Source organism: Pseudophryne corroboree, chromosome 9 (assembly GCF_028390025.1).
Source record: "Pseudophryne corroboree isolate aPseCor3 chromosome 9, aPseCor3.hap2, whole genome shotgun sequence".
NCBI lineage: Eukaryota > Metazoa > Chordata > Amphibia > Anura > Myobatrachidae > Pseudophryne > Pseudophryne corroboree.
Window position 1 is genome coordinate 22,409,520 of NC_086452.1, and position 576,716 is coordinate 22,986,235.

Sequence of the window (576,716 nt, forward strand, 5' to 3'; positions counted from 1 at the left end):
TCAAAGCAAAGATGAAAACAATATATTCTGGGATGACTAGGATCTAGGCTGGGTTATTGGTGCATTGGCTTTTACTGGGACCATTCTCAGTATATGGGATGCACATTTTATGGTGCGCCCTTTTGTAAAGAGGAGAAACCTAATATATATTGGATAAATCTATGTTCTATGTAAAATCATAAATCTACAGGCTCTATTTTATAGAAGGTGCAGAATTCCATACTATATTGTAATGGTAAATATTTTTATGTGTTTCCATAATTCTTTTGGGGAAAAAATCTTATTGGAATGCATTATATTTTAGGAAGAACAAGTACCCTTTTCCTCTTTCTTTATACACTAACATAAATCTATTACCTAGAACTTATCCCTGTATCTCACTACCTTCTATAGCCTTGTATAGGGAACATACGCACCAGTGGGGTGACATCTGCCTGTAGTGCGTTACCATATATTGTGGATCCTTAAAACTTTGAAAAGCGTGCATGCCAAAAGGAAAGTCCAAACTGGCCAGAAAAAGTATCATAAAAGTAGAAAAAAATAAACACCACTCCAAAATGTAGATAGGGACATAAACACTGAGGTTTAGTCATGTGCAATGTTTTCGGTTACCACTAACCCTTCTTCAGGCAGTACAAGATATGTATCTGGCACTGCTGGGGGCATATGTGTATCTGGCACAGCTGGGGGCATATGTGTATCTAGCACCGCTGGGAGCATATGTGTATCTGGCACCGCTGGGGACATATGTGTATCTGGCACCGCTGGGGGCATTTGTGTATCTGGCATCGCTGGGGGCATTTGTGTATCTGGCACCGTGGGGGGGCATTTGTGTATCTGGCACTGTGGGGGGCATTTGTGTATCTGGCACCGCTAGGGGTATTGAGTAAGGGGCACCGCCGAGGGCATATGTGTATCTGGCACTATGGGGGCATATGTTTATATTGCTTTGAGTGCCAATAGGGGGTGCTAGACACACCCAATAAGTGGTGCTAGACACGCCCAGTAGGTGGTGCTAATCACACCCGTCCGACAGTGCACCCCCTAATAAAATATTCTGCACATGCCTATGCAATTAGTATACTACCATGGAGCACCAGTGGCAGTCACGCATTAGATAATGCGATCACTGTATCAGAAACATATAGGACAGCGGCATGCATGAACAGAAGCTATTTAGGGTCAGCTTACACTGAGATCGCTGTCTGGTCAATGTTAATAATTATTTTAAGTCAATTAAATATAGTTATTTTCTGAACATCTTTGTGTTGCAGGGATTATGATTTCAGACATCAAAGAAATATTTGTTTGGTTGAATGTTAAACATATATACTGTAACTCGGCTATTCTAGCCTTGTTTGTGTGAATTACAGGCTGGGAATCTCTACTCTACAAAGATTATTTTGTATAAGGTAATTAAATGTGTCTCAACAGCCAAAGTGCACTTTGTTTTACAATGTTTTTACGCATAAATCTTAGTGTTTGTGTAGGGAGTGTATAATGAAGATGGAGGAATATACTGTATTATGGGTATTCAGCTGTATTTGTTAGGCATTGGGATTGTTGCATTGTTCTGGGAAAGTAAGATATCCACCAGCACCAGTAATTAGCAATAATGCAATGGTCAGTCTACACCGCTGTAATTATTATTTATTAGGGAAGTGCTGCCCAGGTAACATTGCAAAAAAGAAGTTACCTATAAATGGTGCACTGATATATTACAGTTTATCAACTTTTATTAGTATGCGTTAAAGCAATATATCGCTAGCTAAAAAGGCATAAAAAAAATGGAAGCAAGGGACTGCGGGCCTAATTCAGACCTGCTCACTGTTGTGCGAAATCGCACAGCGGCCGGTTATCGAACGACTGCGTATGGACCGCAGTGTGCAGGTGCGACGCCAAACAGCCACAGATTGGTGCGAAAATTTTGATTGCTAGGCAAAGTGATTGACAGGAAGTGGTCATTTGTGGGTGGTAACTAGCCGTTTTCTGGGGGTGTCTGGAAAAACGCAGGGTTCCCAAGCGTTTTCAGGGAGGGTGTGTGACGTCAGCTCCGGCCCCGATCAGCCTGTTTGTATCGCACTGTAGGAGTAAGTCCTGGGCTACACACACACTGCACAGACTGGAAAAAGCATTCGATGGTGAGTGAGGTGCGAACGGCTTTGCAGATGTCCGCTGTCTGACAAAGTTTTTGCACGGCGTACACATGCATTCGCACACTTGCACGGGGAGGGTTTTCACTTTCTATGGGCGGCGGCTATCTGATCGCAGACTGCTTCAAAAACGCAGAGGAGCGATCAGGTCTGAATTAGGCTCTGCGTCGGCTGCGGTTCCCTGAAGAAGGGTAGAATTGCCAATGAAATGCGTAAATACTAATTGCAGTCCAGGCTGTCAGTACCAGGAAGAGAAACACCTCCCTCTGAGACTGCCCAATGTGCTGTGTGGTTAGAAGACATGCCTTCCAATGTGAAGCTTTACTGACAGCCGCTAGGCAGTAGTCACCACCGCATATAGGGCCTAATTCTGCCTGATCGCTAGCAGGCGATTTCTGCACTGCTGCGATCAGATAGTCGCCGCCTACAGGGGAGTGTATTTTAGCTGTGCAAGTGTGCGATCGCATGTGTAGCAGACCTGTACAAACAGATCTTGTGCAGTTTCTGAGTAGCCCAGGACTTACTCAGCCGCTGCGATCACTTCAGCCTGTCCGGGACCGGAATTGACGTCAGATACCCGCCCTGCAAACGCTTGGACACGCCTGTGTTTTTCCAGACACTCCCTGAAAACGATCAGTTGCCACCCACAAACGCCTTCTTCCTGTCAGTCATCTTTGCGATCGCCCGGGCAATCGCTTTTTTCGCACAATTCAGTTGCTATGCACCGATCCCCGTTGCTTCGATCCGTCGCGCCTGTGCATTGCGGCCCATAAGCATGCGCAGTTTGGACCTGGTCACAGGCTGTGAGAAAACGTAGCCTAGCGATCAGGTCTGAATTACCCCCATAGATATCTTCAAGTGGTTTATTTTAAATGAATAAATTGGTTGAATTTCCACACTTAGAAATGCATCTCGCAACCCATTAAATAAGTCCTTGGAGTGCATTAACTGATACTTATTATATTGTGTACTTACTACTATGCAAGCTGTATTGTCTGCCATTATTACGTCTAATTCACAGTTTATGTGTTGCTCACTGTAGCAGGCTGGATAGCTCATCTGACCATATTTGGCACTTCCTGTTGTTGCTCATCAACCAATAAATGTTTCCCATGTTATTTGTATGAACGCCTAGTGATGTGCACCGGAAATTTTTCGGGTTTTGTGTTTTGGTTTTGTGTTTGGTTCCGCGGCCGTGTTTTGGGTTCGAACGCGTTTTGGCAAAACCTCACCGAATTTTTTTTGTCGGATTCGGGTGTGTTTTGGATTCGGGTGTTTTTTTCAAAAAACCCTAAAAAACAGCTTAAATCATTGAATTTGGGGGTCATTTTGATCCCATAGTATTATTAACCTCAATAACCATAATTTACACTCATTTCCAGTCTATTCTGAACACCTCACACCTGACAATATTATTTTTAGTCCTAAAATTTGCACCGAGGATGGATGGCTAAGCTAAGCGACACAAATGGCCGACACAAACACCTGGCCCATCTAGGAGTGGCACTGCAGTGTCAGGCAGGATGGCCCTTCCAAAAAATACTCCCCAGACAGCACATGACGCAAAGAAAAAAAGAGGCGCAATGAGGTAGCAGTGTGAGTAAGCTAAGCGACCCTAGTGGCCGACACAAACACCTGGCCCACCTAGGAGTGGCACTGCAGTGTCAGGCAGGATGGCCCTTCCAAAAAATACTCCCCAAACAGCACATGACGCAAAGAAAAAAAGAGGCACAATGAGGTAGCTGTGTGAGTAAGCTAAGCGACCCTAGTGGCCGACACAAACACCTGGCCCATCTAGGAGTGGCACTGCAGTGTCAGGCAGGATGGCCCTTCCAAAAAATACTCCCCAAACAGCACATGACGCAAAGAAAAAAAGAGGTGCAATGAGGTAGCTGTGTGAGTAAGCTAAGCGACCCTAGTGGCCGACACAAACACCTGGCCCATCTAGGAGTGGCACTGCAGTGTCAGGCAGGATGGCCCTTCCAAAAAATACTCCCCAAACAGCACATGACGCAAAGAAAAAAAGAGGCGCAATGAGGTAGCTGTGTGAGTAAGCTAAGCGACCCTAGTGGCCGACACAAACACCTGGCCCATCTAGGAGTGGCACTGCAGTGTCACGCAGGATGGCCCTTCCAAAAAATACTCCAAAAACAGCACATGACGCAAAGAAAAATGAAAGAAAAAAGAGGTGCAAGATGGAATTGTCCTTGGGCCCTCCCACCCACCCGTATGTTGTATAAACAGGACATGCACACTTTAACCAACCCATCATTTCAGCAACAGGGTCTGCCACACGACTGTGACTGAAATGACTGGTTGGTTTGGGCCCCCACCAAAAAAGAAGCAATCTCTCCTTGCACAAACTGGCTCTACAGAGGCAAGATGTCCACCTCATCATCATCGTCCGATTCATCACCCCTTTCACTGTGTACATCCCCCTCCTCACAGATTATTAATTCGTCCCCACTGGAATCCACCATCTCAGATCCCCGTGTACTTTCTGGAGGCAATTGCTGCTGGTGAATGTCTCCATGGAGGAATTGATTATAATTCATTTTAATGAACATCATCTTCTCCACATTTTCTGGAAGTAACCTCGTACGCCGATTGCTGACAAGGTGAGCGGCGGCACTAAACACTCTTTCGGAGTACACACTGGAGGGAGGGCAACTTAGGTAGAATAAAGCCAGTTTCTGCAAGGGCCTCCAAATTGCCTCTTTTTCCTGCCAGTATACGTACGGACTGTCTGACGTGCCTACTTGGATGCGGTCACTCATATAATCCTCCACCATTCTTTCAATGGTGAGAGAATCATATGCAGTGACAGTAGACGACATGTCAGTAATCGTTGGCAGGTCCTTCAGTCCGGACCAGATGTCAGCATCAGCAGTCGCTCCAGACTGCCCTGCATCACCGCCAGTGGGTGGGCTCGGAATTCGTAGCCTTTTCCTCGCACCCCCAGTTGCGGGAGAATGTGAAGGAGGAGATGTTGACGGGTCGCGTTCCGCTTGACTTGACAATTTTCTCACCAGCAGTTCTTTGAACCTCTGCAGACTTGTGTCTGCCGGAAAGAGAGATCCAACGTAGGTTTTAAATCTAGGATCGAGCACGGTGGCCAAAATGTAGTGCTCTGATTTCGACATATTGACCACACGTGAATCCTGGTTAAGCGAATGAAGGGCTCCATCCACAAGTCCCACATGCCTAGCGGAATCGCTCTTTTTTAGCTCCTCCTTCAATGCCTCCAGCTTCTTCTGCAAAAGCCTGATGACGGGAATGACCTGACTCAGGCTGGCAGTGTCTGAACTGACTTCACGTGTGGCAAGTTCAAAGGGTTGCAGAACCTTGCACAACGTTGAAATCATTCTCCACTGCGCTTGAGACAGGTGCATTCCACCTCCTATATCGTGCTGAATTGTATAGGCTTGAATGGCCTTTTGCTGCTCCTCCATCCTCTGAAGCATATAGAGGGTTGAATTCCACCTCGTTACCACTTCTTGCTTCAGATGATGGCAGGGCAGGTTCAGGTGTTTTTGGTGGTGCTCCAGTCTTCTGTACGCGGTGCCTGTACGCCGAAAGTGGCCCGCAATTCTTCTGGCCACCGACAGCATCTCTTGCACGCCCCTGTCGTTTTTTAAATAATTCTGCACCACCAAATTCAAGGTATGTGCAAAACATGGGACGTGCTGGAATTTGCCCAGATGTAATGCACGCACAATATTGCTGGCGTTGTCCGATGTCACAAATCCCCAGGAGAGTCCAATTGGGGTAAGCCATTCTGCGATGATCTTCCTCAGTTGCCGTAAGAGGTTTTCAGCTGTGTGCGTATTCTGGAAAGCGGTGATACAAAGCGTAGCCTGCCTAGGAACGAGTTGGCGTTTGCGAGATGCTGCTACTGGTGCCGCCGCTGCTGTTCTTGCAGCGGGAGGCAATACATCTACCCAGTGGGCTGTCACAGTCATGTAGTCCTCAGTCTGCCCTGCTCCACTTGTCCACATGTCCGTGGTTAAGTGGACATTGGGTACAACTGCATTTTTTAGGACACTGGTGAGTCTTTTTCTGACGTCCGTGTACATTCTCGGTATCGCCTGCCTAGAGAAGTGGAACCTAGATGGTATTTGGTAACGGGGGCACACTACCTCAAGAAATTGTCTAGTTCCCTGTGAACTAACGGCGGATACCGGACGCACGTCTAACACCAACATAGTTGTCAAGGCCTCAGTTATCCGCTTTGCAACAGGATGACTGCTGTGATATTTCATCTTCCTCGCAAAGGACTGTTGGACAGTCAATTGCTTACTGGAAGTAGTACAAGTGGGCTTCCGAATTCCCCTCTGGGATGACGATCGACTCCCAGCAGCAACAACAGCAGCGCCAGCAGCAGTAGGCATTACACTCAAGGATGCATCGGAGGAATCCCAGGCAGGAGAGGACTCGTCAGACTTGCCAGTGACATGGCCTGCAGGACTATTGGCTTTCCTGGGTAAGGAGGAAATTGACACTGAGGGAGTTGGTGGTGTGGTTTGCGCGAGCTTGGTTACAAGAGGAAGGGATTTACTGGTCAGTGGACTGCTTCCGCTGTCGCCCAAAGTTTTTGAACTTGTCACTGACTTATTATGAATGCGCTGCAGGTGACGTATAAGGGAGGATGTTCCGAGGTGGTTAACGTCCTTACCCCTACTTATTACAGCTTGACAAAGGCAACACACGGCTTGACACCTGTTGTCCGCATTTCTGTTGAAATACTTCCACACTGAAGAGCTGATTTTTTTGGTATTTTCACCAGGCATGTCAATGGCCATATTCCTCCCACGGACAACAGGTGACTCCCCAGGTGCCTGACTTAAACAAACCACCTCACCATCAGAATCCTCCTTGTCAATTTCCTCCCCAGCGCCAGCAACACCCATATCCTCATCCTGGTGTACTTCAACACTGACATCTTCAATTTCACTATCAGGAACTGGACTGCGGGTGCTCCTTTCAACACTTGCAGGGGGCGTGCAAATGGTGGAAGGCGCAAGCTCTTCCCGTCCAGTGTTGGGAAGGTCAGGCATCGCAACCGACACAATTGGACTCTCCTTTGGGATTTGGGATTTCGAAGAACGCACAGTTCTTTGCTGTGCTTTTGCCGCAAGTCTTTTCTTTTTTCTAGCGAGAGGATGAGTGCTTCCATCCTCATGTGAAACTGAACCACTAGCCATGAACATAGGCCAGGGCCTCAGCCGTTCCTTGCCACTCCGTGTCGTAAATGGCATATTGGCAAGTTTACGCTTCTCCTCAGACGCTTTTAATTTTGATTTTTGGGTCATTTTTTTACTGATCTTTTGTGTTTTGGATTTTACATGCTCTGTACTATGACATTGGGCATCGGCCTTGGCAGACGACGTTGATGGCATTTCATCGTCTCGGCCATGACTATTGGCAGCAGCTTCAGCACGAGGTGGAAGTGGATCTTGATCTTTTCCTATTTTTTTAACCTCCACATTTTTGTTCTCCATATTTTGCGCACAACTAAAAGCCACCACAGGTATACAATGTAGATGGGTGGATAGTATAGTATTATATTACTTATGGACGACGAGTGACGACACAGAGGTAGGTACAGCCGTGGCCTACCGTACTGCTGCTTATATATATAATATACTGTATAACGGATCTGGTGGACACTGTCAGCAGACTGCTAAACTAGTATGAAGAAAAAAAACAACAACACAGGTATACAATGTAGATGGATGGATAGTATAGTATTATATTACTTATGGACGACGAGTGCACTGACGACACAGAGGTAGGTACAGCCGTGGCCTACCGTACTGCTGCTTATATATATAATATACTGTATAACGGACCTGGTGGACACTGTCAGCAGACTGCTAAACTAGTATGAAGAAAAAAAAAACACCACAGGTATACAATGTAGATGGATGGATAGTATAGTATTATATTACTTATGGACGACGAGTGACTGACGACACAGAGGTAGGTACAGCCGTGGCCTACCGTACTGCTGCTTATATATATAATATACTGTATAACGGACCTGGTGGACACTGTCAGCAGACTGCTAAACTAGGATGCAGAAAAAAAAACACCACAGGTATACAATGTAGATGGATGGATAGTATAGTATTATATTACTTATGGACGACGAGTGACGACACAGAGGTAGGTACAGCCGTGGCCTACCATACTGCTGCTTATATATATAATATACTGTATAACGGACCTGGTGGACACTGTCAGCAGACTGCTAAACTAGTATGAAGAAAAAAACAACAACACAGGTATACAATGTAGATGGATGGATAGTATAGTATTATATTACTTATGGACGACGAGTGCACTGACGACACAGAGGTAGGTACAGCCGTGGCCTACCGTACTGCTGCTTATATATATAATATACTGTAAAACGGACCTGGTGGACAGTCAGCAGACTGCTAAACTAGTATGAAAAAAAAAAAAACACCACAGGTATACAATGTAGATGGATGGATAGTATAGTATTATATTACTTATGGACGACGAGTGACGACACAGAGGTAGGTACAGCCGTGGCCTACCGTACTGCTGCTTATATATATAATATACTGTATAACGGACCTGGTGGACACTGTCAGCAGACTGCTAAACTAGTATGAAGAAAAAAACAACAACACAGGTATACAATGTAGATGGATGGATAGTATAGTATTATATTACTTATGGACGACAAGTGCACTGACGACACAGAGGTAGGTACAGCCGTGGCCTACCGTACTGCTGCTTATATATATAATATACTGTATAACGGACCTGGTGGACACTGTCAGCAGACTGCTAAACTAGTATGAAGAAAAAAAAAAACACCACAGGTATACAATGTAGATGGATGGATAGTATAGTATTATATTACTTATGGACGACGAGTGACGACACAGAGGTAGGTACAGCCGTGGCCTACCGTACTGCTGCTTATATATATAATATACTGTATAACGGACCTGGTGGACACTGTCAGCAGACTGCTAAACTAGTATGAAGAAAAAAACAACAACACAGGTATACAATGTAAATGGATGGATAGTATAGTATTATATTACTTATGGACGACGAGTGACGACACAGAGGTAGGTACAGCCGTGGCCTACCATACTGCTGCTTATATATATAATATACTGTATAACGGACCTGGTGGACACTGTCAGCAGACTGCTAAACTAGTATGAAGAAAAAAACAACAACACAGGTATACAATGTAGATGGATGGATAGTATAGTATTATATTACTTATGGACGACGAGTGCACTGACGACACAGAGGTAGGTACAGCCGTGGCCTACCGCACTGCTGCTTATATATATAATATACTGTATAACGGACCTGGTGGACACTGTCAGCAGACTGCTAAACTAGTATGAAGAAAAAAAAAACACCACAGGTATACAATGTAGATGGATGGATAGTATAGTATTATATTACTTATGGACGACGAGTGCACTGACGTCACAGAGGTAGGTACAGCCGTGGCCTACCGTACTGCTGCTTATATATATAATATACTGTATAACGGACCTGGTGGATACTGTCAGCAGACTGCTAAACTAGTATGAAGAAAAAAAAACACAGGAGTGTTTTTCAGGCAGACAAACGTATACTGGACTGGTGGTCACTGTCAGCAAAACTGTGCACTGTACTCCTGCTATAACTGCTCCCCAGTCCCCACAATTAGGCAGTGTGAGCAGAGCAGTGCACTCAGCACAGATATATCATGCAGCAGTGCAGCACACTGAGTGAGCACAGATATGGTGGTCGGAGCGTTTTTTTCAGGCAGAGAAACAAAGGATTAAACTCACTGGTGGTATAATCAAAACCCTGCACTGTTCTCCCTAACAGCTGCTCCCCGTCCCCAATCCTCCCCACAATTATAACTAAGTCACTCTGTGTTCTACTATAACGGAGAGGACGCCAGCCACGTCCTCTCCCTATCAATCTCAATGCACGTGTAAAAATGGCGGCGACGCGCGGCTCCTTATATAGAATCCGAGTCTCGCGAGAATCCGACAGCGGGATGATGACGTTCGGGCGCGCTCGGGTTAACCGAGCAAGGCGGGAGGATCCGAGTCGCTCGGACCCGTGTAAAAAAAAGGTGAAGTTCGGGCGGGTCGGATTCCGAGGATCCGAACCCGCTCATAACTACTTATTAGTAAATCAGTTATGAATTATTGTATAATGATGTACTATATATATGTACAGCTGAGTGCCCTAAAGGTACGGGCTCATTGATGAATTCTGTCTTGGTCCACGCTTCTCTGCGCAGAATAATAGGCGTGGTTCCCGATTTATAATAAATTCTATATGCTGAATATCATCACAACGGAGACCGCCCAATTCTTATGATATATATATATATATAAAAAATAAGAATTTACTCACCGGTAATTCTATTTCTCGTAGTCCGTAGTGGATGCTGGGTACTCCGTAAGGACCATGGGGAATAGACGGGCTCCGCAGGAGACTGGGCACTCTTAAAAGAAAAATTAGGTACTATATCTGGTGTGCACTGGCTCCTCCCTCTATGCCCCTCCTCCAGACCTCAGTTAGGGAAACTGTGCCCGGAAGAGCTGACAATACTAGGAAAGGATTTGGAATCCAGGGTAAGACTCATACCAGCCACACCAATCACACCGTACAACTTGTGATAACTATACCCAGTTAACAGTATGAACAACAACTGAGCCTCATTTAACAGATGGCTCATAACAATAACCCTATAGTTAAGCAATAACTATATACATGTATTGCAGAAAGTCCGCACTTGGGACGGGCTCCCAGCATCCACTACGGACTACGAGAAATAGAATTACCGGTGAGTAAATTCTTATTTTCTCTGACGTCCTAGTGGATGCTGGGTACTCCGTAAGGACCATGGGGATTATACCAAAGCTCCCAAACGGGCGGGAGAGTGCGGATTACTCTGCAGCACCGAATGAGCAAACTCAAGGTCCTCCTCAGCCAGGGTATCAAACTTGTAGAATTTTGCAAAAGTGTTTGATTCCGACCAAGTAGCAGCTCGGCAAAGTTGTAAAGCCGAGACCCCTCGGGCAGCCGCCCAAGAAGAGCCCACCTTCCTCGTGGAATGGGCTTTTACAGATTTAGGATGCGGCAGTCCAGCCGCAGAATGTGCAAGTTGAATCGTGCTACAGATCCAGCGAGCAATAGTCTGCTTTGAAGCAGGAGCACCCAGCTTGTTGGGTGCATGCAGGATAAACAGCGAGTCAGTTTTCCTGACTCTAGCCGTCCTGGAAACATAGATTTTCAGGGCCCGGACTACGTCCAGCAACTTGGAATCCTCCAAGTCCCGAGTAGCCGCAGGCACCACAATAGGTTGGTTCAAATGAAACGCTGATACCACCTTAGGGAAAAATTGGGGACGAGTCTTTAATTCTGCCCTGTCCATATGGAAAATCAGATATGGGCTTTTACAGGACAAAGCCGCCAATTCTGACACACGCCTAGCTGAGGCCAAGGCCAACAGCATGACTACCTTCCACGTGAGATACTTCAACTCCCCGGTCTGAAGTGGCTCAAACCAATGTGATTTTAGGAAATCCAACACAACGTTGAGATCCCAAGGTGCCACTGGAGGCACAAAAGGGTGCTGAATACGCAGCACTCCCTTAACAAACGTCTGAACTTCAGGCAGTGACGCCAGTTCTTTTTGAAAGAAAATAGACAGGGCCGAAATCTGGACTTTAATGGATCCCAATTTTAGGCCCATAGTTACTCCTGACTGTAGGAAGTGCAGAAATCGACCCAGCTGAAATTCCTCTGTTGGGGCCTTCCTGGCCTCACACCAAGCAACATATTTTCGCCATATGCGGTGATAATGTTTTGCCGTCACATCTTTCCCAGCTTTAATCAGCGTAGGAATGACTTCATCCGGAATGCCCTTTTCCATTAGGATCCGGCGTTCAACCGCCATGCCGTCAAACGCAGCCGCGGTTAGTCTTGGAACAGACAGGGCCCCTGCTGTAGCAGGTCCTGTCGGAGTGGCAGAGGCCAAGGGTCCTCTGAGATCATTTCTTGTAGTTCCGGGTACCAAGTTCTTCTTGGCCAATCCGGAACGATGAGTATAGTTCTTACTCCTCTCTTTCTTATTATCCTCAGTACCTTTGGTATGAGAGGAAGAGGAGGGAACACATAAACCGACTGGTACACCCACGGTGTCACTAGAGCGTCCACTGCTATCGCCTGAGGGTCCCTTGACCTGGCGCAATATCTTTTTAGCTTTTTGTTGAGGCGGGACGCCATCATGTCCACCTGTGGCCTTTCCCAACGATTTACAATCAGCTTGAAGACTTCTGGATGAAGTCCCCACTCTCCCGGGTGGAGGTCGTGCCTGCTGAGGAAGTCTGCTTCCCAGTTGTCCACTCCCAGAATGAACACTGCTGACAGTGCTAGCACGTGATTCTCTGCCCATCGAAGAATCCTTGTGGCTTCTGCCATCGCCATCCTGCTTCCTGTGCCGCCCTGTCGGTTTACATGGGCGACCGCCGTGATGTTGTCTGACTGAATCAGCACCGGCTGGTTTTGAAGCAGGGTTACTGCTTGACTCAGGGCATTGTAAATGGCCCTTAGTTCCAGAATATTTATGTGTAGGGAAGTCTCCTCGACCACTGTCCTTGGAAGTTTCTTCCCTGAGTGACTGCCCCCCAACCTCGGAGGCTTGCATCCGTGGTCACCAGGACCCAGTCCTGAATGCCAAATCTGCGGCCCTCGAGAAGATGAGCACTCTGCAGCCACCACAGCAGAGACACCCTGGCCCTCGGGGACAGGGTGATCAACCGATGCATCTGAAGATGCGATCCGGACCACTTGTCTAACAGATCCCACTGAAAGATCCTTGCATGGAACCTGCCGAAGGGAATTGCTTCGTAAGAAGCTACCATCTTTCCCAGGACTCGCGTGCAGTGATGCACAGACACCTGTTTTGGTTTCAGGAGGTCCATGACCAGAGATGACAATTCCTGGGCCTTCTCCTCCGGGAGAAACACCTTCTTCTGTTCTGTGTCCAGAATCATGCCAAGAACAGCAGACGCATCGTAGGAATCAGCTGCGACTTTGGGATATTCAGAATCCAGCCGTGCTGTTGTAGCACTTCCCGAGATAGTGCTACTCCGACCAACAACTGCTCCCTGGACTTTGCCTTTATAAGGAGATCGTCCAAGTATGGGATAATTATAACTCCCTTCTTTCGAAGGAGTATCATCATTTCGGCCATTACTTTGGTAAATACCCTTGGTGCCGTGGACAGACCAAACGGCAACGTCTGGAATTGGTAATGGCAGTCTTGTACCACAAAACGGAGGTACACCTGGTGAGGTGGGTAAATGGGGACATGCAGGTAAGCATCCTTGATGTCCAGTGATACCATGTAATCCCCTTCTTCCAGGCTTGCAATAACCGCCCTGAGCGATTCCATTTTGAACTTGAACTTCCTTATATAAGTGTTCAAGGATTTCAAATTTAGAATGGGTCTCACCGAACCGTCTGGTTTCGGTACCACAAACATTGTGGAATAGTAACCCCGTCCCTGTTGAAGGAGGGGAACTTTTATTATCACCTGCTGGAGGTACAGCTTGTGAATTGCCGCCAGCACTACCTCCCTGTCCGGGGGAGTGGCTGGCAAGGCTGATTTGAGGTAACGGCGAGGGGGAGACGTCTCGAATTCCAGCTTGTATCCCTGAGATACCACTTGTAGAACCCAGGGATCCACCTGTGAGCGAACCCACCGGTCGTTGAAGTTCCGGAGACGGGCCCCCACCGCACCTGGCTCCACCAGTGGAGCCCCAGCGTCATGCGGTGGATTTAGTGGAAGCAGGGGAGGATTTTTGTTCTTGGGAACTGGCTGTATGGTGCAGCTTTTTCCCTCTACCCCTGCCTCTGGGCAGAAAGGACGCGCCTTTAACCCGCTTGCCTTTCTGGGGCCGAAAGGACTGTACCTGATAATACGGTGCTTTCTTAGGCTGTAAGGGAACCTGAGGTAAAAATGTCGACTTCCCAGCTGTTGCTGTGGAAACGAGGTCCGAGAGACCATCCCCAAACAATTCCTCACCCTTGTAAGGCAAAACCTCCATGTGCCTTTTAGAATCCGCATCACCTGTCCACTGCCGAGTCCATAATACTCTCCTGGCAGAGATGGACATTGCATTTATTCTAGATGCCAGCCGGCAAATATCCCTCTGTGCATCTCTCATAGATAAGACTACGTCTTTAATATGCTCTATGGTTAGCAATATAGTGTCCCTGTCAAGGGAATCAATGTTATCAGACAGGGAATCAGACCACGCTGCTGCAGCACTGCACATCCATGCTGAAGCAATAGCAGGTCTCAGTATAGTACCTGAGTGTGTATATACAGACTTCAGGATAGCCTCCTGCTTTCTATCCGCAGGCTCCTTTAAGGCGGCCGTATCCTGAGACGGCAGTGCCACCTTTTTTGATAAGCGTGTGAGCGCCTTGTCCACCCTAGGGGATGTCTCCCAGCGTAACCTATCCTCTGGCGGGAAAGGGTACGCCATTAGTAACCGTTTAGAAATCACTAGTTTCTTATCGGGGGAAGCCCACGCTTCTTCACACACTTCATTCAACTCATCTGATGGGGGAAAAACCACTGGTTGCTTTTTCTCCCCAAACATAATACCCTTTTTAGTGGTACCTGGGTTAATGTCAGAAATGTGCAACACATTTTTTATTGCCGTAATCATGCAACGGATGCCCCTTGTGGATTGTGTATATGTCTCACCCTCGTCGACACTGGAGTCAGACTCCGTGTCGACATCTGTGTCTGCCATCTGAGGTAGCGGGCGTTTTTGAGCCCCTGATGGCCTTTGAGACGCCTGGGCAGGCACTGGCTGAGAAGCCGGCTGTCCCACAGCTGTTACGTCATCCAGCCTTTTATGTAAGGAGTTGACACTGTCGGTTAATACCTTCCACATATCCATCCACTCTGGTGTCGACCCCGCAGGGGGTGACATCACATTTATCGGCACCTGCTCCGCCTCCACATAAGCCTCCTCATCAAACATGTCGACACAGCCGTACCGACACACACAGGGAATGCTCTGACTGAGGACAGGACCCCACAAAGTCCTTTGGGGAGACAGAGAGAGAGTATGCCAGCACACACCACAGCGCTATATAAACAGGGATTTACACTATTACAGAAAGTGATTTTCCCTATAGCAGCTATACAATACAGTTTTGCGCCTAAATTTAGTGCCCCCCCTCTCTTTTTTACCCTTTGAGCCTGGAAACTGCAGGGGAGAGCCTGGGGAGCTGTCTTCCAGCGGAGCTGTGAAGAGGAATGGCGCCAGTGTGCTGAGGGAGATAGCCCCGCTCTTTTATTAATATTATGGCAGGGGATTTTTACACATATATAGTTTATTAGACTATATTATGTGTTGTTTTGCCAATTTAAGGTACTCTAATTGCAGCCCAGGGCGCCCCCCCCCCCCCAGCGCCCTGCACCCATCAGTGACCGGAGTATGTGGTGTGCATAGGGAGCAATGGCGCACAGCTGCAGTGCTGTGCGCTACCTTAATGAAGACCGGAGTCTTCAGCCGCCGATTTCCAGGATGTTCTTCTTGCTTCTGGCTCTGCAAGGGGGGCGGGACCGGGACCGGACGACCGAGGCTGGGCCTGTGTTCGATCCCTCTGGAGCTAATGGTGTCCAGTAGCCTAGAAGCCCAAGCTAGCTGCAAGCAGGTAGGTTCGCTTCTCTCCCCTAAGTCCCTCGTAGCAGTGAGTCTGTTGCCAGCAGATCTCACTGAAAATAAAAAACCTAATAAATACTTTCTTTACTAGAGGCTCTGGAGAGCCCCTAGTGTGCAACCAGCTCGAGCCGGGCACAGATTCTAACTGAGGTCTGGAGGAGGGGCATAGAGGGAGGAGCCAGTGCACACCAGATATAGTACCTAATCTTTCTTTAAAGAGTGCCCAGTCTACTGCGGAGCCCGTCTATTCCCCATGGTCCTTACGGAGTTCCCAGCATCCACTAGGACGTCAGTGAAAACTGTATTATGTGCATTTTGCCAAAAAGGTATACATATTGCAGCCCAGGGCGCCCCCAGCGCCCTGCACCCACCAGTGACCGGAGCGTGTGGTGTGCTGTGGGAGCAATGGCGCACAGCTGCAGTGCTGTGCGCTACCTTATTGAAGACCGGAGTCTTCAGCCGCCGATTTTCTCCTGGTTCTTCCGTCTTCTGGCTCTGCAAGGGGGGCGGCGGCGCGGCTCCGGGAACGGACGATCGAGGTCGGGCCCTGTGTTCGATCCCTCTGGAGCTAATGGTGTCCAGTAGCCTTAGAAGCACAAGCTAGCTGCAAGCAGGTAGGTTGCTTCTCTCCCCTCAGTCCCTCGTAGCAGTGAGTCTGTTGCCAGCAGATCTCACTGAAAATAAAAAACCTAACAAATACTTTCTTTTCTAGTAAGCTCAGGAGAGCCCACTAGGTGCATCCAGCTCTGGCCGGGCACAGATTCTAACTGAGGTCTGGAGGAGGGGCATAGAGGGAGGAGCCAGTGCACACCAGATATAGTACCTAATCTTTCTTTTAAGAGTGCCCAGTCTCCTGCGGAGCCCGTCTATTCCCCATGGTCCTTACGGAGTACCCAGCATCCACTAGGACGTCAGAGAAATAAGCATTATCATTGCTAAAGTGCATCCACTACTTTGTTAATGTAAAATGATGCATAATCTGATAAACTGCATTTCCTGTTTCTTATCTGCACATCGCAGGATCTTCTGCTAAGCTGATACACTGACATAAACTGTCCCAGCACTATAACTACTGTATGTTTCACCCCCAAGGTGTACAAGCACAATGTCATACCCAACCCGCACAAGCAGTGGGAAATGACATGGTAGTATCATCACACCACAAGGCTGCTTAGAAGTTCTGCTGGATACTATATGTTTGGCTACTGGACCTAGAGCGCTCAACTGTCATTGTCATCTCTGTTCCTCTTTAGTGATCTCAGCTGTCTTACTCTTTGGTGAACCCAGCTAACATGGCATATAGGGAACAATATGATTCTGGCTCTGTTTCCAGCAGTGAAAGTGCTAACAGATTGGCGTGACACATAGCCACTCCGGCAGACATCTATAACTGTACTTATTTAACGAGAGTTCATTTGCGCAGCGCGTCTTGTGTGTTTGTGCTGTGCACATGATCTAGAACCAATAGTTGCATCTCCAGTTGCCACTGAAGGGATGTAACTGAGCTGTAAAAGGCAGTTGGCGCACAGGCGAAGGTCAGAAAGGGCGTGCGAACAGAATGTTGGATTACACAGAGATTGTGTGGAAGAGTAATTATTGTGCCGTGTTTAGATGTAGCTTTTGCTCCAAGGAAAGTACTTTTGCAAGTAAAGTATGCGCTGATGATGGTAACAGGCGTAAAACCAAAACACACCAATAGGGATCCGGACGCAGTGATTGGCACAACTGTGCATATGGACAAATAAACTTATGTAATTTCATGCACACAATGGCGTTGCAATTACTGTCGGCTTGCATTCAATTGTGATCATGCCACATAATGTTATATTCCATTGAATAATTATATCGTGCAGAGATTAGGGGGGTCATTCCGAGTTGTTCGCTCGCAAGCGGATTTTAGCAGATTTGCTCATGCTAAGCCGCCGCCTACTGGGAGTGAATCTTAGCTTCTTAAAATTGCGAACGATGTATTCGCAATATTGCGATTACACACCTCGTAGCAGTTTCTGAGTAGCTTCAGACTTACTCGGCATCTGCGATCATTTCACTGCTTGTCGTTCCTGGTTTGACGTCACAAACACACCCAGCGTACGGCCAGACACTCCCCCGTTTCTCCAGCCACTCCTGCGTTTTTTCCGGAAACGGTAGCGTTTTTTCCCACACGCCCATAAAACGGCCTGTTTCCGCCCAGTAACACCCATTTCCTGTCAATCACATTACGATCGCCAGAACGATGAAAATGCCGTGAGTATAATTCCTAAGTGCATAGCAAATTTACTTGGCGTAGTCGCAGTGCGGACATTGCGCATGCGCATTAAGCGGAAAATCGCTGCGATGCGAAGATTTTTACCGAGCGAACAACTCGGAATGACCCCCTATGTGCTCACATTTGCATACTGATAATGCCCATCTTTGTTTATGCAATGATACATTTTGGATTACTGTACTGTAATAAAGCCGAGCTAAAAATTCTGATATAATAATTTCACATTTTAAGTATCTGGAAAAACTCAGCCGTCATTCCCAACTGGCGGGATCATGTTCTGGAGTGGCACAGAACTCAGTGAGCGGAGAAAGCGGATAGGGAAGAGCAGGCCTCCAGATGGCATATTCGCACCGACACTTCATCCAATACTGAAGGTTTATACTTGGATGAATTATTAAAATTGAAGTCACAAAATCAAATAGCAAGTTATTTATTGTATAACAGAAGAACACAAACAGGGTATTTAGCACACAAAATATGTGTTATTGTGAGTTTTTAAGAAACACAGTGCATATGGGTACCCGGCCTTAGAATGGCAAAATAACTAGAATATGAGCAAGGGCCAATTATCTTTCCACTCATCCTGACATTGCTAAATAATCTAACTTGCTATAAAAACAGATCTGTAAATGCCAAGACAACCTAAATAATTCCCAAGACTTTAACAAGAAATCCACCCAAAATAAACCATTGTTCTAGAAAAACAAATAATTGTAATTAAATTCTCATGCCCATTCGCTGAGTCCTTCAGCATCCACGGTCACTAACGGTCCCACGGGGGGGTGGGGGGGCCTCCGCTTCCCACTAGCCGGCGTGACAAAGTGAGTGTGGGTGTGTGTGTGTGGGAAGGGGGGGGGGGGGGGGTCTCACCAATTCAACCAGTAAGAGAGGCGGTGCATTGACACCAGATAATCTGTGTTAAAACAGCAGAAAGAGGATAGTGGTGTGAGGTGTGGCAAGGGATCATTATAGTTATTGGAAGCTCGGAATAGATGACTGGAGAATAGAAGGTAAGTGTTCTCTCTATCGTAGATTTTAAAATCAAAGGGGAGATTTATCAAATCTAAGAGATAAAATGAAGACGGTGCCCAAACCAACCCTACATACCAACGAACCAATCAGCTTCTAGCTGTTAGGTTACAGGTTGTGCTAGATAAATGACAGTTGGAAACGGATTGGTTGATATGAGCAACTTCTCCACTTTATCTCGCAAAGATTTGATAAATCTCCCCCTTAGCATAGAGCAGGCTTAATCCAGCAAACATTCATTCCTTAGTTTTCATTTCCTGATGCAAATACACCAGATTTGTGGGTCCTCCCAAAGGCTTCAACAGCCCAAGCTGGTGTCCTGCCGGCTGCTTCCGCTCACCAACGTCTCTCTCTACTTCCCAGGGCACAAGCGAATTTTACACCCAGAGCTTGACCTGATGAAAGCCTCACGTGTAAGCACAGGCAGAATTCTCTCTGATGACATAAGCTATAAAGGGTTACTTTGATACAAGGCGATCAATTGTGCCATTTGGTAAAACAAATCACGCTCCATCTGTAAATCTCAGGATCTAATGTTGAGAGTTTCCCAGCGACCTTTTACCATCACAAACCAATACAACGGTATCACACGTTTGTCGCTGCTGTGTCTCGCAGACGCAGCGTTGGTCACTGGGTGGCTTGGGTAGATAACTGGTCCGCTGTGGCACAGTCGGCGGAGTATTTCTGTTTCAGGTGCTTTAGGTAAGTTCTCAGGCTGTCTGCGTCCAGCCGGGAATTGCGGGCGGCCTGCACAAGCCTGAGAGATAAGTGATAGGTGGCCATCTGCCGGGCACTCTCTGGGGTGCTGCTCTGCTTCTGCTGTTGGAGAGAATAGTTATTACACAACGTGTATTACTCCTTAGTACAGGACAGTGGCACAATGGATAGCATTGCTGTCTCACAGTCACAAAGCAGATGCACTGGTGTCTCTATAATGGGTGCAGTGTGTGCAGTGCACACGGGCCCCTGAGCAGAGTGGGCCCCCACTGCACACGCTGCACCCATTTTCTAAATACTCACCCCACCAGAGTCCCGCGCCGACGTCCAAGGCGGTGTTAAAACTCTGTGAATATGGCGCAGCGGCCATTTTCACAGAGTTCTGCGCATGCTTAGTACAAAAATCACTGGAAAAATGGCCGCAGCGCAGTAGAGTCTGAGTGCCCTTGTGCAGCCGTCATTGGTTTTATATTGGCAAGAGCCATATCTCTGTGGAGTTTTTATGTTCTCCCTGTATTTTTCTGGATTCTCTGGTTTCCGCCCCTTCTCATAGATACAAGTTAGGTTAATTGGCTTGTGATGAAATTAGCCTAGACTGTGTGTGTTTTATACAGCATTTGCCAAACTATATATTTTAGCAATTATCTTTAGTCCACTGTAAAGCTCTTCAAATTTCCCATTTGAAAAGAGACAGGGCACTCTTCTATAAACTATAAAAATATAGTACCTAATGTACGCTTTAAAAATCTAAAATGTTACACTCATTAAGACCTTTTACATTGTAATAATCTTAATGAGTGTAACAGTGTCTAACATTAAAACATAACACCACAAATTCATTTAAAGACCATGAGGAATCATTTCTCCGATGCTTACATATTTTGAAAAAGAAAAACGCAGGTGCACAATCTAAACACTAAGAACACTGATTGTCAAAATAATTTTGTGCACCTGCATTTTTCTTTTTCCTGTATGGCACTAGTAGCCTCAGAATGGTAGCACCTCTTATCATGTTTAAAATTAGTGTGTGCAGTCCAAGTACCCACCTTTTTTCTCTATATTTGTGTATATATTGTATATTTGATGGTGAGGCTCCTTCAGTTTGATATTAGCACCCCTCCCATCTGCCCTTAGGTGCTTTTAGTCAGCACATGTTCCTGCACTGCTGACTACATATTAGAATGTGCACTATTTAAAGGTAAGACCTAGATAAATTGATATAAGGGACCCGATTTAATGCAGTGTGAGACGGCCAGAGCTCTGAGATTCTGGCCAAACTCATACGTTTTTTTAAAGCAGCAATCATTTACAAGGCAAAACCTGGTTGGTTTGGCCTTGTAAATGATTGCCGCTTTAAAAAAACGTACAGGTTCTGTCGGAATATTGGAGCTCTGGCCGTCTCATACTGCATTACATCCGGAACAATGTGTTAGTATTAGGGATGAAGTTCACCTGGACGTGGTGGATGGGCCCACATTGCTGGCCAAATTTGAGCTAAGAACTTCACTTATACTCCATGTTACTTGTAAGAATTTATCAAAATGATTTTGACTACCAACATTCTTGTGTTTAGAGTGTGCAGTGGCATTTTCCTTTTTCCTGTATGGTGCTAGAAGACTCAGCATGGTGGCACCTCTTATTGTGTTTAAAATTAGGGAGTGCAGTCCAACCCTCCCTCCCCCCAGATGTCCTCTATATTTTTAAAGTGCTTATTATATGCTATATATTTATAAAACATTGCTGGAGAATGACGATTCCTCACACTATGCAATGTTCTGGCAGGGACGGTTTTATTGGACAGAAAAATAAGAATTTACTTACCGATAATTCTATTTCTCGTAGTCCGTAGTGGATGCTGGGGACTCCGTCAGGACCATGAAGATTAGCGGCTCCGCAGGAGACAGGGCACAAAAATAAAAGCTTTAGGCCTAGGTGGTGTGCACTGGCTCCTCCCCCTATGACCCTCCTCCAAGCCTCAGTTAGGATACTGTGCCCGGACGAGCGTACACAATAAGGAAGGATTTTGAATCCCGGGTAAGACTCATACCAGCCACACCAATCACACTGTACAACTTGTGATCTGAACCCAGTTAACAGCATGATAACAGAGGAGCCTCTGAAAAGATGGCTCACAACAATAATAACCCGATTTTTGTAACAATAACTATGTACAAGTATTGCAGACAATCCGCACTTGGGATGGGCGCCCAGCATCCACTACGGACTACGAGAAATAGAATTATCGGTAAGTAAATTCTTATTTTCTCTGACGTCCTAAGTGGATGCTGGGGACTCCGTCAGGACCATGGGGATTATACCAAAGCTCCCAAACGGGCAGGAGAGTGCGGATGACTCTGCAGCACCGAATGAGAGAACTCCAGGTCCTCCTCAGCCAGGGTATCAAATTTGTAGAATTTTGCAAACGTGTTTGCCCCTGACCAAGTAGCAGCTCGGCAAAGTTGTAAAGCCGAGACCCCTCGGGCAGCCGCCCAAGATGAGCCCACCTTCCTTGTGGAATGGGCATTTACAGATTTTGGCTGTGGCAGGCCTGCCACAGAATGTGCAAGCTGAATTGTACTACAAATCCAACGAGCAATCGTCTGCTTATAAGCAGGAGCACCCAGCTTGTTGGGTGCATACAGGATAAACAGCGAGTCAGTTTTCCTGACTCCAGCCGTCCTGGAAACATATGTTTTCAGGGCCCTGACAACGTCTAGCAACTTGGAGTCCTCCAAGTCCCTAGTAGCCGCAGGCACCACAATAGGTTGGTTCAGGTGAAACGCTGACACCACCTTAGGGAGAAACTGGGGACGAGTCCGCAGTTCTGCCCTGTCCGAATGGAAAATCAGATATGGGCTTTTGTGAGACAAAGCCGCCAATTCTGACACTCGCCTGGCCGAGGCCAGGGCCAACAGCATGGTCACTTTCCATGTGAGATATTTCAAATCCACAGATTTGAGCGGTTCAAACCAATGTGATTTGAGGAATCCCAGAACTACGTTGAGATCCCACGGTGCCACTGGAGGCACAAAAGGGGGTTATATATGCAGTACTCCCTTGACGAATGTCTGGACTTCAGGAACTGAAGCCAATTCTTTCTGGAAGAAAATCGACATGGCCGAAATTTGAACCTTAATGGACCCCAATTTGAGGCCCATAGACACTCCTGTTTGCAGGAAATGCAGGAATCGACCGAGTTGAAATTCCTCCGTGGGGGCCTTCCTGGCCTCACACCACACAACATATTTTCGCCAAATGCGGTGATAATGTTGTGCGGTCACCTCCTTCCTGGCTTTGACCAGGGTAGGTATGACTTCTTCCGGAATGCCTTTTTCCCTTAGAATCCGGCGTTCAACCGCCATGCCGTCAAACGCAGCCGCGGTAAGTCTTGGAACAGACAGGGTCCTTGCTGAAGCAAGTCCCTTCTTAGCGGCAGAGGCCATGGGTCCTCTGTGAGCATCTCTTGAAGTTCCGGGAACCAAGTCCTTCTTGGCCAATCCGGAGCCACAAGTATAGTTCTTACTCCTCTCCGTCTTATAATTCTCAGTACCTTGGGTATGAGAGGCAGAGGAGGGAACACATACACTGACTGGTACACCCACGGTGTTACCAGAGCGTCCACAGCTATTGCCTGAGGGTCCTTTGACCTGGCGCAATACCTGTCCAGTTTTTTGTTGAGGCGGGACGCCATCATGTCCACCTTTGGTCTTTCCCAACGGTTCACAATCATGTGGAAGACTTCCGGATAAAGTCCCCACTCTCCCGGGTGGAGATCGTGAACACTGCTGACAGTGCTATCACATGATTTTCCGCCCAGCGGAAAATCCTTGCAGCTTCTGCCATTGCCCTCCTGCTTCTTGTGCCGCCCTGTCTGTTTACGTGGGCGACTGCCGTGATGTTGTCCGACTGGATCAGCACCGGTTGACCTTGAAGCAGAGGTCTTGCTAGGCTTAGAGCATTGTAAATTGCCCTTAACTCCAGTATGTTTATGTGAAGTGAAGTCTCCAGACTTGACCACACTCCCTGGAAATTTTTTCCCTGTGTGACTGCTCCCCAGCCCCTCAGGCTGGCATCCGTGGTCACCAGGACCCAGTCCTGAATGCCGAATCTGCGGCCCTCTAGTAGATGAGCACTCTGCAGCCACCACAGAAGAGACACCCTTGTCCTTGGAGACAGGGTTATCCGCTGATGCATCTGAAGATGCGATCCGGACCATTTGTCCAGCAGATCCCACTGAAAAGTTCTTGCGTGAAATCTGCCGAATGGAATCGCTTCGTAGGAAGCCACCATTTTTCCCAGGACCCTTGTGCAATAATGCACTGACACTTTTCCTGGTTTTAGGAGGTTCCTGACTAGCTCGGATAACTCCCTGGCTTTCTCCTCCGGGAGAAACACCTTTTTCTGGACTGTGTCCAGAATCATCCCTAGGAACAGCAGACGTGTTGTCGGGATCAGCTGCGATTTTGGAATATTTAGAATCCACCCGTGCTGTTGTAGCAGTATCCAAGATAGTGCTACTCCGACCTCCAACTGTTCCCTGGACTTTGCCCTTATCAGGAGATCGTCCAAGTAAGGGATAATTAAGACGCCTTTTCTTCGAAGAAGAATCATCATTTCGGCCATTACCTTGGTAAAGACCCGGGGTGCCGTGGACAATCCAAACGGCAGCGTCTGAAACTGATAGTGACAGTTCTGTACTACGAACCTGAGGTACCCTTGGTGAGAAGGGCAAATTTGGACATGGAGGAAAGCATCCTTGATGTCCAGGGACACCATATAGTCCCCTTCTCCCAGGTTCGCTATCACTGCTCTGAGTGACTCCATCTTGAATTTGAACCTTTGTATGTAAGTGTTCAAAGATTTCAGATTTAAAATAGGTCTCACCGAGCCGTCTGGCTTCGGTACCACAAATAGTGTGGAATAATACCCCTTTCCCTGTCGTAGGAGGGGTACTCTTATTATCACCTGCTGGGAATACAGCTTGTGAATTGCTTCCAATACTGCCTCCCTGTCGGAGGGAGACGTTGGTAAAGCAGACTTCAGGAACCTGCGAGGGGGAGACGTCTCGAATTCCAATCTGTACCCCTGGGATACTACCTGTAGGATCCAGGGGTCCACTTGCGAGTGAGCCCACTGCGCGCTGAAACTCTTGAGACGACCCCCCACCGCACCTGAGTCTGCTTGTAAGGCCCCAGCGTCATGCTGAGGCCTTGGCAGAAGCGGTGGAGGGCTTCTGTTCCTGGGAAGGGGCTGCCTGCTGCAGTCTTTTTCCCTTTCCTCTACCCCGGGGCAGATATGACTGGCCTTTTGCCCGCTTGCCCTTATGGGGACGAAAGGACTGAGGCTGAAAAGACGGTGTCTTTTTCTGCTGAGAGGTGACTTGGGATAAAAAAGGTGGATTTTCCAGCTGTTGCCGTGGCCACCAGGTCCGATAGACCGACCCCAAATAACTCCTCCCCTTTATACGGCAATACTTCCATGTGCCGTTTGGAATCCGCATCACCTGACCACTGTCGTGTCCATAAACATCTTCTGGCAGAAATGGACATCGCATTTACTCTTGATGCCAGAGTGCAAATATCCCTCTGTGCATCACGCATATATAGAAATGCATCCTTTAAATGCTCTATAGTCAATAAAATACTGTCCCTGTCAAGGGTATCAATATTTTCAGTCAGAGATTCCGACCAAACCCCCCCAGCACTGCACATCCATGCTGGGGCGATGCTGGTCGCAGTATAACATCAGTATGTGTGTATATACTTTTTAGAGTATTTTCCAGCCTCCTATCAGCTGGATCTTTGAGGGCGGCCGTATCAGGAGACGGTAACGCCACTTGTTTTGATAAGCGTGTGAGCGCCTTATCTACCCTAGGGGGTGTTTCCCAGCGCGCCCTAACCTCTGGCGGGAAAGGGTATAATGCCAATAACTTCTTTGAAATTAGCACTTCTTATCGGGGGTAACCCACGCTTCATCACACACTTCAATCAATTTATCTGATTCAGGAAAAACTACAGGTAGTTTTTTTCACACCCCACATAATACCCATTTTTTTGGTACTTGTAGTATCAGAATATGTAACGCCTCCTTCATTGCCGTGATTATGTAACGTGTGGCCCTACTGGAAAATACGTTTGTTTCTTCACCGTCGACACTGGAGTCAGTGTCCGTGTCTGTGTCGACCGACTGAGGTAATGGGCGTTTTAAAGCCCCTGACGGTGTTTGAGACGCCTGGACAGGTACTAATTGGTTTGCCGGCCGTCTCATATCGTCAACCGACCTTGTAGCGTGTTGACACTATCACGTAATTCCATAAATAAAGCCATCCATTCCAGTGTCGACTCCCTAGGGGGTGACATCCCATTACAGGCAATTGCTCCGCCTCCACTAACATCGTCCTCATACCTGTCGACACACACGTACCGACACACAGCACACACACAGGGAATGCTCTGATAGAGGACAGGACCCCACTAGCCCTTTGGGGAGACAGAGGGAGAGTTTGCCAGCACACACCAAGGCGCTATAATTATACAGGGACAACCTTATAGTAAGTGTTTTCCCTTATAGCAGCTTAATATATATTTATATCGCCAAAATATGCCCCCCCCTCTCTGTTTTAACCCTGTTTCTGTAGTGCAGTGCAGGGGAGAGCCTGGGAGCCTTCCCACCAGCGGATCTGTGTGGGAAAAATGGCGCTGTGTGCTGAGGAGATAGGCCCCGCCCCCTTCACGGCGGGCTCTTCTCCCGTTTTTTTCTGTAATCCTGGCAGGGGTTAAATACATCCATATAGCCCAGGGACTATATGTGATGTATTTTTAGCCAGTAAAGGTAATTACATTGCTGCCCATGGCGCCCCCCCCAGCGCCCTGCACCCTCAGTGACCGCGGTGTGAAGTGTGCTGAGAGCAATGGCGCACAGCTGCAGTGCTGTGCGCTACCTTAAGAAGACTGGGAAGTCTTCAGCCGCCGATTTCTGGACCTCTTCTCTCTTCAGCATCTGTAAGGGGGCCGGCGGCGCGGCTCCGGTGACCCATCCAGGCTGTACCTGTGATCGTCCCTCTGGAGCTAGTGTCCAGTAGCCTAAGAAGCCAATCCATCCTGCACGCAGGTGAGTTCACTTCTTCTCCCCTTAGTCCCTCGATGCAGTGAGCCTGTTGCCAGCAGGTCTCACTGAAAATAAAAAACCTAACAAACTTTTATTCTAAGCAGCTCTTTAGGAGAACCACCTAGATTGCACCCTTCTCGGCCGGGCACAAAAACCTAACTGAGGCTTGGAGGAGGGTCATAGGGGGAGGAGCCAGTGCACACCACCTAGTCCTAAAGCTTTTATTTTTGTGCCCTGTCTCCTGTGGAGCCGCTAATCCCCATGGTCCTGACGGAGTCCCCAGCATCCACTTAGGACGTCAGAGAAATGGGGGTTTGTAGAGCTGTGGGCATGGGCCCTCATTCCGAGTTGTTCGCTCGGTATTTTTCATCGCATCGCAGTGAAAATCCGCTTAGTACGCATGCGCAATGTTCGCACTGCGACTGCGCCAAGTAACTTTACTATGAAGAAAGTAATTTTACTCACGGCTTTTTCTTCGCTCCGGCGATCGTAATGTGATTGACAGGAAATGGGTGTTACTGGGCGGAAACACGGCGTTTCAGGGGCGTGTGGCTGAAAACGCTACCGTTTCCGGAAAAAACGCAGGAGTGGCCGGGGAAACGGTGGGAGTGCCTGGGCGAACGCTGGGTGTGTTTGTGACGTCAACCAGGAACGACAAGCACTGAAATGATCGCACAGGCAGAGTAAGTCTGGAGCTACTCAGAAACTGCTAAGTAGTTAGTAATCGCAATATTGCGAATACATCTGTCGCAATTTTAAGAAGCTAAGATTCACTCCCAGTAGGCGGCGGCTTAGCGTGTGTAACTCTGCTAAATTCGCCTTGCGACCGATCAACTCGGAATGAGGGCCTTGGTCTGATTAGGGTGGGCCTTATTTTGACCCAGTAGAACATTGTGGTACAGGATCAGAGTAGAGCAGATATGCATCTAATCTATACTGACACACTCCAAATTCCCCCATCAGATGATTGACCTCTGTGTCTCGTAGGCCCTGATTAAGACTTGGGCACAGTGCAAATGATTGTGCAGTTGAGCGATTATTTACTAGTCCTGAAAACCCCAACGGCATGTGAGTTTCCCAGGCGGTATGACTCCGTACACTATTGCGTATGGGATCGCTTGCATTAGGAACAGCGAGGCAAAACCATCGGCGTTCCTGACTGGTGGCTGGGAGCTGGCCTTAAGGGAATGCACAAAAAGACCATCTCATGGTAGTGTCACAAACGCGCCAATACAAGCGGCTGTGTTCTTAGATGCGGTACCGCTGCCACAGAGGCCATGTTTAGCCACAGTTGAGAAGACACTGCGTCTGCCATAGACTTGCGCAAGTGTCACTAGTGAGAGCAATGAAACGCTGATGGTGGCTTACTTACAGCCAGTGGTGGAATTACAACGTCCATAGCCATTGTTAGTGTATGGTTCCCGAAGAAGGAAAAAAACAAACCACAATAGCAAATACAACTGCATCCATCTCTCTTGTAACTGGAATTTCCTGTATACACTATGTAGAAAAAAATAAGAATTTACTTACCGATAATTCTATTTCTCGTAGTCCGTAGTGGATGCTGGGGACTCCGTAAGGACCATGGGGAATAGCGGCTCCGCAGGAGACTGGGCACATCTAAAGAAAGCTTTAGGACTAACTGGTGTGCACTGGCTCCTCCCCCTATGACCCTCCTCCAAGCCTCAGTTAGGAAACTGTGCCCGGACGAGCGTACACAATAAGGAAGGATTTTTGAATCCCGGGTAAGACTCATACCAGCCACACCAATCACACCGTATAACTTGTGATCTGAACCCAGTTAACAGTATGATAACAGAGGAGCCTCTGAAAAGATGGCTCCCAACAATAATAACCCGATTTTTGTAACAATAACTATGTACAAGTATTGCAGACAATCCGCACTTGGGATGGGCGCCCAGCATCCACTACGGACTACGAGAAATAGAATTATCGGTAAGTAAATTCTTATTTTCTCTAACGTCCTAAGTGGATGCTGGGGACTCCGTAAGGACCATGGGGATTATACCAAAGCTCCCAAACGGGCGGGAGAGTGCGGATGACTCTGCAGCACCGAATGAGAGAACTCCAGGTCCTCCTCAGCCAGGGTATCAAATTTGTAGAATTTAGCAAACGTGTTTGCCCCTGACAAAGTAGCTGCTCGGCAAAGTTGTAAAGCCGAGATCCCTCGGGCAGCCGCCCAAGATGAGCCCACTTTCCTTGTGGAACGGGCTTTTACAGATTTTAGCTGTGGCAGGCCTGCCACAGAATGTGCAAGCTGAATTGTACTACAAATCCAACGAGCAATAGTCTGCTTAGAAGCAGGAGCACCCAGCATGTTGGGTGCATACAGGATAAACAGCGAGTCAGATTTCCTGACTCCAGCCGTCCTGGAACATATTTTCAGGGCCATGACAACATCCAGCAACTTGGATTCCTCCAAGTCCCTAGTAGCCGCAGGCACCACAATAGGTTGGTTCAGGTGAAAACGCTGGAACCACCTTAGGGAGAAACTGAGGACGAGTCCTCAATTCCGCCCTGTCCGAATGGAAAATCAGATAAGGGCTTTTACAGGATAAAGCCGCCAATCCTGACACGCGCCTGGCCTAGGCCAGGGCCAACAGCATGACCACTTTCCATGTGAGATATTTTAACTCCACAGATTTAAGTGGTTCAAACCAATGTGACTTTTGGAACCCAAACTACATTGAGATCCCAAAGTGCCACTGGAGGCACAAAAGGAGGCTGTATATGCAGTACCCCTTTTACAAACGTCTAAACTTCAGGGACTGAAGCTAGTTCTTTTTTGGAAGAAAATTGACAGGGCCGAAATCTGAACCTTAATGGACCCCAATTTCAGGCCCATAGACACTCCTGTTTGCAGGAAATGTAGGAATCGACCCAGTTGAATTTCCTCCGTCGGGCCTTACTGGCCTCGCACTACGCAACATATTTTCGCCAATTGCGGTGATAATGTTTTTGCGGTTACATCCTTCCTGGCTTTTGATCAGGATAGGGATGACTCATCCGGAATGCCTTTTTTCCTTCAGGATCCGGTGTTCAACCGCCATGCCGTCAAACGCAGCCGCGGTAAGTCTTGGAACAGACAGGGTCCTTGCTGGAGCAGGTCCCTTCTTAGAGGTAGAGGCCACGGATCCTCCGTGAGCCTCTCTTGAAGTTCCGGTTACCAAGTCCTTTTTGGCCCATCCGGAGCCACGAATATAGTGCTTACTCCTCTCCATCTTATCAATCTCAGTACCTTGGGTATGAGAGGCAGATGAGGGAACACATATACTGACTGGTACACCCACGGTGTTACCAGAGCGTCTACAACTATTGCCTGAGGGTCTCTTGACCTGGCGCAATACCTGTCGAGTTTTTTAATCATGTGGACGACTTCTGGGTGAAGTCCCCACTCTCCCGGGTGGAGGTCGTGCTGAGGAAGTCTGCTTCCCAGTTGTCCACTCCCGGAATGAATACTGTTGACAGTGCTATTACATGATTTTCCGCCCAGCGGAGAATCATAGCAGCTTCTGCCATTGCCCTCCTGCTTCTTGTGGCACCCTGCCTGTTTACGTGGGTGACTGCCGTAATGTTGTCCGACTGGATCAACACCGGCTGACCTTGAAGCAGAGGTCTTGCTAAGCTTAGAGCATTGTAAATGGCCCTTAGCTTCAGGATATTTATGTGAAGTGATGTCTCCAGGCTTGACCATAAGCCCTGGATATTCCTTCCCTGTGTGACTGCTCCCCAGCCTCGCAGGCTGGCATCCGTGGTCACCAGGACCCAGTCCTGAATGCCGAATCTGCGGCCCTCTAGAAGATGAGCACTCTGCAACCACCACAGGAGGGATACCCTTGTCCCTGGTGACAGGGTTATCCGCTGATGCATCTGAAGATGCGACCCGGACCATTTGTCCAGTAGGTTCCACTGGAAAGTCTTGCGTGGAATCTGCCGAATGGGATTGCTTCGTAGGAAGCCACCATTTTTACCCAGAACCCTTGTGCATTGATGCACTGAGACTTGGTTCGGTTTTAGGAGGTTCCTGACTAGCTCGGATAACTCCCTGGCTTTCTCCTCCGGGAGAAACACCTTCTTTCTGGACTGTGTCCAGGATCATCCCTAGGAACAGAAGACAAGTCGTCGGAACCAGCTGCGATTTTGGAATATTGAGAATCCAATCGTGCTGCCGCAACACTACCTGAGATAGTGCTACACCGATCTCCAGCTGTTCCCTGGATCTTACCCTTATCAGGGAATCGTCCAAGTAAAGGATAACTAAAATTCCCTTCCTTCGAAGGAATATCATCATTTCGGTCATTACTTCAGTAAAGACCCGGGGTGCCGTGGCCCATCCCTACGGCAGCGTCTGAACTGATAGTGACAGTTCTGTACCATAACCTGAGATACCCTTGGTGAGAAGGGTAAATTTTGACATGAAGGTAAGCATCCTTGATGTCCCGAGACCTCATGTAGTCCCCTTCTTCCAGGTTTGCAATCACTGCTCTGAGTGACTCAATTTTGAATTTGAACCTCTGTATGTAAGTGTTCAAAGATTTTAGATTTTAAAATCGGTCTCACCGAGCCGTCTGGCTTCGGTACCACAATAGTGTGGAATAATACCCCGTTCCCTGTTGCAGGAGGGGTACTTAATTATCACCTGCTGGGAATACAGCTTGTGAATGGCTTCCAAAACTGCCTCCCTGTCAGCGGGAGACGTCGGTAAAACAGACTTTTGGAAACGGCGAGGGGAATACGTCTCGAATTCCAATTTGTACCCCTGAAAATATTACCTGAAGGATCCAGGGGTCTACTTGCGAGTGAGCCCACTGAAATTCATTGAGAACGGGCCCCCACCGTGCCTGAACTTGTAAAGCCCTAGCGTCATACTGAGGGCTTGGCAGAGGCAGAAAAGGGTTTCTGTTCCTGGGAACTGGCTGATCTCTGCAGCCATTTTCCTCTCCCTCTGTCACGTGCAGAAAAGAGGAACCCTTTTGTCCGCTTGCCAACCAGGACTGCGCCTGATAATACGGCGTCTTATTTTGAGAAGCGACCAGGGGTACATCCCCTTTTTTTGTAAGGCAATACTTCCAAATGCCGTTTGGAATCCGCATCACCTGACCATTTTACTGGTAGAATTGGACAACGCACTTATACTTGATGCCAGTCGGCAAATATTCCGCTGTGCATCATGCATATATAGAAATGCATCTTTTAATTGCTCTATAGGCAATAATATACTGTCCTTATCTAGGATATCAATATTTCCAGTCAGGGAATCAGACCACGCCAACCCAGCACTGCACATCCAGGCTGAGGCGATTGCTGGTCGCAGTATAACACCAGTATGTGTGTAAATACATTTTAGGATACCCTCCTGCTTTCTATCAGCAGGATCCTTAAGGGCGGCCATCTCAGGAGAGGATAGAGCCCTTGTTCTTACAAGCGTGTGAGCGCCTTATCCCCCCTAGGGGGTGTTTCCCAACGCACCCTAACCTCTGGCGGGAAAAGGTATACTGCCAATAACTTTTTAGAAATTATCAATTGTTATCGGGGGGAAACCCACGCATCATCACACACCTCATTTTATTTCTCAGATTCAGGAAAACTACAGGAAGTTTTTCCTCACCAAACATAATACCCCTTTTTTTGGTGGTATTCATATAATCAGAAAAGTGTAAACATTTTCCATTGCCTCAATCATGCAATGTGTGGCCCTATTGGAAATCACGGTTGTCTCTTCACCGTCGACACAGGAGTCAGTATCCGTGTCGGCGTCTGTATCTGAGGTAACGGGCGCTTTAGAGCCCCTGTATGAGACGTCTGGACATGCACAAGCTGAGTAGCCGGCTGTCTCATGTCAACCACTGTCTTTAATACAAAGTTGACACTGTCACGCAATTTCAACAGTACATCCACTCAGGTGTCGACCCCCTAGGGGGTGACAACACTATTACAGACACTCTACTCCGTCTCCACATCATTTTTCTCCTCATACATGTCGACACAAACGTACCGACACACAGCACACACACAGGGAATGCTCTGATAGAGGACAGGACCCCACTAGCCCTTTGGGGAGACAGAGGGAGAGTTTGCCAGCACACACCAGAGCGCTATATATATACAGGGATAACCTTATATAAGTGTTTTTCCCTTTATAGCTGCTGTATTGTTTATACTGCGCCTAATTTGTGCCCCCCTCTCTTTTTTAACCCCTTTCTGTAGTGTAGTGACTGCAGGGGAGAGCCAGGGAGCTTCCCTCCAACTGAGCTGTGAGGGAAAATGGCGCCAGTGTGCTGAGGAGATAGGCTCCGCCCCTTTCTCGGCGTCCTTATCATCCGTTTTTCTGTATGTTTTGGCAGGGGTTAAATGCATCCATATAGCCCAGGAGTTATATGTGATGCATTTAATTTAGCCATATAAGGTTTTTATCGATTTATTGCGTCTCAGGGCGCTGCCCCCCCAGCGCCCTGCACCCTCAGTGACCGGAGTGTGAAGTGTGCTGAGAGCAATGGCGCACAGCTGCGGTGCTGTGCGCTACCTTATCTGAAGACAGGATCGTCTTCTGCCGCCGATTTTCCGGACCTCTTCGCTCTTCTGGCTCTGTAAGGGGGCCGGCGGCGCGGCTCCGGGACCCATCCAGGCTGAACCTGTGATCGTCCCTCTGGAGCTAATGTCCAGTAGCCAAGAAGCCCAATCCACTCTGCACGCAGGTGAGTTCGCTTCTTCTCCCCTTAGTCCCTCGATGCAGTGAGCCTGTTGCCAGCAGGTCTCACTGAAAATAATAAACCTAAACTAAAACTTTCACAAAGAGCTCAGGAGAGCCCCTAGTGTGCACCCTTCTCGTCGGGCACAGAAATCTAACTGAGGCTTGGAGGAGGGTCATAGGGGGAGGAGCCAGTGCACACCAGTTAGTCCTAAAGCTTTCTTTAGATGTGCCCAGTCTCCTGCGGAGCCGCTATTCCCCATGGTCCTTACGGAGTCCCCAGCATCCACTTAGGACGTTAGAGAAAAGTGATTGGACACTAACAGCAAATAGATGTTACTGACGTCAGTACTCTGTTGATCTACTACGTGCAGTGATCACTGCAGACACCCTTCTTGGCAAACTCTCCAGAAGTTCCTGGACAACAGCAGGTGGTATGTTTTGCCATTCCACCTTAAGTACAGTGACCAACTGCGACACTGAAGAAGGTCAAGTCGGCCTAGAACGCACCCGTCGCACCAATAAGTCCCAGAGGTTCTCAATGGGGCCAAGATCTGGAATCTGAGCTGGCCAGTCCATCCGAGTTACTGAATTTTCTGTATACCAGACCAGCGTCACCCTGGAAACATGACAGGGGGTATTGTCGCCCTGATAAAAAAACATTTGCAGTTTCCGTAGAACTGCCACAATGTAGGGAGCACCGAGTTATCGGGAACATCTCTATACTTCTCAGCGTTAATGTCTGCGTGCATTACACCTAGTGGACCCGTGCCAAACCAGGGGTGTCCAATCACTTTGGTCTACATAGTGTATATGTTTGTATAAGTAGAATTGAATCTAATGTAATGTAAAAATAAGAATTTACTTACCGATAATTCTATTTCTCGTAGTCCGTAGTGGATGCTGGGGACTCCGTAAGGACCATGGGGAATAGCGGCTCCGCAGGAGACTGGGCACATCTAAAGAAAGCTTTAGGACTAACTGGTGTGCACTGGCTCCTCCCCCTATGACCCTCCTCCAAGCCTCAGTTAGGATACTGTGCCCGGACGAGCGTACACAATAAGGAAGGATTTTGAATCCCGGGTAAGACTCATACCAGCCACACCAATCACACCGTATAACTTGTGATCTGAACCCAGTTAACAGTATGACAACAGAGGAGCCTCTGAAAAGATGGCTCCCAACAATAATAACCCGATTTTTGTAACAATAACTATGTACAAGTATTGCAGACAATCCGCACTTGGGATGGGCGCCCAGCATCCACTACGGACTACGAGAAATAGAATTATCGGTAAGTAAATTCTTATTTTCTCTGACGTCCTAGTGGATGCTGGGGACTCCGTAAGGACCATGGGGATTATACCAAAGCTCCCAAACGGGCGGGAGAGTGCGGATGACTCTGCAGCACCGAATGAGAGAACTCCAGGTCCTCCTCAGCCAGGGTATCAAATTTGTAGAATTTAGCAAACGTGTTTGCCCCTGACCAAGTAGCTGCTCGGCAAAGTTGTAAAGCCGAGATCCCTCGGGCAGCCGCCCAAGATGAGCCCACTTTCCTTCTGGAAGGGGCTTTTACAGATTTTAGCTGTGGCAGGCCTGCCACAGAATGTGCAAGCTGAATTGTACTACAAATCCAACGAGCAATAGTCTGCTTAGAAGCAGGAGCACCCAGCATGTTGGGTGCATACAGGATAAACAGCGAGTCAGATTTCCTGACTCCAGCCGTCCTGGAACATATTTTCAGGGCCCTGACAACATCCAGCAACTTGGATTCCTCCAAGTCCCTAGTAGCCGCAGGCACCACAAAAGGTTGGTTCAGGTGAAAACGCTGGAACCACCTTAGGGAGAAACTGAGGACGAGTCCTCAATTCCGCCCTGTCCGAATGGAAAATCAGATAAGGGCTTTTACAGGATAAAGCCGCCAATCCTGACACGCGCCTGGCCTAGGCCAGGGCCAACAGCATGACCACTTTCCATGTGAGATATTTTAACTCCACAGATTTAAGTGGTTCAAACCAATGTGACTTTTGGAACCCAAACTACATTGAGATCCCAAATTGCCACTGGAGGCACAAAAGGAGGCTGTATATGCAGTACCCCTTTTACAAACGTCTAAACTTCAGGGACTGAAGCTAGTTCTTTTTTGGAAGAAAATTGACAGGGCCGAAATCTGAACCTTAATGGACCCCAATTTCAGGCCCATAGACACTCCTGTTTGCAGGAAATGTAGGAATCGACCCAGTTGAATTTCCTCCGTCGGGCCTTACTGGCCTCGCACTACGCAACATATTTTCGCCAATTGCGGTGATAATGTTTTTGCGGTTACATCCTTCCTGGCTTTTGATCAGGATAGGGATGACTTCATCCGGAATGCCTTTTTTCCTTCAGGATCCGGTGTTCCAACGCCATGCCGTCAAACGCAGCCGCGGTAAGTCTTGGAACAGACAGGGTCCTTGCTGGAGCAGGTCCCTTCTTAGAGGTAGAGGCCACGGATCCTCCGTGAGCCTCTCTTGAAGTTCCGGTTACCAAGTCCTTTTTGGCCCATCCGGAGCCACGAATATAGTGCTTACTCCTCTCCATCTTATCAATCTCAGTACCTTGGGTATGAGAGGCAGATGAGGGAACACATATACTGACTGGTACACCCACGGTGTTACCAGAGCGTCTACAACTATTGCCTGAGGGTCTCTTGACCTGGCGCAATACCTGTCGAGTTTTTTAATCATGTGGACGACTTCTGGGTGAAGTCCCCACTCTCCCGGGTGGAGGTCGTGCTGAGGAAGTCTGCTTCCTAGTTGTCCACTCCCGGAATGAATACTGTTGACAGTGCTATTACATGATTTTCCGCCCAGCGGAGAATCCTTGCAGCTTCTGCCATTGCCCTCCTGCTTCTTGTGGCACCCTGCCTGTTTACGTGGGTGACTGCCGTAATGTTGTCCGACTGGATCAACACCGGCTGACCTTGAAGCAGAGGTCTTGTTAAGCTTAGAGCATTGTAAATGGCCCTTAGCTTCAGGATATTTATGTGAAGTGATGTCTCCAGGCTTGACCATAAGCCCTGGATATTCCTTCCCTGTGTGACTGCTCCCCAGCCTCGCAGGCTGGCATCCGTGGTCACCAGGACCCAGTCCTGAATGCCGAATCTGCGGCCCTCTAGAAGATGAGCACTCTGCAACCACCACAGGAGGGATACCCTTGTCCCTGGTGACAGGGTTATCCGCTGATGCATCTGAAGATGCGACCCGGACCATTTGTCCAGTAGGTTCCACTGGAAAGTCTTGCGTGGAATCTGCCGAATGGGATTGCTTCGTAGGAAGCCACCATTTTTACCCAGAACCCTTGTGCATTGATGCACTGAGACTTGGTTCGGTTTTAGGAGGTTCCTGACTAGCTCGGATAACTCCCTGGCTTTCTCCTCCGGGAGAAACACCTTCTTTCTGGACTATGTCCAGGATCATCCCTAGGAACAGAAGACAAGTCGTCGGAACCAGCTGCGGTTTTGGAATATTGAGAATCCAATCGTGCTGCCGCCGCAACACTACCTGAGATAGTGCTACACCGATCTCCAGCTGTTCCCTGGATCTTACCCTTATCAGGGAATCGTCCAAGTAAAGGATAACTAAAATTCCCTTCCTTCGAAGGAATATCATCATTTCGGTCATTACTTCAGTAAAGACCCGGGGTGCCGTGGCCCATCCCTACGGCAGCGTCTGAACTAATAGTGACAGTTCTGTACCATAACCTGAGATACCCTTGGTGAGAAGGGTAAATTTTTTTGACATGAAGGTAAGCATCCTTGATGTCCCGAGACCTCATGTAGTCCCCTTCTTCCAGGTTTGCAATCACTGCTCTTAGTGACTCAATTTTGAATTTGAACCTCTGTATGTAAGAGTTCAAAGATTTTAGATTTTAAAATCGGTCTCACCGAGCCGTCTGGCTTCGGTACCACAATAGTGTGGAATAATACCCCGTTCCCTGTTGCAGGAGGGGTACCTTAATTATCACCTGCTGGGAATACAGCTTGTGAATGGCTTCCAAAACTGCCTCCCTGTCAGCGGGAGACGTCGGTAAAACAGACTTTTGGAAACGGCGAGGGGAATACGTCTCGAATTCCAATTTGTACCCCTGAAAATATTACCTGAAGGATCCAGGGGTCTACTTGCGAGTGAGCCCACTGCGCACTGAAATTCATTGAGAACGGGCCCCCACCGTGCCTGAACTTGTAAAGCCCTAGCGTCATACTGAGGGCTTGGCAGAGGCAGAAAAGGGTTTCTGTTCCTAGGAACTGGCTAATCTCTGCAGCCATTTTCCTCTCCCTCTGTCACGTGCAGAAAAGAGGAACCCTTTTGTCCGCTTGCCGACCAGGACTGCGCCTGATAATACGGCGTCTTATTTTGAGAGGCGACCAGGGGTACATCCCCTTTTTTTGTAAGGCAATACTTCCAAATGCCGTTTGGAATCCGCATCACCTGACCATTTTACTGGTAGAATTGGACAACGCACCTATACTTGATGCCAGTCGGCAAATATTCCGCTGTGCATCATGCATATATAGAAATGCATCTTTTAATTGCTCTATAGGCAATAATATACTGTCCTTATCTAGGATATCAATATTTCCAGTCAGGGAATCCGACCACGCCAACCCAGCACTGCACATCCAGGCTGAGGCGATTGCTGGTCGCAGTATAACACCAGTATGTGTGTATACATTTTAGGATACCCTCCTCCTTTCTATCAGCAGGATCCTTAAGGGCGGCCATCTCAGGAGAGGATAGAGCCCTTGTTCTTACAAGCGTGTGAGCGCCTTATCCCCCCTAGGGGGTGTTTCCCAACGCACCCTAACCTCTGGCGGGAAAAGGTATACTGCCAATAACTTTTTAGAAATTATCAATTGTTATCGGGGGGAAACCCACGCATCATCACACACCTCATTTTATTTCTCAGATTCAGGAAAACTACAGGAAGTTTTTCCTCACCAAACATAATACCCCTTTTTTTTGGTGGTATTCATATTATCAGAAAAGTGTAAACATTTTCCATTGCCTCAATCATGCAATGTGTGGCCCTATTGGAAATCACGGTTGTCTCTTCACCGTCGACACAGGAGTCAGTATCCGTGTCGGCGTCTGTATCTGAGGTAACGGGCGCTTTAGAGCCCCTGTATGAGACGTCTGGACATGCACAAGCTGAGTAGCCGGCTGTCTCATGTCAACCACTGTCTTTAATACAAAGTTGACACTGTCACGCAATTTCAACAGTACATCCACTCAGGTGTCGACCCCCTAGGGGGTGACAACACTATTACAGACACTCTACTCCGTCTCCACATCATTTTTCTCCTCATACATGTCGACACAAATGTACCGACACACAGCACACACACAGGGAATGCTCTGATAGAGGACAGGACCCCACTAGCCCTTTGGGGAGACAGAGGGAGAGTTTGCCAGCACACACCAGAGCGCTATATATATACAGGGATAACCTTATATAAGTGTTTTTCCCTTTATAGCTGCTGTATTGTTTATACTGCGCCTAATTTGTGCCCCCCTCTCTTTTTTAACCCCTTTCTGTAGTGTAGTGACTGCAGGGGAGAGCCAGGGAGCTTCCCTCCAACTGAGCTGTGAGGGAAAATGGCGCCAGTGTGCTGAGGAGATAGGCTCCGCCCCTTTCTCGGCGTCCTTATCATCCGTTTTTCTGTATGTTTTGGCAGGGGTTAAATGCATCCATATAGCCCAGGAGTTATATGTGATGCATTTATTTTAGCCATATAAGGTTTTTATCGATTTATTGCGTCTCAGGGCGCTGCCCCCCCAGCGCCCTGCACCCTCAGTGACCGGAGTGTGAAGTGTGCTGAGAGCAATGGCGCACAGCTGCGGTGCTGTGCGCTACCTTATCTGAAGACAGGATCGTCTTCTGCCGCCGATTTTCCGGACCTCTTCGCTCTTCTGGCTCTGTAAGGGGGCCGGCGGCGCGGCTCCGGGACCCATCCAGGCTGAACCTGTGATCGTCCCTCTGGAGCTAATGTCCAGTAGCCAAGAAGCCCAATCCACTCTGCACGCAGGTGAGTTCGCTTCTTCTCCCCTTAGTCCCTCGATGCAGTGAGCCTGTTGCCAGCAGGTCTCACTGAAAATAATAAACCTAAACTAAAACTTTCACAAAGAGCTCAGGAGAGCCCCTAGTGTGCACCCTTCTCGTCGGGCACAGAAATCTAACTGAGGCTTGGGTCATAGGGGGAGGAGCCAGTGCACACCAGTTAGTCCTAAAGCTTTCTTTAGATGTGCCCAGTCTCCTGCGGAGCCGCTATTCCCCATGGTCCTTACGGAGTCCCCAGCATCCACTAGGACGTCAGAGAAAACATTTACCTACTGCTGCATTCTGATGAAAAGTATCATATATAATATATATATATATATAATAAGATTTTAAACCTACCGGTAAATCTTTTTCTCCTAGTCCGTAGAGGATGCTGGGGACTCCGTAAGGACCATGGGGTATAGACGGGCTCCACAGGAGACATGGGCACTATAAAGAACTTTAGAATGGGTGTGCACTGGCTCCTCCCTCTATGCCCCTCCTCCAGACCTCAGTTAGAGAACTGTGCCCAGAGGAGACGGACAGTACGAGGAAAGGATTTTTGTTAATCTAAGGGCAAGATTCATACCAGCCCACACCATACACACCGTATAACTTGGAATATACGAACCAGTTAACAGTATGAAACAAAACAGCATCAGCCCGAGACTGATCAAAACTGTAACATAACCCTTATGTAAGCAAAAACTATATACAAGTCTTGCAGATGTAGTCCGCACTGGGACGGGCGCCCAGCATCCTCTACGGACTAGGAGAAAAAGATTTACCGGTAGGTTTAAAATCTTATTTTCTCTTACGTCCTAGAGGATGCTGGGGACTCCGTAAGGACCATGGGGATTATACCAAAGCTCCCAAACGGGCGGGAGAGTGCAGATGACTCTGCTGCACCGATTGAGCAAACATGAGGTCCTCCTCAGCCAGGGTATCAAACTTGTAGAACTTTGCAAAGGTGTTTGAACCCGACCAAGTAGCAGCTCGGCACAGCTGTAATGCCGAGACCCCTCGGGCAGCCGCCCAAGAAGAGCCCATCTTCCTAGTGGAATGGGCCTTTACCGATTTTGGTAACGGCAATCCAGCCGTTGAATGAGCCTGCTGAATTGTGTTACAGATCCAGCGAGCAATAGTCTGCTTTGAAGCAGGAGCGCCAACCTTGTCGGCTGCATACAGGACAAACAGTGCCTCTGTTTTTCTAACCCGAGCCGTTCTGGCCACATACATTTTCAATGCCCTGACCACATCAAGGGACTCGGAATCCTCCAAGTCTCACGTAGCCACAGGCACCACAATAGGTTGGTTCATATGAAAAGATGAAACCACCTTAGGCAAGAATTGAGGACGAGTCCGCAATTCCGCTCTATCCACATGGAAAACCAGATAGGGGCTTTTGTGAGATAAAGCCGCCAACTCCGACGCCCTCCTAGCCGATGCCAAGGCTAAACACATGACCACTTTCCAAGTGAGATATTTTAGTTCCACCGTTTTAAGTGGTTCAAACCAGTGAGGCTTAAGGAACCGCAACACCACGTTAAGGTCCCAGGGTGCCACTGGAGGTACAAAAGGGGGCTGGATATGTAGCACTCCCTTCACAAAAGTCTGTACTTCTGGGAGAGAAGCCAATTCCTTCTGAAAGAAAATGGACAGGGCCGAAATCTGAACCTTAATGGAGCCTAACTTTAGGCCCAAATTCACTCCAGTCTGTAGGAAGTGAAGGAAACGGCCCAGATGGAATTCTTCCGGAGGAGCATTCCTGGACTCACACCAAGAAACATACTTCCGCCATATACGGTGATAATGTTTAGCTGTCACGTCCTTCCTAGCCTTTATCAGAATAGGAATGACCTCATCCGGAATGCCCTTTTCCGCTAGGATCCGGCGTTCAACCGCCATGCCGTCAAACGCAGCCGCGGTAAGTCTTGGAACAGACAGGGCCCCTGTTGTAACAGGTCATTTCTTAGAGGAAGAGGCCACGGATCCTCTGTGAGCATTTCCTGCAGATCCGGATACCAGGCCCTTCGCGGCCAATCTGGAACAATGAGAATTGTCTGTACTCCTCTTCTTTTTATGATTCTCAATACCTTGGGGATGAGAGGAAGAGGAGGAAACACATAGACCGACTGGAACACCCACGGTGTCACCAGGGCGTCCACTGCCACCGCCTGAGGGTCTCTTGACCTGGCGCAATACCTCTGTAGTTTCTTGTTGAGGCGGGACACCATCATGTCTATCTGGGGCAGTCCCCACTGACTTGCAATCTCTGCGAAGACTTCCTGATGAAGTCCCCACTCTCCTGGATGTAGATCGTGTCTGCTGAGGAAGTCTGCTTCCCAGTTGTCCACTCCCGGAATGAACACTGCTGTCAGTGCGCTTACATGATTCTCCGCCCAGCGAAGAATCCTGGTGGCTTCCGCCATTGCTACTCTGCTCTTTGTTCCACCTTGGCGGTTTACATGAGCCACTGCGGTGATGTTGTCTGACTGAATCAGAACTGGTAGGTCGCGAAGCAAATTCTCCGTTTGACGAAGGGCGTTGTATATGGCCCTCAATTCCAGGACGTTGATGTGAAGACAAGCCTCTGGCTTGACCAGAGACCTTGGAAGTTTCTTCCCTGTGTGACTGCTCCCCAACCTCGGAGGCTCGCGTCCGTGGTTACCAGAATCCAGTCCTGAATGCCGAACCTGCGACCCTCTAGAAGGTGAGCACTCTGCAGCCACCACAGGAGAGATATCCTGGCCCTGGGGGACAGGGTGATCATCTGATGAATCTGTAGATGTGACCCGGACCACTTGTCCAGCAGGTCCCATTGGAAAGTCCTCGCATGGAACCTGCCGAAGGGAATGGCCTCGTAAGACGCCACCATCTTTCCCAGGACTCGAGTGCAGTGATGCACTGACACCCTTTTCGGCTTCAATAGGTCCTTGACCAGAGTCATGAGTTCCTGGGCCTTTTCTATCGGAAGATAAACCCTTTTCTGGTCCGTATCCAGAATCATGCCTAAGAAGGGCAAACGAGTCGTAGGAACCAACAGTGACTTCGGGATATTGAGAGTCCAGGCGTGTTGTTGCAACACCTTCAGTGAGAGTGATACGCTGTTCAGCAACTGCTCTCGTGATCTCGCTTTTATCAGGAGATCGTCCAAGTACGGGATAATTGTTACACCCTCCTTGCGCAGGAGCACCATCATTTCCGCCATTACCTTGGTGAAAATCCTCGGGTCCGTGGAAAGCCCAAACTGCAACGTCTGAAATTGGTAATGACAATCCTGTACCGCAAATCTCAGGTATGCCTGATGAGGTGGATATATGGGAACATGAAGGTATGCATCCTTTATGTCCAGGGACACCATATAATCCCCCCCTTCCAGGCTGGCGATGACCGCTCTGAGCGATTCCATCTTGAACTTGAACCTTTTTAAGTATAGGTTTAAGGATTTTAAATTTAAAATGGGTCTGACCGAACCGTCCGGTTTCGGGACTACAAACAGGGTTGAGTAATACCCCATCCCTTGTTGAAGCAGGGGAACTTTGACCACCACTTGTTGCAGACACAATTTTTGAATTGCATTTAAAACTATCTCCCTCTCTGGGGAGAAGCTGGTAGGGCCGATTTGAAAAAGCGGCGAGGAGGCACCTCTTCGAATTCCAGCTTGTAACCCCGGGAAACAATTTCTATTGCCCAGGGATCCACCTGTGAGTGAACCCAGATGTGGCTGAAAAGTCGAAGACGTGCCCCCACTGGGGCGGACTCCCTCAGCGGAGCCCCAGCGTCATGCGGTGGATTTTGTAGAGGCCGGGGAGGACTTCTGCTCCTGGGAACTAGCTGTGGTTGGTAGCTTTTCCCCCTGCCCTTACCTCTGGCAAGAAAGGACGATCCCCGTACTCTCTTGTTTTTATGCGACCGAAAGGACTGCATCTGATAATGTGGCGCTTTCTTAGGCTGTGAGGAAACATAAGGCAAAAAAGTTGATTTACCTGCCGTGGCTGTGGAAACTAGGCCCGAGAGACCTTCCCCAAACAATTCCTCACCCTTGTAAGGTAAAACCTCCATATGCCTTTTCGAGTTGGCATCACCCGTCCATTGTCGGGTCCATAGGACTCGTCTAGCAGAAATCGCCATAGCGTTGACTCTAGAACCCAGTAGGCCAATGTCTCTTTGAGCATCTCTCATATATAAGACAGCATCTTTAATATGACCCAGGGTCAATAAAATAGGGATTTTTGTTTACTTACCGTAAAATCTCTTTGTCTGAGTCCATCTGGGGGACGCTGCGCCGTTACTTGTGGGTTAGAGGTGTGTGGTAGTGGAGTTTGGCACAGAATCTATAAAAAAAAACTGCCTCCTCCCCCCTCTAACCCCTCCCATCTCCTTCCTGCTCAGCCACCAAGTCAGTTAACGTTTAGCCAAGCCAAAGGAGATAGACCAGAACAAAAAAACAACCAAATAAACCAGACAAAACTACGGGAGGGTATCACAGCGTCCCCCAGATGGACTCAGAGAAAGAGATTTTACGGTAAGTAAACAAAAATCCCTATTTCTCTGTCATCCATCTGGGGGACGCTGCGCCGTTACTTGTGGGATTTCCCAAAGCAAGCTAATGAGAGGAGGGAGATGTTGACGGCATAGCCATCTGTAAAATACGACGCCCAATAGAGGCAGTCTCCAAACCAAAAGTATGAAAACGGTAAAACTTTGTGAAAGTATGGACTGATGACCAGGTCGCCGCCCTGCACAGCTGCTCAATAGATGCACCACCGCGAACAGCCCAAGATGCTCCAACAGCTCTAGTCGAATGAGCCCTAATTGAGTCAGTAAATGCCGGAAGGACAATGTCCTGATTTAAATGGAATGCAGAAACAACCTTTGGAAGGAAAGAAGGTTTAGTCCGCAGAACCACCCGGTTCTCATGAAACACTAACAAGGCTGGCCTGCAAGAAAGGGCCGCCAACTCAGACACTCGTCTAGCTGAGGCAATAGCCAAAAGAAAAACAACTTTTAGTGTTAGATAACGTAGTTCGACAGATTCCAAAGGCTCAAATAGAGATTTTTGAAGGGCCGTAAGGACCAAGTTTAAATCCCAGGGAGGAACCGGAGGAACAAAAGGTGGTTGAATCCGAAGTACTCTCTGAAGGAATGTCTGAACCTCTGGAATAATTGCTAGTTTCTTTTGAAAAAGAACCGACAAGGCTGAAACCTGACCCTTCAGTGAAGACAGCCTCAGACCCTTATCGAGACCCTCTTGAAGGAAAGATAGCAGACGAGGAAGTCTAAACAAATGCGGAGTCAAGCCCCGCTTTTCGCACCAAGCAATGTAAATACGCCATACCCTATGGTAAATGCCAGAAGTCACCGGTTTCCTAGCCCGAATCATCGTCTGTACAACAGAACGAGAAAGACCTTTTACTTTTAAAATGTTGGATTCAAGAACCAAGCCGTCAAAGCCAGCCGACTTAAATCTGGGTGGCGACAAGGCCCTTGAAGAAGAAGATCTGGTCGCAGGGGGAGACGAAAGGGGTCTCCTACGACCATGCTGCGCAGAAGAGTGTACCACTGTCGGCGCGGCCAATCTGGAGCCACCAGAATTATTGCGAGCCCCTCTCGCCAAATGCGTTGAAGCAGACGTGGAAGCAGTGGAATTGGCGGAAACACGTATCCCAGTTGAAACTGCCACGGAGCTGTTAGAGCATCGATTAGAAATGCTTGAGGATCCTGAGTCCGCGAGCCGTAGCAAGGAAGCTTCTTGTTGAGGCGAGACGCCATTAGGTCTACGTCGGGCATTCCGCAGCGGGCCACTAGAGAGAGAAACACCTCCTGGTGAAGTTTCCATTCTCCCGGATGTATCGTGTGACGACTCAAAAAATCCGCTTCCCAGTTCTCGACTCCTGGAATGTGAATTGCGGATATTACTGGAACCCAACGTTCCGCCCACGTGAGAATCTGAGCGACTTCTCTCATGGCGGACCAGCTACGAGTTCCTCCTTGTTTGTTGATGTAAGCCACTGCTGTGGCATTGTCGGACTGCACACGAACTGGATGACCCTGTACCATGGTTTGAATCTGAAGGAGTGCATACCGGATCGCCCTCAATTCCAGAATGTTGATCTGTAATTTTGACTCCTGACTGTTCCAGCGCCCCTGGAAGTGATGAGTTTGGAACACGGCTCCCCAACCGCTGAGGCTTGCGTCCGTGGTGACCATCATCGAAGACCAAACCGTGAACGGTGCTCCTTTTCTCAAATTGTGACTGTGAAGCCACCAGTGAAGCGACAAACGAGTCTTTACCGACAAGCGGATCAACTGCAATTCGAGACGTGGATCCGTCCGAGTCCAACAGCTGAGAATCTGGGCCTGAAGAGGTCGGGCATGAAATCTGGCGTATGGGACTGCCTCGAAGGAGGACACCATCTTGCCTAACACCTGCATGCATCTGAGGACCGACACTACCGGTAAGTGTAACAGGGTCCGGATTCTGGACTGCAGATCCTGAATCTTGTCCGTAGGAAGAAACACCTTCTGGCTGTTGGTGTCGACTAAAAGTCCCAGAAAAATAATTTTCTGGGATGGGAGTAAAGACGACTTTGGAAAGTTGATTATCCACCCGAATGACTGCAGTGTCTCTATCATTAGACGCAGGTTCTGAGTGAGAATCTCCGCTGACGGGGCCTTGACCAACAGGTCGTCCAAGTATGGAGTGATGTTGACCCCTTGACAACGGAGAACCGCGACGACATGACCCATGACTTTTGTAAAAACTCGAGAACCCATGACTTTTGTAAAAACTCGAGAAGCCACGGACCGACTGCAAATCTCAGAAGAGATTGATGTCCTATCCAAATTGGGACATGTAAGTAGGCGTCTTTTATGTCTATTGAAGCCAAATATTCCCCTGGCTCCATGGTGGCGATAATTGAGCGAATGGATTCCATCTTGAATTTTTGGGTTGAGAGATACGGGTTGAAGGCTTTTAGATTCAGAATGGGTCGGAACGAACCATCCGGTTTGTCCACGAGAAAAAGACCCGAGTAAAAACCCCGACCCCTCTGAGGAGAGGGAACCGGAAGGATTACTCCATTTTGTAAGAGGGTTGCTGTTGCCTAAAGAAGAGCTTGACGTCTGGAGGGATCGTCTGGGAGAGGTGTGACGAATAGCCGGAATGGGACTGTCTCTTCGAGATCCAACAATTATCCTCTGGATATGACCCCCATTACCCACCGATCTGGTTTCGACAGGAGCCACACTTCCCTGACCTGAAGTAACCGAGCCCCAACCTTCATCGATCCCTCCGGAAGACCTGAAGCGTCATGCATCAGGCTTGTCGGCAGGCTTACTGGACGGTCTGTGAGTAGCCTGAGATCCTCTACCTCTGAATGACCCTCTTCGTGGAAATCTGGAGAAAGCACGAAAGGATTGGATATTACCTCTGCCCTGCGTACGAAAGGACCGAAACCTTGTAGGTTTCGGTTTGTGAAGAGCAGATGGAAGAAAGGGGCTCTTTCCTCCAGTAGTATCTGAAATAATCTTCTTTAACTCTGACCCAAAAAGAAACTCCCCTTCAAAGGGAACTGCCGTCAAGGTCTGCTTTGAGTCCGAATCAGCATTCCAAACCCTAAGCCAAAGAGACCGTCTTGCTGACACTGTCAAGGCAGAAACACGGGACTGTAGTGCAACAGAATCTAACAAGGCCTCACCCACATAAGTAAGAGCCTCCGAAATCTGTTCTGCTAATTGAATGGCTTCCGACGGATCGTCCGACTGCATTCCAGATACGACCTGTGCTAGCCATTCTTACACGGCCTTAAGGACCCAGGCTCCCACCAGAACTGGACGGAGAGACACCTGATAAAGAAAACATAGATTTTAGTAATGCTTCTATCTTCCTATCTGTAGGGTCTTTTAAAGTCACGGACTGTACAGAAGGAATAACCGTAGCTTTTGCCAAATGTGAAATAGGAGCGTCTACCTTTGGGGCTGTCTCACAAAATTTTGTATCTTCCTCCGTAAAAGGATATAGAAATTTTAATTTCTTAGGAGCCTGGAAACGAGAATCTGGCTTAAGCCAGGGTTCTTTTAAAATATCCGCAAAGTGAGAGTAAGAAGGGAAGGCAGTTACCTGTCTCTTCTGTCGTTTGAAAAAGGCAGAGGAAGTCTCCGCCACTGCCGCATCCTGAATATTAAGAGTCTGACGAATGGCTTCTATTAGCAATCTAACACCTGAGCTAGTAGATAGTTCCTCGTCTTCCCAAGCCGAAACTTCGTCCCATTCAGGATCTACCTCCCCTTCCTCCAATGGAGATGTTAGAGAATCCAACTCCTCTCCTGGAAACGTTATAGCGGGTAACGGTTGTGGTCATTTAGTAGCAGCGGAACTGCTGGCAGAGTTTACAAACTTATTTAAAGAATGAGTTAAATCAGTTAAGAAACTTGCCCATATTTTGGGCCCACAGGGGCTCCACCTGAGTTTGAGCAGATTCAGCCTCCGACCTAGACTGACGCAAATCTGAAATGGCATCCACCATGGGGGCATAGATTGATCTGTGGAACCTCCCTGCTGATCCGCCACTGATGCACCAGAGCACGAAGTACAGACGGTACCTGCGTCAGCACTACCCTTAGCCAGCTTTGAGCCACACTGTGAACAGGAAAAATACACTACTGAGGCCGTTTTGCCCTTTGTAGCCTTGTCCGGTTTACTGGCCATTCTTTATTCTAATTTAATATTTAAGAGCAGTAACCTGTACTATAAAATCCTAGTAGTTATCTCTCGATTTTAGCGCCCCCAAGAAGGCTGACTGCTATCCCCCACTAGGGCTAGTCCACAATATACTTGCAGTTAGATGACTGTAATGAAAAAACTTCCCCTGGAAGATAGTGTATTCCTGTGTGTTTGTAGCACAGCGTCCCCCAGTATGCAGCCGAAGAAGATGGCGTCCCGAAGCCTTTCAGGAAGCTGCAGCACAGCACGCGCGGGTAGAGCAGGGCGGGAAGCCGTCCCTGCCAGTCTGACGCGCGGCTCTTCACTGTATCGCCGAAACCGGAAGTTCGGGCTCCCGCGCGCCGCTACACACAGCGGCTATCGCGGCAGCTTTGTGTTGGTCCCAGGGAGTGTATAACACTCTCCTGGACCTAGTTACAACAAGTTCCCACAACCCGATCACTCACAATCACTGCGGGGGGAGGGAGGGGGTGTTCGATGGCTGGCAGGCGGGGGGGGGGGGGGGGGGGGGGGGGGGAGAGCATATATAACAAACAGAGCAATAATAGAGGGGACAGCCCAATACTGTCAGTGACAGATTGTGGCTGTCCTGTACCTTATGTCTGCCGCATCCTGAGTGAAGAAAAGGCCCCAGTGACCCAAGTGTGGTGGCCTGCGGCGGCAGCTCCGAGTGGGATACTAAACCCACTCCAGTAGTACCTGTCAGGGACGAGGTACTCTTGAGAATAAACTCAGAAAAAGAAAAAACAAAACAAAACTGTGTCTGTACTCCACAGGCACATAACTAAAGCTGACTTGGTGGCTGAGCAGGAAGGAGATGGGAGGGGTTAGAGGGGGGAGGAGGCAGTTTTTTTGATAGATTCTGTGCCAAACTCCACTACCACACACCTCTAACCCACAAGTAACGGCGCAGCGTCCCCCAGATGGATGACAGGGAAATGGTATCCTTATCCAGGGTATCAATTTCCGCCGATAAGGTATCTGTCCATGCTGCTACAGCGCTACAAACCCAAGCCGACGCTATCGCCGGTCTGAGTAAGGTACCAGAATGTGTATAAATGGACTTCAAGGTAGCCTCCTGCTTGCGTTCAGCAGGATCCCTGAGGGTAGCCGTATCTTGGGATGGCAGCGCTACCTTTTTGGATAAACGTGTCAACGCTTTGTCCACCCTTGGGGAGGATTCCCACCGTATCCTGTCCTTAGTTGGGAAAGGATACGCCATAAGAATCCTTTTGGGAATCTGCAGTTTCTTGTCTGGAGATTCCCAAGCCTTTTAAAATAACTCGTTCAGCTCATGAGAAGGGGTAAAGGTTACCTCAGGTTTCTTTTCCTTATACATGCGCACCCTCGTGTCAGGGACAGGGGGTTCCTCTGTGATATGCAACACATCCTTTATTGCAATAATCATATATTGAATACTTTTAGCCAATTTTGGCTGTAACTTTGCATCATCGTAGTCGACACTGGAGTCAGAATCCGTGTCGGTATTAGTGTCTACCATTTGGGATAGTGGGCGCTTTTGAGACCCAGTAGGTCCCTGCGACATAGTGGCAGGCAGGGCTTGACTCCCTGTACACTCCCTGGACTCAGCTTTGTCCAACCTTTTGTGCAATAAATTCACATTAGCACTTAAAACATTCCACATATCCAACCAGTCAGGCGTCGGTGTTGCCGACGGAGATACCACACTCATTTGCTCCACCTCCTCCCTAGGAGAGCCTTCTATCTCAGACATGCCGACACACGCGTACCGACACACCACACACTCAGGGAATTCTCTTATCTGAAGACAGTTCCCCCACAAGGCCCTTTGGAGAGACAGAGAGAGAGTATGCCAGCACACACCCAGCGCCAATGACCCAGGGAAAAACAAATATCTTTACCCAGATAGCGCTATTATTATTACACTGCACCAAATTATGTGCCCCCCCCCCTTCTTTCAAACCCTCTGTCACCGTGTTCAGCAGGGGAGAGTCCGGGGAGCTTCCTCTCAGCGGTGTGCTGTGGAGAAAATGGCGCTGGTGAGTGCTGAGGACCAAGCTCCACCCCCTCAGCGGCGGGCTTCGGTCCTGCTTAAAATCTTTCAAAAACTGGCGGGGGATCTCTTATATATAGTGTAGAGCCTATATATATATATTTCAGCCAGATCGGAGGTTTAATTGCTGCCCAGGGCGCCCCCCCCTGCGCCCTGCACCCTTACAGTGCCTGCCGTGTGTGTGCTGTGTGGGAGCAATGGCGCGCAGCGTTACCGCTGCGCGTTACCTCAGTGAAGATCCGAAGTCTTCTGCCGCCTCTGAAGTCTTCTATCTTCACATACTCACCCGGCTTCTATCTTCCGGCTCTGTGAGGAGGACGGTGGCGCGGCTCCGGGACGAACGGCGAGGGTGAGACCTGCGTTCCGACTCCCTCTGGAGCTAATGGTGTCCAGTAGCCTAAGAAGCAGAGCCTAGCATTTAAGTAGGTCTGCTTCTCTCGCCTCATTCCCACGATGCAGGGAGCCTGTTGCCAGCAGGCTCCCTGAAAATAAAAAACCTAACTAAAATACTTTCTTTCAGGAAACTCAGGAGAGCTCCCTGTAATGCACCCAGTCTCCTCTGGGCACAGTATCAAACTGAGGTCTGGAGGAGGGGCATAGAGGGAGGAGCCAGTGCACACCCATATCTAAAGTTCTTTTTAGTGCCCATGTCTCCTGCGGAGCCCGTCTATCCCCATGGTCCTTACGGAGTCCCCAGCATCCTCTAGGACATAAGAGAAATAAATATATATATATATATATATATACACAGAACTGTTCACCCGGCACTCCAAAACGGATAATAGGTTGAACTTGCTGCGGTGCCCTCCGTGAGTGGTGATTGCGGCCACTCAATATGCTGTGGTTATTCCGGCGGCACTCAAACAGTCTGGACAAGTAGGTAAATGCTGAGATCTTTATTAGACCATCCAATGGTCTAATAAAGATCTCAGAATTTACCTACTTGTCCAGACTGTTTGAGTGCCGCCGGAATAATCACAGTATATATATATATATATATATATATATATAATATATATATATATATATAAAACTAACCAGCTGGGAACCTACCAGGACCTTGTCTGCCACTAGACGTGAGATTTCGTTGGCATCCTTCATTACTGAGGACGGTAAGGATGACAGAGATGCTGCTTTCAAGCCTGAAAAATGAAGATGATGGATAAAAGCCTTTAATAAGAATAAGGTGAGGGAAGGGAAATGAAGGGGATAACTCATTACCGTAATTCTTCTCCTTGGTATGACCTTTTGATAGCAGGTAGGTGTACGTGATGGATTCCTCATTCCCCGACCTGTCCCCCAAGTGCTTCACTTCAAAGTGAAAGTTTTCTACATTCGGATAAATTGAACCAAGGTGACATAATTCCAGGAAATGGGTTGCAAACAGAGTAAAAGCCTGGAATGATAACACACATGTACGGTATAACTGGGCATTTATATTGAACAAAACACTTGAATTCCCCCCATAGAGGTGAGGAGCTGCGTCAGCTTTTTATTATATAGGATAGTTAGGAAATCGGCTCAAACAGAAAGAAGCAGTTAACAATCCTAACATTCTATGGCAGAAGGTGGGATGAGGTCCCAGGGAGGTCGTAGGCTTGACGCTGGGAGGGGGGCACAGGACGGTGCAGTTGATCATTTCTTTCTGGCGGGAGTGATGGCATTCTGATGTACTCTCGCTCGCTAATTGGCTGTGTGACCGCCAAAGTAAGAGCATCACTGCATCACACAGTATGGACAATGGAACACAAGGGGAAATAATAAGATTTTACTCACCGGTAAATCTATTTCTTGTAGTCCGTAGTGGATGCTGGGGACTCCGTAAGGACCATGGGGAATAGACGGGCTCCGCAGGAGACTGGGCACTCTAAAGAAAGATTTAGGACTATCTGGTGTGCACTGGCTCCTCCCCCTATGACCCTCCTCCAAGCCTCAGTTAGGAACTGTGCCCGGAAGAGCTGACACAATAAGGAAGGATTTTGAATCCCGGGTAAGACTCATACCAGCCACACCAATCACACCATATAACACGTGATAGGAACCCCGGTTAACAGTATGATAACAATTGGAGCCTCTGAAGAGATGGCTCACAACAAAACCCGATTTTTGTAACAATAACTATGTACAAGTATTGCAGACAATCCGCACTTGGGATGGGCGCCCAGCATCCACTACGGACTACGAGAAATAGATTTACCGGTGAGTAAAATCTTATTTTCTCTGACGTCCTAGTGGATGCTGGGGACTCCGTAAGGACCATGGGGATTATACCAAAGCTCCCAAACGGGCGGGAGAGTGCGGATGACTCTGCAGCACCGAATGAGAGAACTCCAGGTCCTCCTCAGCCAGGGAATCAAATTTGTAGAATTTAGCAAACGTGTTTGCCCCTGACCAAGTAGCTGCTCGGCAAAGTTGTAAAGCCGAGACCCCTCGGGCAGCCGCCCAAGATGAGCCCACCTTCCTTGTGGAATGGGCTTTTATTGATTTAGGCTGCGGTAATCCTACCGCAGAATGCGCCAGCTGAATAGCGCTACAAATCCAGCGCGCAATAGACTGCTTAGAAGCAGGAGCACCCAGCTTGTTGGGTGCATACAGGATAAACAGCGAGTCAGTTTTTCTGACTCCAGCCGTCCTGGAAACATAAATTTTCAGGGCCCTGACTACGTCCAGCAACTTGGAATCCTCCAAGTCCCTAGTAGCCGCAGGCACCACAATAGGTTGGTTCAAGTGAAAAGCTGAGACCACCTTCGGGAGAAACTGAGGACGAGTCCTCAATTCTGCCCTATCCATCTGGAAAATCAGATAAGGGCTTTTACAAGACAAAGCCGCCAATTCTGAAACCCGCCTGGCCGAAGCCAGGGCCAACAGTATGACCACTTTCCACGTGAGATATTTTAATTCCACAGTCTTAAGTGGTTCGAACCAATGTGATTTCAGGAATGCCAAAACCACATTGAGATCCCAAGGTGCCACTGGGGGCACAAAAGGAGGCTGAATATGCAGAACTCCTTTGACAAAAGTCTGAACTTCAGGCAGTGAAGCCAGTTCTTTCTGGAAGAAAATCGACAGAGCCGAAATCTGGACCTTGATGGACCCCAATTTGAGGCCCAACGTCACCCCTGCTTGCAGGAAGTGTAGGAATCGACCCAGTTGAAATTCCTCCCTCGGGGCCTTCATGGCCTCACACCAAGCAACATATGTCCGCCAAATGCGGTAATAATGTCTTGCGGTGACATCCTTCCTGGCTTTGATCAGGGTAGGGATGACTTCCTCCGGAATACCCTTTTCCTTTAGGATCCGGTGTTCAACCACCATGCCGTCAAACGCAGCCGCGGTAAGTCTTGGAACAGACAGGGTCCCTGCTGCAGCAGGTCTTGTCTGAGCGGCAGAGGCCAAGGGTCCTCTGCCAGCATCTCTTGCAGTTCTGGGTACCAAGCTCTTCTTGGCCAATCCGGAACCACGAGTATGGTTTTCACTCCTCGCATTCTTATTATTCTCAGTACCTTGGGTATGAGAGGTAGAGGAGGAAACACATAAACCGACTGGTACACCCACGGTGTGAAAGAGAGAATGGACAGCGCACTTGGGGATACGGATGCCAGGAGGGGGGCAGGGGGGGTAGAGAGAGTGGAAGGGGAAGGTGATGCAATTGTCTACTTCTGCGTGAATGTCAATGATGGATGTAGGCCCTGTATGTATAATAATGACCGTGAGACGCAGTGAACTGTACTGGTTTATTGTTTAGGTTTATGTACAGCCCTCTTCAGGTGTGTCATGTAAGATACCCTTTATAGCTGTACCCTCCTGAGCGGTGCACTTTTGCCCAGATTTTAGTAGTCAATAGGTCTTAAATGCCACTATCAGGTGTGTCTTAGCAGACTACCCTTTGTATGTATACCCTCCTAATGGTATACCCTGTTCAGAGTGGACCCCCGCTGGGGTTAATATCAGGTGTACCCTAGTAAGGGTCACCTTTACCATAGGTGTGGTCTGCCTATGTACTTCTGAATGTTCTCTGTTAGTCTGATGTGGGATGAGTGTGACAGTTTGCGGTGTCCCGCCTGTCAGACTCTTCCTGTTGTGCTCGGCTGGAGGTGGCGGGTGTGCGGCTGTGTAAGTATCACTTACCGCTGGGGGCAGGTGGATGCGCCTGCCGCCGGTTTCCGCAGTCCCGTCCCACGTCCTGAGCTGCCTCCGTGATGTCAGTCTGCAGCTCCGGTCCCCGGTTCGATTGCAGGCGCTGCTGTGTTGCTCCTGTTCGCGGGTCCCGTCTGCTTCCTGGTTACAGCGTCACGTGCTGGGTCACGTGAGCGGACGAGGTGTTCCGAATCATGCACTCTCCCTCTCCGGCCTGAGAGGGGGATCTGTAGTGTGATGATAGGGGAAAAAAAGTCTGTGTTGGAGTGTGTATCAGGTCTCCAACGCATTTCAGCATACGTGCCTTTTTCTAGGATTACAACCCTGATACTCTGGATTGCTTTTAAGTCAATGTCTATCCCGTGATTGGTTGCTGGTTGGTGCCACCCTCTTTGTCAATGGAATGTTCCTTATTCATTATTGTCAATAAAGTTCACTGGGATTTATACAAAGTCTGTCCCATTTGTCCGGATGTCCAATGAATTACATGAATCCTGTTTGTGTATATATTTAGGAGACATGGGTAATAAATATTGGAAAGGGTTACGGGATGTGTACATAACCTCCTTGAAAAGTGTGATGAGTTGCAAACCCTTTTGTTATGCAGATGTATAAATATCTGAAGAGTGTGTGTGGACAAAGGTGAATGTTCGCACTTGTGCTGGGATGAATTGAATGTACTCTGGCATGCCTGAGATCTGATGGTTACTGTGATTGGAAAGTGTCCCTCACACAGAATTGTTGTGACTAATCTTCTACATACGACCTTATGTTGTCCCTTAATGATGATGCCTGTTACAGTGTAGTATGTCCTCTGTTGGATTATGACTGAGGGCCCTGGTGTCCCCAACTATGCACAAATTGAACACCCATAATTATGTAAATCGGTGGGATATACTGTGGAGTGGGCAGGGAGGGTGTACACTTTCGATTGGGGGTGGGGAGAATCAGTTTCTGTGCGTACCTATCAATAGGGTTCTAACTTATAGCATGACTGAGGTGATGTTATATTCTATATTCAGACCCTTCGGTGTAAGGGTCTTCAAGGTGAAGATCCATTTGAGTTCTTCCTTGTTGATCTTTTTTATATAGTCTCCTCCTCGCCAGTTCTTGGTTGCTTGTTGTATTGCCATGAATTGTATGTGTGTGGGGTCTTGCCCATGTTTCTCTTTGAAGTGTTGTGATACGCTGTGTTTCTTGTAGCCTCTTTTTATGTTATGTATATGTTCTGCTATCCTGATCTTCAGTGACCTGATCGTGCGTCCAATATATTGAAGTCCGCATGGACATGTAATGAGGTATATGACCCCTTTCGTGTGGCATGAAAGCTCTTCCTTAACCATGTATTTCTGTCCTGTGGTGTTTGAGAAGAATTCTGTAATGCTCTTGGTAGTTCTTGTGCACGTGGTCCTGCAGCCTAGACATGAACCACAGTAGTGAAACCCCTGTCTTTTGGTCTCACCGTATATCTTCATCTGATGGGTCTCTGATGGAGGAATGTGGTTATGTACTAATTTACTGCTTAGATCAGGGGCCTTTCTGTACACCACTTTTGGCTGTGGGGGAAGAATTCTTGCTAATGTCTCGTCCTGCATTAGGATGGCCCAGTGTTTCTTTATGCTCTGTTTAATTTTTCCAGCTGCACTGTTGTATTGTGTCACAAAATAAATATCATCTCCTTTCTTCGATTGATTCCTATCCTTGTATGTTAAAAGTGTTTCTCTATCTGTCTCTTCCAATTTCTGGTATGCCTTGTCTATGGTCTCTTTATCATATCTTTTCTCAAGGAATTTCTGTTTTAGCTCCTGTCCCTGTTCCTTGTAGTCATTAATCTGTGTGCAGTTTCTCCTCAGTCGAGTAAACTGTCCTACAGGAATGCTCTTGAGCCAATTGGGATGATGGCTGCTGGTAGATAGAATATAGCTGTTCACGTCTACTGGTTTGTGGTGTGTGCGTGTTTCTACTCTGTTGTTGACAATGTGGATATCTAGATCCAGGAATATCGCCTTCTCTCTACTGTACGTGGTGGTGAATTGTAGATTCCGATCGTTGTCGTTAATGTAAGATAAGAATGCCTGTAAGTCATTTACGGTCCCTTTCCAAATAAACAGTATGTCATCTATGAAGCGGCGCCAGAGTACCAGGTTTGCCCCAAAGTCATGCCCCTGCCAGATGTTGTCCTCCTCCCACTTACTCATGAACAGGTTGGCATAGCTCGGGGCAAACCTGATCCCCATAGCCGTCCCTGTCTGCTGTTTGTAGTAAGTGTTGTCAAACCATGTATAGTTGTGTTCCAGGATGAATGTGATTGCCTTTATAATAAATTCTGTCTGTGTTTGTTGAAGTGTCTCGTCTTTTAGGAGGAAGTGCCTTGTGCTTTCGGTACCTTGTGTGTGTTCTATTACTGTATACAGGGATGTCACATCGCTGGTCACCAGTAACATGTCTTCTGTCCATGTTATGTCTTGCAGTAGTTGGAGTGTATGTGTGGTGTCTCTGAGGTATGATTTCTGTTTGGTTACATGTTGTTGTAAAAAGAAGTCTATGTACCTAGATAGATTTGAGGTGAGCGAGTTGATCCCTGAAATGATGGGCCGGCCTGGTGGGTGTTTGGTGTCTTTATGAATTTTGGGGAGGTAGTAAAAGACTGGTATGACTGGGTTGTTGGGAGTGAGGAAATTAAATTCTTTCTTATTGATGATCCCTAGGGATAAACCTTCATTCAGAAGGGTCTGTAGTTCTTGCTTGTACTCTTGTGTGGGGTCTCCTGGTAGTTTGGTGTAGGTCTGTGTATCTCCCAGTAATCGTCTGGACTCTTGCATGTAATCAGTTTTGTCAAGCAGTACTATTCCACCCCCCTTGTCTGCCGGTTTAATGACAAGAGTCTTTAAACTCGAGTTCCTCTAGTGCCTGTATCTCTCCCTTGGTCAAGTTGGCCCGTCTCTTGCATGTGTCTCCAATTTTGTCCAGGTCATTGGTTACTAGTTGTTCAAATGTGTTTATAATATGACCCTTTACATGTTGGGGGTAGAATGTGGATGGTGGTTTGTAGCTGGTATGTTTGTAATCTATGGATTTGTCCTCTGGTTTGTACTGTAGATTTGTTTGTGCAAAATATTTTTGGAGTGTTATTTTCCTTGTGAGTGCCTGTATATCCAAATATGTTTCAAACTTGTTCATCTTTTTGGTGGGTGCGAACTTGAGACCCTTGTTGAGTAATGTTTTATGTTGCTCCCCCAATGGGAAACTGCTTAGGTTGAATACCCCTTCCTGCTTTCCTATTCTATTTGCGGTGGAGTGGGTTTTGTTTTTTTGGCCTCCCCTGCATCCTCGTCTGGTTCTGTAAGTTTTCTTTTGTTGGTTTTTGTGTGTGTCTTGGGTGAACGGCAGGCCGCAATCCCTGCCTCTAGGTCTAAAAAATCGATGTCCCAGTGTTTCCCCTTTTCTCTGTCTGCATATGGGTTCTGATTTGATATGTTTTCTATTCCTATATTGGTCTGCTGTGTGTTGTCCCTTTGTTCTTCCATGATTTTGTTTGATGTCTCTAGAGTGTGTCCTTTCTCCACAATGTCCCTTGTGGTTGTGTTTGGTCTTGAGTCCACTACCTCGTGGATGGAGAACGAGGAGTCGATTTCTGCCATGCATGATGTGTCTGTAATGTCTGACTCTGTTTCTGATTCTAAGTTCCTAGTTGTTTGTCTATCAGAGTGTATCAGGGTCATATACTCCTGATACGTCAGGGATCTACTGGTTGTGGGATGTTTGTATTGTTTGTGAATTATGTATTTTTGTGTTTTGATTGTTGGTCCAATCTTGTTTTGTGACCTACTCTTTGGTGTGCGTATTGTTCCTTTATTACTTATGTGGGTAGTCTTCACTCCCCACCTGTCCCTAAGGAATTTTTTCTTTTTCCTTTCAATGATGTTGTCTTCTCCTTTTTTGAGTCTACTCTTGGTGAGTGTTTCTATTTTCTGGTACTCTTGAATGCCCCTTTCCTTTAGGATCCGGTGTTCAACCGCCATGCCGTCAAACGCAGGCGCGGTAAGTCTTGGAACAGACAGGGCCCCTGCTGTAGCAGATCCTGTCTGAGCGGTAGAGGCCATGGGTCCTCTGATATCATTTCTTGAAGTTCTGGGTACCAAGCTCTTCTTGGCCAATCCGGAACCACGAGTATCGTTCTTACTCCTCGCCTTCTTATTATTCTCAGTACCTTTGGTATGAGAGGCAGAGGGGGAAACACATAAACCGACTGGTACACCCACGGTGTCACTAGAGCGTCCACAGCGATCGCCTGAGGGTCCCTTGACCTGGCGCAATATCTTTTCAACTTTTTGTTGAGGCGGGAAGCCATCATGTCCACCCGTGGTCATTCCCAACGGTTTACCCGCATTTGGAAAACTTCTGGAAGAAGTCCCAATTCTCCCGGGTGTAGGTCGCCCATCGGAGAATCCTTGTGGCTTCTGCCATCGCCATCCTGCTTCTTGTGCCGCCCTGTCTGTTTACATGGGTGACCGCCGTGATGTTGTCTGATTGGATCAGTACCGGCTGGTTCTGAAGCAGGGGCCTTGCTTGGCTTAGGGCATTGTAAATGGCCCTTAGCTCCAGAATATTTATGTGAAGCGAAATCTCCTTGGAAATTTCTTCCCTGTGTGACTGCACCCCAGCCCCGAAGGCTGGCCTCCGTGGTCACCAGGACCCAGTCCTGTATTCCGAATCTGCGGCCCTCTAGTAGATGAGCCCTCTGCAGCCACCACAGCAGCGACACCCTGTTTCTTGCCGACAGGGTTATCCGCTGTTGTATCTGTAGATGGGACCCGGACCATTTGTCCCACAGGTCCCACTGGAACGTCCTTGCGTGGAACCTTCCGAATGGAATTATGCTTCGTACGAAGCTACCATTTTTTCCAGGACTCGTGTGCTTCCACTGGAAGAAACACTCTTTTCTGGTCTGTGTCCAGAATCATTCCCAGGAACAGAAGACGTGTCGTCGGGACCAGCTGTGACTTTGGAATATTGAGAATCCAGTCGTGCTGTTGTAGCACTTCCCGAGAGAGTGCTACCCCCACTACCAACTGTTCTTTGGACCTCGCCTTTATCAGGAGATCGTCCAAGTACGGGATAATAAAAAACTTCCTTCTTGCGAAGGAGTATCATCATTTCGGCCATTACCTTGGTAAAGACCTTCGGTGCCGTGGACAACTCCAACGGCAGCGTCTGGAACTGATAGTGACAGTCCTGTACCACACATCTGAGGTACTCCTGGTGAGGAGGGTAAATGGGGACATGCAGGTACGCATCCTTGATGTCCAGGGAGACCCTGTAATCCCCCTCGTCCAGGCTCGTAATAACCGCCCTGAGTGATTCCATCTTGAACTTGAATCTTCTGATATAAAAGTTCAAGTATTTTAATTTTAAGATGGGTCTCACCGAACCGTTCTGTTTCGGTACCACAACCATTGTGGAATAGTAACCCCTTCCTTGCTGAAGGAGGGGCACCTTGACAATCACTTGTTGTGATTATAGTGTTGAATAGCCACCAACACCGCCTCCCTGGCAGAGGGAGGTGCCGGTAAGGCAGATTTTAGGAAACGGCGGGGGGAAGAACGTCTCGAACTCCAGCCTGTACCCCTGAGATACTACTTGAAGGACCCAGGGATCCATGTGAGAGAGCCCACTGGGCGCTGAAATTTCTGAGACAGGCCCCCACCGTACCCGGGTCCGCCTGAGCAGCCCCAGCGTCATGCTGTGGACTTACCGGACGCAGGGAGGACTTCTGCTCTTGGGAACTAGCTGTGTGCTGCAGCTTTTTCCTCTACCTTTGCCTCTCGGCAGAAAGGATGAGCCTCTAGCCCTCTTGCTTTTTTGGGGCCGAAAGGACTGTACTTGATGATACGGTGCTTTCTTTTGTTGTGGGGTAGCTTGTGGCAAAAAAGTCGATTTCCCAGCAGTAGCTGTGGAAACGAGGTCTGAAAGACCATCCCCAAACAGATTTACCCCCTTATAGGGCAAAACTTCCATGTGCCGATTCGAGTCGGCATCGCCTGACCATTGCCGAGTCCATAACCCCCGTCTGGCGGCAATGGACCTAGCGCTTATTTTTGATGCCAGCCGGCAAATATCCCTCTGTGCATCACGCATGTATAAGACCACGTCTTTTATATGCTCTATTGTCAGCAAAATATTGTCCCTATCCATAGTTATTTTCCGACAGGGAATCTGACCACGCAGCGGGAGCACTGCACATCCATGCCGAAGCAATGGCTGGTCGCAATATAATGCCCGGGTGTGTGACTATATCTTTCAGGGTAACCCCCTGCTTTTTATCAGCAGGTTCCTTCAGGGCGGCCGTATCCGGAGACGGTAGTGCCACCTTTTCTGATAAGCGTGTAAGCGCTGTATCTACCCTATGGGGTGTTTCCCAACGTGACCTATCCTCTGGCGGGAAAGGGTACGCTGCCAATTACCGTTTAGAAATTATCAATTTCTTACCGGGGAAAGACCACGCTTCCTCACACACCTCATTTAATTTCTCAGATGCAGGAAAAACTACTGGTAGTTTTCTCTCACCAAACATAATACCCTTTTATGTGGTACCTGGGGTATTATCATAAATGTGTAATACATTTTTCATTGCCTCAATCATGTAACGGGTGGACCTATTTGGAGGGTACCCTAGTCTCATCGTCGTCGACACTGGAGTCGGTAACCGTGTCGACATCTGTTTCTGCCATCTGAGGTAGCGGGCGTTTTTAGAGCCCCCCATGACATTTGAGACGCTGGAACAGGCACAAGCTGAGTAGCGGCTGTTCTGTGTCGTCGACCTTTTGTGTAAGGAGTTGACACTTTCACGTAATCCTTCCATAAGTCCAACCACACCGGTGTCGATCCCGCAGGGGGTGACATCACATTTACAGGCATTCGCTCCGCCTCCACATCATTATCCTCCTCATGCATGTCGACACAGCCGTACCGACACACCGCACACACACAGGGAATGCTCTGACAGAGGACAGGACCCCACAAAGCCCTTTGGGGAGACAGAGGGAGAGTATGCCAGCACACACCAGGGCGCTATATATCACAGGGATATCACATATAAAGAGTGTTTTCCCTTATAGCTGCCTATATATATTATATACTGCGCCTAAATTGTGCCCCCCCTCTCTTTTTAACCCTTTCTGTAGTGTATTGACTGCAGGGGAGAGCCAGGGAGCTTCCCTCCAACGGAGCTGTGAGGGAAAAATGGCGCCAGTGTGCTGAAGGAGATAGCTCCGCCCCTTTTTCGCGGACTTTCTCCCGCATTTTTATGGATTCTGGCAGGGGTTAAAAAATAAGAATTTACTTACCGATAATTCTATTTCTCGTAGTCCGTAGTGGATGCTGGGGACTCCGTAAGGACCATGGGGAATAGCAGCTCCGCAGGAGACTGGGCACAAAAGTAAAGCTTTAGAACTACCTGGTGTGCACTGGCTCCTCCCCCCATGACCCTCCTCCAAGCCTCAGTTAGGATACTGTGCCCGGACGAGCGTACACAATAAGGAAGGATTTTGAATCCCGGGTAAGACTCATACCAGCCACACCAATCACACCATATAACTTGTGATCTAAACCCAGTTAACAGCATGATAACAGAGGAGCCTCTAGAAAAGATGGCTCACTACAGCAATAACCCGATTTTTTGGTAACAATAACTATGTACCAGTATTGCAGACAATCCGCACTTGGGATGGGCGCCCAGCATCCACTACGAACTACGAGAAATAGAATTATCGGTAAGTAAATTCTTATTTTCTCTAACGTCCTAAGTGGATGCTGGGGACTCCGTAAGGACCATGGGGATTATACCAAAGCTCCCAAACGGGCGGGAGAGTGCGGATGACTCTGCAGCACCAAATGAGAGAACTCCAGGTCCTCCTCAGCCAGGGTATCAAATTTGTAGAATTTTACAAACGTATTTGCTCCTGACCAAGTAGCTGCTCGGCAAAGTTGTAAAGCCGAGACCCCTCGGGCAGCCGCCCAAGATGAGCCCACCTTCCTTGTGGAATGGGCTTTTACAGATTTTGGCTGTGGCAGGCCTGCCACAGAATGTGCAAGCTGAATTGTACTACAAATCCAACGAGCAATAGTCTGCTTAGAAGCAGGAGCACCCAGCTTGTTGGGTGCATACAGAATAAACAACGAGTCAGATTTTCTGACTCCAGCCGTCCTGGAAACCTATATTTCCAGGGCTCTGACAACGCCTAGCAACTTGGAGTCCTCCAAGTCCCTAGTAGCCGCAGGCACCACAATAGGTTGATTCAGGTGAAACGCTGAAAAACACCTTAGGGAGAAACTGAGGACAAGTCCTCAATTCCGCCCTGTCCGAATGGAAAATCAGATGAGGGCTTTTACAGGATAAAGCCGCCAATTCTGACACGCACCTGGCCCAGGCCAGGGCCAACAGCATGACCACTTTCCATGTGAGATATTTTAACTCCACATATTTAAGTGGTTCAAACCAATGTGACTTTTGGAACCCAAAAACTACATTTAGATCCCAAGGTGCCACTGGAGGCACAAAAGGAGGCTGTATATACAGTACCCCTTTCACAAACGTCTGAACTTCAGGGACTGAAGCTAGTTCTTTTTGGAAGAAAACTGACAGGGCCGAAATTTGAACCTTAATGGACCCCATTTCAGGCCCATAGACACTCCTGTTTGCAGGAAATGTAGGAATCGACCTAGTTGAAAATTCCTCCGTTGGGGCCTTACTGGCCTCGCACCACGCAACATATTTTCGCCAAATGCGGTGATAATGTTTTGCGGTTATATCTTTCCTGGCTTTGATCAGGATAGGGATGACTTCATCCGGAATGCCTTTTTCCTTCAGGATCCGGCGTTCAACCGCCCTGCCGTTAAACGCAGCCGCGGTAACTCTTGGAACAGACAGGGTCCTTGCTGGAGCAGGTCCCTTCTTAGAGGTAGAGGCCACGGATCCTCCGTGAGCATCTCTTGAAGTTCCGGTTACCAAGTCCTTCTTGGCCCATCCGGAGCCACGAATATAGTGCTTACTCCTCTCCATCTTATAATTCTCAGTACCTTGGTTATGAGAGACAGAGGAGGGAACACATACACTGACTGGTACACCCACTGTGTTACCAGAGCGTCTACAGCTATTGCCTGAGGGTCCCTTGACCTGGCGCAATACTTGTCGAGTTTTATAAACATGTGAAAGACTTCTGGGTGAAGTCCCCACTCTCCCGGGTGGAGGTCGTGCCTGCTGAGGAAGTCTGCTTCCCAGTTGTCCACTCCCGGAATGAATACTGCTGACAGTGCTATCACATGATTTTCCGCCCAGCGAAGAATCCTTGCAGCTTCTGTCATTGCCCTTCTGCTTCTTGTGTCACCCTGTCTGTTTACGTGGGTGACTGCCGTGATGTTGTCCGAATGGATCAACTCCGGGTGACCTTGAAGCAGAGGTCTTGCTGAGCTTAGAGCATTGTAAATGGCCCTTAGCTTCAGGATATTTATGTGAAGTGATGTCTCCAGGCTTGACCATAAGCTCTGGAAATTCCTTCCCTGTGTGACTGCTCCCCAGCCTCGCAGGCTGGCATCCGTGGTCACCAGGACCCAGTCCTGAATGTGCGGCCCTCTAGAAGATGAGCACTCTGCAACCACCACAGGAGAGACACCCTTGTGCTTGGTGACAGGGTTATCCGCTGATGCATCTGAAGATGCGACCCAGACCATTTGTCCAGCAGGTCCCACTGGAAAGTTCTTGCGTGGAATCTGCCGCATGGGATTTCTTCATAGGAAGCCACCATTTTTCCCAGAACCATCTCATTGATGTACTGAGACTTGGCTCGGTTATAGGAGGTTCACTACTAGCTCGGATAACTCCCTGACTTTTTCCTCCGGGAGAAACACCTTTTTCTGAACTGTGTCCAGGATCATCCCTAAGAACAGAAGACGAGTCGTCGGAATCAGCTGCGATTTTGGAATATTGAGAATCCAATCGTGCTGCCGCAACACTACCTGAGATAGTGCTACACCGACCTCCAACTGTTCCCTGGATCTTACCCTTATCAGGGAATCGTCCAAGTAAGGGATAACTAAAATTCCCTTCCTTCAAAGGAGTATCATCATTTCGGCCATTACCTTGGTAAAGACCCGGGGTGCCGTGGACCATCCATACGGCAGCGTCTGAAACTGATAGTGACAGTTCTGTACCATAAACCTGAGGTACCCTTGGTGAGAAGGGTAAATTGGGACATGAAGGTAAGCATCCTTGATGTCCCGAGACATCATGTAGTCCTCTTCTTCCAGGTTCGCAATCACTGCTCTGAGTGACTCAATCTTGAATTTGAACCTCTGTATGTAAGTGTTCAAAGATTTTAGATTTAGAATCGGTCTCACCGAGCCGTCCGGCTTCGGTACCACAACAGTGTGGAATAATACCCCGTTCCCTGTTGTAGGAGGGGTACCTTGATTATCACCTGCTGGGAATACAGCTTGTGAATGGCTTCCAAAACTGTCTCCCTGTCAGAAGGAGACATCGGTAAAGCCGACTTTAGGAAACGGCGAGGGGGAGACGTCTCGAATTCCAATTTGTACCCCTGAGATATCACCTGAAGGATCCAGGGGTCTACTTGCGAGTGAGCCCACTGCGCGCTGAAATTCATTGAGACGGGCCCCCACCGTGCCTGATTCTGCTTGTAAAGCCCCAGCGTCATACTGAGGGCTTGGCAGAGGCGGGAGAGGGTTTCTGTTCCTGGGAACTGGCTGATTTCTGCAGCCTTTTTCCTCTCCCTCTGTCACGGGGCAGAAATGAGGAACCTTTTGCCCGCTTGCCCACGAAAAGACTGCGCCTGATAATACGGCGTCTTCTCATGTTGAGAGGCGACCTGGGGTACAAACGTGGATTTCCCAGCTGTTGCCGTGGCCACCAGGTCCGAAAGACCGACCCCAAATAACTCCTCCCCTTAATAAGGCCATACTTCCAAATGCCGTTTGGAATCCGCATCACCTGACCACTGTCGTGTCCATAACCCTCTACTGGTAGAAATGGACAACGCACTTAGACTTGATGCCAGTCGGCAAATATTCCGCTGTGCATCACGCATATATAGAAATGCATCTTTTAAATGCTCTATAGGCAATAATATACTGTCCCTATCTAGGGTATCAATATTTTCAGTCAGGGAATCCGACCACGCCAACCCAGCACTGTACATCCAGGCTGAGGCGATTGCTGGTCGCAGTATAACACCAGTATGTGTGTAAATACCTTTTAGGATGCCCTCCTGCTTTCTATCAGCAGGATCCTTAAGGGCGGCCATCTCAGGAGAGGGTAGAGCCCTTGTTCTTACAAGCGTGTGAGCGCTTTATCCACCCTAGGGGGTGTTTCCCAACGCACCCTAACCTCTGGCGGGAAAGGATATAATGCCAATAACATTTTAGAAATTATCAGTTGTTATCGGGGGAAAACCACGCATCATCACACACCTCATTTAATTTCTCAGATTCAGGAAAACTACAGGTAGTTTTTCCTCACCGAACATAATACCCCTTTTTGGTGGTACTCGTATTATCAGAAATGTGTAAAACATTTTTCATTGCCTCAATCATGTAACGTGTGGCCCTACTGGAAGTTACATTTGTCTCTTCACCGTCAACACTGGAGTCAGTATCCGTGTCGGCGTCTATATCTGCCATCTGAGGTAACAAGCGCTTTAGAGCCCCTGACGGCCTATGAGACGTCTGGACAGGCACAAGCTGAGTAGCCGGCTGTCTCATGTCAACCACTGTCTTTTATACAGAGCTGACACTGTTACGTAATTCCTTCCAACAGTTCATCCACTCAGGTGTCGACCCCCTAGGGGGTGACATCACTATTACAGGCAATCTGCTCCGTCTCCACATCATTTTTCTCCTCATACATGTCGACACAAACGTACCGACATACAGCACACACACAGGGAATGCTCTGATAGAGGACAGGACCCCACTAGCCCTTTGGGGAGACAGAGGGAGAGTTTGCCAGCACACACCAGAGCGCTATATATATACAGGGATAACCTTATATAAGTGTTTTTCCCCTTATAGCTGCTGTATCTTTAATACTGCGCGTAATTAGTGCCCCCCCTCTCTTTTTTAACCCTTTCTGTAGTGTAGTGACTGCAGGGGAGAGCCAGGGAGCTTCCCTCCAACGGAGCTGTGAGGGAAAATGGCGCCAGTGTGCTGAGGAGATAGGCTCCGCCCCCTTATCGGCGGCCTTATCTCCCGTTTTTCTATGTATTCTGGCAGGGGTTAAATTCATCCATATAGCCCAGGAGCTATATGTGATGAATTTTTTGCCATCCAAGGTGTTTTTATTGCGTCTCAGGGCGCCCCCCCCCAGCGCCCTGCACCCTCAGTGACCGGAGTGTGAAGTGTGCTGAGAGCAATGGCGCACAGCTGCAGTGCTGTGCGCTACCTTGTTGAAGACAGGACGTCTTCTGCCGCCGATTTTCCGGACCTCTTCTGTCTTCTGGCTCTGTAAGGGGGCCGGCGGCGCAGCTCTGGGACCCATCCATGGCTGGGCCTGTGATCGTCCCTCTGGAGCTAATGTCCAGTAGCCTAAGAAGCCCAATCCACTCTGCACGCAGGTGAGTTCGCTTCTTCTCCCCTTAGTCCCTCGATGCAGTGAGCCTGTTGCCAGCAGGTCTCACTGAAAATAAAAAACCTAAAACTAAACTTTTCACTAAGCAGCTCAGGAGAGCCACCTAGTGTGCACCCTTCTCGTTCGGGCACAAAAATCTAACTGAGGCTTGGAGGAGGGTCATGGGGGGAGGAGCCAGTGCACACCAGGTAGTTCTAAAGCTTTACTTTTGTGCCCAGTCTCCTGCGGAGCCGCTATTCCCCATGGTCCTTACGGAGTCCCCAGCATCCATTTAGGACGTTAGAGATAGCACCTATATAGCCTCTGGGGCTATATATGGTGCCAGTTTGCCAGCCAAGGTGTCAGTATTGCTGCTCAGGGCGCCCCCCCCCAGCGCCCTGCACCCATCAGCGACCGCAGTGTGTGGTGTGCATGAGGAGCAATGGCGCACAGCTGCAGTGCTGTGCGCTACCTTGGAGAAGACAGAAGTCTTCAGCCGCCGATTTTCCGGACCACCTTCTTGCTTCTGGCTCTGTAAGGGGGACGGCGGCGCGGCTCCGGACGACGAGGTCGGGTCCTGTGTTCGATCCCTCTGGAGCTAATGGTGTCCAGTAGCCTAAGAAGCCCAAGCTACCACCACTTAGGTAGGTTCGCTTCTTCTCCCCTTAGTCTCTCGATGCAGTGAGCCTGTTGCCAGCAGGTCTCACTGAAAATAAAAAACCTAACAAACACTTTCTTCCTAGGAGCTCAGGAGAGCCCCTAGTGTGCATCCAGCTCAGCCGGGCACAGAAATCTAACTGAGGCTTGGAGGAGGGTCATAGGGGGAGGAGCCAGTGCACACCAGATAGTCCTAAATCTTTCTTTAGAGTGCCCAGTCTCCTGCGGAGCCCGTCTATTCCCCATGGTCCTTACGGAGTCCCCAGCATCCACTAGGACGTCAGAGAAAAGGGGGTCTGGGATGTGGATTGGATGCTGAGAACGGGGTAAAATAAGGGTCAAAGATCAGTCTGTCTTAATCTCCCTCTTGGGTGAAGAAAATATCTGCAAGTACGTGCATAAAATGATGTTGCACTATAATATTTGTACGTGAGTGTATAATTACCAGCTTTTAGTACTGTGGGTATAAAAAAAAAGCGATTGTGACATAGGTGGGTGTTAAGAGTATTTGGGTGGGGGTGTTTCCGTGGGCCAGCAGATGTGTCCATTTGTCGTCAGTCCTGTGGAAATGGTTAGCTTGGTGCGCAGCTTCTTGTACAGAGCAGGATAATTCTGCTTAGGGAAAGAGGGTTCTATAGATTCTGCTTGTAGGAAGATATCAGGGTCTTCTCTAACTGATGGCACCAAGTTTCCTTTCAGGGTGATTGTGATACTTTGAGGAATAAATTCTGTAGCCTTATGGATCTTCACATAAGCCCTGTGTTTAGTAGCTCATTGGCTGTATGGGTGAATAAGAACCCTGAAAGCAACAGAGTATAAATACACATAATTCAGACCTGTAAACGCATCTGTCTAAATAGGGCGATTTCTCACTTCTGCAGAAATGAACGTGCTACCGAGCACGGAGCTTGTAAATATAAAGAATCATAAGGTGGCTCATTTATCCATCTAGATATCACAATCTTCCAAAAATGAAATACAATAACACAATGAGGTTAAGAAGACCATAATATCATCCTACATGGAGAATCAGTGCAATCCCTCCAAGAAGATTTACAATGTTCTGTACCTACCCACCAAGGTAAGAGCTCTTCCACCACTTACTCCCACAGAACTGTCTACTAACGCACACCACATCCGCATTGTTGAGCCATAGGCACAGCACAAGACAAAACAAGAACAGGACCTGGAACGCCTGATATCTACAGCTTGGCAGCACAAACCACAAGGTAATCTCCCCACTCGTCCGCTTTGAGTTTTGGAAACATGTTTTAGGGGCCTCAAAACAAAAAAGATTAGACTCTCCTTCCCATGAATACATTTAGGTACAATGGGCCTAATTCAGACCTGATCGCTGCAGCAAAATTGTTCTCTAATGGGCAAAACCATGCTGCACTGCAGGAGTGGCAGATGTAACATGTGCAGAGAGAGTTAGATTTGGAAGGGGAGTGTTCAAACTGAAATATAACTTGCAGTGTAAAAATAAAGCAGCCAGTATTTACCCTGCACAGAAACAATATAACCCACCCAAATCTAACTCTCTCTGCACATGTTACATCTGCCCCACCTGCACATGGGGGGTCATTGAGACCCGATTGCTGCTGTGCGAAAACGCACAGCAACGATCGAGTCTGAAATGCGTATGTGCCGGCGCCGCAGTGCGCTGGCGCATGCCAGACAGCCGACGGCTCTCTTAGCATTGCGATCGCTTCTGCCTGATCAACTGGGGGCGCGGTCCGGGCAACGCAGGCGGGCCCAGACTGTGTGGGGGGGCACGCCGCGGCGGGTGCGTGACGTCAAACGCTGATGCTACGATCCGAGCAGCGACGAGCAGCTCCCTGACAGCGCGCAGGAGCTGCGCTGGCTGGGAGCTACTATTCCAGTACAAAAGCATCGCCGCTGTGCGATGCTTTTGTACTTCTGCGACGGGGTAGGGCCTGTGATGTAAGTGTGCCTGATTGTAGCTGTGCTAAATTTAGCACAGCTATGATCAACTCTGAATTACCCCCATGGGGGGTAATTCCAAGTTGATCGCAGCAGGATTTTTTTTTAGCAGTTGGGCAAAACCATGGCCCTCATTCCGAGTTGATCGGTCGCAAGGCGAATTTAGCAGAGTTACACACGCTAAGCCGCCGCCTACTGGGAGTGTATCTTAGCATCTTAAAATTGCGACCGATGTATTCGCAATATTGCGATTACTAACTACTTAGCAGTTTCTGAGTAGCTTCAGACTTACTCTGCCTGTGCGATCAGTTCAGTGCTTTTAGTTCCTGGTTTGACGTCACAAACACACCCAGCGTTCGCCCAACCACTCCCCCGTTTCTCCGGCCACTCCTGCGTTTTTTCCGGAAACGGTAGCGTTTTCAGCCACACGCCCATAAAACGCTGTGTTTCCGCCCAGTAACACCCATTTCCTGTCAATCACATTACGATCGCCGGAGCGATGAAAAAGCCGTGAGTAAAAATACTTTCTTCATAGCAAAGATACTTGGCGCAGTCGCAGTGCGAATATTGCGCATGCGCACTAAGCGGAATTTCACTGCGATGCGATGAAAAATACCGAGCGAACGACTCGGAATGAGGGCCCATGTGCACTGCAGGGAGGGCAGATATAACATGTGCAGAGAGAGATAGATTTGGGTGGGTTATTTTATTTCTGTGCAGGGTAAATACTGGCTGCTTTATTTTTACACTGCAAATTAGATTGCAGATTGAACACACCACACCCAAATCTAACTCTCTCTGCACATGTTATATCTGCCCCCCCCTGCAGTGCACATGGTTTTGCCCAACTGCTAAAAAAAATCCTGCTGCGATCAACTTGGAATTACCCCCATGGTTTTGCCCATTAGCTAACAAATGTGCTGCTGCGATCAGATCTGAATTAGGCCCAATGTTTGCAGTAAGCCATAGAAAACCAGACACTTGATTTAATCTTCTAACTTTACATACGGTGGATAGTTTCCATCTAAATGACAGGTCACCACGGAATCTCATGTTTTACAGGAGTATTGCATTTCAGACACCAGCAAAAGATTTAGATGAAACTGGGAATGAAAAAGCCTTCGATTTATGCGGCGATAAGCAATGATAAATCACGGGGCTTATTTCTCAATAACGGTAAATTGGTTGGCAAAATAACGGCAAAAGAACCCTTGATAACAAGGAATAAGGCGAAAGTCTGCAAAGGGTGATGTGTTGTATCTGCTCACTTATTAACTTAAAGACTAATTACCAGCGAGTTCCAAACAAAAATGTATTATCCTGAAGTGTGAATAAATAATGAAGAAGGTTCTACTGTAAAAAGTGATATACTGTACTGCAGCATATTGCACCACACATTACAGTCAGGGGAAAACATTATACCTTTAACCCTAGAAGGTGCTCACAGACTGCGTAGCAGATTCCAATGCCTTCCTCTGTGCTGGTTCCTCTTCCTAATTCATCAATAATTATCAGCGACTTCTCATTCGCGTTCTGGATTATGTAGGTTATCTTTAAGAGAAACATCATTTTACACATAACAGATCAGCTGCTTTCTCAGATGTATGCTTAGGTCTAATATAGGGGGTCAATCCGAGTTGTTCGCTCGCTAGCTGCTTTTAGCAGCTTTGCACACGCTAAGCCGCCGCCTACTGGGAGTGAATCTTAGCTTAGCAGAATTGCGAACGAAAGATTAGCAGAATTGCGAATAGACACTTCTTAGCAGTTTCTGAGTAGCTCCACACTTACTCGGCATCTGCGATCAGTTCAGTGCTTGTCGTTCCTGGTTTGACGTCACAAACACACCCAGCGTTCGCCCAGACACTCCTCCGTTTCTCCAGCCACTCCCGCGTTTTTCCCAGAAACGGTAGCGTTTTTTCGCACACACCCATAAAACGGCCTGTTTCCGCCCAGAAACACCCACTTCCTGTCAATCACATTACGATCACCAGAACAAAGAAAAAACCTTGTAATGCCGTGAGTAAAATACCTAACTGCATAGCAAATTTACTTGGCGCAGTCGCACTGCGGACATTGCGCATGCGCATTAGCGACTAATCGCTCCGTTGCGAGTAAAAAATAACGAGCGAACAACTCGGAATGACCCCCATAATTGTATCACAGAGGATGCGTAACTGAGACAATTGCTGGCATTACTCAGGGCTTGTCTTAACAACATTGATGGTCCTGGGTAGATCAATGCACTGGAGACCCTACCCACCCATTCATAGGAATACATAATACAACAAAAATCATAACTGACCCCACCTGAGTTCCAGTGATACCTCTCTACATGCTTCCATACAGTGAATGGATGTCAGTACTCTGATTACTGAATAGTTCCAGCCATTCATCAATCGGCATGCTGACAGCCATTCACTGTCTGGCTGCAGGCTGGAAGGCAGGTCGAGAATGCTGCACTCTGATTGGTGGATAGATCCAGCAATCCACCAATCAGCAAATGCACAGACATTCGGTGTCTTGCTGCAGCCTGGGAGACAGGTAGAGAGTGCTGTCTAGCTGCTCTGGGTGTAATTCACAATCAGAGTGGCCGGGCAGCTTTCTCTACCTGCCTCCCAAGAAGCTCCGGAGGCACCAGCCCAGGAGGCAAATGTCCTCTGGCCCAGCACGCCCCTGCTCGGTGGCCCCTAGAATCGTGGGACCCTGAGCTTCTGACCAGTGTGTCTAACATGGCCCTGGCATTACTGTAACTGCAATTATTTAATTCAGCAAGCATTAATCTAAAGGCTAAATTATGAAATGGAGTCGGGATTATGCATATAATAGGGCTCATTAGTAACATTGCATTTGTTGGGAATAATGGCCCGCGTTCCGAGTTGATCGCTCGCTAGCTATTTTTTGCAGAGCAGCGATCAGATAGTCGCCGCCTATAGGGGAGTGTATTTTCGCTTTGCAAGTGTGCGATCGCATGTGCAGCTGAACGTTTTTTGCAGTTTCTGAGTAGCCCAGGACTTACTCAGCCCTTGGGATCACTTCAGTCTTTTTGGTCCCGGAATTGACGTCAGACACCCGCCCTGCAAACGCTGGGACACGCCTGCGTCTTTCCAAACACTCCCAGAAAACGGTCAGTTGACACCCACAAACGCCTTCTTTCTGTCAATCTCCTTGCGATCGGCTGTGTGAATGGATTCTTCGTTAAATCCATCGCCCAGCTATGATCCACTTTGTACCCGTACGACGCGCCTGCGCATTGTGGTGCATACGCATGCGCAGTAGTGACCTGATCGCTGCACTGCGAAAAACGGCAGTGATCGATCAACTCGGAATGACCCCCAATGTCTGCACGGGATGCGGTCAAGATGCCGCCGGCCGGAATCCCGGCGGTCGAAATACGGACGCCGGAATCCCGACCGCCACAAGCCCGACATATTCTTCCTCCGTGGGTGTCCACGACACCCATAGAGGGAGAATATAATAGTGTGCCAAGCGTAGCGAGGCACCGTGCCCTCAGCGTGGCGAGCGAAGCGAGCCCGCAAGGGGCTGCGTTCCGCTCGCCACCCCTGTCGGGATTGTGCCGTCGGGATTCCGGCGTTGGTATTTCGACCGCCGGGATTCCGTCCGGCGGCATTTAGTACTGATCCCGTCTACACAGTGTGCGGTGGTAAAGCAGGGGTACGTACACACCAGCGGAGTTGTCCCGACACTGGAACAGTCCAGTTGCTTAATCAGTAGGTGGATGCATTGTAGACAGCAGATTGTACAGCTGGGTGGTGGAGACGGGGTAGCAAGCATTGGCGGAAACAGGGACATGTTGCCCCTCGTTTTCCGGGAGTGGCGAGACCAAGGACTGCGTCACGAGACACAGTTTCTTTAGCCTCGCAAGCCGCCCTGCGACGGCAAGCCCGAGTAAACTCAGGCTTATTCAGCCGGCCGTCACAGATGAATATTGCGACAGATAGTTGCGATGTTCATCCCATATGCGATCGCATCACAAATGCAGGAAGGAGGTGGAATGCACCTGCTCCTGCAATTACACTGCAAAGGATTGCATTTGCAAAGCTGCTGCTGCAAGCAGCTTTGCAACTGCCATCCTTACTAATACCACGTTCACACTGCCTTGAAAAAATCCGGGTTATTGCACGTGAACGCGCAGTAATCCGGGTTTATGTGCAGTGTGAATGGGGGTCCTGACAAATTCCCGGGTCGTCTGACCCGGTATTTCAACCCAGGAATAAAGAAGGGTTATTCCCGGGTCAATACCGGGTCAGGCGCAAGTGTGAACGGTGTTAAGTGTTCCCGGGTCGATGCGATCCGGAACACTTCAACACTATTGGAGCAGGCGGCGCTTGTAGATCATCTGATCTCCAAGCGCCGCCCCCGCATGTGACCCGGTGACGTCATCGACACGCCAATATGCCGTGTCGGGGCTGACAGTCTGAACGGGGTCTCAAGCGGGTTGCACCTGGGAAGGTCTCGTGCACGAGTCCCGGGTGCAACCCGCCAATTGTCAGAGTGAACATGGTATAAATAAGGCTCTATGCCCCCGCCCCTCCCCCCAAACGCCTCTGCCTGTCAGTCAGGCAGAGGCAATCGCATTTCTGCAATGCGATCACAGGACCCGTTCTGCATACGTGCAGAACGGGCCCTGCGCGTGCAGTTTCCTGACCATCGGTAAACTGCGCTGGGGATCACATTAGTGATCCTTAGTGAATTAGGCCCAATGTGTATAAGTGTCTGTAATACCTCCTTCATTTCCTTCATGAACGTTGAGGAATTTGTCTCAATATCATCGTCCATTCCTATTCTAGTGAAGATCTGTTCAGCGATTCTGAAAGAGCAATATTCTGCTGGGACAAAGGACCCTGCAACACATAACACACCTCACGCTTCTACTATATGTATCACAAATAACGTCAATACTATAATAATAATAATAATAATAATAATAATAAAAATGTTTCCACTGAGTAACATCTATATTATCCATTCATGGCTTGACAGGTTCATCTGTGACTGTGACGAATGTGGGCGAGTAATAACATAGGGGCTGTTGAAGAGAACATATTGTCTGCGGAATGATCATACGCTCACAAGCACAATTACAGCGCCCTGCCGGTTTGTATAGAAAGCGAACACATCTCACTTCTGACCTAATGAGTGGATCATTACCTGAAGGGGGTGGGTGTCGCCCTGGCCATGTTGGAGTGGGGCAGACTGACCACGATTATTAGATACATTCCAATATTATACTTACAACTTAACAACCTTAAAAAGCTACAAATTTCTGGTGCACTAATAAAGGACATAAAGTATAAAAGTTGTGAGATGAAATGGATGTTCTCAATGTGCAACCATACAGTGTGAAACATTGCTGACTAACTGCCGCACTAAGTAGTTACACAGAAGACTTGACAATTTCATTTTGTAGCAAATAAATAAAATACAACCCGAACGAAACAACAACATTCTGGAGCTGATTCAGAGCAGCACGCAACCTTTGCTACTGCGATAACCACTAAAAACTTCTACAGCGCATGCTTTATACACGGGTGTTATTGTGATTGAGATATGCACTATCAGGGCGAACCTGGGCGGTGGCTAAACAGACGTACACGGATATGGTCTGTATTATGGACTTATTACGGGAGTGTCGCTGAAGTGTTTGTGTACACAGACTCTCATCATTCACAATAATGGTGCTGGTATAAAGGTATTAGCAGGGTAGAAGTTGCTTTTCAGTTTTTCCAGGTATATCTGCGATCTGTAAAGCTACTGTACTGTAGGTGCATACTGGTTTGCCAGTGATAGTTACCGGGGCAGGAAATAGGTGGGCACTTTGGAGTCCAATGAGCAGACAGGTAGGTTGCACTGATGCACATAAAGGCGTATTGCCCATATTCATATGGGTGGTCATTCCGAGTTGATAGCTCGCTAGCAGTTTTTGCAGCCGTGCAAACGCTATGCCGCCTCCCACTGGGAGTGTATTTTAGCTTAGCAGAAGTGCGAACGAAAGGATCGCAGAGCGGCAACAAAGTTTTTTTGTGCAGCTTTAGAGTAGCTTCAGACCTACTCAGCGCTTGTGATCACTTCAGACCATTCAGTTCCGGATTTGACGTCACAAACACTCCCTGCGTTCGCCCAGCCACGCCTGCGTTTTTCCTGGCACGCCTGCGTTTTTCCGAACACTCCCTGAAAACGGTCTGTTGACACCCAGAAACGCCCACTTCATGTCAATCACTCTGCGGCCAGCAGTGCGACTGAAAAGCATCGCTAGACCCTGTGTGAAACTACATAGTTCGTTGTAATAGTACGTTGCGCATGCCTATTTATGGTCAACGTAATAGGCAAAACCAGTGCTGGTGGCTGCCACTCATAAACTATGTGGATAAAATAAACAGAAGCAAATCTTATCCCTCATCACATACCTGACCCTAAGGATGACATATAAACACAGTTTACTTAATTAAACATTTATTTTTACATTTCTCAATAAGAAATGTTTGGCCCTGGGGGTGCCGTGAAAATAATTCTGATACTCTAGGAGGGGCGTGATTCATAAAAGTTGGGAACCTCTGGTCTATCGTTTATGTCACTGCTATTACGTTTTATTGCACAGATATGGGGTAGCATACAGTACAGGGCATAATTCAGACCTGATCGTAGCAGCAAACTTTTTCTCTAAAGGCAAAGCCATGTGCACTGCAGGTGGGGCAGATATAGCAGATGTAACGTGTGCAGAGAGAGTTAGATTTGGGTGTGGTGTGTTTAAACTAAAATCTAAATTGAAGGGTAAAAATAAAGCCAGTATTTACCCTGCACAGAAACAATATAACCCACCTATATCTAACTTTCTCCAGTGGCGCATGCGGGAGGGGGGTTCCGGGTACTTGGAAACCCCCCTGATGAGCCAAACTTTCTATTTTTGAGACGGAGACACAGCTGTCTCCGTCTCAGCTAAAAGCCGTGATCGCGTACGCGATCGCGACCGTGAAGCTACTGCCCTGCTACAGCAACGGAGAGCTCCTGTATGTACAGTAGCTCTCTTCTTCTTACAGAATGCGCGGCGGGCATGCTCAGCCACAGCAGCTCCCTCCATCCACACACTGCCGCCCGTCTGCTCCCAGCCCCTGGTGGGGTAAACAGTATGCAAAAACATGTGTATGTATATATTTGTATGTATGTATGTATGTATGTATATATTCGTAGTTATGTATGTATGTGTTTGTTCTTGTGTATGTATGTAGGTATGTATGTATGTGTTTGTTCTCGTGTATGTATGTAGGTATGTATGTATGTATGTATGTATGTATGTGTCTGTGTGTTTTAGTGCATATATGTATGAATGCATATATATATATATATATATATGTGTGTGTGTGTGTGTGTGTGTATATATATATATTTATTTATATATACATGCACACTTACATATATATAGACACCCCCCCCCCACCCTCCACAGGAATCCCCCTCACTAAATCCTGCATTTGCCTCTGCTCTCTGCACATGTTACATCTGCTCCCCCTGCAGTGCACATGGGCCCTCATTCCGAGTTGTTCGCTCGCTAGCCGCTTTTAGCAGCTTTGCACACGCTAAGCCGCCGCCCTCTGGGAGTGAATCTTAGCTTAGCAGAATTGCGGATGAAGTATTCGCAATATTGCGAAAAGATTTTTCTGTGCAGTTTCTGAGTAGCTCGAGACTTACTCTTCCAGTGCGATCAGTTCAGTGCTTGTCGTTCCTGGTTTGACGTCACAAACACGCCCAGCGTTCGCCCAGCCACTCCCCCGTTTCTCCAGCCACTCCCGCGTTTTTCCCAGAAACAGCAGCGTTTTTTCAAACACTCCCATAAAACGGCCAGTTTCCGCCCAGAAACACCCACTTCCTGTCAATCACACTCCTGTAATGCCGTGAGTAAAATACCAAACTTCTTAGCAAATTTACTTGGCGCAGTCGCAGTGCGAACATTGCGCATGCGCAATTAGCGGAAAATCGCTGCGATGCGAAGAAAATTACCGAGCGAACAACTCGGAATGAGGGCCATGGTTTTGCCCATTAGAGAAAGATTTTGCAATCAGGTCTGAATTAGGCCCCCAGTTTGGTATTCGCCAGAAACAGATATGTGGCATTAGACAGAAGTCTATTACTCAGAAGAAACAGAATAAACATTGTGCTATGACCCTTACACAGAGCGCTGATTACATGGGACACCAGTCTGAGTTCTAGGTTCTTATTAACACTGCATGCTTTGCACCAAACTGCTTATTAAAACACATTCCTACTCTCAGCAAGGCTGCATTCCCACGGATGCAGATGAAACGCTCACGTGGCCTATGAATAGCCGATAAATTTTGTGTTTATGGTTATACCTTCACCCTAGATTGCATTAAGTTGGGCAGCAAGAATTGTTCACAATACTGTATGTCGAGAGAATATGGGGAATCCGCTTAGAAATACAGCAGTGATAAATGTATTACAGCCTAAACATTGCAACTGACAAATGTACATTTGCCTGAAATCACTAGACTATGGGCCTAATTCAGACCAGGGCCAGTATTTACTAAAAATCTGAGTTTGGCCGATTTGTGTTTTTTTTTGCTAAGTCCCAATCCGGGAATTCACTAAGCATCAATCTCGGCAGTGTTTGGACTATTCGTAATGGTTTGATTTGCAAAGTTCCGAAATACGAATGAATAGACCATCGGTCAAACGCGGCTGTTATTTCATACAATACGGGCATTCACTATTCATTCGTATTTGGGTGTTAGTCTCTGAGTGCTCAAGTGCGGGTCTATTTTTTTTCGATTCGTTAAAAAAAGCAGCAAAAAAATAGACCTGCTTTTTCCAGTCGAGTTTGGATAACTATGCACGGATCAGTGAGATCTGTGCATGGTTATCTATGGGAAAGCACCTAATACACAAGAAAGAAATGGGGTTGTACTGTTAGGTGCACCAAAAAAATTTTTGGATTAAAATTTAACTTTTATTGTCCTGTTAAGAGACCCAAAATTTGACCATATGCGAAATATAGGGTTAAAATTAGATGGAAAGTCAAAAAGATGTGCACTAAGATAGAAATGTGGAAGAAAATTAAAAGATTTGTCCGCTCCAATGACTGTACTGACACTCTTATAATGTCTCAATTATTATGCATGTACTAACATTATATGTATGGTGTGCCACTATTTGAAATTTGCCTACTGTATCCAGGAATAATTACTGAAATCCTCGATTATACGAAAGTCATCACTTTCTGCTAACAGCTTAATAAAGATTCAATATGTTTTTATGATGACTCTCTGTACCTCTGCGTGAGTATGTTGAACTGTTACACTTTATTAGATTGAGTGACTGTGTATGTTGGATTACCATGTGTCCGGTTAAATGCCGGTATTTGTTACTTCACTCAGCAGAAAACTCTCCTTTATTTTAAGAGAGCCATCTGCCACTGCTGCCAACCTGGTATTGCTATTAGTCAATTAAATCCAAAGTGCCAAGGATCGTAACGGCTTGAATATTGATGTAAAATACATCAATATTCAAGCCGTTACGATCCTTGGCACTTTGGATTTAATTGACTAATAGCAATACCAGGTTGGCAGCAGTGGCAGATGGCTCTCTTAAAATAAAGGAGAGTTTTCTGCTGAGTGAAGTAACAAATACCGGCATTTAACCGGACACATGGTAATCCAACATACACAGTCACTCAATCTAATAAAGTGTAACAGTTCAACATACTCACGCAGAGGTACAGAGAGTCATCATAAAAACATATTGAATCTTTATTAAGCTGTTAGCAGAAAGTGATGACTTTCGTATAATCGAGGATTTCAGTAATTATTCCTGGATACAGTAGGCAAATTTCAAATAGTGGCACACCATACATATAATGTTAGTACATGCATAATAATTGAGACATTATAAGAGTGTCAGTACAATCATTGGAGCGGACAAATCTTTTAATTTTCTTCCACATTTCTATCTTAGTGCACATCTTTTTGACTTTCCATCTAATTTTAACCCTATATTTCGCATATGGTCCAATTTTGGGTCTCTTAACAGAACAATAAAAGTAAAATTTTAATCCAAATTTTTTTTTTGTGCACCTATCAGTACAACCCCATTTCTTTCTTGTGTATTAGGTGTTGTTCATGGTTGTCATAGGTAGCACCCCCGATATAAATCATTGGATTCCTTTAAATATATTATCCGGGGTTTCTCTAATCCATTGTTTAAACTTTGAGAGTGCAGATTTCTCCTCTGTTTTTTTGTTATCTATGGGAAAGTGTCTGTTTAGTGTAAAAACTGAAAAAAAAATTGCGTGGGGTCCCACCTCCTAAGCATAACCAGCCTCTGGCTTTTTGAGCCGGTCCTGGTTGAAAAAATATGGGGTAAAAAATGACAGGGGTTCCCCCATATTTCATCAACCAGCACCGGGCTCTGTGCCTGGTCCTGGTTCCAAAAATACGGGGGACAAAAAGCGTAGGGGTCCCCCGTATTTTTGAAACCAGCAACTTTGCGGTCAGCGGTGAGGTTACTTTCGGTCAACCGCTGACCGCAAAGTTCCCACCATTGGCTACTTTAAAAACCTTTTTAAGGTACACAATGTAGCCCTGCACGGATCTCACAGATCCGGCCGGGATTCCTTGTGTTTTGTCAGGCAGTGATTTACTCATCACTCCCGTAAAACACTGCCTGATATTACGAATCACATCGACATCGGAAAATACGAATTGTGAAAAGTCGGCAGCTTAGTGAATGACCGTATCAGGATTCAAAAAGTTGCAGTAAAATGCACCCGATACCATTCGAGTTCAAACACCCTTCAAAACGGCCAAAAATAGGATTTTGGTACTTACCAGGTAAATCCTTTTCTTTGAATCCATAGGGGTCACTGGAGTACTCTTGGGATATGGACGGGCTTCCGTAGGAACACAGCACTGAATATTTAAATTTAGTAACACTCCACCCCTCCATATCCCTGAGCACTTACTCAGTGTTTTTTACTGAGCCGAACAGGAATTAAGAGAGGTTAATAATGGAGTATTACATATAACATAACTGACAATAACGAAGTTAACCCATAACGTTACTGACAACTAACAACTAACAGTTGACACCCTAACCAGCACTTGTAACTTGAACCAGTCGGTGAAAATGTGTTACCATAAGATCCTCAGAACTAACCCCAAGTAAGTAAACTGCTCTGGGTGGGCATCCAGTGACCCCTATGGATTCAAAGAAAAGGATTTACCTGGTAAGTACCAAAATCCTATTTTCTTTTTCATCCACTAGGGGTCACTGGAGTACTCTTGGGACGTACCAAAGCTTCCCCCGTGGGCGGGAGAGCAGTTTGGCACTTGTAACACTAGGCGGCCAAAGCTAGATGCTGATGCCGCAAAAGTATCAAACTTGTAAAAGCGCACAAACGTGTGCACTGAAGACCATGTAGCCGCCCGGCAAAGCTGCGTCGCAGAAGCCCCACGACCAGCTGCCCATGAAGTTCCCACAGAACGTGTGGAATGAGCAGTTACTGACGTAGGCGGTTGTAACCTAGCATGAAGGTAAGCCTGGCGTATGGTCAGTTTTATCCATCTGGATAAAGTTTGTTTAGATGCTGGCCAACCCATCTTGGCAGCATCATAGAGAACAAATAACGTATCCGTCTTACGAACTGAAGACGTTCGGGTTACATAAACGCGTAACGCACGAACCACATCCAGAGTTCCAGACTGTGCTGTCAACACAGGAACTACTATTGGTTGATTGATGTGAAAAGATGACACTACCTTTGGTAAGAAGGCGGGATTCGTCCGAAGTTCCGCTCTGTCATCATGAAACACCAAATACGGTGGCTTGCATGACAAGGCACCCAAATCCGAAACACGCCTTGCCGAAGCTAAGGCTAAGAGAAAAATTGTTTTCCAAGTGAGAAACTTTATATCCACTTGTTGTAAGGGTTCAAAATATGAAGACTGTAAGAACTCCAAAACCAGATTCAAGTCCCATGGCGCTGTAGGTGGAATGAAAGGAGGCTGTACCCTGATTACACCTTGGAGAAAGGTGCGTATAGACGGCAATAGAGCCAATCGTCTTTGAAAGTAAATTGACAAAGCAGATACCTGCACCTTTAGTGTAGATAAACGCAAACCTCCATCTAAGCCTGATTGTAGAAACAACAAAAGGCGGCATAACTTGAAAGCTGATGTCGGAAATTTCCGAGCTTCACACCAACCTATATAGGCACGCCATATTCTGTAATAATGAGCTGCCGTAACCGGCTTCCTAGCTCGTAACATGGTTGGTATAACTGAATCTGGAATGCCCTCTCTTTTTAAGAGGGCGGTCTCAACAGCCACCCCGTCAAACGCAGCCGCGCTAAATCGGGGTAAAGAAAAGGACCCTGTTGTAACAGGTCTGGACGTATCGGGAGCGGCCACGGATCGTCTGCGAGTAATCCTCGAAGATCCGAGAACCAAGCTCTCCGAGGCCAATGAGGCGCCACTAGTATGACTGTGAGCGACTCTCTTTTGATCCGTTTTAGCACCAGAGGGAGCAGCGGAAACGGTGGAAACAGATACACCAGACTGTACGGCCACGCGACAGTGAGAGCATCCACCGCGACTGCCTTTGGATCTCTTGTTCTGGACACATACTGGGGCGTTTGATGATTGTGTCGAGATGCCATCAGGTCCACCTGAGGATAACCCCATCGCTGAACCAACATGTGAAACACTTCTGGATTTAATGACCATTCGCCTGGGTGAAGATCCCGACGACTGAGATAATCCGCTTCCCAGTTGTCCACTCCCGGAATGAACACGGCCGACAATATCACCTGGTGGTATTCTGCCCAATTGAGGATTCGAGCTACTTCCCGCATTGCCATGCGGCTTCTCGTTCCTCCTTGTTTGTTGATGTATGCGACCGCTGTCGCATTGTCCGACTGCACTTGGACAGGCTGAGAGCGAACCATGTGCACCGCTTGTCGTAGCGCATTGAAAATCGCGCGGAGTTCTAGAACATTTATTGACAGCAATTTTTCGTGATCCGCCCAGAGACCCTGGAGCTGACAATTTTGAATTACCGCTCCCCAACCTCTGAGACTGGCGTCCGTAGTTAGAATTATCCAATTGCAAACTCCGAACCGTCTTCCTGCGGTTAAATTGTGTTCCTTGAGCCACCATAGCAGAGAAACTCTTGCTATTGGTGACAACCTCACTCTGTGGTGAATCTGCAGATGCGAGCCCGACCACTGGGCAAGCACGTTCAGCTGAAATGGACGAGAGTGAAATCTCCCGAACTGAAGCGCCTCGAAAGCTGCCACCATTGTGCCTAACAGGCGAATGCACAAGTGTACCGACACTGTGCGTGGTTTGAGTACTAATTGTACTAGATGGCGTAGCATTTGTACTTTCTGTTGTGGTAGGTAAATCCTTTGATTGACCGTATCGAGAATCATACCTAGGAACTGAAGGCGTTGAGACGGAATCAGATGTGATTTCTTGAAATTGACAATCCAACCGTGGTGAACCAATACATTGTAAGTTAGCAGCGCATGTTGGGTAAGTATCTGTTGAGACGGAGCTTTGATGAGCAGATCGTCTAAATACGGAACTATCGTCACTCCCAGGGATCTGAGGTGAGCTATCATCACAGACATTACTTTGGTGAATACCCGAGGCGCTGATGACAGGCCAAACGGCAGAGCCTGAAACTGGTAATGGTTCTGGCGTATTGCAAATCGTAAGAATTTCTGATGAGGCTGCCAAATTGGAATGTGTAAGTACGCATCCTTGAGGTCTAGCGCAATCATAAATTCCTTGGTCTCTAACCCCGCAATCACCGACCGTAGAGACTCCATTTTGAATCTGTAGTAAGTTACGTACTGATTGAGGCCCTTTAAGTTCAATATTGGTCTGACTGAGCCATCCGGCTTCGGGACCACAAATAGACTTGAATAATAACCCTGACCCTGTTGGTGTACAGGGACCGGAATCAACACTGCCGAATCCAGTAAGGACTGAATGGCAATTTGCAAAACTGTCCTCTTGTCGTCCGACAGAGGCAAACCTGTCTTGAAAAACCGCAGAGGCGGAAGACAGTCGAACTCTATTTTGTAACCTTTTAACACTAAATTGCGAATCCAGCCCTCCGCGGACGTGTGGAACCACGCCCCATGGAACGTGTGAAGGCGTGCTCCCACAATTGGAGATCCGAGATGGGCTGGTAACCCGTCATGCCACTGGCTTGTCGGTAACCTTAGCGTCTTGGCGAGTTGTGTTGGTTTGATGGAAACCACGTCCTCGACCACGTCTAGCTGGCGTGGCTGATCCTCTGCCACGTCCTCGAAAGGGCTGAGGTCTAAAGGATTTGAACGAAGGTCCAGCGTACCTTCTTCTTGGCGCAGGTGGAGGCAATGGTAAGAACACAGACTTACCTCCCGTAGCCTCCTTAATCCATGCGTCCAATTCTGGACCAAACAACTTCTTGCCATCGTAAGGCAACGCCTCTATACTTCGTTTGACCTCTGCCTCCGCTTGATAAGTACGCAGGTAGAGTGCTCTTCGTGCCGTAACTAGCGAAGATGAAATACGAGAAGTGAGCTGACAGACGTCAGTAGACGCTGTACAGAGATACTCTACAGCCTCAATCATTTGATTCACCTGAATTATCAGGTTTTCGTCATGTAAAGCCGATTTGAGTTCTGTAAGCCATATTATGAGCGCCTTAGTGACCCAAATGCCAACCAATCCAGGTCTTAGCATCACACCTGCTGCTACATACATGGATTTAAGCATAGTTTCTATCTTACGATCTGACGGATCTTTAAGCGTAGTAGCTGATGGCACTGGTATGGTTAATTTCTTGGTAAGCTTCGACACTGAAGAATCAACTATTGGTGGATTCTCCCATGTACCCGTTACGGATTCTGGAAACGGATAACTAGACTTAAATCTGCGAGGTATAGAAAACCGTTTATCTGGATTCTGTCTGGATTCTACTAACATCTGATTTAGAGAATCCGACACAGGAAAACTTACTGGCGTCTTCCGTCGTTTAGTAAATATGACCTGATCATTGGTGAGAGGCTGCTCAGCTTCAGGAAACCTTAGCGACTGCCGTACCGCTCTGATGAGATCATCAATGCCGGAACTGTTAACATCCTCGCCGTCTGACTCCACTTCGCCCTCCTCCCCCTCATCGTGTTCCGTGAGGTCTGGGATGGAATCGTCAGACTGCAACATAGCAGACACTGGAAAATCATAAGACATATGAAAATTATCCCGTTTGCCCAAAATGGATTTGGACCCTACGCAAGGCTGAGACGCCTCCGGTAGTTCTGGCGGTCTCACCCTAGACTCAGATCTTAGCGTTTCTCGCTCCAGACGAGCAGCGGTCATTTCAGTCTGAAATTTCTCCAGTACATTTACTAACATACCCCACGGAGGGTCCGGTGATGAAATTGGTTGCAAAACCGGAGCAGAAATGGTATTCTGAACGGAATCCACAAAACATACGTTACATGTGGTAGATCCAACCGGTAACACACTGCCACATACTTTGCAAATATGCTTTTTAGTTTTTGCTGGTGCCTTACTCATTATGGCGACAGACAATACAATACACAAAACACAGACACCTGCACGACTCAGTAAAATAGCAATAAGGTGGCTCTGTATATATATCTGGCCCAGTGCAATACACGTGGCCAGTACTATGAAATTTGATCCCAAATTCCCACGAACACCCCTGCGCCTCCGGTGGAGAAGAGATGTAGGACAGGAACGTTCTGGAATCACAGAGGAAGACACAGGAAGCTGTTAAAAATGGCTGCCCTGCTATACTTATACATATAATCACAGTGCATTCACTGATTGTACTGTAACAATAGAAAAAATAAAAATAAAAATAAAAATGAAAAATAAAAGTTTCTTCAACAAAACCGTGACTTCAGCTAAGCATGTGTTGCCACGTTCAGCACAGAAAAAACACTGAGTAAGTGCTCAGGGATATGGAGGGGTGGAGTGTTACTAAATTTAAATATTCAGTGCTGTGTTCCTACGGAAGCCCGTCCATATCCCAAGAGTACTCCAGTGACCCCTAGTGGATGAAAAAGAAACACGAATCTTTGTAAATATACCCCCAGATCACTTTTGTGCGAATTCACACAGCAGCCGATTATCGATCGGATGCGTATGTGTACGGATTACAGTGGGCAGGCACGAGGACAAACTGCTAAAAAATCCTGCAGGTTGATTGACAGGAAGTGGACGTTTGTGGGTGGTAACTACCCATTTTCTGGGAGTGTCAGGAAAAACGCAGGCATTCCCAAGCGTTTTCTGGGAGGGTGTCTGACGGCAGCCCCGGCCCCGATCAGCCTGTTCTCATCACACTTTAGGAGTAAGTCCTGGGCTGTGCACACACTGTAAAAATCATTCCATGGTGAGTGAGTTGCAAACGAAATTGCAGATGTCTGCTGTCTTTCAAAGTTTTCGCACTGCATACGCATTCATTCACACACTTTGCTCGGGGCGGGTTTTCACACGGCTATCTGACCGCAGACCTCTGGAAAAACGCACAGCAGCGATCAGGTCTGAATTAAGCCCTTTGGGGGTCATTCCAAGTTGATCGCTCGCTACAGATTTTCACAGCACAGTGATCATGGCAAAACGGGGCTAATCTGCGCATGCGAATGCACCGCAATGCGCAGGCGCGTCGTACGAGTACACAGCGGTTCGTTACCCAGCGATGGCTTCTACGACGTTTCGATTCGCACGGGCATTCGCAAGGAGATTCACAGGAAGAAGGCGTTTGTGGGTGTCAACTGACCGTTTTCCGGGAGTGGTTGGAGAAATGCAGGCGTGTCCAGGCGTTTGCAGGGCGGGTGTCTGACGTCAATTCCGGACACGAACAGGCTGAAGTGATCGCAAGGGCTGAGTAAGTCCAGACCTACTCAGAAGCTGCACAAAATGTTTTTGCAGAGCTCGGCTGCACAGGCGTTCGCACACTTGCAAAGCGAAAATACACTCCCCCGTGGGCGGCGACTATGCGTTTGCACGGCTGCTAAAATTAGCTAGCGAGCGATCAACTCGGAATGAGGGCCTATATCCTCTGCTTCATATCTGTGTATTTATTCCAGAGATACAGCACAAAGGAGCACCGCTTCCTAAGCAATTTTAATATACAGTATCACTACTCAGCAAAGGGATGGGACAAACAGAACGCTGCACAATCATAATCCATTACAACGCTTCCATCATCTTAGGTCACTAATACACAGACTACTGTACTATACAGTATGTCACAGGCATTTAACTTCTATATGTCACAATAATTGAATTACTTCTTAGGAAATTGAAAGGCAGAATACAGGTGCAGCCATACATCCCATCAGTTTATTTTTTATGACTACAATCCCCATCCTCAGAATGGAGTAGGATCTATTAAAAAATAAGAATTTACTCACCGGTAATTCTATTTCTCGTAGTACGTAGTGGATGCTGGGGACTCCGTAAGGACCATGGGGAATAGACGGGCTCCGCAGGAGACTGGGCACTCTATAAGAAAGATTTGGTACTATCTGGTGTGCACTGGCTCCTCCCTCTATGCCCCTCCTCCAGACCTCAGTTAGGATACTGTGCCCGGAAGAGCTGACACAATAAGGAAGGATTTTGAATCCCGGGTAAGACTCATACCAGCCACACCAATCACACCGTATAACTCGTGATATTATACCCAGTTAACAGTATGAAATATAACTGAGCCTCTCAACAGATGGCTCAACAATAACCCTTTAGTTAGGCAATAACTATATACAAGTATTGCAGACAATCCGCACTTGGGATGGGCGCCCAGCATCCACTACGGACTACGAGAAATAGAATTACCGGTGAGTAAATTCTTATTTTCTCTGACGTCCTAGTGGATGCTGGGGACTCCGTAAGGACCATGGGGATTATACCAAAGCTCCCAAACGGGCGGGAGAGTGCGGATGACTCTGCAGCACCGAATGAGAGAACTCAAGGTCCTCCTCAGCCAGGGTATCAAATTTGTAGAATTTAGCAAACGTGTTTGCCCCTGACCAAGTTGCAGCTCGGCAAAGTTGTAAAGCCGAGACCCCTCGGGCAGCCGCCCAAGATGAGCCCACCTTCCTCGTGGAATGGGCTTTCACTGATTTAGGATGCGGCAATCCAGCCGCAGAATGCACCAGCTGAATTGTGCTACAAATCCAGCGAGCAATAGTCTGCTTAGAAGCAGGAGCACCTATTTTGTTGGGTGCATACAGGATAAAAAGCGAGTCGGTTTTCCTGACTCCAGCCGTCCTGGAAACATAAATTTTCAAGGCCCTGACTACGTCCAGTAACTTGGAATCCTCCAAGTCCCTAGTAGCCGCAGGCACCACAATAGGTTGGTTCAAGTGAAAAGCTGATGCCACCTTAGGGAGAAACTGGGGACGAGTCCTCAATTCTGCCCTATCCATATGGAAAATCAGATAAGGGCTTTTACATGACAAAGCCGCCAATTCTGACACACGCCTGGCCGAAGCCAAGGCCAATAACATGACCACTTTCCACGTGAGATATTTCAGATCCACAGTTTTAAGTAGTTCAAACCAATGTGATTTTAGGAAACTCAACACCACATTGAGATCCCAAGGTGCCACAGGAGGCACAAAAGGGGGCTGAATATGAAGCACTCCCTTTACAAAAGTCTGAACTTCAGGCAGTGAAGCCAGTTCTTTCTGGAAGAAAATCGACAGAGCCGAAATCTGAACCTTAATGGAACCCAATTTTAGGCCCATAGTCACTCCCGACTGTAGGAAGTGCAGAAAACGACCCAGCTGAAATTCCTCTGTTGGGGCCTTCCTGGCCTCACACCACGCAACATATTTTCGCCAAATGCGGTGATAATGGTTTGCGGTTACTTCTTTCCTGGCTTTTATCAGCGTAGGAATGACTTCCTCCGGAATGCCCTTTTCCTTTAGGATCCGGAATTCAACCGCCATGCCGTCAAACGCAGCCGCGGTAAGTCTTGGAACAGACAGGGCCCCTGCTGCAGCAGATCCCGTCTGAGCGGTAGAGGCCATGGGTCCTCTGATAACATTTCTTGAAGTTCCGGGTACCAAGCTCTTCTTGGCCAATCCGGAACCACGAGTATCGTTCTTACTCCTCGCCTTCTTATTATTCTCAGTACCTTTGGTATGAGAGGCAGAAGAGGGAACACATAAACCGACTGGTACACCCACGGTGTCACTAGAGCGTCCACAGCTATCGCCTGAGGGTCCTTTGACCTGGCGCAATATCTCTTTAGCTTTTTGTTGAGGCGGGATGCCATCATGTCCACCTGTGGCCTTTCCCAACGGTTTACCAACAGTAGGAAGACTTCTGGATGAAGTCCCCACTCTCCTGGGTGTAGGTCGCGTCTGCTGAGGAAGTCTGCTTCCCAGTTGTCCACTCCCGGAATGAACACTGCTGACAGTGCTAGTACGTGATTTTCCGCCCATCGGAGAATCCTTGTGGCTTCTGCCATCGCCATCCTGCTTCTTGTGCTGCCCTGTCGGTTTACATGGGCGACTGCCGTGATGTTGTCTGATTGGATTAGAACCGGCTGGTTTTGAAGCAGGGGCCTTGCCTGACTTAGGGCATTGTAAATGGCCCTCAGTTCCAGAATATTTATGTGTAGGGACGACTCCTGACTTGACCAAAGTCCTTGGAAATTTCTTCCCTGTGTGACTGCGCCCCAGCCTCGAAGGCTGGCATCCGTGGTCACCAGGACCCAGTCCTGTATGCCGAATCTGCGGCCCTCTAGAAGATGAGCACTCTGCAGCCACCACAGTAGAAACACCCTGGTCCTTGGAGACAGGGTTATCAGTTGATGCATCTGAAGATGCGATCCTGACCACTTGTCCAAGAGGTCCCACTGGAAGGTCCTTGCATGGAACCTGCCGAATGGAATTGCTTCGTATGAAGCCACCATTTTTCCCAGGACTCGTGTGCAGTGATGCACCGATACCCGTTTTGGTTTTAGGAGGTCTCTGACTAGAGATGACAGCTCCTTGGCTTTCTCCTGCGGGAGAAACACTTTTTTCTGTTCTGTGTCCAGAATCATCCCCAGGAACAGTAAGCGTGTGGAAGGAACCAGTTGTGACTTTGGAATGTTTAGAATCCAGCCATGCTGTTGTAGCACTTCCCAAGATAGTGCTACTCCGACCAGTAACTGCTCCCTGGACCTCGCCTTTATTAGGAGATCGTCCAAGTACGGGATAATTAAAACTCCCTTTTTTCGAAGGAGTATCATCATTTCTGCCATTACCTTGGTAAACACCCTCGGTGCCGTGGACAGTCCAAACGGTAGTGTCTGGAATTGGTAATGGCAATCCTGTACCACAAATCTGAGGTACTCCTGGTGAGGAAGGTAAATTGGGACATGCAGGTAAGCATCCTTGATGTCCAGGGATACCATGTAATCCCCCTCGTCCAGGCTTGCAATAACCGCCCTGAGCGATTCCAGACTTGAACTTGAATCTTTTTATGTATGTGTTCAAGGATTTCAAATTTAAAATGGGTCTCACCGAACCGTCCGGTTTCGGTACCACAAACAGTGTGGAATAGTAACCCCGTCCTTGTTGAAGTAGGGGTACCTTGACTATCACCTGCTGGGAATACAGCTTGTGAATTGCCTCTAGTACAGCCTCCCTGCCCGAGGGAGTTGTCGGTAAGGCCGATTTGAGGAAACGGCGGGGGGGAGGCGCCTCGAATTCCAGCTTGTACCCCTGAAGCCACTGATCGCTGAATTTTTTGAGGCGGCCCCCCACCGTACCTGGCTCCGCCTGTGGAGCCCCACCGTCATGCGGCGGATTTGGAAGAAGCGGGGGAGGACTTTTGTTCCTGGGAACCTGCTGTGTGTTGCAGCTTTTTTCCCCTTCCTCTGCCTCTAGACAGAAAGGACCCGCCTTTTCACCGCCTGTTTTTCTGGGGTCGAAAGGACTGTACCTGATAATACGGCGCTTTCTTAGGCTGTGAGGGGACATGGGGCAAAAATGCTGACTTCCCAGCTGTTGCTGTGGAAACAAGGTCTGAGAGACCATTCCCGAATAACTCCTCACCCTTATAAGGCAAAACTTCCATGTGCCTTTTAGAATCTGCATCCCCTGTCCACTGCCGAGTCCATAAGCCTCTCCTAGCAGAAATGGACAATGCACTTATTCTAGATGCCAGCCGGCAGATCTCCCTCTGTGCATCTCTCATGTACAAGACTGAGTCTTTTATATGCTCTACGGTTAGCAATATAGTGTCCCTGTCTAGGGTGTCAATATTTTCCGACAGGGAATCTAACCAAGCAGCAGCAGCACTGCACATCCACGCTGAAGCAATAGCTGGTCTCAGTATAACACCAGTGTGTGTATATATAGACTTTAGGATAGCCTCCTGCTTTCTATCAGCAGGTTCCTTTAGGGCGGCCGTATCCGGAGACGGTAGTGCCACCTTTTTAGACAAACGTGTGAGCGCTTTATCCACCCTAGGGGGAGTTTCCCAACGTGACCTATCCTCTGGCGAGAAAGGGAACGCCATTAGTAATTTTTTTGAAATCACCAATTTTTTATCGGGGGAAGCCCACGCTTCTTCACACACTTCATTTAATTCTTCAGATGGGGGAAAAACTATTGGTAGTTTTTTCTCCCCAAACATAATACCCTTTTTTGAGGTACCTGGGTTTATATCAGAAATGTGTAATACCTCTTTCATTGCCTCAATCATGCAACGAATGGCCCTAGTGGACATTAAATTTGGCTCATCGTCGTCGACACTGGTATCAGTATCCGTGTCGACATCTGTGTCTGCCATCTGAGGTAGCGGGCGTTTTAGAGCCCCTGATGGCCTTTGAATTGTCTGGGCAGGCACGAGCTGAGAAGCCGGCTGTCCCGCATTTGGCATGTCGTCAAATTTTTTATGTAAGGAGTCGACACTTGCACGTAATTCCTTCCATAAGTCCATCCACTCAGGTGTCTGCCCCGCAGGGGGTGACATCACATTTATAGGCATCTGCTCCGCCTCCACATAAGCCTCCTCATCAAACATGTCGACACAGCCGTACCGACACACCGCACACACACAGGGAATGCTCTTAAAGGAGACAGGACCCCACAAAAGCCCTTTGGGGAGACAGAGAGAGAGTATGTCAGCACACACCAGAGTGCTATATAATGCAGGGACTAACTGAATTATGTCCCCTATAGCTGCTATAATATTTACTGCGCCTAAATTTAGTGCCCCCCCCTCTCTTTTTTACCCTTTTCTGTAGTGTAGACTGCAGGGGAGAGTCAGGGAGCTTCCTTCCAGCGGAACTGTGAGGGAGAAATGGCGCCAGTGTGCTGAGGGAGATGGCTCCGCCCCTTTTTCGGTGGACTTTTCTCCCGCTTTTTTCTGTATTCTGGCAGGGGTAATTACCACATATATAACCTCTGGGGCTATATATTGTGGTTATTTTGCCAGCCAAGGTGATTTTATTGCTGCTCAGGGCGCCCCCCCCCCCCAGCGCCCTGCACCCTCAGTGACCGGAGTGTGAAGTGTGTATGAGGAGCAATGGCGCACAGCTGCAGTGCTGTGCGCTACCTTGGTGAAGACTGAAGTCTTCTGCCGCCGATTTTCCGGACCATCTTCTTGCTTCTGGCTCTGTAAGGGGGACGGCGGCGCGGCTCCGGGAACGAACACCAAGGACGGGTCCTGCGGTCGATCCCTCTGGAGCTAATGGTGTCCAGTAGCCTAAGAAGCCCAAGCTAGCTGCAAGCAGGTAGGTTCGCTTCTTCTCCCCTTAGTCCCTCGTTGCAGTGAGCCTGTTGCCAGCAGGTCTCACTGTAAAATAAAAAACCTAACATATACTTTCTTTCTAGGAGCTCAGGAGAGCCCCTAGTGTGCATCCAGCTCGGCCGGGCACAGAAATCTAACTGAGGTCTGGAGGAGGGGCATAGAGGGAGGACCCAGTGCACACCAGATAGTACCAAATCTTTCTTATAGAGTGCCCAGTCTCCTGCGGAGCCCGTCTATTCCCCATGGTCCTTACGGAGTCCCCAGCATCCACTAGGACGTCAGAGAAAGTAGGTGTATCTTTGCATGGAATATGGGTGTGCTCCCGTTTTCATGTTTAAATTGCCGGGAGGCGCGGTTACCGGGATCCGGTCTTAAGATCGACAGTGTCTAGGTCGACAATGTTTAGGTCGACAGTCACTAGGTCGACATGGATGGAAGGTCGACAGGGTTTCTAGGTCGACATGTGCTAGGTCGACAGGTCTAAAGGTCGACATGAGTTTTTCACATTTTTTTCATACTTAACGATCCACGTGGACTACGATTGGAACGGTAAAGTGTGCCGAGCGAAGCGGTAGCGTAGCGAAGGCACCATGCCCGAAGCATGGCGAGGGGACGCGGTGCACTAATTTGGGATCCCGGTCACTCTACGAAGAAAACGACACAAAAAAAAAAAAATCCTCATGTCGACCTTTAGACCTGTCGACCTAGCACATGTCGACCTAGAAACCCTGTCGACCTTCCATCCATGTCGACCTAGTGACTGTCGACCTGTAGTGGTCGACCTAAACATTGTCGACCTAGACACTGTCGATTTGATGAACCACACCCGCGGTTACCGGCACAGAATGGCTGCCTATACAGTGTCACTGATTGCTAGTGACTTGATAGGCTGCTCGTAGCCATGAATACACTTTCTAGTTAATATTCTGGTTATTACCTATCTGTGCCATTATCTGACAGAGCGCAATCTGTTTTAAGTATGTTGATTTTCCACTCATATTTGGCCCGGTGAGAATGATGAAGTTACTCCCTTCACTTATAAAAGTGTCATTGGCTACTGGTTTCCCCAGCGCTATGTTTTCTAGGATTGGATGCCAGCCCTGCTTTATCGCCATCGTATCCGTGAATTCCGGGCGAACTAGAGGAAGGAGAAAATATAAATCATACAAGCAGATAAAAAAGCAACACTACTGAGAACAAAACCCGCAGAACAATTTACTTTGTTAAAGAGAAAATGTTTCTGACTGTAACTGGTAACATATATATTTGTTTAAATATTAGAAAGCATTTTAAAATCTTGAATCATTCTATACTTTGAAATCTACACAAAGTCAAAAAGCAGCTGTAAAGCAGATTTTTTTTTTTAAAAAGCCGTCTCTTTATACAATTAAACCCCCTCAAAATTGAGTACAAAGTTAAAAAGAATGAGACATAAGCCCTTTAGCACTTGCATCGCTTACCGCTGTTGCCCACTATGCCGCTTATGCCATCTATAGATTGCGATATTGATTTGGTCCCCAGTGCCAGCATTAGGGACCAAGCAACAGCTTTTCTGGCTTTAGGAAGCCTTCCAGGCACTGGCGAGTCCAAGCCGGGTGAAAGTGTTATTTGCCGTCTCGCATGCACATGACACACCGGCCCATCTTGGCCAGCCGAGGATGCCACCAAGGAGGGGGATGTTGACAGACCTTGCCGGAGAGGTAAGTAATGTAAAATACCAACGGCATATCACTGCGATACTAAACGACATATGCTGCTAGTAATATATATATATATATATATATATATATATCTATATATACACTGCTCAAAAAAAATAAGAATTTACTCACCGGTAATTCTATTTCTCGTAGTCCGTAGTAGTGGATGCCGGGGACTCCGTAAGGACCATGGGGAATAGACGGGCTCCGCAGGAGACTGGGCACTCTATAAGAAAGATTAGGTACTATCTGGTGTGCACTGGCTCCTCCCTCTATGCCCCTCCTCCAGACCTCAGTTAGGGAAACTGTGCCCGGAAGAGCTGACACTACAAGGAAAGGATTTGGAATCCAGGGTAAGACTCATACCAGCCACACCAATCACACCGTATAACCTGTGATAACTATACCCAGTTAACAGTATGAACAACAAATGAGCCTCATTAACAGATGGCTCATAACAATAACCCTTTAGTTAAGCAATAACTATATACATGTATTGCAGAGAGTCCGCACTTGGGACGGGCGCCCAGCATCCACTACGGACTACGAGAAATAGAATTACCGGTGAGTAAAATCTTATTTTCTCTAACGTCCTAGTGGATGCTGGGGACTCCGTAAGGACCATGGGGATTATACCAAAGCTCCCAAACGGGCAGGAGAGTGCGGACGACTCTGCAGCACCGAATGAGCAAACTCAAGGTCCTCCTCAGCCAGGGTATCAAACTTGTAGAACTTAGCAAATGTGTTTGAACCCGACCAAGTAGCAGCTCGGAAAAGCTGTAAAGCCGACACCCCTCGGGCAGCCGCCCAAGAAGAGCCCACCTTCCTTGTGGAATGGGCTTTTACTGATTTTGGATGCGGCAATCCAGCCGCAGAGTGAGCCAGCTGAATCGTGCTACAGATCCAGCGAGCAATAGTCTGCTTCGAAGCAGGAGCGCCAACCTTGTTGGCTGCATACAGAATAAACAGCGAGTCAGACTTTCTGACTCCCGCCGTTCTGGAAACATACATTTTCAAAGCCCGGACTACGTCCAGCAACTTGGAATCCACCAAGTCCCTAGTAGCCGCAGGCACCACAATAGGTTGGTTCAAATGAAACGATGATACCACCTTAGGGAGAAATTGGGGACGAGTCCTCAATTCTGCCCTGTCCATATGGAAGATCAGATAGGGGCTTTTACATGACAAAGCCGCCAATTCTGACACACGCCTAGCCGAAGCTAAGGCCAATAGCATGACCACTTTCCACGTGAGATATTTTAGCTCCACGGTCTTAAGTGGCTCAAACCAGTGGGATTTCAGGAAATCCAACACAACGTTAAGATCCCAAGGTGCCACTGGTGGCACAAAAGGAGGCTGAATATGCAGCACTCCCTTTACAAACGTCTGAACCTCAGGCAGTGAAGCCAGTTCTTTTTGAAAGAAAATGGATAGGGCCGAGATCTGAACCTTTATGGACCCTAATTTGAGGCCCATAGTCACACCTGACTGTAGGAAATGCAGAAAACGACCCAACTGGAAGTCCTCTGTATGGGCCTTCCTGGCCTCACACCAAGCAACATATTTCCGCCATATGCGGTGATAATGCTTTGCTGTCACATCCTTCCTAGCTCTTATCAGCGTAGGAATTACTTCATCTGGTATACCCTTTTCCGCTAGGATCCGGCGTTCAACCGCCATGCCGTCAAACGCAGCCGCGGTAAGTCTTGGAACAGACAGGGCCCCTGCTGCAACAGGTCCTGTCTGAGAGGCAGAGGCCATGGGTCCTCTGTGACCATCTCTTGAGGTTCTGGGTACTATTCTCAGTACCTTGTGTATGAGAGGAAGAGGAGGAAACACATATACCGACTGGAACACCCACGGAGTTACCAGTGCGTCCACAGCTATCGCCTGAGGGTCCCTTGACCTGGCGCAATATTTTTTTAGCTTTTTGTTTAGGCGGGACGCCATCATGTCCACCTGTGGCCGTTCCCACCGATTTGCAATCTGCTGGAAGACTTCTTGATTAAGTCCCCACTCTCCCAGGTGGAGGTCGTGCCTGCTGAGGAAGTCTGCTTCCCAGTTGTCCACTCCCGGAATGAACACTGCTGACAGTACTTTTACGTGATTCTCCGCCCAACAAAGAATCCTTGTGGCTTCCGCCATCGCCACCCTGCTTCTTGTGCCGCCCTGTCGGTTTACATGGGCGACTGCCGTGATGTTGTCTGACTGAATCAGCACTGGTTGGTCTCGAAGCAGGGGCTCCACTTGACTCAGGGCGTTGTATATGGCCCTTAATTCCAGTATGTTTATGTGCAGACGAGTCTCCTGACTTGACCACAGCCCCTGGAAGTTTCTTCCCTGAGTGACTGCCCCCCATCCGCGGAGGCTTGCATCCGTGGTCACCAGGACCCAGTCCTGTATGCCGAACCTGCGGCCCTCGAGAAGATGAGCACTCTGCAGCCACCACAGAAGAGACACCCTGGCCCTCGGGGACAGGGCGATCAGCCGATGCATCTGAAGATGCGATCCGGACCACTTGTCCAACAGATCCCACTGAAAGATCCTGGCATGGAACCTGCCGAAAGGAATGGCTTCGTATGACGCTACCATCTTTCCCAGGATTTGCGTGCAGTGATGCACCGACACCTGCTTTGGTTTCAGGAGATCCCTGACCATGGTCACTAACTCCTGAGCCTTCTCCTCCGGGAGAAATACCTTCTTCTGTTCTGTGTCCAGAATCATGCCCAGGAAGGGCAGATGCGTCGTAGGAATCAGCTGCGACTTTGGAATATTCAGAATCCAGCCGTGCCGTAGCAACACTTCCTGAGAGTGCGCTACGCTGACCAACAACTGCTCTCTGGACCTCGCCTTTATGAGGAGATCGTCCAAGTACGGGATAACTGTAACTCCTTGCTTCCGGAGAAGTACCATCATCTCCGCCATTACCTTGGTAAAGACTCTCGGTGCCGTGGATAGACCAAACGGCAACGTCTGGAATTGGTAATGACAGTCCTGTACCACAAACCTGAGGTACTCCTGGTGAGGCGGATAAATGGGGACATGCAAGTACGCATCCTTGATGTCCAGAGATACCATAAAATCCCCCTCTTCCAGGCTGGCAATGACCGCTCTGAGCGATTCCATTTTGAACCTGAACTTTTTCATGTAAATGTTCAAGGATTTTAAATTTAGAATGGGTCTTACCGAACCGTCCGGTTTCGGTACCACAAACAGTGTGGAATAGTAACCCCTTCCCTGCTGAAGGGGGGGTACCATTATTATCACTTGCTGGAGGTACAGCTTGTGAATAGCCGTCAGGACTATCTCCCTCCCCGTGGGAGAAGCTGGCAAGGCGGATTTTAGGTAACGGTGAGGGGGCGTCACTTTGAATTCCAGCTTGTATCCCTGAGATACAATTTGTATAGCCCAAGGATCCACTTGTGAGCGAACCCACTGGTTGCAGAAATTTCGGAGATGCGCCCCCACCGCTCCTGGCTCCGCCTGTGGAGCCCCAGCGTCATGCGGTGGACTTAGTGGAAGCAGGGGAGGACTTTTGTTCCTGAGAACTGGCTGCATGGTGCAGCTTCTTTCCTCTACCCCTGCCTCTGGCAAGAAAGGATGCACCTCTGACTCTCTTGCTTTTTTGAGAACGAAAGGACTGCATTAGGTAATACGGTGCTTTCTTAGGCTGTGAGGAAACCTGTGGCAAGAAAGCCGACTTTCCAGCTGTCGCTGTGGATACGAGGTCCGAGAGACCGTCCCCAAACAATTCCTCACCCTTATAAGGCAAAACCTCCATGTGTTTTTTAGAATCGGCATCCCCTGTCCATTGCCGAGTCCATAAGACCCTCCTGGCAGAAAATAAGAATTTACTTACCGATAATTCTATTTCTCGTAGTCCGTAGTGGATGCTGGGAACTCCGTAAGGACCATGGGGAATAGCGGCTCCGCAGGAGACTGGGCACAAAAGTAAAGCTTTAGGACTACCTGGTGTGCACTGGCTCCTCCCCCTATGACCCTCCTCTAAGCCTCAGTTAGGATACTGTGCCCGGACGAGCGTACACAATAAGGAAGGATTTATGAATCCCGGGTAAGACTCATACCAGCCACACCAATCACACCGTACAACCTGTGATCTGAACCCAGTGAACAGCATGATAACAGAGGAGCCTCTGGATAGATGGTTCACAGCAACAATAACCCGATTTAGTTAACAATAACTATGTACAAGTATTGCAGACAATCCGCACTTGGGATGGGCGCCCAGCATCCACTACGGACTACGAGAAATAGAATTATCGGTAAGTAAATTCTTATTTTCTCTGACGTCCTAGTGGATGCTGGGAACTCCGTAAGGACCATGGGGATTATACCAAAGCTCCCAAAACGGGCGGGAGAGTGCGGATGACTCTGCAGCACCGAATGAGAGAACTCCAGGTCCTCCTCAGCCAGGGTATCAAATTTGTAGAATTTTTCAAACGTGTTTGCCCCTGACCAAGTAGCTGCTCGGCAAAGATTGTAAAGCCGAGACCCCTCGGGCAGCCGCCCAAGATGAGCCCACCTTCCTTGTGGAATGGGCTTTTACAGATTTTGGCTGTGGCAGGCCTGCCACAGAATGTGCAAGCTGAATTGTATTACAAATCCAACGAGCAATAGTCTGCTTAAAAGCAGGAGCACCAAACTTGTTGGGTGCATACAGGATAAACAGCGAGTCAGATTTTCTGACTCCAGCCGTCCTGGAAACATATATTTTCAGGGCCCTGACTATGTCCAACAACTTGGAGTCCTCCAAGTCACTAGTAGCCGCAGGTACCACAATAGGTTGGTTCAGATGAAACGCTGAAACCACCTTAGGAAGAAAATGAGGACGAGTCCTCAATTCCGCCCTGCCTGAATGGAAGATCAGATAAGGGCTTTTACAGGATAAAGCCGCCAATTCTGACACGCGCCTGGCCGAGGCCAGGGCCAACAGCATGACCACTTTCCATGTGAGATATTTTAACTCCACAGATTCAAGTGGTTCAAACCATTGTGACTTTAGGAACCCCAAAACTACATTGAGATCCCAAGGTGCCACTGGAGGCACAAAAAGGAGGCTGTATATGCAGTACCCCTTTTACAAACGTCTGAACTTCAGGAACTGAAGCTAGTTCTTTCTGGAAGAAAATTGACAGGGCCGAAATTTGAACCTTAATGGACCCCAATTTTAGGCCCATAGACACTCCTGTTTGCAGGAAATGCAGGAATCGACCCAGTTGAAATTCCTCCATCGGGGCCTTACTGGCCTCGCACCACGCAACATATTTTCGCCAAATGCGGTGATAATGCTTTGCGGATACATCCTTCCTGGCTTTGATCAGGGTAGGGATGACTTCATCCGGAATGCCTTTTTCCTTCAGGATCCGGCATTCAACCGCCCTGCCGTCAAACGCAGCCGCGGTAAGTCTTGGAATAGACAGGGTCCTTGATAGAGCAGGTCCCTTCTTAGAGGTAGAGGCCACGGGTCCTCCATGAGCATCTCTTGAAGTTCCGGGTACCAAGTCCTTCTTGGCCAATCCGGAGCCACGAGTATAGTTCTTACTCCCCTCCGTCTTATAATTCTCAGTACTTTTGGTAAGAGAGGAAGAGGAGGGAACACATACACTGACTGGTACACCCACGGTGTTACCAGAGCTTCCACAGCTATTGCCTGAGGGTCCCTTGACCTGGCGCAATACCTGTCCAATTTTTTGTTTAGGTGGGACGCCATCATGTCCACCTTTGGTTTTTCCCAACGGTTTACAATCATGTGGAAGACTTCTGCTGAGGAAGTCTGTTTCCCAGTTGTCCACTCCCGGAATGAACACTGCTGACAATGCTATCACATGATTTTTCGCCCAGCGAAAAATCCTTGCAGCTTCTGCCATTGCCCTCCTGCTTCTTGTGCCGCCCTGTCTGTCTACGTGGGCGACTGCCGTGATGTTGTCCGACTGGATCAGCACCGGCTGACCTTGAAGCAGAGGTCTTGCTTGGCTTAGGGCATTGTAAATGGCCCTTAGCTCCAAGATATTTATGTGAAGTGATGTCTCCAGGCTTGACCACAAGCCCTGGAAATTTCTTCCCTGTGTGACTGCTTTCCCGCCTCGCAGGCTGGCATCCGTGGTCACCAGGACCCAGTCCTGAATGCCGAATCTGCGCCCTCTAGAAGATGAGCACTCTGCAACCACCACAGGAGAGACACCCTTGTCTTTGGTGACAGGGTTATCCGCTGATGCATCTGAAGATGCGATCCGAACCATTTTTCCAGCAGGTCCCACTGGAAAGTTCTTGCGTGGAATCTGCCGAATGGAATTGCTTCGTAGGAAGCCACCATTTTTCCCAGGACCCTTGTGCACTGATGCACTGACACTTGGCCTGGTTTTAGGAGGTTTCTGACTAGTTCGGATAACTCCCTGGCTTTCTCCTCCTGGAGAAACACCTTTTTCTGGACTGTGTCCAGGATCATCCTTAGGAATAGAAGACGTGTCGTCGGGATCAGCTGCGATTTTGGAATATTAAGAATCCAACCGTGCTGCCGCAACACTACTTGAGATAGTGCTACCCCGACTACCAACTGTTCCCTGGATCTTGCCCTTATCCGGAGATTGTCCAAGTAAGGGATAATTAAAACTCCCTTCCTTTGAAGGAGTATCATCATTTCGGCCATTACTTTGGTAAAGACCCGGGGTGCCGTGGATAAACCAAACGGCAGCGTCTGAAACTGATAGTGACCGTTCTGCACCACAAACCTGAGGTACCCTTGGTGAGAAGGGTAAATTGGGACATGGAGATAAGCATCCTTGATGTCCAGAGACACCATATACCGGTAATCCCCTTCTTCCAGGTTTGCAATCACCGCTCTGAGTGACTCCATCTTGAATTTGAACCTTTTTATGTAAGTGTTCAAGGATTTCAGATTTAAATTAGGTCTCACCGAGCCGTCTGGCTTCGGTACCACAAACAGCGTGGAATAATACCCCTTTCCCTGTTGTAGGAGGGGTACCTTGATTATCACCTGCTGGGAATACAGCTTGTGAATGGCTTCCCATACCGCCTCCCTGTCGGAGGGAGACGTCGGTAAAGCAGACTTTAGGAAACGGCGAAGGGGAGACGTCTCGAATTCCAATTTGTACCCCTGAGATACCACCTGAAGGATCCAGGGGTCCACCTGTGAGTGAGCCCACTGCACGCTGAAATTTTTGAGACGGGCCCCCACCGTGCCTGAGTCCGCTTGCAAAGCCCCAGCGTCATGCTGAGGACTTTGCAGAAAACGGGAGAGGGCTTCTGTTCCTGGGAACTGGCTGTTTGCTGCAGCCTTTTTCCTCTCCCTCTGCCACGGGGCAGAAATGAGGAGCCTTTTGCCCGCTTGCCCTTATGGGGCCCAAAGGACTTCTTATGTTGAGAGGCTACCTCGGGTAAAAATGTGGATTTCCCAGCCGTTGCCGTGGCCACCAGGTCTGTTAGACCTACCCCAAATAACTCCTCCCTTTTATAAGGCGATACCTCCATATGCCTTTTGGAATCAGCATCACCTGACCACTGTCTTGTCCATAACCCTCTTCTGGCAGAAATGGACAGCGCACTTACTCTTGATGCCAGTCGGCAAATATCCCTCTGTGCATCACGCATATATAGAAATGCATCTTTTAAATGCTCTATAGTCAGTAATATATTGTCCCTATCTAGGGTATCAATATTGTTAGTCAGGGAATCCGACCAAGCCACCCCAGCACTGCACATCCAGGCTGAGGCGATTGCTGGTCGCAGTATCACACCCGTGTGAGTGTATATACATTTTACTGCTTTCTATCAGCAGGTTCCTTAAGGGCGGCCGTATCCGGGGACGGTAGTGCCACCTGTTTAGACAAGCGTGTGAGCGCTTTATTCACCCTAGGGGGTGTTTCCCAACGTGCCCTATCCTCTGGCGGGAAGGGGTATGATGCTAATAACTTTTTAGGAATTAACAGTTTTTATCGGGGGAAACCCACGCATCATCACACACTTCATTTAATTTCTCAGATGCAGGAAAAACTACAGGCAGTTTTTTCTCACCCAACATAATACCCTTTTTAGTGGTACTGGTATTATCAGAAATGTGTAAAAACATTTTCCATAGCCTCAATCATGTAACGTGTGGCCCTACTGGAAGTCACATTCGTCTCTTAATCGTCGACACTGGAGTTAGTATCCGTGTCGGCGTCTGTATCTGCCATCTGCGGTAACGGGCGTTTTAGAGCCCCTGATGGCTTTTGAGACACCTGGACAGGCACAGGCTGAGTCGCCGGCTGTCTCATGTCATCAATCTTTTGTAAAGAGCTGACACTGTCACATATTCCTTCCATAAGCTCATCCACTCAGGTGTCGACTCCCTAGGGGGTGACATCTCTGTTAAAGGCAATTTCTCCGCCTCCACATCATTTTCCTCCTCATACATGTCGACACAACGTACCGACACACAGCACACACACAGGGAATGCTCTGATAGAGGACAGGACCCCACTAGCCCTTTGGGGAGACAGAGGGAGAGTATGCCAGCACACACCAGAGCGCTATATATATACAGGGATAACCTTATATAAGTGTTTTTCCCCTTATAGCTGCTGTATTGTTATACTGCGCCTAATTAGTGCCCCCCTCTCTTTTTTAACCCCTTTCTGTAGTGTAGTAACTGCAGGGGAGAGCCAGGGAGCTTCCCTCCAACTGAGCTGTGAGAGAAAATGGCGCCAGTGTGCTGAGGAGATAGGCTCCGCCCCCTTCTCGGCGGCCTTTTCTCCCGTTTTTCTGTGGAATCTGGCAGGGGTTAAAATTCATCCATATAGCCCTGGGGGCTATATGTGATGTATTTTCGCCAGCCAAGGTGTTTTTATTGCTGCTCAGGGCGCCCCCCCCCAAGCGCCCTGCACCCTCAGTGACCGGAGTGTGAAGTGTGCTGAGGAGCAATGGCGCACAGCTGCAGTGCTGTGCGCTACCTTGGTGAAGACAGGATGTCTTCTGCCGCCGATTTTCCGGACCTCTTCTTGCTTCTGGCTCTGTAAGGGGGCCGGCGGCGCGGCTCTGGGACCGGACTCCGAGGCTGGGCCTGTGTTCGGTCCCTCTGGAGCTAATGGTGTCCAGTAGCCTAAGAAGCCCAATCCACTCTGCACGCAGGTGAGTTCGCTTCTTCTCCCCTTAGTCCCTCGATGCAGTGAGCCTGTTGCCAGCAGGTCTCACTGAAAATAAAAAACCTAAAACTAAACTTTCACTAAGAGCTCAGGAGAGCCCCTAGTGTGCACCCTTCTCGGTCGGGCACAAAAATCTAACTGAGGCTTGGAGGAGGGTCATAGGGGGAGGAGCCAGTGCACACCAGGTAGTCCTAAAGCTTTACTTTTGTGCCCAGTCTCCTGCGGAGCCGCTATTCCCCATGGTCCTTACGGAGTTCCCAGCATCCACTAGGACGTCAGAGAAATGGACATTGCATTTATTCGAGAGCCCAGCAGGCAAATGTCCCTCTGGGCATCCCGCATATATAAGACGACGTCTTTAATATGGCTAAGTGTTAGCAATACGGTATCCCTGTCCAGGGTATCCAACCCCTCTGACAAAGTATCTGTCCATGCTGCAACAGCACTGCACATCCAAGCTGAAGCAATAGCCGGTCTCAGTAGAGTACCAGAGTGTGTATACACAGAGTTCAAGATACCTTCCTGCTTCCTATCCGCAGGTTCCTTTAGGGCGGCCGTATCCTGAGACGGCAGGGACACTCTTTTAGATAAGCGCGTCAGGGCCTTGTCAACCCTAGGGGAGGATTCCCAGCGTAACCTATCCGTTGGCGGGAAAGGGTACGCCATTAGTATTCTCTCTGGAATCACCACTTTCTTATCAGGGGAAGACCACGCTTCTTCACATAACTCATTTAATTCATGTGACGGGGGAAAAGTCACTGGCTGCTTTTTCTCCCCAAACATATTTACCCTCTTGTCAGGGACAGGGTCAGCCTCTGAAATGTGTAATACATTTTTCATTGCAATAATCATGTATCGGATGGCCTTAGTCATTTTGGGCTGTAATAGTGCCTCATCCTCGTCGACGCTGGAGTCGGACTCCGTGTCGACATCTGTGTCAACCAACTGAGATAGTGGGCGTTTTTGAGACGCTGACGGCCTCTAAGGCGCCTGGGGGGCAGGCCCGGGTTGAGAGCCCGGCTGTCCCCCGGCAGCAACATAATCAAATCTCTTATGTAATGAGTTTACATTGTCATTTAAGACCTTCCACATATCCATCCAATCAGGTGTCGGCACCGACTGGGGCGACACCACTTGCACTTGCTCCGCCTCCACGTAACCCTCATCAAACATGTCGACACAGCCGTACCAACACACAGCACACACACAGGGAATGCTCTGACTGAGGACAGGACCCCACAAGGTCTATGGGGAGACAGAGAAAGAGTATGCCAGCACACACCAGAGCGCTATATACACAGGGATACACACTACCAGAAGTGAATTTTTCCCAATAGCTGCTGTATCAATACACCTTTTGCCTAAATGTATGTGCCCCCCCTCTCTTTTTACCCTCTTAGTGCCAGGAGACTGCAGGGGAGAGCCTGGGGAGCGTCCTTCCAGCGTAGCTGTGAAGAGAAATGGCGCTGGTGTGCTGAGGAAGAAGGCCCCGCCCCCTCAGCGGCGGGCTTCTGTCCCGCTGTTTCTGACTAAAAATGGCGGGGGGTTTTACACATATACAGTCACAGACTGTATTATGTGTCTTTTTTATGCCAAAGGTATTCTTATTGCTGCCCAGGGCGCCCCCCCCCAGCGCCCTGCACCCTACAGTGACCGGAGTGTGTGGTGTGCAGTGGGAGCAATGGCGCACAGCTGCGGTGCTGTGCGATACCTTAATGATGACAGGAGTCTTCAGCCGCCGATTTCATCACCAACTTCTGATCTTCTGGCTCTGCGAGGGGGACGGCGGCGCGGCTCCGGGAACGGACGACGAGGACCTTTGCCTGTGTTCGAACCCTCTGGAGCTAATGGTGTCCAGTAGCCTAAGAAGCGCAACCTAGCTGTGAACAGGTACGTTTGCTTCTCTCCCCTGAGATCTCACTGAAAATAAAAAACCTAACATTACTTTCTTTACTAGCAGGCTCAGGAGAGCCCACTAGGTGCATCCAGCTCTGGCCGGGCACAGATTCTAACTGAGGTCTGGAGGAGGGGCATAGAGGGAGGAGCCAGTGCACACCAGATAGTACCTAATCTTTCTTTTAGAGTGCCCAGTCTCCTGCGGAGCCCGTCTATTCCCCATGGTCCTTACGGAGTCCCCAGCATCCACTAGGACGTCAGAGAAATAAAGGGAACACTAAAATAACACATCCTAGATCTGAATGAATGAAATATTCTTATTAAATACTATGTTCTTTACATAGTTGAATGTGCTGACAACAAAATCACACAAAAATTATCAATGGAAATCACATTTATTAACCCATGGAGGCCTGTATGATCTCCCTACAACGCCTGGGCATGCTCCTGATGAGATGGCGGATGGTCTCCTGAGGGATCTCCTCCCAGACCTGGACTAATGCATCCACCAACTCCTGGACAGTCTGTGGTGCAACGTGGCGTTGGTGGATGGAGCGAGACATGATGTCCCAGATGTGCTCAATTGGATTCAGGTCTGGGGAACGGGCGGGCCAGTCCATAGCATCAATACCTTCGTCTTGCAGGAACTGCTGACACACTCCAGCCACATGATGTCTAGCATTGTCTTGCATTAGGAGGAACCCAGGGCCAACTGCACCAGCATATGGTCTCACAAGGAGTCTGAGGATCTCATCTTGGTACCTAATGGCAGTCAGGCTACCTCTGGCGAGCACATGGAGGGCTGTGCGGCCCCACAAAGAAATGCCACCCCACACCATTACTGACCCACTGCCAAACCGGTCATGCTGGAGGATGTTGCAAGCAGCAGAACGTTCTCCTTGGCGTCTCCAGACTCTGTCACGTCTGTCACATGTGCTCAGTTAGAACCTGCTTTCATCTGTGAAGAGCACAGGGCGCCAGTGGAGAATTTGCCAATCTTGGTGTTCTCTGGCAAATGGCAAACGTCCTGCACGGTGTTGGGCTGTAAGCACAACCCTCACCTGTGGACGTCAGGCCCTCATACCACCCTCATGGAGTCTGTTTCTGATCGTTTGAGTAGACACATGCACATTTGTGGCTTGCTGGAGGTCATTTTGCAGGGCTCTGGCAGTGCTCCTCATGTTCCTCCTTGCACAAAGGCGGAGGTAGCGGTCCTGCTGCTGGGTTGTTGCCCTCCTACGGCCTCCTCCACGTCTCCTGATGTACTGGCCTGTCTCCTGGTAGCACCTCCATGCTCTGGACACTACGCTGACAGACACAGCAAACCTTCTTGCCACAGCTCGCATTGGTGTGCCATCCTGGATGAGCTGCACTACCTGAGCCACTTGTGTGGGTTGTAGACTCTGTCTCATGCTACCACTAGAGTGAAAGCACCACCAGCTTTCAAAAGTGACCAAAACATCAGCCAGAAAGCATAGGAGCTGAGAAGTGGTCTGTGGTCACCACCTGCAGAACAACTCCTTTATTGGGGGTGTCTTGCTAATTGCCTATAATTTCCACCTGTTGTCTATTCCATTTGCACAACAGCATGTGAAATTGATTGTCAATCAGTGTTGCTTCCTAAGTGGACAGTTTGATTTCAGAGAAGTGTGACTGACTTGGAGTTACATTGTATTGTTTAAGTGTTCCCTTTATTTTTTTGAGCAGTGTATATATATATATATATATATCTCTCCTATATAATATGCCAGATCTATGACTCTGTGCCTGGCCGTAACGCTGGGCGGAGTCACAGTGGCTGGATGCAGGCCAAGAACAGTCCCCTCCCTCTGTCCGCCCATCCACGGCCAGTTCCCTCACCGTCTCCGCCCAGTCCCCTGTCTCCCTCCTCCCCGTACACTCCCTGTACCCTGGTGACACTGCAGCCGCTGACTGTAAGCGGGACTCGCACTAACCGCCTCAGTCTTGCGGCTGCCGCAGAGTTCGGGGGAAAATGCTACTGTGCCATAGAAGACCACTGACAGCCGCACTCGCCTCCCCTCCCACCCGCGGCACCCACCGCATCCGCCCATCACCCGTGGCACTCCCGCCCCTCACCCACCCGTAGCACCCACCGACACCCACGGCCCCCCACCTGCGGCACCCACCGCATCTGCCCCCCACCCGTGGCACTCCCGCCCCCTCCCCCACCCGTAGCACCAACACCCGCGGCACCAACCGCATCCGCCACCCACCCGCGGTACTCCCGCCCCCTCCCCCACCCCTAACACCGACACCCACGGCCCCCCCTGTCCCTCCCCCACCCGCGGCACCCACCGCATCCACGGTCACTACTGGTAGAGTGGTTTATTAGACTGCGAGGGGGGGGGGGGGGGGGCGCACTGTCACTACTGGTAGAGTGGTTTATTTGACTGGGGGGCACTGCCACTAAGGGTGACTTAAAAGTAGAGATGAGCGCCTGAAATTTTTCGGGTTTTGTGTTTTGGTTTTGGGTTCGGTTCCGCGGCCGTGTTTTGGGTTCGAACGCGTTTTGGCAAAACCTCACCGAATTTTTTTTGTCGGATTCGGGTGTGTTTTGGATTCGGGTGTTTTTTTCAAAAAACACTAAAAAACAGCTTAAATCATAGAATTTGGGGGTCATTTTGATCCCAAAGTATTATTAACCTCAAAAACCATAATTTCCACTCATTTTCAGTCTATTCTGAATACCTCACACCTCACAATATTATTTTTAGTCCTAAAATTTGCACCGAGGTCGCTGTGTGAGTAAGATAAGCGACCCTAGTGGCCGACACAAACACCGGGCCCATCTAGGAGTGGCACTGCAGTGTCACGCAGGATGTCCCTTCCAAAAAACCCTCCCCAAACAGCACATGACGCAAAGAAAAAAAGAGGCGCAATGAGGTAGCTGTGTGAGTAAGATTAGCGACCCTAGTGGCCGACACAAACACCGGGCCCATCTAGGAGTGGCACTGCAGTGTCACGCAGGATGTCCCTTCAAAAAAACCCTCCCCAAACAGCACATGACGCAAAGAAAAAAAGAGGCGCAATGAGGTAGCTGACTGTGTGAGTAAGATTAGCGACCCTAGTGGCCGACACAAACACCGGGCCCATCTAGGAGTGGCACTGCAGTGTCACGCAGGATGTCCCTTCCAAAAAACCCTCCCCAATCAGCACATGATGCAAAGAAAAAGAAAAGAAAAAAGAGGTGCAAGATGGAATTGTCCTTGGGCCCTCCCACCCACCCTTATGTTGTATAAACAAAACAGGACATGCACACTTTAACCAACCCATCATTTCAGTGACAGGGTCTGCCACACGACTGTGACTGATATGACGGGTTGGTTTGGACCCCCCCCAAAAAAGAAGCAATTAATCTCTCCTTGCACAAACTGGCTCTACAGAGGCAAGATGTCCACCTCATCTTCACCCTCCGATATATCACCGTGTACATCCCCCTCCTCACAGATTATCAATTCGTCCCCACTGGAATCCACCATCTCAGCTCCCTGTGTACTTTGTGGAGGCAATTGCTGCTGGTCAATGTCTCCGCGGAGGAATTGATTATAATTCATTTTAATGAACATCATCTTCTCCACATTTTCTGGATGTAACCTCGTACGCCGATTGCTGACAAGGTGAGCGGCGGCACTAAACACTCTTTCGGAGTACACACTTGTGGGAGGGCAACTTAGGTAGAATAAAGCCAGTTTGTGCAAGGGCCTCCAAATTGCCTCTTTTTCCTGCCAGTATAAGTACGGACTGTGTGACGTGCCTACTTGGATGCGGTCACTCATATAATCCTCCACCATTCTATCAATGTTGAGAGAATCATATGCAGTGACAGTAGACGACATGTCCGTAATCGTTGTCAGGTCCTTCAGTCCGGACCAGATGTCAGCATCAGCAGTCGCTCCAGACTGCCCTGCATCACCGCCAGCGGGTGGGCTCGGAATTCTGAGCCTTTTCCTCGCACCCCCAGTTGCGGGAGAATGTGAAGGAGGAGATGTTGACAGGTCGCGTTCCGCTTGACTTGACAATTTTGTCACCAGCAGGTCTTTCAACCCCAGCAGACCTGTGTCTGCCGGAAAGAGAGATCCAAGGTAGGCTTTAAATCTAGGATCGAGCACGGTGGCCAAAATGTAGTGCTCTGATTTTAACAGATTGACCACCCGTGAATCCTTGTTAAGCGAATTAAGGGCTGCATCCACAAGTCCCACATGCCTAGCGGAATCGCTCCCTTTTAGCTCCTTCTTCAATGCCTCCAGCTTCTTCTGCAAAAGCCTGATGAGGGGAATGACCTGACTCAGGCTGGCAGTGTCTGAACTGACTTCACGTGTGGCAAGTTCAAAGGGCATCAGAACCTTGCACAACGTTGAAATCATTCTCCACTGCACTTGAGACAGGTGCATTCCACCTACTATATCGTGCTCAATTGTATAGGCTTGAATGGCCTTTTGCTGCTCCTCCAACCTCTGAAGCATATAGAGGGTTGAATTCCACCTCGTTACCACTTCTTGCTTCAGATGATGGCAGGGCAGGTTCAGTAGTTTTTGGTGGTGCTCCAGTCTTCTGTACATGGTGCCTGTACGCCGAAAGTGTCCCGCAATTTTTCTGGCCACCGACAGCATCTCTTGCACGCCCCTGTCGTTTTTTAAAAAATTCTGCACCACCAAATTCAAGGTATGTGCAAAACATGGGACGTGCTGGAATTTGCCCATATTTAATGCACACACAATATTGCTGGCGTTGTCCGATGCCACAAATCCACAGGAGAGTCCAATTGGGGTAAGCCATTCCGCGATGATCTTCCTCAGTTGCCGTAAGAGGTTTTCAGCTGTGTGCGTATTCTGGAAAGCGGTGATACAAAGCGTAGCCTGCCTAGGAAAGAGTTGGCGTTTGCGAGATGCTGCTACTGGTGCCGCCGCTGCTGTTCTTGCGGCGGGAGTCCATACATCTACCCAGTGGGCTGTCACAGTCATATAGTCCTGACCCTGCCCTGCTCCACTTGTCCACATGTCCGTGGTTAAGTGGACATTGGGTACAACTGCATTTTTTAGGACACTGGTGAGTCTTTTTCTGACGTCCGTGTACATTCTCGGTATCGCCTGCCTAGAGAAGTGGAACCTAGATGGTATTTGGTAACGGGGGCACACTGCCTCAATAAATTGTCTAGTTCCCTGTGAACTAACGGCGGATACCGGACGCACGTCTAACACCAACATAGTTGTCAAGGACTCAGTTATCCGCTTTGCAGTAGGATGACTGCTGTGATATTTCATCTTCCTCGCAAAGGACTGTTGAACAGTCAATTGCTTACTGGAAGTAGTACAAGTGGGCTTACGACTTCCCCTCTGGGATGACCATCGACTCCCAGCGGCAACAACAGCAGCGCCAGCAGCAGTAGGCGTTACACGCAAGGATGCATCGGAGGAATCCCAGGCAGGAGAGGACTCGTCAGAATTGCCAGTGACATGGCCTGCAGGACTATTGGCATTCCTGGGGAAGGAGGAAATTGACACTGAGGGAGTTGGTGGGGTGGTTTGCGTGAGCTTGGTTACAAGAGGAAGGGATTTACTGGTCAGTGGACTGCTTCCGCTGTCACCCAAAGTTTTTGAACTTGTCACTGACTTATTATGAATGCGCTGCAGGTGACGTATAAGGGAGGATGTTCCGAGGTGGTTAACGTCCTTACCCCTACTTATTACAGCTTGACAAAGGGAACACACGGCTTGACACCTGTTGTCCGCATTTCTGGTGAAATACCTCCACACCGAAGAGCTGATTTTTTTGGTATTTTCACCTGGCATGTCAACGGCCATATTCCTCCCACGGACAACAGGTGTCTCCCCGGGTGCCTGACTTAAACAAACCACCTCACCATCAGAATCCTCCTGGTCAATTTCCTCCCCAGCGCCAGCAACACCCATATCCTCCTCATCCTGGTGTACTTCAACACTGACATCTTCAATCTGACTATCAGGAACTGGACTGCGGGTGCTCCTTCCAGCACTTGCAGGGGGCGTGCAAATGGTGGAAGGCGCATGCTCTTCACGTCCAGTGTTGGGAAGGTCAGGCATCGCAACCGACACAATTGGACTCTCCTTGTGGATTTGGGATTTCGAAGAATGCACAGTTCTTTGCTGTGCTGCTTTTGCCAGCTTGAGTCTTTTCATTTTTCTAGCGAGAGGCTGAGTGCTTCCATCCTCATGTGAAGCTGAACCACTAGCCATGAACATAGGCCAGGGCCTCAGCCGTTCCTTGCCACTCCGTGTGGTAAATGGCATATTGGCAAGTTTACGCTTCTCCTCCGACAATTTTATTTTAGGTTTTGGAGTCCTTTTTTTACTGATATTTGGTGTTTTGGATTTGACATGCTCTGTACTATGACATTGGGCATCGGCCTTGGCAGACGACGTTGCTGGCATTTCATCGTCTCGGCCATGACTAGTGGCAGCAGCTTCAGCACGAGGTGGAAGTGGATCTTGATCTTTCCCTAATTTTGGAACCTCAACATTTTTGTTCTCCATATTTTAATAGGCACAACTAAAAGGCACCTCAGGTAAACAATGGAGATGGATGGATTGGATACTAGTATACAATTATGGACGGGCTGCCGAGTGCCGACACAGAGGTAGCCACAGCCGTGAACTACCGCACTGTACTGTGTCTGCTGCTAATATAGACTGGTTGATAAAGAGATAGTATACTCGTAACTAGTATGTATGTATAAAGAAAGAAAAAAAAACCACGGTTAGGTGGTATATACAATTATGGACGGGCTGCCGAGTGCCGACACAGAGGTAGCCACAGCCGTGAACTACCGCACTGTACTGTGTCTGCTGCTAATATAGACTGGTTGATAAAGAGATAGTATACTCGTAACTAGTATGTATGTATAAAGAAAGAAAAAAAAACCACGGTTAGGTGGTATATACAATTATGGACGGGCTGCCGAGTGCCGACACAGAGGTAGCCACAGCCGTGAACTACCGCACTGTACTGTGTCTGCTGCTAATATAGACTGGTTGATAAAGAGATAGTATACTACTAATATTATATATACTGGTGGTCAGGTCACTGGTCACTAGTCACACTGGCAGTGGCACTCCTGCAGCAAAAGTGTGCACTGTTTAATTTTAATATAATATTATGTACTCCTGGCTCCTGCTATAACCTATAACTGGCACTGCAGTAGTGCTCCCCAGTCTCCCCCACAATTATAAGCTGTGTGAGCTGAGCAGTCAGACAGATATATAATATATATAGATGATGCAGCACACTGGCCTGAGCCTGAGCAGTGCACACAGATATGGTATGTGACTGACTGAGTCACTGTGTGTATCGCTTTTTTCAGGCAGAGAACGGATATATTAAATAAACTGCACTGTGTGTCTGGTGGTCACTCACTATATAATATATTATGTACTCCTGGCTCCTGCTATAACCTATAACTGGCACTGCAGTAGTGCTCCCCAGTCTCCCCCACAATTATAAGCTGTGTGAGCTGAGCAGTCAGACAGATATATATAATATTATATATAGATAATAGATGATGCAGCACACTGGCCTGAGCCTGAGCAGTGCACACAGATATGGTATGTGACTGAGTCACTGTGTGCTGTGTATCGCTTTTTTCAGGCAGAGAACGGATTATAAATAAAACTGGTGGTCACTATCAGCAAAACTCTGCACTGTACTGAGTACTCCTAATGCTCCCCAAAATTAGTAAATCAAGTGTCTCTCTAATCTATTCTAAACGGAGAGGACGCCAGCCACGTCCTCTCCCTATCAATCTCAATGCACGTGTGAAAAATGGCGGCGACGCGCGGCTCCTTATATAGAATCCGAGTCTCGCGATAGAATCCGAGCCTCGCGAGAATCCGACAGCGTCATGATGACGTTCGGGCGCGCTCGGGTTAACCGAGCAAGGCGGGAAGATCCGAGTCGCTCGGACCCGTGAAAAAAAACATGAAGTTCTGGCGGGTTCGGATTCAGAGAAACCGAACCCGCTCATCTCTACTTAAAAGAACTGGAGAATAGTCAGTGTAAAGTAAGAAAGTGTCCCTGAGATGACTGTTCTGTCTTAAGGTTAATAACACGTATCACTGATTTGAAGCCTAACCCCTGATCTCATTGTTCTCCTAGGATGAGAACAGAATCGCTAGTTGCTCAGTACAGTAGCTGGTTACTCGGTGCCTCTACTCTGTATGGTTGTGCACCGTGCACAGACCTGGAGCTAATCACCCGGCTGAGACAGAGTATTCTTCCCCTCCCCCACCCGCGGCACCCACCGCATCCACCAAATCCGCCCCCCACCCGCACCCACCCGTAGCTCCCACACCTGCAGCACCCCCCGCCCGTCCCTCACCCACAGCACTGCCGCCCCTCCCCAACCCCCACCTCTCCCCCCGCTACACCCCTGCACCCTCCACCCCACCCGCACCACCACCGCATCTGCCCCTCCTGCACCCTCGCCCATCCGCAGCACCCCTGCTCCCGCCCCCCCAACTGTGGCACCCCCGCCCCTCCCCCACCAGCACCCCCCCCAACCCTCGGAACCCCCGCAGCCGCCTCCCACCCCAGAACCGTAGCACCACTGCACCCACCCCTGTCCCCCCACACCTGTCCCTCCACCCATGGCACCACGCCCCAACCAGCAGCACACCCCCCCCTCCCCCACCCACGGCACTCCCACACCAGCTTCTCCCCCAGCTCCCCCACCCGCATCACCCCTGCTCCCGTACCCCTACCCCTCCCTTACCTGCAGCACCCCCCCACCCGCTCCCCCCTCACCTGCCCCTCCACCACCCTCAACACCACCACAGCCGGCCCTCCCCAACTGCGGTAACCCCACACCCGCCCCTCCCCCACCCACAGCGCCCTCGGATCCCTTCCCCCATCCGCGCCATCCCCGCACCCGCCCCTGCCCACAGTGCATCCGGACCCCCACCACACCCCCGCAGCCGCCACTCCCCCACCCACAGCAACTCCGGCCCCTCTCCCACCATCTATAGACACCTTCCCCCATTCGCGGACCTACCACACCTTCCCCTCCACCACCCCCAGCACCTCTGGACCACCACCCACAGCACCTCTGGACCACCACCCACAGCCCCTCCCCCATCCACGGCTCCCGTGCAGCCACCCACTGCATCTACATACCCCATCCCGCACCCACACCTCCCCCACCCGCAGCACTTCTACAACCCATCACCCAACCTCCCCCCCCTGCAACCCCACCTCCCCCTATGCAACCCAACTACATCGCCCCTCCCCCACGCACACCACCTCCAGACCCCCTCCTTCATCCACAGGCTCCTGCACCTGCCCCTCCACCACCACCAGCATCTACAGACCCCATCCGCACCCCCTCACGCGCCTGCCCCCCACCCCTGGCACCTCACCCGCAGCATCCCCACACCCACCCCTCCCCGACCTCCGCCCCTCCCCCACCCGCGCAGCAGCACCCCCGGCCCTACCCCGACCGCGGTATCCTCGCACCGGCACCGGCCCCCACCCACCGCAGCAGCACACCTGGCCCGTAACCCCGCACCCACCCCTCACTCATCCACAGCTCCCACGGACTCCCTCCCCCACCCGTGCCATCCCCGCACCTGCCCCTCCCCTGGCTACCGCACATCCAGATCACCTACACCACCCGCAACACCCCCGCACCCGCCACTCCCCCAACTACACCACCTACCCACACACATTTTCTACAGACACCCTCCCCATCTGCGGACCAACCACACCTGCCCCTCCCCCACCCGCAACACCTCTGGACCACCACCCGAAGCACCTCTGGACTCCCTCCACCATCCACAGCTCCCCCGCAGCCACCCCTCCCCCATCCACAGCATCTACATCCCCCATCCGTGCCATCCCACACTCACACCTCCCCCACCCACACCACTTCTGAAACCCATCACCTAAGCTCACCCCCCCTGCACCTCCAAACACACACCCCTACATCGCCCCTCCCACTCACACATCACCTCCATACCCCCTCCTTCATCCACAGTCCCCCGCACCCACCCCTCCCCCACCAACAGCATCTACACTCCCCATCCGCAACCGCCCCTCCCCCACCCGCAGCACCTCTAGACCCCCTCCCCCATCCGCGCCCCCTTTACACCTACCCCTCCCCCACCCACAGCACCTCTGCACCCTTTCCGCCATCCGTGCCCCTGCAACCACCCCTCCGCCACCCGCAACACCTCTGGACCCCCTCCCACACCCACCCCTCCACCACACGTATCACCTCGGACAACATCCGCAGCAGCTACAAGTGATTTCCTGAATCGGGGTGATCAGCGGCACGAATAGGCACCTCACTGAACCCACCCCCTTTCCAAACTCCCCCCACACACACTGAACTTCTGTGAGTATAGTTGCTACCAATGGACATTGGATTAATAAGAAACACTAATACTGTGGCCATTATGTGTCTAAGCCACACTGTTACCTGTGGGCATTGTGTATAAGTGGCGCTGCTACCTGTGGGCACTGTGTGTATAAGCGGCTCTGCTACCTGTGGCCATTGTGTCTACAACCAACCCTGCTTCCTGTGGCCACTGTGTGTATACGTGGCTCTGCTACCAGTGGCCATTGTGTGTAGAACCAACTCTGCTACCCTTGGGCACTGTGTGTATACTAGAGATGAGCGCCGGAAATTTTTCGGGTTTTGTGTTTTGGTTTTGGGTTCGGTTCCGCGGCCGTGTTTTGGGTTCGACCGCGTTTTGGCAAAACCTCACCGAATTTTTTTTGTCGGATTCGGGTGTGTTTTGGATTCGGGTGTTTTTTTCAAAAAACCCTAAAAAACAGCTTAAATCATAGAATTTGGGGGTAATTTTGATCCCAAAGTATTATTAACCTCAAAAAACATAATTTACACTCATTTTCAGCCTATTCTGAACACATCACACCTCACAATATTATTTTTAGTCCTAAAATTTGCACCGAGGTCGCTGTGTGAGTAAGATAAGCGACCCTAGTGGCCGACACAAACACCGGGCCCATCTAGGAGTGGCACTGCAGTGTCACGCAGGATGTCCCTTCCAAAAAACCCTCCCCAAACAGCACATGACGCAAAGAAAAAAAGAGGCGCAATGAGGTAGCTGTGTGAGTAAGATTAGCGACCCTAGTGGCCGACACAAACACCGGGCCCATCTAGGAGTGGCACTGCAGTGTCACGCAGGATGTCCCTTCCAAAAAACCCTCCCCAAACAGCACATGACGCAAAGAAAAAAAGAGGCGCAATGAGGTAGCTGACTGTGTGAGAAAGATAAGCGACCCTAGTGGCCGACACAAACACCGGGCCCATCTAGGAGTGGCACTGCAGTGTCACGCAGGATGTCCCTTCCAAAAAACCCTCCCCAAACAGCACATGACGCAAAGAAAAAAAGAGGCGCAATGAGGTAGCTGTGTGAGTAAGATTAGCGACCCTAGTGGCCGACACAAACACCGGGCCCATCTAGGAGTGGCACTGCAGTGTCACGCAGGATGTCCCTTCCAAAAAACCCTCCCCAAACAGCACATGACGCAAAGAAAAAAAGAGGCGCAATGAGGTAGCTGACTGTGTGAGAAAGATAAGCGACCCTAGTGGCCGACACAAACACCGGGCCCATCTAGGAGTGGCACTGCAGTGTCACGCAGGATGTCCCTTCCAAAAAACCCTCCCCAAACAGCACATGACGCAAAGAAAAAAAGAGGCGCAATGAGGTAGCTGACTGTGTGAGAAAGATAAGCGACCCTAGTGGCCGACACAAACACCGGGCCCATCTAGGAGTGGCACTGCAGTGTCACGCAGGATGTCCCTTCCAAAAAACCCTCCCCAAACAGCACATGACGCAAAGAAAAAAAGAGGCGCAATGAGGTAGCTGTGTGAGAAAGATAAGCGACCCTAGTGGCCGACACAAACACCGGGCCCATCTAGGAGTGGCACTGCAGTGTCACGCAGGATGTCCCTTCCAAAAAACCCTCCCCAAACAGCACATGACGCAAAGAAAAATAAAAGAAAAAAGAGGTGCAAGATGGAATTGTCCTTGGGCCCTTCCCACCCACCCTTATGTTGTATAAACAAAACAGGACATGCACACTTTAACCAACCCATCATTTCAGTGACAGGGTCTGCCACACGACTGTGACTGAAATGACGGGTTGGTTTGGACCCCCACCAAAAAAGAAGCAATTAATCTCTCCTTGCACAAACTGGCTCTACAGAGGCAAGATGTCCACCTCATCATCATCCTCCGATATATCACCGTGTACATCCCCCTCCTCACAGATTATCAATTCGTCCCCACTGGAATCCACCATGTCAGCTCCCTGTGTACTTTGTGGAGGCAATTGCTGCTGGTCAATGTCTCCGCGGAGGAATTGATTATAATTCATTTTAATGAACATCATCTTCTCCACATTTTCTGGATGTAACCTCGTACGCCGATTGCTGACAAGGTGAGCGGCGGCACTAAACACTCTTTCGGAGTACACACTTGTGGGAGGGCAACTTAGGTAGAATAAAGCCAGTTTGTGCAAGGGCCTCCAAATTGCCTCTTTTTCCTGCCAGTATAAGTACGGACTGTGTGACGTGCCTACTTGGATGCGGTCACTCATATAATCCTCCACCATTCTATCAATGGTGATAGAATCATATGCAGTGACAGTAGACGACATGTCCGTAATGGTTGTCAGGTCCTTCAGTCCGGACCAGATGTCAGCATCAGCAGTCGCTCCAGACTGCCCTGCATCACCGCCAGCGGGTGGGCTCGGAATTCTGAGCCTTTTCCTCGCAGCCCCAGTTGCGGGAGAATGTGAAGGAGGAGATGTTGACAGGTCGCGTTCCGCTTGACTTGACAATTTTCTCACCAGCAGGTCTTTGAAACCCAGCAGACTTGTGTGCGCCGGAAAGAGAGATCCAAGGTAGGTTTTAAATCTAGGATCGAGCACGGTGGCCAAAATGTAGTGCTCTGATTTCAACAGATTGACCACCCGTGAATCCTTGTTAAGCGAATTAAGGGCTCCATCCACAAGTCCCACATGCCTAGCGGAATCGCTCTGTCTTAGCTCCTCCTTCAATGTCTCCAGCTTCTTCTGCAAAAGCCTGATGAGGGGAATGACCTGACTCAGGCTGGCAGTGTCTGAACTGACTTCACGTGTGGCAAGTTCAAAAGGTTGCAGAACCTTGCACAACGTTGAAATCATTCTCCACTGCGCTTGAGACAGGTGCATTCCACCTCCTATATCGTGGTCAGTTGTATAGGCTTGAATGGCCTTTTGCTGCTCCTCCAACCTCTGAAGCATATAGAGGGTTGAATTCCACCTCGTTACCACCTCCTGCTTCAGATGATGGCAGGGCAGGTTCAGGCGTTTTTGGTGGTGCTCCAGTCTTCTGTACGTGCTGCCTGTACGCCGAAAGTGTCCCGCAATTTTTCTGGCCACCGACAGCATCTCTTGCACGCCCCTGTCGTTTTTTAAAAAATTCTGCACCACCAAATTCAAGGTATGTGCAAAACATGGGACGTGCTGGAATTTGCCCAGATGTAATGCACGCACAATATTGCTGGCGTTGTCCGATGCCACAAATCCACAGGAGAGTCCAATTGGGGTAAGCCATTCCGCGATGATCTTCCTCAGTTGCCGTAAGAGGTTTTCAGCTGTGTGCGTATTCTGGAAACCGGTGATACAAAGCGTAGCCTGCCTAGGAACGAGTTGGCGTTTGCGAGATGCTGCTACTGGTGCCGCCGCTGCTGTTCTTGCGGCGGGAGTCCATACATCTACCCAGTGGGCTGTCACAGTCATATAGTCCTGACCCTGCCCTGCTCCACTTGTCCACATGTCCGTGGTTAAGTGGACATTGGGTACAGCTGCATTTTTTAGGACACTGGTGACTCTTTTTCTGAGGTCTGTGTACATTTTCGGTATCGCAACCCTAGAGAAATGGAACCTAGATGGTATTTGGTACCGGGGACACAGTACCTCCAACAAGTCTTTAGTTGGCTCTGCAGTAATGATGGATACCGGAACCACGTTTCTCACCACCCAGGATGTCAAGGCCTCAGTTATCCGCTTTGCAGTAGGATGACTGCTGTGATATTTAATCTTCCTCGCAAATGACTGTTGGACAGTCAATTGCTTGGTGGAAGTAGTAAAAGTGGTCTTACGACTTCCTCTCTGGGATGACCATCGACTCCCAGCAGCAACAACAGCAGCGCCAGCAGCAGTAGGCGTTACACGCAAGGATGCATCGGAGGAATCCCAGGCAGGAGAGGAATCGTCAGAATTGCCAGTGACATGGCCTGCAGGACTATTGGCATTCCTGGGGAAGGAGGAAATTGACACTGAGGGAGTTGGTGGGGTGGTTTGCGTGAGCTTGGTTACAAGAGGAAGGGATTTACTGGTCAGTGGAGTGCTTCCGCTGTCACCCAAAGTTTTTGAACTTGTCACTGACTTATTATGAATGCGCTGCAGGTGACGTATAAGGGAGGATGTTCCGAGGTGGTTAACGTCCTTACCCCTACTTATTACAGCTTGACAAAGGGAACACACGGCTTGACACCTGTTGTCCGCATTTCTGGTGAAATACCTCCACACCGAAGAGCTGATTTTTTTGGTATTTTCACCTGGCATGTCAACGGCCATATTCGTCCCACGGACAACAGGTGTCTCCCCGGGTGCCTGACTTAAACAAACCACCTCACCATCAGAATCCTCCTTGTCAATTTCCTCCCCAGCGCCAGCAACACCCATATCCTCCTCATCCTGGTGGACTTCAACACTGACATCTTCAATCTCACTATCAGGAACTGGACTGCGGGTGCTCCTTCCAGCACTTGCAGGGGGCGTGCAAATGGTGGAAGGCGCATGCTCTTCACATCCAGTGTTGGGAAGGTCAGGCATCGCAACCGACACAATTGGACTCTCCTTGTGGATTTGGGATTTCGAAGAACGCACAGTTCTTTGCTGTGCTTTTGCCAGCTTGAGTCGTTTCATTTTTCTAGCGAGAGGCTGAGTGCTTCCATCCTCATGTGAAGCTGAACCACTAGCCATGAACATAGGCCAGGGCCTCAGCCGTTCCTTGCCACTCCGTGTGGTAAATGGCATATTGGCAAGTTTACGCTTCTCCTCCGACAATTTTAGTTTAGGTTTTGGAGTCCTTTTTTTTCTGATATTTGGTGTTTTGGATTTGACATGCTCTGTACTATGACATTGGGCATCGGCCTTGGCAGACGACGTTGCTGGCATTTCATCGTCTCGGCCATGACTAGTGGCAGCAGCTTCAGCACGAGGTGGAAGTGGATCTTGATCTTTCCCTAATTTTGGAACCTCAACTTTTTTGTTCTCCATATTTTATAGGCAGAACTAAAAGGCACCTCAGGTAAACAATGGAGATGGATGGATTGGATACTAGTATACAATTATGGACGGACTGCCACGGTTAGGTGGTATAAAAAAACCACGGTTAGGTGGTATATATTATAATAATAATACAATTATGGATGGACGGACTGCCTGCCGACTGCCGACACAGAGGTAGCCACAGCCGTGAACTACCGCACTGTACACTGGTTGATAAAGAGATAGTAGTATACTCGTAACAACTAGTATGACACTATGACGACGGTATAAAGAATGAAAAAAAAACCACGGTTAGGTGGTATATATTATAATAATAATACAATTATGGATGGACGGACTGCCTGCCGACTGCCGACACAGAGGTAGCCACAGCCGTGAACTACCGCACTGTACACTGGTTGATAAAGAGATAGTAGTATACTCGTAACAACTAGTATGACACTATGACGACGGTATAAAGAATGAAAAAAAAACCACGGTTAGGTGGTATATATTATAATAATAATACAATTATGGATGGACGGACTGCCTGCCGACTGCCGACACAGAGGTAGCCACAGCCGTGAACTACCGCACTGTACACTGGTTGATAAAGAGATAGTAGTATACTCGTAACAACTAGTATGACACTATGACGACGGTATAAAGAATGAAAAAAAAACCACGGTTAGGTGGTATATATTATAATAATAATACAATTATGGATGGACGGACTGCCTGCCGACTGCCGACACAGAGGTAGCCACAGCCGTGAACTACCGCACTGTACACTGGTTGATAAAGAGATAGTAGTATACTCGTAACAACTAGTATGACACTATGACGACGGTATAAAGAAAGAAAAAAAAATACCACAGTTAGGTGGTATATATTATAATAATAATACAATTATGGATGGACGGACTGCCTGCCGACTGCCGACACAGAGGTAGCCACAGCCGTGAACTACCGCACTGTACACTGGTTGATAAAGAGATAGTAGTATACTCGTAACAACTAGTATGACACTATGACGACGGTATAAAGAATGAAAAAAAAACCACGGTTAGGTGGTATATATTGTAATAATAATACAATTATGGATGGACGGACTGCCTGCCGACTGCCGACACAGAGGTAGCCACAGCCGTGAACTACCGCACTGTACACTGGTTGATAAAGAGATAGTAGTATACTCGTAACAACTAGTATGACACTATGACGACGGTATAAAGAATGAAAAAAAAACCACGGTTAGGTGGTATATATTATAATAATAATACAATTATGGATGGACGGACTGCCTGCCGACTGCCGACACAGAGGTAGCCACAGCCGTGAACTACCGCACTGTACACTGGTTGATAAAGAGATAGTAGTATACTCGTAACAACTAGTATGACACTATGACGACGGTATAAAGAAAGAAAAAAAAATACCACAGTTAGGTGGTATATATTATAATAATAATACAATTATGGATGGACGGACTGCCTGCCGACTGCCGACACAGAGGTAGCCACAGCCGTGAACTACCGCACTGTACACTGGTTGATAAAGAGATAGTAGTATACTCGTAACAACTAGTATGACACTATGACGACGGTATAAAGAATGAAAAAAAAACCACGGTTAGGTGGTATATATTATAATAATAATACAATTATGGATGGACGGACTGCCTGCCGACTGCCGACACAGAGGTAGCCACAGCCGTGAACTACCGCACTGTACACTGGTTGATAAAGAGATAGTAGTATACTCGTAACAACTAGTATGACACTATGACGACGGTATAAAGAATGAAAAAAAAACCACGGTTAGGTGGTATATATTATAATAATAATACAATTATGGATGGACGGACTGCCTGCCGACTGCCGACACAGAGGTAGCCACAGCCGTGAACTACCGCACTGTACACTGGTTGATAAAGAGATAGTAGTATACTCGTAACAACTAGTATGACACTATGACGGTATAAAGAATGAAAAAAAAACCACGGTTAGGTGGTATATATTATAATAATAATACAATTATGGATGGACGGACTGCCTGCCGACTGCCGACACAGAGGTAGCCACAGCCGTGAACTACCGCACTGTACACTGGTTGATAAAGAGATAGTAGTATACTCGTAACAACTAGTATGACACTATGACGACGGTATAAAGAAAGAAAAAAAAATACCACGGTTAGGTGGTATATATTGTAATACAATTATGGATGGACGGACTGCCTGCCGAGTTCCGACTGCCGACACAGAGGTAGCCACAGCCGTGAACTACCGCACTGTACTGTGTCTGCTGCTAATATAGACTGGTTGATAAAGAGATAGTATACAATACATACAACAATATACTACTATACTGGTGGTCAGGCACTGGTCACCACTAGTCACACTGGCAGTGGCACTCCTGCAGCAAAAGTGTGCACTGTTTAATTTTAAATTAATATAATATTATGTACTCCTGGGGGCTCCTGCTATAACAACCTGCAGTGCTCCCCAGTCTCCCCCACAATTATTATAAGCTTTGCCTTTTATACATTGATGTGCAGCACACTGGGCTGAGCTGAGTGCACACAGACTGAGTCACACTGTGTGACTGGCTGCTGCTGTGTATCGTTTTTTTTCAGGCAGAGAACGGATATAGCAGAGAACGGATATATTATATTAAAATAAATAAAAGTTAACTAACAACAACTGCACTGGTCACTGTGGTAAACTCTGTCTGACTCTGCACAATCTCTCTCTCTCTTCTAATCTAATTTCTAATGGAGAGGACGCCAGCCACGTCCTCTCCCTATCAATCTCAATGCACGTGTGAAAATGGCGGCGACGCGCGGCTCCTTATATAGAATCCGAGTCTCGCGAGAATCCGACAGCGTCATGATGACGTTCGGGCGCGCTCGGGTTAACCGAGCAAGGCGGGAGGATCCGAGTCTGCTCGGACCCGTGAAAAAAACATGAAGTTCGTGCGGGTTCGGTTTCAGAGAAACCGAACCCGCTCATCTCTAGTGTATACACGGCTCTGCTAACTGTGGCCATTGTGTGTATAAATGACACTGCTACCAGTGGCCATTGTGTGTATAAGCGGCTCTGCTACCTGTGCCCATTGTGTGTATAAGCGCCTCTGCTACCTGTGGGCACTGTGTGTATAAGTGCCTCTGCTACCTGTGGGTATTGTGTGTATAAGCGGCTCTGCTACCTGTGGCCACAGCACTTTGGTGTCTTATCTACAGTGCATTGCTGTTAGTCATCTGGTACTTCATGATGCAGACACTAGCAGTATATACTACACTATGTTATTCATTGTGCCCTGCGGCCACTCTGCATGCCCTCACAAAGGGCTACGCCCCCTTGACAATCGCACGCCCTTCCCCCTTGCAATATTTACCCACTGGCATAAAAAAAATTTCAGGTAATACTCCATATAATAACAATTATAGCACAGCTGAATTCCGTGCAGGGGTTAACGGGTCGTAGCCTCTTGCAACGGTATTTTCTCTCTAACACCTTTCCTCTCTTTATCCTCTCCCTACCACCCTGACTCTCCCTATCCTTTACCGATCGCACAGCGTTTCTGTACATTCCATTCCCCCCCCCCCCCACGCCTCTCTATCTTTTCTCAACCGGACACCATTTCTGTATGCCCTCTATACTGCCCTGCGTTTCTGATTCTGTTATGTACCGGCCTGCGTATGTTCAAAGGCCAGCAGGGGTTAACGGGGCGTAGCCCCTTCTGACGTGTAGTAGTGTAATTGGCGCCTTGGGGCGGTTATAACACCCCTATTTGTGTGATAGAATGACCCAATGTCAAATAGAATCTTGTTTAGAAAAACAAACACTATGTTCCAAAACACAAAATTTATAAAAATTTATAAAAATTCATCTGATACTATGATGATATAATTGTCCATAAAACATTTCATCCACCATTAACATCCAGTGGTGGTCCACATAAGAGCAGATGTACAAATATTCATTTTGCGAGCTCCTACTTCAAAGATTGTAGGTTGGAGGTCACATCACGCGTTTCGTCTCTTACAGAGACTTCATCAGGGGTATATCTTATTTGAGTAATTAGCCTCAAAAATCAGTGGATTTGTTTTCTCTGGGATACTAACATCGGTAAAAAGTGGATCATCCACTATGAGCATATAGCCAATATTGCCTGCCAATCAGGAAGGATAAAGGTGTGGTGATTATGGAATCGGAACCAACTGGAGATTCATATAATTCTCAACCTGATCAATCTTAAAAATCAGTATGTGGTACTCAGGGAATCAGATTCAGTAGAAGCACTCAATGGTTTTGTACCAATAGTATACTGTGCTGTGTGTCCCAGTATCACAAGTTTTTTGTTATTTATATATATATATATATATTATATATGCATACCGTTTGACTGTACTGTAATCTACAAGAAAAATTGGCATAAAAAAATAGAGTAATACGAATATATTTTTTGTCATATGCTTCTAAACATCAGCCAGCCATCTGTCTTCACTGTATAAACAGAACATGTTAAGTTAATATGTCTCTGCTTAGGAGTCAAGACTGCCAGCCGAGTGCAGAACCTCCAGCACTATCAGCTCGTAGCCCTAGGATGGGAACCAGCGCTTACCGTAGTCAGACAGGGTGCAGACGTTGGCAAACGACAGCAGCATGTCCAGCATGGAGACCGTGTCTGATAACTTATACAGGCAATGGATGTGTTCATAGATCTCGCCCAGAAGCTTGCACACCATCCTGAAAATACATATAGTGAAAAGTCTCATATCCTCTGATCTCATAGTCATAGTCATCTCCCGCAGCCTCCCTAATGGGTAACTCTGAGGAAAGATACTTGTGTGAATAACCCTGAGGACAAAAACAAGATTTTAATACCTACCGGTAAATCCTTTTCTCCTAGTCCGTAGAGGATGCTGGGGTCCACTTCAGTACCATGGGGTATAGACGGTTCCGCAGGAGCCATGGGCACTTTAAGACTTTTCTAGAGTGTGAACTGGCTCCTCCCTCTATGCCCCTCCTCCAGACCTCAGTATAGGAAACTGTGCCCAGGGAGACGGACATTTCGAGGAAAGGATTTACTTTAAAGATAAAGGTGAGATTCATACCAGCTCACACTTCAACCATGCCGCACAACATGGCATTCAACAAAACACATGCCAACGGGCATAACTTATATCAGCAACATGTTGAAAATAATTATAACACAACACCTATGTAAAACAATAACAAAATAACTACTGCAGGTAAAGAACGCACTGGGCCGGGTGCCCAGCATCCTCTACGGACTAGGAGAACAGGATTTACCGGTAGGTATTAAAATCCTGTTTTCTCATACGTCCTAGAGGATGCTGAGGTCCACTTCAGTACCATGGGGTTATACCAAAGCTCCAGTACGGGCGGGAGAGTGCGGATGACCCTGCAGCACCGATTGACCAAACTTGAGGTCCTCATCGGACAAGGTGTCAAACTTGTAGAACTTAGCAAAGGTGTTTGCCCCTGACTACGTAGCTGCTCGGCAAAGTTGCAATGCCGAGACCCCCCGGGCAGCCGCCCAAGATGAACCCACCTTCTTAGTGGAGTGGGCATTCACCGAATTCGGTACCGGCAATCCTGCCGTGGAATGAGCGTGCTGAATCGTCCCTCTGATCCAGCGTGCGATAGTCTGCTTAGAAGCAGGACACCCAATCTTGTTGGGAGCATACAGGACAAACAGAGCCTCTATTTTCCTTATCCGAGTTGTTCTTGCAACATAAATTTTCAAAGCTCTGACAACATCCAGAGACTTTGACGTCGCGAAGGTGTCAGTAGCCACTGGCACCACGATAGGTTGGTTTATATGGAAAGAAGAAACCACCTTTGGAAGAAATTGCTGACGAGTTCTTAGTTCAGCCCTATCTTCATGGAAGATCAGGTAATGCTCTTGTGAGACAAGGCCCCCAACTCAGACACCCTCCTTGCGGATGTCAAGGCCAATAGCATGACCACTTTCCAAGTGAGAAATTTAAATTTTATCTCCTGGAGAGGTTCAAACCAATCCAATTGAAAGAACTGCAACACCACGTTAAGATCCCATGGTGCCACCGGAGGCACAAATGGAGGTTGGATGTGCAGAACCCCTTTCACGAACGTCTGAACTTCTGGAAGGGAGGCCAATTGTTTCTGAAAGAAAACAGAAAAGGCCGAAATCTGGACCTTGATTGAACCCAATCGTAGGCCCACATCCACACCCGACTGGAGAAAATGGAGAAAACGTCCCAACTGAAACTCTTCTGTTGGAGCCTTCTTGGTTTCACACCAAGACACATATTTTCTCCAAATACGGTGGTAATGTGTAGACATTACTCCTTTCCTGGCCTGAATAAGAGTGGGAATGACTTCTTTGGGAATACCCTTTCGGGCTAGGATCCGGCGCTCAACAGCCATGTCGTCAAAAGTAGCCGCGGTAAGTCTTGATACACGCACGGCCCCTGCTGCAGCAGGTCCTCGCGAAGAGGAAGAGGCCGAGGATCTTCTATGAGCAACTCCTGAAGATCTGGATACCAAGCCCTCCTTGGCCAGTCTGGGACAATGAGGATCGCTCGAACCCTTGTTCTTCTTATGATCTTGAGTACTTTTGGTATGAGTGGAAGTGGAGGGAAGACATACACTGACCGAAACACCCACTGGGTCACTAGTGCATCCACTGCTATTGCTTGAGGGTCTCTCGACCTGGAACAATATCTCTGAAGCTTCTTGTTGAGACGAGATGCCATCATGTCTACTTGAGGAACTCCCCAAACATTTGTCACCTCTGCGAAGACTTCTTGGTGGAGGCCCCATTCTCCTGGATGGAGACCGTGTCTGCTGAGGAAGTCTGCTTCCCAGTTGTCCACTCCCGGAATGAAAATTGCCGACAGAGCTCTTGCATGTCTTTCTGCCCAGAGGAGGATCTTTGTCACCTCTGCCATTGCTGCTCTGCTTTTCATTCCACCCTGACGCTTTATGTACGTGACTGCTGTTACATTGTCCGACTGGATCTGTATGGGTTGATCTTGTAGAAGATGCACCGCTTGTAGAAGCCCGTTGTAAATGGCTCTCAACTCCAGAACATTTATGTGAAGACAAGTTTCTTGACTTGACCATCTTCCTTGGAAGCTTTCCCCTCGGGTGACTGTTCCCCAACCTCGGATACTTGCATCCGTGGTTACTAGGACCCAGTCCTGAATCCCGAACATGCGTCCCTCTAGTAGGTGAGAACTGTGTAGCCACCACAGGAGCGAAATTCTGGCTTTGGATGACAGGATTATCCTCTGATGCATGTGTAGATGGGAACCTGACCACTTGTCCAACAGGTCCCACTGAAACGCACTGGCATGGAAACGGCCTCGTAGGCCGCTACCATCTTCCCCAACAACCAAATGCATTGATGAATCGACACTCTTGTTGGTTTCAGAATCTGTTTGACCATTCTCTGGATTTGCAGAGACTTTTCCTCTGGAAGAAATACTCTCTGTACTTCTGTGTCCAGTATCATCCCCAAAAAGGACAATCTTGTCGTGGGTTCTAACTGTGACTTTGGAAAATATATGATCCAACCGTGTTGTTGAAGTACTGTCAGGGAGAGTGCAATGTTCTGCACCAACCGTTCCCTGGACCTCGCTTTTATCAGGAGATCGTCCAGGTAAGGAATTATATTGACTCCCTTCTGTCGAAGGAGGACCATCATCTCCACCATCACCTTGGTGAAAACTCTCGGTGCCGTGGAGAGTCTGAACGGCAACGTCTGGAACTGGTAATGGCAATCCTGTACTGCGAACAGATAAGCTTGATGTGGAGGATAAATGGGAACATGTAAGTAGGCATCTTTTATGTCCACTGACACCATGAAATCCCCTTCCTCCAGACTGGAAATCACTGCCCTCAGAGATTCCATCTTGAACTTGAACCTTTGCAGGTAGAGATTCAGAGTCTTCAGGTTTAGAATTAGGCTTGAATAAAACCCCTGCCCTTGTTGTAACAGGGGAACCAGAACAATGACTTGATCCTGACACAATTTTTGTATTGCTGCTGCTACTACATCCCTGTCTGGGTTAGAAGCTGGTAAGGCCGATTTGAAAAATCGTCATGGGGGAATGTCCTGAAACTCCAGTTTGTACCCGTGGGAAACTATTTGTAAAATCCACGGGTCCAGGCCAGACTGAACCCAAATCTGACTGAAGAGTCTCAGACGTGCCCCCACCTGAGCGGACTCCCGCAACGGAGCCCCAGCGTCATGCTGAAGATTTGGCAGAAGCAGAGGTTGACTTCTGCTCCTGTGATCCGGTAGACGCTGTGGACTTTTTTCCTTTTCCCCTTCCTTTACCTGCAAAGAAAGGGGAACCTTTGGCCTTTTTGTACTTATTAGGCCGAAAGGACTGCATCTGAGAATGATGTGTCTTTTTAGCCGGCGCAGGAGCATTGGGCAAGAATGTCGACTTACCTGCGGTAGCCGCAGGAACCAAGGCATCCAGCCCATCTCCAAACAGGGCCTCGCCCTTGTACGGGAGAGCCTCCATATTCCTTTTGGAATCTGCGTCAGCATTCTATTGGCGAATCCACAACGCCCTTCGTGCTGAGATCGCCATGGTAGCGGCTCTCGATCCCAAGAGACCAATATCTTTCATGGCTTCCAGTATATATGCAGCAGCGTCCTTGACATGACCTAACTTTAGGAGTATCTTGTCACCATCTATTGTGTCAATATCAGAGGACAGGTTTTCTGACCACTTTTCAATAGCACTACTCACCCACGCACAGGCAATGGTGGGCCTGAGTAGTGTACCATTGGCTACATAAATAGATTTCAACGTAGTCTCCAACTTGCGGTCTGCTGGCTCCTTAAGTGAAGACATCCCAGGCGCAGGGAGAATCACCTTCTTAGTTAACCTTGACAGGGCACTGTCTAATACCCCTTTCACACCAGCACCTCTGAACACGGATTATTGGCACATGAACGCGCATAACCCATGTTCATGTGCGGTATGAAAGGGTACCGGGCTGAAATACCGGGTCCAGTGACCCGGTATTTCAACCCTGCTCTTGAGCAGGGTTGAACCCGCGTTCAACCCGGCTCATTGTGCGGTGTGAACGGGAGCCGGGTCAATGCGCCCCGGCTCCCGTTCACTCTCTTTGTATAGGCGGCGCTTGGAGATCATGTAATCTCTAGCGCCGCCCCTGCCGCGTCACCGCTGAAGTCAGCAACCCGGCAATATGCCGGGCTTCTGACTGTGGTATGCAAGGCGTCTTACCCGGGAATGTCCCTGCATGATCCCGGGACCGTATTCCCGGGTAAGACCCTGCATTTTTGGTCTGAAAGGGGTATAAGACAGGAGGTGACTCCCATCTTTTCCTGTCTTCTGCAGGGAAAGGGTAAGCTACCTGAATCCTTTTGGGAATCTGAAATTTCTTTTCAGGGTTAGCCCAAACTCCCTCAAAGAGTGTGTTCAGCTCATGAGATGGAAGGAAAGTTACGTCAATTTTCTTTTCTTTATAAAAGTAAGCCTTCTCCTGTGGTAAAGGAGGGGGCTCTGCAACGTCTAACACCTCCTTTATAGCAATAATCATGTATTGAATGTTTTTTGCTAACTTTGGATCTATTCCCCTGGAATCACTAGTGTCGACACAGGAGTCGGAGTCCGTGTCGGTATCAGTTTGTACTACATGTGCAAATGATCTTTTATGTGACCCAGAGGGGTACCCTGTGGATGAAAAGGCAGAAGTACTAAAAATCACATCTTCCACTGATTTTCTCCAGATTTCTGCATGAGACTCAGACTTATCCAATCTCTTACTGATATGATTCACACTATCACGTAATTCTTTCACCCATTCAGGCTCATGGGGGTCGATTCAATTCGGCAACTTATGAATAGCGCCGGGAATTAGCTCCCGACGCTATTCAATTCAGCTCCAGTTAAGTCGGCGATGGCCCGTTCTCGCCGACTAAACAGGTTGAATTGTCGGGAGAACGGGCATTCTCCGACTTAACTCCCCGGCGCGAGGCTGATTCCCGACAGAATCAGCCTTGCGCCGGCCGCGAGGCAGCACTTTTGTCGGGTTTCTTCTCTCATTCCCCGGGGATGAGAGAAGAATTCCCGACAATTGCGGGTAACTAGCAGCTGAATTGAATAGCGTCGGGAGCTAATTCCCGGCGCTATTCATAAGTTGCCGAATTGAATCGACCCCATGGTGTGCCAGCAGCGCCACCACATTACAACTCTGTGTCCCTAAAATGGCTCCCTCAGGGGAAGAGCTCCCTGCCTCAGACATATCACACACGTGCACAAACACACCACAGACACTCCGGGGCTTATAGGGGACAGACCCACAGTAAAATCTGTCAGAAGGACACAGAAAGATTTGCCAGTTCACAACTCAGCGCTAATGACCAAAATCCCTGTGTATATAAAATGTGCACAGCGACCTGTAGCGCTTTTATACTGTCAATTTGACAAAAACAACACCCAATTACACTGTGCCCCCCCTTATTACACCCTGATACTTGGTTCAGAAGTGGAGGAGGACCAGCGTTTCTTCCCCTGCAGCATGTACTGGAGAAAATGGCGCTGAGCAGTGTGCTGGCTGACTGAGGAGGAAACCCCACCCCCTGCAATGGCGCGTTTCCCCTCAGAAATTATGAGGTATTTTTTTATACTGGCGGGGGTGTAGGATTGTGCCACAGCATAATATACTACTTTTTGCCAGTTCAGAGTAGGTTTTTATGCTGCCCAAAGCCCCGACACCCCCCCCCCCCGCGCGCCCTGCACCGTGGTGTGCCTGTGTTGGGATAGCATGTCCGCGCAGCATTCCCGCTCGCTGCGCGGTACCTTTAGCCGTCATGATGACCAGAGGTCCCTCTGGCAGATCTCCGGTATTATGCTCACGCGTCTTCTGACTTCTGGTTCTGTTAGGGGGGTGACGGCGTGCTGTGGGAGTGAGCGCATAGCCGCAGCTAGTGTTCAGTACCCTTCAGGAGCTAATGGTGTCCTGTCAGCAAGAAGCAGAGCCGTGAAACTCTTTAGGAAGTTGTTGCCAGCAGTCTCCCTGAAAATAAAAAACCTTACATAAAGTCTTTCAGTGAAACTCAGTAGAGCTCCACTGAAGTGCAACCAGTGTGCCTGGGCACATTTTCTAAACTGAGGTCTGGAGGAGGGGCATATAGGGAGGAGCCAGTTCACACTCTAGAAAAGTCTTAAAGTGCCCATGGCTCCTGCGGCACCGTCTATACCCCATGGTACTGGTGGACCCCAGCATCCTCTAGGACGTATGAGAAATAAATAAATAAATATATATATATAATAAGCACCCCCAATGCCACAACGCTGCCCGCTAAACTCCGCGTTGACGCCCCCTCCCGTCCCCGCGAACACCTCTGCCTGTCAGTAAGGCAGAGGCGTTCGCATATGTGAGATGTCACCGCATCTCACTGTGAGCGCATGCGCAGTGCGACTTCTGCACGTACGCACACTGCAGAAGGCCTTCGGCATGCGACCGCATTATAGATCCATTCTATGCTGAATCGGGCCCTTAGTCCCCAAAACAGTGACACTAAGGACCTAATTCAGACCTGATCGCTGGGCAGCGATTTTTGCACAGCTGCAATCAGATAGTCACAGCCTACAGGGGAGTGTATTTTAGCTGTGCAAGTGTGCGGACGCATGTGTAGCAGAGCTGCACAAACTGATTTTGTGCAGTGTCTGCTCAGCCCAGGACTTACTCAGCCGCTGCGATCACTTCAGCCTGTCAGGGCCCGGAACTGATGTCAGACAACCACCCTGCAAACACTTGCGTTTATCCAACCACTCCCTGAAAATGGTCAGTTGCCACCCACAAATGCCCTCTTCCTGTCAATCTCCTTGCGGATCGCCCGTGCGCTCGCTTTTTCGCACCATCCCGCAGCAGCGGACCGACGCGCCTGCGCATTGCAGTGCTTACGCATAAGCAGTTCAGACCTGATCGCAGTCTGTAGGAAACCGCTGCCTAGTGATCAGGTCTGAATGACCCCCTAAGAGTGAACAAAAGAGAGATGAGAGACAGAGCAATCTTACAGATAAGACACGTGGTAGATTTCTCGGAGAGATTCGTCACACCTCTCGTTCATTTTCATTAAGTCCACTGTTGTAAAGCTATAAGTGTTTTTCACTCTCGTCACCTGGGGGGAAAACAAAATCCAAGACAGCAACTAGTTATAACTAAACAATCGGTTCCACTGTTAACGAACTACAAGTCTTAGCATGCCAATAGTCGCCTATTTCAGAAATAACATTTACATATCTGCTCCCAATAATACCACATACCCCAGTAACATAAAAAAGAAATCAAGAGAAATGGCATTGAAAGCTCTCGCAGTTTATTCATTTATTTAATCATTTTTTATTTCCTTATGGGAAATGTAACAAAAATAAGAATTTACTCACCGGTAATTCTATTTCTCGTAGTCCGTAGTGGATGCTGGGACTCCGTTAGGACCATGGGGAATAGCGGCTCCGCAGGAGACTGGGCACAACTAAAAGAAAGCTTTAGACTACTGGTGTGCACTGGCTCCTCCCACTATGACCCTCCTCCAGACTTCAGTTAGGATACTGTGCCCGGAAGAGCTGACACAATAAGGAAGGATTTTGAATCCCGGGTAAGACTCATACCAGCCACACCAATCACACCGTATAACTCGTGATACAATACCCAGTTAACAGTATGAGAACAACTGAGCCTCTCAACAGATGGCTCAACAATAACCCTTTAGTTAAACAATAACTACATACAAGTATTGCAGACAATCCACACTTGGGATGGGCGCCCAGCATCCACTACGGACTACGAGAAATAGAATTACCGGTGAGTAAATTCTTATTTTCTCTGACGTCCTAAGTGGATGCTGGGACTCCGTAAGGACCATGGGGATTATACCAAAGCTCCCAAACGGGCGGGAGAGTGCGGATGACTCTGCAGCACCGAATGGGCAAACTCTAGGTCCTCCTCAGCCAGGGTGTCAAACTTGTAGAATTTAGCAAATGTGTTTGACCCCGACCAAGTAGCTGCTCGGCAAAGTTGTAGAGCCGAGACCCCTCGGGCAGCCGCCCAAGAAGAGCCCACCTTCCTCGTGGAATGGGCTTTCACTGATTTAGGATGCGGCAGTCCAGCCGCAGAATGTGCAAGCTGAATCGTACTACAGATCCAGCGAGCAATAGTCTGCTTTGAAGCAGGTGCACCCAACTTGTTGGGCGCATACAGGATAAATAGAGAGTCAGTCTTTCTGACTCCAGCTGTCCTGGAAACATAAATTTTCAGGGCCCTGACTACGTCCAACAACTTGGAAGCCTCCAAGTCTTTAGTAGCCGCAGGCACCACGATAGGTTGGTTCAGATGAAAAGCTGATACCACCTTAGGGAGAAATTGGGGACGAGTCCTCAATTCTGCCCTATCCATATGGAAAATCAGATAAGGGCTTTTACATGACAAAGCCGCCAATTCTGATACACGCCTGGCCGAAGCCAAGGCCAACAACATGACCACTTTCCACGTGAGATATTTCAATTCCACGGTCTTAAGTGGCTCAAACCAATGTGACTTCAGGAAATCCAACACCACGTTGAGATCCCAAGGTGCCACTGGAGGCACAAAAGGGGGCTGAATATGCAGCACTCCATTAACAAAAGTTTGAACTTCAGGTAGTGAAGCCAGTTCTCTCTGGAAGAAAATCGAGAGAGCCGAAATCTGGACCTTAATGGAACCCAATTTTAGGCCCATAGTCACCCCTGACTGTAGAAAGTGCAGGAAACGGCCCAGCTGAAATTCTTCCGTTGGGGCCTTCCTGTCCTCGCACCACGCAACATATTTACGCCATATGCGGTGATAATGGTTTGCCGTTTCCTAGCTTTAATCAGCGTAGGAATGACTTCCTCCGGAATGCCCTTTTCCTTCAGGATCCGGTGTTCAACCGCCATGCCGTCAAACGCAGCCGCGGTAAGTCTTGGAACAGACAGGGCCCCTGCTGCAGCAGGTCCTGTCTGAGCGGCAGAGGCCATGGGTCCTCTGAGATCATTTCTTGAAGTTCCGGGTACCAAACTCTTCATGGCCAATCCGGAACAATGAGTATAGTTCTTACTCCTCTTCTCCTTATTATCCTCAGTACCTTTGGTATGAGAGGAAGAGGAGGGAACACATAAACCGACCGGTACACCCACGGTGTCACTAGAGCGTCCACAGCTATCGCCTGCGGGTCTCTTGACCTGGCGCAATACTTTTCTAGCTTTTTGTTGAGGCGGGACGCCATCATGTCCACCTGTGGCCTTTCCCAACGGTTTACAATCATTTGGAAGACTTCTGGATTAAGTCCCCACTCTCCCGGGTGGAGGTCGTGCCTGCTGAGGAAGTCTGCTTCCCAGTTGTCCACTCCCGGAATGAACACTGCTGACAGTGCTAACACGTGATTTTCCGCCCATCGGAGAATCCTTGTGGCTTCTGCCATCGCCGTCCTGCTTCTCGTGCCTCCCTGTCGGTTTACATGGGCGACCGCCGTGATGTTGTCTAACTGGATCAGTACCGGCTGGTTTTGAAGCAGGGGTTTTGCCTGACTTAGGGCATTGTAAATGGCCCTTAGTTCCAGAATATTTATGTGCAGGGAAGTCTCCTGACTTGACCATAGTCCTTGGAAGTTTCTTCCCTGTGTGACTGCCCCCCAGCCTCGAAGGCTGGCATCCGTGGTCACCAGGACCCAGTCCTATATGCCGAATCTGCGGCCCTCTTGAAGATGAGCACTCTGCAACCACCACAGCAGAGACACCCTGGTCCTTGGAGACAGAGTTATCAGCCGATGCATCTGAAGATGCGATCCGGACCACTTGTCCAACAGGTCCCACTGAAAGGTTCTTGCATGGAACCTGCCGAATGGAATTGCTTCGTAGGAAGCTACCATCTTTCCTAGGATCCGCGTGCAGTGATGCACCGACACCTGTTTTGGTTTCAGGAGGCCTCTGACTAGAGATGACAGCTCCTTGGCCTTCTCCTCCGGGAGAAACACTTTTTTCTGTTCTGTGTCCAGAACCATCCCCAGGAACAGTAGACGTGTCGTAGGGACCAGCTGTGACTTTGGAATATTTAGAATCCAGCCGTGCTGTTGTAGCACCTCCCGAGATAGTGCTACCCCGACCAACAACTGCTCCCTGGACCTCGCCTTTATCAGGAGATCGTCCAAGTACAGGATAATTAAAACTCCCTTCTTTTGAAGGAGTATCATCATTTCGGCCATTACCTTGGTAAAGACCCTCGGAGCCGTGGATAGACCGAACGGCAACGTCTGGAATTGGTAATGACAATCCTGTACCACAAATCTGAGGTACTCCTGGTGAGGATGGTAAATGGGGACATGCAGGTAAGCATCCTTGATGTCCAGTGATACCATGTAATCCCCCTCGTCCAGGCTTGCAATAACCGCCCTGAGCGATTCCATCTTGAACTTGAATTTTTTTATATATGTGTTTAAGGATTTCAAATTTAAAATGGGTCTCACCAAACTGTCCGGTTTCGGTACCACAAACATTGTGGAATATTAGTAACCCCGTCCTTGTTGAAGTAGGGGCACCTTTACTATCACCTGTTGTGAATACAGCTTGTGAATTGCCTGTAACACTGCCTCCCTGCCTGAGGGAGTGGTTGGTAAGGCAGATTTGAGGAAACGGCGGGGAGGAGACGTCTCGAATTCCAGCTTGTACCCCTGAGATACTACTTGAAAGATCTAGGGATCCACCCGTGAGTGAGCCCACTGATTGCTGAAATATTTGAGACGGCCCCCACCGTAACTGGCTCCGCCTGTGGAGCCCCAGCGTCATGCTGTGGACTTAGAGGAAGCGGGGGAGGACTTTTGCTCCTGGGAACTGGCTGTATGTTGCAGCTTTTTCCCTCTACCTCTGCCTCTGGGCAGAAAGGACGCGCCCCTAACCCACTTGCCCCTATTGGGCCGAAAGGACTGTACCTGATAATATGGTGCTTTCTTTGGCTGTGAGGGAACATGGGGTAAAAATGTAGACTTCCCAGCTGTTGCTGTGGAAACTAGGTCCGAGAGACCATCCCCGAACAACTCCTCACCCTTATAAGGCAGAACTTCCATGTGCCTTTTAGAATCTGCATCTCCTGTCCACTGCCGAGTCCATAACCCTCTCCTGGCAGAAATGGACATTGCACTTATTTTAGATGCCAGCCGGCAAATATCCCTCTGTGCATCCCTCATGTATAAAAGTGCGTCTTTAATATGCTCTACAGTTAGCAATATAGTGTCCCTGTCCAGGGTATCAATACTTTCCGACAGGGAATCTGACCACGCAGCTGCAGCACTGCACATCCATGCTGAAGCAATAGCTGGTCTCAGTATAACACCTGTGTGTGTATATATAGACTTCAGGATAGCCTCCTGCTTTCTATCAGCAGATTCCTTCAGGGCGGCCGTATCCGGAGACGGTAGTGCCACCTTCTTTGACAAGCGTGTGAGCGCTTTATCCACCCTAGGGGATGTTTCCCAACGTGACCTATCCTCTGGCGGGAAAGGGTACGCCATTAGTAACCTCTTAGAAATTACCAGTTTCTTATCAGGGGAAGCCCACGCTTCTTCACACACTTCATTTAACTCCTCAGATGGAGGAAAAGCTACTGGTAGTTTTTTCTCTCCAAACATAATACCCTTTTTTGTGGTACCGGGGGTAACATCAGAAATGTGCAACACATTTTTCATTGCCTCAATCATGTAACGTGTGGCCCTACTGGAAGTTACATTAGTCTCATCGTCGTCGACACTGGAGTCAGTATCTGTGTCGACATCTGTGTCTGCCATCTGAGGTAGCGGGCGTTTTAGAGCCCCTGATGGCTTTTGAGACGCCTGGGCAGGCACAGGATGAGAAGCCGGCTGTCCCACATTTGGTATGTCGTCAAACCTTTTATGCAAGGAGTCGACACTGTCGCGTAATTCCTTCCACAGCACCATCCACTCAGGTGTCGACCCCGCAGGGGGTGACATCACATTTATAGGCATCTGCTCCGCCTCCACATAAGCCTCCTCATCAAACATGTCGACACAGCCGTACCGACACACCGCATACACACAGGGAATGCTCTGACAGAGGACAGGACCCCACAAAGCCCTTTGGGGAGACAGAGAGAGAGTATGCCAGCACACACCAGAGCGCTATATAACACAGGGATCCCACTATAAATGCGTGTTTTCGCTTATAGCTGCTTATTTTATATTTATACTGCGCCTAAATTTAGTGCCCCCCTCTCTTTTTTACCCTTATGTAGCTTGACACTGCAGGGGAGAGCCAGGGAGCGTCCTTCCAGCGGAGCTGTGAGGGAAAAATGGCGCCAGTGTGCTGAGGGAGATGGCCCCGCCCCTTTTCCGGCGGACTTCTCCCGCTTTTTCTGGAATTCTGACAGGGGTATTTTTACACCTATATAGCCTTCCTGACTATATATGGTGTAGATTTGCCAGCCAAGGTGTCTTATATTGCCCTCAGGGCGCCCCCCCCCCAGCGCCCTGCACCCATCAGTGACCGGAGTGTGAGGTGTGCATGAGGAGCAATGGCGCACAGCTGCAGTGCTGTGCGCTACCTTGTTGAAGACTGAAGTCTTCTGCCGCCGATTTTCCGGAACACTTCTTGCTTCTGGCTCTGTAAGGGGGCCGGCGGCGCGGCTCCGGGAACGAACACCAAGGTCGGGTCCTGCGGTCGATCCCTCTGGAGCTAATGGTGTCCAGTAGCCTAAGAAGCCCAAACTACCACCAGTTAGGTAGGTTCGCTTCTTCTCCCCTTAGTCCCTCGCTGCAGTGAGTCTGTTGCCAGCAGATCTCACTGTAAAATAAAAAACCTAAAATATACTTTCTTTCTAGGAGCTCAGGAGAGCCCCTAGTGTGCATCCAGGTCAGCCGGGCACAAGATTCTAACTGAAGTCTGGAGGAGGGTCATAGTGGGAGGAGCCAGTGCACACCAGTAGTCTAAAGCTTTCTTTTAGTTGTGCCCAGTCTCCTGCGGAGCCGCTATTCCCCATGGTCCTTACGGAGTCCCAGCATCCACTTAGGACGTCAGAGAAATACTTGGAAAAAGTAACATATCACTGATAGGCACCATGCTCATTTTAGAATATGATGAACTATTGAATTGTGCCTCTTTCAGTTGAACATGTCTATCTTCCTGCACAGAAGTACTCAACGGACACGTCCCGCACACTAGAACAACAAGATTCCATTTTCAGAGTGTTTTATAATGGGATATTGGGGGCAATTCAGACCTGATCACTAGGCTGTGTTTTCGTACAGCGGGCGATTAGGTCTAAACTGCGCATGCGTATGCACCGCAATGCGCAGGTGCGTCGCATGGGTACAAAGCGGATCGCCGCTTAGCGATGGGTTTGTGCGAAGAATCCATTTACACGGCAAACGCAAGGAGATTGACAGGAAGAAGGCGTTTGTGGGTGGCAACTGACCGTTTTCATGGAGTGGTTGGAGAAACGCAGGTGTGTCCAAGAGTTTGCAGGGCGGGTTCCTGGCATCAATTCCGGTCCCGGACAGGCTGAAGTGATCGCAGCGGCTGAGTAAGTCCTGGGCTGCGCAGAGACTGCACAAGATCTGTTTGTACAGCTCTGCTACACATGCGTCCGCACACTTGCACAGCGAAAACCCACTCCCCCTGTAGGCGGCGACTAACTGATCACAGCAGTACAAAAATCGCCTGCTAGTGATCAGGTCTGAATTAGGGCCATTGACTATAATTATATAACAAACCATATTCAGGGATCGTGCCTGCTAATTCACATGATGATGTCATATCCTTTGCAAACACTTTCATTACATGAATGCATCTACCCAGCTAGCCAGACAGGCTGAAAATGACCAGGGTGCTCATCGCCTGTGACATTCACCTACTGTATCAGTAAGCCGAAGCCTGTCGCTCAATGGGCCTAATTCAAATCTGATCGCTGGGCTGCGTTTTTTGCTGCCCTGCAATCAGATAGTCGCCTCCTACAGGGCAAGGGGAAAACGCTGTGTAAGTGTGCGCACGCTTTGGTAGCAGAGCTGCACATAAATCAGTTTGTGCAGTCTCTGCGCAGCCCAGGACTTACTCAGCCGCTGTGATGGAATCCTGCTGATCGGGGCCGGAGCTGACTTCAGACACCCTCCCTGAATACAGCTAATCCCACCCTGCGTTTTTCCGGACATTCCGGTAAAACGGTCAGTTGCCACCCACAAACGGTCTCTTCCTGTCAATTACCTTGTGTACGCCCGTGCATTTGGATTTTTCGCCCCATCCCGTCACTTGGCGCAAAAGCCTGTCGCTGTTGTGCGACGCACCAGCGCATTGCGGCTCACACGCATGCGCTGTTCAGATCTGATCTCACAGCGATCAGATCTGAATTACCCCCAACGTTATGTGCTCATATAAGAGGAACACATTAAATCACACCATCTAGTGTCCATGTACAGCAACAACAGGTTGACAGCCAACTTACTGAAGCTTACACAACCTGATGGCCTCCAGCTGCTGTGGAACTACAAACCTCAGCATGCTAATCCAAACACTCTAAGTTGTAGTTCCGCAATAGCTGGAGAGCCACAGAATGTCTGGCCCAACACTGGGGGGACAGTCACCTATATCGCCTCCTAGTACAATACACTATAGCTAGTATTATATATACAATGTACCTTGACAAACTCTGCAGGGAGAGGCGCACTGCTCTCTATGTTGGCCTGGATGAAGAATCCGCGAGAGGTACTGAAACTGGTCTTCAGAGGCAGGTTGTACTTGTCAGCCAGCTGTGATATCATTCCTGTATAGGGATAAAGCCTCACAGCTAGTTCAGAGTACAAAGCATGCCAGCGCTATCACCCGTGTAACTGACAATTATATATGGTTCTCCATAAGACCTTTATTTTATTACCAAAAGTTCCCAGCCATAGCATGATGTGACGCTGCATTGCTGGTGGACGGGAAGGTTCATAAATAGCAGTGCATATTATTCTCTACATATGTTGGGGGACCCCGCTACTGACAGGCCAGCGTCTAAAACTCAATGAGCCCTGCATTGGGCCTAGTAAAGGTGAATACACTCCCATTGTAAAAAGAATTCAACTATCTAAGCTCTTACCAGTGGGATCACTTAATTGTAGGTTAGTGTATGAATACAGAGCTCTAGTACAGTGCCATTCCAGTGGGTTCACTACGGCTGGCCGGCGGTCGGGCTCCCGGCGACCAGCATCCCGGCGCCGGGAGCCCGACCGCCGGCTTACCGACAGCGTGGCGAGCGCAAATGAGCCCCTTGCGCGCCACACTATTTTATTCTCCCTCTATGGGGGTCGTGGACCCCCACGAGGGAAAATAAGTGTCGGTATGCCGGCTGTCGGGCTCCCGGCGCCGGTATACTGAGCGCCGGGAGCCCGACCGCCGGCATACAGAAGACCACCCATTACAGTCACTGGCAGGAACTGTGCTCACTGTCATAAAGCCCACAGCCGACAAGAGAAAAGGACAGGGCTGTGCCATGACTAGGCTCCTATAGAAAAGAATGAAGCTCCCCTGTTCATCAGAGGTCCTGCTCCACCAGGTAACTGACCTTCTAATAGAGTAACAAAGTGTACTCTGGGTGTACAGCCTGGAACCTGATCTTACAGGAGGGGATGGGCCCTCAGGCAGTGGGGCCCACAGGGGTTTTCCTCTGTGCCCCTGAAGGCCAGTCAAGCTGGGTATCCGTTCAGATGGTCGACCATGTTATGGTCGACAGTCATTAGGTCAACCACTATTGGTCGACATTGACATGGTCGACATGGACACATGGTCGACACATGAAAATGGTCGACACATGAAAGGTCGACACATGAAAAGGTCAACATGAGTTTTTTTTACTTTTTTTTCTTTTGGGGAACTTTTCCATACTTTACGATCCACGTGGACTACGATTGGAATGGTAATCTGTGCCGAGCGAAGCGGTAGCGGAGCGAAGGCACCATGCCCGAGGCATGGCGAGCGAAGCGTCAATCAGGCAGAGGCGATCGCTACACTACAACGGCCTTCGGGCGCATGCGCAGATCCGACCCGATCGCTGCGATAAACTGCAGCAAGCGATCAAGTCGGAATGACCCCCATAATCCTTACTTAGCAGCTTTAGTTTGTCAGATACACTAAAGTTGGGTATACACTTGCCGATAAAGTAAACAATGTTGCTCATTTTGAGCTTCCTGAGCGACATTGTTTACTATAAAGTCCAGTGTGTATGCTGCGGATGATGATCAAAGCGCGGCCCCGCGCATCGCATATCGTCACCGTCCCTCAGCTGTGCTTGCAGCTCAGTTTGGACTATTGTCCATGAGCTGCACGCACGGACCGGCAGCGGCTGACGTCATTAACGATACTGCACAGTGTGTATGCCATCAGGCAGCCCGGCTCGGGAGGGGGCCAAACTAGGCGATGTCGCTCACCGATCACATCGCCTACTGTGTACCCACCTTTAGTGGCATTTCACTGCTGCACCAAGATTTTGCCCGTGGTGCTTCCTATCTCTGGAATTCTCCCCCTCTCCTTATAAGACTCTCCACCTCTACAAAACTTCAAGCCATCTCTCAAGACCCACCTCTTCATCAAAGCCTTCCAGCTCTCATTCTAACCCACAGCTCCATGCTCACTGGCGACCCCATCTGTGTCACCCCTGTCTGTCTGCCTCTCCCATTTAGAATGTAAGCTCTCATGAGCAGGGCCCTCTTCCCTCATGTGCTTCTCCTTCTCTTACTTATACTATTATCTGCTCCATGCTCCCATCGACAGTACCTAACCTTTGGTTTCTGCCTCCCTGCTGCATATTTGAGTGTTATGACTGCTGATGTAGCAATGTTTATAAACCATGTCCGACGATGCTTTGTACTGTAAGATACCGTTTTCTTGTTTCCGTAATTTGTTTATGTACTTTATGTGCTGCAGAACCCTTTTGGCGCCATACAGATAAAATAAGAATTTACTTACCGATAATTCTATTTCTCGTAGTCCGTAGTGGATGCTGGGGACTCCGTAAGGACCATGGGGAATAGTGGCTCCGCAGGAGACTGGGCACATCTAAAGAAAGCTTTAGGACTATCTGGTGTGCACTGGCTCCTCCCCCTATGACCCTCCTCCAAGCCTCAGTTAGGATACTGTGCCCGGACGAGCGTACACAATAAGGAAGGATTTTGAATCCCGGGTAAGACTCATACCAGCCACACCAATCACACCGTACAACTTGTGATCTGAACCCAGTTAACAGCATGATAACAGAGGAGCCTCTAGAAAAGATGGCTCACTACAGCAATAACCCGATTTTTTGGTAACTTATTATTTTCTCTAACGTCCTAAGTGGATGCTGGGGACTCCGTAAGGACCATGGGGATTATACCAAAGCTCCCAAACGGGCGGGAGAGTGCGGATGACTCTGCAGCACCAAATGAGAGAACTCCAGGTCCTCCTCAGCCAGGGTATCAATTTTGTAGAATTTTACAAACGTATTTGCTCCTGACCAAGTAGCTGCTCGGCAAAGTTGTAAAGCCGAGACCCCTCGGGCAGCCGCCCAAGATGAGCCCCCTTCCTTGTGGAGTGGGCATTTACAGATATTTGGCTGTGGCAGGCCTGCCACAGAATGTGCAAGCTGAATTGTACTACAAATCCAACGAGCAATAGTCTGCTTAGAAGCAGGAGCACCCAGCTTGTTGGGTGCATACAGGATAAACAGCGAGTCAGATTTCCTGACTCCAGCCGTCCTGGAAACATATATTTTCAGGCCCTGACAACGTCATTCAACTTGGAGTCCTCCAAGTCCCTAGTAGCCGCAGGCACCACAATAGGTTGGTTCAGGTGAAACGCTGAAACCACCTTAGGGAGAAACTGAGGACGAGTCCTCAATTCCGCCCTGTCCGAATGGAAAATCAGATAAGGGCTTTTACAGGATAAAGCCGCCAATTCTGACACGCGCCTGGCCCAGGCCAGGGCCAACAGCATGACCACTTTCCATGTGAGATATTTTAACTCCACAGATTTAAGTGGTTCAAACCAATGTGACTTTTGGAACCCAAAAACTACATTGAGATCCCAAAGTGCCACTGGAGGCACAAAAGGAGGCTGTATATGCAGTACCCCTTTTACAAACGTCTGAACTTCAGGGACTGAAGCTAGTTCTTTTTGGAAGAAAATTGACAGAGCCGAAATTTGAACCTTAATGGACCCCAATTTCAGGCCCATAGACACTCCTGTTTGCAGGAAATGTAGGAATCGACCCAGTTGAATTTCCTCCGTCGGGCCTTACTGGCCTCGCACCACGCAACATATTTTCGCCAAATGCGGTGATAATGTTTTGCGGTTACATCCTTCCTGGCTTTGATCAGGATAGGGATGACTTCATCCGGAATGCCTTTTTTCCTTCAGGATCCGGCGTTCAACCGCCAAGCCGTCAAACGCAGCCGCGGTAAGTCTTGGAACAGACAGGATCCTTGCTGGAGCAGGTCCCTTCTTAGAGGTACAGGCCACGGATCCTCCGTGAGCATCTCTTGAAGTTCCGGTTACCAAGTCCTTCTTGGCCAATCCGGAGCCACGAATAATAAGAATTTACTTACCGATAATTCTATTTCTCGGAGTCCGTAGTGGATGCTGGGGTTCCTGAAAGGACCATGGGGAATAGCGGCTCCGCAGGAGACAGGGCACAAAAAGTAAAGCTTTAGGATCAGGTGGTGTGCACTGGCTCCTCCCCCTATGACCCTCCTCCAAGCCTCAGTTAGGATACTGTGCCCGGACGAGCGTACACAATAAGGAAGGATTTTGAATCCCGGGTAAGACTCATACCAGCCACACCAATCACACTGTACAACCTGTGATCTGAACCCAGTTAACAGTATGATAACAGCGGAGCCTCTGAAAAGATGGCTCACAACAATAATAACCCGATTTTTGTAACTATGTACAATTATTGCAGATAATCCGCACTTGGGATGGGCGCCCAGCATCCACTACGGACTCCGAGAAATAGAATTATCGGTAAGTAAATTCTTATTTTCTCTATCGTCCTAGTGGATGCTGGGGTTCCTGAAAGGACCATGGGGATAATACCAAAGCTCCCAAACGGGCGGGAGAGTGCGGATGACTCTGCAGCACCGAATGAGAGAACTCCAGGTCCTCCTTAGCCAGGGTATCAAATTTGTAGGATTTTACCAACGTGTTTGCCCCTGACTAAATAGCCGCTCGGCAAAGTTGTAAAGCCGAGACCCCTCGGGCAGCCGCCCAAGATAAGCCCACCTTCCTTGTGGAATGGGCATTTACATATTTTGGCTGTGGCAGGCCTGCCACAGAATGTGCAAGCTGAATTGTATTACACATCCAACTAGCAATAGTCTGCTTAGAAGCAAGAGCACCCAGTTTGTTGGGTGCATACAGGATAACAGCAAGTCAGTTTTCCTGACTCCAGCCGTCCTGGAACCTATATTTACAGGGCCCTGACAACATCTAGCAACCTGGAGTCCTCCAAGTCCCTAGTAGGCGCAAGGCACCAAAATAAGCTGGTTCAGGTGAAACACTGACACCACCTTAGGGAGAGAACTGGGGACGAGTCCGCAGCTCTGCCCTGTCCAAATGGACAACCAGATATGGGCTTTTTTGAGAAAAAAACCACCAATTTGACACTCGCCTGGTCCAGGCCAGGGCCAAGAGCATGGTCACTTTTCATGTGAGATGCTTCAAATCCACAGATTTGACTGGTTTTAAACCAATGTGATTTGAGGAATCCCAGAACTACGTTGAGATCCCACAGTGCCACTGGAGGCACAAAAGGGGGTTGTATATGCAATACTCCCTTGACAAACTTCTGGACTTCAGGAACTGAAGCCACTTCTTTCTGGAAGAAAATCGACAGGGCCGAAATTTGAACCTTAATGGACCCCAATTTGAGGCCCATAGACACTCCCGTTTGCAGGAAATGCAGGAATCGACCGAGTTGAAATTTCTTCGTGGGGCCTTTCTGGCCTCACACCACGCAACATATTTTTGCCACATGTGGTGATAATGTTGTGCGGTCACCTCCTTTCTGGCTTTGACCAGGGTAGGAATGACCTCTTCCGGAATGCCTTTTTCCCTTAGGATCCGGCGTTCCACCGCCATGCCGTCAAACGCAGCTGCGGTAAGTCTTGGAACAGACATGGTACTTGCTGAAACAAGTCCCTTCTTAGCGGCAGAGGCCACAAGTCCTCTGTGAGCATCTCTTGAAGTTCCGGGTACCAAATCCTTCTTGGCCAATCCGGAGCCATGAGTATAGTTCTTACTCCTCTACGTCTTATAAGTCTCAGTACCTTAGGTATGAGAAGCAGAGGATGGAACACATACACCGACTGGTACATCCATGGTGTTACCAGAACGTCCACAGCTATTGCCTGAGGGTCTCTTAACCTGGCGCAATACCTGTCCCGTTTTTTGTTCAGACGGGACGCCATCATGTCCACCTTTGGTATTTCCCAACGGTTTACAATCATGTGGAAAACTTCCCGATGAAGTTTCCATTCTGCCGGGTGGAGGTCGTGCCTGCTGAGGAAGTCTGCTTCCCGGTTTTCGTTCCCGGAATGAAACACTGCTGACAGTGCTATCACATGATTTTCCGCCCAGCGAAAAGTCCTTGCAGTTTTTGCCATTGCCCTCCTGCTTCTTGTGCCGCCCTGTCTATTTACGTGGGCGACTGCCGTGATGTTTTTCCCACTGGATCAATACCGGCTGACCTTGAAGCAGAGGTCTTGCTAAGCTTAGAGTATTATAAATTTACCCTTAGCTCCAGTATATTTATGTGGAGAAAAGTCTCCAGACTTGATCACACTCCCTGGAAATTTTTTCCTTGTGTGACTGCTCCCCAGCCTCTCGGGCTGGCCTCCGTGGTCACCAGCATCCAATCCTGAATGCCGAATCTGCGGCCCTCTAGAAGATGAGCACTCTGTAACCACCACAGGAGAGACACCCTTGTCCTTGGATATAGGGTTATCCGCTGATGCATCTGAAGATGCGATCCGGACCATTTGTCCAGCAGATCCCACTGAAAAATTCTTGCGTGAAATCTGCCGAATGGAATTGCTTCGTAGGAAGTCACCATCTTTACCAGGACCCTTGTGCAATGATGCACTGATTTTAGGAGGTTCCTGACTAGCTCGGATAACTCCCTGGCTTTCTCTTCCGGGAGAAACACCTTTTTCTGGACTGTGTCCAGAATCATCCCTAGGCACAGCAGACTTGTCGTCGGGATCAGCTGCGATTTTGGAATATTTAGAATCCACCCGTGCTGTTGTAGCAGTATCCGAGATAGTGCTACTCCGACCTCCAACTGTTCCCTGGACTTTGCCCTTATCAGGAGATCGTCCAAGTAAGGGATAATTAAGACGCCTTTTCTTCGAAGAAGAATCATCATTTCGGCCATTACCTTGGTAAAGACCCGGGGTGCCGTGGACAATCCAAACGGCAGCGTCTGAAACTGATAGTGACAGTTCTGTACCACAAACCTGAGGTACCCTTAGTGAGAAGGGCAAATTTTGGACATGGAGGTAAGCATCCCTGATGTCTCGGGACACTATATAGTCCCCTTCTTCCTGGTTCGTTATCACTGCTCTGAGTGACTCCATCTTGATTTGAACCTTTGTAAGTGTTCAAATTTTTTTAGATTTAGAATAGGTCTCACCTAGCCTTCTGGCTTCAGTACCACAATATAATGTGGAATAATACCCCTTTTCTTGTTGTAGGAGGGGTAATTTGATTATCACCTGCTGGGAATACAGCTTGTGAATTGTTTCCCATACTGCCTCCTTGTCGGAGGGAGACCTTGGTAAACCAGACTTCAGGAGCCTGCGAAGGGGAAACGTCTCGACATTCCAATCTGTACCCCTGGGATACTACATGTAGGATCCAGGGGTCCTGTACGGTCCCAGCGTCATGCTGAGAGCTTGGCAGAAGCGGTGGAACGCTTCTGTTCCTGGGAATGGGCTGCCTGCTGCAGTCTTCTTCCCTTTCCTCTATCCCTGGCCAGATATGACTCTTATAGGGACGAAAGGACTGAGGCTGAAAAGACGGTGTCTTTTTCTGCAGAGATGTGACTTAGGGTAAAAACGGTGGATTTTCCAGCAGTTGCCGTGGCCACCAGGTCCGATGGACCGACCCCAAATAACTCCTCTTCCTTTATACGGCAATACACCTTTGTGCCGTTTGGAATCTGCATCACCTGACCACTGTCGTGTCCATAAACATCTTCTGGCAGATATGGACATCGCACTTACTCTTGATGCCAGAGTGCAAATATCCCTCTGTGCATCTCGCATATATAGAAAATGCATCCTTTAAATGCTCTATAGTCAATAAAATACTGTCCCTGTCAAGGGTATCAATATTTTTAGTCAGGGAATCCGACCAAGCCACCCCAGCTCTGCACATCCAGGCTGAGGCGATCGCTGGTCGCAGTATAACACCAGTATGTGTGTATATACTTTTTATGATATTTTCCAGCCTCCTGTCAGCTGGCTCCTTTAGGACGGCCCTATCTATAGACGGTACCGCCACTTGTTTTGATAAGCGTGTGAGCGCCTTATCCACCCTAAGGGGTGTTTCCCAACGCGCCCTAACTTCTGGCGGGAAAGGGTATACCGCCCATAATTTTCTATCGGGGGGAACCCACGCATCATCACACACTTCATTTAATTTATCTGATTCAGGAAAAACTACGGTAGTTTTTTCACATCCCACATAATACCCTCTTTTGTGGTACTTGTAGTATCAGAAATATGTAACACCTCCTTCATTGCCCTTAACGTGTGGCCCTAATAAGGAATACGTTTGTTTATTCACCGTCGACACTGGATTCAGTGTCCGTGTCTGTGTCTGTGTCGACCGACTAAAGTAAACGGGCGTTTTAAAATCCCTGACGGTGTTTCTGAGACGTCTGGACCGGTACTAATTGTTTGTCGGCCGTCTCATGTCGTCAACCGACCTTGCAGCGTGTTGACATTATCACGTAATTCCCTAAATAAGCCATCCATTCCGGTGTCGACTCCCTAGAGAGTGACATCACCATTACAGGCAATTGCTCCGCCTCCTCACCAACATCGTCCTCATACATGTCGACACACACGTACCGACACACAGCACACACACAGGGAATGCTCTGATAGAGGACAGGACCCACTAGCCCTTTGGAGAGACAGAGGGAGAGTTTGCCAGCACACACCAAAAACGCTATAATTATATAGGGACAACCTTATATAAGTGTTTTCCCTTATAGCATCTTTTATATATTTCTAACGCCAAATTAGTGCCCCCCCTCTCTGTTTTAACCCTGTTTCTGTAGTGCAGTGCAGGAGAGAGCCTGGGAGCCTTCCCTCCAGCCTTTCTGTGAGGGAAAATGGCGCTGTGTGCTGAGGAGATAGGCCCCGCCCCTTTTTCGGCGGGCTCGTCTCCCGCTCTTTAATGGATTCTGGCAGGGGTTAAATATCTCCATATAGCCCCCGGAGGCTATATGTGAGGTATTTTTAGCCAAAAAAGGTTTTCATTTGCCTCCCAGGGCGCCCCCCTCCCAGCGCCCTGCACCCTCAGTGACTGCCGTGTGAAGTGTGCTGAGAGGAAATGGCGCACAGCTGCAGTGCTGTGCGCTACCTTAAGAAGACTGAGGAGTCTTCTGCCGCCGATTCTGGACCTCTTCTCGTTTCAGCATCTGCAAGGGGGCCGGCGGCGAGGCTCCGGTGACCATCCAGGCTGTACCTGTGATCGTCCCTCTGGAGCTAATGTCCAGTAGCCAAAGAAGCCAATCCATCCTGCACGCAGGTGAGTTCACTTCTTCTCCCCTAAGTCCCTCGTTGCAGTGATCCTGTTGCCAGCAGGACTCACTGTAAAATAAAAAACCTAAGCTAAACTTTTCTAAGCAGCTCAAAAATCTAACTGAGGCTTGGAGGAGGGTCATAGGGGGAGGAGCCAGTGCACACCACCTGATCCTAAAGCTTTACTTTTTGTGCCCTGTCTCCTGCGGAGCCGCTATTCCCCATGGTCCTTTCAGGAACCCCAGCATCCACTAGGACGATAGAGAAATAGTGTTTACTCCTCTCCATCTTATCAATCTCAATACCTTGGGTATGAGAGGCAGAGGAGGGAACACATACACTGACTGGTACACCCACGGTGTTACCAGAGCGTCTACAGCTATTGCCTGAGGGTCCCTTGACCTGGCGCAATACCTGTCGAGTTTTTCCCAACGGTTTATAATCATGTGGAAGACTTCTGGGTGAAGTCCCCACTCTCCCGGGTGGAGGTCGTGCTGAGGAAGTCAGCTTCCCAGTTGTCCACTCCCGGAATGAATACTGCTGACAGTGCTATCACATGATTTTCCGCCCAGCGAAAAATCCTTGCAGCTTCTGCCATTGCCCTCCTGCTTCTTGTGCCACCCTGTCTGTTTACGTGGGTGACTGCCGTGATGTTGTCCGACTGGATCAACACCGGCTGACCTTGAAGCAGAGGTCTTGCTAAGCTTAGAGCATTGTAAATGGCCCTTAGCTTCAGGATATTTATGTGAAGTGATGTCTCCAGGCTTGACCATAAGCCCTGGATATTCCTTCCCTGTGTGACTGCTCCCCAGCCTCGCAGGCTGGCGTCCGTGGTCACCAGGACCCAGTCCTGAATGCCGAATCTGCGGCCCTCTAGAAGATGAGCACTCTGCAACCACCACAGGAGGGATACCCTTGTCCTTGGTGACAGGGTTATCCGCTGATGCATCTGAAGATGCGACCCGGACCATTTGTCCAGCAGGTCCCACTGGAAAGTTCTTGCGTGGAATCTGCCGAATGGGATTGCTTCGTAGGAAGCCACCATTTTACCCAGAACCCTTGTGCATTGATGCACTGAGACTTGGCTCGGTTTTAGGAGGTTCCTGACTAGCTCGGATAACTCCCTGGCTTTCTCCTCCGGGAGAAACACCTTTTTCTGGACTGTGTCCAGGATCATCCCTAGGAACAGAAGACAAGTCGTCGGAACCAGCTGCGATTTTGGAATATTGAGAATCCAATCGTGCTGCCGCAACACTACCTGAGATAGTGCTACACCGACCTCCAACTGTTCTCTGGATCTTACCCTTATCAGGGAATCGTCCAAGTAAGGTAACTAAAATTCCCTTCCTTCGAAGGAATATCATCATTTCGGTCATTACCTTGGTAAAGACCCGGGGTGCCGTGGACCATCCATACGGCAGCGTCTGAACTGATAGTGACAGTTCTGTACCATAAACCTGAGGTACCCTTGGTGAGAAGGGTAAATTTTGACATGAAGGTAAGCATCCTTGATGTCCCGAGACATCATGTAGTCCCCTTCTTCCAGGTTCGCAATCACTGCTCTGAGTGACTCAATCTTGAATTTGAACCTTTGTATGTAAGTGTTCAAAGATTTTAGATTTAGAATCGGTCTCACCGAGCTGTCTGGCTTCGGTACCACAACAGTGTGGAATAATACCCCGTTCCCTGTTGCAGGAGGGGTACCTTGATTATCACCTGCTGGGAATACAGCTTGTGAATGGCTTCCAAAACTGTCTCCGTGTCAGAAGGAGACATCGGTAAAGCCGACTTTAGGAAACGGCGAGGGGGAGACGTCTCGAATTCTAATTTGTACCCCTGAGATATCACCTGAAGGATCCAGGGGTCTACTTGCGAGTGAGCCCACTGCGCGCTGAAATTCATTGAGACGGGCCCACCACCGTGCATGATTCTGCTTGTAAAGCCCCAGCGTCATACTGAGGGCTTGGCAGAGGCGGGAGAGGGTTTCAGTTCCTGGGAACTGGCTGATTTCTGCAGCCTTTTTCCTCTCCCTCTGTCACGGGGCAGAAATGAGGAACCTTTTGCCCCTTGTCCACGAAAAGACTGCGCCTGATAATACGGCGTCTTCTCATGTTGAGAGGCGACCTGGGGTACAAACGTGGATTTCCCAGCTTTTGCCGTGGCCACCAGGTCTGAAAGACCGACCCCAAATAACTCCTCCCCTTAATAAGGCAATACTTCCAAATGCCGTTTGGAATACGCATCACCTGACCACTGACGTGTCCATAACCCTCTACTGGTAGAAATGGACAACGCACTTAGACTTGATGCCAGTCGGCAAATATTCCGCTGTGCATCACGCATATATAGAAATGCATCTTTTAAATGCTCTATAGGCAAAAATATACTGTCCCTATCTAGGGTATCAATATTTTCAGTCAGGGAATCCGACCACGCCAACCCAGCACTGCACATCCAGGCTGAGGCTATTGCTGGTCGCAGTATAACACCAGTATGTGTGTAAATACATTTTAGGATACCCTCCTGCTTTCTATCAGCAGGATCCTTAAGGGCGGCCATCTCAGGAGAGGGTAGAGCCCTTACAAGCGTGTGAGCGCTTTATCCCCCCTAGGGGGTGTTTCCCAACGCACCCTAACCTCTGGCGGGAAAGGATATAATGCCAATAACATTTTAGAAATTATCAGTTGTTATCGGGGGAAAACCACGCATCATCACACACCTCATTTAATTTCTCAGATTCAGGAAAACTACAGGTAGTTTTTCCTCACCGAACATAATACCCCTTTTTGGTGGTACTCGTATTATCAGAAATGTGTAAAACATTTTTCATTGCCTCAATCATGTAACGTGTGGCCCTACTGGAAGTCACATTTGTCTCTTCACCGTCGACACTGGAGTCAGTATCCGTGTCGGCGTCTATATCTGCCATCTGAGGTAACGGGCGCTTTAGAGCCCCTGACGGCCTATGAGACGTCTGGACAGGCACAAGCTGAGTAGCCGGCTGTCTCATGTCAACCACTGTCTTTTATACAGAGCTGACACTGTCACGTAATTCCTTCCAACAGTTCATCCACTCAGGTGTCGACCCCCTAGGGGGTGACATCACTATTACAGGCAATCTGCTCCGTCTCCACATCATTTTTCTCCTCATACATGTCGACACAAACGTACCGACATACAGCACACACACAGGGAATGCTCTGATAGAGGACAGGACCCCACTAGCCCTTTGGGGAGACAGAGGGAGAGTTTGCCAGCACACACCAGAGCGCTATATATATATATATACAGGGATAACCTTATATAAGTGTTTTTCCCCTTATAGCTGCTGTATCTTTAATACTGCGCGTAATTAGTGCCAACCCTCTCTTTTTTAACCCTTTCTGTAGTGTAGTGACTGCAGGGGAGAGACAGGGAGCTTCCCTCCAACGGAGTTGTGAGGGAAAATGGCGCCAGTGTGCTGAGGAGATAGGCTCCGCCCCCTTATCGGCGGCCTTATCTCCCGTTTTTCTATGTATTCTGGCAGGGGTTAAATGCATCCATATAGCCCAGGAGCTATATGTGATGCATTTTTTGCCATCCAAGGTGTTTTTTATTGCGTCTCAGGACGCCCCCCCCCAGCGCCCTGCACCCTCAGTGACCGGAGTGTGAAGTGTGCTGAGAGCAATGGCGCACAGCTGCAGTGCTGTGCGCTACCTTGTTGAAGACAAACGTCTTCTGCCGCCGATTTTCCGGACCTCTTCTGCCTTCTGGCTCTGTAAGGGGGCCGGCGGCGCGGCTCTGGGACCCATCCAAGCTGGGCCTGTGATCGTCCCTCTGGAGCTAATGTCCAGTAGCCTAAGAAGCCCAATCCACTCTGCACGCAGGTGAGTTCGCTTCTTCTCCCCTTAGTCCCTCGATGCAGTGAGCCTGTTGCCAGCAGGTCTCACTGAAAATAAAAAACCTAAACTAAAACTTTCACTAAGAAGCTCAGGAGAGCCCCTAGTGTGCACCCTTCTCGTTCGGGCACAGAGATCTAACTGAGGCTTGGAGGAGGGTCATAGGGGGAGGAGCCAGTGCACACCAGATAGTCCTAAAGCTTTCTTTAGATGTGCCCAGTCTCCTGCGGAGCCGCTATTCCCCATGGTCCTTACGGAGTCCCCAGCATCCACTTAGGACGTTAGAGAAAGGATAATAATAATAATTTGAGAATGTGCACAAACACACCTATTACTTGTCTCACACACCAAGGTGCATGTCCACATGCTGATCTGTGGAGCCGCAGTCTGTGCCCACACTGGGCGCCTGGAATAAAATGCACGCAGTGGAAAGTGTAAAAGGTTTTCATTAAAGTAACTTCCGCTTTCACTTCCTGCCTCATTGGGGTCTTACGTTAATCAGTACAGTACAGTAAGGATTGTGTTAATGGCGTGGGTCACCTTTGTGTGTTTGAATAGTGTTATTAGGAGGGTATTTGAAGACTTATAAATGTTCTTGCTTAAATTAAAATAGGACTTTGATTACCTGAAACGGTAAATCCTTTTCTCGTAGTCCGTAGAGGATGCTGGGGTCCATATTAGTACCATGAGGTATAGACGGGTCCACCAGGAGCCATTGGCACTTTAAGAGTTTAATAGTGTGGGCTGGCTCCTCCCTCTATGCCCCTCCTACCAGACTCAGTCTAGAAAACTGTGCCCGAGGAGACGACATACTTCGAGAGAAGGAAATACACAGATACTGGCGAGATTCATACCAGCTCACACAACAGACAAACCCGGCCAACATGCCGGAACAACTCAGCAACAGCTGAAACAGTAAACAATGCAGAACTTACCTAGGAACCAGGTAGAACCGAACTATAAAACCAATGCAGGAAAACGAAGCGCTGGGCGGGCGCCCAGCATCCTCTACGGACTACAAGAAAAGGATTTACCGTTTCAGGTAATTAATATCCTAATTTCTCTTACGTCCTAGAGGATGCTGGGGTCCATATTAGTACTATGAGGATGTACCAAAGCTCCCAGAACGGGAGGGAGAGCGCGGAGGCTCCTGCAAGACGGCTTGAGCAAACTTGAGGTCATCAGAGGCCAAAGTGTCGAACTTGTAAAACCTGGCAAACGTGTTCGAACCAGACCAAGTAGCAGCTCAGCAAAGCTGTAGTGCCGAGACAGCCCAGGCAGCCGCCCAGGAAGAACCCACTTTACGAGTAGTGGGACTTAACAGATTTTGGACACGGCAATCCTGCCGTAGAATAGGCATGCTGGATAGTGAACCTGATCCAGCGTGAAATCGACTGCTTCGAAGCAGGACACCCAATTTTCTTGGGATCATAGAGGACAAACAGAGAGTCAGTTTTTCTATGACGAGTCGTCATCTGCACATAGATCTTCAAAGCCCTCACAACATCCAAGGCCTTTGAAGCAATTGAGGAGTCAGTAGCCACTGGCACCACAATAGGCTGGTTGATCTGAAAAGCCGATACAACCTTAGGCAGGAACTGCGGACGAGTCCTTAGTTCCGCCCTGTCTTCATGAAAGATCAGATAAGTGCTTTTACAAGATAAAGCCCCCAATTCCGACACGCGTCGAGCAGAAGCCAAGGCCAACAAAGTGACCGCCTTCCACGTGAGAAACTTGATGTCAGCCTCCAGTAGAGGCTCAAACCAAGCTGATTGTAGGAACTGCAACACCACATCTAGATCCCAGGACGCCGTCGGCGCCACAAAAGGAGGTTGGATGTGCAGAACCCCTTTCAAAAAGGTCTGAACCTCAGGAAGGACAGCCAATTGCTTTTGAAAGAAGATGGACAAGGCAGAGATTTGGACCTTGATGGAGCCCAATCTCAGGCCCACATCCACTCCTGCTTGCAGGAAAAGGAGAAAACGTCCGAGTTGAAAATCCACCGCAGGAAATTTTCTGGATTCACACCAGGAAACATATTTTTTCCAAATACGGTGGTAATGTTTAGACGTTACCCCCTTCCTAGCCTTAATCAGGGTAGGAATAACCTCGCTCGGGATACCTTTCTGAGGTAAGATCTAGCGTTCAACCACCAAGCCGTCAAACGTAGCCGTGGTAAGTCTTGATAGGCAAACGGCCCCTGCAGCAGCAGATCCTCCCGAAGAGGTAAGGGCCTAGGATCAGAAGAAGATCCAGCAAATCCGCATACCAAGCCCTTCGTGGACAGTCCGGAGCAATGAGGATTGCCAGAACCCTTGTTATTCTTACTAGCTGAAGAAGCCTTGGGATCAGAGGAAGTGGAGGGAACACATACACTAACGGGAACACCCACGGTGCTACCATTGCGTCCACCGTCACTGCCTGAGGGTCTCTCGACCTGGAACAGTACCTCCCCAGCTTCTTGTTGAGGCGGGAGGCCATCATGTCTATGTGAGGAACCCCCCACCAAGCGGTTACTTCCTCGAACACCTCCGGATGAAGGCCCCACTCCCCTGGATGGAGATCGTGTCTGCTGAGGAAGTCTGCTTCCCAGTTGTCTACTCCCGGAATGAAGATTGCTGACATCGCTACAGCGTGCCTTTATGCCCAGAGAATGATTTTTGACACCTCTGACATTGCAGCCCTGCTCTTCGGCCACTGTGGTCACGTTGTCCGACTGTACCTGAACAGCCCAATCCTGTAGCAGATGTGCTGCTTGCAGGAGGGCGTTGTACACGGCCCTTAGCTCAAGGATATTTATCGGGAGAAGGGATTCTTGAAACGACCACTTTCCTTGAAATGTTTCCCCCCGGAGCGACTGCTCCCCAACCTCTTAGACTTGCATGTGTGGTTAAGAGGATCCAGTTCTGAATTCCGAACCTTCGGCCTTCCGGAAGGTGTGGAAGTTGTAGCCACCAGAGGAGTGAAATCCTGGTTTTCGGAGACAGGCGTATCCTCTTGTGCATGTGTAGGTGAGAGCCCGACCATTGGCCAAGAGGTCCAGTTCAAATGGACGAGCGTGAAACCTGCCGTACTGCAGAGCCTCGTAGGCGGCAACCATCTTCCCAAGAAGGCGGATGCATTGATGAACCGACACCCGGGTAGGCTTTAAGACCTCCCGGACCATTGTTTGAATAACTAATGCCTTCTCCACCGGGAGAAACACCCTCTGCACCCCCGTGTCGAGGATCATTCCCAGGAAAGACAGCCTCCTTGTCGGCTCCAGATGAGACTTTGGAAGGTTCAGGATCCAACGGTGCTTCCTGAGCAGCTGTGTCGCGAGCGTGATGAATCGCAATAACCTCTCCCTGGATCGTCCAGATAATAGGATTTTAATACCTACCGGTAAATCCTTTTCTCTTAGTCCGTAGAGGATACTGGGGTCACATAAAGAACCATGGGGTATAGACGGGATCCACAGTAGACATGGGCACTTTAAGACTTTCAAAGGGGTGTGAACTGGCTCCTCCCTCTATGCCCCTCCTCCAGACTCCAGTTATAGGAACTGTGCCCAGGGAGACGGACATTTCGAGGAAAAGGATTTATTGTTAAACTAAGGTGAGTATCCTAAATACCAGCTCACACCTCAAGCACGCCGTACAATATGGCATTTAAAACAACGCAAGTCAACGGCATGAACATCATCAGCAACAGGCTGACTATAAACGTAACACAACATGTGTGTAACCACAACTAATAACTGCAGATACAGTACGCACTGGGACGGGCGCCAGCATCCTCTACGGCAGGCTTTTTCAACCAGTGTGCCGTGGTACACTGGTGTGCCGCGACCAGTTGCAAGGTGTGCCGTGGAGCCAGAGCAGCTTCTTGCATCTTCATAGTGAAATGTTGGCCCGGGCTCTTCTTAGAGGATCAGTCGTGCTCCGGCCATGACCTGTGCCTTGGTGACGCGTCGGTGTGATATCATAGGTCACGGCCGGCGCGTCTCACCACTAAGCCAGCCTACACATCTTCCAGTTCCCGCCTGCATCCACAGCTTTCCTTGCCCACCCACATCCACACCTGCCCGACCGCCTGCTGCTCAGTATTCGCAGCACTCCACTATGAACAACCCCTGCCACTGAGGGACAGAGAGGAGTTCAGCTGACCGGTAGAGGCTAATATTTGTTATGTTATTTCTCCTGTGGGCAGCAATAGGATTTATGGGGGAAAATAATAATTTACTCACCGGTAATTCTATTTCTCGTAGTCCGTAGTGGATGCTGGGAACTCCGTAAGGACCATGGGGAATAGACGGGCTCCGCAGGAGACTGGGCACTCTAAAAGAAAGATTAGGTACTATCTGGTGTGCACTGGCTCCTCCCTCTATGCCCCTCCTCCAGACCTCAGTTAGGGAAACTGTGCCCGGAAGAGCTGACACAATAAGGAAAGGATTTGGAATCCCGGGTAAGACTCATACCAGCCACACCAATCACACCGTACAACTCGTGATACTATACCCAGTTAACAGTATGAATAACAACTGAGCCTCACGAACAGATGGCTCATAACAATAACCCTTTAGTTAGGCAATAACTATATACAAGTATTGCAGACAATCCGCACTTGGGATGGGCGCCCAGCATCCACTACGGACTACGAGAAATAGAATTACCGGTGAGTAAATTCTTATTTTCTCTGACGTCCTAGTGGATGCTGGGAACTCCGTAAGGACCATGGGGATTATACCAAAGCTCCCAAACGGGCGGGAGAGTGCGGATGACTCTGCAGCACCGAATGAGCAAACTCAAGGTCCTCCTCAGCCAGGGTATCAAACTCGTAGAATTTTACAAACGTGTTTGATCCCGACCAAGTAGCAGCTCGGCAAAGTTGTAAAGCCGAGACCCCTTGGGCAGCCGCCCAAGAAGAGCCCCCTTCCTCGTGGAATGGGCCTTTACTGATTTAGGATGCGGCAGTCCAGCCGCAGAATGTGCAAGTTGAATAGTGGAGCAGATCCAGCGAGCAATAGTCTGCTTAGAAGCAGGAGCACCCAGCTTGTTGGGTGCATGCAGGATAAACAGCGAGTCAGTTTTTCTGACTACAGCCGTCCTGGAAACATAGATTTTCAGGGCCCGGACTACGTCCAGCAACTTGGAGGCCTCCAAGTCCCGAGTAGCCGCAGGCACCACAATAGGTTGGTTCAAATGAAACGCTGATACCACCTTAGGGAGGAATTGGGGACGCGTCCTCAATTCTGCTCTGTCCATATGGAAGATCAGATAGGGGCTTTTACAGGACAAAGCCGCCAATTCTGACACCCGCCTAGCCGAAGCCAAGGCCAAAAGCATGACCACTTTCCACGTGAGATATTTTAATTCCACGGTCTGAAGTGGCTCAAACCAATGTGATTTTAGGAAATCCAACACAACGTTGAGATCCCAAGATGCCACTGGGGCACAAAAGGGGGCTGAATATGCAGCACATCCTTAACAAACGTCTGAACTTCAGGCAGTGAAGCCAGTTCTTTTGAAAGAAAATAGACAGGGATGAAATCTGGACTTTAATGGAACCCAATTTTAGGCCCATAGTCACTCCTGACTGTAGGAAGTGCAGAAAACGACCCAGCTGAAATTCTTCTGTGGGGGCCTTCATAGCCTCACACCAAGCAACATATTTTCGCCATATGCGGTGATAATGCTTTGCTGTCACATCTTTCCTAGCTTTTATCAGCGTAGGAATAACTTCAACCGGAATGCCCTTTTCCATCAGGATCCGGCGTTCAACCGCCATGCCGTCAAACGCAGCCGCGGTAAGTCTTGGAACAGACAGGGCCCCTGCTGTAGCAGGGCCTGTCTGAGAGGCAGAGGCCAAGGGTCCTCTGAGATCATTTCTTGCAGTTCCGGGTACCAAGTCCTTCTTGGCCAATCCGGAACGATGAGTATAGTTCTCACTCCTCTCTTTCTTATTATCCTCAGCACCTTTGGTATGAGAGGAAGAGGAGGGAACACATAAACCGACTGGTACACCCACGGTGTCACTAGAGCGTCCACAGCTATCGCCTGAGGGTCCCTTGACCTGGCGCAATATCTTTTTAGCTCTTTGTTTAGGCGGGACGCCATCATGTCCACCTGTGGCCTTTCCCAACGGTTTACAATCAGTTGAAAGACTTCTGGATGAAGTCCCCACTCTCCCGGGTGGAGGTCGTGCCTGCTGAGGAAGTCTGCCTCCCAGTTGTCCACTCCCGGAATGAACACTGCTGACAGTGCTATCACGTGATTTTCCGCCCCTCGGAGAATCCTTGTGGCTTCTGCCATCGCCATCCTGCTTCTTGTGCCGCCCTGTCGATTTACATGGGCGACCGCCGTGATGTTGTCTGACTGAATCAGCACCGGCTGGTTTTGAAGCAGGGGTCTTGTGTAGGGAAGCTTTCTGACTCGACCATTGTCCCTGGAAGTTTCTTCCCTGAGTGACTGCCCCCCAACCTCGGAGGCTTGCATCCGTGGTCACCAGGACCCAGTCCTGTATGCCGAATCTGCGGCCCTCTAGAAGATGAGCACTCTGCAGCCACCACAGCAGAGACACCCTGGCCCTCGGGGACAGGGTGATCAGCCAATGCATCTGAAGATGCGATCCGGACCACTTGTCTAACAGATCCCACTGAAAGATCCTTGCATGGAACCTGCCGAATGGAATTGCCTCGTAAGAAGCTACCATCTTTCCCAGGACTCGCGTGCAGTGATGCACCGACACCTGTTTTGGTTTCAGGAGGTCTCTGACCAGAGATGACAACTCCTTGGCCTTCTCCTCCGGGAGAAACACCTTCTTCTGTTCTGTGTCCAGAACCATACCCAGGAACAGCAGACGCGTCGTAGGAACCAGCTGCGACTTTGGAATATTCAGAATCCAGCCGTGCTGTTGAAGCACTTCCTGAGATAGTGCTACTCCGACCAACAACTGCTCCCTGGACCTCGCCTTTATAAGGAGATCGTCCAAGTATGGGATAATTATAACTCCCTTCTTTCGAAGGAGTATCACCATTTCGGCCATTACCTTGGTAAATACCCTCGGTGCCGTGGACAGACCAAACGGCAACGTCTGGAATTGGTAATGGCAGTCTTGTACCACAAACGGAGGTACACCTGGTGAGGAGGGTAAATGGGGACATGCAGGTACGCATCCTTGATGTCCAGTGATACCATGTATTCCCCTTCTTCCAGGCTTGCAATAACCGCCCTGAGCGATTCCACTTTGAACTTGAACCTTCTTATATAAGTGTTCAAGGATTTTAAATTTTGAATGGGTCTCACCGAACCGTCTGGTTTCGGTACCACAAACATTGTGGAATAGTAACCCCGTCCCTGTTGAAGGAGGGGAACTTTTATTATCACCTGCTGGAGGAACAGCTTGTGAATTGCCGCCAACACTACCTCCCTGTCCGGGGGAGTAGCTGGCAAGGCTGATTTGAGGTAACGGCGAGGGGGAGACGCCTCGAACTCCAGCTTGTATCCCTGAGATTGTAGAACCCAGGGATCCACCCGTGAGCGAACCCACCGGTCGCTGAAGTTCCGGAGACGGGCCCCCACCGCACCTGGCTCCACCAGTGGAGCCCCAGCGTCATGCGGTGGATTTAGTGGAAGCAGGGGAGGATTTCTGTTCTTGGGAACTGGCTGTATGGTGCAGCTTTTTCCCTCTACCCCTGCCTCTGGGCAGAAAGGACGCGCCTTTAACCCGCTTGCCTTTCTGGGGCCGAAAGGACTGTACCTGATAATACGGTGCTTTCTTTGGCTGTGAGGGAACCTGGGGTAAAAATGTCGATTTCCCAGCTGTCCGAGAGACCATCCCCAAACAATTCCTCACCCTTGTAAGGCAAAACCTCCATGTGCCTTTTAGAATTCGCATCACCTGTCCACTGCCGAGTCCATAATACTCTCCTGGCAGAAATGGACATTGCATTTATTCTAGATGCCAGCCGGCAAATATCCCTCTGTGCATCTCTCATGTATAAGACTACGTCTTTAATGTGCTCTACAATTAGCAATATAGTGTCCCTGTCAAGGGAATCAATATTATCAGACAGGGAATCAGACCACGCTGCTGCAGCACTGCACATCCATGTTGTAGCAATAGCAGGTCTTAGTATAGTACCTGAGTGTGTATACACAGACTTCAGGATAGCCTCCTGCTTTCTATCCGCAGGCTCGTTTAAGGCGGCCATATCCTGAGACGGTAGTGCCACCTTCTTTGACAAGCGTGTGAGCACTTTATCCACCCTCGGGGATGTCCTCTGGCGGGAAAGGGTACGCCATTAGTAACTTTTTAGAAATCACAAATTTTTTATCAGGGGATGCCCACGCTTCTTCACACACTTCATTTAGCTCATCTGAAGGGGGAAAAACCACTGGTTGCTTTTTCTCCCCAAACATAATACCCTTTTTAGTGGTACCTGGGTTAATGTCAGAAATGTGCAACACATTTTTCAGTGCCGTAATCATGCAACGGATAGCCTTAGTGGAATGTACATTTGTCTCGTCGTCGTCGACACTAGAGTCAGACTCCGTGTCGACATCTGTGTCTGCCATCTGAGGTAGCGGGCGTTTTTGAGCCCCTGATGGCCTTTGAGACGCCTGGGCAGGCACAGGCTGAGAAGCCGGCTGTCCCACAGCTGTTATGTCATCAAACCTTTTATGTAAGGAGTTGACACTGTCGGTTAATACCTTCCACATATCCATCCACACTGGTGTCGACCCCGCAGGGGGTGACATCACATTTATCGGCACCTGCTCCGCCTCCACATAAGCCTCCTAATCAAACATGTCGACACAGCGGTACCGACACATCGCACACACAGGGAATGCTCTGACTGAGGACAGGACCCCACAAAGTCCTTTGGGGAGACAGAGAGAGAGTATGCCAGCACACACCACAGCGCTATATAATTAGGGATTTACACTATTACAGAAAGTGATTTTTCCCTATAGCTGCTTAACATGTATAGTTTGCGCCTAAATTTAGTGCCCCCCCTCTCTTTTTAACCCTTTGAGCCTGGAAACTGCAGGGGAAAGCCTGGGGAGCTGTCTTCCAGCGGAACTGTGAAGAGAAAATGGCGCCAGTGTGCTGAGGGAGATAGCTCCGCCCCCTTCTCGGCGGGCTTATCCCGCTCTTTTATTAATATTATGGCAGGGGATTTTTACACATATATAGTTTATTAGACTATATTATGTGTTTTTTTGCCATGTTAAGGTACTCTAATTGCAGCCCAGGGCGCCCCCCCCCAGCGCCCTGCACCCATCAGTGACCGGAGTATGTGGTGTGCATGGGGAGCAATGGCGCACAGCTGCAGTGCTGTGCGCTACCTTAATGAAGACCGGAGTCTTCAGCCGCTGATTTTCTCCTCAGAATCTTCCGTCTTCTGGCTCTGCAAGGGGGACGGCGGCGCGGCTTCGGGACCGGACGACCGAGGCTGGGCCTGTGTTCGATCCCTCTGGAGCTAATGGTGTCCAGTAGCCTAGAAGCCCAAGCTAGCTGCAAGCAGGTAGGTTCGCTTCTCTCCCCTAAGTCCCTCGTAGCAGTGAGTCTGTTGCCAGCAGATCTCACTGAAAATAAAAAACCTAATAAATACTTTCTTTACTAGGAGCTCAGGAGAGCCCCTAGTGTGCAACCAGCTCGAGCCGGGCACAGATTCTAACTGAGGTCTGGAGGAGGGGCATAGAGGGAGGAGCCAGTGCACACCAGATAGTACCTAATCTTTCTTTTAGAGTGCCCAGTCTCCTGCGGAGCCCGTCTATTCCCCATGGTCCTTACGGAGTTCCCAGCATCCACTAGGACGTCAGAGAAACAATGTTAAATAATTCATGTGGGAAGTAATAGGATTTTTGTAGAGAGCAACATGATTTATGTGGGGAGCAATGTGATTGTTTTTTCTGTGTAGACCAATGTATGTGTGGATTTATGTTTTACTGTGAGGGCCAACGTGTGTTTTTTGGGTTTTTTCTGTGGGTGAACTGATGGTGTGCCTTGGCAATTTTAAAATATTGTTTGGTGTGCCGCGAGTAAAAGATGGTTGAAAATCACTGCTCTACGGACTAAGAGAAAAGGATTTACCGGTAGGTATTAAAATCCTATTTTCTCATACGTCCTAGAGGATGCTGGGGTCACATCAAGAACCATGGGGTTTATACCAAAGCTCTAGAACAGGCGGGAGAGTGCGGATGACTCTGCAGCACCGATTGACCAAACATGAGGTACTCATTAGCCAGGGTATCAAACTTGTAGAACTTCGCAAAGGTGTTTGAATCCGACCAAGTAGCTGCTCAGCAAAGTTGTAATGCCGAGACCCCCCGGGCAGCCGCCCAGGACGAGCCCACCTTCCTGGTAGAATGGGCCTTTACCGATTTCGGTAACGGCAATCCAGCCGTAGAATGAGCATGCTGAATCGTATGACAGATCCAGCGCGCAATAGTCTACTTGGAAGCAGGAGCCCCAATTTTATTGTGAGCATACAGGACAAACAGAGCCTCTGCTTTCCTAAACTGAGCCGTTCTGGCGACATAAATTTTCAAACTCTTACTACATCGAGAAGCTTCGATTCCAGCAAGGCGTCAGTAGCCACTGGCACCACAATAGGTTGGTTCAAGTGGAACGACGAAACCACTTTCGGCAGAAACTGCTGACGAGTCCGCAACTCTACTCTATTTCATGGAAGATCAAATAAGTGCTCTTGTGAGACAAGGCCGCCAATTCAGACACCCGCCTTGCGGATGCCAAGGCCAACAGCATGACCACTTTCCAAGTAAGGAATATCAACTCCACCTCCTGTAAAGTTTCAAACCAATGAGATTGAAGGAATTGCAACACTACGTTAAGATCCCATTGTGCCACAGGGGACACAAAGGGAGGTTGGATGTGTAATACGCCTTTCACGAAGGTCTGAACTTCTGGAAGGGAGGTCAATTGTTTTTGGAAGAATTCCGATAAAGCCGAAATTTTAACTTTAATTGAGCCCAACTTTAGGCCCGCATCCACACCGGCCTGTAGAAAATGGAGAAAACGTCCTAACTGAAATTCTTCCGTAGGAACTTTCTTGGATTCACACCAAGACATGTATTTTCTCCAAATACGGTGGTAATGCTTAGACGTTACTCCTTTCCTGGCCTGAATAAGAGTGGGGATGACTTCCTTGGGAATACCCTTTCGGACTAGGATCCGGCGTTCAACCTCCAAGCCGTCAAACGAAGTCGCGGTAAGTCTTGGAACACGCACGGCCCCTGCTGTAACAGATCCTCCCTCAGAGGAAGAGGCCAGGGATTTCCTATGAGTAATTCCTGAAGATCTGGATACCAAGCCCTCCTTGGCCAATCTGGAACAATGAGGATTGCTTGAACCTTTGTTCTTCTTATGATCTTTAGCACTTTTGGAATGAGTGGAAGCAGAGGAAACACGTACACCGACCGAAACACCCACGGTGTCACTAGGGCGTCCACTGCTATTGCCTGAGGGTCTCTCGACCTGGAACAATATCTCTGAAGTTTCTTGTTGAGGCGAGACGCCATCATGTCTATTTGAGGAATTCCCCAAAGACTTGTCACTTCTGCAAAGACCTCGTGATGAAGACCCCACTCTCCTGGATGGAGATCGTGTCTGCTGAGGAATTCTGCTTCCTAGTTGTCCACTCCTGGAATGAAGATCGCTGATAGAGCGCTTGTATGCCTTTCCGCCCAACGGAGAACCTTTGTGGCCTCTGCCATTGCCGCTCTGCTCTTTGTTCTGCCCTGGCGGTTTATGTATGCTACTGCTGTTATGTTGTCCGACTGAATCAAGACGGGCCGATTGCGAAGAAGATGTTCCGCTTGCAGAAGGCCGTTGTGAATGGCCCTTAACTCCAGAACGTTTATGTGTAGACAAACTTCCTGGCTTGACCATCTTCCCTGGAAGCTTTCCCCCTGCGTGACTGCTCCCCAGCCTCGGAGACTCACATCCGTGGTCACTAAGATCCAGTCCTGGATCCCGAACCTGCGTCCCTCTAGGAGGTGAGAGCTGTGCAGCCACCACAGGAGTGAGATTCTGGTCTTGGAGGACAGGGTTATCCTTCGGTGCATGTGCAGATGGGACCCGGACCACTTGTCCAATAGGTCCCACTGAAACACTCTGGCATGGAATCTGCCAAACTGAATGGCCTCGTAGGCCGCCACCATCTTCCCCAGCAACCGAGTGCATTGATGGATCGATACTCTTGCTGGTTTCAGAATTTGTTTGACCAGGTTCTGAATTTCCAGAGCCTTTTCCACTGGAAGAAAAACTCTCTATAATTCTGTGTCCAGAATCATTCCCAAAACGACAGCCGTCTCGTCGGAACCAACTGCGATTTTGGCAAGTTTAGGAGCCAACCATGTTGCTGCAGAATTGTCAGGGAGAGCGTAATGTTCTGCAGTAATTGGTCCCCGGTTCTCGCCTTTATCAGGAGATCGTCCAAGTACGGGATAATTGTGACTCCTTGTTTGCGCAGGAGAACCATCATTTCGGCTATTACTTTGGTGAAAACCCTCGGAGCCATGGACAGGCCAAACGGCAACGTCTGAAATTGGTAATGACAATCCTGAACTGCAAACCTCAAGTAAGCCTGATGTGGAGGATAAATCGGAACATGTTAGTAGGCATCCTTTATGTCTACCGACACCATAAAATCCCCCTCCTCCAGACTGGAGATCAAAGCCCGGAGAGATTCCATCTTGAATTTGATTTTTTTCAGGTAGAAATTGAGGGATTTGAGGTTCAGGATTGGTCTGACTGAGCCGTCTGGCTTCGGGTCCACGAACAGGCTTGAATAAAAGCCTTCTCCCTGTTGCGACGTGGGAACCCTGACAATGACTTGATTGTAACACAATTTTGGTATTGCGGTGCATACCACTTCCCTGTCTGGAAGAGAAGCTGGTAAGGCTGATTTGAAAAATCGGTGAGGGGGGACGTCTTAAAACTCCAGTTTGTACCCTTGGGACACTATTTCTAAAACCCATGGGTCCAGGGCCGAACGGGCCCAGAACTGACTGAAGAGCCTGAGACGTGCCCCCACCGGTGCGGATTCCCACAGAGGAGCCCCAGCGTCATGCGGTGGACTTGGCAGAAGCCGGGGAGGACTTCTGCTCCTGGGAACTGGCCACGGCCGGTGATCGTTTACCTTTTCCCTTTCCTCTAGTAGCAAGGAAGGAAGACCCTCGGCCCCTTCTGTATTTATTGGGCCGAAAGGACTGCATCTGATAGTGGTGTGCTTTCTTTTGTGGTGCAGGCACATAACGTAAAAATGATGACTTACCCGCGGTAGCCGTAGATACCAAGTCAGCGAGGCCGTCACCAAACAACACACCACCTTTATACGGTAGATCAGGGTATCCATTCAGATGACAAGTTATCTGCCCATTTTTCGATAGCACTACTCACCCACACAAATGCAATGGCAGGTCTGAGTAGCGTACCCGTGGTGACATAAATGGATTTCAACGTATTTTCCTGTCTACGATCCGCAGGATCCTTTAGGGCTGCCGTGTCAGGGGATGGGAGAGCCACCTTTTTGGACAGCCGTGACAGAACTTTGTCCACAAAGGGGGGCGACTCCTATTTTTCCCTATCCCCAGAGGGAAACAGATACACCACTACAATCCTTTTGGGAATCTGAAACTTTTTGTCAGGACTTTCCCAAACCTTTTCACAAAGCGCGTTCAGTTCATGAGAGGGAGGAAATGTTACCTCAGGTTTCTTCCCTTTATACATACAGACCCTACTATCAGGAACAGTAGGGTCCTCAGTGATAAGTAATACATCTTTTATAGCCACAATCATGTACTGAATGCTCTTTGCCAGTTTTGTATCTAATCTGGCATCACTATAGTCGACACTTGAGTCAGTGTCCGTGTCGGTATCCGTGTCTGCCAGCTGGGCAAATGAACGTTTTTGTGACCCCGAGGGGGTCTGGACTTGAAACAACACATCCTCTACGGATTTCTTCCAAGCCTGGTTCTGAGACTCAGATTTATCCAATCTTTTATTTATCAGAGCCACATTTGCATTCAAAGCACTCAAAACATTTATCCAATCAGGTGTCGGCGGTTTGTGTCCCTAACATAGTCTCCTTCTGGGAAAAGCACTCCGCCTCAGACATGCCGACACACGTGCACCCACCACACGTAGATACACTGGGCCTATAGGGGACAGACCCACAGTAAAGCCTGTCAGAGAGACACAGAGGGAGATATTGCCAGCTCACACCCCAGCGCCTAATCCCGGTCTGAAAACACCACAGACAATGTCCCAGACCTGCAGCGCTTTTATAAGTTAATAATAAGAATTTACTTACCGATAATTCTATTTCTCGTAGTCCGTAGTGGATGCTGGGGACTCCGTAAGGACCATGGGGAATAGCGGCTCCGCAGGAGACTGGGCACAAAAGTAAAGCTTTAGAACTACCTGGTGTGCACTGGCTCCTCCCCCCATGACCCTCCTCCAAGCCTCAGTTAGGATACTGTGCCCGGACGAGCGTACACAATAAGGAAGGATTTTGAATCCCGGGTAAGACTCATACCAGCCACACCAATCACACCATATAACTTGTGATCTAAACCCAGTTAACAGCATGATAACAGAGGAGCCTCTAGAAAAGATGGCTCACTACAGCAATAACCCGATTTTTTTGGTAACAATAACTATGTACCAGTATTGCAGACAATCCGCACTTGGGATGGGCGCCCAGCATCCACTACGGACTACGAGAAATTGAATTATCGGTAAGTAAATTCTTATTTTCTCTGACGTCCTAGTGGATGCTAGGGACTCCGTAAGGACCATGGGGATTATACCAAAGCTCCCAAACGGGCGGGAGAGTGCGGATGACTCTGCAGCACCAAATGAGAGAACTCCAGGTCCTCCTCAGCCAGGGTATCAAATTTGTAGAATTTTACAACCGTATTTGCTCCTGACCAAGTAGCTGCTCGGCAAAGTTGTAAAGCCGAGACCCCTCGGGCAGCCGCCCAAGATGAGCCCACCTTCCTTGTGGAATGGGCTTTTACAGATTTTGGCTGTGGCAGGCCTGCCACAGAATGTGCAAGCTGAATTGTACTACAAATCCAACGAGCAATAGTCTGCTTAGAAGCAGGAGCACCCAGCTTGTTGGGTGCATACAGAATAAACAACGAGTCAGATTTTCTGACTCCAGCCGTCCTGGAAACCTATATTTCCAGGGCCCTGACAACGTCTAGCAACTTGGAGTCCTCCAAGTCCCTAGTAGCCGCAGGCACCACAATAGGTTGATTCAGGTGAAACGCTGAAAACCACCTTAGGGAGAAACTGAGGACAAGTCCTCAATTCCGCCCTGTCCGAATGGAAAATCAGATGAGGGCTTTTACAGGATAAAGCCGCCAATTCTGACACGCACCTGGCCCAGGCCAGGGCCAACAGCATGACCACTTTCCATGTGAGATATTTTAACTCCACATATTTAAGTGGTTCAAACCAATGTGACTTTTGGAACCCAAAAACTACATTTAGATCCCAAGGTGCCACTGGAGGCACAAAAGGAGGCTGTATATACAGTACCCCTTTCACAACGTCTGAACTTCAGGGACTGAAGCTAGTTCTTTTTGGAAGAAAATTGACAGGGCCGAAATTTGAACCTTAATGGACCCCCATTTCAGGCCCATAGACACTCCTGTTTGCAGGAAATGTAGGAATCGACCTAGTTGAAAATTCCTCCGTCGGGGCCTTACTGGCCTCGCACCACGCAACATATTTTCGCCAAATGCGGTGATAATGTTTTGCGGTTATATCTTTCCTGGCTTTGATCAGGATAGGAATGACTTCATCCGGAATGCCTTTCTCCTACAGGATCCGGCGTTCAACCGCCATGCCGTCAAACGCAGCCGCGGTAAGTCTTGGAACAGACAGGGTCCTTGCTGGAGCAGGTCCCTTCTTAGAGGTAGAGGCCACGGATCCTCCGTGAGCATCTCTTGAAGTTCCGGTTACCAAGTCCTTCTTGGCCAATCCGGAGCCACGAATATAGTGCTTACTCCTCTCCATCTTATAATTCTCAGTACCTTGGGTATGAGAGGCAGAGGAGGGAACACATACACTGACTGGTACACCCACTGTGTTACCAGAGCGTCTACAGCTATTGCCTGAGGGTCCCTTGAGCTGGCGCAATACTTGTCGAGTTTTATAAACTTGTGGAAGACTTCTGGGTGAAGTCCCCACTCTCCCGGGTGGGGGTCGTGTCTGCTGAGGAAGTCTGCTTCCCAGTTGTCCACTCCCGGAATGAATACTGCTGACAGTGCTATCACATGATTTTCCGCCCAGCGAAGAATCCTTGCAGCTTCTGCCTTGCCCTCCTGCTTCTTGTGTCACCCTGTCTGTTTACGTGGGTGACTGCCGTGATGTTGTCCGAATGGATCAACTCCGGGTGACCTTGAAGCAGAGGTCTTGCTGAGCTTAGAGCATTGTAAATGGCCCTTAGCTTCAGGATATTTATGTGAAGTGATGTCTCCAGGCTTGACCATAAGCTCTGGAAATTCCTTCCCTGTGTGACTGCTCCCCAGCCTCGCAGGCTGGCATCCATGGTCACCAGGACCTAGTCCTGAATGTCGAATCTGGGGCCCTCTAGAAGATGAGCACTCTGCAACCACCACAGGAGAGACACCCTTGTGCTTGGTGACAGGGTTATCCGCTGATGCATCTGAAGATGCGACCCGGACCATTTGTCCAGCAGGTCCCACTGGAAAGTTCTTGCGTGGAATCTGCCGAATGGGATTGCTTCGTAGGAAGCCACCATTTTTCCCAGAACCCTTTCATTGATGTACTGAGACTTGGCTCGGTTATAGGAGGTTCCCGACTAGCTCGGATAACTCCCTGACTTTCTCCTCCGGGAGAAACACCTTTTTCTGGACTGTGTCCAGGATCATCCCTAGGAACAGAAGACGAGTCGTCGGAATCAGCTGCGATTTTGGAATATTGAGAATCCAATCGTGCTGCAGCAACTACCTGAGATAGTGCTACACCGACCTCCAACTGTTCCCTGGATCTTACCCTTATCAGGGAATCGTCCAAGTAAGGGATAACTAAAATCCCCTTCCTTCGAAAGAGTATCATCATTTCGGCCATTACCTTGGTAAAGACCCGGGGTGCCGTGGACCATCCATACTGCAGCGTCTGAAACTGATAGTGACAGTTCTGTACCACAAACCAGAGGTACCCTTGGTGAGAAGGGTAAATTGGGACATGAAGGTAAGCATCCTTGATGTCCCGAGACATCATGTAGTCCCCTTCTTCCAGGTTCGCAATCACTGCTCTGAGTGACTCAATCTTGAATTTGAACCTCCGTATGTAAGTGTTCAAGATTTTAGATTTAGAATCGGTCTCACGAGCCGTCCGGCTTCGGTACCACAACAGTGTGGAATAATACCCCTTTCCCTGTTGCAGGAGGGGTACCTTGATTATCACCTGCTGGGAATACAGCTTGTGAATGGCTTCCAAAACTGCCTCCCTGTCAGAGGGAGACATCGGTAAAGCCGACTTTAGGAAACGGCGAGGGGGAGACGTCTCGAATTCCAATTTGTACCCCTGAGATATCACCTGAAGGATCCAGGGGTCTAATTGCGAGTGAGCCCACTGCGCGCTGAAATTCATTGAGACGGGCCCCCACCGTGCCTGATTCTGCTTGTAAAGCCCCAGCGTCATACTGAGGGCTTGGCAGAGGCGGGAGAGGGCTTCTGTTCCTGGGAACTGGCTGATTTCTGCAGCCTTTTTCCTCTCCCTCTGTCACGGGGCAGAAATGAGGAACCTTTTGCCCGCTTGCCCACGAAAGGACTGCGCCTGATAATACGGCGTCTTCTTATCTTCCAAATGCCGTTTGGAATCCGCATCACCTGACCACTGTCGTGTCCATAACCCTCTACTGGCAGAAATGGACAACGCACTTAGACTTGATGCCAGTCGGCAAATATTCCGCTGTGCATCACGCATATATAGAAATGCATCTTTTAAATGCTCTATAGGCAATAATATACTGTCCCTATCTAGGGTATCAATATTTTCAGTCAGGGAATCCGACCACGCCAACCCAGCACTGCACATCCAGGCTGAGGCGATTGCTGGTCGCAGTATAACACCAGTATGTGTGTAAATACATTTTAGGATACCCTCCTGCTTTCTATCAGCAGGATCCTTAAGGGCGGCCATCTCAGGAGAGGGTAGAGACCTTGTTCTTACAAGCGTGTGAGCGCTTTATCCACCCTAGGGGGTGTTTCCCAACGCACCCTAACCTCTGGCGGGAAAGGATATAATGCCAATAACATTTTAGAAATTATCAGTTGTTATCGGGGGAAACCCACGCATCATCACACACCTCATTTAATTTCTCAGATTCAGGAAAACTACAGGTAGTTTTTCCTCACCGAACATAATACCCCTTTTTGGTGGTACTCGTATTATCAGAAATGTGTAAAACATTTTTCATTGCCTCAATCATGTAACGTGTGGCCCTATTGGAAGTCACATTTGTCTCTTCACCGTCGACACTGGAGTCAGTATCCGTGTTGGCGTCTATATCTGCCATCTGAGGTAACGGGCGCTTTAGAGCCCCTGACGGCCTATGAGACGTCTGGACAGGCACAAGCTGAGTAGCCGGCTGTCTCATGTCAACCACTGTCTTTTATACAGAGCTGACACTGTCACGTAATTCCTTCCAACAGTTCATCCACTCAGGTGTCGACCCCCTAGGGAGTGACATCACTATTACAGGCAATCTGCTCCGTCTCCACATCATTTTTCTCCTCATACATGTCGACACCAACGTACCGACACACAGCACACACACAGGGAATGCTCTGATAGAGGACAGGACCCCACTAGCCCTTTGGGGAGACAGAGGGAGAGTTTGCCAGCACACACCAGAGCGCTATATATATACAGGGATAACCTTATATAAGTGTTTTTCCCCTTATAGCTGCTGTATTTTTAATACTGCGCGTAATTAGTGCCCCCCTCTCTTTTTTAACCCTTTCTGTAGTGTAGTGACTGCAGGGGAGAGCCAGGGAGCTTCCCTCCAACGGAGCTGTGAGGGAAAATGGCGCCAGTGTGCTGAGGAGATAGGCTCCGCCCCCTTCTCGGCGGCCTTATCTCCCGTTTTTCTGTGTATTCTGGCAGGGGTTAAATTCATCCATATAGCCCAGGAGCTATATGTGATGCATTTTTTGCCATCCAAGGTGTTTTTATTGCATCTCAGGGCGCCCCCCCCCAGCGCCCTGCACCCTCAGTGACCGGAGTGTGAAGTGTGCTGAGAGCAATGGCGCACAGCTGCAGTGCTGTGCGCTACCTTGTTGAAGACAGGACGTCTTCTGCCGCCGATTTTCCGGACCTCTTCTGTCTTCTGGCTCTGTAAGGGGGCCGGCGGCGCGGCTCTGGGACCTATCCATGGCTGGGCCTGTGATCGGGCCCTCTGGAGCTAATGTCCAGTAGCCTAAGAAGCCCAATCCACTCTGCACGCAGGTGAGTTCGCTTCTTCTCCCCTTAGTCCCTCGATGCAGTGAGCCTGTTGCCAGCAGGTCTCACTGAACATAAAAAACCTAAAACTAAACTTTTCACTAAGCAGCTCAGGAGAGCCACCTAGTGTGCACCCTTCTCGTTCGGGCACAAAAATCTAACTGAGGCTTGGAGGAGGGTCATGGGGGGAGGAGCCAGTGCACACCAGGTAGTTCTAAAGCTTTACTTTTGTGTCCAGTCTCCTGCGGAGCCGCTATTCCCCATGGTCCTTACGGAGTCCCCAGCATCCACTAGGACGTCAGAGAAATAATGCACCAAAATCACTGTGCCCCCCTGTTTTGCACCCTGTTACTTGTACAGCAGTGTGAGGAAGAACCAGCGTCTCTGCAGCCTTGTGTAGAGAAAATGGCGCCGGGCTGTGTGCTGTGAGGGCTAAGCCCCGCCCCCGTAATGGCGCGCTTCAGACCCGCTCTTTTTAAAAACTTTTTTACACTGGCGGGGGTCCGGACTGTGCCCTGGCACTTAGTCCGCTCTTGCCAGGTAGTTATTTGAGGTTAGCATGCTGCCCAGGGCGCCCCTTCCCCCGCGCCCTGCATTCTGTAGTGCCGCTGAGTGTGGAAGCATGGCACGCAGCGCTGCCGCTGTGCGGTACCTCAAAGCCATCACTGAAGTCTTCTGATCTTCTTCTACTCACCTGTCTTCTGGCTCTGCAATGGGGGTGACGGCGGGCTCTGGGAACGAGCATCTAGGCGTACCTAGCGATCAGACCCTCAGGAGCTAATGGTGTCCTGTAGCCAAAGAAGCAGAGCCTTTAAACTCACAGAAGTAGGTCTGACTTCTCTCCCCTAAGTCCCACGAAGCAGGGAGACTGTTGCCAGCAGTTCTCCCTGAATATAAAAAACCTAACATAAAGTCTTTTCAGAGAAACTCAGTAGAGCTCCTCAGTGTGCATCCAGTCTGCCTGGGCAGATTCGAAACTGGAGTCTGGAGGAGAGGCATAGAGGGAGGAGCCAGTTCACACCCCTTTGAAAGTCTTAAAGTGCCCATGTCTCCTGTGGATCCCGTCTATACCCCATGGTTCTTGATGTGACCCCAGCATTCTCTAGGACATATCAGAAAAGGAATTATGTTCACCCCCTGCTTGCGGAGAAGAACCATCATCTCCGCTATCACCTTGGTGAAAATCCTAGGTGCTGTGGAGAGGCCAACGGCAGCGCCTCGAACTGATAGTGGTCGTCCAACAGCGCAAACCTGAGGCATGCGTGATGCGGTGACCAAATGGGGATGTGGAGGTAAGCATCCTTGATGTCCAGAGACACCAGGAACTCCCCCTCCGTTAGTCCTGAGATGACAGCTCTCAGAGATTCCATCTTGGATTTGAACTCCCTGAGATAAGAGTTCAAAGACTTTAAGTTCAGAATAGGCCGTACCGAACCATCCGGTTTCGGTACTACGAAAAGGTTTGAATAATAACCCTTGTTCCACTGCTGAGGCGGAACCGGAACGACGACTTCCGACACCACCAATTTTCTGAGGGCCTCCAGAAGAATCGCTTTGTCCGCCAGCAGAACTGGTAAGCCTGACTTGAAGAAACGGTGAGGCGGGGGATCTTGAAACTCCAGTCTGTACCCCCTGGACACTATATCCAGGACCCAGGGGTCCAGACCAGACGACACCCAGACGTGGCTGAACTGTCAGAGTCTCGCCCCCACCTGACCGTCCTCCAGGCCCAGCCGTCCACCGTCATGCGGAGGGCTTAGTGGCATCAGAAGCGGGCTTCTGGGTCTGGAAACCTGCGGGAGCAGGTTTCTTTCCTTTTGCACGACCACCTCTGAAGAAGGTGTTTGAAGGTTTATTTTTTCTTTGCCTCGCGGGCCGAAAGGACTGTGACACAGCTGGTGTAAAAGGCTTCTTCGTAGCGGTGCAGCTGAGGGGAAAAAAGTAGATTTACCCGCGGTAGCCGTGGCAATCCACTCATCCAGCGCCTCCTCAAAGAGAGCCTGACCCGTGTAGGGTAGGACCTCCACGCTCTTCCTGGATTCCGCATCCGCAGACCATTGGCGCAGCCAGAGACCCCTGCGAGCCGAGACGGACATGGAGGAGATCCCCGCAGCCATGAAGCCCAGGTCCTTCATGGAATCCACTAGGAACCCTGCAGAATCCTGAATATGGCGTAAAAACATATCAACGTCATCTTTATCCAGCGTAGCCGATTCTTCCTGTATAGTGATAGACCACCTGGCAATAGCTTTTGCAATCCAAGCACAGGCTATAGTAGGCCTTAATATAGCCCCACCACTTTGCGATCCACCGGGTCTTTCAACGCGGTAGATCCTGGTACCGGCAGCACCACCTGTTTGGACAGCCTAGATAGAGATGCATCGACCATCGGCGGGGACTCCCATTTTTTCCTATCTTCCTCTGGGAAGGGAAAAGCAACCAAAACCCTCCTAGGGATCTGAAATTTCTTTTCCGGAGTTTCCCAGGCCTTTTCAAAGATAGCGCTTCTTGTTTTCTGTAAAGAAGACCTCCTCCCCCTGTTCCGGAGCTGTGTCCGAAATGTGCAAAACATCTATAACAGCCGCAATCATCAACTGTACCCCCTTGGCAAGTGATGCCGTTCCCCTCGACACATCCCAGTCACCGTCTGCAGTGTCAGAGTCGGTGTCCGTGTCATCCTGCAACATTGCAAGTGCACGTTTCTGAGAATGATTCACAGGGGACCCCGAGGAAGCAGTATCAGACCAAACAACCATAGAGGACTGGAGGACCTGAGCGACATGCTCAGTCCTAGCAACTCCATCAGAAATCTGAGAAATAGTCCCTCTCAGAGAGACTAACCATTCTGGCTCTCTAGCAGGGATCTGCGCTAAAACTGTGCAATCCTGATTACATGGAATGGAGTCCTCTTGTGAGGATAAATCCTCTGCAGCATACGATACATTGTCCCTAGACATGTTACCACACACACACACACAACACCCCACAAACACACAGAGTATTATGAAGGCAGAGTTTCCCCCAAAGAATGGCAGAGAGACACAGAGATTGGAGCCAACCCACACACAGCGCTATTAAAGGTATAGGGAGTCCCTAACCAGCGCTGACTGTGTCCCTTAATAGGTGACATAGCCTGTATACAGCTTCTCCCCCCACCCCCTTCTACAACCCTCTTGGTACCGTACAGATAGCTGGAGATTGCTCTGAAGGGACCTGGATCCACTTGGCAGTGAGAGCAGGCAGGAAAAATGGCGCTGAACGCTGCTGGATCCGCTCTGAGAAGCTCCGCCCCCTTCAATGGCGCCGGATTATACTGGCCTGGAGGAACAGTAGCTGACCTGGATCCGCAGACCCCGTCAGGAGATGACCAGTGTGGGGTCTGGAGCAGTCCCAGGACGTTCCCCCCAGCGCCGCACCAAGGTACACTGAGCCGCCCAGGAGCGCGGTCAAGGCCGCGCTCCCGTCCTAATAGCCGTCCTCTTCACACTGTCCCCCTGCTTGCAAGGGGGGATAGTGACTAACTCTCCATGTTCAGCATCTGGGGGGGGGGGGGGGGCGGCTGCTGGGGCGAGCGTTCCCCTGTGGTGGGGCGCGATCGGACCCCCCCGGAGCTAACGTCCAGTCAGCGGGAGCAGTGGCTCAGGACCCCGCGGGGCGGACACTGCTCCTCCCCCCCAGTCCCACGCTGCAGGGAGGCTGTCACCAACAGCCTCCCTGTAAAACAAAAAATCCTATAAGAAAGAAATAAAAATAAGAATTTACTCACCGGTAATTCTATTTCTCGTAGTCCGTAGTGGATGCTGGGGACTCCGTAAGGACCATGGGGAACAGCGGCTCCGCAGGAGACTGGGCACAACTATAAAGAAAGCTTTAGACTACTGGTGTGCACTGGCTCCTCCCACCACGACCCCCCTGCAGACCTCAGTTAGGATACTGTGCCCGGAAGAGCAGACACAATAAGGAAGGATTTTGAATCCCGGGTAAGACTCATACCAGCCACACCAATCACACCGTATAACTCGTGATACAATACCCAGTTAACAGTATGAACATAACAGAGCCTCTCAACAGATGGCTCAACAATAACCCTTTAGTTAACAATAACTATATACAAGTATTGCAGACAGTCCGCACTTGGGACGGGCGCCCAGCATCCACTACGGACTACGAGAAATAGATTTACCGGTGAGTAAATTCTTATATTCTCTAACGTCCTAAGTGGATGCTGGGGACTCCGTAAGGACCATGGGGATTATACCAAAGCTCCCAAACGGGCGGGAGAGTGCGGATGACTCTGCAGCACCGAATGGGCAAACTCTAGGTCCTCCTCAGCCAGGGTGTCAAACTTGTAGAATTTAGCAAACGTGTTTGACCCCGACCAAGTAGCTGCTCGGCAAAGTTGAAGAGCCGAGACCCCTCGGGCAGCCGCCCAAGAAGAGCCCACCTTCCTTGTGGAATGGGCTTTCACCGATTTAGGATGCGGCAGTCCAGCCGCAGAATGTGCAAGCTGAATCGTACTACAGATCCAGCGAGCAATAGTCTGCTTTGAAGCAGGTGCACCCAACTTGTTGGGCGCATACAGGATAAAGAGCGAGTCAGTCTTTCTGACTCCAGCTGTCCTGGAAACATAGATTTTCAGGGCCCTGACTACGTCCAACAACTTGGAAGCCTCCAAGTCATTTGTAGCCGCAGGCACCGCGATAGGTTGGTTCAGATGAAACGCTGATACCACTTTGGGGAGAAACTGGGGGACGAGTCCTCAATTCTGCCCTATCCATATGGAAAATCAGATAAGGGCTTTTACATGACAAAGCCGCCAATTCTGATACACGCCTGGCCGAAGCTAAGGCCAACAACATGACCACTTTCCACGTGAGATATTTCAAATCCACGGTGTGACTTTAGGAAATCCAACACCACGTTGAGATCCCAAGGTGCCACTGGAGGCGCAAAAGGGGGCTGAATATGCAGCACTCCCTTAACAAAAGTCTGAACTTCAGGTAGTGAAGCCAGTTCTCTCTGGAAGAAAATCGCTAGAGCCGAAATCTGGACCTTAATGGAACCCAATTTTAGGCCCATAGTCACCCCTGACTGTAGGAAGTGCAGGAAACGGCCCAGCTGAAATTCCTCCGTTGGGGCCTTCCTGGCCTCACACCACGCAACATATTTTAGCCATATGCGGTGATAATGGTTTGCGGTTACTTCTTTCCTAGCTTTATTCAGCGTAGGAATGACTTCCTCCGGAATGCCCTTTTCCTTCAGGATCCGGTGTTCAACCGCCATGCCGTCAAACGCAGCCACGGTAAGTCTTGGAACAGACAGGGCCCCTGCTGCAGCAGGTCTTGTCTGAGCGGTAGAGGCCATGGGTCCTCTGAGATCATTTCTTGAAGTTCCGGGTACCAAGCTCTTCTTGGCCAATCCGGAACAATGAGTATAGTTCTTACTCCTCTTCTCCTTATTATCCTCAGTACCTTTGGTATGAGAGGAAGAGGAGGGAACACATAAACCGACCGGTACACCCACGGTGTCACTAGAGCGTCCACAGCTATCGCCTGCGGGTCCCTTGACCTGGCGCAGTACTTTTCTAGCTTTTTGTTGAGGCGGGACGCCATCATGTCCACCTGTGTCCCCACTCTCCCGGGTGGAGGTCGTGCCTGCTGAGGAAGTCTGCTTCCCAGTTGTCCACTCCCGGAATGAACACTGCTGACAGTGCTAACACGTGATTTTCCGCCCATCGGAGAATCCTTGTGGCTTCTGCCATTGCCGTCCTGCTTCTCGTGCCGCCCTGTCGGTTTACATGGGCAACCGCCGTGATGTTGTCTGACTGGATCAGTACCGGCTGGTTTTGAAGCAGGGTTTTTGCCTGACTTAGGGCATTGTAAATGGCCCTCAGTTCCAGAATATTTATGTGCAGGAAAGTCTCCTGACTTGACCATAGTCCTTGGAAGTTTCTTCCCTGTGTGACTGCCCCCCAGCCTCGAAGGCTGGCATCCGTGGTCACCAGGACCCAGTCCTGTATGCCGAATCTGCGGCCCTCTTGAAGATGAGCACTCTGCAGCCACCACAGCAGAGACACCCTTGTCCTTGGAGACAGGGTTATCAGCCGATGCATCTGAAGATGCGACCCGGACCACTTGTCCAACAGGTCCCACTGAAAGGTTCTTGCATGAAACCTGCCGAATGGAATTGCTTCGTAGGAAGCTACCATCTTTCCCAGGATCCGCGTGCAGTGATGCACCGACACCTGTTTTGGTTTTAGGAGGCCTATGACTAGAGATGACAGCTCCTTGGCCTTCTCCTCCGGGAGAAACACTTTTTTCTGTTCTGTGTCCAGAACCATCCCCAGGAACAGTAGACGTGTCGTAGGGACCAGCTGTGACTTTGGAATGTTTAGAATCCAGCCGTGCTGTTGTAGCACCTCCCGAGATAGTGCTACCCCGACCAACAACTGCTCTCTGGACCTCGCCTTTATCAGGAGATCGTCCAAGTACGGGATAATTAAAACTCCCTTCTTTCGAAGGAGTATCATCATTTCGGCCATTACCTTGGTAAAGACCCTCGGAGCCGTGGATAGACCGAACGGCAACGTCTGGAATTGGTTTGACAATCCTGTACCACAAATCTGAGGTACTCCTGGTGAGGATGGTAAATGGGGACATGCAGGTAAGCATCCTTGATGTCCAGTGATACCATGTAATCCCCCTCGTCCAGGCTTGCAATAACCGCCCTGAGCGATTCCATCTTGAACTTGAATTTTTTTATATATGTGTTCAAGGATTTCAAATTTAAAATGGGTCTCACCGAACCGTCCGGTTTCGGTACCACAAACATTGTGGAATAGTAACCCCGTCCTTGTTGAAGTAGGGGTACCTTTACTATCACCTGTTGTGAATACAGCTTGTGAATTGCCTGTAACACTGCCTCCCTGCCTGAGGGAGTGGTTGGCAAGGCAGATTTGAGGAAACGGCGGGGGAGAGACGTCTCGAATTCCAGCTTGTACCCCTGAGATACTATCTGAAAAATCCAGGGATCCACTCGTGAGCGAGCCCACTGATTGCTGAAATATTTGAGACGGGCCCCCACCGTACCTGGCTCCGCCTGTGGAGCCCCAGCGTCATGCTGTGGACTTAGAGGAAGCGGGGGAGGACTTTTGCTCCTGGGAACTGGCTGTATGCTGCAGCTTTTTTCCCCTACCTCTGCCTCTGGGCAGAAAGGACGCGCCTTTAACCCGCTTGCCCTTATTGGGCCGAAAGGACTGTACCTGATAATACGGTGCTTTCTTTGGCTGTGAGGGAACATGGGGTAAAAATGTAGACTTCCCAGCTGTTGCTGTGGAAACGAGGTCCGAGAGACTATCTCCGAACAACTCCTCACCCTTATAAGGCAGAACTTCCATGTGCCTTTTGGAATCTGCATCACCTGTCCACTGCCGAGTCCATAACCCTCTCCTGGCAGAAATGGACATTGCACTAATTTTAGATGCCAGCCGGCAAATATCCCTCTGTGCATCCCTCATGTATAAAAGTGCGTCTTTTATATGCTCTACGGTTAGCAATATAGTGTCCCTGTCTAGGGTATCAATATTTTCTGACAGGGAATCTGACCATGCAGCTGCAGCACTGCACATCCATGCTGAAGCAATAGCTGGTCTCAGTATAACACCTGTGTGTGTATATATAGATTTCAGGATAGCCTCCTGCTTTCTATCAGCAGATTCCTTCAGGGCGGCCGTATCCGGAGACGGTAGTGCCACCTTCTTTGACAAGCGTGTGAGCGCTTTATCCACTCTAGGGGATGTTTCCCAACGTGACCTATCCTCTGGCGGGAAAGGGTACGCCATTAGTAACCTCTTAGAAATTACCAGCTTCTTATCAGGGAAAGCCCACGCTTCTTCACACACTTCATTTAACTCCTCAGATGGAGGAAAAGCTACTGGTAGTTTTTTCTCTCCAAACATAATACCCTTTTTTGTGGTACCGGGGGTAACATCAGAAATGTGCAACACATTTTTCATTGCCTCAATCATGTAACGTGTGGCCCTACTGGAAGTTACATTAGTCTCATCGTCGTCGACACTGGAGTCAGTATCCGTGTCGACATCTGTGTCTGCCATCTGAGGTAGCGGGCGTTTTAGAGCCCCTGATGGCTTTTGAGACGCCTGGGCAGGCACAGGCTGAGAAGCCGGCTGTCCCACATTTGGTATGTCGTCAAACCTTTTATGCAAGGAGTCGACACTGTCACGTAATTCCTTCCACAGCACCATCTACTCAGGTGTCGACCCCGCAGGGGGTGACATCGCATTTACAGGCATCTGCTCCGCCTCCACATAAGCCTCCTCATCAAACATGTCGACACAGTCGTACCGACACACCGCAAACACACAGGGAATGCTCTGACAGAGGACAGGACCCCACAAAGCCCTTTGGGGAGACAGAGAGAGAGTATGCCAGCACACACCAGAGCGCTATATAACACAGGGATCCCACTATAAATGAGTGTTTTCCCTTATAGCTGCTTTTTATATATATATATATCCTGCGCCTAAATTTAGTGCCCCCCCTCTCTTTTTTACCCTTCTGTAGCTTGCAGACTGCAGGGGAGAGCCAGGGAGCTTCCTTCCAGCGGAGCTGTGAGGGAAAAATGGCGCCAGTGTGCTGAGGGAGATGGCCCCGCCCCTTTTCCGGCGGACTTCTCCCGCTTTTTCTGGAATACTGGCAGGGGTATTTTTACATCTATATAGCCTCTAGGACTATATATGATGTAGATTTGCCAGCCAAGGTGTCATATATTGCCTCAGCCCCCCCCCCCCCCCCCCCCCCCCCAGCGCCCTGCACCCATCAGTGACCGGAGTGTGAGGTGTACATGCGGAGCAATGGCGCACAGCTGCAGTGCTGTGCGCTACCTTGGTGAAGACCGAAGTCTTCTGCCGCCGATTTTCCGGACCTCTTCATGCTTCTGGCTCTGTAAGGGGGACGGCGGCGCGGCTCCGGGAACGAACACCAAGGTCGGGTCCTGCGGTCGATCCCTCTAGAGCTAATGGTGTCCAGTAGCCTAAGAAGCCCAAACTACCACCTGTTAGGTAGGTTCGCTTCTTCTCCCCTTAGTCCCTCGCTGCAGTGAGTCTGTTGCCAGCAGATCTCACTGTAAAATAAAAAACCTAAATATACTTTAGAAACATAGAATTTGTCGGCAGATAAGAACCACTTGGCCCATCTAGTCTGTCCTTTTTTTTTTTTTTTTATATTATTTTTATCTCTAACCTTATTTGATCCTTATTTCTTTGTAAGGATATCCTTATGTCTATCCCATGCATGTTTAAATTGCTCTACTGTCTTAGCCTCTACCACCTCTGATGGGAGGCTATTCCACTTGTCCACTACCCTTTCTGTGAAATAATTTTTCCGCAAATTTCCCCTGAACCTCCCCCCCTCCAGTCTCAGTGCATGTCCTCGTGTCCTATTGCTTCTCTTCATTTGGAGAATGTTTGCCTCCTGGACTTTGTTAAAACCCTTGATATATTTGAAAGTTTCTATCATGTCCCCCCTTTCCCTTCTCTGCTCCAAACTATACATATTGAGATTTCTTAGTCTTTCTGGGTATGTTTTGTGATGTAGGCCATGCACCATTTTAGTTGCCCTCCTTTGTACAGTTTCTAATGTATTAATATCCTTTTGAAGATATGGCCTCCAGAACTGAATACAGTATTCTAGATGAGGCCGTACCAATGACCTATACAGTGGCATTATTACTTCTTTCTTTCTGCTGCTGATTCCTCTCCCAATGCAGCCAAGCATCTGACTAGCCTTCCTCATTGCCTTGTTACATTGCTTACCTGCCTTTAAGTCATCTGAAATAGTGACTCCTAGATCCCTTTCCTCCTCAGTAGTTTCCAGTATAGTGCCATTAATACTGTATTTAGCTTTAGGATTTTTGAGACCCAAGTGCATGATTTTGCATTTTTTGGCATTAAACTGTAATTGCCAAACTCTTGACCATTCCTCTAATCTACCTAGATCCTCAATCATTTGTTTTACCCCACCTGGTGTGTCTACCCTGTTGCATACCTTTGTGTCATCTGCAAAAAGGCATACTTTCCCTTTAATGCCATTTGCAATGTCACCAATAAAGATATTAAAAAGCACTGGTCCAAGTACAGATCCCTGGGGTACTCCACTGGTAACATTTCCCTCCTGTGAATGCACTCCATTTACCACAACTCTCTGTTTTCTATCCTTCAACCAAGATCTTATCCATTCAATAATCCTAATATCCAATCCCAAACTTTCAAGTTTATTTAGCAGTCTGCGATGTGGAACTGTGTCAAAAGCCTTACTAAAGTCTAGATAAGCTATATCCATGGCTCCACCTTTATCCATCACTTTAGTCACACAATCAAAAAAGTCAATAAGATTTGTTTGACATGATCTCCCCCCAGTGAATCCATGCTGTTTGGGATCCAGTAAATTGCCGGATTTGAGATAATCTACAACTCTTTCTTTTAAGAGTGTTTCCATCAATTTCCCTACTACTGATGTAAGACTCACTGGTCTGTAGTTGTTTGCCTCTTCCTTGCTTCCACTTTTGTGCAGTGGGACTACGTTTGCTCTTTACCAGTCGCCTGGAATTACTCCTGTAGCTAATGACTGGTTGAACAATTCTGTCAATGGTGCTACCAGCACCTCTTTAAGTTCTTTTAGTATCCTTGGATGTATCCCATCTGGCCCCATAGATTTGTCCACTTTCAGCTTTGAGAGTTCTGTTAGGACATTCTCCTCTGTAAATGTACTTGTTTCATTTTCCTGAATATCCCTGCAACTTAACTTTCTTTCTAGGAGCTCAGGAGAGCCCCTAGTGTGCATCCAGCTCAGCCGGGCACAAGATACTAACTGAGGTCTGGAGGGGGGTCGTGGTGGGAGGAGCCAGTGCACACCAGTAGTTTAAAGCTTTCTTTACAGTTGTGCCCAGTCTCCTGCGGAGCCGCTGTTCCCCATGGTCCTTATGGAGTCCCCAGCATCCACTTAGGACGTTAGAGAAACTCTTTTACCAAGAGAACTCAGTAGAGCTCCCCTAGCTGTGACCGGCTCCTCCGGGCACATTTTCTAAACTGAGTCTGGTAGGAGGGGCATAGAGGGAGGAGCCAGCCCACACTCTCAAACTCTTAAAGTGCCAATGGCTCCTGGTGGACCCGTCTATACCCCCATGGTACTAATATGGACCCCAGCATCCTCTAGGATGTAAGAGAAATGTACATTAATAATAAATAAAGACATCACAGTGACAGTATAATTTGACTCCCTATTACTGGTGCCTATCGCAGAGGAGTGTCCACTCGCTAAATAGGGAAAATACCAGCACTGTGCCCCCCATGCCTTGAATCTTTCTTTTGCATGTGGACACAGTAAGTGTGCCCAGACCACTATTAACTTGGCAGGCTCAGCGCTTCCCATGAGAAAATGCTAATTGTTTTGATCACCGCCCATTGCAGATACCCATCCCTAAAGACAGGTGCATTTGTGCAAAAACAGGTGCAGGATGTGATAACACGCTAGATTCCGAAAATACCTTGACGCCACAGGACAGTGTAAATAGAATTTATTTGATTTTCAAAAAGGATGTTTTATATGCTCTCAAAAGCTGTCTGCAAAAATACCACTCCTTACCACGGCATCATTTTACCTGACGTCATCAGGTTTAACCTTGATAACAGCGGTCAAATAACATCATGGAAAAAAACACACATCTACGACCCATTACCCTGACATAATAGGGGGGGGGGGGGGGTGGCCAGTACAGGGCAAGTCTGCCCCGAATGCCAGATCCACCCCCCCCCCCCTTGCGCACAAACATACGAAAGCATCGCACGGCGGTGATGCTTTCGCATGTTTAGGGTAGCCCTCTGTGAAGGCAGACAGCTACCTGCCATGTTTCAGGTCGCAGCCGCCGCAGCCCACCCCGCAAACAGTTTAGACATGTCTGCATTGTCCGGACTGGGCCTCTATAACGCCGCCGCGATTCCCGCTCTGTGACCCAGCAGACAGCACACAAATAATGATAAGAGTTAATGATGATCAATACCAGCAATATCGTCTATGATTTCTGCGTAGGTCCTTCGGGCGATATCTAGGAACTCGTTTATGTTGGGCTTAACTGCGTAACATTTCTGGGTTCTCATGTTGAGGCATCCGCGGGTGTACCTGGTGTCATCATTAATAACTGTTCTAATTTTCTCAAGTATGATATCAAACCTAATATAAAAAAAAACCCACAATCAGATAATGTTGTGATCACCCATTGTTTATTTCCCCCGTTACAAGCTTTCCATCCCAACTAGCAATAATGACGATGAAATAAGCACAAAGGCTCGTGTATGAATGTGCGAAGCACTATACAAATCCACCAGCTTTCATTGGGGATCCCACAGATTTTGGAACCAAGATGGCAGCACCAGCGGGGAAAGACTGTAGGCTTCTCTGGCGTTCGCAGATGCAGCATTGGATCAACTTCTGACCACTGGACTGATGAGTAACCCCCACTGGCTTCAGCACGCCCAGAAAATTAGGCCGGCGTGTACCTGTTTTCTGGAACGCTCTCTTCGCAGAACTAGATCTGCACATAAGCAGTGTGGCTCCTGCACGTGCGCAGATCAATAAACACTGGAGATTTATGGAAGTCTCTGAATCAGGCCCGGAGTAGGGACAGCGCCACCTCCTCAGCTCTGTGCTGTGGGTGATGATACCCCTCGCCCCCCCCCCCCTCCCCCCTAGTTACAGCCCTGTGCTCGAGTCTATTTACTTTAGCACCCAGAGAGGTTTATAAATACACATTAGAGGCTGTGAACCCTGACGCCTCTTCTTCGCAGCCTGACAGGTAAAATAATGTTCCTGATCTATCTCCGGATCTACACATTTTATCACCATCTTTTATATTTATAGGCTGCGCTTACAGAGTATTTCAGAGCAGTGATCAAATCATTTCCACGCAGTATTCTGCTACATAATATTTATATCTGGGTATTTTCTACTCTGATTCATTGCAGCATTATACATTTATAAAACATATTTTTATTTATATGTTAAAGCACTTCATTTTTCTGTTTGGTGAGGTGCCATCCAATGAGAGACAAAACACGGCCACACCTAGTTAATTGTAGCAGTCAATGCTGAAAGTTTCTATTATCAAAAGACATTTTTAATCTGAGTAAGTTGCATATACACTGTGTATCGAACTGAGGGGGTGATTCAGACCTGATCGATAGGCTGCTAAAATTGTAGCCCTGCGATCAGATAGTCGCCGCCCAAGGGGAGTGTATATTCGCCGTTCAAGTGTGCGATCGCATGTGTACGGCGAGCTACTAAAAAACCCCTCAGTCAGCGGACAGCTGCAAATCTGTTCGCACCTCACTCACAAGTGGATGGTTTTTACCAGTGTGTGCAGTGTGTGCGCAGTCCAGGACTTACTCCTACAGTGCGATCAGAACGGGCTGATCGGGGCCGGAGCCGACGTCACACACCCTCCCTGACAACGCTTGGGCACGCCTGCGTTTTCCCTGACGTTCCCAGAAAACGGTCAGTTACCACCCACAAATGGCTTCCTCCTGTCAATCTGCATGCAAATGGCTGTGCGATTAGAATTTTCGCACCAGCCTGTCGCTGACCGGCGATGACTGTTGTTGTTTGGTGACGCGGGTGCGCGTTGCAGTGCATACGCATGCGCAGTTAATGCCTGATCGCCCGCTGTGTGAAAACACAGAGCAACGCTCAGGTCTGAATCACCCCCTGAATGTGCAACAGATGGCGGTAGACAGCAATTAGCCAAACTGCGGCAGAATTTCACATTTCTTGACTGAACAGGTCGTTATGTAGAAATGTGAAGTTCAGGTAAATACTCTTTTTTGCAGCATTCGGAACTATGGGTGTCATTCCGACCCGATAGCTCGCTGCAATTTGTTGCATCGCAGCGATCGGGTCGGAACTGCGCATGCGCATGGCAGCTTTTGTTGTCTAGCGTTCGCCTCTGAGACAGAGGCGGTCGCTGGGCGGGAGGGGGCTGAACGGTGCCGTTAAGCCGCCATTTAGGGGGAGCGGTCCGGACAACGCAGGTGTGGCCGGTCCGTTGGGGGGGGGCGGGCCGCGGCTGCGCTGGCCGGGAGTTACTCCTCAAATACAAAGGCATCGCCGCTGTGCGATGCTTTTGTATTTGTGCGGGATGGGGGGCGGTACTGACATGTGGGGCGGATTAGCCCTGTGCTGGGCGTCCCCCCGCATGTCAAGGAAGAAGATCGTAGCTGTGCTAAATTTAGCACATCTACGATCAACTCGGAATGACCCACAATGTTTCACATTTTAATGTCATCTATACAGTAGTTGATAAACAGAGTTGAGAAAACAATGGACAATTCATTCTGTTCTGTGGTGGAGTTCAAGTTCCAGATGGAACAGAAATGATAGTATGAAGGTTAAAACCTACGTATAAACAAACAAAACGACGTTCACAACGGAGGAATCAGATAAATGTTTTGACGAAGTGTTTTGAAGATTTTGCCACCAAAAAAAAAAAAGGTCAAACCTTAGAGAGCTCCACAACAAATAGGACAGATTAATCTATAATACGCAAACACACAAGGAGGATACAAAGAGTGGATATTATAAACACAAAGAACGTCCTGTATATATTGCAATAATAAGTTGGGTGACAGAGCATAGTGATCACATATGTGACTGTTTTTCCCAGAAATGTCATGAGAGTAAGCGTAACCTGGAAGAATTGAGAAGTCGTGTAACAATCAGAAACATAAGAGGGGGGCGAAGAGGCACATGTGGGGAAATATACAGACAAATACACATACAAAATTGGAGACAGAGAAAAACAAAAAGGGTGTGACAGAGATACATGGGGGAACAGAGGCACAAAAAGAGGATGGGACAAACGTAGTGGGGGGGGGGAGGAAATAAGGGGAGGAGAGGGGACTCTACTTACATTGCATTCTGCTGTGAGACGGAAACACCGTGCAGGGGTGCACAGGCGCACACTGAGTAGTGTAGCCTGTGTATATGACTGTGTGCTGGCTCCCTAACATGCGAGACACCCATGTGTGCACTGCGGCAGTCTTGGTCTGGGGATCAATGAATTAGGTAACAGTGGGGGAGATGTATGAAAGTGCGCTGTGGTTTTTATCTAAACCTGCTTTTGGGGGAAGTACATAATGTAAGAACGGCGTGTTAACGTCGTGTGCTATGAGGGTCGCGCGCCCCCGCCGCTTACCGCTCTGTAGAATGAGAGACGAAAGGCAGAGGCAATGTATGATTGCCTCTGCTATCACTTTTCGCCTATTAAGGCCGCTGGCCCGGTTCGCCTCCCCCGACCAGGCAATCAGCTCCTAACTGTTAATTTACATTTGGGAGCTGATAGGCTGGTGTGTTTATCACTGGTTTATCACTTCCTTATCCCTTCTCCAGGTTAATACATCTGCCCCAATGTACCACGATACTGAGCAAAAATGCTAAATTCCATTCGCTGCTGTAGGAAGGCCGCAACTTTCCCAGGAAATACAACTCACAGCGCTCAGAAGAATCCACAAACATATACTGTTAATAAATAAAGTTTGAGCCTAGGATAAAAAAAATAGTACAATGTATTTAATGCAGATTAGGCGACCTCATTCAGGAAGGATTGCAACATTTGCGAATCGCAATCCGGGCAATTATCGAACGACTGCGCATGCGTTTCTAGGCGGAAATCCGCCATTTTGTGGGTGTGTCTGAAAAACCGCAGGCGTGCCCATGCATTTTTAAGGAAGGCCTCTGAAGTCAGCAATGACCACTTCCTGCCTCTTGTTTAGCAATAATCGTGGACGACCTTTGCCTGATGCAGATGGGAAATATCTTCCATGTCCCGGTAATTGCGTATGGTTTTGCGATCAGCCCGCATATTGCGATGCATTCGCAATTTTCACGATGGGTGTTTTTTCTCTATTTCTGTCCGGCAACTGTTTGATCGCAGAAACTGCAATCCTTACTGAATGAGGTCCAAGGTCCGTACTCATGAGTCCTGGGAGAGAATTTGATGGCATCATATGGACTAAGACCTTATACTGTAGGTACTGGCAGGCAGAGAGAAAGCATGCCCGTATTATACAGAAAGAAAGCAAATGATCCCGAATTTGAGTACTTATAATAAGAATTTACTTACCGATAATTCTATTTCTCGTAGTCCGTAGTGGATGCTGGGACTCCGTCAGGACCATGGGGAATAGCGGCTCCGCAGGAGACAGGGCACAAAAGTAAAAGCTTTAGGATCAGGTGGTGTGCACTGGCTCCTCCCCCTATGACCCTCCTCCAAGCCTCAGTTAGGATACTGTGCCCGGACGAGCGTACACAATAAGGAAGGATTTTGAATCCCGGGTAAGACTCATACCAGCCACACCAATCACACTGTACAACCTGTGATCTGAACCCAGTTAACAGCATGATAACAGCGGAGCCTCTGAAAAGATGGCTCACAACAATAATAACCCGATTTTTGTAACAATAACTATGTACAAGTATTGCAGACAATCCGCACTTGGGATGGGCGCCCAGCATCCACTACGGACTACGAGAAATAGAATTATCGGTAAGTAAATTCTTATTTTCTCTGACGTCCTAGTGGATGCTGGGACTCCGTCAGGACCATGGGGATTATACCAAAGCTCCCAAACGGGCGGGAGAGTGCGGATGACTCTGCAGCACCGAATGAGAGAACTCCAGGTCCTCCTCAGCCAGGGTATCAAATTTGTAGAATTTTGCAAACGTGTTTGCTCCTGACCAAGTAGCAGCTCGGCAAAGTTGTAAAGCCGAGACCCCTCGGGCAGCCGCCCAAGATGAGCCCACCTTCCTTGTGAAATGGGCATTTACATATTTTGGCTGTGGCAGGCCTGCCACAGAATGTGCAAGCTGAATTGTACTACACATCCAACTAGCAATCGTCTGCTTAGAAGCAAGAGCACCCAGTTTGTTGGGTGCATACAGGATAACAGCAAATCAGTTTTCCTGACTCCAGCCGTCCTGGAAACCTATATTTTCAGGGCCCTGACAACATCTAGCAACTTGGAGTCCTCCAAGTCCCTAATAGCCGCAGGTACCACAATAAACTGGTTCAGGTGAAACGCTGACACCACCTTAGGGAGAAACTGGGGACGAGTCCGCAGCTCTGCCCTGTCCGAATGGACAATCAGATATGGGCTTTTGTGAGACAAAGCCACCAATTCTGACACTCGCCTGGCCGAGGCCAGGGCCAACCGCATGGTCACTTTTCATGTGAGATATTTCAAATCCACAGATTTGAGCGGTTTAAAATGTGATTTGAGGAATCCCAGAACTACGTTGAGATCCCACAGTGCCACTGGAGGCACAAAAGGGGGTTGTATATGCAGTACTCCCTTGACAAACTTCTGGACTTCAGGAAGTGAAGCCAATTCTTTTTGGAAGAAAATTGACAGGGCCGAAATTTGAACCTTAATGGACCCCATTTTGAGGCCCATAGACACTCCTGTTTGCAGGAAATGCAGGAATCGACCGAGTTGAAATTTCTTCGTGGGGCCTTCCAGGTCTCACACCACGCAACATATTTTCGCCACATGTGGTGATAATGTTGTGCGGTCACCTCCTTCCTGGCTTTAACCAGGGTAGGAATGACCTCTTCCGGAATGCCTTTTTCCCTTAGGATCCGGCGTTCCACCGCCATGCCGTCAAACGCAGCCGCGGTAAGTCTTGGAACAGACATGGTACTTGCTGAAGCAAGTCCCTTCTTAGCGGCAGAGGCCATGAGTCCTCTGTGAGCATTTCTTGAAGTTCCGGGTACCAAGTCCTTCTTGGCCAATCCGGAGCCACGAGTATAGTTCTTACTCCTCTACGTCTTATAATTCTCAGTACCTTGGGTATGATAAGCAGAGGAGGGAACACATACACCGACTGGTACACCCACTGTGTTACCAGAACGTCCACAGCTATTGCCTGAGGGTCTCTTGTTTTCAGGCGGGACGCCATCATGTCCACCTTTGGTCTTTCCCAACGGTTTACAATCATGTGGAAGACTTCCCGATGAAGTCCCCACTTTCCCGGGTGGAGGTCGTGCCTGCTGAGGAAATCTGCTTCCCAGTTGTCCACTCCCGGAATGAACACTGCTGACAGTGCTATCCCATGATTTTCCGCCCAGCGAAGAATCTTTGCAGTTTCTGCTATTTCCCTCTTGCTTCTTGTGCCGCCCTGTCTGTTTACGTGGGCGACTGCCGTGGTGTTGTCCCACTGGATCAATACCGGCTGACCTTGAAGCAGAGGTCTTGCTAAGCTTAGAGCATTGTTTTATGTGGAGAGAAGTCTCCAGACTTGATCACACTCCCTGGAAATTTTTTCCCTGTGTGACTGCTCCCCAGTCTCTCTGGCTGGCATCCGTGGTCACCAGGACCCAGTCCTGAATGCCGAATCTGCGGCCCTTTAGTAGATGAGCACTCTGCAGCCACCGCAGAAGAAACACCCTTGTCCTTGGAGACAGGGTTATCCGCTGATGCATCTGAAGATGCGATCCGGACCATTTTTCCAGCAGATCCCACTGAAAAGTCTTGCGTGAAATCTGCCGAATGGAATCGCTTCGTAAGAAGCCACCATTTTTCCCAGGACCCTTGTGCAATGATGCACTGACACTTTTCCTGGTTTTAGGAGGTTCCTGACTAGCTCGGATAACTCCCTTGCTTTCTTCTCCGGGAGAAACACCCTTTTCTGGACTGTGTCCAGAATCATCCCTAGGAACAGCAAATTGTCGTCGGAAACAGCTGCGGTTTTGGAATATTTAGAATCCACCCATGCTGTCGTAGAACTACTTGAGATAGTGCTACTCCGACCTCCAACTGTTCTCTGGACCTTGCCCTTATCAGGATATCGTCCATTTTCTTTGAAGAAGAATCATCATTTCGGCCATTACCTTGGTAAAGACCCGGGGTGCCGTGGACAATCCAACCGGCATCGTCTGAAACTGATAGTGACAGTTCTGTACTACGAACCTGAGGTACCCTTAGTGAGAAGGGCAAATTGGGACATGGAGGAAGCATCCCTGATGTCCCGGGACACCATATAGTCCCCTTCTTCCTGGTTCGCTATCACTGCTCTGAGTGACTCCATCTTGATTTGAACCTTTGTATGTAAGTGTTCAAATATTTCAGATTTAGAATAGGTCTCACCGAGCCGTCTGGCTTCAGTACCACAATATAGTGTGGAATAATACCCCTTTCCTTGTTGTAGGAGGAGTACTTTGATTATCACCTGCTGGGAATACAGCTTGGGAATTGTTTCCAATACTGCCTCCCTGTCGGAGGGAGACGTTGGTAAAGCAGACTACAGGAACCTGCGAGGGGGAGACGTCTCGAATTTCCAATCTTTACCCCTGTGATACTACTTGTAGGATCCAGGGGTCCTGTAAGGCCCCAGCGTCATGCTGAGGACTTGGCAGAAGCGGTGGAAGGCTTCTGTTCCTGGGAATGGGCTGCCTGCTGCAGTCTTCTTCCCTTTCCTCTATCCCTGGGCAGATATGACTGGCCTTTTGCCCGCCTGCCCTTATGGGGACGAAAGGACTGAGTCTGAAAAGACGGTGTCTTTTTCTGCTGAGATGTGACTTAGGGTAAAAAAGGTGGATTTTCCAGCTGTTGCCGTGGCCACCAGGTCCGATGGACCGACCCCAAATAACTCCTCCCCTTTATACGGCAATACTTCCATGTGCCGTTTGGAATATGCATCACCTGACCACTGTCGTGTCCATAAACATCTTCTGGCAGATATGGACATCGCACTTACTCTTGATGCCAGAGTGCAAATATCTCTCTGTGCTCTATAGTCAATAAAATACTGTCCCTGTCAAGGGTATCAATATTTTCAGTCAGGGAATCCGACCAAGCCACCCCAGCGCTGCACATCCAGGCTGAGGCGATAGCTGGTCGCAGTATAACACCAGTATGTGTGTATATACTTTTTAGGATATTTTCCAGCCTCCTATCAGCTGGCTCCTTGAGGGCGGCCGTATCTGGAGACGGTAACGCCACTTGTTTTGATAAGCGTGTGAGCGCCTTATCCACCCTAAGGGGTGTTTCCCAACGCGCCCTAACTTCTGGCGGGAAAGGGTATACCGCCAATAATTTTCTATCGGGGGAAACCCACGCATCATCACACACTTCATTTAATTTATCTGATTCAGGAAAACTACATGTCGTTTTTTTACACCCACATAATACCCTTTTTTGTGGTACTTGTAGTATCAGAAATATGTAACACCTCCTTCATTGCCCTTAACATGTAACGTGTGGCCCTAAAGGAAAATACGTTTGTTTCTTCACCGTCGACACTGGAGTCAGTGTCCGTGTCTGTGTCTATGTCGACCGACTGAGGTAAATGGGCGTTTTAAAGCCCCTGACGGTGTTTGAGACGCCTGGACAGGTACTAATTGTTTGCCGGCCGTCTCATGTCGTCAACCGACCTTGAAGCGTGTTGACATTATCACGTAATTCCTTAAATAAGCCATCCATTCCGGTGTCGACTCCCTAGAGAGTGACATCACCATTACAGGCAATTGCTCCGCCTCCTCACCAACATCGTCCTCATACATGTCGACACACACGTACCGACACACAGCACACACACAGGGAATGCTCTGATAGAGGACAGGACCCCACTAGCCCTTTGGGGAGACAGAGGGAGAGTTTGCCAGCACACACCAAAACGCTATAATTATACAGGGACAACCTTTATATAAGTGTTTTCCCTTATAGCATCTTAATATATAATCATATCGCCAAATAAGTGCCCCCCCTCTCTGTTTTAACCCTGTTTCTGTAGTGCAGTGCAGGGGAGAGCCTGGGAGCCTTCCCACCAGCAGTTCTGTGAGGGAAAATGGCGCTGTGTGCTGAGGAGATAGGCCCCGCCCCCTATTCCGGCGGGCTCTTCTCCCGGTTTTTCTGAGACCTGGCAGGGGTGAAATACATCCATATAGCCTCAGGGACTATATGTGATGTATTCTTTAGCCAGAAAAGGTATTAACATTGCTGCCCAGGGCGCCCCCCCCAGCGCCCTGCACCCTCAGTGACCGTTGGTGTGAAGTGTGCTGAGAGCAATGGCGCACAGCTGCAGTGCTGTGCGCTACCTCATGAAGACTGAAAAGCCTTCAGCCGCCGGTTTCTGGACCTCTTCTTACTTCGGCATCTGCAAGGGGGTCGGCGGCGCGGCTCCGGTGACCCATCCAGGCTGTACCTGTGATCGTCCCTCTGGAGCTAGTGTCCAGTAGCCTAAGAAGCAAATCCATCCTGCACGCAGGTGAGTTCACTTCTTCTCCCCTAGGTCCCTCGTTGCAGTGAGCCTGTTGCCAGCAGGACTCACTGAAAATAAGAAACCTATCAAAACTTTTATTCTAAGCAGCTCTTTATGAGAGCCACCTAGATTGCACCCTGCTCGGACGGGCACAAAAACCTAACTGAGGCTTGGAGGAGGGTCATAGGGGGAGGAGCCAGTGCACACCACCTGATCCTAAAGCTTTTACTTTTGTGCCCTGTCTCCTGCGGAGCCGCTATTCCCCATGGTCCTGACGGAGTCCCAGCATCCACTAGGACGTCAGAGAAAAAGCGTTTTTGGTGGTGGTCACATCCATTGCAAAGTAAAATAAAGTGACAGCACCAGTCGGGATGCCAGCCCCCCCCCCCCCTTACTTTGTGTCCCCCTATAGGCAGCCCTGCAGCCACCAGCATGTATAGTACAGACGGCTGCTACATGTCCCCGGGTTAATAGTACTGTATGTACCAGTATCTGGTGATGGTGAGCACAGAGCTGGCAGCTTGTGAATATGAGTCATTGTGATGTCACACGGTTAATATGACAATTCTAAATTCCTTGTCGTATAAACAACCCTTATGAAGCTAAGAACACTGTACGCTGTTTATTTAAGAAATACCGTAATGATACGCTATTTGCGTAACGATCGCTCAGCCGTAGGCGAGACGCTCAAGCGTCACGTTCGCTCACGGCCCAGTGATCACAGGACACGTTATTGGTTATGTCTAGGGGAAAGATTCGCTGTAACGTAGCGTACGCTAGAGACCACGAGGAGGTCACCAGCGATGCAGACGCTCACAACACTATACCTTTATGTTAAACCTTATACCGATGAAATACACTGAATACCTTAATGTGAGTACAGGGTGTAAGTGCAACCTTGTGGAACCTGACTATCTACAAAGCTGCATGAGCGTCACCGACGCTCAAATGAACACTTATCACTATAGGAAATACACAGATACTGGTTTAGGTTTCCAAGGCCTATTAACTGTATTATGTCTAATATACTTGTAAAAGGGGATAACAGTACATGTGATACACTACAATATAACAGAGACTTCCTAACCACAGAACTAAACAATAAATACAAAAAGACAATACTACACTGACCTAAATGCAATACGATACAATACTATAATACTATAAGGTATTTAAGAGAAAAAGAGGAGAGAGAGAGATAGAGAGAGAGAGAGAGAGATTGGCTCGCAGAAAGACAATGATTATGGAGAGAACTTACGCACAAAGGGTATGATCGCCAGCGCCTCGATATCCAGCTCCCGATTATCAGCAGATAACCGTTGATGAGAGAGTGAGAGCTGGATGTGGTCGGCCTGCCTATTTATGCTCCACACACAATGCAATCTCCTGGTCCTACAATCCCATTGTCCATTGGCCGAAGGAATTCGGCCCTGCATCATAACAAAAGGTCATAGGGTGATTCATACAGGTGGGCTGTGACGATTTCCAACAGCTCAGGTGGGTGGGAAACTGGGTTTCCCGCCGCATACCTGAGTATGTGTAATTAATAGAAATGGACATAAACTTCTTATGTCCATAACTATTCGCACGAGCGATTAATACGCTCCAAACCAACACCGGAATATTGCTAATTAAATACTCTTCCGATGGGTACCAAACACTGCTGTATGATTCCTGTTAAACCCTTCGTACGATGCAAAGAGGGATTCCTCAGCTCTGGGACATTATACTTTAACCAAACTTACAGAAACTATCAAAGGGATCATGATCTATAAACTACATTAATTGTGAACATTTGTAACTAATGAGTCGCACGCTACGATCACATAAACTCTACCGTAAATGCGCATACTGCGCGTGCGAGTGCACGCTATTGCGGGTATGCGCTTCCACGGGAGAGCGTACGCATGCGCAGCACGGACCAGTGTGCGGTGCAAATATGGCAACGTGCATTGAGACATTTTTCTGACTTTGACAGTCCACCCTTTGGCAGTCAATAATAACTGCCACAAAATATTTAAGGAGAAAAATGTAAGTCAGGGGTTAATTGATTTCCATGGTGGGGAAAGGAAGAAGAATGGAGCAGGTGTGAAGAGAGTATGACCTAGTGAGAAAGTAGAAGCATGTGTGTATGAGTCCATGTTTGGAGGGTCATGTATCATCGTGCCGTACGTGTGGTAAATCAAGCTTCGAGGTATTGCGAAGTATACATTTGAATTCCTTCTTATCCTGTGGTACAGGTCTGTGGATGGGCTGTCAAACTCTACCGAGCTCATTTCGGCTGTGGTTGTAACACAATGGGGATGCACATTTTAGTTGATGATACATGAATTGGGGGGGGGTATGTGGTTGCTGCTATCTGTGCCTGTATTCCCTATCGACTATGTGTGTTATTACCTGAGGGTTGCAGAGATGAAGATAAAGAACACTTACGAAAAATGCAATGATATTCTATGTCAGGTTAATGTACGTTCGTCGATTGGGGTCTTGATTGGTGTCGGTTGATTGGAGTCTTCTTCTTTGTGCTTTTGCTCATAAATCGTGAGTAAAGCATACAACGTCCATGGATTTACAAAAAATGTTGGGCTAGCGTGATTTTAAAGTTCCTAGGGAAACTGGGGTACCCATGGCATTGTCCATCAAAATCTTGTTTATCAGGTCGTCTGCTCTTCTTCTTTCCATCTTTCCGTTGTCGGCCCCTTGGCTCATCAAATCCTTCGTCTACGTGGGTCTTTGTACCTCGGAGGAAAACATAGAAATGGGTGAAAGGCGGACCGTATACTCATTACATCATTACGTCATGGTTTCTAGCATTGGGTCATAAATCAAATCCAGGTTAATTACAGTTTCCTCACTCCTCAAGCTCATCACTTTTGTACTTTGTTTGCACCTTATTAAAGCCTGCCCGCATCTAAATATCAATCCAAACGATATAACGACACCCAAAATACATAGGAGAAACTTTCCAACATCCATTATGACTCCTTGAGCCCAGTCTCCTAAACCGGAGAACCAATTTCGCGGGTTCAACCATGACACCCAACCAGTCAGCTCATTACCTACAGCAGCAAGGGTGAGATTGTGTTTTCGACGAAATTCCCACTTTAATTGCAGAATATCGTCCATCTTTTGGTCTATGACCTCTACCGGATCCTCGGTGCTATTTGTGATATACGTGCAACACTTTATGCCGTACTGTGTTGCCAATGTAACACAATATCCGCCTGTTACTGCTGTAAGATAATTAAGAACCATCCTATGCTGAACTAGTTCTGTTTTGTAAGCTTGAAGTTCTCTTCCAGTGTATCTAAACGTGTCATCATACATTTCAGTGATATTATCTAACAAATTGGCGAGTGCGGAAATGTATCTATAATTCATCACACCTCGAGCGGTGCGAGTGAAATCTAACGCTACCAGAACCTGAATCCCGGTGGATTCATGGATAAGATCAGAGGCCGGATGCTCTAACCTTTCTGACAGTTGTCTTTTAACAAGGTGCTCGTAGTGAGTGTGAGTATAAGGAGTTTGGGCACCACGGTGTATGTCCTTCATTTTGTCATGTGTAACAGTCATTACTTCAGGCAATACTTTTCCAATATAACACAATCCTTCAGAGTTTGGGGCAAGCCACTTGTACGCCTTTCTCCCACATATGAAATATGCATCATCGGGGAGAACATAGGGGACGGAGAAGGACATGACCATGTTACAAACCTTCCAGGTGAAATCTCCTGACCCTAATTCTTCCATCTGCCTAATGCACGTATCGGTTTGTACGATATGTGCACAGTATCCTGGTGATACCTCTCCAACTTTAGTAATCCTATTTCCTAAAGTATATCGATACCGGAAAGATTTTCCTCTACTGGCTATGTGGCGTACGAGCTCTGTATCTGTAGGCATTCTATCTGCTCTGTGTGAAAAGGTCATGGTAAGGTTGCTCCATGACACTTCCCAATTTCCCGGTTTTCTGGGATTGGAGATGTTAAAACATATGAGGGACCTATCCACATGGTATTGGTGGAGCTTCAAACTAGGAGGGCTGGAGATGTTAAACCTCCGGTCCACCGGTCTCCCACCACTTAGCTCAAGTACCTCCCCTAACGTTAAAGGAAATGGTACTAGCCCTGATTTACTGTGACCCTGAGGTACTTGAGAGCATACCCAACAATCTGTTTGGTTTAACACGTTACCCACTAAGGAGTGATAGTCACTCAATGGATGCCGGTCTATATGGATATTAAAACTAGATTGGCATTTCTTTATGCATCCATCTTCAACCAGATTATCACAGAGCCTACAGATACAATTTTCCTCAGCTAACAATCCATCACAATTTCTTCTATCGGATCGTTTTCTGATACTCGCCTTTGCTTGTTGGCTTGGTTGATCTTGGAAAACTACGCCTACATCATCATAATCGGAACCCATTCCAGAACCTCTTTCGACCTCTATGGTACTCTCGCCGGAACAGACTGCTCTGGTCAACATCATGGTTAACATCAAAATCCGGACCACAGTCTCTTGGGGCAAGTCCATCTTTGAGGAGGAAATAGAGAAGAATGAGAAGGGGGAAAAAGAAATTTTAAAGGAGAGGGGATGGGAAGTGGAGAAAACAATAAAAGGGAGAGGGGAGTCGACAGCTGCTTTCGGTCTTCAAGGCTCAGGTGCCGCCTCAGTCCTCCTGGAACAGACACTCTAGTGATACAACCTCTACCGTCTGTTCCTTATCACGGGACTTCTCTGGATCAGCAACCTTCTTGCAGTGGGATGAATGGACCCAAGTCTCTCTCTCAGCAACCTTCAATGCTGTGGTGCTAGTCAATAAGACCTGGTATGGTCCTTCCCATCTATCAATAAGACAACCTGAGCGTAGAAAATTTCGTATCATTACATAATCCCCAGGTTCAATGTCATGACAATTACTATCTGGTAAATCAGGAATCACCAACTTCAGATTATCATTTTGATTCCTCAACTGCTTACTCATGTTAATCAAGTATTTGACAGTTACTTCATTGTTACATTTCAAATCATCCTGAGGGTTAATCATGACATGCGGTTGTCGACCAAACAGAATTTCAAAAGGAGACAGATTAAGAGGGGACCTGGGAGTGGTTCTGATGCTATACAAAACAATGGGTAAAGCTTCTGGCCACGTCAATCCTGTCTCTGCCATTACTTTACTCAATTTATTTTTAATAGTGCTGTTCACTCTTTCGACCTTCGCACTCGCCTGTGGACGGTACGGAGTGTGCAGCTTACTATCAATTCCCATCAACTTACACATTCCTTGAAAGACATCACCTGTAAAATGGGTACTGTCACGGACCCCGGCCGCCTCACTCTCCGGATACACCAATCCGAGAGTTGCGCCAGCGCCGTGCGAATCTCCGCTGCCACCAGCAAAGACTTTTCAACGTATTGCGGACGTTGCAGGTGTCTTTAGCTTCACCTGTGATCACCAATCTCAATATCTCATGAAAACCATAGGTAACGTACTTCACTTGGCTTGACTTGGGTTCAAGAACACAGCAGTCAGATCTAATTATATGTTTATTATAATCAAGAAATATCTTCGGGTTTACACTGGTAAAAAGATTACAAAGAATATAAGGAGTTTAGAAAAGATATACAGGTTACTAGCAGTCTCAATAAACAAAAAGAGAATAATTTCAGAAGCCTAACTTACTCAACCTCAGTTAGCTTTCTGTGTGGAGGGATCTCACAATGGAAGATATATGGTGCATTCCCAGCTCCTGGCTGCTTCCCTCAGAGAATGAACAAGACAGTGTGTGTGTGAGGGACAGATATAGCCCCCTCATAGCTGCAGGCCCCCCACCCTTTCATTAACTCTCTCAATGCTGGGTACCTGAGCAGTAACAACCAGACTTTACTTGGTTTCACTTTCAACAACTGTCTTCCTTTTAAGTTTCCAGAGGTCAGGTTTCTTGGCCTGGCCTGGCTTGTGGTAATGTCGTTTATAGCTTCTTAGATAAGGTAAGGGCCATAAACTAACCTCTGACTCTCCCACTATAAATCAGTGTCCTCTACTCCCATATATATGTAACTATGGGTTCATTTAAAGGACAGGTTGGAAACCATTTTGTGTCACAGACTCCATTACAATATACACGTAGACATTACATACAATTCTTATATCGCTGTATACAAATTAATGTCCTATTTGCCACAGGTACCCCTATCACTTTCAATGATTCTAGGGATACCATATCTACATACAAATTCCTGCACAATTTTCTTAGCTGTAAACATAGCGGTATTTGTAGCTGCTGGAAAAGCTTCAACCCAATTCGAGAAAACATCTATACAAACAAGTACATATTTCAAATTTCGACATGGGGGTAATTGAATGAAGTCAATTTGTATTACTTGGAAAGGGCCGCCGGCAGGTGGGATATGGGATGGTTCTGTTGGTATTGCTTTTCCAATATTCTTTCTCAGACAGGTAAGGCATGACATTGCGCTTTTACTAGCATGAGAGGAGAATCCTGGGGCGCACCAGTATGCTCTTACCAACTTGCACATCCCCTCCTTGCCTAGATGAGTCAGCCCGTGAGCTGCTTCAGCCAGACACGGAAGGTATGCCCTGGGGGCCACTGGTTTACCATGTCCATCCGTCCAGAGCCCTGAGGACTCCTGGCCATGTCCCTTTGCCTTCCAGACTGCCTTCTCCTGAGTGGAACACAAATTCTGCATTTCACACAACTTTTGTGTGTTGATGGTATTAAATACCATCAGTTGTGTGGTGTCTGTCCGTATGGGGGTAGCAGCTGCAAGCTTTGCAGCTTCGTCTGCTCGGCTGTTACCAAGGGATACTGGGTCTTGACTATATGTATGTGCTTTACATTTGATAACAGCCACTCTGTCGGGTTCCTGTATCGCTGTTAGAAGCCTTTTTATGTGAGCTGCATGCGCTATCGGTGTACCAGCTGCCGTCATGAAATTTCTGAGACGCCATAGCGCTCCGAAATCATGGACTACCCCGAACGCGTATCTAGAATCGGTGTAGATATTGGCAGACTTACCCTTAGCCAATTCACATGCTCTGGTTAGGGCGACCAGTTCAGCAACCTGGGCTGAGTGAGGTGGGCCTAGCGGTTCCGCTTCTATGGTGTCTTGGTCATCTACGACTGCGTATCCAGTACACAAGTCTCCCGAGTCTGACTGTCTGTGACAACTACCGTCCGTGTAGAACGTGAGTTCTGCATCTTCTAGTGGATTGTCACTGATGTCAGGCCTTGCGGAAAAATTTTGGGTCAAATATTCCATACAATCATGTGTATCTTCCTTTGCATTAAATCCTCCTTCCCCATCACTCTCACCTCCCACCCTTTGTGCCTGTCCAGGCACACCTGGGAGAAATGTTGCAGGGTTTAATGCGCTGCATCTCCTTATGGTGATGTTTACTGGGGCCATTAGTGCCAATTCCCATCTCGTAAACCTTGCTGATGAGACATGTCTGGTTTGGGCAGAATTCAATAAGGCCGATACCGCATGTGGTGTATGGATTGTGAGGTTGTGGCCTAGCACGACATCTTCGCTTTTCGTCACTAGCAATGCTATCGCCGCAACGCTACGCAAGCATGTGGGGAGGGACCGCGCTACCGTGTCTAGCTGAGCGCTGTAGTATGCAATTGGCCTGCTGGCATCACCGTGTTTTTGTGTTAGTACACCTGCTGCGCACCCAGCACTTTCTGTTCCGTATAGTTCAAAGGGTTTCCCATAGTCTGGCATACCTAATGCTGGTGCCTGCGTTAGGCACTGTTTGAGTCTCTCAAATGCTGTTTCGGATTCGTCTGTATGCGAAATCCGATCAGGTTTGTTTGAAGAGACCATTTCCTGCAAAGGTAGCGCCAATATGGAAAACCCTGGGATCCAATTACGGCAATACCCACACATTCCTAAAAACGTCCTGATCTGTTGCTGGGTTTGTGGCAGTGTCATGTCTCTAATGGCTTGGATTCTATCAGCGGTCAGGTGTCTCAGTCCTTGTGTTAGACAGTGTCCCAAGTATTTTACCTTAGCTTGGCATAATTGCAACTTGTCTTTGGAGACCTTGTGACCTGTGTCTGAAAGATGAAACAGGAGCTGTTTCGTATCCTTCAGGGATGCCTCCAATGAATCAGAACACAGCAGTAGATCATCCACGTACTGTATCAACACTGATCCACTTTCCGGTTGGAAAGACTGTAAACAATCATGCAAAGCCTGAGAAAATATACTTGGACTATCTATGAAACCTTGGGGTAACCGAGTCCACGTATATTGGACTCCTCTGTATGTGAATGCAAACAAATATTGGCTGTCAGGGTGCAGAGGTACCGAAAAGAAAGCGGAGCAGAGGTCAATAACAGTGAAAAATTTGGCAGTGGGAGGAATTTGCATTAGGATGACAGCTGGATTAGGCACTACGGGGAACTGACTCTCAACTATTTTGTTAATCCCCCTTAGATCCTGCACTAGCCTGTAACCCCTCCCCCCACTCTTTTTAACAGGGAAGATGGGACTATTTGCTGTGCTGGACGTTCTTACTAGAATGCCCTGTTGTAGCAAGCGCTCTATTACCGGGAAAACTCCTAACTCCACCTCTGGCTTCAGAGGATACTGTGGGATTTTTGGAGCTATCCTACCATCTTTTACTTGTACAACTACTGGAGCTACATTTGCCATTAATCCAGTGTCCTGTCCATCTTTTGTCCAAAGCGACTCTGGTATCTGAGATGTCATCTCTTCTACTTGGGATGGATTCCTATTTGTCATAATGGAATGTGACATTAATTTTGATGGGGAGTCTAACATGTCTCGTACTTCCTGAGCGTGATTCTCAGGGATGTCCAAGAATACACCTTCAGGAGTACAATAAATGACGCAACCCATTTTACATAGTAAGTCTCTTCCCAGGAGATTGGTCGGTGCCGATGCAGCCAGCAAAAAGGAATGCTTGGTATGCAAAGGCCCTATTGTAATCTCGGCTGGTTTGCTAACAGGGTAGTGCTGGACTACTCCTGTTACTCCTATGGCTGGAACTGTCCTACCAGTGGTTCTCATGCCCACTGTCGAATTGATCACTGACTTGGCCGCCCCTGTGTCTACAAGAAAGTTTAAAGTTTTACCGGCTACATTGATTGCAATCTCTGGTTCGCTTCCAAGACTGGCAATCAATTTAACTGGTTGCAGATTACAGGTATGGCCACACCCCTATTGGGTATGCTGACCTCCCTGAATCCCGCTGGCAGCAACTACTTGTGAGGGAGTTAGCTGGGAACTACCAGAGGCATGCCAATCTCTGTGTGGGGGATATCTTTTTGTTTCCCCTGTATGTGGCTCAAAACTCCGCCTCTGTGGACCCTGCTCCCAATGTCGTGTGTGGTGTTGTTGTCTAGGGGGTTGAAAAGATCTTTGTACATTTCTTACTCTACAGTCTCGTGCAAAATGTCCTGGTTTGTTACAAGAAAAACATGTTATTACACTTGCCTTACCCACAGGATTCGGTGGTACATACGCAGGCTGCCTTGTGGTCAGCGCCTGTATACTTACGGACATCAACTTATCACTTTGCGACTCCCTGTGCCTAGTGATATTTCTGTCGTGATCAATAGCAGCCTCTCTCAAGGTGGACACTGACAGACCTCGCCAACATGGCTGCGTGGTCTGTACCCTAGCTTTTAATGTTTCTTTCAAACCATCCATCAGTACAGATACTGCTACTTCTCGATGGTTTGGGTTGGTCTTAATGTCTTCTATACCAGTGTACTTTGCCATTTCTAATAGTGCCCGGTGAAAATATTCTATTGCCGTTTCGGACTCCTTTTGCTTAATGGAAAATATTTTATTCCATTTAACAACGGCTGGGAAATACTCTTTTAGCTGTAAATTTATCCTTTTTACATTATCCTTGTTGTACACGTCTGTAAGCGGTACATCTTTATCCAATGCACAATCAGCTAAAAACTGAGTTGCATCAACATTGGAAGGTAAACAAGCTCTTAGCAGTATCTGCCAATCCTTGTTGTTGGGTTCTACCGTGTTACCTAAATCCCTGATGTATTTTTGGCTAGCAACTAAATCCTTCCTGGGGTCAGGAAATTCGGACACTATTGTTCTTAATTCCATTCTGGAAAATGGAGTGTACATGGCAATGTTCCTTATGGGAGTGGCTCCAGACACATCTGTTTTTCCATTGGGAACTGCTATTACCCTTACAGGAGCAATTCTAACAGCCTCTTCCTGTGTAGATTCTACAGCTTGTTGTGGTACAATTGTTTCAGTGTAGTGCATGGTGCCGTACTTACCCGTTGACACGACCTCACCTATCCCTCCGCTAGGGGCTTTCACTAATCTCGTGGGTGTCGCTGTGCCTACTGTGGTCTCTGCTATGGTGGCTGCAAGAGAGAGAGCTGAAATTGTTGTTGAATCGTCTTCTTGATCACACTCCTGAGGAAGGTTCAAAACAGGGTACATCTTGCACGGGTTAATACTTGCATGAGTTATTTGGTTAACATCATTAACATTTACAGTGTTACTAAGAGTTTGTGTTTTACAACCCAGTGCGTTTCTCTCCGCAATCAACTTCTCTCCTGCAATGTATGGTGGGGGAGGAGCTGTGGCAATCAACTTCCTGACTGCCCCAGATCCCGCCGCCAGAGCCAAACCTCTCTGTATCTCACCTTCCTGGTGCCATAACTGTAAATAATCATGATGCTGAATTCGTCTCTTTGCTGATTTTACGAGACATATCCTCCTCCTTAAATTTTGTAACACCTCTGGACTGAAGCTACCTATTCTTGGGAACTTGTCCCTGTCTTGTACAGTCATTCTCTCCCATTCATCACATAAAACCTCTGTGTGACTACCGTATTTTTCACACATGATGTATCTTGCCGACCCGACTGGTCGGTTCTCTGAATCAACCTGAACCTGGGTTGATCGCCCCCTACCTGAGCAACTGGCCCCCATCGTCTGTAGGTGTTGCTTAATCCTCCTTGGATTTTCTGTATCAAGGTTTTCAGCAAGCCTTTTCAGACAACCAAATTACTCCACAGTAGGCCGGCGGTGGCGGTTTACCGAGTACCCCACTCACTCGCCCACCTCGACCAATACGACCTGTAAACACCGTTATGATGCCAGCGTACTCGATACAGGGCCCCTATGGAACCTTCAGTTTACTGGAACATATGAGGGTTACCCGCAGGACACTTACTCTTTCCAGTAAAGTTGGGGTTGTTAGATAGTTCCTGAGTGACCAGCGAACTTCCCTTCCAAAAATAAAAAATTACACAAATCACGTCAGAATGTACAAATAGCGTTTGTGACCACTTTACTCTAATGGTATTTAGGTCAGATTACTAACTACTGCACACAATTACGTGTGGTCCAATCGTTCAGTACACGAGCACTACTTGTCATGTACTGAAAGACCAATGGAATCGATGTTTCCGGCCGCGATTCCTTCAGCAAGAGCTTATGGCCTATATGGGTTCTGCACCAACACCCCAGGCGTTGTGCCACTGGACTTTTATAGCGGACCTTTTACCTTACGACCTCCTGGTCTTGTTCCTTATGACCTCCTGGTCTTGTTACCTTATGGTCCGCTATACTCTAATGCTCAAATATTATTTAACCAGGGATGCCTCCCTGGCCACCGTATATGTCACTTACACGTATGTTCCTTAACGAGTACCCGACTTTCCTTTTGGTTCCACCTTAAAGTTATATAAACTTTTGTATACAAAACACACTCACTCAACACATGTACACTTTGTTTCTATATCTATTTCTGCGCAGAAATTGTCTTCAGGCCAAAAGTGTTACCAATTAGGAGCAGGATCTGTTAAACTAAATTTTAGATTTTCCAAAAAATAGATTTGCGTTATTTACCGCTGTGCGTTACTTATCGCTTTTGCGCTAATTATCGCTTTGCGCTAATTATTGCTTTTCGTGACTTGGGCTACGTGGGCGTAACCAGACGCTACGTTGCGTAATGAACGCTGCGTGCGTCTGCCTTTTGGATTGCGTACGCTAGTCTTTGTTAGCGACACGTGTACGCAATGCAAAGGATCCACCGTAACACAATATATTTATTTATCAATGTAGATGATCCCTGATCATCTACCGCAATCCACACTGACTGCCTTGTATCTCAGACAAACCGTGTTTGTTCTATACTTTAACTATTACCTCTACTTTTAAATAACAGCAAATCTCTTTTTAGCACTTTCTATCAACTATAAAAAAAATTGGCAAACAGGAATAGTGATATACGAAATTTGAAAAAGAAATGCAGATAAATGTATGCGTACGCAAGACAAAAGAAAAATAAACAGTTTTAAAAGACACAAGCGTTTTGTTCTTACTTCCGGTTACCGGATTCCTTCAGCACTCTTTACCTAAGCGAAGCAGACGCTTATCCCGCCAGCACTATGAGACAACCTCCCACCCTTTGCTGGAGGGATAATGTCTGCTGATCTACCTAGTGCAGATGTGAAAAGGACCGGACGAGCCCGCAATTGACAATTCTAAATTCCTTGTCGTATAAACAACCCTTATGAAGCTAAGAACACTGTACGCTGTTTATTTAAGAAATACCGTAATGATACGCTATTTGCGTAACGATCGCTCAGCCGTAGGCGAGACGCTCAAGCGTCACGTTCGCTCACGGCCCAGTGATCACAGGACACGTTATTGGTTATGTCTAGGGGAAAGATTCGCTGTAACGTAGCGTACGCTAGAGACCACGAGGAGGTCACCAGCGATGCAGACGCTCACAACACTATACCTTTATGTTAAACCTTATACCGATGAAATACACTGAATACCTTAATGTGAGTACAGGGTGTAAGTGCAACCTTGTGGAACCTGACTATCTACAAAGCTGCATGAGCGTCACCGACGCTCAAATGAACACTTATCACTATAGGAAATACACAGATACTGGTTTAGGTTTCCAAGGCCTATTAACTGTATTATGTCTAATATACTTGTAAAAGGGGATAACAGTACATGTGATACACTACAATATAACAGAGACTTCCTAACCACAGAACTAAACAATAAATACAAAAAGACAATACTACACTGACCTAAATGCAATACGATACAATACTATAATACTATAAGGTATTTAAGAGAAAAAGAGGAGAGAGAGAGATAGAGAGAGAGAGAGAGAGATTGGCTCGCAGAAAGACAATGATTATGGAGAGAACTTACGCACAAAGGGTATGATCGCCAGCGCCTCGATATCCAGCTCCCGATTATCAGCAGATAACCGTTGATGAGAGAGTGAGAGCTGGATGTGGTCGGCCTGCCTATTTATGCTCCACACACAATGCAATCTCCTGGTCCTACAATCCCATTGTCCATTGGCCGAAGGAATTCGGCCCTGCATCATAACAAAAGGTCATAGGGTGATTCATACAGGTGGGCTGTGACGATTTCCAACAGCTCAGGTGGGTGGGAAACTGGGTTTCCCGCCGCATACCTGAGTATGTGTAATTAATAGAAATGGACATAAACTTCTTATGTCCATAACTATTCGCACGAGCGATTAATACGCTCCAAACCAACACCGGAATATTGCTAATTAAATACTCTTCCGATGGGTACCAAACACTGCTGTATGATTCCTGTTAAACCCTTCGTACGATGCAAAGAGGGATTCCTCAGCTCTGGGACATTATACTTTAACCAAACTTACAGAAACTATCAAAGGGATCATGATCTATAAACTACATTAATTGTGAACATTTGTAACTAATGAGTCGCACGCTACGATCACATAAACTCTACCGTAAATGCGCATACTGCGCGTGCGAGTGCACGCTATTGCGGGTATGCGCTTCCACGGGAGAGCGTACGCATGCGCAGCACGGACCAGTGTGCGGTGCAAATATGGCAACGTGCATTGAGACATTTTTCTGACTTTGACAAATAATAAGAATTTACTCACCGGTAATTCTATTTCTCGTAGTCCGTAGTGGATGCTGGGAACTCCGAAAGGACCATGGGGAATAGCGGGCTCCGAAGGAGGCTGGGCACTCTAGAAAGATTTAGGACTACCTGGTGTGCACTGGCTCCTCCCACTATGACCCTCCTCCAAGCCTCAGTTAGGACACTGTGCCCGGACGAGCGTACACAATAAGGAAGGATTTTGAATCCCGGGTAAGACTCATACCAGCCACACCAATCACACCGTACAACTCGTGATATGAATCCCAGTTAACAGTATGAAACAACTGAGCCTCTCAACAGATGGCTCAACAATAACCCGATTTAGTTAACAATAACTATGTACAAGTATTGCAGATAAACCGCACTTGGGATGGGCGCCCAGCATCCACTACGGACTACGAGAAATAGAATTACCGGTGAGTAAGTTCTTATTTTCTCTAACGTCCTAGTGGATGCTGGGAACTCCGAAAGGACCATGGGGATTATACCAAAGCTCCCAAACGGGCGGGAGAGTGCGGATGACTCTGCAGCACCGAATGAGAGAACTCCAGGTCCTCCTCAGCCAGGGTATCAAATTTGTAGAATTTTGCAAACGTGTTTGCCCCTGACCAAGTAGCTGCTCGGCAAAGTTGTAAAGCCGAGACCCCTCGGGCAGCCGCCCAAGATGAGCCCACCTTCCTAGTGGAATGGGCATTTACAGATTTTGGCTGTGGCAGGCCTGCCACAGAATGAGCAAGCTGAATTGTACTACAAATCCAGCGAGCAATAGTCTGCTTAGAAGCAGGAGCACCCAGCTTGTTGGGTGCATACAGGATAAACAGCGAGTCAGATTTTCTGACTCCAGCCGTCCTGGAAACATATATTTTCAGGGCCCTGACAACGTCTAGCAACTTGGAGTCCTCCAAGTCCCTAGTAGCCACAGGCACCACAATAGGCTGGTTCAGGTGAAACGCTGACACCACCTTTGGGAGAAATTGGGGACGAGTCCTCAATTCTGCCCTATCCATATGGAAAATCAGATAAGGGCTTTTACATGATAAAGCCGCCAATTCTGACACACGCCTGGCTGAAGCCAAAGCCAATAACATGACCACTTTCCACGTGAGATATTTCAGATCCACGGTTTTTAGTGGCTCAAACCAATGTGATTTTAAGAAACTCAACATCACGTTGAGATCCCAAGGTGCCACAGTGTCACGATCCGGGTATCTGGACGCCATTTCTTACCCATCAGATGCCTCCTAAGGCTGGCTCAGCGCTCCAGGACCGGATTCCATCTGTTATCCTGATGTGTACATTCCTGTATCCTCTCCTGTCACTCTGGGACGCTGTCACAGTGGACGCCATATTACACCTGGCATGGCGTCTCCCGCGGCCTCCGCTGCCGTCCCTGAACTTCTGCATGCAGAGTGTCTGAGTGGCGATTACGTCAGCCGCGGCCTCCGCTGTGTCCGCGTGGTTGGATGTGCATCTGTCAGCCTGGCGCCTCCTGTCTCCGGTGGCCGGCGCCGCCATTACTGTTTTCATTACCACATGGATTACAAACCAAACTTCCCTCCAAGTGTCTGCATGGGCGCAGCCATCTTGGATTCTGTCAGCTGATCATTTCCACCAATCTGTTCTCAGTATTGATAATCTGCATAATTGCCTAGCCAATCCCTTCCTTGCTGCAGGTATAAATACACTGTGCCTGAGCAAGGAAGGCGTCAGTGCTTTGGTTGTCAAACCTAGTTCCTGTTTGTCTCTCTCCTGTGATTGTCTTCCAGGTTCCAGCTCCTGTCTCAAGACTTCCACCATAGAGACCCGCACCAGCATTCCACCTGCGGTGTAGCCTGACTCTCCAATCCATTGTGGATTCATCTGTTTCCAGCTACAACATTACCTGCTTCCAGCTCAGCTTCCAGCAGAGTACAGCTTCCCTTAAAGGGCCGGTGTCCCTTCTACACTTTACCACTCTCCACCGGTATTATTATTTCTCCGCTCTCAAGTTCTACATTTCAGTTCATATTTCATCGCTCCCAAGTTCATTTATTATTTAACTGGTTCCAGCCAGTATCCACTCCGTGCTAACAACAGTCTGGTTCCAGCCAGTATCCACAGCAGCTGTTTTATCTTCAGCAACCCAGCTTTTCCTGGAACACCAGCTGGCACAATCCTGGGTTATCTCCATTGCTACAGTCGGGCCTGGTAAGGACTTTCCATCTAGAAGATCATAAGAACTATCTCACACTACCAGTGCCCTGTGGCTCCTGCCATCCTGTAGTACCCAGGAACTGTATTTATTCTTTGCTGACTTTTACGTTTTCTTTTACTGCTGCTGTGTTGCGGAGTTGTCATAATAAACATCATTGACTTTTATCCAAGTTGTCGTGGTCACGCCTTCGGGCAGTTATTATTCATGTTACTTACATGTCCAGGGGTCTGATACAACCTCCCAGGTTCCGGTACATCTCAGCCCCTACAACTGAGGCTGCCTCCCGTCAGCTCAGGCCCTCAGTTGTGACAGTAAGCACTGACCTAATGAATCCAGCCGGAGACCAGGATCAAGCGGCCAGGCCGATGCAAGAACTGGCAGCCCGACTAGAACATCAGGAGGCTGCACAGGGCCACATCATCCGCTGTCTCCAGGATCTCTCTACTCGGCTGGATGGGATTCAGACAACTCTCCGTGGATCGGGCGCGTCTGGTGCGTCAACCACAGTGACTCCAGCTATAACCCCACCCACCTTACCCATTTCTGCTCCACGTCTTCATCTTCCAACGCCAGCAAAATTTGACGGATCTCCAAGATTCTGCAGGGGATTTCTCAACCAGTGTGAGATTCAGTTTGAGCTACAACCTGGCAATTTTCCCAGTGACCGTACAAAAATTGCCTACATTATTTCTCTTCTCAGTGGCTCAGCCCTTGATTGGGCATCACCGTTATGGGAGAGGTCCGACACCCTGCTATCTTCCTACACTGCCTTCGTGTCAACATTCAGGCGCATCTTCGACGAGCCAGGCCGGGTAACCTCAGCTTCATCCGAGATTCTCCGTTTACGCCAGGGGTCACGTACTGTAGGACAATATCTGATACAGTTCCAGATCCTGGCATCCGAACTGGCATGGAACGACGAGGCCCTGTATGCTGCATTCTGGCATGGCTTATCTGAGCGTATTAAAGATGAGTTAGCTACCAGAGACTTACCTTCTAAGTTAGATGAGCTAATCTCACTCTGCACGAAAGTTGATTTACGTTTCAGAGAGAGAGCAACTGAGCGTGGAAGATCATCTGCTCCAAAATCTTCTGCTCCTCCTCCTCGTCAACTGTCACCATCTAAAGATGAGCCCATGCAACTTGGCCGTTCCCGTTTAACTCCTGCTGAGCGCCGAAGACGTCTCTCCGAGTTTCTCTGTCTCTATTGTGCAGCTCCGTCTCACACCATTAATGCCTGTCCCAAACGTCCGGGAAACTCCAAATCCTAGCTCGCCAAGGAGAGGGCCGGCTAGGAGTAATGATCTCCTCTCCATCTCCTCAAGATTGTAATCTCCCAGTCTCGCTTCAAGTTGCTCAACGTTATCGGAACGTCATTGCCCTCCTTGATTCCGGAGCAGCTGGGAACTTTATTACCGAAGCCTATGTTAAACGGTGGTCCCTACCCACCGAGAGACTTCCTTCGTCCATTTCCTTAACTGCCGTGGATGGCAGCAAAATTTTTGATGCAATTATTTCTTTAAGGACTCTACCAGTTCGTCTGAGAGTGGGAGTTCTTCATTCCGAACTTATTTCTTTTTTAGTGATTCCAAGAGCCACACATCCTGTGGTCCTGGGCCTTCCATGGCTCCGTCTTCACAATCCTACAATTGATTGGACGACTACGCAAATCCTGGCATGGGGTTCCTCCTGTGCTGAGACATGTTTGTTTAAAGTATTGCCTGTCTGTTCTTCCTCCCCCAGGTCGTCTGATGTTCCACCTCCTCCATATCAAGATTTCACGGATGTGTTCAGTAAAGCTTCTGCTGATATCCTTGCTCCTCATAGAGAATGGGACTGTCCGATTGATCTCGTTCCAGGGAAGGTTCCACCTCGAGGCCGAACTTATCCGTTGTCTCTGCCTGAGACGCATTCTATGGAGGAATATATTAAAGAGAACCTAGCAAAGGGGTTCATTCGACCTTCTTCTTCTCCAGCCGGCGCAGGCTTCTTTTTTGTAAAAAAGAAAGATGGTGGTCTGCGGCCGTGCATCGACTACAGAGGTTTGAACGACATTACCATCAAGAACCGTTACCCTTTACCCCTGATTACTGAGCTCTTTGACAGAGTTAGCGGAGCTACCATCTTTACAAAGCTGGACTTGCGAGGTGCATACAATCTCATCCGGATCCGTGAGGGTGACGAGTGGAAGACCGCCTTTAACACCCGTGACGGACATTATGAGTACCTCGTCATGCCCTTCGGATTGAGCAATGCTCCAGCTGTCTTCCAGCATTTTGTCAATGAGATCTTCTATACCGTCATGTCGTGGTCTATCTAGACGATATCCTCATTTTTGCCAACGATTTAGAGGAACATCGTTTTTGGGTTAAAGAGGTTCTGTCCCGTCTCCGAGTCAATCATCTCTATTGCAAATTAGAAAAATGCGTCTTTGAAGTCAAGTCCATTCCGTTTCTAGGGTACATTGTGTCCGGTTCCGGACTAGAGATGGATCCTGAGAAACTACAAGCAATCCAAAATTGGCCGGTACCCTTAACCCTCAAAGGGGTCCAGAGGTTCTTAGGGTTCGCCAACTATTACCGAAAGTTTATACGAGACTTTTCCACCATTGTGGCGCCTATTACTGCTTTCACTAAGAAGGGTGCTAACCCGTCCAAGTGGTCTGAAGAAGCCATGCAAGCATTTCATCTTTTAAAACAAAGGTTCATCTCTGCGCCTGTTCTGAAACAGCCTGACATCGACTCTCCTTTCATCTTAGAGGTGGATGCCTCCTCCGTTGGAGTAGGAGCGGTGTTATCTCAGAGGGCTAAAGATGGCTATTTACACCCTTGCAGTTTCTTCTCCCGGAAGTTCTCCCCAGCTGAGCGCAACTATGCCATTGGCGACCAGGAGTTGCTAGCCATCAAGCTCGCTCTAGAAGAGTGGAGGTATCTGTTGGAGGGAGCTTCTCATTCAATCACCATACTTACAGACCACAAGAACCTTTTATACCTGAAGGGCGCACAATGTCTCAACCCTCGTCAGGCCAGATGGGCACTTTTCTTTTCCAGGTTCGACTTTAAACTCCAGTTCTGTCCGGGCTCTCAGAATCGCAAGGCCGATGCCCTTTCCTGCTCATGGGAGCAAGAAAATGAGTCAGAGTCTTCAGACAAGCATCCTATTATAAATCCGTTGGCATTCTCCACGGTAGGGATGGACTCTACGCCCCCATCAGGGAAAAGTTTTGTGAAGCCGATGCTAAGGAAGAAGCTCATGCATTGGGCCCATGCTTCCCGTTTTGCCGGACATACAGGTATCCAAAAAACCCTGGAGTTTATCTCTAGGTCCTATTGGTGGCCAACTCTGAAAAAGGACGTCTTGGAGTTTATTGCATCTTGCCCAAAGTGTGCCCAACATAAAGTATCCCGCCAGTCGCCTGCGGGGCAACTGGTTCCACTATCCGTTCCCCGTCGACCATGGACCCACTTGTCGATGGATTTCATTACAGACTTACCCATGTGCAACAAGTTCAATACCATCTGGGTGGTAGTTGACCGGTTCACCAAGATGGCACACTTCATTCCTCTCACCGGTCTTCCGTCAGCTTCCAAGTTGGCTCAAGTATTCATACAAGAGATCTTCCGACTCCACGGTCTTCCTGAAGAAATTATCTCAGATCGAGGAGTTCAATTCACAGCCAAATTCTGGCGAAGTTTATGTCAAGTCCTCCAAGTCAAGCTAAAGTTTTCCACGGCTTACCATCCTCAGACCAATGGTCAAACCGAGAGGGTGAATCAGGACTTGGAGGCCTTCCTCCGCATCTATGTGTCCTCCTCTCAAGTTGACTGGGTTCAATTACTTCCCTGGGCCGAGTTCTGTCATAACAACCAGTATCATTCTTCATCTGCTTCAACACCATTCTTCACTAACTTTGGATTCCACCCTAAAGTCCCTGAGTTCCAACCGCTTCCAGCAACTTCTGTTCCCGCAGTGGATATCACCTTGCATCAGTTTGCCAATATCTGGAAGAGCGTACGATCAGCTCTGCTCAAGGCATCGTTCAGGTACAAGAAGTTTGCGGATAAGAAGCGTCGAGCAGTTCCTGCTCTCAAGGTGGGTGATCGGGTATGGTTATCCACGAAGAATTTGAGGTTAAGAGTTCCCAGTATGAAGTTTGCACCTCGCTATATCGGTCCTTTCAAGATTGAACAAGTCATCAATCCTGTTGCTTACAGACTCCAGTTGCCTCCCTTCTTAAAAATACCCAGGACATTCCATGTTTCCCTGTTGAAACCGCTGATCTTGAATCGGTTTCATTCCTCACTTCCTCCAACTCCGAAAGTCCAAACTCAACGAGGCGTTGAGTATGAAGTGGCCAAGATCCTGGACGCACGTCACCGTTACGGTCAACTACAATATCTTATTGACTGGAAAGGTTATGGTCCTGAGGAACGTTCATGGACCAATGCTTCTGATGTCCATGCTCCTGCCTTGGTCCGGAGATTCTATTCCAAGTTTCCTCAAAAGCCAAAGAAGTGTCCTGGGGCCACTCCTAAAGGGGGGGGTGCTGTCACGATCCGGGTATCTGGACGCCATTTCTTACCCATCAGATGCCTCCTAAGGCTGGCTCAGCGCTCCAGGACCGGATTCCATCTGTTATCCTGATGTGTACATTCCTGTATCCTCTCCTGTCACTCTGGGACGCTGTCACAGTGGACGCCATATTACACCTGGCATGGCGTCTCCCGCGGCCTCTGCCGCCGTCCCTGAACTTCTGCATGCAGAGTGTCTGAGTGGCGATTACGTCAGCCGCGGCCTCCGCTGTGTCCGCGTGGTTGGATGTGCATCTGTCAGCCTGGCGCCTCCTGTCTCCGGTGGCCGGCGCCGCCATTACTGTTTTCATTACCACATGGATTACAAACCAAACTTCCCTCCAAGTGTCTGCATGGGCGCAGCCATCTTGGATTCTGTCAGCTGATCATTTCCACCAATCTGTTCTCAGTATTGATAATCTGCATAATTGCCTAGCCAATCCCTTCCTTGCTGCAGGTATAAATACACTGTGCCTGAGCAAGGAAGGCGTCAGTGCTTTGGTTGTCAAACCTAGTTCCTGTTTGTCTCTCTCCTGTGATTGTCTTCCAGGTTCCAGCTCCTGTCTCAAGACTTCCACCATAGAGACCCGCACCAGCATTCCACCTGCGGTGTAGCCTGACTCTCCAATCCATTGTGGATTCATCTGTTTCCAGCTACAACATTACCTGCTTCCAGCTCAGCTTCCAGCAGAGTACAGCTTCCCTTAAAGGGCCGGTGTCCCTTCTACACTTTACCACTCTCCACCGGTATTATTATTTCTCCGCTCTCAAGTTCTACATTTCAGTTCATATTTCATCGCTCCCAAGTTCATTTATTATTTAACTGGTTCCAGCCAGTATCCACTCCGTGCTAACAACAGTCTGGTTCCAGCCAGTATCCACAGCAGCTGTTTTATCTTCAGCAACCCAGCTTTTCCTGGAACACCAGCTGGCACAATCCTGGGTTATCTCCATTGCTACAGTCGGGCCTGGTAAGGACTTTCCATCTAGAAGATCATAAGAACTATCTCACACTACCAGTGCCCTGTGGCTCCTGCCATCCTGTAGTACCCAGGAACTGTATTTATTCTTTGCTGACTTTTACGTTTTCTTTTACTGCTGCTGTGTTGCGGAGTTGTCATAATAAACATCATTGACTTTTATCCAAGTTGTCGTGGTCACGCCTTCGGGCAGTTATTATTCATGTTACTTACATGTCCAGGGTTCTGATACAACCTCCCAGGTTCCGGTACATCTCAGCCCCTACAACTGAGGCTGCCTCCCGTCAGCTCAGGCCCTCAGTTGTGACACACAGGAGGCACAAATGGGGGCTGAATATGCAGCACTCCTTTCACAAATGTCTGAACTTCAGGTACTGAAGCTAGTTCTTTTTGAAAGAAAATCGACAGAGCCGAGATCTGTACTTTAATGGAGCCTAGTTTTAGGCCCATATTAACTCCTGCTTGCAGGAAATGCAGAAATCGACCTAGTTGAAATTCCTCTGTTGGGGCCTTTTCGGCCTCACACCATGCAACATCCTTCCGCCATATGCGGTGATAATGATTTGCTGTAACCTCTTTTCTAGCTTTAATAAGCGTAGGAATGACTTCCTCCGGAATGCCCTTTTCCTTCAGGATCCGGCGTTCAACCGCCATGCCGTCAAACGCAGCCGCGGTAAGTCTTGGAACAGACAGGGCCCCTGCTGTAGCAGGTCTTGTCTGAGCGGCAGAGACCACGGGTCCTCTGAGATCATCTCTTGAAGTTCCGGGTACCACGCTCTTCTTGGCCAATCCGGAACCACGAGAATTGTGTTTACACCTCGCTTTCTTATTATTCTCAATACCTTTGGTATGAGAGGTAGAGGAGGGAACACATAAACTGACTGGTACACCCACGGTGTCACTAGAGCGTCCACAGCTATCGCCTGAGGGTCTCCTGACCTGGCGCAATACCTCTCTAGTTTTTTGTTTAGGCGGGACGCCATCATGTCCACCTGTGGACGACCCCACTGATTTACAATCATTTGGAAGACTTCTGGATGAAATCCCCACTCTCCCGGGTGGAGGTCGTGCCTGCTGAGAAAGTCTGCTTCCCAGTTGTCCACTCCCGGGATGAACACTGCTGACAGTGCTAGTACATGATTTTCCGCCCATCGGAGAATCCTTGTGGCTTCTGCCATTGCCATCCTGCTTCTTGTGCCGCCCTGTCGATTCACATGGGCGACTGCCGTGATGTTGTCTGACTGGACCAGCACCGGCTGGTGTAGGAGCAGGGATTTTGCTTGACTTAGGGCATTGTAAATGGCCCTTAGTTCCAGAATATTTATGTGAAGGGAAGTCTCCTGACTTGACCATAGTCCTTGGAAGTTTCTTCCCTTTGTGACTGCCCCCCAGCCTCGTAGGCTGGCATCCGTGGTCACCAGGACCCAGTCCTGTATGCCGAATCTGCGGCCCTCCAAAAGATGAGCACTCTGCAGCCACCACAGTAGAGACACCCTGGTTCGTGGGGACAGGGTTATCAGGCGATGCATCTGAAGATGCGATCCGGACCACTTGTCCAACAGGTCCCACTGAAAAATCCTGGCATGGAACCTGCCGAATGGAATTGCTTCGTAAGAAGCTACCATCTTTCCCAGGACCCGCGTGCAGTGATGCACCGATACCTGTTTTGGTTTTAGGAGGTCTCTGACTAGAGAAGACAACTCCCTGGCTTTCTCCTCCGGGAGAAACACTTTTTTCTGGACTGTGTCCAGAATCATTCCCAGGAACATTAGACGTGTCGTCGGGACCAGCTGTGACTTTGGGATATTCAGAATCCAGCCGTGCTGGCGCAGCACTTCCTGAGATAGTGCTACTCCCACTAACAACTATTCCTTGGATCGTGCCTTTATTAGGAGATCGTCCAAGTATGGGATAATTAAAACTCCCTTTTTTCGAAGGAGTATCATCATTTCCACCATAACCTTGGTAAATACCCTCGGTGCCGTGGAGAGTCCAAACGGCAGCGTCTGGAATTGGTAATGGCAATCCTGTACCACAAATCTGAGGTACTCCTGGTGAGGATGGTAAATGGGGACATGCAGGTAAGCATCCTTGATGTCCAGGGATACCATGTAATCCCCCTCCTCCAGGCTTGCAATAACCGCCCTGAGCGATTCCATCTTGAACTTGAATTTTTTTATGTATATGTTCAAGGATTTCAAATTTAAAATGGGTCTCACCGAACCGTCCGGTTTCGGCACCACAAATAGTGTGGAATAGTAACCCCGGCCTTGTTGAAGTAGGGGTACCTTGATTATCACCTGCTGGGAATACAGCTTGTGAATTGCTGCTAGCACCGCCTCCCTGTCTGAGGGAGCAATCGGCAAGGCAGATTTTAGGAACCGGTGGGGTGGAGCCGCCTCGAATTCTAGCTTGTACCCCTGAGATACTATTTGAAGGATCCAGGGATCCACCTGTGAGCGAGCCCACTGATCGCTGAAATTCATGAGGCGGGCCCCCACCGTACCTGGCTCCGCCTGTGGAGCCCCACCGTCATGCGGCGGACTTGGAAGAGGAAGCGGGGGAGGACTTTTGCTCCTGGGAACCTGCTGTTTGTTGCAGCCTTTTTCCCCTACCTCTGCCTCTAGAGAGAAAAGACCCTCCTTTTCCCCGCTTGTTTTTCTGGGTCCGAAAGGACTGAACCTGATAAAATGGCGCCTTCTTAGGCTGTGAGGGGACATGGGGTAAAAATGCTGACTTCCCAGACGTTGCTGTGGAAACTAGGTCGGAGAGACCATCCCCAAATAATTCCTCCCCCTTATAAGGCAAAACTTCCATGTGCCTTTTGGAATCTGCATCTCCAGTCCACTGGCGAGTCCATAAGCATCTCCTAGCAGAGATGGACAATGCACTTATTTTAGATGCCAGCCGGCAGACTTCCCTCTGTGCATCTCTCATATATAAGACTGAGTCTTTGATATGGTCAATTGTTAGCAGAATCGTGTCTCTGTCTAGTGTGTCAATATTTTCAGTATCCGTGTCGACATCTACTTGTGCCATCTGAGATAGCGGGCGTTTCAGAGCCCCTGAAGACTTTTGAGACACCTGGACAGGCACGAGCTGAGAACTCGGCTGTCCCGCAGTCGGCATGTCGTCAAATTTCTTATGTAATGAGTCTATACGTGCACTCATTTCCTTCCATAAGCACATCCACTCAGGTGTCTGCCCCCCAGGGGGTGACATCCCTTCTAAAGGCATCTGCTCCGCCTCCACCTCATTATCCTCATCAAACATGTCGACACAGCCGTACCGACACACTCCACACACACAGGGAATGCTCAATATAGAGGACAGGACCCACAAAAGCCCTTTGGGGGGACAGAGTGAGAGTATGCCAGCACACACCAGAGCGCTATATAAGGCAGGGACTAACTGAGTTATGTCCCTTATAGCTGCTTTTTAATATAAACTATATACTGCGCCAAATTAAATGCCCCCCCTCTCTCTTTTTTACCCTTTTCTGTAGAGTAGTCTGCAGGGGAGAGCCAGGGAGCTTCCTTCCAGCGGAACTGTGAGGGAAAAATGGCGCCCAGTGTGCTGAGGGAGATAGCTCCGCCCCTTTTCCGCGGCCTATTCTCCCGCTTTTTTATGGAATCTGGCAGGGGTATTTACCTCATATATAGCCCCTGGGCTATATATTGAGGTATTTTTGCCAGCCAAGGTGTTTTTATTGCTGCCTCAGGGCGCCCCCCCCCCAGCGCCCTGCACCCTCAGTGACCGGAATGTGAAGTGTGAGAGGAGCAATGGCGCACAGCTGCAGTGCTGTGCGCTACCTTGGTGAAGACTGATGTCTTCATGCCGCCGATTTTCCGGACCATCTTCTTGCTTCTGGCTCTGTAAGGGGGACGGCGGCGCGGCTCCGGGACCGAACATCAAGGCTGGGCCTGCGGTCGATCCCTCTGGAGCTAATGGTGTCCAGTAGCCTAAGAAGCCCAATCCGGCTGCAAGCAGGCGAGTTCGCTTCTTCTCCCCTTAGTCCCTCGCTGCAGTGAGCCTGTTGCCAGCAGGTCTCACTGAAAATAATAAACCTAAGACTATCTTTCTTCTAAGAGCTCAGGAGAGCCCCTAGTGTGCATCCAACCTCGGCCGGGCACAAAATCTAACTGAGGCTTGGAGGAGGGTCATAGTGGGAGGAGCCAGTGCACACCAGGTAGTCCTAAATCTTTCTAGAGTGCTCAGCCTCCTTCGGAGCCCGCTATTCCCCATGGTCCTTTCGGAGTTCCCAGCATCCACTAGGACGTTAGAGAAATTCATTTACCTAACACGGCCGTACCCTCTGCCTCTACATTTAAAAAGGAAATCTATTCTGTACTGATTTCCTCATGCTGGTCTGCCCTGGGGTATGTGACGTAGTGCTCTGTGACCACCAACATCACATGCCTATATTGCACTAATGAATGCCACGTGATTGGTATTCTGGGGCACAAATGTTGAACACTTGGGGGTGTGGAGTAATGCCACTGGGCAGATCTATTGCTAATGAGAGGGATAATGATATATTGGAGACAGGGACAGGGCGATAATGCTACAGGGGAATCAAGACTACAGCGTGGGGGAAATATTACAGGAAAGCATTTCACATGGGATCTATATAATGCTTCTGGGTGACCCTTGGAATAACAGTGAGATGAAGCGATGACAGCTGTCAGAATGTCAGAGACAACCGGGCAAGCTGATACTACTCCCACCAGGAGCCAGTGCCAGTGTGATAAATTAGGGACAGGACTAGGATCAGCGCGGCCACTAAATGTCAGGGGGAAAGCCACACCAGAGATAGCACCACGACCGGCCGTATACCAGGCAGCCAGCCAGCTACTGTGCGTGATCCTGTGCGCTCCTAGTGCATGTGTGTGTATGGGCAGAACAGGAAGATGCACCCGAGATGCACATACAACTAGTACAATATGCTCTCTTATCTTCTAATTACATCCTGTCTTCATTGTTACACTCAATATAAATATTCATTTTCACAGCTTCCACTAAAGGCAACATCATTATTCATAATTCCATGTGTACTACAGAGAACATCTGCCAGGTATCAAGAGAGAGAGCTACAATTACCCTAGCCATATACTGTATGTTTCATCAACCATTTATACTTTTCTCATGTAGAAATAAAGATACATTTTAGTAGGATTGTACATACTGTAGTTCCTGTGATGGCGCTAACTAGTAACCCTTCAGTATCATACATCAATAACAATAGCTTTTGGGTGTGGCCAAGTGGTAATGACTTTGGGCGATGACATCATTGGAGGTGGGGACGGGTACAGGGAGGAAAGAAAATATGACATCATTCATTTGTGGGAGAGAGGCTGGGTTCTTTCCTGTTCTGTTTAAGAGTTGCGTGACGATGTAATCAATCCATTCACCCTACCGAATCAGCGGCCTGATTTCGCACAGCAATGTTCGCTGAACCATAGGGTAGAGAGCACTTCTGTGTGAAATTCGGATCTGGTCAGGCGGGCGAATGATGCGAGATGGGATGCTGTTGTCGGCATTTAAACGCTGCGGTAACTGCAATTCGTACACTTTTGCCGGAACTGAATACCAGTTTTCACTCTTTAGGGCGCTCGCAGGTTATATTCCCACTCAGTTGGTGGCATGGACTGACCTACCGAGTGGGAATAACCCTGTCAGTGTTACATATAAAATAAGATTTTACTTACCGATAAATCTATTTCTCGTAGTCCGTAGTGGATGCTGGGGACTCCGTCAGGACCATGGGGAATAGCGGCTCCGCAGGAGACAGGGCTCAAAAAGTAAGCTTTTAGGATCACATGGTGTGTACTGGCTCCTCCCCCTATGACCCTCCTCCAAGCCTCAGTTAGGTACTGTGCCCGGACGAGCGTACACAATAAGGAAGGATCTTGAATCCCGGGTAAGACTCATACCAGCCACACCAATCACACCGTACAACCTGTGATTTGAACCCAGTTAACAGTATGATAACAACGAAGGAGCCTCTGAAAAGATGGCCCACAACAATAACAACCCGATTTTTGTAACAATAATTATGTACAAGTAATGCAGACAATCCGCACTTGGGATGGGCGCCCAGCATCCACTACGGACTACGAGAAATAGATTTATCGGTAAGTAAAATCTTATTTTCTCTAACGTCCTAGTGGATGCTGGGGACTCCGTCAGGACCATGGGGATTATACCAAAGCTCCCAAACGGGCGGGAGAGTGCGGATGACTCTGCAGCACCGAATGAGAGAAACTCCAGGTCCTCCTCAGCCAGGGTATCAAATTTGTAGAATTTTACAAACGTGTTCCCCCCTGACCACGTAGCTGCTCGGCAAAGTTGTAAAGCCGAGACCCCTCGGGCAGCCGCCCAAGATGAGCCCACCTTCCTTGTGGAATGGGCATTTACAGATTTTGGCTGTGGCAGGCCTGCCACAGAATGTGCAAGCTGAATTGTACTACAAATCCAACGAGCAATAGTCTGCTTAGAAGCAGGAGCACCCAGCTTTTTGGGTGCATACAATATAAACAGCAAGTCAGACTTTCTGACTCCAGCCGTCCTGGAATTATATATATATATATATATATATATATATATTTTCAGGGCCCTGACAACGTCTAGCAACTTGGAGTCCTCCAAGTCCCTAGTAGCCGCAGGCACCACAATAGGTTGTTTCAGGTGAAACGCTGACACCACCTTAGGAAGAAACTGGGGACAAGTCCGCAGTTCTGCCCTGTCCGAATGGAAAATTAAATATGGGCTTTTGTAAGACAAAGCCGCCAATTCTGACAATCGCCTGGCCGAGGCCAGGGCCAACAGCATGGTCACTTTCCATGTGAGATATTTCAAATCCACAGATTTGAGCGGTTCAAACCAATATGATTTGAGGAATCCCAACACTACGTTGAGATCCCACGGTGCCACTGGAGGCACAAAAGGGGCTGTATATGCAATACTCCCTTGACAAACTTCTGGACTTCAGGAACCGAAGCCAATTCTTTCTGGAAGAAAATCTACAGGGCCGAAACTTGAACCTTAATGGACCCCAATTTGAGGCTCATAGACACTCCTGTTTGCAGGAAGTGCAGAAATCGACCTAGTTGAAATTTCTTCGTGGGGCCTTCCTGGCCTCACCCACGCAACATATTTTTACCACATGTGGTGATAACGTTGTGCGGTCACCTCCTTCCTGGCTTTGACCAGGGTAGGTATGACCTCTTCCGAAATGCCTTTTCCCTTAGGATCCGGCGTTCAACCGCCATGCCGTCAAACGCAGCCGCGGTAAGTCTTGGAACAGACATGGTACTTGCTGAAGCAAGTCCCTTCTTAGCTCCCGAGGCCATTAGTCCTCTGTGAGCATCTCTTGAAGTTCCGGGTACCAAGTCCCTCTTGGCCAATCCGGAGCCACGAGTATAGTTCTTACTCCTCTACGTCTTATAATTCTCAATACCTTGGTTATGAGAAGCAGAGGAGGGAACACATACACCGACTGTTACACCCACGGTGTTACCAGGACGTCCACAGCTATCGCCTGAAGGTCTCGTGACCTGGCGCAATACCTGTCCCGTTTTTTGTTCGGGCGGGACGCCATCATGTCCACCTTTGGTCTTTCCCAACGGTTCACAATCATGCGGAAAACTTCCCGATGAAGTTCCCACTCTCCCGGGTGGAGGTCGTGCCTGCTGAGGAAGTCTGCTTCCCAGTCGTCCACTCCCGGAATGAACACTGCTGACAGTGCTATCACATGATTTTCCGCCTAGCGAAAAATCCTTGCAGTTTTGCCACTGCCCTCCTGCTTCTTGTGCCGCCCTTTCTGTTTACGTGGGCGACTGCCGTGATGTTATCCCACTGGATCAATACCGGCTGACCTTGAAGCAGAGGTCTTGCTAAGCTTAGAGCATTATAAATTTGCTCTTAGCTCCAGTATATTTATGTGGAGAGAATTCTCCAGACTTGATCACACTCCCTGGAAATTTTTTCCCTGTGTGACTGCTCCCCAGCCTCTCAGGCTGGCCTCCGTGGTCACCAGCATCCAATCCTGAATGCCGAATCTGCGGCCCTCTAGAAGATGAGCACTCTGTAATCACCACAGGAGAGACACCCTTGTCCTTGGATATAGGGTTATCCGCTGATGCATCTGAAGATGCGATCCGGACCATTTGTCCAGCAGATCCCACTGAAGAGTTCTTGCGTGAAATCTGCCGAATGGAATCGCTTCGTAATAAGCCACCATTTTTACCAGGACTCTTGTGCAATGATGCACTGACACTTTTCCTGGTTTTAGGAGGATCCCGATTAGCTCGGATAACTCCCTGGCTTTCTCCTCTGGGAGAAACACCTTTTTCTGGACTGTGTCCAGAATCATCCCTAGGACCAGCAGACGTGTCGTCGGAACAACTGCGGTTTTGGAATATTTAGAATCCACCCGTGCTGTCGTAGAACTACTTGAGATAGTGCTACTCCGACCTCCAACTGTTCTCTGGACCTTGTTCTTATCAGGAGGTCGTCCATTTTCTTTGAAGACGAATCCTCATTTCGGTCATTACCTTGGTAAGGACCCGGGGTGCCTTGGACAATCCAACGGCATCGTCTGAAACTGATAGTGACAGTTCTGTACCACGAACCTGAGGTACCCTTGGTGAGAAAGGCAAATTTTGGGACATGGAGGTAAGCATCCCTGATGTCCCGGGACACCATATAGTCCCCTTCTTCCCGGTTCGCTATCACTGCTCTGAGCGACTGCATCTGGATTTGAACCTTTGTAAGTGTTCAAATATTTCAGATTTAGAATAGGTCTCACCTAGCCTTCTGGCTTCAGTACCACCATATAGTGTGGAATAATACCCCTTTCCTTGTTGTAGGAGGGGTAATTTTATTATCACCTGCTGGGAATACAGCTTGTGAATTGTTTTCAATACTGCCTCCCTGTCGGAGGGAGACATTGGTACAGCAGACTACAGGAACCTGCGAGGGGGAAACGTCTCGACATTCCAATCTGTACCCCTTGGATACTACTTGTAGGATCCAGGGGTCCTGTACGGTCCCAGCGTCATGCTGAGAACTTGGTAGAAGCGGTGGAGGGCTTCTGTTCCTGGGAATGGGCTGCCTGCTGCAGTCTTCTTCCCTTTCCTCTATCCCTGGGCAGATATGACTCTTATAGGGACGAAAGGACTGAGGCTGAAAAGACGGTGTCTTTTTCTGCAGAGATGTGACTTAGGGTAAAAAACGGTGGATTTTCCAGCAGTTGCCGTGGCCACCAGGTCCCATGGACCGACCCCAAATAATTCCTCCCCTTTATACGGCAATACATCTTTGTGCCGTTTGGAATCTGCATCACCTGACCACTGTCGTGTCCATAAACATCTTCTTGCAGATATGGACATCGCATTTACTCTTGATGCCAGAGTGCAAATATCCCTCTGCGCATCTCGCATATATAGAAATGCATCCTTTAAATGCTCTTATAGTCAATAAAATACTGTCCCTGTCAAGGGTATCAATATTTTTAGTCAGGGAATCCGACCAAGCCACCTCAGCTCTGCACATCCAGGCTGAGGCGATCGCTGGTCGCAGTATAACACCAGCATGTGTGTGTATACTTTTTAGGATATTTTCCAGCCTCCTATCAGCTGGCTCCTTAAGTACGGCCCTATCTGTAGATGGTACCGCCACTTGTTCTGATAAGCATGTGAGCGCCTTATCCACCCTAAGGGGTGTTTCCCAACGCGCCCTAACTTCTGGCGGGAAAGGGTATACCGCCAAAATTTTCTATCGGGGGAAACCCACGCATCTCACACACTTCATTTAATTTATCTGATTCAGGAAAAACTACAGGTAGTTTTTTCACATCCCACATAATACCCTTTTTTGTGGTACTTGTAGTATCAGAAATATGTAACACCTCCTTCATTGCCCTTAACGTGTGGCCCTAAAGGAAAATACGTTTGTTTCTTCACCGTCGACACTGAAATCAGTGTCCGTGTCTGGGTCTGTGTCGACCGACTGAGGTAAATGGGCGTTTTACAGCCCCTGACGGTGTTTGAGACGCCTGGACAGGTACTAATTTGTTCGCCGGCCGTCTCATGTCGTCAACCGGCTTGCAGCGTGTTGACATTATCACGTAATTCCATAATTAAGCCATCCATTCCGGTGTCGACTCCCTAGAGAGTGACATCACCATAACAGGCAATTTGCTCCGCCTCCTCACCAACATTTTCCTCATACATGTCGACACACACGTACCGACATACAGCACACACATAGGGAATGCTCTGATAGAGGACAGGACCCACTAGCCCTTTGGGGAGACAGAGGGAGAGTTTGCCAGCACACACCAAAACGCTATAATTATACAGGGACAACCTTTATATAAGTGTTCCTCCCTTATAGCATTTTAATATATATTCATATCGCCAAATCAGTGCCCCCCCTCTCTGTTTTAACCCTGTTTCTGTAGTGCAGTGCAGGGGAGAGCATGGGAGCCTTCCCACCAGCATTTCTGTGAGGGAAAATGGCGCTGTGTGCTGAGGAGAATAGGCCCCGCCCCCTTTTCGGCGGGCTTCTTCTCCGGAGTCTGTGATATCTGGCAGGGGTTAAATACATCCATATAGCCTCAAGGGCTATATGTGATGTATTTTTCGCCATACAGGTATTATACATTGCTGCCCAGGGCGCCCCCCCCCGCGCCCTGCACCCTCCGTGACCGCTGTGTGAAGTGTGCTGACAACAATGGCGCACAGCTGCAGTGCTGTGCGCTACCTGATGAAGACTGAAAGTCTTCTGCCGCCTGGTTCCGGACCTCTTCAATCTTCAGCATCTGCAAGGGGGGTCGGCGGCGCGGCTCCGGGACGAACCCCAGGGCGAGACCTGTGTTCCGACTCCCTCTGGAGCTAATGGTGTCCAGTAGCCTAAGAAGCCAATCCATCCTGCACGCAGGTGAGTTCACTTCTCTCCCCTAAGTCCCTCGATGCAGTGAGCCTGTTGCCAGCAGGACTCACTGAAAATAAAGAACCTAAAAACTTTTTCTAAGCAACTCTTTAAGAGAGCCACCTAGATTGCACCCTGCTCGGACGGGCACAAAAACCTAACTGAGGCTTGGAGGAGGGTCATAGGGGGAGGAGCCAGTACACACCATGTGATCCTAAAAGCTTACTTTTTGTGCCCTGTCTCCTGCGGAGCCGCTATTCCCCATGGTCCTGACGGAGTCCCCAGCATCCACTAGGACGTTAGAGAAATTAACGTTATGAAACATCATAGTCAGCATCAGGGACAGTATATATGTTGTGCTCTGTTTCCTAAGAGGTTTGTGCAATACAAAAGAAACGGACGGCATCTATACCTATTTCACATGGCAAAAATACAACCGGAAAAAAAATGCGCGGAAAAAAGAATCATTATCCCATTTATGTCTGTATAACTGCATAACATATATATATATATATATATATATAAATAATATTTTGATTTTATAATACTCACTTGGATAGGATAGTAAGTTAAGCAGCAATTCCTGGAGATACCGGCGCAGCACAATACCAATACCATTAATGAGTTTGGTTGCAGAGGCCATAAAGAGTTAATGATTGTCACAGTGGGCTCTGTAATTCCACAGGTGTACGGCTGTGAATGTGATTATTTCAGTTTTGTTTCCTCAGACCAAAGCAATTAAAAGTAAGATAAGAACTCTCTACATTTTCAAAACTGACCCAGCATAAAATGGAGACAATAAAAAATTAGATTTTACTCACCGGTAAATCTATTTCTCGTAGTCCGTAGTGGATGCTGGGGACTCCGTAAGGACCATGGGGAATAGACGGCTCCGCAGGAGACTGGGCACACTAAAAGAAAGATTTGGTACTACCTGGTGTGCACTGGCTCCGCCCCTTTTCCGCGGCCTATTCTCCCGCTTTTTTATGGAATCTGGCAGGGGTATTTACCTCATATATAGCCCCTGGGCTATATATTGAGGTATTTTTGCCAGCCAAGGTGTTTTTATTGCTGCCTCAGGGCGCCCCCCCCCCAGCGCCCTGCACCCTCAGTGACCGGAATGTGAAGTGTGAGAGGAGCAATGGCGCACAGCTGCAGTGCTGTGCGCTACCTTGGTGAAGACTGATGTCTTCATGCCGCCGATTTTCCGGACCATCTTCTTGCTTCTGGCTCTGTAAGGGGGACGGCGGCGCGGCTCCGGGACCGAACATCAAGGCTGGGCCTGCGGTCGATCCCTCTGGAGCTAATGGTGTCCAGTAGCCTAAGAAGCCCAATCCGGCTGCAAGCAGGCGAGTTCGCTTCTTCTCCCCTTAGTCCCTCGCTGCAGTGAGCCTGTTGCCAGCAGGTCTCACTGAAAATAATAAACCTAAGACTATCTTTCTTCTAAGAGCTCAGGAGAGCCCCTAGTGTGCATCCAACCTCGGCCGGGCACAAAATCTAACTGAGGCTTGGAGGAGGGTCATAGTGGGAGGAGCCAGTGCACACCAGGTAGTCCTAAATCTTTCTAGAGTGCTCAGCCTCCTTCGGAGCCCGCTATTCCCCATGGTCCTTTCGGAGTTCCCAGCATCCACTAGGACGTTAGAGAAATTCATTTACCTAACACGGCCGTACCCTCTGCCTCTACATTTAAAAAGGAAATCTATTCTGTACTGATTTCCTCATGCTGGTCTGCCCTGGGGTATGTGACGTAGTGCTCTGTGACCACCAACATCACATGCCTATATTGCACTAATGAATGCCACGTGATTGGTATTCTGGGGCACAAATGTTGAACACTTGGGGGTGTGGAGTAATGCCACTGGGCAGATCTATTGCCAATGAGAGGGATAATGATATATTGGAGACAGGGACAGGGCGATAATGCTACAGGGGAATCAAGACTACAGCGTGGGGGAAATATTACAGGAAAGCATTTCACATGGGATCTATATAATGCTTCTGGGTGACCCTTGGAATAACAGTGAGATGAAGCGATGACAGCTGTCAGAATGTCAGAGACAACCGGGCAAGCTGATACTACTCCCACCAGGAGCCAGTGCCAGTGTGATAAATTAGGGACAGGACTAGGATCAGCGCGGCCACTAAATGTCAGGGGGAAAGCCACACCAGAGATAGCACCACGACCGGCCGTATACCAGGCAGCCAGCCAGCTACTGTGCGTGATCCTGTGCGCTCCTAGTGCATGTGTGTGTATGGGCAGAACAGGAAGATGCACCCGAGATGCACATACAACTAGTACAATATGCTCTCTTATCTTCTAATTACATCCTGTCTTCATTGTTACACTCAATATAAATATTCATTTTCACAGCTTCCACTAAAGGCAACATCATTATTCATAATTCCATGTGTACTACAGAGAACATCTGCCAGGTATCAAGAGAGAGAGCTACAATTACCCTAGCCATATACTGTATGTTTCATCAACCATTTATACTTTTCTCATGTAGAAATAAAGATACATTTTAGTAGGATTGTACATACTGTAGTTCCTGTGATGGCGCTAACTAGTAACCCTTCAGTATCATACATCAATAACAATAGCTTTTGGGTGTGGCCAAGTGGTAATGACTTTGGGCGATGACATCATTGGAGGTGGGGACGGGTACAGGGAGGAAAGAAAATATGACATCATTCATTTGTGGGAGAGAGGCTGGGTTCTTTCCTGTTCTGTTTAAGAGTTGGGTGACGATGTAATCAATCCATTCACCCTACCGAATCAGCGGCCTGATTTCGCACAGCAATGTTCGCTGAACCATAGGGTAGAGAGCACTTCTGTGTGAAATTCGGATCTGGTCAGGCGGGCGAATGATGCGAGATGGGATGCTGTTGTCGGCATTTAAACGCTGCGGTAACTGCAATTCGTACACTTTTGCCGGAACTGAATACCAGTTTTCACTCTTTAGGGCGCTCGCAGGTTATATTCCCACTCAGTTGGTGGCATGGACTGACCTACCGAGTGGGAATAACCCTGTCAGTGTTACATATAAAATAAGATTTTACTTACCGATAAATCTATTTCTCGTAGTCCGTAGTGGATGCTGGGGACTCCGTCAGGACCATGGGGAATAGCGGCTCCGCAGGAGACAGGGCTCAAAAAGTAAGCTTTTAGGATCACATGGTGTGTACTGGCTCCTCCCCCTATGACCCTCCTCCAAGCCTCAGTTAGGTACTGTGCCCGGACGAGCGTACACAATAAGGAAGGATCTTGAATCCCGGGTAAGACTCATACCAGCCACACCAATCACACCGTACAACCTGTGATTTGAACCCAGTTAACAGTATGATAACAACGAAGGAGCCTCTGAAAAGATGGCCCACAACAATAACAACCCGATTTTTGTAACAATAATTATGTACAAGTAATGCAGACAATCCGCACTTGGGATGGGCGCCCAGCATCCACTACGGACTACGAGAAATAGATTTATCGGTAAGTAAAATCTTATTTTCTCTAACGTCCTAGTGGATGCTGGGGACTCCGTCAGGACCATGGGGATTATACCAAAGCTCCCAAACGGGCGGGAGAGTGCGGATGACTCTGCAGCACCGAATGAGAGAAACTCCAGGTCCTCCTCAGCCAGGGTATCAAATTTGTAGAATTTTACAAACGTGTTCCCCCCTGACCACGTAGCTGCTCGGCAAAGTTGTAAAGCCGAGACCCCTCGGGCAGCCGCCCAAGATGAGCCCACCTTCCTTGTGGAATGGGCATTTACAGATTTTGGCTGTGGCAGGCCTGCCACAGAATGTGCAAGCTGAATTGTACTACAAATCCAACGAGCAATAGTCTGCTTAGAAGCAGGAGCACCCAGCTTTTTGGGTGCATACAATATAAACAGCAAGTCAGACTTTCTGACTCCAGCCGTCCTGGAATTATATATATATATATATATATATATTTTCAGGGCCCTGACAACGTCTAGCAACTTGGAGTCCTCCAAGTCCCTAGTAGCCGCAGGCACCACAATAGGTTGTTTCAGGTGAAACGCTGACACCACCTTAGGAAGAAACTGGGGACAAGTCCGCAGTTCTGCCCTGTCCGAATGGAAAATTAAATATGGGCTTTTGTAAGACAAAGCCGCCAATTCTGACAATCGCCTGGCCGAGGCCAGGGCCAACAGCATGGTCACTTTCCATGTGAGATATTTCAAATCCACAGATTTGAGCGGTTCAAACCAATATGATTTGAGGAATCCCAACACTACGTTGAGATCCCACGGTGCCACTGGAGGCACAAAAGGGGCTGTATATGCAATACTCCCTTGACAAACTTCTGGACTTCAGGAACCGAAGCCAATTCTTTCTGGAAGAAAATCTACAGGGCCGAAACTTGAACCTTAATGGACCCCAATTTGAGGCTCATAGACACTCCTGTTTGCAGGAAGTGCAGAAATCGACCTAGTTGAAATTTCTTCGTGGGGCCTTCCTGGCCTCACCCACGCAACATATTTTTACCACATGTGGTGATAACGTTGTGCGGTCACCTCCTTCCTGGCTTTGACCAGGGTAGGTATGACCTCTTCCGAAATGCCTTTTCCCTTAGGATCCGGCGTTCAACCGCCATGCCGTCAAACGCAGCCGCGGTAAGTCTTGGAACAGACATGGTACTTGCTGAAGCAAGTCCCTTCTTAGCTCCCGAGGCCATTAGTCCTCTGTGAGCATCTCTTGAAGTTCCGGGTACCAAGTCCCTCTTGGCCAATCCGGAGCCACGAGTATAGTTCTTACTCCTCTACGTCTTATAATTCTCAATACCTTGGTTATGAGAAGCAGAGGAGGGAACACATACACCGACTGTTACACCCACGGTGTTACCAGGACGTCCACAGCTATCGCCTGAAGGTCTCGTGACCTGGCGCAATACCTGTCCCGTTTTTTGTTCGGGCGGGACGCCATCATGTCCACCTTTGGTCTTTCCCAACGGTTCACAATCATGCGGAAAACTTCCCGATGAAGTTCCCACTCTCCCGGGTGGAGGTCGTGCCTGCTGAGGAAGTCTGCTTCCCAGTCGTCCACTCCCGGAATGAACACTGCTGACAGTGCTATCACATGATTTTCCGCCTAGCGAAAAATCCTTGCAGTTTTGCCACTGCCCTCCTGCTTCTTGTGCCGCCCTTTCTGTTTACGTGGGCGACTGCCGTGATGTTATCCCACTGGATCAATACCGGCTGACCTTGAAGCAGAGGTCTTGCTAAGCTTAGAGCATTATAAATTTGCTCTTAGCTCCAGTATATTTATGTGGAGAGAATTCTCCAGACTTGATCACACTCCCTGGAAATTTTTTCCCTGTGTGACTGCTCCCCAGCCTCTCAGGCTGGCCTCCGTGGTCACCAGCATTCAATCCTGAATGCCGAATCTGCGGCCCTCTAGAAGATGAGCACTCTGTAATCACCACAGGAGAGACACCCTTGTCCTTGGATATAGGGTTATCCGCTGATGCATCTGAAGATGCGATCCGGACCATTTGTCCAGCAGATCCCACTGAAGAGTTCTTGCGTGAAATCTGCCGAATGGAATCGCTTCGTAATAAGCCACCATTTTTACCAGGACTCTTGTGCAATGATGCACTGACACTTTTCCTGGTTTTAGGAGGATCCCGATTAGCTCGGATAACTCCCTGGCTTTCTCCTCTGGGAGAAACACCTTTTTCTGGACTGTGTCCAGAATCATCCCTAGGACCAGCAGACGTGTCGTCGGAACAACTGCGGTTTTGGAATATTTAGAATCCACCCGTGCTGTCGTAGAACTACTTGAGATAGTGCTACTCCGACCTCCAACTGTTCTCTGGACCTTGTTCTTATCAGGAGGTCGTCCATTTTCTTTGAAGACGAATCCTCATTTCGGTCATTACCTTGGTAAGGACCCGGGGTGCCTTGGACAATCCAACGGCATCGTCTGAAACTGATAGTGACAGTTCTGTACCACGAACCTGAGGTACCCTTGGTGAGAAAGGCAAATTTTGGGACATGGAGGTAAGCATCCCTGATGTCCCGGGACACCATATAGTCCCCTTCTTCCCGGTTCGCTATCACTGCTCTGAGCGACTGCATCTGGATTTGAACCTTTGTAAGTGTTCAAATATTTCAGATTTAGAATAGGTCTCACCTAGCCTTCTGGCTTCAGTACCACCATATAGTGTGGAATAATACCCCTTTCCTTGTTGTAGGAGGGGTAATTTTATTATCACCTGCTGGGAATACAGCTTGTGAATTGTTTTCAATACTGCCTCCCTGTCGGAGGGAGACATTGGTACAGCAGACTACAGGAACCTGCGAGGGGGAAACGTCTCGACATTCCAATCTGTACCCCTTGGATACTACTTGTAGGATCCAGGGGTCCTGTACGGTCCCAGCGTCATGCTGAGAACTTGGTAGAAGCGGTGGAGGGCTTCTGTTCCTGGGAATGGGCTGCCTGCTGCAGTCTTCTTCCCTTTCCTCTATCCCTGGGCAGATATGACTCTTATAGGGACGAAAGGACTGAGGCTGAAAAGACGGTGTCTTTTTCTGCAGAGATGTGACTTAGGGTAAAAAACGGTGGATTTTCCAGCAGTTGCCGTGGCCACCAGGTCCCATGGACCGACCCCAAATAATTCCTCCCCTTTATACGGCAATACATCTTTGTGCCGTTTGGAATCTGCATCACCTGACCACTGTCGTGTCCATAAACATCTTCTTGCAGATATGGACATCGCATTTACTCTTGATGCCAGAGTGCAAATATCCCTCTGCGCATCTCGCATATATAGAAATGCATCCTTTAAATGCTCTTATAGTCAATAAAATACTGTCCCTGTCAAGGGTATCAATATTTTTAGTCAGGGAATCCGACCAAGCCACCTCAGCTCTGCACATCCAGGCTGAGGCGATCGCTGGTCGCAGTATAACACCAGCATGTGTGTGTATACTTTTTAGGATATTTTCCAGCCTCCTATCAGCTGGCTCCTTAAGTACGGCCCTATCTGTAGATGGTACCGCCACTTGTTCTGATAAGCATGTGAGCGCCTTATCCACCCTAAGGGGTGTTTCCCAACGCGCCCTAACTTCTGGCGGGAAAGGGTATACCGCCAAAATTTTCTATCGGGGGAAACCCACGCATCTCACACACTTCATTTAATTTATCTGATTCAGGAAAAACTACAGGTAGTTTTTTCACATCCCATATAATACCCTTTTTTGTGGTACTTGTAGTATCAGAAATATGTAACACCTCCTTCATTGCCCTTAACGTGTGGCCCTAAAGGAAAATACGTTTGTTTCTTCACCGTCGACACTGAAATCAGTGTCCGTGTCTGGGTCTGTGTCGACCGACTGAGGTAAATGGGCGTTTTACAGCCCCTGACGGTGTTTGAGACGCCTGGACAGGTACTAATTTGTTCGCCGGCCGTCTCATGTCGTCAACCGGCTTGCAGCGTGTTGACATTATCACGTAATTCCATAATTAAGCCATCCATTCCGGTGTCGACTCCCTAGAGAGTGACATCACCATAACAGGCAATTTGCTCCGCCTCCTCACCAACATTTTCCTCATACATGTCGACACACACGTACCGACATACAGCACACACATAGGGAATGCTCTGATAGAGGACAGGACCCACTAGCCCTTTGGGGAGACAGAGGGAGAGTTTGCCAGCACACACCAAAACGCTATAATTATACAGGGACAACCTTTATATAAGTGTTCCTCCCTTATAGCATTTTAATATATATTCATATCGCCAAATCAGTGCCCCCCCTCTCTGTTTTAACCCTGTTTCTGTAGTGCAGTGCAGGGGAGAGCATGGGAGCCTTCCCACCAGCATTTCTGTGAGGGAAAATGGCGCTGTGTGCTGAGGAGAATAGGCCCCGCCCCCTTTTCGGCGGGCTTCTTCTCCGGAGTCTGTGATATCTGGCAGGGGTTAAATACATCCATATAGCCTCAAGGGCTATATGTGATGTATTTTTCGCCATACAGGTATTATACATTGCTGCCCAGGGCGCCCCCCCCCGCGCCCTGCACCCTCCGTGACCGCTGTGTGAAGTGTGCTGACAACAATGGCGCACAGCTGCAGTGCTGTGCGCTACCTGATGAAGACTGAAAGTCTTCTGCCGCCTGGTTCCGGACCTCTTCAATCTTCAGCATCTGCAAGGGGGGTCGGCGGCGCGGCTCCGGGACGAACCCCAGGGCGAGACCTGTGTTCCGACTCCCTCTGGAGCTAATGGTGTCCAGTAGCCTAAGAAGCCAATCCATCCTGCACGCAGGTGAGTTCACTTCTCTCCCCTAAGTCCCTCGATGCAGTGAGCCTGTTGCCAGCAGGACTCACTGAAAATAAAGAACCTAAAAACTTTTTCTAAGCAACTCTTTAAGAGAGCCACCTAGATTGCACTCTGCTCGGACGGGCACAAAAACCTAACTGAGGCTTGGAGGAGGGTCATAGGGGGAGGAGCCAGTACACACCATGTGATCCTAAAAGCTTACTTTTTGTGCCCTGTCTCCTGCGGAGCCGCTATTCCCCATGGTCCTGACGGAGTCCCCAGCATCCACTAGGACGTTAGAGAAATTAACGTTATGAAACATCATAGTCAGCATCAGGGACAGTATATATGTTGTGCTCTGTTTCCTAAGAGGTTTGTGCAATACAAAAGAAACGGACGGCATCTATACCTATTTCACATGGCAAAAAAACAACCGGAAAAAGAATGCGCGGAAAAAAGAATCATTATCCCATTTATGTCTGTATAACTGCATAACATATATATATATATATATATATATATATAAATAATATTTTGATTTTATAATACTCACTTGGATAGGATAGTAAGTTAAGCAGCAATTCCTGGAGATACCGGCGCAGCACAATACCAATACCATTAATGAGTTTGGTTGCAGAGGCCATAAAGAGTTAATGATTGTCACAGTGGGCTCTGTAATTCCACAGGTGTACGGCTGTGAATGTGATTATTTCAGTTTTGTTTCCTCAGACCAAAGCAATTAAAAGTAAGATAAGAACTCTCTACATTTTCAAAACTGACCCAGCATAAAATGGAGACAATAAAAAATTAGATTTTACTCACCGGTAAATCTATTTCTCGTAGTCCGTAGTGGATGCTGGGGACTCCGTAAGGACAATGGGGAATAGACGGCTCCGCAGGAGACTGGGCACACTAAAAGAAAGATTTGGTACTACCTGGTGTGCACTGGCTCCTCCCTCTATGCCCCTCCTCCAGACCTCAGTTAGGATACTGTGCCCGGAAGAGCTGACACAATAAGGAATTATTTTGAATCCCGGGTAAGACTCATACCAGCCACACCAATCACACCGTATAACTCGTGATATTTAACCCAGTTAACAGTATGAAATACAACTGAGCCACTCAACAGATGGCTCAACAATAACCCTTTAGTTAGGCAATAACTATATACAAGTATTGCAGACAATCCGCACTTGGGATGGGCGCCCAGCATCCACTACGGACTACGAGAAATAGATTTACCGGTGAGTAAAATCTTATTTTCTCTGACGTCCTAGTGGATGCTGGGGACTCCGTAAGGACCATGGGGATTATACCAAAGCTCCCAAACGGGCGGGAGAGTGCGGATGACTCTGCAGCACCGAATGAGAGAACTCAAGGTCCTCCTCAGCCAGGGTATCAAATTTGTAGAATTTAGCAAACGTGTTTGCCCCTGACCAAGTAGCAGCTCGGCAAAGTTGTAAAGCCGAGACCCCTCGGGCAGCCGCCCAAGATGAGCCCACCTTCCTCGTGGAATGGGCTTTCACTGATTTAGGATGCGGCAATCCAGCCGCAGAATGCGCCAGCTGAATTGTGCTACAAATCCAGCGAGCAATAGTCTGCTTAGAAGCAGGAGCACCTATTTTGTTGGGTGCATACAGGATAAAAAGCGAGTCAGTTTTCCTGACTCCAGCCGTCCTGGAAACATAAATTTTCAAGGCCCTGACTACGTCCAGTAACTTGGAATCCTCCAAGTCCTTAGTAGCCGCAGGCACTACAATAGGTTGGTTCAAGTGAAAAGCTGATACCACCTTAGGGAGAAACTGGGGACGAGTCCTCAATTCTGCCCTATCCATATGGAAAATCAGATAAGGGCTTTTACATGACAAAGCCGCCAATTCTGACACACGCCTGGCCGAAGCCAAGGCCAATAACATGACCACTTTCCACGTGAGATATTTGAGATCCACGGTTTTAAGTGGTTCAAACCAATGTGATTTTAGGAAACTCAACACCACATTGAGATCCCAAGGTGCCACAGGAGGCACAAAAGGGGGCTGAATATGAAGCACTCCCTTTACAAAAGTCTGAACTTCAGGCAGTGAAGCCAGTTCTTTCTGGAAGAAAATCGACAGAGCCGAAATCTGGACCTTAATGGAACCCAATTTTAGGCCCATAGTCACTCCTGACTGTAGGAAGTGCAGAAAACGACCCAGCTGAAATTCCTCTGTAGGGGCCTTCCTGGCCTCACACCACGCAACATATTTTCGCCAAATGCGGTGATAATGGTTTGCGGTTACTTCTTTCCTGGCTTTTATCAGCGTAGGAATGACTTCCTCCGGAATGCCCTTTTCCTTTAGGATCCGGAATTCAACCGCCATGCCGTCAAACGCAGCCGCGGTAAGTCTTGGAACAGACAGGGCCCCTGCTGTAGCAGATCCTGTCTGAGCGGTAGAGGCCATGGGTCCTCTGATATCATTTCTTGAAGCTCTGGGTACCAAGCTCTTCTTGGCCAATCCGGAACCACGAGTATCGTTCTTACTCCTCGCCTTCTTATTATTCTCAGTACCTTTGGTATGAGAGGCAGAGAAGGGAACACATAAACCGACTGGTACACCCACGGCGTCACTAGAGCGTCCACAGCTATCGCCTGAGGGTCCCTTGACCTGGCGCAATATCTCTTTAGCTTTTTGTTGAGGCGGGACGCCATCATGTCCACCTGTGGCCTTTCCCAACGGTTTACCAACAGTTTGAAGACTTCTGGATGAAGTCCCACTCTCCCGGATGTAGGTCGTGTCTGCTGAGGAAGTCTGCTTCCCAGTTGTCCACTCCCGGAATGAACACTGCTGACAGTGCTAAGACGTGATTTTCCGCCCATCGGAGAATCCTTGTGGCTTCTGCCACGCCATCCTGCTTCTTGTGCCGCCCTGTCGGTTTACATGGGCGACTGCCGTGATGTTGTCTGATTGGATCAGTACCGGCTGGTTTTGAAGCAGGGGTCTTGCCTGACTTAGGGCATTGTAAATGGCCCTCAGTTCCAGAATATTTATGTGTAGGGACGACTCCTGACTTGACCAAAGTCCTTGGAAATTTCTTCCCTGTGTGACTGCCCCCCAGCCTCGAAGGCTGGCATCCGTGGTCACCAGGACCCAGTCCTGTATGCCGAATCTGCGGCCCTCTAGAAGATGAGCACTCTGCAGCCACCACAGCAGAGACACCCTGGTCCTTGGAGACCGGGTTATCAGCCGATGCATCTGAAGATGCGATCCCGTCCAAGAGGTCCCACTGAAAAGTTCTTGCATGGAACCTGCCGAATGGAATTGCTTCATAGGAAGCTACCAATTTTCCCAGGACTCGCGTGCAGTGATGCACCGACACCTGTTTTGGTTTCAGGAGGCCTCTGACTAGAGATGACAGCTCCTTGGCTTTCTCCTGCGGGAGAAACACTTTTTTCTGTTCTGTGTCCAGAACCATCCCCAGGAACAGTAGATGCGTCGTAGGAACCAGCTGCGACTTTGGAATATTCAGAATCCAGCCGTGCTGTTGTAGCACTTCCCGAGATAGTGCTACTCTGACAAACAACTGCTCCCTGGACCTCGCCTTTATAAGGAGATTGTCCAAGTACTGGATAATTCTTTCGGCCGTTACCTTGGTAAATACCCTCGGTGCCGGGGACAGACCAACGGCAACGTATGGAATTGGTAATGACAATCCTGTACCACAATTTTGAGGTACTCCTGGTGAGGAGGGTAAATAGGGACATGCAGGTAAGCATCCTTGATGTCCAGTGATACCCTGAAATTCTCCAGGCTTGCAATTATCGCCCTGAGCGATTCCATTTTGAACTTGAACCTTCGTATATAAGTGTTCAAGGATTTCAATTTTAGAATGGGTCTCACCGAACCGTCTGGTTTCGGTACCACAACAGTTTTGGAATAGTAACCCCGGCCTTGTTGAAGGAGGGGTACCTTGATTTCACCTGCTGGAAGTACAGCTTGTGAATTGCCGCCAGTACTAACTCCCTATATCCGAGGGCAGCAGGCAAGGCTGATGTGAGTAAACGGCGAGGGGGAGTCGCCTCGAACTCCAGCTTGTATCCCTGTGATACTACTTGCAGAACCCAGTGATTCACCTGTGGGCAAGCCCACTGGTCCCTGAAGTTCCCGAGACGCGCCCCCACCGCACCTGTCTGTGGAGCCCCAGCGTCATGCTGTGGACTCAGAGGAAGCGGGGGAAGATTTTTGATCCTGGGAACTGGCTGTCTGTGCAGCTTTTTCCTTCTTTCCTTGTGCAGAAAGGAAGCGCCTTTGGCCCCCTTGCTTTTCTGAAGCCGAAAGGACTGTACCCGATAATACAGTGCTTCCTTAGGGTGTGAGGAAACCTGAGGTAGAAATTTTTCTTCCCAGCTGTTGCTGTGGATACGAGGTCCCAGAGACCATCCCCAAACAATTCCCCACCCTTATAAGGCAGAATCTCCATGTGCCTTTTAAAGTCAGCATCACCTGTCCACTGCCGGGTCTCTAATACCCTCCTGGCAGAATGGACCTTGCATTAATTCTGGACGCCAGCCGGCAAATATCCCTCTGTGCATCCCTCATATATAAGACTACGTCTTTAATATGCTCTATGTTAGCACCATATTCTCCCTGTCTAGGGTATTAATATTATCTGACAGGGTATCAGACAATGCTGCAGCAGCACTATTCATGCTGAGGCAATTGCAGGTCTCAGTATAATACCTGAGTGTGTATATACAGACTTCAGGATAGCCTCCTGCTTTTTATCAGCAGGCTCCTTCAAAGTGGCCGTATCCTAAGACGGCAGTGCCACCTTTTATGACAAACGTGTGAGCGCCTTCTCCACCCTAGGGGATATCTCCCAACGTGACCTATCCTCTGGCGGGAAAGGGTTTGCCAGCAGTAATTTTTTATCGGGGGAACCCACGCTTCTTCACACACTTCATTCACTCATCTGATGGGGGAACAAAACACCGGCTGCTTTTTCTCCCCAAACATAAAACCCCTTTTATGTGGTACTTGGGTTAATGTCAGAAATGTGTAACACAATTTTTATTGCCGAGATCATGCAATGGATGTTCCTAGTGGATTGTGTATATGCCTCAACCTCGTCGACACTGGAGTCAGACTCCGTGTCGACATCTGTGTCTGCCATCTGAGGTAACGGGCGTTTTTTGAGCCCCTGATGGCCTTTGAGACGCCTGGGCAGGCGCGGGCTGAGAAGCCGGCTGTCCCACAGCTGTTACGTCATCCAGCCTTTTATGTAAGGAGTTGACACTGTCGGTTAATACCTTCCACCTATCCATCCACTCTGGTGTCGGCCCCACAGGGGGCGACATCCCATTTATCGGCATCTGCTCCGCCTCCACATAAGTCTCCTCATCAAACATGTCGACACAGCCGTACCGACACACCGCACACACACAGGGAATGCTCTGACTGAGGACAGGACCCCACACAGCCCTTTGGGGAGACAGAGAGAGAGTATGCCAGCACACACCAGAGCGCTATATAATGTAGGGATTAACACTATCACTGAGTGAATTTTCCCCAATAGCTGCTTGTATAAACAATATTGCGCCTAAATTTAGTGCCCCCCCTCTCTTTTTAACCCTTTGAGCCTGAAAACTACAGGGGAGAGCCTGGGGAGCTGTCTTCCAGCTGCACTGTGAAGAGAAAATGGCGCCCAGTGTGCTGAGGGAGATAGCTCCGCCCCTTTTTCGCTGACTTTTCTCCCGCTTTTTTATGGATTCTGGCAGGGGTAATTACCACATATATAGCCTCTGGGGCTATATATTGTGATTATTTTGCCAGCCAAGGTGTTTTTATTGCTGCTCAGGGCGCCCCCCCCCCCAGCGCCCTGCACCCTCAGTGACCGGAGTGTGAAGTGTGTATGAGGAGCAATGGCGCACAGCTGCAGTGCTGTGCGCTACCTTGGTGAAGACTGAAGTCTTCTGCCGCCGATTTTCCGGACCATCTTCATGCTTCTGGCTCTGTAAGGGGGACGGCGGCGCGGCTCCGGGAACGAACACCAAGGACGGGTCCTGCGGTCGATCCCTCTGGAGCTAATGGTGTCCAGTAGCCTAAGAAGCCCAAGCTAGCTGCAAGCAGGTAGGTTCGCTTCTTCTCCCCTTAGTCCCTCGTTGCAGTGAGCCTGTTGCCAGCAGGTCTCACTGTAAAATAAAAAACCTAACATATACTTTCTTTCTAGGAGCTCAGGAGAGCCCCTAGTGTGCATCAAGCTCGGCCGGGCACAGAAATCTAACTGAAGTCTGGAGGAGGGGCATAGAGGGAGGAGCCAGTGCACACCAGGTAGTACCAAATCTTTCTTTTAGTGTGCCCAGTCTCCTGCGGAGCCGTCTATTCCCCATGGTCCTTACGGAGTCCCCAGCATCCACTAGGACGTCAGAGAAATGGGAAGCGTTTAATTGGCCGGCTTTTGGGATCCCTGCGGTCAGGATACTGACGCTGGAATCTCGCCAGCTGACAATGCCGCCAGCCGAGTGGGAACAGACTGTAGCGAAGAACGCTGAAGAATGTTGGTGAGCACAGCGCGCCCGAGGCACACCTGCAAGAGGACTCTTAGCGCTCGCCCCGCTGATGGCGTTCTGGAGGACGGGTGCTTCTGTTGGGATATTGACAGCCGGCATCCCGTCCCGCGGTAAACCATACTGAATCCATAAAAATAACACATTGACATGTGAGGTTTCTCTAAGGGAAATACAGCCTACTCTTACTGTAGCACTCACCTGTTATCCTCTATTGAAGAATAATAGGCCTGGAGAAGGGGTGTCTTGCAGTTTTTTAGAACAGCCTGAGACATATGAGAAAGATCTGTTACTGTATATATAAGGGGTAAATGTACCATTATGTTTGGATTTTTATATTTTTCAGCTTTTATTCGCAGCCTGTAGTGCGCAATTCCTACACAATCACCTACAACCGCTCTACTCCCCTCGCACCACACTCTTGTATCCCATCCACCTGTGTGCTATCACACAACCCTTCTAATTTTACGGCTTAAAGAGTAAAAACAAATTACCTTTAAAGGCTCCACAAGTTCTAGTGTGTGTTTCAGTGATATCAGATACATTATCTTGGTATCTGCAGCTTTCACCTGTCCAATAAGTGAACGTTACACCATTAGAGTCATCCTGTCACATTTGTTACAGCATAGGAAAACACAATCTATAATATCTATTACTGTTAATTAGAGTTAGGGCGTATTCAGGTGAGGACTGTGACTGAACTTTCCAAATGTCACATACGCCAAGCATATAACTGACAATCCTGCAGGCAGCTCATGGACCATAGTAAAACACTGGTGACCAGCGGAGGATGCTGTCTGACTGCTTTGTGTTATAAACCAATTTAGAGTGACCAGCCGTGGAAGTGCAGAGCACACCTGTGGCTCCACATCCGTAGAGTTTGACACGCACGGTAAAGCAGAAATGCAATTGTGGGTCAATGACTGCAAATATCAATTAAAGATGTGATCAGACAGTGGGGGTCATTCCGACCCGATCGCACGCTGCACTTCCTCGCAGCCGTGATATCGGGTCGGAACTGCGCATGCGCGGCGGCCGCATTACGCAGGCGCGTCGTTGCCCAGCGACGGCTGTCGCCAGGCAGCGACGCCGCTTCCAAAGAAAGCGGTCGCAGCAGCAACCGCAAGAAGATTGAAAGGAGGAAGGCGGATCCGGGCAGCAATTTATCGTTTTCGGGGAATGGTGAGTCCAACGCAGGCGTGTCCAGGCATTTGGAGGGCGGATGTCTGACGTCAATTCCGGGACCTGCATCGCTGGATCGATCGCACAGGGTAAGTAACTCTTACCCTGGTCTTGTTCTACACAAAACTTTTTTTGCATAGCAGGGCTGCACAAGCGTTCGCAGCCCTGCTATGCAGAAATACACTCCCACATAGGCGGCGTCTAGTTGATCACACGGGCAGCAAAAAGTTGCTACGTGCGATCAACTTGGAATGACCTCCAGTGTCATCTAACATTGTCAAGAATTTCCTAAAATGATTTACTTGCCAGAGTGCTGCAGCGCCCTGTTAAGATATATTAAGGGGCATTTATGAGACTATTTTGCCATTTACTAATGTCACAACACTGGTGCTCAGTATTGTCAGTGCTGTACCTTTCTGTGTGCAGACTGGCCAGGAAATGTTCAGCCTTTTACCCCGTACAAAACCCCCCAAAATTTAGAGTTATATTTACTAAGCAGTGGATTATCAAAGCCACCACCTGTAGGAGGTTCTGGCTGTGGAATTTAAAAGGCAAACAATATTTAATAAAGAACCAAGAGTGTAATGTATTTAATAGTATTATACTGTTAAATCCCACGGCAAGAATCTCCGGCAATTGGAGGCTTTGAAATGCCCCCATTTGATAATTATAGTCCTTATTTATCAATGAGACTTCCGTACAAGATTCATAAAAATACGTAACAAATAACCTGATGGCGCTTGTTCTGTGATTGGTCAGACTTGGCGCAGGGCGATCACATTTGGGGACATTCAAAAAAACTCTCAGTGCAGTTGTATAAATGTTGGGTTTCTTTGCCGCTAATTATCAGGTGCTCTTTTACTGCATAGCGTTTCCGTGAACCATTTTTATAAATCCCCACAATTATGTCAGTGTTTGCTTCATGTTGGTAGCTACCTGTACCTGTAAGGTTTAGCTGCCGATTCCCAGCAGTCTTAAATTACAGACCAGAAATGTGTAAAATACTCTGAGAGAACATAAACAGAGACACAGGTGACACAGGTGACAAGTGACACAGGTGACAGTCATTCCCCAGGTTCCTCAACCAACAGGTCAAACAATGTGAGATAAACAGAGTTACTGCAGTAACCGATACCTAATTGTTCTACTGCCATAGGTAATAAGCAGGAAATAATACACTAATGATGACTAATCAGGTGTTAATGACAGTGTATTAAAAGGACAGGGAAGTTCTTATAATAATTTTCAGATATAAACAATTATCATATTGTTCAAAAGGAAATGGGATGAATAGTTACTTTTGCATTAAAGCCACTTAACTTTTATCTGCTCACGTAACTAGATCAGTGGTTCTCTCATTACCTCCTACTAATAGAATTACTTTAAGAGTTCCCTTGTGCTCTCTCCTTATTATTTTCCCTCAATTACAATCTAATGAAGTCTCACTGGCAGCTTCATCCATTAAAGAGCCACTAAACTCAAAACAAACGGTAAGTTCCGACCTACACAAAAAATGGCGGTCTGGAGCAATTTTATTTTTTTATCTCGGAGCGGCTGCGTGTGACATCATGCAGCCACCCCAAAAACTCTCCCGGCATGCCCCCGTTTTGCCCGCCACTCCTACGAAACATCGGGTCGACGCTCCCCCCTATGGCTGCTGCTGTCAATCCACCTTGTGGCCGCATCCTTCCGGGATTCGGTTGCATGGTGAAGGGTCACGCACTTGCACTGCAGCCAGTGTGCGTGCGCAGACCCGATAGATGCGGCCGCTTCATATAGACGCGCGGCTGCATCCAGGTCTGAATAGACCCCAGTGACCTTGAAAACATACTGCACTATTGGAGTGACTGTGGATAAGGATTTGACACAGAATTCCCGCAGCAAAATCCTCAGCTATGTTATACTGTTGCTGATCATAGGATAAAATGGCATCTGGTATCGCTCACAAGACTACAGGGTATATTTACCATGCGGCAGATTTGTTCTGGAAATTAAAAGCAAACTAATAGTAAGTGCAATATCCTCCTGGCTTTGTAATTAATATATCCGGCTTTAGATTTCAAGGTCAATCTCGCAGAAAGCACAAAAGACGCCTCTTCGTAAATGTACCCCTATATATAAATGTTTCTACTACATGACAGAACTTGAAATGTTTTTTGCTGCATTCCCATTTGTTCTACAGCTGAGTACTCGGTACCTGAATATTGCTAGGGTGCTATTCTATAATGTTTTATAACAGGAGGTCTAGTGTGCATAGTAAATTTGTTTTTCAAATGTCAGTGATAAACAGAACAGACTCTCCAAGGCTAAGATCAGGGCCGTTTCTTGGGGCAGGCGAGCAGTGCAAACGCACTGGGCGCCTGCTGCGGCACTAACTGTGGCTCCCTGCTTTCCCCTCCTATTTCTCCCCGAGTAACCTGCTCTGGGGGCGGAGTTTCACGGAATGACGCGTTTGCGTCGTTACGTCACGACGCAACCCCGTCACTCCACGAAACTCCTCCCCCCCCCCCCCCGAGCGGAGTACAGAGGGGGATCCAAGTTAGGAAGAGGGAAAGGCCGGCGCGAGGAGCGACTAGTGAGGCGGGCCGAAGAGAGGTACTCGCCTCTGTAAGTATTCTCTCTCTCTCTCTCTTAATGTGTAAAATGGGGACACCTGCCGTAATGTGTGAAATGGGGACTCTTGCCTGCCGTAGTGTGGGGATTTAATGTATCAAGGGCATTGCGGTGTGTGGCATAATATGGTGCAGGGGGCATTACTGTGTGGGGCTTAATATGGTAGAATTTTTTTTTCCTGTGGAGGTCGTGATCTGTTGGAGCAGGGTCAAAAACTGGAGTGTGAGGTAGTCTTTTCAGACGAGGTCATGCCCATTTAGATGAGGCCACACCCATTTAGATGAGGCCACGCCCCCTTGTCGGCCACATTTTTTTATGTCAAGGGGGGGGCGCATTTTTAAATCTCTCACTGGGAGTCAAATTGGCTAGAATCAGCCCTGGCTAAAGGGGGGTACACACGGAGCAATAATCTAAGCAATCTGACTAGATTGCTTAGATATTCAGCAAGATCGCTCCGTGTGTAGCCCTAACAGCGATAGCGATGCGCAGCCCTGCGCATCGCTATCGCTGCTGCTAGATTGGCCTGCATGCAGGCCAATCTAGCGGGTCGCTCACTTCACCCGCTGGGTGAAGTGAGCGGCCCCCCCGTCTCCCCCCGCACGCTCAGCACAGATCGCGCTGTGCGCCGGGAGAGATGTGTGCTGAGCGGTTCGCTCAGCACACATCTCTCCAGCATCGGGCCGTGAGTACTGGCCTTAAGATAATACTCTGCTATACAGTACATGTCAGGACTCCAGTACTAGAGCACACACAAAGGGGACTTCTCCAGTCCTCTCCTAGTCATATAACTGACCACGAGATACATCAGCAGTATTTACATTCTGAACCAGATATCTGGAGCATGTTTCGTACATACTGTGTCCTGCTTTGGAATCTGGATAAGATTAGATAAAAGTTGTTCTGTGTCCAGAAACTTCGAGAGAACTAGAAAAAAAAGTAATATGTGTCATTAAATCAGCAATCCCCAATCTCTTCTATAATAATTCATATTTTCTTAGAGACTGTTCTCAATTAACCCAGCAGTGGCGCACATGGGGGCATTATAGAGCTATGCTTCCATTTCACCAGGATTTAAAAAAAAAAAAAATCAACCGTTTGGATAGCCCTCTTTGAAAATACTGCTTTTGTCCCTGCCCAAGGTGATGGAAGAATCCTGTCATCACTCAGACCTATTCCAAAGCCGCACTAAACAGAAACATAGAATTTGACAGAAGACACCACTTGGCCCATACTGTACACACATTACACACTAGGGTTCATTTTTGTTGGGGGCCAATTAACCTACCAGTATATTTTTCGAGAGTGGGAGGAGACTCACGCAAGCACGGGTAGAATATATAAACTCCACACAAAAAGGGCCACAGTGAGAATGGAACCCATGAACTCAGCGCTGTGAGTATGTAATGCTAACCATTACACCATCCGTACTGCCCCTATTATTTTAATGACAGATCTTTTTATATGTTATACCTTCCCTTCAAAAAGTAGGGAGCACATTTGTGCAGGAAACCGCCAATATCCTGCCTGAGGCATGAACAACAAAATATAATTAGTTCCACTTGAAATGAGTGTCAGAATACGGGTGGTTTAGCCAATGAATGAGGTGCCTGCTATGTGTAGGGATGGTTGACTGTGTTTGAGCTGTGGCTACACATTACTTGCAGAGCGGCACGTTTGCTGCACAATAAGCCTACAAGGTGGCTGCAATATGCTACACAACACGTGGACAGTAATCATAGGCGACGATTCAGTGGGTGCTCCCGGGCCCGAGCACCCACGGACAACCAGGAGCACCCACAGAACCAGCCGCTGTCCAAGTAGTTACCGCTAGCCGCCGACCTCGCAGTGGATTGAGACGCGCTGGGGGCTGCGTAAGTGCTTCTGTACAGTGCAGTGTGAAAAAATCCAACAAAAATGGCCGCCGCCAAGGAGGAGACAGACACTAGAGGTCAAATTTGACCTCTAGCGCCTATCTCTCCGACGGTGGGCATTTTAAGGTATTTTTTTACACTGCAATGTATACGGAATCCCTTCCACAGCCCCCAGCGCGTTTCAATCCACTGCTGGGGCAGCGGAGGCTAGTAGTATATTTAGTGATGCCCGAACCCACCCTCCCATACTTTATTGGACCGCTGGCAACACGCATAAAACCCCTGGTAACACGCAGGAAACCCCTGGCAATGCACAAGAAACCCCTGGCAATGCGCAGGAAACCCCTGGCAACGCACAGGAAACCCCTGGTAACGCACAGGAAACCCCTGGTAACGCACATGAAACCCCTGACAACGTGCATGAAACCCTTAGCAACAAGAATGAGACCCTGACAACAGGCAGGTAATTTAAAAGTAATTAGAAACCTTACTGTGTGGCATCATTTGTAAGGGGCATTATTGTGTGTGGGGCATAAAATGGTGTCAGGGCCATAACTGTGTGTGGCATAATATGTAATTGACGTTACAGTGTGTGGCATAATGGGCATTACGGTGTGTGGCATAATGTGTAATGGGCATTGCGGTGTGTTGCATAATGTGTAATGGGCATTATGGTGGGTGACATAACGTGTAAAGGGCATTACTGTGTGTTGCATAATGTGTAATGGGTGTTACGGTGTGTGTCATAATGTGTAATAGGCATTATGGTGTGTTGCATAATGTGTAATGGACATTACGGTGTGTGGCATAATGTGTAATAGGCATTACGGTGTGTGGCATAATGTGGAATAGGCATTATAGTGTGTGGCATAATGTGTAATAGGCATTACTGTGTGTTGCATAATGTGGAATAGACATTACTGCGTGTGGCATAATGTGTAATGGGCATTACGGTGTGTGGCATAATGTGTAATGGGCATTACGGTGTGTGGCATAATGTGGAATAGGCATTACGGTGTGTGGCATAATGTGGAATAGGCATTATAGTGTGTGGCATAATGTGTAATAGGCATTACTGTGTGTTGCATAATGTGGAATAGACATTACTGCGTGTGGCATAATGTGTAATGGGCATTACAGTGTGTGGCATAATGTGTAATGGGCATTACGGTGTGTGGCATAATGTGGAATAGGCATTACGGTGTGTGGCATAATGTGTAATAGGCATTATGGTGTGTGGCATAATGTGTAATAAGCATTACGGTGTGTGGCATAATGTGGAATAGGCATTACGGTGTGTGGCATAATGTGGAATAGGCATTACAGTGTGTGGCATAATGTGTAATAGGCATTACTGTGTGTTGCATAATGTGGAATAGGCATTACTGTGTGTGGCATATTGTGTAATGGGCATTACGGTGTGTGGCATAATGTGTAATGGGCATTACGGTGTGTGGCATAATGTGGAATAGGCATTACGGTGTGTTGCATAATATGTAATGGCCATTAGTCACTGCCACCTGCCGCCCGTTCATTCCCGCTGCCGGCTCCCACGAGCACCCACCAGCAAAAACAGAAATTGGCACCTATGGACAGTATATACCAATGACTTTCATATACCATACGGGATGATGAGTCGCTTAGGAATGATGCAGCCCGAGGGATTATTTGTCCTCTTTCATGACACGGCTTTGTTACAAATACATGTAATTCTGAAAACATATCCAGGCTTACACAATAGTAGCAGGCAAGGGCACGGGTATACGGGTCAGGCTTTCCAACCAGCTATCGTGCCACTGTTCAATGTAATGCTTAGTTGCCCTAGGTGTCACATTTTGAATGGTAATGAAACCATGGGGTAAATTTACTAAGGTGGGAGTTTTTTTAGAGCTGATGATGTTGCCTATAGCAACCAATCAGATTCTATCTATTATCTTCTAGAAGCAGCTTGATGTTAAGTAGAATCTGATTGGTTGTGGGCAACATCACTAGTTCTAAAAAACTCCCACCTTAGTAAATGTACCCCCTAGAGTCACATTTCTAATGATAAACCCTGAGCACTTATTACCTCTGATAGATGTTACTGTCCTAGCTGTGTGGTAGGTCTGATAGCTAAACAGGTGTACAGGGGGTAAGGGGGGATTATCTCTGATTAAGATAATCTCTGCAATTTGGGGAGAGCAGAAGAGGTAACCCTTTGGGTGCATATGGTATTGGGAGCTGGGTTCTAGTGATGGACACACAAGTTTACGGAGGTAAAAGTCGCTGATTTCCAAGTCTTCTCAGGTTTTTTGGGACACAGGTTGATAAAATTGCCATTATTTATTAGGTGTGTGCTATCAGTCTACTATGCACTGTACTGTTATTGCTATAACTGACGTTTTCCCCAACTGGAACGTGAATGCGTTTTGCAGACAGAAACCATTTACCTGAGCGGAGGCTGAAAAACAGCTCCTCATCTTCAAGAATTTCTTGGACACAATCCAGTCTTGTGTTGATGGTTTCAAGATCAATGAGAGGTTCCAGGATGTTTGATCTGAGTCTGCGGCTGCCCCCCGGAGTTTTAGTATTATTCAGGACCCCGAAGAGGGTGTGGTTATTTCTTGAACAAAACAAACAGAAATATACTGGTAACTATTTAGCTGCAGGCGCAGAGATGTGTGACCGGCTTGGGCTGAGTAATGTGTCCTCCGTGGCGGGTGTTAAGAATGCAGGGTGCTGGTGAATTTATACAATGGGCATTATTTTCTATTATTACACTCTATATAATAAGTAATGATAAACTGACCAATCTCTGTCATGTGCAGTGAGATAGGGCAAAGTACTGATGCCCCCCCCCATCCACAATAGCTCCCACTCCAGCGACGGAGAAGAGACACACTAGGACAGCAAGTCATTGGGGTAAGTACAGCACGGGCAGCTCCATTTTACTAGTAAAACATAGTAGCTAAACATTTTATTTTGGTGAATACTTCCAGCTCAGCTCCTTTGTATTTAGATAGATATTAATTGTACGGTGATCCTGGTACATGCTGCACTATGGGGGTCATTCCGAGTTGTTCGCTCGCTAGCAGTTTTTAGCAGCCGTACAAACGCTATGCCGCCGCCCACTGGGGAGTGTATTTTAGCTTAGCAGAAGTGCGAACGAAAGGATCGCAGAGCGGCGGCAACATTTTTGTGTGCAGTTTTAGAGTAGCTCAAAACCTACTCAGCGCTTGCGATCACTTCAGACTGTTCAGTTCCTGTTTTGACGTCACAAACACGCCCTGCGTTCGCCCAGCCACGCCTGTGTTTTTCCTCGCACGCCTGCGTTTTTTCGAACCCTCCCTGAAAACGGCTAGTTGACACCCAGAAACGACCACTTCATGTCAATCACTCTGCGGCCAGCAGTGCGACTGAAAAACTTTGCTAGACCCTGTGTAAAACTACATCTGTCGTTGTAATAGTACATTGCGCCGCATGCGCAGAAGTTCCTTTTTTTGCCTCATCGCTGCACAGCGAACGAATGCAGCTAGCAATCTAGTTGGAATGACCCCCTATGATAAGTCAATTTGGCTGAAAAACACAAATCGGCCCACGTGTAGCATTGCATCACACTGGCAGATACATATAGATAAATGGTGATTTTGTTGGGTGTATTTGGCCGGTGATTGCTGTGTTTGTGATTATGCGCCTAATTCAGACCTGATCGCTGTTGTGCGAAATCGCACAGCGGATGATTATCGTAATGCGCAGGCACGAGGCCAAACTGCGAAAAAATACTGCATCTTTTTCTGATCGCTAGGCGAAGTCAGGTTAAATGACAGAAAGCGGGCGTTTGTGGGTGGTAACTGACAGTTTTCTGGGAGTGTCAGGAAAAACGCAGGCGTTCCCAAGTGTTTTCAGGGCGGGTGTGTGACGTCGGCTCCGGCCCCGATCAGCCTGTTAGTATCGCACTGTAGGAGTAAGTCCTGGGCTACGCACAAACTGGAAAAATCATTGGATGGTGAGTGAGTTGCGAACGGATTTGCAGTTGACCAGCGCTTGCAAAGCTTTTCGCACGGCGTACGCAGACTTGCACGGGGCGGTATTTCACTCTGTCTGGGCGGCGACTATCCGATCGCAAACCTCTGCAAATTCGTAGAGGAGCGATCAGGTCTGAATTAGGCCCTACAGGAGATCCACGTTACTGGGAAACGTCTCACGTGTCAGCTACTGATCCTAAGAATCTGCTAGTACAACCCACGACCATACCTGGAGTCCCTGTTATTCACCAGCAGTTCTAGGTTCTGTGCAGAAGCAGAATCGATCATTGCGGTTTGCTCACTGCCATGAAAACGGATCTTGAGAGATTTTGGAGCATAAACTGAATTCTGAATAAATTCAACATATTTCAGCAGCGCAGCCAAAGCAGCCAGACAGTAATACCTATAGAATAAAACTAAAGTTATAATACACATGTATCACACATAAAAGGGACCAGATATACTCTCAAGGGCATCGTCATGGCAACAGTAAAAATAAAGCAGTTTCTTTCTTACTGTTGCTCATGTGTATTATTAAAAGTATCACTTGTGAGTCTGTATAATCAAAATAGATCAATGAGACAAAAGGAATCACGAGGACACACATAAGGAGAGCAATTGCTTTTACACAGGGTAACTGTTTATATCCTTTGTATTTTCCCGGTAGGGGTACGCTCCATATAAGGTCACTCAGCAATGAAGGATTTCATCTATAGAATATTCTACATAAATCTATGCCACTTGCACATTATAGCTGTATAAATAACAATATAGCTGAATCTGCAATGTATGCACTAGAATAAACGTGCATCCTCTCACTATCCATAGAAGACAGCAGCTGACGGATGGATGGAGCTTTATACAGAAAGCAGGGGAAACAGTGACACCAGCAGGCTATAACATACAAGGGTTATGTTACAATTCTTCTGTGATGTACAGTAAAGGTGGGTACATACTAGATGATGTGCTCTATGAGCGACGTTGCCTAGTCTGTTCCCTTCCCTGCCGGGGCGGACGTCGGCAGTGCGTACACACTGAGCGATATGCAAATGATATCGCTCAGTGACGTCACGCTGCAGCCGCATAGGCAAACGCAGGGGGGGTTTCCGGTTGCCCAGAAACCCCCATTCTCTTAGCAAGTGCCTCATATTATGAAAATAGCAATGGTATTTAAGAGCTGCAGCCACATTATGCAGTTTAAGGGACAGAGCAGAGCTGCTGCACATGCCCAGTGGTAGCAGCTTTTTCTACCAAGTTTGCTGTGTGTATGGATCCGAGTCCTCAGTCAGTGCACTGGACCAGAGAGCAGCTACTAGGAAGAGACAGGAGCCTTACCATGAGGTGGGAGAATGTGTGCTTAGAAAGTGCAGTACTGGTTCTATTATGTTTTTATATTCATTTATTATGGTATGTTTATCCTTTTCCTGACCACTTATTTATATTATTTCAATTTGATACAGCCTATACTAGAAACCATCTATAGTTAGAGACCATCTATAGTGTTAAATATTAATACTATATTCCATTCAGTATCCAGTGTATAAAAAGAACAATGTGTACATTAATGTCCAGGGTCGTTACTAGGTTCTGCTCCTGCTCCCCCAGACTCCTACACTTTCGCTAATGTTCCACAGAGTGGGCGATTGTAGACTTAATTTGGAAACCCCCGTCTAGAAATCCTGCGTTTGCCACTGAGCCGGGCATGCAGTTTTTATCCGACAGTCCAAACTGAGCTGCATGCACGGCCGACAGCGAGAGTCGTTAACGACCCGCATCGCTCGTCGTTTGGTAGAGTACACACTAGTCGATAAGGTAAACAACGTCGCTCAGGAAGGGCAAAATGAGCCATGTTGTTTACTTTATCGGCAAGTGTGTCTACACTAATCATGGAGAACAGTAAATGCACAGGAACATAATTCCCCCTTTTTAGCACCTGATATATAATCATCTCCAGGAATGATTGAGCAGCTACCACTGTTTGTCTGCATGTGTGAGACGGCATTGAATGGGAGCAGCATTTAGAAGGCATGCTGTTCCTTGTAGTGCTAATGGGAGATCTTAGGGGTGGCTCCCAGGTAAGCTAGCCCTCTGTCTGGATGCATTTTAATATGAGCATACTGTATGAGGCCTAACTGTAGACAAATCACATGGCCCTATGTGGGCACTGCTATTATGTAGTGTTAGGACTGCTGATATTGGAGAAGCCTTGGCGCAGCTCAGCAGCTAAACATGTCTTTGCAAACGCACGTGACCAATTTCACTGAAACTCTATTACCAGATATGTTCAGGTGTTGTTACAGGTAATTGTCAGTGTGCTGGGGGGATACCGGGGAGGGGGAAAGCACCTCCCCCCCCTCTCTGTCTGATGTTTGTTTGTGACCCCTCCCCTTTTTTAGCACCTGGTATATAATTATCTCCAGGAATGATTGAGCAACTACCACTGCTTGTCTACATAATTATACATACTTAGACTTAACTTCCATTAGCACTGTACTGAATTCTGGGGCACATAATTGTTCAATGTATTCCAGCCCCTTGGTTTCATTAAAGTATTTCCTCTGTACAGTAGTAAACGACACATCCTGCAAGTTACAAAACAAACACATATAATTATAATATATGAAAGCTATAATCCAGCTAAAGGTTACATCTCAGGATATGAATGAATTTATTAATGCTACTTTATGAAGAGTGCAGAAGCAGGAGCTCAGGGGCCCGACTGACTTTGTATTATCTGGGCTTTAAGACTACTAATTAGCTGCACAGGCGTTTTTACAACTTACTGCTCTGCCTGCTTTCTTTGGAGCAAATCATGGCTGGGATGTGTTGTTTTTTTTTTGTATTTCCCATCGGACACTGGGCCTAATTCATACCTGGTTGCAAGCAGGCGTTTTTTGCACTGCTGCGACCAGGTAGTCACCTCCTGCAGGGGGAGAGGGTAATCGCTGTGCAGGGGTGCGACTGGATGTGCAGAGAGCTTCACAAACAAAAGTTTGTGCAGACTCTCCACGGCCCAGGACTGACTCTTGCCGTGCGATGATCGAGCCTGGAGCGGACGTCAGAATCCCTCCCTCCAGACGGCTGGACACGCCTGCGTTTTTCTGGACACTCCCTGGAAACGGTCAGTTGCCACTCACGAACGGCCTCTCCCTGTCAATCTTCTTGCGATCACTGGTGCGATCGCTTTCTTCGTACATTCCGTCGCTGTCCGGCACTCCCCGGCGCTAGGGGGGCGACGTGCCTGCGCATTGCAGGGCATAAGCATGCGCAGTTCAGACCCGATCGCTCCTGAGCAAAATCGCACAGCAGTGATCAAGTCTGAATTACCCTCACTGTCTCTGTTACTTCCCACAAATGGCTGCTCTTTGTCAATCGCTGGCGTATGAATCCTCAATGTGAGTGTAATAATTTGTCCATCGTGCGAGCACATTGCGGTAGTGATGCATGTGCAGACCATCGAAAATTGCTCAGCTGTGTAAACATCGGAAGTGCGTACAACTATAAAGCAATCCCAATGTCAGATCAAGACAGGAGCAAGGGTACAGTAAAGCATGAAGTATGGAAATGATTATATGTGGTCAGCTGAATGTGTGTAGGGTTAACAGACCAAGCAGCCACATCAGCCGGTGTGGAGCAAGCTTTAAAGATGAAGAAAACCCTTGAGAGAGCCTGTATGTTCACACATCCCAATGTCAAAGGAAATGTAGAAATGATTCACATACGGTATGGACAGAATTAGTGACAAAATAATAATGAACAAATGTCACTGTAAAATATGTCTTAATTGTAGTGACATCTACTGGAATTCCCTTGGAACCCCAGCCAGATAGTAAATGGAGGGACCACTCTCCAGGGAGAAACGTGGTTCTGCTGAGGTAGTCCGCTTTCCAAATTTCTGCTTCTGGAATGAACATCGTTGAGAGTGTTGGAACAAAAGGCTCTGAACAGGGAAGAATCCAGGCTGCCACTGCCATGGCGCTCTTTGTGCCTCCCTGATTGACATTTGCCAACAACGTGGCACTGTCAGACTGAAAACTCGAACTGGTTGACCGACAAGTACGGACTGGGCTCCCCAGAGAGGTAGAAAGCGGCTCGGAGCTGGAGCACAGAATGAGAAACTGAGACGAGAGGGATGGTGAGCAACGTGTCCAATTCTGTAGAATTTCCCACTGGCTATACTGAATGGTTGGGATTGGATTTGATAGTGATCGGATCTGACTGCAAAAACGGAAGAGAATGTTGACCTGCCCAAATTGAAATGTGAATATTCGGTTCATTGATGTTCAGTGAGGCCAAAAATGTGTTGCCCTCCATGCTGTGCATCACTGATTGGAGAGATTCCATTTGAACATGATCCATCCACAACTTGGTATTCAAGATCGCCCAGAATGAGCCGTTCAGCTTCCAACAGGGAAGTAAAACCCCAAATTTTCTGTTCCTGCGCCACCTGTGAGAAGAGAATTGATAGCTAAATTGACAATGATTGAAGAACTGAACCCACAGGAGCAAGTGACTTGTATCCCCGTGCGGTTACGCTATGTAAAACGGACGCAGGCGGAACAAATCCGCAAACAAGTATCAAAAAATAAGATTTTAAACCTACCGGTAAATCTTTTTCTCCTAGTCCGTAGAGGATGCTGGGGACTCCGTAAGGACCATGGGTTATAGACGGGCTCCGCAAGAACTTTTAGTATGGGTGTGCACTGGCTCCTCCCTCTATGTCCCTCCTCCAGACCTCAGTTAGAGAACTGTGCCCAGAGGAGATGGACAATATGAGGAAAGGATTTTGTTAATCTAAGGGCAAGATTCATACCAGCCCACACCAATCATACCATATAACCTGGAAGATACGTAACCAGTTAATAGTATGAACAAAGGCCCTCATTCCGAGTTGTTCGCTCGGTATTTTTCATTGCATCGCAGTGAAAATCCGCTTAGTACGCATGCGCAATGTTCGCACTGCGACTGCGCCAAGTAACTTTACTATGATGAAAGTATTTTTACTCACGGCTTTTTCTTCGCTCCGGCGATCGTAATGTGATTGACAGGAAATGGGTGTTACTGGGCGGAAACACGGCGTTTCAGGGGCGTGTGGCTGAAAACGCTACCGTTTCCGGAAAAAACGCAGGAGTGGCCGGGGAAACGGTGGGAGTGCCTGGGCGAACGCTGGGTGTGTTTGTGACGTCAACCAGGAACGACAAGCACTGAAATGATCGCACAGGCAGAGTAAGTCTGGAGCTACTCTGAAACTGCTAAGTAGTTAGTAATCGCAATATTGCGAATACATCGGTCGCAATTTTAAGAAGCTAAGATTCACTCCCAGTAGGCGGCGGCTTAGCGTGTGTAACTCTGCTAAAATCGCCTTGCGACCGATCAACTCGGAATGAGGGCCAAAGAACAGTATCAGTCAAAGACCGATTCCAACTGTAACATAACCCTTATGTAAGCAACAACTATATACAAGTCTTGCAGAGTAAGTCCGCACTGGGACGGGCGCCCAGCATCCTCTACGGACTAGGAGAAAAAGATTTACCGGTAGGTTTAAAATCTTATTTTCTCTTAGGTCCTAGAGGATGCTGGGGACTCCATAAGGACCATGGGGTTTATACCAAAGCTCCAAACTGGGCGGGAGAGTGCGAATGACTCTGCAGCACCGATTGAGCAAACACGAGGTCCTCATCAGCCAGGGTATCAAACCTGTTGAATTTTGCAAAAGTGTTTGAACCCGACCAAGTAGCTGCTCGGCACAACTGTAAAGCCGAGATGCCTCGGGCAGCCGCCCAAGAAGAGCCCACCTTCCTAGTGGAATGGGCCTTTACCGAATTTGGTAACGGGAATCCAGCCGTAGAATAAGCCTGCTGAATCGTGTTACAGATCCAGCGGGCAATAGTCTGTTTTGAAGCAGGCGCGCCAACCTTGTTGGCTGCATACAGGACAAACAGAGCCTCTGTTTTCCTAACCCTAGCCGTCCTGGCTACATATATCTTTAAGGCCCTGACTACATCCAGGGACTTGGAGTCCTCCAAGTCACTCGTAGCCACAGGTACCACGATAGGTTGGTTCATATGAAATGAAGACACCACCTTAGGCAGAAATTGAGGACGAGTCCTCAACTCTGCTCTATCCACATGAAAAATCAAGTAGGGGCTCTTGTGAGACAAGGCCGCCAATTCTGACACTCGCCTTGCAGATGCCAAGGCCAATAACATGACCACCTTCCAGGTGAGAAATTTTAATACAACCGTTTGAAGGGGTTCAAACCAGTGTGATTTAAGGAACTGTAACACCACGTTAAGGTCCCATGGTGCCACTGGGGGCACAAAAGGAGGCTGGATGTGCAGCACTCCCTTTACAAAAGTCTGGACTTCTGGGAGAGAAGCCAATTCCTTCTAAAAGAATATAGATAGGGCCGAAATCTGTACTTTAATGGAGCCTAACTTCAGGCCCATATCCACTCCTGTCTGTAGGAAGTGGAGAAAACGGCCCAGATGGAAATCTTCCCTAGGAGCATTCTTGGCTTCACACCAAGAGACATACTTCCTCCAGATACGGTGATAATGTTTCGCCGTCACCTCCTTCCTAGCCTTTATCAGAGTAGGTATGACCTCCTTCGGAATACCTTTCCCAGCTCGGATTCGGCGTTCAACCGCCATGCCTTCAAACGTAACCGCGGTAAGTCTTGGAACACGCAGGGCCCCTGCTGCAACAGGTCCTCCCTGAGAGGAAGAGGCCAAGGATCTTCTGTGAGAGGAAGAGGAGGGAACACATAGACCGATTGAAACACCCATGGTGTCACCAGGGCGTCTACTGCTACTGCCTGAGGGTCCCGGGACCTGGCACAGTACCTTCGAAGCTTCTTGTTGAGGCGTGAAGCCATCATGTCTATTTGAGGAATTCCCCAGAGACCCGTTATCTCTGCAAAGACTTCTTGATGAAGTCCCCACTCTCCTGGATGGAGATCGTGTCTGCTGAGGAAGTCTGCTTCCCAGTTGTCCACTCCCGGAATGAAGACAGCTGACAGAGCGCTTACGTGATTTTCCGCCCAGCGAAGAATCCTGGTGGCCTCCGCCATCGCGACTCTGCTCCTTGTCCCGCCTTGGCGGTTTACATGAGCCACGTCTGTGACATTGTCTGATTGAATCAGAACCGGTAGGTTGCAAAGAAGATTCTCCGCTTGTCGAAGGCCGTTGTATATGGCCCTTAATTCCAGCACGTTGATGTGCAGACAAGCCTCCCGGCTTGACCATAGTCCCTGAAAATTTCTTCCTTGTGTGACTGCTCCCCATCCTGGGAGGCTCGCGTCCGTGGTTACCAGAACCAAGTCTTGAATGCCGAACCTGCGACCCTCTAGAAGGTGAGAACCGTGCAGCCACCATAGGAGAGATACTCTGGCCCTGGGGGACAGCGTTATTGTCTGATGTATTTGTAGATGGGACACGGACCACTTGTCCAGAAGGTCCCACTGAAAAGTCCTTGCATGAAACCTGCCGAAGGGGATGGCCTCGTAGGCTGCCACCATTTTTCCCAGAACTCGAGTGCATTGATGAACAGACACTCTTTTTGGCTTTAGCAGGTCTCTGACCATGTTCTGGAGATCCTGGGCTTTTTCCGACGGGAGAAAAACCTTCTTTCGTTCCGTGTCCAGAATCATGCCTAGGAACGATAGTCGAGTCGTTGGAATCAATTGTGACTTTGGCAGATTGAGAATCCAACCGTGCTGTTATATCACTCTCAGGGAGAGCACCACGTTCTTCAGCAATTGATCTCTTGATCTCGCCTTTATCAGGAGATCGTCCAAGTATGGGATAATTGTGACTCCTTGTTTGCGCAGGAGCACCATCATTTCCGCCATCACCTTGGTGAAAATCCTCGGGGCCGTGGAAAGCCCAAACGGCAACGTCTGAAACTGGTAATGACAGTCCTGTACAGCGAATCTCAGGTACTCCTGATGAGAGGGATATATGGGGACATGAAGGTAAGCATCCTTTATGTCTAGCGACACCATAAAATCCCCCCCTTCCAGGCTGGATATTACAGCTCGTAGCGATTCCATCTTGAATTTGAATTTTTTCAAGAACAGGTTTAGCGATTTTAGATTTAAAATGGATCTGACCGAACCATCCGGCTTCGGGACCACAAACAGGGTCGAATAATACCCTTTTCCCTGTTGGGCCAGGGGAACCCTGACAATCACTTGCTGCTGGCACAGCGTTTGAATTGCAGCTAACACTACTTCCCTCCCTTGGGGAGAAGCTGGTAAGGCCGACTTGAAAAATCGGCGAGGGGGCACCTCTTCGAATTCCAGATTGCAGCCTTGGGAAACAATTTCCATCGCCCAAGGATCCACGTCTGACCGAACCCAGACCTGGCTGAAGAATCGAAGGCGTGCCCCCACCGGTGCGGACTCCCTTAGGGGAGCCCCAGCGTCATGCGGTGGATTTTGTAGAAGCCGGGGAGGACTTCTGCTCCTGGGAACTAGCCGAAGCAGGTGTTCTTTTTCCTCTACCCTTACCTCTGGCAAGGAAGGAGGAGCCTCGACCTCTTCTGGACTTTTGCGACCGAAAGGACTGCATCTGATACTGTGGAGTTTTCTTTTGCTGTTGGGGAACAAAAGGTAAAAAGGAAGATTTACCCGCGGTAGCTGTGGAAACCAGGTCCGCGAGCCCCTCCCCAAACAACACTTCACCCTTGTAAGGTAAAACCTCCATATGCTTTTTTGAGTCCGCGTCACCCGTCCATTGACCGGTCCATAAGGCTCGTCTCGAAGAAATAGCCATGGCATTGGCTCTGGAACCCAGCAGTCCAATGGCCCTCATTCCGAGTTGATCGGTCGCAAGGCGAATTTAGCAGAGTTACACACGCTAAGCCGCCGCCTACTGGGAGTGAATCTTAGCTTCTTAAAATTGCGACCGATGTATTCGCAATATTGCGATTACTAACTACTTAGCAGTTTCAGAGTAGCTCCAGACTTACTCTGCCTGTGCGATCATTTCAGTGCTTGTCGTTCCTGGTTGACGTCACAAACACACCCAGCGTTCGCCCAGGCACTCCCACCGTTTCCCCGGCCACTCCTGCGTTTTTTCCGGAAACGGTAGCGTTTTCAGCCACACGCCCCTGAAACGCCGTGTTTCCGCCCAGTAACACCCATTTCCTGTCAATCACATTACGATCGCCGGAGCGAAGAAAAAGCCGTGAGTAAAAATACTTTCATCATAGTAAAGTTACTTGGCGCAGTCGCAGTGCAAACATTGCGCATGCGTACTAAGCGGATTTTCACTGCGATGCGATGAAAAAGAACGAGCGAACAACTCGGAATGAGGGCCAATGTCTCTTTGAGCGTCTCTCATATATAAGACTGCGTCCTTAATATGGGCTAAAGTTAATAAAATGGTATCCCTGTCTAGGGTATCAAGGTCAGCTGACAAGGTATCTGTCCAAGCTGCTACTGCGCTACATACCCATGCCGACGCAATTGCCGGCCTGAGCAAAGCACCAGTATGTGTATAAATAGACTTTAACGTAGTCTCCTGTCTGCGGTCTGCAGGATCCTTGAGGGCCGCTGTGTCCGGAGACGGCAGGGCCACCTTCTTGGACAGGCGTGTTAAAGCCTTGTCCACCCTGGGAGAGGATTCCCAACGTACCCTGTCCTGTGCAGGGAAAGGATACGCCATAAGAACCCTTTTGGGAATCTGCAGTTTCTTATCTGGAGTTTCCCACGCTTTTTCAAATGACTCGTTAAGCTCATGGGATGGGGGAAAGGTCACTACAGGCTTCTTCCCCTTAAACATGTGTACCCTCGTGTCGGGAACAGAGGGTTCATCAGTGATATGCAAAACATCTTTTATTGCAATAATCATACACTGAATACTTTTTGTCACCCTATGGTGCAATCTTGCTTCATCGTAGTCGACACTGGAGTCACTCCGTGTCGGTATCCGTGTCTACTATTTGTGACAAGGGACGTTTCTGAGACCCTGAAGGGCCCTGTGACTCGGTCCAATCCGCGGATTGACCCCCTGTTGTCTCCCTGGACTCTGCTTTGTCCAGTCTCTTATGTAATGATGCCACACTTGCATTTAACATATGCCACATATCCATCCACTCATGAGTCGGCACCGCCGACGGGGACTCACCACTCATCTGCTCCACCTCCTCCTTGGGCGAGCCTTCCGCTTCAAACATGCCGACACGCACGTACCGACAGCCCACACACACCGGGATATAACTATAAGGGGACAATTCCCCAATGAGGCCCTTTGGAGAGACAGAGAGAGAGTATGCCAGCACACACCCAGCGCCCACTGACACTGGAATAAAACCAGATAGCGCTTTTATGATTAAATCAATAAGATATACACTCACTGCGCCAATAATGTGCCCCCCCCCTCCTCTTTTCTAGCCCTCTGTTCTGAGTTCAGCAGGGGAGAGTCCGGGGAGCCAGCGTCTCTGCAGCTTCTGTGGAGAAAATGGCGTTGGTTAGTGCTGAGGGATCAAGCTCCGCCCCCTCCAGCGGCGGGCTTTGGTCCCGCTTCAATATACAAAAAATGGCGGGGGTTTGTGTATTTACTGCCTCCGCAGCCTAATGTACCCGAAATTGCCAGTCCAGAGGTTTATTGCTGCCCAGGGCGCCCCCCCTGCGCCCATCTGTGCCTGCTCTGTGTGTGTTGTGCGGGAGCAATGGCGCGCAGCGTTACCGCTGCGCGCTTACCTCAGTGAAGATCTGAAGTCTTCTGCCGCCTTTGAAGTCTTCTTTCTTCTAATACTCACCCGGCTTCTATCTTCCGGCTCTGCGAGGAGGACGGCGGCGCGGCTCTGGGACGAACGGCGGGGTGAGACCTGCGTTCCGACTCCCTCTGGAGCTAATGGTGTCCAGTAGCCTAAGAAGCAGAGCCTATCATTTAAGTAGGTCTGCTTCTCTCTCCTTAGTCCCACGATGCAGGGAGCCTGTTGCCAGCAGTGCTCCCTGAAAATAAAAAACCTAACAAAATTCTTTTAACAGAGAAACTCAGGAGAGCTCCCTGTAATGCACCCTATCTCCTCTGGGCACAGGATCTAACTGAGGTCTGGAGGAGGGGCATAGAGGGAGGAGCCAGTGCACACCCATACTAAAAGTTCCTGCGGAGCCTGTCTATACCCCATGGTCCTTACGGAGTCCCCAGCATCCTCTAGGACGTAAGAGAAATAAACAAAGGTCACTGAACAACTGCACAATCTCTTACACAGGCACAAACAAGAAATAAGAAATACAGGGAGTCATTCCGACCCGATCGCACGCTGCGCTTCTTCGCAGCTGTGCGATCGGGTCAGAACTGCGCATGTGCTGCGGCAGCGACGCCTCCAACGAAGAAAGCGGTTGCAGCGGCGACATCAAGAAGATTGACAGGAGGAAGGCGGATCCGGGCGTCAACTGACCATTTTCGGGGCATGGAGATCCAAATGCAGGCGTGTCGAGGCGTTTGGAGGGCGGATGTCTGACATCAATTCCTGGACCTGCTACGCTGAAGTGATCGCACAGGGTGAGTATGTCTAGCCCTAGTCTACTTTTGCACAAAGCTTTTTTTTGCATAGCACGGCTGCACAAGCGATCGCAGCCTTGCTATGCAAAAAACCACTCCCCCATAGGCGGCGACTACCTGATCACACGGGCAGCAAAAAGTTGCTGCGTGCAATCAGGTCAGAATGACCCCCACAGATACTTAGCCTTTCTGAAGAGGCAGACAGCTGCATTGGAAAGGAGCCGAGGAGAAAACTGCAGCAAAGTTGTCGGGATGAGAGCGTCCTATGCAGCAGGCAGTCTTGTACCACTTGCTGCAGCTCTGCACGGCGGAGACCAGAAGCTACAGGCTCCGCCTCCACTCTCCAGCTGCAAATACTACTCTGCCCCGCTGTGTGGGGAACGCGCCTGGTCTGCCCCTAAATGGGCTGCCTGTATGATACCCCTTTCACATCAGAAATGCCAGGTCCCGGAACCCGTCATTGGACCCTAACAACTGGCTCCCTGACCTGGCAATATGCTGGGTCGGATTGCCATAGTGGCGGGGGCGGAGCCGGCATCGGGGGCGGCGCTGGGAGATGAGCTCATCTCCACGCCACCTCTCCCTATGTAGTGAACAGGTCCCAGGTCGTATCGACCAGGGAACCCGTTCACACTGCCCCTGACCCGGTATTCAACCCGGGAATATCACTGCTTTATTACAGGGTCAGGCGATCCAGGAATTCGCCATGGCCCCTTTCACACCGCACAGCGACCCGTGTCGACCCGGCAATATACCGGGTTGATACCGGGTTATTTGTGCGGTGTGAAAGGGGTATGAGGGAGCCACTCTTGTAAAACCCAGCGCACATGGTCTAACTAGAAGTGAAAAAACCCAAAAAACTTACAAATAAAATTATATTTTAATTGAAACTATCTAATAAACCTCCCCCCCCCCAAAATAAATAAATAAATAAATAAATGTGCCTTGCTCCTCAAGCACTTAAAGATCGCTGGCATGCTGGGGTTGCAGAGAGGAGGATCTTAGGTTTAAATCTATAGATTAATCTCTGAGTTCCAGCTCCTGTAGTTCCAACCTACCACCCCCCCCCCCCCCCTTAAAAAGAGTAGGATAGGTTAGAAAACAACAGTATCTATAAGAGCTAATAATTTCATGTTCAACAGAGAAGCACACATAATCGCATCATGAAGCCTTTCCAGCTACAGACGTTTACCTTGAAATTCTCGGTCATGAGACGGAAGAGCTCTGTGGTCTTCCCGCTGTCACATGCAGTATTTGACATCAAAATCTCCAGCGGTGACAGAATTTGGAGTTTTGTTATCACCTAGAATATTTTTATCACAACATAAGCAAAAACCTTCCACTTTATTAGACTCAATAAAAGTTAGGAACAAATCCACCTAGTACTAGAAAGTGCAATTTTGCACCTTGACAAAACCCTGTTGCACTACGGGATGGGGGTTGGGGGTGGGGAATGTGCCAAGTTGGCAGGGAGGGTGCACCCATGCTACACTTTAAATCGCAGTGTGAAAATAATAAGAATTTACTTACCGATAATTCTATTTCTCGTAGTCCGTAGTGGATGCTGGGGACTCCGTAAGGACCATGGGGAATAGCGGCTCCGCAGGAGTCTGGGCACAAAAGTAAAGCTTTAGGACTACCTGGTGTGCACTGGCTCCTCCCCTATGACCCTCCTCCAAGCCTCAGTTAGGATACTGTGCCCGGACGAGCGTACACAATAAGGAAGGATTTTGAATCCCGGGTAAGACTCATACCAGCCACACCAATCACACCGTATAACATGTGATCTAAACCCAGTTAACAGCATGATAACAGAGGAGCCTCTAGAAAAGATGGCTCACTACAGCAATAACCCGATTTTTGGTAACAATAACTATGTACCAGTATTGCAGACAATCCGCACTTGGGATGGGCGCCCAGCATCCACTACGGACTATGAGAAATAGAATTATCGGTAAGTAAATTCTTATTTTCTCTGACGTCCTAGTGGATGCTGGGGACTCCGTAAGGACCATGGGGATTATACCAAAGCTCCCAAACGGGCGGGAGAGTGCGGATGACTCTGCAGCACCAAATGAGAGAACTCCAGGTCCTCCTCAGCCAGGGTATCAAATTTGTAGAATTTTACAAACGTATTTGCTCCTGACCAAGTAGCTGCTCGGCAAAGTTGTAAAGCCGAGACCCCTCGGGCAGCCGCCCAAGATGAGCCCACCTCCCTTGTGGAGTGGGCATTTACAGATTTTTGGCTGTGGCAGGCCTGCCACAGAATGTGCAAGCTGAATTGTACTACAAATCCAACGAGCAATAGTCTGCTTAGAAGCAGGAGCACCCAGCTTGTTGGGTGCATACAGGATAAACAGCGAGTCAGATTTTCTGACTCCAGCCGTCCTGGAAACATATATTTTCAGGGCCCTGACAACGTCTAGCAACTTGGAGTCCTCCAAGTCCCTAGTAGCCGCAGGCACCACCATAGGTTGGTTCAGGTGAAACGCTGAAACCACCTTAGGGAGAAACTGAGGACGAGTCCTCAATTGCGCCCTGTCCGAATGGAAAATCAGATAAGGGCTTTTACAGGATAAAGCCGCCAATTCTGACACGCGCCTGGCCCAGGCCAGGGCCAACAGCATGACCACCTTCCATGTGAGATATTTTAACTCCACAGATTTAAGTGGTTCAAACCAATGTGACTTTTGGAACCCAAAAACTACATTGAGATCCCAAGGTGCCACTGGAGGCACAAAAGGAGGCTGTATATACAGTACCCCTTTTACAAACGTCTGAACTTCAGGGACTGAAGCTAGTTCTTTTTGGAAGAAAATTGACAGGGCCGAAATTTGAACCTTAATGGACCCCAATTTCAGGCCCATAGACACTCCTGTTTGCAGGAAATGTAGGAATCGACCCAGTTGAAATTCCTCCGTCGGGCCTTCCTGGCCTCGCACCACGCAACATATTTTCGCCAAATGCGGTGATAATGTTTTGCGGTTACATCCTTCCTGGCTTTGATCAGGATAGGGATGACTTCATCCGGAATGCCTTTTTCCTTCAGGATCCGGCGTTCAACCGCCATGCCGTCAAACGCAGCCGCGGTAAGTCTTGGAACAGACAGGGTCCTTGCTGGAGCAGGTCCCTTCTTAGAGGTAGAGGCCACGGATCCTCCGTGAGCATCTCTTGAAGTTCCGGTTACCAAGTCCTTCTTGGCCAATCCGGAGCCACGAATATAGTGCTTACTCCTCTCCATCTTATAATTCTCAGTACCTTGTGTATGAGAGGCAGAGGATGGAACCCATACACTGACCGGTACACCCACGGTGTTACCAGAGCGTCTGCTGAGGAAGTCTGCTTCCCAGTTGTCCATTCCCGGAATGAACACTGCTGACAGTGCTATCACATGATTTTCCGCCCAGCGAAGAATCCTTGCAGCTTCTGCCATTGCCCTCCTGCTTCTTGTGCCACCCTGTCTGTTTACGTGGGTGACTGCCGTGATGTTGTCCGACTGGATCAACACCGGCTGACCCTGAAGCAGAGGTCTTGCTAAGCTTAGAGCATTGTAAATGGCCCTTAGCTTCAGGATATTTATGTGAAGTGATGTCTCCAGGCTTGACCACAAGCCCTGGAAATTTCTTACCTGTGTGACTGCTCCCCAGCCTCGCAGGCTGGCATCCGTGGTCACCAGGACCCAGTCCTGAATGCCGAATCTGCGGCCCTCTAGAAGATGAGCACTCTGCAACCACCACAGGAGGGACACCCTTGTCCTTGGTGACAGGGTTATCCGCTGATGCATCTGAAGATGCGACCCGGACCATTTGTCCAGCAGGTCCCACTGGAAAGTTCTTGCGTGGAATCTGCCGAATGGGATTGCTTCGTAGGAAGCCACCATTTTTCCCAGAACCCTTGTGCATTGATGCACTGAGACTTGGCTCGGTTTTAGGAGGTTCCTGACTAGCTCGGATAACTCCCTGGCTTTCTCCTCCGGGAGAAACACCTTTTTCTGGACTGTGTCCAGGATCATCCCTAGGAACAGAAGACGAGTCGTCGGAACCAGCTGCGATTTTGGAATATTGAGAATCCAACCGTGCTGCCGCAACACTACCTGAGATAGTGCTACACCGACCTCCAACTGTTCTCTGGATCTTCCCCTTATCAGGAGATCGTCCAAGTAAGGGATAACTAAAACTCCCTTCCTTCGAAGGAGTATCATCATTTCGGCCGTTACCTTGGTAAAGACCCGGGGTGCCGTGGACCATCCAAACGGCAGCGTCTGAAACTGATAGTGACAGTTCTGTACCACAAACCTGAGGTACCCTTGGTGAGAAGGGTAAATTGGGACATGAAGGTAAGCATCCTTGATGTCCCGAGACATCATGTAGTCCCCTTCTTCCAGGTTCGCAATCACTGCTCTGAGTGACTCCATCTTGAATTTGAACCTCCGTATGTAAGTGTTCAAAGATTTTAGATTTAGAATCGGTCTCACCGAGCCGTCCGGCTTCGGTACCACAACAGTGTGGAATAATACCCCGTTCCCTGTTGCAGGAGGGGTACCTTGATTATCACCTGCTGGGAATACAGCTTGTGAATGGCTTCCAAAACTGCCTCCCTGTCAGAGGAAGATGTCGGTAAAGCCGACTTTAGGAAAACGGCGAGGGGGAGACGTCTCGAATTCCAATTTGTACCCCTGAGATATCACCTGAAGGATCCAGGGGTCTACTTGCGAGTGAGCCCACTGCGCGCTGAAATTCATTGAGACGGGCCCCCACCGTGCCTGAGTCTGCTTGTAAAGCCCCAGCGTCATGCTGAGGGCTTGGCAGAGGCGGGAGAGGGCTTCTGTTCCTGGGAACCGGCTGATTTCTGCAGCCTTTTTCCTCTCCCTCTGTCACGGGGCAGAAATGAGGAACCTTTTGCCCGCTTGCCCTTCTGGGAACGAAAGGACTGCGCCTGATAATACGGCGTCTTCTTATGTTGAGAGGCGACCTGGGGTACAAACGTGGATTTCCCAGCTGTTGCTGTGGCCACCAGGTCTGAAAGACCGACCCCAAATAACTCCTCCCCTTTATAAGGCAATACTTCCAAATGCCGTTTGGAATCCGCATCACCTGACCACTGTCGTGTCCATAACCCTCTTCTGGCAGAAATGGACAACGCCCTTACACTTGATGCCAGTCGGCAAATATTCCGCTGTGCATCACGCATATATAGAAATGCATCTTTTAAATGCTCTATAGGCAATAATATACTGTCCCTATCTAGGGTATCAATATTTTCAGTCAGGGAATCCGACCACGCCAACCCAGCACTGCACATCCAGGCTGAGGCGATTGCTGGTCGCAGTATAACACCAGTATGTGTGTAAATACATTTTAGGATACCCTCCTGCTTTCTATCAGCAGGATCCTTAAGGGCGGCCATCTCAGGAGAGGGTAGAGCCCTTGTTCTTTTAAGCGTGTGAGCGCTTTACCCACCCTAGGGGGTGTTTCCCAACGCACCCTAACCTCTGGCGGGAAAGGATATAATGCCAATAACATTTTAGAAATTATCAGTTGTTATCGAGGGAAACCCACGCATCATCACACACCTCATTTAATTTCTCAGATTCAGGAAAACTACAGGTAGTTTTTCCTCACCGAACATAATACCCCTTTTTGGTGGTACTCGTATTATCAGAAATGTGTAAAACATTTTTCATTGCCTCAATCATGTAACGTGTGGCCCTACTGGAAGTCACATTTGTCTCTTCACCGTCGACACTGGAGTCAGTATCCGTGTCGGCGTCTGTATCTGCCATCTGAGGTAACGGGCGCTTTAGAGCCCCTGACGGCCTATGAGACGTCTGGACAGGCACAAGCTGAGTAGCCGGCTGTCTCATGTCAACCACTGTCTTTTATACAGAGCTGACACTGTCACGTAATTCCTTCCAACAGTTCATCCACTCAGGTGTCGACCCCCTAGGGGGTGACATCACTATTACAGGCAATTTGCTCCGTCTCCACATCATTTTCCTCCTCATACATGTCGACACAAACGTACCGACACACAGCACACACACAGGGAATGCTCTGATAGAGGACAGGACCCCACTAGCCCTTTGGGGAGACAGAGGGAGAGTTTGCCAGCACACACCAGAGCGCTATATATACACAGGGATAACCTTATATAAGTGTTTTTCCCCTTATAGCTGCTGTATTTTTAATACTGCGCCTAATTAGTGCCCCCCTCTCTTTTTTAACCCTTTCTGTAGTGTAGTGACTGCAGGGGAGAGCCAGGGAGCTTCCCTCCAACGGAGCTGTGAGGGAAAATGGCGCCAGTGTGCTGAGGAGATAGGCTCCGCCCCCTTCTCGGCGGCCTTATCTCCCGTTTTTCTGTGTATTCTGGCAGGGGTTAAAATTCATCCATATAGCCCTGGGGGCTATATGTGATGTATTTTCGCCAGCCAAGGTGTTTTTATTGCTGCTCAGGGCGCCCCCCCCCCTAGCGCCCTGCACCCTCAGTGACCGAAGTGTGAAGTGTGCTGAGGAGCAATGGCGCACAGCTGCAGTGCTGTGCGCTACCTTGGTGAAGACAGGATGTCTTCTGCCGCCGATTTTCCGGACCTCTGCTTGCTTCTGGCTCTGTAAGGGGGCCGGCGGCGCGGCTCTGGGACCGGACTCCATGGCTGGACCTGTGTTCGATCCCTCTGGAGCTAATGGTGTCCAGTAGCCTAAGAATCCCAATCCACTCTGCACGCAGGTGAGTTCGCTTCTTCTCCCCTTAGTCCCTCGATGCAGTGAGCCTGTTGCCAGCAGGTCTCACTGAAAATAAAAAACCTAAAACTAAACTTTTCACTAAGCAGCTCCGGAGAGCCACCTAGTGTGCACCCTTCTCGTTCGGGCACAAAAATCTAACTGAGGCTTGGAGGAGGGTCATAGGGGGAGGAGCCAGTGCACACCAGGTAGTCCTAAAGCTTTACTTTTGTGCCCAGACTCCTGTGGAGCCGCTATTCCCCATGGTCCTTACGGAGTCCCCAGCATCCACTAGGACGTCAGAGAAAAATGAATGCCATCATCTTGTTTTGTAAACCTGTGTGCAGTGCCCAAATCTAGGTACACCTGCACAAAGTGTGGATCCAAAGAAGCCTCCACCTCATTATGGTTCTTAAATCAGGCCCAATGTGTTTTACTTGACAGTGTTAACCTGTTAGGAGACCTTGCCTAGCAAAGCATTATTTACAATTATTTCCTCGGAAAAGAAATGCACACATGACATACAGTGAGGGAATCCTGTCAGCATACCGACGTTCGGGATGTCGGCAGTCGGAATACCCACAACGGAATCCTGACACTGGTCAGAAGACTGACGTGGGATGCCGACATGGATGACAATGCCGGCACTGGAATCCCAACTGTCTATATCCCAATCGTAAGTATGCCGGGGAGGGATAGACTGCTGGGGAAGGGGGGGATGTTAGGTTTAGGCACTACAGGGAGAGATAGACTGTGAGGGAGGGGGGGGGGGGGGGGGGGGGGTATGTGAGAGGTTAGGTTTAGGCGTTACAGGGTTAGGGTCAGGCTGCGTGGAGGGGGGTAAGGGTTAGGTACTAAAATGGGAGACTCCCTAGAGAGTGACATCACCATTACAGGCAATTTGCTCCGCCTCCTCACCAACATTTTCCTCATACATGTCGACACACACGTACCGACATACAGCACACACATAGGAAATGCTCTGATAGAGGACAGGACCCACTAGCCCTTTGGGGAGACAGAGGGAGAGTTTGCCAGCACACACCAAAACGCTATAATTATACAGGGACAACCTTTATATAAGTGTTCCTCCCTTATAGCATTTTAATATATATTCATATCGCCAAATCAGTGCCCCCCCTCTCTGTTTTAACCCTGTTTCTGTAGTGCAGTGCAGGGGAGAGCATGGGAGCCTTCCCACCAGCATTTCTGTGAGGGAAAATGGCGCTGTGTGCTGAGGAGAATAGGCCCCGCCCCCTTTTCGGCGGGCTTCTTCTCCGGAGTCTGTGATATCTGGCAGGGGTTAAATACATCCATATAGCCTCAAGGGCTATATGTGATGTATTTTTCGCCATACAGGTATTATACATTGCTGCCCAGGGCGCCCCCCCCCCGCGCCCTGCACCCTCCGTGACCGCTGTGTGAAGTGTGCTGACAACAATGGCGCACAGCTGCAGTGCTGTGCGCTACCTGATGAAGACTGAAAGTCTTCTGCCGCCTGGTTCCGGACCTCTTCAATCTTCAGCATCTGCAAGGGGGGTCGGCGGCGCGGCTCCGGGACGAACCCCAGGGCGAGACCTGTGTTCCGACTCCCTCTGGAGCTAATGGTGTCCAGTAGCCTAAGAAGCCAATCCATCCTGCACGCAGGTGAGTTCACTTCTCTCCCCTAAGTCCCTCGATGCAGTGAGCCTGTTGCCAGCAGGACTCACTGAAAATAAAGAACCTAAAAACTTTTTCTAAGCAACTCTTTAAGAGAGCCACCTAGATTGCACCCTGCTCGGACGGGCACAAAAACCTAACTGAGGCTTGGAGGAGGGTCATAGGGGGAGGAGCCAGTACACACCATGTGATCCTAAAAGCTTACTTTTTGTGCCCTGTCTCCTGCGGAGCCGCTATTCCCCATGGTCCTGAAGGAGTCCCCAGCATCCACTAGGACGTTAGAGAAATGGGAGGGTTAGGATTAGGCAGTAAGGGGGGGGTAAGGCTGCGGGAGGGAGGGTTAGGTTTAGGCACTAAGCAGGGACGGTTAGGGCTAGGTTGCGTCGGGGAGAGGGTTAGGCTTAGGCTGCGGGAGGGTTAGGGCTAGGTTGCGTCGGGGAGAGGGTTAGGGTTAGGCTGCGGGAGGGTTAGGGCTAGGTTGCGTCGGGGAGAGGATTAGGATTAGGCTGCGGGAGGGTTAGGGCTAGGTTGCGTCGGGGAGAGGGTTAGGGTTAGGCTGCGGGAGGGTTAAAGCTAGGTTGCGTCGGGGGGAGAGGGTTAGGCTGCGAGTAGGGAGGCTTAGGTTTAGGGGAGTAGAGGGTTAGAATACTAATCTAGACAGCGCATTAGCAATTTATTGCAGATACTCATACAACACACATATATTAAATACTTCAATTGATACACATATAGAATATATAAAATTTATATTCAATCTCCAATCTGAGATCTTGTAGCTCCTGCGGTCGGAAAAATAAGATTTTAATTACCTACCGGTAAATCCTTTTCTCGTAGTCCGTAGAGGATACTGGGGTCCACATTAGTACCATGGGGTATAGATGGGTCCACTAGGAGCCATGTGCACTTTAAGAAATTGATAGTGTGGGCTGGCTCCTCCCTCTATGCCCCTCCTACCAGACTCAGTCGAGGAAACTGTGCCCGAGGAGACGGACATACTTTGAGAGAAGGCTATAAAAGGATAGTGGTGAGATTCCGAACCAGCATACACAAATTAGAGGAAAGCCAAGCTAACCAAACTTTAAACCAGGAACAGCAACCGCTGAACCAACAATACTTAACCGGGTGGTCTTAAGTATGCCGACTGTCGAGATCCCGGCGCACAGTATACCGGCGCCGGAATCCCGACAGCCGACATACCTACACTTTTTCTCCCTCGTGGGGGTCCACGACCCCCCTGGAGGGAGAATAAAATAGCGTGGCGCGCTTAGCACGCCACCGTGCCCGCAGCGTGGTGAGCGCAGCGAGCCTTCAAGGGGCTCATTTGCGCTCGCCACGCTGTCAGTATGCCGGTGGTCGGGCTCCCGGCGCCGGTATGCTGGTCGCCGGGAGCCCGGCCGCCGGCATACCATACTACACCCTACTTAACCAAGTAATAGTGCAGGAAGAAACGAAGAACTGGGCGGGCGCCCAGTATCCTCTACGGCAGAGATTTTCAACCTTTTACAACTTGCTGCACACTGAACAAGATTTACATTTTGCCAAGGCACACTCAAATATAATGGTGATGCATGGTGCAGTTGCATGTCCTAGGATGCCATGTCGCAGCTTCTCCATAGGTAACCCCTGAGCCACATCTGAGAAATCCAGAAGAGCCCAACACTGCCCAGGCCCAAAATTAGAACTGGCTCTGCAACCACTAAACCCACCAGTATTGATCGTTCCAGGGCCTCAGTAGCTGCAAAACACTGACGCGCCTGGCTGTGCTTCTATGGCGGCACAGTGGTTGAAAAACACTGCTCTACGGACTACGAGAAAAGGATTTACCGGTAGGTAATTAAAATCCTATTTTCTCTTACGTCCTAGAGGATACTGGGCTCCACATTAGTACCATGGGGATGTACCAAAGCTCCCAAACCAGGTGGGAGAGTGTTGAGGTTCCTGCAGAATTGACTGACCAAACTGAATGTCCTCAGAGGCCAAAGTATCGAACTTGTAGCACTTAGCAAACATGTTCGAATCTGACTCGAGCTGCTCGGCAGAGCTGTGAAGCCGAGATACCCCGGGCAGCCGCCCAGGAAGAACCCACCGATCTAGTAGAGTGAGCCTGTACAGATTTTGGACACGGCAACCCTGCCGTGGAATACGCATGCTAGATAATAAGCTTGATCCAGCGTGCAATTGTCTGCTTCGAAGTAGGACACCCAATTTTAATGGGATCGTAGAGAATAAACAGCGAGTCATATTTTCTGTGACGAGCTGTCCGCTTCACATAGATCTTCAAAGCCCTCACAACATCCAAGGACTTCAAAATAGCAGAGGTGTCGGTAACCACAGGAACCTCAATAGGTTGGTTGATATGAAACGCAGACACCACCTTTGGAAGAAATTGCTGACGAGTTCTGAGTTCAGCCCTATCTTCATGAAAAATCAAATAGGGGCTTTTGTGAGACAACGCCCCCAGCTCCGACACACGCCTCGCAGAAGCCAAGGCCAACAGCGTGACAGCCTTCCACGTAAGAAACTTGATGTCTACGTCCTGTAAAGACTCAAACCTTTCCGATTGCAGAAACTGCAAAACCACATTGAGATCCCAAGGTGCCGATGGAGGCACAAAGGGCGGTCGGATATGCAGAACCCCCTTCAAAAATGTCTGAACCTCAGGGAGAGAAGCCAATTGTTTCTGGAAGAGAATGGATAAGGCCAAAATCTGGACTTTTATGGAGCTCAAACGTAGGTCCACATCCACATCTGAAAAAAGAGAAAACGTCCCAGTTGAAATTCCACCGCAGGAAATTTCCTGTTCTCACACCAAAAGACGTATTTTTTCCAGAGACAGTGGTAATGTTTAGACGTTACCCCCATTCTGGCTTGGATCAGGGTTGGAAGAACCCTATCCGGGATCCCTTTCCGGGCTAGAATTTGACGCTCAACCTCCATGCCGTCAAACGTAGCCATGTTAAGTCTTGATAGACGAACGGCCCCTGTTGGAGAAGGTCCTCGCGAAGAGGTAGAGGCCACGGGTCCTCTAGGAGCATTTCCAGTAGATCTGCATACCAGGCCCTTCTTGGCTAGTCCGGAGCAATGAGAATTGCTTGAACCTTTTCTCTTTTTATTCTTTTGAGAATCTTTGGGATCAATGGGAGTGGCGGAAACACGTACACCATCTGGTAGACCCATGGAGTCACCAGAGCGTCCACCGCCACTGCTTGCTGGTCCCTCGACCTGGAACAATACCGCTTGAGCTTCTTGTTGAGACGAGAGGCCATCATGTCGATTTGTGGCATTCCCCACGGATGTGTCACGCACCCGGATACCTCCGGGTGAAGGCTCCACTTTCCTGGGTGGAGGTCGTGTCTGCTGAGGAAGTCTGTTCCCAGTTGTCTACTCCCGTAATGAAGATAGCAGACAACGCCACAGTCTTTCTGCCCAGAGGAGAATCCTTGTTACCTCTGCCATTGCTGCCCTGCTCTTCGTTCCGCCTTGTCGGTTTATGTACGTTACTGCCGTCACATTGTCCGACTGAACCTGAATGGCTTGATCTTGAAGAAGATGCGATGCCTGTAGAAGGGCGTTGTATATGGCCCTTAGTTCCAGAATGGTGATTGAAAGAATGGCTTCCTGACTTGACCATTTTCCTTGGAACTGTTCCCCCTGGGTGACTGCTCCCCAACCTCTGAGACTTGAGTCTGTGGTTAGCAGAATCCAATTTTGAATCCCGAACCTTCGGCCCTTGATCAGGTGAGAAGTCTGAAGCCACAACAGAAGAGAAATCCTGGCTTTTGGCGACAGACGTATCCTGCATGTAAAGATGCGATCCGGACCATTTGTTCAGCAGATCCAGATGGAAGGGCCTTGCGTGAAACCTTCCGTACTACAGCGCCTCGTAAGCGGCTACCATCTTCCCCAGAAGGCGAATGCACAGATGCACCGATGTCCGGGTTTGTCTTAGAACATCCCGCACCTTTGACTGGATCACCAATGCTTTTTCCAACGGAAGAAATACCTTCTGCTCCTCCGTATCCAATATCATCCCCAGGAAAGGAAGCCTCCGTGTTGGTTCCAGATGAAATTTTGGTAGGTACAAAATACTCCCGTGATCCTGGAGTAGTCGGGTTGAGAGAGCAATGTTGACTAACAACCTCTCCCTGGATGGTGCTTTTATCAGCAGATCGTCCAGGTATGGTATTATGTTCACTCCCTGTTTGCGGAGGAGAAACATCATCTCTACCATTACCTTGGTGAACACCATCGGTGCTGTAGATAGGCCAAATGGCAGGGCCTGGAACTGATAGTGACAGTCCTATAATGCAAACCTTAGATAAGCCTGATGAGGCGGCCAAATCGGAATATGAAGGTACGCATCCTTCATATCCAGAGACACCAAGAATTCCCCATCCTCCAGACCTGAGACCACCACTCTCAGAGACTCCATCTTGAACTTGAACACCCGAAGTACGGGTTCAATGACTTGAGATTTAAAATGGGACTTACCGAACCGTCCGGTTTCGGAACTACAAACAGGTTGGAATAATAACCCTGGTTTTGCAGCTGAAGTGGAACTGAAACAATAACCTGAGTCTGTACCAGTTTGTGAATTGCTTCCTGTAAATTCATACTTGCTTCTTGAGAAGCTGGTAAGCCTGACTTGAAGAATCTGTCAGGTGGGAGTTCCAGAAACTCCAGTCTGTAGCCCTTGGGTATAAGATCTTTGACCCAGGGATCCTGGCATGACGTTGCCCATATGTGACTGAAAAATCTCAAACGGGCTACCAGGCAGTGCGGTCCACCGTCATGCTGAAGGCTTAGAGGAAGCAGAACCGGGGTTCTGTTCCTGTGAAACAGCAGTTGCTGGTTTTCTGGGATTACCTCTATTGCCTTTGAAGGCCGTAGAAGAACCTTTGGTTTTGTTTTTAAACTTTGCTGTCCGAAAGGACTGCAGAGTAGGAGCAGTGTAGGATTTTCTAGCTGGGGGAGCTGCGGAAGGAAGGTATGTAGACTTACCCGCCGTAGCCTTGGATATCCACGTATCCAGTTCATCTCCAAAGAGGACTTCACCTGTGAAAGGTAGGCTTTCCACGCCCTTCCTGGAATCTGCGTCCGCAGTCCACAGGCGTAGCCACAAGCCCCTGCGCGCTAACACTGCCATGGCAGTGGTGCGTGCATTGAGCAAACCAATTTCCTTTATGGCCTCCACCATAAAGTTAGCAGAATCCTGTATATGCTGTAGGAGTAAAATTATCTCCCCCCTGGATAAGGAATCTAACTCGTCAATTAGATTACCCGACCATTTAGCAATGGCCCTAGAAATCCATGCACAAGCTATAGTGGGTCTCTGGGCGACTCCCGCAGCTGTGTACAGAGATTTGAGCGTGGTGTCAATCTTGCGGTCTGCAGCATCCTTCAAGGAAGCTGTCCCAGGAACAGGTAAAACTATCTTACGTGACAGCCTAGAAACCGATGCGTCAACTATCGGTGGGTTTTCCCATTTTTTTTCTATCATCCTGAGGGAAGGAGATGAGTAACAGTTTTGGGACCTGAAACTTCTTGTCAGGATTTACCTAAGTTGCTTCAAATAGGGAATTTAATTCTTTAGATGCAGGGAAAGTAGCTGAGGATTTCTTTTTTACATTAAAATAAGAATCCTTATCTTCCTCTGTCACTTTGTCAGGGATGTGCAGGACATCTCTAATAGCTTCTATCAGGGCCTGTATTCCCTGTGACAAAGCTGCATCCCCCCCTCCCGAGTCCACCTCACCCTCCTCTGGGTCTGATACATCATCATCATCGGTATCAGCCTGCATGATTTGGGCCAGAGTATGTGTCTGTGGACAAATGGCAGGGGTCTGAGACACTGGAATAACCACTGAATCTCTTTTCATCAGGTCATCAACAGATTGCCTTAAGTATTGCGTCTCCTTCTGTTTTTGGGATAATTTATTAGAAATATTTGAAATCATCCCTTTTAATGAATCTAACCATACTGGTTCAGATCCACTAGCCCGAGACTGTGCACTATCCTGAGTACACGGCAGTGATCCCCCAGATTGAGAAAAACACTCTGCTGTGCAGGATACACACCCCTTTGACATAGTAAATGTGAAAGAATACACACACACAGGAAAACAGAGTAAAACACAGTTAACCCACACAGAGCCCTCTAAGGAGACACAGAGTATATTGGAGCCAGCCACACAGCGCACCTATAGCTAAAGTACAAATTCATCTGGGTCGCAAACTAAGTACCCTTAATAGGGTTTAGTACAGAAAATATTGCTCCCCCCCGCTTTCCTATGACCCACTGGTACCGCTGAGGTGCTCTGGAGTCCTTGTGGAGGAGCTGCGCTTCCCTGCCAGTCTGCCTGTGTATAGCTGCAGAGGGAAAAATAGGGATTTTTGTTTACTTACCGTAAAATCTCTTTCTCTGATTCCATCTGGGGGACGCTGCGCCGTTACTTGTGGGTTAGAGGTGTGTGGTTGTGGAGTTTGGCACAGAACTATTAGAATCTAACTCCTCCCCCCTCTAACCCCTCCCATCTCCTTCCTGCCTAGCCAGTACCTCAGTTAACGTTTAGCCAAGCCAAAAGAGATAGACCGAAAAGAATTAACTGGTTAAACCAGACAAACATATGGGAGGGATCGCAGCGTCCCCCAGATGGAATCAGAGAAAGAGATTTTACGGTAAGTAAACAAAAATCCCGATTTATCTTTCATCCATCTGGGGGACGCTGCGCCGTTACTTGTGGGATTTCCCAAAGCAAGTTAATGAGAGGAGGGAGAAGTAGACGGCATAGCCGTCCGTCACATCTGACGCCCAACAGAGGCAGTCTCCAAACCGAAAGTATGAAAACGGTAAAACTTTTTTTTTTTTTTTAAACGTATGCACCGACGACCAGGTCGTCGCCCTACACAGCTGCTCAATAGATGCACCCAAGAAGCTCCAACTCGAATGAGCTGGAATTGAGTCAGGAACTGAAACATCAGAAGACTGTTTGATGGTCGAAATCACCCAACGAGCCACTGTGTTCTTGGAAGCCGGCCAATCTCGTTTGGACGCATCAATTAAAAACCAACAATGCATCCGTACGACAGATATGATCCGTACGAGATAATTAAACCGTAAGGCCCGAAGCATATCTAAGAGAACCAAATGGGAATCCTCCCCGGAAGGAGAAGGAGTAAACGCTGGAAGGACAATGTCCTGATTTAGATGAAACGCTGACACAACTTTTAGAAGGAAGGAAGGTCTTGTTCGCAGAACCACCCGGTCATCATGAAACACCAACAAGGGTGGTCTGCAAGAAAAAAGGGAGAGAGCTGCCAACTGAGATACTCGTCTTGCAGAGGCAATTGCCAATAGGAAAACAACTTTTGAACGTTAGATACCGCTATTCTACAGATTCCAAAGGATCAAATGGAGACTTCTGAAGAGCCGTAAGGACTAAGTGAAATTCCCAGAGAGGAACCGGAGGAACAAAAGGTGGCTGAATCCGAAGAACTTCCCTGAAGGAACGTCTGAACTTCTGGAATGATAGCTTTGAAAAAGAACCGACAAGGCAGAAACTTGACCCTCCAGTGAAGAAAGTCTCAGACCCTTATTGAGACCCTCCCGAAGGAAGGGTAACAGACGAGGGACTCTAAACAAATCCGGTGTTAAACCACGCTTTTCACACCAAGCAATGTAAATACGCCACACTCTGTGGTAAATTCCATAAGTCACCGGCTTTTTAGCCTAAATCATCGTTTACCCAACAGAGCGAGAAAAAAACCTCTTTTCCCTTAAAAAGTTGGATTCAAGAACCAAGCCGTCAAAGCCAGCCGACCAAACCTGGGTGGTGACATGGTCCCTGAATCAGAAGATCTGGACGCAGAGGGAGTCGGAATGGCTCCTCAATGACCATCTTGCGCAGTAGAGTGTACCACTGTCAGCGTGGCCAATCTGGGGCCACCAGGATGATAGGAAGACCGTCTCTCTGAATGCGTTGAAGCAGACGTGGAAACAATGGCAACGGTGGACACACATATCCCAGTTGAAAGTGCCACGGCGCTGACAGTGCATCGATTAGAACTGCTGGAGGGTCCTGAGTACACGACCCGTAGAGAGGAAGTTTGTTGTTGAGGCGAGACGCCATCCGATCTACATCGGGCATCCCCCACCGGGCTACTAGAGTCAGAAACACCTCCTGGTGAAACTCCCACTCTCCCGGAAGCACTGTGTGACGGCTTAAGAAACCGCTTCCCAGTTCTCGATTCCTGGAATGTGAATCGCGGATATGGTCGGAACCCAATGTTCCGCCCCTGTGAGAATCTGAGCGACTTCTTTCCTGGCGGAGTAGCCTCGAGTGCCGCCTTGCTTGTTTATTTAAGCCACTGCCGTGGCGTTGTCGGACTGAATCCGCACTGGATGACCCTGAACCATGGTTCGAATCCGAAGTAGCGCCCACCGGATTGTCCTCAACTGTGAGATGTTGATCTGCAACTTTGACTGTTGACTGGTCCAGAGCCCTGGAAATTGATGAGTCTGAAACACTGCCCCCAACCTCTGAGGCTGGCGTCTGTAGTGACCATCACCCAAGACCAAATTGTGAAAGGAACAGCTTTTGGTCACATTGGAACTGTGAAGCCACCAGCGACGCGACTGACGATTCTGTATAGACAAGCGGACCAGCTGCATTTCGAAATGAGGCCCTATCAGAGTCCAACAGTTGAGAAACCGGAGCCTGAAGGGGTCGAGCATGAAACTTGGCATATGGAACTGCCTCGAAGGTTGCCACCATCTTGCCTAATACCTGCATGCATCGGAGAACCGAAACCACCGGTAAATGCAGCCATGCTCGAATTCTGGACTGTATGTCCTGAATCTTGTCCTAAGGAAGAACCACTTTCTGGTTGTTGGCGTCGAATAAATGTCCCAGAAACATCATTTTCTGGGAAGGAAGCAAAGAAGACTTCGAACAATTTATTATTCATCCCAATGACTGTAGAGTCTCTCTTGTGAAACGCAAGCTCTTGTGAAGAATTAACTCTGACGGGGCCTTGATCAACAGATCATCCAAATATATAGTCATGATGACTCCCTGACACTGCAAAACTGCCACCACATGGCCCATGACCTTTGTGAATACCCGAGGAGTCGTGGATAGACCCAAGGGAAGAGCCTGAACTGAAAATGTCAAGGCCGACTGCGAATCTCAGAAGAGATTGATGGCCCGTCCAAATAGAGACAAGCAGATAGGCGTCTTATGTCTAAAGAGGCCAAATATCACCTTGGTTCCATGGTGACGATAATCGAGCGGATGGATTCCATCTTGAACTTTTGGGTTGAAATGAACCGTCCAGGTTGTCCACGAGTAAAATCCCCGACCCCTCTACTGAGCGAGAACTAGAAGAATTTCTTCATTTCGTAAAAGAGTGGCTGTTGCATGACGAAGAGCTCGACGTCTGGAGGGACCGCTTGGAAGAGGAGTGATGAACACACGATATGGGACTGGTTCCTCGAGATCTAACAGATATCCTCTGGATATGACCTCCATCACCCACCGATCTGGTTTCGACAGGAGCCACACTTCTTTGAACTGTAGTAACCGAGCCCCAACCGTCACTGATCCCTCCGGAGATCCTGAACCGTCATGCAGTAGGTTTGTCGGCAGGTTTACTTCTACCTCTGAATGCCTCTCTTCGTGGGTATCTGGAAAAAACACGAAAGGAATGGAAACTACCTTTTTCCTTGTATACGAAAGGACCGAAACCTTGTAGCATTCGGTTTCGTAGGAGCAACTGGAAAAAAAAGGCTCTTGCCCTCCTGTAGTATCTGAAATAATCTTCTTGATTCCGACCCCAAGAGAACTCACCTTTAAAGGGTACCGCCAGAAAGGTCTGTTTGGAGTCAAAATCGGCATTCCAAACCCAAAGCCAAAGAGACCGTCTTCCTGTCACGGTCAAGGCAGAAATACGAGATTGTAGAATCAATCAAGGCCTTACCCACATAAGTAAGAGCTTCCGAAATCTGTTCTGCTAATTGAATGTCCGATGGATCGTCAGACTGCATTCCAGTTATGACCTGTGCTAGTCAGTCGTCTGCGGCCTCGAGGACCCAAGCGCCAGCTAGAATTGTGATAAAGAAAACAGATTTAGGCATTGTATCAATCTTCCCATCTGTAGGATCTTTCAACGTCACAAACAGTATAGAAGAAATAACCGTAGCTCCTGCTAAATGTGAAATGGGAGCGTCTACCTTTTGGGCTGTTTCCCAAAATCTCATAGCCTCCTCTGCAAAAGGCTATAGAAATTTTTAATTTCTTAGGGCTTGGAAACGGGAATCCGGCTTAAGTCAGGGCTCCTTTAAAATATCCCTGTTATTAAGAGTCTGAAGGATGGTGTCTATCTAACACCTAAGCTAGTAGAAAAATCATCCTCCCAGACCGAAACCTCATCCTACTCTGGGTCTAGTTCCCTATCCTCCAACGGGAATGACTCCAACTCCTCCCCCAGAAAGTTATAGCGGGCAACGTCTGTGTCGTTTTTTTGTTTTGTTTTGTTTTTTGTAGCAGAAGAACTGCCGGCAGAGTTTACAAACTTGTTTAGGGATTGAGTTAAATCAGCAAGACATCTGTCCAGATTTTGAGTCCACACCGGATGTTCCTGGCCCTAGAAGACATAGTCTGATCCACGGAACCTCTCTGTTGGTCCACCACAGATGCACCACAGCATGAAGCACAGAGGTTATCCGCGTCCGCCCATAATCCGTCTTGCCCATAATCTGAGCCCACAGAGGCTCCACCCGAGTCTGACCGGACTCAGTCACCGATCTAGACTGACGCAATTCAGAAATGGAGGGTAGTGTCCCTTGAACAAGAAAAATAAACCAATCTTTAATAGGACTATAAATGCACTATAAATCCCTATAACAGTGACCTAGCAGTGAACCCATAATGCTAGTGACACCTAAGGTGATGACTGTTAGCTCACACTATGGCTAGAGAAAATAAGAATTTACTTACCGATAATTCTATTTCTCGGAGTCCGTAGTGGATGCTGGGGTTCCTGAAAGGACCATGGGGAATAGCGGCTCCGCAGGAGACAGGGCACAAAAAAGTAAAGCTTTTACCAGATCAGGTGGTGTGCACTGGCTCCTCCCCCTATGACCCTCCTCCAGACTCCAGTTAGGTACTGTGCCCGGACGAGCGTACACAATAAGGGAGGCAATTTGAATCCCGGGTAAGACTCATACCAGCCACACCAATCACACCGTACAACTTGTGATCTAAACCCAGTTAACAGTATGATAACAGAAAGAGCCTCTTAAAGATGGCTCCTTAACAATATAACCCGAATTTGTTAACAATAACTATGTACAGTATTGCAGATAATCCGCACTTGGGATGGGCGCCCAGCATCCACTACGGACTCCGAGAAATAGAATTATCGGTAAGTAAATTCTTATTTTCTCTATCGTCCTAAGTGGATGCTGGGGTTCCTGAAAGGACCATGGGGATTATACCAAAGCTCCCAAACGGGCGGGAGAGTGCGGATGACTCTGCAGCACCGAATGAGAGAATTCCCAGTCCTCTTTTGCCAGGGTATCAAATTTGTAGAATTTTACAAACGTGTTTTCCCCCGACCACGTAGCTGCTCGGCAGAATTGTAATGCCGAGACCCCTCGGGCAGCCGCCCAAGATGAGCCCACCTTCCTTGTGGAATGGGCCTTAACAGATTTAGGCTGTGGCAGGCCTGCCACAGAATGAGCAAGTTGAATTGTGTTACAAATCCAACGAGCAATCGTCTGCTTAGAAGCAGGGGCACCCAACTTGTTGGGTGCATATAGTATCAACAGCGAGTCAGATTTTCTGACTTCAGCCGTCCTTGAAATGTATATTTTTAAGGCTCTGACAACGTCCAACAACTTGGAGTCCTCCAAGTCGCCAGTGGCCGCAGGCACCACAATAGGTTGGTTCAGGTGAAACGCTGATACCACCTTAGGGAGAAAATGCGGACGAGTCCTCAGTTCTGCCCTATCCGAATGGAAGATTAGATAAGGGCTTTTATAAGATAAAGCCGCCAATTCAGATACTCTCCTGGCGGAAGCCAGGGCCAGTAACATAGTCACTTTCCATGTGAGATATTTAAAATCCACCTTTTTCAATGGTTCAAACCAATGGGATTTGAGGAAATCTAAAACTACATTTAGATCCCACGGTGCCACCGGAGGCACCACAGGAGGCTGTATATGCAGTACTCCTTTAACAAAAGTCTGTACCTCAGGAACTGAGGCCAATTCTTTTTGGAAGAATATTGACAGGGCCGAAATTTGAACCTTAATAGATCTCAATTTGAGACCCCTAGACAATCCTGATTGTAGGAAATGTAGGAAACGACCCAGTTGAAATTCCTCCGTCGGAACACTCCGATCCTCGCACCACGCGACATATTTTCGCCAAATGCGGTGATAATGTTTCGCGGTGACTTCCTTCCTTGCCTTAATCAAGGTAGGAATGACTTCTTCTGGAATGCCTTTCCCTTTTAGGATCTGGCGTTCAACCGCCATGCCGTCAAACGCAGCCGCGGTAAGTCTTGAAAGAGACAGGGACCCTGTTGTAGCAGGTCCCTTCTCAGAAGTAGAGGGCACGGGTCGTCCGTGACCAACTCTTGAAGTTCCGGGTACCAAGTCCTTCTTGGCCAATCCGGAGCCACTAGTATTTCTTACTCCTCCTCACCGTATAATCTTCAATACCTTTGGTATGAGAGGCAGAGGAGGAAACACATATACTGATTTGTACACCCAAGGTGTTACCAGTGCGTCCACAGCTATTGCCTGTGGATCTCTTGACCTGGCGCAATACTTGTCCAGTTTCTTGTTGAGGCGAGACGCCATCATGTCTACCATTGGTCTTTCCCAACAGTTTATTAGCATGTGGAAGACTTCTGGATGAAGACCCCCCTCTCCCGGGTGTATATCGTGTCTGCTGAGGAAGTCTGCTTCCCAGTTGTCCACGCCCGGGAAGAACACTGCTGACAGTGCTATTACGTGATTCTCCGCCCAGCGAAGAATCTTGGCAGCTTCTGCCATTGCACTCCTGCTTCTTGTGCCGCCCTGTCTGTTTACATGGGCGACCGCCGTGATGTTGTCCGACTGAATCAACACCGGTTTTCCTTGCAGGAGTGGTTCCGCCTGGCTTAGAGCATTTTAGATTGCTCTTAGTACCAGAATGTTTATGTGAATAGACTTTTCCAGGTTCGTCCATACCCCCTGGAAGTTTCTTCCTTGTGTGACTGCTCCCCAACCTCTCAGGCTGGCGTCCGTGGTCACCAGGATCAAATCCTGTATGCCGAATCTGCGGCCCTCCAATAGATGAGCCTTTTGCAACCACCACAAAAGATATACCCTTGTCCTTGGCGACAGGGTTATTCGCAGGTGCATCTGAGGATGCGACCCTGACCATTTGTCCAACAGATCCCTTTGGAAAATTCTTGCATGGAATCTGCCGAATGGAATTGCTTCGTAAAAAGCCACCATTTTTCCCAGGACTCTTGTGCATTGATGTACAGACACCTTTCCTGGTTTTAGGAGGTTCCTGACAGGTCGGATAACTCCTTGGCTTTTTCCTCGGGAAGAAAAACCTTTTTCTGAACCGTGTCCAGAATCATCCCTAGGAACAGCAGACGTATCGTCGGAAAACAGCTGCGATTCTTGGAATATTTAGAATCCAGTCGTGCCGTCGAAGAACTACTTTAGATAGTGCTCTTCCGACCTCCAACTGTTCTCTGGAACTTGCCCTTTTTAGGTCGTGCAAGTAAGGGATAATTTAGATGCCTTTTTTCTTTGAAGAAACATCTTTTCGGCCATTACCTTGGTAAAAAGGCCCGGGGTGCCGTGGATAATTCAAACGGCATCGTCTGAAACTGATATTGACAGTTCTGTACCACGAACCAGAGGTACCCTTGATGAGAAGGACAAATTTTGGACATGGAGGTAATCCTTGATGTCCAGGGACACCATATAGTCCCCTTTTTTCCGGTTCGCTATCACTGCTCTGAGTGACTTTATCTCGATTTGAACCTTTTATGTAAGTGTTCAAAACATTTTAGATTTAGACTATGTGTCACCAAGCCGTCTGGCTTCAGTACCACAATATAGTGTGGAAAAATAATACCCTTTTCCTTGTCGTAGGAGGGGTACTTTGATTATCACCTGCTGGATATACAGCTTGTGAATTGTTTCCAATGCTGCCTCCCTGTCGGAGGGAGCCGTTGGTAAAGCAGACTTCAGGAACCTGCGAGGAGAAGATGTCTCGACTCTCCAATCTTTACCCCTGGGATAATACTCGTACGATCTAGGGGTCAACTTGCGAGTGATCCCACTGCGCCCTGAGACTCTTGAGACTACCCCCCCACCTTGAGTCCGCTTGCACGGCCCCAGCGTCATGCTGAGGACTTGGCAGACGCGGTGGAGGGCTTCTTTTCCTGGGAAAGGGCTGCCTGCTGCAGTCTACTTCCCTTACCTCTATGTCTGGGCAGATATGACTGGCCTTTTGCCTGCATGCCCTCATGGGAAAGGAAAGATTGAGGCTGAAAAGACGGTGTCTTTTTTAGCTGAGATGTAACTTGGGGTAAAAAAGGTTGGATTTCCCAGCTGTTGCTGTGGTCCCCAGGTCCGATGGACCGACCCCCAAATAACTCCTTCCCTTTATACAGCAATACTTCCATCTGCCGTATGGGATCTGTATCACCTGACCACTGTCGTGTCCCTGACATCTTCTGGGAGATATGGACAACGCACTTATCTTGATGCCAGAGAGCAAATATCCCTCTGTGCATCTCACATACATATATATAGAATGCATCCTATTAAATGCTCTACATGAATAAAATATTTTCAGTCAGGGAATCCGACCAAGCCAACCCAGCACTGCATCTCCAGGCTGATGGCGATCGCTGGTCGCAGTATAACCACCGTATGTGTGTATATACTTTTTAGGATATTTTTCCAGCTTCCTATCAGCTGGCTCCTTGAGGGCGGCCGTATCTGGAGACGGTAACGCCACTTGATAAGCGTGTGAGCGCCTTATCACCCTAAGGGGTGTTTCCCAACGTACCCTAATTTCTGGCGGGAAAGGGTATAACGCCAATATTTGCTATCGGGGTAACCCTACGCATCATCACACACTTCATTTTATTTTATCTGATTCAGGAAAAACTACAGGTAGTTTTTTCACTCCCACATAATACCCTTTCTTGTGGTACTTGTAGTATCAGAAACACGTAACACCTCCTTCATTGCCCTTAACGTGTGGCCCTAATGAGAAATACGTTTGTTTATTCACCGTCGACACTGTATTCAGTGTCCGTGTCTGTGTCTGTGTCGACCGACTGAGGTAAATGGGCGTTTTTAAAACCCCTGACGGTGTTTCTGAGACGCCTGGACCGGTCCTAATAGATTGTCGGCCGTCTCATGTCGTCAACCGACCTTGCAGCGTGTTGACATTCTCACGTAATTCTCTAAATAAGCCATCCATTCCGGTGTCGACTCCCTAGAGAGTGACATCACCATTACAGGCAATTTCTCCGCCTCCTCACCAACATCGTCCTCATACATGTCGACACACACGTACCGACACACAGCACACACACCGGGAATGCTCTGACAGAGGACAGGACCCACTAGCCCTTTGGGGAGACAGAGGGAGAGTCTGCCAGCACACACCAAAAACGCTATAATTATATAGGGACAACCTTATATAAGTGTTACTCCCTTATAGCATCTTTTATATATATACAATATCGCCAAAATCAGTGCCCCCTCTCTCTGTTTTAACCCTGTTTCTGTAGTGCAGTGCAGGGGAGAGCCTGGGAGCCTTCTCTCCAGCTTTTCTGTGAGAGAAAATGGCGCTGTGTGCTGAGGAGATAGGCCCCGCCCCTTTTTCGGCGGGCTCGTCTCCCGCTATTTTTGAAGTTAGGCAGGGGTTAAATATCTCCATATAGCCTCTGTGGGCTATATGTGAGGTATTTTTTGCCTCTAATAAGGTTTTTATTTGCCTCTCAGAGCGCCCCCCCCAGCGCTCTGCACCCTCAGTGACTGTTGTGTGAAGTGTGCTGAGAGGAAAATGGCGCACAGCTGCAGTGCTGTGCGCTACCTTTATGAAGACTCAGGAGTCTTCAGCCGCCGATTTTGGACCTCTTCTCTCTTCAGCGTCTGCAAGGGGGCCGGCGGCGCGGCTCCGGTGACCATCCAGGCTGTACCTGTGATCGTCCCTCTGGAGCTAGTGTCCAGTAGCCAAGCAGCAAATCCACTCTGCACGCAGGTGAGTTCACTACTTCTCCCCTAAGTCCCTCGTTGCAGTGATCCTGTTGCCAGCAGGACTCACTGTAAAGTAAAAAACCTAAGCTAAACTTTCTCTAAGCAGCTCTTTAGGAGAGCCACCTAGATTGCACCCTTCTCGTTCGGGCACAAAATCTAACTGGAGTCTGGAGGAGGGTCATAGGGGGAGGAGCCAGTGCACACCACCTGATCTGGTAAAAGCTTTACTTTTTTGTGCCCTGTCTCCTGCGGAGCCGCTATTCCCCATGGTCCTTTCAGGAACCCCAGCATCCACTTAGGACGATAGAGAAACAAAAACCCACAAATATACTTGCAGTTAGCTTATCCCCATTTGAGAAGACAAAGTGAGAAGTGCTGTTGCTTCTTATAGAAACTTTTCTCCGTGTTGCGCAGCACAGCGTCCCCTGTCAGCAGTAGAAGAAGATGGCGCCCGGAGCCCTCTGTACGCTGGAGGGGAGCACGCGAGCTGCAGAGCAGGGCGGGAAGCCGTCCCTGTACAATTATGTAAAAGCCGCGGCTGCTTACAGGGAGAGACTACTAACCGGAAGTCAGTCTCTCCTGCGCGCCGCTGTACAGAGCGGCTTGTAGGGCAACAGAATGTAAACCCCGGGGAGAGCGACACCACTCTCCCGGCCCCTGAGCAGTATCACTACCACAGCCCCTGACAGTAAACCCCCAAATAAAGTTGACTGTCCAGCCTCGGAACGAGTCCCGTGTTGGAGGAGAGAAGGTGGAAGGGGGGGGGCGCGCGTGGTAGTAGTGTATAGGGAGGCTGACAAAAGTACAAATATATATAGTAATAGAGCGGACAGCCCAATACTGTCAGTGACAGATTGTGGCTGTGTACCTTATCCCTGCCGCATCCTGTGTAGAGTAAAACGAGGCCCCAGTGACCGGAGTGTGGTGGCCTCCAGCGGCAGCGCAGAGTGGAACAAAACTAACTAAATCCACTCCAGCAGTACCTGCCACCTGTAAACAGGGACTAGGTACTTCAGAAAAGTCTAAAAATAATAAAAACCTCACTATCTAAGGAGAAAGAAAAGAACTGTGGCCCTCATTCCGAGTTGTTCGCTCGCAAGGCGAATGTAGCAGAGTTACACACGCTAAGCCGCCGCCTACTGGGAGTGAATCTTAGCTTCTTAAAATTGCGACCGACGTACGCGCAATATTGCGATTACAAACGAGTTAGCAGTTTCAGAGTAGCTCCAGACTTACTCTGCCTGTGCGATCATTTCAGTGCTTGTCGTTCCTGGTTGACGTCACAAACACACCCAGCGTTCGCCCAGGCACTCCCACCGTTTCCCCGGCCACTCCTGCGTTTTTTCCGGAAACGGTAGCGTTTTCAGCCACACGCCCCTGAAACGCCGTGTATCCGCCCAGTAACACCCATTTCCTGTCAATCACATTACGATCGCCGGAGCGAAGAAAAAGCCGTGAGTAAAAATACTTTCTTCATAGTAAAGTTACTTGGCGCAGTCGCAGTGCGAACATTGCGCATGCGTACTAAGCGGATTTTCACTGCGATGCGATGAAAAATACCGAGCGAACAACTCGGAATGAGGGCCTGTGTCTGTACTCCACAGGCACAAAACTAAGACTGAGGTACTGGCTAGGCAGGAAGGAGTTGGGAGGGGTTAGAGGGGGGAGGAGTTAGATTCTAATAGTTCTGTGCCAAACTCCACAACCACACACCTCTAACCCACAAGTAACGGCGCAGCGTCCCCCAGATGGATGAAAGAGAAATAAGATTTTAAACCTACCGGTAAATCTGTTTCTCGTAGTCCGTAGAGGATGCTGGGGACTCCGTAAGGACCATGGGGATAGACGGGCTCCGCAGGAGACATGGGCACTTTAAGAAAGACTTTGACTCTGGGTGTGCACTGGCTCCTCCCTCTATGCCCCTCCTCCCGACCTCAGTTAGAGAAACTGTGCCCAGAGGAGACGGACAGTACGAGGAAAGGATTTTTGTTATCCAAGGGCAAGATTCATACCAGCCACACCAATCACACCGTATAACTTGTGATATACTACCCAGTTAACAGTATTAAAAACAACATAGCATCAGTCCAAGACCGATGAAAACTATAACATAACCCTTATGTAAGCAATAACTATATACAAGTCTTGCAGAAGTAGTCCGCACTTGGGACGGGCGCCCAGCATCCTCTACGGACTACGAGAAAAAGATTTACCGGTAGGTTTAAAATCTTATTTTCTCTAACGTCCTAAAGGATGCTGGGGACTCCGTAAGGACCATGGGGATTATACCAAAGCTCCCAAACGGGCGGGAGAGTGCGGATGACTCTGCAGCACCGATTGAGCAAACAGGAGGTCCTCCTCAGCCAGGGTAACAACCATATAGAACTTTGCAAAGGTGTTTGAACCCGACCAAGTAGCAGCTCGGCACAGCTGTAGTGCCGAGACCCCTCGGGCAGCCGCCCAAGAAGAGCCCACCTTCTTAGTGGAATGGGCCTGACCGATTTTGGTAACGGCAATCCAGCCGTAGAATAAGCCTGCTGAATCGAATTACAGATCCAGCAAACAATAGTCTGCTTTGAAGCAGGACCGCCAACCTTGTTGGCTGCATACAGGACAAACAGTGCTTCTGTTTTTCTGATCCTAGCCGTTCTGGCCACGTAAATTTTTCAAAGCCCTGACCACATCAAGGGACTCGGAATCCTCCCAGTCACGTGTAGCCACAGGCACGACAATAGGTTGGTTCATATGAAAGGATGAGACCACCTTAGGTAGGAATTGAGGACGGGTCCGCAATTCCGCTCTATCCATATGGAAAACCAGATAGGGCTTTTTTGTGATAAAGCCGCTACTTTCGAAACTCGCCTAGCCGAAGCCAAGGCTAACAACAAGACCACCCACAAAGTGAGATATTTCAACTCCACTGTTTGAAGTGGTTCAAACCAATGTGACTTAAGGAAATTTAACACCACATTAAAGTCCCAAGGCGCCACCGAAGGTACAAAGGGAGGCTGAATATGCAGTACTCCCTTCACAAAAGTCTGTATTTCAGGTAGAGAGGCCAATTCCTTTTGAAAGAAAATGGATAAGGCCGAAATCTGAACTTTAATGGAGCCTAATTTTAGGCCCAAATTCACTACAGTTTGTAGGAAGTGAAGAAAACGGCCTAGATGGAATTCTTCCGTAGGAGCATTCCTGGCCTCACACCAAGAAACATACTTTCGCCATATTCGGTGACAATGTTTAGATGTCACGTCCTTCCTAGACTTTATTAGCGTAGGAATGACCTCATCCGGAAAACCTTTTTCTGCTAGGATCCGGCGTTCAACCGCCATGCCGTTAAACGCAGCCGCGGTAAGTCTTGGAACAGACAGGGACCCTGTTGCAACAGGTCCTGTCTTAGAGGAAGAGGCCACGGATCTTCTGTGAGCATTTCCTGCAGATCCGGACACCAGGTCCTTCGTGGCCAATCTGGAACAATGAGGAATGTTCTCACTCCACTTTTCCTTATTATTCTCAACACCTTGGGTATGAGAGGAAGAAGAGGAAATACATAGACCGATCGGAACACCCACTGTGTCACTAGGGCGTCTACAGCTACCGCCTGAGGGTCTCTTGACCTGGCGCAATACCTCTGTAGCTTTCTGTTGAGGCGGGACGCCACCATGTCTATCTGGGGCAGTCCCCACTGACTTGCAATCTGTGCGAAGACTCCCAGATGAAGTCCCCACTCTCCTGGAAGCAGGTCGTGTCCGCTGAGGAAGTCTGCTTCCCAGTTGTCCACTCCCGGAATGAACACTGCTGACAGTGCGCTTACATGATTTTCTGCCCAGCGAAGAATCCTGGTGGCTTCTGCCATTTGCACTCTGCTCTTCGTGCCGCCTTGGCGGTTTACATGAGCCACTGCGGTGATGTTGTCTGAGTGGATCAGACCCGGTAGGTCGCGAAGCAATGTCTCCGCTTGCCGAAGGGCGTTGTATATGGCCCTCAGCTCCAGGATGTTGATTTGAATACAAGTTTTTTTTTTTTTTTTTGTAACTTGACCCAAAGACCTTGGAAGTTTCTTCCCTGTGTGACTGCTCACCCACCTCGGAGGCTCGCGTCCGTGGCTACCAGACTTCAGTCCTGGATGTCGAATCTGCGACCCTGCAGAAGGGGAGCACTCAGTAGCCACCATAGGAGAGACACTCTGGCCCTAGGGGACAGGGTGATTAACTGATACATCTGTAGATGTGATCCGGACCACTTGTCCCGTAGATCTCATTGGAAGGTCCTCGCATGGAACCTGCCGAAGGGAATGGCCCCGTAAGATGCCACCATCTTTCTCAGGACCCGAGTGCAGTGATGCACTGACACCTGTTTTGGCTTTAATAGTTTTATAACCAGAGTCATTAGTTCCTGGGCCTTCTCCATCGGAAGATAAACCCATTTCTGGTCCGTATCCAGAATAATACCCAAGAAGGGCAGACGAGTCATAGGAACCAACTGTGACTTCGGGATAATGAGAATCCAGCCGAGTTGCTGTGACACCTTCAGCGAAAGTGACACTCTGTTCAACAACTGCTCTTTTGATCTCGCCTTATTAGGAGATCGTCTAAGTACGGGATAATTGTGACTCCTTGCTTGCGTAGGAGCACCATCATTTCCGCCAATTACCCTGAAATTGGTAATGACAATATTGTATCGCAATTCTTAGGTACGCCTGATGGGGTGGATAAACGGGAACATGAAGGTATGCAGCCTTTATGTCTCGATACACCATAAAATCCCCCCCTTCCAGGCTGGCGATGATCGCTCTAAGCGATTCCACCTTGAATATGAACCTTTTCAAGTATAGGTTCAGATTTTTAATTTTAAAATAGGTCTGACCGAACCGTCCGGTTACGGGACTACAGCCAAGGTTGAGTAATATCCCCTTCCCTGTTGAAGGAGGGGAACCTTGAGCACCACCTGTTGCAGATACAATGTGTGAATTATATTTAATATTATCACCCTTTCTGGGGGAGAAGCCGGTATGGCCGATAAGGAAGACCGGCGAGGAGGCACCTTCAAATCTCAGCTTGTAACCCTGAGAAACAATTTCTGTTGCCCAGGGATCCACCTGTGAGTGAACTCAGATGTGGCTGAAGAGTCGAAGACGCGCTCCCACTGTGGCGGACTCCCTTAGGGGAGCCCCAGCGTCATGCGGTGGATTTAGTAGAGGCCGGGGAGGACTTCTGTTCCTGGGAACTAGCTGTGCCCTGTGCCCTTACCTCTGGTAAGAAAGGACGCTCCTCGTACTTTCTTGTTGTTCTGCGACCGAAAGGACTGCATTTGATAATGTCGTGCTTTCAAAGGCTGTGAGGGAATATAAGGCAAAAGATCAGAATTACCAGCTATAGCTGTGGAGACCAGGTCCGAGAGCCCTTCTCCACACAATTCCTCAGCCTTGTAAGCTTGCGAGCAGGGCCTTCCTACCTCTGTCTGTCTGTCTTTGCCAAGTTTTGTTCTATAATTGTTGTTCTAATTGTAAAGCGCAACGGAATATGCTGCGCTATATAAGAAACTGCTAATAAATAAATAAAAATAATTGTAAGGTAAACCCTCCATATGCCTCTTTTAGTCGGCATCACCTGTCCATTGCATGTTCCACAGGACACGTCTAGCAGAAATCGACATAGCGTTGACTCTAGAACCCAGTAGACTAATGTCTCTTTGGGCATGTCTTATATATATATATATATATATATATGACAACATCTTTTATATATATATATATATATATATATATATATGGGTCAATAACATGGTATCCTTATCTAGGGTTTCAATCTCCGCTGATAAGGTATATGTCCACGCTGCGACAGCGCTATAAACCCATGCCGACACATTCGCCGGTCTGAGTAGTGTACCAGAATGTGTGTAAATGGACTTCAAAGTACTTTTACTGCATGCTATCTGCAGGATCTCTGAGGATAGCTGTTAAGTCAGCGCTACCTTTTTGGGTAAACGTGTCAATGCCTTGTCCACCCTAGGGTAAGATTCCCATCGTATCCTGGCCCTAGTAGGGAAAGGATATTCCCTGGGAATTCTTTTTGGGAATCTGCAGTTTCTTGTCTGGAGATTCCCGCTCTTTTTCTTCATGAGAGGAGGGAAATTTACCTCAGCTTTCTTCCCCTTAAACATGTGTACCCTCGTGTCAGGGACAAATGAGTCATCAGTGATATGCAAATCATCTTTTATTACAATAATCATATGTTGAATATTTCTGCCAGTCTTGGCTGTACTTTGCATTATCGTAGTCGACACTGGAGTCAGACTCCGTGTCGATATCAGTGTCTATTATTTTGGATAGTGAGCGTTGTGAGACTCTGAAGGTCTCTGCGACATAGGGACAGACATGGGTAGATTCCCTGTCTGTTCTCTAATCTTTTGTGCAATAAATTTACCTTAGCACTTAATTCCACATATCCAATCAGGTGTCGGCGTTGTCGACGGAGACACCACACACACACACACACACACATTTGCCCCATCTCCTCCTTAGGAGAGCCTTTTACCTCAGACATGTCGACACACACGTACCAACACACCACACACTCAGGGAATGCTCTTCTGAAGACAGTTCCCCCACAAGGCCCTTTGGAGAGACAGAGAGAGAGTATGCCAGCACACACCCCAGCGCTATATGACCCAGGAAAAAACACAGCAATTTAATGCTGTTATTATTATCTGCGCCGAATTATGTGCTCCCCCTCCTCTTTAAAACCCCCTCTTCTACCGTGGTATAAGCAGGGGAGAGTCCGGGGAGCTTCCTCTCAGCTGCTGTGGAGAAAAACATGGCGCTGGTGAGTGCCGAGGAAGAAGCCCCGCCCCCTCGGCGGCGGGCTTCAGTCCCGCTAAAAGTGTAAAATTGGCGGGGGCTCATGCATATATACAGTGTCCAGCTATATATATGCTCTCTTTTGCCAAATAAGAGGCTTATATTGCTGCCCAGGGCGCCCCCCCTGCGCCCTTACAGTGACTGCTGTGTGTGAGGTGTGTGGGAGCAATGGCGCACAGCTGCAGTGCTGTGCGTTACCTCAGTGAAGATCAATGAAGTCTTCTGCCGCCTCTGAAGATCTTTTCCTCTCATACTCACCCGGCTTCTATCTTCCGGCTCTGCGAGGAGGACGGAAGCGCGGCTCTGGGACGGACGGCGAGGGTGAGACCTGCATACCAATCCCTCTGGAGCTAATGGTGTCCAGTAGCCTAAGAAACAGAGCCCTGAAACTCAGAGAAGTGGGTCTGTTTCTCTCTCCTCAGTCCCTCGATGCAGGGAGTCTGTTGCCAGCAGGCTCCCTGAAAATAAAAAACCTAACAAAAATGCTTTCTTACAGGAAACTCAGGAGAGCTCCTGAAATGCACCCAGTCTCCACTGGGCATAGTATCAAACTGAGGTCGGGAGGAGGGGCATAGAGGGAGGAGCCAGTGCACACCCAGAGTCAAAGTCTTTCTTAAAGTGCCCATGTCTCCTGCGGAGCCCGTCTATCCCCATGGTCCTTACGGAGTCCCCAGCATCCTCTAGGACGTTAGAGAAATAGCGCTGGTGAGCTGCTGGATCCGCTCATAGTGAAGCCCCGCCCCCTTAATGGCGCGCAGTCTTCCCGGTTTTTTTATACTGGCTGAGGTAATTTCTGTCCTACAGTGGGTCAAAACCCCTACAGAAGCGCTGCCAGTGTGGGTATATGGATGTTGTGGCTTCAGCTCGCCCCTCACAGCAGTACACACACCCTGTATGCCTCTGAAGCCTGGAGCCGCAGCCTGCTTGTCAGCGCTGCGCTCCTACCCTTGTGCCGCCATTACAGCCGGTGACTGTCACCTACTCACCACTCTTCATTCTTCAGGCTCTGTTAGGGGTGACGGCGTGTTGCAGGTCTGTACGGTCGCCGTGGTGAGGCTTGCGAATAGGACCCTCAGGAGCTCAGTGTCCTGTCAGTGGGGAACAGGACCATTAACCCTAGGGAGGTTGGGCCGTTCCCCCCCCCCTATGTCCCATGAAGCAGGCAGTCTGGTGCCAGCCAGACCTACCTGAAAACAACAAAAAAGAAAATAAATGCAGAAAACTTTTCAGGAGCTTCCCAAGCGTGATCGGCTCCTCCGGGCACATTTTCTAAACTGAGTCTGGTAAGAGGGGCAAAGAGGAAGGAGACAGCCCACACTATCAAATTCTTAATGTGCCCATGGCTCCTAGGGACCCGTCTATACCCCATGGTACTAATGTGGACCCCCATTATCCTCTAGGACGTAAGAGAAAAGGGTAATAGAAATCACCACTTGATTAGGAAATCCTTGAACCACTTAATCCAGTCTTAAATATATATGCAGTATAGTAATCAGTTTTTGTGGCAATTATAAATTCACCTCCTTAGTACAAAGGGTTTTTAAGGGTGTTTAATGGTTCCTGGGCACTTTAATGCTGGGATTACGGTCAAGTCACAGGAAACCAGCACACTGAAGAAGTATTCCATTGAACACAGTCTGCTATCAGTGTAGCCGTGCCTCGCAAACAGCAGCACGGGAGGACGCTGTGTGTGCTTGCCGATCACTGCGTCATGCTCCACCCATTAATACATTAGCCGCTGCACAAATTACGTATGTGGGACTCAGATAGAAACCCTCACTGCCGGAAAAGGTGGGGCGTAGACCCCTTGGTTTAAGTAGCATGCCTTCCTGCCGTCCCCGGTGTGGTGGCGTGATGGTTTAGTGTAGTTGAGTCCCCAAAGCGCTATTAGGAATTCCACTGGAGATACAGGGGGTCATTCCGAGTTGAACGTAGCAACTTTTTGCTGCTCGTGCGATCAACTAGACGCCGCCTATGGGGGAGTGTATTTCTATATAGCAGGGCTGCGATCGCTTGTGCAGCCCTGCTATGCTAAAAGAATAGGTTTTTAATACCTACCGGTAAATGCTTTTCTCTTAGTCCGTAGAGGATGCTGGGGTCACATCAAGAACCATGTGGTATAGACGGGATCTGCAGGAGACATGGGCACTTTAAGACTTTGAATGGGTGTGAACTGGCTCCTCCCTCTATGCCCCTCCTCCAGATTCCAGTTATAGGAACTGTGCCCAGGGAGACTGACATTTAGAGGAAAGGATTTATTGTTAAACCACGGTGAGCATCTTACCAGCTCACACCTCAAGCATGCCGCAGAACGTGGCATTCCACAGAATACAAGCCAACGGCAAGAACAATTGCAGCACCTGGCTGACAAGAAACGTAACACAACATGTGTGTAACCACAAATAATCACTGCAGATATAGTACACACTGGGACGGGCGCCCCGCATCCTCTACGGACTAAGAGAAAAGGATTTACCGGTAGGTATTAAAATCCTATTTTCTCATACGTCCTAGAGGATGCTGGGGTCACATCAAGAACCATGGGGTTATACCAAAGCTCTAGAATGGGCGGGAGAGTGCGGACGACTCTGCAGTACCGGATGCCCAAACGTGAGGTCAACCTCGGCCAAGGTATTAAAACTGTATTACTTAGCCAAATTGTTTGCTATAAAGCTGCTCGGCAAAGTTGCAATGCCGAGACTCCCCGGTCAACCGCCCCTGACGAGCCCACCTTTCTAGTAGAATGGGCCTTCACCTATTTCGGTAACGGAAATCCTGCCGTGAGATGAGCACGCTGAATCGTACCACAGATCCAGTGCGCAACAGTCTGCTTGGAAGCAGGACACCCAATCTTGTTGGGAGCAACCAGGACAAACAGAGCCTGTGTTCCTAAACGGAGCCGTCCTGGCGATATAAATGTTCAAAACTCTGACCACATGCAGAGACCGACTCAGCGAAGGTGTCGGTAGTCACAGGCACCACAATATGTTGGTACGTGTGGAAAGAAGAAACCACCTTCGGTAGAAATTGTTGACGAGTTTCCAACTCTGCACTATCTTCATGGAAGATCAAAAAGGCCGCTAACTCAGACACTCGCCTTGCGTATGCCAAGGCCGACCTGACGACCACTTTCCAAGTGAGGAAATCCACTCCTCCTTACTTAAAGGTTCAAACCAATGTGATTGAAGGCCCATGGTGCCACTGGGGCACAAATGGAGGTTGGATGTGCAACACGCCCTTCACGACAGTCTGAACTTCTGGAAGGGAGTCCAATTTATTCTGAAAACAAACCGCTAAGGCCAATTCTAATGAGCCCAAGTTTAGGCCCGCATCCACACCTGCTTGTAGAAAATGGAGAAAACGTCCTAGCTGAAAACTCTGCCGTAGGTGTCTTCTTGGATTCACACCAAGAAACTTATTTTCTCCAAATACGGTAGTAATGTTTAGACGTTACCCCTCTTTTAGTTCGAATAAGTGTGGAGAACTAATTCCGTGGGAATACCCTTACGGACTAGGATTTGGCGGTCAACCGCCATGTCGTCAAACGTAGCCGCGGTAAGTCCTAATACACGCACGGCCCCTGCCGCAACAGGTCCTCACGCAAAGGAAAAAAGCCAGGGATCTCCTATGAGTAATTCCTGAGATCTGGATACCAAGCTCTCCTTGGCCAGTCTGGGACCATGAGGCTCGCTCGAATTTCCTTTTTATGATAGCAGAACTTTTGTAACGAGAGAAAACGTAGGGAATACATATACCGATTGAAAACACCCACGGTGTCACCAGTGCATTCACGGTTCCTGTTTGAGGGACCCTTGACCTGGAACTCTGAAGCTTCTTGTTGAGACGAGATGCCAACATTCCTACCTGAGGAAATCCCAACGACATGTCACCTCTTCGAAGACTACTCGGAGGAGGTCTCCCCTCTCCTGGATGGAGATCGTGTCTGCTGAGGAAGTCTGCTTCCCAGTTGTCCACTCTTGGAACGAACATCGCCGACAGAGCGCTTGTATGTTTTTTCCGCCCAGCGGAAAATCCTTGTGGTTTCTGCCATTGCTGTTCTGCTTTTCGTTTGTAAAAAAACGTTGTAAACGGCCCTTAATTCTAGACCGTTTATGTGGTGACAAGTTTCCTAACTTGACCATCTTCCTTGGAAGTTTTCCCCCTGTGTGACTGCTCCCCAGCCTCGGAGGCTTGCATCCGTGGTCGCTAGGATCCAATCCTGGATCTCAAACCTGTGCCCCTCTAGGAGGTGAGAACTGCGCAGCCACCACAGGAGTGAGATTCTGGTCTTGGAAGACAGGATTATCCTCCGGCGCATGTGTAGGTGGGAACCGGACCACTTGTCCAACCGGTTCCACTGGAACACCCTGGTATGGAACCTGCCAACTGAGTGGCCTCGTAGGCCGCAACTATCTTTTCCAGCAACCGAATGTATTGATGTATTGACACTCTTGCTGGTCTCGGAATTTGTTTGACCAGACTCTGGATCTCCAGAGCCTTTTCCACCGGAAGAAAAAATAAGAATTTACTCACCGGTAATTCTATTTCTCGTAGTCCGTAGTCGATGCTGGGGACTCCGTAAGGACCATGGGGAATAGACGGCTCCGCAGGAGACTGGGCACATCTAAAGAAAGATTTAGGACTATCTGGTGTGCACTGGCTCCTACCCCTATGACCCTCCTCCAAGCCTCAGTTAGGACACTGTGCCCGGAAGAGCTGACACAATAAGGAAGGATTTTGAATCCCGGGCAAGACTCATACCAGCCACACCAATCACACCGTATAACTCGTGATAGGAACCCCGGTTAACAGTATGATAACAAAAGGAGCCTCTGAACAGATGGCTCGCAATAACAACCCGATTTGTGTAACAATAACTATTTACAAGTATTGCAGACAATCCGCACTTGGGATGGGCGCCCAGCATCCACTACAGACTACGAGAAATAGAATTACCGGTGAGTAAATTCTTATTTTCTCTGACGTCCTAGTGGATGCTGGGGACTCCGTAAGGACCATGGGGATTATACCAAAGCTCCCAAACGGGCGGGAGAGTGCGGATGACTCTGCAACACCGAATGAGAGAACTCCAGGTCCTCCTCAGCCAGGGTATCAAATTTATAGAATTTTGCAAACGTGTTTGCCCCTGACCAAGTAGCAGCCCGGCAAAGTTGTAAAGCCGAGACCCCTCGGGCAGCCGCCCAAGATGAACCCACCTTCCTTGTGGAATGGGCTTTTACAGATTTAGGCTGCGGTAGTCCCACCGCAGAATGCGCCAGCTGAATAGTGCTACAAATCCAGCGCGCGATAGTCTGCTTAGAAGCAGGAGCACCCAGTTTGTTGGGTGCATACAGGATAAACAGCGAGTCAGTTTTCCTGACTCCAGCCGTCCTGGAAACATAAATTTTCAGGGCCCTGACTACGTCCAGTAACTTGGAATCCTCCAAGTTCCTAGTAGCCGCAGGCACCACAATAGGCTGGTTCAAGTGAAACGCTGATACCACCTTCGGGAGAAACTGAGGACGAGTCCTCAACTCTGCCCTATCCATATGGAAAATCAGATAAGGGCTTTTATATGACAAAGCCGCCCATTCTGACACACGCCTGGCCGAAGCCAGGGCCAACAGCATGACCACTTTCCACGTGAGATATTTCAAATCCACAGTCTTAAGTGGTTCAAACCAATGTGATTTCAGGAACTCCAAAACCACATTGAGATCCCAAGGTGCCACTGGGGGCACAAAAGGAGGCTGAATATGCAGAACTCCTTTGACAAAAGTCTGAACTTCAGGCAGTGAAGCCAGTTCTTTCTGGAAGAAAATCGACAGGGCCGAAATCTGGACCTTAATGGACCCCAATTTGAGGCCCGACGTCACCCCTGCTTGCAGGAAATGCAGGAATCGACCCAGTTGAAATTCCTCCGTTGGGGCCTTCCTGGCCTCACACCAAGCAACATATTTCCGCCAAATGCGGTGATAATGTTTTGCGGTGACATCCTTCCTGGCTTTGATCAGGGTAGGGATGACTTCCTCCGGAATGCCCTTTTCCTTCAGTTTCCCGTGTTCAACCGCCATGCCGTCAAACGTAGCCGCGGTAAGTCTTGGAACAGACAGGGCCCCTGCTGCAGCAGGTCTTGTCTGAGCGGTAGAGGCCAAGGGTCCTCTGAAAGCATCTCTTGAAGTTCCGGGTACCAAGCTCTTCTTGGCCAGTCCGGAACCACGAGTATAGTTTTCACTCCTCGCCTTCGTATTATTCTCAGTACCTTGGGAATGAGAGGCAGAGGAGGAAACACATAAACCGACTGGTACACCCCCGGTGTTACTAGAGCGTCCACAGCGATCGCCTGAGGGTCCCTTGATCTGGCGCAATATCTTTTTAGCTTTTTGTTGAGGCGGGACGCCATCATGTCCACCTGTGGTTCAGTACCGGTTGGTTCTGAAGCAGGGGCCTTGCTTGGCTTAGGGCATTGTAAATGGCCCTTAGCTCCAGAATATTTATGTGAAGCGAAATCTCCTGATTTGACCACAGTCCTTGGAATTTCACTCCCTGTGTGACTGCACCCCAGCCCCGAAGGCTGGCATCCGTGGTCACCAGGACCCAGTCCTGTATTCCGAATCTGCGGCTCTCTAGTAGATGAGCCCTCTGCAGCCACCACCGCAGCGACACCCTGGTTCTTGCCGACCGGGTTATCCGCTGCTGTATCTGGAGATGGGACCCGGACCATTTGTCCAACAGGTCCCACTGGAAATTCCTTGCGTGGAACTTTCCTAATGGAATTTGCTTCGTACGAAGCTACCATTTTTCCCAGGACTCGTGTGCATTGATGTACCGACACCTGTCCCAGTTTTAGGAGGTCTCTGACTAGAGATGACAACTCCTCGGCTTTTTCCACTGGAAGAAACACTTTTTTCTGGTCTGTGTCCAGAATCATTCCCAGGAACAGAAGACGTGTCGTCGGGACCAGCTGTGACTTTGGAATATTGAGAATCCAGCCGTGCTGTTGTAGCACTTCCCGAGAAAGTGCTACCCCCACTACCAACTGTTCCTTGGACCTCGCCTTTATCAGGAGAACGTCCAAGTACGGGATAATTAAAACTCCCTTCTTGCGAAGGAGTATCATCATTTCGGCCATTACCTTGGTAAAGACCCTCGGTGCCGTGGATAACCCAAACGGCAGCGTCTGGAACTGATAGTGACAGTCCTGTACCACAAATCTGAGGTACTCCTGGTGAGGAGGGTAAATGGGGACATGCAGGTAGGTATCCATGATGTCCAGAGAGACCATGTAATCCCCCTCGTCCAGGCTCGCAATAACCGCCCTGAGCGATTCCATCTTGAACTTGAACTTTCTGATATACGTGTTCAAGGATTTTAAATTTAAGATGGGTCTCACCGAACCGTCCGGTTTCGGTACCACAAACATTGTGGAATAGTAACCCTTTCCTTGCTGAAGGAGGGGTACCTTGACAATCACTTGCTGTGAATACAGTTTTTGGATAGCCACCAACACTGCCTCCCTGGCAGAGGGAGTTGCTGGTAAGGCAGATTTTAGAAAACGGCGGGGGGGGGGGGGGGACGTCCCGAATTCCAGCCTGTACCCCTGAGATACTACTTGAAGGATCCAGGGATCCACCTGTGAGAGAGCCCACTGTGTGCTGAAATTTCTGAGACGGGCCCCCACCGTACCCGGGTCCGCCTGTGAAGCCCCAGCGTCATGCTGTGGACTTACCGGACGCGGGGGAGGACTTTTTCTCTTGGGAACTGGCTGTATGCTGCAGCTCTTTCCCTCTACCTTTGCCTCTCGGCAGAAAGGATGCGCCTCGAGCCCTCTTGTGTTTATGGGGCCGAAAGGACTGTACTTGATAATACGATGCTTTCTTTTGCTGTGGGGTAGCCTGTGGCAAAAATGTCGATTTCCCAGCCGTAGCTGTGGAAACGAGGTCTGAAAGACCATCCCCAAACAGTTCCACCCCCTTATAAGGCAAAACTTCCATGTGCCTTTTTGAATCGGCATCACCTGACCACTGCCGAGTCCATAACCCCCTTCTGGCGGCAATGGACATTGCGCTTATTTTTGATGCCAGCCGGCAAATATCCCTCTGTGCATCGCGCATGTATAAGACAGCGTCTTTTATATGCTCTACTGTCAGCAAAATATTGTCCCTATCCATAGTATTATCCGACAGGGAATCTGACCACGCAGCTGCCGCACTGCACCTCCATGCCGAGGCAATAGCTGGTCTCAATATAATGCCCGTGTGTGTGTATATAGCTTTAAGGGTAGTTTCCTGCTTTCTATCAGCAGGTTCCTTTAGGGCGGCCGTATCCGGAGACGGTAGTGCCACCTTTTTTAATAAGCGTATCAGCGCTTTATCTACCCTAGGGGGTATTTCCCAACGTGACCTATCCTCTGGCGGAAAAGGGTACGCTGCTTAGAAATTATCAATTTCTTATCGGGGGAAGTCCACGCTTCCTCACACACCTCATATTAATTTCTCAGATGCAGGAAAAAATAAGATTTTACTCACCGGTAAATCTATTTCTCGTAGTCCGTAGTGGATGCTGGGAACTCCGTAAGGACCATGGGGAATAGACGGCTCCGCAGGAGACTGGGCACATCTAAAGAAAGATTTAGGACTATCTGGTGTGCACTGGCTCCTCCCCCTATGACCCTCCTCCAAGCCTCAGTTAGGACACTGTGCCCGGAAGAGCTGACACAATAAGGAAGGATTTTGAATCCCGGGTAAGACTCATACCAGCCACACCAATCACACCATATAACTCGTGATAGGAACCCCGGTTAACAGTATGATAACAAATGGAGCCTCTGAACAGATGGCTCGCCATAACAACCCGATTTTTGTAACAATAACTTTGTACAAGTATTGCAGACAATCCGCACTAGGGATGGGCGCCCAGCATCCACTACGGACTACGAGAAATAGATTTACCGGTGAGTAAAATCTTATTTTCTCTGACGTCCTAGTGGATGCTGGGAACTCCGTAAGGACCATGGGGATTATACCAAAGCTCCCAAACGGGCGGGAGAGTGCGGATGACTCTGCAGCACCGAATGAGAGAACTCAAGGTCCTCCACAGCCAGGGTATCAATTTTGTAGAATTTTGCAAACGTGTTTGCCCCTGACCAAGTAGCAGCTCGGCCAAGTTGTAAAGCCGAGACCCCTCGGGCAGCCGCCCAAGATGAGCCCCCTTCCTTGTGGAATGGGCTTTTACAGATTTAGGCTGCGGTAGTCCACCGCAGAATGCGCAAGCTGAATAGTGCTACAAATCCAGCGCGCTATAGTCTGCTTAGAAGCAGGAGCACCCAGCTTGTTGGGTGCATCCAGGATAACAGCGAGTCAGTTTTCCTGACTCCAGCCGTCCTGGAAACATAAATTTTCAGGGCCCTGACTACGTCCAGTAACTTGGAATCCTCCAAGTCCCTAGTAGCCGCAGGCACCACAATAGGTTGGTTCAAGTGAAAGACTGATACCACCTTCGGGAGAAAGTGAGGACGAGTCCTCAACTCTGCCCTATCCATATGGAAAGTCAGGTAAGGGCTTTTTCATGACAAAGCCGCCAACTCTGACACATGCCTGGCCGAAGCCAGAGCCAACACATGACCACTTTTCATGTGAGATATTTCAAATCCACGGTTTTAAGTGGCTCAAACCAATGTGATTCCAGAAACTCCAAAACCACATTGAGATCCCAAGGTGCCACTGGGGCACAAAAAGGGGCTGAATATGCAGCACTCCCTTACAACGTCTGAACTTCAGGCTGACATCCTTCCTGGCTTTGATCAGGATAAGAATGACTTCCTCCGGAATGCCTGTTTCACTCAGGATCCGGCGTTCAACCGCCATGCCGTCAACGCAGCCGCGGTAAGTCTTTTAACAGACAGGGCCCCTGCTGCAGCAGATCCTGTCTGAGTGGCAGAGGCCATGGGTCCTCTGAGATCATCTCTTGAAGTTCCTGATACCAAGCCCTTCTTGGCCAATCCGGAACAATGAGTATAGTTCTTACTCCTCTTTTTCTTATTATCCTCAGTACCTTGGGTATGAGAGGGAGAGGAGGGAACACATAAACCGACTGGTACACCCGTGGTGTCACTAGAGCGTCCACAGCGATCGCCTGAGGTTCTCTTGACCTGGAGCAATATCTTTTTTTATTGAGGCGGGACGCCATCATGTCCACCTGTGGTCTTTCCCAACGGTTTACCAGCATTTGGAAGACTTCTGGATGAAGTCCCTATTCTCCCGGGTGGAGTCTGCTGCGGAAGGCTGCTTCCCAGTTGTCCACTCCCGGAATGAACACTGCTGCCAGTGCTACCCCATGATTTTCCGCCCAACGGGGAATCCTTGTGGCTTCTGCCATTGCCCTCCTGCTTCTTGTGCCGCCCTGCCTGTTTACATGGGCGAGCACCGTGATGTTGTCCGATTGGATCAGTACGGCTGGTTTTGAAGCAGGGGCCTTGTTTGGGTTAAGTGAAATCTCCTGTTTTGACCACAGTCCTTGGAATTTCACTCCCTGTGTGACTGCACCCCAGCCCCGAAGGCTGGCATCCGTGGTCACCAGGACCCAGTCCTGTATTCCGAATCTGCGGCTCTCTAGTAGATGAGCCCTCTGCAGCCACCACCGCAGCGACACCCTGGTTCTTGCCGACCGGGTTATCCGCTGCTGTATCTGGAGATGGGACCCGGACCATTTGTCCAACAGGTCCCACTGGAAATTCCTTGCGTGGAACTTTCCTAATGGAATTTGCTTCGTACGAAGCTACCATTTTTCCCAGGACTCGTGTGCATTGATGTACCGACACCTGTCCCGGTCTTAGGAGGTTTCTGATTAGAGATGACAACTCCTCGGCTTTTTCCATTGGAAGAAACACTTTTTTCTGGTCTGTTTCCAGAATCATTCCCAGGAACAGAAGACATGTCGTCGGGACCAGCTGTGACTTTGGAATTGAGAATCCAGCCCTGCTGTTGCAGCACTTCCCGAGAAAGTGCTACCCCTTTACCAACTGTTCCTTGGAGCTCGCCTTTATCAGGAGATCGTCCAAGTACGGGATAATTAAACTCCCTTCTTGCGAAGGAGTATCATCATTTCGGTCATTACCCTGGTAAAGACCCTCGGTGCCGTGGATAATCCAAACGGCAGCGTCTGGAACTGATAGTGACAGTCCTGTACCACAACCTTGAGGTACTCCTGATGAGGAGGGCAAATGGGGACATGCAGGTAAGTATCCTTGATGTCCAGAGAGACCCTGTAATCCCCCTCGTCCAGGTTCGCAATAATCGCCCTGAGCGATTCCATCTTGAACTCGAATCTTTTGTTATATGTGTTCAAGGATTTTAAATTTAAGATGGGTCTCACCGAACCGTCCGGTTTCGGTACCACAAACATTGTGGAAAAGTAACCCTTTTCCTGTTGAAGGAGGGGTACCTTGATAATCACTTGCTGTGAATACCGTTTTTGGATAGCCACCAACACTGCCTCCCTGGCAGAGGGAGTTGCCGGTAAGGCAGATTTTAGGAAACGGCGGGGGGGAGACGTCTCGAATTTCAGCCTGTACCCCTGAGACACTGTTTGAAGAACCCAGGGATCCACCTGTGAGAGAGCCCACTGTGCGCTGAATCTCTGAGAGGGGCCCCCACCGTACCCGGGTCCGCCTGAGCAGCCCCAGCGTCATGCTGTGGACTTACCGGACGCAGGGGAGGACTTCTGCTCTTGGGAACTAGCTGTGTGCTGCAGCTTTTTCCCTCTACCTTTTCCTCTTGGCAGAAAAGATGAGCCTCTAGTCCTCTACTTTTCTGGGGCCGAAGGGACTGTACCTGATACTACAGTGCTTACTTTTGCTGTGGGGTAGCTTGTGGCAAAAGTTTTGATTTCCCAGCCGTAGCTGTGGAAACGAGGTCTGAAAGACCATCCCCAAACAGTTCCACCCCCTTATAGGGCAAACTGCCATATGCCGTTTTGAATCGGCATCGCCCGACCATTGCCGAGTCCATAACCCCCGTCTGGCGGCAATGGTTTTACATATCGCTTATTAGTTATGCCAGTCGGCAAATATCCCTCTGTGCATCACGCATGTATAAGACAGCGTATTTTATATGCTCTATTTTCAGCAAAATATTGTCCCTATCTATAGTATAAATATTATCCGACAGGGAATCTGACCACGCAGCTGCCGCACTGCACATCCATGCCGAGGCAATAGCAGGTCTCAATATAATGCCCGTGTGTGTGTATATAGCTTTAAGGGTAGTTTTCTGCTTTCTATCAGCAGGTACTTCAGGGCGGCCGTATCCGGAGACGGTAGTGCCACCTTTTTTAATAAGCGTGTAACCGCTTTATCTACCCTAGGGGGTATTTCCCAACGTGACCTATCCTCTGGCGGAAAAGGGTACGCTGCTTAGAAATTATCAATTTCTTATCGGGGGAAGTCCACGCTTCCTCACACACCTCATATCAATTCCTCAGATGCAGGAAAACTACTGGTAGTTTTCTGTCACCAAACATAATACCCTTTTTTGTGGTACCTGGGGTATTATCAGAAATGTGTAATACATTTTTCATCGCTTCAATCATGTAACGGGTGGCCCTATTGGAAGGTACACTAGTCTCATCGTCGTCGACACTGGAGTCGGTATCCGTGTCAACATCTGTGTCTGCCATCTGAGGTAGCGGGCGTTTTAGAGCCCCTGATGACATTTGAGACGCTTGAACAGGCACAAGCTGAGCAGCCGGCTGTCCTATGTCGTCAAACCATTTATGTAAGGAGTTGACACTGTCACGTAATTCCTTCCATAAGTCCATCCACACCGGTGTCGACCCCGCAAGGGGGTGACATCCCATTCACAGGCATTTGCTCCGCCTCCACATCATTATCCTCATCATACATGTCGACACAGCAGTACCGACACACAGCACACACACAGGGAATGCTCTGACAGAGGACAGGACCCCACAAAGCCCTTTGGGGAGACAGAGGGAGAGTATGCCAGCACACACCAGAGCGCTATATACCACAGGGATATCACTATACAGAGTGTTTTTCCCTTATAGCTGCAGCATAATATATTTATACTGCGCCTAATTTGTGCCCCCCCTCTCTTTTTAACCCTTTTCTGTAATGCAGGACTGCAGGGGAGAGCCAGGCAGCGATCCCTCCAGCGGGGCTGAGGGAAAATGGCGCCAGTGTGCTGAGGGAGATGGCTCCGCCCCTTTTTCGGCGGGCTTTCTCCCGCTATTGTAAAAGTTCTGGCAGGGGTTAATAAACACCTATATAGCCCCTGGGGCTATATATGGTGTCAGTTCGCCAGCCAAGGTGTTAATATTGCTGCTCAGGGCGCCCCCCCCCCCCAGCGCCCTGCACCCATCAGTGACCGCAGTGTTTGGTGTGCATGAGGAGCAATGGCGCACAGCTGCAGTGCTGTGCGCTACCTTGGAGAAGATAGAAGTCTTCAGCCGCCGATTTTCCGGACCACCTTCTTGCTTCTGGCTCTGTAAGGGGGACGGCGGCGCGGCTCCGGGAACGGACGACGAGGTCGGGTCCTGTGTTCGATCCCTCTGGAGCTAATGGTGTCCAGTAGCCTAAGAAGCCCAAGCTACCACCACTTAGGTAGGTTCGCTTCTTCTCCCCTTAGTCCCTCGTTGCAGTGAGCCTGTTGCCAGCAGGTCTCACTGAAAATAAAAAACCTAAACTATACTTTCTTCTAGGAGCTCAGGAGAGCCCCTAGTGTGCATCCAGCTCAGCCGGGCACAGAAATCTAACTGAGGCTTGGAGGAGGGTCATAGGGGGAGGAGCCAGTGCACACCAGATAGTCCTAAATCTTTCTTTAGATGTGCCCAGTCTCCTGCGGAGCCGTCTATTCCCCATGGTCCTTACGGAGTTCCCAGCATCCACTAGGACGTCAGAGAAACTACAGGTAGTTTTTTCTCACCAAACATAATACCTTTTTTTTTTTTTTTTGTGGTACCTGGGGTATTATCAGAAATGTGTAATACATTTTTCATTGCCTCAATCATGTAACGGGTGGACCTATTGGAGGGTACACTAGTCTCATCGTCGTCGACACTGGAGTCGGTATCCGTGTCGACATCTGTGTCTGTCACCTGAGGTAGCGGGCGTTTTAAAGCCCCTGATGACATTTGAGACGCTGGAACAGGCACAAGCTGAGTAGCCGGCTGTCCTATGTCGTCAAACCTTTTGTGTAAGGAGTTGACACCTTCCATAAGTCCATCCACACAGGTGTCGACCCCGCAGGGGGTGACGTCACATTCACAGGCATTTGCTCCGCCTCCACATAATTTTCCTCATCATACATGTCGACACAGCAGTACCGACACACAGCACACACACAGGGAATGCTCTGACAGAGGACATGACCCCACAAAGTCCTTTGGGGAGACAGTGGGAGAGTATGCCAGCACACACCAGAGCGCTATATATCACAGGGATATCACCTATAGAGAGTGTTTTCCCTTATAGCTGCATTATTATAATATACTGCGCCTAATTTTTGTGCCCCCCTCTCTTTTTAACCCTTTCTGTAGTGCAGGACTGCAGGGGAGAGCCAGGGAGCGATCCTTCCAGCTGAGCTGTGAGGGAAAATGGCGCCAGTGTGCTGAGGGAGATGGCTCCGCCCCTTTTTCGGAGGGCTTTCTCCCGCTATTTTAATAATTCTGGCAGGGGTTAATATACACCTATATAGCCCCTGGGGCTATATATGGTGTCAGTTTGCCAGCCAAGGTGCTATTTATTGCTGCTCAGGGCGCCCCCCCCCCAGCGCCCTGCACCCATCAGTGACCGCAGTGTGTGGTGTGCATGAGGAGCAATGGCGCACAGATGCAGTGCTGTGCGCTACCTTGGAGAAGACAGAAGTCTTCAGCCGCCGATTTTCCGGACCTTCTTGCTTCTGGCTCTGTAAGGGGGACGGCGGCGCGGCTCCGGGAACGGACGACGAGGTCGGGTCCTGTGTTCGATCCCTCTGGAGCTAATGGTGTCCAGTAGCCTAAGAAGCCCAAGCTACCACCACTTAGGTAGGTTCGCTTCTTCTCCCCTTAGTCCCTCGGTGCAGTGAGCCTGTTGCCAGCAGGTCTCACTGTAAAAAAATAAAAAACCTAAACTATACTTTCTTTCTAGGAGCTCAGGAGAGCCCCTAGTGTGCATCCAGCTCGGCCGGGCACAGAAATCTAACTGAGGCTTGGAGGAGGGTCATAGGGGGAGGAGCCAGTGCACACCAGATAGTCCTAAATCTTTCTTTAGATGTGCCCAGTCTCCTGCGGAGCCGTCTATTCCCCATGGTCCTTACGGAGTTCCCAGCATCCACTAGGATGTCAGAGAAATAAAAGGAAAACTAAAATAACACATCCTAGATCTGAATGAATGAAATATTCTTATTAAATACTTTGTTCTTTACATAGTTGAATGTGCTGACAACAAAATCACACAAAAATTATCAATGTAAATCAAATTTATTAACCCATGGAGGTCTGGATTTGGAGTCACACTCAAAATTAAAGTGGAAAAACACACTACAGGCTGATCCAACTTTGATGTAATGTCCTTAAAACAAGTCAAAATGAGTCTCAGTAGTGTGTGTGGCCTCCACGTGACTGTATGACCTCCCTACAACGCCTGGGCATGCTCCTGATGAGGTTGCGGATGGTCTCCTGAGGGATCTCCTCCCAGACCTGGACTAAAGCAGCTGCCAACTCCTGGACAGTCTGTGGTGCAACGTGGCGTTGGTGGATGGAGCGAGACATGATGTCCGAGATGTGCTCAATTGGATTCACGTCTGGGGAACGGGCGGGCCAGTCCATAGCATCAATGTCTTCGTTTTGCAGGAACTGCTGACACACTCCAGCCACATGAGGTCTAGCATTGTCTTGCATTAGGAGGAACCCAGGGCCAACCGCACCAGCATATGGTCTCACAAGGGGTCTGAGGATCTTATCTCGGTACCTAATGGCAGTCAGGCTACCTCTGGTGAGCACATGGAGGGCTGTGCGGCCCCCCCAAAGAAATGCCACCCCACACCATTACTGACCCACTGCCAAACCGGTCATGCTGGAGGATGTTGCAGGCAGCAGAACGTTCTCCTTGGCGTCTCCAGACTCTGTCACATGCTCAGTGAGAACCTGCTTTCATCTGTGAAGAGCACAGGGCGCCAGTGACGAATTTCCAATCTTGGTGCTCTCTGGCAAATGCCAAAACGTCCTGCACGGTCTTGGGCTGTAAGCACAACCCCCACCTGTGGACGTCGGGCCCTCATAACACCCTCATGGAGTCTGTTTCTGATGGTTTGAGTAGACACATGCACATTTGTGGCTTGCTGGAGGTCATTTTGCAGGGCTCTGGCAGTGCTCCTCCTGTTCCTCCTTGCACAAAGGCGGAGGTAGCAGTCCTGCTGCTGGGTTGTTGCCCTCCTACGGCCTCCTCCACGTCTCCTGATGTACTGGCCTGTCTCCTGGTAGAGCCTCCATGCTCTGGACACTACGCTGACACACAGCAAACCTTCTTGCCACAGCTCGCATTGATGTGCCATCCTGGATGAGCTGCACTACCTGAGACACTTGTGTGGGTTATAGGGAGGTCATACAGGCACGTGGAGGCCACACACACTACTGAGCCTCATTTTGACTTGTTTTAAGGACATTACATCAAAGTTGGATCAGCCTGCAGTGTGTTTTTCCACTTTAATTTTGAGTGTGACTCCAAATCCAGACCTCCATGGGTTAATAAATTTGATTTCCATTGATAATTTTTGTGTGATTTTGTTGTCAGCACATTCAACTATGTAAAGAACAAAGTATTTAATAAGAATATTTCATTCATTCAGATCTAGGATGTGTTATTTTAGTGTTCCCTTTATTTTTTGAGCAGTGTATATATACACATATATATACCCTTTCTGATATGCACATTTTTTACCCAGTCAGATATTGGTGGTGCCTACATGGCCACCCACACACGTCTGTGTCCCTAATATCGTTTTCTCTTGGGAAAAGCATTCAGCCACCGACATGTCGACACATATGTACCAAGTACCATCAGAAGCCGGCGGTGCCGATAGGGTCACTCCCACAGCCGTTTGCGGGAAGAGCACTCAGCCTCAGACATGCCGACACACGTGTAACACTGGGCATATAGGGGACAGACCCACAGCAAAGTCTGTCAGAGAGACACAGAGGAAGATTGCCAGCCCACAACCCAGCGCCTAATCACCGGTTCTGAAACACTAAGGAATGCCCCAGACCTGCAGCGCTTTATATAGTAAATATATATCTATATTGTACCAATATTTCTGCGTCCCCCCCCCCCCCCCCCCGTTTTGCACCCTGATATTTATTCATAAGTGTGAGGAAGGAAGGAAATGGCGCTGAGCTGTGTAAGCTGAGAGGACTAAGCCCCACCCCCTCAATGGTGCGCTTCAGTCCCGCTTTTTTTTTTTAAACTACATTTTTATACTGGCGGGGGTTAGGACAGTGCCTAGGCACCTATGTCCCCTCTTGCCAGTCTTATTTTTGAGGTTTATATGCTGCCCAGGGCGCCCCCCCTCCGGCACCCTGCACCCTGTAGTGCTGTTGTGTGTGGGAGCATGGCGCGCAGCGCGGCCGCTGTGCGGTACCTCATAAGCAGTCACTGAAGTCTTCTTTTCTTCTTCTACTCACCTGTCTTCTGACTTCTGGTTCTGCAAGGGCCGGCTCTGGGAATGAGCCCCTAGGCGTACCTAGTGATCAAACCCTCAGGAGCAAATGGTGTCCTGTAGCCAAAGAAGCAGAGCCTTTAAACTCACTAGAAGTAGGTCTGACTTCTCTCCCCTAAGTCCCACGAAGCAGGGAGTCTGTTGCCAGCAGGTCTCCCTGAAAATAAAAAACCTAACATAAAGTCTTTTCAGAGAAACTCAGTAGAGCTCCTCAGTGTGCATCCAGTCTGCCTGGGCACAGATTCTAAACTGGATTCTGGAGGAGGGGCATAGAGGGAGGAGCCAGTTCACACCCATTCAAAGTCTTAAAGTGCCCATGTCTCCTGCGGATCCCGTCTATACCCCATGGTTCTTGATGTGACCCCAGCATGCTCTAGGACGTATGAGAAAGTTTCCTGCAAAACAAGACCAGGGTAAGAGTTACTTACCCTGTGTGACAGATCCAGCGATGCAGATCCCGGGATTGACATCAGACATCCGCCCTCCAAACGACTGGACACGCCTGCGTTGGACTCACCGCTCCCGGAAAACGGTGAGTATCCGCCCCGGAATGCCTCCCTGCTGTAAATCTTCTTGCGATCGCGCTAGCGATCACTTTCTTCTTTCTTCTGGTCGTTGCCCGGCGACGGCTGTCGCTGAGCAACGACGCGCGTGCGCATTGCGGGCGCCATGAAGCCGCAGTCCCGACCCGTTCGCACCGCTGCGACAACCAGCAGCGTGTGAACGGGTCGGAATGACCCCCCTAGTCCTTTTTAAGGGGTCCGGATCGCACAGGTCTCCTTCCTAGGCAGGAAGGAGACCTGTGCGATCCGTAAACACTTTCAGAGGGAGATTCAGGGGGTCATTCTGACCCGTTCGCATGCTACGGTTCATCGCAGCAGTGCAAAAGGGTCGGAACTGCGCATGCGCGCCGGTCGCATTGCGCAGGTGCGTCATTGCCTGGCGACGGGCAGCGACGTCGCATAAGAAGAAAGCGGTCGCAGTGGCGAGCGCAAGAAGATTGACAGGAGGAAGGCGTTCCGGGGCGTCAACTCACAGTTTTCCGGGCATGGAGATCCGAACGCAGGCGTGTCCAGGCGTTTGGAGGGCGGATGTCTGACGTCCATTCCGGGACCTTCATCGCTGGATCCGTCGCACAGGGTAAGTAACTGCAGGGCTGGTCTTGTTTTACACAAAAAATTTTAGCATAGCAGGGCTGCACAAGTGATCGCATCCCTGCTATGCAGAAATACACTCCCCCATAGGCGGCGTCTAGTTGATCGCACGAGCAGCAAAAGTTGCTACGTGCGATCAACTCAGAATGACCCGCCTCAGTCTCTTTATGTGGCACAGAACCTCGAGAACTAATGATTTGCTGTAAACTATCGTGCTTTGTGCAACATAGTGAAGGATAACCTAGCTAGTGCGTTCAAATGCTACTTCAAAAGGTTGTTTCATATGTGCTATACAATTATTTCCTAATTGTGCTTCTACAATCTTGTATTTTTTATTTGCAATCTGCCTTATTGGAGAAACCTTTGGTTGTACAAAGCGAGAAGCACAACCACTATTCTGTATCTTAAATCTCCTTAATGGAAAGTAATGAGAATCGGAACGAGAGGTATTCATTTATTAAACATTATTTTTATAATGTGCATTATCTACAGTATATGCTTTTACAACTTTTTATAAAAGGGAAAGTGAATCAGTGGGTGAGAAGGGCATGCGGTGGGCGTCCAACACTGAGATAGCACTGCCATCTACCATGTGATGCCCAAAGTAATAACTACTTAAATCAACAGTAAACAATCTGACTGTTCCTGCGTGTGACGCTGCCCGCTTGGCTGGGCATACAGTGGATCGAGGCACTATCTGTCTGCCTTATCACAAATGAGGCCAGAGTTTAATGTCTCAGTTCAAAAGTATCCAACCACTGTCCCCAAACGGCTGCATGCATCAGGGGGTTTATTCCTGTGCAAATACAGCAATGTTTCCAGTTTATAACACAACTGTCTGAGGCTTTATAGTGATCAAGGGATGTGGGATCCGGAGATGCACCTCCCAGCAACTGTTTTACAGCCGAGAAGATGAAGCTTTCTTATCGCATTTTCATGTGCTTTCACTATATTAAAATCATAAATCCAACCCGCATACAGACGTCAGGACCAAGCCACTCTCTAAATGTAATTACAAGTTCTCTTACCTGAAGCACCTATCACCAATGGTGCTACGAGGCCACATAACTCACCACACCTACTGTGTGTCATCTCAGTGTGCCCCTGATATCATGTTACGCTACAAACCACCATTACTATTCTAAATGAGATCTAGTTATTATAGGAAGATGTTATTTTGTTGTCTTGTTTCCACGGAGGGGAGTAATATACTTTATGTAATATATACTGTTGTGCAAATGTAACAGGCTCCGATTTCCTGTCCCAGAACGAATCAGGTAACTAGCTAGATTTAAAGCGGAAAGTAGTTTCATTGCAAAACCAGGTTGCTTTTGCCTTAACACTAATTGCCAGCAGATAACTCCGAGTCCTTCCAGGTCTGAACCTGGAAGCTACCACTGTTGCATTCCTGGGTAACTGGACCCAGGTTATTCTTCTAGGACCCTTTTCCACTGAGCCACTACCCGGCAGACACAGCAAAAACACAGCTTATTGCTGCAGTGGAAAAGGGGTATATGAGTGTATCCACAGCATGTAACGGATGCAGCATATTGTAGATCCGTAAGGAATCATTTCAGTTTCAGTAAACCCATTCCTATCCACTGCCAAGGCAATTCAGGAGCTGCAACTGTTGGAATATCACACCCAGAAAGCTGTGGAGAAGATATAGGGACTATGGGGAAGATAAGACAAACAATGGCATCTCTACTGGCTGATGAGATCTGTAAAACAATTTACTAGCGTCATTGCGGAACATATGGAAAATTGTATATCCAAAATATTGTATACTTCCCTTAGTGTTGACATTAGGCAAATACAAACAGAGAATAGGAACGTATGCAGCTTAATGGCCCCCATATATCTGTGACAGATTCAATGTATTTAAAGATCTCGATTTCCCGATCCTGACTCGAAAAGGAATACGGTCATTAGGGCGACACAGCTTAGGTCAACAGTCACTAGGTCGACCACTGTAGGTCGACACGTACTAGGTCGATAGGTCGACATGAGTTTTCCAAATTATTTTGACTTTTTCATACTTTACGATCCACGTGGACTACAATTGGGAACGGTAACCTGTGCCGAGCGCAGCGGTAGTGGAGCGAGGCACCCTGCCCGAAGCATGCGAGGGGACACGGTGCACTAATTGTGGTTCCCCGTCACTTTATGAAGAAAACAACACCAAAAAAAGTCCAAAAACCCATGTCGACCTTTTGACCTGTCGCCCTAGTGACCATGTCGACCTATTGTCCCTGTCGACCTAATGCAAGTCGGCCTTCCATGGTCGACCTAAGTTGAGTCGACCCAACGACCCATACCCCCCGAAAATGGTCAGGAACGGCAAGTCTGGGATTTTTAACATGAAGAATCTCCCTGATTCCCTGACAGATCGCAGATCATCGATGGTCGTATTATTACATCATCCATATACAGTAGTTAGAAATATTTGCTACAGGAATGCAGAGACCTATGTTTTCACCTTGACATATATAGAGCTGTCTGCAAACTGGGATAAGACAACATCAGGGTTCTTTAAGTCCAAGCTAGCCATGCCGATCTCTCCTCTGGCGAGTCCTCTTCCTTCCGCAATGGCTACAATGACGGAGGCCGCAGGCTGAGCGGATATTGCAGATGAGGTTGTTGCTGGAAATGTAGAGGGTACAGTGAAATGTATGCTCTGGTACAGTATGTATAACAAGGAGCTAGTCTGGTGTGCATATACGCAGCAATCACAGTCACATTGACACCGCATCACTAGCAACGAACATGGTGGAGGACTGCCCATGCAGCAGCTGGGCTAGATAGAACTGCACTTTCTAAGCACACATTCTTCCACCTCATGGTAAGGCTCCTGTCTCTTCTTCTGGCAGCTGCTCTCTGGTCCAGAGCACTGACTGAGCAATCAGATCCACGCACACAAAGCAAAAGTAGAAGAAGCTGCTACCACTGGGCATGTGCAGCATCTCTGCTCTGTCCCTCACACTGCATGAGGTGGTGGCAGCTCTAGTAATTGTGTTATATATTATTGTTATTGTCCTAATTTGAGTCGTTGGCTAAGAGGAGGGGTCCCTGCCTTTGCTTATGAATCTATGAACTGGGACCCAAAACATCTCATATTGCTACCCATAACTCGTTCAATTCGAAGGAAAAAGTAGTTAAAAAGAAATGCATTATGAATAAAAAAAATTAATAAAAAAACAACAACTAGTGAACAATGGGTTTCGTTGCAGATGTGAGCTCGTCACTTCTGAAGTGAAGTCACTCCAACTGTCCGTTAACAAAATGGCGACAGGCAATTACATTGGGCGGTATTCAATTCTTTTCACCCCCTTCCACACCCATCCGTTTCTGCTGATGGGCGTGGTATCATCATTTCAACTCGCTACCCCTGGGGTAGCGAGGGCACCCTAACCCTTTACACATCTAAACTATAGGGGGGATATTCAAATGTCTGAAAAGTCGGTTGGGCATCTGTTTTTTCCTGTCTATTAGATAGGAAAAAACAGACTCCCAACTGATTTTTCAAACATTTAAATCTCCCCCTAGGTGCGATATGCACGATAATGGGGATCACTTTAGAAAGGAGATTGGGTGGGATATATCAACTGAACACCACCCATTGAATTCTAGGTCCATTAAAAAGGAGATTTATGGTAGACTTACCATGGTTAAATCTCTTCCTGCGAGGTACGCTGGGTTCCACAGGGAATTCATCGGGGTGTAGAGATGGATCTTGATCCAGAGGCACCAACAGTCTAAAGCTTTAGACTGTCCCAGAATGCATTGCGGGGCCTCCTCTATAACCCTGCCTCCAGGCACTGTGAGCTCAGTTTTGTTAACCAGTCCAATGCAGAAGCAGGTAAAAGAGAAGGCAGATGTTAGTCACATAGAACAATGTTCTCATGACAGAAGGGACTAGCGGCTAATGCCATACAAACACAAAGAAGCTAAGTGCATCAGGGTGGGCGCCCTGTGGAACCCAGTGTACCTCGCAGAAAGAAATTTAACCATGGTAAGTCTACCATAAATATCCTTTTCTGCAGCGGGGTACGCTGTGTTCCACAGGGAATATATCAGGGATGTCCTAAAGCAGTTCCTCAAGAGAGGGGACGCACCTTAGAGGGTATGAGAACCCGGCGTCCAAAGGAAGCATTCTGGAAGGCGGAAGTATCAAATGCATAGAATCTAATAAACGTGTTCACTGAGAACCACGTAGCCGCTTTGCACAATTGTTCTGCAGACGCGCCACGACGGGCCGCCCAAGAGGGTCCAACAAACCGAGTAGAATGGGCTTTAATAGCAGCAGAAGCTGGGACTCCAGCCTGCGCATAAGCTTGTGCAATCACCATTCTAATCCATCTGGCCAAGGTTTGCTTATTCGCAGGCCAGCCACGCTTGTGGAAACCAAACAGTACAAAGAGGGTATCTGACCTCCCAATAGAGGCAGCCCTCTCCACATATCTACGGAGAGCCCGTACCACATCCAAAGACCGTTCTATGGAGGACAATTCAGAAGAGATGAAGGCTGGAATCACAATCTCTTGCTTAAAGTGAACAGATTACACCACCTTAGGTAAATAACCAGGGCGAGTTCTAAGAACTGCACGGTCACAATGAAATATTAGAAAGGGTGGACGACAGGACAAAGCGCCCAAGTCTGACACCCTTCTAGCAGAGGCAATAGCCAGCAGAAACAGGACCTTGGCTGTGAGCCATTTAAGGTCCACTGACTCAAGAGGTTCAAATGGAGACTCTTGCAGGGCATTCAGGACAACAGACAAATCCCATGGAGCCACAGGAGGGACATGGGGAGGCTGAATCCGCAGTACGCCCTAAGTGAATGTATGAACGTCAGGTATAGACGTAATTTTTCTCTGAACCCACACGGACAAGGCAGATATGTGAACCTTGAGGGAGGCCAGATGAAATCCTAAATCCAGGCCCTGTTGCAAAAAAGGCAGAAGTCCGGAAGTACTGAATTTGTAAGCATCATAATTCTTAGCAGCACAGACTTTCTGATGAAGACTCCACTCTTCGGCGTGTACATCCTGATGACTGAGGAAACCGCTTCCCAGTTGAGGTCTCCTGGAATGAACACTGCCGATATTGCTGGCAGATGGCATTCTGCCCAACGAAGGATTTTTGACACTTCTATCATTGCCATGCGGCTTCGATTGCCGCCTTGATGGTTTATGTATGCCACCGTGGTGGCGTTGTCTGATTGTACTTGAACAGGCCTGATCTGTATCAGAGGTAGGGCAAGAGTCAAAGCATTGAACACTGCCCGGAATTACAGAATGTTTATCGGGAGGAGAGATTCCTCCTTGGTCCACCGACCCTGGAGAGAGTGTTGCTCCAGCACCGCGCCCCAACCCCTCAGACTTGCGTTAGTAGTCCCGCCCTCTACAGAGGTTAAACCTTGCCCTGCAGTCCTGGAGACCAGTCGCAGCTATTGTGAGAAGATGGCGCCCAAAGTCTCAGTCAGGGAGTGAGGGAGAGTGTGAGGCAGCTCCAGGGCGGGAACACCAGCAGTAGATAGCGCCCAGAGCTGGGGGAGGGGCTACAGGTCAAGCGCCTTTTCCCCTATGCTGGTCCTCACCACCGGGTAATATTGAGCCTTATTAAAGTGGATATTTTACTATCCGACCTGTGCTCCCATGCCCTGGTGGATATAGCGGGGTCCCTGCTCTGTCACAGTGTCCACGCCAGCATTGCGGTTCGTCTCCTTAAACCGCGACCGGAAAGCGATTTAATGGCGGGTCCCGCCTGGGGGACCCTCTTACCTACTCCCTTAGTAGCAGCCACGCGATCCAGGAGAGCGTCTGCGGTGGTGTGCCAAGGAACCGGAGCGTCCCCGCCGCAAGTGCCCGGGAACACGGCCAGCGGGAGTATGCGAGGCCGCTCGGGAGGTGATGGAGCCGCAGCACAGTATGTCACACTGACATATGAAGTGCTGCAGCCATTGAAGTCTTCTATAAAGCTTTCTCTTTCATCCACTAGGGGACACTGGAGCAGCCTTATACAGCAGGGGTGTGAAGCTTGCAACCGGAGGTGTGGCACAATCTAAAAATTTGCATTGTCTGCACAGCCGGCTCCTCCCTCCTCACTCCCCTCATCCCCCAGTTTGAAAAATTGTGCTGGAGGTACAGCACGTGAGCATTGAGCTCCTAAATTATAGTAAGAAATAAATGTGCTGCGTCTCCCTAATGAAAAGGAGGACAAAGCCTGATAATATTTGAGAGACAAAGATCCCTTTTGAAGGGACCTGCATCTCTCTACAGGAGATGCTCTTCACCAAGTCTGTGAGTACTGGTTGTTATAGGGCCAAGTAGCATTAGGTTTTTATTATTTTTCCTACAAGGGCTTGATTAGGCTTTGCTAACATGAAGCATTATTTACAATCTGAGGGGAATGAAGTGTCCAAAATATTCCAGGGGCGGCAATCTTAATATTTCCAGACAGGCGCCAAATCTGAGGGGCATGGATGAGCACTCCCCCTCTTATAAGAGAACACGAGGGATTTTTAGTGTGGTGATAGCTCCCTCTGCTGGTGAAACTTAGATATCAGCGGGATTTTTATTATAGTAAAAAACTCCCTCTGCTGGTGAAATTTATATAAGTACTATGAGGATCTCCAGAAAAATGATAATTTATCATTAATATTTTCAAAGGAATTCTATTGCAAAGATCCTGAAGAATATACGGGGAAGCGAGTGAATACCAACTTGACCATCGTAACTGACTTACAGTTGGGTGTGTGAGGTTTGCAAGTCGGCTGGTGTTAAATTTTTATTTTATGTAATGTTTACCTCCACTGATTGCACACCTTTCCATTGTGCCCTACATGCAGGGTACATCATACTACTGCATAAGCATCAGTTTTCCCATATATGAACTTGGCCCTTGTATGGCTCACCTCCCACAGTGTAACCTTCAAAGTGCGCCCAACATGGCTGCCCCATATGGTACACTTGTGGATGGGATGAAAAATACATAGGCCTGATGGTTTTGATGGAACCCTACTCTGAACTAGGACTCTGAAATCACCCCCATTTTGTGTCATCTCTTCTAGGGGTGGACTATTCCACCCTGGGTAATCCTACGCTGAGCGCCCAAGATGGCTGCCGCACCTGGTACCTTGTGAGGGTGGAATACACAACCCTTGGAAGTTATTACCCAAAATGCCTACACCAATCCTGCATTATGCTTTCTGTGTGCTTAAGGTTTTCTTTTATGTCTGTGTGGCTTATCTATTGTTGTATTACTCAAATCCTCTGTATCATGTGCATTGTTTTTGATATCTGTAAAGCGCCTTGAGTCCTGTTGGAGAAAGAGCGCTATATAAATATAATTATTATTATTATTATTATTTTTTTCTTTCTCTTTCTATTGCATGTAAGAGACGGAAAAGTAACCAGCCAGGCAATCCGATACCTTTGCTTCCGTCATCTATCACAGTCTTTCTCTTCCTATTTTAAAGGGTGAAAGCGCTGCGACATAGTCTGGTACGGGGTTTAGTCAACATGTCTAAGGCACCAACCAAGACCTCCAAGACCTATTACGTTTGCACGAACTGTAACAAGTAGAGCACACGGGTTGGCAGCTCCGGGGTGTGCAATTCCTGCTTAGACAAGGACACTCCACCTGGGAGCAGTGCTCCGACTAGGTCATGGGAAGAAAACCTTGCAGATAGAATCTCCAAGGAGATGGCGGAATCACGCAAGCAGCAATCAGAATGGGCTGCGGGATTCTCAAAGAAGATGGAAGAATTTCTCATCAGGTTAACACCGCCCGCACAAGCAGTAACGAATGTGCGCAAGGCAGTTAAAAGACCTCTTCCTGTTTTACCAGAATCAGAGGAGGAGGAGTGTCTTATCATTGATACAGAGGAAGGTGAGTTGATTGAATCTAACCTAGACGCCGATTCTCCGGAGGAGGACACGGCAATCTCGGGTCTTGATTCCTTAATTGAAGCGGTAAAGGAGATCCTAAACTTTAAAGTGGAAGAAGTTAAGGAGCCAGAGGATTTTGAATTATTCGAATCCCAAAAACCGTGTTCAGCTGTGTTTCCCATTCCTAAATCTCTCCAATCTCAGATGGAGGAAGCTTGGAGGCAACCTGATAAACGCTTTCCATTTCCGAAGAGGTTTCAAGTAAATTACCCTTTACCTAAGGGTGTAATAGCTATGTGGGAGACTCCACCAGTAGTGGATGCTTCCCTAGGGAGGTTGTCAAAAAAAGACAATCTTACTAATACCTAATGTAACAACGTTAAAGGATGCTTCAGATCATAAGGTTGACACAGCTTTAAAGTAAATTTTTGTAGCAGCAGGTGCAGCACAGAGACCTACGATCGTCTGTGCTTGTGTTAACAAGGCCATCGGACCATGGTCTGGACATATTGTACAGGCTATCGAGGAGGAAAATAGCTTGGAAGAGATTACCCAACTGGCGGAACATATTCGAGAATCAGCTTCATACTTGTGTCAAGCCTCAAAGGATATTAGCAGGATAGAATCACGCATCTCTGTATCGGCCATATCGGCTAGACGGATTTTATGGCTCAGAGAATGGCAAGGAGACTCTGAGACCAAGAAGGCAGTAGAATCCATCCCCTTTGGGGGTGAGATGCTTTTCGGTCCAGAGTTGGACAAGTGGATTTCACAAGCTACAGCAGGGAAGTCCACCTTTCTTCCTATGCCTTATACGAGAACCACTCCACAGGTTAGGAGAGGACCAGTGTTTAATTCATTTAGATCACAGTCCTTTCGAGCCCGAGGAAGAGGTTTCGGTGCACAAGCACGTGGAGGCAGAGGCCGCTCACAGGCAACAGCCAGAAAGCAGGATAAACCTGCTGATAAGACCGTGGCATGATGGTCTCCCAGCTCACCTGGGGTCCCCCTTGGTGGGCGCACGTCTGGGAGGTTTTCGGGACACCTGGGCCAAAACCTCACAAGAACTTTGGATAAACAACGTAATCTTCCAGGGGTACAAAATGGATTTTCAACAGAGACCTCACAGTCAGTTTTTTTATGACAGGATTGCCTCGGTGTCCTTAGAAAGCGAAGTCACTACTGACAGCGATTCAAAACTTGCTACGATCAGAGGTCATTATTCCAGTTCACGCCTCTCAAAGAGGAACAGGTTTCTATTCCAATCTTTTTGTAGTGCCAAAGCCAGACGGGACGGTCAGACGGATACTCAATTTAAAAGCTTTAAACCAGTTTCTAAGGGTCTACAAATTCAAAATGGAATCAAATGGAATCAATCCAGTCGGTCATTGCTGGTTTGGAACAGGGAGAGTTCATGGTATCCATGGACATAAAGGATGCATACCTTCATATCCCAATTTGGACTCCTTACCAAGCATACTTAAGATATGCACTGGTGAAGGATCACTACTAATTCAGGGCCTTGCCATTCGGTCTATCATCAGCCCCAAGAATCTTTACAAAGATCATGGCAATAATGGTTGCAGGATTGAGACTTAGGGGTCACGATCATACCTTATCTAGACGATCTACTGATCAAGGCCTCATCTCAGGAACAGCTGATAAAGCATGCTCAGACATCTCATCAATTTCTCATTCAACATGGGTGGATTGTGAACTTCCAGAAATCCAACCTCATGCCAACTCAACGGATTCAATTCCTCGGTCTCATTTTGGACACGGTACAACTGAGAGTATTCCTACCAGAGAACAAGATCCAGGACCTACAGAGGTTAGTGGCTCAGGTACTAAAAACACAAGACGGTTTCTCTACACCTCTGTGTGCAACTTCTCGGGAAGATGGTGGCGTCGTTCGAAGCTCACCAGTATGGCAGACTTCATTCCCGACCATTCCAGATGAACCTCATTGCTCAGGGAGCAGGTTCACACTGGCTTCTACATCGAAGAATATGACTTCCACCACGCATATGAACCTCCTTAATTTGGTGGTCGTTGCACAAGAATCTCACAGCAGGCAAGAGATTCAGCATTTGGGATTGGAGGATCCTGACAACGGACGCCAGTCTCAGAGGTTGGGGTGCGGTCCTAGAGGAACATCAGTTTCAGGGCAGATGGACGTTACAGGAGAGCAGGCTATTCATAAACATTCTCGAACTGAGAGCAGTTTACAATTCGCTTCTCTTAGCCAAAGACCTAGTCATGGGTCAGCATTTGAAGATACAGTCGGACAATGTCCCAACGATGGCATACATAAACCGTCAAGGAGGAGCAAAGAGCAAGATGGCGTTAAAGGAAGCCACAAAATCTTGTTGTGGGCAGAAAAGCGAAACATCATCCACTCGGCAGTGTTCATTTCAGGAGTGGAGAACTGGGAAGCAGATTATCTCAGTCGCCAGGACATGCATCCAGGAGAGTGGTGCCTACATCCACAGATCTTCGACATGGTGGTGAGGCGATGGGATCTACCTCAAGTGGACCTGATGGCATCTTGGCACAACCATCAGCTGCCCAGATATGTCTCCAGGACAAGAGATCCAGCAGAAGGAGTGGACGCATTGACACTTCCTTGGTGTTACAGAAGCGTTTACATTTTTCCACCTTTCCCACTCATACCCAGGGTTCTCAAAAAGGAGAAACGAGAACGAGTGTGGGCAATTCTAATAGCACCAGATTGGCCCCGCAGGAGTTGGTACTCGGAATTGCGGGGGTTACTAGCGGAAGATCCTTGGCGGTTACCTCAGAGAGAGGACCTGCTATCTCAGGGACCGTTCCTACACCCAGACCTGAACAGTCTGCGTTTAACCGCGTGGCTATTGAAACCCGGAACATAAAAAACAGAGGAATACCAAGAACGGCCATTCCTACGATGATTGCCGATAGGAAGCCGTTCACAGCCATGCACTACTACAGAATTTGGAAGAAGTACATGGACTGGTGTCAGGAATGTGGGTGGAATTCGATGAACTTCCACTTATCCAGACTTCTACTTTTTCTTCAAGCTGGTCTAGATGGAGGATTAAGACTGGGCTCTTTGAAGGTTCAAGTTTCGGCTCTCTCCATCCTATTTCAACAGCAGTTAGCATGCTTACAAGAAGTTCAAACCTTTTTACAGGGGGTTCTGAGGATACAACCTCCTTTCTGTCCTCCCACTGCGCCGTGGGACCTAAATTTGGTGCTCGAATTTTTGAGATCACCAACTTCTGAGCCGTTGGAAAGAACAGACCTGAAAAATCTCTCTTGGAAGGTCACGTTATTAATTGCCTTGGCTTCGACCAGAAGGGTTTCTGAGTTAGGAGCCTTATCATGTAAGAGTCCTTTTTTAATTTTCCATGAGGATAAGGCAGAACTCCGTACAAGGGCGGATTTCCTTCCTAAGGCCGTTTTGGGGTTTCACGTAAACCAGTCAATTGTAGACCCATTTTTCTAGGGATTCGCACATGGGGACGTGTCTTTGGATGTTGTCTGAGCTTTACGAATATACGTACAAGTTACATCGTCCTTCCGAAGGTCGGACCATTTATTTGTTCTCTATGATGGTCCAAAAAAGGGTTGGCCAGCATCTAAGCAGTCTTTGTCTAGATGGATTAGACTTGCCATTAGGCAAGCTTATATTTCCTGTGGTAAACAGGTTCCGGTTCAGACTGGTGCTCATACCACCAGATCAGTGGGTGCCTCATGAGTGGCTGCCAGAGGTGCTTCTACTACTCAACTTTGCAGGGCAGCAACGTGGTCATCAGCACACACGTTCACGAGATGTTACAGGTTTGATATGTTTGCGTCCGGAATCCACAGGTTTGATATGTTTGCGTCCGGAGATTCCAAGTTTGGACGTTTAGTTTTGCAGGCCACGGACAGCACTCCCACACCTGGGAGTAAATTTGGGACGTCCCCTACTGTATAAGGCTGCTCCAGTGTCCCCTAGTGGATGAAAGAGAAAATAATAAGATTTTACTCACCGGTAAATCTATTTCTCGTAGTCCGTAGTGGATGCTGGGGACTCCGTAAGGACCATGGGGAATAGCGGCTCCGCAGGAGACTTGGCACAGCTAAGAAAGAATTAGGACTACCTGGTGTGCACTGGCTCCTCCCACTATGACCCTCCTCCAGACTTCAGTAAGGATACTGTGCCCGGAAGAGTTGACACAATAAGGAAAGGATTTTGAATCCCGGGTAAGACTCATACCAGCCACACCAATCACACCGTATAACTCGTGATATTATACCCAGTTAACAGTATGAACATAACAGAGCCTCTCAACAGATGGCTCAACAATAACCCTTTTAGTTAACAATAACTATATACAAGTATTGCAGACAGTCCGCACTTGGGACGGGCGCCCAGCATCCACTACGGACTACGAGAAATAGATTTACCGGTGAGTAAAATCTTATTTTCTCTAACGTCCTAGTAGATGCTGGGGACTCCGTAAGGACCATGGGGATTATACCAAAGCTCCCAAACGGGCGGGAGAGTGCGGATGACTCTACAGCACCGAATGAGAGAACTCAAGGTCCTCCTCAGCCAGGGTATCAAATTTGTAGAATTTTGCAAACGTGTTTGCCCCTGACCAAGTAGCAGCTCGGCAAAGTTGTAAAGCCGAGACCCCTCGGGCAGCCGCCCAAGAAGAGCCCACTTTCCTCGTGGAATGGGCTTTTACAGATTTAGGCTGCGGCAGGCCAGCCACAGAATGCGCAAGCTGAATTGTGTTACAAATCCAGCGAGCAATAGTCTGCTTTGAAGCAGGAGCACCCATCTTGTTTGGTGCATACAGGATAAATAGCGAGTCAGTCTTCCTGACTCCAGCCTTCCTGGAAACATACATTTTCAAGGCCCTGACTACGTCCAGTAACTTGGAGTCCTCCAAGTCCCTAGTAGCCGCAGGCACCACGATAGGTTGGTTCAAGTGAAAAGCTGATACCACCTTAGGAAGAAACTGGGGACTAGTCCTCAATTCTGCCCTATCCATATGGAAAATCAAATAGGGGCTTTTGCATGACAAAGCCGCCAATTCTGACACACGCCTGGCCGAAGCCAAGGCCAAAAGCATGACCACTTTCCACGTGAGATATTTTAAATCCACGGTTTTGAGTGGCTCAAACCAATGTGACTTTAGGAAACCCAACACCACGTTGAGGTCCCACGGTGCCACTGGAGGCACAAAAGGAGGCTGAATATGCAGCACTCCCTTGACAAATGTCTGAATTTCAGGCAGTGAAGCCAGTTCCATTTTGGAAGAAAATCGAGAGAGCCGAAATCTGGACCTTAATGGAACCCAATTGTAGGCCCATAGTCACCTCTGACTGTAGGAAGTGCAGAAATCGACCTAGCTGAAATTTCTCCTTTGGGGCCTTCCTGGCCTCACAGTACGCAACATATTTCCGCCCTATGCGGTGATAATGGTTAGCGTTCACTTCTTTCCTAGCTTTAAATAGCGTAGGGATAACTTCCTCCGGAATTCCCTTTTCCGCGGTACGTCTTGAAACAGACAGGCCCCCTGCTGCAGCAGGTCCTGTCTGAGCGGCAGAGGCCATAGGTCCTCTGAGATAATTTCTTGGAGTTCTGGTTACCAAGCTCTTCTTGGCCAACCCGGAACAATGAGTATAGTTCTTACTCCTCTCCTTCTTATTATTCTCATTACCCTGGGTAAGAGAGGCAGAGAAGGGAACACATACACCGACTGGTACACCCATGGTGTTACCAGAGCGTCCACAGCTATCGCCTGAGGGTCCTTGACCTGGCGCAATATCTTTGTAACTTTTAGTTGAGGCGGGACGCCATCATGTCCACCTGTGGCCTTTCCCAACGGTGTACAATCATTTGGAAGACTTCTGGATGAAGTCCCCACTCTCCCGGGTGGAGGTCGTGTCTTCTGAGAAAGTCTGCTTCTCAGTTGTCCACTCCGGGAATGAACACTGCTGACAGTGCTAACACATGATTTTCCGCCCATCGGAGAATCCTTGTGGCTTCTGCCATCGCCATCCTGCTTCTTGTGCCGCCCTGTTGTGTACATGAGTGACCGCCGTGATGTTGTCTGACTGGATCAGCACCGGCCGGTGTTGAAGCAGGGGTCTAGCCTGACTTAGGGCATTGTAAATGGCCCTTAGTTCCAGAATATTTATGTGTAGGGAAGTCTCCTGACTTTTCCATAGCCTTGGAAGTTTCTTCCCTGTGTGACTGCCCCCCAGCCTCGAAGGCTGACATCCGTGGTCACCAGGACCCAGTCCTGTATGCCGAATCTGCGGCCCCCTAGAAGATGAGCACTCTGCAGCCACCACAACAACGACACCCTGGCCCTTGGAGACAGGGTTACCCGCCGATGCATCTGAAGATGCGACCCGGACCACATGTCCAACAGATCCCACTGGAAAATCCTTGAATGGGACCTGACGAATGGAATTTCTTCGTAAGAAGCTACCATCCTTCCCAGGGCTCGCGTGCATTGATGCACCGACACCTGTATACGTATTAGGAGGTCTCTGTCTAGAGACGACAACTCCTTGGACTTCTCCTCCGGGAGAAACCCTTTTTATCCTGTTCTGTGTCCAGAACCATATTCAGGAACAGTAGACGCGTCGTAGGAACCAGCTGCGACTTTGGAATATTCAGAATTCAGCCGTGCTGTTGTAGCACTTCCCGAGATAGTGCTACTCCGCCGAACAACTGCTCCCTGGACCTCGCCTTTATAAGGAGATCGTCCAAGTACGGGATAATTATTTCGGCCATTACCTTGGTAAATACCTCGGTGCCGGGGACAGCACTATTTATGCTGAGGCAATTGCAGGTCTCAGTATAGAACCTGAGTGTGTATATACAGACTTCAGGATAGCCTCCTGCTTTTTATCAGCAGGCTCCTTCAAGGTGGCCGTATCCTAAGACGGCAGTGCCACCTTTTTTGACAAACGTGTGAGCGCCTTATCCACCCTAGGGGATATCTCCCAACGTGACCTATCCTCTGGCGGGAAAGGGTACGCCATCAGTAACTTTTTAGAAATTACCAGTTTCTTATCGGGGGAACCCACGCTTCTTTACACACTTCATTCACTCATCTGATGGGGGAACAAAACACTGGCTGCTTTTTCTCCCCAAAAATAAAACCCCTTTTATGTGGTACTTGGGTTCATGTCAGAAATGTGTAACACATTTATCATTGCCGAGATCATGTAACGGATGTTCCTAGTGGATTGTGTATATATCTCAACCTTGTCGACACTGGAGTCAGACTCCGTGTCGACATCTGTGTCTGCCATCTGAGGTAACGGGCGTTTTTTGAGCCCCTGATGGCCTTTGAGACGCCTGGGCAGGCGCGGGCTGAGAAGCCGGCTGTCCCACAGCTGTTACGTCATCCAGCCTTTTATGTAAGGAGTTGACATTGTCGGTTAATACCTTCCACCTATCCATCCACTCTGGTGTCGGCCCCACAGGGGGCGACATCCCATTTATCGGCCTCTGCTCCGCCTCCACGTAACCTTCCTCATCCAACATGTCGACACAGCCGTACCGACACACCGCACACACACAGGGAATGCTCTGACTGAGGACAGGACCCCACAAAGTCCTTTGGGGAGACAGAGAGAGAGTATGCCAGCACACACCAGAGCGCTATATAATGCAGGGATTAACACTATAACTGAGTGATTTTTCCCCCAATAGCTGCTTGTATACACATATTTCGCCTAAATTTAGTGCCCCCCCCTCTCTTTTTAACCCTTTGAGCCTGAAAACTACAGGGGAGAGCCTGGGGAGCTATCTTCCAGCTGCACTGTGTAGATAAAATGGCGCCAGTGTGCTGAGGGAGATAGCCCCGCCCCTTTTTCGGCAGACTTTTCTACCGCTTTTTCATGGATTCTGGCACGGGTAATTTATCACATATATAGCCCTGGGACTATATATTGTGATGATTTGCCAGCCAAGGTGTATTATATTGCCCTCAGGGCGCCTCCCCCCAGCGCCCTGCACCCATCAGTGACCGGAGTGTGAGGTGTGCATGAGGAGCAATGGCGCACAGCTGCAGTGCTGTGCGCTACCTTGTTGAAGACAGAAGTCTTCTGCCGCCGATTTTCCGGAACACTTCTTGCTTCTGGCTCTGTAAGGGGGCCGGCGGCGCGGCTCCGGGAACGAACACCAAGGTCGGGTCCTGCGGTCGATCCCTCTGGAGCTAATGGTGTCCAGTAGCCTAAGAAGCCCAAACTACCACCAGTAAGGTAGGTTCGCTTCTTCTCCCCTTAGTCCCTCGCTGCAGTGAGTCTGTTGCCAGCAGATCTCACTGTAAAATAAAAAACCTAAAATATACTTTCTCTCTAGGAGCTCAGGAGAGCCCCTAGTGTGCATCCAGCTCAGCCGGGCACAAGATTCTAACTGAGGTCTGGAGGAGGGTCATAGTGGGAGGAGCCAGTGCACACCAGGTAGTCCTAAAGCTTTCTTTAGTTGTGCCCAGTCTCCTGCGGAGCCGCTATTCCCCATGGTCCTTACGGAGTCCCAGCATCCACTTAGGACGTCAGAGAAAAGAGGATTTTGGTACTTACCGATAAATCCATTTCTCTCAATCCACTCGGGGACACTGGACGCCCACCTCTGTGCTGTCAACCTGCTGTGTTCAAAGTTCTTGTTCAAACAGTTCGTGCAAACAGCGTTAGTTTTTCTATTAAAATCAGGATTTTGGTACTTACCGATAAATCCCTTTCTCCGATTCCACAGGGGCCACTGGAGCGTAGTTACAATGGGGAAATAGTAGGCAGTAATTGGGAGCTGGCACTTTAAAATTCTCACACTGTGGCTAGCTCCTCCCCTACTATCTCCCCTCCAAGCCAGTCTACGTAAAACTGTGCCCGATGAGAGATGGAATAAACAAACCTTAAGGTAGAGGAGGTTAATGACGCCCTGTAAACCAGGATAAACCAAACTAAACCTGGAACAGAACCTGACAAAAACCAGGCTAGCCTGTACTCAACAAGCAGTCATATATTGATCTGCAAACCTTTAAGCAAAAAACAAGGAGGAACAGCGCTGGGCGGGCGTCCAGTGGCCCCTGTGGAATCGGAGAAAGGGATTTATCGGTAAGTACCAAAATCCTGATTTCTCCTTCATCCACTAGGGGCCACTGGAGCGTAGTTACAATGGGGACGTCCCAGAGCTCCCAAAAACGGGTGGGAGAGCGCTGAAAGTCCTGTAAAAACTGCTCGGCCAAACTGTGATGCAGAGGCCGCAAAATTGTCAAACTTGTAGAATTTGACAAAACGAATGTCGGTCCGACCAAGTAGCCGCCCGATAAACCATTTATGGAGACCCCACGGGCAGCCGCCCCCGAGGGTCTTACAACGCGCATGAAGTGCGCTGGAATGGAAAACGGAGGCTTCCTAGCAACCGCCAAGAAGACTGTCTGATGGTCAGATGTATCCAACGTCCCAGCGTATGCTGGGACCCCGGCTATTTAGCACGGGAGCATCGTACAGCACAAAGAAGAAAAACACTTCGTCGAATAGCCGAAGACCTCTGTAGAGAGTCGGCGAGCCCTGACAACATTCATAGAGGACCAAAAAACACTAGTGTCAGATTTATCTGAAAAATGGACATTCCCTCTGGAAGAAACGACCGCCGAGACCGAAGCTCAGCCGGGGGAGTTGCCAATAGAGTACTCCCTGAAAAAGAGGCCGAACTGACGGCCGCTAGGCTAATCTCTTTTGGAAGAAAACCGAAAAAGGCAGATACCTAAAATTCAGGTCAGTGTGGTTTGAAGCGCAGCTGAGCAAAACCTCCCAGAGAAACCAAAGATGACGGCTGAATGGTAACTGAAAAAATAAGAATTTACTTACCGATAATTCTATTTCTCGTAGTCCGTAGTGGATGCTGGGGACTCCGTAAGGACCATGGGGAATAGCGGCTCCGCAGGAGACAGGGCACAAAAGTAAAAGCTTTAGGATCAGGTGGTGTGCACTGGCTCCTCCCCCTATGACCCTCCTCCAAGCCTCAGTTAGGATACTGTGCCCGGACGAGCGTACACAATAAGGAAGGATTTTGAATCCCGGGTAAGACTCATACCAGCCACACCAATCACACTGTACAACCTGTGATCTGAACCCAGTTAACAGCATGATAACAGCGGAGCCTCTGAAAAGATGGCTCACAACAATAATAACCCGATTTTTGTTTAACAATAACTATGTACGAGTATTGCAGACAATCCGCACTTGGGATGGGCGCCCAGCATCCACTACGGACTACGAGAAATAGAATTATCGGTAAGTAAATTCTTATTTTCTCTGACGTCCTAAGTGGATGCTGGGGACTCCGTAAGGACCATGGGGATTATACCAAAGCTCCCAAACGGGCGGGAGAGTGCGGATGACTCTGCAGCACCGAATGAGAGAACTCCAGGTCCTCCTCAGCCAGGGTATCAAATTTGTAGAATTTTGCAAACGTGTTTGCCCCTGACCAAGTAGCAGCTCGGCCAAGTTGTAAAGCCGAGACCCCTCGGGCAGCCGCCCAAGATGAGCCCACCTTCCTTGTGGAATGGGCATTTACATATTTTGGCTGTGGCAGGCCTGCCACAGAATGTGCAAGCTGAATTGTACTACACATCCAACTAGCAATCGTCTGCTTAGAAGCAATAGCACCCCGTTTGTTGGGTGCATACAGGATAACAGCAAGTCAGTTTTCCTGACTCCAGCCGTCCTGGAAACATATATTTTCAGGGCCCTGACAACATCTAGCAACTTGGAGTCCTCCAAGTCCCTAGTATCCGCAGGTACCACAATAAGCTGGTTCAGGTGAAACGCTGACACCACCTTAGGGAGAAACTGGGGACGAGTCCGCAGCTCTGCCCTGTCCAAATGGACAATCAGATATGGGCTTTTGTGAGACAAAGCCGCCAATTCTGACACTCGCCTGGCCGAGGCCAGGGCCAACAGCATGGTCACTTTCCATGTGAGATATTTCAAATCCACAGATTTGAGCGGTTTAAACCAATGTGATTTGAGGAATCCCAGAACTACGTTGAGATCCCACAGTGCCACTGGAGGCACAAAAGGGGGTTGTATATGCAGTACTCCCTTGACAAACTTCTGGACTTCAGGAACTGAAGCCAATTCTTTCTGGAAGAAAATCGACAGGGCCGAAATTTGAACCTTAATGGACCCCAATTTGAGGCACATAGACACTCCTGTTTGCAGAAAATGTAGGAATCGACCGAGTTGAAATTCCTCCGTGGGGGCCTTCCTGGCCTCACACCATGCAACATATTTTCGCCAAATGCGGTGATAATGTTGTGTGGTCACCTCCTTCCTGGCTCTGACCAGCGTAGGGATGACCTCTTCCGGAATGCCTTTTTCCCTTAGGATCCGGCGTTCAACCGCCATGCCGTCAAACGCAGCCGCGGTAAGTCTTGGAACAGACATGATCCTTGCTGAAGCAAGTCCCTTCTTAGTATCTCTTGAAGTTCCGGGTACCAAGTCCTTCTTGGCTAATCCGGAGCCACGAGTATAGTTCTTACTCCTCTCCTTCTTATAATTCTCAGTACCTTGGGTATGAGAGGCAGAGGAGGGAACACATACACCGACTGGTACACCCACGGTGTTACCAGAGCGTCCCAGCTATTGCCTGAGGGTCTCTTGACCTGGCGCAATACCTGTCCAGTTTTTTGTTCAGACGGGACGCCATCATGTCCACCTTTGGTCTTTCCCAACGGTTCACAATCACGTGGAAGACTTCCAGATGAAGTCTCCACTCTCCCGGGTGGAGGTCGTGCCTGCTGAGGAAGTCTGCTTCCCAGTTGTCCACTCCCGGAATGAACACCGCTAACAGTGTTATCACATGATTTTTCGCCCAGCGAAGTATCCTTGCTACCATTGCCCTCCTGCTTCTTGTGCCGCCCTGTCTGTTACGTGGGCGACTGCCGTGATGTTGTCCGACTGGATCAGCACCGGTTGACTTTGAAGCAGAGGTCTTCCTAGGCTCAGAGCATTGTAAATTGCCCTTAGCTCCAGTATATTTATGTGGAGAGAAGTCTCCAGACTTGACCACACTCCTTGGAAATTTCTTCCCTGTGTGACTGCTCCCCAGTCTCTCAGGCTGGCATCCGTGGTCACCAGGACCCAGTCCTGAATGCCGAATCTGCTGCCCTCTAGTAGATGAGCACTCTGCAGCCACCACAGAAGAGACACCCTTGTCCTTGGAGACAGGATTATCCGCTGATGCATCTGAAGATGCGATCCGGACCATTCGTCCAGCAGATCCCACTGAAAAATTATTTCGTGAAATCTGCCGAATGGAATCGCTTCGTAAGAAGCCACCATTTTTCCCAGGACTCTTGTGCATTGATGCACTGACACTTGGCCTGGTTCTAGGAGGTTCCTAACTAGCTCGGATAACTCCCAGGCTTTCTCCTCCGGGAGAAAATAAGAATTTACTTACCGATAATTCTATTTCTCGGAGTCCGTAGTGGATGCTGGGGTTCCTGAAAGGACCATGGGGAATAGCGGCTCCGCAGGAGACAGGGCACAAAAAGTAAAGCTTTAGGATCAGGTGGTGTGCACTGGCTCCTCCCCCTATGACCCTCCTCCAAGCCTCAGTTAGGATACTGTGCCCGGACGAGCGTACACAATAAGGAAGGATTTTGAATCCCGGGTAAGACTCATACCAGCCACACCAATCACACTGTACAACCTGTGATCTGAACCCAGTTAACAGTATGATAACAGCGGAGCCTCTGAAAAGATGGCTCACAACAATAATAACCCGATTTTTGTAACTATGTACAAGTAATGCAGATAATCCGCACTAGGGATGGGCGCCCAGCATCCACTACGGACTCCGAGAAATAGAATTATCGGTAAGTAAATTCTTATTTTCTCTATCGTCCTAGTGGATGCTGGGGTTCCTGAAAGGACCATGGGGATTATACCAAAGCTCCCAAACGGGCGGGAGAGTGCGGATGACTCTGCAGCACCGAATGAGAGAACTCCAGGTCCTCCTTAGCCAGGGTATCAAATTTGTAGGATTTTACAAACGTGTTTGCCCCTGACTAAATAGCCGCTCGGCAAAGTTGTAAAGCCGAGACCCCTCGGGCAGCCGCCCAAGATGAGCCCACCTTCCTTGTGGAATGGGCATTTACATATTTTGGCTGTGGCAGGCCTGCCACAGAATGTGCAAGCTGAATTGTATTACACATCCAACTAGCAATAGTCTGCTTAGAAGCAAGAGCACCCAGTTTGTTGGGTGCATACAGGATAACAGCAAGTCAGTTTTCCTGACTCCAGCCGTCCTGGAACCTATACTTTCAGGGCCCTGACAACATCCAGCAACTTGGAGTCCTCCAAGTCCCTAGTAGGCGCAAGGCACCACAATAAGCTGGTTCAGGTGAAACACTGACACCACCTTAGGGAGAGAACTGGGGACGAGTCCGCAGCTCTGCCCTGTCCGAATGGACAAATAGATATGGGCTTTTTTGAGAAAAAACCCACCAATTTGACACTCGCCTGGCCCAGGCCAGAGCCAAGAGCATGGTCACTTTTCATGTGAGATGCTTCAAATCCACAGATTTGACTGGTTTTAAACCAATGTGATTTGAGGAATCCCAGAACTACGTTGAGATCCCACAGTGCCACTGGAGGCACAAAAGGGGGTTGTATATGCAATACTCCCTTGACAAACTTCTGGACTTCAGGAACTGAAGCCAGTTCTTTCTGGAAGAAAATCGACAGGGCCGAAATTTGAACCTTAATGGGCCCCAATTTGAGGCCCATAGACACTCCTGTTTGCAGGAAATGCAGGAATCGACCGAGTTGAAATTTCTTCGTGGGGCCTTCCTGGCCTCACACCACGCAACATATTTTCGCCACATGTGGTGATAATGTTGTGCGGTCACCTCCTTCCTGGCTTTGACCAGGGTAGCAATGACCTCTTCCGGAATGCCTTTTTCCCTTAGGATCCGGCGTTCCACCGCCATGCCGTCAAACGCAGCTGCGGTAAGTCTTGGAACAGACATGGTACTTGCTGAAGCAAGTCCCTTCTTAGCGGCAGAGGCCATAAGTCCTCTGTGAGCATCTCTTGAAGTTCCGGGTACCAAGTCCTTCTTGGCCAATCCGGAGCCATGAGTATAGTTCTTACTCCTCTACGTCTTATAATTTTCAGTACCTTAGGTATGAGAAGCAGAGGAGGGAACACATACACCGACTGGTACACCCACGGTGTTACCAGAACGTCCACAGCTATTGCCTGAGGGTCTCTTGACCTGGCGCAATACCTGTCCCGTTTTTTGTTCAGACGGGACGCCATCATGTCCACCTTTGGTATTTCCCAACGGTTCACAATCATGTGGAAAAACTTCCAGATGAAGTTTCCACTCTCCCGGGTGGAGGTCGTGCCTGCTGAGGAAGTCTGCTTCCCAGTTTCCACTCCCGGAATGAAACACTGCTGACAGTGCTATCACATGATTTTCCGCCCAGCGAAAAGTCCTTGCAGTTTTTGCCATTGCCCTCCTGCTTCTTGTGCCGCCCTGTCTGTTTACGTGGGCGACTGCCGTGATGTTTTTCCCACTGGATCAATACCGGCTGACCTTGAAGCAGAGGTCTTGCTAAGCTTAGAGCATTATAAATTTACCCTTAGCTCCAGTATATTTATGTGGAGAAAAGTCTCCAGACTTGATCACACTCCCTGGAAATTTTTTCCTTGTGTGACTGCTCCCCAGCCTCTCGGGCTGGCCTCCGTGGTCACCAGCATCCAATCCTGAATGCCGAATCTGCGGCCCTCTAGAAGATGAGCACTCTGTAACCACCACAGGAGAGACACCCTTGTCCTTGGATATAGGGTTATCCGCTGATGCATCTGAAGATGCGATCCGGACCATTTGTCCAGCAGATCCCACTGAAAAGTTCTTGCGTGAAATCTGCCGAATGGAATTGCTTCGTAGGAAGCCACCATTTTTACCAGGACCCTTGTGCAATGATGCACTGACACTTTTCCTGGTTTTAGGAGGTTCTTGACTAGCTCGGATAACTCCCTGGCTTTCTCTTCCGGGAGAAACACCTTTTTCTGGACTGTGTCCAGAATCATCCCTAGGCACAGCAGACGTGTCGTCAGGATCAGCTGCGATTTTGGAATATTTAGAATCCATCCGTGCTGTTGTAGCAGTATCCGAGATAGTGCTACTCCGAGCTCCAACTGTTCCCTGGACTTTGCCCTTATCAGGAGATCGTCCAAGTAAGGGGTAATTAAGACGCCTTTTCTTCGAAGAAGAATCATCATTTCGGCCATTACCTTGGTAAAGACCCGGGGTGCCGTGGACAATCCAAACGGCAGCGTCTGAAACTGACAGTGACAGTTCTATACCACGAACCTGAGGTACCCTTAGTGAGAAGGGCAAATTTGGGACATGGAGGTAAGCATCCCTGATGTCCCGGGACACTATATAGTCCCCTTCTTCCTGGTTCGTTATCACTGCTCTGAGTGACTCCATCTTGATTTGAACCTTTGTAAGTGTTCAAATTTTTTTAGATTTAGAATAGGTCTCACCTAGCCTTCTGGCTTCAGTACCACAATATAGTGTGGAATAATACCCCTTTCCTTGTTGTAGGAGGGGTAATTTGATTATCACCTGCTGGGAATACAGCTTGTGAATTTTTTCCCATACTGCCTCCTTGTCGGAGGGATACCTTGGTAAAGCAGACTTCAGGAGCCTGCGAGGGGAAAACGTTTCGACATTCCAATCTGTACCCCTGGGATACTACTTGTAGGATCCAGGGGTCCTGTACGGTCCCAGCGTCATGCTGAGAGCTTGGCAGAAGCGGTGGAAGGCTTCTGTTCCTGGGAATGGGCTGCCTGCTGCAGTCTTCTTCCCTTTCCTCTATCCCTGGGCAAATATGACTCTTATAGGGACGAAAGGACTGAGGCTGAAAAGACGGTGTCTTTTTCTGCAGAGATGTGACTTAGGGTAAAAACGGTGGATTTTCCAGCAGTTGCCGTGGCCACCAGGTCCGATGGACCGACCCCAAATAACTCCTCTTCCTTTATACGGCAATACACCTTTGTGCCGTTTGGAATCTGCATCACCTGACCACTGTCGTGTCCATTCTATAGTCAATAAAATACTGTCCCTGTCAAGGGTATCAATATTTTTAGTCAGGGAATCCGACCAAGCCACCCCAGCTCTGCACATCCAGGCTGAGGCGATCGCTGGTCGCAGTATAACACCAGTATGTGTGTATATACTTTTATATGATATTTTCCAGCCTCCTGTCAGCTGGCTCCTTGAGGACGGCCCTATCTATAGACGGTACCGCCCCTTGTTTTGATAAGCGTGTGAGCGCCTTATCCACCCTAAGGGGTGTTTCCCAACGCGCCCTAACTTCTGGCGGGAAAGGGTATACCGCCAATAATTTTCTATCGGGGGGAACCCACGCATCATCACACACTTCATTTAATTTATCTGATTCAGGAAAAACTACAGGTAGTTTTTTCACATCCCACATAATACCCTCTTTTGTGGTACTTGTAGTATCAGAAATATGTAACACCTCCTTCATTGCCCTTAACGTGTGGCCCTAATAAGGAATACGTTTGTTTATTCACCGTCGACACTGGATTCAGTGTCCGTGTCTGTGTCGACCGACTAAGGTAAACGGGCGTTTTAAAACCCCTGACGGTGTTTTTGAGACGTCTGGACCGGTACTAATTGTTTGTCGGCCGTCTCATGTCGTCAACCGACCTTGCAGCGTGTTGACATTATCACGTAATTCCCTAAATAAGCCATCCATTCCGGTGTCGACTCCCTAGAGAGTGACATCACCATTACAGGCAATTGCTCCGCCTCCTCACCAACATCGTCCTCATACATGTCGACACACACGTACCGACACACAGCACACACACAGGGAATGCTCTGATAGAGGACAGGACCCACTAGCCCTTTGGAGAGACAGAGGGAGAGTTTGCCAGCACACACCAAAAAACGCTATAATTATATAGGGACAACCTTATATAAGTGTTTTCCCTTATAGCATCTTTTTATATATTTCTAACGCCAAATTAGTGCCCCCCCTCTCTGTTTTAACCCTGTTTCTGTAGTGCAGTGCAGGGGAGAGCCTGGGAGCCTTCCCTCCAGCCTTTCTGTGAGGGAAAATGGCGCTGTGTGCTGAGGAGATAGGCCCCGCCCCTTTTTCGGCGGGCTCGTCTCCCGCTCTTCAACGGATTCTGGCAGGGGTTAAATATCTCCATATAGCCCCCGGAGGCTATATGTGAGGTATTTTTTGCCAAAAAATAGGTTTACATTGCCTCCCAGGGCGCCCCCCTCCCAGCGCCCTGCACCCTCAGTGACTGCCGTGTGAAGTGTGCTGAGAGCAATGGCGCACAGCTGCAGTGCTGTGCGCTACCTTAAGAAGACTGAGGAGTCTTCTGCCGCCGATTCTGGACCTTCTTCTCTTTTCAGCATCTGCAAGGGGGCCGGCGGCGAGGCTCCGGTGACCATCCAGGCTGTACCTGTGATCGTCCCTCTGGAGCTAATGTCCAGTAGCCAAAGAAGCCAATCCATCCTGCACGCAGGTGAGTTCACTTCTTCTCCCCTAAGTCCCTCGTTGCAGTGATCCTGTTGCCAGCAGGACTCACTGTAAAATAAAAAACCTAAGCTAAACTTTTCTAAGCAGCTCTTTAGGAGAGCCACCTAGATTGCACCCTTCTCGGCCGGGCACAAAAATCTAACTGAGGCTTGGAGGAGGGTCATAGGGGGAGGAGCCAGTGCACACCACCTGATCCTAAAGCTTTACTTTTTGTGCCCTGTCTCCTGCGGAGCCGCTATTCCCCATGGTCCTTTCAGGAACCCCAGCATCCACTAGGACGATAGAGAAACACCTTTTTCTGGACTGTGTCCAGAATCATCCCTAGTAACAGCAGACGTGTCGTCGGAATCAGCTGCGATTTTGGAATATTTAGAATCCACCCGTGCTGTCGTAGAACTACTTGAGATAGTGCTACTCCGACCTCCAACTGTTCTCTGGACCTTGCCCTTATCAGGAGATCGTCCAAGTAAGGGATAATTAAGACGCCTTTTCTTTGAAGAAGAATCATCATTTCGGCCATTACCTTGGTAAAGACCCGGGGTGCCGTGGACAATCCAAACGGCAGCGTCTGAAACTGATAGTGACAGTTCTGTACCACGAACCTGAGGTACCCTTGGTGAGAAGGGCAATTTGGGACATGGAGGTAAGCATCCTTGATGTCCAGGGACACCATATAGTCCCCTTCTTCCTGGTTCGCTATCACTGCTCTGAGTGACTCCATCTTGATTTGAACCTTTGTATGTAAGTGTTCAAAGATTTCAGATTTAGAATAGATCTCACCGAGCCGTCTGGCTTCAGTACCACAAATAGTGTGGAATAATACCCCTTTCCTTGTTGTAGGAGGGGTACTTTGATTATCACCTGCTGGGAATACAGCTTGTGAATTGTTTCCAATAATGCCTCCCTGTCGGAGGGAGACGTTGGTAAAGCAGATTTCAGGAAACCTGCGAGGGGGAGACGTCTCGAATTTCCAATCTGTACCCCTGGGATACTACTTGTAGGATCCAGGGGTCCACTTGCGAGTGAGCCCACTGCGCGCTGAAACTCTTGAGACGACCCCCCCCCCCCCACCGCACCTGAGTCCGCTTGTACGGCCCCAGCGTCATGCTGAGGACTTGGCAGAAGCGGTGGAGGGCTTCTGTTCCTGGGAAGGGGCTGCCTGCTGCAGTCTTCTTCCGTTCCTCTACCCCTGGGCAGATATGACTGGCCTTTTGCCCGCTTGCCCTTATGGGGACGAAAGGACTGAGGCTGAAAAGACGGTGTCTTTTTCTGCTGAGATGTGACTTGGGGTAAAAAGGTGGATTTTCCAGCTGTTGCCGTGGCCACCAGGTCCGATGGACCGACCCCAAATAACTCCTCCCCTTTATACGGCAATACTTCCATGTGCCGTTTGGAATCTGCATCACCTGACCACTGTCGTGTCCATAAACATCTTCTGGCAGACATGGACATCGCACTTACTCTTGATGCCAGAGTGCAAATATCCCTCTGTGCATCTCGTATATATAGAAATGCATCCTTTAAATGCTCTATAGTCAATAAAATACTGTCCCTGTCAAGGGTTTCAATATTTTCAGTCAGGGAATCCGACCAAGCCACCCCAGCGCTGCACATCCAGGCTGAGGCGATCGCTGGTCGCAGTATAACACCAGTATATGTGTATATACTTTTTAGGATATTTTCCAGCCTCCTATTAGCTGGCTCCTTGAGGGCGGCCGTATCTGGAGACGGTAACGCCACTTGTTTTGATAAGCGTGTGAGCGTCTTTAATTTTCTATCGGGGGAAACCCACGCATCATCACACACTTCATTTAATTTATCTGATTCAGGAAAAACTACAGGCAGTTTTTTCACACCCCACATAATACCCTTTTTTGTGGTACTTGTAGTATCAGAAATATGTAACACCTCCTTCATTGCCCTTAACATGTGTGGCCCTAATGGAAAATACGTTTGTTTCTTCACCGTCGACACTGGAGTCAGTGTCTGTGTCGACCGACTGAGGTAATGGGCGTTTTAAAGCCCCTGACGGTGTTTGAGACGCCTGGACAGGTACTAATTGGTTTGCCGGCCGTCTCATGTCGTCAACCGACCTTGCAGCTTGTTGACATTATCACGTAATTCCCTAAATAAGCCATCCATTCCGGTGTCGACTCCCTAGAGAGTGACATCACCATTACAGGCAATTGCTCCGCCTCCTCACCAACATCGTCCTCATACATGTCGACACACACGTACCGACACACAGCACACACACAGGGAATGCTCTGATAGAGGACAGGACCCCACTAGCCCTTTGGGGAGACAGAGGGAGAGTTTGCCAGCACACACCAAAACGCTATAATTTTACAGGGACAACCTTATATAAGTGTTTTCCCTTATAGCATCTTAATATGTAATAATATCGCCACAAAAATGCCCCCCCTCTCTGTTTTAACCCTGTTTCTGTAGTGCAGTGCAGGGGAGAGCCTGGGAGCCTTCCCACCAGCAGTTCTGTGAGGGAAAATGGCGCTGTGTGCTGAGGAGAATAGGCCCCGCCCCCTTTTCGGCGGGCTTCTTCTCCCGTTTTTCTGACAACCTGGCAGGGGTTAAATACATCCATATAGCCCCAGGGGCTATATGTGATGTATTTTTAGCCAGCATAGGTACTTTCATTGCTGCCCAGGGCGCCCCCCCAAGCGCCCTGCACCCTCAGTGACCGTTGGTGTGAAGTGTGCTGAGAGCAATGGCGCACAGCTGCAGTGCTGTGCGCTACCTTAAGAAGACTGGGAAGTCTTCAGCCGCCGATTTCTGGACCTCTTCTCTCTTCAGCATCTGCAAGGGGGTCGGCGGCGCGGCTCCGGTGACCCATCCAGGCTGTACCTGTGATCGTCCCTCTGGAGCTAGTGTCCAGTAGCCTAAGAAGCCAATCCATCCTGCACGCAGGTGAGTTCACTTCTTCTCCCCTAAGTCCCTCGATGCAGTGAGCCTGTTGCCAGCAGGACTCACTGAAAATAAAAAACCTAACAAAACTTTTACTCTAAGCAGCTCTTTAGGAGAGCCACCTAGATTGCACCCTTCTCGGCCAGGCACAAAGATCTAACTGAGGCTTGGAGGAGGGTCATAGGGGGAGGAGCCAGTGCACACCACCTGATCCTAAAGCTTTTACTTTTGTGCCCTGTCTCCTGCGGAGCCGCTATTCCCCATGGTCCTTACGGAGTCCCCAGCATCCACTTAGGACGTCAGAGAAAAGGGGAAAACCCCTTTTATGCTTATTATGTCCCATACAGTTTTCCAAAAGTGGCAAAAGCGAGAAGAGATAACAGACTTCTGAAATCGAGGCCCAGTAGGCCTAACCGAACTAGGGAACTCATCCCTTCTGAGGTCTCGAGAACAGTCACACGGTTAAACGAGACCAGTGTAAGATTGAACAAAGAAAAAGGACCCTGTTGAAGTAGACAGTCCAGTCGAGGTAGGAGCCAAGGCTCCTCTACTGACAACAGGTGTATCTGTATCTTCAAGTCATGCGTGGCCCAACCAGAGCCACCGAGAGGGCTAGCACACATAATCCCCTCCTGTGTTACCGAACATGAGGTAGAAATCAAAAAGGGAGGCAGGATAGAATAACCAGAAAACTCCCCGGAGCCCTGAGGGCCTCCTCGGCTACTGCCGCCCGAGCTCACGTCCGAGAGTAGTAAAGGGTTAAGAGTCAGTCAGAACGCCCTGAGGTCGATCCGAAATCTCCGCCCACAGCGGACCAGCTGACAAAACTCCGGGGAATGTTTCCTCACCCGGGAGTCTGACCTGGTGGCTTGACCTTTTTGGAAAGAAGATTGTTGTCCCCCGCTCAGAGAGGAATGTTGTCCCCCACTCAGAGAGGAATGTAGGCGACCACTCATTGCGTCGCAACTTGACAGAAGGAATAGAGTACCTGGTGCCGAGGAAGGAAAAAAAATCCTCTGACGGACCGTGTTGAGAAACGTCTACGAGGAGCATAAATTGGATCTGTGTTGAACCAGAAGCTCCTGGATCCTCCGGATATTCAGAAGCCACCTAATGTACAGAGTGGGAAAGTAGCAGTAGATTGTCCCATTAGGGAACCAACGTCACCTACTGCCCTTGAAAAAGAGTTATTCTGTGATCTTCCTGAACTCTGTGGGAGCGGAAGAGAGACCGAAAGGAAAGGACTGACAGTGAAAATGAGAATCCTGTAATGCGAATCTGAGAAAAGCCCGTCCAGCGGAAATGAGTAAACAGGCATCTCTGAAGACAAGGGACGCGTAAAACTCCCTTTCTTGTTCAAACTAGCAATCACAGACTGAAAGGATTCTAAGGCCAGAATAGGCCTGGCCGAGCCAACTGGCTTCGGAACGTGAGAAGAAAACAAAGGCCTGAGAACTGTCCCGATTCAAATGATATGTGAAAAAATAAGAATTTACTTACCGATAATTCTATTTCTCATAGTCCGTAGTGGATGCTGGGGACTCCGAAAGGACCATGGGGAATAGCGGCTCCGCAGGAGACTGGGCACAAAGTAAAAGCTTTAGGACTAGCTGGTGTGCACTGGCTCCTCCCCCTATGACCCTCCTCCAAGCCTCAGTTAGGATACTGTGCCCGGACGAGCGTACACAATAAGGAAGGATTTTGAATCCCGGGTAAGACTCATACCAGCCACACCAATCACACCGTACAACTTGTGATCTGAACCCAGTTAACAGCATGATAACAGAAGGAGCCTCTGAAAAGATGGCTCACAACAACAATAACCCGATTTTTGTAACAATAACTATGTACAAGTAATGCAGACAATCCGCACTTGGGATGGGCGCCCAGCATCCACTACGGACTGTGAGAAATAGAATTATCGGTAAGTAAATTCTTATTTTCTCTAACGTCCTAGTGGATGCTGGGGACTCCGAAAGGACCATGGGGATTATACCAAAGCTCCCAAACGGGCGGGAGAGTGCGGATGACTCTGCAGCACCGAATGAGAGAACTCCAGGTCCTCCTCAGCCAGGGTATCAAATTTGTAGAATTTAGCAAACGTGTTTGCCCCTGACCAAGTAGCTGCTCGGCAAAGTTGTAAAGCCGAGACCCCTCGGGCAGCCGCCCAAGATGAGCCCACTATCCGTGTGGAATGGGCTTTTACAGATTTTGGCTGTGGCAGGCCTGCCACAGAATGTGCAAGCTGAATTGTACTACAAATCCAACGAGCAATCGTCTGCTTAGAAGCAGGAGCACCCAGCTTGTTGGGTGCATACAGGATAAACAGCGAGTCAGATTTTCTGACTCCAGCCGTCCTGGAAACATATATTTTCAGGGCCCTGACTACGTCCAGACACTTGGAATCCTCCAAGTCCCTAGTAGCCGCAGGCACCACAATAGGTTGGTTTAAGTGAAATGCTGAAACCACCTTAGGGAGAAATTGAGGACGAGTCCTCAATTCTGCCCTGTCCGTATGAAAAATTAGGTAAGGGCTTTTATAGGATAAAGCCGCCAATTCTGATACACGCCTGGCTGAAGCCAGGGCTAACAGCATTACCACTTTCCATGTGAGATATTTCAAGTCCACAGTGGTGAGTGGTTCAAACCAATGTGATTTTAGGAATCCCAACACTACATTGAGATCCCAAGGTGCCACTGGAGGCACAAAAGGAGGCTGTATATGCAGTACTCCCTTGACAAACGTCTGAACTTCAGGAACAGAAGCTAGTTCTTTTTGGAAGAATATCGACAGGGCCGAAATTTGAACCTTAATGGACCCTAATTTGAGGCCCATAGACAGTCCTGTTTGCAGGAAATGCAGGAATCGACCCAGTTGAAATTCCTCTGTAGGGGCCTTCCTGGCCTCGCACCACGCAACATATTTACGCCAAATACGGTGATAATGTTGTACGGTTACATCCTTCCTGGCTTTGATCAGGGTAGGGATGACTTCATCCGGAATGCCTTTTTCCTTCAGGATCCGGCGTTCAACCGCCATGCCGTCAAACGCAGCCGCGGTAAGTCTTGGAACAGACATGGTCCCTGCTGGAGCAGGTCCTGTCTTAGAGGTAGAGGCCACGGGTCTTCCGTGAGCATCTCTTGAATTTCCGGGTACCAAGTCCATCTTGGCCAATCCGGAGCCACGAGTATAGTCTTTACTCATCTCCTTCTTATGATTCTCAGTACTTTTGGTATGAGAGGAAGAGGAGGGAACACATACACTGACCGGTACACCCACGGTGTTACCAGAGCGTCCACAGCTATTGCCTGAGGGTCCCTTGACCTGGAGCAATATCTGTCCAGTTTTTTGTTGAGGCGAGACGCCATCATGTCCACCTTTGGTTTTTCCCAACGGTTTACAATCATGTGGAAGACTTCTGGGTGAAGTCCCCACTCCCCCGGGTGAAGATCGTGTCTGCTGAGGAAGTCTGCTTCCCAGTTGTCCACTCCCGGAATGAACACTGCTGACAGTGCTATCACATGATTTTCCGCCCAGCGAAGAATCCTTGCCACTTCCGTCATTGCCCTCCTGCTGCTTGTGCCGCCCTGTCTGTTTACGTGGGCGACTGCCGTGATGTTGTCCGACTGGATCAATACTGGCTGACCCTGAAGCAGAGGCCTTGCCTGACTTAGGGCATTGTAAATGGCCCTTAGCTCCAGGATATTTATGTGAAGTGACGTTTCCATGCTTGACCACAAGCCCTGGAAATTTTTTCCCTGTGTGACTGCTCCCCAGCCTCTCAGGCTGGCATCCGTGGTCACCAGGACCCAATCCTGAATGCCGAATCTGCGGCCCTCTAGGAGATGAGCACCCTGTAACCACCACAGGAGAGACACCCTTGTCCTTGGAGACAGGGTTATCCGCTGATGCATTTGAAGATGCGATCCGGACCATTTGTCTAGCAGATCCAACTGAAAAGTTCTTGCGTGGAATCTGCCGAATGGAATCGCTTCGTAAGAAGCCACCATCTTTACCAGGACCCTTGTGCACTGATGCACTGACACCTGGCCTGGTCTTAGGAATTTCCTGACTAGGTCGGATAACTCCCTGGCTTTCTCTTCCGGAAGAAACACCTTTTTCTGTACTGTGTCCAGAATCATCCCTAGGAACAGCAGACGTGTCGTCGGAATCAGCTGCGATTTTGGAATATTTAGAATCCATCCGTGCTGTCGTAGTACTATTTGAGATAGTGCTACTCCGACCTCTAACTGTTCTCTGGACCTTGCCCTTATCAGGAGATCGTCCAAGTAAGGGATAATTAAGACGCCTTTTCTTCGAAGAAGAATCATCATTTCGGCCATTACCTTTGTAAAGACCCGGGGTGCCGTGGACAATCCAAACGGCAGCGTCTGAAACTGATAGTGACAGTTCTGTACCACAAACCTGAGGTACCCTTGGTGAGAAGGGCAAATTGGGACATGGAGGTAAGCATCCTTGATGTCCAGAGACACCATGTAGTCCCCTTCTTCCAGGTTCGCTATCACTGCTCTGAGTGACTCCATCTTGAACTTGAACCTTTTTATGTAAGTGTTCAAGGCTTTCAGATTTAAAATGGGTCTCACCGAGCCGTCCGGCTTCGGTACCACAAACAGCGTGGAGTAATACCCCTTTCCCTGTTGTAGGAGGGGTACCTTGATTATCACTTGCTGGGAATACAGCTTGTGAATGGCTTCCAATACCGCCTCCCTGTCGGGGGTAGACGTTGGTAAAGCAGACTTCAGGAACCGGCGAGGGGGAGACGTCTCGAATTCCAATTTGTACCCCTGAGATACTACCTGCAGGATCCAGGGGTCCACTTGCGAGTGAGCCCACTGCGCGCTGAAAATCTTGAGACGGGCCCCCACCGTGCCTGAGTCCGCTTGTAAGGCCCCAGCGTCATGCTGAGGACTTGGCAGAAGCGGGGGAGGGCTTCTGTTCCTGGGAAGAAGCTGTCTGTTGCAGTCTTTTTCCCCTTCCTCTGCCCCGGGGCAGATATGAGTGGCCTTTTGCCCGCTTGCCCTTATGGGGACGAAAGGACTGAGCCTGAAAAGACGGTATCTTTTTCTGCTGCGAGGTGACTTGGGGTAAAAAAGGTGGATTTCCCAGCCGTTGCCGTGGCCACCAGGTCCGATAGACCGCCCCAAAATAACTCCTCCCCTTTATACGGCAATACTTCCATATGCCGTTTGGAATCCGCCACCCCAGCACTGCACATCCAGGCTGAGGCGATTGCTGGTCGTAGTATAATACCAGTATGTGTGTATATACTCTTAAGGATATTTTCCAGCTTTCTATCAGCTGGTTCCTTTAGGCGGCCGTATCAGGAGACGGTAACGCCACTTGTTTTGATAAGCGTGTGAGCGCCTTATCCACTCTAGGGGGTGTTTCCCAACGCGCCCTAACCTCTGGCGGGAAAGGGTATAATGCCAATAATTTTTTAGAAATTAGCAGTTTCTTATCGGGGGAAACCCACGCTTCATCACACACCTCATTCAATTCATCTGATTCGGGAAAAACTACGGGTAGTTTTTTCACACCCCACATAATACCCTTTTTTGTGGTATTTGTAGTATCAGAAATGTTCAAAACCTCCTTCATTGCCGTGATCATGTAACGTGTGGCCCTACTGGAAAATACGTTTGTTTCCTCACCGTCGACACTGGAGTCAGTGTCCGTGTCTGTATCGACCTGAGGTAACGGGCGTTTTATAGCCCCTGACGGTGTTTGAGACGCCTGTACAGGTATCAACTGATTTGACGGCTGTCTCATGTCGTCAACAGTCTTTTGTAAAGTGCCGACACTATCACGTAATTCTTTCCATAAGACCATCCAGTCAGGTGTCGACTCCCTAGGGGGTGACATCACTAACACAGGCAATTGCTCCGCCTCCACACCATTTTCCTCCTCATACATGTCGACACAGCGTACCGACACACAGCACACACACAGGGAATGCTCTGATAGAGGACAGGACCCCACTAGCCCTTTGGGGAGACAGAGGGAGAGTTTGCCAGCACACACCAGAGCGCTATATATATATATATATAGGGATAACCTTATATAAGTGTTTTTCCCTAATATAGCTGCTGTATATATTAATATGCCAATTTAGTGCCCCCCCTCTCTTGTTTTACCCTGTTTCTGTTGTCAGGACTGCAGGGGAGAGTCAGGGAGCCTTCCTCCAACGGAGCTGTGAGGAAAAAATGGCGCTTGTGTGCTGAGGAGATAGGCTCCGCCCCTTTTTCGGCGGCCTTTCTCCCGCTTTTTTGTGGAAAACTGGCAGGGGTTAAATACATCCATATAGCCCAGGAGCTATATGTGATGTATTTTTAGCCATTTAAGGTATTTTCATTGCGTCCCAGGGCGCCCCCCCCCCAGCGCCCTGCACCCTCAGTGACCGGAGTGTGAAGTGTGCTGAGAGCAATGGCGCACAGCTGCGGTGCTGTGCGCTACCTTATTGAAGACAGGACGTCTTCTGCCGCCGATTTTCCGGACCTCTTCACTCTTCTGGCTCTGTAAGGGGGCCGGCGGCGCGGCTCCGGGACCCATCCATGGCTGGGCCTGTGATCGTCCCTCTGGAGCTAATGTCCAGTAGCCTAAGAAGCCCAATCCACTCTGCACGCAGGTGAGTTCGCTTCTTCTCCCCTTAGTCCCTCGATGCAGTGAGCCTGTTGCCAGCAGGTCTCACTGAAAATAAAAAACCTATTTAAACTTTTACTCTAAGCAGCTCAGGAGAGCCACCTAGATTGCACCCTTCTCGTTCGGGCACAAAATCTTAACTGAGGCTTGGAGGAGGGTCATAGGGGGAGGAGCCAGTGCACACCAGCTAGTCCTAAAGCTTTTACTTTGTGCCCAGTCTCCTGCGGAGCCGCTATTCCCCATGGTCCTTTCGGAGTCCCCAGCATCCACTAGGACGTTAGAGAAACAGGGATCAACACCCTTTGCGGTTAGAAGCATATGGAGCGCCGCCTGCAGTATGACTCTCTTGTCATCGTAAATCGGCTGACCCCTGCCGAGGGACTCCTGAGATGGTTGTACTCCAAAATCTAGTTTGTAACCGCCCAAGCCTTCTCAGTTCTTCCCGCAGGACCACCGACCTGCGCCTACCCTGGGACCCTCCAGGTTAGGGGTGGGCAACATGCGGCCCGCGAACCGATTCTGCCTGGCCCGCTGTCCCTTACCACTGTGCAATGACAAGCGGCCCGGCTGAGCCGCTTGTCATTGCGCTACGAAGCTCCGAGATGCGGCGCCGCTGAGGAAATACCCGGTCTGCTGACCGGGATTTCCTCTGTGACATCAGGCGCTGGGCGGCATAGGGGGCGGAGCCACGGCAAGAGTGCAGAGGGCAGCGGGTAGCAGCAGCGGCTCTGCGCAGCGGATCTGGCAGAGAAGGCGGTGGATAATCTGGGCAGCAGATCTGCCACAGTGAAATAAAAACATCAAAGGTAAAGCTGCTATATGGGTCCGGGGGGGGGGGGGGGGGGGGGGGGGAGAGGAGAGAAGGAGGAGGGAGAGAGGAGAGGAGGGGGGTAGAGACTGCTGTATAGGTTCAGGGAAAGGGAAGTAGAGACTGCTGTATAGGTTCAGGGGAGGGGGTGAAGGGGGGTAGTGACTGCTATATGGGTTCAGGGGTGGGGGGAGCTTGTAACCAGCTGTGAATACGATTGATAACAGCATTACACAGGATGCTGTTTGTTTGTTTGTTTTCAGCAGTTTTTTATTTTTATTTTTTTATTACTGGATGTGTTTTTTAAGCCCAGTACCCACGGGCCGATTTAGGAGAGATGTGTGCTGAGCGAACCGCTCAGCACACATCTCTCCTGCCGCTCAGCACAGCGCGATCTGTGCTGAGCGTGCGGGGGGAGACGGGGGGGGGGGGGCGCTCACTTCACCCAGCGGGTGAAGTGAGCGACCCGCTAGATTGGCCTGCATGCAGGCCAATCTAGCAGCAGCGATAGCGATGTGCGGGGCCGCGCATCGCTATCGCTGAGGGGGCTACACACGGAGCGATCATGCCGATATTCTAAGCAATCTAGTCAGATTGCTTAGAATATCGCTCCGTGAGTACCCCCCTTTAGACATTTGTATTTTGCCTGTAAAAAACTACGTATGCGGTGTAATGTATATTGTGGTGTGTGTGTTTTTATAGATATATATATATATATATATAATAAGAATTTACTTACCGATAATTCTATTTCTCGTAGTCCGTAGTGGATGCTGGGGACTCCGTCAGGACCATGGGGAATAGCGGCTCCGCAGGAGACAGGGCACAAAAATAAAGCTTTAGGATCAGGTGGTGTGTACTGGCTCCTCCCCCTATGACCCTCCTCCAAGCCTCAGTTAGGATACTGTGCCCGGACGAGCGTACACAATAAGGAAGGATTTTGAATCCCGGGTAAGACTCATACCAGCCACACCAATCACACCGTATAACTTGTGATCTGAACCCAGTTAACAGTATGACAAACGTAGGAGCCTCTGAACAGACGGCTCACAACAAATAACAACCCGATTTTTTTGTAACAATAACTATGTACAAGTATTGCAGACAATCCGCACTTGGGATGGGCGCCCAGCATCCACTACGGACTACGAGAAATAGAATTATCGGTAAGTAAATTCTTATTTTCTCTAACGTCCTAAGTGGATGCTGGGGACTCCGTCAGGACCATGGGGATTATACCAAAGCTCCCAAACGGGCGGGAGAGTGCGGATGACTCTGCAGCACCGAATGAGAGAACTCAAGGTCCTCCTCAGCCAGGGTATCAAATTTGTAGAATTTTGCAAACGTATTTGTCCCTGACCAAGTAGCAGCTCGGCAGAGTTGTAATGCCGAGACTCCCCGGGCAGCCGCCCAGGATGAGCCCACTTTCCTTGTGGAATGGGCCTTGACAGATTTAGGTTGTGGCAAGCCTGCCACAGAATGTGCAAGTTGAATTGTGCTACAAATCCAACGAGCAATCGTCTGCTTAGAAGCAGGAGCACCCATCTTGTTGGGTGCATACAATATAAGCAGTGAGTCAGACTTTCTGACTCCCGCCGTTCTTGAAATATATATTTTCAATGCCCGGACCACGTCCAACAACTTGGAATCCTCCAACTCGTTAGTAGCCGCAGGCACCACAATAGGCTGGTTCAGGTGAAACGCTGACACCACCTTAGGCAGAAAATGAGGACGCGTCCGCAGTTCTGCCCTATCCGTATGGAAAATCAGATATGGGCTCTTATATGATAAAGCCGCCAATTCTGATACTCTCCTGGCTGAAGCCAGGGCCAGTAGCATGGTTACTTTCCATGTGAGATACTTCAGCTCCACCGATTTGAGCGGCTCAAACCAATGGGATTTGAGAAAATCCAAGACTACATTAAGATCCCACGGTGCCACTGGGGGCACAACCGGGGGCTGTATATGTAGTACTCCTTTTACAAAAGTCTGGACTTCAGGAACTGAAGCCAATTCTTTCTGGAAGAAAATCGACAGGGCCGAAATTTGAACCTTAATGGACCCCAATTTGAGGCCCATAGACAATCCCGTTTGCAGGAAATGTAGGAATCGACCCAGTTGAAATTCCTCCGTGGGGGCCTTCCTGGCCTCACACCACGCAACATATTTCCTCCAAATGCGGTGATAATGTTGTGCAGTCACCTCCTTCCTGGCCTTTACCAGTGTAGGAATGACCTCTTCCGGAATGCCTTTTTCCTTTAGAATTCGGCGTTCAACCGCCATGCCGTCAAACGCAGCCGCTGTAAGTCTTGGAATAGACACGGTCCCTGCTGAAGCAGGTCCCGTCTTAGAGGTAGAGGCCACGGATCTTCCGTGAGCATCTCCTGAAGTTCCGGGTACCAAGTTCTTCTTGGCCAATCCGGAGCCACTAGTATCGTTCTTACTCCCTTTTGCCGTATAATTCTCAGTACTTTTGGTATGAGAGGCAGAGGAGGGAACACATACACTGACTGGAACACCCACGGTGTTACCAGAGCGTCCACAGCTATTGCCTGAGGATCTCTTGACCTGGCGCAATACCTGTCCAGTTTTTTGTTGAGGCGGGACGCCATCATTTCCACCATTGGTTTTTCCCAACGGTTCACAATCATGTGGAAGACTTCTGGATGAAGTCCCCACTCTCCCGGGTGTAAATCGTGTCTGCTGAGGAAGTCTGCTTCCCAGTTGTCCACTCCCGGAATGAATACTGCTGACAGTGCTATCACATGATCTTCCGCCCAGCGAAGAATCCTTGCAGCTTCTGCCATTGCTGTCCTGCTTCTTGTGCCGCCCTGTCTGTTTACGTGGGCGACTGCCGTGATGTTGTCCGACTGGATCAACACCGGCCGACCCTGAAGCAGGGGTTTTGCCAGACTTAGAGCATTGTAAATCGCTCTTAGCTCCAGTATATTTATGTGAAGAGACATCTCCAGGCTTGACCATACTCCCTGGAAGTTTCTTCCTTGTGTGACCGCTCCCCAGCCTCTCAGACTGGCATCCGTGGTCACCAGGACCCAGTCCTGTATGCCGAATCTGCGGCCCTCTAACAGATGAGCACTCTGCAACCACCACAGAAGAGACACCCTTGTCCGTGGCGATAAGGTTATCCGCTGATGCATCTGCAGATGCGATCCGGACCATTTGTCCAGCAGATCCCACTGAAAAGTTCGTGCGTGGAATCTGCCGAATGGAATCGCTTCGTAAGAAGCCACCATCTTTCCCAGGACTCTTGTGCATTGATGCACAGACACTGTCCCTGGTTTTAGGAGGTTCCTGACAAGTTCGGATAACTCCCTGGCTTTCTCCTCCGGAAGAAACACCTTTTTCTGAACCGTGTCCAGAATCATTCCCAGGAATAGCAGACGTGTCGTCGGGGTCAACTGAGATTTTGGAAAATTCAGAATCCACCCGTGTTGTTGCAGCACTAGTTGGGTTAGTGCTACTCCGTCTTCCAGCTGTTCTCTGGATCTTGCCCTTATCAGGAGATCGTCCAAGTAAGGGATAATTAATACGCCTCTTCTTCGTAGAAGGATCATCATTTCGGCCATTACCTTGGTAAAGACCCGAGGTGCCGTGGACAATCCAAACGGCAGCGTCTGAAACTGATAATGACAGTTTTGCACCACGAACCTGAGGTACCCTTGATGTGAAGGGCAAATTGGGACATGCAGGTAAGCGTCCTTTATGTCCAGGGACACCATAAAGTCCCCTTCTTCCAGATTCGCTATCACTGCTCTGAGTGACTCCATCTTGAACTTGAATTTTTGTATGTACAGGTTCAAAGATTTGAGATTTAGAATAGGTCTTACCGAGCCGTCCGGCTTCGGTACCACAAATAGCGTGGAGTAATACCCCTTTCCCTGTTGTAGGAGGGGTACCTTGACTATCACCTGCTGAGCAAACAGCTTGTGAATGGCTTCCAATACCGTCGCCCTGTCTGAGGGAGACGTTGGCAAAGCAGACTTTAGGAACCGGCGAGGGGGAGACTTCTCAAATTCCAACCTGTAACCCTGAGATACTACCTGCAGAATCCAGGGGTCCACCTGTGAGCAAGCCCACTGTGCGCTGAAATTCTTGAGTCGACCCCCCACCGTTCCTGAGTCCGCTTGTAAGGCCCCAGCGTCATGCTGAGGGCTTTGCAGAACCCTGGGAGGGCTTCGGTTCCTGGGCAGGGGCTGCTTGCTGCCCTCTCTTACCCTTTCCTCTGCCCCGAGGCAGATATGACTGTCCTTTTGTCCGCTTGTTCTTATAGGAACGAAAGGACTGCGGCTGAAAAGACGGTGTCTTTTTCTGTTGGGAGGGGGTCTGAGGTAAAAAAGTGGATTTTCCGGCAGTTGCCGTAGCCACCAGATCCGATAGACCGACGCCAAATAATTCCTCCCCTTTATACGGCAATACTTCCATATGTCGTTTGGAATCCGCATCACCTGACCACTGTCGCGTCCATAAACTCCTTCTGGCAGATATGGACATCGCATTTACTCTCGATGCCAGAGTGCAAATATCTCTCTGCGCATCTCGCATATAAAGGAAAGCATCCTTTAATTGCTCTATAGTCAATAAAATACTGTCCCTATCCAGGGTATCAATATTTTCAGTCAGGGAATCCAACCAGACGACCCCAGCACTGCACATCCAGGCTGAGGCGATGGCTGGTCGCAGTATAACCCCAGTATGTGTGTATATACTTTTTAAGGTAGTTTCCAGCCTCCTATCTGCTGGATCCTTGAGGGCGGCCGTATCAGGAGACGGTAACGCCACTTGTTTTGATAAGCGTGTGAGCGCCTTATCCACCCTAGGGGGTGTTTCCCAGCACGCCCTAACCTCTGGCGGGAAAGGGTATAATGCTAATAACTTTTTTGAAATTAGCATTTTTCTATCTTCATCACATACATCATTTAATTCCTCTGATTCAGGAAAAACTACAGGTAGTTTTTTCACCCCCCACATAATACCCCTTTTTGTGGTACTTGTAGTATCAGAGATATGCAAAGCCTCCTTCATTGCCGTGATCATATAACGTGTGGCCCTACTTGAAAATACGTTTGTTTCATCACCGTCGACACTAGATTCAGTGTCTGTGTCTGGGTCTGTGTCGACCGACTGAGGTAAAGGGCGCTTTACAGCCCCTGACGGTGTCTGAGACGCCTGGGCAGGTACTAACTGGTTTGCCGGCCGTCTCATGTCGTCAACTGATTTTTGTAATGTGCTGACATTATCACGTAATTCCATAAACAAAGCCATCCATTCCGGTGTCGACTCCCTGGGGGGTGACATCACCATTATCGGCAATTGCTCTGCCTCCACGCCAACATCGTCCTCATACATGTCGACACACACGTACCGACACACAGCAGACACACAGGGAATGCTCTTATCGAAGACAGGACCCCACTAGCCCTTTGGGGAGACAGAGGGAGAGTTTGCCAGCACACACCCAAGCGCTATAATATATATGGGAACAACCCTATATAAGTGTTGTTCCTTATAGCCGCTTAAATATATAAAAATATCGCCAAAATATGCCCCCCCTCTCTGTTTTACCCTGTTTCTGTAGTGCAGTGCAGGGGAGAGTCCTGGGAGCCTTCCTCACAGCGGAGCTGAGCAGGAAAATGGCGCTGTGTGCTGAGGAGAATAAGCCCCGCCCCCTATTCCGGCGGGCTTTTCTCCCGGAGTTATAGACATTTGGCATGGGTTAAATACATACATATAGCCTCAATGGCTATATGTGATGTATTCTTTTGCCATAAAAGGTATTATATATTGCTGCCCAGGGCGCCCCCAGCAGCGCCCTGCACCCTCCGTGACCGTCTGGTGTGAAGTGTGTGACAACAATGGCGCACAGCTGCAGTGCTGTGCGCTACCTTCATGAAGACTGAAGAGCCTTCTGCCGCCTGTTTCCGGACCTTCAATCTTCAGCATCTGTAAGGGGGGTCGGCGGCGCGGCTCCGGGACGAACCCCAGGGTGAGACCTGTGTTCCGACTCCCTCTGGAGCTAATGGTGTCCAGTAGCCTAAGAATCCAATCCATCCTGCACGCAGGTGAGTTGAAATTCTCTCCCCTAAGTCCCTCGATGCAGTGAGCCTGTTGCCAGCAGGACTCACTGAAAATAAAAAACCTAAAAAACTTTTCCTAAGCAGCTCTTTAGGAGAGCCACCTAGATTGCACCCTGCTCGGACGGGCACAAAAACCTAACTGGGGCTTGGAGGAGGGTCATAGGGGGAGGAGCCAGTACACACCACCTGATCCTAAAGCTTTATTTTTGTGCCGTCTCCTGCGGAGCCGCTATTCCCCATGGTCCTGACGGAGTCCCCAGCATCCACTTAGGACGTTAGAGAAATATAATACTATGTTTTTATAGTTATAGTTTATATATATATATATATATATATATATAAAACTATGGGCCTAATTCAGACCTGATCGCTAGGGTGTGATTTTTGCACTGCTACGATCAGGTAGTCGCCGCCTACAGGGGGAGGGGGTAATCGCTGTGCAGGGGAGCGATCGCATGTGCAGGAGAGCTGCAGAAACAGAAGTTTGTGCAGTCTCTGCACAGCCCAGGACCTACTCTTCCAATGCGATGATCGGGGCCGGAGCTGACGTCAGAAACCCTCCTTTCAAACGCCTGGTCCCTCCTGCATTTTTCCGTGCACTCCTCTAAACCGGTCAGTTGCCACCCACAAACGGCCTCTTCCTGTCAATCACCTTGCGATCACCTGTGCGATTGCTTTGTTCGCACCATCCCATCACTGCCTGACGCTCCCCAGCGCGGCGGACCGATGTGCCTGCGCACTGCAATGCATGCGCAGTTCAGACCCGATCACCCGCTGTGCGAAAATACACAGCAGCGACCGGGTCTGAATTGGGCCCTATAACGGGTCTTATTTTGCAGCAACTGCTGACTAAGGGGCTGATTCAGACCTGATCACTGTGCTGCAAATTTTGCTGTCCTGCGTTCGGGTAGTCGCCGCCCCCAGGAGGAGTGTAAATTCACCCGTGCAAGTGTACGATCGTATGTGTACGCAGAGCTGCAAAAATCTACTTTGTGCAGTCTCTGCGCAGCCCAGGACTTACTCCTACAAATATTTGTTATTCATATTAGTCCCCACCCTTGTGTGTGGCCCTCGAACATTCACTGGAAGTGTTAAGCGGCCCCCCAGCTGAAATAATTGCCCACCCCTGCTCCAGGTGGTAGGAAAGTCTGACCTGTAGTGGGTTTATAGGATGACCTAAAATCAGACTGGACCGAGGATGCTGAACCTCTGCTTCAGCCTTTTACCCTGAGATCCCCTGGCGACTGAGATATCGCCCGTGTGGAGTCGAAAGTTTGAAGGGGCACGGAAAAATCTAAAGGAAAGACCGGTAAAGGTCTGTCTTGGAGCTGGGGCAGTATTAGGAGAAAGCAAAGTGGACTTACCTCCCATGGTTCAAGAAATCCTGCAGAAAGTTCCTTCCCCTGAACCATCTGCCCCGTAGGATTACATGTTCACCTGTCACTGTCGCAGACCCAGAGGTCGTCGGGTTAAGACAGCCCAAGCGAAAATGCAGGGTCCGAGTCTGCAGACGTGGAGACCTCCAAAGATCATAAAGCAGAATCCTGATTCGGACCTGTACCAAAGTATCAGTTTATCCTGATGCGACTTATCCCGTAACCTAGAGGACAATTGTTCCACAACCTACCTGCTCCGGACAAGATAGAACCGCGCTGCCGTATATGTCTTTGATGGATCCCTGAGCAAGGCTGCCTCAGGAGAACAGCAGCTTGTTGGACCGGCGATACATCGAGGGGTATACCCTAGAGAGGTTCTGATACCATCTCCTGCCGTCTGCGGGGAAAGGATAGGAAAAACAAACATTGTTTGATACCTGATATTGTGTATTCGGGTGTCTGCCGGCCGCCTACCGGAGCCTGCCCAGCTCATCCGAGACTGGACCAGTCGCTGTCATTTCGTCATTGGCGTCGAACCCCGATGGACTTGACGTGTCCGCCTCCTTTACCTGCAGTACCAGACGAACTGCTGTATAATGCACCTGGATATTCTGAGACACTGGTTCAGACTCCACAGAAAACAGACATCATCAGCATTGTAACCTGGAAGGTTCGTTAGCAAGGTTCCTTTAGAAACCTGGAGAGGTGAAATGACGTACAAGGTCTCTGGTTAATAGTGACATTACCTGTATAATCTGAGCTGTTCAAACAGGAGTGTTCTGCAGGTGCGTGGAGGGCTAATCAGATGGCTCCACCGCATACTTCACACCTAAGAGGGAATTCTTTGACTATCCCAGGTGAGACCAACGAAAGGAGAAAAGGTGGGTTAAATAAACACAGCCCTATGTAAGGTCTGCACTATAATGTGTAGTGACCAACACGATTCAAATAAACTTTCTGGAGCAGCGGAGACCTGAACCAGTAGCGCTGCGCTGTGGGACAGGAGTCTTAGCCCTAGGCTATAGGAGCTCCCCTTAAAGTTTTTCAAACCCTGGTCCCCCTGTACAGATACCCGCTACTAGCGTACTGAGCCACAGCGCTATTTGTCTGATGCCTTAAACACATTCCCCAAATTACAAATAGCATTAGTAACTAGTGACACCAAGGAATAATAAAGGGAAGGCAACACCCCGCCCTGTATGTAGTGTACCGCTAATTTAGGTGCACCAGATGTTTCTCGGAGGTTCCGCTGGCTTTTCAAAATGGTGACCAGACTGCGAGAAAAGATGGGGGGAAATGTTATGTGGTAAGGAGGTATTTTGTTATTAGAAAACATTGCGGAAATGGTTTGTTTTATCCTAAGGATGTATGTGGACACATCTGTACAAACTACACACAGCTAGGGCCACGGTGGGAACCAAACCCACGACCTCCAATGCCGCGAGGCAGCAATGCCAACCACTACACCATCCGCACTGCCCTATATACGGTATTGTATGCATATATCTATATACATACCTCCACACATATACATATTCATACATACATATCTATATATATATATCTCTATATATATATACACACCCACAGTGAATCCAACCGTGTATGTGAACCCACTAGGGTAGATAAATACTGTGCCTGTGTAAATACTGTCTATTTGAACCTAATAGTATTTGTAGGGTAAAGCACAGTAGATTTTTAATCAGTAATGAGATGAGCCCCAGCTCCTGTAATAGAGCAGGCTCCATGTATGAAATGTCTGGCAGAGGACTCTCCTGCCGGGAGGAATGGCTGACAAAGTCAGATATTACCAATATGTCAGCAACTCCCTGCACAGAAACACTAAAAAAAACCCTGAAACAGGATTTGTGCCTAGAGGCAGTGAACGCTGCGATCCGCCGCCGGGAGCCCGCTGAGCAAAGCGGGAATAGCCTTCACCCCCACATCCTACCTTTATCCTCCCTGAACAGCCCGGAGAGGGAAGGGAGCTTGCAGCGGCCGGGGAGCGGTATGACAGTGAAGCGGCGGTCCTGTAGCGGCCGGGGGACGGAGAGCGCTTAACCCGCCGAACAGAGCGGGAGTTAGCTCCGCCCCCCCCCCCCCCCCCCCCCCCGCTTCGGCGCCAAATTCAAACCTGCTCTACAGTAAGCGGGAAGCGCCCTGTATCTCCCCGTCCGCTTGTATGCTGCGGCCGGGGAGCGGACAGTCCATTACACAACACTGACATAAGATAAAGGCGGCAACTATAAAAGGCAACCAGCCTTGTAACTTACATTTCACTGTTCTGTATCCCCCGGCTGCCTTCTGCTGCAGCCGGTAGTGAAGAGCGCTGAGCCCGTCTACAGAGCGGGCTGAAGCTCCGCCCACCATAAAATGGCGCCAAGTTGAAATTAGTAAGCGCCTTTGATGCACTCCAGCCTTCTATGACTGGAGATACATATGTTGAAAACTGAATCTGTAAAAGCATACATCAGTCTGGAGGGGGGATGTTTGTACTCACCACTTTAGGCGTACTCTGTTCGACCCCGCGGCCCCGACACGCGCCGCACGCAGCGGTGTCCGGCCGGAATCCTCTGTGATGGAGTGGCCCCGACACGCAGTGGTGTCCGGCCACATTTGATACTCACCGTTGCCCTGCTGCCGGAATCTTCTGCTGGATGGAGTGGCCGCAACACGCGCCGCACGCAGCGGTGTCCGCCAACTCAGGAGAGCTCAGTGTCTCCCTCAGCCGGGGCCCATCCCGAGCCGCACGCAGCTGCGATGGGACCCCGCCGGCAGCTCCCGCGGTGCAGACTGGCAGTGGCAGAGCTGCCAGTCTGTGTGTGTAAGTAAGAAAATATAAAATAATAAAGAAAATTCTTCAGCTAAACCAAGTGAACCAGCTCACATCGGGCACTAACTAAGACTGGCTTGGAGGGGAGATAGTAGGGGAGGAGCTAGCCACAGTGTGAGAATTTTAAAAGTGCCAGCTCCCAATTACTGCCTACTATTTCCCCATTGTAACTACGCTCCAGTGGCCCCTAGTGGATGAAGGAGAAAGAGTTCTTGAATGCTGTTTGATATGTTGAACGGTTTGGTTCCTCACCATGGGCTATAGTATCATGTCCTATTCTCTCCGTCAAATTTTCCAAACTGAGGGATGAGGGGCATGAAGGGGGAGGAGCCGGCTGTGCAGACAATGCTAATTTTTAGATTGTGCCACACCTCCGGTTGCAAGCTTCACACCCCTACTGTATAAGGCTGCTCCAGTGTCCCCGAGTGGATTCAGAGAAATTGATTTATCGGTAAGTACCAAAATCCTCTTTTTTCAGGGCTGCCTAGCGCAGCCCCCTGTTAAGTGACCTGCTTCATGCAGGCACCAACTCTAAAACTGAGCTCACAGTACCTGGAGGCGGGGTTATAGAGGCCCCCGCAATGCATTCTGGGACAGTCTAAAGCTTTAGCCTGTTGGTACCTCTGGATCAAGATCCATCTCTACACCCCAATGTATTCCCTGTGGAACACAGTGTACCTCGCTGCAGAAAAATAAGCTACATTCTCATTGGACATTTATTGGTAAGCTGCCCAGTGAACGGACAATGGGGGCCATTCCGAGTTGTTCGCTCGCTAGCAGTTTTTAGCAGTCGTGCAAACGCTAAGCCGCCACCCTCTGGGTGTGTATCTTAGCTTAGCAGAAGTGCGAACGACAGGGTCGCAGAGCGACTACAAAAAAAAATTGTGCAGTTTCAGAGTAGCTCCAGACCTACTCCTAGCTTGCGATCACTTCAAACTGTTCAGTTCCGGATTTGACGTCACAAACACACCCTGCGTTCTCCCAGCCACACCTGCGTTTTTCCTGGCACGCCTGCGTTTTTTCGAACACTCCCTGAAAACGGTCAGTTTACACCCAGAAATGCCCCTTTCCTGTCAATCACTCTGCGGCTGTCATTGCGACTAAATAGCTTCGCTAGACATTGTGTAAAAATACTTCGCCCGTTGTGAAAGTATGTCGCGCGTGCGCACTGCGCCGCATGCGCAGAAGTGCCGCTTTTTCACTATCTAGCGATCAACTCGGAATGACCCCCAATGGGTGTATGTTAAACTAAGAGTTTTTAGGTTTCTAGGTACATTTCCTATGTCCTCCCCAAAGCTACAGTGGCGGCCATCTTTCCTGCTAAACCTATATCTCCTCTCTCATATATACAGCTCTATACTCAGATGTCTTTATGCCTTACATATAAAAATGGGTGTAGTATGGTATGCCGGCGGCCGGGCTCCCGGCGACCAGCATGCCGGCGCCGGGAGCCCGACCGCCAGCATACCGACAGTGTGGCGAGCGCAAAGGAGACGCTCGCCACGCTATTTATTCTCCCTCCAGGGGGTCGTGGACCCCCACGAGGGGGAATAGCTGTCGGTATGCCGGGTGTCGGGATCCTGACATTCGGCATACTGAAGACCACCCATAAAATTAAGTGGATTAAACAACTGTTTTAAAACTAGTAAATGAAATTAGGATATTGCATTATGGAAAATCTGTCTCACACAAATGACATAGTACCCTGAGAGCGGTACCTGTATATCCTGTCACAGGAGTCTGAATTTTGGGTTTTGTAAAGGAACCTCCAAGAGGTTTTCCGGGGCCGGAACTGCCATGACCTTTCCTGGAGGAGCTGCTGGTGACGGAGGTGACAACGAAGGCGCTGGCATTTTCTGTAAAGGAGCTTTTGTCTGCAAAATAGGATTCTGGGGGGGGGGGGGGGGGGGAATAATACATTGACAAATAATTCACAACAAATGAACGATGTCTGTTCCCCATATTGTAATTTATTTTATAAGCCTGAGACTTGGTAAAGGAGCTAAATGGAATGAATATGCAGAAGGAACTGAAGTGGTTCTATTCAATTTCCAGTCAGAAACGCAGATAGAAACGCTCTGGCCTCCGCACCCCTCCCTGGCCTCATCTATCTGCCAATGACCCTATCACCCCCCTCCCTGGCCTCCTCGCCCATCTGCCAATGACCCTATCACTCCCTCACTGGCCTTCTCGTCCATCTGCCAATGACCCTATCACCCCCTCCCTGACCTCCTCACACATCTGACAATGACCCTATCCCTGGCCACCTCACCCCTCTGCCAATGACCCTATCAAACCCTCCCTGGCTTCTTCATCCATGTGCCAATGACCCTATCACCCCCTGCCTGGCCTTCTCATCTAACTGCCAATGACCCTATCACCCCCCTCCCTGGCCTTCTCACCCATCTGCCAATGACCCTATCACCCCCTGCCTGGCCTTCTCATCTAACTGCCAATGACCCTATCACCCCCCTCCCTGGCCTTCTCACCCATCTGCCAATGACCCTATCACCCCCTCCCTGGCCTCCGCACCCCTCTGCCAATGACCCTATCACCCCCTCCCTGGCCTCCTCTTAGAACTGGCAATGACCCTCTCACCCCTCCCTGGCCTTTTCACCCATCTGCCAAAGACCCCATCACCCCCTCCCTGGCCTCCTCACACATCTGCCAATGATCCTATCAATCCCTCCCTGGCCTTCTCACCCATCTGCCAATGACCCTATCACCCCCTCCCTGGCCTCCTCTTAGAACTGGCAATGACCCTCTCACCCCTCCCTGGCCTCCTCACCCATCTGCCAATGACCCTATCACCCCCTCCCTGGCCTCCTCACCCATCTGCCAATGACCCTATCACCCCCTCCCTGGCCTCCTCACCCATCTGCCAATGACCCTATCACCCCCTCCCTGGCCTCCTCACACATCTGCCAATGACCCTATCACCCCCTCCCTGGCCTCCTCACACATCTGCCAATGACCCTATCAATCCCTCCCTGGCCTCCTCACCCATCTGCCAATGACCCTATCACCCCCTCCCTGGCCTCCTCACACATCTGCCAATGACCCTATCACCCCCTCCCTGGCCTCCTCACACATCTGCCAATGACCCTATCAATCCCTCCCTAGCCTCCTCACCCATCTGCCAATGACCCTATCACCCCCTCCCTGGCCTCCTCGCCCATCTGCCAATGAACCTCTCACCCGTCCGCTGGTGACCCTGCCCCCAGGTCTCCTCACCCCTCTGCCGCTCCGCACTGCTGGCAGCCGGGGTGGCCGCTCTATCTGACAGAGGAGGGGGCCGGGAGCTGGAGGAGGCCACCGCTGTTCTGACTCCCCGGTCACCCGGGGTCTCGAGCAGGGAGAGCGGGCGCCGGGTCCCGGAGTGAGGCGGGGTCTCACGCCCCGAATAACAGGAGGAGTCCGAGTCTGAGTTGCCGGGGACCGGGCGGCGCCCACCAGACACCCGGCCTGCCTGACAGGGAACGCCCGAGACGAACGCCATTCTCCCTGTCACTGAGCGGTGTGGGGGTGTCAGTATAAGGGCGGGAAACACCTCACACAGTGACTGACCGCACATTGCTACCAAGGGACCACTGTGCGCAGTCACCAGTAACATTAGGGGGGTCACATCTGTTTATAGTTTTGGGGATATATTATATATATATATATATATATATATATTTCTCTAACGTCCTAGTGGATGCTGGGGACTCCGAAAGGACCATGGGGAATAGCGGCTCCGCAGGAGACTGGGCACAAAAGTAAAAGCTTTGAGACTGCCTGGTGTGCACTGGCTCCTCCCCCTATGACCCTCCTCCAAGCCTCAGTTAGATTTTTGTGCCCGAACGAGAAGGGTGCACACTAGGGGCTCTCCTGAGCTGCTTAGTGTAAAAGTTTAAAGTAGGTTTTTTATTTTCAGTGAGACCTGCTGGCAACAGGCTCACTGCATAGAGGGACTAAGGGGAGAAGAAGCGAACTCACCTGCGTGCAGAGTGGATTGGGCTTCTTGGCTACTGGACATTAGCTCCAGAGGGACGATCACAGGCCCAGCCATGGATGGGTCCCAGAGCCGCGCCGCCGGCCCCCTTACAGAGCCAGAAGTATGAAGAGGTCCGGAAAATCGGCGGCAAAAGACGTCCTGTCTTCAATAAGGTAGCGCACAGCACCGCAGCTGTGCGCCATTGCTCTCAGCACACTTCACACTCCGGTCACTGAGGGTGCAGGGCGCTGGGGGGGGCGCCCTGAGATGCAATAAAACACCTTTTTTTTGGCAAAAAATACATCACATATAGCTCCTGGGCTATATGGATGCATTTAACCCCTGCCAATTTTCCATAAAAAAGCGGGAGAAAGGCCGCCGAGAAGGGGGCGGAGCCTATCTCCTCAGCACACTGGCGCCATTTTTTCCTCACAGCTCCGTTGGAGGAAGGCTCCCTGACTCTCCCCTGCAGTCCTGCACTACAGAAACAGGGTAAAACAAGAGAGGGGGGCACTAAAATTGGCATATAAATATATACAGCAGCTATATTAGGGAAAAACACTTATATAAGGTTATCCCTGTATATATATAGCGCTCTGGTGTGTGCTGGCAAACTCTCCCTCTGTCTCCCCAAAGGGCTAGTGGGGTCCTGTCCTCTATCAGAGCATTCCCTGTGTGTGTGCTGTGTGTCGGTACGTTGTGTCGACATGTATGAGGAGGAAAATGGTGTGGAGGCGGAGCAATTGCCTGTGTTAGTGATGTCACCCCCTAGGGAGTCGACACCTGACTGGATGGTCTTATGGAAAGAATTACGTGATAGTGTCGGCACTTTACAAAAGACTGTTGACGACATGAGACAGCCGGCAAATCAGTTAATACCTGTACAGGCGTCTCAAACACCGTCAGGGGCTATAAAACGCCCGTTACCTCAGGTCGATACAGACACTGACACGGACACTGACTCCAGTGTCGACGGTGAGGAAACAAACGTATTTTCCAGTAGGGCCACACGTTACATGATCACGGCAATGAAGGAGGTTTTGAACATTTCTGATACTACAAGTACCACAAAAAAGGGTATTATGTGGGGGGTGAAAAAACTACCCGTAGTTTTTCCTGAATCAGATGAATTAAATGAGGTGTGTGATGAAGCGTGGGTTTCCCCCGATAAAAAACTGCTAATTTCTAAAAAATTATTGGCATTATACCCTTTCCCGCCAGAGGTTAGGGCACGTTGGGAAACACCCCCTAGAGTGGATAAGGCGCTCACACGCTTATCAAAACAAGTGGCGTTACCGTCTCCTGATACGGCCGCCCTCAAGGAACCAGCTGATAGGAAGCTGGAAAATATCCTAAAGAGTATATACACACATACTGGTATTATACTGCGACCAGCAATCGCCTCAGCCTGGATGTGCAGTGCTGGGGTGGCTTGGTCGGATTCCCTGACTGAAAAATAAGAATTTACTTACCGATAATTCTATTTCTCGTAGTCCGTAGTGGATGCTGGGAACTCCGTAAGGACCATGGGGAATAGCGGCTCCGCAGGAGACGGCACATCTAAAGAAAGCTTTAGGATCACCTGGTGTGCACTGGCTCCTCCCCCTATGACCCTCCTCCAAGCCTCAGTTAGGATACTGTGCCCGGACGAGCGTACACAATAAGGAAGGATTTTGAATCCCGGGTAAGACTCATACCAGCCACACCAATCACACTGTACAACTTGTGATCTGAACCCAGTTAACAGCATGATAATAGAGAAGCCTCTATAAAAGATGGCTCACTACAACAATAACCCGAATTTTTTGGTAACAATAATTATGTACCAGTATTGCAGACAATCCGCACTTGGGATGGGCGCCCAGCATCCACTACGGACTACGAGAAATAGAATCATCGGTAAGTAAATTCTTATTTTCTCTGACGTCCTAGTGGATGCTGGGAACTCCGTAAGGACCATGGGGATTATACCAAAGCTCCCAAACGGGCGGGAGAGTGCGGATGACTCTGCAGCACCGAATGAGAGAACTCCAGGTCCTCCTCAGCCAGGGTAACAATTTTGTAGAAGTTTACAAACGTATTTGCTCCTGACCAAGTAACTGCTCGGCAAAGTTGTAAAGCCGAGACCCCTCGGGCAGCTGCCCAAGATGAGCCCACCTTCCTTGTGGAGTGGGCATTTTAAGATTTTTGGCTGTGGCAGGCCTGCCACAGAATGTGCAAGCTGAATTGTACTACAAATCCAACGAGCAATCGTCTGCTTAGAAGCAGGAGCACCCAGTTTGTTGGGTGCATACAGGATAAACAGCGAGTCAGATTTTCTGACTCCAGCCGTCCTGGAAACATATTTTCTCTATCGTCCTAAGTGGATGCTGGGGTTCCTGAAAGGACCATGGGGGATAGCGGCTCCGCAGGAGACAGGGCACAAAAGTAAAGCTTTTACAGGTCAGGTGGTGTGTACTGGCTCCTCCCCCTATGACCCTCCTCCAGACTCCAGTTAGATTTTTGTGCCCGGCCGAGAAGGGTGCAATTCTAGGTGGCTCTCATAAAGAGCTGCTTAGAGAGTTTAGCTTAGGTTTTTTATTTTACAGTGATTCCTGCTGGCAACAGGATCACTGCAACGAGGGACAGAGGGGAGAAGAAGTGAACTCACCTGCGTGCAGGATGGATTGGCTTCTTGGCTACTGGACATGAAGCTCCAGAGGGACGATCACAGGTACAGCCTGGATGGTCACCGGAGCCACGCCGCCGGCCCCCTCACAGATGCTGAAGCAAGAAGAGGTCCAGAATCGGCGGCTGAAGACTCCTGCAGTCTTCTTAAGGTAGCGCACAGCACTGCAGCTGTGCGCCATTTTCCTCTCAGCACACTTCACACGGCAGTCACTGAGGGTGCAGGGCGCTGGGGGGGGGGGCGCCCTGGGAGGCAAATGAAAACCTTTAAAAAGGCTAAAAATACCTCACATATAGCCCCAGAGGCTATATGGAGATATTTACCCCTGCCTAAATGTACTAAATAGCGGGAGACGAGCCCGCCGAAAAAGGGGCGGGGCCTATCTCCTCAGCACACGGCGCCATTTTCTGTCACAGCTCCGCTGGTCAGGAAGGCTCCCAGGTCTCTCCCCTGCACTGCACTACAGAAACAGGGTATAACAGAGAGGGGGGGCAAAATAAATGGCAATATATTAATATAAAAGCAGCTATAAGGGAGCACTTAATCATAAGGCTATCCCTGTCATATATAGCGCTTTTTGGTGTGTGCTGGCAGACTCTCCCTCTGTCTCCCCAAAGGGCTAGTGGGTCCTGTCTTCGTATAGAGCATTCCCTGTGTGTCTGCTGTGTGTCGGTACGTGTGTGTCGACATGTATGAGGACGTTATTGGTGTGGAGGCGGAGCAATTGCCAAATATGAGGATGTCACCTCCTAGGGGGTCGACACCAGAATGGATGCCTTTATTTGTGGAATTACGGGATAGCGTCAACTCGCTTAAGCAGTCGTTTGCCGACATGAGGCGGCCGGACACTCAATTAGTGCCTGTCCAGGCGCCTCAAACACCGTCAGGGGCTGTAAAACGCCCCTTGCCTCAGTCGGTCGACACAGACCCAGACACAGGCACTGATTCCGGTGGTGAAGGTGACGAATCAACCGTATTTTCCAGTAGGGCCACACGTTATATGATTTTGGCAATAAAGGAGATGTTACATTTAGCTGATACTACAGGTACCACTAAACAGGGTATTATGTGGGGTGTGAAAAAACTACCAGTAGTTTTTACCGAATCAGAAGAATTAAATGACGTGTGTGATGAAGCGTGGGGTGCCCCGATAAAAAACTGCTAATTTCAAAGAAGTTATTGGCTTTATACCCTTTCCCGCCAGAGGTTAGGGAGCGCTGGGAAACACCTCCTAGGGTGGACAAAGCGCTAACACGCTTATCAAAACAAGTGGCGTTACCCTCTCCTGAGACGGCCGCACTTAAAGATCCATCAGATAGGAGGATGGAAAATATCCAAAAAGGTATATACACACATGCAGGTGTTATACTACGACCAGCTATTGCGACTGCCTGGATGTGCAGTGCTGGGGTAGTTTGGTCAGAGTCCCTGATCGAAAATATTGATACCCTGGACAGGGACAATATTTTACTGTCGTTAGAACAAATAAAGGATGCATTTCTTTATATGCGTGATGCACAGAGAGATATCTGCACACTGGCATCACGGGTAAGTGCTATGTCCATTTCGGCCAGAAGAGCTTTATGGACACGACAGTGGACAGGCGATGCGTAGAGGAGTTATTTGGGGTCGGTCTATCGGATTTGGTGGCCACGGCTACGGCCGGGAAATCCACCTTTCTACCTCAAGTCACTCCCCAACAGAAAAAGGCACCGACCTTTCAACCGCAGCCCTTTCGTTCCTTTAAAAATAAGAGAGCAAAGGGCTATTCATATCTGCCACGAGGCAGAGGACGAGGGAAGAGACAGCAACAGGCAGCTCCTTCCCAGGAACCGAAGCCCTCCCCGGCTTCTACAAAAGCCTCAGCATGACGCTGGGGCTTCGCAAGCGGACTCGGGGGCGGTAGGCGGTCGTCTCAAGAATTACAGCGCGCAGTGGGCTCACTCGCAGGTAAATCCCTGGATCCTGCAGATAATATCTCAGGGGTACAGGTTGAAATTAGAGACAGAGCCACCTCGCCGTTTCCTGAAGTCTGCTTTACCAACGTCCCCCTCAGAAAGGGAGACGGTTTTGGAAGCCATTCACAAGCTGTATTCTCAGCAGGTGATAGTCAAGGTACCTCTTCTACAACAAGGGAAGGGGTATTATTCCACTCTTTTTGTGGTACCGAAGCCGGATGGCTCGGTAAGGCCTATTCTAAATCTGAAGTCCTTGAACCTGTACATAAAGAAGTTCAAGTTCAAGATGGAGTCACTCAGAGCAGTGATAGCGAACCTGGAAGAAGGGGACTTTATGGTATCCTTGGACATCAAGGATGCGTATCTCCACGTTCCAATTACCCCTCACACCAGGGGTACCTCAGGTTCGTTGTACAAAACTGTCACTATCAGTTTCAGACGCTGCCGTTTGGTTTGTCCACGGCACCTCGGGTCTTTACAAAGGTAATGGCCGAGATAATATTTCTTCTTCGAAGAAAAGGCGTATTAATTATCCCATACTTGGACGATCTCCTAATAAGGGCAAGGTCCAGAGAACAGCTAGAGATGGGTTTAGCACTATCTCAAGAGGTGCTAAAGCAGCACGGATGGATTCTGAATATTCCAAAATCCCAATTAATGCCGACAACTCGTCTGCTGTTCCTGGGGATGATTCTGGACACAGTTCAGAAAAAGGTTTTTCTTCCCGAAGAAAAAGCCAAGGAGTTATCTGACCTGGTCAGGAACCTCCTAAAACCAGGAAAGGTGTCTGTACATCAATGCACAAGAGTCCTGGGAAAAAATGGTAGCTTCTTACGAAGCAATCCCTTTCGGCAGATTCCATGCAAAGGGATCTGTTGGACAAATGGTCAGGGTCGCATCTTCAGATGCACCTGCGGATAACCCTGTCGCCGAGGACAAGGGTATCCCTTCTGTGGTGGTTGCAGGAGGCTCATCTATTGGAGGGCCGCAGATTCGGCATGCAGGATTGGATCCTGGTGACCACGGATGCCAGCCTGAGAGGCTGGGGAGCAGTCACACAGGGAAGAAATTTCCAGGGAGTGTGGTCGAGCCTGAAAAAGTCTCTTCACATAAGCATTCTGGAACTAAGAGCAATCTACAATGCTCTAAGCCAGGCGGAACCTCTGCTTCAAGGAAGACCGGTGTTGATCCAGTCGGACAACATCACGGCAGTCGCCCATGTAAACAGACAGGGCGGCACAAGAAGCAGGAGGGCAATGGCAGAAGCTGCCAGGATCCTTCGCTGGGCGGAGAATCACGTGATAGCACTGTCAGCAGTATTCATCCCGGGCGTGGACAACTGGGAAGCAGACTTCCTCAGCAGACACGACCTTCACCCGGGAGAGTGGGGACTTCATCCAGAAGTTTTCCACATGCTATTAAACCGTTGGGTAAAACCAATGGTGGACATGATGGCGTCTCGCCTCAACAAAACACTGGACAGGTATTGCGCCAGGTCAAGAGATCCGCAGGCAATAGCTGTGGACGCGCTGGTAACACCTTGGGTGTACCAGTCGGTATATGTGTTTCCTCCTCTGCCTCTCATACCAAAGGTATTGAGGATTATACGGCAAAGAGGAGTAAGACTAGTGGCTCCGGATTGGCCAAGAAGGACTTGGTACCCGGAACTTCAAGAGATGGTCACGGACGATCCGTGGCCTCTACTTCTGAGAAGGGACCTGCTTCAGCAGGGTCCTTGTCTTTTTCAAGACTTACCGCGGCTGCGTTTGACGGCATGGCGTTTGAATGCCAGATCATAAAAGGAAAAGGCATTCCAGAAGAAGTCATTCCTACCTTGATAAAGGCAAGGAAGGAAGTCACCGCGAAGCATTATCGCCGTATTTGGCGAAAATATGTTGCGTGGTGCGAGCAGCGGAGTGCTCCGATGGAGGAATTTCAACTGGGTCGTTTTCCTACATTTCCTGCAATCAGGATTGTCTATGGGTCTCAAATTGGGATCTATTAAGGTTCAAATTTCGGCCCTATCAATATTCTTCCAAAAAGAATTGGCCTCAGTCCCTGAGGTCCAGATTTTTATCTAAGGAGTACTACATATACAGCCTCCTGTGGTGCCTAAGGTGGCACCGTGGGATCTAAATGTAGTTTTAGATTTCCTCAAATCCAATTGGTTTGAACCACTAAAGAATGTGGATTTGAAATATTTCACATGGAAAGTGACTATGTTACTGGCCCTGGCTTCGGCCGGGAGAGTATCTGAACTGGCGGCTTTGTTTTATAAAAGCCCTTATTTAATTTTCCATTCGACATAGGGCAGAGCTGCGGACGCGTCCGCATTTTCTCCCTAAGGTGGTATCAGCGTTTCACCTGAACCAGCCTATTGTAGTGCCTGCGGCTACAGACGACTTGAAGGACTCCAAGTTGTTGGACGTTGTCAGAGCCTTAAAAATATACATTTAAAGGACGGCTGGAGTCAGAAAATCTGACTCGCTGTTTATACTGTATGCACCCAACAAGTTGGGTGCACCTGCTTCTAAGCAGTCGATTGCTCGTTGGATTTGTAACAAAATTCAACTTGTACATTCTGTGGCAGGCCTGCCACAGCCTAAATCTGTTAAGGCCCATTCCGCAAGGAAGGTGGGCTCATCTTGGGCGGCTGCCCGAGGGGTCTCGGCATTACAACTCTGCCGAGCAGCTACGTGGTCAGGGGAGAACACGTTTGTAAATTTTTACAAATTTGATACCCTGGCAAAGGAGGACCTGGAGTTCTCTCATTCGGTGCTGCAGAGTCATCCGCACTCTCCCGCCCGTTTGGGAGCTTTGGTATAATCCCCATGGTCCTTTCAGGAACCCCAGCATCCACTTAGGACGATAGAGAAAATAAGAATTTACTTACCGATAATTCTATTTCTCGGAGTCCGTAGTGGATGCTGGGCGCCCATCCCAAGTGCGGATTATCTGCAATACTTGTACATAGTTATTGTTAACTAATTCGGGTTATTGTTTAGGAAGCCATCTTTCAGAGGCTCCTCTGTTATCATACTGTTAACTGGGTTTAGATCACAAGTTGTACGGTGTGATTGGTGTGGCTGGTATGAGTCTTACCCGGGATTCAAAATCCTCCCTTATTGTGTACGCTCGTCCGGGCACAGTACCTAACTGGAGTCTGGAGGAGGGTCATAGGGGGAGGAGCCAGTACACACCACCTGACCTGTAAAAGCTTTACTTTTGTGCCCTGTCTCCTGCGGAGCCGCTATCCCCCATGGTCCTTTCAGGAACCCCAGCATCCACTACGGACTCCGAGAAATAGAATTATCGGTAAGTAAATTCTTATTATTTTCAGGGCCCTGACCACGTCAAGCAACTTGGAATCCTCCAAGTCCTTAGTAGCCGCAGGTACCACAATAGGTTGCTTCATGTGAAATGCAGAAACCACCTTAGGTAGAAATTGAGGACAAGTCCTCAATTCTGCCCTGTCAGAATGAAATATTAAATAAGGGCTTTTATATGATAAAGCCGCCAATTCTGACACACGCCTTGCTGAAGCCAGGGCTAACAGCATCGTCACCTTCCATGTGAGATATTTTAAGTCCACAGTGGTGAGTGGTTCAACCCAATGTGACTTTAGGAAACTCAACACAACATTGAGATCCCAAGGTGCCACTGGAGGCACAAAAGGAGGCTGTATATGCAGTACCCCTTTTACAAATGTCTGAACTTCAGGCACTGAAGCCAGTTCCTTTTGGAAGAAAATCGACAGGGCCGAAATTTGAACCTTAATGGACCCTAATTTTAGGCCCATAGACAGTCCTGTTTGCAGGAAATGGAGGAAACGACCCAGTTGAAATTCCTCTGTAGGGCCTTCTTGGCCTCCCACCACGCAACATATTTTCGCCAAATGCGGTGATAATGTTTTGCGGTTACGTCCTTCCTGGCCTTGACCAGGGTAGGGATGACTTCATCTGGAATGCCTTTTTCCTTCAGGATCCGGCGTTCAACCGCCAAGCCGTCAAACGCAGCCGCGGTAAGTCTTGGAACAGACAAGGCCCCTGCTGGAGCAGGTCCTTTCTTAGAGGTAGAGGCCACGGTTCGTCCGTGAGCATCTCTTGAAGTTCCGGATACCAAGTCCTTCTTGGCCAATCCGGAACCACGAGTATAGTTCTTACTCCTCTCCTTCTTATGATTCTCAGTACTTTTGGTATGAGAGGCAGAGGAGGGAACACATACACTGACTGGTACACCCACGGTGTTACCAGAGCGTCCACCGCTATTGCCTGAGGGTCCCCTGACCTGGCGCAATATCTGTCTAGTTTTTTGTTTAGACGGGACGCCATTATGTCCACCTTTGGTTTTTCCCAACGGTTTACAATCAGGTGGAAGACTTCTGGGTGAAGTCCCCACTCTCCCGGGTGAAGGTCGTGTCTGCTGAGGAAGTCTGCTTCCCAGTTGTCCACTCCCGGAATGAACACTGCTGACAGTGCTATCACATGATTTTCCGCCCAGCGAAGAATCCTTGCAGCTTCTGCCATTGCCCCCCTGCTTCCCGTGCCGCCCTGTCTGTTTACGTGGGCGACTGACGTGATGTTGTCCGATTGGATCAATACCGCCTGACCCTGAAGCAGGGGTTTCGCTTGACTTAGGGCATTGTAAATGGCCCTTAGTTCCAGAATGTTTATATGAAGAGATGTCTCCAGGCTTGACCATAAGCCCTGGAAATTCCTTCCCTGTGTGACTGCTCCCCAGCCTCGCAGGCTGGCATCCGTGGCCACCAGGACCCAGTCCCGAATGCCGAATCTGCGGCCCTCTAGAAGATGAGCACTCTGCAACCACCACAGGAGGGATACCCTTGTCCCCGGTGACAGGGTTATCCGCTGAAGCATCTGAAGATGCGACCCGGACCATTTGTCCAGTAGGTTCCACTGGAAAGTCTTGCGTGGAATCTGCCGAATGGGATTGCTTCGTAGGAAGCCACCATTTTTACCCAGAACCCTTGTGCATTGATGCACTGAGACTTGGTTCGGTTTTAGGAGGTTCCTGACTAGCTCGGATAACTCCCTGGCTTTCTCCTCCGGGAGAAACACCTTCTTTCTGGACTGTGTCCAGGATCATCCCTAGGAACAGAAGACAAGTCGTCGGAACCAGCTGCGATTTTGGAATATTGAGAATCCAATCGTGCTGCCGCAACACTACCTGATATAGTGCTACACCGATCTCCAACTGTTCCCTGGATCTTACCCTTATCAGGGAATCGTCCAAGTAACGGATAACTAAAATTCCCTTCCTTCGAAGGAATATCATCATTACGGTCATTACTTCAGTAAAGACCCGGGGTGCCGTGGACCATCTCTACGGCAGCGTCCGAACTGATAGTGACAGTTCTGTACCATAACCTGAAATACCCTTGGTGAGAAGGGTAAATTTTGACATGAAGGTAAGCATCCTTGATGTCCTGAGACATCATGTAGTCCCCTTCTTCCAGGTTTGCAATCACTGCTCTGAGTGACTCAATTTTGAATTTGAACCTCTGTATGCAAGTGTTCAAAGATTTTAGATTTTAGATTTTAAAATCGGTCTCACCGAGCCGTCTGGCTTCGGTACCACAATAGTGTGGAATAATACCCCGTTCCCTGTTGCAGGAGGGGTACCTTGATTATCACCTGCTGGGAATACAGCTTGTGAATGGTTTCCAAAACTGCCTCCCTGTCAGCGGGAGACGTCGGTAAAACAGACCTTTGGAAACGGCGAGGGGGATATGTCTCGAATTCCAATTTGTACCCCTGAAATATTACCAGAAGGATCCAGGGGTCTACTTGCGAGTGAGCCCACTGCGCACTGAAATTCATTGAGAACGGGACCCCACCGTGCCTGAACTTGTAAAGCCCTAGCGTCATACTGAGGGCTTGGCAGAGGCGGAAAAGAGTTTCTGTTCCTTGGAACTGGCTGATCTCTGCAGCCATTTTCCTCTCCCTCTGTCACGAGCAGAAAAGAGGAACCCTTTTGTCCGCTTGCCAACCAGGCCTGCGCCTGTTAATACGGCGTCTTATTTTGAGAGGCGACCTGGGGTACATCCCCTCTTTTAAGGCAATACTTCCAAATGCCGTTTGGAATCCGCATCACCTGACCACTTTACTGGTATAATTGGACAACGCACTTATACTTGATGCCAGTCGGCAAATATTCCGCTGTGCATCATGCATATATAGAAATGCATCTTTTAATTGCTCTATAGGCAATAATATACTGTCCTTATCTAGGATATCATATTTCCAGTCAGGGAATCCGACCACGCCAACCCAGCACTGCACATCCAGGCTGAGGCGATTGCTGGTCGCAGTATAACACCAGTATGTGTGTAAATACATTTTAGGATACCCTCCTGCTTTCTATCAGCAGGATCCTTAAGGGCGGCCATCTCAAGAGAGGGTAGAGCCCTTGTTCTTACAAGCGTGTGAGCGCCTTATCCCCCCTAGGGGGTGTTTCCCAACGCACCCTAACCTCTGGCGGGAAAAGGTATACTGCCAATAACTTTTTAGAAATTATCAATTGTTATCGGGGGGAAACCCACGCATTTTATTTCTCAGATTCAGGAAAACTACAGGAAGTTTTTCCTCACCAACATAATACCCCTTTTTTTTGGTGGTATTCATATTATCAGAAAAGTGTAAACTTTTTTCATTGCCTCAATCATGCAATGTGTGGCCCTATTTGGAAATCACGGTTGTCTCTTCACCGTCGACACAGGAGTCAGTATCCGTGTCGGCGTCTGTATCTGAGGTAACGGGCGCTTTAGAGCCCCTATATGAGACGTCTGGACATGCACAAGCTGAGTAGCCGGCTGTCTCATGTCAACCACTGTCTTTTATACAAAGCTGACACTGTCACGCAATTTCCACATTACATCCACTCAGGTGTCGACCCCCCAGGGGGTGACAACACTATTACAGACACTCTACTCCGTCTCCTCATCATTTTTCTCCTCATACATGTCGACACAAACGTACCGACACACAGCACACACACAGGGAATGCTCTGATAGAGGACAGGACCCCACTAGCCCTTTGGGGAGACAGAGGGAGAGTTTGCCAGCACACACCAGAGCGCTATATATATACAGGGATAACCTTATATAAGTGTTTTTCCCTTTATAGCTGCTGTATTGTTTATACTGCGCCTAATTTGTGCCCCCCTCTCTTTTTTAACCCCTTTCTGTAGTGTAGTGACTGCAGGGGAGAGCCAGGGAGCTTCCCTCCAACTGAGCTGTGAGGGAAAATGGCGCCAGTGTGCTGAGGAGATAGGCTCCGCCACTTTCTCGGCGTCCTTATCATCCGTTTTCTTGTATGTTTTGGCAGGGGTTAAATGCATCCATATAGCCCAGGAGTTATATGTGATGCATTTATTTTAGCCATAAAAGGTTTTCTAACGATTTATTGCGTCTCAGGGCGCTGCCCCCCCAGCGCCCTGCACCCTCAGTGACCGGAGTGTGAAGTGTGCTGAGAGCAATGGCGCACAGCTGCGGTGCTGTGCGCCTACCTTTATCTGAAGACAGGAAAGTCTTCTGCCGCCGATTTTTCCGGACCTCTTCGCTCTTCTGGCTCTGTAAGGGGGCCGGCGGCGCGGCTCCGGTGACCCATCCAGGCTGAACCTGTGATCGTCCCTCTGGAGCTAATGTCCAGTAGCCTAAGAAGCCCAATCCACTCTGCACGCAGGTGAGTTCGCTTCTTCTCCCCTTAGCCCCTCGATGCAGTGAGCCTGTTGCCAGCAGGTCTCACTGAAAATAATAAACCTAAACTAAAACTTTCACAAAGAGCTCAGGAGAGCCCCTAGTGTGCACCCTTCTCATCGGGCACAGAAAATCTAACTGAGGCTTGGAGGAGGGTCATAGGGGGAGGAGCCAGTGCACACCAGGTGATCCTAAAGCTTTCTTTAGATGTGCCCTGTCTCCTGCGGAGCCGCTATTCCCCATGGTCCTTACGGAGTTCCCAGCATCCACTAGGACGTCAGAGAAATATTGATACCCTGGACAGGGACAATATATTATTGACTATAGAGCATTTAAAGGATGCATTTCTATATATGCGTGATGCACAGAGGGATATTTGCACTCTGGCATCAAGAGTAAGTGCGATGTCCATTTCTGCCAGAAGAGGGTTATGGACGCGACAGTGGTCAGGTGATGCGGATTCCAAACGGTATATGGAAGTATTGCCGTATAAAGGGGAGGAGTTATTTGGGGTCGGTCTATCGGACCTGGTGGCCACGGCAACGGCTGGGAAATCCACCTTTTTACCCCAAGTCACCTCACAGCAGAAAAAGATACCGTCTTTTCAGGCTCAGTCCTTTCGTCCCCATAAGGGCAAGCGGGCAAAAGGCCACTCATATCTGCCCCGGGGCAGAGGAAGGGGAAAAAGACTGCAGCAGACAGCCTCTTCCCACGAACAGAAGCCTTCCCCCGCTTCTGCCAAGTCCTCAGCATGACGCTGGGGCCTTACAAGCGGACTCAGGCACGGTGGGGGCCCGTCTCAAGAATTTCAGCGCGCAGTGGGCTCACTCGCAAGTGGACCCCTGGATCCTGCAGGTAGTATCTCAGGGGTACAAATTGGAATTCGAGACGTCTCCCCCTCGCCGGTTCCTGAAGTCTGCTTTACCAACGTCTCCCCCCGACAGGGAGGCGGTATTGGAAGCCATTCACAAGCTGTATTCCCAGCATGTGATAATCAAGGTACCCCTCCTACAACAGGGAAAGGGGTATTATTCCACGCTGTTTGTGGTACCGAAGCCGGACGGCTCGGTGAGACCCATTTTAAATCTGAAATCCTTCAACACTTACATAAAAAGGTTCAAGTTCAAGATGGAGTCACTCAGAGCAGTGATAGCGAACCTGGAAGAAGGGGACTATATGGTGTCTCTGGACATCAAGGATGCTTACCTCCATGTCCCAATTTGCCCTTCTCACCAAGGGTACCTCAGGTTTGTGGTACAGAACTGTCACTATCAGTTTCAGACGCTGCCGTTTGGATTGTCCACGGCACCCCGGGTCTTTACCAAGGTAATGGCCGAAATGATGATTCTTCTTCGAAGAAAAGGCGTCTTAATTATCCCTTACTTGGACGATCTCCTGATAAGGGCAAGGTCCAGAGAACAGTTAGAGGTCGGAGTAGCACTATCTCAAGTAGTACTACGACAGCACGGATGGATTCTAAATATTCCAAAATCGCAGCTGATTCCGACGACACGTCTGCTGTTCCTAGGAATGATTCTGGACACAGTACAGAAAAAGGTGTTTCTCCCGGAAGAGAAAGCCAGGGAGTTATCCGACCTAGTCAGGAACCTCCTAAGACCAGGCCAAGTGTCAGTACATCAATGCACAAGGGTCCTGGGAAAAATGGTGGCTTCTTACGAAGCGATTCCATTTGGCAGATTCCACGCAAGAACTTTTCAGTGGGATCTGCTGGACAAATGGTCCGGATCGCATCTTCAAATGCATCAGCGGATAACCCTGTCTCCAAGGACAAGGGTGTCTCTCCTGTGGTGGTTACAGAGTGCTCATCTCCTAGAGGGCCGCAGATTCAGCATTCAGGATTGGGTCCTGGTGACCACGGATGCCAGCCTGAGAGGCTGGGGAGCAGTCACACAGGGAAGAAATTTCCAGGGCTTGTGGTCAAGCATGGAAACGTCACTTCACATAAATATCCTGGAACTAAGGGCCATTTACAATGCCCTAAGTCAGGCAAGGCCTCTGCTTCAGGGTCAGCTGGTGTTGATCCAGTCGGACAACATCACGGCAGTCGCCCACGTAAACAGACAGGGCGGCACAAGAAGCAGGAGGGCAATGACGGAAGTGGCAAGGATTCTTCGCTGGGCGGAAAATCATGTGATAGCACTGTCAGCAGTGTTCATTCCGGGAGTGGACAACTGGGAAGCAGACTTCCTCAGCAGACACGTTCTTCTCCCGGGGGAGTGGGGACTTCACCCAGAAGTCTTCCTCATGATTGTGAACCGTTGGGAAAAACCAAAGGTGGACATGATGGCGTCCCGCCTCAACAAAAAACTGAACAGATATTGCGCCAGGTCAAGGGACCCTCAGGCAATAGCTGTGGACGCTCTGGTAACACCGTGGGTTTACCAGTCAGTGTATTTGTCCCCTCCTCTTCCTCTCATACCAAAAGTACTGAGAATCATAAGAAGGAGAGGAGTAAAGACTATACTCGTGGCTCCGGATTGGCCAAGAAGGACTTGGTACCCGGAAATTCAAGAGATGCTCACGGAGGACCCGTGGCCTTTACCTCTAAGAAAGGACCTGCTCCAGCAGGGACCATGTCTGTTCCAAGACTTACCGCGGCTGCGTTTGACGGCATGGCGGTTGAACGCCGGATCCTGAAGGAAAAAGGCATTCCCGGATGAAGTCATCCCTACCCTGATCAAAGCCAGGAAGGATGTGACCGTACAACATTATCACCGTATTTGGCGAAAATATGTTGCGTGGTGCGAGGCCAGGAAGGCCCCTACAGAGGAATTTCAACTGGGTCGATTCCTGCATTTCCTGCAAACAGGACTGTCTATGGGCCTCAAATTAGGGTCCATTAAGGTTCAAATTTCGGCCTTGTCAATATTCTTCCAAAAAGAACTAGCTTCTGTTCCTGAAGTTCAGACGTTTGTCAAGGGAGTACTGCATATACAGCCTCCTTTTGTGCCTCCAGTGGCACCTTGGGATCTCAATGTAGTTTTGGGATTCCTAAAATCACATTGGTTTGAACCACTCACCACTGTGGACTTAAAATATCTCACATGGAAAGTGGTAATGCTGTTAGCCCTGGCTTCAGCCAGGCGTGTTTCAGAATTGGCGGCTTTATCCTATAAAAGCCCTTACCTAATTTTTCATACGGACAGGGCAGAATTGAGGACTTGTCCTCAATTTCTCCCTAAGGTGGTTTCAGCATTTCACTTAAACCAGCCTATTGTGGTGCCTGCGGCTACTAGGGACTTGGAGGATTCCAAGTTGCTGGACGTAGTCAGGGCCCTGAAAATATATGTTTCTCTATCGTCCTAGTGGATGCTGGGGTTCCTGAAAGGACCATGGGGAATAGCGGCTCCGCAGGAGACAGGGCACAAAAAGTAAAGCTTTTCCAGATCAGGTGGTGTGCACTGGCTCCTCCCCCTATGACCCTCCTCCAGACTCCAGTTAGATTTTTGTGCCCGGCCGAGAAGGGTGCAATCTAGGTGGCTCTCCTAAAGAGCTGCTTAGAAAAAGTTTAGCTAGGTTTTTTATTTTACAGTGATTCCTGCTGGCAACAGGATCACTGCAGCGAGGGACTGAGGGGAGAAGGAGTCAACTCACCTGCGTGCAGGATGGATTGGCTTCTTGGCTACTGGACATCAAGCTCCAGAGGGACGATCACAGGTACAGCCTGGATGGTCACCGGAGCCGCGCCGCCGGCCCCCTTGCAGATGCTGAAGTCAGAAGAGGTCCAGAATCGGCGGCTGAAGACTCCTGCAGTCTTCTAAAGGTAGCGCACAGCACTGCAGCTGTGCGCCATTTTCCTCTCAGCACACTTCACACGCGGTCACTGAGGGTGCAGGGCGCTGGGGGGGGGCGCCCTGGGAGGCAAATGTAACCTATATAAAGGCTAAAAATACCTCACATATAGCCCCTAGAGGCTATATGGAGATATTTAACCCCTGCCTGATTTCTCTAAATAGCGGGAGACGAGCCCGCCAGAAAAGGGGCGGGGCCTATCTCCTCAGCACACGGCGCCATTTCCTCTCACAGCTCCGCTGGTCAGGACGGCTCCCAAGTCTCTCCCCTGCACTGCACTACAGAAACAGGGTAAAACAGAGAGGGGGGGGCAAATTTATGGCGATATTTTGATATAACAAAGCAGCTATAAGGGAGCACTTATTATAAGGCTATCCCTGATATATATATAGCGCTTTTGGTGTGTGCTGGCAAACTCTCCCTCTGTCTCCCCAAAGGGCTAGTGGGTCCTGTCTTCGTTAGGAGCATTCCCTGTGTGTCTGCTGTGTGTCGGTACGTGTGTGTCGACATGTATGAGGACGATATTGGTGTGGAGGCGGAGCAATTGCCAAATATGAGGATGTCACCCCCTAGGGAGTCGACACCAGAATGGATGCCTTTATTTATGGAACTACGGGATAGTGTCAACACGCTAAAGCAGTCGTTTGACGACATGAGGCGGCCGGACAATCAATTAGTGCCTGTCCAGGCGACTCAAACACCGTCAGGGGCTGTGAAACGCCCTTTGCCTCAGTCGGTCGACACAGACCCAGACACAGGCACTGACTCCAGTGGTGACGGTGACGAATCAACCGTATTTTCCAGTAGGGCCACACGTTATATGATTTTGGCAATGAAGGAGGCGTTACATTTAGCTGATACTACAGGTACCACTAAACAGGGTATTATGTGGGGTGTGAAAAAACTACCTATAGTTTTTCCTGAATCAGAAGAATTAAATGACGTGTGTAATGAAGCGTGGGTTGCCCCTGATAAAAAGCTGATAATTTCAAAGAAATTATTGGCATTATACCCTTTCCCGCCAGAGGTTAGGGAGCGCTGGGAAACACCTCCTAGGGTGGACAAGGCGCTAACACGCTTATCTAAACAAGTGGCGTTACCCTCTCCTGAGACGGCCGCACTTAAAGATCCATCAGATAGGAGGATGGAAAATATCCAAAAAAGTATATACACACATGCAGGTGTTATACTACGACCAGCTGTAGCGACTGCCTGGATGTGCAGTGCTGGGGTAGTTTGGTCAGAGTCCCTGATTGAAAATATTGATACCCTGGACAGGGACAATATTTTACTGTCGTTAGAACAAATAAAGGATGCATTTCTTTATATGCGTGATGCACAGAGGGATATCTGCACACTGGCATCACGGGTAAGTGCTATGTCCATTTCGGCCAGAAGAGCTTTATGGACGCGACAGTGGACAGGCGATGCGGATTCAAAACGGCATATGGAAGTTTTGCCGTATAAAGGGGAGGAGTTATTTGGAGTCGGTCTATCAGATTTGGTGGCCACGGCTACAGCCGGGAAATCCACCTTTCTACCTCAAGTCACTCCCCAACATAAAAAGGCACCGACTTTTCAACCGCAGCCCTTTCGTTCCTTTAAAAATAAGAGAGCAAAGGGCTATTCATATCTGCCACGAGGCAGAGGTCGAGGGAAGAGACAGCAACACGCAGCTCCTTCCCAGGAACAGAAGCCCTCCCCGGCTTCTACAAAAGCCTCAGCATGACGCTGGGGCTTCTCAAGCGGACTCGGGGACGGTGGGCGGTCGTCTCAAAAATTACAGCGCGCAGTGGGCTCACTCGCAGGTAGATCCCTGGATCCTGCAGATAATATCTCAAGGGTACAGGTTGGAATTAGAGACAGATCCACCTCGCCGTTTCCTGAAGTCTGCTTTACCAACGTCCCCCTCCGAAAGGGAGACGGTTTTGGAAGCCATTCACAAGCTGTACTCTCAGCAGGTGATAGTCAAGGTACCTCTTCTACAACAAGGGAAGGGGTATTATTCCACTCTTTTTGTGGTACCGAAGCCGGATGGCTCGGTAAGGCCTATTCTAAATCTGAAGTCCTTGAACCTGTACATAAAGAAGTTCAAGTTCAAGATGGAGTCACTCAGAGCAGTGATAGCGAACCTGGAAGAGGGGGACTTTATGGTATCCTTGGACATCAAGGATGCGTATCTCCACGTTCCAATTTACCCCTCACACCAGGGGTACCTCAGGTTCGTTGTACAAAACTGTCACTATCAGTTTCAGACGCTGCCGTTCGGATTGTCCACGGCACCTCGGATCTTTACAAAGGTAATGGCCGAGATGATGATTCTTCTTCGAAGAAAAGGCATATTAATTATCCCATACTTGGACGATCTCCTAATAAGGGCAAGGTCCAGAGAACAGCTAGAGATGGGATTAGCACTGTCTCAAGAAGTGCTAAAACAGCACGGGTGGATTCTGAATATTCCAAAATCCCAGTTAATGCCGACAACTCGGCTGCTGTTCCTAGGGATGATTCTGGACACGGTTCAGAAAAAGGTTTTTCTCCCGGAGGAAAAAGCCAAGGAGTTATCCGAGCTTGTCAGGAACCTCCTAAAACCAGGAAAGGTGTCTGTACATCAATGCACAAGAGTCCTGGGAAAAATGGTGGCTTCTTACGAAGCAATTCCATTCGGCAGATTCCACGCAAGAATTTTCCAAAGGGATCTGTTGGACAAATGGTCAGGGTCGCATCTTCAGATGCACCTACGGATAACCCTGTCTCCAAGGACAAGGGTGTCTCTTCTGTGGTGGTTGCAGAGTCCTCATCTATTGGAGGGCCGCAGATTCGGCATACAGGATTGGATCCTGGTGACCACGGACGCCAGCCTGAGAGGCTGGGGAGCAGTCACACAAGGAAGAAACTTCCAGGGAGTATGGACGAGTCTGGAAACGTCTCTTCACATAAACATTCTGGAACTAAGAGCAATATACAATGCTCTAAGCCAGGCAGAACCTCTGCTTCAGGGAAAACCGGTGTTGATCCAGTCGGACAACATCACGGCAGTCGCCCATGTGAACAGACAGGGCGGCACAAGAAGCAGGAGTGCAATGGCAGAAGCTGCAAGGATTCTTCGCTGGGCAGAGAATCATGTGATAGCACTGTCAGCAGTGTTCATCCCGGGAGTGGACAACTGGGAAGCAGACTTCCTCAGCAGACACGATCTTCACCCGGGAGAGTGGGGACTTCATCCGGAAGTCTTCCACATGCTGGTAACCCGTTGGGAAAGACCAATGGTGGACATGATGGCGTCTCGCCTCAACAAAAAACTGGACAGATATTGCGCCAGGTCAAGAGATCCGCAGGCAATAGCTGTGGACGCGCTGGTAACGCCTTGGGTGTACCAGTCGGTGTATGTGTTTCCTCCTCTGCCTCTCATACCAAAAGTATTGAGAATTATACGGCAAAGAGGCGTAAGAACGATACTAGTGGTTCCGGATTGGCCAAGAAGGACTTGGTACCCGGAACTTCAAGAGATGATCACGGAAGATCCGTGGCCTCTACCTCTAAGGAGGGACTTGCTTCAGCAGGGTCCCTGTCTGTTTCAAGACTTACCGCGGCTGCGTTTGACGGCATGGCGGTTGAACGCCGGATCCTAAAGGAAAAAGGCATGCCGGAAGAAGTCATTCCTACTTTGATTAAAGCAAGGAAGGAAGTAACCGTGCAACATTATCACCGAATTTGGCGAAAATATGTTGCGTGGTGCGAAGATCGGAGTGCTCCGACGGAGGAATTTCAACTGGGTCGATTCCTACATTTCCTGCAATCAGGATTGTCTATGGGTCTCAAATTGGGATCTATTAAGGTTCAAATTTCGGCCCTGTCGATTTTCTTTCAAAAAGAATTGGCTTCAGTCCCTGAAGTCCAGACCTTTGTTAAGGGAGTGCTGCATATACAGCCTCCTGTGGTGCCTCCACTGGCACCGTGGGATCTCAATGTGGTTTTGGACTTTCTAAAATCTCATTGGTTTGAACCACTAAAAAAGGTGGATTTGAAATATCTCACTTGGAAAGTGACCATGCTTCTAGCCCTGGCTTCTGCCAGGAGAGTATCAGAATTGGCAGCTTTATCTTACAAAAGCCCATATCTGATTTTCCATTCGGACAGGGCAGAACTGCGGACTCGTCCGCATTTTCTCCCTAAGGTGGTGTCAGCATTTCATCTGAACCAGCCTATTGTAGTGCCTGCGGCTACAAGTGACTTGGAGGACTCCAAGTTACTGGACGTTGTCAGAGCATTAAAAATATATATTGCAAGGACAGCTGGAGTCAGAAAATCTGACTCGTTGTTTATATTGTATGCACCCAACAAGATGGGTGCTCCTGCGTCTAAGCAGACGATTGCTCGTTGGATCTGTAGCACAATCCAACTTGCACATTCTGTGGCAGGCCTGCCACAGCCTAAATCTGTAAAGGCCCACTCCACAAGGAAGGTGGGCTCATCTTGGGCGGCTGCCCGAGGGGTCTCGGCATTACAACTTTGCCGAGCAGCTACGTGGTCAGGGGAGAACACGTTTGTAAAATTTTACAAATTTGATACTCTGGCTAAGGAGGACCTGGAGTTCTCTCATTCGGTGCTGCAGAGTCATCCGCACTCTCCCGCCCGTTTGGGAGCTTTGGTATAATCCCCATGGTCCTTTCAGGAACCCCAGCATCCACTAGGACGATAGAGAAAATAAGATTTTACTTACCGATAAATCTATTTCTCGGAGTCCGTAGTGGATGCTGGGCGCCCATCCCAAGTGCGGATTATCTGCATAAATTGTACATAGTTATTGTTAACTAATTCGGGTTATTGTTGAAGGAAGCCATCTTTCAGAGGCTCCGCTGTTATCATACTGTTAACTGGGTTTAGATCACAGGTTGTACGGTATGATTGGTGTGGCTGGTATGAGTCTTACCCGGGATTCAAAATCCTCCCTTATTGTGTACGCTCGTCCGGGCACAGTACCTAACTGGAGTCTGGAGGAGGGTCATAGGGGGAGGAGCCAGTGCACACCACCTGATCTGGAAAAGCTTTACTTTTTGTGCCCTGTCTCCTGCGGAGCCGCTATTCCCCATGGTCCTTTCAGGAACCCCAGCATCCACTACGGACTCCGAGAAATAGATTTATCGGTAAGTAAAATCTTATTTTCCAGGACGGCTGGAGTCAGAAAATCTGACTCGCTGTTTATCCTGTATGCACCCAACAAGCTGGGTGCTCCTGCTTCTAAGCAGACGATTGCTCGTTGGATTTGTAGTACAATTCAGCTTGCACATTCTGTGGCAGGCCTGCCACAGCCAAAATCTGTAAAAGCCCATTCCACACGGAAAGTGGGCTCATCTTGGGCGGCTGCCCGAGGGGTCTCGGCTTTACAACTTTGCCGAGCAGCTACTTGGTCAGGGGCAAACACGTTTGCTAAATTCTACAAATTTGATACCCTGGCTGAGGAGGACCTGGAGTTCTCTCATTCGGTGCTGCAGAGTCATCCGCACTCTCCTGCCCGTTTGGGAGCTTTGGTATAATCCCCATGGTCCTTTCGGAGTCCCCAGCATCCACTAGGACGTTAGAGAAAATAAGAATTTACTTACCGATAATTCTATTTCTCATAGTCCGTAGTGGATGCTGGGCGCCCATCCCAAGTGCGGATTGTCTGCATTACTTGTACATAGTTATTGTTACAAAAATCGGGTTATTGTTGTTGTGAGCCATCTTTTCAGAGGCTCCTTCTGTTATCATGCTGTTAACTGGGTTCAGATCACAAGTTGTACGGTGTGATTGGTGTGGCTGGTATGAGTCTTACCCGGGATTCAAAATCCTTCCTTATTGTGTACGCTCGTCCGGGCACAGTATCCTAACTGAGGCTTGGAGGAGGGTCATAGGGGGAGGAGCCAGTGCACACCAGGTAGTCTCAAAGCTTTTACTTTTGTGCCCAGTCTCCTGCGGAGCCGCTATTCCCCATGGTCCTTTCGGAGTCCCCAGCATCCACTACGGACTATGAGAAATAGAATTATCGGTAAGTAAATTCTTATTATATATGCAGTGGTTCAAAAACGGTTTCCCATCAGAACAGGCACGGCACTACAGGACTTAGTGAAAAAAAGTCTTTATATCAACACATACATAAAATGTGTATACATCACCAAGCACTGGCAATAGTTACAATGCAGCATTTCGGGCCCCGCAGGGTCCCTTCGTCAGGTACATGCAAGTGCTGAAAGTAGAAGAAAAAAAAAAAATGTATATGTCTGTTTTTTCTTCTACTTTCAGCACTTGCATGTACCTGACGAAGGGACCCTGCGGGGCCCGAAATGCTGCATTGTAACTATTGCCAGTGCTTGGTGATGTATACACATTTTATGTATGTGTTGATATAAAGACTTTTTTTCACTAAGTCCTGTAGTGCCGTGCCTGTTCTGATGGGAAACCGTTTTTGAACCACTGCATGTATGAATTGTTTGGCAAGGGCACACAGGCAGCTGATATGACAAATTGAGTGCCGGATTCACACCAGATTATATATATATATATATACATGCACACAGGGTTAGGGTGCTGACGTAAATAAAGCTATTTAAGGAATATATTTTTTTTTTATTTGGAGAACTTACGAGCCCTCCAGGTACCATCTTTATGCTGATGATACACGTACCTACCTGTCCTCCTCTGAGCTCTCCTCTTCCCTCCCCGGATGCATTATACAGTGTCTATCCGCCATATTATCTAAAGGGGGGTACACACGGAGAGATCCGTGCTTAAAATCTAAGCAATCTTGCTAGATTGCTTAGATTTTAAGCACGGATCTGCCGTGTGTATGCCCTCCAGCGATAGCGATGCGCGGCCCCGCGCATCGCTATCGCCGATGCTAGATTGAGCTGCATGCAGGCTCAATCTAGCGGGTCGCTCACTTCACCGTTGTGTGAAGTGAGCGGCCCTCCCGTCGGCTTTCCCCCTCGCTCAGCACATCGCGCTGTGCTGAGCGGGGTGAGAGATGTGTGCTGAGCGGTCTGTGTTAAGATCGCTCAGCACACATCTCTCCCGTGAGTACCCCCCTTTACATGTGCCAATGCTTTCTCAACCTTCATATGTTCATCCTTCTTATGTCTCCACCCCATCTCTCCTTGACAGTTATCACCACCATCGCCTCAGTTCATCAAGTCCACTGCCTAGGAATCACCCTCAGTTACCCACTCTTATTGGTTCCATCACCAGAACATCCATAGAACATGCCTCATTCGCTCCCTTCACGCTATCAAAACACTGGTACATTCCCTCATCATCTCTCTTCTCAGCTATTGCAACCTTCTCTCTGGTCTTCCTATCATCCACCCCCCTCCTCTCCAGTCTCTCCATAATGCTGCATCTGGACTGATCGGTCTACCACAGATAATCCCACCACTGGCTCCCTATCCGCAGCAGGAACCAGTGTCAGTCATCACTCTCACCTACAAAGCTCTTTCACACCCCTCTCCATCTTACATCTCCAACCTCATTTCCCACCACATCCACTCTCTGGTCAGCCGTGACCTCTGCCTCCTACTCCCACCTCCAAGACTTCTCCTGCGCTGTCCCTAACATATGGAACGCTGTTCCATCAGACACTCCCTAGAATCCAGTGCTTCAAACGCGGCTTCAAAACTCACTTCTTAACACTGGCCTTTCGGATCTCTGATTAATCTGGTCTTCCCTCCCATCCCGACACCTTCCCCTTTCCTTATAGAATGACATGGGGACAGTTGATATATGCTATAATTATGTAGGTGTTATAATGACGTGCTGTATATAACTATCAGTATGAAGTATCACACATTCTAGATCAGCCTACAGAGAGCCATATAAGGATATATATAATGGCCCTCATTCCGAGTTGTTCGCTCGCAAGCTGCTTTTAGCAGCTTTGCACACGCTAAGCCGCCGCCTACTGGGAGTGAATCTTAGCATATCAAAATTGCGAACGAAAGATTAGCAGAATTGCGAATAGACACTTCTTAGCAGTTTCTGAGTAGCTTCAAACTTACTCGGCATCTGCGATCAGTTCAGTGCTTGTCGTTCCTGGTTTGACGTCACAAACACACCCAGCGTTCGCACAGACACTCCCCCGTTTCTCCAGCCACTCCCGCGTTTTTCCCAGAAACAGTAGCGTTTTTTCGCACACTCCCATAAAACGGCCTGTTTCCGCCCAGAAACACCCACTTCCTGTCAATCACACTCCGATCACCAGAACGAAGAAAAAACCTCGTAATGCCGTGAGTAAAATTCCTAACTGCATAGCAAATTTACTTGGTGCAGTCGCACTGCGGACATTGCGCATGCGCATTAGCGACTAATCGCTCCGTTGCGAGAAAAAAATACCGAGCGAACAACTCGGAATGACCCCCTATGTTATTCTAGAAAATGAACAGTTCTAGCACCATGCTATAATTATGCCTACACTTGTAATTGTACACAGGTTCTGTTGCTTTGTGTACCCTGCTTGTGTGCACTGCACAACGCTGTGGAAATTGTGGTACTTTATTAATAAATACTGATAATATCTTCATGCGGGAAGTCATTCTTACGGTTATTCATATTCTGTATGTATGACCAGCCGCACAGTACCACTTCTCTTGTGTGCAATACGCATTATTCATGATATTTCTCTATCGTCCTAGTGGATGCTGGGGTTCCTGAAAGGACCATGGGGAATAGCGGCTCCGCAGGAGACAGGGCACAAAAAGTAAAGCTTTTCCAGATCAGGTGGTGTGCACTGGCTCCTCCCCCTATGACCCTCCTCCAGACTCCAGTTAGATTTTTGTGCCCGGCCGAGAAGGGTGCAATCTAGGTGGCTCTCCTAAAGAGCTGCTTAGAAAAAGTTTAGCTAGGTTTTTTATTTTACAGTGATTCCTGCTGGCAACAGGATCACTGCAGCGAGGGACTGAGGGGAGAAGGAGTCAACTCACCTGCGTGCAGGATGGATTGGCTTCTTGGCTACTGGACATCAAGCTCCAGAGGGACGATCACAGGTACAGCCTGGATGGTCACCGGAGCCGCGCCGCCGGCCCCCTTGCAGATGCTGAAGTCAGAAGAGGTCCAGAATCGGCGGCTGAAGACTCCTGCAGTCTTCTAAAGGTAGCGCACAGCACTGCAGCTGTGCGCCATTTTCCTCTCAGCACACTTCACACGCGGTCACTGAGGGTGCAGGGCGCTGGGGGGGGGGCGCCCTGGGAGGCAAATGTAACCTATATAAAGGCTAAAAATACCTCACATATAGCCCCTAGAGGCTATATGGAGATATTTAACCCCTGCCTGATTTCTCTAAATAGCGGGAGACGAGCCCGCCAGAAAAGGGGCGGGGCCTATCTCCTCAGCACACGGCGCCATTTCCTCTCACAGCTCCGCTGGTCAGGACGGCTCCCAAGTCTCTCCCCTGCACTGCACTACAGAAACAGGGTAAAACAGAGAGGGGGGGGCAAATTTATGGCGATATTTTGATATAACAAAGCAGCTATAAGGGAGCACTTATTATAAGGCTATCCCTGATATATATATATAGCGCTTTTGGTGTGTGCTGGCAAACTCTCCCTCTGTCTCCCCAAAGGGCTAGTGGGTCCTGTCTTCGTTAGGAGCATTCCCTGTGTGTCTGCTGTGTGTCGGTACGTGTGTGTCGACATGTATGAGGACGATATTGGTGTGGAGGCGGAGCAATTGCCAAATATGAGGATGTCACCCCCTAGGGAGTCGACACCAGAATGGATGCCTTTATTTATGGAACTACGGGATAGTGTCAACACGCTAAAGCAGTCGTTTGACGACATGAGGCGGCCGGACAATCAATTAGTGCCTGTCCAGGCGACTCAAACACCGTCAGGGGCTGTAAAACGCCCTTTGCCTCAGTCGGTCGACACAGACCCAGACACAGGCACTGATTCCAGTGGCGACGGTGACGAATCAACCGTATTTTCCAGTAGGGCCACACGTTATATGATTTTGGCAATGAAGGAGGCGTTACATTAGCTGATACTACAGGTACCACTAAACAGGGTATTATGTGGGGTGTGAAAAAACTACCTATAGTTTTTCCTGAATCAGAAGAATTAAATGACGTGTGTAATGAAGCGTGGGTTGCCCCTGATAAAAAGCTGATAATTTCAAAGAAATTATTGGCATTATACCCTTTCCCGCCAGAGGTTAGGGAGCGCTGGGAAACACCTCCTAGGGTGGACAAGGCGCTAACACGCTTATCAAAACAAGTGGCGTTACCTTCTCCTGAGACGGCCGTACTTAAAGATCCATCAGATAGGAGGATGGAAAATATCCAAAAAAGTATATACACACATGCAGGTGTTATACTACGACCAGCTATAGCGTCTGCCTGGATGTGCAGTGCTGGGGTAGTTTGGTCAGAGTCCCTGATTGAAAATATTGATACCCTGGACAGGGACAATATTTTACTGTCGTTAGAACAAATAAAGGATGCATTTCTTTATATGCGTGATGCACAGAGGGATATCTGCACACTGGCATCACGGGTAAGTGCTATGTCCATTTCGGCCAGAAGAGCTTTATGGACGCGACAGTGGACAGGCGATGCGGATTCAAAACGGCATATGGAAGTTTTGCCGTATAAAGGGGAGGAGTTATTTGGAGTCGGTCTATCAGATTTGGTGGCCACGGCTACAGCCGGGAAATCCACCTTTCTACCTCAAGTCACTCCCCAACATAAAAAGGCACCGACTTTTCAACCGCAGCCCTTTCGTTCCTTTAAAAATAAGAGAGCAAAGGGCTATTCATATCTGCCACGAGGCAGAGGTCGAGGGAAGAGACAGCAACACGCAGCTCCTTCCCAGGAACAGAAGCCCTCCCCGGCTTCTACAAAAGCCTCAGCATGACGCTGGGGCTTCTCAAGCGGACTCGGGGACGGTGGGCGGTCGTCTCAAAAATTACAGCGCGCAGTGGGCTCACTCGCAGGTAGATCCCTGGATCCTGCAGATAATATCTCAAGGGTACAGGTTGGAATTAGAGACAGATCCACCTCGCCGTTTCCTGAAGTCTGCTTTACCAACGTCCCCCTCCGAAAGGGAGACGGTTTTGGAAGCCATTCACAAGCTGTACTCTCAGCAGGTGATAGTCAAGGTACCTCTTCTACAACAAGGGAAGGGGTATTATTCCACTCTTTTTGTGGTACCGAAGCCGGATGGCTCGGTAAGGCCTATTCTAAATCTGAAGTCCTTGAACCTGTACATAAAGAAGTTCAAGTTCAAGATGGAGTCACTCAGAGCAGTGATAGCGAACCTGGAAGAGGGGGACTTTATGGTATCCTTGGACATCAAGGATGCGTATCTCCACGTTCCAATTTACCCCTCACACCAGGGGTACCTCAGGTTCGTTGTACAAAACTGTCACTATCAGTTTCAGACGCTGCCGTTCGGATTGTCCACGGCACCTCGGATCTTTACAAAGGTAATGGCCGAGATGATGATTCTTCTTCGAAGAAAAGGCATATTAATTATCCCATACTTGGACGATCTCCTAATAAGGGCAAGGTCCAGAGAACAGCTAGAGATGGGATTAGCACGGTCTCAAGAAGTGCTAAAACAGCACGGGTGGATTCTGAATATTCCAAAATCCCAGTTAATGCCGACAACTCGGCTGCTGTTCCTAGGGATGATTCTGGACACGGTTCAGAAAAAGGTTTTTCTCCCGGAGGAAAAAGCCAAGGAGTTATCCGAGCTTGTCAGGAACCTCCTAAAACCAGGAAAGGTGTCTGTACATCAATGCACAAGAGTCCTGGGAAAAATGGTGGCTTCTTACGAAGCAATTCCATTCGGCAGATTCCACGCAAGAATTTTCCAAAGGGATCTGTTGGACAAATGGTCAGGGTCGCATCTTCAGATGCACCTACGGATAACCCTGTCTCCAAGGACAAGGGTGTCTCTTCTGTGGTGGTTGCAGAGTCCTCATCTATTGGAGGGCCGCAGATTCGGCATACAGGATTGGATCCTGGTGACCACGGACGCCAGCCTGAGAGGCTGGGGAGCAGTCACACAAGGAAGAAACTTCCAGGGAGTATGGACGAGTCTGGAAACGTCTCTTCACATAAACATTCTGGAACTAAGAGCAATATACAATGCTCTAAGCCAGGCAGAACCTCTGCTTCAGGGAAAACCGGTGTTGATCCAGTCGGACAACATCACGGCAGTCGCCCATGTGAACAGACAGGGCGGCACAAGAAGCAGGAGTGCAATGGCAGAAGCTGCAAGGATTCTTCGCTGGGCAGAGAATCATGTGATAGCACTGTCAGCAGTGTTCATCCCGGGAGTGGACAACTGGGAAGCAGACTTCCTCAGCAGACACGATCTTCACCCGGGAGAGTGGGGACTTCATCCGGAAGTCTTCCACATGCTGGTAACCCGTTGGGAAAGACCAATGGTGGACATGATGGCGTCTCGCCTCAACAAAAAACTGGACAGGTATTGCGCCAGGTCAAGAGATCCGCAGGCAATAGCTGTGGACGCGCTGGTAACGCCTTGGGTGTACCAGTCGGTGTATGTGTTTCCTCCTCTGCCTCTCATACCAAAAGTATTGAGAATTATACGGCAAAGAGGCGTAAGAACGATACTAGTGGTTCCGGATTGGCCAAGAAGGACTTGGTACCCGGAACTTCAAGAGATGATCACGGAAGATCCGTGGCCTCTACCTCTAAGGAGGGACTTGCTTCAGCAGGGTCCCTGTCTGTTTCAAGACTTACCGCGGCTGCGTTTGACGGCATGGCGGTTGAACGCCGGATCCTAAAGGAAAAAGGCATGCCGGAAGAAGTCATTCCTACTTTGATTAAAGCAAGAAAGGAAGTAACCGTGCAACATTATCACCGAATTTGGCGAAAATATGTTGCGTGGTGCGAAGATCGGAGTGCTCCGACGGAGGAATTTCAACTGGGTCGATTCCTACATTTCCTGCAATCAGGATTGTCTATGGGTCTCAAATTGGGATCTATTAAGGTTCAAATTTCGGCCCTGTCGATTTTCTTTCAAAAAGAATTGGCTTCAGTCCCTGAAGTCCAGACCTTTGTTAAGGGAGTGCTGCATATACAGCCTCCTGTGGTGCCTCCAGTGGCACCGTGGGATCTCAATGTGGTTTTGGACTTTCTAAAATCTCATTGGTTTGAACCACTAAAAAAGGTGGATTTGAAATATCTCACTTGGAAAGTGACCATGCTTCTAGCCCTGGCTTCTGCCAGGAGAGTATCAGAATTGGCAGCTTTATCTTACAAAAGCCCATATCTGATTTTCCATTCGGACAGGGCAGAACTGCGGACTCGTCCGCATTTTCTCCCTAAGGTGGTGTCAGCATTTCATCTGAACCAGCCTATTGTAGTGCCTGCGGCTACAAGTGACTTGGAGGACTCCAAGTTACTGGACGTTGTCAGAGCATTAAAAATATATATTGCAAGGACAGCTGGAGTCAGAAAATCTGACTCGTTGTTTATATTGTATGCACCCAACAAGATGGGTGCTCCTGCGTCTAAGCAGACGATTGCTCGTTGGATCTGTAGCACAATCCAACTTGCACATTCTGTGGCAGGCCTGCCACAGCCTAAATCTGTAAAGGCCCACTCCACAAGGAAGGTGGGCTCATCTTGGGTGGCTGCCCGAGGGGTCTCGGCATTACAACTTTGCCGAGCAGCTACGTGGTCAGGGGAGAACACGTTTGTAAAATTTTACAAATTTGATACTCTGGCTAAGGAGGACCTGGAGTTCTCTCATTCGGTGCTGCAGAGTCATCCGCACTCTCCCGCCCGTTTGGGAGCTTTGGTATAATCCCCATGGTCCTTTCAGGAACCCCAGCATCCACTAGGACGATAGAGAAAATAAGATTTTACTTACCGATAAATCTATTTCTCGGAGTCCGTAGTGGATGCTGGGCGCCCATCCCAAGTGCGGATTATCTGCATAAATTGTACATAGTTATTGTTAACTAATTCGGGTTATTGTTGAAGGAAGCCATCTTTCAGAGGCTCCGCTGTTATCATACTGTTAACTGGGTTTAGATCACAGGTTGTACGGTGTGATTGGTGTGGCTGGTATGAGTCTTACCCGGGATTCAAAATCCTCCCTTATTGTGTACGCTCGTCCGGGCACAGTACCTAACTGGAGTCTGGAGGAGGGTCATAGGGGGAGGAGCCAGTGCACACCACCTGATCTGGAAAAGCTTTACTTTTTGTGCCCTGTCTCCTGCGGAGCCGCTATTCCCCATGGTCCTTTCAGGAACCCCAGCATCCACTACGGACTCCGAGAAATAGATTTATCGGTAAGTAAAATCTTATTTTAAAGATGAACAAAAACGCCTCAGTATACAATTCTCAGAATTTATTCTATAAACTGTAGGTGTTATAATGACGTGCTGTATATAACTATCAGTATGAAGTATCACACATTCTAGATCAGCCTACAGATAGCCATATAAGGATATATATGTTAGTCTAGAAAATGAACAGTTCTAGCACCTGCTAATAGGATAAACGATTGGTAAGCGTGTATGCACTTACCAATCATCAAGATAGGTCAGCAGATTAGCCGGATGGCCGATCCGTCATCCTATTGTATACAGGGCCGTCTTTTCGTATTGGCTCAATGGGCACTTGCCCAAGGGCCCCAGGAATATAACGGCCCTAAACTGATAGCTGAGGGTCCCCTCTTTCCAGGGATACCAGATTATTGAAAAACGGCCATGGGGAACCGGAGATATTTGACTTCAAAGCATTGGTCCCCATCCAAGACTATTAGTTGCTCTTCCCAGCCAGATATCTCAGGTTCTGTCTTACTTATAGTTGGTCTGAGGGTATTCTCCAAAATGTGACAGCTTGAGACAGCTTGTCTCTACTATGCCCAGAACCGGAGATATCAGCCTTCCAGCAGCTGGTCCCTGCTCCAGCTCCACACGCCTGGTATGCAGTTTTATATATTCGTTGGTGGATTGCTCTGGCTCCTGAATTCTGATCCCCAAGTCCTCAGTACCTCCTGAAAGGTGTCCCCAGTACCTCCTGAAAGGTGTCCCCAGTACCTCCTGAAAGGTGTGACTCTCTAGTTTTTTTAACCCATTCAAAGCTAAGAAATCTATTTCCAGGAACTGGAGATATCTGCAGTCAAGCAAGCTGCCCTGCCACCGGGAAATGATGAATATTAAGCCCACTCCACTATCCACCCCTCCCCTGCATATTGCACAACCCCTACCACCCTGGAAGTCATGTACCGGGGGCCCCTTCATTCAGCCCAATGCCCCTTCTACAGTTTAGTGTTCTCCCACCTGCCCCATCTTCCACCATCTGTGCAGTAAAGGAGTAATTAGCAGAAATAACAGGTCCTACATGCTGAGCGGAAGATAGAACACCCCCTACCGCCCTGTGGGACATCAAAGCTGCCACTGATAACACCCCCCCCACACCCCTACCACTGGAGGATGGGTAGGGGGCCCAGTGCATTGCTTTGGACAGGGGCATACACTGCTGTTAAGACGGCCCTGATTGTATACCCAGCAGAAGATACTTTGTATGGGGTTCACTACGGCTGGCCGGCGGTCGGGCTCCCGGCGACCAGCATCCCGGCGCCGGGAGCCCGACCGCCGGCTTACCGACAGCTTGGCGAGCGCAAATGAGCCCCTTGCGGGCTCGCTGCGCTCGCCGCGCTACGGGCACGGTGGCGCGCTACACGCGCCACACTATTTTATTCTCCCTCTATGGGGGTCGTGGACCCCCACGAGGGAAAATAAGTGTCGGTATGCCGGCGGTCGGGCTCCCGGCGCCGGTATACTGAGCGCCGGGAGCCCGACCGCCGGCAAACAGAAGACCACCCCTTTGTATGTAATATAGGCCGGCTGGTACAGGTAAAACAATACACAGATTCTGGGTATCATTCATAGAAATAGGGTTTATTTTCACATATATCTTTATTTAATGCAAATGTAATGCACTGATAAAGTTATTCTGCAGTAGTGATTTAATGGGTAATTCAGTGAGCTGAACAGCTGCTTCCAATGTATCCCCATCTGTACATACAGGTATTTAATGGACAAGAAAAGCGCAGTGGTTACAATAAATGTCTACGAGAACTGCGGCTTTGGGTGCGTATAAGGGAGCAATCAGTGTGTAGTGCATATACACGCTCTGTATTCACAATGGCGTTGCTTTTGGTGCAATGATTACCTCCCATAGAAATGACTGACAGCAAAAAAGCGCTAAAACATCCATCTCTCTGCCATTTTCCAGGTTCCTTGTTTTGCAGTCTAGAACCTACATTTCTATATCTTAGTGAATGTGTTCTATGCAAGTCATACCATGTACTACAGACAAGGACAGCGTTTGCATTACACTTTTATAGAAATGATTCAGAGTTTTAAACAATGTAACAAGATACGTGTATTTCATGACGTTTCGCCTCTATTGCTTAGACGCCTGCTCAGTGGTTGCGATGAATCCATTCTACAAGCTTAGACACTGGGTCCCCAAAGTGACAGACCAGGTGAAGGCTGTACCGGGACCACACACATACACCGTAACAGTCAATAATAATATTATAGTGATGCAGGTTATGGTCCTTAACGTAAGGTAAATCAGGGCAGCCTTAAGAAGCACCAATTGCAGGGTTCCCGTGCGTCAAAGTACAACGCTGGCGCCGGGCGGCCACAGTGCTCATTTCCTAAAAATTATAATACTTATGATATCACTATTATTAGAGGCAGTTTGTAAAACATTTTATTTTATTGTATTTGGCATCAATGAAAAGAGAGGCTATAAGACAAAAGGTGTATAACGGTATAATGCAACACCACACGGCTACAGGCATTACCAGGAAGAACGCCCCCATTCCTTACACCCGTCCAAGGGCTGGGAAACCGTGTGATCAGGGAACAGGGCTTGTTGCAGTATTCCAGGGAGTTTTCAGCATTAGTGGTCCTGATGGTGCAGTGAGACTGGGCCTTGATGTTTTATGGATCCCCAGATTAAAACACAGCAGCAATTCCTGGGATCATCTCAATGGGGTAGATGTCTTTATAACTATAATGCCAGAATCACATATTATAAATGTATGTTGGTATTTTGTCAGCTCAATCAATAACAGGGCCTATAACACTCGTACTGCAAGACAGATGTGGCGTCCTTCAGCGTTCTCATGCGGATAAGATTATACCAGCAGCACTAGGTTACAGAGAGCAGCAAATATCATATGGGAACACTCAGGAGGTTTCTTCCTCCCTGTATCGTCTCCCAATCATCTACTCCTATACCTTCAGCGCTCTCTCGCTACATCCACCTTGCTAGTAATACACATAGCGGCACTGCATACATAGGGGCCAATTCAATTGTTTTACCCTGCAGCTCCCACTAGGGGGGCGCAAAATGAAACCATTCAATTGTTGCTCCATTTATATGCCCGGTAGCCGCAGGTATGGTATTTCTTCTTGCAGCCTCCTGAGCACTTTTGGGCGTCCAAACGGGAGTATGGCCAAAGCAGAACTTTAGACAGGTTTAGCCGTTTTACGCTGCTAAACCCTTTCTGTTAATTGTGACAATTGTTTGACCATCTAGACAGTCCTGTTTAGATGAGAAAATTAAAACGCCCAAAACAATTGAATCGGCCCCATAGTGTGATTTTTCCAAACAATCAAATAAAAACTACAGAGAAATTAAGTTAGAAAGCTGTACAAGAAGTAGAGATGAACGTTCCTGATTGGTGGCGGAATTCCTGGCAGTAGGATACGGTCAGGGAACGATGGCGACGAACCTTCACCTCCCTCTAGCTGATCAGCTCAGGCTGCACGCTGATCCTATGCAGGACGTCCTCCGGCATACAAAACACTGGATTCACAGGGTTTATCCCTTCCTCTCCCAGCAGAGACAAACCAGCAATCCCAAATAGGGTGTGAAACGGATCCACCTGCACAATGAAAAAGCGCATTTACAGACTCATACATCAAGGCGGCAAAGTGAACGTAAATAGTCCAATAATACAACAAGAGGAACACGTGTAAGAGCTCCAAGAACATGGGAGAAGATTTAATATGTGGCATCAGAAGTAGCAGACCTCAGCTGGCTGAAAGCTTCTCTAAGGAGAAGTATTTGGGGATCTTCAGTACCCCACAACTGTCAGACATCTACTCTACGAATTTTACTCCTGTTATTAAAAGTTCTGCAGTTACTTGTTTGCTGGAAATCTTTAAAACTATCTTTGATGGGAACAACAGCTGTGTTAATAGAATTGTAATTTTTCCCAAGTTTTCCCATGTTATACAGATATTACCCTTATCTCTGACCAAGGTGGCTGCATGCATATGTCACCAGACACCAGTTACAGGAAATCTTCCCCTCTCGGGCCTGTGGCCAGAGTCAGACATGCTCCTCCCACTGCGCAGGTCTGGCTCGGGACAGACTTTGTAGAACTATGTAGCTATAGAGAACACTAAGCACTAAGGAAGCCGCACTCAGGACTTGGATGAAGTCAGATAATATACAAATTGATGTTTCAGCATATATAATACTTGTGTCAGGGATACCCTAATGAAAGTATTCCCCATACTGACACAGCAGTGCAATGTTAGCCTTGCCTCAGCGTTTCAGTATATGTAATACTTGTGTCAGGGATACCCTAATGAAAATATTACACATACTGACACAGCGGTGCAATGTTAGCCTTGCCCCAGCGTTTCAGTATATGTAATACTTGTGTCAGGGATACCCTAATGAAAATATTACACATACTGACACAGCAGTGCAATGTTAGCCTTGCCTCAGCGTTTCAGTATATGTAATACTTGTATCAGGGATACCCTAATGAAAGTATTCCCCATACTGACACAGCGGTGCAATGTTAGCCTTGCCTCAGCGTTTCAGTATATGTAATACTTGTATCAGGGATACCCTAATGAAAATATTACACATACTGACACAGCGGTGCAATGTTAGCCTTGCCCCAGCGTTTCAGTAAATGTAATGCTTTCATTAGGGTATCCCTGACACTACATATGTAAAATGGACAGAGTCTACTTATATTTCCAAGTCACTCACTGTATAAGAGAAAGGCAATGGGCAGAGTGACCCTTTACAATCATAGTCTGACTGCAGATGTAGTGGTCATTGGACATCATAGCTATGGCTTCTATACGTTAATGCTTTGATAAGGTCAGACATATGGACTCACCATGTCCCCCGGCCTGTCTGCAAATCCCCCCGTCTCCTCATCTTGACAGGCCAAAATAAATAAGCGCAACTTCTCCCTGTCTATCCAGTGGAGTCTTCCAATTATCTTCAGGGACGCCAGAACCCACCATGAGTAGCAGACGTCTGGTAGCTGGAAAACACATACAGTCCCTGCCATAAATATAAATATGTAAAAAAGAAGCGCTTGTTACATAATGAACGCTCATACCTGTAGAAAATTACATTTGTTATTGTGAAATGTATACAGCTCTTTTGTGTGAGTTTTGGAGGTATATGGTGTTTTTCCGAGTAATGGGGGTTCCGTTTATTTGTCAGGGTTATGTCGTGGTTTCTTTTCCAGTCAGAGGGGATCATTCCGACCCGATCGCTCGCTGTAGTTTGTCGCAGCGATCGGGTCAGAACTGCGCCGGCTATGCAAGTGCACCGGCGCATGGCAGCTTTCCTTGCCTAGCGATCGCCTCTGAGACAGAGGAGGTCGCTGGGCGGGAGGGGGCTAGGCGGTGGCGTTAAGCCGCTGTTTAGGGAGAACGGTCCGGCCAACGCAGCCGCTACGGCCAGTGGCAGCGACAATTTACTCACGGGCAGTGGCAGCGACAATTAACTCACGGCCAGTGGCAGCGACAATTAATTCACGGCCAGTGGCAGCGACAATTAACTCACGGCCAGCCGCATTGAGCTGCGCTGGCCGGGAGTTACTCAAATACAAAGGCATCGCCGCTGTGCAATGCTTTTGTATTTGTGTAGGCAGGGGGGGCCGGCACTGACATGCGGGGCGGACTAGCTCTGTGCTGGGCGTCCCCCCGCGTGTCAGGAAAGATGATCATAGCTACGATCAACTCTGAATGACCCCCAGAGTCCAGACTTGTCTGTCCCTAACTTTCCCTACCTTGTGTGAGCGGCTAATCATGGCTCACATACGATGTCCTGGCTCTGGTTCCCTCCTGCGGCTCACACAAGGGGGTAAATTTACGAAGATGGGAGTTCTATTTAAGATGGGATGTTGCCCATAGCAACCCATCAGATTCCAGGTATTATCTTCTAGAAGGTGCTAGATAAATGAGAAGTAGAAGCCGATTGGTTGCTATGGGCAACATCCCATCTTAAATAGAACTCCCGTCTTAGTAAATTTACCCCAAGGTAGGGGAAGTTAGGGACAGACAAGTCTGGACTCTGACTGGAAAAGAAACCACGACATAACGCGGACAAATAAACGGAACCCCCATTACTCGGAAAAACACCATATACCTCCAAAACTCACACAAAAGAGCTGTATACATTTCACAATAACAAATGTAATTTTCTACAGGTATGAGCGTTCATTATTATATTGTAACACAAGCGCTTCTTTTTTACATATTTATATATACTGTAACTCATTGAAGCAGCTTACATTTTACAAAGTACAGTATTATATATTTATCCTGCTATAAATACACGAGTGACAGAAAGTACAAGGAATAAAGAAAAGAAAAACCTGGACAGTGGCAAATTAAAGGGACATAAACTTCAGTTGCTGTTACACCGGCTTTATATATTATTTGTGAATTAAAAATCTCATTTTCCTGCATGTGGTATGAATAGTGGACAGTCAGAGTGTCAACACGGAGCAATAAGTCAGCATTCAAAAAACAGGATTTTGGTACTCACCGTTAAATCCTTTTCTCCTAGTTCGTAGAGGATGCTGGGGACTCCAAAAGGACCATGGGGTATAGACGGGATCCGCAGAAGCATGGGCACACTAAAAAGACTTAAAACTGGGTGTGAACTGGCTCCTCCCTCTATGCCCCTCCTCCAGACCTCAGTTAAAGGAACTGTGCCCAGGAGAGACGGACAGTACAAGGAAAGATTTTTGTTTTAAGTAAGGGCTACCAAACTACCAGCCCACACCATAAACATACCGTACAACCGGAATAACGCCAAACCAGATAACGGTATGCATAAAACTCCAGCAACCAGCTGCAACAAACCAATACACAACTCGTGTACAAACTAACTTAACCAGTAAGAAAACACACTGCAAGTAATAGTCCGCACTGGGACGGGCGCCCAGCATCCTCTACGGACTAGGAGAAAAGGATTTAACGGTGAGTACCAAAATCCTGTTTTCTCTTACGTCCTAGAGGATGCTGGGGACTCCAAAAGGACCATGGGGATTATACCAAAGCTCCAGAACGGGCGAGAGAGTGCGGACGACTCTGCAGCACCGACTGAGCAAACGCCAGGTCCTCATCGGCCAGGGTATCAAACTTATAGAACTTGGCAAAAGTGTTCGAACCCGACCAAGTAGCTGCTCGGCAAAGCTGTAGCGCCGAGACACCTCGGGCAGCCGCCCAAGATGAGCCCACTTTCCTGGTAGAATGGGCTTTAACCGATTTCGGCACCGGCAGTCCTACCGAAAAATGAGCCTGCTGGATCGTACTACAAATCCAACGTGCAATAGTCTGTTTTGAAGCGGGATGACCAATCTTGTTGGCCGCATACAAAACAAACAACGCTTCAGTTTTCCTAGTAACAGCTGTCCTAGAAACATATACTTTTAACGCTCTTACAACATCCAGAGATTTTGGAATCGCCACCTTTTCCGTAGCTACCGGAACCACAATAGGTTGGTTAATGTGAAATGAAGAAACCACCTTCGGTAGAAATTGTTGACGAGTCCTCAATTCCGCTCTATCCGAATGAAAAATCAAGTACGGACTCTTATGCGATAAAGCTGCCAATTCCGACACTCGCCTGGCAGATGCCAGCGCCAAAAGCATAACGACCTTCCAAGTAAGAAATTTCAACTCAACCTTACGCAAAGGTTCAAACCAGGAAGACATGAGAAACCGTAAGACGACATCGAGGTCCCATGGAGCTACAAACGGCGGATTGATATGCATCACACCCTTCACAAAGGTCTGAACTTCTGGGAGGGCAGCTAACTCTTTTTGAAAGAAAATAGACAAAGCCGAAATTTGCACTTTGATGGAACCCAATTTCAGGCCTGCATCTACGCCCGCCTGTAAAAAGTGGAGAAAACGACCCAAGTGAAACTCCTCCGCAGGAGCCTTTTTAAGCTCACACCAGGAAACATATTTCCTCCAGATACGGTGATAGTGTTTCGCCGTAACCTCTTTCCTAGCCTTAATGAGAGTTGGAATGACTTCCCTGGGAATACCCTTACGAGCTAAGATCTGGCGCTCAACCTCCATGCCGTCAAATGCAGCCGCGGTAAGTCTGGAAACACGCATGGACCCTGCAACAACAGATCCTCTCTTAGAGGAAGCGGCCAAGGATCTTCCACCAGCAAGTCCTGAAGATCCGGGTACCATGCCCTTCTTGGCCAGTCTGGAACGACGAGAATCGCCTGAATCCTTGCTCGACGAATGATCCCCAGCACCTTTAGAATGAGAGGAAGTGGAGGGAACACATACACCGACTGGAAGACCCACGGAGACACCAGGGCGTCCACTGCAGTGGCTTGTGGGTCCCTTGACCTGGAACAATACCTCGGAAGCTTCTTGTTGAGCCGAGACGCCATCATGTCTATCAACGGAATTCCCCAGTGTCTTGTCACTTCTGCAAATACCTCTTGGTGCCGAGCCCACTCTCCCGGATGGAGGTCGTGTCTGCTGAGGAAATCCGCTTCCCAGTTGTCCACCCCCGGTAGGAAAACTGCTGACAGTGCGCTGACGTGTTGTTCCGCCCAGCGAAGGATCTTTGTGGCCTCCGCCATTGCCGCTCTGCTCCTCGTTACGCCTTGCCGGTTTATATGGGCCACCGCTGTGATGTTGTCTGACTGTACCAGGACCGGTCGATCCTGAAGAAGACTTCTTGCTTGGAGCAGGCCGTTGTAAATGGCTCTTAACTCGAGAATATTTATGTGGAGACAGGCTTCCTGGAGCGACCATTTTCCCTGGAAATTTCTTCCTTGGGTGACTGCGCCCCAGCCCGGAGACTTGCATCTGTCGTCAGAAGTACCCAATCCTGGATACCGAATCGGCGTCCCCCCAGGAGGTGATGAGCTTGTAGCCACCACAGGAGAGAAATTCTGGCTCTGGGAGATAGACTTATCTTCCGGTGAATGTGTAGATGAGATCCGGACCCCACTGAAACACGCGGGCGTGAAATCTGCCACATGGAATGGCTTCGTACGCCGCAACCATCTTCCCCAGAACCAGAGTACAATAATGGATCAACACACTCGTCGGCTTCAGAAGTTCTCTGACCATCGTCTGCAGTTCCCGAGCCTTTTCTTCTGGAAGGAATACCTTCTGTAACTCCGTGTCCAGAATCATGCCCAGAAAAGGAACAGAGTGGTCGGAATCAACTGGGATTTCGGCAAATTGAGCACCCAACCATGCTGTCGCAGAACCGATAGCGACAACTCTACACTTCTCAGCAACCGTTCCTTGGACCTCGCCTTTATCAGGAGATCGTCCAAGTACGGGATAATTGAAACCCCTTGTTTGCGAAGAAGAACCATCATTTCTGCCATGACCTTGGTGAAAATCCTCGGAGCCGTGGAAAGCCCAAACGGCAACGTCTGAAATTGGTAATGAGAATCCTGTATCGCAAACCTGAGGAAAGCCTGATGTGGAGGATATATCGGCACATGTAAGTAGGCATCCTTTATGTCGACTGATGCCATAAAATCCCCCCCCCCCCTCCAGGCTGGCAATCACCGCTCGAAGGGATTCCATCTTGAACTTGAAGACTTTCAAGTATGGATTGAGGGATTTTAGATTTAGAATTGGTCTGACCGAACCGTCCGGTTTCGGTACCACAAAGAGGCTCGAGTAGAACCCCTCCCCCCGCTGGGACGTAGGGACGGGAACAATGACCTTCTGTAGACACAATTTTTGAATCGCCGCCCGGACCACCTCCCTGTCCGGAAGAACCACTGGTAATGCCGAAATGAAGAACCGGTGAGGGGGCATCTCCTGAAACTCCAGTTTGTATCCTTGAGACACGATTTCTAACACCCAAGGATCCAGGTCCGATTGAATCCAGACCTGGCTGAATACCTGAAGACGGCCCCCCACCGGTCCGGACTCCCCCAGGGAAGCCCCAGCGTCATGCGGTGGACTTGGTAGCAGCCGGGGAGGACTTCTGGTCCTGTGCGCCTGAGGCTGCAGGAAGTTTTCTTCCCCGTCCTCTACCCTTTGAGGCGAGGAAAGATGAACCTTTCCCGCGCCTGTATTTGTTGTGACGAAAGGACTGCATTTGTTGATGTGGTGCCTTTTTCTGTTGTGTGGGAACATAAGAAAGAAAAGAGGACTTACCCGCAGTCGCGGTCGAGACTAGGTCCGCCAGGCCATCCCCAAACAAGACAGTACCTTTAAAGGGTAGAGCTTCTATAGACCTCTTGGAGTCGGCATCAGCATTCCATTGATGGATCCACAAGGCCCTCCTGGCAGATATCGACATGGCATTGGTCCTTGATCCCAAGAGACAGACGTCCCTTGCCGCGTCCTTTAGGTAATCCGCAGCGTCCTTAATATAACAGAGAGTTAGAAGGATATTATCTTTATCAAGGGTATCCATGTCACTAGCTAAATTCTCAGCCCATTTAGCAATAGCACTACTCACCCATACCGACGCCACAGCAGGTCTGAGCAATGCACCCGTATTAGCGAAAATGGACTTCAGACACGGCTCCAACTTTCGATCCGCCGGATCCTTGAGAGCTACCGTGTCAGGAGACGGAAGCGCCACCTTCTTAGACAAACGGGATAGAGCTTTATCAACAGTTGGAGATGTCTCCCATTTTTCCCTGTCATCAGAGGGGAAAGGATACGCCATATAAATCCTCGGGATCCGGTCTGAAGATCGACAGTGTCTAGGTCGACAATGTTTAGGTCGACCACTATAGGTCGACATGGATGGAAGGTCGACAGGGTTTCTAGGTCGACATGTGCTAGGTCGACAGGTCTAAAGGTCGACATGAGTTTTTCACATTTTTTTTTCTTTTTTTGAATTTTTTCATACTTAACGATCCACGTGGACTACGATTGGAACGGTAAAGTGTGCCGCGCGAAGCGAAGGCACCATGCCCGAAGCATGGCGAGCGAAGCGAGCCATGCGAGGGGACGCGGTGCACTAATTTGGGATCCCGGTCACTCTACGAAGAAAACAACACAAAAAATAAATAAAAAATCCTTATGTCGACCTTTAGACCTGTCGACCTAGCACATGTCGACCAAGAAACCATGTCGACCTTCCATCCATGTCGACCTAGTGACTGTCGACCTATAGTTGTCGACCTAAACATTGTCGACCTAGACACTGTCGATTTGATGAACCACACCCAAATCCTCTTGGGAATCTGCCATTTCTTATCCAGCGACTCCCAAGCCTTTTCACAAAGAGTATTCATTTCATGAGCAGGGGGAAACTTCACCTCAGGTTTCTTTCCCTTGAACAAGCAAATCCTTGTTTCCTGTACCGCAGGTTCATCAGAAATTTGCAAAACATCCTTTATAGCCACAATCATGTACTGAATACTCTTAACTAATCGTGGATGTAACGCAGCCTCAGTGAAATCGACCTCGGAATCAGAGTCCGTGTCGGTATCCGTATCCCCCACCTGAGTAAAAGGCCTCTTATGGGACCCGGATGGGGTCTGTACCTGAGATAAAGCCTCCTCCATGAACTTTTTCCACACCTGCATCTGTGACTCAGACTTATCTAACCTCTTAGATAAAGAAGCTACATTGGAATTTAAGGAGTGCTAGTAAATCAGGAGTCGTCTGCGTCGACAGTGCTAGATCTAGCCCCGCATCCCCACCTCCCATAACCTCCTCTGGTGAATAACATTCAGGCTCCGACATGTCGACACGTAGTACCGACATACAACCCACACAGAACCATCCCAGCAAGGTGACAGGCCCACAATGCAGCCCAGAAGAGCAGACAGAGAGAGTATGCCAGCTCACACCCCAGCGCCTGTATATTGGTACACGAATATATGTACCCAGCGCTGCCTTATTATCAAAAAGACTGGTACCCCACTGCGGTTTCCCTCTGGAGATGCCCCCTTTACTTGAAATCAGCGTGGAGGTCCCGGCAGCGTCTCTCCCTCCGTCTGGTGCAGGGAGAAAATGGCGCGTGTGAGCCGCGGACCGAAGCTCCGCCCCCTTCCCGGCGGCTTCGGCCTGCCAAATTCAAACTCATGTAAAATGCCGGCGGGGGTCTGTAAAAGGTGCCTCGGCACCCACAATCATATGCCGCCCTTACAAAACTTCAGTAACATGCCTCCCAGGGCGCCCCCCCCAGCGCCCTGCACCCAGTGACAACCGTTGGTGATATGTGTGTGGAAGCATGGAGCACAGCGTTACCGCTGTGCTTTACCTTCCGTCACTGAAGTCTTCTGCCGTCCTGAAGTCTTCTGATCTTCTCATACTCACCCGACTTCTGCCTTCTGGCTTCTGTGAGGGGGTGACGGCGTGGCTCCGGGAACAAGCAGCTAGGCGCACCAAGTGATCGAACCCTCTGGAGCTAATGATGTCCAGTAGCCGAGAAGCAGAGCCTTGAAACTCACAGAAGTAGGTCCTGCTTCTCTCCCCTCACTCCCACGATGCAGGGAGCCTGTAGACAGCAGGGCTCCCTGAAAATAAAAAACCTAACAAAAGTCTTTTTCTAGAGAAACTCAGTAGAGCTCCCCTAGTGTGCATCCAGTCACTCCTGGGCACAAAGTCTAACTGAGGTCTGGAGGAGGGGCATAGAGGGAGGAGCCAGTTCACACCCAGTTTTAAGTCTTTAGTGTGCCCAAGCTCCTGCGGATCCCGTCTATACCCCATGGTCCTTTTGGAGTCCCCAGCATCCTCTAGGACGTAAGAGAAAGTTGACACGGTTAAAAGATCGACACCAGAATGTCACTATACAGTTTGTTTATTTAGCCTAAACTGCATTTTAACATATTGGTAGTCGACCTAAAGGCCGTGTCGACATTCTGACTGGATACCCATTTTCTTTTGTCTAGATCCTAACTCTGTTCCTATATGGACCCTGGGCCTGATCTGAGTTGGATGTAAGTCACAAACAAGTAACTGTGCCACTGGGTAACATCAAGCGGCACTGCAGGGGGGGGCGGATGTAACATGTGCAGAGAGTTAGATTAGGAGGGGCGTGCAGGGTAATAATAAAGCTGTCCGGTATGTGTGGGCTACAAGCAGCCAGTACTGACCCTGCATGCACACATAATAAATGTACTCACCCCCACTCGCAGCGTAACCTGATTATTTCCAGGTGAAAAGTTACTTCAAAATCAGCCCCACTGTCCCCTAATGTCCCCAGCCTCCTCTATCCCCCTCCTGCACAGCATTTAGGAAGCCTCATAGATGCACTTACTGGGGCCAGGTCCCATCGATAGCAAGCAGCCAGCTCTGGTAACCAGTAATAGGTAGGCAGCTTGCTGTAAGGTGCTAGAATTCTATAATTGGTGACAGACACATCTACATGCACAGAACTAATTATATGTAGTTCATTTTGGTAATCAACACTGAGCAGATGGCATGCTATAAATGTCTAGGGCCCTCATTCCGAGTTGTTCGCTCGCTAGCTGCTTTTAGCAGCATTGCACAAGCTAGGCCGCCGCCCTCTGGGAGTGTATCTTCGCTTAGCAGAAGTGCGAACGAAAGATTAGCAGAACTGCTACTAAATAACTCCTTGCAGTTTCTGAGTAGCTCCAGACCTACTCCTAGATTGCGATCAGCTCGGTCCATTTAGTTCCTGGTTTGACGTCACAAACACGCCATGCGTTCGGCCAGCCACTCCCCCGTTTCTCCAGACACTCCCGCGTTTTTCCCTGACACGCCTGCGTTTTTTAGCACACTCCCGGAAAACGCTCAGTTACCACCCAGAAACGCCCCATTCCTGTCAATCACTCACCGATCAGCAGTGCGACTGAAAAGCGCCGCACGAACAACAGCAAAACTGCTAAGTTTTTAGTTAAATACCTAAGTGTATGCGCCCTGCGTGCCTTCCGCATGCGCATTTAGCAACAACTCGCAGCATAGTGAAAATCGGCAACGAGCGAACAACTCGGAATGACCCCCTATGTGCATATGTGATTGTGGATGGCTGCCGTCACAGTAACTCACAGCAAGCAGCTGGTCACTGACTACTAGTGTACGCTGCTGGCTATGAGCCGGCTCTTACAGTGGCCCCAGTAAGACTACATCAGGAGGGGAGAGAGGAGACGCAGTGATTACAGCAGGTCAGGGTCTGAATACGAGTGGACGTCTCTGTCCCTTTATAAATGGGTTCCCTCACCCAAAAAATACCAACAACGTTTCAGAGTACGCAGATACACCGCGCTGAAGTGCCAATGGCTGGTGTAACAGAACTGGACGTACTATTGCAGAGCAGAGATGGGTACATGGAAGAGCAATGTAACTCTCCTCAGACCACCTGCTACAGGAAGCAGCACTCATTTCCCCCGCGTCCATACATTCTATACTATGCCTCGCACCTTTTCCGGGCGCCCGTTAAGTCCTCCGGACGGGAGCTGCCGCTCGCAGAGCCACCAGCCCAGTAAGTCGGCGTTTATTTGGTGTAACTGGTTTGTGATGGCCAGGAATCCTGTGCAACAATATATCTAGAATTACAAACAGAAAATATAAACATGAACTAATGAGGTTTATATATAATCTACCAGGAAAGCTGGAACAGGGGGCACTAGATAAAGATCATTTCACAAAATGAAACAAAGTACCTGAAGAATTACCAAGAACTTACGTCATCTGGAAAAAGAAACAAGACGTCTGTATGTACGAGTACGTATAACGACAATCCCATCTGTTACGCTAGAGCGTCTTACCTGCCCAGCATGCGATTCCGACCCTGGTCTGCAGCCAAATCCGCCATCAAAATTCATACACGACAAAACAAACTCTATCGCCTTCTTTATATTAACGGCATCCAGCTTCCCCTGCAAGTACACAGGCAGATAATAAGAATTTACTTACCGATAATTCTATTTCTCGTAGTCCGTAGTGGATGCTGGGGACTCCGTAAGGACCATGGGGAATAGCGGCTCCGCAGGAGACTGGGCACAAAAATAAGAATTTACTTACCGATAATTCTATTTCTCGGAGTCCGTAGTGGATGCTGGGGTTCCTGAAAGGACCATGGGGAATAGCGGCTCCGCAGGAGACAGGGCACAAAAAGTAAAGCTTTCCGATCAGGTGGTGTGCACTGGCTCCTCCCCCTATGACCCTCCTCCAAGCCTCAGTTAGGTACTGTGCCCGGACGAGCGTACACAATAAGGGAGGAATTTTGAATCCCGGGTAAGACTCATACCAGCCACACCAATCACACCGTACAACTTGTGATCAAACCCAGTTAACAGTATGATAACAGAGGAGCCTCTGAAAGATGGCTTCCTAAACAATAACCCGAATTAGTTAACAATAACTATGTACAATTATTGCAGATAATCCGCACTTGGGATGGGCGCCCAGCATCCACTACGGACTCCGAGAAATAGAATTATCGGTAAGTAAATTCTTATTTTCTCTATCGTCCTAGTGGATGCTGGGGTTCCTGAAAGGACCATGGGGATTATACCAAAGCTCCCAAACGGGCGGGAGAGTGCGGATGACTCTGCAGCACCGAATGAGAGAACTCCAGGTCCTCCTTAGCCAGAGTATCAAATTTGTAAAATTTTACAAACGTGTTCTCCCCTGACCACGTAGCTGCTCGGCAAAGTTGTAATGCCGAGACCCCTCGGGCAGCCGCCCAAGATGAGCCCACCTTCCTTGTGGAGTGGGCCTTTACAGATTTAGGCTGTGGCAGGCCTGCCACAGAATGTGCAAGTTGGATTGTGCTACAGATCCAACGAGCAATCGTCTGCTTAGACGCAGGAGCACCCATCTTGTTGGGTGCATACAATATAAACAACGAGTCAGATTTTCTGACTCCAGCTGTCCTTGCAATATATATTTTTAATGCTCTGACAACGTCCAGTAACTTGGAGTCCTCCAAGTCACTTGTAGCCGCAGGCACTACAATAGGCTGGTTCAGATGAAATGCTGACACCACCTTAGGGAGAAAATGCGGACGAGTCCGCAGTTCTGCCCTGTCCGAATGGAAAATCAGATATGGGCTTTTGTAAGATAAAGCTGCCAGTTCTGACACTCTCCTGGCCGAAGCCAGGGCTAGTAACATGGTCACTTTCCATGTGAGATATTTTAAATCCACCTTTTTTAGTGGTTCAAACCAATGAGATTTTAGAAATTCCAAAACCACATTGAGATCCCACGGTGCCACTGGAGGCACCACAGGAGGCTGTATATGCAGCACTCCCTTAACAAAAGTCTGGACTTCAGGAACTGAAGCCAATTCTTTTTGAAAGAAAATCGACAGGGCCGAAATTTGAACCTTAATAGATCCCAATTTGAGACCCATAGACAATCCTGATTGCAGGAAATGTAGGAATCGACCCAGTTGAAATTCCTCCGTCGGAGCACTCCGATCCTCGCACCACGCAACATATCTTCGCCAAATGCGGTGATAGTGTTGCACGGTTACTTCCTTCCTTGCTTTAATCAAAGTAGGAATGACTTCTTCCGGCATGCCTTTTTCCTTTAGGATCCGGCGTTCAACCGCCATGCCGTCAAACGCAGCCGCGGTAAGTCTTGAAACAGACAGGGACCCTGCTGAAGCAAGTCCCTCCTTAGAGGTAGAGGCCACGGATCTTCCGTGATCATCTCTTGAAGTTCCGGGTATCAAGTCCTTCTTGGCCAATCCGGAACCACTAGTATCGTTCTTACGCCTCTTTGCCGTATAATTCTCAATACTTTTGGTATGAGAGGCAGAGGAGGAAACACATACACCGACTGGTACACCCAAGGCGTTACCAGCGCGTCCACAGCTATTGCCTGCGGATCTCTTGACCTGGTGCAATACCTGTCCAGTTTTTTGTTGAGGCGAGACGCCATCATGTCCACCATTGGTCTTTCCCAACGGGTTACCAGCATGTGGAAGACTTCCGGATGAAGTCCCCACTCTCCCGGGTGAAGGTCGTGTCTGCTGAGGAAGTCTGCTTCCCAGTTGTCCACTCCCGGGATGAACACTGCTGACAGTGCTATCACATGATTCTCTGCCCAGCGAAGAATCCTTGCAGCTTCTGCCATTGCACTCCTGCTTCTTGTGCCGCCCTGTCTGTTTACATGGGCGACTGCCGTGATGTTGTCCGACTGGATCAACACCGGTTTTCCTTGAAGCAGAGGTTCTGCCTGGCTTAGAGCATTGTAGATTGCTCTTAGTTCCAGAATGTTTATGTGAAGAAACGTTTCCAGGCTCGTCCACACTCCCTGGAAGTTTCTTCCTTGTGTGACTGCTCCCCAGCCTCTCAGGCTGGCGTCCGTGGTCACCAGGATCCAATCCTGTATGCCGAATCTGCGGCCCTCCAATAGATGAGCACTCTGCAACCACCACAGAAGAGATACCCTTGTCCTTGGAGACAGGGTTATCCGCTGGTGCATCTGAAGATGCGACCCTGACCATTTGTCCAACAGATCCCTCTGGAAAATTCGTGCATGGAATCTGCCGAATGGAATTGCTTCGTAAGAAGCCACCATTTTTCCCAGGACTCTTGTGCATTGATGTACAGACACCTTTCCTGGTTTTAGGAGGTTCCTGACAAGCTCGGATAACTCCTTGGCTTTTTCCTCCGGGAGAAAAACCTTTTTCTGAACCGTGTCCAGAATCATCCCTAGGAACAGCAGACGAGTTGTCGGCATTAACTGGGATTTTGGAATATTCAGAATCCAGCCGTGCTGTTTTAGCACTTCTTGAGACAGTGCTAATCCCATCTCTAGCTGTTCTCTGGACCTTGCCCTTATTAGGAGATCGTCCAAGTATGGGATAATTAATACGCCTTTTCTTCGAAGAAGAATCATCATCTCGGCCATTACCTTTGTAAAGACCCGAGGTGCCGTGGACAATCCGAACGGCAGCGTCTGAAACTGATAGTGACAGTTTTGTACAACGAACCTGAGGTACCCCTGGTGTGAGGGGTAAATTGGAACGTGGAGGTACGCATCCTTGATGTCCAAGGACACCATAAAGTCCCCTTCTTCCAGGTTCGCTATCACTGCTCTGAGTGACTCCATTTTGAACTTGAACTTCTTTATGTACAGGTTCAAGGACTTCAGATTTAGAATAGGTCTTACCGAGCCGTCCGGCTTCGGTACCACAAATAGAGTGGAATAATACCCCTTTCCCTGTTGTAGAAGAGGTACCTTTACTATCACCTGCTGAGAGTACAGCTTGTGAATGGCTTCCAAAACCGTTTCCCTTTCGGAGGGGGACGTTGGTAAAGCAGACTTCAGGAAACGGCGAGGCGGATCTGTCTCTAGTTCCAACCTGTACCCCTGAGATATTATCTGCAGGATCCAGGGATCTACCTGCGAGTGAGCCCACTGCGCGCTGAAATTCTTGAGACGACCGCCCACCGCCCCCGAGTCCGCTTGAGAAGCCCCAGCGTCATGCTGAGGCTTTTGTAGAAGCGGGGGAGGGCTTCTGTTCCTGGGAAGGAGCTGCCTGTTGGTGTCTCTTCCCCCTTCCTCTGCCTCGTGGCAGATATGAATATCCCTTTGCTCTCTTGTTTTTAAAGGAACGAAAGGGCTGCGGTTGAAAAGTCGGTGTCTTTTTCTGTTGGGGAGTAGCTTGAGGTAAAAAGGTGGATTTCCCGGCTGTAGCCGTGGCCACCAAATCTGATAGACCGACTCCAAATAACTCCTCCCCTTTATACGGCAAAACTTCCATATGCCGTTTTGAGTCCGCATCGCCTGACCACTGTCGCGTCCATAAACTTCTTCTGGCCGAAATGGACATAGCACTTACCCGTGATGCCAGTGTGCAGATATCCCTCTGTGCATCACGCATATAAAGAAATGCATCCTTTATTTGCTCTAAAGACAGTAAAACATTGTCCCTATCCAGGGTATCAATATTTTCAATCAGGGACTCTGACCAAGCTACTCCAGCACTGCACATCCAGGCTGTCGCTATAGCTGGTCGTAGTATAACACCTGTATGTGTGTATATACTTTTTTGGATATTTTCCATCCTCCTATCTGCTGGATCTTTAAGTGCAGCCGTCTCAGGAGAGGGTAACGCCACTTGTTTAGATAAGCGTGTGAGCGCCTTGTCCACCCTAGGAGGTGTTTCCCAGCGCGCCCTAACCTCTGGCGGGAAAGGGTATAAAGCCAATAACTTCTTTGAAATTAGCATCTTTTTATCGGGGGCAACCCACGCTTCATCACATACATCATTTAGTTCTTCTGATTCAGGAAAAACTATAGGTAGTTTTTTCACACCCCACATAATACCCTGTTTAGTGGTACCTGTAGTATCAGCTAAATGTAACGCCTCCTTCATTGCCAAAATCATATAACGTGTGGCCCTACTGGAAAATACGGTTGATTCGTCACCGTCGCCACTGGAATCAGTGCCTGTGTCTGGGTCTGTGTCGACCGACTGAGGCAAAGGGCGTTTTACAGCCCCTGACGGTGTTTGAGGCGCCTGGACAGGCACTAACTGATTGTCCGGCCGTCTCATGTCGTCAAACGACTGCTTTAGCGTGTTGACACTATCCCGTAATTCCATAAATAAAGGCATCCATTCTGGTGTCGACCCCCTAGGAGGTGACATCCCCATATTTGGCAATTGCTCCGCCTCCACACCAATATCGTCCTCATACATGTCGACACACACGTACCGACACACAGCAGACACACAGGGAATGCTCTTAACGAAGACAGGACCCCACTAGCCCTTTGGGGAGACAGAGGGAGAGTTTGCCAGCACACACCAAAAGCGCTATATATGACAGGGATAGCCTTATAATAAGTGCTCCCTGTATAGCTGCTTTTATAATTTAATTTTTGCCACTATTTTGCCCCCCCTCTCTTGTTTTACCCTGTTTCTGTAGTGCAGTGCAGGGGAGAGACCTGGGAGCCGTCCTGACCAGCGGAGCTGTGTAAGGAAAATGGCGCTGTGTGCTGAGGAGATAGGCCCCGCCCCTTTTTCGGCGGGCTCGTCTCCCGCTCTTTAGTGTATTCTGGCAGGGGTTAAATATCTCCATATAGCCCCCGGAGGCTATATGTGAGGTATTTTTTAGCCAAATAGGTTTTCATTTGCCTCCCAGGGCGCTCCCCCTCCCAGCGCCCTGCACCCTCAGTGACTGCCGTGTGAAGTGTGCTGAGAGGAAAATGGCGCACAGCTGCAGTGCTGTGCGCTACCTTTAGAAGACTGAGGAGTCTTCTGCCGCCGATTCTGGACCTCTTCATGTTTCAGCATCTGCAAGGGGGCCGGCGGCGAGGCTCCGGTGACCATCCAGGCTGTACCTGTGATCGTCCCTCTGGAGCTGATGTCCAGTAGCCAAGAAGCCAATCCATCCTGCACGCAGGTGAGTTCACTTCTTCTCCCCTAAGTCCCTCGTTGCAGTGATCCTGTTGCCAGCAGGACAAAAATAAAAAACCTAAGCTAAACTTTCTCTAAGCAGCTCTTTAGGAGAGCCACCTAGATTGCACCCTTCTCGGCCGGGCACAAAAATCTAACTGAGGCTTGGAGGAGGGTCATAGGGGGAGGAGCCAGTGCACACCACCTGATCGGAAAGCTTTACTTTTTGTGCCCTGTCTCCTGCGGAGCCGCTATTCCCCATGGTCCTTTCAGGAACCCCAGCATCCACTAGGACGATAGAGAAAGTAAAGCTTTAGAACTACCTGGTGTGCACTGGCTCCTCCCCCTATGACCCTCCTCCAAGCCTCAGTTAGGATACTGTGCCCGGACGAGCGTACACAATAAGGAAGGATTTTGAATCCCGGGTAAGACTCATACCAGCCACACCAATCACACCATATAACTTGTGATCTAAACCCAGTTAACAGCATGATAACAGAGGAGCCTCTAGAAAAGATGGCTCACTACAGCAATAACCCGATTTTTTGGTAACAATAACTATGTACCAGTATTGCAGACAATCCGCACTTGGGATGGGCGCCCAGCATCCACTACGGACTACGAGAAATAGAATTATCGGTAAGTAAATTCTTATTTTCTCTAACGTCCTAAGTGGATGCTGGGGACTCCGTAAGGACCATGGGGATTATACCAAAGCTCCCAAACGGGCGGGAGAGTGCGGATGACTCTGCAGCACCAAATGAGAGAACTCCAGGTCCTCCTCAGCCAGGGTATCAAATTTGTAGAATTTTACAAACGTATTTGCTCCTGACCAAGTAGCTGCTCGGCAAAGTTGTAAAGCCGAGACCCCTCGGGCAGCCGCCCAAGATGAGCCCACCTTCCTTGTGGAATGGGCTTTTACAGATTTTGGCTGTGGCAGGCCTGCCACAAAATGTGCAAGCTGAATTGTACTACAAATCCAACGAGCAATAGTCTGCTTAGAAGCAGGAGCACCCAGCTTGTTGGGTGCATACAGAATAAACAACGAGTCAGATTTTCTGACTCCAGCCGTCCTGGAAACCTATATTTCCAGGGCTCTGACAACGTCTAGCAACTTGGAGTCCTCCAAGTCCCTAGTAGCCGCAGGCACCACAATAGGTTTATTCAGGTGAAACGCTGAAAACCACCTTAGGGAGAAACTGAGGACAAGTCCTCAATTCCGCCCTGTCCGAATGGAAAATCAGATGAGGGCTTTTACAGGATAAAGCCGCCAATTCTGACACGCACCTGGCCCAGGCCAGGGCCAACAGCATGACCACTTTCCATGTGAGATATTTTAACTCCACATATTTAAGTGGTTCAAACCAATGTGACTTTTGGAACCCAAAAACTACATTTAGATCCCAAGGTGCCACTGGAGGCACAAAAGGAGGCTGTATATACAGTACCCCTTTCACAAACGTCTGAACTTCAGGGACTGAAGCTAGTTCTTTTTGGAAGAAAATTGACAGGGCCGAAATTTGAACCTTAATGGACTCCCATTTCAGGCCCATAGACACTCCTGTTTGCAGGAAATGTAGGAATCGACCTAGTTGAAAAATTCCTCCGTCGGGGCCTTACTGGCCTCGCACCACGCAACATATTTTCGCCAAATGCGGTGATAATGTTTTGCGGTTATATCTTTCCTGGCTTTGATCAGGATAGGAATGACTTCATCCGGAATGCCTTTCTCCTTCAGGATCCGGCGTTCAACCGCCATGCCGTCAAACGCAGCCGCGGTAAGTCTTGGAACAGACAGGGTCCTTGCTGGAGCAGGTCCCTTCTTAGAGGTAGAGGCCACGGATCCTCCGTGAGCATCTCTTGAAGTTCCGGTTACCGAGTCCTTCTTGGCCAATCCGGAGCCACGAATATAGTGCTTACTCCTCTCCATCTTATAATTCTCAGTACCTTGGGTATGAGAGGCAGAGGAGGGAACACATACACTGACTGGTACACCCACTGTGTTACCAGAGCGTCCACAGCTATTGCCTGAGGGTCCCTTGACCTGGCGCAATACTTGTCGAGTTTTATAAACATGTGGAAGACTTCTGGGTGAAGTCCCCACTCTCCCGGGTGGAGGTCGCGTCTGCTGAGGAAGTCTGCTTCCCAGTTGTCCACTCCCGGAATGAATACTGCTGACAGTGCTATCACATGATTTTCCGCCCAGCGAAGAATCCTTGCAGCTTCTGCCATTGCCCCCCTGCTTCTTGTGTCACCCTGTCTGTTTACGTGGGTGACTGCCGTGATGTTGTCCGAATGGATCAACTCCGGGTGACCTTGAAGCAGAGGTCTTGCTGAGCTTAGAGCATTGTAAATGGCCCTTAGCTTCAGGATATTTATGTGAAGTGATGTCTCCAGGCTTGACCATAAGCTCTGGAAATTCCTTCCCTGTGTGACTGCTCCCCAGCCTCGCAGGCTGGCATCCGTGGTCACCAGGACCCAGTCCTGAATGTGCGGCCCTCTAGAAGATGAGCACTCTGCAACCACCACAGGAGAGACACCCTTGTGCTTGGTGACAGGGTTATCCGCTGATGCATCTGAAGATGCGACCCGGACCATTTGTCCAGCAGGTCCCACTGGAAAGTTCTCGCGTGGAATCTGCCGAATGGGATTGCTTCGTAGGAAGCCACCATTTTTCCCAGAACCATTTCATTGATGTACTGAGACTTGGCTCGGTTATAGGAGGTTCCCGACTAGCTCGGATAACTCCCTGACTTTCTCCTCCGTGAGAAACACCTTTTTCTGGACTGTGTCCAGGATCATCCCTAGGAACAGAAGACGAGTCGTCGGAATCAGCTGCGATTTTGGAATATTGAGAATCCAATCGTGCTGCCGCAACACTACCTGAGATAGTGCTACACCGACCTCCAACTGTTCCCTGGATCTTACCCTTATCAGGGAATCGTCCAAGTAAGGGATAACTAAAATTCCCTTCCTTCGAAGGAGTATCATCATTTCGGCCATTACCTTGGTAAAGACCCGGGGTGCCGTGGACCATCCATACGGCAGCGTCTGAAACTGATAGTGACAGTTCTGTACCATAAACCTGAGGTACCCTTGGTGAGAAGGGTAAATTGGGACATGAAGGTAAGCATCCTTGATGTCCCGAGACATCATGTAGTCCCCTTCTTCCAGGTTCGCAATCACTGCTCTGAGTGACTCAATCTTGAATTTGAACCTCCGTATGTAAGTGTTCAAGATTTTAGATTTAGAATCGGTCTCACCGAGCCGTCCGGCTTCGGTACCACAACAGTGTGGAATAATACCCCGTTCCCTGTTGCAGGAGGGGTACCTTGATTATCACCTGCTGGGAATACAGCTTGTGAATGGCTTCCAAAACTGCCTCCCTGTCAGAAGGAGACATCGGTAAAGCCGACTTTAGGAAACGGCGAGGGGGAGACGTCTCGAATTCCAATTTGTACCCCTGAGATATCACCTGAAGGATCCAGGGGTCTACTTGCGAGTGAGCCCACTGCGCGCTGAAATTCATTGAGACGGGCCCCCACCGTGCCTGATTCTGCTTGTAAAGCCCCAGCGTCATACTGAGGGCTTGGCAGAGGCGGGAGAGGGCTTCTGTTCCTGGGAACTGGCTGATTTCTGCAGCCTTTTTCCTCTCCCTCTGTCACGGGGCAGAAATGAGGAACCTTTTGCCCGCTTGCCCACGAAAAGACTGCGCCTGATAATACGGCGTCTTCTTATGTTGAGAGGCGACCTGGGGTACAAACGTGGATTTCCCAGCTGTTGCCGTGGCCACCAGGTCTGAAAGACCGACCCCAAATAACTCCTCCCCTTAATAAGGCAATACTTCCAAATGCCGTTTGGAATCCGCATCACCTGACCACTGTCGTGTCCATAACCCTCTACTGGCAGAAATGGACAACGCACTTAGACTTGATGCCAGTCGGCAAATATTCCGCTGTGCATCACGCATATATAGAAATGCATCTTTTAAATGCTCTATAGGCAATAATATACTGTCCCTATCTAGGGTATCAATATTTTCAGTCAGGGAATCCGACCACGCCAACCCAGCACTGCACATCCAGGCTGAGGCGATTGCTGGTCGCAGTATAACACCAGTATGTGTGTAAATACATTTTAGGATACCCTCCTGCTTTCTATCAGCAGGATCCTTAAGGGCGGCCATCTCAGGAGAGGGTAGAGCCCTTGTTCTTACAAGCGTGTGAGCGCTTTATCCACCCTAGGGGGTGTTTCCCAATGCACCCTAACCTCTGGCGGGAAAGGATATAATGCCAATAACATTTTAGAAATTATCAGTTGTTATCGGGGGAAACCCACGCATCATCACACACCTCATTTAATTTCTCGGATTCAGGAAAACTACGGGTAGTTTTTCCTCACCGAACATAATACCCCTTTTTGGTGGTACTCGTATTATCAGAAATGTGTAAAACATTTTTCATTGCCTCAATCATGTAACGTGTGGCCCTACTGGAAGTCACATTTGTCTCTTCACCGTCGACACTGGAGTCAGTATCCGTGTCGGCGTCTATATCTGCCATCTGAGGTAACGGGCGCTTTAGAGCCCCTGACGGCCTATGAGACGTCTGGACAGGCACAAGCTGAGTAGCCGGCTGTCTCATGTCAACCACTGTCTTTTATACAGAGCTGACACTGTCACGTAATTCCTTCCAACAGTTCATCCACTCAGGTGTCGACCCCCTAGGGGGTGACATCACTATTACAGGCAATCTGCTCCGTCTCCACATCATTTTTCTCCTCATACATGTCGACACAAACGTACCGACACACAGCACACACACAGGGAATGCTCTGATAGAGGACAGGACCCCACTAGCCCTTTGGGGAGACAGAGGGAGAGTTTGCCAGCACACACCAGAGCGCTATATATATACAGGGATAACCTTATATAAGTGTTTTTCCCCTTATAGCTGCTGTATTTTTAATACTGCGCGTAATTAGTGCCCCCCTCTCTTTTTTAACCCTTTCTGTAGTGTAGTGACTGCAGGGGAGAGCCAGGGAGCTTCCCTCCAACGGAGCTGTGAGGGAAAATGGCGCCAGTGTGCTGAGGAGATAGGCTCCGCCCCCTTCTCGGCGGCCTTATCTCCCGTTTTTCTGTGTATTCTGGCAGGGGTTAAATTCATCCATATAGCCCAGGAGCTATATGTGATGCATTTTTTTGCCATCCAAGGTGTTTTTATTGCGTCTCAGGGCGCCCCCCCCCAGCGCCCTGCACCCTCAGTGACCGGAGTGTGAAGTGTGCTGAGAGCAATGGCGCACAGCTGCAGTGCTGTGCGCTACCTTGTTGAAGACAGGACGTCTTCTGCCGCCGATTTCCGGACCTCTTCTGTCTTCTGGCTCTGTAAGGGGGCCGGCGGCGCGGCTCTGGGACCTATCCATGGCTGGGCCTGTGATCGGTCCCTCTGGAGCTAATGTCCAGTAGCCTAAGAAGCCCAATCCACTCTGCACGCAGGTGAGTTCGCTTCTTCTCCCCTTAGTCCCTTGATGCAGTGAGCCTGTTGCCAGCAGGTCTCACTGAACATAAAAAACCTAAAACTAAACTTTTCCCTAAGCAGCTCAGGAGAGCCACCTAGTGTGCACCCTTCTCGTTCGGGCACAAAAATCTAACTGAGGCTTGGAGGAGGGTCATAGGGGGAGGAGCCAGTGCACACCAGGTAGTTCTAAAGCTTTACTTTTGTGCCCAGTCTCCTGCGGAGCCGCTATTCCCCATGGTCCTTACGGAGTCCCCAGCATCCACTTAGGACGTTAGAGAAATCATCTGTAGATAGCGCCACACGGTGGCCACAATGTGTTTCCCAGATAGAGCATATCCCATTAGAACTCGCAGGCAAAGTGAGCAGTCAGTGACACGCGCCATCTGCTGGGTGGCTGGTGCACAGGCACTCACGTAATGTACTGCAATAGGACATCAATGACACACGCCACCTGCTGGGTGGGTGGTGCACAGGCACCCGCGCAATGTACTGCAATAGGACAGCAATGACATACGCCACCTGCTGGGTGTGTGGTGCACAGGCACCCGCGCAATGTACTGCAATAGGACAGCAATGACATACGCCACCTGCTGGGTGTGTGGTGCACAGGCACCCGCGCAATGTACTGCAATAGGACAGCAATGACATACGCCACCTGCAGCATAGCAAAGACACCAAAGTTTCATATAGCTTACGACTTAACCTACCAGCAGTGCAAGTGTGGCAACAGCACAGAAGGAGAAGCGAGTGTCTATCTCCCCTGTAACAGAAAACAGAACAAAAATCAATGCATTTCGTCAAGATCATAAAAAAACAACGAACAACGGTAACGTGGGACTCTCATGAAGACTTGCACAAATAAAAAAAGATGGTGTAGTGCCCGGTGGTCAGCGACGGAAGGCAGGACACTAGTATGATCTGCAGCCTGAGGTCAGTGACAGGACACTACTATGATCTGCAGCCTGAGGTCAGTGACAGGAGACAGGACACTAGTATGATCTGCAGCCTGAGGTCAGTGACAGGACACTACTATGATCTGCAGCCTGAGGTCAGTGACGGGAGACAGGACACTACTATGATCCGGAGCCTGAGGTCAGTGACAGGACACTACTATGATCTGCAGCCTGAGGTCAGTGACAGGACACTACTATGATCTGCAGCCTGAGGTCAGTGACAGGACACTACTATGATCTGCAGCCTGAGGTCAGTGCCGGGAGACAGGACACTACTATGAACCGGAGCCTGAGGTCAGTGACAGGACACTACTATGATCTGCAGCCTGAGGTCAGTGACAGGACACTACTATGATCTGCAGCCTGAGGTCAGTGACAGGAGACAGGACACTACTATGATCTGCAGCCTGAGGTCAGTGACAGGAGACAGGACACTACTATGATCTGCAGCCTGAGGTCAGTGACAGGACACTACTATGATCTGCAGCCTGAGGTCAGTGACAGGAGACAGGACACTACTATGATCTGCAGCCTGAGGTCAGTGACAGGACACTACTATGATCTGCAGCCTGAGGTCAGTGACAGGAGACAGGACACTACTATGAACCGGAGCCTGAGGTCAGTGACGGGACACTACTATGATCTGCAGCCTGAGGTCAGTGATGGGAGACAGGACACTACTATGATCCGCAGCCTGAGGTCAGTGACAGGACACTACTATGATCTGCAGCCTGAGGTCAGTGACAGGACACTACTATGATCTGCAGCCTGCGGTCAGTGACAGGACACTACTATGATCCGCAGCCTGAGGTCAGTAACGGGAGACAGGACACTACTATGATCTGCAGCCTGAGGTCAGTGACAGGACACTACTATGATCTGCAGCCTGAGGTCAGTAACGGGAGACAGGACACTACTATGATCTGCAGCCTGAGGTCAGTGACAGGACACTACTATGATCTGCAGCCTGAGGTCAGTAACGGGAGACAGGACACTACTATGATCTGCAGCCTGAGGTCAGTGACAGGACACTACTATGATCTGCAGCCTGAGGTCAGTGACGGGAGACAGGACACTACTATGATCTGTAGCCTGAGGTCAGTGACAGGACACTACTATGATCTGCAGCCTGAGGTCAGTGACAGGAGACAGGACACTACTATGATCTGCAGCCTGAGGTCAGTGACAGGACACTACTATGATCTGCAGCCTGAGGTCAGTGACAGGAGACAGGACACTACTATGATCTGCAGCCTGAGGTCAGTAACGGGAGACAGGACACTACTATGATCTGCAGCCTGAGGTCAGTAACGGGACACTACTATGATCTGCAGCCTGAGGTCAGTGACAGGAGACAGGACACTACTATGATCCGGAGCCTGAGGTCAGTGACAGGACACTACTATGATCTGCAGCCTGAGGTCAGTGACAGGACACTACTATGATCTGCAGCCTGAGGTCAGTGACAGGACACAACTATGATCTGCAGCCTGAGGTCAGTGACGGGAGACAGGACACTACTATGATCTGCAGCCTGCGGTCAGTGACAGGACACTACTATGATCCGCAGCCTGAGGTCAGTGACGGGAGACAGGACACTACTATGATCTGCAGCCTGAGGTCAGTGACGGGACACTACTATGATCTGTAGCCTGAGGTCAGTAACGGGAGACAGGACACTACTATGATCCGCAGCCTGAGGTCAGTGACGGGAGACAGGACACTACTATGATCTGCAGCCTGAGGTCAGTGACAGGACACTTCTATGATCTGCAGCCTGAGGTCAGTGACAGGAGACAGGACACTACTATGATCTGCAGCCCGAGGTCAGTGACGGGAGACAGGACACTACTATGATCCGCAGCCTGAGGTCAGTGACGGGAGACAGGACACTACTATGATCCGCAGCCTGAGGTCAGCGACAGGACACTACTATGATCTGCAGCCTGAGGTCAGTGACAGGAGACAGGACACTACTATGATCTGCAGCCTGAGGTCAGTGACGGGAGACAGGACACTACTATGATCTGCAGCCTGAGGTCAGTGACAGGACACTACTATGATCTGTAGCCTGAGGTCAGTGACGGGAGACAGGACACTACTATGATCTGCAGCCTGAGGTCAGTGACAGGACACTACTATGATCTGTAGCCTGAGGTCAGTGACAGGAGACAGGACACTACTATGATCTGCAGCCCGAGGTCAGTGACGGGAGACAGGACACTACTATGATCCGCAGCCTGAGGTCAGTGACGGGAGACAGGACACTACTATGATCCGCAGCCTGAGGTCAGCGACAGGACACTACTATGATCTGCAGCCTGAGGTCAGTGACAGGAGACAGGACACTACTATGATCTGCAGCCTGAGGTCAGTGACGGGAGACAGGACACTACTATGATCTGCAGCCTGAGGTCAGTGACAGGACACTACTATGATCTGCAGCCTGAGGTCAGTGACAGGACACTACTATGATCTGCAGCCTGAGGTCAGTGACAGGAGACAGGACACTACTATGATCTGCAGCCTGAGGTCAGTGACAGGACACTACTATGATCTGTAGCCTGAGGTCAGTGACGGGAGACAGGACACTACTATGATCCGCAGCCTGAGGTCAGTGACAGAACACTACTATGATCTGCAGCCTGAGGTCAGTGACAGGAGACAGGACACTACTATGATCTGCAGCCTGAGGTCAGTGACGGGAGGCAGGACACTACTATGATCTGCAGCCTGAGGTCAATGATGGGAGACAGGACACTACTATGATCTGCAGCCTGAGGTCAGTGACAGGACACTACTATGATCTGCAGCCTGAGGTCAGTGACAGGACACTACTTTGATCTGTAGCCTGAGGTCAGTGACGGGAGACAGGACACTACTATGATCTGTAGCCTGAGGTCAGTGACAGGACACTACTATGATCTGCAGCCTGAGGTCAGTGACAGGACACTACTTTGATCTGCAGCCTGAGGTCAGTGACGGGAGACAGGACACTACTATGATCTGTAGCCTGAGGTCAGTGACAGGAGACAGGACACTACTATGATCTGCAGCCCGAGGTCAGTGACGGGAGGCAGGACACTACTATGATCTGCAGCCTGAGGTCAGTGATGGGAGACAGGACACTACTATGATCCGCAGCCTGAGGTCAGTGACAGGAGACAGGACACTACTATGATCTGCAGCCTGAGGTCAGTGACAGGACACTACTATGATCTGTAGCCTGAGGTCAGTGACAGGACACTACTATGATCTGCAGCCTGAGGTCAGTGACAGGAGACAGGACACTACTATGATCTGCAGCCTGAGGTCAGTGACAGGACACTACTATGATCTGTAGCCTGAGGTCAGTGACGGGAGACAGGACACTACTATGATCTGCAGCCTGAGGTCAGTGACAGGACACTACTATGATCTGCAGCCTGAGGTCAGTGACAGGAGACAGGACACTACTATGATCTGCAGCCCGAGGTCAGTGACAGGACACTACTATGATCTGTAGCCTGAGGTCAGTGACGGGAGACAGGACACTACTATGATCTGTAGCCTGAGGTCAGTGACAGGACACTACTATGATCTGCAGCCTGAGGTCAGTGACAGGACACTACTATGATCTGTAGCCTGAGGTCAGTGACGGGAGACAGGACACTACTATGATCTGCAGCCTGAGGTCAGTGACAGGACACTACTATGATCTGCAGCCTGAGGTCAGTGACAGGACACTACTATGATCTGTAGCCTGAGGTCAGTGACGGGAGACAGGACACTACTATGATCTGTAGCCTGAGGTCAGTGACAGGACACTACTATGATCTGTAGCCTGAGGTCAGTGACGGGAGACAGGACACTACTATGATCTGTAGCCTGAGGTCAGTGACAGGACACTAATATGATCTGCAGCCTGAGGTCAGTGACAGGACACTACTATGATCTGCAGCCTGAGGTCAGTGACGGGAGACAGGACACTACTATGATCTGTAGCCTGAGGTCAGTGACAGGACACTACTATGATCTGCAGCCTGAGGTCAGTGACAGGACACTACTATGATCTGCAGCCTGAGGTCAGTGACAGGACACTACTATGATCTGCAGCCTGAGGTCAGTGACAGGACACTACTATGATCCGCAGCCTGAGGTCAGTGACAGGAGACAGGACACTACTATGATCTGCAGCCTGAGGTCAGTGACAGGAGACAGGACACTACTATGAACCGGAGCCTGAGGTCAGTGACGGGACACTACTATGATCTGCAGCCTGAGGTCAGTGATGGGAGACAGGACACTACTATGAACCGGAGCCTGAGGTCAGTGACAGTACACTACTATGATCTGCAGCCTGAGGTCAGTGACAGGACACTACTATGATCTGCAGCCTGAGGTCAGTGACAGGACACTACTATGATCTGCAGCCTGAGGTCAGTGACAGGAGACAGGACACTAATATGATCTGCAGCCTGAGGTCAGTGACAGGACACTACTATGATCTGCAGCCTGAGGTCAGTGACAGGACACTACTATGATCTGCAGCCTGAGGTCAGTGACAGGAGACAGGACACTACTATGATCTGCAGCCTGAGGTCAGTGACAGGACACTACTATGATCTGCAGCCTGAGGTCAGTGACGGGAGACAGGACACTACTATGATCTGCAGCCTGAGGTCAGTGACAGGAGACAGGACACTACTATGATCTGCAGCCTGAGGTCAGTGACGGGAGACAGGACACTACTATGATCTGTAGCCTGAGGTCAGTGACGGGAGGCAGGACACTACTATGATCTGCAGCCTGAGGTCAGTGACGGGAGACAGGACACTACTATGATCTGTAGCCTGAGGTCAGTGACGGGAGGCAGGACACTACTATGATCTGTAGCCTGAGGTCAGTGACGGGACACAGGACACTACTATGATCTGCAGCCTGAGGTCAGTGACAGGACACTACTATGATCTGTAGCCTGAGGTCAGTGACGGGAGACAGGACACTACTATGATCTGCAGCCTGAGGTCAGTGACAGGACACTACTATGATCCGCAGCCTGAGGTCAGTAACGGGAGACAGGACACTACTATGATCTGCAGCCTGAGGTCAGTGACAGGACACTACTATGATCTGCAGCCTGAGGTCAGTGACAGGAGACAGGACACTACTATGATCTGCAGCCTGAGGTCAGTGACAGGACACTACTATGATCTGCAGCCTGAGGTCAGTGACAGGACACTACTATGATCTGCAGCCTGAGGTCAGTGACAGGACACTACTATGATCCGCAGCCTGAGGTCAGTGACGGGAGACAGGACACTACTATGATCTGCAGCCTGAGGTCAGTGACAGGACACTACTATGATCCGCAGCCTGAGGTCAGTGACAGGAGACAGGACACTACTATGATCCGCAGCCTGAGGTCAGTGACAGGACACTACTATGATCTGCAGCCTGAGGTCAGCGACAGGACACTACTATGATCTGCAGCCTGAGGTCAGTGACAGGACACAGGACACTACTATGATCTGCAGCCTGAGGTCAGTGACAGGACACTACTATGATCTGCAGCCTGAGGTCAGTGACGGGAGACAGGACACTACTATGATCTGCAGCCTGAGGTCAGTGACAGGACACTACTATGATCTGCAGCCTGAGGTCAGTGACAGGACACAACTATGATCTGCAGCCTGAGGTCAGTGACGGGAGACAGGACACTACTATGATCTGCAGCCTGCGGTCAGTGACAGGACACTACTATGATCTGCAGCCTGAGGTCAGTGACAGGACACTACTATGATCTGCAGCCTGAGGTCAGTGACAGGAGACAGGACACTACTATGATCTGCAGCCCGAGGTCAGTGACGGGAGACAGGACACTACTATGATCCGCAGCCTGAGGTCAGTGACGGGAGACAGGACACTACTATGATCCGCAGCCTGAGGTCAGCGACAGGACACTACTATGATCTGCAGCCTGAGGTCAGTGACAGGAGACAGGACACTACTATGATCTGCAGCCTGAGGTCAGTGACGGGAGACAGGACACTACTATGATCTGCAGCCTGAGGTCAGTGACAGGACACTACTATGATCTGTAGCCTGAGGTCAGTGACGGGAGACAGGACACTACTATGATCTGCAGCCTGAGGTCAGTGACAGGACACTACTATGATCTGTAGCCTGAGGTCAGTGACAGGAGACAGGACACTACTATGATCTGCAGCCTGAGGTCAGTGACAGGACACTACTATGATCTGCAGCCTGAGGTCAGTGACAGGAGACAGGACACTACTATGATCTGCAGCCTGAGGTCAGTGACAGGACACTACTATGATCCGCAGCCTGAGGTCAGTAACGGGAGACAGGACACTACTATGATCTGCAGCCTGAGGTCAGTGACAGGACACTACTATGATCTGCAGCCTGAGGTCAGTAACGGGAGACAGGACACTACTATGATCTGCAGCCTGAGGTCAGTGACAGGACACTACTATGATCTGCAGCCTGAGGTCAGTGACAGGAGACAGGACACTACTATGATCCGGAGCCTGAGGTCAGTGACAGGACACTACTATGAACTGCAGCCTGAGGTCAGTGACAGGACACTACTATGATCTGCAGCCTGAGGTCAGTGACAGGACACAACTATGATCTGCAGCCTGAGGTCAGTGACGGGAGACAGGACACTACTATGATCTGCAGCCTGCGGTCAGTGACAGGACACTACTATGATCCGCAGCCTGAGGTCAGTGACGGGAGACAGGACACTACTATGATCTGCAGCCTGAGGTCAGTGACGGGACACTACTATGATCTGTAGCCTGAGGTCAGTGACGGGAGACAGGACACTACTATGAGCTGCAGCCTGAGGTCAGCGACAGGACACTACTATGATCTGTAGCCTGAGGTCAGTAACGGGAGACAGGACACTACTATGATCTGTAGCCTGAGGTCAGTAACGGGAGACAGGACACTACTATGATCCGCAGCCTGAGGTCAGTGACGGGAGACAGGACACTACTATGATCTGCAGCCTGAGGTCAGTGACAGGACACTACTATGATCTGCAGCCTGAGGTCAGTGACAGGAGACAGGACACTACTATGATCTGCAGCCCGAGGTCAGTGACGAGAGACAGGACACTACTATGATCCGCAGCCTGAGGTCAGTGACGGGAGACAGGACACTACTATGATCCGCAGCCTGAGGTCAGCGACAGGACACTACTATGATCTGCAGCCTGAGGTCAGTGACAGGAGACAGGACACTACTATGATCTGCAGCCTGAGGTCAGTGACGGGAGACAGGACACTACTATGATCTGCAGCCTGAGGTCAGTGACAGGACACTACTATGATCTGTAGCCTGAGGTCAGTGACGGGAGACAGGACACTACTATGATCTGCAGCCTGAGGTCAGTGACAGGACACTACTATGATCTGTAGCCTGAGGTCAGTGACAGGAGACAGGACACTACTATGATCTGCAGCCTGAGGTCAGTGACAGGACACTACTATGATCTGCAGCCTGAGGTCAGTGACAGGAGACAGGACACTACTATGATCTGCAGCCTGAGGTCAGTGACAGGACACTACTATGATCTGTAGCCTGAGGTCAGTGACGGGAGACAGGACACTACTATGATCCGCAGCCTGAGGTCAGTGACAGGACACTACTATGATCTGTAGCCTGAGGTCAGTGATGGGAGACAGGACACTACTATGATCTGCAGCCTGAGGTCAGTGACAGGAGACAGGACACTACTATGATCTGCAGCCTGAGGTCAGTGACGGGAGGCAGGACACTACTATGATCTGCAGCCTGAGGTCAATGATGGGAGACAGGACACTACTATGATCTGCAGCCTGAGGTCAGTGACAGGACACTACTATGATCTGCAGCCTGAGGTCAGTGATGGGAGACAGGACACTACTATGATCTGCAGCCTGAGGTCAGTGACAGGACACTACTATGATCTGCAGCCTGAGGTCAGTGACAGGACACTACTTTGATCTGTAGCCTGAGGTCAGTGACGGGAGACAGGACACTACTATGATCTGTAGCCTGAGGTCAGTGACAGGACACTACTATGATCTGCAGCCTGAGGTCAGTGACAGGACACTACTTTGATCTGCAGCCTGAGGTCAGTGACGGGAGACAGGACACTACTATGATCTGTAGCCTGAGGTCAGTGACAGGACACTACTATGATCTGCAGCCTGAGGTCAGTGACGGGAGACAGGACACTACTATGATCTGCAGCCCGAGGTCAGTGACAGGACACTACTATGATCTGCAGCCCGAGGTCAGTGACGGGAGGCAGGACACTACTATGATCTGCAGCCTGAGGTCAGTGACGGGAGACAGGACACTACTATGATCCGCAGCCTGAGGTCAGTGACAGGAGACAGGACACTACTATGATCTGCAGCCTGAGGTCAGTGACAGGACACTACTATGATCTGTAGCCTGAGGTCAGTGACAGGACACTACTATGATCTGCAGCCTGAGGTCAGTGACAGGAGACAGGACACTACTATGATCTGCAGCCTGAGGTCAGTGACAGGACACTACTATGATCTGTAGCCTGAGGTCAGTGACGGGAGACAGGACACTACTATGATCTGCAGCCTGAGGTCAGTGACAGGACACTACTATGATCTGCAGCCTGAGGTCAGTGACAGGAGACAGGACACTACTATGATCTGCAGCCCGAGGTCAGTGACAGGACACTACTATGATCTGTAGCCTGAGGTCAGTGACGGGAGACAGGACACTACTATGATCTGTAGCCTGAGGTCAGTGACAGGACACTACTATGATCTGCAGCCTGAGGTCAGTGACAGGACACTACTATGATCTGTAGCCTGAGGTCAGTGACGGGAGACAGGACACTACTATGATCTGCAGCCTGAGGTCAGTGACAGGACACAACTATGATCTGCAGCCTGAGGTCAGTGACGGGAGACAGGACACTACTATGATCTGCAGCCTGCGGTCAGTGACAGGACACTACTATGATCTGCAGCCTGAGGTCAGTGACAGGACACTACTATGATCTGCAGCCTGAGGTCAGTGACAGGAGACAGGACACTACTATGATCTGCAGCCCGAGGTCAGTGACGGGAGACAGGACACTACTATGATCCGCAGCCTGAGGTCAGTGACGGGAGACAGGACACTACTATGATCCGCAGCCTGAGGTCAGCGACAGGACACTACTATGATCTGCAGCCTGAGGTCAGTGACAGGAGACAGGACACTACTATGATCTGCAGCCTGAGGTCAGTGACGGGAGACAGGACACTACTATGATCTGCAGCCTGAGGTCAGTGACAGGACACTACTATGATCTGTAGCCTGAGGTCAGTGACGGGAGACAGGACACTACTATGATCTGCAGCCTGAGGTCAGTGACAGGACACTACTATGATCTGTAGCCTGAGGTCAGTGACAGGAGACAGGACACTACTATGATCTGCAGCCTGAGGTCAGTGACAGGACACTACTATGATCTGCAGCCTGAGGTCAGTGACAGGAGACAGGACACTACTATGATCTGCAGCCTGAGGTCAGTGACAGGACACTACTATGATCCGCAGCCTGAGGTCAGTAACGGGAGACAGGACACTACTATGATCTGCAGCCTGAGGTCAGTGACAGGACACTACTATGATCTGCAGCCTGAGGTCAGTAACGGGAGACAGGACACTACTATGATCTGCAGCCTGAGGTCAGTGACAGGACACTACTATGATCTGCAGCCTGAGGTCAGTGACAGGAGACAGGACACTACTATGATCCGGAGCCTGAGGTCAGTGACAGGACACTACTATGAACTGCAGCCTGAGGTCAGTGACAGGACACTACTATGATCTGCAGCCTGAGGTCAGTGACAGGACACAACTATGATCTGCAGCCTGAGGTCAGTGACGGGAGACAGGACACTACTATGATCTGCAGCCTGCGGTCAGTGACAGGACACTACTATGATCCGCAGCCTGAGGTCAGTGACGGGAGACAGGACACTACTATGATCTGCAGCCTGAGGTCAGTGACGGGACACTACTATGATCTGTAGCCTGAGGTCAGTGACGGGAGACAGGACACTACTATGAGCTGCAGCCTGAGGTCAGCGACAGGACACTACTATGATCTGTAGCCTGAGGTCAGTAACGGGAGACAGGACACTACTATGATCTGTAGCCTGAGGTCAGTAACGGGAGACAGGACACTACTATGATCCGCAGCCTGAGGTCAGTGACGGGAGACAGGACACTACTATGATCTGCAGCCTGAGGTCAGTGACAGGACACTACTATGATCTGCAGCCTGAGGTCAGTGACAGGAGACAGGACACTACTATGATCTGCAGCCCGAGGTCAGTGACGAGAGACAGGACACTACTATGATCCGCAGCCTGAGGTCAGTGACGGGAGACAGGACACTACTATGATCCGCAGCCTGAGGTCAGCGACAGGACACTACTATGATCTGCAGCCTGAGGTCAGTGACAGGAGACAGGACACTACTATGATCTGCAGCCTGAGGTCAGTGACGGGAGACAGGACACTACTATGATCTGCAGCCTGAGGTCAGTGACAGGACACTACTATGATCTGTAGCCTGAGGTCAGTGACGGGAGACAGGACACTACTATGATCTGCAGCCTGAGGTCAGTGACAGGACACTACTATGATCTGTAGCCTGAGGTCAGTGACAGGAGACAGGACACTACTATGATCTGCAGCCTGAGGTCAGTGACAGGACACTACTATGATCTGCAGCCTGAGGTCAGTGACAGGAGACAGGACACTACTATGATCTGCAGCCTGAGGTCAGTGACAGGACACTACTATGATCTGTAGCCTGAGGTCAGTGACGGGAGACAGGACACTACTATGATCCGCAGCCTGAGGTCAGTGACAGGACACTACTATGATCTGTAGCCTGAGGTCAGTGATGGGAGACAGGACACTACTATGATCTGCAGCCTGAGGTCAGTGACAGGAGACAGGACACTACTATGATCTGCAGCCTGAGGTCAGTGACGGGAGGCAGGACACTACTATGATCTGCAGCCTGAGGTCAATGATGGGAGACAGGACACTACTATGATCTGCAGCCTGAGGTCAGTGACAGGACACTACTATGATCTGCAGCCTGAGGTCAGTGATGGGAGACAGGACACTACTATGATCTGCAGCCTGAGGTCAGTGACAGGACACTACTATGATCTGCAGCCTGAGGTCAGTGACAGGACACTACTTTGATCTGTAGCCTGAGGTCAGTGACGGGAGACAGGACACTACTATGATCTGTAGCCTGAGGTCAGTGACAGGACACTACTATGATCTGCAGCCTGAGGTCAGTGACAGGACACTACTTTGATCTGCAGCCTGAGGTCAGTGACGGGAGACAGGACACTACTATGATCTGTAGCCTGAGGTCAGTGACAGGACACTACTATGATCTGCAGCCTGAGGTCAGTGACGGGAGACAGGACACTACTATGATCTGCAGCCCGAGGTCAGTGACAGGACACTACTATGATCTGCAGCCCGAGGTCAGTGACGGGAGGCAGGACACTACTATGATCTGCAGCCTGAGGTCAGTGACGGGAGACAGGACACTACTATGATCCGCAGCCTGAGGTCAGTGACAGGAGACAGGACACTACTATGATCTGCAGCCTGAGGTCAGTGACAGGACACTACTATGATCTGTAGCCTGAGGTCAGTGACAGGACACTACTATGATCTGCAGCCTGAGGTCAGTGACAGGAGACAGGACACTACTATGATCTGCAGCCTGAGGTCAGTGACAGGACACTACTATGATCTGTAGCCTGAGGTCAGTGACGGGAGACAGGACACTACTATGATCTGCAGCCTGAGGTCAGTGACAGGACACTACTATGATCTGCAGCCTGAGGTCAGTGACAGGAGACAGGACACTACTATGATCTGCAGCCCGAGGTCAGTGACAGGACACTACTATGATCTGTAGCCTGAGGTCAGTGACGGGAGACAGGACACTACTATGATCTGTAGCCTGAGGTCAGTGACAGGACACTACTATGATCTGCAGCCTGAGGTCAGTGACAGGACACTACTATGATCTGTAGCCTGAGGTCAGTGACGGGAGACAGGACACTACTATGATCTGCAGCCTGAGGTCAGTGACAGGACACTACTATGATCTGTAGCCTGAGGTCAGTGACGGGAGACAGGACACTACTATGATCTGTAGCCTGAGGTCAGTGACGGGAGACAGGACACTACTATGATCTGTAGCCTGAGGTCAGTGACAGGACACTACTATGATCTGCAGCCTGAGGTCAGTGACAGGACACTACTATGATCTGCAGCCTGAGGTCAGTGACGGGAGACAGGACAATACTATGATCTGCAGCCTGAGGTCAGTGACGGGACACTACTATGATCTGTAGCCTGAGGTCAGTAACGGGAGACAGGACACTACTATGATCCGCAGCCTGAGGTCAGTGACGGGAGACAGGACACTACTATGATCTGCAGCCTGAGGTCAGTGACAGGACACTTCTATGATCTGCAGCCTGAGGTCAGTGACAGGAGACAGGACACTACTATGATCTGCAGCCCGAGGTCAGTGACGGGAGACAGGACACTACTATGATCCGCAGCCTGAGGTCAGTGACGGGAGACAGGACACTACTATGATCCGCAGCCTGAGGTCAGCGACAGGACACTACTATGATCTGCAGCCTGAGGTCAGTGACAGGAGACAGGACACTACTATGATCTGCAGCCTGAGGTCAGTGACGGGAGACAGGACACTACTATGATCTGCAGCCTGAGGTCAGTGACAGGACACTACTATGATCTGTAGCCTGAGGTCAGTGACGGGAGACAGGACACTACTATGATCTGCAGCCTGAGGTCAGTGACAGGACACTACTATGATCTGTAGCCTGAGGTCAGTGACAGGAGACAGGACACTACTATGATCTGCAGCCTGAGGTCAGTGACAGGACACTACTATGATCTGCAGCCTGAGGTCAGTGACAGGAGACAGGACACTACTATGATCTGCAGCCTGAGGTCAGTGACAGGACACTACTATGATCTGTAGCCTGAGGTCAGTGACGGGAGACAGGACACTACTATGATCCGCAGCCTGAGGTCAGTGACAGGACACTACTATGATCTGCAGCCTGAGGTCAGTGACAGGAGACAGGACACTACTATGATCTGCAGCCTGAGGTCAGTGACAGGACACTACTATGATCTGCAGCCTGAGGTCAGTGACGGGAGGCAGGACACTACTATGATCTGTAGCCTGAGGTCAGTGACAGGACACTACTATGATCTGCAGCCTGAGGTCAGTGACAGGACACTACTTTGATCTGCAGCCTGAGGTCAGTGACGGGAGACAGGACACTACTATGATCTGTAGCCTGAGGTCAGTGACAGGAGACAGGACACTACTATGATCTGCAGCCCGAGGTCAGTGACGGGAGGCAGGACACTACTATGATCTGCAGCCTGAGGTCAGTGATGGGAGACAGGACACTACTATGATCTGCAGCCTGAGGTCAGTGACAGGACACTACTATGATCTGCAGCCTGAGGTCAGTGACGGGAGGCAGGACACTACTATGATCTGTAGCCTGAGGTCAGTGACAGGACACTACTATGATCTGCAGCCTGAGGTCAGTGACAGGACACTACTTTGATCTGCAGCCTGAGGTCAGTGACGGGAGACAGGACACTACTATGATCTGTAGCCTGAGGTCAGTGACAGGAGACAGGACACTACTATGATCTGCAGCCCGAGGTCAGTGACGGGAGGCAGGACACTACTATGATCTGCAGCCTGAGGTCAGTGATGGGAGACAGGACACTACTATGATCCGCAGCCTGAGGTCAGTGACAGGAGACAGGACACTACTATGATCTGCAGCCTGAGGTCAGTGACAGGACACTACTATGATCTGTAGCCTGAGGTCAGTGACAGGACACTACTATGATCTGCAGCCTGAGGTCAGTGACAGGAGACAGGACACTACTATGATCTGCAGCCTGAGGTCAGTGACAGGACACTACTATGATCTGCAGCCTGAGGTCAGTGACAGGAGACAGGACACTACTATGATCTGCAGCCTGAGGTCAGTGACAGGAGACAGGACACTACTATGATCTGCAGCCCGAGGTCAGTGACAGGACACTACTATGATCTGTAGCCTGAGGTCAGTGACGGGAGACAGGACACTACTATGATCTGCAGCCTGAGGTCAGTGACAGGACACTACTATGATCTGCAGCCTGAGGTCAGTGACAGGAGACAGGACACTACTATGATCTGCAGCCCGAGGTCAGTGACAGGACACTACTATGATCTGTAGCCTGAGGTCAGTGACGGGAGACAGGACACTACTATGATCTGTAGCCGGAGGTCAGTGACAGGACACTACTATGATCTGCAGCCTGAGGTCAGTGACAGGACACTACTATGATCTGTAGCCTGAGGTCAGTGACGGGAGACAGGACACTACTATGATCTGCAGCCTGAGGTCAGTGACAGGACACTACTATGATCTGCAGCCTGAGGTCAGTGACAGGACACTACTATGATCTGTAGCCTGAGGTCAGTGACGGGAGACAGGACACTACTATGATCTGTAGCCTGAGGTCAGTGACAGGACACTACTATGATCTGTAGCCTGAGGTCAGTGACGGGAGACAGGACACTACTATGATCTGTAGCCTGAGGTCAGTGACAGGACACTACTATGATCTGCAGCCTGAGGTCAGTGACAGGACACTACTATGATCTGCAGCCTGAGGTCAGTGACGGGAGACAGGACACTACTATGATCTGTAGCCTGAGGTCAGTGACAGGACACTACTATGATCTGCAGCCTGAGGTCAGTGACAGGACACTACTATGATCTGCAGCCTGAGGTCAGTGACAGGACACTACTATGATCTGCAGCCTGAGGTCAGTGACAGGACACTACTATGATCTGCAGCCTGAGGTCAGTGACAGGAGACAGGACACTACTATGATCTGCAGCCTGAGGTCAGTGACAGGAGACAGGACACTACTATGAACCGGAGCCTGAGGTCAGTGACGGGACACTACTATGATCTGCAGCCTGAGGTCAGTGATGGGAGACAGGACACTACTATGAACCGGAGCCTGAGGTCAGTGACAGGACACTACTATGATCTGCAGCCTGAGGTCAGTGACAGGACACTACTATGATCTGCAGCCTGAGGTCAGTGACAGGAGACAGGACACTAATATGATCTGCAGCCTGAGGTCAGTGACAGGACACTACTATGATCTGCAGCCTGAGGTCAGTGACAGGACACTACTATGATCTGCAGCCTGAGGTCAGTGACAGGACACTACTATGATCTGCAGCCTGAGGTCAGTGACAGGACACTACTATGATCTGCAGCCTGAGGTCAGTGACAGGACACTACTATGATCTGCAGCCTGAGGTCAGTGACAGGACACTACTATGATCTGCAGCCTGAGGTCAGTGACGGGAGACAGGACACTACTATGATCTGCAGCCTGAGGTCAGTGACAGGAGACAGGACACTACTATGATCTGCAGCCTGAGGTCAGTGACGGGAGACAGGACACTACTATGATCTGTAGCCTGAGGTCAGTGACGGGAGGCAGGACACTACTATGATCTGCAGCCTGAGGTCAGTGACGGGAGACAGGACACTACTATGATCTGTAGCCTGAGGTCAGTGACGGGAGGCAGGACACTACTATGATCTGTAGCCTGAGGTCAGTGACGGGACACAGGACACTACTATGATCTGCAGCCTGAGGTCAGTGACAGGACACTACTATGATCTGTAGCCTGAGGTCAGTGACGGGAGACAGGACACTACTATGATCTGCAGCCTGAGGTCAGTGACAGGACACTACTATGATCCGCAGCCTGAGGTCAGTAACGGGAGACAGGACACTACTATGATCTGCAGCCTGAGGTCAGTGACAGGACACTACTATGATCTGCAGCCTGAGGTCAGTGACAGGAGACAGGACACTACTATGATCTGCAGCCTGAGGTCAGTGACAGGACACTACTATGATCTGCAGCCTGAGGTCAGTGACAGGACACTACTATGATCTGCAGCCTGAGGTCAGTGACAGGACACTACTATGATCCGCAGCCTGAGGTCAGTGACGGGAGACAGGACACTACTATGATCTGCAGCCTGAGGTCAGTGACAGGACACTACTATGATCCGCAGCCTGAGGTCAGTGACAGGAGACAGGACACTACTATGATCCGCAGCCTGAGGTCAGTGACAGGACACTACTATGATCTGCAGCCTGAGGTCAGCGACAGGACACTACTATGATCTGCAGCCTGAGGTCAGTGACAGGACACAGGACACTACTATGATCTGCAGCCTGAGGTCAGTGACAGGACACTACTATGATCTGCAGCCTGAGGTCAGTGACGGGAGACAGGACACTACTATGATCTGCAGCCTGAGGTCAGTGACAGGACACTACTATGATCTGCAGCCTGAGGTCAGTGACAGGACACAACTATGATCTGCAGCCTGAGGTCAGTGACGGGAGACAGGACACTACTATGATCTGCAGCCTGCGGTCAGTGACAGGACACTACTATGATCTGCAGCCTGAGGTCAGTGACAGGACACTACTATGATCTGCAGCCTGAGGTCAGTGACAGGAGACAGGACACTACTATGATCTGCAGCCCGAGGTCAGTGACGGGAGACAGGACACTACTATGATCCGCAGCCTGAGGTCAGTGACGGGAGACAGGACACTACTATGATCCGCAGCCTGAGGTCAGCGACAGGACACTACTATGATCTGCAGCCTGAGGTCAGTGACAGGAGACAGGACACTACTATGATCTGCAGCCTGAGGTCAGTGACGGGAGACAGGACACTACTATGATCTGCAGCCTGAGGTCAGTGACAGGACACTACTATGATCTGTAGCCTGAGGTCAGTGACGGGAGACAGGACACTACTATGATCTGCAGCCTGAGGTCAGTGACAGGACACTACTATGATCTGTAGCCTGAGGTCAGTGACAGGAGACAGGACACTACTATGATCTGCAGCCTGAGGTCAGTGACAGGACACTACTATGATCTGCAGCCTGAGGTCAGTGACAGGACACTACTATGATCTGCAGCCTGAGGTCAGTGACAGGAGACAGGACACTACTATGATCCGCAGCCTGAGGTCAGTAACGGGAGACAGGACACTACTATGATCTGCAGCCTGAGGTCAGTGACAGGACACTACTATGATCTGCAGCCTGAGGTCAGTAACGGGAGACAGGACACTACTATGATCTGCAGCCTGAGGTCAGTGACAGGACACTACTATGATCTGCAGCCTGAGGTCAGTGACAGGAGACAGGACACTACTATGATCTGCAGCCTGAGGTCAGTAACGGGAGACAGGACACTACTATGATCTGCAGCCTGAGGTCAGTGACAGGACACTACTATGATCTGCAGCCTGAGGTCAGTGACAGGAGACAGGACACTACTATGATCCGGAGCCTGAGGTCAGTGACAGGACACTACTATGATCTGCAGCCTGAGGTCAGTGACAGGACACTACTATGATCTGCAGCCTGAGGTCAGTGACAGGACACAACTATGATCTGCAGCCTGAGGTCAGTGACGGGAGACAGGACACTACTATGATCTGCAGCCTGCGGTCAGTGACAGGACACTACTATGATCCGCAGCCTGAGGTCAGTGACGGGAGACAGGACACTACTATGATCTGCAGCCTGAGGTCAGTGACGGGACACTACTATGATCTGTAGCCTGAGGTCAGTGACGGGAGACAGGACACTACTATGAGCTGCAGCCTGAGGTCAGCGACAGGACACTACTATGATCTGTAGCCTGAGGTCAGTAACGGGAGACAGGACACTACTATGATCTGTAGCCTGAGGTCAGTAACGGGAGACAGGACACTACTATGATCTGCAGCCTGAGGTCAGTGACGGGAGACAGGACACTACTATGATCTGCAGCCTGAGGTCAGTGACAGGACACTACTATGATCTGCAGCCTGAGGTCAGTGACAGGAGACAGGACACTACTATGATCTGCAGCCCGAGGTCAGTGACGGGAGACAGGACACTACTATGATCCGCAGCCTGAGGTCAGTGACGGGAGACAGGACACTACTATGATCCGCAGCCTGAGGTCAGCGACAGGACACTACTATGATCTGCAGCCTGAGGTCAGTGACAGGAGACAGGACACTACTATGATCTGCAGCCTGAGGTCAGTGACGGGAGACAGGACACTACTATGATCTGCAGCCTGAGGTCAGTGACAGGACACTACTATGATCTGTAGCCTGAGGTCAGTGACGGGAGACAGGACACTACTATGATCTGCAGCCTGAGGTCAGTGACAGGACACTACTATGATCTGTAGCCTGAGGTCAGTGACAGGAGACAGGACACTACTATGATCTGCAGCCTGAGGTCAGTGACAGGACACTACTATGATCTGCAGCCTGAGGTCAGTGACAGGAGACAGGACACTACTATGATCTGCAGCCTGAGGTCAGTGACAGGACACTACTATGATCTGTAGCCTGAGGTCAGTGACGGGAGACAGGACACTACTATGATCCGCAGCCTGAGGTCAGTGACAGGACACTACTATGATCTGTAGCCTGAGGTCAGTGATGGGAGACAGGACACTACTATGATCTGCAGCCTGAGGTCAGTGACAGGAGACAGGACACTACTATGATCTGCAGCCTGAGGTCAGTGACGGGAGGCAGGACACTACTATGATCTGCAGCCTGAGGTCAATGATGGGAGACAGGACACTACTATGATCTGCAGCCTGAGGTCAGTGACAGGACACTACTATGATCTGCAGCCTGAGGTCAGTGATGGGAGACAGGACACTACTATGATCTGCAGCCTGAGGTCAGTGACAGGACACTACTATGATCTGCAGCCTGAGGTCAGTGACAGGACACTACTTTGATCTGTAGCCTGAGGTCAGTGACGGGAGACAGGACACTACTATGATCTGTAGCCTGAGGTCAGTGACAGGACACTACTATGATCTGCAGCCTGAGGTCAGTGACAGGACACTACTTTGATCTGCAGCCTGAGGTCAGTGACGGGAGACAGGACACTACTATGATCTGTAGCCTGAGGTCAGTGACAGGACACTACTATGATCTGCAGCCTGAGGTCAGTGACGGGAGACAGGACACTACTATGATCTGCAGCCCGAGGTCAGTGACAGGACACTACTATGATCTGCAGCCCGAGGTCAGTGACGGGAGGCAGGACACTACTATGATCTGCAGCCTGAGGTCAGTGACGGGAGACAGGACACTACTATGATCCGCAGCCTGAGGTCAGTGACAGGAGACAGGACACTACTATGATCTGCAGCCTGAGGTCAGTGACAGGACACTACTATGATCTGTAGCCTGAGGTCAGTGACATGACACTACTATGATCTGCAGCCTGAGGTCAGTGACAGGAGACAGGACACTACTATGATCTGCAGCCTGAGGTCAGTGACAGGACACTACTATGATCTGTAGCCTGAGGTCAGTGACGGGAGACAGGACACTACTATGATCTGCAGCCTGAGGTCAGTGACAGGACACTACTATGATCTGCAGCCTGAGGTCAGTGACAGGAGACAGGACACTACTATGATCTGCAGCCCGAGGTCAGTGACAGGACACTACTATGATCTGTAGCCTGAGGTCAGTGACGGGAGACAGGACACTACTATGATCTGTAGCCTGAGGTCAGTGACAGGACACTACTATGATCTGCAGCCTGAGGTCAGTGACAGGACACTACTATGATCTGTAGCCTGAGGTCAGTGACGGGAGACAGGACACTACTATGATCTGCAGCCTGAGGTCAGTGACAGGACACTACTATGATCTGTAGCCTGAGGTCAGTGACGGGAGACAGGACACTACTATGATCTGTAGCCTGAGGTCAGTGACGGGAGACAGGACACTACTATGATCTGTAGCCTGAGGTCAGTGACAGGACACTACTATGATCTGCAGCCTGAGGTCAGTGACAGGACACTACTATGATCTGCAGCCTGAGGTCAGTGACGGGAGACAGGACAATACTATGATCTGCAGCCTGAGGTCAGTGACAGGACACTACTATGATCTGTAGCCTGAGGTCAGTAACGGGAGACAGGACACTACTATGATCTGCAGCCTGAGGTCAGTGACAGGACACTACTATGATCTGCAGCCTGAGGTCAGTGACAGGAGACAGGACACTACTATGATCTGCAGCCTGAGGTCAGTGACAGGACACTACTATGATCTGCAGCCTGAGGTCAGTGACAGGACACTACTATGATCTGCAGCCTGAGGTCAGTGACAGGACACTACTATGATCTGTAGCCTGAGGTCAGTGACAGTACACTACTATGATCTGTAGCCTGAGGTCAGTGACGGGAGACAGGACACTACTATGATCTGCAGCCTGAGGTCAGTGACAGGACACTACTATGATCTGCAGCCTGAGGTCAGTGACGGGAGACAGGACACTACTATGATCTGCAGCCTGAGGTCAGTGACGGGAGACAGGACACTACTATGATCTGCAGCCTGAGGTCAGTGACAGGACACTACTATGATCTGTAGCCTGAGGTCAGTGACAGGACACTACTATGATCTGCAGCCTGAGGTCAGTGACGGGAGACAGGACACTACTATGATCTGCAGCCTGAGGTCAGTGACAGGACACTACTATGATCTGCAGCCTGAGGTCAGCGACAGGACACTACTATGATCTGTAGCCTGAGGTCAGTGACAGGACACTACTATGATCTGTAGCCTGAGGTCAGTGACGGGAGACAGGACACTACTATGATCTGCAGCCTGAGGTCAGTGACGGGAGACAGGACACTACTATGATCTGCAGCCTGAGGTCAGTGACAGGACACTACTATGATCTGCAGCCTGAGGTCAGTGACAGGACACTACTATGATCTGTAGCCTGAGGTCAGTAACGGGAGACAGGACACTACTATGATCTGCAGCCTGAGGTCAGTGACAGGACACTACTATGATCCGCAGCCTGAGGTCAGTGACAGGACACTACTATGATCTGTAGCCCGAGGTCAGTGCCGGGAGACAGGACACTACTATGATCCGCAGCCTGAGGTCAGTGACAGGACACTACTATGATCCGCAGCCTGAGGTCAGTGACAGGACACTACTATGATCTTTAGCCCGAGGTCAGTGACAGGAGACAGGACACTACTATGATCCGCAGCCTGAGGTCAGCGACAGGACACTACTATGATCTGCAGCCTGAGGTCAGTGATAGGACACTACTATGATCCGCAGCCTGAGGTCAGTGCCGGGAGACAGGACACTACTATGATCCGCAGCCTGAGGTCAGCGACAGGACACTACTATGATCTGCAGCCTGAGGTCAGTGATAGGACACTACTATGATCCGCAGCCTGAGGTCAGTGACGGGAGACAGGACACTACTATGATCCGCAGCCTAAGGTCAGTGACGGGAGACAGGACACTACTATGTCCCTTTACTGTTATGAGCTAATGTGCTTGTAATTTTACACCTGAGAACAACAAAAGGTTTAGTAAAAACAAAGGTGATCAGGTTAAAATCCCGGTATGGAAGGAGGGGGTGGGGGGGTTTGGTTTACGATGCGTAAGGAGGGTTAGGGTGTGGGTGGGCTGGCTTAGATCCAGGCTGCTGAATGAGGGTGGGGGGGATGGGGGTGTTAAGCTCAGATGGCACAATTGAGGGTTAGGGTTAGACTGCAGGGAGGGAGGGTTAGGTGAACATTTGGGAAATGTTCGTTGAGATGCCGACCGTTGTGTCCCGACTGCCGGCATTGTCTACCGAACACAAACAAAGTGAGTTACCCCATTTGTCTCCAGAAAATGATCCGTCTTCTTTCTGTAAGCTCTGCACGTACTCCACAATCTTCTCTGTGTCCACCTCAGAGAGGCTGTCGAAGAGAGTCAGAATCTGGAAGACAGATATACTCTATAAGGAATAAGAAAGAAATATCACCGATGCCTGTGCAATCCCACCAACACCGGAGTTACAGGACCAATAAAGATAAAACACAGGGTGACTTTCTCTCTTATAGAGAGGAGAATATGTAAAACGCTCTATATATTTGCTTTAACTTCAAATATATCTCCTAATGGTGCCGTTTCAACCACAAGGTCCCAGGGGAATAAGTGCGGCTGTATGGCCTATCAACATCGGCCAGTGGAGCCCCATGGTGTAGCCTACTTGCATATCGGACTCAGACGTAAATAAATGCACACATGCCGGTGCGTACAGTACGTATTACCTGCACAGTGCTGAGTGTATACAGGAGATGGGGGTCATGTCCAATACTGGCGCTGAACCCGCCGCAGTCGTGCTGGCAGGACTTGATAAACGTCAGGATTTCCGCTTTGTTCATGCGATGAAGCTCACCCATCAGATCCATAACGGTCAGCCCCCAGTACACGCCGCTCATCCGCAGGTACTCCGACATGCAGTATTCCTGCAATCACATCAACAGGCTTTGAAATCTAAAATAAAATCACCAACACGAATCGGATGAGTGTTTTCTTGTTTTTTAACTCCCCCCAAATATCTTATTACTACAATCGCTTTACCGGCCCTACAGTAGCAGAATGTGTAAGACTCTCTCCCCCCACCCAAATATCTTATTACCACAATCGCTTTACTGGCCCTACAGTAGCAGAATGTGTACGACTCTCTCCCCCCACCCAAATATCTTATTACCACAATCGCTTTACTGGCCCTACAGTAGCAGAATGTGTAAGACCCCCCTTCCCCCCAAGTGACATGTACAATGGTTAATTCCTGGTGACAGCCAGCACAGGTCAGGACTTAATCTGCCGTCTTTGGAGACTTCTGAATGGAACGGACTGGACAAGTTATGGAAAGCTGGACAAGGTGCTTTGGTGTTGTTGGGAAAAGGAGATGTTTGGGAACAATTAAAATGGACGGGACTCGGAAAATTCCATCTGGGCCATTTCCCGCGGTTTCATTTCGCCCATCCTACAGTTTGTCCGGTCAGTTGGCCTGGCTCAAGTTCAAACTGCTGCAGGTTCATTGGCCTGGAGAAAACACCAAGCGGGATTCTCCAGGGGGCAGGTCATTCTGTAAAAAAGCCGCATACAGTACCTAACCTAAGGAAGAGGCACCCTGACTATATGGGTTCAAGCACAGATCCACCCTAGTGTGTGGGCTGGATTATTTCTACTCTTCAATCAGGTTTTTAACTAAATGACTCCCATTAACCTCTTCCCTGTGGTGCTTATGGCTAAGTACACTATGATCCACAGGTTACTGACACCCATAGCGATCAATTATATAGTGTTCACTCTAGGAGTGAAAAGGGGCATGGTGCCGGACTCCGGGGTCACATGTGTGCGCGCGGCCGAAACGGGGGCGCGGCCACGCAAATTAGGGGGCGTGGCCACGCCTATGTCATTTTAGGGGGCGGTGCGGCCCACAGACGCTACTATAGAGAGCGTCTGTGGCCGGCGATTTCACTGTTGGTGGCGTGCCCAGCAACTCCGTCGGTGCTGGGCTTCCCCCAGCTCTCTCCCAATGCGTGAATGGATGCCGCACGCATGCGCACGGCATCTATACACGCCGGGAGGGCAGGAAGCGGGCGGCTGTTCTAGCAGGGCACCGCAAAAGGGGCAGGGCGGGTTTTGCCTGCTAAAAAACAGGCAGGGCGCGGCGCCCTGCTAAAACAGCCTAGAGTGAACACTATATCTGCCATTTATATAGTACAGTTTAGAGAATGGAAACAAACACCTGATCTAGGGCATATCACCATCTTTCCATACACTGGGGTAAATGTATGTAGCAGTGATAAGTGTGGAGAAGTGAGCCAGTGGAGAAGTTGACCAATCAGCTGCTCAAATGTTACTTCAATGCTGACTGGTTGCCATTGGCAACTTCGCCACACTTATCACTGCTTCATACATTTACCCCATTACCTGCGGCAGTTGTCAAAAACATCCATTATAGAAAAGATAAGAAGCAGCTAATACAGCACTCCGCTCTATAGATCACCATTACATCCATTATAGAAAAGATAAGAGGCAGCTAATACAGCACTCCGCTCTATAGGTCACCATTACATCCATTATAGAAACATAAGAGGCAGCTAATACAGCACTCCGCTCTATAGGTCACCATTACATCCATTATAGAAAAGATAAGAGGCAGCTAATACAGCACTCCGCTCTATAGGTCACCATTACATCCATTATAGAAAACATAAGAGGCAGCTAATACAGCACTCCGCTCTATAGGTCACCATTACATCCATTATAGAAAACATAAGAGGCAGCTAATACAGCACTCCGCTCTATAGGTCACCATTACATCCATTATAGAAAAGATAAGAGGCAGCTAATACAGCACTCCGCTCTATAGGTCACCATTACATCCATTATAGAAAAGATAAGAGGCAGCTAATACAGCACTCCGCTCTATAGGTCACCATTACATCCATTATAGAAAAGATAAGAGGCAGCTAATACAGCACTCCGCTCTATAGGTCACCATTACATCCATTATAGAAAAGATAAGAGGCAGCTAATACAGCACTCCGCTCTATAGGTCACCATTAAGGCGATCACATTATAATGTCTATAGTATAAGTGTTACTCACATAGTCATCTTTCTTAGCTCCATACGATTCAATGTATTCCGCATGTTTATCCAACAGCAGTGTCTTCAGCGCATCGGGTTTTACAACAACGTCCTTCTGTGGCGTCCCCTGTAAGGCAATGTGAGACTGGTACTATATAATCAGGAGAAGAGGAGGGGCGGGCGCAAGAGGAGAAGGCGATGATTGGGTGGTAAAGGAGATTACACACAGGCTTTGGGACTGGGGATCAGTAACACACAGGGGAGGATGGGGGTGATGGTGAGGACACTGGGGTCAGTAACACACAGGGGAGGATGGGGGTGATGGTGAGGACACTGGGGGTCAGTAACACACAGGGGAGGATGGGGGTGATGGTGAGGACACTGGGGGTCAGTAACACACAGGGGAGGATGGGGGTGATGGTGAGGACACTGGGGGTCAGTAACACACAGGGGAGGATGGGGGTGATGGTGAGGACACTGGGGTCAGTAACACACAGGGGAGGATGGGGGTGATGGTGAGGACACTGGGGGTCAGTAACACACAGGGGAGGATGGGGGTGATGGTGAGGACACTGGGGGTCAGTAACACACAGGGGAGGATGGGGGTGATGGTGAGGACACTGGGGGTCAGTAACACACAGGGGAGGATGGGGCTGATGGTGAGGACACTGGGGGTCAGTAACACACAGGGGAGGATGGGGGTGATGGTGAGGACACTGGGGGTCAGTAACACACAGGGGAGGGATGGGGGTGATGGTGAGGACACTGGGGGTCAGTAACACACAGGGGAGGATGGGGGTGATGGTGAGGACACTGGGGGTCAGTAACACACAGGGGAGGATGGGGGTGATGGTGAGGACACTGGGGGTCAGTAACACACAGGGGAGGATGGGGGTGATGGTGAGGACACTGGGGGGTCAGTAACACACAGGGGAGGATGGGGGTGATGGTGAGGACACTGGGGGTCAGTAACACACAGGGGAGGATGGGGGTGATGGTGAGGACACTGGGGGTCAGTAACACACAGGGGAGGATGGGGGTGATGGTGAGGACACTGGGGGTCAGTAACACACAGGGGAGGATGGGGGTGATGGTGAGGACACTGGGGGTCAGTAACACACAGGGGAGGATGGGGGTGATGGTGAGGACACTGGGGATCAGTAACACACAGGGAGGATGGGGGTGATGGTGAGGACACTGGGGATCAGTAACACACAGGGAGGATGGGGGTGATGGTGAGGACACTGGGGATCAGTAACACACAGGGAGGATGGGGGTGATGGTGAGGACACTGGGGATCAGTAACACACAGGGGAGGATGGGGGTGATGGTGAGGACACTGGGGATCAGTAACACACAGGGGAGGATGGGGGTGATGGTGAGGACACTGGGGTCAGTAACACACAGGGGAGGATGGGGGTGATGGTGAGGACACTGGGGGTCAGTAACACACAGGGGAGGATGGGGGTGATGTGAGGACACTGGGGGTCAGTAACACACAGGGGAGGATGGGGGTGATGGTGAGGACACTGGGGGTCAGTAACACACAGGGGAGGATGGGGGTGATGGTGAGGACACTGGGGGTCAGTAACATACAGGGGAGGATGGGGGTGATGGTGAGGACACTGGGGGGTCAGTAACATACAGGGGAGGATGGGGGTGATGGTGAGGACACTGGGGGTCAGTAACATACAGGGGAGGATGGGGTGATGGTGAGGACACTGGGGGTCAGTAACATACAGGGGAGGATGGGGGTGATGGTGAGGACACTGGGGTCAGTAACATACAGGGGAGGATGGGGGTGATGGTGAGGACACTGGGGTGGTCAGTAACATACAGGGGAGGATGGGGGTGATGGTGAGGACACTGGGGGTCAGTAACATACAGGGGAGGATGGGGGTGATGGTGAGGACACTGGGGGTCAGTAACATACAGGGGAGGATGGGGGTGATGGTGAGGACACTGGGGATCAGTAACACACAGGGGAGGATGGGGGTGATGGTGAGGACACTGGGGATCAGTAACACACAGGGGAGGATGGGGGTGATGGTGAGGACACTGGGGATCAGTAACACACAGGGGAGGATGGGGGTGATGGTGAGGACACTGGGGATCAGTAACACACAGGGAAGATAAAGAGGGGCACAGGGGTGACGGGAGGATTGGGTGATTGGGGGTGGGGGGGGGCACTGGGAGTCCGTGAGATACAGAGGAGATAAGGAGGGCACAGGGGTGACAAGGGAGAATGGGGGTGACAGGGGGGCACTGGGAGTGACTGACATACAGAGGAGATAAGGGAGGCACAGGGGTGATGGTGGGGATACTGGGGATAAGTGACAGAGGAGATGGGGAGGCACAGGGGTGACAGGGGAGGATGGGGTGGCACTGGGAGTCCGTTACATACAGAGGAGATAAGGAGGTGACAGGGGAAGATGGGGGTGATTGGAAGGCACTGGGGGGGTCAGTGACATACAGAGGAGATAAGGAGGTGACAGGGGAAGATGGGGGTGATTGGGGGACACTCGGGGGGGGGGGGGTCAGTGACATACAGAGGAGATGAGGTGACGGGGTGATTGGGGGGCACTGGGGGGGGTGTCAGTGACATACAGAGGAGATAAGGAGGTGACGGGAAGATGGGGGTGATTGGGGGGGGGAGTCAGTGGACATACAGAGGAGATAAGGAGGTGACAGGGGAAGATGGGGGTGATTGGGGGACACTCGGGGGGGGGGGGGGTCAGTGACATACAGAGGAGATGAGGTGACGGGGGTGATTGGGGGGCACTGGGGGGGGTGTCAGTGACATACAGAGGAGATAAGGAGGTGACGGGAAGATGGGGGTGATTGGGGGGCACTGGGGGGGGAGTCAGTGACATACAGAGGAGATAAGGAAGTGATAGGGGAAGATTGGGGGGCACTGGGGGGGTCAGTGACATTTATACAGAGGAGATAAGGAGGTGACAGGGGAAGATGGGGGTGATTGGGGGGGGGTAAGTGACATACAGAGGAGATAAGGAGGTGATAGGGGAAGATTGGGGGGCACTGGGAGTCAGTGACATACAGAGGAGATAAGGTGGGCACAGGGGAGAATGGGGGTGATTGGGGGGCACTGAGGGTCAGTGACATACAGAGGAGATAAGGAGGGCACAGGGGAGAATGGGGGGGTGATTGTGGGGCACTGGGGGTCAGTGACATACAGAGGAGATAAGGAGGTGACAGGGGAAGATGGGGGTGATTGGGGGCACTGGGAGTCAGTGACATACAGAGGAGATAAGGAGGTGACAGGGGGTGATTGGGGGGCATTGGGAGTCAGTGACAGAGGAGATAAGGAGGGCACAGGGGGTGACAGGGTGATTGGGGGGCACTGGAGGGTCAGTGACATACAGAGGAGATAAGGAGGGCACAGGGGTGACGGGGTGATTGGGCGGGGGCACTGGAGGGTCAGTGACATACAGAGGAGATAAGGAGGGCACAGGAGGTGATTGGGGGGCACTGGGGTCAGTGACATACAGGGGGAGTACGGGGGTAGACGGAGAAGGCATTAGGGAGCATGCAGGGTGGGGTGTCCCCGGGCTCTCACCATGTCGGCGCTGAGAGGAGCCGCTGTGACCGGGTGATGGCAGCAAGGCGTGTCCTCGGCGATGCCGGTCCGCTCTCAGCGAAAGCGCCTCATATAGCCGGCCTCAGCACTGCCTGTCACTGTACTGTACGTGTGCTGCTGCTGCTGCATGGGGCCTCAGTGAGGTGACCGCGGCTCTGCCTGACAGCGCACACACACTCACAGCGGCCTCAGCACTGCCTGTCACAGTACTGTACGTGTGCTGCTGCATGGGGCCTCAGTGAGGTGACCGCGCCTCTGCCTGACAGCACACACACTCACAGCGGCCTCAGCACTGCCTGTCACTGTACTGTACGTGTGCTGCTGCATGGGGCCTCATTCAGGTGTCCGCAGCGCTGCCTGACTGCTGCATAGACACTGGACAGATGATGTTAATGAGGGTGTGACGGTACTGCGTGCAGACCCTGGTGTATGTGTGACACAGGCACACAGCGGTCACTTCCCTGGAAGCAGCAGTGATAGCGCTGTATGGTGATGCAGCAGGAGGCACCTATTACACGCAGACGCCTCCTGCTGCAGTAGTGACCGGTAACTCGCCATTGGTCAGCTTACAACAGAGATCCCTGGCCTCTTCCTTCCCCCTAAACGGGGGAAGCGGTGTATAGAGCGTAGCGCTGCTTGAGAGCAGTGTATAGAGCGTAGTGTAGTGTATAGAGTATCGCTGCGTGAGCGGTGTATAGAGCGTAGTGCAGTGTGTGCAGTATATAGAGTAGCGCTGCGTGAGCAGTGAATAGAACGTAGCGCTGCGTGAGAGCAATGTATAGAGCGTAGCGCTGCGTGAGAGCAGTGTATAGAGCGTAGCGCTGCGTGAGAGCAGTGTATAGAGCGTAGCGCTGCGTGAGAGCAGTGTATAGAGCGTAGCGCTGCGTGAGAGCAGTGTATAGAGCGTAGCGCTGCGTGAGAGCAGTGTATAGAGCGTAGCGCTGCGTGAGAGCAGTGCGTAGTGTGTGCACAGTGCATAGGGGGTCATTCCGAGTTGATCGCTAGCTGCCGTTGTTCGCAGTGCAGCAATTTGGCTAAAAATCGGCAATTCTGCGCATGCGGCTCAATGCGCACGCGCGACGTACTTTCACAACAGCCGACGTAGTTTTACACAAGATCTAGCGACACTTTTCAGTTGCACTGCTGGCCGCAGAGTGATTGACAGGAAGTGGGTGTTTCTGGAAGGTAACTGACCGTTTTCGGGGAGTGTGTGTAAAACCGCAGACGTGTCAGGTAAAAACGCAGGCGTGCCTGGGGAAACGCGGGCGTAGCTGGGAGAACGCAGGGCGTGTTTGTGACATCAAAACAGGAACTAAATTGTCTGAAATGATCGCAAGGTAGGAGTAGGTCTGGAGCTACTCTGACACTGCACAATCTTTTTTTTTTTTGTAGCAGCGCCACGATCATTTCGTTCGCACTTCTGCTAAGCCAAGATACACTCCCAGAGGGCGGCGGCTTAGCGTTTGCACGGCTGCTAAAAGCAGCTAACGAGCGATCAATTCGGAATGAGGGCCATAGTGCAGTGTGAGCAGTATATAGAGTAGCGCTGTGTGAGCGGTGTATAGAGCGTAGTGCAGTGTGAGCAGTATATAGAGTAGCGCTGTGTGAGCGGTGTATAGAGCGTAGTGCAGTGTGAGCAGTATATAGAGTAGCGCTGCGTGAGCAGTGAATAGAACGTAGCACTGCGTGAAAGCAATGTATAGAGCGTAGTGCAGTGTGTGCAGTATATAGAGTAGCGCTGCTGTGAGCGGTGTATAGAGCGTAGTGCAGTGTGTGCAGTATATAGAGTAGCGCTACGTGAGCGGTGTATAGAGCGTAGTGCAGTGTGAGCAGTGTATAGAGTGTAGTGCAGTGTGAGCAGTATGTAGAGTGTAGCGCTGCGTGAGAGCAGTGTATAGAGTGTAGCGTTGCGTGAGAGCAGTGTATAGAGTAGCGCTGCGTGAGAGCAATGTATAGAGCGTAGTGCAGTGTGTGCAGTATATAGAGTAGCGCTGCGTGAGCGGTGTATAGAGCGTAGTGCAGTGTGCAGTATATAGAGTAGCGCTGTGTGAGAGCAATGTATAGAGCGTAGTGCAGTGTGTGCAGTATATAGAGTAGCGCTACGTGAGCGGTGTATAGAGCGTAGTGCAGTGTGAGCAGTGTATAGAGTGTAGTGCAGTGTGAGCAGTATGTAGAGTGTAGCGCTGCGTGAGAGCAGTGTATAGAGTGTAGCGTTGCGTGAGAGCAGTGTATAGAGTAGCGCTGCGTGAGAGCAATGTATAGAGCGTAGTGCAGTGTGAGCAGTATATAGAGTAGCGCTGCGTGAGCGGTGTATAGAGCGTAGTGCAGTGTGCAGTATATAGAGTAGCGCTGTGAGAGCAATGTATAGAGCGTAGTGCAGTGTGTGCGATCAACTCGGAATGAGGGCCATAGTGCAGTGTGAGCAGTATATAGAGTAGTGCTGTGTGAGCGGTGTATAGAGCGTAGTGCAGTGTGAGCAGTATATAGAGTAGCGCTGCGTGAGCAGTGAATAGAACGTAGCACTGCGTGAGAGCAATGTATAGAGCGTAGTGCAGTGTAGTGTGTGCAGTATATAGAGTAGCGCTGTGTGAGCAGTGTATAGAACGTAGCGCTGCATGAGAGCAATGTATAGAGCGTAGTGCAGTGTGTGCAGTATATAGGGGGTAATTCCAAGTTGATCGCAGCAGGAAATTTTTCGCAGTTGGGTAAAACCATGTGCACTGCAGGTGGGGCAGATATAACATGTGCAGAGAGAGTCAGATTTGGGTGGGTTATATTTCTGTGCAGGGTAAATACTGGCTGCTTTATTTTTACACTGCAATTTAGATTTCAGTTTGAACACACTATACCCAAATCTATCTCTCTCTGCACATGTTATATCTGCCCCACCTGCAGTGCATATGGTTTTGCCCAATTGCTAACAAAACTCCTGCTGCGATCAACTTGGAATTACCCCCATAGAGTAGCGCTGCGTGAGAGCAATGTATAGAGCGTAGTGCAATATATAGAGTAGCGCTGCGTAAGCGGTGTATAGAGCATAGTGCAGTGTGAGCAGTATATAGAGTAGCGCTGCGTGCGAGCAGTGTATAGAGCGTAGTGTGTGCAGTGCATAGAGTATAATGCAGTGTATAGAACGTAGTGCTGCATGAGAGCACTGTCTAGAGCAGGGGTGGGCAATTATTTCAGCTGGGGGGCCGCTTAACACTTCCAGTGAATATTCGAGGGCCACACACAAAGGCAGGGACTAATATGAATGACAAATATTTGTAGGAGTTAGTCCTGGGCTGCGCAGAGACTGCACAAAGTAGATTTTTGCAGCTCTGCGTACACATACGATCGTACATTTGCACGGGTGAATTTACACTCCTCCTGGGGGCGGCGACTACCCGAACGCAGGGCAGCAAAATTTGCAGCACAGTGATCAGGTCTGAATCAGCCCCTTAGTCAGCAGTTGCTGCAAAATGAGACCCGTTATAGGGCCCAATTCAGACCCGGTCGCTGCTGTGTATTTTCGCACAGCGGGTGATCGGGTCTAAACTGCGCATGCATTGCAGTGCTCAGGCACATCAGTCCGCCGCGCTGAGGAGCGTCAGGCAGTGATGGGATGGTGCGAACAAAGCGATCGCACAGGTGATCGCAAGGTGATTGACAGGAAGAGGCCGTTTGTGGGTGGCAACTGACCGGTTTAGAGGAGTGCACGGAAAAATGCAGGAGGGACCAGGCGTTTGGAGGGAGGGTTCCTGACGTCAGCTCCGGCCCCGATCATCGCACTGGAAGAGTAAGTCCTGGGCTGAGCAGAGACTGCACAAACTTCTGTTTCTGCAGCTCTCCTGCACATGCGATCGCTCCCCTGCACAGCGATTACCCCCTCCCCCTGTAGGCGGTGACTACCTGATCGTAGCAGTGCAAAAATCACACCCTAGCGATCAGGTCTGAATTAGGCCCATAGTTATATATATATATATATATATATATAAAGCAAAAAGCAAAAATAGCCTGGCACTCCTCTTGATGTCACTGTGCCCGGTGCCTCCAGTATGTAGTGATAGCTAGATAAAATGAAGACTGCGGCACTCCAGGTCTTGTGAAAAATCGAAGTGTATTCAAAAAGGTCACAACATGATACACCAATGTTTCGGGGTGTCTAGCCCCTTTGTCAAGATGTGAGAGTGTGCAAGTGCAAAAAGAGACTTACCCAAATAGTGTCAGAGCCCGCCAAACCTGAGAGGACAGCCGCCGACGGTCCCGCCGTGTGCGCTGTGCGGCGCCGTGTAATGACGTGTGGGCGCTTCCAAGGAGATTCTGTGACGATCCGTTGCCTGGCAACGGGTGTAGCGCTGAAGTGCTGGGAACTGTGCGGCTGCGTGAAGTGAAGAAAAGAGTGATGATAAACGGACACCGCTGGGCTGACAGCTGAACTTTGCGAACAGTAAACGGCCGTGCGCTGCCTAATGTCAAGACCCATGCATGATAGAGGGGGGGGGGGAAATACTGAGCATGGCTACATGGGCTCTAGAGGGATGAAGCCCCCGTGTATGGGGTATGTCAGTGATGTAAGTGATCCGGGAGAGTGACAGGGTCAAAAATGCTCGCCCTACAGAGAGGCTGAGGGGAACACATTTTCAAAGGAAGAGGAATGGGACACCCGAAAGTGAGACAGAATAGTGAACCACTGGAAATATAATTTAAATGGACGCTGTTGCTATATGCATATGTACATACATAACGACAGAGTTAACTAACTGAGACAATAAATAAAAATATATACTAATAGATCACAGAAGGTCCAATAGTGACCAAAAAGGCTAATGCATGGCAGATTCTATATGGATGAGTCATTCAGCCATGTAGTCAGCTGGCTTAGATCTAATTCTTCACGCCTGGTACAAGCTAAACTGTGAAGGATGAATATAACCGGATCACCCAAAGATACTCCATACTATTCTCTCATTGAGACCAACTGGATGTATGGTATTCAAATTAAATATCCAGGAAGCTTCCTTTCGAAGAAGTTGGCCCTCCCGGTCACCACCCCGGAGGGATTTGGGTACATGATCTATGATGATGTGTCTGAGATCCGAGAGCCGATGGCGAGCTTCCTGATAGTGTCTTGCCACAGGTTGGTCAGTGGAATTACCAGCAATGGCTGCCTTTATCGCAGAACGGTGCAGGGCCATGCGTTCACGTAGGGATCTGATGGTTTTGCCCACGTAGCCCTTTCCGCATGGGCAAATGATGAGATAGATGATATAAGTAGAAGTACACGTTACCGTATGGCGGATATAGATTTTCTTGCCCGTTATCGGTTATTCGCACACAACACCCGTCAGCATGTAGTTGCAGGTGGTGCAACCTAGGCACCGATAGCAGCCCGGTTTCTTTCTTAGAAATGTGTTGCCCAAAGGTATGGGTGGCCCACTGGGGAAATTGGAGATATCGGTGTGGACCAACATGTCTTTGATGTTACGTCCCCTCTTGTAGCACATCATTGGCGTCTTGTACCTGAAGGGGAGACGGTTGTCCGTAGAGACGATAGGCCACAGAGCCCTATTGGCTCTATTCAGCACTGGACTCGAAGTGTCATATGTTGTGGTCCAGGTGATTCGGTTGTCGGTAGATCTATCCTTTTTCTGCATCAAACTGCTCCGTGGCAACTGCAACACCTCTCGTTTGGTGGCTTTTAAGGCAGACCACTCATATCCCCTTGCAATAAATTTCTGGATCATTCTATCTAATTCAGCCTCTAATGTTTCTGGCTGACTGTTGATCCTAGCAACCCTGATCATCTGGGACCTGGGAAGACCCAACTTGAGTGATCGAGGGTGGTGACTGTTGGCCCGGAGGAGGGTGTTTCTGTCCGTAGGTTTATTGAATACAGATGTTTGTAATTTGTCTGAGCACACAGTGACCTGGACATCCAGATAATTGATGGTTGAGGAGGACCATTGATAGGTGATCTTAATGGGGGATGCTCTAGAGTTGATGGATTCCAACAAGGTTTTTAGAGCTGATTCGCCTCCTGTCCAGATAAGGAATATGTCATCTATGTATCTGGTAAAAAGTGCAATAGACTGAGCTGTGTGGTCATCTTGAAAAAACATCTGTGCCTCCTCTTTAAGTATGTAAATGTTGGCGTAAGAGGGAGCCACATTGCTGCCCATCGCACAGCCGGTTCTCTGTAAGTAGAACCGGCCGTCGAACAGGAAGTAATTCCTAATGAGTGTTAGCTCCAATAAAGTCATGAAGAGGTCCAGATCTACGTCGGACATTTTCTCAGAAATCAAAAACGCTCTCATGGCTTCCAGGCCATCAACGTGTGGAATACTTGTGTACAAGCTACAAATATCCACTGTACACAAAAGCGACCCTTCTGGAACTGTACCATATCCTTCAAGTAACTGTAGGAAAGAAGTAGTGTCTTTCAAACACGTAGACTGTTTCAAAACGAGAGGTTGCAAGATGCAGTCCAAGAATTGGGACACCGGTTGGTAAAGGGACTGGCGCGCTGAGATGATGGGGCGGCCAGGAGGTGTCTGCAGATTTTTATGAATTTTGGGCACAGTGAAAAGGACTGAGACCACCGGAAACTTCTGCAGAAGGGCCTTGTAAAGTCTGTCAGAGATGTGCTCATGTGCAAGTGCCTCTGCCAGAATGGAGTCTAGTTCCTGCTTATAGACTGTAGTGGGGTCACTGTCCAATTGACTGTAAGTATTATTGTCTGCCAGCTGAGCCAGGATCTCCGAGCGGTAGTAGGTCAAGTCCAAAATGACGACTCCGCCCCCTTTATCTGCAGGGCGGATAACTATGTCGGTGTAAGATCCCAATTCCTTGAGGGCTGTCCATTCCTGCTTGGACAAGTTGTGGTGATGATGTTGACCGGCCTTGGTATACTTGCTTGAGGCTTCATCAACCAAGCGTATGAATGATTTGATGGAGGGATTTGTAGACTGAGGATCAAAGGAAGACTTGCTTCTCTTGTTCAGAAATGGTTGAAAAATTGGTGGAGGCATAGGCCCTTGGGGGGGATGTAGAGCAAAGAACTAGTCTCCGAAGTTTTCTGGCGAACTGGTAAAGATCGATCTTCCAGTCTAACTCTTTATGCTGATTAGTGGGGACAAAGGAAAGTCCATTATTGAGGACGTCTATTTCAACGGGAGAAAGAATGCGTTTAGACAAATTATAGATTAAGTTTTGTTTTTTGCTGCACGTTCTTTTAAGTCTCGTGTTCTGCCCACCCCGGCGGGTGGGCGCCCTCTTCCTCTGGAGGTGGTCGGAGCTGCCTGGTCTAAAGGGACAGCATATAACTCGAGAGCAATCTGAGTCGGCTACAGCGAATTCGCTGTCGCTGTTGGATGATGCTGCAGATTTAGAGGAATTTTCTCTGCGGCGACGCCAACCCTGTCTAGGTCTTGAACGGGGCGCCTGGGAGTTGCCGGAGCCTCCCCCCATCATCAACCAACTGTACACCCTATTGTTGTCGTAGTCATCTTGGACAATGTTAAGTTTATTTTTCTTAAACTTAATTAAGTCTCTACGGTAATTGTCGCACTGGGTGTGGAGTTTTGATAACCAATCGTGCGACTCATCTTGATGAAGAAGGGGTAGGTGTTCAGCTTCAAAGGAGACTGGGTGGTCTTCAGTATGCCGGCGGTCGGGCTCCCGGCGACCAGCATACCGGCGCCGGGAGCCCGACAGCCGGCATACCGACACTTATTCTCCCTCGTGGGGGTCCACGACCCCCCTGGAGGGAGAATAAAATAGTGTGCGTAGCGCGCCACCGTGCCCGTAGCGTGGCGATCGCAGCGAGCCCGCAAGGGGCTCATTTGCGCTCGCCACACTGTCGGTAAGCCGGCGGCCAGCCTCCCGGCGCCGGTATGCTGGTCGCCGGGAGGCCAGCCGCCGGCAGATCGTAGTGAACATATATATATATATATATATATATATATATATATATATATATATATATATATTAATATAAAAACACACACACCACAATATACATTACACCGCATACGTAGTTTTTTACAGGCAAAATACAAATGTCTAAAAAACACATCCAGTAATAAAAAAATAAAAATAAAAAACTGCTGAAAACAAACAAACAGCATCCTGTGTAATGCTGTTATCAATCGTATTCACAGCTGGTTACTAGCTCCCCCCACCCACTTCCCTGAATCCACATAGCAGTCTCAAACCTCCCCTCTCCCTTAAACCCATATAGCAGTCTCTACCCCCCTTCCCCCACCCCTGAACCCATATAGCAGTCACTACCCCCCTTCACCCCCTCCCCTGAACCTATACAGCACGCTCCTGCCGTGGCTCCGCCCCCTATGCCGCCCAGTGCCTGATGTCACAGAGGAAATCCCGGTCAGCAGACCGGGTATTTCCTCAGCGGCGCCGCATCTCGGAGCTTCGTAGCGCAATGACAAGCGGCTCAGCCGGGCCGCTTGTCATTGCACAGTGGTATGGGACAGCGGGCCAGGCAGAATCTGTTCGCGGGCCGCATGTTGCCCACCCCTAGTCTAGAGCGTAGTGCAGTGTGAGCAGTGTATAGAGAGTAGCGGTGTGAGAGCAGTATATAGAGAGTAGCGCTGCGTGAGAGCAGTGTATAGAGCGTAGCGCTGCATGCGTTACTGTGTATAGAGATCCGGGTGAGTCACAATCAGTCTGTATATCTGCATGTTTCTTTCCGCTGACGTATTAACATAGAAACATAGAATGTGACAGACATCCCTGCGTCACAGCTTGCTCATTGTGGTCCACTATCAGCAAATATATCCCACACCTAGAAGCCAGCTCCAAATGTTAACAACTACTGTAGGTGGGGCCATATCCGTTGAGCCGCCTCTGGTGCCTGGTATAACGCGCTGAGCCGCCTCTGGTGCCTGGTATAACGCGCTGAGCCGCCTCTGGTGCCTGGTATAACGCGCTGAGCCGCCTCTGGTGCCTGGTATAACGCGCTGAGCCGCCTCTGGTGCCTGGTATAACGCGCTGAGCCGCCTCTGGTGCCTGGTATAACGCGCTGAGCCGCCTCTGGTGCCTGGTCTAACGCGCTGAGCCGCCTCTGGTGCCTGGTATAATGCGCTGAGCCACCTCTGGTACCTGGTATAACGCGCTGAGCCGCCTCTGGCACATGATATAACGCGCTGAGCCGCCTCTCATACCTGATACAATGTACTGAGCCACTTGATACCTGGTATAACATGCAGAGCCACGTCTGATACGTAGCATAACGTGCAGAGCGACATCTGATACCTGATAGAACGCGCTGAACCACCTTTGATGCATAATATATCGTGCAGAGCCACCTCTCATATCTGGTAGAACGTGTTGAGGCACCGCTGGTACCTGGTATAACGTGCAGAGCCACATCTGGTACATAGTATAATGTGCAGAGCAACCACTTATACCTGGTATATCATGCTGAGCCACATCTGATACCTGGTATAACGCACTGAGCCACATCAGATGCCTGGTATTACGTGCTGAGCCACATAGGATACATAGTATAATACACTGAGCCATGCCTGGTGGGGGTAATTCCGAGTTGATCGCAGCAGAATTTTTGTTAGCAGTTGGGCAAAACCATGTGCACTGCAGGGGAGGCAGATATAACATGTGCAGAGAGAGTTAGATTTGGGTGTAGTGTTTTCAATCTGCAATCTAAATTGCAGTGTAAAATAAAGCAGCCAGTATTTACCCTGCACAGAAACAATATAACCCACCCAAATCTAACTCTCTCTGCACATGTTATATCTGCCCCCCCTGCAGTGCACATGGTTTTGCCCAACTGCTAACAAAAATTCTGCTGCGATCAACTCAGAATTACCCCCGGTGTCCAGTCTGTAAGAGTAGAACTACAACAAGTTTAAGATACAGAACTGTATATGGTAAATAATAAGAATTTACTTACCGATAATTCTATTTCTCGGAGTCCGTAGTGGATGCTGGGGTTCCTGAAAGGACCATGGGGAATAGCGGCTCCGCAGGAGACAGGGCACAAAAGCAAAGCTTTTACAGGTCAGGTGGTGTGTACTGGCTCCTCCCCCTATGACCCTCCTCCAGACTCCAGTTAGGTACTGTGCCCGGACGAGCGTACACAATAAGGGAGGATTTTGAATCCCGGGTAAGACTCATACCAGCCACACCAATCACACCGTACAACTTGTGATCTAAACCCAGTTAACAGTATGATAACAGAGGAGCCTCTGAAAGATGGCTTCCTAAACAATAACCCGAATTAGTTAACAATAACTATGTACAAGTATTGCAGATAATCCGCACTTGGGATGGGCGCCCAGCATCCACTACGGACTCCGAGAAATAGAATTATCGGTAAGTAAATTCTTATTTTCTCTATCGTCCTAAGTGGATGCTGGGGTTCCTGAAAGGACCATGGGGATTATACCAAAGCTCCCAAACGGGCGGGAGAGTGCGGATGACTCTGCAGCACCGAATGAGAGAACTCCAGGTCCTCCTTTTCCAGGGTATCAAATTTGTAAAAATTTACAAACGTGTTCTCCCCTGACCACGTAGCTGCTCGGCAGAGTTGTAATGCCGAGACCCCTCGGGCAGCCGCCCAAGATGAGCCCACCTTCCTTGCGGAATGGGCCTTAACAGATTTAGGCTGTGGCAGGCCTGCCACAGAATGTACAAGTTGAATTTTGTTACAAATCCAACGAGCAATCGACTGCTTAGAAGCAGGTGCACCCAACTTGTTGGGTGCATACAGTATAAACAGCGAGTCAGATTTTCTGACTCCAGCCGTCCTTTAAATGTATATTTTTAAGGCTCTGACAACGTCCAACAACTTGGAGTCCTTCAAGTCGTCTGTAGCCGCAGGCACTACAATAGGCTGGTTCAGGTGAAACGCTGATACCACCTTAGGGAGAAAATGCGGACGCGTCCGCAGCTCTGCCCTATGTCGAATGGAAAATTAAATAAGGGCTTTTATAAAACAAAGCCGCCAGTTCAGATACTCTCCCGGCCGAAGCCAGGGCCAGTAACATAGTCACTTTCCATGTGAGATATTTCAAATCCACATTCTTTAGTGGTTCAAACCAATTGGATTTGAGGAAATCTAAAACTACATTTAGATCCCACGGTGCCACCTTAGGCACCACAGGAGGCTGTATATGCAGTACTCCTTTGATAAAAATCTGGACCTCAGGGACTGAGGCCAATTCTTTTTGGAAGAATATTGATAGGGCCGAAATTTGAACCTTAATAGATCCCAATTTGAGACCCATAGACAATCCTGATTGCAGGAAATGTAGGAAAACGACCCAGTTGAAATTCCTCCATCGGAGCACTCCGCTGCTCGCACCACGCAACATATTTTCGCCAAATACGGCGATAATGCTTCGCGGTGACTTCCTTCCTTTCCTTTATCAAGGTAGGAATGACTTCTTCTGGAATGCCTTTTCCTTTTAGGATCTGGCATTCAAACGCCATGCCGTCAAACGCAGCCGCGGTAAGTCTTGAAAAAGACAAGGACCCTGCTGAAGCAGGTCCCTTCTCAGAAGTAGAGGCCACGGATCGTCCGTGACCATCTCTTGAAGTTCCGGGTACCAAGTCCTTCTTGGCCAATCCGGAGCCACTAGTCTTACTCCTCTTTGCCGTATAATCCTCAATACCTTTGGTATGAGAGGCAGAGGAGGAAACACATATACCGACTGGTACACCCAAGGTGTTACCAGCGCGTCCACAGCTATTGCCCGCGGATCTCTTGACCTGGCGCAATACCTGTCCAGTGTTTTGTTGAGGCGAGACGCCATCATGTCCACCATTGGTTTTACCCAACGGTTTAATAGCATGTGGGAAACTTCTGGATGAAGTCCCCACTCTCCCGGGTGAAGGTCGTGTCTGCTGAGGAAGTCTGCTTCCCAGTTGTCCACGCCCGGGATGAATACTGCTGACAGTGCTATCACGTGATTCTCCGCCCAGCGAAGGATCCTGGCAGCTTCTGCCATTGCCCTCCTGCTTCTTGTGCCGCCCTGTCTGTTTACATGGGCGACTGCCGTGATGTTGTCCGACTGGATCAACACCGGTCTTCCTTGAAGCAGAGGTTCCGCCTGGCTTAGAGCATTGTAGATTGCTCTTAGTTCCAGAATGCTTATGTGAAGAGACTTTTTCAGGCTCGACCACACTCCCTGGAAATTTCTTCCCTGTGTGACTGCTCCCCAGCCTCTCAGGCTGGCATCCGTGGTCACCAGGATCCAATCCTGCATGCCGAATCTGCGGCCCTCCAATAGATGAGCCTCCTGCAACCACCACAGAAGGGATACCCTTGTCCTCGGCGACAGGGTTATCCGCAGGTGCATCTGAAGATGCGACCCTGACCATTTGTCCAACAGATCCCTTTGCATGGAATCTGCCGAAAGGGATTGCTTCGTAAGAAGCTACCATTTTTTTCCCAGGACTCTTGTGCATTGATGTACAGACACCTTTCCTGGTTTTAGGAGGTTCCTGACCAGGTCAGATAACTCCTTGGCTTTTTCTTCGGGAAGAAAAACCTTTTTCTGAACTGTGTCCAGAATCATCCCCAGGAACAGCAGACGAGTTGTCGGCATTAATTGGGATTTTGGAATATTCAGAATCCATCCGTGCTGCTTTAGCACCTCTTGAGATAGTGCTAAACCCATCTCTAGCTGTTCTCTGGACCTTGCCCTTATTAGGAGATCGTCCAATTATGGGATAATTAATACGCCTTTTCTTCGAAGAAGAAATATTATCTCGGCCATTACCTTTGTAAAGACCCGAGGTGCCGTGGACAAACCAAACGGCAGCGTCTGAAACTGATAGTGACAGTTTTGTACAACGAACCTGAGGTACCCCTGGTGTGAGGGGTAATTGGAACGTGGAGATACGCATCCTTGATGTCCAAGGATACCATAAAGTCCCCTTCTTCCAGGTTCGCTATCACTGCTCTGAGTGACTCCATCTTGAACTTGAACTTCTTTATGTACAGGTTCAAGGACTTCAGATTTAGAATAGGCCTTACCGAGCCATCCGGCTTCGGTACCACAAAAAGAGTGGAATAATACCCCTTCCCTTGTTGTAGAAGAGGTACCTTGACTATCACCTGCTGAGAATACAGCTTGTGAATGGCTTCCAAAACCGTCTCCCTTTCTGAGGGGGACGTTGGTAAAGCAGACTTCAGGAAACGGCGAGGTGGCTCTGTCTCTAATTTCAACCTGTACCCCTGAGATATTATCTGCAGGATCCAGGGATTTACCTGCGAGTGAGCCCACTGCGCGCTGTAATTCTTGAGACGACCGCCTACCGCCCCCGAGTCCGCTTGCGAAGCCCCAGCGTCATGCTGAGGCTTTTGTAGAAGCCGGGGAGGGCTTCTGTTCCTGGGAAGGAGCTGCCTGTTGCTGTCTCTTCCCTCGTCCTCTGCCTCGTGGCAGATATGAATAGCCCTTTGCTCTCTTATTTTTAAAGGAACGAAAGGGCTGCGGTTGAAAGGTCGGTGCCTTTTTCTGTTGGGGAGTGACTTGAGGTAGAAAGGTGGATTTCCCGGCCGTAGCCGTGGCCACCAAATCCGATAGACCGACCCCAAATAACTCCTCTACGCATCGCCTGTCCACTGTCGTGTCCATAAAGCTCTTCTGGCCGAAATGGACATAGCACTTACCCGTGATGCCAGTGTGCAGATATCTCTCTGTGCATCACGCATATAAAGAAATGCATCCTTTATTTGTTCTAACGACAGTAAAATATTGTCCCTGTCCAGGGTATCAATATTTTCGATCAGGGACTCTGACCAAACTACCCCAGCACTGCACATCCAGGCAGTCGCAATAGCTGGTCGTAGTATAACACCTGCATGTGTGTATATACCTTTTTGGATATTTTCCATCCTCCTATCTGATGGATCTTTAAGTGCGGCCGTCTCAGGAGAGGGTAACGCCACTTGTTTTGATAAGCGTGTTAGCGCTTTGTCCACCCTAGGAGGTGTTTCCCAGCGCTCCCTAACCTCTGGCGGGAAAGGGTATAAAGCCAATAACTTCTTTGAAATTAGCAGTTTTTTATCGGGGCACCCCACGCTTCATCACACACGTCATTTAATTCTTCTGATTCGGTAAAAACTACTGGTAGTTTTTTCACACCCCACATAATACCCTGTTTAGTGGTACCTGTAGTATCAGCTAAATGTAACATCTCCTTTATTGCCAAAATCATATAACGTGTGGCCCTACTGGAAAATACGGTTGATTCGTCACCTTCACCACCGGAATCAGTGCCTGTGTCTGGGTCTGTGTCGACCGACTGAGGCAAGGGGCGTTTTACAGCCCCTGACGGTGTTTGAGGCGCCTGGACAGGCACTAATTGAGTGTCCGGCCGCCTCATGTCGGCAAACGACTGCTTAAGCGAGTTGACGCTATCCCGTAATTCCACAAATAAAGGCATCCATTCTGGTGTCGACCCCCTAGGAGGTGACATCCTCATATTTGGCAATTGCTCCGCCTCCACACCAATAACGTCCTCATACATGTCGACACACACGTACCGACACACAGCAGACACACAGGGAATGCTCTATACGAAGACAGGACCCACTAGCCCTTTGGGGAGACAGAGGGAGAGTCTGCCAGCACACACCAAAAAGCGCTATATATGACAGGGATAGCCTTATGATTAAGTGCTCCCTTATAGCTGCTTTTATATTAATATATTGCCATTTATTTTGCCCCCCCTCTCTGTTATACCCTGTTTCTGTAGTGCAGTGCAGGGGAGAGACCTGGGAGCCTTCCTGACCAGCGGAGCTGTGACAGAAAATGGCGCCGTGTGCTGAGGAGATAGGCCCCGCCCCTTTTTCGGCGGGCTCGTCTCCCGCTATTTAGTATATTTAGGCAGGGGTAAATATCTCCATATAGCCTCTGGGGCTATATGTGAGGTATTTTTAGCCTTTTTAAAGGTTTTCATTTGCCTCCCAGGGCGCCCCCCCCCCAGCGCCCTGCACCCTCAGTGACTGCCGTGTGAAGTGTGCGGAGAGGAAAATGGCGCACAGCTGCAGTGCTGTGCGCTACCTTAAGAAGACTGCAGGAGTCTTCAGCCGCCGATTCTGGACCTCTTCTTGCTTCAGCATCTGTGAGGGGGCCGGCGGCGTGGCTCCGGTGACCATCCAGGCTGTACCTGTGATCGTCCCTCTGGAGCTTCATGTCCAGTAGCCAAGAAGCCAATCCATCCTGCACGCAGGTGAGTTCACTTCTTCTCCCCTCTGTCCCTCGTTGCAGTGATCCTGTTGCCAGCAGGAATCACTGTAAAATAAAAAACCTAAGCTAAACTCTCTAAGCAGCTCTTTATGAGAGCCACCTAGAATTGCACCCTTCTCGGCCGGGCACAAAAATCTAACTGGAGTCTGGAGGAGGGTCATAGGGGGAGGAGCCAGTACACACCACCTGACCTGTAAAAGCTTTGCTTTTTTGCCCTGTCTCCTGCGGAGCCGCTATTCCCCATGGTCCTTTCAGGAACCCCAGCATCCACTTAGGACGATAGAGAAATAAAAGGTGTTACAGACCCTTCGCATCTTCCTGCCGTGCCCTGCTCACAGCAGCTATTAGCTCTGCCAATCAGTAAAGCACAGAAAACAGCATCAGGAATGGGAGGTCTAGTGGTCAAAAGCAAGGAGAGGTTGCTGTTTTACAGTAAGTCATTAAAATAGTCTCATAGAAAGTGCTTCGTAGGTGAAGGTGGGGTGGCACTCGACTGGCCGGCTGTCGGGATCCCGGTGTGCAGCATACCGGCGCCGGGATCCTGACCGGCCGGAATGCCGGCAACTATTCTCCCTTTTGGGGTGTCCACGACACCCCTGGAGAATAAATAGCGTGGCACGCATATTGCGCCACCGTGCTCACAGCGTGGTGAGCGGAGCGCGGCGAGCCCGCAAGGGGCTCTTTTAATTTGAAAAGCTTGGGACTGGATACTAACATGGTTGAACGGATAAGATCTTGGTTGAAGAATAGAAAACAGAGAGTTGTGGTAAATGGAGTGCATTCACAGGAGGGAAATGTTACCAGTGGAGTACCCCAGGGATCTGTACTTGGACCAGTGCTTTTTAATATCTTTGCTGGTGACATTGCAGATGGTATTAAAGGGAAAGTATGCCTTTTTGCAGATGATACAAAGGTATACAACAGGGTAGACACACCAGGTGGGGTAAAACAAATGATTGAGGATCTAGGTAGACTAGAGGAATGGTCAAGAGTGTGGCAATTACAGTTTAATGGCAAAAATATGCAAAATCATGCACTTGGGTCTCAAAAATCCAAAGGCTAAATATAGTATTAATGGCACTATACTGGAAACTACTGAGGAGGAAAGGGATCTAGGAGTCACTATTTCAGGTGACAAAGGATAAATAATAGGATTTTAATACCTACCGGTAAATCTTTTTCTCCTAGTCCGTAGAGGATGCTGGGGACTCCAAAAGGACCATGGGGCATAGACGGGCTCCGCAGGAGACATGGGCACACTATAAGACTTTGAATGGGTGTGAACTGGCTCCTCCCTCTATGCCCCTCCTCCAGACCTCAGTTATAGGAACGGTGCCCAGGGAGACGGACATTTTGAGAAAAGGATTTATATTAACCAAGGGTGAGAAACACACCAGCTCACACCACAACACACCGTAGAACCTGGTTTACAAGCAATACCAGTTAACAGTATGAACTAAAAACAGCAACAAGCTGAATATAACCAATACACAATCTTCGTGTAACAGAAACCAATAACAATCAATACAACTGCAAGTAACAGTCCGCACTGGGACGGGCGCCCAGCATCCTCTACGGACTAGGAGAAAAGGATTTACCGGTAGGTATTAAAATCCTATTTTTTTTTCTTACGTCCTAGAGAATGCTGGGGACTCCAAAAGCACCTTGGGGTCTATACCAAAGCTCCAGACCGGGTGGTAGAGTGCGGACGACTCTGCAGCACCGATTGAGCAATTATGAGGTCCTCATCAGCCAGGGTATCAAACTTGTAGAACTTAGCAAAAGTGTTTGAACCCAACCACGTAGCTGCTCGGCAAAGTTGGAGAGCAGAGACCCCTCGGGCAGCCGCCCAAGATGAGCCCACCTTCCTGGTAGAATGGGCCTTCACTGACTTCGGCAACGGCAACCCAGCCGTAGAATGAGCATGCTGAATCGTATTACAAATCCAACGTGCAATAGTCTGCTTGGAAGCAGGATTTCCAATATTGTTGGAAGCATACAGGACAAATAGAGCCTCTGTTTTCCTAATATGAGCCGTTCTGGCAACATAAATTTTCAAAGCTCTTACGACATCAAGAGATTTTGGCACCGCCACGGCATCCGTAGCCACAGGCACCACAATAGGTTGATTTATGTGAAACGAAGAAACCACCAGCGGCAGAAATTGTTGCCGAGTCCTCAATTCCACTCTATCCACATGGAAAATCAAATAGGGGCTCTTGTGAGACAAAGCCGCCAATTCTGACACCCATCTGGCGGACGCCGAGGCCAAAAGCATGACCACTTTCCAAGTGAGAAATTTCAACTCAACCTTTCGTAAAGGTTTAAACCAGTAAGACATAAGAAATTGTAAGACCACGTCAAGATCCCACGGTGCCACGGGTGGCAAAAACGGAGGATGGATATGCAGCACTCCCTTCACGAAGATCTGAACCTCTGGAAGAGTGGCCAATTCTTTTTGAAAGATAATAGATAAAGCCGAAATCTGCACTTTAATGGAACCTAATTTCAGGCCTGCATCCACGCCTGCCTGCAAAAAAATGGAGGAAACGACCCAGCTGAAACTCCTCCGTAGGAGCTTTCTTGGTTTCACACCAAGACGCATATTGTCTCCAAATACGGTGATAATGCTTCGCCGTGACCTCCTTTCTAGCTTTAAGGAGAGTGGGGATGACTTCCCTGGGAATACCCTTTCGAGCTAGAATTTTGCGCTCAACCTCCACGCCGTCAAACGCAGCCACGGTAAGTCCTGGAAGACGCATAGCCCCTGCAGTAACAGATCCTCTCTCAGAGGAAGAGGCCAGGGATCTTCTATGATCAATTCCAGAAGATCTGGATACCAGGCCCTCCGTGGCCAATCCGGAACGATGAGTACCGCCTGAACCCTTGTTCTTCTTATGATCCTCAACACTTTTGGAATGAGTGGAAGTGGAGGGAACACATATACCGATTGAAACACCCATGGAGTTACCAGGGCGTCCACTGCACTGGCTTGAGGGTCCCTTGACCTGGAACAATATTTCGGAAGCTTCTTGTTGAGGTGAGACGCCATCATGTCTATTTGAGGAATTCCCCAACGACTTGTCACTTCTGCAAAAACCTCTTGATGAAGACCCCACTCTCCTGGATGGAGATCGTGTCTGCTGAGGAAGTCTGCTTCCCAGTTGTCCACGCCCGGATGGAAGACCGCCGACAGAGCGCTCACGTGTTTTTCCACCCAGCGGAGAACTTTTGTGGCCTCCATCGGCACTCTGCTTTTTGTTTCGCCCTGGCGGTTTATGTACGCCACGGCTGTTACGTTGTCCGACTGAATCAGGACAGGTAGACCTCAAAGAAAGTGTTCCGCTTGCAGAAGACCATTGTAGATGGCTCTCAATTCCAGAACGTTTATGTGCAGACAAGCTTCCTGGCTTGACCATTTTCCCTGGAAATTTCTCCCTTGTATGACTTGCATCCGTGGTCAGCAGGACCCAATCCTGGATCCCGAACCTGCATCCCTCTAGGAGGTGAGAACTTTGAAGCCACCACAGGAGAGATATTCTGGTCCTGGAAGATAGACTTATTTTCCGGTGCATGTGCAGGTGAGACCCGGACCACTTGTCCAACAGGTCCCACTGAAATACCCGGGCATGTAACCTGCCAAACGGAATGGCTTCGTAAGCTGCCACCATCTTGCCCAGCACCCGAAAGCATTGATGAATCGACACCCTTGCCGGTTTCAGAATCCCCTTGACCATGGTCTGGATTTCCAGAGCTTTTTCCGCTGGGAGAAAATCTCTGCAGTTCCGTGTCCAGAATCATGCCCAGGAAAGACAGCCGAGTTGTCGGAATCAACTGTGATTTTGGCAAATTTAGAATCCAACCATGTTGTTGCAGAATCGTCAGGGAGAGTGCCACGTTTCTTAGCAACTGTTCCTTTGATCTCGCCTTTATCAGGAGATTGTCCAAGTACGGGATATTTGTGACCCCCTGCTTTCGTAGGAGTACCATCATTTCCGCCATTACTTTGGTGAAGACCCTCAGGGCCGTGGAAAGACCAAACGGCGTCTGAAATTGGTAATGACAATCCTGCACCGCAAACCTCAGGAAAGTTTGATGTGGAGGATAAATTGGGACATGCAAGTAGGCATCTTTTATGTCGACTGACGCCATATAATCCCCCCCTTCCAGACTGGAGATCACTGCTCTAAGAGATTCCATCTTGAACTTGAAAGTTTTCAAATACAGATTGAGGGATTTTAGGTTCAGGATCGGCTGACCGAGCCATCCGGCTTTGGTACGACAAAGAGGCTCGAATAAAACCCTTCTCCCCATTGAGACGGGGGTACTGTGACAATGACACGCTGTCGACACAGCTTTAGTATCGCAGCACTCACTACTTCCCTTTCTGGGATAGAAACTGGCAAGGCTGATTTGAAAAATCGGTGGGGGGGGGGGGGGGGCACCTCCTGAAACTCCAGTTTGTACCCTTGGGACACTGTCTAACACCCAAGGATCCAGGCCCGAGTGAAACCAGACCTGACTGAAGAGTTGGAGACACGCGCCCCCATCGGTACGGACTCCCGTAGGGTTAGCCCCAGTGTCATGCAGTGGACTTGGCAGAAGGCGGGGAGGACTTCTGGTCCTGGGAGCCTGACACAGCAGGCGACCTTTTTCCCCTTCCTTTACCTTTAGAGGCAAGGAAGGAGGACCCTCGTCCTTTTTTGTATTTATTAGGCCGAAAGGACTGCATCTGATAACGGGGTGCCTTTTTCTGTTGTGACGGAACATAAGGAAGAAAATATGACTTACCCACTGTAGCCGTAGACACCAGGTCAGCGAGGCCGTCACCAAACAAGACACTACCTTTATATGGGAGAGCTTCCATAGCTTTCTTAGAGTCGGCATCAGCATTCCATTGATGAATCCACAGCGCTCTCCTGGCCGAGACTGCCATGGCATTGGCCCTTGAGCCCAAGAGGCCAATATCCCTCGCCGCATCCTTTAGGTAAGCTGCAGCGTCCCTGATATAACCGTGAGTCAGCTTACACAGCTCGACTAGCTTACACAGCTATATAACAATAGATATAACACTACACAGTAAGAACTGGATGTATATCACAGGGTAATTGTACTAGGAAACCCTGACTAAATGCACTCTTTCTTAACTAACACTGACTAAAAAGGCAGGTAGAATACTTAAGTGTCTTGTAAAGTCACAGCACTGGCAACCAGGCGGCTTTACATAGGAGGAAGTGAGCTGAGGGATAATGGCGCCGCAGACACTGCCAGGGAGTGAGGGAGAGACAGATATGCAGCTCCAGGGCGGGAACATTTGCAGGAAATGGCGCCCTGGGGCTGGGGGAGGGGCTTCTGGACCAAGCTCTATCCCCCTGCTGGCAAAACCACCGGGTACTGCGGGCTCTAATAAAACGGTTTAAAGAGAAAACCTGACCTGTCCCATGCCCTGGTGATCTAGTGGGATCGCCTGTACTGCCACAGTGTCCACCGCCAGCGCGCGGCCCGCCTCCTACTGACCGCGCCGGATCGCGATAAAGACCGGGTCCCGCAAGCGGGACCCACTTACCACCTCAGGAAGCGCGGCCACGTCGTGTGTGCCTGACAAGAAGAAAACCGGAGCCTCCTGCTGTAGTTACCCGGCAACCAGGGCTCGGGAGTGTACAGCGCCGCTGGGGAGAGCCGGAGCTGCAGCCGTGAATGTCCACTGACATGTAACACTGCTGCTGCCCTTGAAGTCTTCACTTTTTTCCTCAGAAAAAAAGCTCTTCTTAGGGCTGCCTGGAGCAGCCCCTCTGTTAAGTGCCTGCTACTGCAGCACCAACTACAAAACTGAGATCCTCTGCAGGGAGGCGGGGTGATATAGGAGGCGGCGCTATGCATTCTGGGAACAGTCAAAGCTTTGAGCCTGTTGGTGCCTCGGATCAAGATCTTACTCTACACCCCATTGCCCATTCCTTGTGGAGCCCAGTGTACCCCGCAGCAGAAACATATATACTTGTGCCAGTTTTACCCTTCAGTAACATGCTGCCCAGGGTGCCCCCCCTGCAAGTGCCGCCTGTGTGTGGGAGCAGGGTGCACAGCGCGACCGCTGCGCGGTACCACGTTAATGAAGTCTTCTGCCGTCACTGAAGTCTTCGGTACTTCTTTATACTCACCCGGCTTCTTTCTGCTGGCTTCTGTGAGGGGGTTGACGGCGCGGCTCCGGGAACAAGCAGCTAGGCGCACCAAGTGATCGAACCCTCTGGAGCTAATGGTGTCCAGTAGCCTAAGAAGCAGAGCCCTTAACTAAGAAGTAGGTCTGACGTCTCTCCCCTCAGTCCCACGATGCAGGGAGCCTGTAGCCAGCAGGTCTCCCTGAAAATAAAAAAACCTAACAAAAGTCTTTTCAGAGAAACTCAGGAGAGCTCCCCTAGTGTGTGTCCAGTCTCTCTGGGCACAGAATCTAACTGAGGTCTGGAGGAGGGGCATAGAGGGAGGAGCCAGTTCACACCCATTCAAAGTCTTATAGTGTGCCCATGTCTCCTGCGGATCCCGTCTATACCCCATGGTCCTTTTGGAGTCCCCAGCATCCTCTAGGACGTAAGAGAAATAGTATTAATGGCACTATACTGGAAACTACTGAGGAGGAAAGGGATCTAGGAGTCACTATTACAGGTGACATAAAGGCAGGTAAGCAATGTAACACAGCAATGAGGCAGGCTAGTCAGATGCTTGGCTGCATTGGGCGAGGAATCAGCAGCAGAAAGAAAGAAGTAATAATGCCACTGTAGAGGTCATTGGTACGGCCTCATCTGGAATACTGTGTTAAATTCTGGAGGCCATATCTTCAAAAGGATATTAATACACTAGAGACTATACAAAGAAGGGCAACTAAAATGGTGCATGGCCTACATCACAAAACACAAAACCAGAAAGACTAAGAAATCTCAATATGTATAGTTTGGAGCAGAGAAGGGAAAGGGGGGACATGATAGAAGCTTTCAAATATATCAGGGGTAACAAAGTCCTGGAGGGGAACATTCTCCAAATGAAGAGAAGCAATAGGACGTAAGGACATGCACGGAGACTGGGGGGAGGTAGGTTCAGGCAAAATTTGAGAAAAAAATGACTTCACAGAAAGGGTAGTGGACAAGTGGAATAGCCTCCCATCAGAGGTGGTAGAGGCTAAGACAGTAGAGCAATTTAAACATGTGGGATAGACATATGGATCTCCTTACACAGAAATAAGGATCAAATAAGGTTTGAGGTAAAAATGTGGTAAAAAAGGGCAAACTCGATGGGCCAAGTGTTTATCGTCAAATTCTCTGTTTCTATATACTGTAAATGTGAAAGCCCTCACTCACTGACTCATCACCAATTCTCTTACTTCCCGATATGTTAGGAAGCTGAAATTATTCTTCAGGTGGGAAACAGGAAAACGACATAATTAGAATTTTAATAAACCTCCCATAAGGGGATGAAAATGACAACTTCCGATGCGTGGCTTGCGTTGCGTGAACAATAAAACCCAGACAAAATCGATCAAAGTTTGGAAACCAGTGGGTAGAATTTTATAAACTACAAAAACTGTCACTTTTTACCGTATCTGCTACGGGTGCTCCTCGGGTAACGCCAAGAACCATGGATTAATATTTACTTACATTAAGACGTATCAAATAGACATTTCTATAGATTTACCAAATTAACAACACTCATTTATATTAACAACCGTGAAAATCACACACTCCCCTGCGAAGAACGGGTAGAACAGAACAGCTAAATATAATATATATTTATATGAAATGTTATTGCACTACCCTTTAAAATGGGCAGCTGATATTAGTTCATGTATGCAAAGTCCAGTCGAAACCAAGGATGAGTATCTCTGAATTATTGCCCCGGCCTCCGTTTCCAGAATCTGCCGTTAAAACAGCCCCTGAACATGCAACCATAACATATGTGCTGTCCGCCGCATGAACAAGCTTGGAACATAAACAGTCTAAATTGTTTAATGTTAGATTAGAATTTGTTTTATGGATTAACACTCCATTCCCATTCCCTGATGTACAGAGATCTCACAACAAGTGACTAGTAACAGGTCTTGTGGATATTGCATAGTTATAGAAACGTAAAAATGCAACACAATTAGGAACATTATAAAAGCGTCTCTTTGCAGGTGATTATACAGCAATACATTCCGGTGCTTATAAAAGCTCAGATTAGAGGTCGATTTCCTGCAGTCCATGGACAACGTAGATTAAATGTGTAATTAAGGCCAGCACTACGCAGAACAGTTCTCAGAGGTAGAATGGGGGTGAGGATTTTGTTACGCTTTGTATCTGTTAAAATGCTCACGGGCCACAATCAGTCTTTGGATTTGCGCGGTCCCTTCGTAGATCTGGAAATAAAACATGACAGTCTTTAGGATTTTGCACTGATTTTCTCTGCTATAATGTGGTTTGTGGAAATACGGTTACACATCTGGGAATCGGGGACTGAAGGTCTGTCTGTGAAGTGTTTGTAGAGGTTTACATTTATAGCGTCTTTCCTTTTGTAAGAAATATCTACAGTGTGGTAATGATGTCTGAAACGCCTGTACTAGGATGTCGCGACGGAGCAGAGTTTTAAACATTTACAGCTGCTGAACTTTTTGGGTTCTCTCAAACTGGGCGTTCTATGGATGAGACACATTTCTCCAGAATTATCCAACACTAAGAAAATAAGATTTTACTTACCGATAAATCTATTTCTCGTAGTCCGTAGTGGATGCTGGGACTCCGTAAGGACCATGGGGATATAGCGGCTCCGCAGGAGACAGGGCACAATAATAAAAGCTTTAGGATCAGGTGGTGTGCACTGGCTCCTCCCCCTATGACCCTCCTCCAAGCCTCAGTTAGGATACTGTGCCCAGACGAGCGTGCATAATAAGGAAGGATATTGAAACCCGGGTAAGACTCATACCAGCCACACCAATCACACCGTACAACCTGTGATCTGAACCCAGTTAACAGTATGATAACAACGAAGGAGCCTCTGAAAAGACGGCTCACAACAAGAATAACCCGATTTTTGTAACAATAACTATGTACAAGTATTGCAGACAATCCGCACTTGGGATGGGCGCCCAGCATCCACTACGGACTACGAGAAATAGATTTATCGGTAAGTAAAATCTTATTTTCTCTGACGTCCTAGTGGATGCTGGGACTCCGTAAGGACCATGGGGATTATACCAAAGCTCCCAAACGGGCGGGAGAGTGCGGATGACCCTGCAGCACCGAATGAGAGAACTCCATGTCCTCCTCAGCCAGGGTATCAAATTTGTAGAATTTAGCAAACGTGTTTGCCCCTGACCAAGTAACTGCTCGGCAAAGTTGTAAAGCCGAGACCCCTCGGGCAGTCGCCCAAGATGAGCCCCCTTCCTTTTGGAATGGGCTTTTACAGATTTTGGCTGTGGCAGGCCTGCCACAGAATGTGTAAACTGAATTGTATTACAAATCCAGCGAGCAATCGTCTGCTTAGAAGCAGGAGCACCCATCTTGTTGGGTGCATACAGGCTAAACAGCGAGTCAGATTTTCTGACTCCAGCCGTCCTGGAAACATATTTTTCAGGGCCCTTACAACGTCAAGTAACTTGGAGTCCTCCAAGTCCCTAGTACCCGCAGGTACCACAATAGGTTGGTTCATGTGAAAAACAGAAAACACCTTAAGGAGAAATTGAGGACGAGTCCTCAATTCTGCCCTGTCAGAATGAAAAATTAAGTAAGGGCTTTATATATGATAAAGCCGCCAATTCTGACACACGCCTGGCTGAAGCCAGGGCTAATAGCATCGTCACCTTCCATGTGAGATATTTTAAGTCCACAGTGGTGAGTGGTTCAAACCAATGTGACTTTAGGAAACTCAAAACAACATTGAGATCCCAAGGTGCCACTGGGGCACAAAAGGAGGCTGTATATGCAGTACCCCTTTTACAAACATCTGAACGTCAGGCACTAAAGCCAGTTCTTTCTGGAAGAAATTCGACAGGGCCGAAATTTGAACCTTAATGGACCCTAATTTTAGGCCCATAGACAGTCCTGTTTTCAGGAAATGTAGGAAACGACCCAGTTGGAATTCCTCTGTAGGGGCCTTCTTGGCCTCACACCACGCAACATATCTTCGCCAAATGCGGTGAAAATGTTTTGCGGTTACATCCTTCCTGTCTTCGACCAGGGTAGGGATGACTTCATCTGGAATGCCCTTTCAGGATCCGGCGTTCAACCGCCATGCCGTCAAACGCGGCCGCGGTAAGTCTTGGAACAGACAAGGCCCCTGCTGGAGCAGGTCCTTTCTTAAAGGTAGAGGCCACGGGTCTTCCGTGAACATCTCTTGAAGTTTCGGGTACCAAGTCCTTCTTGGCCAATCCGGAACCACGAGTATCGTTCTTACTCATCTCCCTCTTATGATTCTCAGTACTTTTGGTATGAGAGGCATAGGAGGGAACACATACTCTGACTGGTACACCCACAGTGTTACCAGAGCGTCCACCGCTATTGCCTGAGGGTCCCTTGACCTGGCGCAATATCTGTCTAGTTTTTGTTCAGGCGGGACGCCATCATGTCCACCTTTGGTTTTTCCCAACGGTTTACAATCATGTGGAAGACTTCCCGATGAAGTCCCCACTCTCCCGGGTGGAGGTCATGCCTGCTGAGGAAGTCTGCTTCCCAGTTTTCCACTCCCGGAATGAACACTGCTGAGAGTGTTATCACATGATTTTTCGCCGAGCGAAGAATCCTTGCAATTTCTGCCATTTCCCTCCTGCTTCTTGTGCCGCCCTGTCTGTTTACGTGGGCGACTGCCGTGATGTTGTCCCACTGGATCAATACCGGCTGACCTTGAAGCAGAGGTCTTGCTAAGCTTAGAGCATTGTAAATTGCCCTTAGCTCCAGTATATTTATGTGGAGAGAAGTCTCCAGACTTGATCACACTCTCTGGAAATTTTTTCCTTGTGTGACTGCTCCCCAGCCACTCAGGCTGGCATCCGTGGTCACCAGGACCCAGTCCTGAATGCCGAATCTGCGGCCCTTTCATAGATGAGCACTCTGCAGCCACCGCAGAAGAAACACCCTTGTCCTTGGAGACAGGGTTATCCGCTGATGCATCTGAAGATGCGATCCGGACCATTTTTCCAGCAGATCCCACGGAAAGGTTCTTGCGTGAAATCTACCGAATGGGATCGCTTTGTAAGAAACCACCACTTTTCACAGGATCCTTGTGCAATGATGCACTGATACTTTTCCTGGTTTTAGGAGGTTCCTGACTAGCTCGGATAACTTCCTGGCTTTCTTCTCCGGGAGAAAACATCCTTTTCTGGACTGTGTCCAGAATCATCCCTAGGAACAGTAGACGTGTCGTCGGAAAAAACTGCGATTTTGGAATATTTAGAATCCACTCGTGCTGTCGTAGAACTACTTAAGATAGTGCTACTCCGACCTCCAACTGTTCTCTGGACCTTGCCCTTATCAGGAAAGCGTCCATATTTCTTTTAAGAAGAATCATCATTTCGGCCATTACCTTGGTAAAGACCCGGGGTGCCGTGGACAATCCAAACGGCAGCGTCTGAACTGATAGTGACAGTTCTGTACCATGAACCTGAGGTACCCTTGGTGAGAAGGGCAAATTTGGACATGTAGGTAAGCGTCCCTGATATCCAGTGACACCATATCGTCCCCTTCTTCCTGGTTCGCTATCACTGCTCTGAGTGACTCCATCTTGATTTGAACGCTTGTATGTAAGTGTTCAAATATTTCAGATCTCACCGAGCCGTCTGGCTTCAGTACCACAATATAGTGTGGAATAATACCCCTTCCCTTGTTGTAGAAGGGGTACTTTGATTATCACCTGCTGGGAATACAGCCTGTGAATTGTTCCCAATACTGCCTCCCTGTCGGAGGGAGACGTTGGTAAAGCAGACTTCAGGAACTTGTGAGGGGGAGACGTCTCGAATTTCCAATGTACACCTGGGATACTACGTGTAGGATCCAGGAGTCCACTTGTGAGTGAGCCCACTGCGTGCTGAAACTCTTGAGATGACCCCCTACCGCACCTGAGTCCGCTTGTACGGCCCCAGCGTCATGCTGCGGACTTGGCAGAAGCTGTGGAGGGCTTCTGTTCCTGGGAATGGGCTGCCTGCTGCAGTCTTCTTCCCTTTCCTCTACCCTGGGCAGATATGACTGGCCCTTTTGCCCGCCTGCCCTTATGGGAACGAAAGGACTGAGACTGAAAAGACTGTGTCCTTTTCTGCTGAGATGTGACTTGGGGTAACAAAAGGTGGATTTTTCAGCTGTTGCCATGGCCACCAGGTCCGATGGACCGCCCCTTTATACGGCAATACTTCCATGTGCCGTCTGGAATCTGCATCACCTGACCACTGTCGTGTCTTCGTCTGGCAGATATGGACATCACATTTACTCTTGATGCCAGAATGCAAATATCCCTCTGCGCATCTCGCATATATAGAAATGCATCCTTAAAATGCTCTATAGTAAATAAAATCTTGTCCCTGTCAAGGGTATCAATATTTTCAGTCAGGAAATCCGACCAAGCCCCCTCAGCGCTGCACATCCAGACTGAGGCGATTGCTTGTCGTAGTATAACACCAGTATGTGTGTATATACTTTTAGGATATTTTTCAGCTTCCTATCAGCTGGCTCCTTGAGGGCTGCCGTATCTGGAGACGGTAACGCCACTTGTTTTTATAAGCGTGTGAGCGCCTTATCCACCCTAAGGTGTGTTTCCCAACTCGCCCTAACTTCTGGCGGGAAAAGGTACACCGCCAATAATTTTCTATCGGAGGAAACCCACGTATCATCGCACACTTCATTTAATTTATCTGATTCAGGAAAAACTACAAGTAGTTTATTCACACCCTACATAATACCCTTATTTGTGGTACTTGTAGTATCAGAAATATGTAACACCTCCTTCATTGCCCTTAACATGTAACGTGTGGCCCTAAAGGAAAATACGTTTGTTTCTTCACCGTCGACACTGGAGTCAGTGTCCGTGTCTGTGTCTACCGACTGAGGTAAATGGGCGTTTTTACAAGCCCCTGACGGTGTCTGAGACGCCTGGACAGGTACTAATTTGTTTGCCGGCCGTCTCATGTCGTCAACCGACCTTGCAGCGTGTTGACATTATCACGTAATTCCTAAATAAGCCATCCATTCCAGTGTCGACTCCCTAGAGAGTGACATCACCAATACAGGCAATTTGCTCCGCCTCCTCACCAACATCGTCCTCCTACATGTCGACACACACGTACCGACACACAGCACACACACAGGGAATGCTCTGATAGAGGACAGGACCCCACTAGCCCTTTGGGGAGACAGAGGGAGAGTTTGCCAGCACACACCAAAAACGCTATAATTATACAGGGACAACCCCTTATACAAGTGTTTTCCCTTATAGCATTTTTATATATGTAATCATATCGCCAAATAAGTGCCCCCCCTCTCTGTTTTAGCCCTGTTTCTGTAGTGCAGTGCAGGGGAGGGGAGAGCCTGGGAGCCTTCCTCACTGCAGAGCTGAGCAGGAAAATGGCGCCGTGTGCTGAGGAGAATAGGCCCCGCCCCCTTTTCGGCGGGCTCTTCTCCCGGAGTTTGTGAGATCTGGCAGGGGTTAAATACATCCATATAGCCTCAAGGGCTATATGTGATGTATTTTAGCCATAAAAAGGTATTATACATTGCTGCCCGGGGCGCCCCCCCCAGCGCCCTGCACCCTCAGTGACAGTTGGTGACTGTTGGTGAAGTGTGCCGACAACAATGGCGCACAGCTGCAGTGCTGTGCGCTACCTTATGAAGACTGAAAGTCTTCTGCCGCCTGTTTCTGGACCTCTGGACCTCTTCAACTTCGGCATCTGCAAGGGGGGTCGGCGGCACGGCTCCGGGACCGGACTCCATGGCTGGGCCTGTGTTCGATCCCTCTGGAGCTAATGGTGTCCAGTAGCCTAAGAAGCAAATCCATCCTGCACGCAGGTGAGTTTACTTCTCTCCCCTAAGTCCCTCGTAGCAGTGAGCCTGTTGCCAGCAGGACTCACTGAAAATAAAAAACCTAACTTAAACTTTTATTCTAAGCAGCTCAGGAGAGCCACCTAGATTGCACCCTTCTCGTCGGGCACAAAAATCTAACTAACTGAGGCTTGGAGGAGGGTCATAGGGGGAGGAGCCAGTGCACACCACCTGATCCTAAAGCTTTTATTATTGTGCCCTGTCTCCTGCGGAGCCGCTATATCCCCATGGTCCTTACGGAGTCCCAGCATCCACTAGGACGTCAGAGAAATTAGAAGTACGTGAAAGATTTGATATTTTATTTAAACTGAGAATAACTAATGTGCTGGACTAAAATGATCTGCTGCAATGTAAATATACAGGTGACCCCATTCTTCCTGAGCTGAAGGATGGGGTCACCTGTATGCCGGGATCCTGAAGAGTAAAAGACAGGCTTGAGTGTGGGCTGTTTTACCCTCTCTCCCACCGCTACCCTAGCCTCCCCTCTTACTGCCTGAACCTAACCACCCCTCCTGGAGGTGCCTAAACCTAATCCCCTCATCTCCGTTGCCTAAACCAAACCTTCCCTCACCCCAAGTCGGACTCCAGGGCCTTTCTAAGCCTTCTTCTTGGTACCGGAGCGCACTGCTGCTACTTATAGTTACAGAGCCGCACAGCTGTTTTCACCTACTCAGAGCTCTGACAGCAGAGAGAGATTGTAGCGAGACCCGGTCACCTGACACCGTCACACCAGCTTATGGCTGCAGCTGTAAGCCGGTACACGGCCCTGTATCCCAGTCACTAGTGCTAGGTTCATGACATGCATTTCAGCCTCCCAGCAGCAGCCGCACCCCAGTGATTGTCTGCCTGTCTTCACTTGCAGCCCGCAGCTCATCTCGTTTTGATTTGCGCTACTACCCATCAACTGCAACCAGCTCCTCTCGCTTCCCTTTCCGGTATAGGCAGTCCCTTCAGTATACAACCAGTGCGCCAGTTGTGTTACACACTGAGCCTACGCAGGCTTTCTTGCATTCCGCCCCGCACACTTTGATAATCGGCGGCATGAGGAGCTCTCCATGTTCCTGACGCAGCGGGAACTGTCCCATGTTCCTGGTGGCTCTATGAGGGAGGGGATCCTGGGGTCCTTCTGAACTGTCCCATGTTCCTGGTGGCCCTATGAGGGAGGAGGTCCTGGGGCGCCTCTGAGCTGACCCAGTGGAATCTGTCCCATGTTCCTGGTGGCTCTATAAGGGAGGGGATCCTGGGGTCCTTCTGAACTGTCCCATGTTCCTGGTGGCCCTATGAGGGAGGGGGTCCTGGGGCGCCTCTGAGCTGACCCAGTGGAATCTGTCCCATGTTCCTGGTGGCTCTATGAGGGAGGGGATCCTGGGGTCCTTCTGAACTGTCCCATGTTCCTGGTGGCCCTATGAGGGAGGAGGTCCTGGGGCGCCTCTGAGCTGACCCAGTGGAATCTGTCCCATGTTCCTGGTGGCTCTATGAGGGAGGGGATCCTGGGGTCCTTCTGAACTGTCCCATGTTCCTGGTGGCCCTATGAGGGAGGGGGTCCTGGGGCGCCTCTGAGCTGACCCAGTGGAATCTGTCCCATGTTCCTGGTGGCTCTATGAGGGAGGGGATCCTGGGGTCCTTCTGAACTGTCCCATGTTCCTGGTGGCCCTATGAGGGAGGGGGTCCTGGGGCGCCTCTGAGCTGACCCAGTGGAATCTGTCCCATGTTCCTTGTGGCTCTATGAGGGAGGGGATCCTGGGGTCCTTCTGAACTGTCCCATGTTCCTGGTGGCCCTATGAGGGAGGAGGTCCTGGGGCGCCTCTGAGCTGACCCAGTGGAATCTGTCCCATGTTCCTGGTAACTATGAGGGAGGGGATCCTGGGGTCCTTCTGAACTGTCCCATGTTCCTGGTGGCCCTATGAGGGAGGAGGTCCTGGGGCGCCTCTGGGCTGACCCAGTGGAATCTGTCCCATGTTCCTGGTGGCTCTATGAGGGAGGGGGTCCTGGGGCGCCTCTGAGCTGACCCAGCAGGAACTGTCCCATGTTGCCAGTGGCCCAATCCACCCACCAGGCCCCAAGTCTGCACAGGTTTAAGGAAGGACAGTGGGGAGCGGGCGCTGTGGGTGATGCTGGGGTAAGTCACCAGCTGTATTATGGAAGGAGTACATCCAGTGGCTGAGTGACCTCTGTGGCTCTAAGTGCTGTGCAGTAGTATTATTATAAAGTATATACATTTCTTGTTCATCCACTAGGGGCCACTGGAGTGCAGATACAATGGGGATATAGTAGGCAGTAACTGGGAGCTGGCACTTTAAATTTATAACCATGTGACTAGCTCCTCCCCTACTATGTCCCTCCTCCAACATAACAAATACAAGGCATTGTAATACATTACATAAGTTTCAGATGACCATGTACAATAGCGATAGGAGGGTACTTCCATCTCTACAAATCTCTGCATAAAGTTGATCTATATTCAGCGTCCCCGCTCACCTGATAGATTTTAGCATCTCTCATCAGCTTTTCTACCGGGTAATCGCTGTTAAATCCATTTCCTCCAAACACCTGGACAGCGTCCGAAGCCACCTGGTTAGCAATGTCTCCTGCGAACGCCTTGGCGATGGAGGCGTAGTAGGTGTTTCTCCTGCCAGAGTCCACCTCCCAAGCAGCCCTCTGGTAGGCCAAACGTGCCAGCTCCACTTTCATGGCCATCTCGGCCAGCATGAAGGAGACGGCTTGGTGCTAGCCAGGATTGGATAAACGGGATACCGATTAGTGGTCAGCAAGATGCATTCATGTTTAACCAGACGTTTGCTGGCTTGTGTCCTTTTACAGATTACAACGGGTTTTTGGAAGAATAAAAAAATAAGAATTTACTCACCGGTAATTCTATTTCTCGTAGTCCGTAGTGGATGCTGGGGACTCCGTAAGGACCATGGGGAATAGCGGGCTCCGCAGGAGACTGGACACTCTAAAGAAAGATTTAGTACTATCTGGTGTGCACTGGCTCCTCCCTCTATGCCCCTCCTCCAGACCCCAGTTAAGGAAACTGTGCCCGGAAGAGCTGACAGTACAAGGAAAGGATTTTGGAATCCAGGGTAAGATTCATACCAGCCACACCAATCACACCGTATAACTTGTGATAAACTTACCCAGTTAACAGTATGAACAAAACAACAGAGCATCAACCAATGGATGCCAACATAACATAACCCTTTATTAAGCAATAACTATATACAAGTATTGCAGAAAGTCAGCACTTGGGACGGGCGCCCAGCATCCACTACGGACTACGAGAAATAGAATTACCGGTGAGTAAATTCTTATTTTCTCTAACGTCCTAGTGGATGCTGGGAACTCCGTAAGGACCATGGGGATTATACCAAAGCTCCCAAACGGGCGGGAGAGTGCGGATGACTGCAGCACCGAATGGGCAAACACCAGGTCCTCCTCAGCCAGGGTATCAAACTTGTAGAACTTTGCAAAAGTGTTTGAACCCGACCAAGTAGCAGCTCGACACAGCTGTAGTGCAGAGACCCCCCCGGGCAGCAGCCCAAGAAGAGCCCACCTTCCTAGTGGAATGGGCCTTGACCGATTTTGGTAACGGCAAGCCAGCCGTAGAATGCGCTTGCTGAATCGTGTTACAGATCCAGCGAGCAATAGTTCGCTTTGAAGCAGGAGCACCAATCTTGTTGGATGCATACAGGACAAACAGCGACTCCGTTTTCCTGACTCTAGCCGTTCTGGCCACGTAAATTTTCACAGCCCTGACTACATCAAGTAACTCGGAATCCTCCAAGTCACGAGTAGCCACAGGCACCACAATAGGTTGGTTCATATGAAAAAATGATACCACCTTTAGCAGAAATTGTGGACGGGTCCGCAATTCCGCTCTATCCATATGGAAAACCAGATAGGGGCTTTTACATTACAAAGCCGCCAATTCTGACACACGCCTAGCGGAGGCTAGGGCCAACAGCATGACCACTTTCCACGTGAGATATTTTAGCTCCACCGTCTTAAGTGGCTCAAACCAGTGGGATTTCAGGAAAGGCAATACCACGTTGAGATCCCAAGGTGTCACTGGTGGCACAAAAGGATGCTGAATATGCAGCACTCCCTTAACAAACATCTGAACCTCAGGCAGTGAAGCCAGTTCTTTTTGAAAGAAAATGGATAGGGCCAAAATCTGGACCTTTATGGACCCTAATTTTAGGCCCATAGTCACACCCGACTGTAGGAAGTGCACGAAACGACCCAGTTGAAATTCCTCTGTAGGGGCCTTCCTGGCCTCACACCAAGCAACATATTTTCACCATATACGGTGATAATGTTTTGCTGTCAAGTCTTTCCTAGCCTTTATCAGCGTAGGAATAACTGCTTCCGGAATGCCCTTTTCTGCTAGGATCCGGTGTTCAACCGCCATGCCGTCAAACGCAGCCGCGGTAAGTCTTGGAACAGACAGGGCCCTTGTTGTAACAGGTCCTGTCTGAGAGGCAGAGGCCACGGGTCCTCTGTGAGCATTTCTTGCAATTCCGGGTACCAAGTCCTTCTTGGCCAATCCGGAACAATGAGTATTGTCCTTACTTCTCTTTTTCTTACAATTCTCAGCACCTTTGGTATGAGAGGAAGAGGAGGAAACACATAGACCGACCCACGGTGTTACTAGTGCGTCCACAGCTATCGCCTGAGGGTCCCTTGACCTGGCGCAATATCTTTTTAGCTTTTTGTTGAGACGGGACGCCATCATGTCCACCAGTGGCAGTTCCCATCGATTTGCAATCTGCGTGAAGACTTCTTGACGAAGTCCCCACTCTCCCGGGTGGAGGTCGTGTCTGCTGAGGAACTCTGCTTCCCAGTTGTCCACTCCCGGAATGAACACTGCTGACAGTGCTAGTACGTGATTCTCCGCCCACCGAAGATTCCTGGTGGCTTCTGCCATTGCCACCCTGGCGGTTTACATGGGCCACTGCCGTGATGTTGTCTGACTGAATCAGCACTGGTTGGTTTCGAAGCAGAGGCTCCGCTTGACTCAGGGAGTTGTATATGGCCCTTAGTTCTAAGATATTGATGTGCAGACAAGTCTCCTGACTTGACCACAACCCTTGGAAGTTTCTTCCTTGAGTGACTGCCCCCCACCCTCGGAGGCTTGCATCCGTGGTCACCAGGACCCAGTCCTGTATGCCGAATCTGCGGCCCTCGAGGAGGTGAGCAACTTGTACTAACCACAGAAGAGACACCCAGGCCCTGGGGGACAGGGTGATCATCCGATGCATCTGAAGATGCGATCCGGACCACTTGTCCAGCAGATCCCACTGAAAGATCCTTGCATGGAACCTGCCGAAAGGAAAGGCTTCGTATGACGCCACCATCTTTCCCAGGACTCGCGTGCAGCGATGCACCGACACCTGTTTTGGCTTTAGGAGGTCTCTGACCAGAGTCACGAGCTCCTGAGCCTTCTCCTCCGGGAGAAACACCTTCTTCTGGTCTGTGTCCAGAATCATGCCCAGGAAGGGCAGACGCGTCGCAGGAATCAGCTGCGACTTTGGAATGTTCAGAATCCAGCCGTGCTGACGCAACACTTCCTGAGAGTGTGCTACACTGATCAGCAACTGCTCCCTGGACCTCGCCTTTATGAGGAGATCGTCCAAGTATGGGATAATTGTAACCCCTTGCTTCCGAAGGAGCACCATCATCTCCGCCATCACCTTGGTAAACACTCTCGGTGCCGTGGACAGGCCAAACGGCAACGTCTGGAATTGGTAATGACAGTCCCGTACCAAAAACCTGAGGTACTCCTGATGAGGCGGATAAATGGGGACATGCAAGTAAGCATCCTTGATGTCCAGAGACACCATAAAATCCCCTTCCTCCAGGCTTGCAATGACCGCCCTGAGCGATTCCATTTTGAACTTGAATTTCTTCAGATAAATGTTCAGGGATTTTAAATTTAAAATGGGTCTGACCGAACCGTCCGGTTTCGGTACCACAAACATAGTGGAATAGTATCCCCTTCCCCGTTGAAGTGGGGGGACCTCTACCACCACTTTCTGGAGAAAAAGTTTGTGAATTGCCTCCAACACTATCTCCCTTTCCATGGGAAAAGTTGGTAAGGCCGATTTTAGGTAACGGTGAGGGGGCATCACCTCGAATTCCAGCTTGTAACCCTGAGACACAATTTGTATAGCCCAAGGATCCACCTGTGAGCGAACCCACTGGTGGCTGAAATGTCGGAGACGCGCCCCCACAGCTCCTGGCTCCGCCTGTGGAGCCCCAGCGTCATGCGGTGGATTTAGTGGAAGCCGGGGAAGACTTTTGTTCCTGGGAACTAGCTGCATGGTGCAGCTTTTTTCCTCTACCCCTGCCTCTAGCAAGAAAGGACGCACCTCTGACCTTCTTGCTCCTCTGAGAACGAAAGGACTGCATTTGGTAATACGGTGCTTTCTTAGGTTGTGGAGGGACATAAGGCAAGAAATTTGACTTCCCAGCCGTAGCTGTGGAAACTAGGTCCGAGAGACCGTCCCCAAACAATTCCTCACCCTTATAAGGTAAAACCTCCATGTGTTTTTTAGAGGCGGTATCCCCTGTCCATTGCCGAGTCCATAAGACCCTTCTGGCAGAAATGGACATTGCATTAACTCTAGAGCCCAGCAGGCAAATGTCCCTCTGGGCATCCCGCATATATAGGACCGCGTCCTTGATATGTGCCAGGGTCAGTAGAACAGTGTCCCTTGTCCAGGGTATCTAACTCCTCAGACAGAGAATCCGTCCATGCAGCTACCGCACTACACATCCAGGCTGAAGCAATTGCTGGCCTCAGCAGTGTGCCAGAATGTGTATAAACCGACTTCAGGATAGCTTCCTGCTTTCTATCCGCAGGATCCTTTAGGGCGGCCGTATCCGGAGACGGCAGGGCCACCTTCTTAGACAAGCGTGTCAACGCCTTGTCTACCCTAGGGGAGGATTCCCAGCGTAACCTGTCCGTTGGCGGGAAAGGATACGCCATAAGTAATCTCTTGGAAACTATCACCTTCCTGTCAGGGGAATCCCACGCTTTTTCACATAATTCATTTAATTCATGTGAAGGGGGAAAAGTCACTTCATGCTTTTTCTCCCCATACATATAAATCCTCTTGTCAGGGACAGGATTTTCCTCAGAAATGTGTAATACATCTTTCATAGCTACCCATTATCATTTAACACCTTCCACATATCCATCCAATCAGGTGTCGGCACCGTCGGCGGCGACACCACACTCAGCTGCACTTGTTCTGCCTCCACGTATCCTTCCTCATCAAACATGTCGACACAGGCGTACCGACACACAGCACACACACAGGGAATGCTCTAACTGAGGACAGGACCCCACAAAGGCTTTTGGGGAGACAGAGAGAGAGTATGCCAGCACACACCCCAGCGCTATATAACCCAGGGATTACACTGTACCTTAGTGTTTACCCTGTAGCTGCTGTTAATATATATATACTGCGCCTTAATTTATGTGCCCCCCCCCTCTCTTTATTACCCTTTAATGCACCTGTATACTGCAGGGGAGAGCCTGGGGAGCGTCCTTCCAGCGGAGCTGTGAAGAGAAAATGGCGCTGGTGTGCTGAGGAAGAAGGCCCCGCCCCCTCAGCGGCGGGCTTCTGTCCTGCTTTAATGTGTAAAAAATGGCGGGGGCTCGGGCATATATACAGTCCCAGACTGTATATATGCCTCTTTTTGCCAAAAAGGTACTTAATTGCTGCCCAGGGCGCCCCCCCCTGCGCCCTGCACCCTACAGTGACCGGAGTGTGCGGTGTGCTGTGGGAGCAATGGCGCACAGCTGCAGTGCTGTGCTCTACCTTAAGTGAAGACAGGAGTCTTCAGCCGCCGATTTCGATGTCTTCATGCTTCTGCTGCTTCTGTTCTTCTGGCTCTGCGAGGGGGACGGCGGCGCGACTCCGGGAACGGACGATCAAGGTTAGGTACCTGTGTTCGATCCCTCTGTAGCTAATGGTGTCCAGTAGCCTAAGAAGCGCTACCTAGCTGCCGTGAGTAGGTTTGCTTCTCTCCCCTCAGTCCCTCGTAGCAGTGAGTCTGTTGCCAGCAGAAGCTCTCTGAAAACAAAAAAACCTAACAAAATACTTTCTTTTCTAGCAAGCTCAGGGGAGCCCACTAGGAGCACCCAGCTCGGCCGGGCACAGATTCTAACTGGGGTCTGGAGGAGGGGCATAGAGGGAGGAGCCAGTGCACACCAGATAGTACTAAATCTTTCTTTAGAGTGCCCAGTCTCCTGCGGAGCCTGCTATTCCCCATGGTCCTTACGGAGTCCCCAGCATCCACTAGGACGTTAGAGAAAACGGCATGAAGATGAAGAAGCCATTGCTTTATTCTAACGTTTGTTTGGGGCTGTGGGTTAGCTCAGTCTCCAAGACATGCGGATCCCTTGCATCACTATAAATGCTACTTCTCTCCAGCTATGGGAAAACAATCCATTCCTAGCACAATCATCAGAGAAAAGGCTGTAATGTCACGTAAAACTAATATTCCTCCTGTCTCATTCTGCAATCAGGGGACACGGATGGTGGCATGTCCCAAAGCCACACAGAAACAGGGATTTATAAGATGCATAAGGCAAAATGGCCACATGGAGCTCTGCAGGGAATGCAGCTATGTAGGACAGTATACTCCTAGGTGGTAGGCTCTAGTCAGGGGGTACCCCGTTTGTAGTGCACTGATTATACACACCAGCAAAGTGAACCCTCTAAAACTTCAGCTTGCCTGCTGTCTGTGAGACTATCACACCTGTACCTAAGCAGGTAGCAGCTGTGATACATTAACATCTGTATTATTTTCATATCCCTGTAAGGGGTCTATTCATGAAGCAGTGAAAAAAGAGTGGAGAAGTGAGCCAGTGGAGAAGTTGCCCATGGCAACCAATCAGCATTGAAGTAACATTTATAATTTGCATACTATACAATCGTACGGAGCACCTGATTGGTTGTCATAGGCAGTTTCTCCACAGGCCCACTTCTCCACTCTTATCACTGCTTCATGAATAGACCCCCAAATCATTAATTGGGATGGTCAAAATAGAATATATTATTTATCCGATTTTATTCTTGGACCATATTAAACAGCAGGGGTAGCCAACCAGCCTTTGTGGAATAACACGTCCCAGCATGCCCTGCCACAGCGTTAAACGGATCGAACAGCAAAACTGTAGCAAGGCATGCTGGGAGATGTAGTTCGACAGCAGCTGGAGTGCCACAGGTTGCTTACCCGTTACACAGTATTTGCTGAATGATCTGACTGACAGCATTTAAAGAGAAACAAACTATATGGAGTTTATCTTTTAGGACAGAGGGTCCCAAATGCGCTCCTCAAGGCACCCCAACAGTCCAGGGTTAAACCACTTGCCTGGTGCAGTCAGAAAGCCCACTGTGTGGCTGCAGCAAGAGAATCTACCGCATCTTCCACTCTCAGAGGGACCTCCCGGCCCCGCTGCCTCCTGCTTCCCTTCCCTCTGTGCTGCCGATTACTGCTGACCACTCAGCACAGCAAGACCACCCACCCGGAGCTGCCACCCGGAAAATGTAGATTACCACCCCCTGTGTTCACCTGGCGGCTGCTCAGATAAGCAGACGCTGGGGAAATCAAAGTGGCGATGGTGATGTTCCAATGTTTGAAAGGAAAAAACAAAAACCCTATATTGTACAAACGTAAAAGAAAATCAAGTGTGTGTGTGTATGTATATATATTATATATATATATATATATATATATATATATATATAAAATAAGATTTTACTTACCGGTAAATCTATTTCTCGTAGTCCGTAGAGGATGCTGGGGACTCCGTAAGGACCATGGGGATAGACGGGCTCCGCAGGAGACATGGGCACTTTAAGAAAGAATTTAGTTCCTGGTGTGCACTGGCTCCTCCCTCTATGACCCTCCTCCAGACCTCAGTTAGAGAAACTGTGCCCAGAGGAGACTGACAGTACAAGGAAAGGATTTTGGTAATCCAGGGCAAGATTCATACCAGCCACACCAATCACACCGTATAACTTTTGATATATACGACCCAGTTAACAGTATGACAAATAACATAGCATCAGTTCATGCCCGATGCAACAATAACGTAACCCTTATTGAAGCAATAACTATATACACGTATTGCAGAAGAAGTCCGCACTTGGGACGGGCGCCCAGCATCCTCTACGGACTACGAGAAATAGATTTACCGGTAAGTAAAATCTTATTTTCTCTAACGTCCTAGAGGATGCTGGGGACTCCGTAAGGACCATGGGGATCATACCAAAGCTCCCAAACGGGCGGGAGAGTGCGGATGACTCTGCAGCACCGATTGAGCAAACACAAGGTCCTCCTCAGCCAGGGTATCAAACTTATAGAACTTTGCAAAAGTGTTTGAACCCGACCAAGTAGCAGCTCGACACAGCTGTAGTGCAGAGACCCCCCCGGGCAGCGGCCCAAGAAGAGCCCACCTTCCTAGTGGAATGGGCCTTGACCGATTTTGGTAACGGCAAGCCAGCCGTAGAATGCGCTTGCTGAATCGTGTTACAGAACCAGCGAGCAATAGTTTGCTTTGAAGCAGGAGCACCAATCTTGTTGGATGCATACAGGACAAACAGCGACTCCGTTTTCCTGACTCTAGCCGTTCTGGCCACGTAAATTTTCAAAGCCCTGACTACATCAAGTAACTCGGAATCCTCCAAGTCACGTGTAGCCACAGGCACCACAATAGGTTGGTTCATATGAAAAAATGATACCACCTTTGGCAGAAATTGTGGACGGGTCCGCAATTCCGCTCTATCCATATGGAAAACCAGATAGGGGCTTTTATGTGACAAAGCCGCTAATTCTGACACACGCCTAGCCGAAGCCAAGGCTAATAACATGACCACCTTCCACGTGAGATATTTTAACTCCACCGTTTTAAGTGGTTCAAACCAGTGTGACTTTAGGAAACTTAACACCACGTTAAGATCCCAAGGTGCCACCGGAGGCACAAAAGGAGGCTAAATATGCAACACTCCTTTTACAAACGTCTGAACTACTGGTAGAGAAGCAAACTCTTTTTGAAAGAAAATGGATAGGGCCGAAATCTGGACCTTAATGGAGCCTAATTTTAGGCCCAAATTCACTACGGACTGTAGGAAGTGAAGAAAACGGCCCAGCTGGAATTCTTCCGTAGGAGCATTCCTGGCCTCACACCAAGAAACATATTTTCGCCATATACGGTGATAATGTTTAGATGTCACGTCCTTCCTAGCCTTTATCAGCGTAGGAATGACCTCATCCGGAATGCCTTTCTCTGCTAGGATCCGGCGTTCAACCGCCATGCTGTCAAACGCAGCCGCGGTAAGTCTTGGAACAGACAGGGCCCCTGTTGCAACAGGTCCTGTCTTAGAGGAAGAGGCCACGGGTCTTCTGTGAGCATTTCTTGCAGCTCTGGATACCAAGTCCTTCGTGGCCAATCTGGAACAATGAGGATTGTTCTCACTCCTTTTTTTATTATTATCCTTAGCACCTTGGGTATGAGAGGAAGAGGAGGAAATACATAGACCGACTGGAACACCCACGGTGTCACCAGGGCGTCTACAGCTACTCCCTGCGGGTCTCTTGACCTGGCGCAATACCTCTGTAGCTTATTGTTGAGGCGGGATGCCATCATGTCCACCTGTGGCAGTGCCCACCGACTTGTAATCTGTGCGAAGACTTCGTGATGAAGTCCCCACTCTCTCGGGTGTAGGTCGTGTCTGATGAGGAAGTCTGCTTCCCAGTTGTCCACTCCCAGAATGAACACTGCTGACAGTGCGCTTACATGATTCCCCGCAGCGAAGAATTCTGGCGGCTTCCGCCATCGCCGCTCTGCTCCTTGTGCCGCCTTGGCGGTAAACATGAGCGGTGATGTTGTCTGACTGGATCAGAACCGGTTGGTCGCGAAGCAAGGTCTCCGCTTGACGCAGGGCATTGTATATGGCCCTTAGCTCCAGGATGTTGATGTGAAGACAAGTCTCTTGACTTGACCAAAGACCCTGGAAATTTCTTCCCTGTGTGACTGCTCCCCAACCTCGGAGGCTTGCGTCCGTGGTCACCAGGACCCAGTCCTGAATGCCGAATCTGCGGCCCTCGAGAAGGTGAGCACTCTGCAGCCACCACAGAAGTGACACCCTGGCCCTGGGGGACAGGGTGATCAACCGATGCATCTGAAGATGTGACCCGGACCACTTGACCAGTAAGTCCCATTGGAAAGTCCTCGCATGGAACCTGCCGAAGGGAATGGCTTCGTATGATGCCACCATCTTTCCCAGGACTCGAGTGCAGTGATGCACTGACACCTGTTTTGGTTTCAATAGGTTCCTGACCAGGGTCATGAGTTCCCGGGCTTTTTCTATCGGGAGATAAACCCTTTTCTGGTCTGTGTCCAGAATCATGCCCAAGAAAGGCAGACGAGTCGTAAGAACCAACTGCGACTTTGGAATATTGAGAATCCAGCCGTGTTGCCGTAACACTTCCAGTGAAAGGGATACGCTGTTCAGCAACTGCTCTCTTGATCTCGCTTTTATGAGGAGATCGTCCAAGTACGGGATAATTGTGACACCTTGCTTCCGCAGGAGCACCATCATTTCCGCCATTACCTTGGTGAAGATTCTCGGGGCCGTGGAGAGACCAAACGGCAACGTCCGAAATTGGTAATGACAATCCTGTACCGCAAATCTGAGGTACGCCTGATGAGGTGGATAAATGGGGACATGAAGGTATGCATCCTTTATGTCCAGAGACACCATAAAATCCCCCCGTTCCAGGCTTGCGATGACCGCTCTCAGCGATTCCATCTTGAACTTGAACCTTTTCAGGTATATGTTCAGGGATTTTAAATTCAATATGGGTCTCACCGAACCGTCCGGTTTAGGGACTACAAACATGGTCGAATAATAACCCCTTCCCTGTTGAAGGAGGGGAACCTTGACCACCACCTGTTGAAGATACAATTTTTGTATTGCATTTAACACTATTTTCCTCTCTTGGGGGGAAGCTGGTAGGGCCGATTTGAAATAACTTTGAGGAGGCATCTCTTCGGATTCCAGTTTGTAACCCTGAGACACAATTTCTATTGCCCAGGGATCCACCTGGGAGTGAACCCACATGTGGCTGAAATTTCGAAGACGTGCCCCCACCGGGCCTAGCTCCGCCCGTGGAGCCCCAGCGTCATGCGGTGGATTTTGTAGAGGCCGGGGAGGACTTCTGTTCCTGGGAACTAGCTGTGTTGTGCAGCTTCTTTCCTCTGCCCCTACCTCTGGCAAGAAAGGACGCACCTCGGACTTTTTTGTTTCTTTGTGATCGAAAGGACTGCATTTGATAATGCGGTGCTCTCTTAGGCTGTGAGGGAATAATAAGAATTTACTTACCGATAATTCTATTTCTCGGAGTCCGTAGTGGATGCTGGGGTTCCTGAAAGGACCATGGGGAATAGCGGCTCCGCAGGAGACAGGGCACAAAAAAGTAAAGCTTTACTAGGTCAGGTGGTGTGCACTGGCTCCTCCCCCTATGACCCTCCTCCAGACTCCAGTTAGGTACTGTGCCCGGACGAGCATACACAATAAGGGAGGCATTTTGAATCCCGGGTAAGACTCATACCAGCCACACCAATCACACCGTACAACTTGTGATCTAAACCCAGTTAACAGTATGACAACAGAAAGGGCCTCTTAAAGATGGCTCCTTAACAATAACCCGAATTAGTTAACAATAACTATGTACAAGTATTGCAGATAATCCGCACTTGGGATGGGCGCCCAGCATCCACTACGGACTCCGAGAAATAGAATTATCGGTAAGTAAATTCTTATTTTCTCTATCGTCCTAAGTGGATGCTGGGGTTCCTGAAAGGACCATGGGGATTATACCAAAGCTCCCAAACGGGCGGGAGAGTGCGGATGACTCTGCAGCACCGAATGAGAGAACTCCAGGTCCTCCTTTGCCAGGGTATCAAATTTGTAAAATTTTACAAACGTGTTCTCCCCCGACCACGTAGCTGCTCGGCAGAGTTGTAATGCCGAGACCCCTCGGGCAGCCGCCCAAGATGAGCCCACCTTCCTTGTGGAGTGGGCTTTTACAGTTTTAGGCTGTGGCAGGCCTGCCACAGAATGTGCAAGTTGAATTGTGTTACAAATCCAACGAGCAATCGACTGCTTAGAAGCAGGTGCGCCCAACTTGTTGGGTGCATACAATATAAACAGCGAGTCAGATTTTCTGACTCCAGCCGTCCTTGCAATGTATATTTTTAAGGCTCTGACAACGTCCAACAACTTGGAGTCCTCCAAGTCGCTAGTGGCCGCAGGCACCACAATAGGTTGGTTCAGATGAAATGCTGATACCACTTTAGGGAGAAAATGCGGACGAGTCCGCAGTTCTGCCCTATCCGAATGGAAGATTAGATAAGGACTTTTATAAGATAAAGCCGCCAATTCAGATACTCTCCTGGCAGAGGCCAGGGCTAGTAACATAGTCACTTTCAATGTGAGATATTTCAAATCCACCTTTTTCAATGGTTCAAACCAATGGGATTTGAGGAAATCTAAAACTACATTTAGATCCCACGGTGCCACCGGAGGCACCACAGGAGGCTGTATATGCAGTACTCCCTTGACAAAAGTCTGGACCTCAGGGACAGAGGCCAATTCTTTTTGGAAGAATATTGACAGGGCCGAAATTTGAACCTTAATGGATCCCAATTTGAGACCCATAGATAATCCTGATTGCAGGAAATGTAGGAAACGACCCAGTTGGAATTCCTCCGTCGGAACCCTCCGATCCTCGCACCACGCTACATATTTTCGCCAAATGCGGTGATAATGTTTCACGGTGACTTCCTTCCGTGCCTTAATCAAGGTAGGAATGACTTCTTCTGGAATGCCTTTCCCTTTTAGGATCTGGCGTTCAACCGCCATGCCGTCAAACGCAGCCGCGGTAAGTCTTGAAAAAGACAGGGACCCTGCTGTAGCAGGTCCCTTCTCAGAGGTAGAGGCCACGGTTCGTCCGTGAGCATCTCTTGAAGTTCCGGATACCAAGTCCTTCTCGGCCAATCCGGAACCACTAGTATTGTTCTTACTCTTCTTTGCCGTATGATCTTCAATACCTTTGGTATGAGCGGCAGAGGAGGAAACACATACACTGACTGGTACACCCAAGGAGTTACCAGTGCGTCCACAGCTATTGCCTGTGGATCTCTTGACCTGGCGCAATATTTGTCCAGTTTCTTGTTGAGGCGAGACGCCATCATGTCTACAATTGGTCTTTCCCAACGGTCTATTAACATGTTGAAGACTTCTGGATGTAGACCCCACTCTCCCGGATGAAGATCGTGTCTGCTGAGGAAGTCTGCTTCCCAGTTGTCCACGCCCGGGATGAACACTGCTGACAGTGCTATCACGTGATTCTCCGCCCAGCGAAGAATCTTGGCAGCTTCTGCCATTGCACTCCTGCTTCTTGTGCCGCCCTGCCTGTTTACATGGGCGACCGCCGTGATGTTGTCCGACTGAATCAACACCGGCTTTCCTTGCAGGAGAAGTTCCGCCTGGCTTAGAGCATTGTAGATTGCTCTTAGTTCCAGAATGTTTATGTGAAGAGACTTTTCCAGACTCGTCCATACTCCCTGGAAGTTTCTTCCTTGTGTGACTGCTCCCCAGCCTCTCAGGCTGGCGTCCGTGGTCACCAGGATCCAATCCTGAATGCCGAATCTGCGGCCTTCTAATAGGTGAGCCTTCTGCAACCACCACAGAAGTGACACCCTTGTCTTTGGTGACAGGGTTATTCGCAGGTGCATCTGCAGATGCGACCCTGACCATTTGTCCAACAGATCCCTTTGGAATATTCTTGCATGGAATCTGCCGAATGGAATTGCTTCGTAAGAAGCCACCATTTTTCCCAGGACTCTTGTGCATTGATGTACTGACACTTTCCCTGGTTTTAGGAGGTTCCTGACCAGATCGGATAACTCCTTGGCTTTTTCCTCTGGAAGGAAAACCTTTTTCTGAACCGTGTCCAGAATCATTCCTAGGAACAGCAGACGAGTTGTCGGGATTAAATGGGATATTCAGAATCCACCCGTGTTGTCTTAGCACCTCTTGAGATAGTGCTAAAGCTGTCTCCAGCTGTTCTCTGGACCTTGCCCTTATTAGGAGATCGTCCAAGTATGGGATAACTAATACGCCTTTTCTTCGAAGAAGAATCATCATCTCGGCCATTACCTTGGTAAAGACCCGAGGCGCCGTGGACAATCCGAACGGCAGCGTCTGAAACTGATAGTGACAGTTTTGAACAATGAACCTGAGGTACCCCTGGTGTGCGGGGTAAATCGGAACGTGTAGATACGCATCCTTGATGTCCAAGGATACCATAAAGTCCCCTTCTTCCAGGTTCGCTATCACTGCTCTGAGTGACTCCATCTTGAACTTGAACTTTTTTATGTAGAGGTTCAAGGACTTCAGATTTAGAATAGGCCTTACCGAGCCATCCGGCTTCGGTACCACAAATAGAGTGGAATAATACCCCTTTCCTTGTTGTAATAGGGGTACTTTGACTATCACCTGCTGAGCGTACAGCTTGTGAATGGCTTCCAACACCCTCTCCCTTTCGGAAGAGACGGTTGGTAAGGCAGACTTCAGGAAACGATGAGGAGGATCCGTCTCTAATTCCAACCTGTACCCCTGAGATATTATCTGCAGGATCCAGGGGTCTACCTGCGAGTGAGCCCACTGCGCGCTGTAATTTTTGAGACGGCCCCCCACTGTCCCCGAGTCCGCTTGAGAGGCCCCAGCGTCATGCTGAGGTTTTTGCAGGAGCCGGGGAGGGCTTCTGTTCCTGGGAAGGAGCTGCCTGTTGGTGTCTCTTCCCTCTTCCTCTGCCTCGTGGCAGGTACGACAAGCCCTTTGCTCTCTTATTTTTGTAGGAGCGAAAAGGCTGCGGTTGAAAGGTCGGTGCCTTTCTCTGTTGGGGAGTGACTTGAGGTAAAAAAGTGGATTTCCCGGCAGTAGCCGTGGCCACCAAGTCTGATAGACCAACTCCAAATAACTCCTCCCCTTTATACGGCAAAACCTCCATGTGACGTTTTGAATCCGCATCGCCTGTCCACTGTCGTGTCCATAAGGCTCTTCTGGCTGAAATGGACATAGCACTCACCCGAGATGCCAGTGTGCAAATATCCCTCTGTGCATCACGCATATAGATAAATGCATCCTTTATTTGTTCTAACGACAGTAAAACATTGTCCCTATCTAGGGTATCAATATTTTCAATCAGGGATTCTGACCAAACTACTCCAGCACTGCACATCCAGGCAGTTGCTATAGCTGGTCGTAGTATAACACCTGCATGTGTGTATATATTCTTTTGAATAACTTCCATCTTTCTATCTGATGGATCCTTAAGTGCGGCCGTCTCAGGAGAGGGTAACGCCACTTGTTTGGATAAGCGTGTGAGCGCCTTGTCCACCTTAGGGGGTGTTTCCCAGCGCGCCCTAACCTCTGGCGGGAAAGGGTATAATGCCAATAACTTTTTTGAAATTATCAACTTTTTATCAGGAGCAACCCACGCTTCATCACACACGTCATTTAATTCTTCTGATTCAGGAAAAACTGTTTGTAGTTTTTTCACACCATACATAATACCCTGTTTTACGGTATCTGTAGTATCAGCTAAATGTAACGTCTCCTTCATTGCCAAAATCATATAACGTGTGGCCCTACTGGAAAATACGTTTGAATTTCTACCGTCGTCACTGGAATCAGTGCCCGTGTCTGGGTCTGTGTCGACCGACTGAGGCAAAGGGCGTTTTACAGCCCCTGACGGTGTTTGAGGCGCCTGGACAGGCATTAATTGATTGTCCGGCCGCCTCATGTCCTCAACTGACTGTTTAAGGGAAGATAAACCATCACGTAATTCCACAAATAAAGGCATCCATTCTGGTGTCGACCCCCTGGGGGGTGACATCTGCATATTTGGCAATTGCTCCGCCTCCACACCAATATCGTCCTCATACATGTCGACACCACGTACCGACACACACCGCAAACTCACAGGGAATGCTCTAATGAAGACAGGACCCACTAGCCCTTTTGGGGAGACAGAGGGAGAGTCTGCCAGCACACACCACAAAGCGCTATATATACAAGGGATATCCTTATATTAAGTGCTCCCTTATAGCTGCTTTAATATATATATATATAGCCATTAATGTGCCCCCCCTCTCTGTTTTACCCTGTTTCTGTAGTGCAGTGCAGGGGAGAGACCTGGGAGCCGTTCTGACCAGCGGAGCTGTGACAGAAAATGGCGCCGTGTGCTGAGGAGATAGGCCCCGCCCCTTTTTCGGCGGGTTCTTCTCCCGCTATTTTTCCAGTCAGGCAGGGGTTAAATATCTCCATATAGCCCCTATGGGCTATATGTGAGGTATTTTTAGCCTTGTATAAGGTTTATATTTGCCTCTCAGAGCGCCCCCCCCCAGCGCTCTGCACCCTCAGTGACTGCCCAGTGAAGTGTGCTGAGAGGAAAATGGCGCACAGCTGCAGTGCTGTGCGCTACCTTATGAAGACTGAGGAGTCTTCAGCCGCCGGTTTCCGGACCTCTTCACGCTTCAGCATCTGCAAGGGGGTCGGCGGCGCGGCTCCGGGACCGGACTCCACGGCTGGGCCTGTGTTCGATCCCTCTGGAGCTAATGGTGTCCAGTAGCCAAGCAGCAAATCCACTCTGCATGCAGGTGAGTTTACTACTTTCCCCCTAAGTCCCACGTTGCAGTGATCCTGTTGCCAGCAGGACTCACTGTAAAGAAAAAAACCTAAACTAAACTTTCTCTAAGCAGCTCTTTAGGAGAGCCACCTAGATTGCACCCTTCTCGTTCGGGCACAAAATCTAACTGGAGTCTGGAGGAGGGTCATAGGGGGAGGAGCCAGTGCACACCACCTGACCTAGTAAAGCTTTACTTTTTTGTGCCCTGTCTCCTGCGGAGCCGCTATTCCCCATGGTCCTTTCAGGAACCCCAGCATCCACTTAGGACGATAGAGAAATAAGGCAAAAAATGTGACTTTCCAGCTGTAGCTGTGGAGACCAGGTCCGAGAGACCCTCCCCGAACAATTCCTCACCCTTGTAAGGTAAAACCTCCATATGCCTTTTTGAGTCGGCATCACCTGTCCATTGCCGAGTCCACAGGACCCTTCTGGCAGAAATCGACATAGCGTTTATTCTAGAATCCAGTAGACAAAGGTCTCTTTGAGCATCTCTCATATAAAAGGACAGCGTCTTTAATATGCCCCAGGGTCAATAATATAGTATCCTTATCTAGGGTATCAATTTCCTCAGACAAGGTATCTGTCCATGCCGCTACAGCACTACACACCCAGGCCGACGCAATTGCCGGTATTAGTAAGGTACCTGAATGTATATAAATGGACTGCAGGGTAACCTCCTGTTTGCGGTTAGCAGCATCTTTGAGGGTAGCCGTATCCTGTGACGGCAGGGCTACCTTCTTGGATAAGCGTGTTAAAGCTTTGTCCACCCTAGGGGAGGATTCCCATCGTAACCTGTCCGTTGGCGGGAAAGGATACGCCATAAGAATCCGTTTGGAAATCTGCAGTTTTTTATCTGGAGATTCCCAAGCCTTTTCACATAACTCATTCAGTTCGTGTGAGGGGGGAAAGGTTACCTCAGGCTTCTTTCCCTTATACATATGCACCCCTCTTGTCAGGGACAGGGGTTTCCTCTGTGATGTGCAAAAATAGGATTTTGGTACTTACCAGGTAAATCCTTTTCTTTGAATCCATAGGGGGCACTGGAGTACTCTTGGGATATGGACGGCCTCCATAGGAACAGGGCACAGAATATTTAAATTTAGAACACTCCACCCCTCCATATCCCAGAGTACCTCAGTGTGTTTTACTGAGCTGAACAGGAGCTAGAGAGAGGTTGACAATGGAGTATTACATATAACATAACGGACAACAATGAAGTTGACACATAACGTTACTGACAACTAAACAGTTGACACCATAACCAGCACTTGATAATTTGAACCAGTCGGTGAGAGTGTGTTACCATAAGATCCCCTGAACATACGACAAACCAGGTAAAACTGCACTGGGTGGGCGTCCAGTGCCCCCTATGGATTCAAAGAAAGGGATTGACCTGGTAAGTACCAAAATCCTATTTTCTTTTTCATCCACTAGGGGTCACTGGAGTACTCTTGGGACGTACCAAAGCTTCCCCCGTGGGCGGGAGAGCTGTTTGGCACCTGTAACACTAGGCGGCCAAAGCTAGATGCTGATGCCGCAAACGTATCAAAGTTGTAAAAGCGCACAAACGTGTGCACTGAAGACCAAGTAGCCGCACGGCAAAGCTGCGTCGTAGAAGCTCCACGACCAGCTGCCCATGAAGTTCCCACAGAACGTGTGGAATGAGCTGTTACTGATGTAGGCGGCTGTAACCTAGCATGAAGGTAAGCCTGACGTATGGTCAGTTTTATCCATCTGGATAAGGTCTGCTTAGACGTTGGCCAACCCATCTTGGCAGCATCATAGAGAACAAACAACGTATCCGTCTTACGAACTGTAGACGTTCGGGATACATAAACGCGTAGTGCGCGTACCACATCTAAAGTTCCAGAATGTGCTGTTAACACAGGAACTACTATTGGTTGATTGATGTGAAAAGATGACACTACCTTTGGTAAGAAAGCGGGATTCGTCCGAAGTTCCGCTCTGTCATCATGAAACACCAAATACGGTGGCTTGCATGACAAGGCACCCAAATCTGAAACACGCCTTGCCGAAGCTAAGGCTAGAAGAAAAATTGGTTTTCCAAGTGAGAAACTTTATATCCACTTGCTGTAAGGGTTCAAAATATGAAGACTGTAAGAAATCTAAAACCAGATTCAAGTCCCATGGCGCTGTAGGTGGAATGAATGGAGGCTGTACTCTGAGGACACCTTGCAGAAAAGTATGTACCGACGGCAATAGAGCCAATCGTCTTTGAAAATAAATTGACAACGCAGATACCTGCACCTTTAGTGTAGATAAACGCAGTCCTCCATCTAACCACATCTGTAGAAATAACAAAAGACGGGATAACTTGAAAAATTATGTCGGAAACTTCCGAGCTTCACACCAACCTATATAGGCACGCCAAATTCTGTAATAATGAGCTGCCGTAACTGGCTTCCTAGCTCGTAACACGGTTGGTATAACCGATTCTGGAATGCCCTCTCTTCTTAAGAGGGCGGTCTCAACAGCCACCCCGTCAAACGCAGCAGCGCCAATTCGGGGTAAAGGAACGGACCCTGTTGTAACAAGTCCGGACGTAGTGGGAGCGGCCAAGGATCGTCTGCGAGTAGTCCGTGGAGATCCGAGTACCAAGCTGTTCGAGGCCAATGAGGTGCCACTAGTATGACTGTGAGACTCTCTTTTGATCCGTTTTAGCACCAGAGGGAGCAGCGGAAACGGTGGAAACAGATACACTAGGCTGTACGGCCAAGCGATTGTGAGAGCATCCACCGCCACGCCTTTGGATCTCTCGTTCTGGACACATACTGGAGCGTTTGGTGATTGTGGCGAGACGCCATGAGGTCCACTTGAGGGTAACCCCACCGCTGAACCAACATGTGAAACACTTCTGGATTTAATGCCCATTCTCCTGGATAAAAATCCCGACGGCTGAGATAAATCGCCTCCCGGTTGTCCACTCCCGGAATGAACACAGCCGACAATATCACCTGGTGGTATTCTGCCCAATTGAGGATTCGAGCTACTTCCCGCATTGCCATGCGGCTTCTCGTTCCTCCTTGTTTGTTGATGTATGCGACTGCCGTTGCGTTGTCTGACTGCACTTGGACAGTCTGAGAGTGAAGCATGTGTACTGCTTGTCGTAGTGCATTGTAAATTGCGCGGAGTTCCAGGACATTTATAGACAGCAACCTTTCGTGATCCGCCCAGAGACCCTGGAGCTGACAATTTTGAACTACTGCTCCCCAACCTCTGAGACTCGCGTCCGTCGTTAGAATTATCCAATTCCAGCCGCCGAACAGTTTCCCTGCGGTTAAATTGTGTACCTTGAGCCACCAGAGTAGAGACACCCTTGCCCTTGGCGACAACCTCACCCTGTGGTGAATCTGCAGATGCGTGCCCGACCACTGTGCGAGCACATCCAGTTGAAATGGACGTGAGTGAAATCTTCCGAACTGAAGCGCTTCGAAAGTCGCCACCATTGTTCCTAAGAGGCGAATGCACAAATGTACCGAGACTGTGCGTGGCTTGAGCACTAATTGTACCAGATGGCGAATAATCTGTACCTTCTGTTGTGGTAGGTAAATTCTTTGATAGACCGTATCGAGAATCATACCTAGGAATTGAAGGCGTTGAGACGGAATGAGATGTGATTTCTTGAAGTTGACAATCCAACCGTGGTGAACCAGTACATTGTACGTTAGCAGCGCATGTTGGAGAAGCATCTGTTGAGACAGGGCTTTGATGAGCAGATCGTCTAAATACGGAACTATTGTCACTCCCAGGGATCTGAGATGAGCTATCATCACAGACATCACTTTGGTGAATACCCGAGGCGCTGACGAAAGGCCAAACGGTAGAGCCTGAAACTGGTAATGGTTCTGGCGTATTGCAAACCGCAAGAACCGCTGATGAGGCTGCCAAATCGGAATGTGTAAGTACGCATCCTTGAGATCTAGCGCAATCATGAATTCCTTTGGCTCTAAACCTGCAATCACTGAGCGCAGAGATTCCATCTTGAATCTGTAGTAAGTTACGTACCGATTGAGACCCTTTAAGTTCAATATTGGCCTGACTGAGCCATCCGGCTTCGGTACCACAAACAGACTGGAATAATAACCCTGACCCTGTTGGTGTACAGGGACCGGAATCAAAACTGCTGAATCCAGTAGGGACTGAATGGCAATTTGCAGAACCGCCCTCTTGTCGTCCGAGAGAGGTAGGCCTGTCTTGAAAAACCGCAGTGGCGGAAGACAGTCAAACTCTATTTTGTAACCTCTTAACACTAAATTGCGGATCCACCCATCCACGGATGCCTGGAACCACGCCAAATGGAACGTCTGAAGGCGTGCTCCCACAATCGGAGAACCGAGATGGGCTGGTAGCCAGTCATGTCACTGGCTTGTCGGTGACCTTAGCGTCTTGACGACTTGTGTTGGTTTGTTGGAAACCACGTCGACGACCCCGTCTACCAGGCGTGGCTGATCCTCTGCCACGTCCGCGAAAGGACTGAGGTCTAAAGGATTTGAAAGCAGGTCCAGAGTATCTCCGTCTTGGTACCGGTGGAGGCAATGGTAAGAAAACCGACTTTCCTCCCGTGGCCTCAGAAATCCATTTGTCCAATTCAGGACCAAACAACTTCTCGCCACCGTAAGGTAATGCCTCTATACCTCTTTTGACCTCTGCCTCCGCTTGCCAAGAACGCAGCCAGAGAGCTCGTTGTACTGTAACCAGTGACGATGAAATGAGAGAAGTGAGCTGACAGACGTCAGTAGAAGCTGTACAGAGATACTCCGCAGCCTCACACATTTGATCAGCAAGAAGTATAAGGTGTTCGTCATGTAGGGCAGACTTGAGTTCTGTTATCCATACTATTAGCGCCTTAGTGACCCAGATGCCAACCAAGCCAGGTCTCAGCAGCACTCCTGCTGCTACATACATGGACTTTAGCATAGTTTCTATTTTGCGATCTGAAGGGTCTTTAAGCGTAGTAGCAGCTGGCACTGGTATGGTTAATTTCTTTGTAAGTTTCGACACTGACGAATCAACTATTGGTGGATTCTCCCATGTACATGTCACAGAGTCTGGAAACGGGTAACTAGACTTAAATCTGCTAAGTATAAAAAACCGTTTATCTGGAGTCTGTCGTGTTTCTACTAACATCTTATTAAGAGACTCCGAAACAGGAAAACACATTGGAGTTCTCTGTCGTTTAGTAAATACGACTTGATCATTTGTCAGAGGCTCCTCAGTTTCTGTAAACTTCAGAGACTGACGCACCGCTCTGATGAGATTATCAATGCCTGAGCTGTTAAAATCCTCACTATCTGACTCCACTTCGCCCTCCTCACCCTCATCTTGTGCCGTGAGGTCTGGCATGGAATCGTCAGAATGCAACATAGCAGAAACTGGTAAATCATAAGACATATGAAATATATCCCGTCTACCCAAAATGGATTTGGACCTTTCGCAAGGCTGAGACGCCTCCGGTAGTTCTGGCGGTCTCACCCTAGACTCAGATCTTGCCGCTTCCCGCTCTTGTCGAGCGGCGGTCAATTCTGATTGCAACCCAGCCAGTACATTGGCTAGCATTTCCCATGGAGGGTCCGGGGAGGAAACTGGCTTTAAAACCGGAGCAGAAATTGTATTCGTAACTGAATCCACAAAACATACTGGACATGTGGTAGATCCATCCGGTAACACACTGCTACAGACTTTGCAGTGATGCTTTTTAATTTTTGCTGGTGCCTTACTCATTATGGAGACAGACAATACAATACACAAAAAACAGACACTTGCACGACTCAGTAAAATAGTACTAAGGTGTCTCTATATATATATATATATATATATATATATATATATATATATATATATATATATATATATATATATATATCAGGCCAAGTGCAGTACACGCCAGTACTATGAAATGTGATCCCAAATTCCCACTAACACCCCTGCGCCTCCGGTGGAGTAGAGATGTATTACTGGAACGTTCTGGAATCACAACAGGAAGACACAAGCAGCATGGTTAAAATGGCCCCCATGCTAAACTTATAGTCACAGTACAGGTTACAAGCTTTTAAACTGAGATATAACCGTGTATGAAAATCATGTATAAATCATTCCTGCAGCCTAGCATACTGCTGCTGCTGCTGCTTGTCCCCCCTCGTGCCGCTGATTTCTGCTTGCAGCCTGTAATGCCCCCCCCCCCCCCCCCCCTGTATGCTCCGATGCGGAGGGAGTATGCGGGGCGGGCAGAGTTAGTGAGGGGCGGCCAGCGGGAGCCGGGTAGCGGGACGCGCTGGAACAGACAGCGGGGAGCGCGTCCTGAAGCGCTCTGAGCAGCGGCGGCGGCAGCAGCGGCGGGCGGACTGTATAAGGGAACCAAGCGGCCAGTACTATGGTGCGCCAGCGGTATCTGTTAACGAAAACATTGTCCCCACACAGCGGGGCGGCAGCGTGAGCTGACCGCCCCGACCAACATACCTGGACTCCTGTGGTGAGGCTCCGACGGGGCTTCTCTGTAAGCGCCGGCCAGCCTGTCTGCAGGATGTCTGTCTGGCTGTGAGGGTGCTCATTTAGTGAGGACCGACACGCCACAGCTGCTTGTAGCAGCTTGCACTATCCCTGACCCTGGCCTTTTGGAAGGGGGAAAGGGATGTGTATGAAAAAAAAAGAAAAAATATTAACAAAAAAATAAAAATATTCAAAAGAATTGTGGACCAAGCCACATATGCCTGTTGCTACGTCGAGCACAGAAAAAACACTGAGGTACTCTGGGATATGGAGGGGTGGAGTGTTCTAAATTTAAATATTCAGTGCCCTGTTCCTATGGAGGCCGTCCATATCCCAAGAGTACTCCAGTGACCCCTAGTGGATGAAAAAGAAACATCCTTAATTGCTATAATCATATATCGGATGGATTTAGCCAATTTTGGCTGTAACTTTGCATCATCGTAATCGACACTGGAGTCAGAATCCATGTCGGTATCTGTGTCAACAATTTGGGATAGTGGGCGCTTATGAGACCCTGACGGTCCCTGCGACATAGGATCAGGCACGGGTTGAGACCCTGACTGTCCCAATGCATCAGCCTTGTCTAATCTTTTATGCAAGGAATTAATATTATCATTTAAAACCTTCCCCATATCCATCCAATCAGGTGTCGGCGCCGTCGGCGGAGACACCACATTCATTTGCTCCCGCTCCTCTCCCACACAGCCTCTCTCATCAGACATGTAGACACAAGCGTACCGACACACCACACACACAGGGAATGTCCTTTCTGAAGACAGTTCCCCCACGAGGCCCTTTGGAGAGACAGAGAGAGAGTATGCCAGCACACACCCCAGCGCTATATATCCCAGGAATAACACAGTAACTTAATGTTAACCCAGTAGCTGCTGTTTATATCTTTTTTGCGCCTAATTATGTGCCCCCCCCTCTCTTTTCAACCCTCTTCTACCATGTATCAGCAGGGGAGAGCCTGGGGAGCTTCCTCTCAGCGGTGCTGTGGAGAAAAAATGGCGCTGGTGAGTGCTGAGGGAGAAGCCCCGCCCCCTCGGCGGCGGTCTTCTGTCCCGCTTAAATTGTAATTTTTGGCGGGGGCTCATACATATATACAGTGCCCAGCTGTATATATGTGGTCTTTTGCCAATATGAGGTCCCAAATGCTGCCCAGGGCGCCCCCCCTGCACCCTTACAGTGACCGGAGTATGTGAGGTGTGTGGAGCAATGGCGCACAGCTGCAGTGCTGTGCGTTACCTCTAGTGAAGATCACGAAGTCTTCTGCCGCCTGTGAAGTCTTCTTTGCTTCTCATACTCACCCGGCTTCTGTCTTCCAGCTCTGCGAGGGGGACGGCGGCGCGGGTCTGGGACGGACGGCGAGGGTGAGATCCTGCGTACCGATCCCTCTGGAGCTAATGGTGTCCAGTAGCCTAAGAAGCAGGACCTAGCTTCAGAGAGTAGGGCTGCTTCTCTCCCCTCAGTCCCACGATGCAGGGAGTCTGTTGCCAGCAGAGCTCCCTGAAAATAAAAAACCTAACAAAATACTTTCTATCAGCAAACTCAGGAGAGCTCACTGAAAAGCACCCAGCTCGTCTGGGCACAGTATCAAACTGAGATCTGGAGGAGGGTCATAGAGGGAGGAGCCAGTGCACACCAGGAACTAAATTCTTTCTTAAAGTGCCCATGTCTCCTACGAAGCCCGTCTATCCCCATGGTCCTTACGGAGTCCCCAGCATCCTCTAGGACGTTAGAGGAAAATTATATATATATATATATATATATATATATATATCCAGTATGGTTCTAATAAAGAGGGACGTGCATCCATCCACTCTTCATAGGTATAGAACAGGCGGCACTCACTGGTCTTAGTGAAAAAAATGTATTTTCAAAAAAATCAATCAAATAATTGGCACATTTTGCCAACGTTTCAGCGCCACGCAGGGCGCTTTTTTCAAGGCTGTGTGCAAAGCAACAAACTTTTGTTTGTTGCTTTGCACACAGCCTTGAAAAAAGCGCCCTGCGTGGCGCTGAAACGTTGGCAAAATGTGCCAATTATTTGATTGATTTTTTTGAAAATACATTTTTTTCACTAAGACCAGTGAGTGCCGCCTGTTCTATACCTATGAAGAGTGGATGGATGCACGTCCCTCTTTATTAGAACCATACTGGATATCAATTAATTCTTGGGACGGCACCTTGGCAGATGTCGATACAAGTGAGTGCCGACCTGACCAGCTTTGTATATATATATATATATATATATATATATAGAGATATATAGAGATATATATATATATATATATATATATATATAGAGAGATATATATAGAGAGATATATATATATATATTTTCCTCTAACGTCCTAGAGGATGCTGGGGACTCCGTAAGGACCATGGGGATAGACGGGCTTCGTAGGAGACATGGGCACTTTAAGAAAGAATTAGATATATATAAAAACCCCGCAGGGCAACCTTTATTGTGACGTTTCGGGGACTAACCCCTTCCTCAGACCACACACACACACATATATATAATAAAAACGTTTTGGTTGAGTTCTAAATATATGTTCTTTATCTAATTCAATCTTTAAGAAAAATAAATCTGGACGGTTTTTAGATATCTATGCTTAGTCACAGGTGACTTAATTAGTACATCAGTGAGTTTGATTATACCATCTGTGAACAAACAGGGATTTCCCTAAAACCTGGACTGTTGGAGTGATGGTTCAATGTACACAAACACTGTTTAATGCACAAAATTATTACAAATATTGTATAAAATGACCTTCAGACTGTGTGTATAAGGTGTATACGAGACATACATGCATTCTGTGTTTAGAGGTGGGCCCCATCCCCAAGAGCTCTCATTAGGGTACGCAAATATTCCAACATACGGAAAAATCCGATATCCAAACTACACCTGTTCCCAAGCATTTTGGATGAGGGATACTCAACCTGTACATAGCTTACGGATAATATTTGCATAATAGACATCTTGGGGAAATTCAATTTTTGAAAAGTCGTTGGGTGTCTGTTTTTTCCTGTCTATTAGATAGGAAAAAAAACACACACCAAACTGACTTTTCAAAGAATTGAATACCCTCCCTTAAGTCTACTTACGCACTTAGAGAGAGACAATAGGGGGTGATTCAGAGATGGCTGCAGATCATTGCTTCAGCAGTAAGATATGCGTCCATCTCCTCTCATGCTAGCGGACACCCAACATGTGGGAGGCCACCTCATGATGCGTCCGTAATTTATTTGCAGACACATCGACTAGAGGTTGACCCCCAGCCTGCGCAGCCTGGCAAGCAGTCCACCGCCATTTTTTTTTATGGGAGCGGTTGCGTGTGAGGTCACGCATCCACCCCGAAAATGCTCGCGACATGCCCCCATTTTGGCCACCAAGCTCGCAAAATGCAGAAACGCCGCCCCACGAATGCCCACACCTGTCTAACACCTTGTGGACGCATCCTGACAGAATGCGGACGCAAGGAGTAGGGTCGTGCACGCACACTGCGGCCAGTGCATGTGCGCAAAGCAGATGGACGCAGCCGCAGAGTACAGACGATCACATCGATAGACTCTCACTCACCTCAGCAAGCACTTTCCCGAATGTCTTCCTCTCCAGCGAGTACTTGGTAGCTTCATCCAGAGCTCTCTGAGCTAGTCCGACCGCGCCGGCTGCCACCTGCAAGAAGTAAGCTCCAGTTCAGGCAACGTGCTTCCTCTGCAGCCACTGACCTGCTATAGACCCATCATCTTACCGGCGGTCTGGTCTTATCAAAAGCTCCCATTGCAATCTTAAAGCCAGATCCTTCTCCAATCAGAACGTTTTCAGCAGGAACCCTGACGTCCTCAAATACAATCCCCCTGGTGTCCGAGCATCGCTGACCCATATTCAGTTCCTACAAGCAAATAAATTATTTGGAGACCGTTCTCACGCTGCATTACAAGCAGACATTTCCCTTCTGAATAATAACTTATGTCTACAAGGCCACTACAGTCCACTATTAAAGTATTGATCCATCGCCAAAATAGAATTGCATAGGCTGTATAAAATTACCTACGACTGCATTTTGTACCCCAAATTCTAGACTGGAATCCATTCACTTTCCCCTGCAATAACACGGAACCGAGGTAACATCACATATTCTATGGCAATACCAGCCGGGAATTCTATGGAATTTATCAGCTAAATAAGTGCAGCATTATACAACACTCCAAATGATATATGTGGAGCAATTCAATAAATCGCACCAAACAGCCCATTTCGGCGCTTCAGGTCCCGGGTGTTTTTTTTCTCTCCAGAATTTGTCTGTGTGCGACTGAAGGCGGGTACACACTGATAGATATATCTGCAGATCAATTGATCTGCAGATATATCTATGGACGGATCGGGCAGTGTGCTGTGCATACACACTGCCCGATCTGTCGGGGACCGACGTCATGAACTGGGCGGGCGTGTACACACGCCCGCCCAGTTCAGCTGTCCATCACCGCCAGATACTACAGCATGTGTACGGGCGGCCGGCTGGTCGCCCGTACACACGGCGATGCGCCAATATATCGGTAGATATATTGGCTGTCGGCTGTGCTGCGGGGCCGACGCGATAGGTCTGAACGACTGACTTCACAGACATATCGCCCGTACACACTGGCCGACGGACCCGCGATATATCGGCCGTTCAATAGAACGGCCGATATATCGGCCAGTGTGTACCCACCTTGAGTCTCTGAATCTGTATATGAAGTGCTACAATGTAGTAGACTTGTCTTTTTTCCACGCCAAGCGTCATTGTGCTTTGTATACAGACTCCATCGCACACAGATATACTGTATGCAAGTGCCACGTATCAAATGAAGCAGCAGAGTCGCTTGGCGCAACGCATTGTGACTAGGACCTGGGGGCTCACGGCAGGCAGGCATCCCGCGCTGCATGGCGTATTGAGACTAGATGTATAAGAAAACATCTTTAGCTGCTTTTTATTTTATTTAAATATCCAGACAACAGGTAAATTACAAGTTTATTCAAAAATAAAATACTGTTTATGACTAAATATAAGATCTAAACAAAAAAAGTGTATCGCAAAAAAAATAATAAATATATAGGAGGGTATGCAATTAGCTCCGTTTTTTCGCCTAGGTGAAAAAACTGAGCTTTTTCGCTATTTTTAGGGCGAATGTAGATTCGCCCTATGCAATAGCAGGGCCGGATTTTTCGCCTAGGCGCAAAATGCCGGCACTGGCGAAAAACACGTGGATCGGCGAATTCACTCCCGATCCACGTGTTTTGGCGAATCTGCAAGCGGTTTTCGACGGTTTTTGGGGCCGTTTTTGCCAATGCCGATTCGCCTGCAAAACAAAGGATGAGCGATCTTACATATGCAAACTTCATAAGCGCAGTCTCGCTGCTATGTGGCCCATGCACGTTGTTTGTGACTAGTGGTAAACCCGATGCATATACTGCCGCTCTAAAGGCGTACAGCTCTGCGCATAGGTGGCCTCATTCACCTGCAGCCCTTTAATATATATATATATATATATATATATATATATATATATATATATATATATATATATATATATATATATATATAGGAGAGGGGTCTCACCTTCCTACCAATCTGTATTCCTGGGCTGTCAGCGTCCACAATGAACCCCGTGAAAGCCTTTCCTGTTGGAACTTTTGGATCAGGGTTGGTGCGAGCCAGAAGAAAGTACCTGGACGAGGAAATAAACAACACTGGTTGCATGCAGGTTCTAACTTTACATAGACAGGTCTTATTGGGAACCAGTACAAAGTCAGCCATGTACCAGTTAGCTTTGCCTCCGTTGGTAATCCACATCTTCTGCCCATTGACGATGTACTCGGTGCCCTTCTTCTCCGCTCTAGTCTTCAGACCAGCCACGTCAGAGCCAGCCCCCGGCTCAGTGACGCAGTACGCCTGGGGACACAGCAAGCAGAGACATTAATAGCGAAGACACGGGCTTGTTGATGTAATCACATGATACTCTGCTAATATGTGTTTGCAACATCAGCCTCTACACTGAAAACATATTAAAAGATCTGTTTGCAAAAGTATGCGGACTTATAAACTGCAAACTATAAAACTTCACTAACTTTTACAGTCGTCATTTCGAAGTCTCACACTTTTACAAACAGGTCTCAGCATTGTAGCACTTTGAAGTTGCCAGTGAACACAAATAAATAGGAACACTTCAATAAATAATCCAGGATTTATGGAGCTTAGACTTGTTTTTTTGTAATGGTCATGGCTGACGGGGAGGAGGGGACGGGGACGGCAGAATTCCACACTTAACAGTGTTCAGCCTTTAGCCCCCCCATTATACCAATCTGTCTTTGCAGGATTGTTTTTCAGTCTCTCCATCAGCTGATTATTGCACAGTGCTAATTGTCAGCTAGTGTTATATTACATTATAACGATAATAACTAAACCACATGGTACCTGGTTACGGATGACGTGTTCGTAATATATTGCCTGGTAATGTCAATCAACGGTCTTCCCACTTTCATGAATATATGGACCAAACATAACCTCATCCTAACCCTCTGTTCCACACTCACTGTCTAACCCATCTGTGTCACCCCTGTCTGTCTGCCCCTCCCCTTTAGAATGTAAGCTCTCACGAGCAGGGCCCTCTCCCCTCATGTGCCTTTACTTCTCTTACTTAAACCATCTTCTACTCCATACTCCCTTAGATAGCACCAAATCCCTCGATTTTCTGCCACCCGATATTTATGTCAGTGTCGTCTGCTGATGCAGCTACATTTATATACCCTGTACTTGTCCTATATTGTCTTGTACTGTAAGTCACTTTCTTTCTTGGATTTGCCTATTTGTTTGTGTACTCTGTAACTGGGCACGGCGGAACCCTTGTGCCGCCATATAAAGGATAAATAAGAATTTACTTACCGATAATTCTATTTCTCGGAGTCCGTAGTGGATGCTGGGGTTCCTGAAAGGACCATGGGGAATAGCGGCTCCGCAGGAGACAGGGCACAAAAAGTAAAGCTTTAGGATCAGGTGGTGTGCACTGGCTCCTCCCCCTATGACCCTCCTCCAAGCCTCAGTTAGGTACTGTGCCCGGACGAGCGTACACAATAAGGAAGGATTTATGAATCCCGGGTAAGACTCATACCAGCCACACCAATCACACTGTACAACCTGTGATCTGAACCCAGTTAACAGTATGATAACAGCGGAGCCTCTGAAAGGATGGCTCACAACAATAATAACCCGATTTTTGTAACTATGTACAAGTAATGCAGATAATCCGCACTTGGGATGGGCGCCCAGCATCCACTACGGACTCCGAGAAATAGAATTATCGGTAAGTAAATTCTTATTTTCTCTATCGTCCTAGTGGATGCTGGGGTTCCTGAAAGGACCATGGGGATTATACCAAAGCTCCCAAACGGGCGGGAGAGTGCGGATGACTCTGCAGCACCGAATGAGAGAACTCCAGGTCCTCCTTAGCCAGGGTATCAAATTTGTAGGATTTTACAAACGTGTTTGCCCCTGACTAAATAGCCGCTCGGCAAAGTTGTAAAGCCGAGACCCCTCGGGCAGCCGCCCAAGATGAGCCCACCTTCCTTGTGGAATGGGCATTTACATATTTTGGCTGTGGCAGGCCTGCCACAGAATGTGCAAGCTGAATTGTATTACACATCCAACTAGCAAAAGTCTGCTTAAAAGCAAGAGCACCCAGTTTGTTGGGTGCATACAGGATAACAGCAAGTCAGTTTTCCTGACTCCAGCCGTCCTGGAACCTATATTTTCAGGGCCCTGACCACATCTAGCAACTTGGAGTCCTCCAAGTCCCTAGTAGGCGCAAGACACCACAATAAGCTGGTTCAGGTGAAACACTGACACCACCTTAGGGAGAGAACTGGGGACGAGTCCGCAGCTCTGCCCTGTCCGAATGGACAAACAGATATGGGCTTTTTTGAGAAAAAAACCACCAATTTGACACTCGCCTGGTCCAGGCCAGGTCCAAGAGCATGTTCACTTTCCATGTGAGATGCTTCAAATCCACAGATTTGACTGGTTTTAAACCAATGTGTTTTGAGGAATCCCAGAACTACGTTGAGATCCCACAGTGCCACTGGAGGCACAAAAGGGGGTTGTATATGCAATACTCCCTTGACAAACTTCTGGACTTCAGGAACTGAAGCCAATTCTTTCTGGAAGAAAAATCGACAGGGCCGAAATTTGAACCTTAATGGACCCCAATTTGAGGCCCATAGACACTCCTGTTTGCAAGAAATGCAGGAATCGACCCAGTTGAAATTTCTTCGTGGGGCCTTCCTGGCCTCACACCACGCAACATATTTTCGCCACATGTGGTGATAATGTTGTGCGGTCACCTCCTTTCTGGCTTTGACCAGGGTAGGAATGACCTCTTCCTGAATGCCTTTTCCCTTAGGATCCGGCGTTCCACCGCCATGCCGTCAAACGCAGCTGCGGTAAGTCTTGGAACAGACATGGTACTTGCTGAAACAAGTCCCTTCTTAGCGGCAGAGGCCATAAGTCCTCTGTGAGCATCTCTTGAAGTTCCGGGTACCAAGTCCTTCTTGGCCAATCCGGAGCCATGAGTATAGTTCTTACTCCTCTACGTCTTAAAATTCTCAGTACCTTAGGTATGAAAAGCAGAGGATGGAACACATACACCGACTGGTACACCCACGGTGTTACCAGAACGTCCACAGCTATTGCCTGAGGGTCTCTTAACCTGGCGCAATACCTGTCCCGTTTTTTTGTTCAGACGGGACGCCATCATGTCCACCTTTGGTAATTCCCAACGGTTTACAATTATGTGGAAAACTTCCCCATGAAGTTCCCACTCTGCCGGGTGGAGGTCGTGCCTACTGAGGAAGTCTGCTTCCCAGTTTCCATTCCCGGAATGAAACACTGCTGACAGTGCTATCACATGATTTTCCGCCCAGCGAAAAGTCCTTGCAGTTTTTGCCACTGCCCTCCTGCTTCTTGTGCCGCCCTGTCTATTTACGTGGGCGACTGCCGTGATGTTTTATCCCACTGGATGAATACCGGCTGACCTTGAAGCAGAGGTCTTGCTAAGCTTAGAGCATTATAAATTTACCCTTAGCTATATTTATGTGGAGAAAAATCTCCAGACTTGATCACACTCCCTGGAAATTTTTTCCTTGTGTGACTGCTCCCCAGCCTCTCGGGCTGGCCTCCGTGGTCACCAACATCCAAAACTGAATGCCGAATCTGCGGCCCTCTAGAAGATGAGCACTCTGTAACCACCACAGGAGAGACACCCTTGTCCTTGGATATAGGGTTATCCGCTGATGCATCTGAAGATGCGATCCGGACCATTTGTCCAGCAGATCCCACTGAAAAGTTCTTGCATGAAATCTGCCGACTGGAATTGCTTCGAAGGAAGTCACCATTTTTTTACCATGGCCCTTGTGCAATGATGCACTGATTTTAGGAGGTTCCTGACTAGCTCGGATAACTCCCTGGCTTTCTCTTCCGGGAGAAACACCTTTTTCTGGACTGTGTCCAGAATCATCCCTAAGCACAGGAGACTTGTTGTCGGGATCAGCTGCGATTTTGGAATATTTAGAATCCACCCCTGCTGTTGTAACAGTATCCGAGATAGTGCTACTCCGACCTCCAACTGTTCCCTGGACTTTGCCCTTATCAGGAGATCGTCCAAGTAAGGGATAATTAAGACGCCTTTTCTTCGAAGAAGAACCATCATTTCGGCCATTACCTTGGTAAAGACCCGGGGTGCCGTAGACAATCCAAACGGCAGCGTCTGAAACTGATAGTGACAGTTCTGTACCACGAACCTGAGGTACCCTTAGTGATAAGGGCAAATTTGGGACATGGAGGTAAGCATCCCTGATGTCTCGGGACACCAGATAGTCCCCTTCTTCCCGGTTCGTTATCACTGCTCTGAGTGACTCCATCTTGATTTGAACCTTTGTAAGTGTTCAAATTTTTTTAGATTTAGAATAGGTCTCACCTAGCCTTCTGGCTTCAGTACCACAATATAGTGTGGAATAATACCCCTTTTCTTGTTGTAGGAGGGGTAATTTAATTATCACCTGCTGGGAATACAGCTCGTGAATTTTTTCCCATACTGCCTCCTTGTCGGAGGGAGACCTTGGTAAAGCAGACTTCAGGAGCCTGCGCAGGGGAAACGTCTCGACATTCCAAACTGTACCCCTGGGATACTACTTGTAGGATCCAGGGGTCCTGTACGGTCTCAGCGTCATGCTGAGAGCTTGTCAGAAGCGGTGGAACGCTTCTGTTCCTGGGAATGGGCTGCCTGCTGCAGTCTTCTTCCCTTTCCTCTATCCCTGGGCAGATATGACTCTTATAGGGACGAAAGGACTGAAGCTGAAAAGACGGTGTCTTTTTCTGCAGAGATGTGACTTAGGGTAAAAACGGTGGATTTTCCAGCAGTTGCCGTGGCCACCAGGTCCGATGGACCGACCCCAAATAACTCCTCTTCCTTTATACGGCAATACACCTTTGTGCCGTTTGGAATCTGCATCACCTGACCACTGTCGTGTCCATAAACATCTTCTGGCAGATATGGACATCGCACTTACTCTTGATGCCAGAGTGCAAATATCCCTCTGTGCATCTCGCATATATAGAAATACATCCTTTAAATGCTCTATATTTTTAGTCAGGGAATCCGACCAAGCCACCCCAGCTCTGCCCATCCAGGCTGAGGCGATCGCTGGTCGCAGTATAACACCAGTATGTGTGTATATACTTTTTATGATATTTTTCCAGCCTCCTGTCAGCTGGCTCCTTGAGGACGGCCCTATCTATAGACGGTACCGCCACTTGTTCTGATAAGCGTGTGAGCGCCTTATCCACCCTAAGGGGTGTTTCCCAACGCGCCCTAACTTCTGGCGGGAAAGGGTATACCGCCCATATTTTCTATCGGGGGGAACCCACGCATCATCACACACTTCATTTAATTTATCCGATTCAGGAAAAACTACGGTAGTTTTTTCACATCCCACATAATACCCTCTTTTGTGGTACTTGTAGTATCAGAAATATGTAACCCTCCTTCATTGCCCTTAACGTGTGGCCCTAATAAGGAATACGTTTGTTTATTCACCGTCGACACTGGATTCAGTGTCCCTGTCTGTGTCTGTGTCGACCGACTAAAGTAAACGGGCGTTTTAAAACCCCTGACGGTGTTTTTGAGACGTCTGGACCGGTACTAATTGTTTGTCGGCCGTCTCATGTCGTCAACCGACCTTGGCGCGTGTTGACATTATCACGTAATTCCCTAAATAAGCCATCCATTCCGGTGTCGACTCCCTAGAGAGTGACATCACCATTACAGGCAATTGCTCCGCCTCCTCACCAACATCGTCCTCATACATGTCGACACACACGTACCGACACACAGCACACACACAGGGAATGCTCTGATAGAGGACAGGACCCACTAGCCCTTTGGAGAGACAGAGGGAGAGTTTGCCAGCACACACCAAAAATGCTATAATTATATAGGGACAACCTTATATAAGTGTTTTCCCTTATAGCATCTTTTTTATATATTTCTAACGCCAAATTAGTGCCCCCCCTCTCTGTTTTAACCCTGTTTCTGTAGTGCAGTGCAGGGGAGAGCCTGGGAGCCTTCCCTCCAGCCTTTCTGTGAGGGAAAATGGCGCTGTGTGCTGAGGAGATAGGCCCCGCCCCTTTTTCGGCGGCCTCGTCTCCCGCTCTTAACGGATTCTGGCAGGGGTTAAATATCTCCATATAGCCCCCGGAGGCTATATGTGAGGTATTTTTAGCCAAAAAAGGTTTGCATTTGCCTCCCAGGGCGCCCCCCTCCCAGCGCCCTGCACCCTCAGTGACTGCCGTGTGAAGTGTGCCGAGAGGAAAATGGCGCACAGCTGCAGTGCTGTGCGCTACCTTAAGAAGACTGAGGAGTCTTCTGCCGCCGATTCTGGACCTCTTCTCGTTTCAGCATTTGCAAGGGGGCCGGCGGCGAGGCTCCGGTGACCATCCAGGCTGTACCTGTGATCGTCCCTCTGGAGCTAATGTCCAGTAGCCAAGAAGCCAATCCATCCTGCACGCAGGTGAGTTCACTTCTTCTCCCCTAAGTCCCTCGTTGCAGTGATCCTGTTGCCAGCAGGACTCACTGTAAAATAAAAAACCTAAGCTAAACTTTTCTAAGCAGCTCTTTAGGAGAGCCACCTAGATTGCACCCTTCTCGGCCGGGCACAAAAATCTAACTGAGGCTTGGAGGAGGGTCATAGGGGGAGGAGCCAGTGCACACCACCTGATCCTAAAGCTTTACTTTTTGTGCCCTGTCTCCTGCGGAGCCGCTATTCCCCATGGTCCTTTCAGGAACCCCAGCATCCACTAGGACGATAGAGAAATAATAATAATAATAATAATAATAGACAGAAACGCTACCAATGGAGTCAATCAAGGACATTTTGGTAGAACAAATAAAACATATTTATAAACGTAGGTGTCAAGTCAATTAGGCGCAATGTGACGTCAAGCACCGCCACGTAGCTCCCCTGTGCACATACGGTAGCTGGCAGTTATGGTAGCCACTAGAGCAATCATTTCTCTTGTGCACCTCTATGGGGGCGTAGCAAAGCCAGTGACGTTGGGGTCACACAACGTGCCGGTCTGGAACACAATGGACGGCACATCATAGCTAACTGAACAGTGTCATTATATATTCTGTGATACATGAAATAATGCACTCTGCTGTGATATATACATATGGCTATTAGAGGCTACTATATGAAGATCACAGAAATCCTGGGTATAAGTTAATACTCATTGTTATATCCAGGAGTTTATCATACTAAGTGCCACTTACACACATCAGGGGCTCCTCAGTCATTCTTCCCAGGTACTTCTTCTGCTGGGCCTGGTTCCCGGCAATGATCACCGGCATTTGCTGCAAAATAAATCAATTACTGTTTTCTGCCTTTTTTTTATTGAAATATGAATTCTCTGCACAGAATATCAGCAGCAGATGTGAGACAGGAACAGAGTGTAATGACTGTATCTGTAGCCACAGTGTGGCCATCTTGCAGGTGTGTGACAATGAGCGAAGGGTAATCCTGCCATTGTAACTCTCTATGAAAGTATCGCCTCACACACATATTGTAACGCTGAGCCAAGCAATGTGTAAGGGACAGAAACTTTTGTGGCTAGGAAATGATCACTAGAAGGTGAACAGCAGAAGTGTTGAGCGGAGATTAGGAAGAAGAAGGACAGAGCGATAGGAAGAGGGAAGGTTATTAGGTTATTATCACTCTGTTGAAAAGTGACCGTTTACGTTGCCGTAGCGTGGAGTCTGCGTTGTAATTATACAAGAGAACAAAGGGCCTAACTCAGTCGATCACAGCAGCAAATTTGTTAGCAGTTGGGCAAAACCATGCTGCACTGCAGGTGGGGCAGGTGTAACATGTGCAGAGAGAGTTAGATTTGGGTGGGGTGTGTTCAAACTGAAATCTAAATTGCAGTGTAAAAATAATGCAGCCAGTATTTACCCTGCACAGAAACAATATAACCCACCCAAATCTAAAATATCTAACTCTCTCTGCACATGTTACATCTGCCCCCCTGCAGTGCACATGATTTTGCCCAACTGCTAACAAATTTGCTGCTGCGATCAACTCTGAATTACCCCCAAACTCTCTACAGCTTGGGCAGGAACTGATAGCATAAAATAAATGACTTACTGCAGCCGTCTATACTGGTGTCATTAGTAATGCACCCGCAGCTGCCTTTTATTAAGCATCCCAAAGAAGAAAATGTTACTATTTTATTACCTCCAGTGACCCTAGGGGCCCCAACTAACAGCACGTCTGCATTATATCCACCCCGCACTACAGAAGCATTGGGGATAGATGTAGAATCCATGTACAAATCAGACTCCTTGTCATCACACAGAATGGGATGACTATTTATGCCCTCAACAACTAATCCTCTGCCTGGCACTCTACGCCCCAGATTACTACAAGTGTAGCGCAGACTACATCAGTGATATAAATAAACGGGCAAGGTCATCAGACAGAGAGCCAATCATATGCCCAAGATATGGCACCTATCTCCCCCCTAACAAGGGGCCAGACCTATGCAGTCCTCTGGCTGCACCAATCCCCCACCAGGATGCTAACTGGCCAATGCCAACAGTTTGGTCCGAGCAGCACAAACATAATTCATTGGATGCGATTTGCAGATAGAAAGGAACAGAGTAAAAAAAAAAAAAATGTATACGTATCCGCATAAGGGACGCTGTGCATCTATTATATACTACCACTGCGCCTATCGCTTGCACACGCACCGGGAGACTGCAGCTAGTCCTGTATAACTACACACTGACACAAAGTGAAGCAATACTACAAGCGGGCACACACTCCATACACTTACTCCCAAGGAATTGGCCTCTATGGCGGTCTGAATACCGGTGCATCCATAAGCAATTTCCTCAGTAATCATACATGTATCAAAGATGCTGAGGTTCATTCCGCCTGCAGGAGACAGACACACAGCCCATCAACACACAGACTGAGTAGCTCTTATACCATAACCACTGCCTATACACCAAGTACATATAGTGCCTCATACCTCATTGAGGTTAATGGTTCCCAGTGACTTCATAGACGTTACATCTGAATATTTATATAAATGATGTACTTTCTTTTAACTATGTTTTTGGCTTACGTATATTCCTTGTATTAAGACGGAATGTGTATGTAATCAGCTAGTTACAAAAACATCATTATCATGAATAACAAGAAGAATACACGAATAAGTTACTATCCACAATAGATTTCACAGAGAGATAATGACGGCCCATCCTAAACGTCACACGCACCGGTCTTCTATTCCGATATCCACAAGTGAAGGTTCCATGATGTAGGAGATGAAAGGTCATCATTCTGGATGAGGAGTTAACACGTGCGAGAAGTAATAATGTAGCGCTCACATATAATTTGCTTTGCAGTAAATCTTATTTAGAAGCCAGTATATTGTGCACAAGCCAGACGTGCAGGGAAAAAAAAACGCTGCCCGGCGACTGCACTCCTGTGATCGCAGGTACATAGCCGGCCTCAGTCAGATTACTGTAATGTGGCCTGACGCTCGTCTAGCCGGTAACTAAATAACCAAATACCGGCAGTGTCCTCTACCTAAAACCACTGATCTGTCTGCAACGGCGAGGCATCGGAGAAGGCCTTCTATAGGCTATATATCTATACTACTAATATCAGAACGTTGTGTCTGTCTGTTCCAAGACGGCGCAAAAACAGCTACACAGATTGTCATGAAAACTGCATCATTTTGAAGTGGGCAATAACAAAATGTATTGGCATCATGACCAGGCCCCTATGCAAAGCACTAAAACTACCACACCTCAAATAAAACATTTTTTGGCAGAAACGATTTCATTGCGGGAGAAGCTGCGGGCAACAGCTAGTTTATTTATATTCACCTGGCCGGCAGAAAGCGGCATGGTCTGTATACAGGAACATACAACAAACACAGCCCTTAGCACCCACAGGGGTGTATTCAATTGGTGTCGGATCCGACACTGTACTTTTCAATTTGGGGGCGTTTGACAGGTTTAGCACATTTTTGACAATGCCAATCAGACTTTTTTTAAAGTCTAATCGGCATTGTCGAAAACGGGCCAAAAACCTGTAAAAAATGCCCACAAATGCGACAAAATGTGTGGATCCGCGGCTAATCCGCCGATCCACGTGTTTTCCGACAAGTCGGAAAAACGGCACTTGAATAGGTCGAATCCAGACTCGACCTAAAAAAGTTGGAAACTGCAGTTTTTCCGACAGGTCGGGAATTCCGACGGTAATTGAATAGACGACATGGGGTCTATTCAATTGATAAGGGTCTATTCAATTGAAGTTGAAACTGCCATCTAGTCGGAAAGACAGCAGTTTGACTTTTTTTAGGTCGAATCATGATTTGATCTATTCAATGGTACTGCCGTTTTTCCGATTTGTCGGAAAACATATGGGATCGGCGGATTAGCCGCAGATCCACATTTTGACGGATTTGCGGCCAGATCAGACAGGTTTTAGTCCCGTTTTCGACAATGTTAATCCGTCTTTAAAAAACTTGGATTGGCATTGTTGAAAATGGGCAAAACCAGTCAGATCTGCCCGCAAATTGAATATCGCATTGTCGGATGCTCTCTGTCGGAGAGGATCCGACATGCATTGAATAGACCCCATAGAGTGAATTTAAAGACCATCTCATTGTATAGAACAGAGGTCATCTTTTATGTATATACCTTTATATGCAGCTGCAGGAAAAAGGTTTACACTTGGACATCAGCCTCATACAGAAGTTGTTTTTATTTTCTGCATCGCTCACTGGTAACAACGACAAGAGCCCAGGAAGACTTTATATAAAGAGAGGAAACAGAAACCGCCATAAAAGTGACGTTCTTACCGCAGTGTTCCGGGATATGTCCGTTCATCAGCCCAAGCTCCCACGCTCTTTTGATAATAGGAACTGGATACTAATAAAACAGAAGTGATTTTGGTCAATAAGGACGTACAATGAAAGCGTGTGGTACAGCGGAGGAATGTAATGCGGCTCACCTCCCCCGTTTTGTCATACTGAGCGGCTACGGGAATGACCTCCTCTCTGGCGAACTTCCGAGCGGTGCTTTGGAACTCCTTCTGCTGCTCGCTGAGCTCTGTGCGCACACAGGACATAAACGGTGTAAGAGTATTTCTTCTCGCATTACGTCACACCACAGAAAGCATCGCAATGTAGCCAGGGAGTCTGGCAGCGGTGTAGGGTATTGGGTTGGCGAAGGAGTCCCAGGGACGGAGCAGAGTGTCACATAAATGCCACCATGGGTACTACCTTTTTGGCCAAGTACATCCCACTGCTGCAGAGTCCCATAGGACAATACAGTGTGATCAAAACCAAGATGCAGTAAATATTATAAAGAAAAAAAGACCCACAAATAGACATCTTTTGTTATTTAAATTGTTGTAAAATGTAATCCTTACCTTCCACGTCATTTTAAATGGACAATAAATATGTATTTTCCCTTTAAGGTTATACAATTTTCTCATACGTCCTAGAGGATGCTGGGGACACCATAAGAACCATGGGGTGTAGATGGGATCCGCAGAAGACATGGGCACTTTAAGACTTTGAAAGGGTGTGAACTGGCTCCTCCCTCTATGCCCCTCCTCCAGACTCCAGTTTAGAATCTGTGCCCAGTGAGACTGGATGCACTCTGAGGAGCTCTCCTGAGTTTCTCTGAAAAGACTTATGTTAGGTTTTTTATTTTCAGGGGGGCTGCTGGCAACAGGCTCCCTGCTTCGTGGGACATAGGGGAGAGAAGCAGACCTACTTCTGTGAGTTTAAAGGCTCTGCTTCTTGGCTACAGGACACCATTAGCTCCTGAGGGTTTGGAACACTAGGTACGCCTAGGGGCTCATTCCCAGAGCCCGCCGTCACCCCCCTTGCAGAGCCAGAAGACAGGTGAGTAGAAGAAGATAGAATACTTCAGTGACGGCTTCTGAGGTACCGCACAGCGGCCGCGCTGTGCGCCATGCTCCCACACACAGCGGCACTACAGGGTGCATGGCAGGGGGGGGGGGCACCCTGGGCAGCATAAAGGGGGGGGGGGCACCCTGGGCAGCATAAAACGCCTCATATGAGACTGTCAAAGTGTGATAGGAGTGCCTAGGCACTAAATCCTTACCCCCGCCAGTATTATTGTTTTAAAAAATAGCGGGGCTGAAGCGCGCCATTAAGGGGGCGGGGCTTAGCCCTCACACCTCTCATCAGCGCCATTTTCTCTTCACAGAGCTGCAGAGAAGCTGGTCCTTCTTCACCACTGCTGTACAAGTAACAGGGTGCAAAAACGGAGGGAGGGCACAGTTAATTTGGTGCAAAAATACGTTATTATAAACGCGCTGCAGGTCTGAGGCATTAAATTGAAGTTTCAGAACCGGGTCAGGCGCTGGGTTGTGAGCTGGCAAACTCCCTCTGTGTTTCTCTGACAGGCTTTACTGTGGGTCTGGCCCCTATTTGCCCAGTGTGTCTGTGGGTGTCGGTACACGTGTGTCGGCATGTCTGAGGCGGAGTGCTCTTCCCAGGAGGAGACTGTGTTAGGGACAGAACGGCTGTGGGAGTGACCCTGTTGGCACCGCCGACTCCTGATTGGATAAATGTGTTGAATGCTTTGAATGCTAATGTGGCTCTTATTAATAAGAGATTAGATAAATCTGAGTCTCAGAACCAGGCATGGAAGAAATCTGTGGAGGATGTGTTATCACAGGTCCAGACCACCTCGGGCTCACAAACGTTCGTTTGCTCAGTTGGCAGACACAGATACCGACACCGACTCCATTGTCGACTGTAGTGATATCAGATTAGACCCAAAATTGGCAAAGAACATTCAGTACATGATTGTAGCACTAAAAGATGTGTTACATATCACTGAGGACCCTGCTGTTCCTGATAATAGGGTCTGTATGTATAAGGGAAAGAAACCTGAGGTAACGTTTGCTCCCTCTCATGAACTGAATACCCTTTTTGAAAAAATGTGGGAAAATCCTGACAAAAAGTTTCTGATTCCCAAAAGAATTCAGTTGGCGTATCCGTTCCCCTCTAGGGATAGAGAAAAGTGGGAGTCACCCCCCATTGTGGACAAGGCTCTATCACGATTGTCTAAAAAAGTGGCTTTACCGTCGCCGGACACGGCAGCCCTTAAGGATCCTGCGGATCGTAGACAAGAAAATACGTTAAAATCCATTTACGTCACCAGAGGTACACTACTCAGACCAACCGTTGCATCTGTGTGGGAGAGTAGTGCTATCGAAAAGTGGGCAGAACTTGTCATCTGATATAGATACCATAGATAGGGATAGCGTCCTTTTGACACTGGGTTATATCAGAGACGCTGTGGCCTACCTAAAGGAAGCGGCGAGAGATATTGGCCTTTTGGGGTCAAAAGCCAATGCCATGGCGGTTTCAGCTAGGAGGGCATTGTGGATTCATCAATGGAATGCTGATGCAGACTCTAAGAAAGCTATGGAGTCTCTCCCATATAAAGGTGGTGTCTTGTTTGGTGACGGTCTCGCTGATTTGGTATCTGCGGCTACCGCGGGTAAGTCATCGTTTTTACCTTATGTTCCTCCACAACAAAAGAAAGCTCACCACTTACAGATGCAGTCCTTTCGGCCAAATAAATACAAAAGAGGCCGAGGGTTACTCCTAGGAGAAATAGATTTACCGGTAGGTTTAAAATCTTATTTTCTCTTACGTCCTAGAGGATGCTGGGGACTCCGTAAGGACCATGGGGTTTATACCAAAGCATCCAATCGGGCGGGAGAGTGCGTATGACTCTGCAGCACCGACTGAGCAAACGCTAGGTCCTCATCAGCCAGGGTATCAAACTTGTAGAATTTAGCAAAAAAGTTTTGACCCCGACCAAGTCGCCGCTCGGCAAAGTTGTAAAGCCGAGACGCCTCGGGCAGCCGCCCAAGAAGAGCCCACCTTCCTAGTGGAATGGGCCTTAACCGAATTTGGTACCGGCAATCCAGCCGTAGAGTGAGTCTGCTGAATCGTATTACAGATCCAGCGAGCAATAGTCTGTTTTGAAGCAGGAGCGCCAATCTTATTGGCTGCATACAGGATAAACAGAGCCTCTATTTTCCTAATTCTAGCCGTCCTGGCTACATAAATTTTTAAGGCCCTGACTACATCCAGGGATCTGGAATCCTCCAGGTCACTTGTAACCACAGGCACCACAATAGGTTGATTCATATGGAACGAAGAAACCACTTTAAGCAAAAATTGCGGACGTGTCCTCAATTCAGCTCGATCCACATGAAAAATCAAGTAGGGGCTCTTGTGTGACAAAGCCGCCAATTCTGACACTCACCTTGCTGATGCTAAGGCTAATAACATGACCACCTTCCAGGTAAGAAATTTCAACTTAACCTTGTTAAGCGGTTCAAACCAGTGTGATCTTAGGAACTGCAACACCACGTTCAAGTCCCATGGTGCCACTGGAGGCACAAAAGGGGGCTGGATGTGCAGCACTCCCTTTACAAACGTCTGGACTTCTGGAAGAGAGGCCAATTCCTTCTGAAAGAAAAATCGAGAGGGCCGAAATCTGTACCTTAACAGAGCCTAATTTCAGGCCCATATCCACTCCTGTCTGTAGGAAGTGGAGAAAACGACCCAGATGAAAATCTTCCGTAGGTGCATTCTTGGTCTCACACCAAGACACATACTTTCACCAGATACTGTGATAATGTTTTATCGTCACTTCCTTCCTAGCCTTTATTAACGTAGCGATGACCTCTTCCGGAATCCCCTTTTTCGCTAGGATTCGGCGTTCAACCGCCATGCCGTCAAACGTAACCGCGGTAAGACTTGAAATACACAGGGCCACTGCTGCAACAGGTCTTCCCTCAGAGGAAGAGGCCAGGGATCTCCTGTGAGCATCTCTTGTAGATCAGAGTTCCAGGCCCTTCGAGGCCAGTCTGGGACAACGAGTATCGTTCGTACTCTTCTTCGTCTTATGATCCTCAACACTTTTGTGATAAGAGGAAGAGGAGGAAACACGTAGACCGATTTGAACACCCACGGTGTTACCAGAGCGTCCACTGCTATTGCCTGAGGTCCCGAGACCTGGCGCAGTACCTCTGAAGTTTTTTGTTGAGGCGTGACGCCATCATGTCTATTTGAGGAGTTCCCCAAAGACGTGTTACTTCTGCAAAGACTTCTTGATGAAGTCCCCACTCTCCTGGATGGAGATCGTGTCTGCTGAGGAAGTCCGCTTCCCAGTTGTCCACTCCCGGAATGAAGACAGCTGACAGAGCGCTTACATGATTTTCCGCCCAGCGAAGGATCCTTGTGGCTTCCGCCATCGCGACTCTGCTTTTTGTCCCGCTTTGGCGGTTCACATGAGCCACTGCTGTGACATTGTCTGATTGAATCAGAACCGGTAGGTTTCGAAGAAAACTCTCCGCTTGTCGAAGGCCGTTGTAAATAGCCCAGAGTTCCAACACATTGATGTGTAGACAGGACTCCTGGTCTGACCAAAGACCCTGAAAATGTTTTCCCTGTGTGACCGCTCCCCATCCTTGGAGGCTCGCGTCCGTGGTAACCAGGATCCAATCCTGAATTCCGAACCTGCAACCCTCCAGGAGGTGAGCACTTTGCAACCACCACAGGAGGGACACTCTGGTCCCTAGGGACAGAGTTATTTTCCGATGTAAGTGCAGATGGGACCCGGACCACTTGTCTAGAAGGTCCCATTGAAAAGTCCTTGCATGGAACCTGCCGAAAGGAATGGCCTCGTAGGCCGCCACCATTTTCCCCAGAACTCGAGTGCATTGGTGAACTGACACCCTTTTCGGTTTTAGCAGGACTCTGACCATGTTCTGTATGTCTTGGGCTTTCTCTATTGGGAGGAAGACCTTCATTTGTTCCGTATCCAGTATCATACCTAGGAACGGTAGTCGAGTTGTCGGAATCAACTGTGACTTCGGTAGATTTAGAATCCAACCGTGTTGCTGGAGCACTCTCAACGAGAGCGCCACACTGTTCAGCAATTTCTCCCTTGATCTCGCTTTTATCAGGAGATCGTACAAGTATGGGATAATTGTGACTCCATGCTTGCGCAGGACCACCATCATTTCCGCCATTATCTTGGTGAAAATCCTCGGGGCGTGGAGAGTCCAAACGGCAACGTCTGAAATTGGTAATGACAATCCTGTACAGTGAATCTCAGGTATTCCTGATGAGGGGCATATATGGGGACATGAAGGTACGCATCCTTTATGTCCAGAGACACCATAAACTCCCCCTCCTCCATGTTGGCTATTATCGCTCTGAGAGATTCCATTTTGAAATTGAATCTTCTTATGTACAGGTTTAGGGATTTCAGATTCAAAATAGGTCTGACCGAACCGTCCGGTTTCGGGACCACAAAAAGGGTTGAGTAGTAACCTCTTCCCTGCTGGTGCAGGGGAACCTTGATTATCACTTGCTGTATACACAGCGTTTGAATTGCAGCTAACACTACATCCCTTTCTGATGTGGAAGCTGGTAGGGCCGATTTGAAAAATCGGCGCGGGGGCACCTCCTCGAATTCCAATTTGTAACCCTGGGAAACTAATTCCAACACCCATGGATTTAGGTCCGAACTGACCCAGGCCTGACTGAAAAGTCGAAGACGTGCCCCCACTGGTGCGGACTCCCTCAGGTGAGCCCCAGCGTCATGCTGTGGGTTTTGGAGCAGCCGGGGAGGACTTTGGTTCCTGGGCAGCTGCCGAAGCAGGTGCTCTCTTGCCTCTGCCCTTACCTCTGGCGAGGAAAGAGGATCCCCGACCTCTTTTGGACTTGTGCGACTGAAAGGACTGCATCTGATAGGGTGTTACTTTCTTTTGCTGTTGGGGTATATAAGGTAAAAAATTTGATTTACCTGCTGTGGCAACCAGGTCCGTCAGCCCATCCCCAAACAATACATCACCCTTGTAGGGTAGTACTTCCATATGTTTTTTGGAATCCACATCACCCGTCCATTGGCGAGTCCATAAGGATCTTCTCGCTGAGACAGACATGGCATTGGCCCTAGAAGCTAGCAATCCAATGTCCCTTTGAGCATCCCTCATAAATAAGACTGCGTCTTTAATATGGGCTAGAGTTAAGAATATAGTATCCTTATCCATATTATCAAATTGATCTGTCAGCTCATCTGTCCAAGCTGCAATTGCGCTACACACCCATGCCGACGCAATTGTCGGTCTTAGCACAGCACCCGTATGAGAATAAATACACTTTAAGGTAGTTTCTTGCCTGCGATCTGCAGGGTCCTTAAGGGCTGCTGTGTCAGGAGACGGTAGCGCCACTTTATTGGACAAGCGCGTCAGGGCTTTGTCCACAGTGGGGGGTGATTCCCAAATCTCCCTGTCCTGCTTAGGGAAAGGGTATGCCATATAAATTCTTTTGGGGATCTGCAGTCTCTTATCCGGAGTCTCCCAAGCTTTTCCAAAGAATTCATTTAATTCATGAGATGTGGGAAAGTTAATAATCTGTTTCTTTTCCTTAAACATGTGTACCCTTGTGTCGGGGACCGAGGGTTCATCCACAATATGCAACACATCCCTTATTGCCACAATCATACACTGAATGGTTTTAGTCACCCTAGGGTGCAATTTTACTTCATCATAGTCGACACTGGAATCAGAATCCGTGTCGGTAGTAGTGTCTTGTGTTAAGGGACATTTTGAGACCCCCGACGGGCCCTGTGAGTCGGTCCAATCCGAGGATTGACGCCCTGATGTCCCCCCTAAATCAGCCTTATCAAGCTTTTTATGTAAAGATGCCACACTTGCATTCAACATATGCCACATGTCCATCCAATCAGGAGTCGGCACAACCGACGGGGACACACCACTCATTTGCTCCACCTCCTCCTTCGAGAAGCCTTCCGCCTCAGACATGTCGACACACACGTACCGACACCCCACACACACAGGGATTAACCTATAAGGGGACAAAACCCCAACCAGGCCCTTAGGAGAAACAGAGAGAGAGTATGCCAGCACACACCCAGCGCTTACACATATTTATATATATATTATATATATATATATATATATATATATATATATATATATATATATATATATATATATATATATATATATAATGACCAGATTCCCACTCACTGCGCTCAAAATGCCCCCCTCCTCTTTTTTCCCGCCTGAATGTTCAGCAGGGGAGGGACCAGGGAGCCAGCATTTTCTTCATGCAGCTTCTGTGGAGAAAATGGCGCTGGTTAGTGCTGGGGATCAAGCTCCGCCCACCCGACGGCGGGCTTCGGTCCCGGTGATTTTTTTTATAGAAAATGGCGGGGCATCGTAGAATTACTGCCCAGCAGCCTAATCTACCTTGTCAGTGCCCAAATGTGAGGTTTATTGCTGCCCAGGGCGCCCCCCCCCCTGCGCCCTGCACCCCTCAGTGCTGCTCTGTGTGTGGGTGACTGGGAGCAATGGCGCGCAGCGGTACCTCATGAAGATCTGATGTCTTCTGCCTTCTCATACTCACCCGGCTTCTATCTTCGGCATCTGTGAGGACGGCGGCGCGGCTCCGAGACGAACCCCAGGTGAGACCTGTGTTCCGACTCCCTCTGGAGCTAATGGTGTCCAGTAGCCTTAGAAACAGAGCCCAACTTGACAAGCTAGCTCTGCTTCTCTCTCCTCGGTCCCACGATGCAGGGAGCCTGTTGCCAACAGGACTCCCTGAAAATAAAAAACCTAACAAAATTCTTTTTCCACAGAAAACTCTGGAGAGCTCTCTGCAGTGCACCCATTCTCCTCTGGGCACAAGATCTAACTGAGGTCTGGAGGAGGGGCATAGAGGGAGGAGCCAGTGCACACCCATAGTCAAAGTTCTTTTTAGGTGCCCTATCTCCTGCGGAGCCCGTCTATACCCCATGGTCCTTACGGAGTCCCCAGCATCCTCTAGGACGTAAGAGAAAATAGGATTTTAATACCTACCGGTAAATCCTTTTCTCTTAGTCCGTAGAGGATGCTGGGCGCCCGTCCCAGTGCGGACTCTATCTGCAGTTATTAGTTATGTTATAGTCAGCCTGTTGCTGACATTGTTCATGCCGTTGACTGGACTTCTGTTAAATGCCATGTTGTACGGTGTGTTGTGGTGTGAGCTGGTATGTATCTCACCTTAGTTTAACAATAAATCCTTTTCCTCGAAATGTCCGTCTCCCTGGGCACAGTTCCTATAACTGGAGTCTGGAGGAGGGGCGTAGAGGGAGGAGCCAGTTTACACCCTTTCAAAGTCTTAAAGTGCCCATGTCTCCTGCGGATCCCATCTACACCCCATGGTTCTTATGGTGTCCACAGCATCCTCTACGGACTAAGAGAAAAGGATTTACCGGTAGGTATTAAAATACTATTATTCTTGTTATAGGGACTCTCAGATATGCTGGGTGATCTCACCACCCAGCACTGTTGCCATAGTTTGACTTCCCTTCTTCATAACCTCCTTTCAGAGGTAATAATATACTGAAGTCGATGGCACTAAGGCGAGACCTAGTCATAAAGAATGTGCTATATTAGGAGTGCCTGATTTTCAGTCACTCAAACGGACATGCGTCTAAGTCGCACCACGTATGCATCCTGATTTAGTACGTATAGAGACGCACTACAGATTTGGATGCACAGAAGCAGAAGGGACGCTCCTGGATGGTGACTGGCAGGCAGGGATGTGCGGTGAGCTAAGTGGCTCAGGAGGCACTGGCTAGCACCAGAGCCAGATTTACATGCAATATATGAGCCAAAGGGTACATGTGGGCATTATACACAGGTGCAGCAGTATATACATGTGGGCATTATACACAGGTGCAGCAGTATACGCATGTGGGCATTATACACAGGTGCAGCGGTATACGTATGTGGGCATTATACACAGGTGCAGCGGTATACGCATGTGGGCATTATACACAGGTGCAGCGGTATACGCATGTGGGCATTATACGCAGGTGCAGCGGTATACGCATGTGGGCATTATACGCAGGTGCAGCGGTATACGCATGTGGGCATTATACGCAGGTGCAGCGGTATACGCATGTGGGCATTATACGCAGGTGCAGCGGTATACGCATGTGGGCATTATACGCAGGTGCAGCGGTATACGCATGTGGGCATTATACGCAGGTGCAGCGGTATACGCATGTGGGCATTATACGCAGGTGCAGCAGTATACGCATGTGGGCATTATACACAGGTGCAGCAGTATACGCATGTGGGCATTATACGCAGGTGCAGCAGTATATACATGTGGGCATTATACGCAGGTGCAGCAGTATACGCAGGTGCAGCAGTATACGCATGTGGGCATTATACACAGGTGCAGCGGTATACGCATGTGGGCATTATACACAGGTGCAGCAGTATACGCATGTGGGTATTATACACAGGTGCAGCAGTATATACACGTGGGCATTATACGCAGGTGCAGCAGTATACACATGTGGGCATTATACACAGGTGCAGCGGTATACGCATGTGGGCATTATACACAGGTGCAGCAGTATATACATGTAGGCATTATACACAGGTGCAGCGGTATACGCATGTGGGCATTATACACAGGTGCAGCGGTATACGCATGTGGGCATTATACACAGGTGCAGCAGTATACGCATGTGGGCATTATACACAGGTGCAGCAGTATATACACGTGGGCATTATACGCAGGTGCAGCAGTATACGCATGTGGGCATTATACACAGGTGCAGCGGTATACGCATGTGGGCATTATACACAGGTGCAGCAGTATACGCATGTGGGTATTATACACAGGTGCAGCAGTATATACACGTGGGCATTATACGCAGGTGCAGCAGTATATACATGTGGGCATTATACACAGGTGCAGCGGTATACGCATGTGGGCATTATACACAGGTGCAGCAGTATATACATGTAGGCATTATACACAGGTGCAGCGGTATACGCATGTGGGCATTATACGCAGGTGCAGCAGTATACGCATGTGGGCATTATACAGAGGTGCAGCAGTATATACATGTGGGCATTATACGCAGGTGCAGCAGTATACGCATGTGGGCATTATACGCAGGTGCAGCAGTATACACATGTGGGCATTATACAGAGGTGCAGCAGTATATACATGTGGGCATTATACAGAGGTGCAGCAGTATATACATGTGGGCATTATACACAGGTGCAGCAGTATACGCATGTGGGCATTATACAGAGGTGCAGCAGTATATACACATGTGGGCATTATACACAGGTGCAGCAGTATACGCATGTGGGCATTATACACAGGTGCAGCAGTATACACATGTGGGCATTATACACAGGTGCAGCAGTATACGCATGTGGGCATTATACAGAGGTGCAGCAGTATATACATGTGGGCATTATACACAGGTGCAGCAGTATACGCATGTGGGCATTATACAGAGGTGCAGCAGTATATACATGTGGGCATTATACACAGGTGCAGCAGTATATACATGTGGGCATTATACACAGGTGCAGCAGTATATACATGTGGGCATTATACACAGGTGCAGCGGTATATACATGTAGGCATTATACACAGGTGCAGCGGTATATACATGTGGCCATTATACGCAGGTGCAGCAGTATATACACGTGGGCATTATACGCAGGTGCAGCAGTATACGCATGTGGGCATTATACGCAAGTGCAGCGGTATACGCATGTGGGCATTATATGCAGGTGCAGCAGTATACGCATGTGGGCATTATATGCAGGTGCAGCGGTATACGCATGTGGGCATTATATGCAGGTGCAGCAGTATACGCATGTGGGCATTATACGCAGGTGCAGCAGTATACGCATGTGGGCATTATACGCAGGTGCAGCAGTATACGCATGTGGGCATTATACGCAGGTGCAGCAGTATACGCATGTGGGCATTATACGCAGGTGCAGCAGTATACACATGTGGGCATTATACAGAGGTGCAGCAGTATATACATGTGGGCATTATACACAGGTGCAGCAGTATATACATGTGGGCATTATACAGGGGTGCAGAAGTATATACATGTGGGCATTATACAGGGGTGCAGAAGTATATACATGTGGACATTATACACAGGCGCAGCAGTATATACATGTGGGCATTATATGCAGGTGCAGCAGTATATACATGTGGGCATTATACACAGGTGCAGCAGTATACACATGTGGGCATTATACAGAGGTGCAGCAGTATATACATGTGGGCATTATACACAGGTGCAGCAGTATATACATGTGGGCATTATACAGGGGTGCAGAAGTATATACATGTGGGCATTATACAGGGGTGCAGAAGTATATACATGTGGGCATTATACACAGGTGCAGCAGTATATACATGTGGGCATTATACACAGGCGCAGCAGTATATACATGTGGGCATTATATGCAGGTGCAGCAGTATATACATGCGGGCATTATACACAGGTGCAGCAGTATATACATGTGGGCATTATACACAGGTGCAGCAGTATATACATGTGGACATTATACAGGGGTGCAGAAGTATATATAGTGTTCACTCTAGGCTGTTTTAGCAGGGCGCCGCGCCCTGCCCGTTTTTTAGCAGGCAAAACCCGCCCTGCCCCTTTTGCGGCACCCTGCTAGAACAGCTGCCCGCTTCCTGCCCTCCCGGCGTGTATAGATGCCGTGCGCATGAGCGCGGCATCCATTCACACATTGGGAGAGAGCTGGGGGAAGCCCAGCAACGACGGAGGTGCTGGGCACGCCCCCAACAGTGACGTCGCCGGCCACAGACGCCCTCTATAGTAGCGTCTGTGGGCCGCACCGCCCCCTAAAATGACGTAGGCATGGCCACGCCCCTAATTTGCGTGGCTGCGCCCCCGTTTCGGGCGCATTCGCAAATGTGCCCCTGGAGTCCGGCGCCCTGCCCCTTTTCACTCCTAGAGTGAACATTAATATACATGTGGGCATTATACAGAGGTGCAGCAGTATATACATGTGGGCATTATACACAGGTGCAGCGGTATATACATCTGGGCATTATACACAGGTTGCAGCAGTATAAACTCTTGGAAATTTTCTGAGCTTTGATCAGATATGTGCGGAAAAGATAGGCAGGTGCCATAGACTTTTTTACTCCAGAGTTTGGCTATAAAAATTATTAGAATAATACAAAGGAAATATTTCTAATATATTATTTGCATTTTTTCTATACTTTATATAATCAAAACTCTGGCGTATACGTTATGACAGGAAAGGCTCTGCCTCACCTTCCTCCCCTCACCACGTCATTGCAGGCAGGTAACAGGAAGAGAGGACACAATCTTGGATCATAGTCTGCATATACTAAGGCATAAAGGAGTAAGTCTCCCCCCCTACACTGTGTGCAGTTACACCAAGACCACACTGCAGTATTTCATCAGTAAAATGAATGCAACACAAATGTAAAATATGTTAATTTAACCTGCCGGTTCTTTACCAAAACATGCGCAAGTCAGGATTAGCGCCACTTTATAGGCAATTTTGAGCTGAGAGCAGGTAACTTTTGATGTGTTGCGCGGCTTTCAGCTCAAGGCCGCCCAGTGTGTATGCACAAGCGATGAGCGCTGATGCGCGCTCCTGCTTCATCGCTGACGGCCGCTGTTCATCTACTAGTATTACCAGTAGATGAACGCGGGGTGAGCGGCTTTCCATAGCGTCCTGCTATGGAAAGCCGCTCACCCCCGCTGACATCGCTGGGCAGGGGGGGGAAACGCCCAGTGTGTATGCACTTTAAGGCTGCAAGCCGTGAAGTTAAATAAGTAACCTGAATTCCATCTCCAGGAACTTGTCCAGCCAGGAGATAAAGGGGGTTATGCCGACCTGATCGTAGCTGTGCTAAAGTTAGCACAGCTACGATCATCTTCCCTGACATGTGGGGGGACGCCCAGCACAGGGCTAGTCCACCCCGCATGTCAGGCCGGCCCCCACCCACACAAGTACAAAAGCACTTTTGCACTTGAAGAGTGACTCTTCAGAGTTACTCTTCGGAGAGTAACTCTCGGCGTGCCGCAGGAGGTGCGCTGGTCGGGTCGCAGCGGCTGCGTCTGACATCACGCAGCCACTGCGGCTACCTCACCCCCCCCCCCCCCCCCCCCTCATCGCACGGTCCGGCCATGCCTTCCGCCCCCTCCCACCCAGTGAACGCCTCTGCCTGTCAATCAGGCAGAGGCGATCGCTGGGCTACGACAGCCGTCGGCTGTCTGGCATGCGTCGGTGCACTGCGGCGCCGGCGCATGCGCAGTTCCAACCTGATTGGCTGCTGTGCACAGCACCAATCAGGTCGGACTGACCCTCAAAGTGTGTTCTGGTCTTATCAGCAGCTAATCTTAAACTACTGTTCATAAGAGAGAGATGATATCGGAAACTTACCGAAGCTGAAGCCGGAGGGGGAGGCTGAGGCGGCCGCAGTGTGAGGGGCGGTGGAGGACTGCGCTCTCCGTCCATGCTTTGCAACGTGCTGCAGCACCTGGGGAAAAGGAGTGCAACGATTACATTACAGTGTGTGCAATGGTCAGCATATGAGGCTCCAGGGTGGATAATGATCCCATTAGATTACCCTGAGCATTATGTGGCATTGCTGAAATTGCGCGGTACGACCTACACGAGTGCCCAAAAGAAACAAGTAACAGGCGTCTCAGCCACCTTATAGGAGACTAATAAAACATTTTGGGTTTTTTCTTGGCCTGTGTAAAAAGAACATATTAAATAATATGGAGCAAATGTGCAGTGCAAAAAATAAAGATTTTACTCACCGGTAAATCTATTTCTCGTAGTCCGTAGTGGATGCTGGGGACTCTGTAAGGCCCATGGGGAATAGACTGGCTCCGCAGGAGACTGGGCACTCTAAGAAAGATTTAGTACTATCTGGTGTGCACTGGCTCCTCCCTCTATGCCCCTCCTCCAGACCTCAGTTAGAATCTGTGCCCGGAAGAGCTGACATTATAAGGAAAGGATTTTGGAATCCAGGGTAAGACTCATACCAGCCACACCAATCACACCGTATAACTTGTGATAAACTTACCCAGTCAACAGTATGAACAACAGAGCATCAAACAATGGATGCCAACATAACGTAACTCTTTATCAAGCAATAACTATATACACGTATTGCAGAAAGTCGCACTTGGGACGGGCGCCCAGCATCCACTACGTACTACGAGAAATAGATTTACCGGTGAGTAAAATCTTATTTTCTCTAACGTCCTAGTGGATGCTGGGGACTCCGTAAGGACCATGGGGATTATACCAAAGCTCCCAAACGGGCGGGAGAGTGTGGATGACTCTGCAGCACCGAATGAGCAAACTCTAGGTCCTCCTCAGCCAGGGTATCAAACTTGTAAAACTTAGCAAATGTGTTTGAACCCGACCAAGTAGCTGCTCGGCAAAGCTGTAATGCCGAGACCCCTCGGGCAGCCGCCCAAGAAGAGCCCACCTTCCTTGTGGAATGGGCTTTTACTGACTTTGGATGCGGCAATCCAGCCGCAGAATGAGCCTGCTGAATCGTGCTACAGATCCAGCGAGCAATGGTTTGCTTTGAAGCAGGAGCACCCAGCTTGTTGGATGCATACAGGATAAACAGCGAGTCAGTCTTCCTGACTCCAGCCGTCCTGGCTACATAGATCTTCAAAGCCCTGACTACATCAAGCAACTTGGAATCCTCCAAGTCACGAGTAGCCGCAGGCACCACAATAGGTTGGTTCAAATGAAAAGATGACACCACCTTCGGCAGAAATTGCGGACGAGTCCGTAATTCTGCCCTGTCCATATGGAAAACCAGATAGGGGCTTTTACATAACAAAGCCGCCAATTCTGACACACGCCTAGCCGAAGCTAAGGCCAATAGCATGACCACCTTCCACGCGAGATACTTTAGCTCCACGGTCTTAAGTGGCTCAAACCAGTGGGATTTCAGGAAATCCAACACCACGTTGAGATCCCAAGGTGCCACTGGTGGCACAAAAGGGGGCTGAATATGCAGCACTCCCTTAACAAACGTCTGAACTTCAGGAAGAGAAGCCAGTTCCTTTTGAAAGAAAATGGAGAGGGCCGAAATCTGGACCTTTATGGACCCCAACTTCAAGCCCATAGTCACTCCAGACTGTAGGAAGTGCAGGAACCGGCCCAGCTGGAATTCCTCTGTAGGGGCCTTCCTGGCCTCACACCAGGCAACATATTTTCGCCATATACAGTGATAGTGTTTTGCTGTCACGTCCTTCCTAGCCTTTATAAGCGTAGGAATAACTTCATCCGGAATGCCTTTTTCTGCTAGGATCCTGCGTTCAACAGCCATGCCGTCAAACGCAGCCGCGGTAAGTCTTGGAACAGACAGGGCCCCTGTTGCAACAGGTCCTGTCTGAGAGGCAGAGGCCATGGGTCCTCTGTGAGCATTTCTTGCAGTTCCGGGTACCAAGTCCTTCTTGGCCAATCCGGAACAATGAGTATTGTTCTCACTCCTCTTTTTCTTACGATTCTCAGCACCTTGGGTATGAGAGGAAGAGGAGGAAACACATAGACCGACTGGAACACCCACAGTGTTACTAGTGCGTCCACAGCTATCGCCTGAGGGTCTCTTGACCTGGCGCAATACCTTTGTAGCTTTTTGTTGAGACGGGACGCCATCATGTCCACCTGTGGCAGTTCCCATCGATTTGTAATCTGAGTGAAGACTTCGTGATGAAGTCCCCACTCTCCTGGGTGGAGGTCGTGCCTGCTGAGGAAGTCTGCTTCCCAGTTGTCCACTCCCTGAATGAACACTGCTGACAGTGCTTGCACGTGATTCTCTGCCCAACGAAGAATCCTGGTGGCTTCCGCCATCGCCACTCTGCCTCGTGCCGCCCTGGCGGTTTACATGAGCCACTGCGGTGATGTTGTCTGACTGAATCAGCACCGGTTGGTTGCGAAGCAGAGGCTCCGCTTGACCCAGGGCGTTGTATATGGCCCTTAGTTCCAGGATATTTATGTGCAGACAAGCCTCCTGACTTGACCACAACCCTTGGAAGTTTCTTTCCTGAGTGACTGCCCCCCATCCTCGGAGGCTCGCATCCGTGGTCACCAGGACCCAGTCCTGTATGCCGAACCTGCGGCCCTCGAGAAGGTGAGCACTCTGCAGCCACCACAGAAGAGACACCCTGGCCCTCGGGGACAGGGTGATCAGCCGATGCATCTGAAGATGCGATCCGGACCACTTGTCCAACAGATCCCACTGAAAGATCCTCGCATGGAACCTGCCGAAGGGAATGGCTTCGTACGATGCCACCATCTTTCCCAGGACTCACGTGCAGTGATGCACAGACACCTGTTTCGGTTTTAAGAGGTCTCTGACTAAAGTCACGAGCTCCTGAGCCTTCTCCGCCGGGAGAAACACCTTCTTCTGGTCTGTGTCCAGAATCATGCCCAGAAAGGGCAGACGCGTCGTAGTAATCAGCTGCGACTTTGGGATATTCAGAATCCAGCCATGCTGCTGCAACACTTCCTGAGAGTGTGCTACGCTGATCAGCAACTGCTCTCTGGACCTCGCCTTTATGAGGAGATCGTCCAAGTATGGGATAACTGTGACTCCTTGCTTTCTCAGGATCACCATCATTTCCGCCATTACCTTGGTAAATATTCTCGGTGCCGTGGAGAGCCCAAACGGCAACGTCTGGAATTGGTAATGACAGTCCTGTACCACAAATCTGAGGTACTCCTGATGAGGTGGATAAATGGGGACATGCAGGTATGCATCCTTGATGTCCAGAGACACCATAAAATCCCCCTCTTCCAGGCTTGCAATGACCGCTCTGAGCGATTTTTTGAACTTGAATCTTTTCAGATAAATGTTCAGGGACTTTAAATTCAATATGGGTCTGACCGAACCGTCCGGTTTCGGTACCACAAACATTGTGGAATAGTATCCCCTTCCCTGTTGAAGGAGGGGAACCTTTACCACCACCTGCTGGAGATATAACTTGTGAATTGCTGCTAACATTACTTCCCGTTCCATGGGGGAAGCTGGCAGGGCCGATTTGAGGTAACGGTGAGGGGGCATCACTTCGAATTCCAGCTTGTATCCCTGAGACACAATCTGTATAGCCCAGGGATCCACCTGTGAGCGAACCCACTGGTGGCTGAAATTTCGGAGACGCGCCCCCACCGCTCCTGGCTCCACCTGTGGAGCCCCAGCGTCATGCGGTGGATTTAGTGGAAGCCGGGGAGGACTTCTGTTCCTGGGAACTAGCTGTATGGTGCAGCTTCTTTCCTCTACCCCTGCCTCTGGCAAGAAAGGACGCACCTCTGACCTTCTTGCTTCTTTGTGATCGAAAGGACTGCATTTGGTAATACGGTGCTTTCTTAGGCTGTGAGGGAATATATGGCAACAAAATTTGACTTCCCAGCCGTAGCTGTGGAAACTAGGTCCGAGAGACCGTCCCCAAACAATTCCTCACCCTTGTAAGGTAAAACCTCCATGTGCTTTTTGGAGTCGGCATCACCTGTCCATTGCAGAGTCCACAGGACCCTTCTGGCAGAAATTGACATTGCATTTATTCTAGAGCCCAGTAGGCAAATGTCCCTCTGGGCATCCCTCATATATAGGACAGCGTCTTTTATATGCCCCAGGGTCAGTAAAATGGTATCCTTGTCTAAGGTATCCAGTTCCTCAGACAGATTATCTGTCCATGCTGCTACAGCACTACACATCCAGGCCGACGCAATTGCCGGCCTCAGTAGAGTACCTGAATGCGTATAAACAGACTTCAGGATACTTTCCTGCTTCCTATCGGCAGGATCCTTTAGGGCAGCCGTATCCTGTGACGGCAGGGCCACCTTCTTAGATAAGTGTGTCAGAGCTTTATCTACTCTAGGGGAGGATTCCCAGCGCATCCTGTCCGTTGGCGGGAAAGGGTACGCCATAAGTAACCTTTTGGAAATCAGCGCTTTCCTATCGGGGGAATCCCACGCTTTTTCACATAACTCATTTAACTCATGTGAAGGGGGAAAAGTCACCTCTTGCTTTTTCTCCCCATACATATAAACCCTCTTGTCAGGGACAGGGTTTACCTCTGATATGTGCAAAACATCCTTCATTGCTATAATCATGTAGCGGATGGCTTTAGCCATTTTAGGCTGCAATTTTGCATCATCGTCATCGACACTGGAGTCAGAATCCGTGTCGATATCTGTGTCAACAATTTTGGATAGTGGGCGCTTCTGAGACCCTGACGGCCTCTGCGCTGTAGGATCAGGCATGGGCTGAGACCCCAACTGTCCCAAGGCATCAGCTTTATCCAACCTTTTATGCAAGGAGTTTACATTATCATTTAACACCTTCCACATATCCAATCAGGTGTCGGCGCTGTCACGTCATTAATCTGCACTTGCTCTGCCTCCACATAGCCCTCCTCGTCAAACATGTCGACACACGCGTACCGACACACCACACACACACACGGGATGCTCTATATGAGGACAGGACCCCCACAAGGCCTTTTGGAGAGACAGAGAGAGAGTATGCCAGCACACACCCCAGCGCTATATGATCCAGGAATCACACATTAACTTTGTGTTTACCCAGTAGCTGCTGTATATATGATTAATGCGCTAAATTTATGTGCCCCCCCCTCTTTTTACCCTCTTTCTACCGTGAGTCTGCAGGGGAGAGCCTGGGGAGCTTCCTCTCAGCGGAGCTGTGGAGAGAAAATGGCGCTGGTGAGTGCTGAGGAAGAAGGCCCCGCCCCCTCAGCGGCGGGCTTCTGTCCCGCGATTTTGTGTAAAATTAATGGCGGGGGCTCATGCATATTACAATGCCCAGCTGTATATATGCTGCTTTTGCCAGGAGGTAATCAATTGCTGCCCAGGGCGGCCCCCTGCACCCTACAGTGACCGGAGTGTGTGGGTTAGTGTGGGCGCAATGGCGCACAGCTGCAGTGCTGTGCGCTACCTCATATGAAGACAGGAGTCTTCTGCCGCCGATTTTGACGTCTTCTTGCTTCTCTCGCCGGCTTCTGTTTTCTGGCTCTGCGAGGGGGACAGCGGCGCGGCGCCGGGAACGGACGACCAAGGTTAGGTTCCTGTGTTCGATCCCTCTGGAGCTAATGGTGTCCAGTAGCCTAAGAAGCGCAACCTAGCCGCAGTTAGTAGGTTTGCTTCTCTCCCCTCAGTCCCACGTAGCAGAGAGTCTGTTGCCAGCAGAAGCTCTCTGAAAATAAAAAACCTAAACAAAAATACTTTCTTATTAGCAAGCTCAGGAGAGCCCACTAAAAGCACCCAGCTCTGGCCGGGCACAGATTCTAACTGAGGTCTGGAGGAGGGGCATAGAGGGAAGAGCCAGTGCACACCAGTAGTACTAAATCTTTCTTAGAGTGCCCAGTCTCCTGCGGAGCCCTTCTATTCCCCATGGTCCTTACGGAGTACCCAGCATCCACTAGGACGTTAGAGAAATAAATAAATGCTCAAATGTGCGAGCATCAGCCGGTATAAACACTGCAATCATTTCATGTATAGGATTCCGGCACGTGCTGTGTATTAGGGTCACGTAATAGGTGCACTTGGCGAGGTGTACTGTGTATTACACAGGAGAGATCGGGACACACACCTGAAGAATGCCGATTCCACCAATGCATCAGCTGCCTGAGCTGTGTCTCACCGTCGGCACACTGTAAATACCGACTTATCTACACAGCGACGCATCACGTGTTTCCCTCGCATCTCGTCATCTTATGTGTAGATCAGTAAATGATCCATATGTCGCATGCCATTATACCAAGTCCTATAATGCATCAGACTAAATAACTTGTTTCCCGAAGCACATTATTAATGTGACTGAACCACGATAATAGAGGTGGCTGGCGCTGTTCCTGGGGGAATACATACGATGGGATGCCGGCGTCGGCATAGCAGTGTCGGGATCCCAGCGTTAGAATTCAGACTGCTGGGATCCTGAGCGGATCCCTTCCTGGGAGAGTGTTGCTGCAGTAACCTCCTATCTAATCAGTGATGAGACCTATGCTGGACCTTGGTCCTAGAACTGTGTGCAGAAGGCTTCAGGGACAGGCTACACAGGCTATGGCGCTAGGGACGCAGCGACAGGTTCCACTATAGTACAAATACTAAAGCTTCTGTGGGTATCCAGACAGGTCGACGGTCAGAATGTTGCCATGTAAAATGCTGATATGGTCAGAACGTTGTCATGGTCTTTGAAAGCAATTCAAATGGGTTTTCGGGCGCCCATCAAAGGGGTGTAGTATGGTATGCCGGCGGTCGGGCTCCCGGCGACCAGCATACTGGTGCCGGGAGCCCGACCGCCGGCATACCGACAGTGTGGCGAGCGCAAATGAGCCCCTTGCGGGCTCTCTGCGCTCGCCACGCTGCGGGCACGGTGGCGCGCCACGCTATTTTATTCTCCCTCCAGGGGGGGTCGTGGACCCTCACGAGGGAGAATAAGTGTCGGCATGCCAGCTGTCGGGATGCCGACAGCCGGCATACTGAATACCACCCCATCAAAGCAATTCAGTTGTTGCTCTGATCGGGCACCCATTACTTTATACGTGCCCAAATATACAGAGTTTTGCTGCGAATGGCTAAATCCATGTTGGGGGCGCACAAACCACAAACTTCTCCCACATTTTTTCTTGCTGAATCTCAATTGAATCGCCCCTATATACGCCTTACACCTGAATAAACCCTTCTACTGAAACGTTAATGAGAATTCTGGTCCTACACTTTATCGATGAGGTGCGTGCTCTCCTCATATTACATAACACCTGGATGTTATAAAAGCGAAATGTGCGCTGTTCTTCCCTCTGTCTGTTATAACACACACACACACACACATATATATATAGATTATATATATTTTACATATATATAATACAACTGATAGGTGTAAATATAAAAGTGGAAGACATAGCTGTCCTGGGTATCTGGTCTTCAGGCCGACACTCACTAGGTTGACCACTATTGGTCGACATGGTCATTAGGTTAACATAGCAAAGGTCGACACATGAAAAGATCAACATGAGTTTTTCACCTTTTTTTTTAATCTTTGGAACTTTTTCATACGTTACGATCCACGTGGACTACAATTGGGAACAGTAACCTGTGCCGAGAGCAGCGGTAGCGGAGCGAGGCACCTTGCCCGAAGCATAGCGAGCCATGCGAGGAGACACGGTGCACTAATTGGGGTTCCCGGACACTTTACGAAGAAGATGACACCCAAAAAAATATGAAAAAAAACTCATGTCGACCTAGTCACCGTCGACCAATAGCGGTCGACCTAATGACTGTTTACCTAGTTACTGTCGACCCAACAATCCACACGCGCTCTCCTGCTCGCCTGGGAAAGAAGTAACGCTGACATGTGACACTGAATATGCCAGAGAAGCCACCTGCGGGTATTAAGGAGGCACCGTTGGCACAGTTACTAGAGACGTGTGATGTAGGGAGGGTAACATAATGCAGAAGAGCACGGGGCATGAAAAAGTAAACTCATGACTTTATTACAACGCAGCATAATTTTATAATCCAAGATACAAGAATATAAAAGACATATCCTGTAGCCTTTCCCGACCATTCTCATCAATAAGCTCTGCTCCATCTGTACATTATAAATAAGGGGCAGGTACAACGCTCCGCACACAGCGGCGCCACTAAATCCTTCCTGTCCTACCTGTAAGCAACACATACACCTATATAACGGGCAGCTGGGCACACAGGTGGTAAATAACCTGGCAAAAACAGAATGAAGCAGAGAAACAAATAAAATGAACATAAAGCCACAAGTATGCTACTGTACATTGTTATATATACGCATATATATATATATATATATATATATATATATATACACACACATATACACATACATACATACATACATACATACATACATACATACATACATACATACGTAGACAGATAGATACACATACAAGACTGAGAATGATGGGGGTGGGGGTCATGTGACCTTGAGGTTCCCCCCTCCCCTAAACAGAGACATATAGTGGGGCACCTTTAACCTGCTGCTGAACTACATATCCAAGCATGCACAGTTAGCCAGAGGGCAACATGCTGGGACTTGTAGTCCCACACCGCTGGAAAGACACCCTGCAGAGAGGAGTGAGCCCGGAGCTATGCACAGCGTTGCCCTGGTGCTATCCCCGTTATACAGCAGCCGGATACCTCACACTGGGGTAACAACGACCCCCACTCACCCGGCGGGTCACCCTCAGAGCGGACATGGTTGATTCTATTTCGGAGTGGGAGAAGGGACCTTCTGACGTATCTAGGAGAGGAGACACGTCACCATGGGGAGGAGCTACGGGCGAACAGGGTACCCGAAAAGTACGCTCGCCACGCTTCGGGCTCGGTGGCTCGCTCCGCTCCGCTTCACTCGCCACCTGATTACTAAAGGTAATAGTTGGTGGCGTGGATAGTAGAGGAACTATCCCGCTGGCGTAGCTCCTCCCCCTTATGTCGTAACTCCTCCCCCAGAAGGAAAAGGTCCCTTAGCCCACTTGATTCTAGCATCTACCGAGCGGACATGGCCAGAAGCAGCGCAGCCAACACACACACCGCAGATCACCGCGCCACGTGACCACCTGTCTCCGTGACGTCACGACGCAGGCGTGTCCTCCTGGCTGGCTGTGACCGCGCCGGCTCTAGCGCGCATGCGCGGCTCGCAGTCAAGCTTCACGTCACCCTGTTATCGGTCTCTACGATGACTTTCTCAGTGTGACGGGTGGGCGCTATGGGGCCGGTACCTTGCCGAGAGGGTGGGCAGCCCTTGGTTCCCTGGCATTTGTAAGACTATAAGCCCCTGCATACCCGGATTTATGGTTGCCCGTCTGTTATTTGTACCCCTCCACCCTCCTATGGGCCTCTGACAGGCGGGCATGCTGCTACTTGTGGTTCTATAACACGTGACTTGGTACAGACAATGTTATTCTGCAAGGGAATACACATAACGGCAAATCACAGATAATCATACACTGTCAGGGCTGCCATCAGGGGGGGACTGCCAGGACTTGAGTCCCGGGCCCTGACAGACAAGGGGCCCGCCCCTTGACGCTACCATCCAGGGGTACAACTAGCTACGGCGGTACAGTCTGCTGCAATGAGGGGTCCCGGAGCTAGGGGCTTTAACAGCCGGTATTACAGTATGAGTCAGAATAACTCATTGTAGTACACCATCGTGGGTCGTAATAAAGGGGTCTATTCATGAAGTGGAGAAGTTGTCCGTGGCAACCAATATCAGTGTTGAGGTAACATTTCTAAAGTGCATTCTACAAAATACGTAGCAGCTGATTGGTTGGGCAACTTCTCCGCTGGTTTCTCCGCACTTTTGCTGCTTCATGAATAGACCCAGGGCTTAAAGTGGTCCTGGAGAGGTGGGGGAACTCACCACCTCCACGACTCCTCCCGCTTAGCGCACGCCGAAGACACGCGTGCCGCAAAAATGGGTGTGGCCTCACAAGGAAGGGGCATGGCCACACATAAGTACCACCAATTCAAAATAATGCCTCACAGTAGCACAATCTTTTTCACATTGCCCGCCCCACATACTAGTATGGGATAGATAGATATATATATATATATATATATATATATATATATATATATATATATATATACACAAATATACACACATAAACACACAGTTAAGCATTATTCAAAGCATCACAAATTAGAACTTTTTTTGTTGTTATTTTATAGTAAATAATTGCCCCACATGACAAAGGTGCTGGTGCTTTAGTGTGTCATTCTAGGCAAACTCAAATGCATTTTTCAGGATTGTTATTACAATGGTCCTGTCCCTCTCCTAGCTAATAGAGGCTACCTTTTTTGAGTCTTTACTTGCTCAGGCCATCCAGTTCCTGCACCTGGACGGTGATCAGTGCACATTGCTTCAGCTCCTCCACTCTTCATGGGCACACAGTCAGTCGTGAGAAAGCGCCACTGACTGCCAATAAGCCAGTTGATTTGAGGCAGCCAGCAGGCTGGACGGATGGATGCGGACGAACAGGAGGATGCGAGTGGGCGGGAGCTGAAGTTATTCAAATTTCCTTTATAGCGATTAGGTGATGCGGCCTCATTTTCTATGCACCTGATCCCCCTCTGAAGCATGGGGCCCGATACGGATGTCCCCTTAGACGCCCCCTGTCGCCGGGCCTGGCAGCTGAGGTCGGAAGCTGGGAAGGGGCGTAGCATGTAGCTGTAGCGCTGCCCGGCTCTCTCTATGTAGTGCTGTGTGAAGGAGCAGGTTTAAGTGCTGCACAGGGGCGCCTGGGACACCAGCCTCCACACACAGGGGATGTACTTTGCGAGGCTTACTTTGAATCTGGCGCCGATTATGTGCCATTCCCAGCTCACGGACCGCCAGCTAATGAGAAGCTGCCACTTGGCAGCTTCTCATTGGCTGGCGGTCCGCGAGCCGTGATTGGCTCACGCCAGATTTTGACATAGCCGCCCCTACTTCTGATTGGTGCTACAGCGGTCCGCGAGCCTGGATTGGCTGGCGGCCGCTGCCACCTTTAAAATGCAGCTGGGAGTCGGGACCTGATGCTGTGGCCGGGCGGAGGCGGAACTGGTTCCGCCTGCAATTAGAGGTGACGGAACGCAGTTCCGCCCCGTTCCGGCCCACTTTAACCACTGAATAGACCCCATAGAGGGATGTGGCAGTTCATCTGGGAGAGAGGAGATGAAGAAGGGGCCCATCTCCTCCCTTCTCCAGGCTCACCCCCCGGCTCCACCTTTCTGCCTCCTCTTAAACAGGCAGACTAGATGGGCCAAGAGGTTATCTGCCATCAAAGTCTATGTTTCTCTCTGACACGGTACTGTAGTGATGTTTCCGCCAGGGATCTGATGTCACGATCTCGTGTCCATCCCCAGCGCGAGGGTGCCCATTTCAGTTACTTGCCGAACACATACCTCCCAACATGACCCTCTCCAGGAGGACACAATGCTCTGCTCGCTCTGCTCCTGGACTTCCCTCTTACTGTATGATTGCCATCACCTGTGCTGTACCCTAATACTGACCCAGTGCTCATACCTATGTCATACCTCCCAACATGACCTCTCCTGGAGGACACAATGCTCTGCTCCTGGACTTCCCTCTTACTGTATGATTACCATCACCTGTGCTGTACCCTAATACTGACCCAGTGCTCATACCTATGTCATACCTCCCAACATGACCTCTCCTGGAGGACACAATGCTCTGCTCCTGCTCTTCCCTCTTACTGTATGATTACCATCACCTGTGCTGTACCCTAGTACTAACCCAGTGCTCATACCTATGTCATACCTCCCAACATGACCTCTCCAGGAGGACACAATGCTCTGCTCCTGCTCTTCCCTCTTACTGTATGAATACCATCACCTGTGCTGTACCCTAATACTGACCCAGTGCTCATACCTATGTCATACCTCCCAACATGACATCTCCAGGAGGACAGAATGCTCTGCTCCTGCTCTTCCCTCTTACTGTATGATTACCATCACCTGTGCTGAAACACCTTTCTTATCCAGTAACCTGATCAACACAGGTGCTGGCAATCATACATTGAGAGAAAGGTCCAGAAGCAGAGCATTGTGTCCCTCCTGGAGAGGGTCATGTTGGGAGGTATGCGAACAGGGCCCGGAGGCTTAGTGTCCAGCCTCCCATGTACCAAGCATTACGCTTCCTTCCCTATGTGTATGCATCCGTGGGCTGATCCGATCCTCTGCACCTGCGCCCAGCCCATCCCCAGTCCTCTCTGGATAAGCACATACCAACAGGTGTCTTTCATACCTCCCAACATGACCCTCTCCAGAAGGGACAGAATGCTCTGCTCCTGGACTTCCCTCTTACTGTATGAATACCATCACCTGTGCTGTACCCTAATACTGACCCAGTGCTCATACCTATGTCATACCTCCCAACATAACCCTCTCCAGGAGGACAGAATGCTCTACTCCTGGACTTCCCTCTTACTGTATGATTACCATCACCTGTGCTGTACCCTAATACTGACCCAGTGCTCATACCTATGTCATACCTCCCAACATGACCCTCTCCAGGAGGACAGAATGCTCTGCTCCTGCTCTTCCCTCTTACTGTATAATTACCATCACCTGAGCTAAAACACCTTTCTTATCCAGTAACCTGATCAACACAGGTGCTGGCAATCATACATTGAGAGAAAGGTCCAGAAGCAGAGCATTGTGTCCCTCCTGGAGAGGGTCATGTTGGGAGGTATGCGAACAGGGCCCGGAGGCTTAGTGTCCAGCCTCCCATGTACCAAGCATTACGCTTCCTTCCCTATGTGTATGCATCCGTGGGCTGATCCGATCCTCTGCACCTGCTCCCAGCCCATCCCCAGTCCTCTCTGGATAAGCACATAGCAACAGGTGTCTTTCATACCTCCCAACATGAACCTCTCCAGGAGGGACAGAATGCTCTGCTCCTGGACTTCCCTCTTAATTTATGATTGTCACAGACCCTCCAACATGACCCACCCCACTAGGTACAAAATGCTCTGTTCCTGGACTTCCCTCTTAATTTATGATTTCCATCACCTGTGCTGAACTAGTTAAATGATAAGAAAGCTGTTTCTTCACAGGTGATGGCAATAATAAATTAAGAGGGAAGTCCAGAAACAGAGCATTTTGTACCTAGTGGGGCGGGTCATGTTGGAGGGTATGTTGTCATCACCTGTGCTGAAACCCCTTTCTTTATTCATTTACCTGTTCAAAACAGGTGCTGGCAATCACAAATTAAGAAAAAAGTCCAGAAGCAGAGCATTGTGTCCCTCCTGGAGAGGGTCATGTTGGGAGGTATGGTCTTTCTTGGAGCACCACTCAGTTGTGTCAGCTCCATACATCAGTCCACACATCAATGGCAGCTTAAACAGTCGACACATCAGCTCTAGGATTTTTTTCTAAAAGTGGAGACATGAATCATCGCAGCACAGAAGGTGGTTCAGGGGTTGCTCCTACACCCCTCCCTCCTAAGCAGGTATACCATGTCAATGGCTTCTATCGCAATCAGAAACCAGGCTCCTAGGTCACATGGGCATCCAGTATCCAGCCCCCAGCCTAATAATCTGCTGCCTCCATGCCAACTGTTCATTGGGGTTAATTCAATTTTCTCTAACGTCCTAGTGGATGCTGGGGACTCCGTCAGGACCATGGGGAATAGCGGCTCCGCAGGAGACAGGGCACAAAAGCAAGCTTTTAGGATCACATGGTGTGTACTGGCTCCTCCCCCTATGACCCTCCTCCAAGCCTCAGTTAGGTTTTTGTGCCCGTCCGAGCAGGGTGCAATCTAGGTGGCTCTCTTAAAGAGTTGCTTAGAAAAAGTTTTTAGGTTCTTTATTTTCAGTGAGTCCTGCTGGCAACAGGCTCACTGCATCGAGGGACTTAGGGGAGAGAAGTGAACTCACCTGCGTGCAGGATGGATTGGCTTCTTAGGCTACTGGACACCATTAGCTCCAGAGGGAGTCGGAACACAGGTCTCGCCCTGGGGTTCGTCCCGGAGCCGCGCCGCCGACCCCCCTTGCAGATGCTGAAGATTGAAGAGGTCCGGAACCAGGCGGCAGAAGACTTTCAGTCTTCATCAGGTAGCGCACAGCACTGCAGCTGTGCGCCATTGTTGTCAGCACACTTCACACAGCGGTCACGGAGGGTGCAGGGCGCGGGGGGGGGGGCGCCCTGGGCAGCAATGTATAATACCTGTATGGCGAAAAATACATCACATATAGCCCTTGAGGCTATATGGATGTATTTAACCCCTGCCAGATATCACAGACTCCGGAGAAGAAGCCCGCCGAAAAGGGGGCGGGGCCTATTCTCCTCAGCACACAGCGCCATTTTCCCTCACAGAAATGCTGGTGGGAAGGCTCCCATGCTCTCCCCTGCACTGCACTACAGAAACAGGGTTAAAACAGAGAGGGGGGGCACTGATTTGGCGATATGAATATATATTAAAATTAGAGATGAGCGGGTTCGGTTTCTCTGAATCCGAACCCGCCAGAACTTCATGTTTTTTTTCACGGGTCCGAGCGACTCGGATCTTCCCGCCTTGCTCGGTTAACCCGAGCGCGCCCGAACGTCATCATGACGCTGTCGGATTCTCGCGAGGCTCGGATTCTATCGCGAGACTCGGATTCTATATAAGGAGCCGCGCGTCGCCGCCATTTTCACACGTGCATTGAGATTGATAGGGAGAGGACGTGGCTGGCGTCCTCTCCATTTAGATTATAAGAGACAGAGAGAGATTTACTGGAGCTGACTAGGAGGAGTACTGTTACTGTAGAAGTGTAGAGACTGAGTGGAGAGAGTTTACTAGTGAGGACAGTGCAGTTTACTTTATAATCCGTTCTCTGCCTGAAAAAAGCGATACACAGCACACAGTGACTCAGTCACATACCATATCTGTGTGCACTGCTCAGGCTCAGGCCAGTGTGCTGCATCATCTATTATCTATATATAATATTATATATATCTGTCTGACTGCTCAGCTCACACAGCTTATAATTGTGGGGGAGACTGGGGAGCACTACTGCAGTGCCAGTTATAGGTTATAGCAGGAGCCAGGAGTACATAATATATTATATAGTGAGTGACCACCAGACACACAGTGCAGTTTATTTAATATATCCGTTCTCTGCCTGAAAAAAGCGATACACACAGTGACTCAGTCAGTCACATACCATATCTGTGTGCACTGCTCAGGCTCAGGCCAGTGTGCTGCATCATCTATTATCTATATATAATATTATATATATCTGTCTGACTGCTCAGCTCACACAGCTTATAATTGTGGGGGAGACTGGGGAGCACTACTGCAGTGCCAGTTATAGGTTATAGCAGGAGCCAGGAGTACATAATATATTATATAGTGAGTGACCACCAGACACACAGTGCAGTTTATTTAATATATCCGTTCTCTGCCTGAAAAAAGCGATACACACAGTGACTCAGTCAGTCACATACCATATCTGTGTGCACTGCTCAGGCTCAGGCCAGTGTGCTGCATCATCTATTATCTATATATAATATTATATATATCTGTCTGACTGCTCAGCTCACACAGCTTATAATTGTGGGGGAGACTGGGGAGCACTACTGCAGTGCCAGTTATAGGTTATAGCAGGAGCCAGGAGTACATAATATATTATATAGTGAGTGACCACCAGACACACAGTGCAGTTTATTTAATATATCCGTTCTCTGCCTGAAAAAAGCGATACACACAGTGACTCAGTCAGTCACATACCATATCTGTGTGCACTGCTCAGGCTCAGGCCAGTGTGCTGCATCATCTATATATATTATATATCTGTCTGACTGCTCAGCTCACACAGCTTATAATTGTGGGGGAGACTGGGGAGCACTACTGCAGTGCCAGTTATAGGTTATAGCAGGAGCCAGGAGTACATATTATATTAAAATTAAACAGTGCACACTTTTGCTGCAGGAGTGCCACTGCCAGTGTGACTGACCAGTGACCTGACCACACTGACCACCAGTATAGTTAGTAGTATACTTATATTGTGATTGCCTGAAAAAGTTAAACACTCGTCGTGTGACTTCACTTGTGTGTTTTTTTTTTATTCTATAAAAATAAAACTCATTCTGCTGACAGACAGTGTCCAGCAGGTCCGTCATTATATAATATATAATATATACCTGTCCGGCTGCAGTAGTGATATACATATATATTTTTTATATCATTTATCATCCAGTCGCAGCAGACACAGTACGGTAGTTCACGGCTGTGGCTACCTCTGTGTCTCTGCACTCGGCAGGCAGTCCGTCCATAATTGTAATACCACCTAACCGTGGATTTTTTTCATTCTTCTTTATACATACATAGTTACATAGACATCTTCTCTTTATCAACCAGTCTATATTAGCTGCAGACACAGTACAGTACGGTAGTTCACGGCTGTGGCTACCTCTGTGTCTGCACTCGGCAGGCAGTCCGTCCATAATTGTATACCACCTAACCGTGGTTTTTTTTCATTCTTCTTTATACATACATAGTTACATAGACATCTTCTCTTTATCAACCAGTCTATATTAGCTGCAGACACAGTACAGTACGGTAGTTCACGGCTGTGGCTACCTCTGTGTCTGCACTCGGCAGGCAGTCCGTCCATAATTGTATACCACCTAACCGTGGATTTTTTTCAGTCTTCTTTATACATACATAGTTACATAGACATCTTCTCTTTATCAACCAGTCTATATTAGCTGCAGACACAGTACAGTACGGTAGTTCACGGCTGTGGCTACCTCTGTGTCTGCAGTCGGCAGGCAGTCCATAATTGTATACTAGTATCCATCTCCATTGTTTACCTGAGGTGCCTTTTAGTTGTGCCTATTAAAATATGGAGAACAAAAATGTTGAGGTTCCAAAATTAGGGAAAGATCAAGATCCACTTCCACCTCGTGCTGAAGCTGCTGCCACTAGTCATGGCCGAGACGATGAAATGCCAGCAACGTCGTCTGCCAAGGCCGATGCCCAATGTCATAGTACAGAGCATGTCAAATCCAAAACACCAAATATCAGAAAAAAAAGGACTCCAAAACCTAAAATAAAATTGTCGGAGGAGAAGCGTAAACTTGCCAATATGCCATTTACCACACGGAGTGGCAAGGAACGGCTGAGGCCCTGGCCTATGTTCATGGCTAGTGGTTCAGCTTCACATGAGGATGGAAGCACTCAGCCTCTCGCTAGAAAAATGAAAAGACTCAAGCTGGCAAAAGCAGCACAGCAAAGAACTGTGCATTCTTCGAAATCCCAAATCCACAAGGAGAGTCCAATTGTGTCGGTTGCGATGCCTGACCTTCCCAACACTGGACGTGAAGAGCATGCGCCTTCCACCATTTGCACGCCCCCTGCAAGTGCTGGAAGGAGCACCCGCAGTCCAGTTCCTGATAGTCAGATTGAAGATGTCAGTGTTGAAGTACACCAGGATGAGGAGGATATGGGTGTTGCTGGCGCTGGGGAGGAAATTGACCAGGAGGATTCTGATGGTGAGGTGGTTTGTTTAAGTCAGGCACCCGGGGAGACACCTGTTGTCCGTGGGAGGAATATGGCCGTTGACATGCCAGGTGAAAATACCAAAAAAATCAGCTCTTCGGTGTGGAGGTATTTCACCAGAAATGCGGACAACAGGTGTCAAGCCGTGTGTTCCCTTTGTCAAGCTGTAATAAGTAGGGGTAAGGACGTTAACCACCTCGGAACATCCTCCCTTATACGTCACCTGCAGCGCATTCATAATAAGTCAGTGACAAGTTCAAAAACTTTGGGTGACAGCGGAAGCAGTCCACTGACCAGTAAATCCCTTCCTCTTGTAACCAAGCTCACGCAAACCACCCCACCAACTCCCTCAGTGTCAATTTCCTCCTTCCCCAGGAATGCCAATAGTCCTGCAGGCCATGTCACTGGCAATTCTGACGAGTCCTCTCCTGCCTGGGATTCCTCCGATGCATCCTTGCGTGTAACGCCTACTGCTGCTGGCGCTGCTGTTGTTGCCGCTGGGAGTCGATGGTCATCCCAGAGGGGAAGTCGTAAGCCCACTTGTACTACTTCCAGTAAGCAATTGACTGTTCAACAGTCCTTTGCGAGGAAGATGAAATATCACAGCAGTCATCCTACTGCAAAGCGGATAACTGAGGCCTTGACAACTATGTTGGTGTTAGACGTGCGTCCGGTATCCGCCGTTAGTTCACAGGGAACTAGACAATTTATTGAGGCAGTGTGCCCCCGTTACCAAATACCATCTAGGTTCCACTTCTCTAGGCAGGCGATACCGAGAATGTACACGGACGTCAGAAAAAGACTCACCAGTGTCCTAAAAAATGCAGTTGTACCCAATGTCCACTTAACCACGGACATGTGGACAAGTGGAGCAGGGCAGGGTCAGGACTATATGACTGTGACAGCCCACTGGGTAGATGTATGGACTCCCGCCGCAAGAACAGCAGCGGCGGCACCAGTAGCAGCATCTCGCAAACGCCAACTCTTTCCTAGGCAGGCTACGCTTTGTATCACCGCTTTCCAGAATACGCACACAGCTGAAAACCTCTTACGGCAACTGAGGAAGATCATCGCGGAATGGCTTACCCCAATTGGACTCTCCTGTGGATTTGTGGCATCGGACAACGCCAGCAATATTGTGTGTGCATTAAATATGGGCAAATTCCAGCACGTCCCATGTTTTGCACATACCTTGAATTTGGTGGTGCAGAATTTTTTAAAAAACGACAGGGGCGTGCAAGAGATGCTGTCGGTGGCCAGAAGAATTGCGGGACACTTTCGGCGTACAGGCACCACGTACAGAAGACTGGAGCACCACCAAAAACTACTGAACCTGCCCTGCCATCATCTGAAGCAAGAAGTGGTAACGAGGTGGAATTCAACCCTCTATATGCTTCAGAGGTTGGAGGAGCAGCAAAAGGCCATTCAAGCCTATACAATTGAGCACGATATAGGAGGTGGAATGCACCTGTCTCAAGTGCAGTGGAGAATGATTTCAACGTTGTGCAAGGTTCTGATGCCCTTTGAACTTGCCACACGTGAAGTCAGTTCAGACACTGCCAGCCTGAGTCAGGTCATTCCCCTCATCAGGCTTTTGCAGAAGAAGCTGAAGGCATTGAAGAAGGAGCTAAAAGGGAGCGATTCCGCTAGGCATGTGGGACTTGTGGATGCAGCCCTTAATTCGCTTAACAAGGATTCACGGGTGGTCAATCTGTTGAAATCAGAGCACTACATTTTGGCCACCGTGCTCGATCCTAGATTTAAAGCCTACCTTGGATCTCTCTTTCCGGCAGACACAAGTCTGCTGGGGTTGAAAGACCTGCTGGTGACAAAATTGTCAAGTCAAGCGGAACGCGACCTGTCAACATCTCCTCCTTCACATTCTCCCGCAACTGGGGGTGCGAGGAAAAGGCTCAGAATTCCGAGCCCACCCGCTGGCGGTGATGCAGGGCAGTCTGGAGCGACTGCTGATGCTGACATCTGGTCCGGACTGAAGGACCTGACAACGATTACGGACATGTCGTCTACTGTCACTGCATATGATTCTCTCAACATTGATAGAATGGTGGAGGATTATATGAGTGACCGCATCCAAGTAGGCACGTCACACAGTCCGTACTTATACTGGCAGGAAAAAGAGGCAATTTGGAGGCCCTTGCACAAACTGGCTTTATTCTACCTAAGTTGCCCTCCCACAAGTGTGTACTCCGAAAGAGTGTTTAGTGCCGCCGCTCACCTTGTCAGCAATCGGCGTACGAGGTTACATCCAGAAAATGTGGAGAAGATGATGTTCATTAAAATGAATTATAATCAATTCCTCCGCGGAGACATTGACCAGCAGCAATTGCCTCCACAAAGTACACAGGGAGCTGAGATGGTGGATTCCAGTGGGGACGAATTGATAATCTGTGAGGAGGGGGATGTACACGGTGATATATCGGAGGGTGAAGATGAGGTGGACATCTTGCCTCTGTAGAGCCAGTTTGTGCAAGGAGAGATTAATTGCTTCTTTTTTGGGGGGGGTCCAAACCAACCCGTCATATCAGTCACAGTCGTGTGGCAGACCCTGTCACTGAAATGATGGGTTGGTTAAAGTGTGCATGTCCTGTTTTGTTTATACAACATAAGGGTGGGTGGGAGGGCCCAAGGACAATTCCATCTTGCACCTCTTTTTTCTTTTCTTTTTCTTTGCATCATGTGCTGATTGGGGAGGGTTTTTTGGAAGGGACATCCTGCGTGACACTGCAGTGCCACTCCTAGATGGGCCCGGTGTTTGTGTCGGCCACTAGGGTCGCTAATCTTACTCACACAGTCAGCTACCTCATTGCGCCTCTTTTTTTCTTTGCGTCATGTGCTGTTTGGGGAGGGTTTTTTGGAAGGGACATCCTGCGTGACACTGCAGTGCCACTCCTAGATGGGCCCGGTGTTTGTGTCGGCCACTAGGGTCGCTAATCTTACTCACACAGCTACCTCATTGCGCCTCTTTTTTTCTTTGCGTCATGTGCTGTTTGGGGAGGGTTTTTTGGAAGGGACATCCTGCGTGACACTGCAGTGCCACTCCTAGATGGGCCCGGTGTTTGTGTCGGCCACTAGGGTCGCTAATCTTACTCACACAGCTACCTCATTGCGCCTCTTTTTTTCTTTGCGTCATGTGCTGTTTGGGGAGGGTTTTTTGGAAGGGCCATCCTGCGTGACACTGCAGTGCCACTCCTAGATGGGCCCGGTGTTTGTGTCGGCCACTAGGGTCGCTAATCTTACTCACACAGCTACCTCATTGCGCCTCTTTTTTTCTTTGCGTCATGTGCTGTTTGGGGAGGGTTTTTTGGAAGGGACATCCTGCGTGACACTGCAGTGCCACTCCTAGATGGGCCCGGTGTTTGTGTCGGCCACTAGGGTCGCTTATCTTACTCACACAGCGACCTCGGTGCAAATTTTAGGACTAAAAATAATATTGTGAGGTGTGAGGTATTCAGAATAGACTGAAAATGAGTGTAAATTATGGTTTTTGAGGTTAATAATACTTTGGGATCAAAATGACCCCCAAATTCTATGATTTAAGCTGTTTTTTAGTGTTTTTTGAAAAAAACACCCGAATCCAAAACACACCCGAATCCGACAAAAAAAATTCGGTGAGGTTTTGCCAAAACGCGTTCGAACCCAAAACACGGCCGCGGAACCGAACCCAAAACCAAAACACAAAACCCGAAAAATTTCAGGCGCTCATCTCTAATTAAAATGCTATGAGGGAGGAACACTTATATAAAGGTTGTCCCTGTATAATTATAGCGTTTTGGTGTGTGCTGGCAAACTCTCCCTCTGTCTCCCCAAAGGGCTAGTGGGTCCTGTCCTCTATCAGAGCATTCCCTATGTGTGTGCTGTATGTCGGTACGTGTGTGTCGACATGTATGAGGAAAATGTTGGTGAGGAGGCGGAGCAAATTGCCTGTAATGGTGATGTCACTCTCTAGGGAGTCGACACCGGAATGGATGGCTTATTTATGGAATTACGTGATAATGTCAACACGCTGCAAGCCGGTTGACGACATGAGACGGCCGGCAAACAAATTAGTACCTGTCCAGGCGTCTCAAACACCGTCAGGGGCTGTAAAACGCCCATTTACCTCAGTCGGTCGACACAGACCCAGACACGGACACTGATTTCAGTGTCGACGGTGAAGAAACAAACGTATTTTCCTTTAGGGCCACACGTTAAGGGCAATGAAGGAGGTGTTACATATTTCTGATACTCCAAGTACCACAAAAAAGGGTATTATGTGGGATGTGAAAAAACTACCTGTAGTTTTTCCTGAATCAGATAAATTAAATGAAGTGTGTGATGATGCGTGGGTTTCCCCCGATAGAAAATTATTGGCGGTATACCCTTTCCCGCCAGAAGTTAGGGCGCGTTGGGAAACACCCCTTATGGTGGATAAGGCGCTCACATGCTTATCAGAACAAGTGGCGGTACCATCTACAGATAGGGCCGTACTTAAGGAGCCAGCTGATAGGAGGCTGGAAAATATCCTAAAAAGTATACACACACATGCTGGTGTTATACTGCGACCAGCGATCGCCTCAGCCTGGATGTGCAGAGCTGAGGTGGCTTGGTCGGATTCCCTGACTAAAAATATTGATACCCTTGACAGGGACAGTATTTTATTGACTATAGAGCATTTAAAGGTTGCATTTCTATATATGCGAGATGCGCAGAGGGATATTTGCACTCTGGCATCAAGAGTAAATGCGATGTCCATATCTGCAAGAAGATGTTTATGGACACGACAGTGGTCAGGTGATGCAGATTCCAAACGGCACAAAGATGTATTGCCGTATAAAGGGGAGGAATTATTTGGGGTCGGTCCATGGGACCTGGTGGCCACGGCGTCGGCAACTGCTGGAAAATCCACCGTTTTTTACCCTAAGTCACATCTCTGCAGAAAAAGACACCGTCTTTTCAGCCTCAGTCCTTTCGTCCCTATAAGAGTCATATCTGCCCAGGGATAGAGGAAAGGGAAGAAGACTGCAGCAGGCAGCCCATTCCCAGGAACAGAAGCCCTCCACCGCTTCTACCAAGTTCTCAGCATGATGCTGGGACCGTACAGGACCCCTGGATCCTACAAGTAGTATCCAAGGGGTACAGATTGGAATGTCGAGACGTTTCCCCCTCGCAGGTTCCTGTAGTCTGCTGTACCAATGTCTCCCTCCGACTGGGAGGCAGTATTGAAAACAATTCACAAGCTGTATTCCCAGCAGGTGATAATAAAATTACCCCTCCTACAACAAGGAAAGGGGTATTATTCCACACTATATGGTGGTACTGAAGCCAGAAGGCTAGGTGAGACCTATTCTAAATCTGAAATATTTGAACACTTACAAAGGTTCAAATCCAGATGCAGTCACTCAGAGCAGTGATAGCGAACCGGGAAGAAGGGGACTATATGGTGTCCCGGGACATCAGGGATGCTTACCTCCATGTCCCAAAATTTGCCTTTCTCACCAAGGGTACCTCAGGTTCGTGGTACAGAACTGTCACTATCAGTTTCAGACGATGCCGTTGGATTGTCCAAGGCACCCCGGGTCCTTACCAAGGTAATGACCGAAATGAGGATTCGTCTTCAAAGAAAATGGACGACCTCCTGATAAGAACAAGGTCCAGTGAACAGTTGGAGGTCGGAGTAGCACTATCTCAAGTAGTTCTACGACAGCACGGGTGGATTCTAAATATTCCAAAACCGCAGTTGTTCCGACGACACGTCTGCTGGTCCTAGGGATGATTCTGGACACAGTCCAGAAAAAGGTGTTTCTCCCAGAGGAGAAAGCCAGGGAGTTATCCGAGCTAATCGGGATCCTCCTAAAACCAGGAAAAGTGTCAGTGCATCATTGCACAAGAGTCCTGGTAAAAATGGTGGCTTATTACGAAGCGATTCCATTCGGCAGATTTCACGCAAGAACTCTTCAGTGGGATCTGCTGGACAAATGGTCCGGATCGCATCTTCAGATGCATCAGCGGATAACCCTATATCCAAGGACAAGGGTGTCTCTCCTGTGGTGATTACAGAGTGCTCATCTTCTAGAGGGCCGCAGATTCGGCATTCAGGATTGGATGCTGGTGACCACGGAGGCCAGCTGAGAGGCTGGGGAGCAGTCACACAGGGAAAAAATTTCCAGGGAGTGTGATCAAGTCTGGAGAATTCTCTCCACATAAATATACTGGAGCTAAGAGCAAATTTATAATGCTCTAAGCTTAGCAAGACCTCTGCTTCAAGGTCAGCCGGTATTGATCCAGTGGGATAACATCACGGCAGTCGCCCACGTAAACAGAAAGGGCGGCACAAGAAGCAGGAGGGCAGTGGCAAAACTGCAAGGATTTTTCGCTAGGCGGAAAATCATGTGATAGCACTGTCAGCAGTGTTCATTCCGGGAGTGGACGACTGGGAAGCAGACTTCCTCAGCAGGCACGACCTCCACCCGGGAGAGTGGGAACTTCATCGGGAAGTTTTCCGCATGATTGTGAACCGTTGGGAAAGACCAAAGGTGGACATGATGGCGTCCCGCCCGAACAAAAAACGGGACAGGTATTGCGCCAGGTCACGAGACCTTCAGGCGATAGCTGTGGACGTCCTGGTAACACCGTGGGTGTAACAGTCGGTGTATGTGTTCCCTCCTCTGCTTCTCATAACCAAGGTATTGAGAATTATAAGACGTAGAGGAGTAAGAACTATACTCGTGGCTCCGGATTGGCCAAGAGGGACTTGGTACCCGGAACTTCAAGAGATGCTCACAGAGGACTAATGGCCTCGGGAGCTAAGAAGGGACTTGCTTCAGCAAATACCATGTCTGTTCCAAGACTTACCGCGGCTGCGTTTGACGGCATGGCGGTTGAACGCCGGATCCTAAGGGAAAAGGCATTTCGGAAGAGGTCATACCTACCCTGGTCAAAGCCAGGAAGGAGGTGACCACACAACGTTATCACCACATGTGGTGAAAATATGTTGCGTGGGTGAGGCCAGGAAGGCCCCACGAAGAAATTTCAACTAGGTCGATTTCTGCACTTCCTGCAAACAGGAGTGTCTATGAGCCTCAAAATGGGGGTCCATTAAGGTTCAAGTTTCGGCCCTGTAGATTTTCTTCCAGAAAGAATTGGCTTCGGTTCCTGAAGTCCAGACGTTTGTCAAGGGAGTATTGCATATACAGCCCCTTTTGTGCCTCCAGTGGCACCGTGGGATCTCAACGTAGTGTTGGGATTCCTCAAATCATATTGGTTTGAACCGCTCAAATCTGTGGATTTGAAATATCTCACATGGAAAGTGACCATGCTGTTGGCCCTGGCCTCGGCCAGGCGATTGTCAGAATTGGCGGCTTTGTCTTACAAAAGACCATATTTAATTTTCCATTCGGACAGGGCAGAACTGCGGACTTGTCTCCAGTTTCTTCCTAAGGTGGTGTCAGCGTTTCACCTGAAACAACCTATTGTGGTGCCTGCGGCTACTAGGGACTTGGAGGACTCCAAGTTGCTAGACGTTGTCAGGGCCCTGAAAATATATATATATATATATATATATATATATATATATATAATTCCAGGACGGCTGGAGTCAGAAAGTCTGACTTGCTGTTTATATTGTATGCACCCAAAAAGCTGGGTGCTCCTGCTTCTAAGCAGACTATTGCTCGTTGGATTTGTAGTACAATTCAGCTTGCACATTCTGTGGCAGGCCTGCCACAGCCAAAATCTGTAAATGCCCATTCCACAAGGAAAGTGGGCTCATCTTGGGCGGCTGCCCGAGGGGTCTCGGCTTTACAACTTTGCCGAGCAGCTACGTGGTCAGGGGGGAACACGTTTGTAAAATTCTACAAATTTGATACCCTGGCTGAGGAGGACCTGGAGTTTCTCTCATTCGGTGCTGCAGAGTCATCCGCACTCTCCCGCCCGTTTGGGAGCTTTGGTATAATCCCCATGGTCCTGACGGAGTCCCCAGCATCCACTAGGACGTTAGAGAAAATAAGATTTTACTTACCGTTAAATCTATTTCTCGTAGTCCGTAGTGGATGCTGGGCGCCCATCCCAAGTGCGGATTGTCTGCATTACTTGTACATAATTATTGTTACAAAAATCGGGTTGTTATTGTTGTGGGCCATCTTTTCAGAGGCTCCTTCGTTGTTATCATACTGTTAACTGGGTTCAGATCACAAGTTGTACGGTGTGATTGGTGTGGCTGGTATGAGTCTTACCCGGGATTCAAGATCCTTCCTTATTGTGTACGCTCGTCCGGGCACAGTACCTAACTGAGGCTTGGAGGAGGGTCATAGGGGGAGGAGCCAGTACACACCATGTGATCCTAAAAGCTTGCTTTTGTGCCCTGTCTCCTGCGGAGCCGCTATTCCCCATGGTCCTGACGGAGTCCCCAGCATCCACTACGGACTACGAGAAATAGATTTATCGGTAAGTAAAATCTTATTTTCTCTAACGTCCTAGTGGATGCTGGGGACTCCGAAAGGACCATGGGGAATAGCGGCTCCGCAGGAGACTGGGCACAAAGTAAAAGCTTTAGGACTAGCTGGTGTGCACTGGCTCCTCCCCCTATGACCCTCCTCCAAGCCTCAGTTAAGATTTTGTGCCCGAACGAGAAGGGTGCAATCTAGGTGGCTCTCCTGAGCTGCTTAGAGTAAAAGTTTAAATAGGTTTTTTATTTTCAGTGAGACCTGCTGGCAACAGGCTCACTGCATCGAGGGACTAAGGGGAGAAGAAGCGAACTCACCTGCGTGCAGAGTGGATTGGGCTTCTTAGGCTACTGGACATTAGCTCCAGAGAGACGATAACAGGCCCAGCCATGGATGGGTCCCGGAGCCGCGCCGCCGGCCCCCTTACAGATGCTGAAGCAAGAAGAGGTCCATAAATCGGCGGCAGAAGACTTTCCTGTCTTCATAAGGTAGCGCACAGCACTGCAGCTGTGCGCCATTGCTCTCAGCACACTTCACACTTCGGTCACTGAGGGTGCAGGACGCTGGGGGGGGGCGCCCTGGGAAGCAATTAATTTACCTTATTTGGCAAAAAAAATACATCACATATAGCTCCTGGGCTATATGGATGTATTTAACCCCTGCCAGTTTTCCAGAAAAAAGCGGGAGAAGAGCCCGCCGTGAAGGGGGCGGGGCCCATCTCCTCAGCACACAGCGCCATTTTTCCCACACAGCTCCGCTGGTAGGAAGGCTCCCAGAATCTCCCGTGCATCCTGCAACTACAGAAACAGGGTAAAAAAGAGAGGGGGGCACTTATTTGGCAAAATAACAGATATAAGCAGCTATAAGGGATAGACACTTATTGTAAGGTTGTCCCTATACATATATAGCGCTCTGGTGTGTGCTGGCAAACTCTCCCTCTGTCTCCCCAAGGGGCTAAGTGGGTCCTGTCCTCTATCAGAGCATTCCCTGTGTGTGTGCTGGGTGTCGGTACGTGTGTGTCGACATGTATGAGGAGGAAAATGATGTGGAGGCGGAGCAATTGCCTATAATGGTGATGTCACCCCCTAGGGAGTCGACACCTGAATGGATGGCCGTAATTAAGGAATTACGTGACAGTGTCGGCACGTTACAGAAAACTGTTGACGACATGAGACAGCCGGCAGCTCAGTTAGTGCCTGTCCAGGCGTCTCAAACACCGTCAGGGGCTATTAAACGCCCGTTACCTCAGTGGGTCGACACGGACCCAGACACAGACACTGACTCCAGTGTCGACGGTGAAGAAACAAACGTATTTTCCAGTAGGGCCACACGTTACATGATCACGGCAATGAAGGAGGTTTTGCACATCTCTGATACTGCAAGTACCACAAAAAGGGGTATTATGTGGGGTGTGAAAAAACTACCCGTAGTTTTTCCTGAATCAGATGAATTGAATGAAGTGTGTGATGAAGCGTGGGTTACCCCCGACAAAAAACTGCTAATTTCTAAAAAATTATTGGCACTATATCCCTTCCCACCAGAGGTTAGGGCTCGTTGGGAAACACCCCCTAGGGTGGATAAGGCGCTCACACGCTTATCAAAACAAGTGGTGTTACCGTCTCCAGAAACGGCCGCCCTTAAGGAGCCAGCAGATAGGAGGCTGGAAAATATCCTTAAAAGTATATACACACATACTGGTGTTATACTGCGACCAGCAATCGCCTCAGCCTGGATGTGCAGTGCTGGGGTGGCTTGGTCGGATTCCCTGACTGAAAATATTGATACCCTGGACAGGGACAATATATTATTGACTATAGAGCATTTAAAGGATGCATTCCTATATATGCGAGATGCACAGAGAGACATTTGCACTCTGGCATCAAGAGTAAGTGCGATGTCCATTTCTGCCAGAAGAAGATTATGGACGCGACAGTGGTCAGGGGATGCGGATTCCAAACGGCATATGGAAAGGCCCAGTCCTTTCGTCCCCATAAGGGCAAGCGGGCAAAAGGCCACTCATATCTGCCCCGGGGCAGAGGAAGGGGAAAAAGACTGCAACAGACAGCTTCTTCCCACGACCAGAAGCCCTCCCCCGCTTCTGCCAAGTCCTCAGCATGACGCTGGGGCCTTACAAGCGGACTCAGGCACGGTGGGGGCCCGTCTCAAGAATTTCAGCGCGCAGTGGGCTCACTCGCAAGTGGACCCCTGGATCCTGCAGGTAGTATCTCAGGGGTACAGAATGGAATTCGAGACGTCTCCCCCTCGCCGGTTCCTGAAGTCTGCTTTACCAACGTCTACCCCCGACAGGGAGGCGGTATTGGAAGCCATTCACAAGCTGTATTCCCAGCAAGTGATAATCAAGGTACCCCTCCTACAACAGGGAAAGGGGTATTACTCCACGCTGTTTGTGGTACCGAAGCCGGACGGCTCGGTGAGACCCATTTTAAATCTGAAAGCCTTGAACACTTACATAAAAAGGTTCAAGTTCAAGATGGAGTCACTCAGAGCAGTGATAGCGAACCTGGAAGAAGGGGACTACATGGTGTCTCTGGACATCAAGGATGCTTACCTCCATGTCCCAATTTGCCCTTCTCACCAAGGGTACCTCAGGTTTGTGGTACAGAACTGTCACTATCAGTTTCAGACGCTGCCGTTTGGATTGTCCACGGCACCCCGGGTCTTTACCAAGGTAATGGCCGAAATGATGATTCTTCTTCGAAGAAAAGGCGTCTTAATTATCCCTTACTTGGACGATCTCCTGATAAGGGCACGGTCCAGAGAACAGTTAGAGGTCGGAGTAGCACTATCTCAAATAGTACTACGACAGCACGGATGGATTCTAAATATTCCAAAATCGCAGCTGATTCAGACGACACGTCTGCTGTTCCTAGGGATGATTCTGGACACAGTACAGAAAAAGGTGTTTCTCCCGGAAGAGAAAGCCAGGGAGTTATCCGACCTAGTCAGGAAACTCCTAAGACCAGGCCAGGTGTCAGTGCATCAGTGCACAAGGATCCTGGGAAAGATGGTGGCTTCTTACGAAGCGATTCCATTCGGCAGATTCCACGCAAGAACTTTTCAGTTGGATCTGCTAGACAAATGGTCCGGATCGCATCTTCAAATGCATCAGCGGATAACCCTGTCTCCAAGGACAAGGGTGTCTCTCCTGTGGTGGTTACAGAGTGCTCATCTCCTAGAGGGCCGCAGATTCGGCATTCAGGATTGGGTCCTGGTGACCACGGATGCCAGCCTGAGAGGCTGGGGAGCAGTCACACAGGGAAAAAATTTCCAGGGCTTGTGGTCAAGCATGGAAACGTCACTTCACATAAATATCCTGGAACTAAGGGCCATTTACAATGCCCTAAGTCAGGCAAGGCCTCTGCTTCAGGGTCAGCCAGTATTGATCCAGTCGGACAACATCACGGCAGTCGCCCACGTAAACAGACAGGGCGGCACAAGAAGCAGGAGGGCAATGACGGAAGTGACAAGGATTCTTCGCTGGGCGGAAAATAATGTGTAAGCACTGTCAGCAGTGTTCATTCCGGGAGTGGACAACTGGGAAGCAGACTTCCTCAGCAGACACGATCTTCACCCGGGGGAGTGGGGACTTCACCCAGAAGTCTTCCACATGATTGTAAACCGTTGGGAAAAACCAAAGGTGGACATGATGGCGTCTCGCCTCAACAAAAAACTGGACAGATATTGCTCCAGGTCAAGGGACCCTCAGACAATAGCTGTGGACGCTCTGGTAACACCGTGGGTGTACCGGTCAGTGTATGTGTTCCCTCCTCTTCCTCTCATACCAAAAGTACTGAGAATCATAAGAAGGAGAGGAGTAAAGACTATACTCGTGACTCCGGATTGGCCAAGAAGGACTTGGTACCCGGAAATTCAAGAGATGCTCACGGAAGACCCGTGGCCTCTACCTCTAAGACAGGACCTGCTCCAGCAGGGACCATGTCTGTTCCAAGACTTACCGCGGCTGCGTTTGACGGCATGGCGGTTGAACGCCGGATCCTGAAGGAAAAAGGCATTCCGGATGAAGTCATCCCTACCCTGATCAAAGCCGGAAGGATGTAACCGTACAACATTATCACCGTATTTGGCGTAAATATGTTGCGTGGTGCGAGGCCAGGAAGGCCCCTACGGAGGAATTTCAACTGGGTCGATTCCTGCATTTCCTGCAAACAGGACTGTCTATGGGCCTCAAATTAGGGTCCATTAAGGTTCAAATTTCGGCCCTGTCGATATTCTTCCAAAAAGAACTAGCTTCTGTTCCTGAAGTTCAGACGTTTGTCAAGGGAGTACTGCATATACAGCCTCCTTTTGTGCCTCCAGTGGCACCTTGGGATCTCAATGTAGTGTTGGGATTCCTAAAATCACATTGGTTTGAACCACTCACCACTGTGGACTTGAAATATCTCACATGGAAAGTGGTAATGCTGTTAGCCCTGGCTTCAGCCAGGCGTGTATCAGAATTGGCGGCTTTATCCTATAAAAGCCCTTACCTAATTTTTCATACGGACAGGGCAGAATTGAGGACTCGTCCTCAATTTCTCCCTAAGGTGGTCTCAGCATTTCACTTAAACCAACCTATTGTGGTGCCTGCGGCTACTAGGGACTTGGAGGATTCCAAGTTGCTGGACGTAGTCAGGGCCCTGAAAATATATGTTTCCAGGACGGCTGGAGTCAGAAAATCTGACTCACTGTTTATCCTGTATGCACCCAACAAGCTGGGTGCTCCTGCTTCTAAGCAGACGATTGCTCGTTGGATTTGTAGTACAATTCAGCTTGCACATTCTGTGGCAGGCCTGCCACAGCCAAAATCTATAAAAGCCCATTCCACACGGAAAGTGGGCTCATCTTGGGCGGCTGCCCGAGGGGTCTCGGCTTTACAACTTTGCCGAGCTGCTACTTGGTCAGGGGCAAACACGTTTGCTAAATTCTACAAATTTGATACCCTGGCTGAGGAGGACCTGGAGTTCTCTCATTCGGTGCTGCAGAGTCATCCGCACTCTCCCGCCCGTTTGGGAGCTTTGGTATAATCCCCATGGTCCTTTCGGAGTCCCCAGCATCCACTAGGACGTTAGAGAAAATAAGAATTTACTTACCGATAATTCTATTTCTCATAGTCCGTAGTGGATGCTGGGCGCCCATCCCAAGTGCGGATTGTCTGCATTACTTGTACATAGTTATTGTTACAAAAATCGGGTTATTGTTGTTGTGAGCCATCTTTTCAGAGGCTCCTTCTGTTATCATGCTGTTAACTGGGTTCAGATTACAAGTTGTACGGTGTGATTGGTGTGGCTGGTATGAGTCTTACCCGGGATTCAAAATCCTTCCTTATTGTGTACGCTCGTCCGGGCACAGTATCCTAACTGAGGCTTGGAGGAGGGTCATAGGGGGAGGAGCCAGTGCACACCAGCTAGTCCTAAAGCTTTTACTTTGTGCCCAGTCTCCTGCGGAGCCGCTATTCCCCATGGTCCTTTCGGAGTCCCCAGCATCCACTACGGACTATGAGAAATAGAATTATCGGTAAGTAAATTCTTATTAATTCAAAGCAAATTCAATAGCATCGGAAGGGAGCTCCCGGAGCTGTTCAGTTCTACGCGATAAGTCGGACAATGTCAATTCTCACACCTTAAACGTGGTGTTTAGTTGCGAGAACCGGCATTCTCCGACTTATGTGCCGGACGCGAAGCTGTTTCTGGCGCTCTAAGGGCAGAAAACAGCATTGCACCATGAGTTTTGTCGGATTTCTGCTCGCCCCCCAGAAATAGTGCGAGAAGAAATTCTCAGCTCCGACATAACATCACGCTCAATTGAATAGCTCCATTGTGTTGAATTGAATTGACACCATTGTCCCTCTCATCTAAAAGAAACAATAGACATTATTAGGTCTCCACATTGTCAAAGTCGGAAAAATATCGTGCTACACGTTGCCATATATTCACCCCATGCGCTTGCCCGCTGCACGTGCCCATTCTCTCCCGTGCGTGCACATATTCGCAGTTGCGTGACGGCGCCTCCACGGCCATGCGCTTGAGCGCGTGGTATGTGCATTTACGGTAGAGTTTGTGTGCGTCTAGCGGGCGACTCAATCGTTACATAGTAAATCCAAATAGTATGTTTTATAGGTAATGTTCCCCTTAATAATAACTGTAAGTTTGTTTATTGTAACTGGTCCCTGGACAGAGGAATTACTCTTTGCATGATACGAAGGGTCAGATAGGGTCTGAGCGGTGATGGTTGGTACCTAATTAAAGAACATTTTATTAGGAACAATCCGGTGCTGGTTAGGTAAAGATTAATCGCTCCTGCGTATAGTTATGTCTATTAGTAGTTTCTGGACATTTACTATATTTGCGGTTCATTATCCATGCGGCGGGAATCTTGAGATTCCCTCCCACCTGAGCAGTTCGATATAGTCACAGCCCACCTGTTCAAACCAACCTATGACCTTTTGTTTTAATGCGGAGAGACATTCCTGTGTCCAATGAACAATAAGATTGTAGGACCCTTTGTAGTGCACTGTATATTGTGTATATAAGGGTCACTGTCCCCAGACCGGCCAGTACTCTCTCTCATCAACATTTATCTCTGATAATTGCAGGACTGGATCCGGTTGCGCTAGTGAGTGTTCCCCGTATGGTATGTTTCTCTGTAGCCACTTTGTTACCCGTGTAATGTTAGCCGTTCATTCTTAGTCTATGTATTTGTGTTTGCGATTGTGCCGCTATTGTATATTCACATGTAGTTATTCTGTTAGATATTGATGTTAGTCTGTAGTGTATGAACTGTTAACTGTTTTCCCCTTTTTACATAGCTAAATATTGTTAGTAAAGGTGTTGGAACCTTAGCAAGGTATTGTGTGTTTATTACATTACTGAGGGTATTCGGAGCGTCTCAATCGCTCAAGCAGCTTTAGTATTAACAAGGTCAAACAGCGCTATATCGCTACAGTATTTCAGTAGTAAGGTGTACAGTACAAACTCAATCTTTCAGTGTGTTGCATACAAGGTTTATTTATTTATTTATTAACAGTTTCTTATATAGCGCAGCAAATTCCGTTGCGCTTTACAATTTGAAATAACAATAACAAACTGGGTGATAACAGTCATAGAGGTAGGAAGGCCCTGCTCGTAAGCTTACAATCTATAGGGAAATAGGCATATGTACACAAGGAAAGGTGCTATCGATTGCATAGAATTAGAAGACATGTGAGGATATGTGTGGACTGTAAAGAGTGGATGTAATTTGATAGGAAGGTTTATGAAAGTTATGTGGGCGGTTCAGGAATTTGATACGCTTGCCTAAAGAGGTGAGTTTTGAGGGAACGCTTGAAGGTTTGGAGACTAGAGGAGAGTCTTATTGTGCGTGGTAGGGCATTCCACAGGGTGGGTGCAGCCCGATGAAAGTCCTGCAGTCGTGAGTGGGAGCGAGTAATGAGTGTGGATGAGAGACGCAGATCTTGTGAAGAGCGAAGAGGTCGGGTTGGGAGATATTTTGTGATAAGCGAAGTGATGTACGTTGGTGTAGTTTGGTTAATGGCCTTGTGTGTGAGTAAAAGTATTTTATATTGAATGCGGTAGAGTACAGGTAACCAATGGAGGGACTGACAGAGTGGATCTGCAGACGATGAACGTCTAGCGAGGAAGATAAGCCTCGCCGCTGCATTCAGAATGGATTGTAGTGGTGAGAGTCTTGTTTTGGGAAGACCAGTTAGGAGACTATTGCAATAATCAATGCGGGAGATAATGAGAGCGTGGATTAGAGTTTTAGCAGTGTCTTGTGTAAGGTATGGTCGTATTTTGGATATGTTTTTTAGATGCATGTAACATGATCTTGAGACAGATTGAATGTGGGGAACAAAGGACAGATCAGAGTCAAGGATGACACCTAGGCAGCGAGCTTGTGGGGTAGGGTAGATAGTCGAGTTTTCAACAGTGATAGAGATATCAGGTTGGTACCTACTATTGGCTGGTGGAAATATAATTAACTCTGTCTTTGAAATATTAAGTTTGAGGTGGCGAGATGTCATCCAGGATGAGATGGCAGAAAGGCATTCAGTGACACGGTCCAGTACAGATAGGGACAAGTCAGGGGAGGATAGGTAGATTTGAGTATCATCTACGTACAGATGATACTGAAAACCAAAAGAGCTGATTAGTTTACCAAGAGATGAGGTATAGATAGAGAAAAGCAGAGGACCCAAGACTGAGCCTTGCGGTACTCCAACTGAAAGAGGTAGCGAAGAGGAGGTAGATTCAGAGAAGCGAACACTGAAGGAGCGATTAGATAGGTACGATAGGAACCAAGAAAGGGCTGTGTCTTTAAGACCTAGGGATTGTAGTGTCTGTATGAAAAGAGAGTGGTCTACAGTGTCAAATGCAGCAGATAGATCTAGAAGAATAAGTAGTGAGTAGTGGCCTTTAGACTTCGTAGTGACCAAATCATTAACCACTTTAGTCAGTGCCGTCTCTGTGGAATGTTGGTAACGGAAGCCTGACTGAAGTGGGTCCAACAAAGTGTATGAGTTAAGAAAGTGTGTGAGTCGAGTGTAGGCAAGTCTCTCAAGTAGCTTAGAGAGACAAGGGAGCTGAGAGATAGGGCGGTAGTTTGAGAGAGCATTAGGGTCAGAATTTTGTTTTTTTAAAATGGGAGTAATCACTGCATGCTTGAAAAGTGAAGGAAAAATACCAGTAGAGAGAGAGAGATTACAGATGTTAGTTAAGGTAGGGATGAACACCAGAGACAGAGCTTTACTTATTTGTGAGGGTAAAGGATCAAGAGGAGAGGTAGTAGAGAAGCAGGATGAGAAGAGTGATGATACTTCATCTTCATTTGTGGGATCAAATGAAGAAAGAGTGCCAGAGGGTTCAGGTACAGAACGGAGCAGGTCACTGGCTGCCGAAGAGCATACCATTTCATCTCGGATCTTATCAATCTTCTCCTTGAAGTAGGAAGCAAGATCCTGTGCCTTGATAGTGGCTGGTGGGGTAGGTGCGGGAGGATTCAGAAGTGATTTAAATGTATTAAAGAGTCGTTTGGGGTTAGAGGCTTGAGCAGAGATAAGAGTTTGGAAATATGTTTGTTTGGCAGTGTCCAGGGCATTTTTATAAGAATGGTAGACTGTCTTATATGTGAGGAAGTCACTTGAAATACGAGATTTACGCCACTGACGTTCAAGTTTTCGTGTGAGTTTTTGTAGTTGTCTTGTTGATTTGGAGTGCCATGGTTGACATCTAGGCCTACGTGGAGTGTGATGGGTAGCTGGAGCCACTTCATCAAGGGCTAGTTCTAGAGTCTTATTAAGGTGTGATACAGCCATCTCAGGAGAGGTGAATGCAGAAATAGGTGAAAGCAGTTGTTGGAGTGAAGTGGAAAGTTCTTGAAGATTAATTGTGTTAATATTTCTGCGAGTTTGAGGAAGATTGGAGAACTTCCGCAACACAGGGTTTGAATTAACAGAGGAAAGCATGCAGGTGATAAGGTTGTGATCTGATAGGGGGAAAGGAGTGTTAGTGAGTTCAGAGATGGAGCATAGTTTGGTGAATACTAGATCAAGGCAGTGGCCCGCCTGATGAGTAGAGGAGTCAGTCCATTGGGAGAGGCCAAGAGAGGAGGTTAGAGAGAGTAGTTTGGAGGCATGCGCAGCAGATTTTGGACAATCAATAGCAATATTGAAATCACCCATGATAATGGTGGAGATGTCAGAGGATAGAAAGTGAGGGAGCCAGGCAGAAAAATCTTCCAAAAATTGTTTTGGATGCCCAGGTGGGCGGTAGATAGCTGCAACACGCAGAGAGAAAGGAGAGTAAACCCTAATAGAATGTACTTCAAATGATGTAAATGTGAGTGATGGAACCTGTGGTAGAACAGTATATGCAAAAGATTGGGAAAGTAAAAGTCCAACTCCTCCTCCTTTATGGTTATCGGGTCTGGAGGTGTGTGTAAAGTGGAGACCACCATGTGCCAGTGCTGCAGGGGAGGCTGTGTCAGATTGTGTGAGCCAGGTTTCTGTTATAGCCAGCAGATTGATGTTGTTAGATATGAAGAGGTCATGGATAGATGTTAATTTGTTACAAACAGAGCGTGCATTCCATAAGGCACATTTTAGTGATCTGGTGGGTGATGGAAGACATGTGATGTTTATGAGGTTAGCTGTATTTCTATGCAGTGCCGTTTCTAGCGGCGGGCGAGCCGTGCAACCGCACGGGGCGCCCGCCGCGGCACTTTAAGTGTTATTTCCCCCTCTCCTCCCTCTCCCCGAGCGCTCCTGCTCGAGGGGGCGGAGTTTCGCGAAATGACGCGTTTGCGTCGTGACGTCATGACGCAAACGCGTCATTCCACGAAGCCCCGCCCCCCCGAGCAGGAGCGCTCGGGGAGAGGGAGGAGAGAAGCCTGGAAGGAGGCGGCGGCGGGGGCGGCCGGCGCGAGGGACGTCCGGCGGCGGGATCCGAAGAGCGGAACATGTAAGTATATCTCTCTTCTCTCTCTCCCCCTTCCTTCCCCCCCACCACTTGACACCTGCCTGCCACACTGGGGATACCTGCCTGCCACACTGGGGATACCTGCCTGCTGCACTGTGTAAAATGGGGACACCTGCCTGCCACGCTGTGTAAAATGGGGGCCTGCCTGCCACGCTGTGTAAAATGGGGGCCTGCCTGCCACGCTGTGTAAAATGGGGGCCTGCCTGCCACGCTGTGTAAAATGGGGATACCTGCCTGCGTACTGTGTAAAATGGGGATATCTGCCTTCCGCACTGTGTAAAATGGGGAAACCTGCCTGCCACACTTTGTAAAATGGGGATACCTGCCTGCCGCGCTGTGTAAAATGGGGATATCTGCCTGCCGCGCTGTGTAAAATGGGGATATCTGCCTGCCGCACTGTGTAAAATGGGTATACCTGCCTGCGTACTGTGTAAAATGGGGATATCTGCCTGCTGCGCTCTGTAAAATGGGGACACCTGCCTGCCGCACTGTGTAAAATGGGGACACTTGGCTGCTGTAATGTGTAAAATGGGGACTTTTTTTATTTTTTCCCCCCTGTGGTGGGCGTGATGATATCAGATGAGGCCACGCCTTGTCGGGAGGCGCGCGCATACTTTTTCTTTTTATAGCTATAAGGGGGGGGCGCAATTTTTTTTTATAGCAATGGGGGGGGGGCGCATTTTTAAATCTCGCACTGGGAGCCAAATTGTCTAGAAACGGCCCTGTTTCTATGTTGCTGTGAATCAGGTGAATGTGAGTGATGCAAGTGGCTGGGTCCTGGATTTGGTGAAATGTCACCAGCTATCAGAAGCAGAAGAGAGAGATAAATGTGGGTGTCAGAGGTTTGTGAAAGTTTTTTATGGTGAGAGATTGTAAATGTTATTGTCAATGAGTATAGGGAAGTAAAAAGCTCATGAGTGCTAATAAGAGGGGAGTGTAGAATTGAGGGGGCAACATGTACAGAGGGCTGAGTTGCTGGGAGACTGAATGATGCAATGGCCTTTATGAATACTCCATGAAGAGCAATGCAGAAAATCAATTTGTGGAACATAGTTAGTTTGAGATGAAATCAGTGTTTTCTAGGCTGAGAGTGTAAGTTTTTACTTGTTCAAGTTAAAAGTGCAGGTGCCTACTGGTGTTGTTCTGCTGTATGTTAACTGTGCATTATAGAGCAAAGTGACAAACAGGTATGTACAATCGCATGTAAATCACAAAGTATATAGTTGTCTACCAAATTGGTTGCATTTTGTTCTTAGGGGTCATGAGGATTTTAGTTGGTAAAATATTTACATACGCTGAAATACACAGATGATTGGGAATGAAAGGAAGGGACGATGTTTTCTGTTTTGTCGGTGGGTTGTTTCCGTCTGTTTTCGTCCTGGTAAGTCCTGGGTAAGTCTATATTGTAATATTTTCATAACCCTTATAATAAAGCCCTGTTCAGCTGGCTGTTGTTCAGCCAGGCATCTATCCTTATGAATGGTAAGTATCCATGTGTCTCTAGTAATTGCAATCAAGGCCTAACATCCCACCCCCGTTTACAGAGCAAGCCATAAAACTCAACTAAAACAAATACTAAGATAGCAGTTACCAACTATATAAAGCTGCAAGACAGTTTCATCCTAGAATGCAATATAGCTTATAATATACACATTGACAGTGTAGATTACCTAGTTATAATAACACTATCCCTGATGCATATATATTCTGAGCAGATCCAAAATGCAAGGAGTGTAGATTACCCAGTTATAATAACACTATCACTGATGCATATATATTCTGAGCAGATCCAAAATGCAAGGAGTGTAGATTACCTGCAGAGAAAGGAGAGCAATTGTCATATTGGTCCGGCACAGCCCTTCAGTATATGGCAAACATACAGTCACTATGTAGAAGTCCTGGGTAAGTCTATATTGTAATATTTTCATAACCCTTTTAAATAAGCCCTTATAATAAAGTCCTGTTCAGCTGGCTGTTGTTCAGCCAGGCATCTATCCTTAAGGTTTACTGAGTGTCATCCCGTGAGCGTCTGCGCTGCTCGTGTTCCCCTCGTGGTCACGAGCGTCCGCTACGCTGGTAGCGTAGCATTACGGTAGTCGGCCGCCTATAGCGTGCTCGACACCAAGCGTTAAGCCGTGAGCGAGCGTGCCGCATGTGCGTCTCGACCACGGCTGAGCATCTGCTACGCTAAGTGCGTACCCTTACGGTACCCCATACGCCAATTGCGTACTGAGTCTCTTACCCATATATAGTGAATGTTATAAGGTAATAAATCGGCATTATCAATTGGGGCCTCGTCCGTCCTCCACATATCCACACTAGTGCACACAGACTTTATCTGTCAGCAAAGGGCGGGAAAGCAGTATCCTTTCGTATCCGTATTGGTGGTGAGGGATACAGTGGTGCTGACTAGATAAGCGTCTGTTACGCTACGCTGTAGGAGTGCTGGGGTGGAATCCGGAACCGGAAGGTAGGAAGGTAAGAACAATACGCTATTATCTTTTAAAACTGTTTATTTCTGTTTTGCGTACGCACGCACGCACACACCTGCATTTCTTTTCATTTGTACATTGTTGCATCTCACTCTCTTGTTGCCATTAGAATCGATTATTAGACACGTGCTGAGGAAATCTGGTGCTATTTAGTTGAGATTATAAAGGATAATTTTTAAGGGAATAATTGTAAAGGACACGCACACAGCATAGCAGATACTGTGTGGTGTACGGTAAGCGATTACAGTTGAACATCGTTTACATTTATAGAAACTTGTTAGTTGTGTTTCTGTGGACATATCTGGCCTGCGTACACGTGTCCCTAACAAAGGTTGGGACTAGCGTACGTGACGCGAGGGTCGACGCACGGAGCGTATATTAAGCAACGGAGCATACGGATACGCCCACCGAAACTCAAATTACACAATAGCATTGTTTTGGTGTGGGCGGTATAGTATAGCCACCTGATAATAGCACATGTTTGTTCAGTTTCCAAAAAGCTTATTTAAAAGAGAACCTTTTTCTATTTGCAATACTCAGGGATTGGACTACTGCCTGTATGAAAGGAATTTCTGTACAGAAAGATCAGTGTGCATATGAGTGAATAGGAGTGAGTGTGGAAATAAAGGTATTATTTTGTGAACCCAGAAATCGGGATCCCGTCGGAGACCACATCAGGTGAGTGGACACTTGGTGGCGTGGGACTGGCTTGCCCGCGTTAACATTATACAAGGTAAAAGGAGCAAGTAGTATCCGCAGACAAAAGGACTGCAAAGGTTTAAGCGCAGCCCGGGGGGTTTTGCATAGTACCCATATAGACAAGTTGAGCTCCGGCTGAAGGTTTCGCAGCCTAAACAACCGATTCCGTTGGTCGTACAGCGTATAAATATTAAGTTACTTATGCGCGCACTGCGCATAAGTAACTTAATATTTATACGGACCGCACGTAATTGTGTGCATTAGTTTGTTACCTTGATACCCATTAAAATTTACTGTGGGATCATAAACGCTATTTGTACATTCTAACGTGATTTGTGTAGGTTTTTGTTATTGTAAGGGAGTTTCGCTGTTCACGCAGGAAATCTCCAACAACCAATACTTACTGGGGAGGGTAGCATACTCCCACACGCCCCAGTAAATAGAGGTTACAATAAGATCCCGCGAATTGGGTGCGACCAGTGGTGGGCACATTGCTGGAACTCGTATTGGCCAATTGGGGCGTAAAGTGAGTGAAGGCACTAGTTGAACTTTCACCGTCGCCTTACCGCGGGCAACTTGGTTTGTTTTGTAAGAATTCGCTGAGACAGCAATATCTGCAAACAATGGGGGCCAGTTGCTCAAAGAAGGGACGTCCAACAAGGGTTCACGTTGGTATTTGTTGGCCCAAAGGGTCAGCACGGTATATAATGTGTGAAAAATACGGATCACACACACAGGTATTATGCAAAGAATGGGAACGAATGACAGAGGATGATGGGGAACAGTTTCCCCGGGTAGGCAGTTTGAACCCTGAGGTATTGCAAAATCTAAGAAGAAGGATAGGTCTAATAAAATCTGCAAAGCAGAGGATTAGACATTACGATTGTTTACAGGTATGGCAACAGGAAAGTGAAATACAACAGGAATTAGCTCAGAAAGCAAATTCGAATCCTGATAGAAGTCTGATAGCAATGGCACCACCACCGTATATAGTAGGGGAAAAAGTGGCTGCAGAGAATGGCATGCGGTTGTTCGATAAGGGTGCACTTAACCAATGTAGTAGTGATAAGAATAAAATGAAAGGTAACGCAAATGTTGATACTAACGCTAACCCATGCAAGTTGTATCCCATTTTAAACTTCCCCCAGGAATACGACCAGGAAGATGAGCCCACTACGATTTCAGCTCTCTCTCTAGCGGCCACCATAAACGATACTCCAGTGGGCACCGCCCAACCAGTAAGAGTGGTATCAAGGGCCCATAGTTCAGGGACAGGTGAGGTTGTGTCTAAAGGTAAGTACGGCACTGTACAATATGCTGAAACTGTTGCACCACACACTGTAGAATCAACCCAGAATGAAGTAATTAATCTTAATCCTAGAGTGATAGCGGTCCCCAATGGGAAGACCGACACAAATGGGGTCACCCCCATCAGGAATATTGCAATGCACTGTCCCTGGTCCCGAGCAGAATTAAGAACAATTTTGTCTGAATTTCCTGATCCCAGAAAAGATTTAGCTGCATGTCAGAGGTTCATTAAGGACCTGGGTAACTCCACTGAATCTAACAACAAAGATTGGCGGACACTACTGAGGGCATGTCTGCCCTCTAGTATTGACCTTGTGAAATTTATAGCTGACTGTAAATTAGACGAAGAGGTACCCCTTACGGATGAGTATAATCAAGATAATGTAACCAGAATCAATCTGCAGATGGGAATATACTTCCCAGCTGTGGTAAAATGGAACAAAATTTTCTCCATCAAGCAAATGGAAGGAGAAACAGCCTCTGACTATTTCCACCGGGCACTGGAGAAAATGGCTAAATATACTGGGATCGTGGACATTGAGGCAAATATACACCATAGAGAGGTAGCGGTGTCCGTCTTGATGGACGGTTTAAAGGAGGTATTAAGGAATAGGGTACAAACTACTCACCCTAACTGGAGAGGTATGTCGGTGGCCGCCTTAAGAGAGACTGCTGTTGGGCACGACAGGAACATCACAAGATGCAGGGAGTCACAGGGTGATAAACTGATGGCTATAAGTATCCAAGCCCTTACAACAAGGCCGCCTCAGTCTAAATCTCAGACCCCTGGTGGTAAGCCGTATATGGTAAAATGTTACAATTGTAGCAGGGAAGGACATTTTGCACGTAACTGCACCAGTAACCCACACAATGCATATAAAAACCCTAAACAACGACATGACATACGAGATTGGGATCAAGGACCGCAGAGACGGAGTTATGAGCCACACGCAGGGGAAACAAGAAGGTATCCCCCAAGAAGAGACTGGCAAGTCTCTGATAGTTCCCATTTACCCCCTTCACAGGTAATAGCTGCCAGTGCGATGCAGGGAGGTCACCACGCACCATAGGGGTGGGGCCACACCTGTAATCTGCAGCCAGTGAAATTAATTGCGAGCCTTGGAAGTGAACCCGAGGTCACAATTGATGTAGCTGGTACATCTCTAAATTTCCTTGTAGATACGGGGGTGGCCAAGTCAGTGATAAATTCGACCGTGGGCATGAGAACCACTGGTAAAACAATTCCAGCCATGGGAGTAACAGGAGTAGTGCGACAATACCCTTTAAGCAAACCAGCAGAGATAACGATAGGGCCTTTGCATACCAAGCATTCTTTTCTGCTGGCTGCATCGGCTCCGACTAATCTCCTAGGGAGAGATTTACTGTGCAAAATGGGATGCGTCATATATTGTACTCCTGAAGGTGTGTTCTTGGACATACCCGAAAACCACGCTCAGGAAGCGCAGGATATGCTAGACTCCCCAACAAGATTAATGTCACACTCTGTTATTGTAAATAGGTGTCCGTCCAAGGTAGAAGAAATGACTTCCCAGATACCGGAGTCACTTTGGACCAAGGACGGACAAGACACTGGATTAATGGCAAACGTAGCCCCACTAGTTGTGCAAGTAAAAGATGGTAGGATAGCTCCAAAAATCCCACAATACCCTCTGAAGCCAGAGGTGGAGTTAGGAGTTTACCCTGTAATAGAGCGCTTGCTACAACAGGGCATTCTGGTAAGGACGTCCAGCACTGCCAATAGTCCCATCTTCCCTGTTAAAAAGAGTGGGGGGAGGGGTTACAGATTAGTGCAGGATCTAAGGGGGATCAACAAAATAGTTGAGAGTCAATTCCCTGTAGTGCCAAATCCAGCTGTCATCCTTATGCAAATCCCTCCCACTGCCAAATTTTTCACTGTGATTGACCTCTGCTCCGCCTTCTTCTCGGTACCTCTGCACCCTGACAGTCA

General features: G+C 49.0%; 3 protein-coding genes across 12 annotated transcripts; all 3 read right to left on the reverse strand.

Annotated features, from left to right (window-relative positions):
• Positions 1 to 18,593: 18,593 nt before the first annotated feature.
• MSH4 (mutS homolog 4) lies at positions 18,594 to 363,397 on the reverse strand. Of its 9 annotated transcripts, none has more exons than XM_063939052.1 (20): positions 362,840 to 363,391; positions 361,360 to 361,530; positions 315,930 to 316,093; positions 264,253 to 264,363; positions 254,011 to 254,126; positions 251,774 to 251,947; positions 249,970 to 250,142; positions 246,526 to 246,593; positions 242,369 to 242,443; positions 242,076 to 242,140; positions 185,138 to 185,307; positions 140,559 to 140,683; positions 132,925 to 133,028; positions 125,472 to 125,596; positions 93,685 to 93,885; positions 74,683 to 74,801; positions 71,362 to 71,490; positions 51,804 to 51,978; positions 51,636 to 51,724; positions 19,747 to 20,024 (listed from the first exon to the last, which is right to left on the reverse strand). In XM_063939052.1, exons 1-20 carry the CDS (start codon positions 363,252 to 363,254, stop codon positions 19,836 to 19,838), a joined length of 2,958 nt encoding a protein of 985 aa, XP_063795122.1. In that variant the 5' UTR covers positions 363,255 to 363,391; the 3' UTR covers positions 19,747 to 19,835. The 9 variants fall into 9 exon arrangements, 8 of the variants coding, with proteins under 8 accessions (XP_063795124.1, XP_063795123.1, XP_063795120.1 ...); XM_063939051.1 differs by having other exon boundaries at positions 19,747 to 20,027; positions 362,840 to 363,389; XM_063939054.1 differs by lacking the exon at positions 51,636 to 51,724 and having other exon boundaries at positions 18,594 to 20,027; positions 132,967 to 133,028; positions 362,840 to 363,393.
• A 32,271-nt stretch (positions 363,398 to 395,668) lies between these two features.
• On the reverse strand, positions 395,669 to 449,446 carry RABGGTB (Rab geranylgeranyltransferase subunit beta). Its single transcript, XM_063939058.1, has 9 exons — positions 449,126 to 449,446; positions 445,568 to 445,675; positions 443,213 to 443,410; positions 442,773 to 442,878; positions 420,595 to 420,647; positions 408,781 to 408,891; positions 408,433 to 408,558; positions 398,956 to 399,105; positions 395,669 to 397,695 (listed from the first exon to the last, which is right to left on the reverse strand). The coding sequence occupies exons 1-9, from the start codon at positions 449,126 to 449,128 to the stop codon at positions 397,555 to 397,557; spliced, it is 996 nt and encodes a 331-aa protein (XP_063795128.1). The 5' UTR covers positions 449,129 to 449,446; the 3' UTR covers positions 395,669 to 397,554.
• Positions 449,447 to 472,339: 22,893 nt separating this feature from the next.
• Positions 472,340 to 542,877, reverse strand: ACADM (acyl-CoA dehydrogenase medium chain). 2 transcript variants are annotated; one of them, XM_063939060.1, is made up of 13 exons: positions 542,857 to 542,877; positions 541,952 to 542,009; positions 533,677 to 533,773; positions 520,315 to 520,412; positions 520,163 to 520,232; positions 518,120 to 518,220; positions 516,558 to 516,638; positions 509,499 to 509,629; positions 509,297 to 509,405; positions 507,449 to 507,589; positions 507,277 to 507,372; positions 480,882 to 481,130; positions 472,340 to 472,744 (listed from the first exon to the last, which is right to left on the reverse strand). In XM_063939060.1, the coding sequence occupies exons 2-13, from the start codon at positions 541,964 to 541,966 to the stop codon at positions 472,673 to 472,675; spliced, it is 1,260 nt and encodes a 419-aa protein (XP_063795130.1). In that variant the 5' UTR covers positions 541,967 to 542,009; positions 542,857 to 542,877; the 3' UTR covers positions 472,340 to 472,672. The 2 variants fall into 2 exon arrangements, with proteins under 2 accessions (XP_063795130.1, XP_063795129.1); XM_063939059.1 differs by lacking the exons at positions 541,952 to 542,009; positions 542,857 to 542,877 and adding an exon at positions 542,496 to 542,740.
• Positions 542,878 to 576,716: the final 33,839 nt, after the last annotated feature.

Coding starts and splice junctions, on each gene's coding strand:
- MSH4 (XM_063939050.1), bottom strand. CDS start 363,254: ATGTTACTGGTGACTGCGCACAGTGGTCCCTTGGTAGCAATGTGCGGT. Junction 242,141..242,368: donor AACTTGTGGAGCCTTTAAAG/GTAATTTGTTTT, acceptor CATATGTCTCAG/GCTGTTCTAAAAAACTGCAA. Junction 185,308..242,075: donor TCTTCAATAGAGGATAACAG/GTGAGTGCTACA, acceptor TTTTTATATTAG/GTTTGATATCATACTTGAGA.
- RABGGTB (XM_063939058.1), bottom strand. Junction 408,559..408,780: donor CGGAATCGCATGCTGGGCAG/GTAAGACGCTCT, acceptor TTGTAATTCTAG/ATATATTGTTGCACAGGATT. Junction 399,106..408,432: donor TTAACGGGCGCCCGGAAAAG/GTGCGAGGCATA, acceptor TGTGTTTTCCAG/CTACCAGACGTCTGCTACTC.
- ACADM (XM_063939059.1), bottom strand. CDS start 542,522: ATGTCCGCTCTGAGGGTGACCCGCCGG. Junction 520,413..533,676: donor CCCCTCCGGCTTCAGCTTCG/GTAAGTTTCCGA, acceptor GTGTGCGCACAG/AGCTCAGCGAGCAGCAGAAG. Junction 518,221..520,162: donor ACATATCCCGGAACACTGCG/GTAAGAACGTCA, acceptor TGTCTCCTGCAG/GCGGAATGAACCTCAGCATC.